At 44.1% G+C, this 576,716-nt stretch overlaps 9 protein-coding genes, 3 long non-coding RNA genes and 3 pseudogenes across 41 annotated transcripts in view; 6 read left to right on the forward strand and 9 right to left on the reverse strand.

The window, feature by feature from the left end:
• The first annotated feature begins 34,162 nt into the window (after positions 1–34,162).
• Positions 34,163–104,193, forward strand: SUSD5 (sushi domain containing 5). Of its 2 annotated transcripts, XR_010114397.1 has the most exons (6): positions 34,163–34,550; positions 39,160–39,337; positions 45,303–45,421; positions 78,039–78,227; positions 100,187–103,892; positions 103,929–104,193. XR_010114397.1 is itself a non-coding variant. In XM_055284681.2 (5 exons), exons 1-5 carry the CDS (start codon positions 34,439–34,441, stop codon positions 101,476–101,478), a joined length of 1,890 nt encoding a protein of 629 aa, XP_055140656.1. In that variant the 5' UTR covers positions 34,163–34,438; the 3' UTR covers positions 101,479–104,193. The 2 variants fall into 2 exon arrangements, 1 of the variants encoding a protein (XP_055140656.1); XM_055284681.2 differs by having other exon boundaries at positions 100,187–104,193.
• A 6,784-nt stretch (positions 104,194–110,977) lies between these two features.
• CRTAP (cartilage associated protein) lies at positions 110,978–146,874 on the reverse strand. Of its 5 annotated transcripts, none has more exons than XM_055284697.2 (7): positions 143,421–146,874; positions 137,471–137,620; positions 129,715–129,886; positions 124,292–124,420; positions 121,689–121,834; positions 120,110–120,193; positions 110,978–111,742 (listed from the first exon to the last, which is right to left on the reverse strand). In XM_055284697.2, the coding sequence occupies exons 1-7, from the start codon at positions 143,889–143,891 to the stop codon at positions 111,689–111,691; spliced, it is 1,206 nt and encodes a 401-aa protein (XP_055140672.1). In that variant the 5' UTR covers positions 143,892–146,874; the 3' UTR covers positions 110,978–111,688. The 5 variants fall into 5 exon arrangements, with proteins under 5 accessions (XP_055140672.1, XP_055140679.1, XP_055140677.1 ...); XM_063612657.1 differs by lacking the exon at positions 110,978–111,742 and adding an exon at positions 118,612–119,689; XM_055284704.2 differs by lacking the exon at positions 137,471–137,620 and having other exon boundaries at positions 143,421–144,064.
• GLB1 (galactosidase beta 1) lies at positions 143,424–270,059 on the forward strand. 3 transcript variants are annotated; one of them, XM_055284677.2, is made up of 18 exons: positions 143,424–143,693; positions 150,093–150,191; positions 161,125–161,541; positions 185,303–185,472; positions 189,038–189,188; positions 189,720–189,780; positions 192,454–192,548; positions 200,330–200,510; positions 205,013–205,071; positions 207,130–207,251; positions 207,336–207,376; positions 213,289–213,401; positions 237,461–237,535; positions 240,140–240,229; positions 243,261–243,374; positions 244,970–245,101; positions 247,830–248,084; positions 264,649–265,262. In XM_055284677.2, the coding sequence occupies exons 3-18, from the start codon at positions 161,467–161,469 to the stop codon at positions 264,946–264,948; spliced, it is 2,034 nt and encodes a 677-aa protein (XP_055140652.2). In that variant the 5' UTR covers positions 143,424–143,693; positions 150,093–150,191; positions 161,125–161,466; the 3' UTR covers positions 264,949–265,262. The 3 variants fall into 3 exon arrangements, with proteins under 3 accessions (XP_055140652.2, XP_063468690.1, XP_055140654.2); XM_063612620.1 differs by lacking the exons at positions 143,424–143,693; positions 150,093–150,191; positions 264,649–265,262 and adding exons at positions 267,519–267,583; positions 269,547–270,059 and having other exon boundaries at positions 161,328–161,541; XM_055284679.2 differs by lacking the exons at positions 143,424–143,693; positions 150,093–150,191; positions 189,038–189,188; positions 189,720–189,780; positions 200,330–200,510 and having other exon boundaries at positions 161,364–161,541.
• Positions 161,557–173,802, forward strand: TMPPE (transmembrane protein with metallophosphoesterase domain). Its single transcript, XM_055284694.2, has 2 exons — positions 161,557–161,833; positions 164,259–173,802. The coding sequence occupies exon 2, from the start codon at positions 164,367–164,369 to the stop codon at positions 165,726–165,728; it is 1,362 nt and encodes a 453-aa protein (XP_055140669.1). The 5' UTR covers positions 161,557–161,833; positions 164,259–164,366; the 3' UTR covers positions 165,729–173,802.
• Positions 180,023–180,567, reverse strand: LOC129485534 (small ubiquitin-related modifier 2-like). The gene is made up of 2 exons (XM_055284721.2): positions 180,387–180,567; positions 180,023–180,314 (listed from the first exon to the last, which is right to left on the reverse strand). Exons 1-2 carry the CDS (start codon positions 180,523–180,525, stop codon positions 180,238–180,240), a joined length of 216 nt encoding a protein of 71 aa, XP_055140696.1. The 5' UTR covers positions 180,526–180,567; the 3' UTR covers positions 180,023–180,237.
• LOC129485469 (protein SEC13 homolog) lies at positions 224,087–225,129 on the reverse strand (annotated as a pseudogene).
• Positions 270,060–287,605: 17,546 nt separating the features above from the next.
• LOC134731821 (uncharacterized) lies at positions 287,606–290,464 on the forward strand. Its single transcript, XR_010114424.1, has 3 exons — positions 287,606–287,722; positions 288,237–288,350; positions 290,363–290,464. It is a non-coding gene; the product is annotated as an uncharacterized lncRNA (long non-coding RNA).
• A 16,598-nt stretch (positions 290,465–307,062) lies between these two features.
• On the reverse strand, positions 307,063–312,612 carry CCR4 (C-C motif chemokine receptor 4). The gene is made up of 2 exons (XM_055284706.2): positions 312,491–312,612; positions 307,063–310,798 (listed from the first exon to the last, which is right to left on the reverse strand). Exon 2 carries the CDS (start codon positions 310,745–310,747, stop codon positions 309,665–309,667), a length of 1,083 nt encoding a protein of 360 aa, XP_055140681.1. The 5' UTR covers positions 310,748–310,798; positions 312,491–312,612; the 3' UTR covers positions 307,063–309,664.
• Positions 312,613–354,745: 42,133 nt separating this feature from the next.
• TRIM71 (tripartite motif containing 71) lies at positions 354,746–438,686 on the reverse strand. The gene is made up of 5 exons (XM_055284637.2): positions 436,530–438,686; positions 379,368–379,535; positions 366,411–366,545; positions 360,501–361,980; positions 354,746–354,763 (listed from the first exon to the last, which is right to left on the reverse strand). The coding sequence occupies exons 1-4, from the start codon at positions 437,379–437,381 to the stop codon at positions 360,529–360,531; spliced, it is 2,607 nt and encodes an 868-aa protein (XP_055140612.1). The 5' UTR covers positions 437,382–438,686; the 3' UTR covers positions 354,746–354,763; positions 360,501–360,528.
• A 2,251-nt stretch (positions 438,687–440,937) lies between these two features.
• On the reverse strand, positions 440,938–473,827 carry LOC134731820 (uncharacterized). The gene is made up of 2 exons (XR_010114423.1): positions 473,611–473,827; positions 440,938–441,290 (listed from the first exon to the last, which is right to left on the reverse strand). It is a non-coding gene; the product is annotated as an uncharacterized lncRNA (long non-coding RNA).
• Positions 440,984–445,881, forward strand: LOC134731822 (uncharacterized). The gene is made up of 4 exons (XR_010114425.1): positions 440,984–441,061; positions 442,373–442,498; positions 442,606–442,794; positions 445,659–445,881. It is a non-coding gene; the product is annotated as an uncharacterized lncRNA (long non-coding RNA).
• On the reverse strand, positions 469,409–469,930 carry LOC129485518 (large ribosomal subunit protein uL23-like). Its single transcript, XM_055284720.2, has one exon. It carries the CDS (start codon positions 469,904–469,906, stop codon positions 469,442–469,444), a length of 465 nt encoding a protein of 154 aa, XP_055140695.2. The 5' UTR covers positions 469,907–469,930; the 3' UTR covers positions 469,409–469,441.
• A 7,789-nt stretch (positions 473,828–481,616) lies between the features above and the next one.
• CNOT10 (CCR4-NOT transcription complex subunit 10) overlaps positions 481,617–576,716 on the reverse strand; it is a 95,395-nt gene continuing 295 nt past the window's right edge. Inside the window, exons 1-20 of one of the 23 annotated variants that reach the window (XM_063612599.1) lie at positions 576,653–576,716; positions 566,060–566,158; positions 555,066–555,160; positions 554,067–554,228; positions 550,226–550,376; positions 545,381–545,520; positions 542,149–542,235; positions 540,899–540,982; positions 537,917–538,034; positions 532,323–532,472; positions 529,763–529,965; positions 524,048–524,169; positions 521,973–522,149; positions 519,454–519,534; positions 497,059–497,172; positions 493,187–493,317; positions 491,563–491,598; positions 491,244–491,371; positions 486,084–486,159; positions 481,617–482,035 (exon numbers count right to left, since the gene is read on the reverse strand). The exon at positions 576,653–576,716 is cut by the window's right edge and continues 238 nt beyond it. In XM_063612599.1, coding sequence (XP_063468669.1) covers positions 481,881–482,035; positions 486,084–486,159; positions 491,244–491,371; positions 491,563–491,598; positions 493,187–493,317; positions 497,059–497,172; positions 519,454–519,534; positions 521,973–522,149; positions 524,048–524,169; positions 529,763–529,965; positions 532,323–532,472; positions 537,917–538,034; positions 540,899–540,982; positions 542,149–542,235; positions 545,381–545,520; positions 550,226–550,376; positions 554,067–554,228; positions 555,066–555,160; positions 566,060–566,158; positions 576,653–576,674 — 2,331 coding nt within the window. In that variant the 5' untranslated portion in view covers positions 576,675–576,716 and the 3' untranslated portion in view covers positions 481,617–481,880. Of the gene's footprint in view, positions 482,036–486,083; positions 486,160–486,232; positions 488,049–491,243; positions 491,372–491,562; positions 491,599–493,186; positions 493,318–497,058; positions 497,173–519,453; positions 519,535–521,972; positions 522,150–524,047; positions 524,170–529,762; positions 529,966–532,322; positions 532,473–537,916; positions 538,035–540,898; positions 540,983–542,148; positions 542,236–545,380; positions 545,524–550,225; positions 550,377–554,066; positions 554,229–555,065; positions 555,161–563,430; positions 563,719–566,059; positions 566,159–575,152; positions 575,172–576,652 lie in introns of those variants that run through there. The other 22 variants (XM_063612600.1, XM_063612598.1, XM_055284645.2 and 19 more) reach the window with 22 other exon arrangements.
• On the reverse strand, positions 501,764–504,585 carry LOC129485458 (protein SGT1 homolog; annotated as a pseudogene).
• Positions 565,322–565,430, forward strand: LOC129461855 (uncharacterized; annotated as a pseudogene).

The raw sequence follows: 576,716 nt of genomic DNA on the forward strand, positions 1-576,716 counted from the left end.
CACGCCATTCTCCTGCCTCAGGCTCTCCAAGTAGCTGGGACTACAGGCGCCCGCCACCACGCCCGGCTAATTTTTTTGTATTTTTAGTAGAGACGGGGTTATCACCGTGGTCTCGATCTCCTGACCTCGTGATCCGCCCGCCTCGGCCTCCCAAAGTGCTGGGATTACAAGCGTGAGCCACCGTGCCCGGCCTGTAAATTACATCTTAATAAAATAGCTTTTTAAAAAAATTATATGTTTTTAGCTCCTACACATTCTTAACAAATATCATCTTGATAATTTGTCATTTTATCAATATGAAATATCCCTCTTGGTCCTGAATTTTTCACCGTGAATCCTATTTACTCTTTATTACTTTACCAGATACCTTGCATTATTATTAATCTAGTGTATCTTTCTCTATTCCTTTGTTATCAATTTTTCTGTGTTTCTTTCACTAGGTGTTTGTTTTAGAGAAGGGAGTCTCACTGTGTTACGTCGGCTGGCCTTGAACTCCTAGGCTCTACCAATACTCCTGCCTCAACCTCCCAAGTAGCTGAGACTACAAGCATGAGCCACCATGGCCAGCTTCTGGGCTGTTTTGCTCTAGCTTGTGTCCTTTGGAAGGTTGATTTTAGATGATAGATAGATAGAAAGACAGACAATTTTTCACATATATGCATGCATAGAGAGATGCCCTTTCTTTAAATAGATGAGTTTATAATTTTTCATATATACACATTTATGTATTATGTACGTGATTTATATAGGAATATGTTGTATCTCCAATATGAGATGCCCTCTCTTTGAATTGATGAGTTTAATCTGTCCACATTTATTATGAATACTGTTGTATTTGAACTTGTTTCTGCAAAGTTATTTTATAGGTTCCAGGTACTATTGTTTGGGTCTTTTTGCGTGTTTCTTCCTTACTGTTTGATTGAACAGTTTTTCATTTTTCCCTCTACTTGTTTGAAAGATATACACATTCTGTTTCTAAACTTTTAGTAATTACTCTTAAAATATCAAAATAAACACACAAACATTTTTCTGTCAAAGTAGTTAATCAGTCGCTCTTTCTACCAAATAAAACAAGAACTCTAGTATGATTTTTCTTCCTTTTATCCTCAACCCTTACTTAACTCATATTATTTTTTAGAATTCTTTCTAAATATTTGAAATGGTTTCAAACCCACAGAAAGTTATGGTAAAAGAAAAGTTGCAAGAACAGTACAAGAACTCCCACATACCCTTAACCTAGATTCCCTAATTGTTAACATTTTATCACATTTGCTTCACTTTTGCTCAGTAGAGAGGTAGATAGATATATAATTATAAAATACTTTACTGGCATGATGCTGCATTATCCCTAAACACTAGTTAGAGCTTCCCCCAAACAAGAACATTCTCCTCTATTACCACGAAGCGGTCCTCCAGCTCAGGAAATCAACATTGATCCAACACTGCCATCCAATCCACAGACCCCATTCGAATTCCACCAACTGTCTCAACTATGTCTTTTTTTTTTTTTTCCCCTATCTGCTCCAGGAATACACTGCATTCCTTTAGCAGACTGTTTCTAAGGTGGCTCTCATGATCCTTGCTTCCTGGTGGTCAGGCCTGTGTATTATACTCTTCCACTGAGTATAGGCTGGACTTACTGTCTTCTAACAAATAGAAAACAGCAGAAGTGATGGGATATCACTTCTGATATTTGGTTACAGAAAGACAGTGACTTTTTCCTTGGGCAATCTCTTTTGCTCTCTTGCTCACTTTCAAGGAAGCAGCTGTCATGATATGAGTTGCCCTATGGAAAGGAATAGATAACCATCAATCCTGTGTGATAAGGAATTGATGTCTCCAGTCCCTAGTCCTGTCCATAGCTACATAAATGAGCTTGGAAGTAAATCCTCCCCTATTTGGGCCTTGGGATGACCATAGCCCTTAGCTAACAACTTGATTGCTGCTTTGTAAGAGACCTTAAGCCAGAAACATCCAGCTAAGCCACATCTGGATTCCTGTCTCACAGAAACTGCGAGATAATAAATGCTTGTTGAAATCAGTATATCAAAGAGATATCTGCATTCCCATGTTTGTTGCAGCTCTGTTCACAATAGCCAAGATTTGGAGGTGACCTAGTGTCCATCAACATGTGAATGGATAAAGAAAATATGGTACTTATACACAATGGAGTACTATTCAGCCACAAAAAAAGAATGAGATTCAGTCATTTGCACCAACATGGATGGAACTGGAGGTCATTATGTTAAGTGAAATAAGCCAGGTACAGAAAGACAAACATTGCATTTTCTTACTTATTTGTGATATCTAAAAAAAGAAAAATTGAACCCATGGAGTTAGAGAGCAGAAGGATAGTTACTAGAGGCAGAAGGATATTGTGGGGTGGGGGGTGAGGAGGGCATGGTTAATGGGTACAAAAAGAATAGTTAGAATGAATGAATAAGACCTAGTATTTGATAACACAACAGGGTGACTAATAGTCAATAATAATTTAATTGTACATTTTAAAATAAAGAATATAATTGGATTGTTTGTAACACAAAAGATAAATGCTTGAGGGGATGTGATATGGTTTGGATAGGTGTCCCTGCCCAAATCTCATGTTGAAATGTAATCCCCAATGTTGGAGGTGGGGCCTGGTGGGAGGTGATTAGATCATGGGAGTGGGTTTCTCATGAATGGCTTAGCACCATTTTCTTGGTACTGTCCTTGAGACAGTGAGTGAATGCTCCTGAGATCTGGTCATTTAAAAGTGTGTGGGGCCGGGTGCGGAGGCTCACGCCTGTAATCCCAGCACTTTGGGAGGCCAAGGTGGGTGGATCATGAGGTCAGGAGATTGAGACCATCCTGGCTAACACGGGGAAACCCCATCTCTATTAAAAATACAAAAAATTAGCCGGGCATGGTGGCGGGCACCTGTAGTCCCAACTACTAGGGAGGCTAAGGAAGGAGAATGGCGTGAACCTGGGAGGTGGAGCTTGTAGTGAGCCAAGACTGCACCACTGCACTCCAGGCTGGGTGACAGAGTGACACTCCATCTCAAAAAAAAAGAAAAAAAAAGTGTGTGGAACCTCCCCACTCTTTCTACCTGCTTCTGCTCTGGCCATGTGAGATACCTTCTCCACTTTGTCTTCTACCATGATTTTAAGTTTCCTATGGTCCCCCCAAAAGCTGAGCAGATGCCAGCATCATGCTTCCTGTACAACCTGCAGCAATGTGAGCCAATTAAACCTCTTTTCTTTATAAATCACCCAGTCTCAGGTATTTCTTTATAATAATGCTAGAACAGACTAATACAGGATGGATACCTCATTTTCTGTGATGTGGTTATTATGCATTGCATGCCTGTATCAAAACATCTCATGCATCCCATAAACATATACACCTACTATGTACTCACAAAAATTTAAAATTTAAATTAGGGCTGGGCACTGCGGCTCACACCTATAATCCCAGCACTTTGGGAGGCCAAGGTGGGAGGATTGCTTGAGCCCAGGAGTTTTGAGACCAGCCTGAGCAACATGATGAAATCCCATCTCCACAAAAAATACAAAAAAATTAGCTAAGCATCGTCATGCATGCCTCTAGTCCCAGCTACCTGGGAGCTTGGGGTGGAAGAATCACCTGAGCCCAGAAGATCGAGGCTGCAGGGAAGCATGTTCACACCACTGCTGTCCAGCCTGGGCAACAGAGTGAGACCTTGCCTAGAAATAAATAAATAAATAAATAAATAAATAAATAAATAAATATTAAAATAAATAAACTATATTTTTAAAAATACAAAATAAATGATAGTTGTTTTCAGCCGTAAATTTTGGAATATGTATGCATCGATACATAACTAATATAGTTGTCATGTCTCTTGAGGCTCCTTCAATGCAGAACAATTCCTCAGTCTTTCCCTGTCCCTTATATCCTTGATGGACTTAAATAGTAGACACTTTTCATTCTGTAGAGTGACCTGTAACTTGGATTCATGTGATGTTTGCTTATGGCCAGATTCAGACATGTACTCTTGGCAGGAACACCATAGTAATGACGCTGTGCTTCTCAGCGTATCACGTTGGGAGGTAATGATATCAATGTGTGCTATCACTTGTGAGGTTAACCTGGACTATTGGTCAAGAACCAGGGCTGCTTTATAAAATGTTCCCACTGTAAAGTCACCATTTTTCCCTTCATAGGGGATTTGAAAAATTGTGGGAATATATTTTGATAATACGTTAATATTAAACCTCCATATACCAACCTTAGCAAACATTGACCACCATTACCCATATCAACTACCACTATGATGTTTGCCTATTGATGGTTATCTATTTCCATTATTCCTTCTACACTTATTCATACATTTTCTTCTGCAAGGAAGAGCTTTCCCTTCTCCACATGCATTTCTGCACTCAGGTATTTATATCAGTATGGACTCAAATTCTTATTTTATTCAATGGATTGTAATTTAATATTGTTATTATTTATTTTGCTGTTAAAATTGTCCTGGATTTGGCCAGTGGGAGCCTCTCCACGGTTTCCTGTGTCCTTTTAATACGTCCCTACCATTCTTTGATCAGCTCTTTATTTTCCAGCACAAAGAAGTATAGTAAACTTATCTGGATATTAAAAGTATTCTAGGGCCAAAATTATTTTCTGTAAGACCAGTGTTCCTCCACCTGGGTGGTATTGCTTCCCTAGAGGATGTTTAGAAACGAGAAGGGGGTGGGTGTGGTGGCTCACAGCTGTAATCCCAGCACTTTGGAAGGCCAGGGCAGGAGGATTCTTTGAGGCCTGGAGTTCGTGACTAGCCTGGGCAACATTGGGAGATCTCATCTCTACAAAATAATTTAAAAATTAGCCAGGCGTGGTGGCATGCACCTGTCAGGGCTACAGTGAACCTTGACTGCACCACTGCACTCCAGCCTGGGAGACAGAGAAGACCCTGTCTGGAAAAAAAAAAAAAAAAAAAAAAAGGCCAGGTGTGGTGGCTCATGCCTGTAAGCCTGGCACTTTGAGAGGCCGAGGTGGGTGGATCACTTGAGGTCAGGAGTTCCAGACCAGCCTGGCCAACATGGTGAAACCCTGTCTCTACCAAAAATACAAAAATTAGCCAGGCATGGTGGTGCACACCTGTAATCCCAGCTACTAGGGAGGCTGAGGCAGGAGAATTGCTTGAACCTAGGAGGCAGAGGTTGCAGTGAGCCAAGGTCGTGCCACTGTACTCCAGCCTGGGTGACAGAGTGAGACTCTGTCTCAAAAAAAAAAAAAAAAGCAAACAAACAAGAAAGAAGAAAAAGAAAGAAAGAAAGAAAGAAAGAAAGAAAGAAAGAAAGAAAGAAAGAAAGGGGAAGGAAGGAAAGAAGGAAGGAAGGAAAAGAAAGAAAAAGAAAGAAGAAAGAAAGAAAGAAAGAAAGAAAGAAAGAAAGAAAGAAAGAAAGAAAGAAAGAAAGAAAGAGAGAGAAAGAAAGAAAGAAAAGAAAAAAGGGAGGTAGGGAGGAAGGAAGGAAAGAAGGAAAGAAAAAAGGAAGGGAGGAAGGAAGGAAAGGAAGGAAGGAAGGGAGGAAGGAATGAAGGAAGGAAGGGGAAGGGGAGAGTTGTCATAAGGACTGGGGCACACTATTAGCCTTTAGTGGGCAGGGTTATGGATGCTAACACATTCTGTGATGCACAGGGAAGTCCTGCGCATGAAGAATTAGTTTAATCCAAATGTCAGTAGTGACCCATTAAGAAATTTTACCTGAGACTGTTACTTTTTTTTTTTTGAGACTGAGTCTCACTCTGTCATCCAGGCTGGAGTGCAGTGGGGGTAATCTCAGCTCACTGCAAGCTCCGCCTCCTGGGTTCTCACTATTCTCCTGCCTCAGCCTCCCGAGTAGCTGGGACTACAGGCGCCCGCCACCATGCCTGGCTAATTTTTTGTATTTTTAGTACAGACGGGGTTTCACCATGTTAGCCAGGATGGTTTCGATCTCCTGATCTCATGATCCACCCACCTCGGCTTCCCAAAGTGCTGGGATTACAGGCGTGAGCCACCATGCATGGCCAACTTTCATGTTTTTATATCGGTATTTTCTGGATGGGAAGTCTGATATCAAACTGATTCTCATTCATTTGTACACATTTGTCTTTCTGGTAGTTATTAGGATTTTTCTCTGTTTCATAGATATCTTAAATGTTACTCTATGTGTCTAGATGTGATCACTATTTTAATTCTTCCTGACATTTGGTAAGATTTCGATCAATTCGAAGACACATGTCTTTCTTCATTTCTGGGAAATTCTCAGCCATTATTTTTCAAGTAGTTTATCTTCATTTCTTTCCCTATTATTTTTTTTCTGGGATTTCTAGTACACATGTAGTGGAACTGCTGGATCTATCCGGCACATTTCTCACCCCAACCCCATATTTTCCATCTTTTTATCTTATTGCTCTATGTCCTGAGAGATATCTGCAGCTTGATGTTTAGTTCTTAATTATTCTTTGTCCATGTTCAATCTTATTCAACTCATCTATTTGGGTTTTTATAATGATGTTTTGCATTTGCAAAATTTTTTATTGTTTCTTCCCTCACAGCTTATGGCTCATATTATATAATGGTTGTACATTTTTATCATTGAAATAATCTTTAAAATTACCAAATACTTGCAAAGATAGGACAGAGTTCCCATTTATCCCCTATTCAGGTCCCCCTAATGAGAACATGTTAACCATGGTACAATTATCAAAACTAATAAATTAACGCTGGTACAATATTACTACCTAAATTGCACTTTATTCAGATTTCACCAGTTTTCCACTAATGTCTTTCCTGTTTCAACATGAAATTTAGGATCTCACATTGTATTTAGGCGTCATGTCTCATTAGTCTCCTCTAAACTGTGACAGTTCCTCAATCTTCTCCAGTCTTTCATGACCTGAATGCCTTTGAGGAGTACTGATCAAGTATTTTGTAGAATGTCTTTCAAGTTGTGTTTGTCTGATACTTTCTCATGATTAGTTTGAGGCTATAGATTTGGAGAAAGAATACCATACAGGCGGTGTGCCCTCTTAGTGCATGATATCAGGGAGTACATTATGCCAGTATCTTACTGGTGATGTTAACTTTGATCATTTGTTTGAGGTAGTGTTGGCCAGATTTCTCCACTGTAATGTTCCATTTTCCTTTTTAATTAATACTTATGGGGAGATACTTTGAGGGTATGTAAATATCCTGTTTTTTCTTAAACATTTGCCCACTAATTAGCACATTCATAGGCAGATCTTTCAGCAGCTAATATTATTGTGGTGTCCTAATTGTGATTTTTTTACTCCCTTAATTCTTTCTAAACTTAATGTGTTATTGAAGTTCTTCTGTAATGAAGAGTTGTTCCTTTTCCCTAATTTATTTGTGTGTTCAGTCACTTATTCATATCAACAAGGGTCTCATGGATATTTATTTTATTCAGTGGGTTATAACCTAAAACTATGGTTTTTATTTTGTTATTCAAATTGTTCCAGCATTGGGAAATGTTGGACGTGCCCTCATCTTTTTTTTTTTTTTCCCAGAACTTCCTTATTCTGGCATCCCAGGGCATTCCAGGCTCATCTATATCTTCCTTGACTCAGCCCCAGGGTCAACTGCTTCTCCAAAGAACCTTGGTTCTTTGTATTGGAGAATGGTACTTAGAAACCAAGATCTGGGCCTTAGGTGTATCCATTGCTGCTAGGATAGCGCTGCTTCTAGGTCCTGTAAGTAAATAGAGCTAGAAAATGTATGATACCTGTATGCTAACCCATGTTTTCTGTGTTACCTCTCTGAACATGTATTAAAATAACCATGAGTTCATATGGATGCTTTGGATTCCAATCTAGCAACCCAGGGTTAATTCTTGCATTCCTCCTTTGTAACTTCTTTCTCTGGCAGTGAGAATTTTTATTATTCTTGTATATCTACAGTATATTTACTTACTTGTTCAACCATAGTATACATGTAATTTCAGAATGCACATCCCTATAAGAAACATGTTTACCAACTAGAGTACATTGGTTATATTGTTATTTTTATCTCTGGCATTACAATGTCTACTCAAAACACTGTTTTCCAAAGTTACTTAGGGCAGTGCCTTTCTTTCTCATCCTCCTCACTGTGGTTATATTATACATAATATATATGTCATATGTAATATAGTTAGATTTATTTGTCATACTCTGAATTCCATCTTGGTGTTTGGTTTTTAAAAGTTTGCATACAGTAAAATATTCTCCTTCTGCTGTACACTCTGTGAGTTTTGGCAAGTGCATAAGGTTGTGTGTCCCCCACAGTACCATATAGAACAGTTTCATCTTTTCCCAGATTCCCTTGCTCTGCCTTTTTGTAGTCAATTTCTTCTTCCACACTCATGCCGTAGCAACCAGTGACCTATTTTTCATCACTATAGTCTTACATTTTTCAGAATGTCATATAAATGGAATCCTACAATATTTAGCCTTTTGGATCTTTCACTTAGCAAAGTGCATTTAGGGTTCATCCATGTTGTTACATGAATCAATAGTTCATTCCTTTTTATCAATAAGTAGTATTCCATTGCATGGACATCACACGGTTTGTGTATTCATTCACCTTTAGGAGAACATCTTGGTTATTTACATTTTTTGGCCATTTTGAATAGAATTGCTATAAACATTCAAACACTGATTTTTGTGTGAACATTAGTTTTCAACTCATTTGGGTAAATAACCAGGAGCAGGATTTCTGGGTCTTAGGGAAAAAGCATTCTGTATCTCACAATTACACATAATGTTAGCTGTAGTTTTTTTGTAGATGCCCTCCATTAAGTTAAGGAACTTCTCTTTTATTTCTAATTTGCTGGGAGGCTTTTTTGTTTGTCTTATTTCACACTGAATACATTTTGAATTTTGTCCAATGCTTTTTACACATCTGTTGAGATTATCATGAGGTTTTTCATCTTTAGTCTGATATTATGGTGAATTACATTGATTTTTCAAATGTTGAAAGTTGAATAAAAGGTTTCAAATGTTGAATCAATTGCTTGGATGAACTCCACTTAGTCATGGTGTATTATCCTTTTTATATATTGCTGGATTCAATTTGCTATGTTATTGAGGATTTCTGCATCTATGTGCATGACTGATACGGACTTGCAATTTTCCTTTTGTGTACTGTTTTTGTCTGGTTTGAATGTTAGGATAAGATTGGTGTCATGAAATTAATTCATTTCAACAGTGAAGACATTTGGCCCAAGAATTTTCTTTGTGGGAAGGTTTTTAATTATAAGTTCAATTTTTAAACTTAGATATAGGGCTATTTAGATTGTTTCTTCTTGAGTGAACTTTGGTAGTTTATGTCTTTCAAGGAATTTGTCCATTTCATATAAGTTCTCAAATTTGCTAGAATTACTTAATAAGTGGTTTATAATGTTCTATTATCCTCCCCACCTTTTTTTTTTTGAGACAAGCTCTCATTTTGTCACCCAGGCTGGAGTGCAGTGGTGTGATCTGAGCTCACTGAAGCCTCAACCTCCTAGTCTCAAGTGATTGTTCCACCTTAGCCTCCCAAGTAGCTGGGATTACAGGCTCAGGCCACCACACCTGACTAATTTTTTTTCCCCACAGAGACAGGGTTTTGTCATGTTGCTTAGTCTGGTCTACAGTCCCGGGCTCAAGCAATCCACTCACCTTGGCATTCCAAAATGTTGGGACCCTAGGTGCAAGCCACCATGCCTGGCCCTGTTATCCTTTTAACATCTGTGGAAATTGTGGTAATATCACCTTTCTTATTCTTGTTATTGGTAATTTGTCTTCCTTCTTTTCTTACTCATCAGTATTGCTAGAGGCTTATCAATTTTATTGATCTCAAATAACCAGCTTTTGTTTTTATTGATTTTTCTCCATTGTTTTTTCATTTTCAGTTTTCAGAGGGAATTGACTTCAATTTTGAAAGAAGTCCTAGTGGATAAAATGCTATCAAACATCCCTGCATGTTACAGAGATATCTTTTGCGAAAGGAAGTCAATCAATGTGGTAAACTTCATTGTTGCCTTATTTTAAGAAATTACCACAGCCACCCTACACTTCAGCAACAACTACCCTAAGTCAGCAGCTATCAACATCAAGGCAAGACCCTCCAACATCAAAATGATTACAACTCACTGAAGGGTCAGAAGGTTGTTAGCATTTTTTAACAATAAATTCTTTTTATTTCATTTCATGGTGATTAGGGAAGGAAATAAATTATTTTTAATAGAAGTCTGTGCATTTTTTAGACAATGCTATTGCACATCTAATAGACTACAGTATAGTGTAAATATAACTTTTAAATGCACTGAGAAATGTAAAACTTTATGTGGCTTGCTTTATTGTGATATATGTTTTATTGCCACGGTGTGGAACTGAACCTGCAATATCTCTGAGGTATGCCTTTACAGCTACTGCAGTGTTTTTGTCCAGTGTTTACATGGTAAGACTTTCTCCCTCCTTTTACTTTTAACCTATCTATGTTTTTATATTTAAACTTAGTTCTCATAGACAACATATAATTGGTTCTTGACTTTTTGTCCATCTGGAAATTTCTGTCCTTTAGCCAATGTGTTTATACTGTTTACCTAACATAATTATTGGTGTGATTGGATTAAAAATCTACCATCATGTTAGCTGTTGGCTATCTGTTCTTTGTTTACTATTTCTTCTTTTCGTGCCTTCTCTTGGTCATGAATTTTTGTCATTTTTGTGATTCCATCTTGATTTATATCTATTTTTAAGTTTTGTTGGTTTCCCTAGGGTCTACAATATACATTTTAAATAATCTAGTCTACCTTTGAATAATATTACACAACATCATATGTGGTGCAAGGAACTTGTAGCTATATATTTCCAATTCATTCCTTCTGTCTTGTGCACTATTATTGTCATATTGCCATATATTTTACTTTTAAATATGCTATAAATAGGTAATACATTCTTACTAATTTTGCTTTACATAGTTACCTTTTAGAGCAATTAAAACTAAGAAAAAGTAAATGTATCTTTATTTATTCCAGTTCCAATGTGCTTCATTTCTTTACACAGATCAAGACTTCTGTCTTATTCTTCTGCCTGAAAGTTACTTTTCTTATAAAGTAGATCTACTGCCAATGAATTTCCCTTGTTTTTGTGTGAGGAAGTATTTATTTCTCCTTTATTTTTGACATAATATTCTTGTTGACTCTAGATTTCTAGGTTGAATTGTTTTCTTTCAGCACTTTAAAGCTGTCACACTATTATCTTTGTGTTTATCTCATTTCTGACAAGAAGTCTGCTCTAATTCTTATCCATCTTTCTTTGTAAGTAATATGTCATTTATCTCTGGCTGACTTCAAGATTTTTCTCTTTGTCTTTGTTTTTCAGCAGTTTAAATGTGATATGATCTGATGAGTATTTTGTTTTATTGGGGTTTTGGGGGGAGTATTAATTCTGTTTGGTATTTTTTGAGTTCATTGCATCTGCTGTTTAGTGTCTCTCATTAATTTTGGAAAATTCTTAGCCATCATTTCCTCAAATATTTCTTTTGCCATGTTCTCTTATTTCCTTCTAGGAGATATTATGGATATATCATGCATAATTATAATAATTATGCATACGTTAGACCATTTATCTAGATTGTTATCATGTTATCTCAGAGTTCTTGGATGCTGTTTTTCCTCATTTTATTTTCCTTTTTGTTTCACTTGGGTAATTTATATTTATTTCAAGTTTATAGATTATTTTCTCTATTATTGTGGTTTCTATTCTTAGAATTTTCATTTGGTTCTTTCTCACAGTTTCCATCTCTCTGCTGAAATTAACCATCTGGTTTTGCATATTGTATTAATTATCTGTTGGGAATAGCAAATTGTCTCCAAAACTGGCTTCAAATAACAAACATTTACCGTTTCTGTAGGTCAGAAATCTGGGCACAACTTAGTTGAGTGTCTCTGGTTTAAGATCTCATGAGGTTGCAATTAGGCTTTTGGCCAGGGTTGCTGTATCATCTGAAAGCTTGCTTGGGGGAAGATCCACTTCTAAATTCTCTGACTTCCTAGTAGGCTTTTGGACTGAGGGCCTAAATTCCTGGCTGGCTATTGGATAGAGGCTTTCCTCAGTTCCTTGCCAGGTTGGCCTCTTCACAGGGTAGCTTATAACATGGCAGATAGTTCATCTCAGAGTGAATGAGAAAGAGAGTGAAATAAGACACTCAAAATAGAAGCCACAGTCATTTTACAATCTGATTTAAGAGAAGACATCGCATCGCTTCTGCCATGTTTTATTAATTAGAAGCAAGTCACTAAATAATACCCACACTTAAAGGGAAGAGATTACACAATGGCATGAATTCCAGAGGCACAAAACATTGTGGGTCACAGTAAAGGCTGTTTACCATAGAAGATTTCTCTCAAGAGTTTTTATTGTCTAAGTCCATTGTGAGGTTCTACAGCTTTACTCATCCTCAGATCAAAGTGGTGAAATGAAGAAAAACAAAACAGGTAATTAAGTTTTGACTTACATTTCCAATTCACCTGCTGTTAATAATGGCCATCTCCATCTACTATTGTCTATGTTTAGGTTTCAGGTGGTTTTTCTATTCCGTCCAAAGTATTTTGTGGTGACATATCATGTAGATAGACTGTAGTGGGCATATTCCATCTTGGTCAACATCAGAGGTCCTCAAAGTCAATCTGATCAATACTTTCCCCCTTTCCCAGATAATACAAACCCTTTGAATATCTTCACTCCATTCCCTGTCTCCTGCTTGTATGCTGTTATCACACATTTTATTGAACATGTAAAACTTCGTAAGATATTATTGTTTTATGTAGTCAATAATTCTCTGTATTTACCTACTTTATTCATTTTCATTTCTTTCTGTATCTCCAGTCTTCCATCTTAGATCATTTTCCTTCTACCAGAAGAATAACTTTGGTATTTCTTTTAATGTGGATATACTGGTGTTAAATTCTGTAGGTTTTTTAATGTCTGAAAACCAAAGGTCCTCGTTTCACCTTCACTCATGAAGGATGTATTCACTAGGCATAGAATTCTAGGTTAGCAGTCATTTTCTGTCTGCAATTTAAATATACCATTCTGTTGTCTTTGGCTTTTCATTGTTTCTAGGGGGAAATTAGCTGTAAGTTTTTTTGTTTCTCCTTTGAAGATAATCTCTCTCTTTTTTCTTTTCTTTTCTTTTTTTTTTTTTTTGAGATGGAGTCTCGTTCCGTCGCCCAGGCTGGAGTGCAGTGGCGCGATCTCGGCACACTACAAGCCCCGCCTCCCGGGTTCACGCCATTCTCCTGCCTCAGCCTCCCGAGTAGCTGGGACTACAGGCGCCCACCACTACGCCCAGCTAATTTTTTGTATTTTTAGTAGAGACGGGGTTTCACCGTGTTAGCCAGGATGGTCTCAATCTCCTGACCTCGTGATCCGCCCGCCTCAGCCTCCCAAAGTGCTGGGATTACAGTCATGAGCCACCACACCCGGCCACCTTCTTCCTTTTATCTTATGCTTCATTCTAGTTATTTTCTTCCAACAGACATTTCAGTTCATTAAATCCCTATTCAGCAATGTTTAATCTATTGTTAAAAATATCCATTGTGTTTGGCCAGGTGTGGTGGTTCACACCTGTGATCCCAGCACTTTGGGAGGCCAAAGCAGGTGGATCACTTGAGCCAGGAGTTCAAGACCAGCCTGGGCAACATGGTGAGACCCTATCTCTACAAAAACATACAAAAAAGAAAATTTGCTGGGTTTGGTGGTGCATGTTTGTAGTCCCAGCTACTTGAAAGGCTGAGGTGGGAGGATTGCTTGAGCCTGGGAGGCAGAGGTTGCAGTGAGCCAAGATCGCACCACGGCACTCCAGCCTGGGTGACAGAGTAAGACATTATCTCAAAAATTTAGAAAGTATATATATATATATATATATATATCCACTGTGTTTTAAATTCAGTTATAATTTTTTTTTTTTTTTTTTTTTTTTTTTTTTTTTTTTTTTGAGACGGAGTCTCGCTCTGTCGCCCAGGCTGGAGTGCAGTGGCGCGATCTCGGCTCACTGCAAGCTTCGCCTCCCGGGTTCACGCCATTCTCCTGCCTCAGCCTCTCCGAGTAGCTGGGACTACAGGCGCCCGCCACCACGCCCGGCTAATTTTTTTGTATTTTAGTAGAGACGGGGTTTCACCGTGGTCTCGATCTCCTGACCTCATGATCCGCCTGCCTCGGCCTCCCAAAGTGCTGGGATTACAAGCGTGAGCCACCGCGCCCGGCCTAAATTCAGTTATAATTTTTAGTTGTAGACTTTCCATTTTGTTCTTTATTTTTTTTCTGAATATGAGGCTGGATAACATTTTGTTCGTCTTTAGTGTTGCTAGTTCTCTGTCATATTTCTCAGTCATTCCTTTTATCTCTCTGAACATAGTGAACAGAATTATTTTAAAATGCTGTCTGATAGCCACGGTATCTGGTTTCTCTGAAGGTCTCCTTTTTTTTTTTTTTTTTTTGAGACGGAGTCTTGCTCTGTCACCCAGGCTGGAGTGCAGTGGCGCAATCTCGGCTCACTGCAAGCTCCACCTCCTGGGTTCACGCCATTCTCCTGCCTCAGCCTCCCGAGTAGCTGGGACTACAGGCACCCGCCACCACGCCCGGCTAATTTTTTTGTATTTTTACTAGAGACAGGGTTTCACCATGGTCTCGATCTCCTGACCTCGTGATCCGCCTGCCTTGGCCTCCCAAAGTGCTGGGATTACAAGCGTGAGCCACCGCGCCCGGCCTTCCTTTTTATCGTTTGTTTTTTCTGCTGGTTTTTATTTTTTTCATTGTATCTCCTATTTGCCCATTGTGCTTTAAATGTAGGCCAGATACGTATATGCAGATTATTTGTAGAATAATTCTTTGCTCAGTATGATGTATTTTTCCTTCAGAGAAGAGTTTCATGTTTTCTCACATCCGTGAGCAAATAATATGAGTTTTCCTTAAGCCAAATTCAAAGCTGAGCTGCAATCGCTGCAAAAACTTGCCTACTCCTGCACGCCCTCATTACTATTGTGGAGTATTGAAACCCCAGCAAAAAGCAAGGGAGCTTTACCAGGGAACCCCCATTCTTGGTTGAACCTTGTCATTTTCCTGGTCTCTTAGCCTAACAAGACTATCAAAAGAAACTTTCAGTTTCTTGTCCTCTCAGCAGTCCCTTGTAAATTGTGAAATAACCCCCAAAGGAAAAAGAGATCCTATACACTGGAATCATCTCTCTGAACCCTTACCCTTCCTTGGATCCTAGCCTAATAGTTATTCATTATGTTAATAGCTCCTTGACACCTTTAAATAGATGCCTTTAAGTGTATGCCTTTCTACCATTACCAGAAGTAGAAATTCCCTGAAACCTTTTCTATTTTCACACATATAGATATAGCTATTCGTAGATAATTATTAGATATATTGGCCAGGTGTGGTGGCTCACGCTTGTAATCCCCGCACTTTGGGAGGCCAAGGCAGGTGGATCACCTGAGGCCAGGAGTTCAAGACCAGCCAGGCCAACCTGGTGAAACCCCATCTCTACTAAAAATACAAAAATTAGCCAAGTATGGTGGCACACGCCTGTAATCCCAGTTACTCAGGAGGCTGAGGCAGGAGAATTGCTTGAACCTGGGAAGTGGAGGTTGCAGTGAGCTGAGATCATGTTACTGCCCTCTAGCCTGGGCAACAGAGTGAGACTCTGTCTCAAAAAAAAAAAAAAAAAAGATGTATATAATATTAGATATCTATATAGCTATATATGTATAAAATGGATAAAAAAGGTTTGGAAAATATCTACTTAAAGGCATCAAGGAGCTATTAACATAGAGAATAGATAGATAGATAGATAGATAGATAGATAGATAGATAGATGATAGTATATAGTATTATCTAGAGTGTATTTTGTTTTTTACATGAATAGTATCAAAATGCATACTCAGTGAACTTCTTTATTTTCTCAACAATATGTGTTGGACTTCTAAATTATAACATACAGATCTATCTCACTCTTTTAAGAACTTTAGATCCGGCATGGTGGCTCATGCTTCTAATTCCAGCACTTTGGGAGGCTGAGGCAGGAGGATGGCTTGAGCCCAGGAGTTTGGGAGCACCCTGAGAAACACAGTGAAACTGTCTCTACAAAGAAAAAAACCCAAAAACAAACAAACAAAAATAACCAACAACAACAAAAAAGCTAAGTGTGGTAGAATACGCCTGTAGTCCCAGCTACTCGGCAGGCTGAGGTGGGAGGATTGCTTGAGCCCAGGAGTTTGAGGCTGCAGCAGTGAGCTATGATTGTGCCAGTGTACTTCAGCCTGGGTGACAGAGTCAGATCTCATAAACAAAACAACAACAACAACAACAACCACCCTGAAAACACAACTTTACCCATCAAACTTATAGTGGTGGATACTTCTGGTCTTTGATAGGGTTGGTGTTTAAAGTTTTTATACAGGTGAAAAGGGCATTTTGGAGTAAGAACAGAACTTTGGGGAAAAGAACATCATTTTGCCAGACAATTTATTTGGCATTTTCGGATTATTTTTTAACGTGCTATGTTTATAGTAGATCTTTCGCCTACAGCATTTCAAAAGATCCTACTGCTGCTCCATTTTTCCCAATAATTTGTCAATATCATTGCCTAATCAATCCATAAAGTTCCCACTGTTCACTGGTAGCAGAATCCTTTCCCTTGAATACTAAGTCATTCTTTCCATCCTTTTCTCCCTTTTGCTTCTGTAAGCACACATTATACATTTTTGTGGAACCTGGAGAAACTGAAGTTAGAGTTTGTTTATTTTTTCATGTGAATGAAGATAAAGTCCCTTAAACACCAAGTCCAAACAGCTACAAAGCAATCTTTTTATTTGCTCATTTACTCTTACACAGACTGTTTGGCAGGGCCCTCTTAAAAGTCACTAGACAGGAAAATATGCTGTCTTAAAATATAATGTAATGAAAAACAGTGGGCTTCTAATTATTCTCCCAAGGCTATTCCTACCCCTTGCAATAAATTAAAGCAAGCTTAGCCACTGTTTCATGGATGGCATAAAAGTAAACAGGGGCTAAGATAGCAGATACCAGACCTAGCAATCCAAGATGCAGCTAATAGAAGTCTCCCCAGAGCAGCAACGCCCTTCTGCAGGGTTTAATTAGGCATTAAAGAGCCCAATTCAATCTCCAGTGGGGTCCTGAGGGCTACATGCCTACAATACCTCCCAGGTGCTCTGGTGGGCTTCTCTGGATTCCAGCCTAGCTTCATCCCTAGGCTATGGCTGCCAACCTCCTCAAACTTGAATGTTCCTTGAGACTACTTCTCAACTTCTTATTTCACCATCACATGTTTATTGCACAAAATGAATGAATGAGAGCTAAGCCATTTGCTCTTTATCATAGTACTACCGAGTGGCAAACCCCATGTGTTTCTCTGTTAAGCATTTTGTTACCCACTACAGGGAACAGAGGAGAAACACAAAATATATTTCTCTCCTTTTCTTTATTACCTATCTGAGACCAAGTCAATTCTAATCAAGTGTCTGGAAAATGGTCATGTGTATAGTTCTACAGATGTGTGTATCTTACATTTTATAGGTGACTTAACCTAATTATTGTTGATTTGTTAACTCAGTAGTGAGTGGTTTTAACCTCTAGTGCATAATATTAAAGAAGGAAAATAGTTTTACACAGTCTGATATATATATATATTCAGACAATAAACTGAGGTTTCAAATGAATATAAAAATGTTTAAGGTATGTAAGTTGGTATGTTGAATAAGAGTGATACATGGATTGTGATCAAGGCAGAAGTTCATTTTTACCTCCCACTGTTTCTTTGAATATTATTATTATTTTATTATTATTTTTTGAGACGGAGTCTCGCTCTTGTCGCCCAGGCTGGAGTGCAGTGCCAAAATTTTGGCTCACTGCAACCTCCACCTTCCAGGTTCAAGCAATTCTCCTGCCTCAGCCTTCTGAGTAGCTGGGATTACAGGTGCCCAGCACTACACCCGTCTAATTTTTGTATTTTTAGTAGAAACGGGGTTTCGCCATGTTGGCCAGGCTGGTCTCGAACTCCTGACCTCAGGTGATCCACCTGCTTTGGCCTCCCAAAGTGCTGAGATTACAGGTGTGAGCCACCATGCCTGGCCTGAATATTATTTAATACAGTAATTGTCCCTGTCCCCCAACCTACGGTGGATCCATGGCTTTTCTCCACTTTATTTATTTTTATTTATTTATTTATTCAGAGGCACAGTCTCGCTCTGTCACCCAGGCTGGAGTGCAGTTGCTCGATCTTGGCTCACTGCAAGCTCCGCCTCCCAGGTTCATGCCATTCTCCTGCCTCAGCCTCCTGAGTAGCTGGGACTACAGGCGCCCACCACCACGCCCAGCTAATTTTTTGTATTTTTAGTAGAGATGGGGTTTCACCATGTTAGCCAGAATGGTCTCGATCTGACCTCGTGATCCACCCACCTCAGCATCCCAAAGTGCTGGGATTACAGGCATGAGCCACTGCGCCTGGCCTTTTTTCCACTTTAATGGGTAATGGGCTCACTGCCACTTTAAGTTACAAACACAGTTTTGTTTCAGAAATTGGCACTAGACACTTAATAATCAAAATATGGGCTAGGCACAGTTGTTCAAGCTTGTAATCCCAGCACTTTGGCAGGCCAAGGCAGGAGGACTGCTTGAGGCCAGGAGTTTGAGACCAGCCTGGACAACATACTGTATCCCGATTTCTAAAAAGAAAAAAAAATTGTTTTAATGAAAAAAAATTGAAACAAAATGTATAACTTTGCTTGGCATGAGTCTTCTCCTCTTCACTGGCTTGATTTCCCATGTCTCTTGTGGACGCATCTTTGTTTGGGAATCCTGTGCAGCTCTTTTCTCAGCTCTTGGCAGCTGATACAAATTTCTGTCCTCTTCCTGCTAAAGTCTCTTTGCTTCTCCAGATGAACTTGTGTGACAGGCCCAAAATAATACTGTGCCACCTCTCTGTCTTGCATGGTCCAGATTTGGTCCCATGCTCTGACCAATTTTGGGAGAGGGAGTGGAAACTTCAGCAGCCAATAGGAGGCATTCTAAACACAGAAAACAGCTATGCATGAGGAAAGTGGCCTTTCCCACACAGAATAATGGAAATCTCCTTAGAAGTCATCTCTCCACTTGCTGGGCTTTACTAAACAATAAATGGAGGGCAAAGGAATGATTAACCCAACAATAAGTTGATGATGGTAGAATTCAGTTTTCTGATGGCCCTAGTGTTGGGCCCACATTTTTTCTCAAAGTAAATTTTATTTTATTTTTTAAACTTTTTTCAGATGGAGTCTCGCTCTGTTGCTTAGGCTGCAGTGCAGTGGCGCCATCTTGTCTCACTGCAACCTCCACCTCCTGGGTTCAAGCAATTCTCCTGCCTCAGCCTCCTGAGTAGCTGGGATTTTAGGCGCCCGCCACCACACCCAGCTAATTTTTGTATTTTTAGAGAGACAGGGTTTCACCATGTTGGCCAAGCTGGTCTTGAACTCCTCCTGACTTCAGGTGATCCACCTGCCTCGACCTCCCAAAGTGCTGGGATTACAGGCTTGAGCCACCGTGCCCAGGCTCAAAGGAAATTTTTAAAAATCTCTGCCTTTGCTAAGCTTCAGTAAAAAGCCAAAATCAGCATATGGGCTCACATGAGTGATTTTAACATGTCACATCATTAGGTTATTCCTGCTGTCTCACCATGTCCCTTGTATATGATAAATATTCTTCTGGAAACAAAGATTTGGTGCATAGCCTGACAAGCACATCTATACCAAAGAGTACAATAAGACTGTCCACAGGTTGTGCATCCCACATCCAAAAATCCAAAATTTGAAATGTTCCAAAATTCACAACTTTTTGAGTGTGGACATGATGCGCAAAGGAAATGCTCATTGGAGCATTTCAGATTTTGGATCTTCAGATTTATGATGCTCAGTTGGTATAATATGAATATTCCCAAATCTGAAAAGATCTGAACTTTAAAACATCTGGGACCGAGCAGTTTGAATAAGGGATACTCAACCTATATTAACCCGTGGACTATCTGGGGAAGATCTGGGATGAAGAGTTCCCAGAATACTCATCGTATTCAATGGCTCAGAGTTCCACAGGGAATTCAGTCAGTTTGCCCTGCTTTCCCAGAGTGAAAAGACATAGTTCAGTGGTTATCTTTAAAGAAGTGAAGATCTTAATGTCAGGCATGATAGAAGGTTAGAGAATACTTAAACTTCCTGCTGCTGTAAACTAGCCCTGCTCAATTCGCCTGTCCTTTATTGGCACCTATTCTTCCCCATGTACTGAGCTAGTTGAGGTGAATACAAAATGAAACACAGTCCTTGCCCTCAAGTGGTTTATAGAGAGATACAATGTTGCAATGTGCTGAGGTACCATGCATGTAGAAATTATTACAGATAATACTTTTATCTAAAAAAGTTTTTTTTTAATTTACAAAGTAATTCCAACTTCAAAAATCCTATATGTCACATGGCATAATCAACTCTATTTAATGGGTAAAGCAACTGAGGCCCGGAGATGTAAATTGTTGTGTTCATATTTCCAAAAGTTAAGTTGCAAAAGCCAGAATTAAACTCAGTTTGTCTGACTCCTTTCTAGGGTTGTCCTTCTCAGTGGCATTTGTATTTCAACAAGAAACAAAGAAAGCAGCAGGATTCGAACTAGGGCCGACAGGAGATATTTGGGAGATTGGAGCACTGGAGACTTCTCGGGGTCCTGGGAATGCCAGCACAGAAGCGGCCTGTGAAAAACACTCACCTGGAAATGAGACTCCTGCCGAGGAGGGATGCCACAGCCCCACTCCTTGCTGCCCTGGATGCCTTCCCGCCAAGTTCAAAGCCTGTCTTCCTTTGGGGCCAGGGCGTCTGAATTGCTTTCTGAGGGCTCATTGCTGTTTTTCAGTAGATTAGGTGCAAACACTCTGAGTAAACAAAAGAAAATTTTCTACTATTGGCAGCCCACTGCTAACTGCTACACCCTGGATATTTTTCTTATAGTTAATTAAAAAAAAAAGATGATGAAGACGGGAAGGGTAAATTGGGGGTTGTGTGGGGGCTTGGCAGGGACTTGGCTCTGGCTGCAAATCAACTTCAGACCCCAGGGGAACTTAAAAGAACTACTAGTGGCCACAATGGCTCTTCAGTGCAGCCTGTGTTTACTCAGGAGCAGCCACCACCTCCACAGCCCTGAAGGCAGCCTGCATGAAAATGCCACATTGTGCAGTGATTTTTCAGTTACTTCAGGGGCTTCAGGCTGGTAGCACATGATTTGTGAGACTGCTACAGATCCATCAGCTTTTGAAATTCTATGCAGACTGGTATATGTTGCTGTTGAGCCTCACTTATTCACCTTTCCATTTGGCAAAGCTTACTCAAATGAACGTTTATTATGTGCTAGGTACTAGAGTAGCCACCAGGGATAGAAAAGCATGAAGGACAGAGTCATTGTCCTAAAAAGAAGATGCTAAGATCCATGCGATCTCTTGGCAAGTTCCTCATTTTAATGACAGCCTTGCCATGATCCTTGCTCTCTCATTGGGGTCCTTTGATGAGTTAACCTGACAGATCAGGCGTATGATTAATTCATCAAACATAGACCGAGGACCTACCGTTAGCCAAGCACTTCTCAAGGCACTAGAGATTCAAAACACAGGAAACATGTGGTCTCTGCCTGCAAGGACATTCAGACTATTGGGAGGGACAGATCTACAGTTCCATTAGAGCCACAGTTACTAAGATAGACAACTGTTGAGGGCAGAGTAGAGGCACAAAGGAGATGGTTATCAGCGGAGTGACTGGGCTTAGTCACAAAAAAAAGACTTCCCAGAGATAATGCTAATACTGAATTAAGAAAGATAAACGTATTTCCAGCTGGGTGCGGTGGCTCATGCCTGTAATCCCAGCATGTTGGGAGGCCGAGGCGGGTGGATCACCTGAGGTCAGGAGTTCGAGACCAGCCTGACCAACATGGTGAAACCTCGTCTCTACTAAAAATACAAAAAATTAGCTGGGCGTGGTGGCTCGCGCCTGTAATCCCAGCTACTGGGGAGGCTGAGTCAGGAAAATCACTTGAACCCAGGAGGTGGAGGTTGCAGTGAGCCGAGATCACACCACTGCACTCCAGCCTGGGCAACAAGAGCAAAACTCCATCTCAAAACAACAACAACAACAACAAAAAAACCAAGATAAACATATTTTAATCTTATATAACAAGATTATATGATCATCCTTGTGATCATCATGTGACAGGAAACCCCTGCTACATGTTTAAAAAAAAAAACTAGTTTAATAATTGTGAGCTAATAGATGTCCTGCTACATGGTTTTATTTAAGAAGTGGACCCTCACCACTGCCATCGGCGTAACTACCCTGACACTTGAAACACACTCAAGTTTTGTTATTTGCATATTGTCAGATAAGGTCTTCCTGTTCTGCAAGATTGAAATATAGTTACCTCAATTATCTATTAAGTTCTGCGAAGAGTCCAACGTCTACCCAAAGGTTTCTGAAAATTTTTGAAACACTTGGGTTATCAGAATCACCTATAGTTTCCAATTCCTTACCCTTCTTTTCTGGTTCTTCAGAAAATGGCTGTTCCTTTGTCTCCAAGATGATGTTCACCTAAATGTAAAATTCATTTTGGAGTACTTTTTATTTCCATTCAAATTGCTTAAGCCAAATTCACTGAAGGGTTTTACCTATGAAACTGCCTTTTATCAAAGCTTTTAGAAAAGTGATGAGTTTTGTCATGTGAATGTAAACAATTATTAAAACTGAGTATGAGGCTTCCCTATTCTTAACAGTTCTTTTTGGCCAGTCTGTCATTCTCCTTGGCCATCTTCTTTTGTTCTTCACTCCTCCCCCAGGTCCCCTCTTGTTTGCTCTCTCCCACCCCCAATTTCTTCCCCCTTTTAAGGTCCCCGCCTCCCTTAGCTTCCCATCATTACTATAAATACACCACTCACAACATCCTTGTGATCATCACGTGACAGCAAGTGTCATGTGATGAAAAAACTGACATCAATTACGCCATTGAAGGTAAAAGATGCACCTTACCTATATATGCACATGCACAGAGAAAAAGGAATCCAGCAGCACTTCCAGTGGAAGGAGGAATCTCTCCTGGATTTCAGGTCCAATGAAAGGGCCCACTGCCAATGAAACAGCCTCATCAGAATCATTTAGGAATGTCCCTTTTGACATTTTTCTGGTTCTTCTGGTTGTAGAGACTCTGGCTGTAAGTCTGCCTTCTTACTGGATACAGGTAACTGGTGACAACCTCAGAGAAATCCTAGATATATTTTGCTGAGAACCCAGGCAAGGTGAAAGTCAATATCCCAGGTGTATCATTCCTCACTAGTCTCAAGCTTCATGTCTGGGTCTTTTCCTGAGTCTACATTTTGGAGATGGTGAAGGGAGCATGACTTTTAGCTGTGGGAAGCAGTGTAATATAATACAAAGCACATGGACTTAGAAGTCAGATTTGCTGATTGTTTGGATTGCCTCACTTCACCCCATCAGTGAGCAAGGGATTCTGCCCTAGGGTTATGAGGATGGCTGAACATTTGACACCTGAGATGAGATTGACAACAGTTTATTGGCACATATGGTCGTAGTCTAGGGCAGGAGGACACCGCATGCCATGCAGGGCTACACGGAGGTTGCATTTGGGAACGAGAACAGAGTGAACAAGAGGGGGCTATGGGCCACAGGCTTTGTAGTAACAAGAGAGTGGGGTAACTCCTGGTTCCTGAGGGAGGGTGTGATTGGCTTGTTTGAACAATTCCTCAGATTGACAGAGAACTGAAGCCTGCTAGTCAGGGTTAGCAGAGATAGGGTTACATAGAAACTGTGCCTGGAACCTATGATAAGAAGGGTTATTTGGGTAGGGGACCTTATCTTCAGGAATACAATGGGGAGGAAAACTTGAGGTTAGGCCATTTGAGATTTTACCGGGTATCATGACTTTGGGGAAACTGTAAGCACTGAGTCTCACATCCTTATTTGTTAAATGGGGATAATAATACAATAATACTACATTCATAGAGTTCTTTTTTTTTTTTTTCTGAGACGGAGTCTTGCTCTGTTGTCCAGGCTGGAGTGCAATGGCATGATCTCCACTCACTGCAACCTCCGCCTCCCAGGTTTGAGCAATTCCCCTACCTCAGCCTCCCGAGTAGCTGGGATTACAGGTGCCTGCCACCACGCCCAGCTATTTTTTTTTTTTAATTTTTTTAGATGGATTTTCACTCTTGTTGCCCAGGCTGGAGTGCAGTGGTGTGATCTTGGCTCACTGCAACCTCCACCTCCCAGGTTCAAGTGATTCTCCTTCTTCAGCCTCCTGAGTAGCCGGATTACAGGTACCTGCCATCACACCCAGCTAATTTTTTGATTTTTAGTAGCGACGGGTTTTCACAATGTTGGCCACGCTGGTCTTGAACTCCTGACCTCAGGTGATCCACCTGCCTCAGCCTCCCAAAGTGCAGGGATTATAGGTGTGAGCCACTGCGCCCAGCCTAATTTTTGTATTTTTAGCAGAGATGGGATTTCACCATGTTGGTCAGGCTGGTTTCAAACTGCTGACCTCAGGTGATCCACCAGCCTCGGCCTCCCAAAGTGCTGGGATTACAGAGGTCCCAGCACATTTTAAACACAGTGCAGTAATTGGTTAATGAACAGTTCTGTAATTCATTTTCTTAATTGCTTGGGAGACACAATCAAAAAAGAAAGAAGGTGATGTAGTCAAATCTCCTTGTAAACATGTTAATGACAGACCTCCTGGTAAGCAAACTAGTGGTATTTGCCAGCAAGAGAGTGTTTATCCCTGGAATGCTTTCAGAAGGATGTACCTGATTGTCTAGGATTGCTTATGGTAAACAAACCCTCAATCTATGGATTTATGTGGCATGGACCCTAGGAAATATCATGTAAATTACATAATCATTTAAGTGTAAAATGGGCATGCATGTCTCATGATTCAGGTGGCTCCCTGTGTGTAAGTATCATTATAGCACACATCCCTTAATGACCTCATATATTGATGGGAAGACAATGCAGGATCACCAGGTATAGAAGGAATAGCTATAATATGATAGATAAAATTCTAACTAAAGAAACAGGAAATAAGAGCAGTCTAGAAGAAATCATGCAGGGGCATAAAAATTTTGAAAGCAATAACCTTACTTTCCTCATGGAGATAAGACACTCTAGTCAAGAATGTAGAACCGGAGGTTGTATCACAAATAGAAAAGTTCAGAGTGTAAAAAAATATTTCTTGGAAACTAAAATATTATTTCATATCAGAAATGAAAAACTCAATAGATGAATTAGAAAATAATGTTGAAAAAAGTCTCCCAGAAAGTATAGCAGAAAGACAGAGATGGAAAATTGGGGAGAAAAAATAAGACAATTAGAGAACTATGTCAGGAGGTTCAACATGTTAAAAGTAGGAAATTTTTTTTAAATACAAGAGATTGTAGGACAGGCACGGTGGCTCACGTCTGTTATCCCAGCACTTTGGGAGGCCAACGCAGGCAGATCGCCTGAGGTCAGGAGTTTGAGACCAGCCTGGCCAACATGGTGAGACCCCGTCTCTACTAAAAATACAAAAATTAGCCGGGTGTGGTGGCGTGCACCTGTAATCCCAGCTACTTGGGAGGCTGAGGCATGAGAATCATTTGAACCCGGGAGGTGGAGGTTGCAGTGAGCCAAGATTGAGCCACTCCACTCTAGCCTGAGTGATGGAGCGAGACTCTGTCTCAATAAATACAATACAATACAATACAACACAACACAACACAATACAATACAATACGATACAATACAAATACAATACAATACAGGGGAGAGGAAACATCATCAAATATGTAATATAATACAATTTTCCAAAACTGGCGAATATCACAACTTGTTTGAAATGATGAATTATGTGTGCATCATAACTTACTCAACAATTCAAGAAATATCCAGAGGGTTCTTAGTGTGAATATTACTTTTACCATCAAAATTTGTATTTGTATAATCACTAGAAAAAAATGAGGTGAATTTCAAATAGTCTTTAAATAATAGCAGTTGTTTCTTCTTTGACAGAATGAGCTTCAAAAAGATTTATCTTAATTTTAGGTATTGGATGAAATAATTGAATCATTATTGAAGTTAATCGATTTCCTGTTTAAAGTGTCAGAAAACACTGTAAAACTGGCATCATTTAACTTTTCATGGAACCAACATATGTGCACAAGAAAGAAAATGAATGAAATTAATTTAGAAGAATAGCCATTTGATCTAATTGAAAAGTCATGTTTCATAGAATGATATGTAAATGGATTTCTGCACTGCACCTATTAAAATATTACCTTCACACAGTGCTCTTAATATAACTGTTGGCCAGGCACAGTGGCTCACGCCCATAATCCCAGCATTTTGGGAGGCTGAGGTGGGAGGATCACTTGAGCCTAGAAGTTCAAGACCAGCCTGGACAAAATAGTAAGAACCTCACTACAAAAAAAAAAACAAACAAACAAACAAAAAAACTACGCTACATGTCTGTAGTTCCAGCTACTTGGGAGGCTGAGGTGGGAGGATCACTTGAGCCCAGGAGTTTGAGGCTGCAGTGAGCCATAATTGTGCCACTGCACCCCAGCCTGGGCAACAGAGTGAGACCCTATCTCTAAAAGAAAAATAGCCAACTTTTGAAATGATTGCTGAAGCTCCTTCAGTAGATTCATGTATTCTGATGTTCATATTGTCCCTCAGTCCCATGATGGATGGTAAATGTTGACAAATATTTTGGGAAATGTATATGTTCATTATTAACTATCTTAAAAATGGAAATAGAATACTTTTACATTTATATGTACTTCCATTCTTAAACTTAGTATCATAAGGACTTACTTCAAAATAAATACATTAGCAAACAATAAAGTAAATAAATAGTTGTAGGTTTACACCATAAGGTAAATGATCATTCTATGTAGCAAGAGCATTCAAACTACACACTAATGGCTCCAGGACAGGATTCATTAGTCTCTATTTTCTGCACATATTTTACAGAAACCTAACCTGGAATGTCTCACATTTCCTACTGGTCTACAGCATTTCCAGAGGCTACTGAAAACTGCCTAATGAACTGAGTGGCTGGCAGAGACTTTGAATATTCTTCCACCATGACCGGAGACCATAAAGAGCGATCTGTCCTTAGATACTTGTGTCTGAGTGCACTTGATTTATGTAGTTAATCATTCTGCATACTGTCCTTGAAAGAGAGAAATTAGATACATTACACCAGGATCAGATCAGGGAAAATGAGATGTGTCCCTGATTACTGTTCATGTTTAATTATGTTTTCAAGGTACAACTGCACATGTATCTCATGCACTACTAGATGAGAACATGCAGAAGCTAGAAGTGCAAAATTGAGGACTACCATTCTGGTTTATGCTAATTCTACTGTTAATATATTTTTAAAACAATGAAAAATCTGGGTCAAATATGAAATTGGATAGAATTCTGGGACAACAGGTGTAAACATGACCTATAAACCAGGATATTTGGCTATTCATTGTTTTCTTTCCGGTTTGCAAAAGCAAAAGCCAGAATAGTTTGGAAAAGGTTCTTTGTTTATCTTCAACTTAATCAATCATTGATTCCAATCGTGACTGTTCTTCCAGATATATTGTCATGACTAGAAAAAACCAACACTGTCTCTGGTACTTGTTATGTAGCTATTGACCCCAAAAATGCTTCATTTTATTTGTTTATTTATTTATTTATATTTGAGACAGAGTTTCACTCTGTCGCCCAGGCTGAAGTGCCATGGAGCGATCTCGGCTCACTGCAACCTCCACTTCCCAGGTTCAAGAGATTCTTCCATCTCAGCCTTCCAAGTAGCTGGGATTACAGGTGCCTGCCACCACACCCAGCTAATTTTTTGTATTTCTAGTAGAAAAGGGGTTTCACCATGTTGGCCAGGCTGGTCTCGAACTCCTGACCTCAAGTGATCTGCCTGTCATGGCCTCCCAAAGTGCTGGGATTACAGGCATGAGCCACCATGCCCGGTCTAAATGCTTTATTTTTAATCAATCAGCAAACGGAAACAGTTGGCTTTCACCTAGGAAGGATAGCAGCCTACTTTTACTATCTTATGTCAGGGTTGTATCTAGAAACAAATTGATACCCAGATACTACTATCACACATAAAAAGATACAATATTTCTGAAGCCATTTACTATGTGGTAACCCATAAGGTTTACAGTTTTTGAAAGCAAGAGGGAGCTCTGCGCTATCTATGTTGCAATACAAGCTGCCTTGCTGCTTTGGCCTTACGTTACAAGAGGTACAACACTTTAAGTGACTGTGGCAGATAAAAATGCCTTATGAAGCACTTGTGCAAACCAAAAAAAATGCAGTGAAGACTCCTGCAGTTTTCATGCACAGTCAATTATTCACCATACAATAAGCACTTCCAACCTTGCTATTGGCCCTGGTAGAGATTGACTGCTTGACCACAAGACACCGCATGAGTGTGACACCTTAGTTGGTCTCATGAATGAGGTATTTTGAATCACAAAGCAGAATTCTACTATTAAATGAAAATGGTACATACAAGAGTAGGCTTGGAATGAACATGTAAATTGCATGGGCGGGAGGCTTAGACCCCTATGGCACTTGCTTCCACTGCTTTACTGCCTTTCCCTCAACCCACACTTACGGCCTCACGGGGAGTTTTACTTAATGGAAAAGAAAAAACTTGAACCTGCTTTATGCTTGGGTGTCTGTGGGGTAGCACTACTTAGCCTCACACTGATATAGCACTAAAAACAACAGTGGCATGAAAAGACAAATATTATGTGATTCCACATATATGAGGTATCTAGAATAGTCAAATTCATAGAGACAGAAAGTAGAACAGTGGTTACTAGCCGCTAGAGGTAGGAGGGAATAGGGAGTTATTGTTTAACGGGTACAGAGTTTGTTTGAGATGATGAAAAACTTTTGGAGGTGGGAGGTGCTGATGGTTGCACAACAATGTAAATGTTCTTAAGGCCACTGATTTGTATACTTAAAATGCTTACAATAATAAATGTTATGTATATTTTATTAGAGTAACATTTTTCTATTGAAAAGTAAAAACTAGCAAAAGAGAATCCTCCCAATGGGTGGAGCTTTGGTTTACATGAAAGGAGAGATGGCCTCATTTATGGATGTTCACTGATTTATGGACAATGCCTAATCATCAGTTAATGACTTGAAAGTTCAGAGCTAGGAGACTGATAGCAAGGATGTCAGTGTGGTTCTCTTGGGATGGGCACAGCCTCTGGGTGTGTGTGTGTGTGTCTGTGTGTGTGCATGTGTGTGTAGAGACAGAGACAGAGACAGAGAGAGGGAGGGAGAGAGAGAGACAGAGAGAGAGAGCGCACCATGAGTCTTCACATGGCATTATTCCCTAGCCAGCCTCTCCTGTTGGCTACATAGAGAAAGGTTATTTAAATTGGATCTCTTTTTTTTTTTCACAGAGACTGCAATTATTTGTCCTTATTGGAATAAATTCTTTTATTTTCTTGCTTTATTTGTTGAAATAAATTCTTATCCTAAATCTGACTTCGCCTTCTTTGTCTGGCTTTCTTCTACTAGCACCACTATATGTAGATGTATATAGAACGTCTTGTCACCTATGGCCATAGCAGCACACATTACATCATCTCTAATCAAGAAACTGATTTTGTAGAAATCGGTGGGGCAATAGACTCATTTCATGATATTTACCCAGAAGCATGTGGCTTGATAGAAAGATAAGTCACAGTTAGGATACTAGCTAAAAGACAGCACCCCGGGAATTTGGGACACTCACTCCGGTTACAATATATGCCTTAAACCAGTAGCCAATATGTGGTGTAATTTCTCTTATAGACATAATAGACTGGTTTAAGGACCAAGGTCAAAGTGGGACCTCTCTATTACATATAGTAACCCATCTATCAAAGTTTTGCATAATATCCCCACATCCTTTAGATTGGTGAGTTGGGATACAACTCTTAGTGGTGGATGAAAAAAGAAAGAAAGAAAAAAAAGATTGGTGAGTTGGGAGGTTTGGGTGCCCATGACAGAAATGCTTCTTGTAAATTGGAAGCTGAGACTGCTCTCTTGTAATTTTATAGTCCTCATGTTGAAGAACCAAGAGGCAGAAAAGAAGGTTAGTTTACTGACTGGGTGATTGATCCTGATTACCTGATCACCAAGGGGAAATCGGATTCCTGCTTCATAATGGGATGACTATGTCTAGACCTCAGAGGACTCCCAGATCCAATAATTATGGTCACTGGCAAACTAATAAAGATAAGTTTTTGGCGAGAATGAAATTTTAGGCCCCTCTCATCAGTTAAAAAAAACAATTCATGCAGGCCAAAATGCTCAGAGAGTAGAGGGGAACATTGGAATGATTGTCAAATAAGGCCTCATGACCAGTTACAGAAGTGGGGACAGTAGAATCTATATTTTGTGACAACTGTTTACTTCTCCCCTTTTCTGTTTATGTGAAACTGTATTTATGTGAACGTAACCACTGACGGTTAATATCACAGTTTAGCTCCAAGTGGAAATTTGATTGAGTTGACATTATTCCCAGGTCATACAGAGAGGACTGACAGGATTTTGTGTTTCTCCTGTTTTATTTCTAGTTATTCTTATTCAAATGAAACAAAAAGGTAGATGAGCTGTGCTGGTTGTTTCCCATTTGCCATTCCAGATCTACTCTTTAACCTTCTTTGTCCAACTCTGCACCCTAACAGGGTGACTTCTAAGGACGACTGCACCTGTGCTTCTTTACCCGTTAGCTTTTAAATGGTTCAGCCAATAGAAGGTATCAAGAGGAATATCAAGGATAGAAGGAGAGAGAAGTCAGGGTCTTTCTTCCTCACTCCCTCCCTACCAGACCAGTGGCAGCATCTTCATTCTTCTACCTATGGGTATCCTTTTTTTCAGGCGGCCTCTTTCATAGCCACAGCTGTTGCTGGTTTGGTAACACCTCAACCTTCCCTCACATCTTCAGGCCTCAGCATGGCTACAGCTTCCAGCTGTTGCTAGATCCAGGAGCTTCACCATCCCTTATTGGTTCTCTCAGTCCTGTCCACATCACTGCATATGGTCCTTTCATCAAACTCTCTTCTATTAAACTTTTTTTTTTTTTTTTAAAGACAGAGTCTAGCTCTGTCGCCCAGGCTGGAGTGCAGTGGCACAATCTTGGCTCACTGCAATGTCCGGCTCCCAAGGTCAAGCAATTCTCCTGCCTCAGCCTCCCAAGTAACTGCGACTACAGGCACGTGCCACCATGCCTGGCTAATTTTTTGTATTTTTAGTAGAGATGGGGTTTCACTGTGTTAGCCAAGATGGTCTCAATCTCCTGACCTCATGATCCACCCACTTCCCAAAGTGCTGGGATTAGAGGCGTGAGCCACCGCACTTGGCCTTCTATTAAACCTTCTTTATTTTTTAGGGCAAGGACTGAAATTCTGATTTTTAAAGTATTTGTTACTGAAGTATAAGTATTCAATTAAATGCAAAGATTTCAAGTGTACAGTTTAGGGATGTTTGACAAACATATACACTCATGTGACCACCATCCCCATCAGGAATAGAACATTTTCATGACTTCAGATGTTCCCTTGTGTTCCCATTCTGTCAAAGGCAACCACTGTGTTGACTGTTTTCACCAAAGATTAGTTTTGTCCTGTCTTGTACTTCATATAAATGGAATTACACAGTATGAAATGTTTTGTGTAAGACTTCTTTCACTCTGTATGCTATCCTTGAGATTCATTCACGTGTTGAGTAGTTCATTCAGTAGTTCATTCCTGTTATTGTCGAATAGTATTCTATTGTGTGAATATGACAGTTTGTTTTTCTATTCATCTGTTGATGATATCTGAATTGCTTCCAGTTTTTGATCATTGCAAATAAAGCTGCTACGAACAGTTGTGCACAAATATTTTTGTGAATATAGGTTCTCATTCTTTTGGATATACTCCTAGGAGAGGAATTTCTGGGTCCTAAGGCAGGTATATGTTTAGATGGAACAGCCAGTCTTCTAAAGCAACCATACCAATTACCCTTACAGCGTGCCATCTCCTCACATCAGGACAGGCCAAGACAATTGTGAATAAACATAATCTTGAAAATGTCAGGAGAATTAAGTAGTAATATTCAGTTGACTGTTTTAAAAATGTTACTAGGCAAAGCTCCTGAGTGAGTGAGTTGGTAGCTCTGGCAGGTACCTTCTGATCCCTCCCCTCCGTTCTCAGCACTAACCAGGCTTTAAAATGACCCCTCCAGTCCAGACATGTGAAGTCTCACTCCTTAGGTTACCAGCTAACTGTTAAAAGCGAAGGAGCTGGCCGGATGTGGTGACTCATGCCTGTAATCCCAGCACTTTGGGAGGCCGAGGCCGGCGGATCACGAGGTCAAGAGATCCAGACCATCTGGCCAACGTGGTGAAACCCCGTCTCTACTAAAAATACAAAAATTAGCTGGGCGTGGTGGCGCATGCCTGTAGTCCCAACTACTCGGGAGGCTAAGGTAGGAGAAATGCTTGAACCCGGGAGGCGGAGGTTACAGTGAGTTGAGATCGCTCCATGGCACTCCAGCCTGGCAACAGAGCGAGACTCTGTCTCAAAAAAAAAAAAAAAAAAAAAGGGGAAGGAGCTAAGTAAATTCATTTATCCTTGTCAGGCCTCACTGCATTTAACACCTCACTGCATTTAACACCTCACTGCATTAACAGCTACCACGCCCGGCTAATTTTTGTATTTTTGTAAAGATGGAAATTTCACCATGTTGGCCAGGCTGGTGTCCAACTCCTGATCTCAGGTGACTGGTCGGCCTCCGCCTCCCAAAGTGCTTGGATTACAGGCGTGGGCCACCGTGTCCGGCCAATATTTGTATTTTGAAAGCAAAGTTTAATTATCCAAAATAATTACTCACTAATAGTAGCCCTTGTAGTTGATGGGAAGTAACAAGGAGAGAAGAAATCTTTTCAGTACATTCCGACAATTAATATAAGCTGAAAAATGGCACCTGTAGTAAATCAGATGTGGATTCAAATCCAAGTTCTTACTGTGAAAAGAAAGTAAATTATTTCAATGTCTGTGTCCTGGTTCATTAAATGAGGATAATCATCTGCCCCTTTAGCACCAATCACTTGTTCAATTGTAAGTATATTTTATTTAAGTGTGAACATTTTTAGGACAGATTGCAGCCACATTCAGGGTCTAGCACAGGGACAGGCATGTGTGGGCACTCAACAGATGTTTGTTGACCCATACATGAATATAAAAGAGATTTGCACATTGTAGAGCACCGCACATGCCTCAGTTATAACAATACTGATCTTTATTACTCTACCTATGAAGAAAGCAAGTTCTTTCACTGAACAGGGCTGGTGGTGGGGAGACAGGCTGGGGGCGAGCAGGAAGAAGGAATCAAGTCAAACAGGGACCCCTGCAGCAGAAGTGTCCATTGGGACACTTACTTAGAGTGTAGATTCCCAGACCAGACCGATAGAGTCCGAATCTCAAACCCTTTCGAGGTCAAAGAGCCCTGATTTGGGAGGTGGGTGATAATGGTGACAATCTCACTAGCCCTCTTATTGCTCCTCGAGAAATACTAGCGTACCAGGAAAAGTGGTGAAGGAAGCGTTCCTGAAGATATCCTTTCCGCAGTGACTCTCAAACTACGCTTTTAGGAAAGAGGAATTTCGCTATTCCATGCGTTTCACACCTTAGAGTGAGGGTGGTAGGTAAGTTAGATTTTCCTCTCTTCATCTAAAAAAAAAAGGGGGGGGGGAGTGGGGAGGGGGAGGAGGCCAGCTGAAAAGTAGAGGCCGAGGACAGAGTTAGACACCCGTTTTCTAACGGTCCTGCCAGAGGGGCTCAGCCTGTCAGACTGCGTCACCTTCTCGCCAAGGGTCCCCCAGACGGGCGGGGGCTCCTTGCGGCCGGCTCGCTACTCTCCCCGCCTCCCTGCGCCCTCGCCGTCCGCCCCGCGCCGTCCGCCCCGCGCCGTCCGCCCCGCTGTGCCCGCGGAGCGCGCGGCCCGGCGCAGCCCCTTTTGGCACCGAGGTTTCCAGGTGCCCAGCGCGAAGGCGGAGCCGGGTTACAGCCGCCTCCTCGGCGCCACAGAGGAGACCCCCGGGAGTTCGGCGGCCCAGGCGCTCCGGCTCCGCGTCCCGAGCCTCCCCCGGCTCTCCGCGCTCCTCCCTCTCGGCGCGCCCGGCGCGAAGCCTGCGATTCGTGAGCCGAGCGCACAGCGCAGAGCCGAGTGGCGCACGCTGGGCAGTGGCCTGGGCAACCCCAAGAGCAGCCAGAGCCCTCACCCGAGCCCGCTGGCCCGCGCACTCCCGGACCATGACTGCCGAGGGACCCAGCCCGCCTGCCCGTTGGCACAGACGCCTTCACGGGCTCTGGGCGGCGGCGCTGCTCCTGCTCGGTCTGCCGCGCCTTTCGGTGCGGGCGGATGGTGAGTGTGCGGGAGGCGGCGGGGTGGGGGGTGGAGCGTGGGGTCCGGGCAGGGAGGGCGTAGCTCGCCGGGGCTGCTGCCTCTGACCGGCCCGGCAAGCGGCAAGCGCAAGCCTGAGAGGAACGAGCGAGCGGCCGTCCTGCGACCCAGCATGCCTCTCCTGGCCCACCAAGTCTCCGCGTGCCCGTGCGCCCAAACGCCCGCCTGGTGCCTGGACCCTCCCTTAGCGCCGAGCGCGCAGGTCCCGCAGTCCCGCCGCTGGCTTTCCTGAGGTCTCCAAGAAAGCTCAAATGAAATCACCTCTAAGGTGCCCTAGAACCTCCTCTGCTAAGGGGTGATTTTCCGCCGTCCCTCAGTTTGTCAACGTCTATTAATGTGCCCCTGAGGACACCGCCGATGGTTAGAAAACTCCCTCGGATATTTTGGCTTGGTCCGGGAAGACGTGAAAGATAAGTGGGCATCAGCGAGGCTAAGAGAGAGAGAATGGCCTGGGGAGAGGGAATAGCACGTGCAAAGGCTGTCTCTGAGTGACAGGAAAAACGGGACAAATGATAAAGCGAAGTACCTGGAGGCGAGGGGACGTCTTGAGACATGAGGTAGAGAAATGGGCAAGGGCCAGATTATGGCAGGTTCTCTGAGAATTGGTCCACTTTTTGTTTGTTTGCTTGGTTTTTGAACCTGAATTTAGCTTGTAATACTTGCCCTAAAATGAGCAGGATTGGAGCTCTGTATCCATTCCGTTTTGAAAAGCTAATTCAGCTGTGTTTTCATATTGGAACAAAATCCCGCTGACTTGGTACAGGAGCATCTGAAGGAAGCAAGCTTAAAGCCAGCAGTTCTCACACCCATGAGGGAGTTCTAGCTTAGGACGAATTAGACTGATAAAAGAGAAAAGCCCCCCGTCAATTTAGGATGCTTTGTATATTTTAAAATGTGATTCTTGTTTAGCCAATGATATTGAGTGAAACTAGAAGACATGGGGAAAAAAAAAAAAAAAGCATGATTGTCAGGGAAAGGGGAAAGCCAAGGAAAAAACCCTCTAGGTCTTAGAGTTTTTAGTGCTCTCTGTTTTAAGTGCAGGCTTGAAAAGCTCTTCGTTCCTAATTAAGGATGAATGTCTTATTTCTCCATATCCTCAGAGAGACTGTTAGAGACAAAACATTTTTAACTTTGAAGGCTGTTAGTAACCACTGCTAATTTTTTAAATTGACATGTATTTCACATAAAATTTGTCATTTTTAAATATACAGTTAAGTGGGTTTTAGTATATTCATTAGGTTGTGAAAACCATGGTTTGCATGCATCAAATTCCAGAACATTTCCATCATCCCTCAAAAGAATTCCATACCTATTAGCAGTTTACTGATAATTCTTCACTGTAGTGTTTTTTGACTGACATTGAGCCATGAAAATTAAGCTGATTTTAAAGAATGCAAGTAGAACAAATTGGAGCTAATATTAACCTTTGAACAAGATATATTTGCCAATTTTAATTCCTTTTAAATAAATATTTTTGCAGTCCATAAGGTTTTAGAGTTTCATCCCATCATAACTGTTTAAGTGGAATGCCATGTGGATAAGGATCAATATTTTGTGCCTGTCTAGCTTGATACGGGTCATAGAAAATTAAAGGCAGAATGTCACTGGTCAAAGAGAAAGTAAGGACAGCACCAGAGCACATGATTCTTTGTTACTGCTTGCCAGAAATGATTCCTTTTCTTCATTCTCCTTCTTTTTCTTCATTCTCCTTCCTTTTCTTTCCCCACTTCCGCAATGGACAATTACAGGTATACTTCTTTATAGTAAACTCAATTTTCTGAGCTCCAACTTTTATACTAGAACCAGGAAGAGTTATAAGCTATATTATCAAAGGATTCTTTTTGGTACTAAATTCTTAGCTGCCACCAGTTCCTACATATAGTTATTTGTGTGCTATGGTGACGGGAGGAAGAAGAAGAAATGCTCAGCTTAAGTATGATGAATTACAGATATTTGAAGAGATAGATTTCTGAAAACATGTCATCTGTATAAGGATGGTCTTTGAAATCATGTGCGTGGGCAGAATCCTAAGGAAAGATTTTACAGCGAGAAGACCCAGAACTGAGTCTGGAGTGAGGGAAGCTGGTTTTGGATTATTGAATCTATGTTCATGAAACATATTAGCCTGTAATTTTCATTTTTTATAATATCTTTGCCAAGTGTTGATATCAAACTTATGATGGTTCCTAAACCAAATTGGAAAGTTGTTCCTTCTTTAACTCTGAAAGGGTTTCTGTGGGTGAGGGCTTTTGTTTGTTTGTTTTGGTGTGAGATCATCTGTGTCTGAAGGTTTTCATGTAGGAAGATTTTAAATAATGAATTTAATTTCTTTGGTAGATAAAGAAGTATTCAGATTTTAAAATTAATTGTGTGTCAATATTGCTAAGTTTTGTTTTTTAAAGTTTTTTCCCCACTTCATTTAGATTATCTAATGTGGCATATACAATGTAATAATCTCTAATTATCATTTCAGGGTCCACGGGATCTGTAGTGATGTTCCCTTTCATTCTTGATATTGGTAATTTGTGTTTTCTCTCTTTTTTTTTTTTTTGTTGTCTTGATCAGTCTTAGTAGGGGTTTATCCATTTTATTATTCTTTTGAAAAAAGCAACTTTTGGCTTTATTTTCTCGATTGTATGTCTGCTTTCCGTTTTATTGATTTCTGCTCTATCTGTATTATTTCCTCCTTCTATGTTAGAAGATTTGATTTTGTGGGACCTTTGTGTTAGTTTTTTGAGCTAGAAACTTAGATCATTGATTCTCAACCATCCTTTTTTGGTATTAATAATATGAGGTCTGAGGCTATAAATTTCTCTTAAACTACTTTAGTTTCTCCGTAAGTTTTTGGCCCTTGAGTTGACGTGTTTTATTTCAGTTGGGATTTCTTCTTTGAACACAGTTTATTTAGAAGTATATTTTGTAATTTCCATGCACAAGGGGATTTTCCTAGTTATTGCTTTGTTATTGAGAGGCAGTATAACCAAGTGATTAAAATCACTAACGGAGCCATACTGCCTGGTTTTGTATCTCTACTGTGTGATCTTGGACAAGCATTAATACTAAACCTTAACTATAAAATGAGGATGATAATACCACCTATATCATAGAGTTGTCATAAGGATTAATTTAATGAGTATTTGTAAAGCAATTTGAACAACATCTAGTCCATAGTAAACACTATGTAAGTGTTTCATATATAAAATAAGTGATTTTAGCTTTGTTGTAGTCTAAAAGGCATGCTTTGTATGATTTTTGTCTTTTGAGGTTTTTTTAGATTTGCTTTATAGCTCAGTATTTGATCAGTTTTACAAATGTTCTGTGTGTGCCTAAAATGAATGTGTATTCTGTAGTTTCGTATGCAGTACTGCACATAGGTTCTTACATCAAGAGTGCTAATTTTGTTTTCTGTTTTAACAATTACCGAGAGGGATAGTAGTTTAAAATTTCCTCAAGGATTGTGGATTTTTTTGTTTTTCCTTGTAGTTTTGTTAATACTACCTTTTTGTAGTTAAGTGTAGGAGTGCCAGTCACCTATGGATGTGTTTATTTAAATTTTTTTTTGTATTTTTATTACAACTTTTGGTTCCAAAGCTAGGGAATTATTATATTTATTATAATTTTGCAAGTAGATGACTTGTGTCTTAGTCTTTTGCAAGCAGATGACTTGTGTCTTAGTTGTGTCTTAGTCTAATCACTGATATATTATGAAAAAGTTGGTGACAGACGGAAGTAAAGTGTCTCATTCTAAGTAGGTGTTTTCTCCCCTGCCTTTACCTTAACTTGATAGGGCCACCCAAGGCATTGCTTCATTCCTCCAGGAGGCTCCTGGGGACCTCAGTGCTCCCTCCAGTACCATGGTTTCCTTACTTAAAATTCTCATTTGCTTTCAGCCTGGGCTTTCACCTCTGCTTGAATTCAGGTTCCCATCCCCCCATTGATCACACATTCTTTGAGGCCTACTACATGTCCATATATTAATGTGCTATAGGAAGCCAAGGTGTACTAGACATCATCTCTGTTTTCTTGTCCAGTAGGACAGAAGTACAGCAGACACAAATGAATTTATTGTGAAAGGGGCCTGGTAATATCCTAAGACAAGGGACAGAGAGAAGGGAAGCAACCTGTCATATAGGGGGTCATCCTAGGGCTGAGGGAGGCAGAAGAAAGCAGAGCTGAGGCCTAAATCAGTGCCTTAGACGTCAAACGACCTAACTCAGGGAAGCCTAGGACACTGAGCCTTGACACATGATATTTGTAAAACACCATTTTAAAAGAAAGATTTGAAGGGCTTTTCCAGATTGACACGCCAGAGCAGATGGTTAATTTTGGCGGGGGGGGGGGGGAAGAAGAAAAAGAAGACAAGAGAGGAAAAAAAAAAGACGAAAATGCTAGTGTAATTATCATCACCTGGTCCCAGGGATGGTGTGCAATGTGGATGTGGTAGTTGCTGCACTTGGACCTTCAGGCAAGGACTACAGTTCTAACTGGCCTCTGCCAGAGGATGAGTTTGCTGAGACTAACTTCCCATGGATCCTGAAATCCACATGTGTTTTTGCTTGTTCCCACACAGGAAAGCTCTTTGTGCTGGAGTCTCAGAATGGCCCTCAGGGCCTACACCTGGAGGCTGCTCGGCTTTCCTGCAAGAACAGGGGCGCTCACCTGGCATCTGCAGACGAGCTGCGGAGAGTGGTACAGGATTGCTCCTTTGCGGTGTGCGCCACTGGCTGGCTAGCAGATGGTACTCTTGGGTAAGTTACGCGAGCACTCCTTTTCCAGCTCACCCCAGTTGCACCGCCAAGGCTTATATAGGGCTCAGTAATTGTTCTGTTGAGGTACCAGTACAGGCAGAGTACAGTGGGCAGTAGCCTCCAGTGTGTTCATGTTTTGTTTTGTTTTGTTTGAGATGGAGTCTAGCTCTGTTGCCCAGGTTGGAGTGCAGTGGCGCAATCTCGGCTCACTGCAACTTCCACCTCCCAGGTTCAAGCAATTCTCCTGCCTCAGCCTCCCGAGTAGCTGGGATTACAGGTGTGTGCCACCATGCCCAGCTAATTTTTGTATTTTTAGTAGAGATGGGGTTTCACCATATCGGCCAGGCTGATCTCGAACTCCTTACCTCAGATCCACCTGCCTCGGCCTCCCAAAGTGTAAGCCACCATGCCTGGTGTGTGTTCATGTTTCGAGTTTACTTACAAAAGCATTTTTCTGGAGTTCTGTCATAGTTCTTTTATCCCCTTACTTTGTTATGTTGAGTTTTCTTTTTTTGTTTTAGACATAGGGTCTCACTCTGTCGACCAGGCTGGAATGCTGTGGTACGATTATAGCTCACTGCAGCCTCAACATCCTGGGCTCTAATGTTTCTCCTGCCTCAGCCTCCTGTCGCTAAGACTACAGGCATGTGCCACAACACCTGGCTAATTTTTTTTTTATAGAGATAAAAAATGCTTGCTATGCTGCCCAGGCTGGTCTCGAACTCTGACCTCAAGCAATCCTCCTGCTTTGGCTTCCCAAAGCGCTGGGATTACAAGCGTGAGCCACCCTGCCTAGCCTTGAATTTTTTTTAAGTAATAAAAATAATACATGCTTATTGTAAAAATTTCAAATAATGCATATATATATATAAAGTGCAAAGTAAGTTTCTCTATTCTTCTCAACCTCAGAGATAATGACTATTAATTGTTTGGTATACATTTTTTATCCCTTTTTTTCTGTGGATACTCATCTGCATATGTATGTATAGGAACGTGGTATGGAGGTTTTAAAATATGGCCACAAATTTTTTCACACCACTGCCATCAACAAGTGTGTTTGTCTCTACTGAGAGAATACAGCAAAAGTGAGATTACATGACTTCTGAAGTTAGGTTGGAAAAATCCATGCCGCATCTGTCTAGATTTCTGGGGACACTCACTTTTGTAGCCTTGAGATGCCATGAGGAGTCTGACTGTGCTGAGATGGGTGTGCTGTGAGGAAGGCCAGACCACATGGAGGTATCTCCTTTAGGGGCTCTTGCCAACAGCCCTAACCAATGTCCTAGCCAGTGGCTAGCATTAACTGCCAAAAATGTGAACGAAGATGCCTCTAGGTGATTTTAGCCCCCAGCCATTGAGTTATTGCCAGCCTATGAGTTTTGCCAGCTCAGCCCCTAGACATTATACGCAAGACAAGCCATTCCTACTGTGGCTATCTGAGTGCCTGACCCGTGGAATCCTTTAGAGAAGTAATTGTTACGGCCAGCTAGGAGAGATGTTTCCAATATTGCTGACACCTGCTTTGTTTTAAATTTTTATTACTTTATTAATTTATTAGTTTTTTTGTAGAAACGAAGTCTTGCCATATTGCTCAGGCTGGTCTCAAACTCCTGGACTCAGGCAATCCTCTGGCTTCCACCTCCCAAAGTGCTGGGTTTACAGATGTGAGCCACCATGCCTGGCTTAATTTTATTTTTTAAATTGACAAATAATAATTGTACATATTCATGGAGTGCGTAGTGATGTTTTGACACACATAATTGAGGGTGATCAAATCAGGGTAATTAGCGTATCTGTCATCTCAAATATTTATCATTTATTTTTTGCTGGGAACATTCAATATCCTCCTTCTAGCCGTTTGAAATGATATGTTATTGTTAACTATGGCCATCCTACAGTGATATAGAACACTAGAACTTAGAACACTCATTGGGGAAAGGACAGTATCTTTAATAAATGGTGCTGGGAAAACTGGATATCTGTATGCAGAAGAATAAAACTAGACCCCCACCTCTCACCTCATATAAAAATCAACTCAAAGTAGATTATAGACCTAAATGTAAGACCCAAAACTATAAAACTACTAGAAGAAAACATAGGAGGAATGCTTCAGGATATTGGTCTAGGAAAATATTTTAATAAGATCTCAGAAACACTGGCGACAAAAGCAGAAATAAACAAACACTTCTTTAGTCATGCTCAGAGAAGGCAGGAGCCATTTCACTTTTTCCTTCATGCCACAGGAAATGTGAAAGCAAACAAGGCACCAAGAACTATGGTAGATGATGATCCTAAGATGTCTGGCTGGCGAGTGGCCATAGAAAACATAGACAGCCATGCTGACTCATGTCTCCAAATGTGCCAAGTATGAAGCAGCAATTGAATAAAGGGACAACTGAGGCTACATCCAAAGCCTTTTGGTGAATCTGGAACTGTGGTCCTCTCTGCCTTACGTTTTATATCCATGCTCTTGAATAGACAAAATATGCCCTGTGCATGCATTTCCATAATGTAGTCAAGCAGGAATATTTTTTCATAATCCTGTTACTATAAAATTTCATCAGATAACCAGAGTATTCACAGATTCTGAAGAGACCATTTGCAACTAGGCTTAGGTCTCTCAGGCATTGTGTGCCAGGCCTGGACGATTAGAAAGGTCCATCTTCTGTGGGTTTACTATAAGGTGTTAAGACATATCAGTGGATCTCTGCAGGCTGAAATGATATTACCTTACAAAGAAAACATACAGCTGGGTGCAATGGCTCATGCCTGTAATCCTAGCGTTTTGGGAGGACACAGCGGGTGGATTAGTTGTGGTCAGGAGTTCAAGACCAGCCTGGCCAATATGGCGAAACCCAGTCCTTACTAAAAAAAATAAAATAAAATAAAAATACAAAACTTAGCTGGGCATGGTGGTGTGTGCCTGTAGTCCCAGCTACTCGGGAGGCTGAGGCAGGAGAATAGCTTGAACCAGGGAGACAGAGGTTGCAGTGAGCCCAGATGGCACCATTGCACTCCAGCCTGAGCAACAGAGCTAGACTCTGTCTCAAAATAAATAATGAAAGAAAGAAAATAAAGAAAATATACTTGTTATATTTACTACACAATGTATTAAAATAGTTTTTCTATCCCTTTTTATTTTTTAAAACATATTATTATCTTTTCACCATTCCTATTCAATGTCCTTTCACTTTATTTTTCTAGAAACAAGCATCTGACCATTAGTATGTACATTTCACTGTGGGCCTTTCCTGCACCGGTCTCCACTCCCTCACCACACACTGAGAAGCAATGATTAAATGTGTGGTGCATCTTGTAATCAATGGCATAGTAGACATCTAGCACATCTACCCTATATCTCTCTGAATGAATCCAGAGAATGATAAAGGCCTAGAGTGATGAATTCAGACTTTTGGGCCACTTGTCTCCTGGAAACTTTTGCAGATTCCATAAAGGGTGGCTAAAAAGCTGAATAGCAGTTTTAATAGCCACATGGGACTAGGAGGATGGAGATTTGAATTCACCTTCTGTGTAGGAGGGGACCTGGTGAGCAGTTTTGCTTTGCGTTGGGACCTTGCAGGGCTATGCCCTAAGGGTAAGCTGGACATAGTACACTGTACAGTGAACTGGATGCAGGCCCTCCTAGGAGAAGCAGCACATCTTCAAATACTCTACAGCCATGAATTTGGATTGAGATGACCCTGAATTTCCAGTGCTCCAGATGTCTAGGAGAATCAAATAAAAATTATCTTTTGAAGAAAATAGTATCCTAGACCTCAATTTATTTCAACAAACAATTTAGCCAATGTAGGATTTGTCACACAATATAAAATAACTAGTTGCATGAGGAGACAAAGCAAGTAGAATAAAATTCAGAAGAAACAATAGGTAATAGAAACTCCAGACATTAGGATTGGTAGATGCAGACTTTAAAATAACTATCCTTGACATGTTCAAAGATATAAAAAGATGAGAAGGAGAATTTTGGCAGAGTGTGGAAACTGTAAAAATAACCAAATGGAAACTTTAGACATGAAAAATTCAGTGACTAAAATTGAGAACTTAATGGATAGACCTAATAGCTGATTAAAAAGAGCCAAAGAAGGCTGGACATGGTGGTGCATGCCTGTAGTTCCAGCTACTTGGGAGGCTGAGGCAGGAGGATCACTTGAGCCAAGGAGTTCAAAGTTTAAATACAGTCTAGACAACATAGTGAGACCTTGTCTCAAAAAGAAAGAAAAGAAAAGAAAGAAAGAAGAGAGAGAAAGAAAAGAAAAGAAGGAAGGAAGGAGAGAGAAAGAGGAAGGAAGGAAGGAAAGAAAAGGAAAGGAAAGGAAAGAAAGGAAAGAAAGACTTTTAAAAAAAGAGCCAAAGAGAGGATTAGTGAACTGGAAAATATTTCAGAGGAAGATATCCAGAATAAATAACAGAGGGAAAAAGGATGAAAAATTATACAACAAAGGGTAAAAGACAAAGAAGATGTAATATAATTTGAATTCTAAAAGAAGAGAAAAATAAAAGAAAATAGAATAAAAGTAATATGAAAATGATCCACAATTGAAGAAAAACATCCAGACACAGATTCAAGAATCCCTGCAAAGCTCAAGTAAGACAAATACAAAGAAATTCACAGCTAGGCACATCATGGTAAGACTGGTAAGAATCATATATGAAGAAAAGAATATTTTTAAAAATTAAAAATGCTGAGATTGTCTTTAAAGGAGCAACAATAAACTGACAATGAAAGCCCAAAGACTTTTGATATTTTGAAGGTACTGAAAGAAAATTACTGCTAACCTAAAATTTTATCCCCAGTGAAAAATATCTCCCAATAATAAAGGTGAAATAAAGACATTTTCAGACAGACAAAAGGTGAGAGAATTCATTACATCCAATCTGCACTTAAACACTAACAAGTGCTCTTCAGACAGGAGGAAAATATTGCATGAAGAAGACTGGAGAGGCAAAAAAGAATAAATGGAAGGAGTAAATATGTGGACCAATTGAAATTATGTAATTGTCTGAAGCAGTAATAGTAACACTGGATACTAAAAAATTATTTATATAAGTGGGAAGTATTTTAAGTGTATTCATATGTAGTGTTTTAAGTATTTCAAGTTGTATTATTAGGGAAGATGATAAAAGTAATATTACATTTCAATAAGTCAAAGAAGTTGTAACTTCTGGGTACCACTGACGAAAATAGAGAAAGGATATTTAACTTCCAAATCAATACAGAGAAAAAAGAGAATACTCTCCCAAAAAAGAAGAAGAAGAATTCAGATAATCCAAAGTGGGAAAAAAGAAGAGGAAAGGAAGAGAGAATGGGCAGAACTAATAAAAAGCAGATTTAAATTAGATTGATGATTAAATTAAGTATAAGTAGACAAGAGGCTACAATTAGAAAACAGAGACTGTGAGATGAACTTTTAAAAATTCAAGCATTTGCTGTTTAGAAAAGATATCCTTAAATAAATTATGGGAAAAAATTATAATGGAAATTATCATATATTTAGAACTAATTAAAAATATACGTATCCAAACTCATGGGGTGCTGCCAAAGCTATACCTAGAAGGAAATCTAAAACATTAAATGTTTGTTAGAAAAGGAAAAATGTTGAAGTTTCATGAACTAAAGAGCTAAAGAAATTTGAAGAACAGCAAAATAAGAGAAAAAGAAAAGAGCAGAATTTTATGAAATAAAAACCAACATAATCTAGAAGAGATCAACAATATATTGCCTTTGAAACTCGAATTGATACCTATAACATCAACTGAAGCATCACCTGTATTTCTGAATTTAGACCTTTTTTTTGCGGAGAATGTGTCCAGATTTATGCTTTCAGACAGAGCTCATGAATCAGAAAAATCTCTGCTGATTCGGAGCTGACAGCAGAAGAGAATTATTCCTTATTATTTTCAACCCAGAGTTTTCCTCATTCAGTGCCTTTTTTGTCTATTTCAGAACAACTGTGTGTAGCAAAGGAAGTGGAGAACAGCAAATCATGAGAGCTGTTGACGTGAGAATTGAGAGCAACCCAGTTCCTGGTGGCACATACAGTGCCCTTTGTATTAAGGATGAAGGTCAGTGCCAGAGTCTTCTTAAAGGTGCTGGAGGGTGTGCTCTTGGGGATTGCTATATTAGATTGGTTTCCCTAGAAGAAAACCTTGAAGTGAGGATTTACTAGACATGGTTTATCAGGAAGTCTTCCAAAGAAAAGCCAATAGTGCGGTGGGGAAGTGGACAAGACAAGGAAGGGAGTCAAGCTTCGGTGCAATATTAAGTGAAATTCACAGTGGTGGTGAGGTGCCGGGTAACTTTGGCTCAATCACTCAGGAAACCCCTGGAGACAGTGTATGTAGGTAACCACAGTTTTTCTGATTGGGGTGAGGGAGCTGGAGTAGTTATACCACACCTGTCAGTCATGGTTGAAGGTTTGCTTCAGGAGATATAAATTCCCGGGTTCTTCTGTTTTTTTGTGTGTGCACAGGCAAAGGGTTCCAGTAGCCTGAGTGCCACCTTCCAACAAAGAGGCAAAGGTGCCTACCAGGAGTCCCTGTGCATGGGAATGGTAAAGGTGTCTAGAGAATGTGGGCAGAGCCCTGGCAGCATCTGATACAGCTGCTGATGTTCAAAGCCTGCCCTCCAGTCTTCATATTGGACAGTACACTAAAAAGAAAATACTATCTTTTTCCCAAAAAGGAAATTTATAAGATTTAGGGAACTGCTCACAGTAAGGAAAATTCAAATTCCTATTGGGAAATCAGCTGAGTGGTGAGAAGAAAATCATAAAGAAGCCTCAAGGGCAGCATTTTGTATGCACCAAATAAGTACACCTCTGTTATCAGAAATACATGCGGTTGAAAAAGGAATATTCATGTGAATGGGGAGGGGGAAGCAAGCTTCTTACTAATCAGTCATAGAAACGAGCACAGGTTCTTGGCTGCACACTGGACTCATTGGGGAGGGGTGGGGGGAGTAATTAAAAAATACTGATGCCTCAGTGCCAGCGCTAAAGATTCTGATTTAAATGTTCTGGGTTTTTTTAAACTCCCCTGTGATTTTAATATACAGCCCAGGTTGAGAACTCTGTCTGTAATGCAGTGTTTCCCAAATTCCCCTGATGATGTGAAATACCAGAAGAACTTGTTGAAAATACAGACCGTTTGGCTGCATCCCAGAGGCACCAAATCCTTATCTCCAGGAAAGGGATCAGAGGAGTTGGTAAAAGTAAGAGTCATGGTGAACCCTAAGGGCCTTCTGCTCTGGGGTCCCTCTCTAGGAAGGGCTCTGCATCTGCTGGTTTCTATGGAAGGGTGTTGGGAGAGTCTCCTGCCATCATTGATCCAGTCAAGCAACTGAGAGATGTGACTTGGTTTTCAAAAAATCCAGGCTAAGCAGTATCTGTGGTTTATTTTTTTTCTTAAAACACATACAGACACACACACACACACACACTAGTAAATTTTTTATTTTTACTTATTTATTTATTTTGAGATGGAGTCTTACTCTTGTCGCCCAGGCTGGAGTGCAGTGGTGTGATCTCGGCTCACTGCAACCTCCACCCTCTGGGTTCATGCAATTCTCCTGCCTCAGCCTCCTGAGTAGCTAGGATTATAGGCGCCTGCCACCATGCCCAGCTAATTTTTGTATTTTTAGTAGAGACGGGGTTTCACCACATTGGCCAGGCTGGTCTTGAACTCCTAACCTCAGGTGATCCGCCTGCCTCAGCTTCCCAATGTGCTGGGATTACTGCGCCTGGCCCATATTAGTAAATTTAAATAATCTTTTAACTTCTAAACATAAACAGAGGGTCATATCCCTGAGGGAGACAGGACAGAGCCAGAAGAAAAACAGGACAACCTTTTTTCTTCAGTAATGTCAAAGAAATAATGTAGGGCTTCTGAGTCTTATTTCTTTCTCCAATAAACAAGATATATCAGTTAGCTTTTGCTAGCTAACATATCACCCCAAAATGTAGTGGCTTAAAACAGCAACTATTTATTTAGCTTACAATTTTGTGAACCACCGATTTGGTCGCTTTTCTGCCAGTCTTGGGACTTATTCATAAGTCTGTGGTCAGCTGCTGTTAGCTAGGTACCCTTGCTTCCGGGAATTGGCTGGCCGTGGCTTGGGTGACAAGGGCAACTAAGCCATGTGTTTCTCCTCACCCAACAGGCCAGCCTGGGCTTTCCACCTCACAGACCATCAAGCAAGTTATGTGTATGCAAGTGTGTGCCCCTTTTGCCCACAACTGTAGTGCATGAAGCCAGAGGTTGAGAACAGCCATTCATGTCCTATAGGACACCAAAGTCAATGTCATGATAGTGACTCCAGATTTGAGTCATGGGCACCTCAATATGTATGATACATTGCACTCAGAGGAACACATTGATTCAGTGATTCATTTTTATGCATATTCCTTCCAAAAATGTGTAACTGAATCTAATCACAAGGAGAAATTAACCAAACTCAAATTGAAGAACATCCTACTCTTTTTTAAAAAATGTCAAGAATAAAAAAGGCTAAGCAACTGTTCTAGATTAAGATAGACCAAAAAGACTTGTCAATGAAATGCAATTCATGATGCTGGATTGTATCCTGAACTAGGAAAAAATAGCTATAATTGATGAAATTTGAATACAGATTATGAATTAAATAATAGTATTGTATCAACGTTTAAATTTTCTGATTTGGATAACTACTGCAGTTATATAAGAGAATATCCTTGTTTTTAGAAATGCACACCAAGGTTTTTAGGGACAAAGGGATATCATATGTACAACTTACTCTCCAATGGTTCAAAAAAGAATTATAGATACACATATATACATATTCATATATATGTATACACACACATATGTGTGTGTGTGTGTGTGGTGTGGAGAGAGGAAGAGAGAGAAGAGAATGATAAAGCAAACAGGGGAAAATGAAAACACATTGGTGAACCTGCATAAAGGGTGGGTTCCTTGCTTTTATAATGTTTATGTAACTTTGAAATTATATAAAATTTTAAAATCTCAAAAAGCTCAGGCTGTGGCCAGATGTAGTGGTACATGCCTGTAATCCCAGCCACTCAGGAGGCTGAGGCATGAGAATCGCTTTAACCTGGGAGGTGGAGGTTGCGGTGAGCCGAGATCACATCACTGCACTCCATCCTGGGCAACAGAGCAAGACTGTCTCAAAAAAAAAAAAAAAAACCAAACAAACAAAAAAACAAAACAGGCCGGGTGCGATGGCTCAAGCCTGTGATCTCAGCACTTTGGGAGGCCGAGGTGGGCGGATCACGAGGTCGGGAGATCATGACCATCCTGGCTAACACGGTGAAACCCCATCTCTACTAAAAATACAAAAAATTAGCCAGTCATGGTGGTGGGCACCTGTAGTCCCAGCTGCTCGGAAGGCTGAGGCAGGAGAATGGTGTGAACCCAGGAGGCAGAGCTTGCAGTGAGCTGAGACTGCGCCACTGCACTCCAGCCTGGGCGACAGAACAAGACTCTGTCTCAAAAAGAAAAACAAAAAAAACAAAACAAAAAGGTCAGGCTGGGCATGGTGGCTTATGCCTGTAGTCCCAACACTTTGGAGGATAACTTGAGCCCAGAAGTTTGAGACCAGCCTGGGCAACATAGCAAGATACGTATATATACATATGTAAATATGTATATATGTGTATCTATAATTCTTTTTTGAACCATTGGAGAGTAAGTTGTAGATATGATGCTGCTTTGTCCCTAAAAACCATCTCTTCAAAAAATAAAAAAAATTAGCCAAGCATGGTGGCGCACCCTGTATTCCCAGCTACTCTGGAGGCTGAGGTGAGAGAATCTCTAGAATTCAGGAGTTTGAGGCTGCGGTGAGCTATGACCGTGCCACTGCACTCCAGCCTGAGCAACAGAGTGGGTCCCTATGTCTCTCTCAAACAACAATAACAACAACAAATGGTTTACATACTTCTCCAAAAACAGCAAAAACAACAACAGCAGCAGGCAGAAATAAACCTAAGAAACAAAATAACACTGAGTCATGGGGGCCCGGTTGGAGGGAGCCAATTGGAATTGGAGGGTGTGGAGACCTGGGCACAACGAGGGCATGCCGCCAGAAAGCTCAGCAGCAAACTGTCCGGATGTATTCCAGAGGCGGAGTATCTATGTCGTCTCAGCTTTTGGGCCCCCTGAGCTCATGCCCAGGCGTGAGCTGAGTAGAACGGCATGCTTTAGATGAGGCACGTGCCGAGGCTCCCGTGACACCTGTTGGCATGTGTGTGAAGACTGGTTGCCATTTGAAAAGAGCGGGCATTATGTGTGGTTCATCACTGTTACAGTGCTCGAGGGCCCTGCGTCCCAGAGCAGCTCCCCTCAGCCTAGCCTGGGCAAGAGCTGCACCGGGCAAGGGCTACAGGGAAGACAGGAGCCTTGGCCCTGCAGGGCCTAATTGGTGAGGAAGCTTCAGGTGAGCCATGAAGAGGACGCAGGAATGCATGCAGAGATGGCATGAGGGCTACAGGACTGTTCTCCTGGGGCTTAACAGAAAAGCAGGATGGATTCCCACAGTTACTCAGAGAGTTCTATCCCCGTCCCTCTGCCTTTTCTCCTTTAGAAAGAGCATGTAAACGGCTCCTGCAAGGCCCTCCGCCCTTCTCAGCAGAGTTGCTGCTTTTCCTCAGTAGAGCCTTTGTTGACAGCACAGTCAACAAGGGAAATCTGTTTGCTTAAGGAAGGTGCAGCGCCTTGGCGGAAGCAGAGGAGAACAGGCTGTGCTGTGAGGTTCCCGCGTGAGTGTAGGTGAGGTCCAGCTCAGCAGATGCCCCTGTGCAGTATTCCTCCAAAGCTTGCCTTTTTCCCAGTGATGCTGCATGGCGCTAAGCTGCTTCTCTTTGGCAAGACTGGAAGAATGAAGAGTACTAATTCCAAAAATGGCAGACATGTGCCTCATAAAGAGCCCAGAAGGAAAACAGAGCCTGTGGAATGTTCAGGCAGCTTCCTCCTGTGTTTCTTTATAAAGTTCATCGTGAATGTAGACTTTTCTCATTTTCCTTTCAGTATTTTTGTTTCACTGACAGTGAATTTCCAGCCCTGTGGTGATCTCACTTAAACTAATAAGTGAAGTTATTTTTAACCAACTGGATTCTGATGAAATAAGCTGCCTCCACTTGGGTCTTCTGGCTTTGCTTCTCTTGGCAGCTTGTCTGTGGGGTCTGCAGCTTGGGGTCTGGAGGCTTTGATTTTCCTCTGACCCTCTGTTGCCCTGAAAGGCTCCACTCAGTGTGTGCTTCTGTTTCTCCCCATCTAAGACAGGTCTTGCTTCCCTCTCCCCAGCCCACTTCACCTTCTTAGTACTGCATTCCTCCTCCCTTGCATACTTTATGATTGCCTCTATTGCCCTTAAAAACAGGAGTGAAATTATTCCCTTCCTTCATGTCATCAAAAAGAGAGCTGGATGCTCCCCTGTCTTGGTGAGTGATCAGGAATTTTTGAGAGTAGCTAATTTCCAGGGCTGCCCGGTGAAGGCCTGGTGTCTCAGGAATAACTTCGGGGAAATTCTCCAGCTGTGATACCAGATTGGAACCAATTAATTGCATTGGTTGGTACAGCTGATAGAGAACACTTAGTTCAGGGTCTCCCAGGGAAGTGTGAAAGCCTCTGAGCTCATTACCATGGACCTGCTGTCGGTCGTTTATGTGTTCATTTATTTGTCCAGGGTCAGGCAAAGTCCAATGCTCAGACTTGGTGGGTGCTTCAGATAGATGATAGACAGACAGACAGACAGACAGATAGATAGATAGATAGATAGATAGATAAACTTCTCCCCTCTCTCAAGGAGTTAACAGTGTATCAGGATAGGTAAGAGATGAATATTTTTCCATGACACAAAGGAGAAAGGTTATTAGAGAGACTTCCTAAGCAGTGGCATTTGAGATGGATAAGTTGAGGGGATAGTAGGTAGGGAAGAGAGGATAGAACATTGCGGAAAGGAAGAACAGGGGTAGCAAGGGCTAGGAATCCAAAGATACCAATGGCTTTGGGAGAATAGCTGTGGTTGCGCCATTGTACTAGAGCTCTGGGAGAGTGGGCTGGGTCAGCACATCCTTGGGGGCTTGAGTAGCTGCTGGGCAGGCCTGAGGTGGCTGCAGAGGGCAACCCAAATAATCCCCATCACAGTAAGCAGTGATGCCCCCTCTCCTGCCACCCACACACCCAGGCCTGGGTGGGCATCAGGTCTTGTTTTCTCAGACCTGAGGTCTTCTGCTCCAAAAATGTGGGCTAGACCAGTCCTGATACACCAGCAGCCAGCTTCCACGAATGCCAAGTGTCTGGGCAGCCAGAGAAATGTTGCCAATGGGTCTTTTGGCTCCAGAGGCAGATATCTCTGGGATGTCTTTGTGGCCTGGGGCCATGGGCACCAACAACCCAGACAGACTTCTCCACTTCTGTGCTACTCAGAAGAGCTGGGGCTGCAGCTCTGGGGCTGGACCTGTCCGTGTGGTCAGGGACTTGTGGTTTGGTTTTCTGGCATGTGGTAAATGTGAGGAGGAGTTCAAAGCTCTCCCTTGCAGACACATACATATGTGCCCAGGGCTGGGTGCACCCAGGGACAACTTTATTCTTAAGCCTCTGCTGATCCAGTGAGGGTCCACATGACCTCTGAGCATGGACTTGGAGATACCTGCCTACATGCTGTTCCACAGCAGCCTCTGGACCTGCAAGAGTCACTTAGTAGCAGTCTGTTATTTGCCTTTTTAGAAAGGGCCTTTATGCTGTTCTTTCCAAAACAGAGTTTCTCATTGTTTTCAGTAATGATAAGCTGAGAATTTTCCAAATTTTTTAGTTCTGGTTCTTTTTTGCTTAACAATTCCATCTTTAAGTCATTTATTTCTTCTCAAATTTTACTGTAAGCAACAATAAAGGAGCCAGGCCAGTCCTTCAAAACTTTGCTTAGAGATTTCCTCAACCAAATATTAAATTTCATGGCTTGCAAGTTCTGCCTTCCATAAGACCCTAGGACACAAACACAATTCAGCCAAGTTCTTTGCCGTTTTATAAAAAGCATTGCTTTTCTGCTGATGTTCACCAACATGTTCCTCATTTCCATCTGAGACCTCATCAAAATGGCCTTTATTGTCCATATTCCTACCAACATTCTGTCCAGAGTTATTTAGGTATTGTATAAGAAGATGAAGACTTTCTCTACAGCTCTCTTTTCCTTCTGGGCCCTCACCAGAATTGCCCTCAGTGGTCCATTCATGGCAATGTAGTCTTTTTCTAGCATGCTTGACATGGCTACCCAGCCTAGTCTCATCTCCTAGACCCAAAACACTAAGGCTGGAGGACTGGAAAATCCACAAGAGATGTGGTGCACTGCAGAGGAAGCACCTAAAACATTCTAGCACCTCAAAACTTTTCTAGCTTCTACCTGTTAATTCCAAAGCTGAATCCACATTTTTAGGTATTTGTTACAGCAAACCCCCCACTTCTTGTTACCAATTTCTGCTTAGGCTGCTGTTTAAAAATGACATAAATGGGGTAGCTACAAATGACAGAAATGTATGTCTCACAGTTCTGGAGGCTGGGAAGTCCAAGATAAAGCACTGGCAGGTTTGGTGTCTGTGATGACCCGCTTCCCAATTCACAGATAACTCTCTTCTTGTGGAGTCTTCACATGGTAGAAGGGGTGAGGCAGTTCTGTGAGGTCTCTTTCATAAGGGCACTAGTCCCATTCGTGAAGTTTCCACCCTCATGCTCTGTCTTGCTCTGTCTTGTACGACTATAACAGAATGCCTGAGACTAGGTGATTTATAATAAACAGAAACTTATTGGCTCAAAGTTCTGGAGGTTGATGAGTCCAATATGAAGGTGCCAGCATCTATCAAGAGCCTTCTTTACATGGCAGAAAGTGAGAGGAACCAAACTCACCCTTTTATAATGGTACCAGTTCCACCTATGAAAGTGGAGCCCTCCTGGCCTAATCACCTATTAAAGGTCCACCTCTTAATACTGTTACAATGGCAATTAAATTTCAACATGAAGTTTGGAGGAGTCAAACATTTGAACCATAGCATGGCCTAATCGCCTCCCAAAAGTCCCACTTCCAAATAGCATCACACTGGGGATTAGGTTTCAACGTATGAATTTTGGGAGGACACAGACGTTCAGTCTATAGCAGAATGACAGCTATGACATGAAAAATCTTCTAAGACATATTATGCAGGTCTCAGAATATGTATAGTATAATCCAATTTATTCTTTAAAAAACTTATTTTTGGCTGGGCGTGGTGGCTAACGCCTGTAATCCCAGCATTTTGGGAGGCCGAGGCAGGCGGATCACGAGGTCAGGAGAGCAAGACCATCCTGGCTAATGTGGTGAAACCCTGTCTCTATTAAAAATACAAAAAATTAGCCGGGTGTGGTGGCGGGCGCCTGTAGTCCCAGCTACTCAGGAGGCTGAGGCAGGAGAATGGCGTGAACTCGGGAGGCGGAGCCTGCAGTGAGCCGAGATTGTGCCACTGCACTCCAGCCTGGGTAACAGAGCGAGACTCCGTCTCAAAAACAAACAAACAAAAAAACTTATTTTTGTGTATATGTGTAAACGTGTGTATGTGTGTGTGTGTGTGTGTGTGTGTGTGAAATTCCCCCCTAGAAAAAAAGACATCTGAAGGAGAAACACCCTAGAAAGGGAGTAGCAGTGAGACCGAAGGGAGATATTTATAGTTCATGCTCTATATTTTGTATATTCTGATTTTTTTAGTAGTGCGCATGCATTATTGCATTTCTTATGTAGCTTTAAAATATCTCCCTTCTATATGTCTATTCTCAGCCTGTCTTTTATCTTTTACATGGGTATTCTTGAGGCCAGGGTCTGTGCTTAGAACTGGGCCTTCTTCAATATTTTGGGTGCACCATGTTCACATTCCTGTAGCCCATGTTTGCTGACTTCAGTGTCCCAGGGGTGGGTGAAATATGGGTGATTCTTCCTAACTCTCTTTCCCCCAAGTAAAATGTTTCCTCTGCAGTGCACCACATCTCTTGTGGCTTTTCCAGTCCTCTGGCCCTGGTGTTATGGGTCTGAGAGATGAGACCAGGCTGCATAGCCATGTCACATTGCGGGCAGGAAAGAGCTTGGTGTGTTTGAGAAAACAGTGAGCCTAGATGGTTTCAGGTGAGAGAGAGTGATCCAAGATAGGGCTGAACAGGTTGGGATAAGAGCCGGATATGCAGGGGTGAGAATATTGGATTGAATTTTACGAGAAACAGGAAACCATTGTAGGGTTCTCAGCTAGGATGCACTTTTTGAACATTTTCTGAAAATTGTTCTGGCTGCTAGTGGTACAATCCAGTAGATGAGGAACTCCCAAACTTGTCCTTTTTGCAAAGTCCACCAAGCCCCATGTTTATGACAAGAAAGTGAATCAGAGCTAAAGCATGGTGTTCTCAAAGGAAACAACACCTGGAACACAATAATAATGCACCATGGTTAGAACCATGGGCTCTGTACCCAGAATCCCTGGGTTTGAATCTTGGTTCTACCACTTACTTGCCTTGGGAATAATATTAGAACCCATGACATAGAGTTGTCAAGAGGACTGAGTAGGATAATACAAGTGAGCCACTTAGCCTAGTGCATAGCACAGAGTAACACCTCAATAAGTATGAGCTATGACTGTGATTAGTATCTAGTGCCACATAACTCTAACAACATAAAGTGATAATAGTATGGTTTCTTCACCTTGATGTTACACTGTTTTCAGTAAATCAACCCATAATTTCTTTCAAAATAATTCTGCAAAGTTTAATACGCACATATATATATATAATGTATACAGCTAATATGCATACAGCCAAGTAATTCCATGCCTGGGTATTGATCCAAGAGAAGTGTATGACCACACAGAAATGGGCACACAAATGTTCATAGCAATTTTATCATAAAAGCCCAAAACTGGAAGCGACACAAATGTTCATCAACTGATGAATGGATCAAAATACGTGGTATATCCATACCATGGATGAGTATTTGGCAATAAAAAGAATGAAATATTAATATATGCAAAAGCATGGATGAATCTCTATAATATTAAGTTAAATGAAAAAAAGTCAAACACAAAATATACATACTGTATTACTCCATTTGAATGAAATTCTAGAAAAGGTAAAACTACCAGTGAGCGAAAGTAGCTTAATAGTTGCTTGGGGTAGTATGGAGTAGGGGAGGGTGTCTGGGGCCAAAGGCAAGTAGAATATGGCTTTTAAGAATCGTTCTATACCTTGATTGTTGTGGTGGTGGTTATAAAATTGGATACATTTAGCAAAATTGACTAAGCTGTACACTTAAAATTGGTGAATTTATTTATATAAATAATACCTTAAAACAGAAAAAAAGAACAAGAAAAAAATTATTGAGCAGCTTTACAGTTATATTCTATAACTCCAAAATTGTGTTTTTCCAGAGTGTTACCACAAACGTTATCTCATTTAATCAGCGAGGCAATACTGTAGGCAGGGTGTTATCATTCCCTCTATTCAGATGAGGAAACTGAAGAACAGAGAGATTTGATGCTTTGTCTCAAGTGACACAGCTCCTGGGAGGTGCACATGAGACCTCTCACCCATGCACCTTCCTATTCCTGTCCCCACCTCTCCCAATTCTGTGCAGCAAGTCCCAAGATCCAGTTAAACCTGATGCAAACATCTCCACCACTTTTTTTGACCCTGAGGCTGCGGCTCTAACTGTGGGCTTTGCTTCAGATTCTCAACCTCAGGGGGAAAATAGTAATAGCTAACACCTGCTGTAGTACCCTGTGTTCACTCATTTAATCCTCACAACAGCACTGCAGGAATTTACTATTATCCAAATTTTACAGATGAGTAACTGAGGCACAACAAAGTTAAGTAATTTGTCCAAAGTGAGTAGGGGAGCAAGGACTCAAACCCAGACTCTACAGGCTTTTTGTTTTCTGAGATGCTCCTTTCTTCTTACTCTTGAATATCTTACCTTCACAGGCACTGCTGTTTGGGTTGGAATGTACGATGCTCATGTTAGGGTGCCCTGCCTTCCAGTTTGCTCAGGATAGTTCTTTCTTGTGCTGGTAATGATTAACCAGGGTCCCACTCATTTTCAAAAGTGTCCTTATATGGATGATAAACTATACGGTCAGCCAACCCTATTGACTTAGAAGAAAACTTTCCCAGGGAGGCCTGCTTACCAAAAGTAGAGAGTGTGAGAATGGTAGTGTAGTTACATGTGGATCTGTGCTTTCCCCTGCTCTCTATAGAAGTTATTTTTTGTTAAAACAAAGATATCCTGACAGATCCAGAGACGCAGCCGTTGTCTGTGTTAGGGCAAGGGGAACCTTTGTGTGTGTCAGGGAAAGGGGAACCTTCCAGCAAATCACCATTGCAAATTAAACTGATTCTTTGCTGCATTCATGGACCATAGCCCAACCCCAAGAATCCATCAGTAATCCTCTGTTTTCCCAACTCTGCTGGCTTCTTCTCACCTTGAACCAAGCCTCCATCACTGACCATTACTGCTATGTCAATAGTAGGCAAATACAGGCTCATATCTGGTTTTATCTTTTTATGAGCATTTTGTTTTTCCCCTTTTCATGGCCCAAGGTGGCATTCAATTCCAATTTAGCCATGGTGTGGTTGGCTTTATTTGGTTTAAGGACAATGGATATTCAATTACCATCATTACTTGAAGATCCATTCAGGGCCATTCAAAAGACCACCAGTCTCCAACTATTTATATGGGAAATGGAGCTTGTTTTTATTCAGGACCTTATCAAGTTCCAGGCATGTGGTAGGCACTGGGAAAGGCATATGTTCATTTAATTCTAGTAACAACCCTATGAGATAAATGTCATTAGCTCCATTTTTATAATTATAATAGATTTTCTATTATAAATATGAATATGTGGTCATTTTAGTGGAAAGTATAAAGAAAATTAAGGTCTCTCATAACCAGTCTTCCCTAATACAAGTATTTTAGCATCAGTCTTTTGCGTTCCCTACATGTTTTATTTAGTTTACTAAATTGGGATTATATGAACAACATATAAGATTGCATTCTGTTTTTTTTATTTATATGGATATAGATCTATATCTCCCCATGACATTGAATATGCTTCAAAGAATGGCTATAATAATCCATTATATGAATGTACTATAAATTAAACATTCCCCTGTTATTAGACGTTTTGGTAATTCCATGGATTTCATTATAATAAATACCATGATTGAACATCTTCATGCATATATCTTTTTACTTATCTTCAATTACTTCAGGCTCTTTTTTTAGTTTCAATTTATCTAGAACTGTGAGCCAGAAATTGCATTAAGACCGTGTCTATTGTGCACTGCCTCAGACCTTGTCAATTACCTGCACAACAGCCATTCCCACCTCCATCCCCCAGCAATTTCTCCCCTCCCCAAGAGAGCTGGTTGTTAATATTTAATATTTATCAGCACATCACTGATTAATTGGGGACTAAGCAAGCAGAGAAGAATTATAGGACAAGCGAAAAGAGTTTGCATTTCAAAAAGGAGGGAATTATTTTAAGGACTCAAAACAAGTAAAACCACTTGCAACTGTTTAGAAAGTGATTATTTATTGTTTTGTTTGTTTGTTTGTTTTGAGACAGAGTCTCACTCTGTCCCCCAAGCTGGAGTGTAGTGGCACAGTCTCGGGTCACTGCAACCTCCGCCTCCTGGGTTCAAGCAATTCTCCTGCCTCAGCCTCCCGAGTAGCTGGGACTACAGGTGTGCACCACCAGGCCCAGCTAATTTTTGTATTTTTAGTAGAGATGGGGTTTTGCCATGTTGGCCAGGCTGGTCTTGAACTCGTGACCTCAGGTGATCCTCCCACCTCGGCCACCCAAAGTGCTGGGATTACAGGTGTGAGCCACCGCGCCCAGCTGAAAGTGATTATTTATTCTTGCCTCTAAGCTAAACAAAGAAAAAAGAAAAAAAGAAAGTGATTATTTACTACTAATTCATATTTTCATCAAGCTGTTACCCCGTATCCCTTTAGCTACCATCCCATCTCTCTCCTCCCTTTCATAGCCCTCAAAATCCTCTGCACTCATGGCCTCCATTATCTTACCTTCCATCATTCATTCTTCCATCCACTGCCTTCTGGTTTCTGCCTTATCACTTAAGTGGAACTACTGTCACCAAGGCTACTGGTAGTTTCTCTGTGGCTAAATATCATGGCCATTTCTCAGCCTGCCCTTTGCTTGTTGTTTCTGAAGCTTTAAGTACTTGACCACGCACTTCCTTGAAACATGTTCTGCCTTGTCTTGCACCAGGTTTTCTTTGTATATGTCTGGCTACAGTGATGTCCTTTGTGAACTCTTCTTTCTCTGCTCACTTCCTCTGGGCTCTGACCTGGGCCCTCATCTCCCCTTGTAACCAGCCAACCAGTGGGTTCCCCTTGCCTGCTGCTCAAATAGAGCCCATTTATTAAGACAGAGGAATTGCATTAGAGAAAGAGTTTAATACCCATAGAGCAAGCTAAATGGGAGACCAGAGTTTTGTTATTACTCAAATCAGCCTCTGAAAATTCAGAGGCTTTAGGGTTTTTAAAAGATAATTTGATGGGTAAGGTGGCAAGAGAATGAGAAGTGCTGGTTAATTTGGTCAGGGATGGAATCATAGGGAGTTGAAGCTGTCCTCTTGCTCTGTCAGTTCCTGGGTTGGTGCCACAAGACCAGATGAGCCAGTTTAGTGGTCTGGATGGCACCAGCTGGTCCATCAGAAGACAGAGTCTGAGAAATATCTCAAACACCAATCTTAGGTTTTACAATACTGATATTATTCATAGGAGCAACTGGGGAGGATAGGAACCTTGAGGCCTCTGGCCGCATGTCTCCTGGGCCATAATTTCTATCTTGTGGCCACTTTGTTAGTTTTGCAAAGGCAGTCGGGTCCCCAGACAAGTGGTGGCAGGGGGGGTTGTTTCAGGGAGGGGCTATTATCGTTTTTGTTTCAATGTTACACTATAAATTCTTCGCAAAGTTAGTTTGGCCTATACCCAGGAATGAACAAGGGCAGTTTGTAGGTTAGAAGCAAGATGGAGTCGGTTAGATCAGATTTCTTTCACTGTCATAATTTTCCTATGGTAGATGTTTCTCATTGTCATAATTTTTGCAAAGGTGGTTTCACCCTCATCTCTCCTCACTCACTCAACACTTCAAAGGCTTCAGTTTTCTTCTAAATGCCCATTAATCTCAAATCATTTCTCAAGCCTAATCTCCTCCCCAGACCCCTAAAGCCCTGAATTCCATATATGCAGCTACCTGTGGGCATTGCTCGTGGCCCATCAAAATCCACAAGTCCCAAACTTATACTCATATCCCTCAGCTTCCTATGCCCTGATCCTCGTCTCACCCCTAACACCTTTTAGTTAAATGTTCTGTAAAAACTTCCCTTCTCAGTATCTCCCAGATCCACCTAGTTCCTGCCCTCTGCACCTCATTTGGCTCCTGTGCTGCTGTCCTGGACAGCTCAAATGACCTCCTCACTGGTCCTCCAGTCTCCAGGCATGTTTCCTCAATGCATCATCTACACTGCAAATAGTGTTGTTTCTATACCGCCAAGGGGATCATGTTATTTTCTGCGTTAAACTCCTTAATGGTTCCTTGTTCTCCTCTGGAGGAATTCCAGACTTTTTACCTGGCTTATGAGGCCCTTCATGAACTCGTACCTGCCTCCCTGCAGCTTCATCGCTTGTGACTCCCCCATTGCTTGCTTCAGTCTTATCAACTTATTGCCATTATTTCAATAATGTAAGAGGCTCAGATAGCAAAAAACGGTTGTTTGGCACTGAGACACAAACAGACATGTACTTCAGTGCAAAAGACTGGAAACACCAAAATAGACCCAACATATATAAGTGTATAGTAAGAATGGTGAAACTTCAAGTTAGTGGGAAAAGGATGGATGGATTATTTGATAGTACTAGGCTAATTGGTTATGAATATGGGAAAATAAGGCAATGAATTATTATATATATATATATATATATATATATATATATATATATATATAGTTTTTTTTTGACAGAGTCTCGCTCTGTCACCCAGGCTGGAGTGCATTGGTGCAATTTTGGCCCACCACAACCTCCACCTTCTGGGTTCAAGCGATTTTTGTGGCTCAGCCTCCCAAGTAGCTGGGACTACAGGCACGTACCACCATATCTGGCTAATTTTTTATATTTTTAGTAGAGATGGGATTTCACCATGTTGGTCAGGCTGGTCTTGAACTCCTGACCTCAGGTGATCCACCTGCCTTGGCCTCCCAAAGTGCTGGGATTACAGGCATAAGCCACTGCACCTAGCCTGGATTGTTATATTGATATATGTAGATATCTTATAGATTGAAAGGAAAAGATAAAGACCACAATAGAGAAGTATTTTGAAGCAATACAATCGGTCAATAAATATTCAACTCTCTTGCCAATTAAAGATATGTGCATTAGTCCAGGCAGGGTGGCTCATGCCTGTAATCCCAGCACTTTGGGAGGCCAAGGCAGATCATTTGAGGTCAGGAGTTCGAAATCAGCCTGACCAACATGGCAAAACCCCCATCTCTAGCTGGGCGTGGTGGCGCATGCCTGTAGTCCCAGGTACTCAGGAGGCTGAGGCAGGAGAATCACTTGAACCCAGCATGTGGAGGTTGCAGTAAACTGAGATCACGCCGCTGCATTCCAGCCCTGGTGACAGAGCAAGGCTCTGTCTCAAAAAAAAAAAAAATACGCACAGTAATATAAGAAACCACTTTGTCAGCCTGTAAAATTGTCAAAGTTTACAAAGAATGATAGCACTCAGTGTTCTGAAGGGAAACGGGCAAATTTATATGCCACTTGTAGGCATATAAATTCTTTTGGTTTTTTAGAGACAGGATCTTGCTGTCACCTAGGCTAGAATACAGTGGTTTGATCATAGCTCACTACATACAGCTCCTGGGCTCAATGCATCCTCCCACCTCAGCTGCCTGAGTAGCTAGGACTACAGGCGCACACCACCATGCCTGGCTATTTTTTATTTTTTAGTTGAGATGGGATCTCGCTATATTGCGCAAGCTGCTCTCAAAACTCCTAGCCTGAAGCAATCCTGCTGCCTCAGCCTCCCAAAGTGCTGGGATTACAGGAGTGAGCCACTGCACCCAGCCAGCCTGAGTGTAAATTCTTAAACACTCATATTCAACTTGGCAGAACCTATCAGAAGCTTAAAAACTACATATTCCGTTTCATCCATCAATTCCACTTTGAGTATTTTATTCTAAGGATATTAGTATTGCCAGTACTGTAGGGGAAGGAAGATTTTCCTATGCTCTGAGGGCTCAGTAACTGAGTCTATGAACATTGACAACAAACAGATCAACAGGAAAAAAAAAGGTATACTAATTTATTATATGCACAGGGCATCACAGGAAAGAAAAGTGAATACCCAAAACCCAGTAAGATTTAGGAGCTTATATACACTCTATGAAGAGGGTCAAGAGGGCACATAATAAGCTCTATGAAGAGGTATATAAGCTCCTAAATCTTATTGGATTTTGGGTATTCACAGCGGAGTTTGATGGGCCAGGCATGGGGGAATGTAGACAATTTGGGGGAGATTAAATGATTCTGGGGAAAGATGAATGAGCCCTCAGAAAAGTAGGTGTAACAAAGTATGTCTAGGTCCTCTGCTGTGATTGGAGTAAATCTTCTCTGGTTAATGAAATTCCCGGGGAGGGATTCATGACAACTGAGTTCCTTTTGGAGGATCTGTCATTAGGCAGACAAAGGAAGCCCAGAGAAGGCCTCTGCCTGCATCTTCTGTCCCCCAAGTGCCCTCAGTTTGAAGTAATCAGCATGACAAACAGAGCTGTATATTTTTGGGTGGCATTTCCTGAACTCCCTCAGTATAAAGGTATGTTACAATGTTCATTATTTAGTAAGGAAGAAATGGAAACAAAGTTAGTGTCCCACCATAGCGGGCCCATTATGGTGAATCCATACAAATGGAATAATATATAGTCGTTTACAATAAATTTTTAAAATACGAATATTTGTTGATAAGGGGAAAATTTCACAATACAGTGTTAAATTAACAAGCTACAAACCAAAATGGTTATATCGTATTATAGCATAGTGCTGTGTGTATGTATTTGTGTGTATGTGTGTAAAACTGAAAGAGTGAAAACCATGTTAGAAGTATATCCCTGGAACAAAAATGATCTTCGCGAACATTAAGAAGAAGTCAGAAAGGGCAGACTTGATAGCTTATCTCAAAAAAGCTACTCAAGAGTACTAATTGGCCATTGCTTTTTTTTTTGAGACGGAGTCTTGCTCTGTCGCCCAGGCTGGAGTGCAGTGGCACGATCTCGGCTCACTGCAAGCTCCACCTCCCGGGTTCACGCCATTCTCCTGCCTCAGCCTCCCGAGTAGCTGGGACTACAGGCGTCCGCCACCACGCCCAGCTAATTTTTTGTATTTTTAGTAGAGGTGGGATTTCACCGTGTTAGCCGGGATGGTCTCGATCTCCTGACCTCGTGATCTACCCACCTTGGCCTCCCAAAATGCTAGGATTACAGGTGTGAGCCACCACGCCCGACCGGCCACTGCTTATTTATTACAAAACAGAAATGTCTTATGACTTTTTTATGTGTACCATAATTTAATAGATCTCATATACCAGAATTTAGATCATGAGTGACTGACATATTTTTGTTGGGCAGTCCTGATTTAACTAAGACTGGCTTGTGGTTAAATGAGTACTTTCGGTTTTTTGAATTTGAATAGTAATTCCAATCCAGTAAATGCGATCACTATTCCCCTTTTAAAGATATGATTGGACTTCACTAGTAATGGTCAGCTTTTCACAAAGATGGTGAATGTCATCTTAAAATCTATTGGAGATGGGTTTTATATATAGATTTATATAATTGGTTATGTGAATATATTTAAATACTGGGGAAATTCCTTCTTTGTCTCAGAATGAAGCAAGACTCGCTTGTGTTTTGTATTCATCTGCATCTTAAAGGCAAAGGCTGAAGATAAGGTAGCAATGTGCACTTTATATTTTTGCTCTTAACTATGCCAATCTAATTAGAATTCCTTGTATCTAAAATGGTTCTTTTTACTTATTGAAAGGCATTTTAGTGTGATTTATGTGTAATATCAAATAAAGAACATTTAACACTTCTCAAAACAAAAACAATGGTTGTCATTGGTGAGGCTAAAGGAAAAATTTGATTTTTTTCCTAAAGCTTTCTTCTCCCATTGACATATTTTAAAGCAAATCCAGGACATTATATCATTTCATTCTAGACTTTTTTTTTTTTTTTTTTTGAGAAGGAGTCTTGCTCTGTCACCCAGGCTGAAGTGCAGTAGCGTGATCTCAGCTCACTGCAACCTCCGCCTCCCGGGTTCAAGCGATTCTCCTGCCTCAGTCCCCGAGTAGCTGGGACTACAGGCATGTGCTGCCACGTCTGGCTAATTTTTGTATTTTTAGTAGAGGGGGTTTCACCATATTGGTCAGGCTGGTCTTGAACTCCTGACCTCATGATCCACCCACCTTGGCCTCCCGAAGTGCTGGGATTACAGGTGTGAGCCACCACGCCCAACTGGCCAGAAGATTTTTAAAATAATCTTTTAGGAGGAGAAACTCAAGGAGTAGTATGTAGATTTCCATGTATTAGTAATTGATTTAGAGTTATTGATTGATTGACACAGGGTTTATTTGCATATGAACTTGCCTACATCTTGCAAATACTATATTGCTTCCCTAGTAGAATCCCTACAAGTTGGAAATCACTATCTTAAGGCATGAAGTATCCCTTCGGAGAGGTTGTGAATAATTTTCAGTCACTTATACCTCATGCTGAATAAATTACAGATTTTTCTAAGGGGAGGTATTTTTGAAATTAACTTAGTTCATTAAGGTATAATTTACATCAGTAAAATGCACAAATCTAAAGTTGACAAGTTTTGACAAATGTATACCTGTGTAATCAATACCCAGTCATGATATATAACATTTCCTTCACCCCAGAAAGTTCCCTGGAGCCCTTTTCCAATAATCTTCTGCCCCTCCCTACTCCAGCAGAGCCAGAGGCCCATCTCTATTCCGATTCTTATCACCATATCTAGGTTTTGCCTGTTTTTGAGGATAGGTTTTTGATCTATAGCAGCAGTTCTCCAAGGGTGGTCCTTGTACCAGCAATCTCAACATTACCTAGGAACTTTCAAGAAATACAAATTTTGGGGCCTCAGCTACAGAGTCAGAAACTCAAAATGAGGGCTAGATGTAGTTTTACAAACCTTCCAGGTGATTCTGATGCATGTTCATCTTTGAGAACCACGGATGTAGAGGAATGTAAGAACTAACTATTCTTGGGGAGGACAATGCTGGTTGTGTGTTGTGGAGTGAGTTGGAGGGAGCTAGCAGGGGGCCCTAAAGACACATAGCTTATGTAACGCCAAAAGGAAGGAGGAAAGATCAAGCATTTGTTTCAGAATTTTTACATTTTTGGCTTGCAAAGTAATAATTGAGTTTTGCAGGCTCTTCTTTAAAATTTCAAAGGTCAAGATGAAAGTCAACAATTTCTCAGAATAAAAGCATCAACTTTCATATGAGTTCTAAACTCTTTGTGGAAACACTGGTTATCAGAAGCCCTGATTGGCAGGCAAATGTGCCCTTTTAAATTGAAAAATGAGTGAAATAAATGTGCTTATGAATAAACATTTGGTTGATAGATAAAATCTTCTTTTCTTGGAAGGAAAAATAATAGATATATCTCTTGAGGTTGAAATAGTTGAAACCCAGGTCCTAAATCTGTGTTCACAAACCACAATTTCTATCTACAGAATAATCGAAAAGCAGTATCAAGGACAAAAAACCAAACACCGCATGTTCTCACTCATAGGTGGGAATTGAACAATGACAACACATGGACACAGGAAGGGGAACATCACACACCGGGGCCTGTTGTGGGGTGGGGGGAGGGGGGAGGGATAGCATTAGGAGATATACCTAATGTTAAATGACGAGTTAATGGGTGCAGCACACCAACATGGCACATGTATACATATGTAACAAACCTGCATGTTGTGCACATGTACCCTAAAACTTAAAGTATAATTAAAAAAAAAAAAAAAAAGACTGTTAGTACACTTACCAAATGTAAGTTTCCCTAGAGAGGAGAACAGGGTCCAGGTATATAGCCAGCTGTTTTCCATAGCTCCCTTGTGAGGTTCAAGATGGGAAGATTAGTGAAAGGAACTAATTCAAGTTGCACCTGGATATGAGTGGTGTTTTTGGCACGCACTTGGTTATGTTAATGCATAGCACTGTTGTACTGGAGCTTCTGAATCACACCATCTCAGAAGTGTGTTTCCTGTCTTGAATGTTTGCGGGAAATCCAGAAACATATGGTATATGTGCCTAGACTCTCAGCAGCATTATTGTGGTTTTCCTGAGCCAGATTCTAGCCCGTATCGTTTTGAAAATTAATTCTGAAGGAGAAGATCTCATGAGTCTGGTGGGATCTGAGTTTAGCCTGACGTTCCTCCTTCTCTACTTCTAAAACAGTTTCCCTGTGTTCCTGAGATAGATTTATGTGAGACTGAAAGTATTAATCGGTCCTTTCATAGTGTCTGCTGAACAGCCTTCCAGTAGATCCTGGTGGAAGAAAACAGTGGGGCATCCAGCATGAGTCATGGGCAGCTGAGGAAGGTGGAAAGTCCAGGCCTTTTGCCTTTGAGATACCAGCTGGAATTTGGTCCAGCCTGACATAACTGAGGTGGATGACTTTGGTTCATTCTTCACCTACATGATTCTCCCCTACTCACCCTGCAGAGGGTGCATCTGAATTTGTGGCAAGGGTTTCAGATAACTGCTTGTCCCAACTTGCCGTATAGGTGAAATAAGCACTTGATCTCCTAGGCTCCTTGACTCAGAGAGTCAAGGTAGTTTTGGTCAAAATGTGTCACTCTGTGCTGTCTTCCTGAAGTACAGCCACACACTTCTTCATTCAAAATCTCTCTCATATGAAAGGATATGCATAGCAATGAGCGTCTTTAAGAAAGTGCTGACCGGGCGCGGTGGCTCAAACCTGTAATCCCAGGACTTTGGGAGGCCGAGGCAGGCGGGTCACGAGGTCAAGAGATTGAGACCATCCTGGCCAACATGGTGAAACCCTGTCTGTACTAAAAATACAAAAATTAGCTGGGCATGGTGGTACACGCCTGTAGTCCCAGCTGCTCAGGAGACTGAGGCAGGAGAATCGCTTGAACCTGGGAGGCGGAGGTTGCAGTGAGCCAAGATGACACCACTGCACTCCATCCAGCCTGGCGACAGAATGAGACTCCGTCTCAAAAAAAAGAAAGAAAGAAAGTGCTACCAAACTACAAGCTGCGAGGCCAGTCAAGGTGGCTTAAAGCACAAGTAGTATTTTTTATTTTCTATTTTCATCATTTCTCAGTCTATCTTCTTTTTTTTTTTTTTTTTTTTTGAGACACAGTCTCGCGCTGTGGCCCAGGCTGGAGTGCAGTGGTGCAATCTTGGCTCACTGCAAGCTCCACCTCCCGGGTTCACACCATTCTCCTGCCTCAGCCTCCCGAGTAGCTGGGACTACAGGCGCCCGCCACCACGCCCAGCTAATTTTTTGTATTTTAGTAGAGACAGGGTTTCACTGTGTTAGCCAGGATGCTCTCAATCTCCTGACCTCGTGATCCACCCGCCTTGGCCTCCCAAAGTCTATCTTCTTTTAAGCAATATGCTTCTTAGGTAACTTGACTGCATAAGGACTAAAGGAAAACAACCTATAAAATTAGAAGAGGAAATTTGAATTTGAATTTTTTTTTAATTTTAACATTACTTTGATGCAGCAGTTCCACTTCTAGAGGTTTATCCTAAAGAAATAAGATAGGTACAAAAATGTGCATTTGAGACTGTTCATTGAAGCATTACTTATAATCATGAAAAATTGGAACCAACATAAATATCTAATGATTAAATAATGTGTGCTACCAAAGATTGAGGTAGATTATAGTATTAATGTGGAAAGAGCTGTAATATTAAAAAAAAAAAAAAAAGACTTCTGGTTTCTGGCCCAGCATGTCAGGAGCTTAGAAGTTACTGCTCCATCATAACAAGTAAAAAGTTGAACAAACTGACACATCCACAGCTCTTCTCAGATCCATCAGCAAAGTGAGGTCACAGGGCAAACTGCTGTCCCTAGAATTGGAGACACAGGTAAAAACAGATAATCACAAGTTACCTAAGCAGAACAATCAGAAGAAACCAGTGCCAGGGTAGAAAAACGTAACTGTAATTGATGAATTGCTGGAAGCTCAGGGTGGACAAGTTTGTGAGTTTAAAAACTCCAGGGGGACCCAGTCATCAAGGGGCCCCCATGCTTTTGGAAATTTTACCTCCAGGAGCTCTATCAGGTCCTTACAGAAAATATCAGAGAAAAATCTTGTGCTTCCAGCAAAGAGAGAGGAAAAAGAACCATTTTGAAATACCCAGAATATTCTGTTGTTCTTAACAAGGCCTGTGGTCAGGAACAAAATATTTTTTCAGAGCCTGACCTACTGGAGGGAGGGAAATTCCCAACTCCAGCTCCCTGTAGCCATCCTCTCTCACCTAGATGGGAGGGGAAAAAATGAGAAGCACTGATGAAGTTCACAGTCCAGGGGCACAGGCTGACAAAAGACCAAGACCTGGTCACAGGACTCTAGAACACTTCCTCTCCCTTCCACACCTTCCCGCCACATTCCCAAAGGCCTGTTGACCACAGTGGCTTTTGCTCAGAACATCATGTCCACTTTTCAACAAAAATTATGAGGCATTCTAAAAGACAAAAGATACAGTTGGAAGAGACTGAAAACAAGCATCAGAACTAGATTCAGATATGGCAGGGATGTTGAATTTATCAGACCAGGAATTTTAAAATGCTATGGTAACTATGCTCAGGGCATTAATGGGAGAATTAGATGACATACAAGAACAGATGCATAATAGAAACAGAGAGGTGGCAGTTCTAAGAAAGAATCAAAAAGAAATGTGAGAGATCAAGAGCGCTGTAACAGAAATAGACTCATCAGTAGACTGGACACAGCTGAGGAGAAAATCTTTGCGGCTGAAGATATGGCAATAGAAACTTCCAAAAACTGAAAAACAAAGAGAAATAAAAGACGAAAAAAGAGAACAGAATATCCAAGAACCATGGGATACTACAAAAATTATAACATACACATAATGGAAGTATCAGAAGGGGAAGGAAAAAAGGAACAGAAGCAATATATGAAACCGTAATGACCAAGAATTTCATCAAATTAATGTCGGACAACCAACCACAGATCTGGGGAGCTCAGAGTACATCAAGTAGGATAAATACCCAAAAAACTACACCCTGGCATATCATTAACAACCTACAAAAAAATTAAAGATAAATTGAAAATCTTGAAAGAATCTAGAGGAAAAATCCCTACCTTATCTATAGAGGAGCAAAAGTAAGAATTACATTCAATTTCTCCTCTGAAACCATGCAAGAAAGAAGATAGTGTAAGGCCGGGTGTGGTGGCTTATGCCTTTAATCCCAGCACTTTGGGAGGCTGAGGTGGGCAGATCACCTGAGGTCAGGAGTTCGAGACCAGCCTGGCCAACATGGTGAAACCCCATCTCTACTAAAAATACAAAAAAATTAGCCGGGTGTGGTGGTGTGTGCCTGTAGTCCCAGCTACTCAGTAGGCTGAGGCAGGAGAATCGCTTAAACCCAGGAGGCGGAGGTTGCAGTGAACTGAGATCACGCCACTGCACTCCAGCCAAGGAGACAGAGCGAGACTCCATCTCAAAAAAAGAAAAGAAAAAAAAAAGGTAGTAAAATGTTAAGAGGAAAAAAAACCCTATTAACCTAAAAGTGTATGCCCTAATAAATTGTCCTTCAAAAGTGAAAGAGAAATAAAGACTTTCTCAGACAAACAAAAAATGAGAGAATTTGTAGCCAATAGACCTGTCTTGCAAGAAATGTTAAAAGAAGTTCTTTAGGGAGCAGGGAAATGATATAGGTCAGAAACTCAGACCTATGTAAATAAAGGAAGAACATCAGAGAATAAATAAGCGAAGGTAAAGTAAAAACTTATTTTTTTGAATTCTTAGTGATCAGAGAGATAATAGCTTGTACAAAATAATAGCAGCAATTCAATAGTGAACTGAATGACACCAATGATACAGGGGATAGGAGGAATTAGACATATTTTGTTATTATAAGGTACTTGCACTACCTGTGAAGTATAGTATAGTGTTATTTGAAAGTGGAATTGGACTTGTAAATGTGTATTGCAACCACCAGGGCAACAACTAAAAAAGATAAAGAATAAAAATAAAAAAACAAGTATAATTGATACACTAAGAAAGGAAAGAAAATGGAATTATATAAAATGCTCAATTAAAACCATAAAAGACTTAAAAAACTTGGAAGACAAAAATAGAAACAGAAAATAGGGTAACAAATAGAAAACAATAACAATTATAGTGGTTATCCAATTATATCACTGATCACTTTAAACATCAATGGTCTAGATACACTAATTAAATGACAAGTATTATCAGAGTGTGTTAAAAAACAAGACCTAACTATATGTTGTCTATAAGAAACCCACTGTAAGTATAAAGACACATATAGATAAAAAGTAAAGGGAGCCGGGTGCGGTGGCTCATGCCTGTAATCCCAGCACTTTGGGAGGCTGAGGCGGGTGGATCATGAGGTTAGGAGATCGAGAGAGACCATCCTGGCTAACATGGTGAAACTCTGTCTCTACTAAAAAAAAAAAAATTATACCAAAAATTAGCCGAGTGTAGTGGCAGGCACCTGTAGTCCCAGCTACTCGGGAGGCCGAGGCAGGAGAATGGCATGAACCCGGGAGGCGGAGCTTGCAGTGAGCCGAGATCACACCACTGCACTCCAGCCTGGGCGACAGAGCGAGACTCTGTCTCAAAAAACAAAAAGGAAAGGGATGGAGAAAGATATACCATGCTAACACTAATCAAAATAAAGTGGGAGTAGCTATACTAGTTTTAGATAGAGCAGACTTCAGATCAAGAAAAGTTATATAAAGAAAAGAATTACATAATGGTAAAGAGGTCAATATTCTAAGAAGACATAACCATCTTTAATGTATATGTGCCTAACAACAGGATGCCAAAATACATGAGGAAAAACTGATAGAACTGCAAGGATAAATAGATGAATCCCCTGTTGTAGTTGGAGATTTAAACACCCCTCTGTCAGAAATGGACAGATCTGGCAGGCAGATCAGCAAGCACATAGTTGAACTTGACAGCCCCTTTAGTTAACTAGATATAATTGACATATTTAGACTACTTTATCCAACAACAGCTGATTACACATTCTTCTCAGACTCACATGGAACATTTGCTAAGATCAACCACATCCTGGGCCCTAAAACACAAATTAACAAATTTTAAAGAATAGGAATATGATGTCTGCTCTCAGACCACAGTGGAATTAAGGTAGAAAACAATAACAGAACGATAGCTGGAAAATCCCAAAGTCCTTGGAGATTAAACAACATACTTTTAAATAATGCGTGGGTCAAAGAAGATATCTCAAGAGAATTTTAAAATATTTTTAACCACATGAGAATGAAAATACTTTTCAAAAGTTGTGAGAAGCAGTGCTTAGAGGCAAACTTATAGCAGTGAATACATATATTAGAAAAAAAGAAAAATCTAAAATCAATAATCTTAGCCTCCACTTTAGACAACTCAAAAAAGAAGAGCAAGTTAAATCTAAATTAAACAGAAGAAAAGAAATACAGTATTCATTGCCTAGCAGCAGGGATACATTTTGAGATATGCATTGTAGATGATTTTGTCATTGTGTGAACATCATAGAGTGTACTTACACAAACCTAGATGGTATAGCCTACTATGCACCTAGGCTAATGGTACAGCCTGTTGTTCCTTGGCTACAAACCTGTACAGCGTGTTACTGTACTGAATACTGTAGGCAATTGTAACACAGTGGTAGGTATTTGTGTATCTAAACATAGAAAAGGTACAGTAAAAATATAGTATTAAAGGTAAAACAAACAAAAAATGGACCAGGCACCGTAACTCATGCCTGTGATCCCAGCACTTTGGGAAGCTGAGAAGGGAGGATCATTTGAGCCCAAGAGTTTGAGACCAGCCTGGGCAACATAAGGAAACCCTGTCTCTCCAAAGGGGGAAAAATATCTAGGCAGGGTGGCATGTGCTCTTAGTCTCAGCTACACAGGAGGATTGCTTGAGAGTCCAAGAGGTCAGTGAGCCACGATCATGTCACTGCATTCCAGCCTGGGCAACAGAGTGAGATTTTATCTCAAATCTCCCCACCCCCAAAACAAAAACCAAACAAACGCAAAAAAAAAAAAAAAAGAAAAGGAAAATGATACGTCTATATAGGGCACTTAGCATGCATGGCGCTTGCAGCACTGGACATTGCCATGGGTGAGTCAGTGAATGAATGGTCAGTGAATGTCAAGGCCTAGGACATTACTATATACTACTGCAGACTTTATAAACACTGTACACTTAGACTACACTAAATTTATGAAAATATTTTTTCATCAGTAATAAATTAGCTTTAGTTTATTGTAACTTACTTTATAAATTTTTAATTTTTTAAAACTTCTTGACTTTTTTGTAATAACAGAGCTTAAAACAAAAACACATTGTACAACTGTACAAACATATTTTCTTTCTTTATATCCTTATTCTATACTTTTTTATTTTTTAAATTTATTATTATTATTATTATTATTATTATTTGCTGGGTGTGCTGGCTCATGCCTGCAACCCCAGCACTTTGGGAGGCCTGAGGCAGGAGGATCTCTTGAAGCCAGGAGTTAAAGAACAACCTGGGCAACATAGTAAGACCCCATGTCTACAAAAAAAAAAATTTTTTTTTTGAGTCAAAGTCTAACTCCATCAGTGAGGCTGGAGAGCAGTGGCACAGCCTCAGCTCATTGCAACCTCTGTCTCCTGGATTCAAGCTATTCTCCTGCCTCAGCCTCCCGAGTAACTGAGATTACAGGCGTGCACCACCACGCCCGGATAATTTTTTTGTATTTTTAGCATAAAAAGTAATTTTAGGGTTTCACCATGTTGGCCAGGCTGGTCTTTGACTCCTGACCTCAAGTGATCCATCTGCTTCGGCCTTCCAAAGTGTTGGGATTACAGGCGTGAGCCACTGCATCTGGGCAAAAAAAAATTTTTTAATTAGCTGGGCGCAGTTGCATATGCCTATAATCCCAGCTATTCAGGAAACTGGGGCAAGAGGATCACTTGAGCCCAGGAGTTCAGGGTTACAGTGAGCCACGATCATGCCACTACACTCCAACCTGAGTGACAGAGCAAGACCATGTCTCAAAAAAAAATTTTTTTTAACTTTTTAAACTTTATTTTTAAAAACTAAGACACAAACATGCATATTAGCCTAGGCTTACACAGGGTTAGGATCACCAATATCACTGTTTGACACCTTCACGTCTTGTTCCAGTAGAAAGTCTTCAGGGGCAGTAACACACATGGAGCTGTGCCTTCTCTGGAATATCTCTTGAAGGACCTGCCTGAGGCTTCTTTAGTTAACTTTTTAAAAATAAATAGTAGTACACTCTAAAATAATGATTAAAGTATAGTATAGTAAATATATAAACCAGTAACACAGTCATTTAGTATCATTATTGAGTATTTTGTACTGTACATAATTGTATGTGCTATACTTTTATACAATTGGCAGTGCAACAGGTTTGTTTACACCAGCATCACCACAAACACATAAATAATACATTGCTCTATGATTTTACAATGGCTACATCACTAGGTGATAAAAATTTTTCAGCTCCATTATAATCTTACGAGACTACCATCATATATTCAGTTCCTCCTTGACCAAAATGTCGTTATGTGGCACATGACTGTGATAAAAATTAGAGTAGAAATCAGTAAAATTACAAACATAAAATCAATAAAATCAATGGAAAAAAATGTTGGTTTTTTGAAAAGAGCAATAAAACGGATAAGCCTCTAGCCAGACTCTGAGAGAAGATGCAAATTACTAATATTGGAAATGAAACCCCAAAGCAAGCTGTAAAACCTAGAAATATTATTCTAACCTTCTCCCACCTTTCTGTGTAGCACCCAGCCTGAAAGAAATAACTTGACCTACCTTGTTTGGTAATAGGTCATAAGACCTATATTCCAGAGAGGTTCTGCCTATATCTAAGAGAAAAGAATGCTACACAGAGAGGCCAACAAGAAGCTCAACAAACAAACCTTGCTGGGTTTCCCCCTTTAGTATATTACCATTAGATCATACCCCTTTTGTCCAGTCACATTTCTACACAGCTGTCCATTCTTCTTTGAATCTAAACATAAAGATCAACAATTTTCCCTGGTTCTTTGGGTATTTATTTCTAAAGGCTCATAGGTCACATAAAACTGATTAAACAATTGGTTATGCTTTTAAAAAAATTAAAGAGGGAACATCACTACAGATCCTATGGACATTAAAAGGATAATAAAGGAATATTATGAACAACTCTATGCCCACAAATTTGATAACCTACATTAAATTGTCCCGTTATAGAGAAGAAATGGACAATCTGAACAGGCCTATAGCTATTAAATAAATAAATAAATTGAATCAATAACTAATTACCTTCCAAAGAAAGCACCAAGCCCAGAGGCTTCACTAGCAGATTCTGCCAAACATTTAAAGCAGAAATTATGCCAATTCTCTACAACCTTCCAAAGAAAGCACCAAGCCCAGAGAGTTCACTAGTGGGTTCTGCCAAACATTTAAGGCAGAAATTATGCCAATTCTCTACAACCTTCCGAAGAAAGCACCAAGCCCAGAGGGTTCACTAGTGGCAGAAATTATTCCAATTTTCTATAATCTTTTCCAGAAGTTAACAGAAGGACTACTTTCTAAGCCATTCTATGAGGCTAGTATTACCCCAACACCAAAACCAAACAAAGACATTACAAAAAAAACTACAGACCGGGCTGGGCACGGTGGCTCACGCCTGTAATCTCCACACTTTGGGAGGCCGAGGCGGGCAGGTCACGAGATTGAGACCATCCTGGCTAACATGGTGAAACCCCTTCTCTCCTAAAAGTACAAAAAATTAGCCGGGCATGGTGGCGGGCACCTGTAGTCCCAGCTACTCCGGAGGCTGAGGCAGGAAAATGGCGTGAACCCCGGAGACGGAGCCTGCAGTGAGCCGAGATCACGCCTCTACACTCCAACCTGGCAACAGCGAGACTCCATCTCAAAAAAAAAAAACAAAAAAAAACCTACAGACCAATGTATCTCATGAACATAGATGCAAATATCTTCAACAAAATATTAGCGAATAAAATTCAACACTGTATACAAAGCTTTGTACACCAAGACCAAGTGGGATTTATCCCAGGTGTGTAAGGCTAGTCTTCAAAATTATTATGGTCCATCACATCAAGAGGCTATGGAAGAAAAATCACATAATCATATTGATAGATGCAGAAAAGGCATTTGGCAAAATCCAACATCCATTCGTGATAAAAACTCCTAACAAACCAGGAATAGAGGGGAACTTCTTCAACTCAATAGAGAACATCTAAAAAAAAAACAAAAAACAAAAAGACCTACAGCTAACATCATGATTAACGGTGAGAGATTTGAGGCTTTCTTGCTAAGATCAGAAACAAGGCAAGATGTCTCTTTTCACCACTGCTTTTCAGCATTGTACTGGAAATCCTAGCTAATACAATAAAATAAGAAAAGAAAATATAGATTGCGAAGGAACAACTGAAACTGTCTTTGTCTGCAGATAACATGATTGTCTATGTACAAAATCTGAAAGAATCAACAACAAAAAAAGCTGTAACTAATAAGCAGTTATAGTAACAAACCTGCACGTTCTGCACATGTATCCCAGAACTTAAAGTTTAATCCTTTTAAAAAAAGCAATTATAGCAGGATTGCAGGATACAAGGTTAATGTACAAAAGTTAATCACTTTCCTGTGGACCAGCAATTAAATAGTGAAATTTTAAATTAGAAACACATTACCAGTTGGGTGCAGTGGCTCATGCCTATAATCCCAAGACTTTGGGAGGCCAAGGTGGGAGGATCACTTAAACCCAAGAGGTCGAGGCTGCAGAGAGCCATGATCCCACCACTGCACTCCAGCCTGGGCGACAGAGTGAGACCCTCTCTCAAAAAAACAAAAAAGCCAAAAAACACCATATTACCATTTATATTAGCACCCCAAGAAAAAATGAAATTCTTAGGTATAAATCTAACAAATTACGTACAAGATCTATAGATCTAGATGAAGAACACTATAAAACTCTGATGAAATATATCAAAGAAGAACTAAATAAATGGAGAAATAGTCTATGTTCATGGATTGTGAAGATGTCAGTTTTTCCCAGCTTGATCTATAGATTGAACACATCCCAATAAAAAATTCAGCAAGTTACTTTTACGGATATTAACCCATTTACGCCTCATGTTCCATTGTTGGAATGCTAAGCTTGTGGGAGTTATTTATATCCTACGGCTCAAGGTCATCGCCAAGGTCTGATTTTTCATACACAAAAATTTGCAACCTCTGGCATAAATGGGTTAACAAACAAAGTCTGTAGCTTATATGGAGAGGTAATAGACCCAGAGTAACCAACTAAATATTGAAGGAGAAAACAAAGTCAAAGGGCTGAACCTGTTGGACTTGAAGACATCTATAAAGCTGCAGCAATCAAGATAGTGTGATATTGGTGAAAGAGCTGACAAGTATCAGTGGATCAGAGTAGACAGCCCAGAAATAGACCCACATAAATATAGTTGATTCATCTTTGACTAAGGAGAAAAGTCAATACAATGAAGCAAAGATAGTCTCTTTTACATAACTGCTGGAACAATTGGACATCCACATGCAAAAACGATTACCTAGACACAGACCTTACACCCTTCACAAAAATTAACTCGAGATGGACCATAGACCTAAATGTAAAACCCAAAACTGTAAGACTGCTAGAAGTTATCATAGAAGAAAACCTAAATGACCTTGGGTACGGCAGTGACTTCTTAGACTAAAGGCATGATGCATGAAAGAAATAATTGATAAGCTGGGATTCATTAAAATTTAAAACTTCTGTTCTGCAAAAGACAATGTCTAGAGAATAAGATGGGTCACAGACTTGGGAAAATATTTGCAATCCAGAACACAAACCAACAAATGCTAGCAAGGATGTGGAGCAACAGGAACACTCACTCATTGCTAGTGGGAATGCAAAATGGTACAGCCATTTTGGAAGACAGTTTGGCAGTTCTTACAAAACTAAACATACTCTTCCCATACAATCCAGCAGTCACGCTCTTTGGTATTTACCCAAATGAACCAGAAACTAATGTTCACACAAAAACCTGTAAATGGATGTGTATAGCAGCTTTATTCGTAGTTGCCAAAACTCGGAAGCAACCAAGATGTACTTCAGTAGGTGAATAGATAAATAAACTGTGATACATCCAGACAATGGAATAGTATTCAGTGCTAAAAAGAAATGAGCTCTCAAGCCATAAGAAGACATGGAGGAGCTTTAATTGCATGTTACTAAGTGAAAGAAGCCAATCTGAAAAGGCTACATACTGTGATTCCAACTATGTAAATTCTGGAAAAGGCAAACTATGGCAGTAAAAGGATCAGCTGTTGCAATCTTTAGGGAGAAGGAAGGTATAAATAAGCAGAGCACAGAGTACTTTGGGGGAGTGAAACTATTCTGTACGATACAATAATGGTGGATATGTGTCATTGTACATTTGTCAAAGCCCATAGAATGTACAACACTAAGAGTAAATTATGGTAACCTTGAGGTAAATTACGGACTTTGGGTGATAATGAGGTATCAGTGGAGTTTCATCAGTTGTCACAAATGGACCACTCTGGTGCAGAATGCTAATAGTGGGAGAAGCTGTGTGCGTGGAAGGGTCAGGGGTATAGGGGAACTCTCTGTACTTTCTGCTCAACTTTGATGTGAACCTAAAAAATAATCAATTTTTTTAAAGCAGGATACTCAATAATACATATGATATAAATCCCATTTATGTGAAAAAAGAAATATGTATTTATATATGTGTGTGTGTATATATGTGTGTGTGCGTGTATATATATATATAGTGTGTGTGTGTGTAACTTTTGTATATACCAAACTGATAACAGTGTTGCTGTTGGTGTTGAGGTTGTGGGCGGGGGAGGGGGGAAAGGTACCCTCTGCTGTACTCTGTAGTCTGTAACATTTAGCCTTTGTCAGAGTTCCTATTCACTTATCAAAATATGGCAAAAAGGAGCTTGCTGCTAGGTAGGTATCTCCAGACCCTCCTTTCGAGGAGACATTAGAAGGTAACATTGTTTGGCAAGTTAAAAATGCAAAGTTGTAGCACTTTATATCGCATTTATTCACGCAACAAGTATTTTTGAGTGCCTCTTCTATTCCAGGCATTCTGCCAGGCATTGGAGTTGCCAGGGTGACCAAGAAACAGCCCCTGTGATCAAAGTTGAGGGTACGGTGGGCGGCAGGGGAGAATTGTGTTTTAAGTCTGTTTTCTCATAGGCTGTAAAAGTTCTGCACAGTTTGGAAAAGCTGACTGTGATTCCTTCTCCTCAGAGAAGCCATGTGGAGACCCGCCTTCGTTCCCACACACCATCCTGCAGGGCCGCACCGGCTTGGAGATGGGGGATGAACTGCTGTACGTGTGCGCCCCAGGCCACGTCGTGGGCCACCGGGAGACCGCCTTCACCTTGCTATGTAACAGCTGTGGGGAGTGGTACGGCCTGGTGCAGGCCTGCGGGAAAGGTAAGCAGCCCAGGGATGGGCCACCTTCGCGTGCCCACGCAGTGCTGGCAGAGGGCTCCGCTGCTGCTGGCTGCACGCGGTGGGCTCTTCTCCACCAAGGTGCCTTTGAAAAGAGGCTTTCAGACCTTTCTCCGGAGCTCTGGACCTAGGAACATCTCCACTTGGGGATTCCTGTAGCATTTCAAATGCGCAACTGAGCTCTTCATCTTCCATGCTGGGAGTAAAGGGTTAACAAGTTAAAATCCCCACTTCTTCTCTAAGTACACAGTTGACCTTGAGTTAACTTTCTAGTTTATTTCCCTGGAAACCTGGTCAAGTCAGAAAATCAGCTGTGGTACAAAGCAGCATTGCTTCTGGTGAAAATGACCCCCAACTGGTAAACTGGGCTGGGAAGACTATAATGAATACATGTTAGGAAGCCCAGCTCTGGGCTGCCCTGAGGGTGGTGATTCTTGTATCTGAGCATGACTTTTGTGGGGACCCTAAGAACTATTCTGTGGGTTGTTGCAACACATTCAGACTCTTGTGGGGCATGGGGCTTCCAAGCACTATTGATCCACACCACACATATGAGTTCTGATCCACCTGAGCAATCTTGGGAGGAAAGCGGGGGTGGTGAGGGGTGGAGCAAGGAGACGAACTCCAGGACAGCTGTATGGAACTGCTGCAAGGGCTATTCCCACGGATGAGACTTGTTTGCTGCTTCCCGGTAGCCTTGCTCTGCTCCCTGGCCTGGAGCCTTCTGAATGCCAGGTGTGACCTGTGGAGCCTGAATAGTTAGTTGAAACTAAAAAGAGTCCTAGTGGACAGAGTTCCCCAAACCTGATCTGATTTCCCCAGATGTCCCCATTCCATCAACATCACATTTCTAGGAGTCCCAGGTTACTGCAGCCTCCTTAACCCCTGCTGCCCAGCCCCTTGGGAATTTTTCCAGCAGCAGAAATCGCTGTGTCCAGCCACAGCCAGGCCTGGCCTCCCCACCCCAAGAGGGACGCAGCAGCCAGCAGGCGATTGGGGCAGCCCCATGGCTGACCTGGCTTGTGACTCCTATACCTCGGACCTCATGCTAGACCCTGAATTGTTCCCTGATCTCACAGTGCTCCTCTCACTCCAAAACTTTTTCAAGAACCCCCTCCCTGACCTCCCATGACATCCGGGTACCAAGCAGAGGCTGGTTCTATAGAGGGAAATAACTCCAACACCATGATGTTACTGAACTTATAGGACAGTTTGTCCCTGGAATGTCCTGCAGATCCCATGAGAGAACTCAGATGAGACCTAGGGCGCTGTCAGTCCCGTGAGATTCATTCACGTTGTTGCCTGAAGCTGTGGTTTCACTGCTACTATAGTCTTCACTGCCATTTACTATCCACAGTGTGAATACACCACTATTTATTTATCCAATCAGCTGTTGGTGGACATTTTGCTTATTTTCATTTTGTGGCTGTCACAAACAATGCTGCTATAATTGTCCTCAGCCTCCTTTGGTTCCCATGTGAACACAGTTGGTTCCTAGCAGTAGAATTGCTGCCCATGGAGTATGTGTGTGTTCAGCTGCAGCTGATGTTGCCAAAGTGTTCTCTAAAGTATTTGCCCAGTCTGCTCTCCCATCAGCTGTGTCTGAGAGTCCTTGTCGTTCAGCACCTCATCAGCTTTAGGACTGCCAGTCTGGTGACGGCTCTGTGGTGACTTGTATTTGTAATGTTCATTTCTCTGATAATAGTGAGGTCAAGCACTTATCACATGTTAATAGGGCATTAGAATTTCTTTGTGTAAAATGTCCAGGTACTTTTCCCATTTTTCTAATTGATTTGAATTTGATCATTTACATATTATAGAATTTTTCCATGAAATATTCCTAATTAATGTGTTGCAAGTATTTTCTCTCATTCTGTGGCTTATCTTTTCACACTCGCAGTGTCTTTTAATGAGTTGGTTTTGTTGTTTTCTGTTTCACTACTTTTCAAATTCTTTGTGGACCCTTACACATTTTTTGTAGTCATTAGCTGATTAATACTTTAGTAAAATGCAATAAAAATGAATTAATATAAAATAAAATAGATTCCAAATATAAGCGCAATTTGTGTTAAATTAAATAGACATAAAATTCCCCTGTCAAATTGTTGCAAAAGTTTCTAAAAACTTTCTGGGTGTTTCTACTTGCCTTGTTGCATACCTAATAACAAGTTACAGACTGGGACAAGTGCTGAAAGCACAATTTGAGCAATCTTCTAGAACTTTCCTCATCTTTCTTCTGTTCCTGTTGCTTTGTGCCAGGCGGGAGCTACTTGCCAATTCTGATCATTCACCTGCCCAAGAAAATCAAGCATAAGCACCAAGCTTCCTGTTGGTCCAACATGTCGCCTTGAAGCAGGCCCATACCCACCCTGAGTTGTTAATGTTCCAATGAGGTGCTGAAGTTGCACCATCTCATGAGCCACACCCACAGCCAAATGGGTTGTTTGCTAGCCCTAGTTGAATGAGCACTAAATGCAGGTTTTGTGGGTCCAAAATGGTCTTTATGTTCCCACTGCAATGCAGTTGTTAAAGCTTTAAGCTGCTAGGCAGGAATTCTGGTTTATATGCTTGGGCTGGATATACAGATTGTCACGGTGTCTGAGGGTTTAACATTTAAGCTATCTGTGTCGTTGTAAGAAGAGTGTGTGTGTGTGTGTGTGTGTGTGTTTTACAAGAGTGTCTTCACCAGATGAATGCTTCAAATTGGAGAAAAGTCAACTTGGGGGAGTGGGTCAAACAAGGATTTTGGAATTGGATCCATCTGGGTTTGGATAATCACTCTTCGTTGTACTGGCTGATTGGACATTGATCCATTCATTCATTCCACATCCCATCATTTGGCAGGATCCTAGGTGCTGTGTATACAAGTTGAGTAAACACTGTCTCAACCCTAAAGGAAACTCTAGTAAACTGGGTTCCTCAAAGACACAGAAAAGCAGTAGATGATGAGATAGAGACTGGAAATTGAGGTGTCACAGGTGACGTTTTACAGGAAGTGTGTTTCCAGATGGAGGAAGTGCTCAGTAAACCCAGAGGCTATAGAAAACAAGTAAATGAAAGCTAACATGTATGCATTGGCTTCACTGTGTGAAGGAGGTTCCGACAGCCTTGTGTTATCAGTGTGTATGTGGAGTGTGGGGGATGTACCATAGCCACACTGCAGTGCATACAGGAATAAGATGCAGGGAGGAAGAAGGCCAAGGACCAACAACTCGGGTTCAAATTTCTGCTGCTGCATGAAGCAGAATAGGGAAGACACAAAGGATAGAGCTAGAAGAAGATCAGAGGTCCAAAGGGGTTGTAGGGGTTTGTTTTGTTTGTTTGCTTGCTGTTACTATTTTTAAGGTGATTTCTTTTAAGATACTTTTTTTTTATTATTATACTTTAAGTTTTAGGGTACAGGTGCACAACGTGCAGGTTTGTTACGTATGTATGCTTTTTTAAAAAATTTCCTACAACAAGAGATTTGAGCTTATTTAAACAATGACAGAAAGGATGAGAAGAAGAGAAAACTGTTTTCTTGACTTTCCTGAGCCTTAATTTGCCCATAATAGCCTTTTTTTTTTTTTTTTTAAGAAGGAGTCTTGCTCTGTTGCCCAGACTGGAGTGCAGTGGCACGATCTCGGCTCACTGCAACCTCTGCCTCCCAGGTTCAAGCAATTCTCCTGCCTCAGCCTCCCGAGTAGCTGGGATTACAGGCATGCACCACCACGCCTGGCTGATTTTGTATTTTTAGTAGAGATGGGGTTTCGCCATGTTGGCCAGGCTGGTCTTGAACTCCTGACCTCAGGCAGTCCACCCACCTCGGCCTCCCAAAGTGCTGGGATTGCAGATGTGAGCCACTGCACCTGGCCCATAGTACCCATATTTTAAAAATAGGTACTAGTTATCACAGAGATACCTTAGAGATGAGGTTTCTGTGAATGTATCATTTAGAATAGGACCTATAATACAGTATGGGGGTCAGTAAATGTTCATTCTCTTTCACCTATGTGCTGATCAATGAGACCATTCAGGCCCTTTCACCTAAGGTATCTAAAGGGATTTGTGCATGACACTGGCTGCTCACTTCCTTATGTGTTATTAACTCTAGCCCCTGTTACCATGAATAACTAACGACAGCCTGTGACTTCAACCGTCTGTTACTTGGGTGAAAAGTTAATCTCTGCCAGCAGGCTTCCCAGTTTCTGGAGACTGGCAGCTGGCCTTTCCAGAAGGGCGTGGCCAGTGTGGCTTTCAGACTTGATAGAGACCCACGCAGCTGGTAGCTTCCTAGTGTGTGGCACGCATACCTGGTGGGTAGCAAAAGGTGAGGGAGTGGATGGTGTAGGAGGGTCCCTCAGCCACACGCTGCCCAGGCATGGAACGTTCACAAGCAACATTCCAGGCTTAAGTGGTGGGGATGCAGTCTCTCACTTAAGCACAGGGACTTTCGTCTTGACCATTCACTGAAATGGGCGAGGACTTATTTAACTGCCATTTTCTCCCCTCTGTGTGTTGGTACTTCTCTAGCTCTGGTCCCTAGAGTTCAGGTCTGGTTCTGGCCATTTAGTCTTCCATACTCCTGTCAGAATCCACACATCTTCTTCTTGGTTTCCATTCCCAGTTTGGCAGCAGGAAATGTCTGTCATGCCCTCTCTATTTTACTCAAAATCTAACTAAAATTGGTTGTTGCCCTAATTACAGAAAAGTACTGATGCGGCTGGGTGCGGTGGTTCATGCCTGTAATCCCAGCACTTTGGGAGGCCGAGGTGGGTGGATCACCTGAGGTTGGTAGTTTGAGACCAGCCTGACCAACATGGAGAAACCCCATCTGTACTAAAAATACAAAATTAGCCGAGCGTGGTGGTGTGTGCTGTAATCCCAGCTACTCGGGAGGCTGAGGCAGGAAAGTCGCTTGAACCTGGGAGGCAGAGGTTGTGGTGAGCCGAGATCGCGTCACTGCACTCCAACCTGGGCAACAAGAGCAAAACTCCATCTCAAAAAGAAAAGAAAAGAAAAGTCCTGATGGTTTGCTCCTTAAGCATGCATGCAGCAGATTGTCATGCTAGGTGTGTTTTCCTCTGGGCCTCTTGTTTCTTATTATGCCAAGCCCCATATCTATCTTCAAGGCCATGCTTTCTCCTTGGACAATTGCATCCTAACAACAGTCTTTGACCTCCCAGCACTCCAGATTACCACCCCTGGCCACATGCTCCCAATGTTGGCCTTCCTAAGAAGCCCTCGTGGTCCCCTGGGCATGCTGATCCCTTTCCCAGCCTGGCCTCACATTGCCTTCAACACCTCTGCTGTCTCCTAACTTCAGGACTCAGTGGTTCCATGGCCTCTGCTCCTGGTTCCAGATGAGGCCATTTATCCTCTTTCTGTGACTGAGGTGGGAGAGAACAGCTGCTGGCAAGAGTAGCCTAACACCGACAACCCAGGAAGTGAGAGTCATAGACTTTCTCTATAATTTGCCCCTTGTTACACCTTGAAAACATGCCACTGGGGCCGGACATGGTGGCTCATGCCTGTAATCCCAGCGTTTTGGGAGGCCAAGGAGGGAGGATTACTTGAGGTCAGGAGTTCAGGACCACCCTGGCCAACATGGGAAAACCCCATCTCTACTAAAAATACAAAAATTAGCTGGGCGTGGTGGCACTGCGCCTGTAGTCCCAGCTACTTGGGAGGCTGAGGCAGGAGAACTGTTTGAACCCGGGAGGCGGAGGTTGCAGTGAGCTGAGACCATGCCACTGCACTCCAGCCTGGGTGATAGAGCGACACTCTGTCTCAAAAAAAAAAAGAAAGAAAGAAAAGAAAAGATGCCACAGGGCTATCTGCCGCCAAGTGTGAAGACAGGCTCAGAAAGGCCCACCCCTACCCCCAGTTCCATTGGTTCTGTTTGTTGCTTTCTGGGCTGCAGTATCAGGAAAGTGCTTGACCCCAAGCTGGACCTCCCTCCACCAGCCTCACCACCTGTGAGTCCAATAGCAAATGTACAGCTTTTCTTTCTCCCTTCCCTGATCTGACACAGCCATGGAAACAAGACACATTCCCCAGTTAGGTATTGAGAACAAAGCTGTTATAAACCAAACACTCACTCCATGCTGTCTCTCTTCTGGGAGTTGTTTTTTGGGCCTGCTTTTTTAACAACTCTATTGGGTTTAATTTGCATACCATAAACTGTACTCATTTAAAGTATAAACTTGGCCAGGCGTGGTGGCTCATGCCTATAATCCCAGCACTTTGGGAGGCCGAGGCAGGTGGATCACCTGAGGTCGGAAGTTCAAGACCAGCCTGGTCAACATGGTGAAACCCTGTCTCTACTAAATATACAAAAATTAGCCGGGCGTGGTGACGGGCGCCTGTAATACCAGCTATTCAGGAGGCTGAGGCAGGAGAATCGCTTGAACCCAGGAGGCAGAGGTTGCAGTGAGCTGAGATTGCGCCATTGTGCTCCAGCCTGGGCAACAAGAGCGAAACTTCATTTCAAAAAAAAAAAAGTATAAATGTATCTGAACTGTCACAGGTGTATACACTCATGAAACCACCATTATAACTAAAATATAGAACACTTCCATCATTCCCAAGTTTCCTTGTGCCCCTTTCTACCCTAGTTTTATACACTTCATCTCATTTAATCTTCACAAGTCTGGAATTCCATAGAAATGGCAAGTACCTATTTATAGATGGGAACACTGAGGTACAGGAAAGTTCAGTGACTTGCCTGTGTTGGACACCAGAAAGAAGCAGAGCCGGGGTTTAAAACCAGGCATGCCTGGCCAGAGCAGTGGCTCATGCCTGTAATCCCAGCACTTTGGGAGGCCAAAGCAAGCCAGTTACTTGAGGCCAGGAATTTGAGACCAGCCTGGCCAACATGGCAAAACCGTGTCTCTCCTAAAAATACGAAAATTAGCCAGGTATGGTGGCACATACCTGTAGTCCCAGCTTCTTGGGAGGCTAAGGCATGAAAATCACTTGAACCCAGGAGGTGGAGGTTACAGTGAGCCAAGATCACCCCACTGCACTCCAGCCTGGGCAACAGAGTGAGATTCTGCCTCAAAAAAATAAAAATAAAAAATAAAACCAGGCATATCCTGTCCTGATATCTGCATCATGCTACGTGCTGCCTCCAGGGGCCCTGAGATGGGGAGGAGAGCGAGGCCTCGGGGTAGCACACCCGCTCACTTGCAAACTAGCTGTCCCCTCAGTAAGTTCCTTTGCTCTTTTCTCATTTCTACAGGTATTATTTTGTTTTCTTAAATTAACTTCTATTTCTGTTTTTCTCCATCTTTTAGACTTAATTTCCTTCATAGAAGAAAGCATGAGACTGAAACTGAATTTAGAATTTCCTTGTCAGGAACAAAAATTGCCATATTTGTTCAGAGGTTTATTGAACCAGTGGTTATTTCTGGCTTGTCTGGTTGTCTTTTTTAAAATTACTATTTTTAAAGGCTGTGTAGCCAAGAACAGAGGGGAAAAAAAAAGAGGGTACATGTGGGGCTTCCAGAAAGGCAGCAAAGTGAAAAAAGATGGAAAGTAGCAGCCCTGGGAGAACCCTGGATACTGGGCTTTGGCCTGTCTCCTGCAGCCCCCAGCCACATCCCACTCTGACAAAATACACAAGCAGTGCACAAGCCAGCCTGCACTTTTCAGTCCTGACGTATGACTTTCTGTGCTCTTCTGTTTTCCAAAAGTAGCAGTTAAATATAAATGCACAGTGAATGACCTGCATTTTGCCGGGAGAAGCCACAAAGCTTACATTTCCTAGACTTGTTTGTCTAAATCAGAAGGCCCCATGTTGTGATAGCACAGGTTTTCACAGAGAGGGTCGGGTGAGGGCAGAGCTAGAAGGATGGCTGAATGATCTGAATCAGAGTGCAGACTCAGGAAAGCAGAGGGGAGGTGAGAGATACAGCACCTCCACAGGCAGAGAGCTGGGCTTCTCCATCTTGTGGGCAGAATGTGCTTGTTGGTTGAAATCTGGTGAATAACAAATGTTACTGTTCCCCATGGGGAGAAAAATAAGCTTTGGATACTTCCTCATAAGTAGGCTAATTGTAAACACTCATTCTTGTCTTCATTTGAGGTTTTGGGGAAACTGTGATATACTGACAACCTGTTTTTAAGTCAGGACCTTGACCTGCGAACCTGGGGAGACAGGAAGAGCTTAGTTCGGGGCCCTGGGCTTCTGCCCAGGGTTGCTGTAGCCTCAGGGAGCTCTGGAGGCAGAACCTTAGACACACATACAGAGACACACACACACATACACACACAACCTCATGCACATCCACGCATACACAGACACACACACACGCATGCATGCGCACAAACACACATAGCTTGGACTGTAAGTGTCCAGGTCAAGGCCACAGCCAGGGTGAGCTGACCTTTCCCAGATCCTCGCTCTAATATTAAACACTAAGCCAGTGTTTCCTGCACAAAAAAAAAGTGAGAGAGGAGAACATATTCATCTTCTGCCTGTGTTCCAGGTGCCTTTTGACTTTATGTTTTATATATATATATATATATTTATTTTAGATGGAGTCTCGCTCTTGTTGCCCAGGCTGGAGTGCAGCGGTGTGATCTCGGCTCACGGCACCCTCTGCCTCCCGGGTTCAAGCTATTCTCCTGCCTCAGCGTCCTGAGTACCTGGGATTACAGGCACACGCCACCACGCCCAGCTAATTTTTGTACTTTCAGTAGAGACAGGGTTTCGCCGTGTTGGCCAGGCTGGTCTCAAACTCCTGACCTCAGGTGATCCACCTGCCTCGGCCTCCCAAAGTGCTGGGATTACAGGCATGAGCCACCAATATTTAAGCTCATGGGATGGGTAACACAGGAGGTGGAAGTTAGCAGACATTGATTATCCCCAATACTGGAACTCAAAAGTCATTTGTCATTCTTTGCCTCTCTCATGAATCAAATGATGCCCTGGCTGATGGACTTCCTGACTGCATCAAGCTTTGTAAAAACTGTAATTCACACCCACTAATTCATCTCTTCACTAATTTATTTATTTATTTATTCAACAAACATTTATGGAGTGCCTACTGTATGCCATACACCATGCTGTGGGCAGGGGGCATACAAAGGCAGGGGGGACATGCCCTTGTTCTCAGGAAGTTGCTGGGCTAGCAGAGAGTTGGGCAGCGGTGACAGCGGTGAACTCTGTTCTGGATGGATGCTGTTCCCAGCCTTCTGGTGAGTAACACATTAGTCCCAAACTGAGACCTTTTAGGGTTCAAGTGTCAAGCACCATCAAGATCTAAATTGGTTTTACCCTATCCTTATAAGAGCATGAAGTGTTTCTAAGGTATCTTTACCCAATCCATATAAAATATACACCTTTCATTTTACCAGTGAAAGCCCATTTCTAATATTTATCATTGGTAGTTAATAGGTCACTAATTTTACCAATAGAAAGCCATTTCAGATATTCAGGGTACTAATTAGCAAAGCAATGTTTTTGGTCAAGATACAAATAAAGAAGTACTTGTATTAGCCACATCTGGAGGATGATTTTTTCTAGTGGGAATGCTAACTGTCCATCCCAGAGTGAATTCTTAATTGGAATACCAGCAGCAGCTGGGTTGCAGCTTAACATAAGTAACACATGGGTAATATTACACAGTGTGTTTTCTTTTTCTTTCTGTTTTTTTTGTTTTTTTTTTTTTGGAGATGGGGGTCTCACTCTGTCACCCAGGCTGCAGTGCAGTGGGTCTTACTATGTTGTCCAGGCTAGTCTTGAACTCCTGGGTTCAAGTGATCCTCCTATCTCGGGCTCCCAAAGTGCCAGGATTGTAGGCATGAGCCACTGCACCTGGCCACACAGTATATTATTCTTGAGATAGCACAGACATCTTAAGATGAATGAATGCCTACTGTTGATAGAAAATTGAATGACATTTTAACAAAGTACAATATTGTTGAATTACATTTTCTTTCCCTCAAAGATTATAGCCATTGTTCTTTTTTCTTCTACCACTGAATATGATGAGATGAAATTTTAGGCAAGCCTGATTTAATTTTGTTCTTGCATGGGATTTGCCTTTTCTTCCTGAATATCAGTTGAATTATTTCTTCATCCTTGGCATTCAGCAGCCAAATACTGTGCCAGTTTTTCCTGGTACATGGTGTCCACTTTTGATAGTCTATTTATGTTTTTACTTAAGAGTAAGATAAATACAGAACATTTCAAAAATCAAAGATTATAGAGTTCAGTGAATTATCATACCATAAACTCACCCGTGTAATCGGCACCCAGGTCAAGAAGTATACCATCACCAGCCATCCAGAAACACTCCTGGTGCTCCCTTTCAGTCCCAGCCTCCCTTAGAGTAACCACTATCCACACTACTTAAACCATAAATTACATTCACCTCCCTCACTTGAATTTTATTTAAGTGGAAGCATACATTATGTACTCTTGTGTATGGCTTCCTTTGCCCAACATTATGTCTGTGAGACACATACATGTTGCCCTGTGAGCTGTTCATTCTTTTTCTTTGCTTTGGAGTATTCCATTCTACTGTTAGGATTATTTTTCATTGTTTCATGTTTGGGGCTATTATAAGGACATTCTTGCACAGGTCTTTTGGTGACCATGTTACATGTATTCCTCTAGAGTTTTGCATTTTCTAGAATTTTGTCTATATAATTTAGAGTTGAATTGCTGGATCATACGGGTGTGTGTGTGTGTGTGTGTGTGTGTGTGTGTGTGTTCGTTCAACTTTAGTAGATAATACCCAACAAGATAATGCCCAAATGGTTGTAACAATTTATGCTCTGAAGAGCAATGTATAAGAGTTCTGGGAGCCTTACCTCCCCACCAGCAATTGGTATTGTCAGTCTTGTAAATTTTTAGCCATATTGATGGGTATGTTGTGATATCACTTAATTTGAGTTTCCCTGATTAATGATGTTAAGCACCTTTTCATATGTTTTCTGGCTATTAGAATACCTCATTTGTGAATTGCCCATTCAATTCTCCAGCCCATTTTTCTACTGGGCTGTCTATTTTATATTTATTTGTAGGAGTCCTTTATATTATTCTGGATACCAGCACTTTCAAGGTTATTTATGTTGCAAATGTCTTCTGTTAGGTAAGTTGCCTTTTCATGTTCTTCATAGTATCCTTCATAAATAGAATTTTAATGTAGTATAACTTATTAATCCTTCCCTTTTTAAAAAAAATTGTGATAAAAACCACATAACATAAAATTTACCATCTTAACCATCTTCAAGTGTGCAGATCAGTAGTGTTAAGCATATTCACATTGTTATGAAACAGATCTCCCTAACTTTTTCATCTTGTAAATCTGAAACTTTATACTCATTAAATAAAAACTCTTATTTTTCTCCTTTCCCTCAGCCCTTGGTAACCACCATTCTACTTTCTGTTTCTATAAATGTGACTACTACCAAAGCCTCATGTAAGTGGAATCACACTGTATTAGGTTTATTTTTGTGACTGGCTTTATATAAAGGAAACTATATATGTATATCTATATATCTTGTTTTTTCTTTGAGACAGAGTCTTGCTCTGTCGCCCAGGCTGGAGTGCTGTGGCAAGATCTTGGCTCACTGCAACCTCCACCTCCCGGGTTCAAGTGATTCTCCTGGCTCAGCCTCCTGAGCAGCTGAGATTACAGGCAAGTGCAACCACACCCGGGTAATTTTTTTTTTTTTTTTTTTTTTTGAGACGGAGTCTCGCTCTGTCACCCAGGCTGGAGTGCAGTGGTGTGATCTCAGCTCACTGCAAGCTCCGCCTCCCAGGTTCATGCCATTCTTCTGCCTCAGCCTCCCGAGCAGCTGGGACTACAGGTGCCCGCCACCATGCCTGGCTAATTTTTTGTATTTGGTTTAGTACAGATGGGGTCTCACCATGTTAGCCAGGATGGTCTTGATCTCCTGACCTCGTGATCCACCCACTTCAGCCTCCCAAAGTGCTGGGATTACAGGTGTGAGCCACCACACCCGGCCATTTTTTGTATTTTTTTAGTAGAGGCACGGTTTCACTATGTTGGCAGGCTGCTCTAGAACTCCTGACCTCAAGTGATCCACTCACCTTGGCCTCCCAAAGTGCTGGGATTATAAGCATGAGCCACCGCGCCTGGCCCAGCCTATATATTTTTAAAAGAAACAAAAAGGTGGCCAGGCGTGGTGGCTCACGCCTGTAATCCCAGCACTTTGGGAGGCCGAGGCGGGCGGATCACGAGGTCAGGAGATCGAGACCATCCTGGCTAACACGGTGAAACCCCGTCTCTACTAAAAATACAAAAAATTAGCCAGACGAGGTGGTGGGCGCCTGTAGTCCCAGCTATGCGGGAGGCTGAGCCAGGAGAATGGCGTGAACCCCAGGGGGCGGAGCCTGCAGTGAGCCGAGATCGTGCCACTGCACTCCAGCCTGGGTGAAAGAGCGAGACTCTTTCTCAAAAAAAAAAAAAAAAAAGAAACAAAAAGGTATATTTTAAAAATCAGGTTAAGGAAGTTTCCTCATATTCCTAATTTCTAAGAGTTTTTATCTTGTCTACTTTGTCAGATGCTTTTCTAAATCTCCTTTTTTTCAAATATTAAACCAATGATGAATTCCTGGGATAAATCTAACTAGGTATAATGTATTATTCTTTTAATATATTAACTTTTAATATATACTTAATATCTTAAAGCTTAACCCAGCTTACCGACGTTAACTTATTGCTGGATTCAGTTTGCCAACATTTTATATGGGACTTTTGCATCTATGTTCAGTGAGATTGGTCTGCAATATTTCCTTTTTATCCTGTCCTTGCCAGGTTTTGGTACCAAGGTTACACTGTATATATAAAATAAATTGGGAAGTATTTCCTCTTTCTGTGTTGTCTGGAAGAGTTTGTATAAGATTGGAATTATCCTCCTAAACATGTGATGGAATTCATTGGTGAAGCCACCTGCGCCTAGAGTTTTGTGTGTGTGGAGAGATTCAGTTTTGTTAATGGTATATAAAAATTTTCCATTTCCTCTTGTGTCACTTTTGGTAAGTTGTATTTCTCTAGAAATTTTCTATTTCATCAGAATTTTTAGTTTCCTGGACATAATTTTTTTTTTTTTTTTTTTTTGAGATGGAGTTTTGCTCTCGTTGCCCAGGCTGGAGTGCAATGGCACCATCTCAGCTCACTGCAGCCTCTGCCTCCCAGGTTCAGATTACAGGCATGTGCCACCACACCCTGCTAATTTTGTATTTTTAGTAGAGATAGGGTTTCACCATGTTGGCCAGCCTGATCTCAAACCCCTGACCTCAGGTGATCCACCTGCCCAGCCTCCCAAAGTTCTGGGATTACAGGCGCAAGCCACCGTGCCCGGCCAGCTTCCTGGATATAAACTTTTATCATGAAGTCCTGCTATTGTCTTTTCTAATACCTGAAACATCTGTGATGATGCCTTTTTTATTCCTAATTTTTTTCATTTGCATCTTCTCTAAATTCTTCTTAATTAGTCTTACTAGGAGTTTATCAACTTTACTAGTCTTTTCAAAGAATTAACTTTTGACTATGTCAATTTTCTCTATTGTGTGTTTGTTTTTTATTTATTTCTGCTCTTTTAAAAATCTCCTTCTATTTCTTTGTGTTTAACTTAATTTTCTTTACCCAGCTTCCAGAAATCAATGTAATTTTTCAGCCTTTCTTCTTTTCTCACATAGATATTTAAAGGTATAACTTCCCCGAGCTCAGCTTTTGCTGTTTCCCACAAGTTTTGATATGTCATATTTCCATTATCATTCAGTTAGAATGTTTTCTGATTTCCACTGTAATTTCTCCCTTGATCCATGAGTTATTTAGACATGTTCTAATTTCTATACATAGGGGAATTTTAAAGTAATTTTTTGTCTAAGTTAATCTCACTGTGACCAGAAAATGTATGTATTATTCAGTCCTTTAAAGTTTGTTGATACTTCTTTTATGGTCAATTTTGTAAAAATTATTCTATGTGCACTTGAAAAGAACATTTATTCTATAGTTGTTGGATGTCATCTACGTATTTCAAAGAAGTCATATTTATTAAATGTGTTGTTCAAATCTATATTCTTACCTTTTTTCTATGTGTTATAATTATTAATGATAGAGATGTTTAAAATATCTCACTATGATCATGGATTTATCAGTGTCTTCTTTTAGTTCATGTCTGTTAGATTCCTGTATTTTGAGGCTATATTATTAAGTACATACAATTTTATAATTTAATATCTTCCAGGTGAATTGAAACATTTATCTTTATGAAAGAGCCTTCTTTATCTCTACTAAATATTTTTTGCCTCAAAGTCTTTTTTGTGGTTAGCCTCTTCATGACTTTTTTTAATTCTTTTACTTTCAACTCATCTGTGTACTTATATTTAAATTGTGTCTCTTATAAATACCAGGTACATGGGTTCTATTTCTTTATACAAGCTGGCAACTTTTGTCTTTTAATAGTAGCATTAATCCATTTTACATTTAACCATCAGTAGATTTGGGGTTAAAATTACTGTCATTTTTGTTTTCACTCTTTCCTATTTGTCCTTTGTTCCTTTTTCTCTGCTTTCCTGCCTTCTTTTGAAGCAATTAAGCATTTTTTACTTATGATGTTTACCCCTTCTATTACCTTCTAATAGGCTTTTACTCTCCTTTTAGTGGTTACTCTAGAAATTATAATAGGCACCCTTGACATGTAGAAGTTTAATATTAATTAATAGTTACACCATTTCCTGGCTAATTTAAAGCCATCAAACACTTTGACTCCATTTACCTCCTCCTAGCTTCTATGCTATTGTCAAATGTTTTGAATGAATATTATGTGTGTGTGTATATGTTGTTGTTTTATGCAGTCAACATTCACTTGGCTCTGCCTCCATGTTTACTATTTCATTGTTCTTTCCTTCCTGCATCTCTGAGCTTCCATCTGTGACATTTTCATAGAGTAAGAAATTCCACATTGGCAGTTCTTTTCTTCTAACATTTTGAATATTTTATCACATTGTCTTCCGGCTTTTATTGTTTCTTTTGAAAAGTCACCCCTCAATCTTATTGTTGCTTTATCAAACATTATATATTTGCTTTCACAGGTTGCTTTTATGTTCTTCTGTCTTTGGTTTTTAGCAGTTCTAATTTGGTATGGCTATAGGCAATTTATGTGAATTTATTCTGCTTGAGGTTTGTAGTGATTCTTGAATATGCGTCTTCTTTTTTTTCTGTTTTATAAAATTCTCAGTCTGCTGTATTCTTTGAAGTTTCTAACTGATTTTTTAGTTCTGTCATGATGCTACATTGGTCCTGAATTTGATGCCTGAAGTTCATAACCACCCTTTTCATAACATTCTGTTATTTTACACATTACCTTTGAGCTTTGTTTTATTGCACTCACTTTCTTATTAAGTTTTGTATTATGAAACAGTCCTTTAATCCAGAAGAGGGAATGGTGGCTGTAAGGGGACAAGTCAGCTGAAGTAGTATGTTGCCCAGGCTGGAGTGCAGTGGCACGTCATGGCCCACTGCAGCCTCAATCTCCTGAGCTCAAGTGATCCTCCTGCCTCAGCCTGCCGAGTAGCTAGGACTACAGGTGTGTGCCACCACACCCAGTCATTTTTTTTTTAAGAGATGGAGTCTCACTTTGTTGCCAAGGCTGGTCTCACTCCTGGCCTCAAATGATCCCCCTGCCTCAGATATTTTACTCGTTTGTTTGTTTGGTTTTAATATATCTGGGCGTGACTGGGCATGGTGACTCATGCATGTAATCTCAGCACTGTGGGAGACTGAGGTGGGAGGATTGCTTGAGACCAGAAGTTCAAGACGAGCCTGGGCAACATAGTGAGACGGTGTCTCTACAAAACATAAAACAATTTTTTTAAATCTGGGTTCTGCTTTTTCCTCAGAAATGTTTTAAATGTTCTATATCAAAGTTTCCTTCCCTTGCACAATGTGAAGTCTTGGCATTTCGGATTCTGTCAGGAAGAAGCAGCCCTCCTGGTTACTGGTCTGGTTCTCTCCATCCACTTTGCTTCTCTCTAGGATTTGCTGACTCCCAGGACCATTTCTGAAGGGTGAGAATGGGGTAGGAGCTAAGCCAGGTCACGCTTGTCCAATCTTCTTTAGAACCCTCTGTTTCTCCTCTTGGTAACTAGTTTATGAAATTTGTTGCAATATATTATTCCCGTTTCGTGAGGTAGCTATTGGTAAAATGTTTTTGCTGATGTTTAGTATAGTTTCATCATTTTTAGAAATTCACATTCAGTAAGCCTAGTTTTATGTTTGTGTTTGTGTGGGTGTGTGTGTGTGTATGTGTGTGTTTGGTGGTGTTTCCCCATTTTGGTAGGTATGGGGGAGGGAAAAATATATGATACACTTTCAACTGGAACACTTAGATATTTTCAAGTGTAGCCTGTAATGCACCCTGCTCATAAGACAATTTTGGCCTGTATCCCCAGTACATATTCAAGTGGTCTGGAACATAAGTGATGAGGTAGAAGAAGGAGGAAGAAGAGCAGAGTGATGGGCAGTCAGAAGCAAGAACAAAAAGGCAGGGAGCACTGGGGCAGATGGAAGTGAAATATGGGGTGTGGGTGGAAGAGACAGGGAAGAAGCCAGAGCAGAGGTTACAGCGAGACTTGTCAGGGCCACAGATACTCTTAGGTGCTGGAAGATTTTGAGTATCCCTACAGTCACACTTCTTTTTAGCTGTTGGTTATTTGGGTAGAATTCTGCCTTCCCATGGACATTATCAGTCTTGGCATCTGCAGAGATGACAAGATGGCGGTCCATGAGGACAGTGAGGAAGCACTTAGACTCACCACCCACCTTGACACCGACGGCCTGCGGGCTTTCCCATCACCTAGGACTGCCTTTGGCAAAGCTCTGTGCAAATGTTGGTCCCTTTCATCATGCTGACTGAGTTCAGCATAAACAGCTTGTTTACTCCCAACAGTCTGTGAGCTATAGTTGATGACCTGAAAGAAAATGAATGCACTGTCCGGATTCGTGCAAGCAAGAACGGGAAATGACAAAAATACCATGGAATAAAATAGAATCTGGGGTTCTTCACGGTTCGATGTCTTGGGGCTGCAATGAGGCAACAAAAAATACTCCCTAATAAAATGACATGTGGAAGGAGGCCTTAAGTTACAGCTGGTGCATGAAGTGATGGCCTATGCTTTCGAGTGGGTGGAAGCTTCTTGAGGAAAAATGATCTTGGAGAGTTACTGCTTCCTACCTTATCCTCTCATGAAAGGGGGCCGGGTTCTGGCTGAGAACAGGGATATTCATCCTCAACAGCAGAACCTCTAGGAGACAACTGGCAAATGTGTATTGTTTCACAAAGATAATTTATTCTGCAGTACCGCAGAATATATTCTTTTCTTTAATTAAAAACAAATTGATCGGGGCAGATTTGGGGCAAAAATGACCGGTCAGACATGTGGAATGCTAAGTTTCTTTGCATTAGGAGCAAACTTTGATGGCGCGGGGTCACCATTCTGCTTGAAATCGACTAGCAGTGGGGAAGGAGTTCTGCTAGGCTACCCTTTGAAATTGATAGGGATGTGGGCACCAAGGAAAGGCTGGGATGAGAAGAGATGCTCTCACCAGCCAGGCTGTGGCAGCGATTTGCTCACCAGTATGTGAGGGTGTGTGTTGTGTGCGCGTATGTGGTGCACACCTGTTTGTGTTTGTATTCAATTGGTCCTTCAACAATGGTGTCTTTTCAGAGGGTCTCTGGGTATTATGAGAGACTATGGGTACAAGTAATTCATTCCGTGTAATTTAGAAGTGGGCCTATAGTCCTCTTGTGTTTTGGGAGACTGTGCTCCTGGAAACTGATCTCAGTGCTGAACAGTTTTAAGGTAGGGATGAAGAGAAGCTTGGGATCTGAGCTGTTGCAGACTTTTCCTCATTTTCCTTCCAGAACCATTTACTCTTTCACTTACTCAAGAATACCTATAAGAATACCTATAGTAGATAAGCACTGTTCTACTTTAGGGACACAATGCCTTGGGCCCTGCCCCCCAAGCAGCTCATTGCTAGTGTGTTAGTTAGCTTTTTCTGCATAATAGACCATCCCCAAAAAGCTTAGTGGCATGAAACAACAATAATTTATTCTGCTCCAGTTCTTCGAGTCAGCAGTTTGGGCTGGGCTCACTCAGGTGAATGTGGTCAGCCACAGCTGGCTAATCTAGGGTGGCCTCAGTTGGGACGTTTACCTCTCCTTCATGGGGTCTTTTATCCTTCAGCATCCAGGTTTGTTCACATGGCAGCTGGCAGGGCTCCAAGGCAGAGAGCAAAGGCATGCAACACTTTCATTGTGTTCAGTAGGTCAAAACAAGGGACAAGGTCAGCCCAGATTCTAGAGATGGAAAAATGGGCCCCATCTTTTCACAGGAAGAGGTGCAAAGTCACACTGCAAAAGGACTTGATGCAGGGAAAAGTGGAGATTTGTGGCCATTATTGCAATCTGTCTTCCACAGCCAGTAAGTACACACATGTGCACAAGGAATCTAACCACCTTATCCTGAGGTCAAAGATACAAGTCGTGACCTTCTTAAATCTCAGTGTGACTTGTCTGTATGTTTTGGGTAGATTGTAGTGAAAAGTTCTGTCATAGTGGCATTCATTTCATTTTGTTGTTTCTTGAAGGAAGGACAGTACTTCAATGCAAAACCTAATGCTCATTCAGAATGTTGGGTGAAAATTTATGCACACAAAATCTTTGAAGTTCAACCCTAAAGGATGCAAGACCATGAGATTCTGTCCCATATGCTCCAAGGGGGGAGGGAGTATTTATCCTGTTCACCAGTGATCCCAAGCTCTAGCACATAGTCAGCACTCAGTGAGGTCTGTTGAATGAAGGAGGGGGTCAGTGCAGGATTTGAAATGAGGATATAACAGGGAATGTGAAGGGCCTGACTGAGCCCTGGGAGCCTGTATTTGAATTCTACAAGGCTCATAAGAGTGGGCCAGCCATCTGATGTGTTTTTTGTGTGAGGTTTTGTGAACAGGACACAACGAGGTGTGATTGGGCTGTCCTTTTCTAAGCATAAAACACACATGCATTTGATATTTATCAGTGATGTTTGCTCTTCATCCACTGTTTCCCTTTTCTGGCTGAGGACACATGTAAAGTAATTGGGCTTACATTTCAGGAGCAGATCAGAAAAGATTGTTAACTTTTATTTATAACTCTGTCAGTCATTAAATAAGCAAGATACAGAGTCTTATTCTCTAACAGCCTTTAGAAATAAGCCAGGTACCCACTAATCTAGTTTCAGAGCCCAGGAATGCACCACATGACACCTCAGCATTCCATCTAGACCTTGGCTCTGGAGCTCTGTGCATTTTGTTCTTCCGAAGTTGAAAGTTAAGTGGGGGAAGCAGTCTGTTTTAATAATTTAAGTGTATCTTCCAGTAGGACTTGGCTTTCAAAGACCATTGAGAGAGGGGAAGCTCAAAGGGCTGCTGCTGTCTTCTGAGGACACCAGCTTCTTGAGCTTTCCTGACCAGTTGATTCCCCGCTCGTGGGGCTGTCCTTACATTCTGATCTCCTAGTTGTGCGGCTCTATTGCTTCTTATTCAGTTGAATTCAGAATACTTTACAGCATCATCTCATGACTTGGAAGTTTTACAAAGAGCAAATCAGTGTTTTAAAAGATGCATTTGGGGGCCGGGTGCGGTGACTCATGCCTGTAATCCCAGCACTTTGGGAGGCCGAGATGGGCAGATCACGAGGTCGGGAATTTGAGACCAGCCTGGCCAACATGATGAAACCCTGTCTCTACTGAAAATACAAAAATCAGCTGGGCGTGGTGGTGTGCACCTGTAATCCCAGCTACTCAGGAGGCCGAGGCAGGAGAATCACTTGAACCCAGGAGGTGGAGGTTGCAGTGAGCCTAGATTGCACCATTGCACTCCAGCCTAGGAGACAGAGCGAGCCTCTGTCTCAAAAAAAAAAAAAAGATGCATTTTTGAACTTAATTATAAAATACATACAAATCATAAGGCTACAAACCAATGAATTATCAAGAATAAACATAGATATTTAGGTGTTGACACAGGTGAAGAAATCGAATATTGCCAGCACCCTAAAAGTCCTGTTTGTACCAGACCCAGTCATCACCCCTTCTCTCCTACCCAAGTGTAACCACCATCCTGAGTTCCGACATCCACAGATTAATTCTGCCTGTTTTTAAACTTTATATAAATAGAATCAACACAGAGTGTGCACTTTTGTGCCTGGCTCAACATTATGGCCATGCAACTCATCTATTTTGTTGTGGGAAGCAGTGATTGGTTCATGTTTATTGATGTACAGATTTGCGTTGTTTGAGTATACCATAACTGATGTACCAGTTAATGGACATTTGAACTGCTTCCAGTTTTTTACTATTATGAACATTCTTAGGCGTGTCTTTTGGTGCCCATTTGCACACATTATTTTTAAGTGTATATTTAGGAGTGGAATTGCTGTGTCATGGAGCATCCATATGTTCAATTTTAGTAGAGATGCCCAGTTTTCCATCGTGGTTGTTCCAGTTCACACTCCCACTAACAGTGCTATATATCCTAGTTAACATTTGATATTGTCGGTCTGTTTAATTTTAGCCATGCTGGTGCTATGCAATGGTATCTCATTATGGCTATAATTAACATTTCTCTCTTACTAGTGAGGTTGAGCATCTTTCCACATGTTTAATGACTAATCTGATATCTTTCTGGTGATGTGCCAAGTCAAGTATCTTGCCAATTTTTCTATGGTTTGTCTATCTACTTAGTATAGATTTGTGGGAGTCCTTTTTAAATTCTGGATACGAGCTGTTTGGAGGTTATATGTGTTGCAGATATCTTCTCTGACTCTGCCTTGCATTTTAACTCTCTTTGTGGTAGCTTTTAATGAACAGAAGATCTTAATTTTAATGTAATCCAGTTATCTGTCCTTGTGCCAATACCACAGCCTTAAAAGGTAATTCAGTTTTGTAGTAAATCTTGAAATGTTTTGCATACGTCTTCCGGCTTTTTCTTTTTCAATATCGCCTTGTCTATTCTTGCATTGCATTTCCATAAACTTCCATCCATTGCATTCCCATAAACTTTAACATTCAGTTAATGTCTGAGATTTTTATTGGAATTGTATTAGATCTGTATAGGTCAATTTGGACAGAATTGCCAACTTAACGATCTTGAGCCTTCTACTACATGATCATGGTCTATTCCCCCATTCATTTAAGTCTTCTTTAATTTTGCTTAGCAATGTCTTATATCAGTCCATGTAGAAGTCTTGAACATCTTTTATTAGATTTATTCCTATGTGTTTGGTTTTTTTAATGTTATTGTAAATTGCATCCTTTTAAATTTTAATTTTCTGTTTATTGACAATATTTACAAATACAATGATGTTTATATTTACTGTAGACCTAGTATCCCTAATAAACTCACATGTTTTTTGTTGTTGTTTTTGAGTTGTTGTTTTTGTTGTTGTTGTTTTTGAGTCTCACTCTGTCACACAGGCTGGAGTGCAGTGATACGATCTTGGCTCACTGCAACCTCCGCCTTCCAGGTTCAAGCAATTCTCATGTCTCATCCTCCTGAGTAGCTAGGATTACAGGCATATGCCACCATGCCTGGCTATTTTTTTGTATTTTATTAGAGATGGGCATTCGCCATGTTGGCCAGGCTGGTCTCGAACTCCTGGCTTCAAGTGATCCACCTGCCTGGGCCTCCCAAAGTGCTGGGATGACAAGTTTGAGCCACCATGCCCGGCCTAAGCTCAGATGTTAATTTTAGTTACGTGTAATATTCATATGTAGATTATTTGGGTTTATCTATGATACACAGTCATATCATCTGTGAATAATAACAGTATTATTTATTCTGTCCCAGCCTTTATGCTTTTAATTTCCTTTTCTTATGTTCTATACTGGCTCTGTGCCTTTGGAGCTAATGAGGTTTTTCCCTCTTGCCTTCCAGATGAGGCTGAGGCACACATTGACTATGAAGATAACTTCCCTGATGACAGATCTGTGTCATTCAGAGAGCTCAAGGAGGATTCCCGGACAGAGGCAGACGAGGACAGGGGTCAGGGAGACTCCTCTGAGGAGGCTCCAAAACAGGACCGTCTGGTTTCCATTTCTGTGGGGAGAGAAGACATAGCACGGGATAAAGCCTTTGTGCCAACCACAGGCTTGCCTGGTGCTGGGAGCAGTGTCCCCGCAGATTCACCAGGATCGCGGCTGCTCCAGAAGCACTTGTTCTGGTTTCCTGCTGAGGCTTTCCACAAGCCTGGGTTGGAAAAGGAGGTGGATGATGACACCAAAAAGCAGTTTTCTGCTGGAGACAACCACAGTGGTGTAAAATTCGTCCCAGGTGAACCTGAAACCAAGGTGACCTACGGCAACACTGATGGTCCCTCAGGGCCATTTGTGGGCAAGAATGACAGCAAGGCAGGAGATCCAGTGGTGAGCAGCAGTGATGAGTCCTGGTTAGATGGCTACCCTGTGACAGATGGGGCTTGGAGGAAGACAGAGGCAGAAGAGGAAGAAGATGGGGACAGAGGGGATGGGTCGGTAGGACTGGATGAAAACGTCCTAGTTACTCCTGATCAGCCCATTCTTGTGGAAGTTAAGAAGCCCAAGAGTAGCACCCTCACACCAAGCGAGGACATGATCCATAGTTCAGTTCTTCCATCTCGAATGCTAGACGTGGAAGCTTTGGCGCTCAGACCCATGAATGCTTCTGAGACTGAGGGCATTGGGGATGGTGACTTGACCAAGTACCAGTCAACTCTACCCTGGAGATTCACCACAGAGGAGTCTCCCCTGGCCACCCTGCCCTATGAGCTCACCAGCTCCACCCTGGAGATATTAACAGCGACCACTATCAAGCAGACACCTAACCACATCCCCTCAACGATCATGATGACCACCCAGGCTCCAGTAGAAACCACTGTTCCTGAAATCCAGGATAGCTTCCCATACCTGCTGTCTGAAGACTTCTTTGGACAGGAAGGCCCCGGGCCTGGTGCAAGTGAGGAGCTTCATCCCACCTTGGAGTCGTGTGTGGGGGACGGATGTCCTGGCCTCAGCAGAGGCCCTGTGATCGCCACCATTGTCACCGTCCTGTGCCTACTGCTGCTCCTGGCAGGTGTGGGGATGGTGTGGGGCTACCGCAAGTGCCAGCACAAGAGCTCCGTGTACAAGCTGAATGTTGGCCAGCGGCAGGCTCGGCACTACCACCAGCAGATCGAGATGGAGAAGGTCTAGGCACCTTTGGAGTGGGTTCTCCCAAAGCCACTTGGGAGGAAAATAACTGTGACACATCACACTGATAATTCACTAGAGCATGATGCAGGTGGACTGGGGCTCGTCATTGTTTCCTCAGCCCTTTGTTTTATAGGCTGAGAAGTGTCTCTGGAGCACCTGGGAGGGCAGGGAGGCTTTGGTGGCATCACCACTCACGTCAATGTCTCCTCCACCATCTGCCCTGGAATTGACTACACTAATCCCAGACCTGTGCTTTGGCCGTGTTTCCAGTGTGAGGTCAAAAATCGCCTCTTCCTTCATCACAGTATTATCTTTTTTTTTTTTTTTTTTTTTTGAGACAGAGCCTCATGCTGTTGCCCAGGCTGGAGTGCAGTGTCGCGATCTGAGCTCACTGCAACCTCTGCCTCCCAAGTTCAAGCAATTCTCCTGCCTCAGCCTCCCAAGTAGGTGGGATTACAGGCATGCACCACCATGCCCAGCTAACTTTTTTGTATTTTTAGTAGAGATGGAGTTTCACCATGTTGGCCAGGCTGGTCAAGAACTCCTGACCTCAAGTGATCTGCCCTCCTTAGCCTCCCAAAGTGCTAGGATTCCAAGTGTGAGCCACATCACAGTGTTACCTTTTTGAAGAAAGAAAATCACCAGCTTCATGCCCTGAAATTTTATGAATAGTCATGATAAACCAAGTGTATGAGAGCAGTATTATTTAGGACATGGATATTGAATTATTGGGAGAGGAATATGGAAGAATAATGGGTTGTTTCCTTTTAATGTTGTGATGTTGCTGAGGGCAGATGAACCAAGAGCCAGGACACAGTCTAGAAGCTTTGAGGTTTCTTTTTTCATTGTTTCTTGAAATTAGAGAGAATTTAAGACTGAAATTTTGTTGGGGGAGGTGAGGAGTGAAGAAACCACATCCCCCTCTGTTCCCTCCATTCTGTGGGACAGCCTGTCATTTATTTTATTTTCAATCTTTCATGGTTAAGGATTTGCCATTATTTTTTAAAAACAAAGTTAGCTTTGTAACAGTAAATACCATTTCCTCTCAGAAGCAGTGGCCTAGTTGTCCTTGACCAGTCTGTGCCTAGGAATGTCTTGGAATTTTTGCCAGGACTAACAAAACTCAGTCCTTGGTTTCCTCTCTCAGGATTAACCATTTCTCTGAACTCCAGTAAGAGAGAATGACAAGGGAGAAAAAAAAAAAAGAAATGTTTTCAGAGGGCCAAACACCAGGATATCAAGTATGGGCACATACTTGATGGAGAAGCAGAAGAATCTGTGAAAGAATATGAAATAATCTGTGCTGATCTGTTCTCTAATGTGGAAACTGGGAGCTCTGTGGAAACAGAATCCATCCTGTCTGTTGGGTAACCCATTTCATAGCATCTAAATTATCTTAGGGTGGCTCAGCGAGGATGGTTTATGGCAGTGGTTCTCAAAGTGTGGTCTTCAGACCAGTAGCATCAGCATCACCTGGGAATTTGTTGGAGATGCAAATTCTCTAGTCCCACCCTGGACTCAGGAAACAGGAACCCTGGGAGTAGGGCCCAGGTCTGTTTTTAACAAGCCTTCCAGGTGATTTTGATGTGCACTCAAGTTTGAGAGCCTGTTGGTTTCTAATAACCTCAAATGTGAACTTCGAGGCCAGCTGAAGCCCTAAAGGCACAGAAGATGAGTATGTGGTGTGTGTTGTGTGGAAGTCAGGCAGGGCTGTGTGCAGCTGAGGTGGCATTTGAAGCTGCCTAAATGCCACCTGCAATAGTCTCCTGTATGTTGGCACAGAAATGAAACATATTATATTTTTCTAATATGAATCACCTTCTTGGAAATAGTTATCAGTGGTAAAAGATGATGAATGCAACACATTTATTTTGAGACACCATAGCAGTCTAAGTGTTTTTGTGTGGTAGAGGGAAATCCTGATCTTTTTTATGATTGAAAAATTGTTGGTGGTGTTTTACCTAAGGAAAAAAAAAATTCGCAACATGTTTTCTACCCTGCCACCTCTTTTCAGCAAGCTTTGGAAAAGTAATAGGCGAAGTAGCTGTAAAGAGAGGCAGCATAATCAAAGATCTTAGTCCCCATAGTTGGGTAAAATAAAGCCTGAAGGTACCAACTAGAATACGTATGCATCAGACGAAGTCAAGAACAATAGGAATAAAATGCTTTCTGCATGTAGCCAAAGCAAAACATAATAAAAGCCAGAGACTGTACATATTCATAAATTAGATCCTAATCTACTGCAAGATAACTTTTCTATTTTTAACTATGTAAAATAACCTCTGTCTCAGCATTGGGACTGTGTTAGTAACTATTATTGTGGAATAACCCAGAACATTGGATTTATACCAACAAATAAATAGGCAATATTAATACAAGTGTATTAATAAATTTATTACAAATTATTAATACAAGTGTATTAATAAATTTATTACAAATTATTAATACAGGTAAATGTTTTATTTGTAGACATGGACTGTGAAATAAACCCAACACATCAGTTTTTAAGTTCTTATTGGTGTGGTATCCTCTAAATTAATGTTATAGAATCTAAAAATGCATGTTGAAAGGGAATGATTAAAACACTGTAAATCTAAATTGTATGTCATGCATGTTTTGAGAATGGTGAATGTTTAATGCTCATGAAAATTGGGGGAGGGGGTTCTATTAACACAAAGCTTCTGAGATATTTAAAATAAATAATTATTGCCCCAACAGTTGCTGAATGTATTTTATTTCTAGGCTACTGCACCATGGTTAAAAAAAAAAAAAATTCTCACTGGGCACAGTGGCTCACACTGGTAATCCCAGCACTCTGGGAGGCTGAGGTAGGCAGATCACTTGAGGTCAGGAGTTCAAGACCAGCCTGGCCAACATGGTGAAACCTTTTCTCTACTAAAAATACAAAAATTAGCCGGGCGTGATAGCACGCTTGTGGTACCAGCTACCCGGGAGGCTCAGACAGGAGAATTGCTTGAACCCGGGAGGCAGAGGTTGCAGTGAGCTGAGATCATGCCACTGCACTCCAGCCTAGGGTACAGAGCAAGGCTCCATCTCAAAAAAAAAAAAAAAAAATCTCTAGTAATCTTGAAAATAATGTCTTAATACTTGCTATATCTAAGATCTAAGACTGCCCTTTCTAAACCTAACTCTCAGCTATGTTACTTCCTACAGCAGGATTTTAGGGAAGTTTGTGGCACTCTTGCCCCTCCTCCCTCCCTACTTCCCTCTTCCTTGCCCCAACCAGAGACCACTCACTTCACTGCAACGAAACACCCAGGACCTCGCTATTCAAAGTGTGGCTCCTGCCCCAGCAGCACAGGCACCGTGAGCTTGTTGGAAGTACAGAAGGATGCTCAGGTGGTGGGCATGAATGGTAAAGCTTGAGAAGCGCTGGCCTAAGAGAGAACTGATTATCCCCTTTCCCCTAACTCACAGGACACTCAAAGGAGTAATTAGAGGGTTAGCTGAAGGGACCGTTCACAAAGGTGTGGGGAGAGTTAGGGGAACCATCAAGGGATGGTGGGGACCTGTTAGGGAACCCAGCAAGAGCTCAGCAATAGAAAAGGCCCTGCAGGACAAGGGCTCTGGCCTCAAAGAGAATGCAGCCAGTGTCCAACTGTGGCCTGGAGGAAGCAAAGATTTTAACGACCCAGACCTTGTCTCACCCTGCCATCTCTTGTTGGCATGTCCCAGTGGCAACTGGAAATCAGAGGGTGAAGAAGCCCAGGCAATGGAACCATAGAGATCAGGCTTCTGGGACACCGGGCATGTTGGAGGGGCATGTTGGAAGAGATACGAAGGGCAACTAGCAAATCCAGCTCAGACACCATCAGCACCAATCCCATCTGCCTTACGTCCATTTTCACATCCATGACCACCACAGGTCCATGCCTCCCAAGCCTTCCAATGTTGTAGACATTGTTGATGCCCCTCCCAGGTCCCCTTTGCTAGGTAGGTGAACCTGTCTTCCAGCTGCCCTGAGTGTTGGCTGTTAAAATGCTCATAAGCACGTAAGTGCACCCTTCCAACACAGAGAATTGCCCTTGGCCTATTGGGAGTTCCCTCACCCAGGAAGTTAGACCACCTTATACTCTGCTAGGGCAGCCTATAACCAATGACCAGCTCTCATGGGAATGCAAAAGCCTGGCCTCCTTTCCTCAAGATGGGACCAACTCCGATATGATTCATGCCCCAGAGCTCCCATGAGATCAAGCTGAAGCCAGTCTCCAACTGAAGACACATCCTTACTAGCTCCTTCCTGCTTCTCTCACACCCCTTAAGAGCACCCCATCACTTCCCTTGCTTCAAAGGATCCTGACCTAAGACATCCATCAACACTCAACTCTCATTCCCTACACCTCCTCTCCTCCTCAGTCCAGATTTTTTCACCATATCCTCTGGAATTCTTGGGCTGACCTGCATGTCCTCCACCTCTTCTTCAGACAGCTGTTTCAACTCTCCATAACGTGGACTTCTTTTTGTGCTGGCTGGTTCCTCACTCTTTCCACCTGCCTCCTTCTACTCTTCTTTCTCCTGCCTGCCCTTTAGTGGCATGCATGGAGCATAGTTGCTGTTGACAGTCACGCCTGAAGATGTTTTGGGTCCCTGTTTGAAACAGATTCCAAATGCTTTTCCTAGTGGGATTCCAGATCTCCTCTGAAAGACAATCTTCCTGGGGAGAGGCATGAGCCTCTACTGCCTGACAGGACCTCAGCCAGCTCTTGGCTCATGGCTAGCAAGGACCACTTCTCCTGCATGAGATCCAGGAGTCCCTGGCCTTGAAGTTTCTACTTTGTTAGATGAATGTCAGAAATTTCACAGGCCTGAGAAAACAGAGCTCATTACAACATAGCTTCTAGAATGTGGTGAAGACATCCCCGTCCAGTGGATAGAATAGAATAATAGAGAATAAGCAAAGTAAAACATTTAATGTGATTTAAAAAAACAAAAAGCTTTTGTTTTCAACTATTTTCTAATTTTCAACAAGAGTGAGCTTGTACATACCACACTAACCCAAAGAGGGGAGGCAGAAAAAGACATCAGCAACGGTCTTTGGAGTTTGGCCTACTGGCTGCCACCCTGAAGTGGGAGATAAAACTCTGGAATCTATCTTGTATCTGTCGGCCAAATTGCTTAAGTCCTTCCTCTTCTCTTCTCGTAAAATGAGGCACTAATATCTTACCTGCCAGCTCCAAGAGGATATAGAGCCAACTCACTCATTCATTCAACAAGCAACGAAAGCCAGCTATTTGTGTGGGGACAGTGTCAAGTGCCAGGATATGTGGCTGCTCACGAGCCGGCCCTAGACGGAAAACACTCTAAGGATAACGATGGCTGCTCTTGATTCTTATTTCTGGGGTAGCAGTGGGTCAGTCAAGGCAAAGCCAGGCTGTCATGGTGTCTTCTCTTTCAGGGAGATGTCATGGGCACAGGCATGGGGATCAGTCTTGCCCCTGGGGGCAGGCACAGGAAGTCCATGCATAAAACCTTTGGCTGAGGCTTACTTAAGGTTCCTTTCCTTTTTTTCTTTCCTCCCTTGTACATAGTTTAAACTCTCCACACTAGGTCATTCAGGCTTGGAGTCACCAGAAAAAAAGAAGTCACTGTTTGGGGGATGGCAGATGATCAAGAGTTCAGACAGCTGCGATGAAGGATTAGTTGTGGGTTTTTCTCAGTGCCTTGCTACAAACTGTGTTGCAGTTCCATGTTCCGACACTATTAAATAATGTTTTCTCTGGCACCAATCCACCTTTTCCCTACAGTTTAAGTATTGATTTTTTTTAACTGAAGTAGCTTCGGTTTACAGCTCACATTTAAAACTTAGAAACGTTATTTCCATAAATGTTGGCAGAAACTGGTCACTGTTTATTCCACCAGCAGTCATAATAAACCCCTTCCCACTGACAATCTAACAAATCATTTTCTGTTTGCCACTAAGGTGGGTTCAATAAAATTTTTGTGCTCTTAAAATTCCCCTAATAAGAACTCCTGAAAGCACACATTTCCTTCCTAAGGCAGCCCTTGTGGTCAGTGCTCGCAGTGGCTCTTTCTGAATTCCAGAGGTGAGCACAACAGGTTAGTTGTAGTAATTAGAAAGTCTCGAAAATCAGGAAGATATTAGTATGTTGCATATGTCGGTATGTGCTCGTTTCAATCAGTCAGTCACTTTTAAATACATGGGTGTACACAAACCTCCCCTCAGCTCTTCGCTTCTCCACAAGTCAAGTGTGAACAGTAGCAGTGGCCACAAGGAGTACCTTTAGACCCTTCCCAGCGGGTGCGTCCTGCTTGGATGCCCTGAGTGGCAACGGGGCTGGACAGATGCCCCACCATGATGGGCGGCCTCCCCACCAGCCTGCAGAACCAAACAGCAACCACTGAGCTCCATGCTAATGGGTCAAAGGACAAGCGAAGCATCTTAGAGCGGGCCTGGAAGCTCCCACAAAGCTTACAAATGTGTTTGTTTTTTTCAAGACGGGCCAGACTGAGGCTGAACCAATGGGGTCTCAATCCAGGAATCTTCTAGGCTCTTCCAAGAAACACACTCAGGGAGGTGTTGGGTTGAGGTCATTGACTCCAGCCTGCACATCAGGGTTTCATGGTAGGTTTGGAAGACCCAGCCCACTTTTTTTTTTTTTTTTTTTAAGGTTTAGTTTCCTTTGAAATAGAAATTTTGGTAACTCAGCTCCACAGCCTTCAATCAAAGCAAAGTACTGACAATATTGACTGTACTATCACCCGGGTCCTCAGGGGACATCACTAGGGTAGGGGTGGAGGTGCTTTTCAATCCCCAGTGAAAGGAGGCCAACTTCAGAGTGAACGAGGACCCCCCCACCATGCCAACTCAACCCATATGTGGAACAACATCATGTACAGAAAGCTCACCCCAGGCTCACAAGACAAGGACCCAACAGTACCTCTGCAGGGCACAGAGGTGGAGTGAGTCACAACACCCAACCCAGCCTGGGTCCCTGTGGACATCGGCTTTCATTTTCTCACACAGCTGGGAAGGACCCTGCAGCCAGGGGCTATAAGGGGAGAATTCACAGCTGCTGGGCACACTATTTACAGACTCAGGAATCCCGGAGCAGGGCGTCCACTTGCTGGGTCCCCCACTACTTTCTAGTCCTGCTTCATCACCCTCTTCCCCACTGAGTTCAAAAGGAAGTTTCTCTGGTGGAGTAAAGGGTGGGGTGAGGAAAGAAAGGAGAACCCGGCATCCCGTGGGTGAAGGCCATCTCCCCCAGCAGGAAGCCACGTAAGATCTGACGCATCGCTGGGATTGGGGGGCTGCTGTGGACACGGTACATCCATCAGTAATAACACTGACTCCTCGGGCCAAACACCCCCGCTGGGAGTACAGACTTTGTGGACATGGGCAACTTCAGCCCAAGACAGAAGTGGTAGGGGACTGTCCTGGGTTGGGTACCCTCAAAGGAGAACCTGATGCAGGGATTCCTGTGCAGCTGAGTGAGGACGTGGTGTCAGAAGGGATGACGGAAGCAGGATAGAGCTGAAGGAGAAACAGAAGGATGTGCCCGAGTTCCCCGAGGTTGGTAGAGTGTTCTGGGGGATAAGGGAAGCCCAGAAAAAGCACAATGTGTGAGTGTTCCACCCCAATTAACCACCATTAGACAAAATCCCAAACACTCTATCCTTTTATTCCTTCCCAGGCTATTGCAGGAAAAGTCTTGTTTCCCAAACGCTGTGCCTTTCTCCTCTTGCCTTCAACCCTGGAAGGGCCCAACTACACAAGTGGCTTATTTGGAGAAGGGAATGACGTTGAATAAAGAAAGCTCAGCTTCCAGAACACCACACTCTCTTGGTTTTCTCTGACTTTAAGGTAACTCCTTCTCAGTCCTTTGGCTGATTTCCCATTTCCCAGGGAGCCCAAGGGCTCCATCCATGGCTCTTTTCTGTTGCTTCTCAGTAATACTCAGAGACAATCTCAGTGGCCCCTCCAGCAGCATGGCTTTAAATGCCACTGACATGCTGATGGTTCAGTAGGGGGCGCTGTGGTGCCCTGCCAGATCCCTTCACACAGCCAGTGCCCAGGACCCCCACCCCCAACACACTACCATGCATGGTAGCTGCCAGATGCCTATACAGCCTCTTTTCCAGAGACTTGCCCTCAACTGAAGCCACTTGCCTTCAAATGTACCCACACTCCCAGAGAACTTCTCACAGCCAATAAATGACTGATAAAGGCTTTTGCAGGTTCCTTCTGAGAGCACCCCCCACAATAAACCCAGTGAATTCAGATCCCTGTCTCGAGCTCTGCTGCAGACCTGACCTGAGAAAACTCTCCACTTTGATTTGCAGCCAGACCCTCCCATTCCAACCACAGACAGCCTGCTTTGCACCAAATTCCTTATTTACCCAGCCCATCCTTCCCTATTTCAGTAACTGGTAACTCCATCTTTCCTGCTATTCAGGCCAAAAACCTTAATGTCATCATCAACTCTTCTTTCTCTTACACTCCATATTCAAACTCTCGGCAAATCCTATTGGCTCTTTTCAAAATAAATCTAGATATTTGACCACTGCTGTTGCTGTGGCCCAGGCCCAGGCCTGGAACCTTGCAGTAGCTTCCTAACAGGTCTTCCCTCTTCCTTCTGCCCTTATCCACTAAAGTTTTTTACAATACGGCAGCTAGAATGACCCTTGCAAAATATAAATCAATCAAGGCACTCCTCTGTTCAAACCCTCCAGTGGTTCCCATCTTACTCAGCAGAAGCCAAGGCCCTCCAGCACCTGTCCTCCCCAGCCGCCTCTCCTTCCATTCTCCCCCTGCCCACGACTCTGCTTGGTCTCCCTGCTCTTTCCTGACCACGTAGAGCAAGTTCTCACTTTGGGGCACTGCACATCCTGTTCCTCTGCCTGGAATGCCTTGTCCAGGATCCACTTCCCTAAGATCTCTGCTCAATGTCACATTCCCAGTGAGGCCCCATTTAAAACTGCAGCTGCTTACTCCCTCCCCTGCTTTATTTTTCTCCACAGCAATTATCACTATATGATACCTTGTATAAATTTGTTCCTATGTATTGGCTATCTCTTTCCCCCTGTAGAATGTAAGCTCCATGAGCACAGGGAACTTTCCCTGTTATTCTGTGAAGTATCTCTAGTTCCCAGGTCAATGCCTAGCACACAGTAGGTACTCAATAAATACTTACTGAAAGAATGAATGAAACTAGGCAGCTCTGGCTTTCTTCCTTTTCCAACTCGGAGACTTATAACTAAGCATTGTCCTCAGATGGGATTGGCCAACCGTTGTAATTTTGGAGATGCAAAGTGGGGCAAAAGCCACATTTCTGTACTCAACACTTTCTACGTTTTTCAGTGGGTGCTGGAATTGGTACAAGTCAGACCAAGTGAAGACCATTGTAAGGCTGGAGAAATTTAGCCTTTGTCTTCCACCATCTTTCCCAGATGGGGAGAAAGGAGACTAAAACCTGGAAAAGCAAACAAGCCAAAGGAGGTTTTCACAATTATCATCTTTTAGGAATGTTTTTCTTATTTAAAAAATAATACTGATTTTCTGGGAAAAACAAAAAAACAAGCCAGAGAAGACTGCCCTTCAAACCAAAATGGTAAGAAAGGCAGGTATGAACATGGGGAAGACAAGTGTGAACATGAGGAAGATAGGGATGAAAGTGTGAAAACAGATGTGAGGATAAGAAGACAGGTGTAAAGGTGAGAGAGGCCGGGCATGGTGGCTCATGCCTGTAATCCCAGCACTGTGGGAGGCCAAGGCAGGTGGATCATCTGAAGTCAAGAGTTCGAGACCAGCCTAGCCAATATGGCAAAACCCCGTCTCTACTAAAAATACAAAATTAGCCGGGCATGGTGGCACATGCCTGTAATCCCAGGTACTCGGGAGGCTGAGGCAGGAGAATCGCTTGAACCCAGGAGGCAGAGGTTGCAGTGAGCCAAGAACGTGCCATTGCACTCCAGCCTGGGTGACAGAGCGAGTCTCCATCTCAAAAAAAAAGGTGAGAAAGATAGGTGTGAACATGAGGTGGCAGGTGTGAAGATGGGAAAGGCAGGCTTACCCCTGGTGACATGTAGTGAGAGAGACGGGGGCTTCCCTTTCACTTTGGAGAGTAAAGAGAAGGCTCTGAGGTATCAACAGCCTGGGCTGTTGGGAAAAGGACAAAGAATCTGTGTTTCCTGAACGTCAAGAGGAAGTCTCTTTGGTTGCTGTGGGCTAACTGGTCTCCTCCAGTTCCAGGAGGTCATCCACGTATTCCACAACTTCTCCCTGTAAGAGACAACAGGACAACTTTATTAAATGGGCTATTGGACTTTTAAAAGTGCTGATGAGCAGAAACAGTATCCTGAGAGGCCATCACCACTGTCTGCTTTGGCTGAAACAGGTTTTGTCTGCTGGTCTGGGGCCCAGAGGACCTGATTTCTCCCTGTGGAGGGGACCTCGGCTTCCACTCCATTTGAACTTGGTATCAAGTGCTCTGTGAGATCCGCCAACATGCTGTGTGAGGCGGACAGCCCAGCCTGTGAACAGCTCTACCAAGTGCCCCTCCTGTGTGCATCTCTGCCTACTCCCCTTCCTCCCCTCTCATGTGTGCAGGTCTCCCACAGGAACATTTTCTATCTGTTCCCTTTCTGCCTTGACCACCAGAACACAAACTTCTCAAGGACCAGGGGCCTGGGTTGATTTTTCTTCCCCAGAGTCCAGCACACAGAAGGCGCTCAATAAATGTGTTGAAGGATGAATGATTTGAGTGCTTGCATACATACTGCTGGTGTGACTGAAGCAATCACTCCTCTTACAGGAGAGACACACAGGGATAGTGGGATCCACTTGTCCAGTGTCAGTACCAGGAGCTCACCTGCTCCCTCCTTCTGCAATCGGCCTTACACTTCAACTTGAAGCAGCCCAGCACCCTTCCCAATTTCTTTCTCCACATTGACTTCTCTTCTATAACCCTCCTGGACCACCAGCTGATGACACCCATTCTCTTTTCTGCAGAGAATGAGTGAATGACCAAGGCTGAGGCCCCTTCCATAAGAGTCAACATAGACTGACCCCACCAACCCTGCTAAAACTCGACCTTCTTCACTGAGCTCACCATCCCAGGCCAAGAGCCTGTTGGCTCTTTTTGATGTTTTAACACAGAGAAATTTATAAAAATCTTGCAGCATTTGGGAATAACTGGAAAACCTATCAAGTACATGAGACAGAAATGGGGGTCTTAGTATTATCATCAAACACTTCTATGTCATGCCTGAGATTAGAAACTCAAACTGTAGACACTACAGCTTGGAAAAATTGTTTTTCAGTTGCTTTCTAGACCCCTAAAGGAAAACATAGCATAGTAGAGGGATTACGTGTATAGCTATGACTTCTGCTTAGGGAGTTACTATATCCTGCTGTGTGTCTGTTGTGACTTGTGGGATGATGGTATTGTTTGCTTTTAGCTCACTAGTAATAAGTGCCTGAGGCAGCACAGACTGCTTGCTAATGGCTAGCAGCTGCCCCTTCTCTGGGCAATTGCCTTTGGCCAAAAAAAAACAAAAAACAAAAAACAAAAACAGCAGTCTTGACAGGGAGGTTACACACCAGCCCTTCCTGGCAACGAAGAACGAATGACAGACTGATACGGGGGACTACAAAAGGCAGGAACAACTCCGTGGTGCAATTCATGCTCCAGAGTCCCCCATGGGAGCAGGCGAAGCTTGACTCCAGCTGAGACCACGTATTTGTTGAGCTCCTTCTTCTGACCCTCATTCCGTTCCTACCTGAGCGCACTTCCTCAGTAAATCCTTCCAACAAATTATATTCTATTTCTTTTGGACTTTCCTGAAGCAAACGACCTTCAGAACTTGAAACCTGAAGCATCTATTTCGGCCTGTTTTAAAAAGTTTCTGAAACTGTAATAAACCTCTGCAAAATTCTGAGCCAGTGTGTAGACTTTCAGGAGTGCTTATACACATTTCAACACCAGAAAGATAATAAGGAAGAATGCCACACTTATCAGCAACTAAAGTGTACTGATGCTTTGTTTCAAAGTAGTATTATGTCCTTTGGAAAATGGAAGGACTAACTAAGAATTTGATGATTTTGGTTATATTTTCACTTCAAAGTACTACTTGCCATAATTTGGTATATAGTAAGAAAATGGTTCATTCTTTAGAGATGGATTAGTTCTTTCACAATTCTAAAGCCTCAATTAATAAGCAAACTACTCCAGAACCTTCAACAAAGTCCTTTTATCTTGAAAGTGCCAAATCCAAGAATCCTAGGAATTTTAAAGCCTGCAATAAGCTCAGCATGTTCATTAGATGATTACTAACCCTCTGTGTGACTATGAGCAAGCCACTCTATCTTTCTGAATTTGTTTCCTTATCTGTGACATAAGAGAGCTTTACTGAATCATGTGAAAAATCTCTTCGTGTTCTAATATCTATGATTTGCTTTCTATATACGTTGTTCTTGTACATCACAAGTCTTGAAAATGTTCACAGCCTTAGACCAGGAATTTCACCACTGGGAATTTTTTCTAAGGAAATGATTAGAGAAGAAGTAAACAATTTAGTCCCTGCTATGCTATTTGTAAAAGCAAAAAGTTGGAAGCAAACTAAATGCCTACAAAAAGGCTATATTTCTAAAAATTATCTATATCATGTAATATTAGTCACAAAAAAGTCATGTTTACAATGAATATTAACAAGGGCAACAAAACTCATGTGACCATCTCAATAGATGCAGAAAAAACATTTGACAAAATTCAACACAAATTCATGATAAAAACATTCAGGCTGGGCACGGTGGCTCACGCCTGTAATCCCAGCACTTTGGGAGGCTGAGGCAAGTGGATCACCTGAGGTCAGGAGTTCGAGACCAGACTGGCCAACATGGTGAAACCCCGTCTCTACTAAATATAGAAAAATTACCCGAGTGTGGTGGCACATGCCTGTAATTCCAGCTACTTGGGAGGGCGAGGCAGGAGAATCACTTGAACCCGGGAGGCGGAGGTTGCAGTGAGCAGAGATCATACCACTGCACTCCAGCCTAGGCAACAAGAGTGAAACTCTGTCTCAAAAAAAAAAAACAACATTCAACGAATTAAAAATAGAACTTCCTCAACCTAATAAAGGGCACCTACAAAAAACCCACAGCTAATAACATATTTTCACATTTAATGCTGAAAGACTGTATGCTTTTTCCTTTTAAGATTGGGAACAAGACAAGGATGTTCACTCTCTCCACTTCTTTTTTTTGTCCAGAGAGACAGGGTCTTGCTCTGTCAGCCAGCCTAGTGTGCAGTGGCATGCTTATGGCTCACTGTACCCTCCCACTCCTGAGCTCCAGCAATCCTCCCACTTTAGCCTCCTGAGTGGCTAGGATTACAGATGTACACCATCATACTTAACTAATTTCTTTTTTTTTAGACAGTGTCTCACTGTGCCACCCAGGCTAGAGTACAGTGGTATGATCTCGGCTCACTGCAACCTCCACCTCCTGGGTACAAGTGATTCTCGTGCCTCAGCCTCCTGAGTAGCTGGGATTACAGGCATGTGCCACCACACCCAGCTAATTTTTTTGTATTTTTAGTAAAGCAAGGTTTCAATCGATTGGCCAGGCTGGTCTTAAACTCCCAACCTCGGGTGATCTGCCCACCTCAGCCCCCTAAAGTGCTGGGATTACAGACATGAGCCACCACACCTGGCCTAATTTTTTTATTTTTTGTAGAGATGGGGTCTTGCTATGTTGCCCAGGCTGGTCTCAAATTCCTGGGTTCAAGTGATCCTCCTGCCTCCACCTCCCAAAGTGCTGGGATTAGAGGAATGAGCCCCTGTGCCAGGTCCACTCTCTCTGCTTCTATTCAACATAGTACTAGAAGTTTTAACTAGAACAATTAGGCAAGAAAAATAATACACATACACATACAAACTAATAAATAAGTTCAGCAAGTTTGCAGAATCAATACACAAAATCTATTGTATTTCTATTCTTTTAGAATATGCCCAAAAATGAAAATAAGAAAACAATTTCATTTATAATAGCATCAAAAAGAATAAAATGCTTGAATACTGGGGGTTGGAAAGAATTTATTTTAATTTTTTAAAAAAGAATAGAATGTTTAGGAATAATAAAATAAGAAAACACTGTGAAATAATTTTTTTAAAAATCCAAATAAGTGGAAAGACTTCTCATGTTCATGGATCAGAAGACAATATTAAGATGCCAATACTACCCAAAGAGATTTATGGGTTCAGTGAAATTCCTATAAAAAAAATCCCAGCTGCCTTTTGCAAAAACTGAAAAGCTAAACCTATAATTCATATGGAAATGTAAAGGACCCAAAATAGCCAAAATCGTCTTGGAAAAGAAGAACAATGTTGGAGGACTCACACTTCAAATTTCAAAATGTAATATAAAGCTACAGTAATCTAATCTCGGTTGAAAGTCCACGTAATTTAAAAAAAAGCTATACTAATGAAGACAGTGTAGTACTAACTTTAAGGATAGAAATCAAGATGAGTGGTATAGACTGAGAGTCTGGAAAATAACTCTCACATTTATGGTCAACTGATTTCTTTCAAAGGGTACCAAGACAATTCAATGGTGAAAAAGTCTTTTCAACAAATAGTGCTGTAACAACTGGCTATTCACATTCAAGAGAATGAAACTAGACCTCTTCCTAATATCATACATAAAATTAACTCAAATGGGTTGTAAATTTAAATGCAGGAGTTAAAACTATAAAAATCATAGGAGTAAAAATCAGGAGTAAATCTTTGTGACCTTGGATTAGGCAACAGTTTCTTGGATATGACACACAATACAAAAGCAACAAAAGGCCGGGCGCGGTGGCTCACGCTTGTAATCCCAGCACTTTGGGAGGCCGAGGCGGGCGGATCACGAGGTCAGGAGATCGAGACCACGGTGAAACCCCGTCTCTACTAAAAATACAAAAAATTAGCCGGGCGTGGTGGCGGGCGCCTGTAGTCCCAGCTACTCGGAGAGGCTGAGGCAGGAGAATGGCGTGAACCCGGGAGGCGGAGCTTGCAGTGAGCCGAGATTGCGCCACTGCACTCCAGCCTGGGTGACAGAGCGAGACTCCGTCTCAAAAAAAAAAAAAAAAAAAAAAAAACAAAAGCAACAAAAGAAAGAACAGATAAATTGAATTTCATCAAATTTGAAAACTTGTGCTTCAAGGCACCATTTAGAAACTGAAAACACAATCCACAAATTGTGAGAAAATATCTACAATTCATATATCTGATAAGGAACTTATAACTAGAATATCTAAAGAACTTCTACAACACAATAATAAAAAGATAAGTAACAATTTTAAAGTGGACAAAAGATTCGAATAGATGTTTCTTCAAAGATATACAAACTGCCAATCATGAAGGGATGCTCAACATAATTAGTCACTAAGAAGGTACAAGTCAAGCTAGGTGCAGTAGTAGCTCACGCCTGTAATCCCAGCATTTTGGGAGGCTGAGGCGGGTGGATCGCCTGAGGTCAGGAGTTCGAGACCAGCCTGGCCAACATAGTGAAACCCCATCTCAACTAACAATACAAAAAATTAGCTGGGTGTGGTGGTGCACGCCTGTAATCCCAGCTACTAGGGTGCCTGAGGCAGCAGAATCGCTTGAACCTGGGAGGCGGAGGTTGCAGTGAGCCGAGATCGCACCATTGCACTCCAGCCTGGGCAACAAGAGCAAAACTCTGTCTCAAAAAAAAAAAAAAAAAAAGAAAAGAAAAGAAAAACAAAAGAAAGTGCAAGTCAGAGCCACAATGAAATACTACTTGCATCCACTAGCATGGCTATTAATAAAAAAGACAATATTAAGTTTTGTTGAAGACATTGCAAAGTTGGAACTCTCATACACTGCTGATGGGAATGTAAATGGTGCAGCCACTTTGAAAAACAGTCTGGCAGTTTCTCAGCAGGTTAAACCATTACCATATGGCCCAGCAATCCATTCCTAGGTATGTACCTGATATGGTTTGGATATTTGTCCCCTCCAAATCTCATGTTGAAATGTAATCTCCAGTGCTGGAAGTGGGGCCTGGTGGAAGGTAGTTGGGTCAGGTGGGCGGATGCCTCGAAAATGTCTTGGTGCTGTCCTCATGATAATAAGTGAGTTCTCACTCTGAGTTCACATGAGATCTAGTTGTTTAAAAGAGTGTGGCATACTCTTGCCACGTGACATACGCCAGCTCCCCCTTTGCCATGACCATAAGCTTCCTAAGACCTCACCAGAAGCCAAGCAGATGCCGTTGCCACACTTCCTGTGCCACCATGCCCAGCTAACTTTTAAATTTTCTGTAGAGACAGAGTCTCTCTATGTTACTCAGGCTAGTCTTAGGCTCAAGCAATCCTCCTGCCTTGGCCTCCCAAAGTGCTAGGATTACAGGCATGAACCACCGCACCCAGCCAAGTATTTCTTTACAGTGATGCAAAAATGGCCTAACACAATACCTATGTATATACTCCTAGGTATAAAAAACTGGAAAGCTTATGTTCAAACAAAAATTTGTACACAAATGGTCATAGCATCATTATTCAAAATAGCCAAAATGTGGAACCAACCCAAACATCCATCAACTGAAGAATGGATAAACAGAATGTGGTATATCCAACAGAAGAATATTACTTGGTAGTACAAAGGAAATTTTACAGGCAACATGTTCAACATGGCTGAACTTTGAAAACATATGCTCAGTGAAAGAAGCCAGTTACAAAAGACCACATACCCTATATTTCCATTTATATGAAATGTCCACAACAGGCAAATCCACAGAAACAGAAAGTATATTAGAGTCTTCCAGGGGCTGGAGGTGGAGGCAGGAGTCAGAACGTTGGCCCAGAGGAGAAATGGGAAGTGACTTAGCTATGGAGTTTCTTTTGGGGGCGATAAAAATGTTCTAAAGTTAAATAACAGTGATAGACGCAAAATCTTGTGGATATAACAAGTACCACTGAATTGTATACTTTAAAAAGGAGAATTTCATTGTATGTGAATAATATCTAAATAAAGCTGTTTTAGAAAAATATAACAAGAGAAACTGCCCATATAATAATATAAAGTGAAAAAGTCATGAGACATAATTATAGCTGAGTTTGTAATAAATATACAGAAAAACATGAATTTAAAACTATAAAAATTTTTCTTTAATAATTAAAAAATGGAAAGATACATACCAAAATATCCATATTAGCTTGCCTCTAGATAACTGGGAACTCAACTCCTCTTACCTTTTCTAAATATATTTTTCTATACTTTCCTTTTTTTTTTTTTGAGGCAGGGTCTTACTCCAATTGCCGAGTCTGGAGTGCAATGGTGCAATATCAGCCTCAACCTCGCCAGACTCCTTCAGCCTCCCAAGTAGCTAGGACTACAGGTGTACTCCACCACACCCAGCTAATTTTTTTGTATTTTTTGTAGAGACGAGGTTTCACCATGTTGCCCAGGCTGGTCTTGAACTCCTGGTCTCAAGCTATCACCTGCTTTGGCCTCCCAAATGCTGGGATCACAGGCGTGAGCCACTACACCCAGCCTCTGCTATACTTTCCAAATCACAGTGGCCAATCTTGTTGGTATCTGGCCAGTGTTCCTTCCTTTAGGGAATGGGGGAATGGCCCCGTGGCATCTTGGGATCCTGTCTCAGGCTCTGCTTCAAGGATACCCAACCCAAGACACAGGCATGTACATCATTTTCCAGTTTAGAAAGCATTTCCACACGCAACACAGTATTTTATTCTCACAACCCTGGGAGGGCAGTATTATTATTCCCATTTCATAGATAAAGAACTGAGACTCAGCTGTTTAATGCCAGTGATTAGTTCATCCCATACATATTTGTAGACAGAAAACAAATTCCATGAAGATGTCTTATTCAGAGGTACTTCACCTAAAACTGGGGTACGGGAAGACCAGACCTGGAGGCTCAGGAAACTTGCTGGCCGCGTTCTCCTCATCTATAAGGCGAAGGATGAGACCAGAGCAAGCTCACAGCTCTCTTCGAGCTCCAGTAGCTGACAAGTCCCCAGCTGTCTCAGTAAGCATTTTCCAGTTTGTTCCAAACAAATACTCTAAATACTACCGCCAATGATGGCTTTTCTGTGACCAGGCTGCCCCACCACAAAATGACCACTCCATAACCAGTTGAGTCGCGGTCAGAAAAGGGGTCAGCTGAGTAAGGTGGAATCAGGAATTTCAAGCAATTCTAGAGAATGACAAAATGCTTACAGTAAAGATGTAATTTAGAAAAAATAATAATAGCAATAGTCTAGTAGAAAAATTGGGGTGGGAATATCTATGTCTCTTCAAGATGCTGAGCAATTAAAAATTCACCATTTTTATATAAAGTGAAAACGATGAAGAATGACCACTGTGAATTCCTGGAGCGTCGCCCCACACCCGTTTCACTATCAGGAAATGTGGCACTCCTGCCTAGGTTTCCTAGAAAGCCGCTCTTTCCCATGCCAGCATTCTGACTGTCATTGAAACACCCACTGGAACTGTCTTTCTGAAGGCCCCCTCTGTTTCTTACTTCAGGGAGGACTCGGCCTTCCAGTGATTTTAGCAAAGATGTGAGTAACATTTTCTCTTAGCCACCAGACATGTGCTAAGCATGAAAACTTACCTCATCATCATCCATTATATTTTCCTTAGCAAAGTCATACAGCTCCTTCTGGAGTGTGGTCACATTAAAGAACTGAACTGCTTCCTGTTCAAACACAAAAGAGAACAGTTTATAGGACCAACCTTTTCATCTTAGAACTGGGAGGAGGGAGGAACAGGATATGGGGTTTTTTCTAAGGTGATGAAAATGTTTAAAATTAGATAGTGGTAATGGCTGTACAACCCTGAATATACTAACAACCACTGAACTGTACACTTTAAAAAGGTGAATTCTATCCTATACAAATTATATCTCAATTTTTAAAAAAGAGTGGCCAGCCCTCAGTGGAAGACAAATTTATGAAAATCAAGATGGCATATAGAAATCCCAATGAAAATACAAGAGCAAAGATCAATTAGAAAAAATCTTTTGAAAGTAATACATAATGAATGGTGTTCACTGACAACACATGCTAAGTGGTGAGTTTGCCTATCAAGGGAATTAAATGATGGTCCATCCACAAAAGAGACTACCAGGGAGCTGTTAAAGGATAATAATTAAGATGATACATGGATGTGACATGGAGAAATATTCACGACAAATTGTTGGAAAGACAAAGAAAGTTGCAAAAAGTTGTAAAACTATGTAAATATGATCTTGTTTTTATTAAAATACACAAATATTTACTATATATATGAGTAAATATATATCTTTAAAGCAGGAGATAAAGAGATGGCACAGGCTGGGCGCAGTGGCTCACGCCTGTAATCCCAGCACTTTGAAAGGCTGAGGTGGGCAGATCACCTGAGGCCAGGAGTTCGAGACTAGCCCAGCGAAACCCCATCTCTACTAAAACTACAAAAATTAGCCTGATGTGTTGGTGCACGCCTGTAATCCCAGCTACTCGGGAGGCTAAGGCAAGAGAATCGCTTGAACCCAGGAGGCAGAGGATGCAGTGGGCCGAGATCACGCCACTACACTCTAGCCTGGGTGACAGAGCAAGACTCTGTCTCAAAAAAAAAAAAAAAAAAGAGAGAGAGAGAGAGAGAAGGTGTAGGATTATGAGAGAATTTTGTTTTCCAAGAGAGAAAGAAGATGTAGGGTTATGAGAGAATTTTGTTTTCAAAGTAAAATATTTCTGTAATGTTTGAAATTTGTAGAGTTTTTACAGATTCAGAAATCAGAATGAAGCAGTAAAATGTTAAAACACACACATGCACAAAATTACAGAAAAAAATGACTTTTCCTTTATTTCCTTTTTTTGGCACAATCTCGGCTCACTGCAACCTCTGCCTCCCAGGTTCAAGCGATTCTTCTGCCTCAGCCTTCCAAGTAGCTGGGACTACAGCCACGTGCCACCACGCCTGGCTAATTTTTATATGTTTAGTAGAGATGGGGTTTCACTGTGTTGGCCAGGCTGGTCTCGAACTCCTGACATCATGATCCACCCGCCTCGGCCTCCCAAAGTGCTGGGATTACAGGCATGAGTCACCGCGCCCAGCCCCTTTATTTCCAAAATAACCCTTTCTCTTAAGGCACGAGGTAGTCTCCGGAAGGCGAGAATGAAGAGAAAAGGAAAGGTGTGGTGCACCAGACTTACAGGTCTGGGCTGGAAGTGCTCATCCGAGAGGCCCCAAGTGTCCCTGTGGTACTGGTAATACACCAGGTTCTGCTGCATGACCTTGTCATTCTGATCAAAGAGCAGGTAGCTGACTGCACAGGGGGCTGCATTCTTCAGGTTGTTCACTGGGGTTGGGAAGAAAAGACAAATGAAGAAATCAGCAAACCACGCCCTATAATTTCTCTGCTTCTCAACAAAAAGGTCATATGAACAAGCCCCTTCTCCACAGTCCTTCTTCAGAGAGCCTGGGGCCGACTGGCAGCCCTGGGTGGGCAGGCCACAGATGGGGTCTCCACAGCAGCCTGGAGGCCAGGCTTGAAACTTAGTTCTAGTTAGGCACATGCCTATGGAGAAATGCCTATGTTCCACCTCCAGCTCTGGTGACCCAAGCTTGTCTCAGGTCCCTGGAAGCAGCTGGAAAAAGCTGGATTGTCCTGGGGCTGAGGGAGATAGGGAGGATGTGCTCAGCAAACAGGTTTCTCATCTGGGGCCCAGAGTGTCTGGATCCCATCTGGATAAGACCACAGTCTCCAGATCTAGGTTAGCTCCCCTACAGCTAAACCAGACATGGAAAACCCAAAGGATGGTGGAGCCTCTAGGTTGGAGGGGATTTGGAAAGTCACCTAGTTTTGCCACCTCCTGAGGATAGAACTCACACCTCCAGCCTCTCTGCTTGGTGTTGCCCACCTGTGACAGTACCTTCAGCATAGGGATTTTGCAGGGCTTGGGATTTGTCTTGGGAGTGCAGGATGAGGAGCAGATGATGAGACACAAGCCCCTGGTATTTATTCTGGCACATTCCACTCTAATTTACACAACAGTACCTTTGCTAAAGCTGTGGTTGGCCAGAGCAGCCAAAGCTTGGGTATGAATAAATTGTGCCACCCAGTGGCTGTTTCCTGTAATGACTACTTTAAAGCCAGCCCTTAGGGGCATTTACTCTTCAAATATAAATACCACCACCTGCCCTCAAGCAATGTCGTATGGTAGGTGGTCTAGAAAAAACTCAAAATGGGGCAGATTTTCAGGAAGCTCATTTCAGGAAGTACACTTCATTCATACTGTTGATCCCCAAAAGCAGATTTCCTGGGAAGCAGCAAGCATAGCTAGAGGCCTCAGTCCACCAGTGTTGATAAGTCTTTGCCAGTTTCTGATATGCAGGGTGATTTTCAGGGCATGTGAGGATTTCAGAGGGCCAGGGAGCTGCCAGAGCCCGGATGCATCCAGAACACTTCTAAATTCCTAGTGTTCTAGCTTTATACATTTAGAACCAAGCCATGCTCAGTGAGCTAGAAGACCTTATGGCTTTTTATATTTACATAATACATTTTCTTTTTCTGACCTTCAGGGTGCAAGGCTTACTGTGTTCTGAAGAGGATGGGAGGTGAGATAAAGAGGGAACCCAACAAAAAACACAATTACCACAGTGGGAAAGGAGGGCTAAAGCCAAGATCACCTCTCTCACTCTTCCCAAGGCACCCTGAGACCAGCCACTCCCAAGTGTGAAGGAGCAACCAGGGGATCTATTCTAGCCAGAAACCTGCCACCGCTAGACCCTGGCATTTCATTAGGGCAGAAGAAGTCCTGCTGCCACTGTCCCTAATAATTCTTCTGTGCTTGGAACTGAACTGCCAAGGGACACACTGCAAACAAGTGGCACTTGGCAAAGTCAGGTACAGGGAGAGGAGGAAAAGCAGAAACACACAGGCTCTGAAGTCTAACCCTGAACTTTCTTCTCTCCCATGTTTGCTTCCCATTGTCCACTAGAACGTTCTGATTGAGAAACTCCCATTTCAGATCAAGGGAGGACCAGCTAGAATGAAACTAACAGGACAGGCGCAGTGGCTCACACCTGTAATCCCAGCACTTTGGGAGGCTGAAGTGGGTGGATCACTTGAGGTCAGGAGTTCAAGACCAGCCTGGCCAACACAGTGAAACCACATCTCTACTAAAAATACAAAAAATTAGCTGGGCGTGGTGGCGCATGCCTGTAATCCCAGCTACTCAGGAGGCTGAGGAAGGGGCATCACTTGAACCTGGGAGGCAGAGGTTGCAGTGAGTCAAGATCACACCACTGCACTCTAGCCTGGGCAACAGAGCAAGACTGTCTCAAAAAAAAAAAAGAAAAGAAAAGAAAGAAAGAAAAAAGAAAAGAAAAGAAATTCTAACAGTCTGAAAAGTAAAGGTAGTGATGAGGAGGAAGGGAAATTATGATAACAAAAACAAACACACAGTTTGTTATGTGCCAGTGTGGGAATACCCCAGACATTTCACATCTATTAACTCATTTACTCCTCAGGACAATCCTATGAGGTTAGTACTACAATCTCTACTCACAATGAGGAAACTAAAGCACAGAGAAGCTAGTAAGTGATAAGGCTGAAATTGAACCCAGACAGTGTGGTGACAGGCTCTGCCCTGAATCACTAAGCCATGCTGCCTTTTTGTGCAAAGCATGGCACCAAGGTTGTCAGTGTGACCTCGATGAACTCTCAGCAACCATAGCTAAGAGTTATTACCTCTCTTTTACAGTCTTAGAAGGACTAAGTGCTTCACCCAAGATGTCACAGAAGATTACTTACACTTATAATAGGCAAACTGCAAGTAATGATACATGGTAGCCACAAATTTCTCAACCGGATAGCCTCCTACAACTGGGGTGAGGTTCTCTTCACACTGTATTTTGCATTCCAGAACTTCTACATAATGATCTGAAACAAAACATACAAATTTTCAGAGCAGGGCATCCATTACTTTCTTAACATGCTACTTCTGCCTCCTGCCCAAATGAAAAAGTTAAAAGAAAAATATTTGCGACACCTACAAGGAGCTGAAAATCTTTAACATACAAAGTTGTTTCAAATCAATATGAAAAAGATGAACATCCACTATATAAATGGCCAAATGATATTAACAGAAATTATTAAAATGTCTAAAAAACATTGTGAGAGATGCTACACCTCTTTTGTAATTAAGAAATACAATTACCCCCAAAATAATTGAAACTACTAAATTGCAAAATTTTTACAAATTCATAACGTAGTATTAAGAAGAGAACAGTGAAACTTATACTCTCATACTCTGTTGATGGAAGCAAAACAGGAACAAACTTTTTGGAGAACAATTTGGCAAAATTTATCAAAGGTTAAAATACACATATTTTCCAACCCAGCTGTCTACTTCCAGGAAATTTTCTTTAGACATAGGCATACATAAACACTGTTTATAACAACAAACAAACAAACTTGTAAGTACCTAAATGCCAATCAATAGGATGAGGATTAATAAATTACGGTATATAAAAATAATAGAATCGGCCGGGCGTGGTGGCTCACGCTTGTAATCCCAGCACTTTGGGAGGCCGAGGCAGGCGGATCACGAGGTCAGGAGATCGAGACCACGGTGAAACCCCGTCTGTACTAAAAATACAAAAAAATTAGCCGGGCGTGGTGGCGGGCGCCTGTAGTCCCACCTACTCGGAGAGGCTGAGGCAGGAGAATGGCGTGAACCCGGGAGGCGGAGCTTGCAGTGAGCCGAGATTGCGCCACTGCACTCCAGCCTGGGCGACAGAGCGAGACTCTGTCTCAAAAAAAATAAAATAAAATAAAATAATAGAATCTACACAGCCTTTGAAAGACAGTAAGGTAAACCTAAATATAGTCAAAGACTACATTTCCCATGCAGCTAGGTTGGGGCCATATGATTAGTCATGGCCAATGACATGTTGAGAGTAACAATTAAGGAATGCTACTTCTAGGCCTAATCCCTAAAACCTCCCACATGATGCTTGGCTCCCTCCCTTTTCTCCCTTTATGCAGCTAGAAGCAAAAGACTCCAGGAGGGTTGCACACATTTTGTAAGTAGGACTGTGGAAGAACAGGCACTTTCAAACATTGCTGGTAGGAAGTACGAAATGATACCTGAAAACACTAAAATTAATTTACAGAAACATTTACTCTTTGAACTATTAATTCCACTTTGGTTGACTTTGAAAGCACGCCTCCATACTTACTACCACCAACAACAAAAAATTAACATCAACAATAAGAGTGCAAACAAACATCCTACATATCTTGACGTGATATCCTGAGGAGGACATTTATATAGCGGTCCAGCCAAAAATACACAACCTGAATGTAACTGTGAAGACACATCATAGAAAGCCAAATGAGGAATGTTTACAAAGTAATTAACCTATATTCTTTAAAAATATCATTGGCATAAAAAGACAAAGAAAGGCCAAAGGATTGTTCCAGATTAAGGAATTCTAAAGGAAGATGACAAATAGGAAGCATGATTCTGAACTGGAACCTGTACCAGGAAAAAAAAAGGTGCTAGAAAGAACATCATTGTGACAACTAACAAAATGAGAATATGAACTACAGATTGAATACAAGCATTGTATCTAGTATATGAAGTTTCCTGAATTTAATTACTATGGATATTTAGATAATATTATTGTTCTTAGGAAATAAACTGAAGTATTATGGGGTAAAGAGTAATAATGCATGTGCAACATACTTCCAAATAGTTCTGAAATAAAAATAATTATACAGAGCCGGGTGCAGTGGCTCAAGCCTATAATCCCAGCACTTTGGGAGGGCAAGGCGGGCGGATCACTTGGGGTCAGGAGTTTGAAACCAGCCTGGCCAACACAGCAAAACCCTGTCTCTACTAAAAATACAAAAAATTAGCCAGGTGTGGTGGCGCCTGCCAGTAGTCCCAGCTACTCAGAAGGCTGAGACAGGAGAATTGCTTCAACCCGGTAGGCAGAGGTTGCAGTGAGCCAAGATCACGCCACTGCACTCCAGCCTGGGCAACAGAGCAAGACTCAGTCTCAAAAATAAAATATAATAGGCCGGGTGTGGTGGCTCACGCCTGTACTCCTAGCACTTTGGGAGGCTGAGGTGGGTGGATCACCTAAGGTCAGGAGTTCAAGACCAGCCTGGCCAACGTGGTGAAACCCTGTCTCTACTAAAAATATAAAAATTCGCCAGACGTGTTGGTGCATGCCTGTAATCCCGGCTACTCGGGAGGCTGAGGCAGGAGAATCACTTGAACCTACGGGGCAGAGGTTGCAGTGAGCTGAGATTGTGCTGTTGCACTCCAGCCTGGGCAACAAGAGGGAAACTCCATGTCAAAAAATAAATAAATAAATAAATAAAATAATAACGATAATAATTATACCCACAGCACATATGGAGAGAGCAATAAAGTAAATGTGGCACAATCAATGTTACAAATTGGTGAATCTAGGTAAGGTGTACATGAGAGTTCTTTGTACGATTCTTCCAACTTCTCTACAAGTTTGAAATTATTTAAAAATAAAAACTAAAGAAACTCTAAATATCTATATATCTATACTGTGAGAGGAAAATAAATCTCAGGACTCCAAAATCACTAAGCCAAAGGGAAAAGTCAAGCTGGGAACCACGTAGGACAAACCTGTTTCCCATCCTATTCCTAAATAAGATAGCTACAAAAATTAAAAAAAAAAAAGCCACAAATCTCTCTTACAATTTGCCCACAAGGAAGTTTTTGTGGACAAAGGATGGGCAGTACTCAAAGTCATCCCTCTGCTCACATGGAACAAATGTATATACGGTTGTTTCCTTTGCTCTGTTGTTTCACTAAGCCAGACTAAAGCATAAGTGACTATTCCTGTAAATTGCGTATTCAGTGAAAGGCTAATCAGAAACTCAAAAGAATGCAACCATTTGTCTGTCACCTACCTATGACCTGGAAACCCCCTCCCACTTCAGGTTGTCCTGCCTTTCTGGACTGAAGCAATGTACGTCTTACATATATTGATTGATGTCTCATGTCTCCCTAAAATGTATAAAACCAAACTGTGCCCTGAGTACCTTGGGCATATGTTGTTAGGACCTCCTGAGGCTGTGTCACAAGTACATCCTTAACTTGGCAAAATAAACTGTCTAAATTGAGACTTGTCTCAGATACGCTTTGATTTACAATACATATATATCTTAGCTATATCAAAGATAGATGGAGAGAGACTGCAGACATTATGTGCCTCCTGATGAAAGAACTCAGCATCAACTATGAAGCAGCTGACTCCTACCAAAATTTAAAACCCCAAAACAAAATCAAACCGAGCGTGTTCAAGCTTCTACATCCAATTATCGATTTACAAGAAATACAGAAGACAGAGGAACATGGGGATACAGTCAGCAAAACCCAGACCGTGGGAATCTCTATGGGACAAAAAACGCAGGTTCTTCAACAGCAAAGGGGAAAAGATATGGCGGAAGAACCTATGGATTAAACGAGCCGTAAAAGATAACCAACTTGCTACAATACGGATGAAACTTCAGGACATTATGCCAAGTGAAATGAGCCAGTCACAAAAAGGCAAATACTGTATGACTCCACTTATGTGATGTATCTAGAGTAGTCGAATTCACAAAGACAGAAAGTAGAAAGGTCACTGCCAGTGGCTGGGGGGAAGGGGATATGGGGAGTTATTGCATACAGAGTTTCAATTCGGGGAAACATAAAAAGTTCCAGAGACGGATGGTGCTGATGGTTGCACAATCATGTGAATGTAGTCAATGCCACTGGAGTGTACATTGAACAATGGCTAAAATAATAAAGTTCATATTACGTATATTTTACCACAATAAAAATTTTCAAGAGATAACCCATTGCAATGGATGGACCTTATTTGGATCCTAATTCAAACAAATGGTAAATTAAAGGCACACACATGTATTTATGACATTTCTGAAATGATTGGGACACTGTTTAGGTATTTAATGATGAGATCAAAAAATGATTGTTAAAATTCTTACAGGGGTAACAGTTTGGTGTTATGTTTAAAAAACAAAGAGTCCTTAAATTCTAAAAGTATATACTGAAAAATTACAAATGAAATAATATGGCATCTGGAATTAGCTTCAAAATAACATGAGAGGAAAAGTAGGTGGGAATTAGATGAAGCTCAAGTGGCCACGAGTTGACAACTGTGAAGTTGGGTCATGGGTACATGGTGGTTTATTTACTCTTCTCTCTGTTTTTTGTATATGTTTGAAATTTTCCATAACAAAAAGTTTTCTTAAGGCAAAAACAAAAAAAACCTACTTTGCAGAAAGAGATTAATGAATAAAAAATGACTGGAAAAAAAAACAAAACCGAAAACTCTGGATTCAATAACTTTAAAAGAGCTTCTCTACTGCAGGATTTCTAAGGGCCTTTAACCATTAAAGTGCACAATGATTCTTCAAGAGGGAGACGCAGTGCTCAGCCCATTCCCAGACTTATTTAACAAGTACATAGACATGATACCTTTATCCAAGGTACAGTCCAGATTTTACTTATCTAGCGCTTTCAGGAAGGCACAGTTCTAGGATCAGTGCTCTCAAACCACTTTGGGAAAGAGCTTCCCTTAGCCATTTCCCAGTTTCTGGAGTGATGCTGCCCAGTAAAGGCACTTGGGAAATGTCTAGGCACTACAGAGAAATCTGGGCTACCTATGTGTAGAGTTTTACGTTTTCTTCCTCTCTTCATTTTTCCTTTCTGTATTTTCCAAACTTCCTGTAATGAGCACACATTGCTTTATAATCAGAAAAGAAAATTTCAGAAAGCTACCTTAGTGATGGCCACTTAAAGGTTCATTCTACCTTTGTATGTGTTGGAAAATTGCCATCATCAAAGTTATCTCAGTAATGTGAGTCAGTGAGGTGCTCCTGGGCCCATTTTTATTTTTCAAAATGACTGTAGGAAATCTGTAAGCAAGTAGAGCAGACACAGAATTCTACCTTGGCAGGCCTGTGCTTGAATCTTCTCTCAGTGATTTCACTAGAAGCCCCTGCCAAGTCAAAGGTTTATCTATGCAGGTGGTGACTACCCTCAGTTACCCATTAATAGGTATGCTCAAAAATTCCTCAGAGGCCACTCCAGGCATCTAGAAGGCATGCAGGCAGAGAGCAGACATCTAAGGAAGATTATTCCATGGGAGTAGCGAGCCTGTTGACCTACCACCAACCTGCTATGGAAAGGTAGAAATCCTTGAAGTCCTTGATCTCCCTGGAACCCTCGCAGGCCGCGAGACACTCGTAAAAGGCTTTGAAGAAGTCAGGAAGGGCCAGCTCCATGTCTGTGATGGATGTTCTCCAGTTCTCACCGTTGTATGCCCGCACTGCTCGGATGAACAGGCTCTGAAAGGCATGGAGAAGCCAGTGAAGCTCACTCTTGGGCGTGAAGGGAGACAGTCATGAAATCTCAAAGGGAACCAAGACCACCACCAAGCTCGCTCTCATTAGCTCTGAAGAAGCCACACTGGCCCTTAAAGAAGTCAATCAGTGAGTTACTTTATATCTAGATTTTTCTTTTTTTTTTTTTTTTTTTTTTTTTTTTTTATCTTTTTTTTTTATTAATTTTTTTTGCATACAAAAACAATAAACATTTTCCAAAAATACATACAAACAAAAAGATGCGTATCAAACATATTAGGAAGGTTGCACATGGGAAGTTGGGGAATAGAAATGGGGGGTGGGAGTTAAAATAAATGAGAGAGGGACTTTATATGGATCAGTGATAATAACTCAATCCTCTATTTGACAAAGAAGAGGGAGAAGGAAGAGGAAGAAAAAGAAAGTGGGATAACGGATCAGAAAGGGAGGAAAATAGAAAAAATTAGAGTATGACTCCAGGGTAGACCTGTTTTGCTGTCATTGAGTTGGTTGGTTGGTCTGTCTGTTGTATTCTTCATGTTTCGCCAAGTTGGCCAGACTGGTCTTGAACTCCTAGCCCGAAGTGATCAACCCGCCTCACCCCCCAGAGTGCCGGGACCACAGGCATGAGCCACCACGTCCAGCCCCCACATTGCTTCTGGCCTCCGTGGCAGACCTCCCAGACGGAGCGGCCAGGCAGAGGAGCTCCTCACTTCTACCCAGACACGGGGCGGCCGGGCAGAGGAGCTCCTCACTTCCCAGACGGGGCGGGAAGGCAGAGACGCTCCTCACTTCTTCCCAGACGATAGGTGGCCGGGCAGAGGCGCTGCTCACTTCCCAGACGATGGGTGGCCGGGCAGAGGCGCTCCTCACTTCTTCCCGGACGGGGCGGCCGGGCAGAGGCACTCCTCACTTCCCAGACGATGGGTGGCCGGGCAGAGGCGCTCCTCACTTCCCAGATGGGGCAGCCGGGCAGAGGCGCTCCTCACTTTCCAGACGATGGGTGGCCGGGCAGAGGCGCTCCTCAGCTCCCAGACGATGGGTGGCCGGGCAGAGGCGCTCCTCACCTCCCAGACGATGGGCGGCCGGGCAGAGGCGCTCCTCACCTCCGAGACGATGGGTAGCCGGGCAGAGGCGCTCCTCACCTCCCAGACGGGGCGGCCGGGCAGAGGCGCTCCTCACTTCTTCCCGGACGGGGCGGCCGGGCATAGGCGCTCCTCACTTCTTCCCGACGGGGCAGCCGGGCAGAGGCGCTCCTCACTTCTTCCCGGACGGGGCGGCCGGGCAGAGGCGCTCCTCACTTCTTCCCGGACGGGGCGGCCGGGCAGAGCCGCTCCTTACTTCCCAGACGGGGCGGCCGGGCAGAGGCGCTCCTCACTTCCCAGACGGTGGGTGGCCGGGCAGAGGCGCTCCTCACTTCCCAGACGATGGGTGGCCGGGCAGAGGCGCTCCTCACTTCTTCCCGGATGGGGCGCCCGGGCAGAGGCGCTCCTCATTTCTTCCCGGACGGGGCGGCCGGGCAGAGGCGCTCCTCATTTCTTCCCAGATGGGGCGGCCGGGCAGAGGCGCTCCTCACTTCTTCCCGGATGGGGCGGCCGGGCAGAGGCGCTCCTCACTTTCTCCCAGACGGGGCGGCCGGGCAGAGGCGCTCCTCACCTCCCGGACGGGGAGGCGGGGCAGAGGCACTCCTCACTTCCCAGAAGATGGGTGGCCGGGCAGAGGTGCTCCTCACTTCCCAGATGGGGCGGCCGGGCAGAGGCGCTCCTCACTTCCCAGACGATGGGTGGCCGGGCAGAGGCGCTCCTCACTTCCCAGACGATGGGTGGCCGGGCAGAGGCGCTCCTCACCTCCCAGACGGTGGGTGGCCGGGCAGAGGCGCTCCTCACCTCCCAGACGATGGGTGGCCGGGCAGAGGCGCTCCTCACCTCCCAGACGATGGGTAGCCGGGCAGAGGCGCTCCTCACCTCCCAGACGGGGCGGCCGGGCAGAGGCGCTCCTCACTTCTTCCCGGACGGGGCGGCCGGGCATAGGCGCTCCTCACTTCTTCCCGGACGGGGCGGCCGGGCAGAGGCGCTCCTCACTTCTTCCCGGGCGGGGCGGCCGGGCAGAGGCGCTCCTCACTTCTTCCCGGACGGGGCGGCCGGGCAGAGGCGCTCCTCACTTCTTCCCGGACGGGGCGGCCGGGCAGAGGCGCTCCTCACTTCTTCCCGGACGGGGCGCCCGGGCAGAGGCACTCCTCACTTCTTCCCGGACGGGGGCAGAGGCGCTGCTCACTTCCCAGACGGGGCGGCCGGGCAGAGGCACTCCTCGCTTCCCGGACGGGGCGGCCGGGCAGAGGCGCTCCTTACTTCCCAGACGGGGCGGCTGGGCAGAGGCGCTCCTCACTTCCCAGACGGTGGGTGGCCGGGCAGAGGCGCTCCTCACTTCCCAGACGATGGGTGGCCGGGCAGAGGCGCTCCTCACTTCTTCCCGGATGGGGCGGCCGGGTAGAGGCGCTCCTCACTTCTTCCCGGATGGGGCGCCCGGGCAGAGGCGCTCCTCATTTCTTCCCGGACGGGGCGGCCGGGCAGAGGCGCTCCTCACTTCCCAGACGGGGCGGCCGGGCAGAGGCGCTACTCACTTCTTCCCGGACGGGGCGGCCGGGCAGAGGCGCTCCTCACTTCTTCCCGGACGAGGCGGCCGGGCAGAGGCGCTCCTCACTTCTTCCCGGACGGGGCGGCCGGGCAGAGGTGCTCCTCACTTTCTCCCGGACGGGGCGGCCGGGCAGAGGCGCTCCTCACCTCCCGGACGGGAAGGCTGGGCAGAGGCGCTCCTCACTTCCCAGACGATGGGTGGCCGGGCAGAGACGCTCCTCACTTCCCAGACGGGGCGGCCGGGCAGAGGCACTCCTCACTTCCCAGACGGTGGGTGGCCGGGCAGAGGCGCTCCTCACTTCCCAGACGGTGGGTGGCCGGGCAGAGGCGCTCCTCACTTCCCAGACGGTGGGTGGCCGGGCAGAGGCGCTCCTCACTTCCCAGACGGGGCGGCCGGGCAGAGGCGCTCCTCACTTCCCAGACGGGGCGGCCGGGCAGAGGCGCTCCCCACCTCCCAGATGGGGCGGCGGCCGGGCAGGGGCTGCAATCCCAGCACCCTGGTAGGCCAAGGCAGGCGGCTGGGGGGCAGAGGCTGCCGCGAGGCCAGACCACGCCACCGCACTCCAGCCCGGGCAACACCGAGCACTGGGTGAGCGAGACTCCGTCTGTAGTCCCAGTACCTCGGGAGGCTGAGGCGGGCAGAGCACTCGGCGTCAGGAGCTGGCGACCAGCGTGGCCAAGATGGCGAACGCGTGCGTGCAGCGAAAGGAGAAAAGGCAGGGAGTGGTCGCGCCCGCCGGCAGTCCCAGGCAGTCCGCGGCGCGGGCGGCAGCAAGCCGAGTAGATTGTAGCCTGGGCCAGAGAGGGAAAGAGAAGAAAGAAAGAAAGGAAGGAAGGAAGGAAGGAAGGAAGGCTATATCTAGATTTTTCTACTTTGCTTATGATGGGTACATTTCTTATTTAGTTCAATTCAAAAAGTAGCAGGCCCTTGATAATAATCTGAATCAAGGAAAATGGGAAAACTACAACAGAGATCAGACCAGCGGCTGCCAGAAGTCAGGGGTTACAGCAAAAACTTGACTACAAAAGGACAAGAGGAAATTGTTCAGGGGTGATGAAAATATTCTATGTTGTGACTATGGTGGCAGTTACAGGACTGGATGTATTTGTCAAAACTTACTGCATTATACACTTAAAATTGATAAATATATTGTATATAAATTGTACCTCAATAAAACTGGTTCTTAAAATGGAACGAAAAGAAAAATATAAGTTTGAGAGCAGGTATATTAGTCTGTTCTCACATTGCTATAAAGAAATACCTCTAACCTGGCCAATATAGGGAAACCCCATCTCTACTAAAAATATAGAAATTACCAGGTATAGTCACACGCCTGTAGTCCCAGCTACTCGGAAGGCTGAGGCACAAGAATCACTTGAACCTAGGAGGCGGAGGTGGCAGTAAGCTGAGATCGTGCCACTGTACTCCAGCCTGGGTGACAGAGCGAGACTCTGTCAAAAAAAAAACAAAAAAAAACGAGACTGGGTAATTTATAAACAAAAGAGGTTTAATTGGTTCATGGTTCTGCAGGCTATACAGGAAGCATAGCAGCTTCTGCTTCTGGGGAGGCCATAGGAAACTTACAATCATGGCAGAAGACAAACAGGGAGCCAGCACTTCACACGGCCAGCGAAGAAGGAAGAAAGAGAGTGGGGAGGTGTTACACACTTTTAAACAACCAGGTCTCATGATAACTCACTATCATGAGAATGGCACAGACAGGATGGTGCTAAACCATTAATAAACGATCCACTCCCATGATCCAATCACCTCCCACCAGGCCCCACCTCCAACCCTGGGGATTACAATTCGACATGAGATTTAGGTGGAGACACAGATCCAAACCATATCAGCAGGTGTCTGTCACCCCACTGCCTCCAACAATGCAGTTAAACAGAAGTGCCACCATGCATCAGCACTGGTTACTAGGAAGGGCAACCACATGCCAGACAGTGGAAACTTCAAGGACTTTCTGCTAATTGTTGATTAGACTCGATTAGAAGAGAAATAATGGGAGGCTGAGGCAGGAGAATCATTTGAACCCAGGAGGTGGAGGTTGCAGTAAGCCGAGATCGTGCCATTGCACTCCAGCCTGGGCAACAGGGGGAGACTTCATCTCAAAAAATAAAAAAGAGAGAGAAATAAACTAGGACCAAGGAATTAGCTTGGTCTCCAAGAAATAAGTAGAGATCCTGGATACATACAAAACCTGGTAACTTGCAGAGGCCAGGACAGGCCCTGAATAAGCATGGGACCCTCCATTTGGAGTTCCTTCTCAGCTGCTCCTGAATGGGGGTATCTGAGGGCACCCCTTAGACCTAGAATTTTCACCAAGTTTAAGGCCTCAGGTAAAGACAGTGGATTTTCTTCTTTTTTTTTTTTTTTTTTTTTTTTTTTTGAGACAGAGTCTTGCTCTGTCGCCCAGGCTGGAATGCAGTGGTGCAATCTCAGCTCACTGCAACCTCCGCCTCCTGGGTTCAGGCAATTCTCTCTGCCTCAGCCTCCTGAGTAGCTAGGATTACAGGTGCCCGCCACCATGCCTGGCTAATTTTTTCATATTTTTAGTAGAGACAGAGTTTCACCATCTTGCCCAAGCTGGTTTTGAACTCCTGACCTCATGATCCACCCACTTCGGCTTCCCAAAGTGCCGGGATTACAGGCATGAGCCACTGCGCCTGGCCGAGGGTGGATTTTCTTAAACCTCCTGGGCAGGCAGCATGACCTGGAAATAAGACAGGCTGAGAACTGAAGGAGGCTTTCCTGAAGAGTGGGTCAATAAGCAGCCAACTCCAGGCAGCTGGTTCTGCAGAAGCAGCAGGGCAGCAGCAGCAGCAAGAAGGACCAAGCAGAAAGAGGAGGCCCCTGATCACACAGGAGGGCAGCACAGCCACCCCAAAAGGGCTCCAGTGAGGGCCAACAGGACTAGCTGAATTCCAGATAAGCCCAGGGCACTGACCACACGCACTCGGCTTCGTTCCCCAAACCCTATGAAAACAACAGTGAAGACTATGAAAGGCATAAATTGCTTTTATGGGAGAATGGGAAGGGAGCAAGCAGCAGATGAGATTTCAACAACTTTTGGAAAGGCAGGAAGTGAAACAGTCACAAAGGAGGGGCCAGAGGGGAAGCAAGCTATACGTCCCATTGGCACGCGCAGGCATGAGGGACCACGGGAGGCTGGGGTAAGGCATGGAGATAGAAGCAGAGCTGCAAGTTTGAACAGGCTGTTGGGGCCCTGGGTCTGCTCCCAGCACCCACCCACCCACCCAAGAGATCACATCTCCCAAAGCCACTCTTCACTACAGACTGGTAGTTTATTTTAGAGACTTCACCCATAAAGGCTGAGGAGTCAGGGACCAGACATAGCAGACGCCAAGTGGAGGCATGAGGCTAAAAGTCAGGAAGCGGGTGAAGTCTTCCTACTCACCCGGGCGACCCCATCCCTCTCCCCACACTGGTTCTCAGACACCAGCAGAGGAGTATGTGCACCCCACCAGCCCTGCAGAAGGCTGGTGAAAGTCTTCCCTGGAAAACTGACAGATACCCCCAAAAAGAGACTTCCACAAATACATTTTCCCTAGCAGTCAAAAAGTGAGCCTGCAGTCTGATCACTCTACAGAAAACCCTGTGGTCAGGCCTTGGGAACTATAGCTCCTAGTGGATATTTTCCACATATCCCCATTTTCTTTTTTTTTTTTTTTTTTGAGATAGAGTCTCACTCTGTTGCCCAGGCTGGAGTGCAGTGGCACGATCTCAGCTCATTGCAACCTCTGTCTCCCGGGATGAAGTGATTCTCCTGCCTCAGCCTCCCGAGTAGCTGGGTTTACAGACATGTGTCACCACGCCCAGCTAATTTTTGTATTTTTAGTAGAGACGGGGTTTCACCATATTGGCCAGGCTGGTCTCAAACTCCTGACCTCAGGTGATACATCCACCTCGGCCTCCCAAAGTGCTGGGATTACAGGCGTGAGCCACCATGCCCAGCCAAATCCCCGTTTTCAACAATGCCCTGCCCTTGCTTGCTACCCAGGCCCCCAGTGCCTGAGTTCCAGAAGACCCTGACAATAGTGAGTGCTCAAAAGGGCGAGATCGTTCTTTCTTATTGTTGTTCTTATGACTAATTCTCATCAAAACTCTTCTTCATAGATGTGCAGATTTAAGTATCCTCTATTCTGTCACATCAGCCTTCCTAACTCGTATTTATTTTCTACCTTAATATATTTAGGGTGTGTTTGTGTGCATGTGTGTATAAAAATATATGCCCTCTCATTTCATCAAAACTGGAGATTTTTGTTTCTATTTCTTGTGTTCCTGGTCATTTTTAGATGATTTCCAGGATATGTCTTTAATCTACCCTCTTAAAACTAAATGATTAAATGACCATGTTTCTAAAATGTAGCATTTAAAGGGAACATGGCTTTTAAAATCATCACGGCATTGGCCGGGCGCGGTGGCTCAAGCCTGTAATCCCAGCACTTTGGGAGGCCGAGGCCGGCGGATCACGAGGTCAGGAGATCGAGACCATCCTGGCTAACACGGTGAAACCCCGTCTCTACTAAAAACACAAAAAATTAGCCGGATGTGTTGGTGGGCGCCTGTAGTCCCAGCTACTTGGGAGGCTGAGGCAGGAGAATGGCGTGAACCCGGGAGGCGGAGCTTGCAGTGAGCCGAGATCGCGCCACTGCACTCACTCCAGCCTGGGGGACAGAGCAAGACTCCGTCTCAAAAAAAAAAAAAAAAATCATCATGGCATACAAAATGTCATTATTAAATGGATCACTTTGTGCTAAAAGTCAATCATTTCTATTGTCATAATATTCAGCAAATGTCACCAAAAATCACTAGAGGTCTTTAGCTATCAGCAGCTGCTTATGGAGAGACATTTCTTTAACAGTCCAGGTTGCCACTAACTGCCACATAAAAATCCAAATATACCTCATATGACTTGGTTTCCAGGTCTTTAATGTAGTCCTCGGCACCAGGCAGGCTCTTATAATACGCCATGTTCCTCTTCATCATTTCGTCATCAGGATGCTTCAGTAGAAAGGTGTGAGCAGCTGCAATGGCTTTGGGGAGATTATTTGCCTGAAAGGACAAAGAACATAAAAGCTACTCCACGGATGCTGAGTGCTAATTTCCCTAAGACAAGAATATCTGCTTAGTCCTTCAGAAACTTTGTGTTGCTAAGACTTTTCCAGCTAAAGTTTCCGTGACTCCGGGGCCCCTCAAGACCAAGTCCAGGCACTGTGAGACAAGTGCTGATTTCTTGAAAGCAACTGTCTGGATGGCCTCGGTCTGCCTTTCCCAATCTACTCTGCACTGGCTACGTGCCCCAGGAGGCTGGCCTGTGTGGACTATAACAACAGACTCCTCGCTCTCTGGCTTCCAAAGAGGTTCACCCATGAGGAGCCCCAGTAGGTGACTGAGGAAGGGAAGAGAGTAAGGTCGTGTTATTTCATTTCCTGGTTCCCTCCCTGCACAGTCATCTTGGGCTGCTATGTCCCTTAATTGAAGGTCACAGCTCTTCTCCAGGTGACCCTCTCCATAGAGTCTCCCTCCTTCCTGGTTTCAGTCATTGCTCTCTCCCCTGCCCCTTTTGGCCTAGGGTTGGTCATATCCCACTGCTATCACTCCTGTGGCAGAACACTATCTCTTGTGGATTCCCCATGCACTGCACACACCTTCTTAAACTTTCCTCCAATTACCCAATATGACTGCACCAAATCTTTTCCACTGGAACCTTGACAAATATATTGTTTTCCCAAATCCCCCACAGACCTTCTGCTAACATTCTCAATGACTCCACCACCTCCTCACTTATTCATTCATTCACGCAGCAAATAAATGTCATATTATAAGAGCACAATTTCTAGGTTGTGGGTCTATAACAATAAGCAAAACGGGGGGAAAAAAAATCCCCACCTGCATGAACCATATATTCTGTTAAGTTCTTCCTGTCTCCTAGTGGCCTCTATTAAGATCTTCTCTGTTGGGTTAGTTCTGGGTTCTGCCTTCCTGCATTTTATGCCACCCTGCAATCTCAGTGGTACGTCTATCTCCCCCATCAGACTATGATCCTCGGGGGATCCAGCTGTGTGTCATTCATTGTCTGGATTCCTGGTGCCTCACAGAGTCCTCAGGACAAGGCAGGACACGATAAGTATCTGTGATTTGAACATAATGACATTATGACCATAAAATATAATAAAATTAATTCACATTTTCCTCTCTTTTCCCCTCTGTCTTCTCTCCATTGAAGGGGCCAATGATTCTGAGTTTCAGTGCCTCAGGGGAGGAAGATGTCTGGTCAGAACCAGCAAATTATTCACTTGAAAAAAACCTGTGCTCACAAAAGAGCCTGACAGGTTTGAGGGCAGAAAGAAATTGGAGAGGAGCTGCAGGAAGAAGCTGACTGGCCTGGAAGAAGAAGGGGGAGAAAGGGAATCTCCCAGGCTAGGAAAAAAGTTTCCCTTGGGATCTGTGGGAGCAGCAGGCCTGTGGGCCCCGGAGCTTCAGGGCTGGCACTTATCAGCAGTGTCCAAGAGGGCAGAAGTCCTCAGGAAGAACAGGTATGTTATGGGGGGGCCGCAGGAGGGCAGGCAAGTAAGGATGCAGAGGCCTCCCTGTGAGGACTCATGACCACCAACCAGAGGGCCCCCCACGCTGATGGACTCTTGGCACAACCTGGTAGGGAGAAGGGCAGGCACCTGTGCGTGTGCACAGAGATTCAGCCAATCCAGAGGGACGCTCCAAGGCAGGATTAGGGAATTCGGTTTAGACAGAGAAAATAAAGGAATATTTGGTATACCCTAGATTTCTAAGAGTCATAGCATGGCATATATCTGTACCGAATTGCCCCAGAATTGGAACCAAGTCATTTTGAGACAATGGCAGCGGCCACATCAGAGAAGTGGTGGGTGATGATGAGGGCAGACTCCCAGATGTCAATGCTGATGTTTTGGGAATGCCAACTAGTGGCTTGTGGCAGGGCTGCCTTTAAAACAGCCCTATAGAAAGCTTCACACTCCTGGCCGGAAAAAGGCTAGTCTTCGGCTAGAAGGAAGGGAGAGGGTATGAATGCTGCCTTTTAAAGCATTTGCCAATGAAATTAGAGTCACTAATTCTCAGAAGAGCACTTAGAAAGAGGGGCACAGAGGCTGGGAGCAGTGGCTCATGCCTGTAATCCTAGCACTTTAGGAGGTCGAGGTGGGTGGCTCACGAGGTCAGGAGTTCAAGATCAGCCTGGCCAAGATGATGAAACCCCGTCTCTACTAAAAAGACAAAAATTAGCTGGGCGCAGTGGCAGGTGCTTGTAATCCCAGCTACTCGGGAGGCTGAGGCAGGAGAATCGCTTGAACCCGGGGGGCGGAGGTTGCAGTGAGCCAGGATCGCACCACTGCACTCCAGCCTGGGTGACACAGCGAGATTCCGTCTCAAAAAAGAAAGAAAGAAAGAAAAGAAAGAGGGGCACAGAGTAGGATTTTTAAGACTTCTAACTTAGGATGTGAGTTTTACAAAACGGAATCTCTTACTGAAGAGAAAAGAGTGATTTTATTTACTTCAACTCAGGCTCTGCAGCTGGAACATGGAGACACATCTTGGCTACTAAATCTCTGACAGACCCCAGGCAGATTTTGGAGAAGGTGGTAGGGATGGAGGGAACCACCTTGCCTTGGGTTCCTGAGACACAGCCACCAGCATGAGCCACCCTAAATCAGCCATGACACAGAGGCAGGCCCTGTGGTTCCGGGGAGATAGAGGCCACAGCCAGGCAAGGCCTGGGGTTAAGAGTGCCTGTGAGTCAGTGTTCTCTGTCCAGGTCAGAGCTCAACAGTCATTAAGGATTTGATGAAGTGCTCCGGCCTACTTTTTGCTTGGCCTATGAGAAAAATGAGTTTTTCATGGAAGATGGTAAGTGTGGAGAGAACCCAAAAGAAAGCTAATGACATGGACCTAGAGTAGGCTGGTGACGAGAAACCTATGATGCACTTGAGGCTGCACACCAGTAGCACAGCCCTTTTCTACAAGAGCACACATCCAAGCCTCCTCGCCTCCCTCTGGCAGTCAGAACCCACCACTGCTATTCCAGTGATCAATCGAGGCATTTCTCCTTAATCACTGAAACAGAGAACTGCAACTCAGAACAGCAGAGTAACATTTACCCATGTCCTGCCACAACGCACTATCTACCTTCATATCGACCTCCAGCCTTCAGGTGCCAGGTAGAATGTATGTGCCTGCCACCCGTCTTTTCCTCTCTATCCATAAACAGAGTTTAAAGACGTAAACATCACTTTTTCTTTTTTTTTTTTGACACAAGAGTCTTGTTCTGTCACCCAGGCTGGAGTGCAGTGGTAAGATCACAGCTCACTGCAGCCTTGACTTCTGGGCTCAAGTGATCCTCCAGCCTCAGCCTCCTGAGTAGCTGAAACTAGAAGGGCACGCCACCACACCTCGCTAATTTTTTAATGTTTTTGTAGAGACGAGATCTCATTATATTGCCCAGGCTGGTCTTAACTCTTGGGCTCAAGAGATCCTCCCACCTTGGCCTCCCAAAGTGCTGGGATTATAGGCATGAGATATCATGCCAGGCCATAAACATCATTGAGAAAAAATAAACCATACAATATCTCCACCAAAAATTACTTTTTCAGTTATATCTTCCATTGAAACAATTAAGTAACATTCACATTTATTAATAAAATTCTTAGCTTTTTCCTGCCCTGTAAGAGATCTCAAAATGTTAAGATGGTGGCCGGGCACGGTGGTTCAAATCCCAGACTGTAATCTCAGCATTTTGGGAGGCCAAGGTAGGTGGATCACTTGAGGTTAGGAGTTCGAGACCAGCCTGGCCAACATGGTGAAACCCTATCTCTATTAAAAATACAAAAATTAGCTGGGTGTGCTGGCACATGCCCGTAATCCCAGCTACTCAGAAAGCTGAGATACAAGAATTGCTTGCACCCCGGAGGCACAGGTTGCAGTGAGCTGAGATCGTGCCACTGCATTCCAGTCTGGGTGACAAAGTGAAACTGTGTCTCAAAAAGATAGATAGATAGATAGATAGATAGATAGATAGATAGATAGATAGAATTTTACTGACTTTCAACTAAGTGATTGTTATAAGACCTGTAAAGAGTTTTGAAGAGCAGCTATGACCATCCTAACCTTTTGGGGCCACAATGATGAAGGAGAAAACCCATGCCTTATGGTCACATTGAGCAAAATGTTCTTCCCCTCTTCCCTGTATCACTTGTTCAAATTCATCTGTATATTAAAGAAATCAGAGCTTCTAGTATTCTCTACGTTTAAAAATAAAATGCTTTCCTCTTGATTATGTGACCTAAATTTGGTTCAGAACATATTTGCCAAAAGCTATACAAAAAAAGAATTAGATAAGTCATTTTTAGCTTAAAAAATGATGCTTCGTATGAACCAGCCCTCATTTTCAACATTCTGGAATTTTATTAATCTCATTCCCTGCTCTTGTTTTAAAACTGTTTTTTTTAATTGCCAGAACAAACATTCGCAAAATTGATACTTTAAATAAAACTGTAACTAAGCATAGAAGTATAGAAGTAACCCAGCTTTTCTCCTATTTGGGGTTTTGTGCTATTTTATTGCTCATAGAAATACAACATACACGTGGCTCTGTCTTGGTGGAAATCTGAAAAACAGATCTTGCAGTCCAGAAACTGAAAACAAAGTTTCAAACAAGAAAAACCTTCTACCTCAAGAGTCTAGGATATGCCATGAATCTATTTTTGTAGTAATTTTTAAAAACACAATATATTCCTTTTAAAATCTTTCTCAGAGAAAGTAGAAACTGGGCTTTGAGAGGGCTCTTTTAGCCAAGCCCTGTGAAGACCCACCAAGCTAGAGCCTCTTTATCTAGTGACAGGGAATTCAACCATTCTTAAAACTTGTGGGTCCTGGGAGTAAGAACCCATAGGATAGAAAACTGCAATTTGTGGCTATTTTTAGCCAGCAATCACAGAGAGAACTTAAGCAGCCATTAAAAGGAGGCAGTGAACTGTGTTAAATTCTAGATGAAAGAGAGAAACAGCGGAGAGGGCCAATCCTGATGACTCACGGTGCACGAGTTCCCCTTTAAGCAGGGATGTGTCCTTGCAAGGAGTCCCTGCCCTTCCCTGGCCTCAATTTCATCCTCTTTAAAAGGAACTAGTCAGCTGGGTGCAATGGCTCACGCCTGTAATCCCAGAACTCTGGGAGGCGAGGTGGGAGGATCACTTGAGTCCGGGAGTTCGAGATCAGCCTGGGCAATGTGGCGAAACTCTGTCTCTACAAAAAATACCAAAAAATTAGCGAGGTGTGGTGGCGCGCGCCTATAATCCCAGCTACTCAGGAGGCTGAGGTGGAGGATCACCTGAGCCTGAGGAGGTCAAGGCTGCAGTGAGCCATGATGGCGCCTCTGCACTCCAGCCTGGGCGACTGTGAGACCCTGTCTCAGCAAAAAATAAAAATAAAAGGTACTAGTCGGCTCCTCAGGTCTTCTGCTTTATTATCGCAAGTCACCGCTCACTTGAGAAAAAAGGCGACTTTAATGGTATATACAGAAAAGAGGCGTCTGCCCTCAAATAACGGAGAACATTTATCAGGCACTTTGTTGGGTGCCTGGCGCTGTACTGCGTTCTGTGTACGTATTCTCTGCCTTAGAGCTACTCTTCAAGAAAGGCATTTTCATCTTTACTTGAGATGAATGAGGCAGGATTTGGAGGAGACCTTTGGCTGGGCTGGGTGGGAGGGAGCCAGGTCTAGAACTGGAGGGCAACGAGGCCCCGGGCGCAGGGGCGGGGCCAGGGCCTGGAGGCTGGCCCGGGGCAGGGGCGGGGCCGGGGCCTGGGACGGGGCGAGGCGGACTTGCCTTGAAGTAGGCGAACTGCAGGAACTTGTAGGGCTCGCGGCGCTGGAAGTCCGCCAGCACCTCGCGGCTGGGCTGGGACTGGCGGAAGGCTGGCAGGCCCTGCTTGCAGCGCTTGAGGCAGTGCGCGCGGCGCAGCAGGCCCCCGAAGAGGTGCAACTCGGGATAACTGGCGAGGCCGGCAGCGGGCTCGGGTTGCGGCGCGGCGCTGCAGTTGCGGTGGCAGAAGGCCTCGCTGTCGCGCAGCAGGCGGTGCAGCCGCAGGCTGATCTCCAGGTAGCCCACGCTCTCGGCCCAGTGCTCGCCGCTGTACTTGTCCAGCGCGTACCGGTAGGCCGACTCGAGCGGCATCAGCTCGTCCCGTGGGAAGCTGCGGAAGCTGTAGCGTTCGTACTGGGCGCGCCCGGCGCGCAGCGCACAGGTCACGCACAGCAGCGCCAGCAGCGTCGCGGCCCCCCGGCGCCCCGGCTCCATCGCGCCCGGCCAAAGGAAGGAAGGAAGGGAAAAGGGGAGGGAGAAGGAAAGGAAAGAGGACGGTGCGACGCGGCGGGCCGAATGCTTTCGGGGCGGGGACGCCAGCCTCCGGCCCGCCCCGTCCGGCCGCCCCTCCTCACCCAGCCCGGGGATCTGGGCGCCAGCTGCCAGCGCCGAGAGGGTGCCCGGGGAAGGCGCGCTGCGCACTGGTTCACGCAGGCTGACGCGCGTGATGGGGTTCTGCCGCTCATTCACTTGGAGACCCGCCTACAAGGCCGACGCGTCCCTAATAGATTATATAGATCGGCCCTACGGTCTGTATAATCTACGATCTTTATATTCGCTTGGAGGTTTGTGAAAACGAAGATTCCTGGGCTGTGACCCCAGAGTTTCTGATTCAGAAAGTCTGGGGTGGAGGTCTGACAATTTGTGTGTTTAACCAGCACCCTGATGAGGCTAATGCTGCAGGCCCAAGGGCTGCACTTTTAGTAGCACTGCCCAACCTTAAATTTTAGTGAGAGAAAAAGACGGTGCAAAAATAAAATTAATAAGGATGTCAGTGGCACTTTGTAAACTGTATAGCTAGTCAGGTTGAAGATGTGCACACCTTATGAATCTGCAACACTATTCGGTGGAATATGCTGGAGAAGCTTGCGCGTGTGCATCAAAAAATATGGATGGAATGTTAGTGGCAGCACTTTAAAAAAATCTTTAAACTTTTAAATCTTGAAATATTTACAAGAAAGTTGCAAAAACAGTGCAAAAAGTTCCTATATACCCTTCATCAAGATTCACAAGTTGCTAACGTTATAGCAGATTTCTATCTTTGCATTTTTTTCTGATTCATTTGAGATAGGTTGCATATATCAGGCCCACTGTCCCTTAGTCTTTTTTCTTTTCTTTCTTTTTTTTTTGAGACAGAGTCTCACCCTGTCACCCAGGCTGGAGTGCAGTGGCGCGATCTCGGCTCACTGCAACCTCCGCCTCCCGGGTTCAAGCAATTCTCCCTGCCTCAGCCTCCCGAGTAGCTGAGATCACAGGCACGTGCCACCACACCTGGCTAATTTTTCTATTTTTTACTAGAGATGAGGTTTTGCCATGTTGGCCAGGCTGTTCTTGAACTCCTGACCTTAGGTGATCTACCCGCCTCGGCCTCTCAAAGTGCTGGGGTTACAGGTGTGAGCCACCGTGCCCAACCCCTTAGTCTTTCAGTATGTATGTCCTAAGAATGAATCTACCAGACAATCAAATTTAGGAAATTTAATACTGATAGAAGACTTTAATCATGTTCCATTTCCAGTTTTGTGAGGTGTTCCAATTATGTCTTTCATGGCACTTTTTTCTCGTAGGATGTAGTCCATCCATGATCACTGTTACATCTAGTCTATTTCATATCCTCTAAATTGGTTCCTCGGCTTTTCTTGTCATGCCATTGTCATTTTTGAAAAATATAGGCCAAAACAGCAATGAGATACCACTACAAAATCCAAAACACTGACAACATCACATGCTGGTGAGGATGTGGAGCAACAGGAACTCTCATTCACTGATAGTGGCAATGCAAAATGGTACATACACTTTAGAAGACAGTTTGGCCATTTCTTACAAAACTAGGCATACTCTACTCATACAAAGCAGAAATTGCACTTCTTGGTATTTACCCAAATGGGTTAAAACTTATGCACACACCTGCAAGTGGATGTTTGTAGCAACTTTATTCACTATTACCATAACTTGGAATCAACCAAGATGCCCTTCAGTGGGTAAGTGGATACATAAACTGTGGTATATACACACAATGGAATTTTATTCCAAGTCAAGAAGAAATGAGCTATCAAGCCATGAAAAGACATGGAGAAGTCTTAAATGCATATTACTAGGTTGAAAGAAGCCAATCTGAAAAGGCTACATACTGTGTGATTCCAGCCAAATGACCTTCTGGAAAAGGCAAAACTATGGAGACAGTAAAAGGATCAGTGCTTGCTGAGAATTATGGAAAGGGAGGAATGAATGGGTGGAGGACAGAGGATTATTGGAGCAGTGAAACTATTCTATATGACAGTATAATGGTGGATATATGCTATACATTTGTTAAAATCCATAATATGTACAACACTAAGAGTGAGCCCTAATGTAAACTGGACTTTGGGTGATAACGATGTGTTGATGTAGGTTCATTGATTGTAACAAATGCACCATTCTAGTGCAAGACATTGACAGTGGGGGAGCTTGTGCATGTTTTAGGGTCATGGAGTATATTTGAACTCTGTAGTTTCCGCTCAGTTTCGCTACGAATCTGAAACCACTCTAAAAAACAAAGTCTTTTTTTTTGTTTTTTGTTTTGTTTTGAGACAGAGTCTCGCTCTGCTGCAGAGGCTGGAGTGCAATGGCATGATCTCAGCTCACTGCAATCGCCACCTCCAGGGTTCAAGCGATTCTCCTGCCTCAGCCTCCTGAGTAGCTGAGATTACAGGCCCGTGCCACCATGCCAGGCTAATTTTTGTATTTTTAGTAGAGACGGGTTTCACTGTATTGGTCAGTCTGGTCTCAAACTCCTGACCCCATGATCCGCCTGCCTCAGCCTCCTAAAGTGCTGGGATTACAGGCATGAGCCACCGCGCCTGGCCTTTTTTTTTTTTTTTTAAAGAACACAGGCCAGTTAACTTTATAAAAGGTTCCTCATTTGAGGTTTTCCTGATGTTTCCTCATGACTAAATTCAGATTAAGCTCATAACTAAATTCAGGTTAAGCTCTTTGGCTAGAATGCCATAGAAGCAATGTGCCATCCGTCTCAGGTGTAAAATCTAAATAACACAATGCCCACCCCTTGTCTGTGTTAATTTTTGATCACTTTATTAAGGTGATGTCTGTTTTCCCTACTTCATTTGTTTTCTTTTGTAATTAACAAGTGTCTACAGTAAGGTAATGCAACACTGTTCTTAATGGGAGAAAGCAGGAATAACGTGTCCATAAACAGAAGAGTAGATTTAAAAAAAAAAAATGAGAGTAAATGCATATAGAAGAATATATTACAGCAGGGAAAATGAAAGAATTAGAGCTACAAATAACAGCTCAATCTGGGGGCGGGGGGGGAACCATAGAGAATGATTCCATTTGCCTAAAGTTTTTTTTTTTTGTTTTTTTTTTTTTTTTGAGACAGAGTCTCGCTCTGTTGCCCAGGCTGGAGTGCAGTGGCGCCATCTTGGCTCACTGCAACCTCTACCACCCAGGTTCAAGTGATTCTCCTGCCTCAGCCTCCCAAGTAGCTGGGATTACAGGCACCTGCCACCACACCCGGCTAATTTTTTTTTTTTTCACACTGAGTCTCACTCTGTCGCCCAGGCTGGAGTACAGTGGCGCAATCTCGGCTCACTGCAACCTCTGCCTCCGAGGTTCAAGCAATTCTCCTGCCTCAGCCTCCTGAGTAGCTGGGATTACAGGCGCCCGCCACCACGCCTGGCTAATATTTTGTATTTTTAGTAGAGACGGGCTTTCAGCATGTTGGTCAGGCTAGTCTCAAACTCCTGACCTCAAGTGATCCACCCATCTTGGCCTCCCAAAGTGCTGGGATTACATGCGTGAGCCACTGCGCCCGGCCTGCACCCAGCTAATTTTTGTAGTTTTTAGTAGAGACAGGGTTTCACCATCTTGGCTAGGCTGGTCTTGAACTCCTGACCTTGTGATCCATCCACCTCAGCCTCCCAAAGTGCTGGGATTACAGGTGTGAGCCACCACGCCCGGCCCTAAAGTTTTAAAATATGGAAAAGCATACAATGCATTATTTAGGAGTACAAATAATATAGTCCTACCTTATACAGGGTAAAACTATATTGAAAAGAGAATGATAGGCTGGGCATGGTGGCTCACACCTGTAATCCCAGCACTTTGGGAGTCCAAGGTGGGTGGATCACTTGAGGTCAGGAGTTTGAGACCAGCCTAGCCAACATGGTGCAACCCTGTCTCTACTAACAATACAAAAAATTAGCTGGATGTGGTGGCACATGCCTGTAATCCCAGCTACTGGGAAGGCTGAGGTAGGAGAACAGCTTGAACCCAGGAGACAGAGGTTGCAGTGAGCCGAGATTGCACCACTGCACTCCAGCCTGGGCGACACAGCAAGACTCTCTCAAAAGAAAAAAGAAAAAGAAAAGAAAGAAGGAAGGAAAGAAAGAGAGAGAGAAAGAAGGAGGGGAAGGGAGGGGAGGGGAGGGCAGGGGAGGGAAATGATAAACAGAAACTTAGGATAGTGGTTTCCAGTGAGGTAGGAGGAAGAACATGGAATGACAGAGGGTCAGACACAGGGGAGGGGTTGGGGAGTAAATGTGAGAATGTTTATTGCATCGTTACTTTTTATGCCATACATATATTTTGTAAATATTATTTTATATATTTATATTTCGTGGTTTTGTTTTTTTAAAAACAATTTTTGGAAAAAGAAAAGATTGCAGTAGTGATATGAAGAAAATTAAAAAGCTGAATGAGATGGGGTGGGGGAAGATTGGTTAAGGAGGTGGCATTTGGACAGAGACCTGAAAGAGGAGGGCGCCTGTGGAGAGAGCTGTGCTGGGAGGCGGTGCCCAATGTGTACCCGATCCTAGAACATCTTACCCTGGAAATCGCCAGTGACTATCATTCCCAATAGCAAAGAGATGCAATTTGGAATCATCTCACACAATCACTCAATTGTACAAGATACTAAGCTCTGGCCACAGCTTCTTCCTCTGTCTTGCCCTTGCCTTATCAACTCCTGCCAAAGGGCCTTTGCCCAGGGCTGTTATTTCAGATTTGGGAGGTCTAGGTGGGTGGATCACCTGAGGTCAGGAGTTTGAGATCAGCCTGGCCAACATTGTGAAACCCCATCTCTACAAAAAATACAAAAAATTAGCAGGGCAGGCACCTGTAATCCCAGCTACTTAGGAGGCTAAGGCAGGAGAATTGCTTGAACCCAGGAGGCAGAGGTTGCAGCGAACCGAGATTGTGCCACTGCACTCCAGCCTGGGCGACAGAGTGAGACTGTCTCAAAAAAAAAAAAAGAGAGGCCGGGCGAGGTGGCTCACACCTGTAATCCCATCACTTTGGGAGGCCGAGGCAGGCAGATCACAAGGTCAGGAGATCGAGACCATCCTGGCTAACAGTGAAACCCCATCTCTATTAACAATACAAAAAATTAGCCGGGCATGGTGCCGTGTGCCTGTAGTCCCAGCTACTTGGGAGGCTGAGGCAAGAGAATCGCTCGAACCCGGGAGGTAGAGGTTGCAGTGAGTCAAGTCCACGACACTGCACTCCAGCCTAGGTGACAGAGTAAGATGCCAACTCAAAAAAAAAAAAAAAAAAGTTTTAAATTCTTGCCTTCTCCACATTCATGCCCCTTGGCAATCTCCACCAAGAGGAGCTTCTCCACCAGGAAGCAGAGTCAGTTTCTCCACCCTTTGGATGGGGTTTGGATGTGTGATTTACTTTTGTCAATGAGACAGCAGAAAAGGTCCCAAATGTGCACTGGGACTCGCCTCTTTCATGGTACTTGGAGCCCTTCCTTCATGTGCTTATACCTAGGCTAGCCTGCTGAAGGATGAGAGACATGTGACCCAGTTGTCTTTCCATTGTTTCTGCCACTTCTCAGTTGTATGCGTGAGGCCATCCTGGATCATTCCACACCAGGAGATTCACCAGCTGTCTGCAGAGGCATGGGAAGTCCAGTAGAGCCAAAACCAGAAGAATCACTCAGCTGACCTACAGAATCATGAACTAAATAAATGATTGCTGGCTGGGCGCAGTGTCTCCCGCCTGTAATCCCAGCACTTTGGGAGGCCGAGGTGGGCAGATCACCTGAGGTTGGGAGTTCGAGACCAGCCTGACCAACATGGAGAAACCCTGTATCTATTAAAAATACAAAATTAGCTGGGCATGGTGGCACATGCCTGTAATCCCAGCTACTCCGGAGGCTGAGGCAGGAGAATTGCTTGAACCCAGGAGGCGGAGGTTGTGGTGAGCCGAGATCACGCCATTGCACTCCAGCCTGGGCAACAAGAGTAAAACTCATGTCTCAAAAAAAAAAAAAAAAAAAAAAAAAAAGATTGCTATTGGCCTCTAAGTTTTGGGGGTAGTTTGTTACATAGCACTAGCTAATAGATGCATTGACGAAAAGTTCAAGAAGGATAACTGTTCTTTCTTCTTATATTGCTCCTTCTCTTGTCCTTGAAGTCAGTTTGAGTCAACCTGGTGAGATTGATGGGGAGACACTGTTGTATGTGCACTCTGGCCTCTGCTGAAACATCGTCGGGTCCTGGTTGGTCACCATTGGTAAGTCATTCCCCATCCCCTTTAGCCAAGGCCCCTCAGGTCCATCAGCTCTGTGCTACATCCAGACCACTCAACTTTGACAATGGAGTTTGGAGAATCTCAGGGAGCTGGTTGGATCCCAGGCTACCTCCAAATATCACAAGCCAATGCATTGCTCCCAGAGAAGATGGGTGGAAGGAGACATAAAGATTACAAGAGACTGAGAGAGGGCCACTGTGGAGAGAGCATAAAGCATAAAGAAAGGGAGTGTGGGCCGGCAGAAGTCAGGTGGAATTGCCTTTGAGGAGCAAGGCTGTCTGTGTACAGGTGGAGGTGGAGGGAACAGTTGCTTTCCATTATAATTCAATAGAATTTTTTTTAATGGAGTCTCAGTCTGTTGCCCAGGCTGGGGTGCAGTGGTGTGATCTCAGCTCACTGCACCCTCCACCTCCCAGGTTCAAGCAATTCCCGTGCCTCAGCCTCCTGCGTAGCTGGGATTACAGGTGCACACCACCACGCCTGGCTAATTTTTGTATTTTTAGTAAAGGCGGGGTTTCACCATATTGGCCAGGCTGGTCTCGAACTCCTGACTTCAGGTGATCCACCCACCTCAGCCTCCCAAAGTGTTGGGATTACAGGTGTGAGCCACCATGCCTAGCCAATTCAACAGAATTTGTAAAAGGAAATGAAACCAGATGTCTAGTGTGGCTGCCTTCTGCTTGAGTGGCTGGTCAGCCTCATTAGAGCTTTGTCTAAGGGTGTCTCCTCACCAAAGAAGGCAGTGTTCCCCCAGGTGACTTGGTGACTTAAGTGACAAATTCTCTTTTATATCGTGAATTTATTCATTCTTTCTTTTTTTTTTTTTTTTTTTTTTTTTGAGACGGAGTCTCGCTCTGTCACCCAGGCTGGAGTGCAGTGGCGCAATCTCGGCTCACTGCAAGCTCCGCCTCCCGGGTTCACGCCATTCTCCTGCCTCAGCCTCTCCGAGTAGCTGGGACTACAGGTGCCCACCACCACGCCCGGCTAATTTTTTGTATTTTTGGTAGAGACGGGGTTTCACCGTGGTCTCGATCTCCTGACCTCGTGATCCGCCCGCCTCGGCCTCCCAAAGTGCTGGGATTACAAGCATGAGCCACCGCGCCCGGCCTATTCATTCTTTCAATACACTGTTCAGCATCTACCTTTTACCAGGTCCTGCACTTGGTGCTGAAATGCAAAGATGAAACAGACATACTTCCTTGACTGTGTAGTAGAGGAGATGCAATATTTATTTATTGTTTCATTTGTTACATAAACCTATAACGAATTATATTCCAGATGCTATATTAAAGAAATGATATCAACTTTTGCCTCAGAGAACTCAAAATTAGGAAATGACAGATAAGTAAACCTTTAATCACCCTACTGATGGAGTTGGAATACAGATGTGGACAGAGTACTTGTGGGGGCCCCAAAGAGGGCTGGGTAACCTAGTCTGAAGGGGAGTCTGGAATGGCTTCTCCAAGAGGCCATGCTTGAATTCCTTTAAAGGATACGAAAAGATAGAATAGAAGTTGACTGGAGACAAAAATGGAAAAGGAAGAAGATTGTTGGCAGAGGGCACAACATATGCAAAGGCTTATGGGGAAGACAGTGTTGGGCCCGGGAGCCATAAGGCAGTATGGGAGACCCCTGAAGTGATTCCCACAAGAAATGTGAGGGCCCGAATTGAAGCACAGAATATAAAGACCCATAACACAGAGAAAAAAAAAATGTCAAAAGTTAGGCCAAGCACAGTGGCTCACGCCTGTAATCCCGGCACTTTGGGAGGCCAAGGCAGGTGGATCACCTGAGGTCAGGCGTTCGAGACCAGCCTGGCCAACATGGTGAAACCCTGTCTCTACTAAAAATACAAAAATTAGCCGGGTGTGGTGGTGGGCGACTGTAATCCCAGCTATATGGAAGGCTGAGGCAGGAGAATTGCTTGAACCCAGGAGGCCGAGGTTGCAGTGAGCTGAGATCGCTCCATTGCACTCCAGCCAGGGTGACAGAGTAAGACGCTATCTCAAAAAAAATTAAATAAATAAATAAATAAATAGCCAAAAGTTAGATGTATGTAGAATGCTACGAGAATTTCTGGAAGGAAAGAACTCCTTTAGCCAGTGCAATCAGTGATTACTTCATTTTAAAAAAGGCATTAGGTCTGGGATTTGAATTGGGGATGAGCTGTAAACCCATAATCCTAAAAACAAAATCTAACAGAATTCCCCAAAACCCTAGGTTGGAGAAAGCTCAGGAAGTGCATAGGTTGGAGAAAGCTCAAATAGTTCATCATGTTGAGCAAATGATTATCTCATCTTGAACTCTCTAGAAAACAGAGCCTGTGGCAAGCACTAAATGCTAATCCTGTATTTGGGAGGTACAGTGCACAACAGTGACAATGAGAAGAAAGGAAAATGAGGCAGGAAAGGAGGAGAAGTAGTGCCAGGTAGTGAGTTACTGTGCAGGCTAGTGCTTCATGCCAGCCTTAAAGACATGGAGACAGTTTGTTGGCAGGTGCACCCACTATACCATGTGGAATGTTTCTGGTCAGAGAAACCACACCTTGAAATAGTTCAGCAGAGGAAGGAAGGGAGAGGAAATTTATTTATTGGCTCATCTCTGGTCTTCCATTGCTCTGGGCTTCTCCATGTGGGAGTTAACTTACCTGCCTTGTGCTTACCACCACCTAGCTAGCCTCTTTGGCAGCCACTTGGGAAGCGTGGTGCCTCATTCCAGTGAGTCCAGAAGTGTCTGGAGGAGCCAGAGACTCCACGTGGTTGGCTTTGGGTGGCAGATGTGCTGCAGCAGTAGCTATGGTAGAGAGGCAGCTGAGAGTTCAGGAGAAAGGTGACTAGAGAATCTAGGCATCATAGAGTATGTCGTATACAGTAATCATGGAGGTTCGACCAAATTACCACTGAGACTCTGACCCAGAAGTTGCAAATGTCAATTTATTCTACCTTGGGGCCCACTGCAGTTCATGTCAAAACAAAAGTCAAACCAAAGCTAGGTGTGATGGCTCACACCTGTAATCTCAGTGTTTTGGGAGGCTAAGGTGAGAGGATTGCTTGAGGCCGGGAGCTCAAGACCAGCCTGGGCAACATAGCAAGACCCTATCTCTAAAAATAAAACAAAAATAAAAAAAAATTTTTAAAGTGCATATCTGTAGTCCTAGCTACTCAGGAGTATCTCTTGTGCCCAGGAGTTCAAGGCTGCAGTGAGCTATGATTGCACTTTAGCCTGGGCAACAGAGTGAGACCCTGTCCCCACCCAAAAAAAAAAAGTGAATCAGATGGAGAGGGCTGCCAACTGGAGAGACATATTCTGCCTAAGGAATGTCCCAGCTCGTATCTCTGGAGTACTGTTACCTCATGGGATCTTGGGCCTGGTGTGGCCGGACCTTCTGATCTTTGAAGAGAAACTGGAAATCCAGATTACATAAATTCCCCCAATTAAATGTTGGCAACTACTGTAATTAAATAAAATCAAACACACTGGTGGGTCAACATGGACAGTGTCAAATCAAATAGCTTTTCTGGCCACATCTAGTTTTAACCTTCAATCTAGCTAGAAAACTACTATGATCATTCACAGAAGGAGGGAGCCACAATTGCAGGCGTGGCTACAAAAACAAAGAGGGTGGGCTAGCTCCAGGGGTCCAGGTGAAGAAATGACAGGCTTTGGTGGTAGATTAGGCATGAGAGGGAAGAAAGAAACAGAATAAAGAAATAGGCTGGGTACGGTGGCTCATGCCTGTAATCCCAACACTTTGGGAGGCTGAGGTGGGTGGATCACCTGAGGTCAGGAGTTCGAGACCAGCCTGGTCAACATGGTAAAACCCTGTCTCTACTAAAAATACAAAAATTAGCCAGGTGTGGTGGTGTGCACCTGTAATCCCAGCTACTCAGGAGGCTGAGGCACAGGAATCGCTTGAACCTGGGAGGTAGAGGTTGCAGTGAGCTGAGATCGCACCACTGTACCCCAGGCTGGGCAACAGAGTGAGACTCCATTTCGAAAAAGAAAAAGAAAAAAAAAAAAACAACCCTGCAAATATGCATCTGAGAGACCCTGGGGAGCAGATGCCCATGACAGATAGGAAGGTGACAGAAAGAAGACAGGAGAGAAGAATGTTTGAAGCAACATCTTTTTTTTTCTTAAGGCAGGCCTCACTTGAGGCATTTTATGTTTTCAGATATCTCAGACTCCTAGAGGGTAAGCATGGGGACAAAGCCATCCCAAAACCTGTGACTACCATAAGGCATAGTCCTGTACCTCATAACAGCTATCAACTTTTATTGGGAACTGTGGGGAAACTGTTGGCTGATGATTTCACAATTTTATTTTTTTATTGTTTCATAACCATATCCGTCAAATTGGTTGCACGACTTAACCCCAGGACAAGTTAGGTTTCAGGACTTTTTGCATCAGAAAGCTCAAAGACATGTGAGGAGGCTAAGGAATTGCTGCACAGCAGAATTGCCCACATTTGTAGGCCAGAGACCTTGTTATTTTCGGTTTTTTAAATAACTTCTAATTTTGATTTAAGAATTATTGTATGCCATTTACCTACTTCATCAATTGTTAACATTTTGCTTTATTTGCTCTATCACTTGGTCTCCCACCATTTTCATGTAATGTACATGTGTATTATGTGTAGTATATAATTATATGTATGGAAGTATAAACATATTATAGTTATCGTATGAGAATAAGATGTAGACATTATGCTCCTTTTTATTGAGATGGGGTCTTGCTATGTTGCCCAGGCTAAAGTGCAGCAGCTATTCACAGGCTCAGTCCCACTACTGATCAGCACGGGAGTTTTGACCTTCTCGGTTTCCAACCTTGGCCAATTCACCCCTCCTTAGGCAACCTGGTGGTCCCCTGTTCCCAGGAGGTCACCATATTTATGCCAAACTTAGTGTGGACACCCAATCGGCATAGCGCACTACAGCCCAGAACTCCTGGACTCAAGCAATCCTCCTGCCTCAGCCTCCCGAGCAGCTGGGAGTACAGGCGTGCAACACCACACCTGGCAACATAATGCTTCTTTACTCCTACATAATTCTGGGTGTATTTCCAAAGAATATGGCCACAATATCACTTATCGAAAATAGAAAATTTAATATTGAAACAATATTATTTTCTCATCCATAGTCTATATTCAACTTTTGTTAATTTTCCCAATAATGCTCTTACCGATTTTTTTTTCCCCTGGTGTAAGATCCAATCTAGGACAATGTATCACATTTATTTGCCGTGTCTTTCTAATGGAGAACATGTTTATTTTTCTTGCCTTTAATGTGTGTAATTTAATACTCTTTTAAAACCTATTCCAAATTATAATCACTTTAATGGCATTTAAAAAATATTAGAAATATAAAATCAGGCCAGGTGCCGTGGCTCTCGCCTGTAATCTCAATACTTTGAGAGGCTGAAGTGGGCGGATTGCTTAAGCCCAGGAGTTCAAGACCAGCCTGGATGATACAGGGCAACCCCATCTCTACAAAAAAAAAAAAAAAAAATAGAAAAATTTGCCAGACATGGTGGCCTGTGCCTGTAGTCTCAACTACTCAGGAGGCTGAGGTGGGAGGATCACCTGAGCCCAGGAGTTCAAGGCTGCAGTGAGCCATGATCATGCCACTGCACTCCAGCCTGGGCAACAGAGTGAGACAAGAAAGAAGAGAGAGAGAGAGAAAAGAGAAAGAAAGAGAGAGAAAGAAAGAAGAAAGAAAAGGAGAGAGAAGAGAGAGAGAAAGAAAAAGAAAGAAAGAAAAGAGAAATAAAAAAAGAAAGAAAGAAAAGAGAAAAGAAAGGAAAGAAAGAAAAAGAGAGAAAGAAAGAGACGAAGGAAAGAAGGAGGGAAGGAGGGAAGGAAGGAAGGTAGGTAGGTTACATAAAATTTTTTATTGAAATGCAGGTCAGAATTGACACTGGGAATGAAAATTTGCTGAGTAGGAAAACTCCATCAGGGAAAATAGATCACGGAAATTGAGTTTGATTATTAACTTGTGTGTAGCCCTGTTAGAACAGAAAAACAAAGCTTTCCTATGTTTTGGGGCCACACGTTTTTCTCCCTCTCATTGTTCTTATGCTACTGATGAGGCCTCTGTGCTTCTCAAACTATTTTTGGTAAAGGATGAGTTCTGTTTTTTTGTTTGTTTGTTTTCTCTTGTTTTTTGTGGTTTTTTTTTGAGACGGAGTCTCGCTCTGTCGCCCAGGCTGGAGTGCAGTGGCGCAATCTCGGCTCACTGCAATCTCCACCTCCCAGGTTCCACACCATTCTCCTGCCTCAGCCTCCCGAGTAGCTGGGACTACAGGCGCCCACCACCATGCCCGGCTAATTTTTTGTATTTTTAGTAGAGACGGGGTTTCACCGTGTTAGCCAGGATGGTCTCCATCTCCTGACCTCACGATCCCCCCGCCTCAGTCTCCCAAAGTGCTGGGATTACAGGCGTGAGCTACCGCGCCCGGCCTTTTTTTTTTTTTTTTTTTTTTTTTAATTATTAGTGCTCTTGGCCGGGCGCGGTGGCTCACACTTGTAATCCCAGCACTTCGGGAGGCTGAGGCGGGCGGATCACGAGGTCAGGAGATCGAGACCACGGTGAAACCCCGTCTCTACTAAAAATACAAAAAAGTAGCCGGGCGTGGTGGCGGGCGCCTGTAGTCCCAGCTACTCGGAAAGGCTGAGGCAGGAGAATGGCGTGAACCCGGGAGGCGGAGCTTGCAGTGAGCCGAGATTGCGCCACTGCACTCCAGCCTGGGCGACAGAGCAAGACTCCGTCTCAAAAAAAAAAAAAAAAAAAAAAAAAATTATTAGTGCTCTTTCCTGTCTATCAAGTATTGATACTTTAATAAAAATTCAATAAAAATAAATTATTAGAAAAATAGGCCAGGTGCAGTGGCTCACGCCTGTTATCCTAGCACTTTGGGAGGCTGAGGGGGGTGGACTGTCTGAGCTCAGGAGCTCAAGACCAGCCTGGGCAACATGGTGAAACCCTATTTCTACTAAAATACGAAAAACTCAGCCTGGCATGGTGGTGTGCGCCTGTAGTCCCAGCTACTCAGGAGGCTGAGGTTTAATTGCGAGAACCCAGGAGGTGGAGGTTGCAGTGAGCCAAGATCATGCCACTGTGCTCCAGTCTGGGTGACAAAATGAAACTCTGTCTCAAAAACAAACAAACAAAAACTACTAGAGGCCAGGCATGGTGGCTCACGCCTGTAATCCCAGCACTTTGGGAGGCCAAGGCAGGCAGATCACCTGAGGTCGGGAGTTTGAGACCAGCCTGACCAACATGGAGAAACCCCATCTCTACTAAAAATATAAAAGTAGCAGGGCGTGGTGGCACATGCCTGTAATCCCAGCTACTCGGGAGGCTGAGGCAGGAGAATTGCTTGAATCCAGGAGGCAGAGGTTGTGGTGAGCCAAGATCGCGCCATTGCACACCAGCCTGGGCAATAAAAGCGAAACTCTGTCTAAAAAAAATAAAAATAAAAAATTACTACAACAATGAAATAAAAAGATGCATAATAATTTTGTTCATTATTAGATTCAACAGATAGACTTACTTTCTCAAATTGCTGCAAGTTTCTAAGTGCCTAGGCTGAATTTCTGTACTTATTGCACAGCACTGGTCTGAAGATCAGACTTTGAGAAGTACTAGTCTATATTAGAGCATGTACCATGTTTAGAGATGAGTGCCTGCAGGGTGACAGCCTTCTCATAGTCCCTTCATATTCTCCAGTATGCAGGGGGCTTTGCATCCAACACACTCTGCATTTAAACGGGAACTAAACAGTACACTATGAGCAGAAGCATAGCCTTGTGAAAATAACTCAGGCCCTAATGTCAGGCAATGTAACTTTAGAGACTCTACTGCTTCCCAGCTCTGTGGCTACTGGCAAGTCATTTAACTTCTCTGGGTCTCAGCTTTCTCATCTGTGAAATGTGGATAATAGCATGCAGCTCGGATTGGGAGGAATAGTGACACATACTGGTAAAGCATTCAGCACAACAATGGCTATTACTACTATTGCTATTTCAACTACGAACATAGTCAAGTACAAAAAATCTCAGAAACAAACTACAATCTATATTCCTTTGGCAAGCTTATACTGTAAAGGGCTAGAACATAAATATATTCAGTTTTGTGGATCCTAAGATCTGTGTTGCAACTACTGCATTCTACCATTGTAGCGTGAAAGCAGCCATATGCAATATGCAGAGGATTGTAGGTGGCTGTGTTCTAAGAAAATTATTTGTGTGTAATCTTGGCACTTTGGGAGCCAAAGTGGGCAGATTACTTGAGGCCAGGAGTTCAAGACCAACCCTGGCAACAAGGCAAGATCTTGTCTTTAGAAAAAAAAAATTATTCAGGCATGGTAGCACTCGCCTGTAGTCCCAGCTACTCAGCTACTCAGGAGGCCGACATGGGAGGACTGCAGCCCAGGAGTTCAAGGCTGCTGTGAGCTATGATGGCACCACTGCACTCCAGCCTGGGTGACAGAGCAAGACTGTGTCTAAAAAAACAAAACAAAACAAAACAAGCAAAAACTAACCCCACAAAACTTTATTTATGGACACTGACTGACACAGGAAACTTACAACATTTTCAAATGTCATAAAATATTATTATTTTGATTTTTTTCATTCATTTAAAAATGTAAAAACCATTTTTAGGTGGCAGCAAATTGTGCTGATTCTTAGTAAAAAGAATTTTAAAAAAGAAAAAGAAAAACAGGCAGTAGGCCAGATTTGATCCTCTGCCCTTAGTTTGCCAACTCTTGCTCTAAACCCTTTCTACCTTAATTCAGTTAAAAATACCTATTGCATATGATAACCTTGAGTGTACAGAGTAGGAAAAAAGGTAAAAGAAGTTGAATCTGCCATGTGTTAAGGATTTTTGTTTTGTTTTGTTTTTAAACTTCATTCTGCAATAATTTCAGGCTTAGAAACAAAAAGTTGAAAAAAAGAGTAAAAAGAATTCCTTCATTGATTTTCCAAATGTTAACATTTTACCACATTTGCTTTTCTTTCTCACGTTCTTTTCATGCCTGGAATACCATTTCTCTCTCTCTCTCTCTCTCTCCATTTTTTTTGTGAACTGTTTGAGAATCAGTTGCAAAGATGATGCCCTTTTGTTTCCTAAAAAACAAGGATGTTCTTTTATATAACCATTACCAAAATTACCATTACCGTTACCCAAATCAATACACTAATACAAAACTATTATTTAATATTTAGACCGTGTACCATTAACAAAATCAGAAAGTTAACATTGATGCGGCCGGGCACAGTGGCTCATGCCTGTAATCCCAGAACTTTGGGAGGCCGAGGTGGGCAAATCACTTGAGGTCAAGAGCTCCAGACCAGCCTGGCTAACATGGTGAAACCCCATCTCTACTAAAAATACAAAAATCAGCCAGGCCTAGTGGTGGGTGCCTATAATCCCAGCTACTTGGGAGGCTGAGGTGGGAGAATCACTTGAACCTGGGAGGCGGAGGTTGCAGTGAGCCGAGATTGTGCCACTGCACTCCAGCCTGGGTGACGGAGTGAGACTCTGCCCCCCCCGCAAAAAGGAAATTAACATTGATGCATGGTACTAATCTAACCTACAAGTCTAATTCTGATTTCATCAACTGTCCCACTAACATCCTGTATATGCCAAGCTTCTTATCGTCATCATCTCTGGTAATTTCCCCAATTATCCGGTGAATTTGATATTATTATCCCTGTTTTACCAACAAAGAAACTAAGCTCAGAGAGGTTAAGTAATTTGCCCACAGTCACACAGTAAGTGGCAGTGCTGGAATTCCAACTCAAGTGTACTTCCTCCAGAGCCCTTGTTCTTTAATACTGAACTAGAATTGCAGAGCTTGGAAAGGACTTCACAGTGCAAGGACACGGAATTGGTACTCCAGGCATGAAAAGAAGCCAGGCATGGTGGCTCATGTCTGTAATTCCAGCATTTTGGGAGGTCCAGGCAGGCAGATTGCTTGATCCCAGAACTTCAAGACCTGCCTGGGAAACGTGGTGAGACCCTGTCTCTACAAAAAATACGAAAATTAGCCGGGTGTGGTGGCACACGCCTATAGTCCCAGCCACTTGGTAGGCTGAGACGGGAGAATTGCTTGAGCCCGGGAGGCCAAAGCTGCAGTAAGCCATGATCGTGCCACTGCACTCCAGCCTGGGTGACAGTGAGACCCCGTCTCAAAAAACAAAAACAAAACAAAAAAAAAACCCCAAACCAAAAAACAAAAACCGAAGAAAGAAAAGCCAGTGACTGATACTTTCTCCATCTCTCAATGAAATGTCCTTTCTGATACTTTCTCAGTCTCTCAAGGAAATGTCCAGTAGGAAAGGAGAAAGGAGTGAACAAATAGAATTTTTGCTACTTTGTTTATACAATGTAAAAAGGCTTTTTGGAACACCAAGGCACAAACTAAGGTTATTAAAAAAAAAAAAACAAAAAAAAAACACTTTTTTTTTTTGAGACGGAATTTCGCTCTTGTTGACCAGGCTGGAGCGCGATGGCTCGATCTCGGCTTACTGCCACCTCCACCTCCCGGGTTCAAGCGATTCTCCTGTCTCAGCCTCCTCAGAGGCTGGGATTACAGGAGACTGCCACCACGCCTGGCTAATTTTTGTATTTTTAGTAGAGACGGGGTTTCCTCATACTGGTCAGGCTGGTCTTGAACTCCTGACCTCAGGCGATCCGCCCGCCTCGGCCTCCCAAAGTGCTGGGATTACAGGCGTGAGCAGAATTTTCATTCTAACAAGTTCCAGGTGAGTTGATACAGTGGATCCAGGGACCGACCACATTTTGGTAACCCCTGCCTTAGAGTTATTCAAAGAGCCCGTATATGAGATGCGGATGCCATCTAGGGCGTTTAGGTTTAGTGATTAACAATTTCCCTCTTCTGCTCTCTCAAGGCAGCCAGGGAACAGGGAGACCATGATTCATGTCCAATCCTCGAGGCGTGTTATCAAGCTGCTGAAAGCAGGCCCTCCGGATTGCAGTTCCAAAGGGTCCCTTCCCAGGGAAGACGCCTGCAAAACCCAGATAGTACTACGCTGGAGTCACGCGGCCGCGCGCAGCCTCCTAGCCGCCCCCACCCGCCCGGCTCCGCCACCGCGGGGCGGAGCGCGGGGCTGAGCAGGCGCGAGGGCTGGCTGCTGGGCTGACGAGGGGCGGTGCCAGGCCGCGGGTCCTTAGTCAAGTGACGCGAAGCGGCCGGCCTGGGCGCCGACTGCAGAGCCTGGAGGCTGGTGGTCATGCAGGGGTTCCTGGTTCACATCCTCCCTCTGCTGCTGGCTCTGCTGCTTCTGGGCCCTACGCGCGGCTTTCGCGTAAGTCTGCGGGACCCGGGTACGGGGAGGCATTGCTAGGGGACAGGCTGGCGGGGAACCGGGCTGGGGTCGCAGCCACCCGCGGTCCCGCAGGGCGGGGAGCCTGAGCCCCGAAGTGCCCCCCAGCAGGCTTGCGGCCGGCGGAACGCAGGCAGTGGACCGGCCTTCCCGTCGGGGGCGGGCCGGGCGGGGCGCGCGTCCTTCCAGGCCGCTCGGTCGCTTGTGCGTTCCGCTCCGGCCGCCCTTTGCGCTTGGATCCACTTCCCCATCTGTAACGAGGTGGTGAGACGAGGTGCGTGTAAACATTTCCTAAGTTGGCTTTCCGGGAGGGGATTCCAAGTTGCGCGGGTTAGAGGGTGCCTCCGGCTCTGGTTTGGGGCGCCCTCACTTTCCCAGTTCGTGCTCTGCGGAGCGCTCCGGAAGGAGAAAAATGGGGTCAGGAGAGGCCCCTGCAGTGGGAACATTGGGTTATTTCCCCTCTGGGTGCTCTCCCTCTTCGTACATCTTGTTCCTTTCTCACCACTGCGCGTCGCCTGCCCTTTGGCTTGGGTTTTTCTTCGTATTTGTGGGACCCTTTTCCTTCGGCGTTTGGGGGTCCAGGTTGAGGGGGGGAATAGGCAGGCTGCCGGGGGATGCCATCATTGATGGGGGGAGGGCTGGCGAGGCGAATAGGTGAGGTGCGGGGCGTGCACGGTTGGTGGAATTGGACAGCTTCACTCGCTGCGTCCGAGCTGAGGCGACTGGCTGAGGGGCTCCGAAGCGCTGCCTGAGGAGGTTTGCATCACACCTGCGGAAAGGAGGGTGGGTAGTTGCAAGCTGCTCCTCTGCACGTTCCGCGGACCAACTTTGGTTCCTCCAGGGTGTAGGTGGGCTGAGCCTGCAGTATGCTTTAAGTAAGAGCTGGTAGCATTTGACACCGTTGACTTGTAAGTTACACCCTTTAATAAAGCTTTCAATAACGTGCCTAGGGCAGAGAAAAGTGGTACATTTATCTACAACCAAGATTGAACATCTTAAGTATTTGGAAAACAGCTGCTGAAAATGTTTCAATTTTGGGAAAAAGTCAGCACAGATTATTTGCTGCTCTTTCTTCACCCCGTCTGTGATTCCCCTACCCCAGTATGTAGACAAGAGTTTTCTTGTCCAGAAGGCCCGTAGGATCTTAGGAGTCAGAGCTAGCCAGCTGTGAGAACCACTGGGGAAGGTGGAACTGGGGCACAGTTCAGGAGAACAGTGGCAGGGTAAGGGGCTGGGGGAAAGGCAGATCTTAACCAGTATCTGGGAGTGGGGGTAGGGAGAGAGAGAAGGATTTATGAACCAAGAACAGGTGGACAGGGTCAATCTGTCTGATATGAGCTCATCAGTCTCGTGCAGCGTCATTGGGTCAGGGTGGATGCCCTGTAGCTGCCATACCTGAGGCCCACACAGGGAGGCTGGCATCACTGCAGGAATTCTCATGTCAGGTGCCTAGGTGTCCCTCTTGGGCTTCTGTGCCCACAGCTGAAGAAAGATACCAGCAGTCTAGCTTTAGCTTTCCATTATCTCCTTGTTTACATTTCTTTAGGGTTCACGCCATTCTCCTGCCTCAGCCTCCAGAGTAGCTGGGACTACAGGCGCCCACCACCACGCCCGACTAATTTTTTTTTTTTTTGTATTTTTAGTAGAGACGGGGTTTCACCGTGTTAGCCAGGATGGTCTCGATCTCCTGACCTCATGATCCAGCGGTTCTCAAATTCTAACTAAATTTTAGCTGTCCTAGAAATTAAGAGAATATTTTATTCCTTTTTTTTTTTTTTTTTTTTTTTTTGAGACAGAGTCTCTCTCTTTCGCCCAGGCTGGAGTGCAGTGGCATGATCTTGGCTCACTACAACTTCCACCTCCCAGGTTCAAGTGATTCTCCTGCCTCAGCCTCCCGAGTAGCTGGGATTACATGCGTCCGCCACCACGCCTGGCTAATTTTTGAATTTTTAGTAGAGACAGGGTTTTACCATGTTGGCCAGGCTGGTCTTGAACTCCTGACCTCAGGTAATCTGCCTTCCTCGGCCTCCCAAAGTGCTGGGATTATAGGCGTCAGCCACCATGCCCAGCCCTAGAGAATATTTTAAACTATTTGTTAAGAAATACTACATCATTACACATTAATAAACAGTATATATATTTGAAAAACAATAGTATTTCTCCCCAAATTTTAGGGTGAAGTTTTACATTGCACTGTTTTACATTTCTGCAAATCTCTTTCAATGTCTCTTAATAGAAGACAGTCAAATTTTCATATTTATTTCTGCATTAAATCTGTTGCCATATCACATGTCACATAGCCTCTGGAAAACTCCACCCTCAGGACAGAGTGAGAATGGAAAAGGCAGTAGTGGCTTGGAATTATAATAAAAATAGTTTTGACTAATTGGACCCCTGAAGGGCTCTCTCCAGACCACACTTTGAATACCGCTGATTTGGAATGTTTTTATAAAACAAGTACATGCTCACTGTAGAGAAACTTTAAACGTATAGAACATGTGGTAAGAAAATGAAAACTGCCCATCATGTCACAATGCTGTGAGTTTCTTTTTGAATAATAAAGTATAGCTAGCAACTGACTGGTATTTGAGTGGCTTGGATTCAAGGTGGGTTGGGCAGATGTAAGTGGCCTTTGAGTTTTGAATGGGTACAAGGACGCTCTAATATCCCACAAAGCTGATGCTGGTTCCTGGTTGCAGGCGGAGTTGACCTGGAAACCTCTCCTTGGCTACTGTCCTTTCTAAGGAACTCATTTCCAGAGTCCACCAGCACAGAACTGGTGGGGGAGCCTACTAGGAACAGAGAAAATGGCCATCTTCAGGCAGCTGTCCCTAGGCACGAAGGCCACCCTGGCAGCTGTCACTGTCTTCATGTCCATGATCGCCTCCCGCTCGTATCTGGCAGAGAGCCTTGAGCTCAGGGCCTGGCGTTGGCTGCTTCGCTTGCAGCTTGCCCTGTTTGTCAACTCGCTCTTGCTCATTGGCTCCCTCTACATTTGGCGCAGCACAGTGAGCAACCTCTGCCACTCCCCAGCTGCAGAGTCAACCTGTTTTCAGCTTTGGAAGGTGGTGGTTCTGGCATTTCTGGCCCTGGCCCATTCCAGTTTCTTTACCATGTTCTTTTTAGTGGCCGAAGAGCCCTATCTCTTTTCCTTGGCGGCCTACTCCTGCCTGGGTGCTTACATCATCATGCTCTTCTTCCTCTGCATCCTCAGCGGCATGGAGCAGGCCTACCAGTTCTTGGCCTGGCGCAGTGGTAGGGTCGTGGGCAGCCTTGACAAGACAAGGAAGCTGGTGCTTAGGCCTGCCCTGGCAGTGGGAGTGACTGCTGTGCTCAGCGTGGCCGGGATTCTGAATGCCGCGCAGCCCCCGGCTGTGAAAACTGTGGAGGTGCCCATCCATCAGCTGCCTGCCTCAATGAACAACCTCAAGATCGTGCTCCTCTCAGACATTCACTTGGGCCCCACAGTGGGCAGGACCAAGATGGAAATGTTTGTGAGGATGGTGAATGTGCTGGAACCAGACGTCACAGTGATTGTGGGTGACCTCTCCGACTCAGAAGCCTCGGTCCTGCGGACAGCTGTCGCTCCTCTGGGCCAGCTTCATTCACGTCTCGGTGCCTACTTCGTCACAGGCAATCATGAGTACTACACGTCAGATGTCAGCAACTGGTTTGCACTTCTGGAATCCCTGCATGTCCAGCCTCTTCATAATGAGAACGTGAAGATTTCCGCCACACGGGCCCAACGTGGTGGTGGTGGCAGTGGCAGTGGGAGTGAGGATGAGGACTGGATCTGCTTGGCTGGGGTGGACGATATTGAAGCAGACATCCTGCACTACTCTGGCCATGGCATGGATCTTGACAAGGCCCTGGAGGGCTGCAGCCCAGACCACACAATCATCTTGCTAGCTCACCAGCCCCTGGCTGCCAAGAGAGCTCTCCAGGCTCGGCCAGATATTAACCTGATCCTTTCTGGGCACACACATGCTGGGCAGATCTTCCCCTTGAATGTAGCAGCCTATCTCCTGAATCCCTTCTTTGCTGGTCTCTACCAAGTGGCCCAGGCTACATTCGTATATGTCAGCCCAGGCACAGCCTACTACGGGATACCCATGAGGTTGGGTAGCAGGGCCGAGATCACAGAGCTCATCCTGCAGCGGTCTCCCTGAACTGGCCCTGCCCTGTGCGCCTCTGCCCTGCCCTTGCCCTCAACCCTCCGTCCTGCTTCAGAGTGGTTTGCCTGCTTTTTCCCTCCAGCCTTGCCCACTCAGCCTTGCCTACACACCCTTGGTCACAAGCCTGACTCAAACAGTGACTTATGGTGGGGCTGCCTGGCATGTTCAGGCTGGTTTAACTGTTTCCTTGGCCAGTTGCTTTTTTTGATGCACTTGTGAGATCACTAAGATCACATATATGAACACTCCCCTCTATTTTCCAGATGGTGTGGAATGGGGACCTTCTCCTGCAGAACTCCCAGGGATGAACCTCCCCTCGGGGTTGCTAGAAAGGAATACCTCTAGAAGGTGGGGCCGGGGAGGAGCAGGAGCATTTTTCTCCTGGTGTTTTAAAATTGTCTTTGGGACTTAAGTGGTTTCCAGAATCATTGATCCAAAGCCTTTCTGGGGAAGGGATAGTGTTGCCAGGTAATTTGGGAGAACAGGCAAGATGGAAGGGTCCTCTGGCTGCTAGAGAAGAATATTTTCTTTTCCTCTGCTTCTATCAGGATCACCTCTATTGAGGGCATCAGCAAAATCTACTAGAATGCCAAGCTCCTCCTGTTCCAGGCCTTGAGGGATGCTATTTAACTGTCTGTGCTCCTGGGCCTTTGAGGGCAAGGTCAGGGGAGAAGAACGATGGGCTCCATTGTCGGTGATGGTGAGAACATGGCTGCTTAGGAATTCAGAAGGCTTTGCCTCCCTTGTCTCATTTTATACAACCCTTTGGGGAGCTCACTGGGGACAGGCTGCTTTTCCCTATTTGGAGATGAGGAAACCAAGGCAAAGAGAGATAGGGCACAGGCAGTATGACAAGATGTGTAGGAGATTTGGGGCTAGAAACCAGGTCTTGTACCTCCCAGTAAAAGCGGTGCTTTTCCACCGTGTGGTCATTAAGTAGCTGCATCTGTTGCAGGTGAGTGCAGGATTCAAATGCAGTTCACCAATTCACAGTGCAAAGAGAACGAACAAGGGCCTAGGACCCCATGCTCTTTCAAAGTGGTTTGCTTGAGGCTGATTTCAACTTACCCATAGCTACATGGACCGGAGCCTGGAAGGGAGTCAGCTAGTTTCAGTGTAGGATGTCTTACATTTGAAGAAGAGTCAGGAAACTGGAACCCTCTACCTCCGACCCCAGGTTTGGATTTGATTTTTCTGTGAGCAGCTGGGTTCACTCTGTCAGTGGGGGAGATGAGGCCTGCATGGGAGTGGCAGTGCTGTGTGCCTCTGGCAGGGCCTGCAGACTCCTCTCCCTGGGCCTGGCTGTGGAATGCAGAGACTCTTCTTCCTGCTAGGTGGCTTCCAACCTACTTGCCTGACCCTGTAAGAGCTGCCCTTGGGCTCTGGCCACGAAATGATAGGGCCATCCCTGCTGGCTTCTAGACCCATAGAAAAACCAGGCAGGGATTATGACGTCCCAGTGACCCTGTTGGCCTGGCCCTTTTGCCAGAAGCAACAGATCCTTTGATCCTGAGATGGAAGATAAGCACCCGTGTTAGAAAAGGCCTCACTGAGAAGACAGGGCTGGGCCGGTTTCCTGCTGGGTGATTTAGGCTTGTGATGGAAAGTCTTCCTCCAATGGGGAGTGAAGACACTCGCTCTGACCGGAGAGGCTAACCCTGCTGCTCACTCGTTGGGCAGTGTTGGGTGGGTGACTTTCCCTCACTCAGCCTTGGTTTCCATCAACCCTAAAATGGGGATAATTATCATATCTACCTCAAGATTGTTTTTTTTTTTTTTTTTTTTTTTTTTTTTTTTTTTTTTGAGACGGAGTCTTGCTCTGTCGCCCAGGCTGGAGTGCAGTGGCGCAATCTCGGCTCACTGCAAGCTCCGCCTCCCGGGTTCACGCCATTCTCCTGCCTCAGCCTCTCCGAGTAGCTGGGACTACAGGCGCCCGCCACCACGCCCGGCTAATTTTTTGTATTTTTTTAGTGGAGACGGGGTTTCACTGTGGTCTCGATCTCCTGACCTCGTGATCCGCCCGCCTCGGCCTCCCAAAGTGCTGGGATTACAAGCGTGAGCCACCGCGCCCGGCCCTCAAGATTGTTTTGTCAGGAGGGATCCATCAAGCCTTGTGCATGAGTTCCACATGGCACAGTGTGCACAGTAAACACTCAATGTTAATTTTTCAACGTTCCAGTGGAGCTTGCTAAGGAACTATGTTGGGCCCAGGTGCCCAGAGGATTCATGGCGCAGGCCAGTCCTGGGGAATGTGAGTGGGTAGCGAGCCGCCTGCTGCTGGGGCTGGTGATGTGTCAAAGCAGCAACGGCTGGGGGTTTGCCTTCCTCCCCTCGTGCGCATTCTGGCAGGCAAAGGGGGTTTCTTCCTTTCCTCCTTGTCCTCCTGGTGTATAGTGGGGTTCTGGGGGATCTGGAGACCACCCTTTTTGTTTCCAGGCAGCCACGGTATTGACAGTGGGCCATCCCATGCAGTTTAAAATGTATCTTTGAGTTGAAATTTTGGTGGTTTCCTTATTCTTTTTTCTCTCTTCACTGTCCTTCCAAACTCACTTTTCTTGTGTCCCGACCGCATTTTGTGAATCATCCTTACTCCCTTTCAGTTCTCGCTTTGGATTTCACCAGGTGGGCTAGATGGTACCATTTCACTTCCACTGTTTGATGCGGCTGGTAATGTTTGACTCACCTGTTACGTGTTATTTCACTGGTTTCTTGATTTTACATCTTTCTCATCAGTGACCTGGGCTTGATGAAATTAGCTTTCATGAAGTCCTCTTTTTTTTTTTAATTTTGCATCCTTACCTCTTTTCTTTCTCTTGAATGCCATCATTGTGTGGTCTTATGTACCCTTCATCCACTCTGAAGTCCTTGCTTGACTGATTGCTTTCTATTAGCAGGAAGAAAACAGATCCATCCTATTTATCTGAGAAACATCATCAACACCCTCTCATATCTGGTTTGTATTCCCTGACTCGGCGGACATTTTTCCAGCAGAAATTTCTCCATCACTGTCCAGATTCTGGCCCTGGTGGGCAGGTCTCCATGACACCTTTAGTCCCTCTGTTCAACATTCTTAAACCATTGACCTTCTTTTTGTTTGTTTGTGGCTGGGGGAGGTGGTGAGAAACATTACTTGAAGCTTGATCATTCTTTCAATTTCATTTGTTTCTTTATTTTTAATCTGTTAGATGCAAATTGAAATGCAATGCTTTTTGAAAATTAGCAATAGCATCTGTAGTATATGATGCTGTTACAAAATCTCAGTAAACTGATCCTGCTGCTGTTCCTTCCAAATACCCATCCATGCTTTTTTTCCCCTCGTATTTTGTTTGGTTTATTTTAAACTTTTCATACATACACCTCTCTCCCAGCTTTAACAAGCATGACGAGACCATTCTGCCATCCTTTCTCAGCTACCCCTGCCCCACCAGTACTCTTTATTTTTTGGCTGGAGTATATTAAGGTAAATCATAGAAAACATAATGTTACCCCAAAATTACTTCGTATGAATCCTTTTTCAAAAAGCATAGCTATAGTGTCATTATCATATCCAATGAAATTAACAGTGATTCTTGAATATCATCTAATAGCTAGTTAGGAGATTTGGGGCTAGTAGCCAGATTTTTGACCTCTTCATAAAGAAGTGTTCTTTCCACTATCTGAGTATTAAGTAGCTGTATCTGTCACAAACGAGTACAGAATTCAAATGCAATTAACTGTGTGAAGAGTTAGTGTTTAGTTTTTCCTGATTATCTCAATTATATTTTTTATTGTGGCAAAAAAATTACTATCTTAACCATTTTTTTTGTTCTTTTTGTTGTTGTTGATCTTAACCATTTTTAAGTGAATAGTTCAACAGTGTTAGGTATATTCACATTGTTGTGAAATTGATCTAATTGATCTGTAGAACTTTTTCATCTTGCAAATCTATACCCATTGAGCAACAAGGCTCCATTTCCCCCTTCCTCCAGCCCCTGGTGACCACAATTCTACTTTCTGTTTCTATGAATTTGACTGCTTTAGATACCTCGTATAAGTGAAATCATGCAGTTTTTGTCTTTTTGTGGCAGGCTTATTTCAGTTAGTATAATGACCTTAAGGTTGTGTCACGTGACTGGATTTCTATCCTTTTTAAGGCTGGACTACAGTAATATTCTGTTGTATTTTCATGCCACATTTTGTTTATCCATGTTGAGCATGTTTTCATGGGCTTGTTGGCCACTTGTATACCTTCTTTGGAGAAATGTCTGTTCAAGTCCTTTGCCTATCTTTAAATCAGGTTATTTAATTTATTGTTGTGGAGATGTAGGAGTTCTTTATATATTCTGGACATTAACCCCTTATCAGATATGTAATTTGCAGATATTTTCTTCAGTTCTGTACATTGCCTTTTCACTCATTGTGACCTTTGATGCACAGAGTTTTAAAGTTTAATTTAGGCCCATTTCTCTAGTTTTGCTTTTATTTTGGCATCATATCCAAGAAATCATTGCCAAGTTCAATATCATGTAGCTTTTTTCCCCATGTTTTCTTCTAGGAGTGTTATAGTTTCGGGTCTTATGTTTAGGTCTTTAACCCATATTGAATTAATTTTTGTGTATGGTATAAGATAAGGATCCAACTTCATTCTCTTGCCTGTGAATATCCAGTTTTCCCAGCACCGTTTTCTGAAGAAATTGTCCTTTTCTAACATCGAGAGATCTTGGCATCTTTGTTGAAAATCATTTGACTATATACACAAGGGTTTGTTTCTTGGTGGTCTGTTCTCTTTCATTGCTCTATTTGTCTGTCTTTATGCCATTACCATGCTATTTTGATTACTATAGCTTTGCAATATGTTTTGAAATCAGGAGGTATGAGTCTTTCAACTTTGCTCTTCTTTTTCAAGACTTTTGTCTATTTGGTGTCTGTTGAGATTCCATATGAATTTTGGGATAAATTTTTCTATTTCTGCAAGAAATGCTATTGGGATTTTTATAGGGATTGTGTTGAATCTGTAAATCACTTTGGGTAGTATGAACATCTTAACAATATGAACCTTCCACTCCACGAACATAGGATTTTTTTCTATTTGTTTGTGTCTTCTTTAATTTCTTTTTAACAGTGTTTTGTAGTTTTCAGTGTAGTCTTTCACCTTAGGCCTATTTCTAAGTATTTTATTCTTTTTGATGCTTTTATATATGGAATTTTTTAAAATTCCATTTAGGATTGTTCATTTTTAGTGTATAGAGATGCAACTGATTTTGGTATGTTGCTTTTGTATCCTGCAACTTTGCTGAATTCATTTATTAGTTCTAACTGTGTGTGTGTGTGTGTGTGTGTGTGTGTGTGTGTGTGTGTGTGTGTGTGTAGTCTTTAGGGTTTCCTACATCTAAGATTATATCATCTGCAAATAGATTATTTTACTTCTCCTTTCTGGTTTGAATGCCTTTTATTTCTTTCTTGACCAGTTGCTCTGACTAGGACTTCCAGAACTATGTTGAGTAGAAGTGGCGAAAACAGACATCTTGCCTTGTTCCTGATCTTAGAGGAAAAGCTTGCAGTCTTTCACTGTTGAATATGATGTTAGCTATGGGCTTTTCACATGTGGGCTCTATGATGTGGAGGTAGTTTTCTTCTATTTTGCATTTGTTGAGTTGTTGGTTTTTTTTTTTAATCATGAAAGGGTGTTGAATCTTGTCATGCTTTCTCTGCCTCAATTTAGATTATCATGTGGTTTTTGCCCTTCATTCTGTTAATTTGGTGTATTATATTGATTGATTTTTATATGTTAAACCATTCTTGCATTTTAGGAATAAAATCCCACTTGATCATAGTATATAATCCTTTTAATGTACTGTTGAATTCAGTTCGCTAGTATTTTGTTGAGGATTTTTACATCAATATTCACCAGGAATATTATTGTTCTATAGTTTTCTTATAGCGTATTTGTCTGGCTTTGGTATTAGGATAATATTGGTCTCATAGAATAAATTTAGAAATGTTCCTCCTCTTCAACTTTCGTAAGAGTTTCAGGAAGATTGGTATTAATTCTTCTTTAAATGTTTGGTAGAATTCTCCAGTGAAGCCATCTGGTTCTAGGTTTTTCTTAGAGTTTTGTTTGTGTGTGTGTGTGTGTGCGTGTGTGTGTGTGTGTGTGTGCGTGCACGCACGCATGCCGAGACATAGTCTCGCTCTGTAGCCGGGGCTGGAGTGCAGAGGCATGATCTTGGGTCACTGCAACCTCCACCTCCCAGGTTCAAGCGATTCTCTTTCCTCAGCCTCCCAAGTAGCTAGGACCACAGGCATGCACCACCACACCCGGCTAATTTTTGTATTTTTAGTAGAGACGGGGTTTCACCATGTTGGCCAGGCTGGTCTCAAACTCCTGACCTCAAGTGATCTGGTCGCCTCCCCCTCCCAAAGTGCTGGGATTACAGGCGGGAGCCACCATACCTGGCCTCTTTGAGGTTTTTGATGACTGATTCAATCCTTTTAATAGCTATTGGTCTGTACAGATTTTCTGTTTCTTCATGATTCAGTCTTGGTGGGCTGGGTGTGTCTAGAAATTTATCCATATCTTCTAGGTTATCCAATTTGTTGGCATACAGTTGTTCATGCTATTCTCTTACAATCCTGTGTTTCTGTGGCATCAGTTATAATGTCCCCTCTCCATTTCTGATTTATTTATATCTTCTTTTTTTTAAAATCTAGTGAAGTTTCTCAATTTTGTTGATTTTTTTTTTTTCAAAAACCAACTCTTTTTTTTCCTACTATCTTTCTATTCTGTTTTGTTTATTTCTGCTCTAATATTTTATTTCCTTTTTCTAGCTTTGGGTTTTTTTTTTCTTCTTATGGAATTGTCTTTTTATAGTTATTTTGTTTGAAACAGGATCTAAAAATAGGTCTATATTTTCCCGTGGTGTATTTCTTCAGTCTTCTTAAGTCTATAACATCCCCTTTTCCTTATTTTATGTCATTTATTTGTTCAAGTTATCTGGGTCATACGTCTTAAAATTTTATACATTTTGTATTTTGGTGTCAATTAACATGTTCATATTTTCTGTGAGCTCGTAGAGCTAAAGCTCTCTAAAGGTTAGAGCTAGAGGCTGGATAGATTCAGGTTCAACTTTTTCGCTTTTTGGGTAGGAAGACCTCATTGTTTCAGTGATGCTAAGATTGACCTGTCTATCCAGATGTTGTCATCTTGATCCCTCCACTAGAAAATTCCGCATTATCTTTCCATTTAATGTTTCAGCCGTCATTGGTGATTGTTGCCTAATGTCATTATTTCACTAAAGATTGCAAAATGGTGATTTGTAAAATTCTACCCTTTTTTTCTGCATTTACTGGCTATGGATCCTTTACAAAGAACTCTGCTCATCAATTGTGTGGTTACTCTGAAAAAGCCTATAACAAAGGCAAGACAGATACCAGATTCTTTCACTTGATTCCTTAGTTTATAGCATAATGAGCTGATACCACAGCAACCTCATGAACAGCTCGTGTCAGGAATTCCCCAGGCCCTTGAGTCTCTGGGGTGAGTTGTAGGGGTGTGTAGGGTGCTGGGGTTTAAGATCTGCTGAGTAGGTGCTTATCAGAGTTATACTGAGGGACCTGAAGACAGATCATCTTCACGTAATCAGCATGACCCATAATCTGTGATGTCACTGAGCTTCTTTTATTTCTGTAGTCAAGGAATGTGCACAAGTAATGCAAATATAATTACTTTTAGTCCTGAGGATTAGAGAACTTGGGGGATGTTCACATTACCTGATGATGTCAATATTGTGTTATGTTTATTTTTTTTTTAAAAAAGAGATGCTTATTTATTACTGAAATAATCTAAACTGAATAAATAACTTTTTAAAAAATTACATTGGTCCGTATTAGGTTCCTGATACATATTTGGTGTTTTGTTTGTACTGCTGGGTTTTTCTCCCTCCAGTATTGGATGCGTTAACGGGGAGCCTTGAGAAGTTATGAATTTTGGTTTGTTCAGAATTGCTTTTTATAAGTTTCTGTGACCTCATGCACTAAATACTGATGCTTCCACACTCCTGCAAGTATGAAATAAAAGTATGTTTCTTCAGTATTGCATTCCTGCGCCAATTCATTTAGAAGGGTAGAATTTGCACACAGGTCAAATCTTGCATTATTTGCATTTGGGGAGAATACACTCTGAAGGCAGTTTTCTCTCTCTCTGTCTCCTTTTTCCTCCTCCTTTCTTCCTCCTATTCCCACTTTTTTTTTTTTTTTTTTTTTTTTTTTTTTTTTTTTTTTTTTTTTGAGGTGGAGTTTCGCTCTTGTTGCCCAGGCTGGAGTGCAGTGGCGCGATCTTGGCTCACTGCAACCTCCACCTCCCAGGTTCAAGGGATTCTTTTGCCTCAGCCTCCAAGTAGCTGGGATTACAGGCATGTGCCACCACACCCAGCTAATTTTTGTATTTTTAGTATAAATGAGGTTTTGCCATGTTGGTCAGGATGGTCTCGAACTCCTGACCTCAGGTGATTCACCTGCCTCAGCCTCCCAAAATGCTTGGATTACAGGTGTGAGCCACCGCACCTGGCCTATTCCCACTTTTTTTGATCGCCTTCTGTCAGTGGTGCCACAGGTCAGAGGAAGCTCAAAGAAAGCTGGGTCTTTTTTTTAGATCTGTAACTTTTGAGAGGGATCATCTTGGGTCCATGAAGTGGACTGTCCCTGTTTACTCTGGCTGTGACAGTCAACAATGATCAGCTGTCTTTTAAGTGATACTGCTTCTGCAGCTGTCCATCTTGATCCCCTCTCTGTGGCTTTTCTAGGTTTTTGTTTCAGAGACATGTCCCCTGCTCTCCTGGTTCAAATAACATGGTGGTGTTCATCTCTCAGACCATGACAGTCCATGAATGCACAGACAGTCCAAGTCTCATGTGATATAGCAGGGCAGTGGACACAGCCCCGGGCAAGAGGGAGAATATACTGCTGTCCTGCTCACTCACGAACTATTTTCAATCCTTTTTATCAGTAGGATTTGAAAAGATTAGAACATTAATCGCAAACCAAATATCAGAGGCTGTGTTCTGTCCCAGTGGTAATCCCACACCCACATGGTAGCTGCTGTTGGAGCTACTACTCGGTTAATTAAGTGGCCACCATCATGTACCGTGATCTGTTTTTTCTGGCAGAGGCTCACGGGCGATTTGAATGAACATGATGGAAATGATCTTTAAGTCTTTGTGGAGGGGGCACTAATAGCTACAATTCCCAGAGGATTGTGGTCTTGCTTCAGATTTATCTTGAGTGGGAGTGGGGAGTGGGCAGTTCCAGAGCTTCCACTTGATCCATGATGGCTCCTACTCATGATGAGGGTTCTGCAGGCCATTATGTAAAACCATCCCACTTTGAACTCAGAGCCAGGGAAATAACCATGTGACGGGTCCTCTGATTTGTTGGACTCTCTGTGAAAAGGACTGGGGCCAAGGCTCCCTTTATCCCTGGCCTCCCTAAGAGTGATAAGGGAGAGTGATGGCATTTCAGGTTCCCTGGTGCTACCATGCCAGTTCAGACTGTATCCAATAGTCCTCAGAAGGTGGTGGCCTTGGGGTGCCCCTTTTCTTAGGACACAGTTACCTTGAGTCTTGTTGGGAAGGATTGGAGGAATATTTACTGTGTGGACTTGGGGTGGTATTGCAGGGTCCTTCCTCAAGGGGATCCATCCAACCTTTCCTTCAGTCAAATTTTGTTGACTGTATGTTGGAGAACTGGCTCAAAGCTGGGAATTGGATGAAGGAATCTCACTTTTCCATGCAGTTGTTGACATCAGCCTTTTGCTCACAAGTTTTTAAACATGTCAAGCAGTACTCTTGCTGATTGCCTGGCCACCTCGCCCCACAGCAATGTGTGGCTTATGAGCCACTGTGTAAGGTCACTCCTGGTCCACAGGTCAGCACACCCTGGTTGCCACTGTGACCTGACAAGTTGCCACTTGCTGGTTGTTGTGGTAATTGTGCCTTCCTGCTTCTGATGGTTAAGCGGTCCCATGTTGGTTATGCCAGAACCTCATCATCCCCAGCTACACTAGGGCGCCCCTTGCCATGGCAGCTCCTCTGTCATTCTTGCCTGCAGAGGATGGCCCCACTTGGGGGGGCTTCCCAAGTATGCCAGGGCCCTCCTCACCAGTGCCTTCCTGAAGGGAGAGTTCTCTGGGCTCTCCTGGGGAGTAGAGCCAGGTAGTGGGGTCTCTGGTCACCCTTTTTACATTCCCACCTCTTGAGCCATTCTATACCTTTCTCAGGATGCCAAGGCAGTTCTGGCATCCTCACCTCATTTCCTGTAGACCAGTGTCATGTCTAGGTTCCAAGGATCCTCCCAACAGCATAGGGACTGGGCTTTTACCAATAGAGTATAGGTCATGGGAGAATACACCCTACCAGTAACTTCCCCATATCCGGCCTGGGATTTTCCCCCTCAAGATCCATTCCCAGTGACCCCCATGGTTAGGTCTTACTTTTCTGGCCTGAGATGTCAGTCTCTTTAAACATTGCCACAGAAGCCTCTGACATTCATAGGATGCCCTGAGTGGATGGCTCACCTGAGCCCATCAAACAGTCACTGTCTTCAAAGCTTCCAAATCACTTAATAAAAGCCAGCTAACCTCACACTCCTTTCAATGACCAGTAACCCCCACCTCTGCCCCACTCCAGGGGTGGAGCCAGTGCAGATACCGACTGCTCCCTTTTTCTCCATGCCTCCTCCTGGTCCCGCATAGTTGAGGGCCTTGGTATTTGTCTTTGAGGCGTTACCACCCCACTTAGCACCAGCTATAAGGTTCTTGCTATTTGACATTCATGAGATAACAAGGTGCAGACTCACATCCTGATGATCTGCTGTTGAGGCCACTCCTGGTACCAATTGTCGTACTTGGGGTCCCTCTAGAAGCAGAACATTGGGTGCAAGTGGTTTGAGAAGTGATCCAAGAGCATAGGAGCAAGGCACAGGTAGAAAGAAGGGACAGCCTGGGTCAGAATGCATATCGTGGTTATCACTCTGGGAACCAGAACATGATTCTTCTGAGACCTCCTGAAAAGTGCACAAAGTGTCTCCAGAATTATCTGCCTAAAAGACAAGAGAATGAAGTTCTTCACTCTCTTTGTCCCTCATTGGCTGAAGGTTGCCCTCAGAGGCATGGACTACCCGTGCTCCTGGACTTCTGGGCTGAGCTCATTCCCCCAGTGTTGGGGCAGGAAGGCAAAAAGACATAAGATCTGAGTGTAAGTTGAGACAGTCAGCACAAAGCATACTGAGCTTGCGCAAGACCATTCACAGAGCTACAGCTGATATAGGCATGTTTTTAAAAACTTTTAAAGGCCAGGCGTGGTGGCTCACATCTGTAATCCCAGCACTTTGGGAGGCCGAGGCAGTGGGTCACCTGAGGTCAGGAGCTTGAGACCAGCCTGGCCAACGTGGTGAAACCCTGTCTCTACTAAAAATACAAAAATTAGCCAGGTGTGGGGGCGGGAGGCTGAGGCAGGAGAATTGCTTGAACTGGGGAGGCGGAGGTTGCAGTGAGCCGAGACTGTGCCATTGCACTCCAGCCTGGATCACAAGAGTGAAACTCCGTCTCAAAAAACAAACAAACAAAAAAACAACCAAAAAAAACACTTTTCGGGCTGGGCACGGTGGCTCACGCCAGTAATCCCAGAACTTTGGGATCGTGAGGTGGGAGGATTGCTTGAGGCCAGCAGTTGGAGACCAGCCTGGGCAACATAGTGAGATCCTATCTCTACAGAAAATTTGAAAATTATTAGCTGAGCATGGTGGCGCACCCCTGTGGTCCCATCTACTTGGGAACTGAGGTGGGAGGATCACTTGAGCCCAGGAGGTCAAGCCATGATCATGCTGCTGCACTCCAGCCAGAGCAACTGAGCAAGACCCTGACTCAAAAACAAAAAACTCTCCTCCTCTGCCTTCTGTTTTCACCCTATATCGCTCCCAAAGTGCTGGGATATCCATCGGAGATTATTTCACAATGGCAAGGGCTGCATACTCTCCAGAGCTGCATAACGTTTGATCATGTATGTATATTTGTATATATACAAACATGCATGTACAATACACATACAATATAAACCATAATTCATTTTATCACTCTGCATTTGTGTCAACATTTTGCTAGGAAAAATTTTCAGAGAGAGTTGAAAGATTATACTGTTAACATATTACTATCAGTCCATCCCTCCATCTGTCTATCAATTCATCTTATTTTTTGGATGCATTTCAAAATAATTTGCAGATACCAATGCCCTCCTCTCGCTAAAATAAATACTTCAGTAGGCATATCATTAACTAGCAGTCAGTGTTTGTTAGTAGCCCCTTTTTCCCCCAAGGTAAAATTTACATACAATGAAATGCACGTATCTTAAACGTACCATTTGATGAGGTTTAACAAATGTCTACACCTGCATAATCCAAAACCCTTATCTGGCTATGAAATATTACCATTACCCCAGAAAGTTCCCTTACGTCCCTTCCCAGGCAATACCTACCTCCACTCTCCCAGAGTTAACTATTCTGATTTTTTCTCCCACCATAGGTTAGATTTGCCTTTCCCAGGACTTCATATAAATAGGTTGATGCAGTGTGAACCCAACTGTGTAAGGCTTCTTTCTCTCAACATTTTTGAGATTTATCTACATTATTACAAATACCAGTAGTTTGTTCTTTTTTATTGCTGAGTAGTAGTCCATCATATACATATGCCATAGTTTGCTGAGGCAGGAGAATCGCTTGAACGCAGGAGTTCAAGAGTGCCAGGAGATATGATTGAGCCATTGCACTCCAGCCTGGGTGATGGAGCAAGACCCTGTATCCAAAAAATCTTAAAAAATTATAATAATAAATAAAAAGTAATAAAAATAAAAGAATTAGGATCCAAACCAGGTTCACACTGACCTAATGAATATCGTATCATTTCATATTATGAATATCGTACCATACCTTATTACACATATCATATCACATATAATGATCTAATGCAATCATTAGGCCATTATTCCTCTGAAGTTCTTTCATTTCCAAATAATACTCTTTTTCTTTTAATACCATTGATTTGTTGGAACAACTGAATCATTGGACTTTTAAAATGTCCCACATTTTGGATTTGGCTTATTGCTTCCTTATGGTATTATTAGATTCGTGTTCAATTGTGATTTTGATTAAATAATGAGGACTACTTTCTTTTTTTTTCTTTTTTTTTTGAGACGGAGTCTCGCTCTGTCGCCCAGGCTGGAGTGCAGTGGCGCAATCTCGGCTCACTGCAAGCTCTGCCTCCCAGGTTCACGCCATTCTCCTGCCTCAGCCTCTCTGAGTAGCTGGGACTACAGGCGCCCGCCACCACGCCCGGCTAATTTTTTGTATTTTTAGTAGAGACGAAGTTTCACCGTGGTCTCGATCTCCTGACCTCATGATCCGCCCGCCTCGGCCTCCCAAAGTGCTGGGATTACAAGCGTGAGCCACCGCGCCCGGCCATGAGGACTACTTTCTAGATGAGACTGTACTTTGTGTTAAATCATAACATGAGAGACATAATGTCTGGCTATTCCACTTTTATTTAGGCTGAAATTGAACAGATGGAGCACAAAAAATATGCCCAGTCCTTCACACAATTTCCATCAGTGTTTCTAATGGTTTTAGCATCTATTGATGATTATAGCTTAAATCCATTTCACTAAGTGTGGGGGAAAAGGTGTTTTTCAGATGCTTTTATTCCTTCTGCATTTATTATTATTTTGAGACAGGGTCCCTCTCTGTCACCCAGGCTGGACTGCAGTGGCACTATCACATCTCACCATTGCCTTGACCTCCTGGGCTCGAACAGTCTTCCCACCTCAGCCTCCTGAGTAGCTAAGACCACTGGTGCCTGCCACCACACCTGGCTAATTTTGTTTGTTTGTTTATTTATTTATTTTAAACAAGAAGTGTAAACAACAAGCTTCTTGAAGGAAAAACTTATCTAGGATTCCTTTCTTTTTAGACTACCCTACTTAAAGACAAATTGCCCTACAGTTAACAGCTATGTACAACAAAGTTATAAAATTGTCCTTGGTTTTACGGTGATAAATGAAAAACATTAACATTCTACAATTGAATAAAGTATGCAAGGATTTTTATGTTGTTGTTTTTTTGTTAAAACAGCAAAATAACTTACTGAAATATAAAGATAAGAGCTGAATGAGCATGCCACTAATGAAGAAAAGGGGGTATTTTTACAGAATCGGTGTTTTTCCCCATCTCATCTCCACTTGATATCAATCAAAACATACCACTGGCTGTTTAGTTAAAAAAAAAAAAAAAAGCAATATACTTGTGCACATTTACCAGTTACTTTGTGTACAATAAAGGAATGGGGAAGGGGGAAATGAAAGAATAGAGAAAACTATACTGTAGTAGTCAGGATGTGGTGGAACAAAATTGCAGTTTTCTAATTGAGAATGTAATCTTGGTCTGTAAAGAACAGAGTTCTGGAGTGAAGTGGGAGGTCCCCTTTTTAGTAGACACCCCCTGTCTGCTGTTGGAACACATCGGTTGTATCTTCATCCTCCATTTCCAACTGAGCAGGTGTGTCTCTTTCATTGATTGGTTGCCTGTCAAATTGGAATCTGATCTATCTCATTGACCATCCCTATCGTTCACAACAGGCTTTCATTAGTTTACTAAGTGGTGTATGCCTCTTAATCCTAAACTGCACCACAGAACCCTCCTGCCCTGCCACCTTCAAATTAATATGATCATTGTTCTCAGTCTTGATTCCTTCCTTGGGCTTTTCGTCTGCCATGGCAAGCACTTGAGTCTCAGCTGCCGCTTCACAAAAGAGGCACCAAGACTGCACCGAATGAGCATGCAAGCAGCACCAGGAGTGGGAGAAGAAGGAGGCGGCAGCAGTGGATGAGGGAGACACTAATTTTAATTTTTTTTTATAGATACAGGGTCTCGCCATGTTCCCCAGACTGGTCTTGAACTCCTGGGCTCTAGCAATTCTCCTGCCTCGGCCTCCCAAATTGCTAGGGTTACGGGCATGAGCCATTGTGTCTGGGCCCTTCTGTATTTAATTAACTGGGATTCAGTGGAGAATTTTCCATTGTCAATGTTTTGGTAACCCTGAAATACAGTTTTTATGTGAAGGGGAAGTAGACTGCTTGACTCTTTCTCTCTATTTATCACTTTTCAGAGTAATGAGTTGGTACTCTAGCAGTCTCCAAAGGTGATCAATGAATTTTTTCTCCCTGTATATTACGATGAACTGATAGGTGTTAATATACACGTAGTCATATTTTTTTAATTGATATCTCTCTTAAGTCTCTCACACGCTCGCTCTCTCTGTCTCTCATTCTGACGCTCAGATTTCTCCCCAAGAACAGTGGGAGCTTCTTCAGGTTTGCGCCTGTGCCTGACGTCTAACTGGCCACCATCCTGGAATGTCCTCCTTCTGCCTCCTGCCCACCTCATTGTCACCACCGTGGGCCACAGCCACATCTCTTCTGCCTTTTTTGCCCGTTCAGGAAAAAGCCAAACATTTGAAAACACATATCTGGTCCTATCATTCTTTCATTTCAGTTTTTCTCCATGGCTCTCAGCACAAAGTCCCGGCCCTTGAATCTGGACTTCAGGGCTCATTCGATCTGGCCCTGGCCTCCTCCTCTGCCTCAGCAGCTGCCATGTTTCAACTGTATTGAGGCTCTGTGGCTCCTAGCCTGGAGTCCTGCCCTCCCTCCCCAAGGCCTCACACGCAGTTTTCTCCATCTGTGTCACCTTCCCCCATGGCTAACTTTGCTTCATCCTAGGCTTTGGCTCAGGCCAGTGGTTCTCAACCTTGGCTGAACATTATATCATGTAGGCAGCTTTAAGAAATTCCAATGTCTGGGTTCCTCCCAAGACCGATTAAAACATGAATGTCTGGGGGTGAGGTCAACTTTGCTTTTTTTTTTTTTTTTTTTGAGACAGAGTCTGGCTCTGTCGCCCAGGCTGGAGTGCAGTGGCACGATCTCGGCTCACTGCAAGCTCCGCCTCCCAGGTTCACGCCATTCTCCTGCCTCAGCCTCCTGTGTAGCTGGGACTACAGGTGCCTGCCACCAAGCCCAGCTAATTTTTTGTATTTTTAGTAGAGACGGGATTTCACCGTGTTAGCCAGGATGCCTCGGCCTCCCAAAGAACTTTGCTATTTTTAAAAGCTTGCATAGATGATTTTGCTGTGCAGCCAAGATTGAGAAACACAGTTTGGGGTGTTTCTTCCTTTGAGAAACTTGCCCTTGCCCCTCCCCTCAACCCCGCCACGCCTGGGTTCCCTGCCATTTATTTCTGCTGCAGCATTCTGCTCTAACCCTTACTTTACCACGTTGACCTCACTGTGTTAACCCTTGGGTTTCTTCCAGGCTAGATGGAAGCTCCATATGGGTTGTGGCCACATCTGTGTGGTTCTTGTCTGTGATTACTCAGCACATAAGAGGTGCTTGGTAATATGATATTTGTAAATGGATGGTGGGGAGATATTTAGACTGGACTTCGAGGTCATTGGAGGGTAGAGACAGTGTCCCACCATGTATGGGACAAAGGCCAGATTCCATTGTCTCCCCCCATCATTTTTTCCCAGCCTTATCTCCTGCTCCTCTGAACTGTTTCACTTAGACAGGTGGATTTCAAACAGCTCTACCCTTTTCCGAATTCCGCCAGAAGTTGCTTGGCCTCCTTTCTACCTGTCTAATGAATGTTCCCACCTCATGGGCCACCTTTGAACTTAGGAAACTTGTGAGGAACACTTATTTGACACTTAGCCATGTATATACTATGAGAATGTTTTCAAGAGCATCCATTGAGACACCTGGTGTAAAATAATTTTTCTGTTTTTGTGAGTTTAGGAGACTTCCTTTGAACAGAAATTAAAGCCTTATTTACTAGAAGAATAAAGTGATGTTAAATTGACACTTGCCCTTTTAAAAATGATTCTTAGTTTTTTGTGTTTATTTAGCTTTACTGAGATGTAATTCACATACAGTAAAGCTCTCCATTTGCCCCTATGAATTCTTCTCCGAGTTGTTTAACTTCCGCTCCCCAGTTGGATTTCAGGCATGTGTGATCTAGGACTCATGCTGCCACAGTTGCTTCCAAATACAGCTTCAAGGGCAATCCCCAAAGCCACCATGGACTATGATGCTACTGTGACTAAAGCTAGTATTGTGACCTTTGAAAGCCTAAAGATGCACGAGGAATCTGACCCATAATGGAGAGCACTAGTTAGATGGCTTCTTAAAACCCTGGTTCTATTGGCACCTGTGGCCTGTTGCTGCCTTATCCACCAGAGGGCAGTGTTCCACTTGGCTTAACAGTCGAACACACACCCCCACCACCCGTTGAGGTCTTGCCTTTCAAAATGCTAACATTTTAGCTTCTGAAGAGACCCCAAAACAGTGTTTCTTAAAATCGGGCTTAATAGAAATAAATCTTACATTGCAACCAAATATACATGCATACATATACAACTCCACGTATGTATATATAACAAAAGTTTTATAAAGTAATACTTTACTATGTGTAATATACTCTTCTTTCTTTCTTTTTTTTTTTTTTTTTTTTTTTTTTTTGAGACGGAGTCTCGCTCTCTCACCCAGGCTGGAGTGCAGTGGCGCGATCTCGGCTCACTGCAAGCTCCGCCTCCCGGGTTCACGCCATTCTCCTGCCTCAGCCTCTCCGAGTAGCTGGGACTACAGGCGCCCGCCACCACGCCCGGCTAATTTTTTGTATTTTTAGTAGAGACGGGGTTTCACCGTGGTCTCGATCTCCTGACCTCGTGATCCGCCCGCCTCGGCCTCCCAAAGTGCTGGGATTACAAGCGTGAGCCACCGTGCCCGGCCTTCTTTCTTTCTTTCTTTCTTTCTTTTCTTTCTTTCTTCCTTCCTTCCTTCCTTCCTTCCTTCCTTCCTTCCTTCCTTCCTTCCTCTTTCTTTCTTTCCTTCTGCCTGCCTGCCTGCCTGCCTGCCTTCCTTCTCGTTCTTTCTTTTGACGGAGTCTCGTTCTGTCACCGGGCTAGAGTACAGTGGCATGATCTCGGCTCACTGCAACCTCTGCCTCTCCAGTTCCAGCGATTCTCCTGACCCAACCTCCCGAGTAGCTATTTTTTTTTTTATTTTTGGTAGAGACGGGGTTTCACCACGTTGGCCAGGATGGTCTCGATATCCTGAGCTCGTGATCCACCCACCTCAGCCTCCCAAAGTGCAGGGATTATAGGCGTGAGCCACCGCACCCAGCCTCTATTTTCTTTCTTCTTTTTTTTTTTTTTTTTTTGAGACAGTGCCTTGCTCTGTCACCCAGGCTGCAGTGCAGTGGCATGAACACGGTTCACTGCACTCTCAACCTTCTGGGCTCAAGCAATCCTCCCACCTCAGCTTCCCAAGTAGCTGGGACCATAGGCGTGTACCACCATGCCTGCTTAATTTTTTTTTTGTTTGTTTGTTTGTAGAGACGAGGCCTCGCTGAATTGCCTAGGCTGGTCTCGAACTCCTTAGCTCAAGCGATCCTCCAGCCTTGACCTCACAAAGTGCCAGGATTACAGGCATAAGCAACGGTGCCTGCTATTCTTTGATTTTTATTTTTATTGATTTTATTATTTTTTTGAGACAGAGTCTTGCTCTGTCGCCCAGGCTGGAGTGCAGTGGTGTGATCTCAGCTTACTGCAACCTCCGCTTCCCGGGTTCAAGCGATTCTCGTGTCTCAGCCTCCCAAGTAGCTGGGATTACAGACATGCACCACCATGCCCGGCTAATTTTTGTATTTTTGGTAGAGATGGGGTTTCACCATGTTGGCCAGGCTGGTCTTGAACTCCTGACCTCAGGTGATCCACCTGCCTCGGCCTCCCAAAGTTCTGGGATTACAGGCGTGAGCCATCGTGCCTAGACAATTCTTTCATTTTTAAAAGATGCTTATTGCCACCAAAAATGAGTTTATTATTCACAAATTAGGTCACAGCCCACAATTTTAAAAATATTGCCTTAAAGTTCTTTTAGTCCAATACCCTGGATAGTTATGGATGAAGAGAGGTAGGGTTAGAGACGGGACTTATCCAGGTCACTCTGGGATTCAGAGCAATATCTAGGATGGGGCATCGGGGCTCTGGAGTTTTAATCAACTGCTTTTTGCCCTGTATTTTACACTTAGAATTTTCTTAATGAGTCTTGGTTATCCCAGTGACATTATTGTTGAGGTGCATCCAGTGCTTAGGCAGGTCACAGCAACAACGGCGTGTGTGCATGTGTGTGTGTGATGTTCCCCAGCCCCATGATCAGCACAGTGGAATATCATCTCAGCCACTGATTGTCAGCTCAGTGCTGGCCTCTAGAAGCTAAATCCTGCATGTGGATCCTCCTCGATGATTTCTCTTACCTGAGTACCCCTGGTGGGCCTGGCTTAGCAATGGTTTGTGTGATAGCTCAGAAAACAAGCATTAAGTCCATCAGCACATTATACAAATTAAATAGGCAGAGAGTCACTTGCCACTGTCAAAGGATCGGCTTCTGAAATGCAGAAGGTGGAAGTTCTCACGTGACCCCATCCTTGCCCTGTAGAATGCCACCCAGAGGATGTTTGAAATTGACTATAGCCGGGACTGCTTCCTCAAGGATGGTCAGCCATTTCGCTACATCTCAGGAAGCATTCACTACTCCCGTGTGCCCCGCTTCTACTGGAAGGACCGGCTGCTGAAGATGAAGATGGCTGGGCTGAACGCCATCCAGACGTAAGTAGAAGGGCATGTGGCTCTCACCTAGGCCTGAACACCCACTCTGGAGAGAGGATACAACTGTATTTCTCAGGGTGGCTATTTTATTGCTCAGAAATGGGAAGTGGTCCAGTGTGATGTTCTCGGAGGGGCTTGTCATGAGCTGGACTGGCCCTTTTTCAAATAATTAACTACTTCTTCCAATCTTCAATTTTAATCATCAGAAATCATTAAATAAATAGCTTAAAAAGGCAAAGGATGGGGGAAGCAAACAGAATAACAATGATTGAGCACTTACCAGATACAGGGCACTTTATACTAATGATTCCATTTCCTCGAGATAGGTATTATCGTTCCTGTTTATAGCTGATGAAACTGAAATTTGCCCAAGGCCATATCTTTGGTCAGAAGTTCAGCAAGTATTTGAACGGAAGGGAAGGCATGCAGGCAGCTGTAGCACAGGTATGGCTGTAGTCATACAAAAAGCTAGGTTAACAGGAGAAAAGCACAACAGATACGTTTTATCTGACATGAGAGTCTTCAGAAAAGAAGACCCAAGGAAAACTTTTTACACTTAGATTCCATGAAAGGTTCTGACCTAATGGTAGTAGACTGAAGTGGGAAACCCACAAGGCCTGCCTCAACAGATTCTTCTTGGCCTTTCTGGGTGGCATTCCTTCCTTCTGGGTATGGAGCAGGACCCCTCTGCAATGAGGGTCTAGAAGGGAGAAGGGAGAGGTGACCTTTCTAGGTTTTCTGGCTTGCTTTGGGAGAGAGGGGTTCTAATTTCTATGACCCACACTGGGGAAGATGAATTCTGGTTTGACTTGCTTCAGAGGAGAAGGAGGGTTGGGAGACAGAAGAGCCGGAGAAGGTCAGAGAAAGAAGATTTGCTCCTAAGGCCTTCTAATCTCCTTTAGTTCAAAGTACTCAGCATGCCCAGGTGCCATGCTTTGGGGTATTGTTTTCTGAGCCCCAATACCAGAATAAGCCTTGTGCTTAGGTAGATTTCTGAAACCCAGTTTGGCTTTGTGGTTCTGCTGGGGTAATTGTATAACTTCAGGGTATAGAATTATCCCAATAGCTATCTCTCTGCATCTCTTCTGCTATTGCAAAGTAACTAACAGGGAAGAAAGTTGGTGTGGCTGGCTGCTCTGGCTTTTGCAGTGCCGATGTGGATTGCTGATAACTTTTCAAAGATAAAGAGTGAGAAAACCCAGAGGCAGATTCCGAAGATAGATAGTGAGGGAGAACTCACTCATTATTCTGGTTCTAAGGCCACTGGCAGAGTGAACCCAAGTTCACCTGTTTATAATTCCAACACTGAGTTCTGGAAGACCAAGACTGTTCCAGGGAACCCTGAAATCATGGGATCACACACATGCAAAATGACACAACCCAGGGTCTTCAAAGAGAGCTTTGTGATGGTAATGGATGGCTCCATATTTAACTTTGTATCCCATGCTGTCTGTAGGTACACAGAGGAGCTGGTAGAAGGTTTTGTCATTTTACCTCCTGCCACATGATTCCTGACAAAATCTTTTATCAGAGGATATAGGGGTTGGAGTTTTTCCTACATGTACTAAAAATTATTTCTTCAAAAAATAAATGTCTCTTACTACTTTTCAGCAAAATATTCTTATTTTTCCTAAGCCTTACATGGGCATATACAATTTTTATTTTTATTTATTAAAACAATTTTTTAGAGCTGGGGTCTTGCTCTGTCACCTGGCTGGAATGTAGTGGCTCGATCATAGTACACTGAAACCTTAAAGTGGGCTCAGGTGATCCTCCCACCTCAGCCTCCTGAGTAGTTGGGATTACAGGCACTGCTACCATACCAGCTAATTTTTTTGTTTTGCTTTGTTTTTAGAGATGAGGTCTCACTATGTTTCCCATGGTGGTCTTCAACTCCTGGCCTCAAGCGATCCTACTGCTTTGGCCTCCGAGAGTGCAGGGATTACAGAAGAGAGCTACTGTGCCCAGCTATAATTTTTATGTAATAGGAATTAGTGCTGATATAATTCTGGAGTTTTCTTTGTTGTTGTTGTTGTTGTTGATTTTAAGAAGTGTCCCCACCAAGTTTGACTAGCTTGGGGAGCTGCTGTAAAAATTCATAACAAGGCCCTTCCCAAGAGGCTGCCAAACGGGAAGGTCTATGTGTCCTGTGGTTTATGGTTCTACACCCTATCTTTCTCTACAGACAGTTTAGAAATTTATATAAGATATCTGGATTTTTGAGCTCTTTCCCCTTCCACAGAGCACCTCAATTCAATTGTTTATGCAAAGTATAATTATAAAAAGCTAAAAACATGACTTACAAACAAATATATGATGGACATATGTCAGAAATTTATTTGACTGGATAAAGAAAATGTGGTACATATACACCATGGAATACTACAAAATCACAAAAAAGAATGAGATCATGTCCTTTACAGCAACTTGGATGCAGCTGGAGGCTATTATCCTGAGAAAACACAGGGACGGAAAACCAAATACCACATGTTCTCACTTATAAGTGGTAGCTAAACATCGAGTACGTATGGACACAAAGAAGGGAACAACAGACAATGGGGCCTACTTGAGGGTGGAGGGTGGGAGGAGGGTGAATACCCCTATCGTGTACTAGGCAGATTATCTGGGTGACTAAATAATCTGTACACCAAACCCCCATGACATGCGATTTACCTGTATAACAAACCTGTACATGTACCCCGAACCTAAAATGAAAATCTTAAAAAATTCATTTAACTTATTACCAAGGAAACTAGCTAGATGGTAAGGCTAATTCAAAGGAGAATTTGAGGAAGGGAGGTTTATAGTCAGTCAAGAAAGGCATGTTCAAATAAAGTTATCTTTAGAGATAAAACTGGTTAATATCATAAAGGGCAATGAATGAAAGAGTAACCTTTGGAGTTGTCTTCTCTGTATGACAATCATTTGTTTCTCTCCCAGGCAATAATCTACAAATTAATCTGTAACTTCAAAGTTCTTCCCTTAATCAATAGTAAATAGTAAGTCAAACAAAATATTTCCCCTAAAGAATGAAAGAACCCTCAGTGGGCCCATTGGACAGTCCTCCATTATAACATGGAAAGGAAATGCAGTCACCCTTTTGCCTTATATCCAAATTCTGGATAATTTTTCTTTTCTTTATTTATTTTGACACAGGGTCTCACTTTGTCATCCAGTCTGGAGTGCAGTGGCACAATCACAGCTCACTGCAGCTTCAACCTCCCGAGCTTAAGCAAACCTCCACCTCAAGCCTCCAGGGTAACTGGGACCACAGGCATGCACCCTGGCTAATTTTTTTGTGTTTTTTTTGTAGAGACAGGGTTTCACCATGTTGCCCAGGCTGGTGTCAAACTCCTGGGCTCAAGCCATCTGCCCACCGTGGCTTCCCAGAGTGCTGGGATTAGAGGCCTGAGCCACTGTGCCCAGCCTTGGATAATTTTTCTTCCAAAGCGCCTTCTCCCTCTTATCCATGTGTTAGCAATAGTCCTAATGAGGCCCTTTCCCCACCCTTCCTTCTTCTTGACTCTGCCAAATATCCAGGAAGGGGCTGTGTGTGTCTTGGCAGGTATGTGCCCTGGAACTTTCATGAGCCCTGGCCAGGACAGTACCAGTTTTCTGAGGACCATGATGTGGAATATTTTCTTCGGCTGGCTCATGAGCTGGGACTGCTGGTTATCCTGAGGCCCGGGCCCTACATCTGTGCAGAGTGGGAAATGGTGAGTGTGGCTAGACTGGGCTCTACCTGGTGTGTGTGAGCTGGCAGGCAGCAGCTCTGGGGCAAAGGGAATTAAAGCAGACCTGCATTTCAGAGAGCATAGGGCCTGGGACTGTACCCAGCACAGGTGTCTTTTACCTTGGCAGGGTGCCCAGGCAGAGAGAAACAGGCCGGGGTCAGGGTATGGGCTCTCCTCTTGGTAGTCACTCACATAACTCAGCTTGCTCATCTGTAAGAAGCAGTTAATGGAATCTTCTCTATCTACCTCACAGGGTATTTGTGAAATTAAATTGGAAAATCTTTATGAAAAGGGCTTTGGTCCTTAAAACATGGCATTCATGCAGAGTGATCTTAATTGTCCTACATTCCAATTTCTAACTTCTCTGCAAGTTATAAACCAAAAAGCCCAGCTCAAATACCCCTTGTCCCTTGAAGCTTTTATTCTTTTCCATAACTACTAATAGTAATTTCTATCTCCTCTGAGCACCCTTCATGGAACGGACATTATAATGGCTTGTTTTCCCTGAACTAGGGAGGATTACCTGCTTGGCTGCTAGAGAAAGAGTCTATTCTTCTCCGCTCTTCTGACCCAGGTAGGTTGTTATAGATGTCTTGAGAAGATTTATAAAAGCTTCAGGCTAGGTGCGGTGGCTCACGCCTGTAATCCTAGCACTTTGGGAGGCTGAGGCGGGTGGATTACCTGAGGTTGGGAGTTCGAGACCAGGCTGGCCAGCATGGCAAAACCTCGCCTCTACTAAAAATACAAAAAATCAGCTGGGCGTGGTGGTGGGCACCTGTAATCCCAGCTACTCAGGAGGCTGAGGCAGGAGGATTGCTTGAACCCCGGAGGTGGAGGTTGCAGTGAACCGAGATTGTGTCAATGCAGTATAGCCTGGGCGACAGAGCGTGACTCTGTCTCAAAACAAACAAACAAAAAAGCTTCAACAATTTATATCAAAAGGGGGAGGTATTTTGAAGGCTAGGGTACCTCTGCACAAATACTTTTGAAAGTTTAGTGAAAGTCTGAGTGTTTATCACTGACCGGTGCATAGCAACAAACTAAACCTCTAGGAAATTAGGCTTTGAACTACTTAACCAGATCTTACTGATAAACTGGTAATTCTTTGAATTGGCATTGAGCCCTGTTTGCGGTTGACCAACTGACTTCAATGCTTTCTCTTCCTATTTACTTAGCATATTCCACAGCCAGTGATAGCATCCAGCTAATCAAAATGACAAGCCAGGCATGGTGACTCACACCTGTAATCTCAGCACTTTGGGATGCCAAGGTGGAGGGATTGCTTGAGCCCGGGAGTTTGATACCAACCTAGGTAACATAGCGAGACCCTATCTCTATAAAAAATTTAAAAATTAGCCAGGTGTGCTGGCACGTGCCTGTAGTCTGGGAGGCTGAGGTGGGAGGATTGCTTGAGACTGGGAGGTTGAGGCTGCAGTGAGCCATGAATGGACCACTGCACTCCAGCCTGGGCAACAGAGAGGGACTTTGTCTCAAAAAAAGAAATAAGGCTGGGCATAGTGGCTCATGCCTGTAATCCCAGCACTTTGAGAGGCTGAGGCAGGTGGATCACCTGAGGTCAGGAGTTTGAGACCAGCCTGACCAACATAAAGAAACTCTGTCTCTACTAAAAATACAAAATTAGCCGGGTGTGGTGGTGCATGCCTGTAATCCCAGCTACTTGGGAGGCTGAGGCAGGAGAATTGCTTGAAGCTGGGAGGCAGAGGTTGCAGTGAGCCCAGATTGCGCCATTGCACTCCTGCCTGGGCAGCAAGAGTGAAACTCTGTGTCAAAAAAAAGAAAAAAAGAAAAGAAAAACAAAAAGGCAGTTTCTGGGATGGTGTCATTGGATTGCTTGGTAGCTGCAATGCTTTCTATTTTTTGGCCACTTTTATAGAGCAATGTGTAAATGATAGTTTTTTTCTTTGTCTTACTCCAGTACCTTCATGTTTTGCGTGCTTAGCATATCATTGGTGTTTTCACATGTAGTAACTCATTTAATCTTTATGCCAACTTTATGTGGCATGCACTTTTATTATTCCTATTTGACAATATAAATATATAATTTATTAGAACTTCATTTTATACAGGAAAAAAGCCTTCCTGTGACTGAGAAGAGGATACACTGTTCAGTCACTCTTTTCTTCATTCAGCAAACGTTGCTTGGATATGTTCTATGCTCCAGGCTTTGTGTCCTATGGCAAGGATGGTGTCTTATTCCGTTTTCTGTTGCTTGTAACAGAATACCTGAAACTGAGTAATTTATAAAGAAAAGCATTTATTTCCTACAGTTATGGAGGCCGAGAAGTTCAAGGTGGAGGGGCTGTATCTGGTGAGGGCCTTCTTGCTGGTGGGGACTCTGCAGAGTCCTGAGGGGGCACAGGGCGTCACATGGTGAGGGGGCTGAGTATCCTAGCTCAGATCTCTCTCCCTCTTCTTATAAAGCCACCAGTCCCATTCCCATGATGACCCATGAATCCATTAACCTATTAATCTATTAATCCATGAGTGGATTGATCTACTTATGAGGGCTGAGCCCTCATGACCCAACACCTCTTAAAGGCCCCACCTCTCAATACTACCACATTGGGGATTTGATTTCAACATGAGTTTCAGAGGGACAAACATTCCAACCATAGCAGATGGATACAGGCGCACTAGTCCTCGTCCCCTGAGGAGCTCAGCTGAGGAGACAACTACATGCAGGACAACTTTTATGAGACTTTTACTTCAGAAGGTACTTGTCGAGTCCTGTATATCCTGATCTCTGCTGCCAGCCCTGGTGTAATAAGGCTGCACTGGTGTCTCTTTGTACTAAATCATAATTTTTTTTTTTTTTTGAGACAGAGTTTCACTCTTGTTGCCCAGGCTGGAGTGCAATGGTGCGATCTTGGCTCACCGCAACCTCCACCTCCCAGGTTCAAGCAATTCTCCTGCCTCAGCCTCCCAAGTAGCTGGGATTACAGGCATGCACCACCACGCCTGGCTAATTTTGCATTTTTAGTAGAGACAGAGTTTCTCCATGTTGGTCAGGCTGGTCTCGAACTCCCGACATCAGGTGATCTGCCTGCCTCAGCCTCCCAAAGTGCTAGGATTACAGGCGTGAGCCACTGCACCCAGCCAGAAAACTCAGAATGTTTTTAAAAAGTTTACGAATTTGTGTTGGGCCACATTCAAAGCCATCCTGGGCTGCATGTGGCTTGCAGGCTGGGGTTGGACAAGCTTGTGTTAAACTTTTCTTGTTTTCCAGATTACCTGGCAGCTGTGGACAAGTGGTTGGGAGTCCTTCTGCCCAAGATGAAGCCTCTCCTCTATCAGAATGGAGGGCCAGTTATAACAGTGCAGGTAACCCTGGAGTTGAGCATGGATGGATTGGGGGAGGGGTTCTCATCCATCTACATTATATAAATGATAGAAGTGATGCAGACATGAGACTCATAGATCTGTTTCTTTAAGAGGTAACGCCACAGATAGTGCTTTTAGTTCAATTGCATTTGGGAAGGCATTGCCATTTTTGAATGCCTGCTATGTGGCAGGCTTTGTGCTGGGTGCCTTGTAAATGCTATTCAGTTCTTCCAACCACCGTCTCTTTTCAGTGAGGGAGTTTGAAAAGGTTAAGTGACTTGGCCAAGATCACCCAGCCAGCAGGTGGCAGGATTAGGATAGCGCCCTAATTCTGTGGATCCCAGAGTTTGTCTCTGTTTCTCCTGCAATATTGTTTTCTGGCAGCAGGCATGCAGTGTGGACTGAAACACTTTGGTATCGGCACTGCCTTGGCAGTCAGATAACCCTGGAATGGAAAAGGATGTGGTCAATTGGGGCTGTTATGTTTCCTCTCTTGCTTCCTGCCCCATTCTCCTTCTTCCATGTGTTCTTGGCTCTGCAAGGACTAATATACTGTGGTGTACATTGAACTTCAACAGTTTTTGGTGTTGGTAAAATACTTAGGTGAAACATAAAACCATATTCATTGGACACATTGACCAAGGATGCCACGGATGCTCTTTTTTTTTTTTTTTTTTTTTTTTTTTGAGAGTCTCATTCCGTTGCCCAGGCTGGAGTGCAGTGGGGCAATCTCGGCTTACTGCACCCTCCGCCTCCTGAGTTCAGGCAATTCTTCCACCTCAGCCTCCCATGTAGCTGGGATTACAGGCGCATGCCACCATGCCTGGCTAATTTTTGTATTTTTAGTAGAGACGGGGTTTCGCCATATTGGCCAGGCTGGTCTCAAACTCCTGACCTCAGGTGATCTGCCCGCCTTGGCCTCCCAAAGTGCTGGGATTACAGGCGTGAGCCACCGTGCCCGGCTATGACCAAGGATGCTCTTATGGAAAAGAGTAAAGGTTTTTTTTTTTGAGACAGAGTCTCTGTCGCCCAGGCTGGAATGCAGTGGCACGATCTCGGCTCACTGCAACCTCTGCCTCCCAGGTTCAGGTGACCCTCCTATGTCAGCCTCCCAAGTAGCTGGCATTACAGGTGTGCACCACGATGCCTGGCTATGTTTTTGTATTTTTAGTAGAGACAAGGTTTCACCATGTTGACCAGGCTGGTCTCAAACTCCTGACCTCAGGTGATCCACCCACCTCAGCCTCCCAAATTGCTGGGATTACAGGCGTGAGCCACCATGCCCGGCCATGACCAAGGATGCTTTTATGGAAAAAGAGTAAAGTTATGTAAAAGTGGCTGCATCCTGGACATCCCAGGGATGCAAAGTGGCACTCCCTAGGGGAGTGTGGGCCAGGCTTCCTTCTTATGAACAGTACTATAGGCAGCTTGTGGGGATGCATCATGGTAGAGTGGGAGCGTGGGCACTGCCTTGCCTTTCAGGTGTAGGTGGACAGAGGTGCTGAGAGGGCTGCACTGGCCAGGATGTCCGTTCTGAGGCTTTGTGGTGGGAGGAGATGTCTTCTTGAGAGAGGCCAGGTTGCTGCTCACAGAGGGATGTGTGAGTCGCCCCACATGCCCCTATCTTTTACCGCCTTGAGTCTGTACTGGTTAAGCTAATAGGAACCACATTTTCCTACATGAAGATATCAAGTCTGAAACTTGAGTGCGTCTTTGCTCTGCATGGCTGTGTCATCTTCCTTTCTTCTGGTCTCAGGTGCAAGCCCTCTTTTGATGCCCTCTTTTTTTCAGTCTCTGCTTCTCCTTGAATCACTTTTAATTTCTGCTCACAACTTTTCTGCCCCTTTTGGTTTTGGAAATGCCACAAAAAGTATAATCAAGTATTAATTCTGCAGAGGAGAATGAAGTTGACTGTTGTGGAGATATTTCTTCTTGTGTCCATCCCTAGCAACCTCAGATGACTTTAACTTGACCCTGGGTCCTGCCAGGTGACTCTGTCCTCCTCCTCCTCCTCTCCCCTTCCCATCTCCACATGCTTGAATCCCACCTAATCATTTTTGCCCCTTGTTTACAAAATAAACAAGTATAGAGAGACATAAAAAAGCAGAAAAAACATAATTGTTACTCAAACCTCAGGAGCCATAGGCAAAGCTCTTCACATTTTGGGAGTTTCCTTGAATATTTTTTATGCCGTTTTTTTCTTCTTTCTTACAGAGTAAGTTCATTCCATGTGACCTATTTTCTGTGTGGCTTTTTTTGCTTCATTCTTTGTCATGAGCATTTTTTCATATCGTTCAAAATTCTTTCATCATCTTTCATGGTTGTCCTACTTACCTTCTGACGCACAGTTCCTATACATGTTCCCTCTGTCTGGAAGCCGTCCCAGTTGACATATTGGCTTCCGTAGGACTTTCAGAACCATCACTGGCGCCTCCTTTTGTGAAGCACATGTGGGAGCAGTTTCATCCCTGACACTGTGTCTCTAGATTGCTGGCCCTCCACGCCTCTGCCTGGTAGCCATGAGGGCACATCATGCGTTTGTGAACATCACATACCCACCGAATGGCTCTGGAATGGAATAGAAGCTGATTGCTTTGATAAGAAGGAACCGGGGGATTTGTAGACAGTAATTCTTTTTGTTGTTGTTATTGTTTTTGTTTTTTGAGACAGAGTCTCACTCTGTTACCAGGCTGAGTGCAGTGACGAGATCTCGGCTCACTGCAACCTCCACCTCCCGGGTTCAAGCGATCCTCCTGCCTCAGCCTCCTGAGTAGCTGGGACTACAGGTGCGGGCAACCACGCCAGCTAATTCTGTGTGTTTTTAGTAGAGATGAGGTTTCTTTCACCGCGTTGCTCAGGATGGTCTGAATCTCTTGACCTCGTGATGCGCCAGCCTCAGCCTCCCAAAGTGCTGGGATTAAAGCCGTGAGCCACTGTGCCAGGCCTGTAGACAGTATTTCTATGTGTAAAGATTTCTGTAAAAGGGCCAAGGCTGATGGCTCAATGCCCGTAATCCCAGCACTTTGGGAGGCCGAGGCAGGAGGATCTCTTGAGCCCAGGAGTTCAAGACCAGCCTAGGCAACATAGTGAAACTCCATCTCTACAAAAAATTTAAAAATTAGCTGGGTATGCTGCCATGCACCTGTGTTCCCAGCCATTCAGAGGGCAGAGACAGGAGAATCACTTGAGCCTGGGAGGTTGGGGCTGCGGTGAGCCGTGATCACACCACTCACTGCACTCCAACCTGGGCAAAAAAGTGAGACTCTGTCTCAAAAAAATAAAGATTTCTGTAAAAGCTGATTTCTGTCTCTGTCTTTTTTTTTTTTTTTTTTTTTGAGACGGAGTCTCGCTCTGTCGCCCAGGCTGGAGTGCAGTGGCGCAATCTCGGCTCACTGCAAGCTCCCCCTCCCGGGTTCACGCCATTCTCCTGCCTCAGCCTCTCCGAGTAGCTGGGACTACAGGCGCCCGCCACCACGCCCGGCTAATTTTTTTTTCTATTTTTTAGTAGAGACGGGGTTTCACCATGGTCTCGATCTCCTGACCTCATGATCCGCCCGCCTCGGCCTCCCAAAGTGCTGGGATTACAAGCGCGAGCCACCGCGCCCGGCCTGTCTCTGTCTTAATTCATGTTGAAGGGTAGAAAATGGTGGCTTTCGTCAATTCTTGATGCTGGTTTTCTCTCTCGGTGCTCAGAGTTTGAGATGGCCAGGGAGGAGCTACATGTTTGCAGCCAGGGTAAAAATGAGTCAGACCAGAAGGCTCAAATCCCTGTCTGAGAACATTTAGGGCCCTCAACACTGTTGTATTACAGATACAGGAAGCCAGATCTGTGCCTTTATTCATCGTCATGAGTCAGTCAGATATTCAGATGTTTCTCTTTTGGGGGGATTAGCTGAGCCAGTGCCACCTATGATGGTTTGCATATGTGGATGTTTATCTCAGTTTCTACCTGAAAAAACTAAAGCCATTGATAATATCCAAGGTGAAAATAATTAGGAGTGGACGACCTTCCACCCACAACTTAACTTCATCCAATTAACAGGGCATTCATCATGAGGTAATAAGCCTATTTATGACTGTTTGGAAGATCAACATCTTTAAAAGTCTCTGGTGCTTAAGGAGCTTACAGAATGGAGACAGTTACTCCGAAACAAAGACCTGCAAATTATGGCTGCCACCTACATTTTTTTGTAAGTAAAAGTATATTGGAATCGCCACACTGTTTATATATTGTCTGTGGCCACTTTTGTACTGTAGTGGCAGAGTTGAGTAGTTGAGATGGAGACCTCTGTGGCTGCAACACCTAAAATATTTACTCTCTGGTGGTTTTTTGTTTGTTTTCTCTGTCACCCAGGCTGGAGTCCAGTGGTGCAATCTCTGCTCATGGCAACCTCTGCCTCCTGGGTTCAAGCAATTCTTGCGTCTCAGCCTCTCAGATAGCTGGGATTACAGGCACCTGCCACCATGCCTGGCTAATTTTTTTTGTATTTTTAGTAGAGATGGGGTTTCACCATGTTGGCCAGGATGGTTTCAAACTCCTGACCTCAGATGATCCACCCGCCTCAGCCTCCCAAAGTACTAGGATTACAGGCGTGAGCCACCACGCCCAGCCTGGTGTTTTATTTAAAAAGTGTGTTGACTCCTGCTCTAGAAACATCAGTGTTCCTCTGAACCTAGCCATGACTTTTTCTATGGGTTTTTCAAGCCTTTTCATTTGTGTGTTTCCCCCACCCCCAGCCTTCACACACCTTTTTTTTTTCCTAATTGGTAGTAACATAGAACTTGAGTAGAGTCTTAGCTGCTAGCATTTTGAGCACTTACTAGATGCCAGATCTGTGCAAAGTTCTAGTCATTTATTGACTCAGTTAATCCTCATGATAACCCAACGAGTTAGGTACACTTTACAGGTGGAGTCCCATGGGTAGGAAGTGGCAGAGCTCAGATTTGCATGTAGACAGTTGGGCCTTTGCCAGCTGTGCCCGTGACTAGAAATCTAAGCTGCCTCGCAATTGTGCTTTTCTCGCTCTCTCAAAACCTAACCAAATTATGTGTACGCATTTTTAACAAGCCTGTTTATTTTAGGGTATATGATACAATGATGATAATGGATAAATAAGACCTGGAAAAGCAAGATGATAAGAAAACCGAGGTTGGGTTGGGGCATGGGGGTGGGAGAAAGAGAACACGAGGTGCAGAGGCTGTGAGACCATTTAGTTGCTGGAGCTCACTTTTAAGATCTTCAGCTCTGAATTTCTTGACAGCCAGATGATAAAAAGGAGACACAGTCATGTAAGTAGCACTTATAAAGGAGGAGAAAAGAACCTTGCCAGTATTTACAAAGCTCTTCTTAGCATTTATCTAAATTATTGCAAAAGGAACTTTCATGGAACTCATCAGTGGGAGTTTTCCACTCTTGTAAGCAGCAAATATTTCCTCTTCCAGGATGATTTCATGACCAGTGAAGTCTCTGTCCTGGGCATGCGTCCTACAGTCTGTTTTACTTCTTGAACCCCAAATCTGAAAGTATTTCCAGAGGGATTCTCTCTGAGAGAAGGATCATTCATGAAACCATGTGGGAGGCAGGACTGTGCAGATAATGACAGCAGCATTTAATTCATTTTCATCACTCACCATTCTTCTCCCCCTCTCCAACTCTGCACGTGGACGAAGTCGAGCTGTTGGTGATGTCAAATATATAGGAATACCCTCTACCCATTCCCTTCCCAAGTTCAGAGCCTTTTCTTCTAGAACTACCTCGGGCTGTCCCTCCAAGGAACCTTCCCTAACAATCTCTCCCAGGCACTCAGGCTAAGCACCTCTTTTCTGGGACTCACAGTTTCTTGTGCTTATGTTTAAAGATCACGTATTTCCAGGATCACAAATATTTTTGTATTATGTGCATGTTAAAATTTTATGGTTGGGTATTTTTAAATTTTTTATAAATGAAATATAGCATACATATGTAAATATGCTGTATAATGAATCACTATGGTGTGAACACCCACATAAACACCAACCAAGGTCAGGAAACAGCACGTGGCCAGTGTCCTAGAAGCTTCCCAGGTGTCCTTGTTGATCATACACCATTTCATCGCACTGTCCTGACTCTTATGACCATTGGTTTTCTGCTTTTCTTTATACTTTTACCACCTATGTGTGTACTCAGACTTTATAGTTTGGTTTTGATTGTTTTGAATTTTCTCTAAAGGGGATTGTACTGTATGTATTTTTCAGTGTCATGCTTCTTTCACTTCACATTATATTCCTAAGGTTCTTTGGTGTATTGGGTAGAGCTGAAGTTCATTTGTTTTATTGCTTGAGAGCAATGTTTCTTAACCTGTTTTTTTCATCATTGCGCCCAAGGATCCCTTCTAAACTTTTTTTCTAATTGCCTTCTCGTCTCCACCATGAAATTTTAATACCTGAGATATTGTATATTGGTTTATTTGCTCTGTGTGTGTGTGTGTATATATACATATGTTTTATATAAATAAGGAATATATTTTTTTTATCCCCAAAGCATCAATTTTTACCCCCTTGGGGATGCTACCCACCTCATTGGGAATGCATGCTTCAGAGCAGGGACCCCACCCTCAGCACTATTGCTATGTTGCACCTGATAATTCTTCACTGTGGGGCTTCCATGTGCACTGTGGGATGTCTAGCAGCATCCCTGGGCCTCTACCCACTGGATGCCATGAGCATGTCTGCCGAGGTATGACAACCACAAACATTTCCAGACATAGCCACATGTCCCCTGTGGGGCTAAAGAGCTTCTGGTTGAGAACCACTGATGTTATTTTTTTTTTTTTTTTTTCTTTTTTTTTTTTTCTTTTTTCGAGACGGAGTCTCGCTCTGTCGCCCAGGCTGGAGTGCAGTGGCGCAATCTCGGCTCACTGCAAGCTCCGCCTCCCGGGTTCACGCCATTCTCCTGCCTCAGCCTCCCGAGTAGCTGGGACTACAGGCGCCCGCCACCACGCCCGGCTAATTTTTTTGTATTTTTAGTAGAGACGGGGTTTCACTGTGGTCTCGATCTCCTGACCTCGTGATCCACCCGCCTCGGCCTCCCAAAGTGCTGGGATTACAAGCGTGAGCCACCGCGCCCGGCCCGAGAACCACTGATGTTATTGAGCACAAACTGAACACTGGTGTGTGTGTGACAGCAGTTCAAATAAACATGCTGTGTCTGCCCCTGGCATTCACACTTCTTATTGCCATGGAGGTTTTGCATAGTATATTAAGGGAAAACACAATTACAACTGGTGCATATAATATGATGCCAGTTTTGAAGAAAGAAAACACTGCTGTATATTATTTGTGTATATTTGGGAAGTGTGTGGGTCTGTGGAAATCTAGACGGCTGTATACTAAAATGCTTGCAGTGATTATCTCCGGGCAATGGAATTAATGGATACTTTTCCTGTTTTCTTTTCATTTTTCTAACATTTCTACCATGAGAAGGTATTATTTATGTGATGTTTAAAGTATCTACTTTCTATTCTAGGGAAGAATACCACTACAATCTGAACACCAGTTTGGTGTTTTTTTGTTTTTCTTATTTCTCAGTGGTGGGAGAGGGTTAATAGGAGGTAAACTTTTATGGTGAATTGTTGGTGTTTTTTTTTTAGTCAGTTTTGAGGTCTGGGTGAAGGAAAGTTTCCTGGCAATCATTAAGCCTTGTCATCTTAGCAGATGCTCAGATATTTTCCCACACAAAAGCTTGCATTAGGGTGGCCACATTGGGATCTCCTCATTTTTCCCTGCTCTTTTTTCACTCACAGGTTGAAAATGAATATGGCAGCTACTTTGCCTGTGATTTTGACTACCTGCGCTTCCTGCAGAAGCGCTTTCGCCACCATCTGGGGGATGATGTGGTTCTGTTCACCACTGATGGAGCACATAAAACATTCCTGGAATGTGGGGCCCTGCAGGGCCTCTACACCACGGTGGACTTTGGAACAGGTTGGTGTTTGTAGTAACAGAAATTGCAGCTTAAAATCAGCTTTTTACTCAGTCAGTTGCTCTGGGCAGCTGTTGTTTTAAGTGTCATGGGCAGATTGAGATTTTTCACGTTTTCATTTTTCAAGAAACAGATAGAATAGAATACTTGCACCCCTCAGTAACAGAGGGTTATCTGTAGACCAAGAGCTTCCAGGGTAGCTGCATCTTCAGCACTGGTGGAGCTAGCCTGGAACATGGAGTACTGCTGTCTCAGGGGCTGGGCTGGCCCACCCAAGATGAAGAAGCAGGTGGGCGGCTCCAGCTGTGAGAAGCTCTACCTTGAGGCAGTTACCTTTTAGGCTGTGTCTGGGGTGCGCTTTTCTGCTCTTTCTGCCCTCCCTGTCCTCCCGCCTTGGCAGGACACTTGGGGTTATGCCTTGGCCGTAGCCAACCTTGAGGTTGGCCACTGGCTGGGAACTTACCTTACACTTTGTTATCTTTCTGCATAACTTAGAACACTGAACTGTCAGGGCTGGAGATGGTTTGGCAGATGCTACAAAGGCTGTGCCAGATTCCTTACACAGTGCTGTGCAAACTGTGGAGATGCTGCAAGTGAAAGTTACAGATGGGTGGGCAATGTGGTTAGGATGCTTCTGGCCATAAGTAAGATTAAGAGAGACTTATTTAGGGGAGCGGTTTTCGTAAAGGATATGACAGCTGTATTCGTCCATGCTTGCACTGCTCTAAATAAATACCAGAGACTGGGTAATTTACAAAGAAAAGAGGTTTAATTGACTCACAGGCTGTATAGGAAGCCTGGTGGCACCAGCTTCTGGGGAGGCCTTAGGAAACTTCAAATCATGGCAGAAGGCAAAGGAAAAGCAGGCACGTCTTCCATGGCCAGAGCAGGAGGAAGAGATAGGAGGGGAAGTGCTACACACTTTTAAACAACCAGATCGCATAACTCATTCACTCACTATCAGGAGAATAGCACTGAGGGGATGGTGCTAACCCATTCACAAGAACTCTGCTCCCATGATCCAGTCGCCTGCCACCAGGCCCTACCTCCAACACTGGGGATTACAGTTTGACATGAGATTTGGTGGGGACACAGGTCTAACACAGATCCAAACCATATCAACAGCTAAATGTCTAACTAGACTTTTTTTGTGTGTGTGGCTATGAAAGACATTATTGAGAAACTGCAATCTTTGAATAAAGACTATAGATTATTGTATCAGTGTAATTTCCTGATTTTTATAAGTATATCGTGTTTATTTAAAGAATGCGTTTGTTCTGAGAGAATGAACACTGAAGTATTTAGGGATAAAGGGCCATCACATCTGCAATTTATTCTTAGATGGCTCAGAAAAATGTACATTTTTATAGAGAAACTGATAGTGTATTTCTAGTAAAATGCTAACAATTGGGAAATCTAGGTGAAGGGAATACAAAAGTTTTTTTGTACTGTTCTTACAACATTCTGTAAGTTTGAAATTACTGCAGAATAAAAAGTTACAGGCTAGACATGGTGTCAAGTGCCTGTAGTCCTAGCTACTAGGGAGGATGAGGTGGGAAGATCACTTGAGCCCATGAGTTCAAGGCTGCGGTGAGCTGTGATTGTGCCACTGCACCCCAACCTGGGCAACAGAGCAAGACCCCATCTCAAAAAAAAAAAGATACACACACGAAAAAAAGACCAGTTCCTTGAGTAGCATAAAGACCCTGATGTTCTCCACTCTGAGGTATAAGGCACTTCATGTGCATTGCACATCCAATGCTTGCCTCTCTTGAGAGGGATGTACAGAAGACTGAAATGAGGAAATTAGCCTGGTGTTGCTTTTTTTCTTTTTTTGAGATGGAGTTTCACTCTTGTTGCCCAAGCTGGAGTACAATGACATGATCCTGGCTCACTGCAACCTCTGCCTCCCGGGTTCAAGCATTCTCCTACCTCAGCCTCCCAAGTAGCTGGGATTACAGGCACCTGCCACCATGCCTGGCTAATTTTTGTATTTTTAGTAGAGACAGGGTTTCACCACGTCGGCCAGGCTGGTTTCAAACTCCTGACCTCACGTGATCTGCCTGCCTTGGCCTCCCAAAGTGTTGGGATTACAGGCATGAGCCACCATGCCCAGTCTGTAATCACATTTTTAAAGAGGTTCTTCTACCTTATCGAAAAAGAGAAGAACAGAAAAGAACTGACCTTAAGTGAATGGAGTGTTTCAAGAGCATTTGGTGATAAAAGGACTCATCTGTTAGGTTGGTGCAAAAGTGATTGTGGTTTTTGCCTTTTTAAAAAAAAAAAAAAAACGGGCCCAGTGCAGTGCCTCCCACCTATAATCCCAGCAGTTTGGGAGGCCAAGGCAGGCGGATCACAAGGTCAGGAGTTTGAGACCAGCCTGGCCAACATGGTGAAACCCCATCTCTACTAAAGATACAAAATTTAGCTGGTACAAAAATCGTGGTGGCGCACTTCTGTAATCCCAGCTACTCAGGAGGTTGAGGCAGGAGAATTGCTTGAACCCGGGAGGTGGAGGTTGCAGTGAGCTGAGATCGCACCACTGCACTCCAGCCTGGGCAACAGAGCGAAACTCTATCTCAAAAAAAAAAAAAAAAGAAAAAAAACCATGACAAAAATCACAATTACTTTTGCACCAACCTAACACAAAGCGCTGCAGAGGAAGTGACGTACCGGTTTCCTCCTGCTTTGGCCAGGCTTCTCATCACAGCGATGAAAAAGCACAGCATTTTTCTGTTGGGAGGAACAAATTGAAGGTGATTATGATTGTGTTTTAAGCATGATTTGTATGTGAGGTAACAGTGTGACTGTCACTGCTAGGGTTTGGAGAATAGACAACCACAAGGCCAGGGTGCCTGGGGCAGACGGGCCCTCCAGTCTGAGGCTTTTGCCAGCTTCATTGCTTTATGTGGGAGAGGGGCATTGCCCGGTGGGTCTCATGAGAACAGTGATTAAAGATCTGAATGCCACCTAATGCTTAATAGTGAGAAAGACAGCCAGTGAGATTCTTCTCTTTCTCGATCATCATATTCTGTCCTGAAAGCTGGCCTTATAGAGAAGCCAAAGGCCCATCTCAGAGCAAGTGGTTATCAGAGGGTCTTGGCTGGGGCCATGTCCACCCTGGGATACCTGCTGTGGGAACTGGGTTGTGAAGTGTGGGGCCAGGGCATCCTCTGCTCGGGTTGGTGTGGACATTGCTCATGCTTCCTCTTTCCCCAATGTTTGGCAGCCCATTCCTTCTCTGTGGAGAAATTCTTTTTTGTTTTAGAGAGGAAGGGAAAATAGAAGACACGAGAGGCAAGACAAGACACCCCTAATGGGATATTTCATGAGGAAAACTTGAGAGCAAGTGGTTTGGAATGGCTGATGTACAAATTAGAATGCAGAGTATACTCCATTATTCAGGGGTAAACACAATTAGAGCCCCCACATCCCTTTGATTTGTTAATTAACTGGCAAATATTTGTGGCGGTATCATGTATGGTGTTATTGAGGGTGTAAGTATCTTCAAACTAGGCTCATCCTGTGGGGTGCATCCAGGTCAACCAGATGTTCTTGTGAAGAGATAAGCCCACAAGATATGTGTCCAGGCCCTGGGGAAACACAGATAAAGAAGACAGGCCTGTGAAGGGAACTCTTGTGCAGAGCGGAAAGGCCACAGGGACCTCCTCAGAGAGGAAGCAATGTTCTCTGGTCCACACACATCCTCAAATGGGTCCAATCTGAAGCTAGCTTGGAAGTATTCCAGGCCCACGGGGTGTGGGAAGGGAAAGGGGCCTGTCTTAGTCAGTGTGGGCTGCTATAACAAAATACCTTAGACTGGGTAATTTATAAACAAAAGAAATTTATTGCTCACAGTTCTAGAGGTGGTGAAGTCCAAAATGAAGATGCCAGCAGATTCAGTGTCTGGCAAGGGCTTGCTCTCTGCTTCAAAAATGGTGCCATGCCTTCTTGCTGTGCCCTCACATGGTCAGGAAGCTCCACTGAGCCTCTTTTTATTTATTTATTTAATTATTTTTTTCTAATTAAAAAAATATTTTTGAGATGGAGTCTCACTCTGTTGCTCAGGCTGGAGTGCAGTGGCATGATCTTGGCTCACTGCAACCTCCACCTCCCGGGTTCAAGCAATTCTCCTGCCTCAGCCTCCTGAGTAGCTGGGATTACAAGTGTGTGCCACCACGCCTGGCTAATTTTTGTATTTTTAGTAGAGATGGGGTTTCACCAGGTTGGCCAGGTGGTCTCCACTGTGCCAGGCTGGAGTCTCTTTTTATAGGGGCACTAATCCCATTCATGAAGGTGGAGCCCTTATGACTTAATCACTTCCAGTGGCCTCACCTGTTAATACTATCATCTTGGGTGTTAAGTTCCAACATGAGAATTTTGGGGGGATACCAACATTCTGACCGTAGCAGGGCTTCAGGCCCGAGTCCCATGAAGGGCTCTTGTTATTTAATTTCGTGTCATTTCCATGACTGACCTACCTTCTCCCTCTTACAATTTTCAGGCAGCAACATCACAGATGCTTTCCTAAGCCAGAGGAAGTGTGAGCCCAAAGGACCCTTGGTAAGAATTGAGAGTGAGGTGTGGAGAGGCTGTTTGCAGCTAAGAGAGAAAGGTTACATGCTGCTGAAACTGGGCAGTAGGCCCTTGATGTTTTTGGCTCTGGGGTCAGCAGCTAATGGGATTGTGGAGTCATAGCCATTCTGGACATGTGAATGACAGCAGAAACAATGTTTCTATTTGAAATTGAGCTCCTGCACTGGGGTGGAACAGACTGGGAACCAACATGAATGGCCTGTTACATATCAGGTTCTGTGCTCCTGCATCCTGGTCTCATCTGGTCCTCAGGGCAACTCTCATAAGTGGTCTTATTGTCTCCATTTTTATTGAGGCTCAGGGAACCTATGTCACTTGCCAGGGTCATATAGCCAGTGTGTGGCTAGGCCAGGATCTGAGTTCAAGTCTGTGTTAATTGACTCTTTGTGAGCTTCTCCACCTTTAAAGTATTTACAAATCACTTGGGGATCTTGTTAATCCTCAAGTGATTCATAAACACAGCAAATTTTGTTCTCCTGGGTCTGGTCTGGGGCCTGAGATTCTCATTTCTTTGTTTTTTTTTTTTTTTTTTTTTGAGACAGAGTCTTGCTCTGTTGCCCAGGCTGGAGCGCAGTGGTGCCATCTGGGCTCTCTGCAACCTCTACCTCCCGGTTCAGTGATTCTTGTGCCTCAGCCCCCTCAAGTAGCCGTGATTACAGGTGTGCACCACCACGCCCAGCTAATTTTTTTGTATTTTTAGTAGAGATGAGGTTTTACCATGTTGGCCAGGCTTGTCTCAAACTCCTGACCTCAAGTGATCCCACTTTGGCTTCCCAAAGGGCTGGGATTACAGGTGTGAGTCACTGTGCCTGGCTCTGAGATTCTTATTTTTAATAAACAGCCAGATGGCCTTGAGGATGTAGGTTTGCTGACCACACCGAATTGCAGGGCTTCATGGCACACAGTGTAGCTGCTAGAAGGAGGAGATGGTGGCAAGGTGCAGGTGGGTGTCAACAATCTATCAGTCCATTTCTCTCCATTCTTCCCGTCTTTGGCTGAAGTTGCTATTCTTGTTGTCACTCAGCCCAGTTTAAGGGGTTAATATCCTGTGCCTTCTCTGCACTAGGTCAGACTGCCCCACCTGTGTACAAGCCTGATTTATAAAACAGCCTTTTCTGAGTCTAGTCTCTGCTTAGTGAGCAGTGCAGACCCTGCATTCATAGACTTTGGGTGGAGCTGTTTCCTGGAACCTAAAACAAGAAGTCCCCAAAGAAGGTCCAGACTTCTTTTTTGTTCTCTAGACCAAGGCTTGGCAGGACAATGCCCAAGAAAAACATGAAGTGTTTGAGGCCTGCTTTGCAGAATACTGGGACAAGTCTTCCTTGTTATAAATCAACCTGAGATCTGAAAATCTGGATTCCTACAAAGGTTGAATTTGGAGCTGTTATTCTTTTTTTTATTTTTTATTTTAAATGGAGTTTCGCTATGTTGCCAGGCTGTAGTACAGTAGCGCGATCTCAGCTCACTGCATTCTCCACCTCCCGGGTTCAAGCAATTCTCCTGCCTCAGCCTCCCGATAGCTGGGACTACAGGGGCGCACCACGACACCCAGCTAATGTTTGTATTTTTAGTTGAGACGGGGTTTCACCATGTTGGCCAGGAGGGTCTCAATCTCTAGACCTTGTGATCCGCCCACCTCGGCCTCCCAAAGTACTGAGATCACAGGCATGAGCCACCGCACCCGGCCTGGAGCTGTTATTCTATAAAAATATTTTGCTACCCAGTTTCTTTGCCCAATGAGACTTTCCTACTGTGTTTAAACAGGGGATCAGCTATCTAAATTTTAATGTAGCCACCACTTTTCAGGAATACTTGCATTGTATAAGATGAGATCTACTTTAGGTTAGAACCTGAGGACCGAACATAGGCATTGCTGGTATTGGAAGTGCTCACTGGGGGGTGGCTCTGGGTTAAGCAGTGCATGTCAACCCCCTTCACACCTGTCATAGATGGGGCATTGCAGGGAAGCCCTGGCATTGGAAGGTCATAAGTCTATCCTAAGAGCTACGTTCTTTTTTGTTTTAGATCAATTCTGAATTCTATACTGGCTGGCTAGACCACTGGGGCCAACCTCACTCCACAATCAAGACCGAAGCAGTGGCTTCCTCCCTCTATGATATACTTGCCCGTGGGGCGAGTGTGAACTTGTGAGTGTTCATTGCCTGAGGGGAGGGTGCCCTCAGTAGCTGTGGGCTCACAGTGAAGTACCATGTTCTTTTGTTTCCTTGTAGGTACATGTTTATAGGTGGGACCAATTTTGCCTATTGGAATGGTAAGAGCACTTTAACATCTGTAGAAACTTATGCTAGAATGTTTCTGTTGATTAATTTGGGGAGGGGTGTGCCCACAGACAATTTTATTTTCTTTTTTTGTTTATCCTCTCTGAAATTTTCTTTTTTTTCCTTTTTCTTTTTTCTTTTTTTGGAGACAGTCTCGCTCTGTCACCCAGGCTGGAGTGCAGTGGCACAATCTCAACTCACTGCAGCCTCCACCTCCCAGGTTCAAGGGATCCTCCTGCCTCAGCCTCCTGCCTCAGCTGGGATTATGGGATTACAGGCGTGCACCACCACGCCTGGCTAAGTTTTTGCATTTTTAGTAGAGACGGGGTTTTACCATGTTGTCCAGGCTGGTCTTGAACTCCTGACCTCAAGTGATCCACCCACTTTGGCCTCCCAAAATGCTAGGATTACAGGCGTGAGCCACCATGCCTGGCCCTAAATTTTTTAACATATAGGGATTACCGATGTAATTTTAAAAAATAATATTTCTTACTTTTTTTTTTTTTTTTTTGAGACGGAGTCTCCCTCTGTCACCCAGGCTGGAGTGCAGTGGTGCAAATCTTGGCTCACTGCAAGCTCTGCCTCCCGGGTTCACATCATTCTCCTGCCCCAGCCTCCAGTGTAGCTGGGACTACAGGCACCCGCCACCACACCCAGCTAATTTTTGTTTTTGTATTTTTAGTAGAGACGGGGTTTCACCATGTTAGCCAGGGTGGTCTCGATCTCCTGACTTCGTGTTCCACCCGCTTCGGCCTCCCAAAGTTCTGGGATTACAGGCATGAGCCACTGCACCTGGACAAAATAATTTTTATGGGAAATAAATGTGAGCATTTAGAAGCCTTACTGTTTTATTTATTTATTTATTTATTTATTTTTATTTATTTATTTTTTTGAGATGGAGTCTCGCTCTGTCACCCAGGCTGGAGTGCAGTGGCACAATCTCAGCTCACTGCAAGCTCCGCCTCCCTGGTTCACGCCATTCTCCTGCCTCAGCCTCTCCGAGTAGCTGGGACTACAGGCGCCCGCCACCACACCCAGCTAATTTTTTGTATTTTTTTTTAGTAGAAACGGGGTTTCACCGTGGTCTCGATCTCCTGACCTCGTGATCCGCCCGCCTCGGCCTCCCAAAGTGCTGGGATTACAAGTGTGAGCCACCGCGCCCGGCGTAGAAGCCTTACTGTTTTAAACCAGGCTAGTTGGGCAGGCTTCAGTCACAGTCTATAACTGTAGCTTATTTTTTCAAATATTCTACTGTGGTGTCTTTCTTTTAACATTTGTTTTGTTGAGGTATAATTCACAAACCATAAAATTTACAATTTTTAAGTATATGATGCAGTGGTATTTACTGTATTCACAAAGTTTTGTAACCATTACCATTATCTAATTCAGAAACATTTTGTCACCCCAAAAAGAAACTCCATACCCATTAGCATTCATTCCACACTCTCCCTCCTCCCAGCCCCTGGAAATAATATACTTTCTGTCCCTGTGGGTTTGCTGATTCTGAACATTTCGTATAAATGAACCACATATATACACCTGTATGACTTCTTTCATTTAGCCCAATGTGTTCAACGCTCGTCCACGTTGTTGCACGTACCAGTGCTTCATTCCTTTTTATTGCTGAATGGTATTCCCTTGTGTGGATGTACAGTATTTTATTTATCCATTCATTGGTTGATGGACATTTGGGTTATTTCCACATTTTGGTTATAGTGTTGCTTTGAACATTGATGTACAAGGATTTGTTTGAATTCCTGTTTCAGTTCCTTTGAGTGTATACCAAGAAGTGGAACAGCCACGTCATATGGTAACTGTATGTTTAGAGTTTCAGGAACTGCCATAGTGTTTCCCAAAAAGGCCACACCACTTTACATTTCTATATTTTTTTGTGTAGGAAAAATTATGACAAACTTTTTCTGTAATGTCTTTGATTTTTGTTGTTTTTTTGCAAAGACAAATGATGCTGTACTGGCTTTTTGCTAAGCTTCATTCCCTACCTGTCTCTTTATTTGCATTTTTCTCTCTGAATCATGGAGGATGCCCAGCTGCTGAGTTTTGAAGGCCTAGTTTGGGCCTAAATCTCTCAGGATCTGAAATTGGATACTGTCAGCTCTTAATGAAGTTTCTCCTTTGAACTGCTATCTTTTTTGCCGCCTGAGATGGGCTAGGAGAAGACATTGCTTACAAGCATTATCAATTTTAATGCTATTAGTAGAGCCAAGAAGTGAAGATATTACAAAACTCAAATCTCACTGCGTATAAGATAATAGTGTGCCCGGGGCCTGTCTGGGGTGGGTGAGGGGAGGGAGAGCATCAGGATGAATATAGCTTATGCATGTGGGGCTTAATACCTAGGTGACCGGGGTGAGTGAGGGGAGGGAGAGCATCAGGATGAATATAGCTTATGCATGTGGGGCTTAATACCTAGGTGACCAGGCTGTGCGCGGTGGCTCACGCCTGTAATCCCAGCACTTTGGGAGGCTGAGGTGCGTGGATCACGAGGTCAGGAGTTTGAGACCAGCCTGGCCAACATGGCGAAACCTTGTCTCTACTAAAGATACAAAAAATTAGCCGGTTATGGTGGTGCTCACCTGTAATCCCAGCTACTCTGGAGGCTGAGGCAGAAGAATCACTTGAACCCGGGTGGCGGAGGTTGCAGTGAGCTGAGATCGCACCATTGCACTCCAGCCTGGGTGACAGGGCGAGACTTTGTCTCAAAAATAAAATAAATACCTAAATGACCAGTTGACAGGTGTGGCAGACCACCATGGCACACGTTTACCTATGTAACAAACCTACATGTCCTGCACATATATCCCGGAACTTAAATTAAATTTTAAAAAAAGAAAAGATAATAGTGTGCCAAGGTTGGTCATTGATATTTTAGATCATCCCTGTGTGTTCGTCTTATGAGAAACAGTCAAGACCCGGTGGGTGCCTTTTTTACTGAGTAGATGGGGATTCCCCCTAGCTGCCGTTGATGGGATCGAGACCAGTCATCCAATGCATCGTTTTTGGAACTTTATGGTTCATGACACAATTTTTTAAAAATCTTACTGTTATACTTAAAATAACACATTCATCTTAGAAAAAAATTGGACATTATAGAAACTGTCAGAACATAAACATTGTCCTTAATCCTCTCTCCTGCCCCTCCCTCTGCCATAATCCATAGAATTCCCCTTTCTTCCTCTGTTGCCTTATTTAGCCTGCATATTAGCCTCGTCTTAATTAGAGATTGTCAACACCACTTTACAGATAAGAATAGCTGAATACAAAAAAAGTCCACACGTTTTCTGTTCAGCTGGCAAAGGGTGGAGCTTGGACTGGAATTCAGGTGGTGGTGAGCCAGAGTCACCGCCCTTTGGATCACCCTTTGCACCCTGGAGCCCCTGAGCCAGCCCCCACACCCACCCCACTGTGTTCTGCCAAGCCTCCCTGAAGCTGCCTTTTTGCACTGTCTCTTTGAGGAAGTGAGAGAAGGCCAGTCTGTACTTAGCAGCTGTTCTTCAGGCCAGCTTCCTAGAGGAGAGCAGGGAGAGAAAAGCATCCGGAGTGGGGAGTTCACTGCTCATCCCACCCACAGGAACATGCACCTGCCTGTGCAGGTGTGTGTCTCCTTCCTCCACACCTGTGTGTGTCCACAGCTGTGTGATGGCTGCCTACAGGGTCGAGGCACTCCTGTGCTTCTCATACAATGTGGAATGTTGATGAATGCAAAGTCTCACCATTTCTTTCGCCTTCCCATCTCACACCCTCTTACGTGGCCAGAGGAGGCTTGAATCTGCACCATTTCTCTGCGATGCTGCCCTATGGTGGTCTAAAAACACCCAAAGTAAGATTCTGCCAGTAGAACTAGAACAAAGAATTAGTCTTCCAGTCCATCCTTAAACCCACTGGACAACTTCCCAGCCTGGGCTCCCTCAGCCTGTAAAGTGTGCTTCTAGAGGTCACACTTTCCCAACTCAACCTGGCAACCCCCTCCATGCTGGGCTCCAGCTAAGGACTCAAGGGCAAGTGAGGCACAGTCTCTGCCCCTGAGGTGCGTGCAGTGTAGTGTGGAGAGAGACATAACAAATAAGAAACACAGCACAGCATGGGTGACTACCACATTAGAAGCAGAGGAGGGCCACAAAGAAGGTGAGTTCCTTGCAGCAACGGATGTGGGTTTTTTTTTTTTCTTTGTGTCTCACAGGAAGGGATGTGTTTTAACCTATGAATCCCTTAAGGCAGGCAGACCTGTTGGCTGTGAGTTGTCTCTGATTAATAAGAAATGGGGGAAATGGTATGACTAGATCAATTTAGTTGGTTGAGTGGTCCAGATCTTTCAAAGTTTAGATTCTGTGCAGAGAACTAATGAAAAAGTCTTTGGAGCTGACCTGCTTGATCTGATCCTCAGCCTTGCTCATCTGTCACCTCCACCACCAGTAGGTCACCCAAGGTGGCTCCATCATTGGTGAGCTGCGTCCAAGGAATTTATTACTAATCCTAGGTAAACTATCATGTTTTGTGCCTCATTGATATACAAATGAGGTTGGACAAAAGACTATTCCTAAAATAACTTCATTCTCACACACTTGCATTGCAATATGCTCTCTGAAGTAGAGGAGGAAGGCACAAAGCCTTGCTGGTCTATGGATGGCAGCATCAGCGTCACCTGGACGCCTGTTAGAAATGCAGTTTCAGGCCCCACTCCAGACCTGCTGAATTAGAATCTCTGGGATAGGGCTTAGGAATCTGTTTTAACAAGCTCTCCATGTGACACTTAAGCATGGGTAAGTTTTTGAAGTACCACCTAATGTTGCAGACAACCTCATACCTGTGAGCATCATCCCTGACAATGTCAGGATCCTCTGGTCTAGACCCCACCCCTTGCACAGTAACTGCAGGGGCATTTGTTTTTCTAGTCCTTTTGTATACTCAGTATTGGCACTATCCATTGGTCTTTGTTGTAGGTCAAATTCCCAGGGAAACAGACTCTGAGATTACCTGGCAGAAAGCTTATTGGTTGTGCTCTCTGGAGCAATGCCTGTAAGAGAGAGAGGGAGAAGTGGGGCTATGATGCAGCTTCAGAAGTGGCCTCAACCAATCTTAGAGGGAGCTCTGCAGCTGGGTTGGCTGTTCGAGGCACATTGGTCAGTTGTTGGATGTGGGCTATCCCTGAGGGTTGTAACCTTGGGTGAGGCAGCTCAGCACAGGCCAGCACCCAGAGATAGACACATCTGAGAAATGTCTGCAGACAACAGCCCTAGCCGCTGGGAGAATGAGTGAGTGCCCTGGTTCTAAAGGGGGATCCAAGAGGTGCACCACAGCCCCATCGACAGTCTTTGTAGATGCAACAAAGGCCCTCGGATTACGTTTGAACCTCTGTGGCTGATGTGGGTCTGCCGTCGTCTCCCGCTGTGTTTGGTTTAATAAGCCCCGGGTTTTCTGCTGATCCATGGCCTAGTCATCTGTGTCTTCACCACTGAGCTTTTCTCAGCCACAGCTTGAGGACATGAAAAAGTTCAGAGTTGACAGGAATAACGGTCAGAGATGGGGGTCATATCATAAGCCCTGACATTACTGCTTGTGAGGTGTTAGCAGATTTTTGTGGGGAGCTTCAGATTCCCTGCTTGTCCAGTGGGGGTGATACCTGTTAGAATCACAGCTCTGAGCTTCTGTAGAGAGTGGATGGAAAGAGTGCTTGGTAAACTCTAAGGTGCCTGGTAAGTGCTACCTGTAGAAAGAAATTCCTTCCTCTAAACCTTGCATCCTGAGGGTCACATCTGTGTCTCCCAACAACTGGTTTTAATGAGTCTTCTAGTTTTCTCTCTCTACAGTGCTGAGCTCATGGATCCCAAAGAACTTGTCCCAGAGCTGGGCCATCAGTAATAACTAGTGGCACATTTTTGTCTTCTAGGGGCCAACTCACCCTATGCAGCACAGCCCACCAGCTACGACTATGATGCCCCACTGAGTGAGGCTGGGGACCTCACTGAGAAGTATTTTGCTCTGCGAAACATTATCCAGAAGGTGGGTGCTTTGTATGAGCTGTGGTGGGCTGATCTTGGACAGAGCCTCTTTTGAACTCACTGTGGCTCTGTGGACAACTTCCTGCCTGGAGCCCTCCTGTTTAAAAGGATGGATGAAGGGAGGCATCAGCTAGACTTGGGTTTGCATCTTGTACCCACATGGTTAAGAGTGAGTCTACGAGCAAATCAGTCTACTGATTGTTAATTTGTAAAACTGGGATTACAGCATCTGGTTGTGTTGTAAAGATTGAAAAGAACGTATGTAAGCCATCCTGGACGTTTCCTGACACATATATGTCTAATAAATGGTAGCCGTTAACTATTATTTATCTTAAATGTAAGAAAATGTGTGTCTACTTAAATAGCTGATGTACATAGGAAAAAAAAATCTTCAGATACTGTGAAGAATGGTGCAGATGTCAGCTGTCAGTGAAGCTTCATTTTTCTATTTGGAGCAAGTGATTGCTGTTTCTGGACTGCACCTGAACTGCTTAGTCCTGCTAGCGTTGTAACCTTTTGAGGCACCTAATGCACCTAGGTGGGGTTTCCTGTCTCTGCTGTGGGTTAAAAGAAAAAACCCACAGTTTTTATGCTCAGTCACCTGAGTTTTGAAGTTAAAAAAACAAAGATTTTCTGCCTATAAATGGTATGGTTTTTTTTTTGTTTTAAGTATGATATCGTCTTAATTTTAAGCGTGTGTTAAAATGAATATTACAAATTTTTTTAAATATAAAAAATACAATCTAGACTTACCACACTTATAATTTGTCCATTTCATCTAAATTTTCAAATGTATTATTAAAATGTTGCTTATGTTATTCCTTTATTATGGGTTTAATCTCCACAGAATTTATAGTAATGTCTCCCAAGCTGTCCCTTGTATGTTTGTTCTGTTTTGAAGCTTTCTGTTCCTATCTTTATTATTTCCTTCCTTTATTTGAAGCTTAGCTTTTTAATGCAACCTTTCTTCTTTTCTAATATAAATATTTAAGGTTATAAATTTCCTTCAAGTACTGCTGTGGCTTTATCTCGTAAGTTTTGGTGTGCAATCTATTTCTTACTGTTTGCTTCTAAACATGTCTATTTTGATTTCTCTTCACCATTGATATGTGTTTTTTAAATTACTGGAAATAAGTACTTTGCTGTTTTTTTTATTTCTAGCCTTTTTGCGTTCTGGTTAGAGAATATAATCTGTGTGATACCAATCCCTTGAAAGCTGCTGAGCCTAGTCTTAGAGCCTGACATACACCAATATTAATGGTCAATGTGTGCATAAAAAGAAAGTATATTTTACAGTTGTTGACTATATTCTACATACATGTTCATCAGATTAAGTTTATTAATGGTGCCATTGATATCTTTGATTGGCTTCCTAATTTTTTGTCAGTTCAGTCTACTATTTAGTGAGAGTTGTCCTCATGTATTTCCCCTTGTAGCTCTGCCAATTCTGAGGTTATGTTATTAGGTGGGCAAATTGAGAATTAAATCCTTCAGTACTTAATAGTAAAGGGATTATATAACCCTCTATTTCTAATAAGGCTTTTTGCCTAGAAGCCTTTTTTTTTTTTTTTTTTTTTGGTCTGTTATTCATTAACACCATTTACCTGCATACTTTTGCTTGGTATTTTTCTGAGGTATCTTTCCCAATGCTTTAATTTCATCCTTTTTATATCCTTTGTTCTCTTTACATGTGTCCCTTATAAATAGGATATAATTGAATTTTTAAAATATCTAGTTTGAAATTTCTTGTCTTTTAACTGATATATTTATACATTCTCATTCATTGTACTTCTTGATATACATAGATTAATTTCAGTTATCTTATTTTATAATTTCTATTCGTTTACCTTTTTGGCTTTTTCTTTCCCTTTATTGCTTTCTTTTAGATTGAGGTTTTTTGTTTTGTTTTGCTTTTTCCTCTTATTTCTTTCCCCCCTCTTCTACTTTGGAAGTTATTCACTGCATTCTAATTTTTTTAGTGGTTACCATTTAAGTGTGACATATATACCCCCAGAAAAGAACAACTCGTAGTACACAGCTCATTGAATTTAGACAACGGGAGCGCAGCCCTGTGACCAACACACAGCTCCCCGGAAGCCCCTCTAATGTCCCTCTCTAGTCATTGACACAGATACCCATTCCTGAGCTCACGGCTGTCTGAGCTCATCTCTGTCACCAGAGATTCGTTTTGCTTGTTTTTAGGCAGCAAGTTCCTACAATATACACTCCTGTGTCTGGCTGTCTTGTAATAGTTTAAAATTAATGAATATATTTACTTTCTCCATATTGCATCCCTCTTTAACTTACTGTAACTCCAAGTACAGACCTCTTGATTTGTATGTTATTATTGTCATGTATTTTAATTCTCTGGGTTTAGTTTTCATGTATTTTAGTTCTCTCCTTAAAAAATAAAACCCATGGGGCATTACTATAATGGCTTCAGATAGTATTTCACTTGACCCACATTTATTTGTTCATTTATTTGCAAATGATTTAACAAATATTCATCAAGTACTCTGCATGCGCCAGGTGCAGTTTTAGCTGCTTGGTGTATGTAGGCTTTCCTGAAAAGGTGGAGCTCAAACAAAAATTTTAAGGTGGTGAGAGAGCCATGTGGGATATCTCCGTCTGGACAAGAGCATTCCAGGCAGAATGCAGCCAGTGAGAACTTGGGAAGGTATATGGCATTTTTAAAGACTAGCAAGGAGGCCAGTGTGGCTGGAGCCCAGTAAATGAAGTGGTAAGAAGTAGGAGAGGCTGTGCATGGTGGCTCACGCCTGTAATCCAAGCACTCTGGGAGGCCGAGGTGGGCGGATCACGAGGTCAGGAGATCGAGACCATCCTGGCTAACATGGTGAAACCCTGTCTCTACTAAAAATACAAAAAATTAGCCGGGAATGGTGGCGGGCGTCTGTAGTCCCAGCTACTCCGGAGGCTGAAGCAGAAGAATGGTGTGAACCCGGGAGGTGGAGCTTGCAGTGAGCCGAGATTGAGCCACTGCACTCCAGCCTGGGCGACAAAGCGAGACTCGGTCTTAAAAAAAAAAAAAAAAAAAAAAGAAGTAGGAGATGAGGTCAAGGAGATAGATGGGGAACTGATCACATGGAGCACTACAGGCCATCGTAAGACTTTGGCTTTTACTCTGAATGTAATGGGAATCCATTGAGGAGTTGAGTAGAGCCATTGTTAAAGCATTCTGTTAAAGCAGATTCCAGCTGCTGTGTTGAGATTAGACCCTGGGAGGTGCGGCAAGGGTAGAGTAGGAAGACCAGTTAGAAGGTTTTTGCAGCCATCTCAGTGAGAGGTGATTGTGGTTTATGAAGGTAGTAGGAACTAGGCAGTTTCAGAATATATTATGAAACTAGTGCTAATATAATTTTCAGATGGGGAGTACGAAAGAAAGGAGAGTCGGATGACTCTAAAGTGTTTTAAATGCAACTTGAAGGATGGAGTTACCATTTATGTTGGGGGAAGATCAGGAGTTCAGTTTTGACTGTGCAAAGTTAGACTTGTCTAGTATATGTCCTAGTGGAGATGTAAAGTAGGCAGTGGATATATGAATGCACAGTTTGAGACAAAGGTCTGGTACCTTTGTCCCAGGACCACACTTTTCTTTATCTTTTATTGCTTCTTCTGCCTGAAGTATATTCTTTAGAATTTCATTTAGTGAGCAAGTTACGTTAATTCTTCTTTGTCTGAAAATTTTTTTCACCCTCATTTTCAAAATGCAGTTTTTCTTTTCTTCTTCTTCTTTTTTTTTTTTTTTTTTTTAAGACAGGGTCTCACTCTGTTGCCCAGAATGAATGCAGTGGTGAGATCTTGGCTCACTGCAGCCTCTGCCTCCCAGCTTCAAGCGATTCTCTTGCCTCAGCCTCCCAAGCAGCTGGGATTACAGGCATGCATCACCACACCTGGCTAATTTTTGTATTTTTAGTAGAGATGGGGTTTCACCATATTGACCAGGCTGGTCTTGAACTTCTGACCTCAGATGATCCACCTGCCTCAGCCTCCCGAAGTGCTGGGATTACAGGTGTGAGCCACCATGCCCGGCCTCAAATTGTAGTTTTTCTAGACTGATAAGTTTTCTCTCAGCATACTGACTTCGGGCTTCTATTGTTGCTGCTGAGAAGTCAGTTTACTGTACTCTGTCACTCTCTTGAAGATAATCTATCTTTCCTCTCGGACAGCTTCTGAGATTTTCTCTTTATATTTGATGCCGTATAGTTTCTCTGTGATGAATCTAAGTGTGACTTTCTTTTCGTTTATCCCACTTGGTAGTTTTGGAACTTGTGGCTTGGTATCTTTTTTCACTAGTCCTAAAAAGTTTATGCCATTATGTCTTCAAATATTTGCTTCTATTAGATAATTTGTTAGACCTTCTGATTCTAGCCTCCATGGCTCGTAATCTCTTTTTCTCTGTGCAGCATTCTGATTGTCTTCAAATATGTTCTTCAACTGTTGTTTTCTCTTTTGCAGCTATAAATTCTAAGATTAAAACCTTTCCATTGAATTATTAAATTATATTTTTCATTCTATAAGTTCACATTGGCAGTTCGAATTTTACTCAGCCATTTTTAAATTCTCTTGCTTTTTCCTTATGTATACATGTTCTTCTTTTATTTCTTTAAACATACTAGAGATACTTCTGTTATATATCTCTTTTTGATCATTTCAGTATGCAGAGTCTTTCCGTGTCTCATTCTGCTTTTTGTTGTTTCTGTGACCTCTTGTTTATGATGCCTTGTTTCTGTGTGTGTGTTGTGATTTTGACTGAGCTTAATTTCTTGGAACTTTTTGTTGTTGTTGTTGTTGTTGTCGTTGTTCTTAGAGATAGGGTTTCACTCTGTCGCCCAGGCTGGAGTGCAGTGGTGCAATCATGGCTCACTGCAACCTCAACCTCCCGGGCTCAAGTGATTCTCCTGCCACAGCCTCCTGAGGAGCTGGGACTACAGGCATGTGCCACCATGCCTAGCTAGTTTATTTTTTATTTTTTTTGTAGAGCCAGTGTCTCACTATGTTGCCTAGGCTGGTATTCAACTCCTGGGCTCACTCATGGAACTTTTATCTTTAGGAATTATTTGAGATTTGGGGTGAACGTGGGTTCTTCCAGAGAGAATTCGCATTTGCTTCTGGCAGGTACCAGGGAACATTACACCTTAAATTAAAATCTTTAATTGAGGGATTTTTTTGTACTACAGAAGCAGTGTGAATTTTAGCTACAAATATATCAGAGGGCTGATTGTGAATATGAATTTTCAAAGGAGATTTGTTTTCTCCCTACCTATTGACATGTAACAAAGTACCCCTAAACCTAGTAGCTCAACATAACAAATATTTATTATATCACAGTTTCCGAGGGTAAAGGATCTAGGAACGGCTTAGAGAGATGTTATGTCTAAGCTACTCCTAGGGCTATTTTTTATTTCTATCAGTTTTTGCAATTTTAAGAATCAGCATTTTCAAAATACCATTCCTTATTTGTATGTATGACCTCCATCATTTCTTTTGAAAAATCGCCTGTCACTGGTTTTCCTTTGATGGTATAGGTCTCTTTTTCTCTAGTGCTTTTAAGATTTCCTTTTCATCTTTGATTTTTAGGAATTCTCCTATGGTATGCCTATGCATAGTTTTCTTTATCTACATCTTGTTTGAGGGTGTTTGAACTTCCTAAATCTATGGCATTATTTCTTTTATGGATTTTAGAACATTCTTGGCTATTATCTCATCCAGTGTTATGTTTACTTCATTCTCCTACCTTGCCTTTCAGAACACCAGTGATATGTGTGTTAGACGTTTTTTTCCTGTGTTCTGTGTATCTCCTAAGCGCTTCCATTGTTTCTATCCTTCCCCCCAACATATTTTAGTTTAGATTTTATTCTGACCTATCTTCTAGTTTATTAATCCTCTTTTCAACTGTCTGGGTGAAACCCATATTATAGACTCAATTTCAATGATTGCATTTTTCAGTTCTAGAGCTTCCATTAGATTTTAAAAATTGTTTCCAGTTCTCTGCTGAAATTCCTCATCTTGTTTTGTTGTATGTTTATCAGCATTATTTTAAGCTTTTTTCAGATTATTCTAATACCGTGAAGTCTTGTGGGTCTGTTTCAATGGCTTTTTTTTTGCTTTTTTTTTTTTTTTTTTTGAGACAGAGTCTCACTCTTTTGCCCAGGCTGGAATGCAGTGGCGCGATCTCAGCTCACTGCAAACTCCGCCTCCCGGGTTTAAGTGATTCTCCTGCCTCACCTTCCTGAGTAGCTGGGATTACAGGTGTGCACCACCACGCCTGGCTAATTTTTGTATTTTTAGTAGAGATGGGGTTTCACCATGTTGGTCAGGCTGGTCTCAGACTCCTGACATCATGATCTGCCCACTTCGGCCTCCCAAAGTGCTGGGCTTAGAGGTGTGAGCCACTACGCCCGGCCCTGGCTTTTTTTTCTATTTGTTTTTGATCAGACAGTGTTGTCTCCTATCTGTTGGGTTTTTTCTCATCCAGAGGTCAATAAAACAAAAAAGAAAGAGATAATTTGGGTTATATATGTTTTTTCCTCCAAAAGAGATTTACTTTTACTTCTACCAGGCAGTTAGAGTAGAGAGAGATCATCTTCATGCAATCAGGGATTAAGCTAATTTGAAAGTGGGCTTCTGTCTTCTTGAGGGTTGGTCCACTTCTGGTTCACTTTCTTAGGGGTCTCAACTGAGAGCTTGAAGTGTTTACCAGGGTTCTTTCTCCATTATGATCTCTGAAGTCCAATTTTTATCTTCTCAGCCCTAGAAGACTCCCAGAAGTTGTGTTCGGCTTCTAGCCTCTCGGTTGGCCTTTGTGAATTGACAAATACCTTGATGGGAAAACTAGTGACAAATATCAGACTGGCATCATGGCGTTTTCCATTTTTTTGGAATTATAATCACTTAATTCCTTTCTGCTTTGGTAGCTTTCTGATGCCTTCAAACAGATATTTTAAAACATCTTGTACAATCGTTCTAGATGTTTTCTACAGGAAGATTTGTCAACAAAGACCTAGTTTCAGAGATTTACTCACTCCCTAAGAGATTCTCCAGAATTTGCTATCCACAAAGGTGTTAACCTTCAGAGCACAGGGAAAACCTTTCACAAATTATTTTTCTGAGATCTGTCGATCATCCACTTAATCATTATACAAACATTCAACACCAGTCTTGCAGTTTCTGTGTTAAATGCTAGAGGTGAGTGATAAGTCTACCATGGTCCTGTGTTGGAGGGGCTCACAGAAGAGATAAATTTGAATTTTCTCTTTAAGCATCCCTCTTACTCCAGAGTTTCTCCAAATACAATGAAATCACCTTTAAGCAAGTTTTAAAGATATGGCAGATATGCAATTTGTTACCTCTCTCACCAATCTGAGCCATTTTTTTTTTTTTTTGAGGAGTTGCCCAGTATTGTGTTAGAGGTAGAGTCACAGGTTGGAGAAGCTTTGGAGAGAGACAGAACAAAACTTGAGTGTTGACTCCAGTACTCAGTGGGCAAGGCACCCTCTTTCCACATCTGTGCAATACGGTTAGCATGTCTTCTCAGAGAATAATCCATAGCAGTTATTTTTATTACTGTTTTTCTTCACTTATGTCATTGTAAAATTTCAAACTAGAGTTAAATATTCCTCTGGAAACTTGTGCCCACTTATGCTCAAAGCCTCTGTTGACAGTTCCCTTTAGTAGCTGCAGTAATCACCATTGCTCAGTTGCTCCCAAGAAAATCAAGAAGGAAGTATTACTCTGCCATTCTATTAGTTTTTATGTGGTGTCCAGACCCAAAGGGTATCCTGTTACAGAGAGTGTGACATGAGCACTGTAGTTTTTTCTAGATAAGAGTTACTGTTCCATGTTTAGTTTGGGTGTCTTCTATCAGCCAGGACTACTGATTTACTTGATTTGATTATAATGCCTGTGGACTTGTTTCTTTTATAGACTATTGCTTCATTTCACAATCCACTTCAGGTTTATTTATTTTCTAAACAGACTTGTTGAGGTATAATTCACGTACATTTCTCCCATTCAAAGTACACCGTTCAGTGTTTTTTGGTATATTATTAATTTTTTAGGCCAGGCATGGTGGCTCATGCCTGTAATCCCAGCACTTTGGGAGGCCGAGGCAGGCAGATCACCTAAGGTCAGGAGTTCAAGACCAGCCTGGTCAACATGGTGAAATCCCATCTCCACTAAAAATACAAAAATTAGCCTGGCATGGTGGCGCACACCTGTAATTCCAGCTACTTGGAAGACTGGGGCAGGAGAATCACTTGAATATGGGAGTCAGAGGTTGCAGTGATCCGAGATCACACCACTGCACTCCAGCCTGGGCGACAGAGTGAGACTCTGTCTCAAAAAAAAAATTAAATTGTGGTAAAATGTATATAAAACAAAATTTGCCATTTTAACCATATTTAAATGTAAATTCAGTGCCATTAGTTATATTCACAATGTTATACAGCCATCACCATTATCTATTTTCAAAACTTTTTCTTCCTTCCAGACAGAAACTCTGTAACCATGAAGCAATAGCTCCCCAGTCATCCTCTCCTCAGCTTCTGGTAGCTCCTAGTCTACTTTCTGTCTCTGTGAATTTGCCTATTCTAGATATTTCATTTAAGTGGCATCATAAAATATTGGTCCTTTTGTATCTGGCTTATTTCACTTAGCACAATGTTTTCAAGGTTCATGTTGTAACGTGTCAGAATTTCATTCCTTTTTATGGCTTAATATTCCACTGTATGCATATATGATATTTTAATTATCGATTCATTTTGTTCATCTGGTGATGACCATTTCAGTTGTTTCCATCTTTTGGCTATTTGAATAATGCTGCACTGAACATCAGAGTACAAGTGTCAATATGGATAAGTCTCTGCTTGTCATTCCTCTAGGGACATACCTAGAAGTGGAGTTGCTGGTAGGCTTATTTTTAGAATTATTTTCTTTCTGAAATAGTGAACTTTCTTAATGTGGAAAAAATCAAATCAAGTTTTAAAACACATATTTACATACGCTTTATTGCATAAAATATCACTTTACATTTGGCCTCATCATAACAGCACATTTTTATTCTCTCATACTTCTAGCTACTTCTTCCTGCCATCCCCTATCCCTGAAACTCCACATACTTTTCTTGACCTTCCCTTGCTCTTCTGATTGATGGCTGGGATAATCTTACACCATCACCCTCAATCCCTCTGTATGTGGCTGTTTAAGAGGCCCTGCTCTATGAACCACTGCCGGGACCATTCTGACTGTCACACTCTGGAACCAGAACCAGGCAGAAGAATTTTAAACTTCAGTATTGACTGGCCGGGAAGGGATCTTACTTCCAATCTGATTTGGATCTTTCATGATCTGTAGTTCTCTTTTTGCCCTTTGTCATTTCTCACTGTCTAGTATAAACCATCACCCTTACACTTTATCCTAATGTACAGGTGACACTGTCTTCTACTTCACCAAGAAAATAAATGCTATTGAATACACCAAGTTAAGGTGTATTCACCAATTATAGGTAATGGTGCCTTTGAAGTAGTTTAAAGAAGAAAATGATATAATCGGCTACGCATTTCAAAATGACTATTGGATGAGGCAACAAAAAGGAATGTGTAGTTAGAATGAATCAAGAAATCATTACAAATTCCAAGTGTCTTAGTCAGTTTGAGCTGCAATAACAAAGTACCATAGACTGGGTGGTACCGATGGTTCTGAGGGTGAAAATGCCAGCATGGTTAGGTTCTGGTGAGGGCCCTCTTCCACACTGCAGAGCACTGACTTCTAATTGTATCCTGAATTACAAAAAGGTGGCTAAAGAGCTCTCTGGGATCTCATTTAAGGCACTAACCCCATCTCAAAGTCCTTACCACATAATACCATCACCTTAAGAGTTAGAATTTCAACATATGAGTTTTGGGAGGACACAAATGTTCAGTCTATAACAAAAAGATTAAATAATTAAAATAATCACAAATATCACCTTTTTTTTTGAGACAGTGTCTTGTTCTGTTGCCCAGGGTGGAGTGCAGTGGTGCAATCATAGCTCACTGCAGCTTCAAACCCCTGGACTCAAGCGGTCCTTCTGCCTCAGCCTCCTGAGCAGTTAGGACTACAGGTGTGCACCACCACACCTGGCTAATTTTTAATTTTTTTGTAGTGATGGAGTCTCCCTATGTTGCCCAGGCTGCTCTCAAACTCCTGACCTCAAGCAATCCTCCCACCTTGGCCTCCCAGAGTGCTGGCATTACAGGCATGGGCAACTGCGCCCAGCCTACAACATTTTTTTAAAAACATCATTTGGTTTTATTAACTGCTTGAAACCTCTACCATTCTTGATTCCTTACCTTTTTAATAAGCAATATGACTTTATTTAGTGACTTTGGAGACAAAACCTCCCAAATAATGCCTGAACCCAAAGTTACATAAAAATGGCTAAAAATATTTTAAAATAATAGATTTGAACATCATTTGTAGTTTCTGCCTCATAAAATGAATGTTTTCAGCTGGACAGTAGATTACAAACCATCTCTGATCATGTTAAGGCATATTAGATGATCAATCTGTGGTTGCATTTGTAACTACCCCTAGGAAAAGAATCTTCTTGGAGTTGGGAGCTCTTCACATTTGCTTGGTCAGTTGGCCCTGGAAGGGGCAGTCCTGGAGCTGGCAAGTGGGAGGCTCTGCCTGTCTTGTCACTGCTCGTTATGCTGGCCCTCTATGACTGAAGCTGACACAGAGCCCTGGCCCTTGTTGACATCACTGATACACACCCACTGCCCATTAACCGACTGCTTCCTCAGGGTCACCTTATTGTCTCCACCAGAAATGGCTGATATGTTGGCTGTGATGGACCTGCCCACATGCTACATGATATCATTGAACTTGTGCAGCAATTTGGGAGACCATGTATTTCCCAAGGCATCATCACAGGTCCAAATGAACACACGACCATCCCAGGAGCAGCTGGCGATGGTGCTGGTGGGCAGGCTGATGGAGGGGGCCCAGGCCACATCTCAAACCCAGTCACTGTGTGCTTCCAGCTTCTGCTCCTCCTTCCACTGGCCATCCTTGAAGAGGTTGTCACAGCCGCCTGATGCAAACTTCTTGACGTAATTGGGTTTCTGCCTGAACAGCTGGTCTATGAGGCTTCTAGGTACAACAGCAGGGGCCCAGCTGACAGCATTGCAGCCAATAGTGTGACCGTTGTTGATCTTCTTCACTTCCCATTGGCCTTCCCCTGTATAAGTCAACAGGAAGATGGCCCCATCTGAGCTCCCACAGGCCAGGATCAGGCCGTAGTCATGGGGGGCCTAGCACACAGAGTTCACCGAGGAGTCATATCCTGAGGAGTGGTGGGTCTTCTCCCAGGTGCCGTTTTCCTCTTTCCAGATAATGACTTTCTAATCATAGGAGCACAATGCCAGGATATTGCCATATGTGGGGTGAGCCCAGGCCACTTGCCACATAGGACTATCATGACTTCTGAGGTTGGCAATGAGGATCTGCCCTCTGTTGTGCACTTTGAAGATTTTGACAGATTTTTCTGATGAGCAGGTTGCCAGGCGGGTGCCATAGTAGTCCATCTGGGCATCATGAATCATATCCTTATGGGAGGTATCCACAATGTTAATTACTGACACCATGATTGCAGCGTGACTCCCCTAGGGACGTGGCAGCTCCTGGTGGTGCCTCCCCATTCCTTACCAGCTTTTTTTTTTGGGGGGTGGGGGACAGTCTCGCTCTGTCACCCAGGCTGGAGTGCAGTGGCACGATCTTGGCTCACTGCAACCTCTGCCTCCCAGGTTCAAGCAGATTCTCCTGCCTCAGCCTCCTGAGTGACTGGGATTACAGGTGCGTGCCACCACACCTAGCTAATTTTGTATTTTTGGTAGAGACGGGGTTTCACCATGTTGACCAGGCTGGTCTCGAACTCTTGACCTCAAGTGATCCACCTGCCTGGGCCTCCCAAAGTGTTGGGATTACAGGCATGAGCCACCCCGCCTAGCCTATTACCATCTTTTTTAGCAACAATGTTTGCCTCTTCAGATGGCCACAATGTTTGTAATCTTTTCCTCTAGAGAGAATAGAAATCTTTCTTTTTAGCCTGGCTGATTGAAATTTGTTTAGTATTGATAGTTTAGAAAAACAGAAAAGCTTCACATTTTGTTACTGATAATATTATATAAATGTTTAAGATTGTAATCAAAATTGGGGAATTATCTCTCCAGTTCGTTCACATATGAGCTGTAATTTTTGGAAGAAATTTTCACAGACAGGTTCTGGCCCCATACATTTCAAACCTTGCTTCTCCACAACCCATGTACTTCCGGGGCTGGGTGCCTTCAGGCATGATTGTATTGCACTATGATGCTAAGTGAGTCAGCACATTGGGTGGAGGGATGATTCATTAATCATAACTTACCTACCCATGGTAGTAACCAGGAATCATATCAATATATCCTGCTGTACCCATGTAAAGTAAATCCCTACTTTAACTGATTTTTAGTTGGGTCCCCAAAATGCCTATAGCAACCTGTAAAACCTCCCAAAGGAAGAGGACATTTGACACATTGAAGCTGGAACAGAAAGAGACAAGGATCTTAGCTTGTTATGGTCAAATTATATTACTTTTGCAAGTTTTACAAAAACATATGACACTGAACATGCTGGTGGGATTCTTCTGTTGGGGCACTTCTGGATGCAGCTGCCACGGTAGCCTAGGAATGAGATGACGGCAGGGGCATCAGGGAGTGGAGAGGAAGCAATCAATTTGAAAAACATTTAGGGCTGGGCACAGTAGCTCTTGCCTGTAATCCCAGCACTTTGGGAGGCCAAGGTGGGAGGTTCGCTTGAGGCCAGGAAATCAAGGCCAGCTTGGGCAACATAGTGAGACTCCGTCTCTACAAGAAAATTTAAAAATTTAAATTAGGAAAGAAAAGTGTTCAGGAGGTAAAATTGATAGGATTTGGTGATTGACTGAACACAGGTGTGAGAAAGAATGAGGAGTTGTTGATTTGTCCAGGTTAAAACCTTAGTTAGATAACTAGGTGGGTACTGGGATCGGCATCTGAGATAGAGGATTGCAGAGGAGGCCCTGGCAGGGACAGGGGAAGCAAGTTCAATTCTGGGCTTGTTCAGCTCAGTATTTCCGGGAACATCCAGGTAGAGATATTTCTCCATAAGCACCAACACTTAATAGTAAGACACTCCAGGGAGAAGTCTGAAAGGCTGGCGCAGATTCTGGGGCCATCAGTGCAAATGGAACCCGAAGTCCAGGGATAGGCTGAGACTGCACATGGGGAGCTGTCTGAGGAGAGCGATGGGCCAAGCAAAAGACAAACCCAGGGGATCCTAAGCTTTAACGACTGGGCAGAGTAAGAGAACCCACAAAGGAGACAGAGTCTTTAGAAACTGCCAGGCTCAGTGGCTCATGCGGGTAATCCCAGCACTTTGGGATGCCGAGGTGGGTGGATCACCTGAGGTCAGGAGTTCGAGACCAGCCTGGCCAACATGGTGAAACTCTGTCTCTACTAAAAATAAAAAAATTAGGCGGGCATGGTGGCGCATGCCTGTAGTCCCAGCTACTCTGGCGGCTGAGGCAGGAGAATCGCTTGAACCTAGGAGGTGGAGGTTGCAGTGAGCCGAGATCACGCAGTTGCACTCCAGCCTGGGTGACAAGAGCAAAACTGTGTCTCAAAAACAAAACAAAAAAAGAAATGAATGTAATTCAATCGCTTATGATAGATTGCAGCTTAGCATGTCATATTTTCCCTCTTTTTTTGATATTTCTGGTTTGAAAGAGAAATTACAAGATTTAGTGGAGATATATATATATAATTTTTTTTTTTTTTTTTTGAGACAGAGCCTTGCTCTGTCACCCAGGCAACTTCCACCTCCCTGGTCCAAGTGATTCTCTTGCCTCAGCCTCCCGAGTAGCTGGGATTACAAGCGCACACCAATGCACATGGCTAATTTTTGTGTTTTTAGTAGAGATGGAGTTTCACCATGTTGGCCAGGCTGGTCTCAAACTCCTGACCTCAAGTGATCCACCTGCCTCGGCCTCCCAAAGTGCTGGGATTACAGGTGTGAGCCGCCACACCCAGCCAGTGGGCTCTTTCTTATGAGACTTTGTAGGCATTCCATTAGCTGATTTGTTAAATGATCTTCAAAATATTTGCTTGCATCAAGTAAAGGAAATTGGATGGTAAATATCCCCTATATATAGCTCTACCTGCCTCCTTCCTTCATCAAAGACTCAAAAAGTGGAATATGTCTCCACTTTAAGCCATTTCAAGAGCACATTAGGTGGTGATGGGCAATATATTTCACTGACATGGACTCCTGGGGATAATCTCCCAGCAGGCTGCATAAGCCTGTGCTCAGTGGTGAAGGCCCCCAGGCGGCTGTCTTCATATGAATCTTCAAGGCATGGCAAAGCTCATGACATTTGCATTTTAAAAGGTATTTGCTTTGGTGTGGGTAAAACTCAACCAAACATGGTTAACACTTTGACCTCGAGGATGAACCATAAAAATATAGGGCAGCGACCTCCTCTTCCCTACTGATTCCTGAGAGGGGCAGTGGTGAGTTTATTTTTGTATGCTGTCAAATCAACTTAAGACCCATTTTAAGAGTTTTATTTCTCTTCTTTATAGGGATTCCATCAATTTAAGAGTTCTGCTGATTTTTTTGGAAATGGGTCACTGTAGAAATTAATCAAGTGATAGTGAGGACCTTGATAATTGGAGTGGATTCTGGGATTCCCAAAGGTAGTAACTGGGCTGAGTGGTGAAGAGGGGATGGGAGAACAGCCACAGTGATTTTTCTGTACTTCAAAAGCTTAATGAAGTTTGAAATTTGATCCAGGATTTGTCTACACTGGCTGATTGATCATCCTGCTCTGTTTATGACTGGAATGACATTGGCTTGATACACAGACACAGCTGTCTCTTGCTGATGTATAGTGCTGGTGAAAACCAGTGTTTTATGTCTGATGGTTACAGATGAAAAAGGGAATATTACTTAGCAACTGTTAAATAGTCTTTTAAAGTGTCACCTGCTGTCTTGTAGTACTGGTCTCTTCGTTTCCTGTAGAGTTGGCTTTTCTAGTCCCTCTTCCAGAGTGATTTCTCTAAAACACTGATGTGATCGCTTCTCAGTCTTTTGGCTAAGATCAAGTGTAGTATCTAAAACACTGATGTGGTCAGGATACCTTCCATGACTTGGCCCCTATATTTTTCCAGCCTCATGTTTCAATCCTCCCTTCTTAGATGTGACTCCCTGGCCTTAAGTTAGCGCTATATACAATTCCATGAATGAAACAGCACTGTTTATACCTCCTGGTCTCTGCACCCTCTGCCTTTATTCACCTGGAAATGAAGACACACCTCAGTTACCTTATCTGCAGAGTCTTCTTTGACCCACTTGTCAGCTAAGTTAGTCACATTTTGTTTTCTATCACTTATGTTGTAGAAATCTTTTAAACATTACTTTTTTTTTTTCTTAACTTTTAGGTTCATGGGTACATGTGAAAGATTGTTGTGTAGGTAAACTGTGTGTCACAGGGGTTTGGTATACAGATTATTTTGTCACCCAGGTAATAAGCATAGTTCCTGATAGGTCATTCTTTGATCCTCTGCCTCCTCCTACCTACCACCCTCAAGTAGGCCCTGATGTCTGTTCCCTCTTTGTGTCCATGTGTTCTCATCATTTAGCTCCCACTTATAAGTGAGAATGTGCAGTATTTGGTTTTCTGTTCCTGCATTAGTTTGCTTAGGATAATGGCCTCCAGCTCCAACCATGTTGCTGCAAAGGACATGATCTTGTTTCTTTTTTATGGCTGCATAGTATTCCATGGTGTATACATGCCACATTTTCTTTATCCAGTCTACCATTGATTGTCATTTAGGTTGATTCCATGTCTTTACTATTGAAAATACTACTTTTTGTGGTGTGTTAATATAACTGATTTATACACATTTCTCACTCTCTGGAATAGGAGCTGTTTATAAGTCCAGTACCAAGCACAGGACCTGACACAAAGTACTTTCTTGAAAAGAGTTTGTTGGATGAATGTATGAAAACGTTAGAGGTCTTGGTGAAGGAAAAGCTGGTCACCATTGAATCTAGTGGATTCCTCAGGGAAAAGAGCAGCTTCCTGTGTTGAATTTGTCCAGTTAAGTATAAGAAGCAACGTTTCTGATTGCTCTGAAAAGTATGATTAAAGCATAAATTATTATGGAAAAATAATGGTTTAGAAGTATAGCATTTTGGTATATTTGTTCATTTCTTTTCTGAAACATTAATTAGCTAAGGTAAAGATAAGGATTTTGCTATATGATAATCAAACTAGTATCAATGAAAATCATCAATATTAAAATGAAAAGTTAGAAAATTATAGTAAATGGGATAGACAGATGAAAGCTTAATATCTATATTATAATGAGCTAATATCACTGATCAGAATATCAAGATCTACATAGAAAATTGGGTAAATGACGACCAGGCGCAGTGGCTCATGCCTGTAATCCCAGCAATTAGGCCGAGGCGGGTGGATCACCTGAGGTCGGGAGATTGAGAGTAGCCTGACCAACATGGAGAAAACCCGTTTCTACTAAAATTACAAAAAATTAGCCAGGCGTGGTGGCTCATGCCTGTAATCCCAGCTACTCGGGAGGCTGAGGCAGGAGGATCGCTGGAACCTGGGAGGTGGAGGTTGCAGTGTATGGATACTTGGTGAAAATGTGGGTATACGCTATTTTAAGTCTTATAAAATACTCATATCCTTTGACCTAGTCACCCCACACTCAGAGCGTTACTTTTAAAAAATAAAAATTTAAAAGAAGGATAATGCTATAGACATGAAGTTGTTTGTTGCAACTTAATATATTTTGATATTTATGATATCAAAATTGGAAATAATTCAACCCCTAATGTAGGAAGGAGGATTATGTAAATTCTGTCATATCCACACAAAACGCTATAATATGCAATAAGTAGAATTGTTTTCAATATATAACCACGTCAAAAGTACTTTTAGTAAGTGGCAGTAGCAAATTACAAAATTATCTCTTAAGTTTATGTTATATGTATGCATAAGGGGAGGATCTAGGAGGGAAACTGGAAGAGAAAAGGTTTTGTGCTGGCTTCAGGGGTTGTTTTGTTTTGTTTTGGGAATTGTGGTCCAAAAAAAGTGTAACTCTGTTCCACATTCACTAGGGACTTTTTTTTTCTTTTTTTGAGACGAAGTCTTGCTCTGTCACCCAGACTGGAGTGCAGTAGCACAATCTCAGCTCACTGCAAACTTTTTTTTTCTTTTTTTGAGATGAAGTCTTGCTCTGTCACCCAGGCTGGAGTGCAGTAGCACAATCTCAGCTCACTGCAACCTCCACCTCCTGGGTTCAAGCGATTCTCCTGCCTCAGCCTCCTGAGTAGCTGGAACTACAGGAGCACACCACCATGCTTGGCTAATTTGTTTGTATTTTCAGTAGAGACAGGGTTCTGCCATGTTGGCCAGGCTCGTCTTGCACTCCTGACCTCAGTTGATCCACCCACCTCAGCCTCCCAAAGTGCTGGGATTACAGGCGTGAGCCACCACGCTGGGCCTAATACTTTCTATTCTATTGTTACAACAATAAGGAGGCAGGGCAGAGCAGTACTTGGAGCCACAGTACCAGCTCCCTCCCTTGTTCCCTTTATAATCTTGAGCCAGTTTCTCAGTCTTATCTCTAAAGAGGAAATATAATAACTAGGTATGAAAGCCTTTGGAAGTAGTACATGAGATAACAGTACAGGCACCTAAGCACTGCTCAAAGTATAGGTTGAGCAAGTATGTCCATACAATGACTTTTTCTTCCAGTGTGGTAGAAAACATTGCAGTCCTAGTTAACTTAGAATCTGCCTTGAACTTTAAGAGATAATATGACATGGTCACTAATATGTGCAGGTAAGTAGGGAACCTCAGGAAACAAATCATACTGCTCTCAGGTCCCTCTTTGTGAATTTGTGTTTTCTGCTTTTATTGGCCAGAATGGGGAGTGAAAGAGGAAGGGATGGGTAAATGGCTAGTGGAGGAGTGTGGTCTGGACTTCAGGGAAAGTGGGGAAAGAGATCTTACAACATTTTTCACTTTCCAAGATAAATAGTAACTCTTTGATCTCATGTTTATTTCTTTTAATATTATGTTTTAAAACTTTCACAGAGATATAGATTCATATTGTGGGTACAAAGCACTTTCCAGAGCAAGATGGCCGACTGACCACCTTCTTATCTCTTCTCCCTTCCAAAATGTTACTTCTTTCAGAAAATGGGAATCTTTTTAAAACAGGAGACAGTAAAAGGCGAGTTGTTCGTGCATGACAGATTTTGAAAGATCTGTGGTGGCTGAGGATGTAGGATAAGGAAATCTCAGTCCCTAGTGAATGTGGAACAGAGTTACAGGAACAGAGAGCAGGTAGTAGACTAGTCTCAAAGAACCATGGAGACCCAGGTCCTGGAAATACAGAAGTGGCAAAGGATAGGAATGAAATGGAGCTGACAGTGAGAAGGGTAATTAAACCTTATATATTTTCTGTTAGGTCCTCTGCTTCTTCACCTCAGTCTCAAACACACACTGTCCATCAGGGAGGCATCCTTCTACCAGTCAGAAAATCAGAGAGGGTTTTCCTTAAAACATTAAAAAAAGTAAACAGATTAAAGATCCTCCACATTACATCTGATTCTGTCAAAGCACCCTAAAACAAAACCCCCAGAGCTGGGTGCAGTGGCTCGCGCCTGTAATCCCAGCACTTTGGGAGGCTGAGGCAGGCGGATCACCTGAGGTCAGGAGTTCAAGACCAGCCTGGCCAATATGGTGAAGCCCCGTCTCTACTAAAAATACAAAAAAATTAGCTGGGTGTGGTGGTGGGCACCTGTATTCCCAACTACTCAGGAAGCTGAGGCAGGAGAATCACTTGAACCTGGGAGACGGAGGTTGCAGTGAGCTGAGATCGTTCCACTCTACTCCAGCCTGGGCGATGAGAGCAAAACTCCGTCTCAAAAAACAAAAACAAAAACCCAGAAGACAAGCCCTGCTCCTGTACACAGAGCAGTACTGTTAGAGAGAGGACGATTATGCAGATGCTGGGGCATTCATTTGCATTACCATTAAATAGGAATGAACAACCAAGCATGGCCAGACACTGAGGGCAACCATAAAACCTGCAACAGGAAAGAGAAAGACCAAGATGAAATAAACAGAAAAGTGACTGTAGAGGCAACAAAGAATTCAGGGGACAGGAGAGATCTTAAGTAAAAAAAACAAAATCCATCAAGTTTATCTTTCAGAGGTATATTACATCCATAAGGTAAGAATGGGATACTTTGAAAAAGAAGCTACTAGAGAACAGGAGTTCTTGGATATTAAGAAGAATCTCCTAGAAACTAGAACCAGAATACAGAGATGGAAATCAGAAAAGATAAGAGATAATGAGGAACAATCTAGGATGTCCAACTTGTTACTGTTAAGAAGGAAAAAATTGGAGAAAAAATGTCAAAGAAGTAATACAGAATCTTTTCAAAATCGAAAGGGATCTCTGAGTTGTCGAACATAATGAATGCAAAGAAGATACCTAATCAGATGTATCACTGGGAAATTTTGGGACATTGAGAACAAAGAGGTGACAGATGACCAGGCATTGTGGCTCATGCCTATAATCCCAGCACTTTGGGAGGCCGAGGTGGGCAGATCAGTTGAAGCCAGGAGTTCGAGACCAGCCTGGCCAACATGGCAAAACCCTGTCTCTACTAAAAATACAAAAATTAGCCGGGCATGGTGGCATGCACCTGTAATCCCAGCTATTCAAGAGGCTGAGGCATGAGAATCACTTGAACCTGGGAGGTGGAGGTTGTAGGGAGTGAAGATCACGCCACTGCACTCCAGCCTGGGTGACAGAGCGAGACTCCATCTCAAAAAAACAAAACAAAAAAAGAAGAGGCGACATAGGGTAATATGCTAATTGATGGAACTAAGAAAGATATAAGGATATTTTAAAGGTACAAAGATAACTAGGAGAGAAGCTGAAAATGGTGATATAACCATAATAGCAAGAAAGGAAGATAAACTTTCTTTATCTTCTGGGCTGTACTCTCATGTGTTAAAGAAATCAATGATAAGAAAAAGCAGTACACATATATTACTTAGAGACCAGAAGAAGCAAAAACAGGAACAATTAAATAATCTTAAAATGTGCTGGGCATGGTAGCTCACACCTGTAATTCCAGCACTTTGGTAGGCCAAGGTGGGAGGATCGCTTGAGTTCAGGAGTTCGAGACCAGGCTAGGCAACATAGTGAGACCCCATTTCTACAAAAATAAAAATAAAAATTAGCAGGTCATGGTGGTACATGCCTATAGTCCCAGCTACTCAGGAGGCTGAGACAGGGGGATCGCTGGAACTCAGGAGGCTGATGCTGCAGTGAGCCGTGATTGTGCCACTGTACTCCAGCCTGGGCAACAGCCTATCTCAAAATAAAATAATAAAAAATGATAATTTTTAAATGGCTTCCTCTGAAAGACAGAACAAAGAGAAAAGTGAGGCAGGGGACAGTTGCTTTTCACTATAACAGTCTTTTTGTCCTCCTCTTTTTATTTATTTTATTTTATTTTATTTTATTTTATATTTTATTTTTTGAGATAGAGTCTCACTCTGTCACCCAGGCTGGAGTGCAGTGGTGCAATCTCAGCTCACTGCAACCTCCACCTCCCAGGTTCAAGCGATTCTCATGTCTCAGCCTCCCAAGTAGCTGAGACTATAGGCATGTGCCACCATGCCTGGCTAATTTTGTATTTTTAGTAGAGATGGGGTTTCACCATGTTGGCCAGGCTAGTCTCGAACTCCTGACCTCAAGTGATCTGCCTGCCTCGGCCTCCCAAAGTGCTGGGAATACAGGCGTGAGCCACCTCCTCCTTTCAAAAATTATTAGTTTTTGTTATTGTTACAGGATCTTTGGGGTGTCACTTTTCTGGCTGGAAACCTCTGTGGCCTGTGGCGCCTTTGCCCGAGTTTTGCTCGGGCCCACTGGGCTCGTTCTGCCCACTTGGCCTGGCAGGCTGCGCTCGGTACATGCTTCCTGCCTGGATCCCACACCTACCAAGGGCAAGTCAGGCATAGAGCGGCAAGGGGTGTGTGAGCAAGCGTGGGGTTGAGCCACTGTGCATGGTCAGACACGCTGGCTGCTGCTGCAGGGTGAGCAGCTCCAGGTGCCCGCACAGGCACCAGCTCTCTGCAAGGCTGCAGCTGGACCAGGCGCTCTGCAGACAGCTTCTCTGGCTGGCATCAGGGTATGCATTAGTGCCCGGAAGCTTGGAGATGCCAGGAACCACAGGCCCCAAAGAGGGAGTCACAGCCCCAGCTCGGGTAGCTCCCAGGTCTGGGCTCCCCAAAGGACCATAGCTCTTCTCTCCTTCTTTTCCCCCACAACGTGGTGAGCAAGGGGCATGTTTCAGCCTTTTTGTGTTACAGCTCTTTTATCCTCACCATTCAGCAGATCTTGAGTTCTTGTCCTACATTCAGGAAGAATGAGTTACACAGACAAGTGGAGGGTGAGCAAGATGAAGAGTAGCTTTATTGAGTGATAGAACAGCTCAGAGGAGACCCACAGTGGGTAGCTCCTCTCCATAGCCAGGGTGTCCCAACGAGTGTTCAGCTCTCAGCAGAGAGGGTAGTGCCTCTTTGTGGGTAGATTGTCTCATCCTCTCTCCATCCTCTCAGCGGAGAGGATAGCTTCTCTCTGCAGCTGATTGTCTCCCCTTGTCTCTCCATCTTCTAGTCTTGCTGAGCCCGCAGTTGTTATGGGCTTCAGTGAGGAGGAAGTGCTGCTTGGACCATGGCGGCCATTGGCAGGCCCAGGGAAAAGCACCACAAGTTACCCCTCTGGTCCACGAGACTAGTGGCCCGAACCCCAGGCTTCGGGCCCTCCCTAGCTTGAAGGTGGGGCTTCACCAGGGACTCGCCCCTTCCACCCAGGAGCCTGTCTACCTCCTGCCACCATTCATGGCGCCCAGGCTGTTTGTGCCAAGCAACGCCTACAGGCCAGTGCTGAGCTGCCCTCAGCGACTCCCCGGCCTCCCTCCTGTGCTCATCGGTGCCCAAAGTCCAGAGGGAGCTGAGGTGGCAGGGGGCTGGCATGTCAGTGCTACCCTGAACGTTTGCACACCCAGCCAGCATGCGCCAGCACGTGGGCTCAGCCCCATCCTTGCTCCGAGATCGGAGTGGCGCTGGGAGAAGAGAGAGGCTAGGCAGCGGGAGCAGACAGCTCTTAGCCGTTTGGGGGATGGAGGCCTTCCCGGGTCCCCAAGAGTGCAGAGATGTTTCCGTCTGCAGCTGCAGCTTCGTAGCTGCAGCCACGCCCAGCTCCTGCTTGGCTCCATGGATCGTGGCACTGCCCCGGGCACAGCTCTACCTCAGGGCCCTTCCCTGTCCACCCCTCCGTGCCCAAGCACACTACTCCCCCACCAGCGGGTGACTCGGCCCAGTCCCATCGTGGCGGGCTTCAGGGACTGTCCACCTCCTTCCTGCTGCACTCTTTCCACAGCAGCAGCGGGCAAGAGCAGCGACGCGGGGCCAGGGTCAGCAGCGTCAGAGGCTCCGGGCCTGGGAGTGGGTCCTGCCTGGCCCCGTGAGGCTGGGGACAGCACAGTCAGCTGCCTCGGGGACATGGGGCACAGGGGTCCTCTCCACCGCCACTACTGGCCCTGCAGCTGCTCCCACTGCCACTACCCACGACCTCCTTCCGCCACAGCCAGCGTGATGGCAGCAGCTGCTCCCGGCCACAAAGAGGCGATGCTGCCAGCATTGTGACTTTTAGAAAGGGAAACCAAAAAAAAGGAAGGAAAGAAAGAAATAGAAGGATCTTGAGAGTTCACAGTACACTCTATTTGAAAAGCCAGATGGCTACAGACATTTCTAAGACGTGGGACTTTCTCCTAGACCTTCTTACTCCATAATTGTATACATACATGCACATATATGTGTGTGCATGTGTATATGTCCAGATATAATATTTAACATTTAATAAGCATTTATTTTTAAAAATAGTTTCAGACTTTCAGAAAAGTTACGAGAATAAAAGTTTAAAAAAAGAGCATTTGTGGCCAGGAGCACTGGCTCATGCCTGTAATCCCAGCACTTTGGGAGGCTGAGGAGGGCAGATCACCTGAGATCAGGAGTTTGAGACCAGCCTGACCAACATGGAGAAACCCCATCTCTACTAAAAATACAAAATTAGCCAGGTGTGGTGGTGCATGCTTGTAGTCCCAGCTACTCGGGAGGCTGAAGCAGGAGAATCGCTTGAACCCGGGAGGCAGAAGTTGCGGTGAGCCGAGATCGCGCCATTGCACTCCAGCCTGGGCAACAAGAGCAAGACTTCGTCTCAAAAAAAAAAAAAAGAGCATTTGTGTATTCATCTGTGTCAACATTTTACTCTACTTGCTTCATCACTTATGCATAGGCTTGTTTCTTCTCTCTCTCTCTCTCTGTCTGTGTGTATGTGTGTGTGTGTGTGTTTTCTAAATCATTGGAGGACTGCATACATCATGGCCTTTACCTTTAAATACTTCGTTGTATGTTTCATAACAATATGGAGAAGTATTCTCTCTCGTAACCACAGTAAATTTAACATTGATTCAGAACTTTAGCAATAGGATTAATATTTTTCCTATGATAGGCTATCTCCCTTCAGAGTCTGTCATGTACCTGTTTCCTTTTTTCCTCCCACTCCCTAGCCTTCTGCTGTTTACCCTCATTCTCTCTACTTGTTTTTGCTCTTTTGTTTTGAGGTCTTTTGGTTTATAATTATAATTATTTGGATATTCCTGAAGCTTAAAACACATACACTTAGAGGTAAAGAATTTACCAGATCCTGCTTTGGAAGAAGTCTCTAGTTCCTTAGATTTTCCAAAAAAGCACTGGCACTGTTGAGTCTTTGACCTTCCTCTCGAATAATAAATTTTATGAATATGTTTCTGAAGGTTTACCAACTTTTTTTCTTTTCTCTCTTTTTCTACTCTGGTTTATAGTTTGAAAAAGTACCAGAAGGTCCTATCCCTCCATCTACACCAAAGTTTGCATATGGAAAGGTCACTCTGGAAAAGGTAAGAAAAAAAATAACAGAAACTTTGAAAGTGAGAGATGGGAGTGAGAAAGTGGAATTTAGTAGCAGTGAGTGAAAGTGCTGTGCTGGAGGAATTGGTTCGTTATTTTTCTGCGAATTTATTTTCTGCGAGCCTAATGGGGTAAACGATGTTTCTGGGAAAATGGGGAGAGAGAGGTGAGAAGATACTCATGCTTGTTGACAGGATGAGCAGATGGGACATGGGTGGGAGTAGTAGGCATTCTTCGATCATTTGGGTCATCTTGGTTCCTTTATCAGTGGTTTAAACAGTGTCAAGTGCCTTTGTGGAAATAACATGCCACCTCATTGTTATGGCTGTCAAGGCTCTTTGTCGTAATTTACCTTTTTTTAGGAGTTCCCCAAAATCACAGGCATTTTGATAGATCTCTGCCCTAAATTATATACTTCCCTCCATCTCAAAGTCATGTCCTAATTTTTAATGGTCTGTGGTTTATATGTTAAATGGGGACACTGGGGGAAAAGCTCGAAATCAATCATAAATAGGAGTTAAGGGCAATGTATTCTAGGAAAAGCGAAAAAGAAGAGAGGTTTTATTTAATAGTCAGAGGAGTGACATAGCCAAAGTCAATTTGTTTTGACCATCTGTGTCTTCAGGTTTTCCCCTTTTATAATCCCTAACCCCTACATGTATTAACTCAAAAGAAAAAAAAAAAAAAGGACCGTTACCTATTTCTTAAGAATCTCGATATCCTAAAATAGTATCATAAGTTTTTATCTTCAAGCAAAATGCCAAACATGATTATGTAATTTTTCCATCCAAGAAGCCCTTTGACATGGTTGGTTGGTTGAGTTCTTATAACATTTTCCACCTAGTGTCAAATACATGCACTACATTCTACAAAGAATGTGGTCTTTCTGTCTGATAGGGATCTTTCTTTAGATTAATCAGACTTCAGTCACTCTCATAAAGGGAGCACCTTCTGCTTGTTCATTGCCACAGCTACTTAAGGAAAACCTTGGTTTGTTTGTTTCAGAGCTGTGACAAATCTATTTTTATGCAACAGAAAATAGCTCCAAATGTTCAAAACAACAACATTGCTAAAACAAAGCTAGCTTAGTACCAAAAGCACATTCTGTTTACCCTGAAGGAAAATTGTGTGAGCAGAAATGACTTTTTTATTTTTAAATAAATACATACAATTGAAGATAGCAAATTAGCATATAACTGAATTAAGTTTATGTAGAACACAGTTATATAGAAAATAAGTTTTTACCGTGAGTTGAATTTCTTAGTGTTCAGGCGGGAAAACACCCATATGAGTAGCTGGCTTGATGAAATTGTAAATCAGATTTTTTTCCTTGATGCTGCACATCAGCAAGGTAACCATGGGAAGTGTTTATGAAACTCCTAACTGGGCTGGGCATGGTGGCTCACACCTGTAATCCCAGCACTTTGGGAGGCCAAGGCGGGAGGATCACCTGAGGTCAGGAGTTCAAGACCAGCCTGGCCAACATGGTGAAACGCTGTCTCTACTAAAAATACAAAAATTAGCCAGGCATGGTGACACATGCCTGCTCAGGAGGCTGAGGCAGGAGAATCACTTGAACCTGGGAGGAGGAGGTTGCAGTGAGCGAAGATTACGCCACTGCACTCCAGCCTACCAGCCTGTGTGACAGAGTGAGACTCTTTCAAAAAAAAAAAAAAAAAATCCTAACCAGTATTATAGTCATGGAAAATCCTGGGGTTTGGAGCCAAATCTAACTACAAATCCTGGCTCTGTCATTACTCAAGTGGATTTCTGTGAGTCTCCACAACACAGGGACAGTAGTGCCTGCCTCACAGGGTAGCTGTGAGTATTCAGTGAGCTAGTGCATGTAAAACGCTATATCTCATCTGGAGCGTGTAGACAGGCAATGACTGGTAGCTGTTATTATCATTGTTGTTATTGCATCAGAATAAGTATCCTGGGTTGCAAGAATACACAATCCTTTGCATTGAATATAATAAATACTTATCAGGCGTCTACTATGTTCCGGGCATTGGGGCTGAGTATGGAACATATCTTATCCTTAAGGAGCTGACAGTCTGGTGAGGAAGACAAAGATGAGCAACTGAAAAGTGATACAGGCATGGAAGATCTGCCACACACAAGTTCAGAGGAGGGTGAAGTAACTAGGAAGTATTAAATATTAAGGTGATATAATAATAGTGTGTCTAATCTTAGTTGAATGTAATTGGCCTCTGGTTACTACTTTTACTTCTTAGTTGTTTCACTCAGGGGTGTTCAGAGAGGGTTTATAAGGAGGCAGCATCTGAGCCTTGGTTTTCATTCATTTTAAGAGCCTTTTATAGGTCTCTGCGCAGGTTTAGCTTCTGAATAGGTATGTTTGAAACCTTTTTAAGACTACTGTCATTCATAGTTTTCATCAGGAGTTAGGGAGTAGATGGAGAGGACTGAAGGAGACTGGGAAGCAATACTGAGTGGAATTTGAATGATTTAGGTTTATTTAGGGGTTTGGTCAAACCCACTGATGTCTTTGATAATCAGGAAATGATACTACTCTCTAACCTGATGACCAGTGAGGGGTGCAGTGTGTGAATGCTGCTTTTGTTTCTTTTCAGTTAAAGACAGTGGGAGCAGCTCTGGACATTCTGTGTCCCTCTGGGCCCATCAAAAGCCTTTATCCCTTGACATTTATCCAGGTGAAACAGGTAGGCCTTCAAAGGTAATGCCTCGCCTTTTTTCTACTTGCAAAAGTGTGCTTTCTGCACTGCCTTGCGGTGCCCATTCTGAATTCAGGGGCCAAAATGTTAAGCAAATGCATCAGATCCCAGGTAAATGAACCATGAATTTCCAGGCCCTGTTTAGCCTGAAGTGCTGCACAGTGGGCTGATCATGCCTATATTTTTTGCCCCACTTCTTCTCACTCATACAGGAGGTAGCCCAACCTGCTTCAACATAATTCTGTACAAGTTATAAATTGAGTTCACTGACCAATCTAATTAATCTTTATTACTAGGCATCAGTGGAAGATCACTGCTTTAATACTCAAAACAGACAGTTTAATTATTTGTCTGTTCTTAGCTCCATGGCATAAGGACTGTGTTTTTTGGTAGACTAGGTTCTTTGAGATTCTTTTTCCTGCTTTTGAAGAGAACAGAGCACATCTTTTTTTTTTTTTTCAGTGTTTGTATATGTGTGTGTTTGATCTCCAGACACTGCCTCATCTTTATTTTTTTAAAGTTTTTCCCAGCATTTTGTTTTGAAAAATTTTAAATCCAAAAAAAGTTGCAAGAATAGTACAATAAACACCCATATGCTTTTTACCTAGATTCACCAATTGTTAACAGTGCTTTAATTGCCTTTTTCTGTCTGTGTGTATGTAGTCAAGTGCTTTTCTTTTTCTAACCATTTGAGTTGTCAGCACCATGTCACTCCACATTTAAATACTACAGCATACATCTTTTAAGAAAAAGAACATTATCCTGCAGGACCACAATACAATGATCACACGTAAGAAATTTAATATTGATGCAATCCTATTATCTAATATAAATTCTATAGTCAAGTGTCCCTGGTCATTGCAATAACATCCTTTACAGCTTAATCTTTTCTCAATCCAGTTTCCAATCCATAATCACACATTGCCTTTGATTATATTCTCCTTAGTCTTCTTCTGTCTGAAACTGTTCCTAAGTCTGTCCCTCATGACATGGACATTTTTGAAAAGGTCGGGGTGTTTGTAGACTTTGCCTCACTAATTAGATTCAGTAAAACATTTTGGACATGAACACAACAAAGGTGATATGTCCTTCTCAGGGAATGATAGCAGGATGCCCATGAGACCAGCTTGTCCCTTCACTGCAATGTTAAGCTTCATCACTTAGGATCTCAGCCCCATGTTTTGAAATGGAAGGTTATCCACATCCTCCTGTCTGATTTTCTGTGGCGACCACCTTCTGGAAGGAGTCTGAACAGTAAGGCAAAATAATAAGAGCATATCTAATCTTAGTTTAGTGAAGTTTGCTGTCAGTTGCTATTTTTACACCTGTGATTTTATTCCAACAATTCTATTTTGCAGTAAACTGAATAATTAAGTCCCCCCACCACACACACATTCACTGTTTCATGAACGTTGTATAGGGTACTCTGCAGTCCTAGCACCCACAGCTATAAATGGAACTTACCTGCACTTAGCAGGGCTGTTGAGCACTTTAGACAATGATCCCAGAGCACGTGTAGCCTGGGGAGGGAGTTCCAGGTTACTATATGAACACGTGCAGCCATTGTTCTTTCTCAGACCCCTTCTGCTTTCTGATCTTTGGCCAAGGTAGTGCTCTCCGATTGGGTGGGGCTTACTGGGTCCTCGATATTTCAGATCTGGGGCAAGTCCACAGAATATCTATTTACAGCAAAAAACCCCAAAGGGCACAGACTTCAGGGAGTGGGGCTCAGCCTACTGTCTCTGCAGGGATCCCCCTGAGCCTCAGCCACACCTGCCTGGGGAGCATCACAGCTTCTACCCCTCCTTCTGGAAGCCCTTGACAAAGCTTTCCTCAGCCCTTGAGGAAACTTACCACTTTAGCTAGTTTTCAAAATAAGTAAATAAATGAACCAGAAGGAGATGGAGATGTGGAGTCTGGGCGGGAGGTGTTCTTGCGCTAGAAGGTTTGTGTGGTCTTAATAGCATTTCTTGTGCTCAGCTCATTCCTGCAACGCAGGAAGGTGGATTAGTGCTCTCCTCAGCTCCTCCCAGTCACCTTTCCACTTGCCTAAGGTTTACTTTCTTTCTTTCTGGGCCCTAGAAGTAGGGAACCTTTTCTCTGTTCCATGCTGGATCTCTATTTGCATTCTGTTCCATAACTGAGGATTTTGTCCCAGCTCAGCCCTGCTAATAATGTCCACAGCAGGAAGTAAATAAGCAAAGTCAATAACTATAATTCTGTGGATTATTATGTCAATAACTATAATCCATGAATAATTCCGTTACTGCTGAGGCTGATTGTTTGAGACTTTCCTTTTGGACCAGGGATGTCAGCATCTAAAAATATTTTCTGACTTAGTGGTCAGTTACAATCTAGTCTCTTAACTATTTCTTTCCCCCATTCCTCCATTTAAAACAGTTCTGATGGACTTTGTTGTTAGTATTATTATTATTAGAGATGGGGTCTTGCTATGTTGCCCAGACTAGCCTCAAACTCCTGGGCTCAAGAGATCCTCCCAGTTCAGCCTCCCAAGTAGCTGAAACTACAAGTGCATGCCACTGCACCCAGCTCATTGCCTTTTGTTTTGTATGTTAAAGCAGATTTAGCCCAAGAACCTGGAGACAGTTTTGATGAGCAGAACTTCATCTCTTGGCTTTGCTGTTTACCTTGTTTTTTTGTTGGTTTTACTTAGTTTTGTATTTGGAGCTAACATCCATAACTTTTGCTATGTATGATATAATCCCCTGTATGACCCTGGGCAAGTGACTTAACCCATTCAGGGTCCAGGTTCCTCTTATGGGAAAGGGATGCTTGATAAGACACTGTTCGTGGTTCCTTGCAGTTTACTATTATGATAGATATTTGATGACCTAAAACTTTAAGCCAGTTTCCTTTTTCAAATTTAATTTTTTCTGGAGGTGGAGGAAGATTTTCATTCCTTATGGTTTGCAAAACATCGCTTTCATACATGTCTAGGGTAACAAAGTTCTCTGAATGGCAATAGTGATGTATTTTTCTTAAATCCTTTTCTAACCAGCATTATGGGTTTGTGCTGTACCGGACAACACTTCCTCAAGATTGCAGCAACCCAGCACCTCTCTCCTCACCACTCAATGGAGTCCACGATCGAGCATATGTTGCTGTAGATGGGGTAAGAATCGTCTCTGAACTGTGCGTTTTGTCCCAGTGAGGGTGGGGATGAGCAGCCTGCACTTGTTAACACAGCATTTGGGGTCTTTGCTCACCTCTTCGACCTCAGGCTCTACCCATCATCTTTTTTTTTTTTTTTTTTTGAGACAGGGTTTTGCTCTGTTGCCCAGCCTGGAGTGCAGTGGTGCGATCACAGCTCACTGCAGCCCCAACCTCCCAGGCTCAAGTGATCCTCCTACCTCAGCCTCCCAAGTAGCTGAGACTACAGGAGTGCACCACCATGCCTGGCTAATGTTTTGATTTTTTTGTAGAGACAGGGTCCCACTATGTTGCCCAGGCTGGTCTTGAACTCCTGAGCTCAAGTGATCCTCCTGCCTCAGGCTACCAAATTGCTGGGATTACAGGCATAAGCCACCACGCTGGGCTCCACCCCTCTTCTTGGTGACCCTTAGCTGTGCCTCTTGCTTGCTGTGAGGCCTCATGCATGTGCCATTTGCTGAAATCCACCCTACCCACCGTCTTAACCCAGAGGGCTGTGCTTGATGCCCCACCCTCTCAGAAGCCTTCTGGGTCTCCCCAACCAAAGCCGCCCTTCTCTGACTGATGTTGCCTGTGCCTTCTTTGCTCCTTAAGGGTGGGGTCTATTTCCAATTCAATTTTGTACCTGCCACTGTACAAAGTTTGTTGAACTTCGTGCCTTTATCCTACATGAGAAATTATATTCTGAAGGACTGCTCGTGACAACTATTACTGAAATGCACAAAGAACCGTGTTTCATAACAAAAGCAGATGCATTTCAGGACTTCCAGTCCTCTCACCAAAATGGTCACAGGAAGGAACACAGGAAAAGATTTTCCTCACCAAAAAAATTTGTTCAGAAGATTTTAAAATATTTCCCATTCTCTTGTAATCAACAGCTTTCATTTCAGTGGGAGCAGATTACTAAGACATTCTGCTCTATTGATGGTGACTGTTTCTTCTAACTTGGGTCTTGTCTTAGTGAATTATGATCATTGTAAGGTCAATTTTTAAAGTCTAACCTTTTAAAAAGTTAGGAATATGTTGCTGATAAAATACCTGTTGTTTTTCCTCATTCTGTTATATCATCTTCGTGGTTAATGCATCATGTCAAGTATTTTGAGGTGAGAATACTCCACCTAACTCTCAGATTTTATCTCGTTTATCTGATTTTGTCTTATCTCTCCATGTTGTTCAGAAGCAATTTTTTGTGAGTGACTTTTGTGCTGTGAGAACACAAAGCAGCTCCTCTAGTAAGAATCCTCCCCTGGAATTTTGCCTCCCTCCTCTTTCCACTAAAAGTAGATGGCAGTAAAACATTCCAGGGCAAAGGAAACCAGCTTAGACCATTCCGTGCTCTGAGCTGTGTCTGGCAGTTTTCCTGTTTAGGAAGCAGTGATTGGGGGAGCTTTTTGACCTGGCCAGTAACTTGGGCTAAGATGCTATCAAAGCATTTCTTTCCAAGTCTGGAGACACTTCAAGGCAAGAAAATGAGTGCTAAATTAACTGAGCATGCTGCCTCTCCTTGCTGACCTTCTTACCCTCAATTCAACTGTCATTTGGTCTTGAACCCCACAGATCCCCCAGGGAGTCCTTGAGCGAAACAATGTGATCACTCTGAACATAACAGGGAAAGCTGGAGCCACTCTGGACCTTCTGGTAGAGAACATGGGACGTGTGAACTATGGCGCATATATCAACGATTTTAAGGTAGGACAAACCACACTGTCAAGACTAAGGTTCAAGGGGTGACAACTTAGAAGTTGAAGCCAAGTACAGTGGCTCACACCTGTAGTCTCAGCACTTTGGGAAGCCAAGGCAGGAGGATCACTTAAGGCCAGGAGTTCAAGACCAGCCTGGGTAAAATAGTGAGACCTCTACAAAAAATTAAAAACTTAGCCAGGTGTGGTGACATGCACCTGTGGTCTCAGCTACTCAGGAGGCTGAGGCAGGAGGATTGCTTGAGCCGAGAAGTTGGAGATTAAAATTACCTGTGATCATGCCACTGCACTCTAGTCTGGGTGACAAAGTGAGACTTTGTCTCAAAAAAAAAGAAGTAGTTGAGCTATTTTGAAGAGCTGTTTTCCTCTGTAGGTGATGAGAAAGTTGAGCTTTGCAAACAGAACCTTTCCCCTGTGTTTGAGTTTGGTCATCCTATAGAAAGAAACAGAAAGAGGAAGCCCCTCCACCATGCTCTTCCTCTGCTTTAAAAGACCACCAAGCTCACTGAAGGCACTCCTTTGCCAGTAAAGCCAGCTGAGCCTCTGTTCTGCCCTGTTTTATGGGTTTGGATGGTTAGTCCGTGGCAAACTCTTCACTTGTAGGAAGCCTCTTCCCTTGAGGCACTGGCTCTCACCTCTGTTGATTACTCCTGTGTCCAGATGTGTAGCCCATAAGTTTTTCTAACACATATCTTTAGAGCATTAATCAGCAAGCATTTGTTAAGCTCCCACTCTGCGAGATGCCCCACTAGGTGCTTTGGGGAATGCACAGGTGTCAAGAGACAGGCTTCTCTCAGGGAGCTCAACCTCCGTGAGAGGAGAGAATGCCTCATCAAGGGAACGATGGCATCACCCAGGCTAGGACAGGACAGGTGTCTGGGGCTGTTTCCTGACCCTCTTGAGATCAGGCAATTACATCTTAGGGAACTTAGGGAATAGCTGTGTGCAGGCCACCTTTGCCTCCAGAATATATGTCTCTCTCATAGTTCTTGTGCTCAGGGTGGACTTCGTGGCCTCCTGCCGGGCTCTCACAGGCCACACTGACCCATGGGAGTGACTCGACTCTGTTGTGTAGTCTCTGGGTCCCCAGTACCTGTCAAAGAGCCTGACGTACAGCCACCTGGTTAATATTTATCAAATTATTATTATTATTATTTTTTTTTTTTTTTTTTGAGACAGAGTCTCACTCTGTCGCCCAGGCTGGAGTGCAGTGGCGCAATCTCGGCTCACTGCAAGCTCCGCCTCCCAGGTTCACGCCATTCTCCTGCCTCAGCCTCTCCAAGTAGCTGGGACTACAGGCGCCCGCCACCATGCCCGGCTAATTTTTTTTTTTTTTTTTTTTTTTGTATTTTTAGTAGAGACAGGGTTTCACCATGGTCTCGATCTCCTGACCTCGTGATCCGCCCGCCTCGGCCTCCCAAAGTGCTGGGATTACAAGCGTGAGCCACCGCGCCCAACCTATTTATCAAATTATTAAATGGGCAATCGAGACTAGGTATCTGGGATTCCACTGGGAATGGGGAGGTTCCCCACATACAAGCCAGGGAAGGGGAAGTTAGCTGAGCCTTGACAGCCCAGCCCTGGCCTGTGTGGAACAAATAGAGCAGCTTCTGAGTTCAGGTCTGAGGTTTGCCATTGTCATCATTACCTTCCTATCCTCTTAAGGTATCACAGTATTCTCATGTATGTTATCTCACTTGGCCCTCATAACAGGTGAGTGACTCGGGTGTGGTCCTCCCTGTGACAACGGCTGAGGTGCTCAAGGCCAGTATTTGCTCCTGGCTGCATCCATCGTGCCTGCTCCATCCGCAGTGGGATGACTATTCCTTTGTATCCCCCACTCAGTCATTCCTTCTGTCCCCAGATTCCATCTTGAGACAGGATCTCGCTGTCACCCAGCCTGGAGTGCAGTGGCACAATCTCGGCTTACTGCAACCTCTGTCTCCTGGGCTCAAGCAATCCTCCCTTCTCAGCCTCCCAAGTAGTTGGGACTATAGGTGCACGCCACCACGCTAGGCCAATTTCTTTATGTTTTGTAGAGACTGGATCCCTTTTTGTTTTGAGACGGAGTGTCGCTCTGACACCCAGGCTGGAGTGCAGTGGCGCGATCTCAGCTCACTGCAACCTCCACCTCCCAGGTTCAAGGGATTCTCATGCTTCAGCCTCCTGAGTATCTGGGATTACAGACACCTGCCACCACACCCAGCTAATTTTTGTATTCTTAGCAAAGGTGGAGTTTCACCATGTTGGCCAGGTTGGTCTTGAACTCCTAACCTCAAGTGATCTGCCTGCCTTGGCCTCTCAAAGTGCTGGGATTACAGGCATGAGCCACCGCGCCTGGCCCATCTTTCTTGGTGCCCATCTTTCTCTATTCTAGCAGTGGCTCTCAGCCAAACTCTGAAAATTTGGGAATTTGGGATCAATCGCTCTAGCAGCTCAATGCCCTTTCTGTAGAAGCAGAAACTCTGGACCTTTTATAGAGACATCATGACCTGCAAAGGAGAAAGCTATAGTTTGGGGAATATATCTCTTCCCAAGGATTTGTAATTCAACCTCCAGTTAGATCTGTGTTACTTCGATGTACACATATTTTGAGATTCATTTCCTGTTGGTGTTTTGTATCCCAGTTTGCTTTTCCCGTTTCCCTGGAATGCAGAGACATGTGAAGCCTTTTTCCTTCCCTCCCCAGCTCACTGTGCTCTGTTTCTGCTTTGCAGGGTTTGGTTTCTAACCTGACCCTCAGTTCCAATATCCTCACGGACTGGAAGATCTTTCCACTGGACACTGAGGATGCAGTGCGCAGCCACCTGGGGGGCTGGGGACACCGTGACAGTGGCCACCATGATGAAGCCTGGGCCCACAGCTCATCCAACTACACGCTCCCGTCCTTTTATGTGGGGAACTTCTCCATTCCCAGTGGGATCCCAGACTTGCCCCAGGACACCTTTATCCAGTTTCCTGGATGGACCAAGGTACGTGTCTTCATGGGAAGGGTTTGAATTCCGGCCTAAACTTTTGGTTGTTAGTGTCTGAGAAAGAATCACAAAGAGCCGTTAGTGAGATATCGTGTGATGGCTTTGAGTGTGGCGTTTCGGACATTCTTCAGGAGGCGGATTGTGGCAGATCTTCAGGGATTCAGTGGCCAGCTCGGAGGTGCTGCCATCTGCCCCCTTGTCATTGGCTTCCTGTAGTGAATGACTCCATCCTGCCTCCTCCAAGAAGAATCATGACCCCTTTTGATACTGATTATAGGGGTGCTTTCTCTTTATCTTGAGGACAGTCCAGTCTGGACAAAGGGGTGGATCCCTCTGGGAGAGTCTGTCTGGTTTTCATTTATGCCAAGCCCAGTGCTCCCAGAATATCCCCACCTGCATCCAGCCCCACACCCCTGGGGCTCCTGCCATGATCTGTCTGCTCCTCCACTCTTCCTCATCCATTTCACTTCCCAGTCACTCTCCCTTGTTGTTTGAAGACATTGGCATATCTTCCTTCACCACCTTCTCCTCTCCCTCATGTCCTGTTTTCATCCTAGATCACCTTACCATCACTCATTCAACACACTTCTCATTCTGTGGCCACTATGTGCCCAAGGTGTGTGCCAGGCACTAAGGATACACTCATAAATAAAATCATGGTCCTTTCCCTCATGGAACTTTCAGTCTAGTGGGGGAGGCAGACTCATATTAAAAAGTAAAACCATAGCTGTGATGGATGCTAAGAAGGGCTATGGGGTTGATAATAATTGGGGTATTTGGCCTTGTCAGGGAGGTCAGGGAAGCCTTCCCTAAGACAGTGATGCTTGTCAGAGATATGAAGGATGAGTAAGAATTAGCATGGCAAGAAGGGAAGAAAGCATGTTTCTGGGAGAGGGAACAGCATGTGCAAAGGCCATGGGGTTGGAGGGGAAAATGTCAAGTGTGGAAAGTAGATAGAGACTAGATTGGGACAGGCCTTACAGGCCACGTTAAAGTTTTGTCTTTGTGTTGAGAGCCATTGAAGCAGGAGAGTGACATGATAAGACTGTGATCTGACAAGCTCCTCTGACCCCATTGTGCAGAATGGTTTGGGTAAGGACACCTGTGGATTCGAGGAAACCATCTAGGAGGCTGGACCATAGTCTCATTGAGAAACTGGGATGGTGGTATCTAAGATGGAGATGACATCAACTATTTGAGAGATGTTTGAAGTTGGATCAATAAATTGTGACAATGGCTTGGACAGGAGGGTTTGGGGAGAGGGATATGTCTCGGATGACTCAGGTCTCAAGCTTGCAGCTGGGCAGAATGGTACCATTTGCTTCAGAAGGGGACTTGGGCTTAGAGAGGGGGGTCATGAGTCTGAATTTAGACCAATTGTGTTTGAAAAGCTGCCTTAGTCTATTTCGGCTGCTATAAAAAATACCATAAGCTGGGTGGCTTATAAACAATAGGCATTTATTTCTCACAGTTCTGGAGGCTAGGAAGTCTTCAAGATCAGGGCACCACTAGATTTGCTCTCTGGTAAGAGTCTACTTCATCATAGACAGCACCCTCTATGTCCTTACATGGCTGAAGGGGCAAAGGAGCTCTCTTGGGTCTCTTTTATAAGGACACTAATTTCATTCATGAGGGCTCCACCTTCATGACCTAATCACCTCCCAGAGTGGGCCCCGCCTCCTAACCCATCACCATGGGGGCTAGAATTTTAACAGATGAGTTTTGGATGGACACAAACATTCAGACCATAACAGAGGCCTTGGAGAATGGCTGGGAAAGACAGTATTGGAGGAGGGTTGTTGGATCTATAGGCTGGGAATTCAGGGCAGGGATCTGGGCCAGGAATGTATGTAGAAGATCATTGTTGTATAGATGATTGTTGAAAACATGGGCTGGATGAGGTCCCTCAAGGAGAGAGGATGCAGAGGGAAGAAAAGAGGACCTAAAGCTGATCTTTGAGGGACAAAAACATGATGAAGAGTGAAGAGGAGAGACCAAACAAGTAGGAAGAAAACCAGCATTTATGCTGCTAAGAGGACAAATAAGATAAAGACAGAAGCACTTCGGTGGTTTTAGAAGCAGGGAGGCCCTTGGGAATCAATAAGCCTTGTTCCAGTGGAGTGAAGCATCTCCCAGCCAGATTGCATTCTATAGAGAAGAGCAGGGTGAGGAATATCAACAGGAATACTTGAATATAAACATTCTTTTTGAGAAATTTAACTCTGAAGAAGAGGAGAAAATTATGTTAATAGCTGGAGGAGGAGAAGGCAAAAGATGTACATGGTGTGTGTTTAATAAAATGCCCTTTTATTTATTTATGTATTGCTTGTTTAAAATTTATTGAAACGTATTTTCATTATTCTGTTTGAAATATTTTCTTTTTTTTTTTTGAGATGGACTCTGTCACTCAGGCTGGAGTGCAGTGGTGTGATCTCTGCTCACTGCAACCTCCGCCTCCCAGGCTCAAGCGATTCTCCTGCCTCAGCCTCCAGAGTAGCGGGGACTACAGGCACACACACCACCACTCCTGGCTAATTTTTTTTTTAATTTTTATTGGAGACAGGGTTTCATCATGTTGGCCAGGCTGATCTCGGACTCCTGACCTCAAATGATTCACCCACCTTGGCCTCGAAAAGTGCTAGGATTACAAGCGTGAGCCACCGCAGCCAGCCTATTAGAAATGTTTTCTACTTTCCCATATGATTTCTTCTTTGAACCATAGATTATTAAAAAGTATGTTTTACTGGGCGTGGTGGCTCATGCCTGTAAATCCCAGCACTTTGGGAGGCCACGGTGGGTGGATCACCTGAGGCCAGGAGTTCAAGACCAGCCTGGCCAACATGGCAGAACCCCATCTCTACTAAAAATACAAAAATTATCCAGGCGTGGTGGTGGGTAACTGTAATCTCAGCTACTTGGGAGACTGAGGTGGGAGAATCTCTCGAACCTGGAATGCAGAGGCTGCAGTGAGCCAAGAGTGTGCCACTGCACTCCAGCCTGGGTGACAAATCGAGACTCTGTCTCCAAAACAAAACAAAAACAAACAAACAAAGTATGCTGTGTAATTGCCACATATTTTGGGTTTGTAAAAGTATCTTGTAATTATTAATTTGTAACTTAATTCCCCTATAAAACTTCTAAAATTTCTTTCTAAGGAGAGAAATCTCCATGATCTTGGGTTAGGCAAAGACTTCTTGGATTTGACACCTAAGGCATTATCCTTAAAGAACAAAAATTGATAAATTGGACTTTATCAGAATTAAAAATATTTGTTCTTCAAAAAGCATGATTAGGAAAATGAGAATCCAAGCCACAAACTGGGAGAAAAATAATTTTCAAATCATATATCTAACAAAGGACTTATATCTAGAATATGTAAAGAATTCTTATAATTCAATAATAGACAAACAGCCCAGTCACAAAATGAGCAAAGAACTTGAATAGACATTTTACCAAAGAAAGTATAAGATGGCTAAGTACATTTGCATTTGTATACCTTCTTTGGTAAAATGTCTATTATAAACTAAAATTAGTGGCTGATTAATGCTCAACGTTATTAATCATTTGGGAAATGCAAGTCAAAACCAAAATGAAATACTACTTCACGCTCACCAGGATGGCTAAATAGTAAGAAGGACAATAAGCAATGTTGGAAAGGACATGGGGGAAAGGGAATCTTCCCACATTGCTGGTAGAAAGATAAGAAGGTACATTTGGGAGCATAGTTTGGCAATTTCTTCAAGGGCTAAACATAGACTACCATAGAACCCAGCAATTCCGCTCCTAGGTATATACACAAGAGAAAGGAAAACATGTTCACGTAAAAACTTACATGCAAGTGTTTATAGCAGTATTATAATAACTATAAGTTGGAATTAATTCAGATGTCTATCACCTGACAAGTGGAGAAAGCATGTATATCCATACGATTCCTCAGTAAAAACGAATGGAGTACTGATAACATGCCACAACCCAGATGAATCGGAAAAATATTATGCTAAGTAAAAGAAGCCAAAACTAAAAGGCTATGTATTGTATGACTCCATTTATATGACATGTTCAGAAAAGGCAAATCCATAGAGACAGTAGGTTACTGGTTGCGTAGGGCTGAGGGTGGGAATGGAGAGTGACGTTAAGTGGGCATGGGGTTTCTTTTGGAGCTGATGGACATGCTCTGAAACTAACTTGAATAATGGCTGCACAGTCTTCTTAAATGTGTTTAGACTTGTTTTATGGCCCAGCACAGGCATATATCTTGGTGAACATACCTTTGGAATTTTAGGCTTTAATATCCTCTGGCTGCGTGTTTCTATGCACCAAACTCTCATGCCTACTAACCTCACTCTTAAATCTTTTTTTTTTTTATTTTTGAGACAGAGTCTTGCTCTTGTCACGCAGGCTGGAGTGCAATGGCACGATCTCGACTCACTGCAACCTCCGCCTCCTGGGTTCAAGTGATCCTCCTGCCTCGGCCTCTCAAGTAGCTGGGATTACAGCACCTACCACCACACTTGGCTGATTTTTGTGTTGTTAGTAGAGACAGGGTTTCACCGTGTTGGCCAGGCTGGTCTTGAACTCCTGACCTCGTGGTCTGCCCGCCTCAGCCTCCCAAAGTGCTGGGATTACAGGCGTGAACCACTGCACCCGGCCTTAAATCTTATTAATGACCTGAAACATTCCACCATTAAGGCCACAGTTCTTCCTCTACCAAGCCTAGGCCTTACCACAATCTTTTTTATTTATTTATTTATTTTTTAAGACGGAGTTTCGTTCTTGTTGCCCAGGCTGGAGTACAGTGGCACAATCTCGGCTCACTGCAACCTCCGCCTCCCAGGTTCAAGCGATTCTCCTGCCTCAGCCTCCCGAGTAGCTGAGATTACAGGCATGCACCACCACGCCTGGCTAATTTTGTATTTTTAGTAGAGACGGGGTTTCTCCATGTTGGTCAGGCCAGTCTCAAACTCCCAACGTCAGGTGATCTGCCCGCCTCAGCCTCCCAAAGTGCTGGGATTACAGGCGTGAGCCACTGCGCCTGGCCACCACGATCTTTTTTTAAAAGCCATCAGTCCACCTGCCCCCTTGCCCCTTTGCCCTTCTACTCTGCCTCCTTCATTCCTCCTCCATGTAGAATGGATCCACTACTGGTGTCTCTGCTGGTTCACCAGTCACTGAGCACAGCTGAGGGGCTTCTCAGTGCATTCATCGTGGCTACCATCCCCTCATTGTTGCCAGCCTCCAGAAGCCCTCAGATTTGCCCAGCAGTCCTTGGTCTCTCTCTGCTCCTTTCCCCCACTGGCCTTTTCAACCTTCACCACCCTCCTTAAGCCACCTGACTCTCCACCCTCTCCGCTGAAGACCTCATCCTCCTTGACTGCTATCAGGTGTAACTCCTTTGTTCCCTCAGCTTCCTGTCAGACTTATCTCTCTGCCTCCACCCTCATTTCCTGCCCAGTGGTATCTAGGAGGAAGTCTGAATTCTGAATCCCCTCCCCACCTTCTTCCTTCAGGCCAAGACCCTGTTCTCATATTTCCTCTACCTGCATTTTGCCAGCCTTTCCATCTCTCTGCTGAGTTCCATTTTTCAGCCAAAAAGTGGTAACTAGGAGCTCTAGGACCTAAACACAAAGAAAGCCCTCCTGGATCTTCCCCCTTGAGCTAGCAAGCATGTTCTTGTTCCCTCGATCCCTCTTTTTCTCTCCTCCTAATGCAGTAGAGACCAGTGGAAAAGTGTGGGACGTGTTGGAGGTCAGAGGGAGGTTCATCTTGGCCAAGTCATAAAGGTCACATGCAAGAGTTACTGACCCAGGCGTTCTGCTCAACACTTTATAGACTCTATCTCTGTAGCCATCAAAAGAGGCACCTGTGGTAGATGGATCATTATCTCCAGTTTGCAGATGAGTAGCTGGAGGCTTAGAGAGCTAAGTAACTTGTACAAGGTACAGAAGTGCTCAGTGGAACACGTACCTGAGCCCCAGGCGTGTCTTGAAGGCGCATGTGAAAACAGGCGGCATTGAGAACCAGTGAGGAACTCATTATCTAGGCTGGGGCTCTTTACTTATTTGGTCAGTCTGATGAATGCTCTGCATCCCCTGGCTTGAAAGTACATCTCCACACAGTATTTGTGAATGTGTCAAAGGGTTCAGACCCCCAAAAGCCCATCTAATCCATATGTCCACTCAAAAACTTGTACACGAGTGTTCATTGCACCATTATCCATAATTGCCAAAAGGTGGAAACAGCCCAAATGTCCATCAGCTGAGGAATCAATAAACAAAATGTAGTACATCCATACAATGGAATATGATTCAGCAATAAAAAGAAATGAAGTATTGATACATGTTACAACATGGAAGAATTTTGAAAACATTAGGCTAATGAAAGACGCCAGTCACAAAGGACTGTATGTTGCATGATTCCATTTACATGAAATGTCCAGAACAGGCAAATTCATATAGACAGGAAGATCTGTGATTGCCTAGAGCAGGGAAAAGAGAGTGTTGGTTGGATGGAAAGAGAATGTTAAAGGGTACAGGGCTTCGTAATGGAGTGATGAAATGTTCTATAATTGACTTTGGTAATGGTTGTACAGCTCTGTAGTATACTAAAGACTGCCGAATTGTATGGTATATGAATTCTGTGTCAATAAAGTGCCACACACACACAAGGCCCATCCAAGAAGTTTGTGGACTTTGGAGTGAATGATTGTGAAGGTCCAAGGGTACACACATTTCCTACCTAACGCAGAACGAATGTGGTTTCTGTTTTCTGGTGCACAGTGGTCCCTGCTGCTGAGGACAGTCCCAGGCCAGCTCTGGGGCTTCTAAATGATCAACCATCTCAGAACAGGCAGATCCTACTCCCACACTGAATGCTAAGCTCTGACATTTGAAAGAATGAGCACGTTAGCACATGGTTTGAATGCAGGGAGCTGGCAGTTGCGGTGTGGGGATGGACAAAATGATCCCTGAAGCCCCAGCTGTTTCTAAGGCTGTGCACTAACCCCCACATCCTTCATCAGGAGAGGCCCTTGTCAAAGGCCCTGGCACAGGACTCTATGCTCTTCCTATTCATTTTACTGTAAAGAAACTACCTTGATTTAGAGAGCAAAGTCACTGATAAGGGCGATTCATAAGATTAAAAAATCACTTTTGTTTACACTGGCTTTACTTGAGTCGGATGTGGCTTTCTGGTTAATGCCAGATGTGAATGAATATCAACTGGGACTTCAGTAGAAAGGGGTCAGGCATGTTTTACTCTGTCCAGCAGACACAGGGCAACGCTTTGACCTCACTGAGTTCTTATCTGACTAGAAAGTCCATTAGATAGGAAGCGTTCTCCTCCAGTGCTTTCCACGATGTGTCCTGTATGCCAGTGGTCCCCAGCCTTGTTGGTATCAGGGACTAGTTTCGCGGAAGACACTTTTTCCATGGACTGTGTGGCAGGGGGTGGGGGAGTGGGAACGGTTTTGGATGAAACTGTTCCACCTCAGATCATCAGGCATTAGTTAGATTCTCATAAGGAGTGCACAGCCTACATCCCTCGCTGCGCAGTTCACAATAGGGTTCTGCTCCTATGAGAATCTAATGCTGCTGCCGATCTGACAGGAGGTGGCACTCAGGCAGTAATGCTCGCTCACCTCTCACTGTGCGGCCCAGTTCCTAACAGGCCGTGGACCAGTCTGTGGCCTGGGGTTTGGGGACCCTTGCTATATGCCAAACCTGAAATGTCATGTTCTGCCAGTGCAGCAGTGCTTGTGCTATTTATCTCTCTTTCAGCTGGGTGTGGATAAGTCTCCTGTCAATATCCTATGCAGCCTTCCAGCCTTTAACATTTTGTGGTAGGTTTAGGTGCATGACAGAGCATGGTAGTGAGTGTGATGGTGTCCATTTTTCCTTAACCAAAATTATGCTTTGAAGAGTCAAGAATCAAAATAGAATACTGATCAAAAGTAATTCTGTATTTTAAAGATAAATTATCCCACCTTCAAGATGTAAAATAATCATGAAATGAAACAATGTATAATAAACGGTTGAAAGAAATTCCTTCTTTCAACTGTCTGTTGCATCTTGCTTTTGAAATTTCCTGGCTGACACGATGGCTCACACCTGCAATCCTAGCCCTTTGGGAGACCGAGGTGGTAGGATCACTTGAGCTCAGGGGTTTGAGACCAGCCTAGGCAACTTAATAAGACCTCATCTCTACAAAAAAAATTTTTTTAATTAGCTGGGCCTGGTGACATGCACCTGTAGTCCCAGCTGCTTGGTGGGAGATGGGAGGGTTGCTTGAGCCCAGCAAATCAAGGCTGCACTGAGACATGATTATGTCAGAAAAGAGTATGTAAAACTTTTAAAACCTTATCAATATTAGTCACTTAGTCTCAATCCATTTGGAGAGATAGAGGAATAGACCAGAGCCCAAGAGGATTATAAGAGTCTTTAAGAGATATGTAAACCATGCAGCTGGGCCTTGGAGAGGAGGAAATTGTAAGTGCTTAAGATTGCTGGGAAAGGTCTGGTCTTCCTAGTGGGAAGGACATTTTGTGCAGAGGGATTGATATTTTTCAAGAGAATAGTATAGTAATAAGTATATTTGGTCTTTGTCCCTGGTTCCAGGGCCCTAAAACCCTTGGAATTTTCTGAGTGGGAGGAGTGTCTTTTGTTATTTGTAACTAGCCTCTTTCAGTCCCACCTGGGTTTATGCTAATGAGGCGACTTAGGATGGAGCCCCTAGATAACTATAGGATAGTTATAGGGGCATGATGGCACCTGCAGTCCCAGCTACCCGGTGAGAGATGGGAGGATTGCTTCTTCTGACTTGCGTGCCCAAACTTCTCCTGGTTTTCCTCCCTCTCTTTGTTCTTTCTCAGGCTTCTCTCTCAGCTTCTATGTTGCAGTCCTCAGGACTTGGTCCTGGGCTCTCTTCCTACACTTTTGGGGGATGTCCTCACAGATGTACCGGACATGCTTACATTTCCTTTTCCAGCTCAGCTCTTACAAGACCACCTTTGGGGGTCTCATAGGCACCTCCAGCCTGATAGGTATAAAACAGAACTCTCTCCCTGTTACCCCTGAAAGCTACTCTTCTGCTGGAGAAGTGGTCCAGAGAGAAGGAACAGAGCTGGACTTGAGTGTGGCAGTAAGGAGGGAGGGCGGTCCAGCTTCAGGAAATAATAATAGTACCAGCCACATCTGAGAGCTTACCATGTGCTGGCCACTGTACTGAGTGCTCACAGGTGTCTTCTCACCCAGCTCTTCTCAGCAATCCTGAGAAAGGCACAGACATGGCTGAGGAAGCCCCAGTGGGATTTGGTGATTGATCGGTGAAAGCGGAACTAACTAAGTAGTAGATGGCTCTACTATTTTTAAATTGAGTTTTTAAATGTCACTCACTTTCCTGAAAAGTAGCATGCTTAGGCACCTTCTGACCATGGAGATGTGTATCAGTTAGCTTCTGCTGCATAACAAGCCACCCAAAACTTAGTGGATTAAAACGGCAACAGTTTATTTAGTTCACAATTTTTCAGTATTGGCAGACCAAGTGATGGTTTTGCTGGTCTCAGCTGGGCATGACCACCTGGGTGTTAGCCATCTCTCGCTGAGGCAACAGAGAAGATGAGTCCATGTCTCTTGATCATCCAGCAAGCTAGCCTAGGCTTGTTCACATGGCGACTGAGCAGGGTTCAAAGAAAGAATGCAAATGCGCAAGGCTCCTTAAGGCCAAAGTCAGGATTCACATGTCGCTTCTTCCACGTTGTTTGGCCAAAATATGTCACTAGACCGGCCAGATCCAAGGAATGGAGAAACATATTCTCCCCCCCCCTTTTTTTTTTTTTTGTTGAAATGGAGTCTCACTCTGTCACCCAAGCTGGAGTGCAGTGACACGATCTCACCTCACTGCAACCTCCGCCTCCCAGGTTCAAGCGATTCTTCTGCCTCAGCCTCCTGAGTAGCTGGGATTACAGGCGCCCGCCACCACGCCCAGCTAATTTTTGTATTTTTAGTAGAGATGGGGTTTCACCATGTAGGCCAGGCTGGTCTGGAACCCCTGACCTCAGGTGATCCACCCACCTTGGCCTCCCAAAGTGCTGGGATTACAGGAGTGAGCTACCATGCCCAGACAGATTCTACTTCTTGATAGAGGGAACCACTAAGAATTGGGGTCATCTTTTCAGTATCCCACAGGTCTTAACAGTTTTGGACCCTACTTTCATCCTAAATTTGGTATGCTTGTTAAACGTCTTTTTTTGTCTAATTTGCAGTTATGCATACCTCCTATAAGACCTACTATTTCCATCTAATTCACTGTTTCCAGTTGCACAAGTCCCGTGAACTTTGAAACTAGACCATCAGACTTCTCTCAACAAAACCTGTTAGAACTTTTGTGAATGGGTAAATAGGCTAGAAGTGAAAGAAGGTCTTCTTCAGTTTTTAGGTTGTGAACTTTATAACAAATATGACATGAGGCAGTAGTTTTTGCTTATCAGTTCCTAGCTTGGTTCCCGATGTGTGAGGTGGTTTGATGACTGTTGTTAGGTAAGCTATTATATTAAAAAGGTCTAGCAATGGTGGAACTGTTGGAAGTTGAGAAGGCAAAAGAATTTTTATTTGGGATTTGATGAGAAGTGATTTATCTTTTATGCTATTATTTTATGCATTTGATGGCTTCAGTTCTATTTGGACCTGTCCCAAAATATAGAGAAACCATAAAGTTATTTAACTTCATTACTTTAAGAATGAGGAGGAAGCAAAAAAGTATGATTTGCGTCAGCTGCAGAGCCCTTTGGGGTTCTGAAGGAAGGGGAGAATTAATCTCCTGTGTATTTCAGTGATATCTATTTAACCTCTTATTTCTAAGCAAGGCTTGTAAGAGGCGTTTACCTTTTTTTCTTTTCAATTCTTCTCTTTTTCTTCCCTTTCGCCCGGGTGAGCATCATAGTGATTCATGAGTTCGGTGTGTGAGAGCCTTTAACCTTGGGAACTGGACCTTTGTCTTTTCCATTTTAAGTCCTGCAAGTGTCTAAATGTTTTCTTTCAGAGTGTGACAAAGGCAGCATTCACCCTGAGCTTATTGTTGCTTTTAAAGGAGCTCCCAAAAAATTTTGGAAAATTTTAAACTACAACTTAAAACAGTAGTGAGACCAGGCATAGAGGCTCACACCTGTAATCCCAACATTTTGGGAGGTAAAAGCAGGAGGATCACTTGAGGCCAGGAGTTTGAGACAAGCCTAGGCAACATAGTAAGATTCTATGTCTATTTTAAAAAATGGTTTTTAAGTTAGCTGGCCATGATGGCTAACAACAACACGTGCATACCTCCCCCTGATAGTTTCACACCTATAGTCCCAGCTACTCGGGAGGCTGACACAGGAGGATCGCTTAAGCCCAAGAATTCGAGGCTGCAATGAACTATGATAGTGTAGCTGCAGTCTAGTCTGAATGACAGAGTGAGACCCTGTCTCCAAATGGAAGGAAGGGAGGGAGGAAGGGAGGGAGACTTTTGTTTTAAATTCCATTTATCCAGATAGTTTAAAACAGACAGACAAGCACATGAAACTGTCTGATCAACAAAAAAGTAGGTCAGGCATTTCCAGGAACGTCACATTTATGAAACTATTATTATTGTGCCTTGGTGATTACAGCAAAGGGTGGAGAGTCTGCCAGGGTCAAGCCGTGGTCAGAGAAAGTCGCTTTGTCATGGAACTGTTTTAACTGAGACCTGCCTTAGGAAGCCCCAGAAACCACTGCTTGGTCCCCATGGGGCTAACTTCATTAAGAGTATATCTACTTTTAGATCGTATTCAGCAACACGGGCATACCTCCCCACCAGAAATAATTGCAAAAGCATAACTTTTTAAGAGAAATAAAAATCAATGTATATATTTTTTAAATAGAATTTTTGAAGTTAAATTATATTAAAGTGTTTTTTCATTGGTTCTAATCAAGGAGGGAAGGCAAATGTTTTTCTTTTAGTGAACAATATTCTTTAAAACTCTTAAACTGGGAGCAGAGGAATGTGAAGAATTCTTTCAGAAGGGCTTCATGTCACCTCTTCAGGGAATCTTTTCTTGGCAGAATTATCAACAAGTATCAGCAGCCATGAGTGCTACTAAGTGTGTATTGAATATCACTCTCCTGCGTGCAGAGAATCTCGCCTCAAATAAAACGGACAAAGCCTTTCACTTCCTAGAGCCTGTGTTATAGCTGGAAATAGCTCATAAACTAGTCATCAAATAAAAGATATGAATTTCAAATCATGATAATAACTGGAAGAAAAAGAAAAAATTAAAGGATAGTGAGTGACTTGGAATGGAAAGCCCAGCATTAAGGAGGAGGATCGTGGCCCTGCCTGAGTGATGAGAAGGCTTCAGCTTGAGGTGAGTGGTGTTAGCACATGGGGACTAGCTGATGCCCAAGCAAAACTAACTGAAAGTAATTGGGGAGCTGTGCGTGGTGTGCACATCCGAAGATCCAGCTTCTCAGGAAGCTGAGGTAGGAGGATCGCTTGAGGGCAGGAGTTTGAGGCTGTATTGTGCCTGTGAATAGTGACTGGAGTCCAACATGGGCAACGTAGCAAGATGTGAGAGAGAGAGAGAGAGAAGAGAGAAGAGAGGAAGGAGGAGAAGGAGGAGGAGGAGACGGAGAAGAAGAGAGGAGAAGAGAGAGAGAGAAGAGAGAAGAGAGGAAGGAGGAGAAGGAGGAGGAGGAGACGGAGAAGAAGAGAGGAGAAGAGAGAGAGGAAGAAGGAGAGGAGATGATAAGAGAGGAAGAAGCAGAAGAAGGAGAAGAGAAGAGAAGGAAAGAACGAAAAGTATAGTGGAGAGTGGAGTGAGCAAGGGGGAGTGCCACAGACACAAGGAGGAAAGGAGGAAGGTATGGGCTGTGGACCACAGGAAGGAGGTTCGAAACAGGAATGTGTAAAAAGAATCCGATTTTCACTTTGGCAGCTGTGCAGAACCTAGATTCCAGAGTTAATAAAGTCAAGAGACTGTGAGGACGCTGCAGCAGTCTAAGACAAAATTGATTTATGACTTGCTCTGGAAGTCAGGCTGTGAGGCTAGAGAGAAATGGAAGGATGATGGTCTGATAATGAAGTCACTAGAATCTCACTATACCTTAGCTCTGTAGTCCAGTGCAGTAGCTTCTTGTATAATATTGTTGGGGGTTTTTTGTTTGTTTTGTTGTTGTTGTTGTTGTTGTTGTTTTACTGAGTCTTGCTCTATCACCCAGGCTGGAGTGCAGTGGCTCAATCTCAGCTCACTGCAACCTCCACCTTCCAGGTTCAAGCGATTCCCCTGCCTCAGCCTCCTGAGTAGCTGGAATTACAGGCACCCACCACCATGCCTGGCTAATTTTTGTATTTTTAGTAGAGACAGGGTTTCACCATATTGGCAAGGCTGGTCTCAAACTCCTGACCCCGAGTGATTTGCTCGCCTTGGCTTCCCAAAGTACTGGGATTACAGGCATGAGCCACCACACCTGGCCTTGTATAATATTCTTTACAAGAATGTTCATTTTTAACCACATATGGTTAAGTTTAAATTAAATGTGAAAATTCAATTCCTCCTTCACACTTTTTTTAAAAATAGCTACTCTTTATAGTATCACTAAAGTTGGACACATGCATATCCCATGACCCAGCAATTCCATTCCTAGCATTCCCCTCCTGTAAGAAACATGTGCATGGCCAGGCGAGGTGGCTCACGCCTGTAATCCCAGCACTTTGGGAGGCTGATGTGAGAGGATCACTTGAGACCAGGAGTTTGAGACCAGCCTGGGCAACATGGCGAAACCTCATCTCTAAAAAAATACAAAAATTAGCCAGGCATGGTGGGGCATGCCCGTAGCCCCAGCTATGTGAGAGGCTAAGGTGGGAGGTTGACGCTACAGTGAGTCGTGATGGTGCCACTGCATTCTAGCCTAGGTGTCTGGAGTGAGATCTTGCCTCAAAAAGGAAAAAAAGAAAAAGGTCAGGCATGGTGGCTCACGCCTGTAATCCCAACACTTTGGGAGGCCGAGGTGGGCGGATCTCTTGAGGCCAGGAGTTGGAGACCAGCCTGGCCAACATGGCAAAACCCCATCTCTACCAAAATTACAAAAATTAGCTGGGCATGGTGGTGCACGCCTGTAGTCCCAGCTACTCAGGAGGCGGAGGAACAAGAAGCTCTTGAACTTGGGAGGTGGAGGCTGCAGCAAGCCAGGATTGCACCACTGCACGAAAACCTCCCCCGAGCAATGGCTGCTGCTTCTCTCCACCCTCCCAATCTCAAGCAAAAGCCTCTTCTGACCAACGCTAACCCAGAACCATCCAGGGAAGGGGATCCAGGGAAAACAATTCCCAGCTTACCTACCAGGTGCACAGTCCACCCGGCATGTGAGGGCCCGTCTCTTGGATGCTCATGAAATGGAACTTGAGGTTTGAGAAAGGACAAAACCTCCACTTTGTTCACCTGCTATTTGGTCAGGAGTTGCCTTGGCCTGTGTCCTGAGCATAGCATGAAGCCTGTGTGGTGCGTGCCATTCCTCGGGTGCTGCTCATAAAGCCCTCCCACTTTTCTGTCTTCCCCCTTGACCGCAAAAGTAAAGTGCTACTGTTCTCTAATACTGCAAAAACAAGGCACCAGCAGATTTTAAGCTGATAAAAACCTGGTAAAGCTGTCATTGTATATACCTTTTAGGATGGAATGAGATAACATATCCCAGGGGTAAAAACAAGAGTGAAATAGTTCTGAGAACTGTGAAACTGTCATCCTCTTTCTAAATGACTTAATCCAACAGACAGGTGGTTTTTAATCACAGACCCCCTTCTTTTGTAGGCATGTGAACACCAACATCTTTTCACTTTAATCATGTAAGGAGTGCTACCACTTACAGGCCACACACTGTTCCTTCATCATCATTGTCCCCAGTGACTGGTATGAAAAAATTGAGCTGAGACCTGCCCAAGGTCAGACAGCTAGTAAGTGGCAGGACACAGATATGAACCCAGGTAGGAAATTCAGAAGGATCTAAAGTAAAGGGGACACTTGGAGGCTGAAAAATAGCCCAAACATAAGAAGACTGAGGAGCCCTGGGGTGAGCAGCAGAGTTGTGTTGCAGAACGTGGAGAGGATTAGGGCTCAGCAGGTGTCAGCCATGGCTGGGCCTCCTCCAGGCTGTCTCCTGGGATATCTGGGCCATTGTAGGTCGCAGTTTCTTTCCTGCCTCCCTCCTTTCTTCCATTCCTCTTTCCTCTTCCTTCTCGCTTTATGTTTTCCTTTCTTCTCCCAGATTTTCTCTTTCTTTTGCGTGTATGTGATCTCCCCTTCTTCACTTTCTTTCTTCATAATAGAATGTTCCATCTATTCAGCCAGCTGTTGATCCTAGCCTTTGAGCTTTGAGCAAATCTTTTTTTTTTTTTTTTTTTTTTTTTTTTTTTTGAGACAGAGTCTTGCTCTGTCACTGCCCAGGCTAGAGTGCAGTGGCACAATCTCAGCTCACTGCAACCTCTACCTCCCCGGGTTCAAGTGATTCTCTTGCCTCAGCCTCCTGAGTAACTGAGATTACAGGCATGTGCCACCACACCTGGCTAATTTTTATATTTTTAGTAGAGACGGGGTTTGACCATGTTGGCCAGGCTGGTCTCGAACTCCTGACCTCAGGTGATCTGCCTGCCTTGGCCTCCCAAAGTGCTGGGATTACAGGCGTGAACCACTGCACTCAGCCCCTTTGAGCAAATTTTACCACATACAGAGAGGCTGTGTAGACAGACCTAAACATGGTCCCTGTTTTTTAGGAGTTTATCCTCCACTTTCAGTTTTGTTATGGGAAGCAGCTTCCCCTACTCACAGAAATTGTTTATGCAGCCTATAGCATCACCTCTGCTCCTGAACCAAACACGGAGTCCACACCCTAACTCTGAGGGTGCCTGTAAGAGTCCTTAAAGCATAGCAGTAATATAGACACCCAACTGGATGAGCCTCTTCCTCTCCCTCACCCAAACCCCCTATCCCTCTTGAGGGGTTGTTTTGGGGACCACTCCTGGTACCTGTCTGACCTCAGGATGCAGGCCCTGGAGTCCTCTGTTCCCTGTGTTCACCAGGTGTACAGCAGATAGTGAGGTCAAGACCTGCCTCTGGGAAAGGAGAACAAAGAAGGAAAAGATCTACTTAAGGAAGCAGTTCAGCAGTTGTCTTCTGTGTACAGAAGTCAGGCAGAGGCTGGTCTGTGGGTACAGGCAGCACCTGGGAACCAGGATGAAATTCAGAAACTTCCACACTGTTCTCTGGTACCAACATCGGTGGCCGCTGAAGCCCGTCAGAGGGACCAAACCTGTATTTTCCTGAAGCAGGAGTGGGTCTTTGGGGCAAGTTTTTGTTATCCCCCAGCCACCTTCTTCCCACCTTGGCCAGTTATCCTAGCAAGAAGCTAAAACCGAGGCTGGCATGGGCCTGGCTGTCAGCCTCGCCTTTCTGGGGGCATTTCTTTCCTCCATTGCTGCTGGCCTGCCCTACATCAGGGCCCCCACCTTCCTCAGGGCTTTCAGTGCATCTGGGGTTGATGGTTTTCTGTCTCTCTCTCTCCAGGGCCAGGTCTGGATTAATGGCTTTAACCTTGGCCGCTATTGGCCAGCCCGGGGCCCTCAGTTGACCTTGTTTGTGCCCCAGCACATCCTGATGACCTCGGCCCCAAACACCATCACCGTGCTGGAACTGGAGCGGGCACCCTGCAGCAGTGATGATCCAGAACTGTGTGCTGTGAAGTTCGTGGACAGGCCAGTTATTGGCTCATCTGTGACCTATGATCATCCCTCCAAACCTGTTGTAAAAAGACTCATGCCCCCACCCTTCCAAAAAAACAAAGACTCATGGCTGGACCATGTATGATGATGAAAGCCTGTGTCTTTGAGGGATTCTACCCTGAACATACCTCACAGATCCTCCCTGTCATGCCACATTTCACTGATCGGAATGTGGAACTGGAAAAGGAATTTAGGATGTGCATTTTCACCCGAGGTTTCCCTGCATCCCTGCAGTGCCAAAGCCCCACCTTCAGGGACCACCTGGAATGTGTGAGGGGCTGACAGCACAGTAACATGCGTACATATCTGCAGGGCTGGAATGGAAGCTTTAAAGGTGGTAGTGATTTTTATTTTGGAAGAATCATGTTGCCTTTTTGTTAAATAAAATTTGTACTCCAATGATGATGTCACTGTTTTTAATGTGCAGGTATTAAATTATATGGTCTGACTTAAATCATAACTAGACTTGAGTGGGCTGAATAAACCACTTCACTAACTCGAAGTTCAAAAGGATGGAAAATAGTCTTGGTTTGATCTGTGGACTGCTGCTTTTCTGATCGTTATTTGACTTGCTTTTGGACTAGATGACCTATAAATACAGCTGAAAACAATTATGCAAACAATCTAAATGATTAACAGTTGCACAGTGTACATAGTATGGTGTATCTATATAGAAGCATAGTATTTTAGCCACTAAAATGGTGAGAGATCTATACTTATATGCAAATTTTTTGATACATGAAAAAACAGATTACCTTAAATTGGATCCCATTTTGTGTGTTTCAACGTAAGAACTTCACATATTCACACAGTACAGGCCTATGCATGCACATGTCAGTAGTCAGGCATGCACGTGTGTGTGTGCTGTGTATGTGCACAGATAGGAAAGGACGTGGTGTTTCTGGTATTCCTGTCCTGACATGGAACAGTAGCTCTTATTTGTTGAAGACTTGTTCTACACGCACAGTTCTGAGTTTATGTTTAACTTACTTGCCCCTCACAAGAACACTGAGGAATATACTGTCATCCTGCCGGTCTACCAGATATCACAGATGTACGTGGCAAGACACGGTTTGAGCCCAGGTAGTCTGACTCTAGTGTCTGGGTACACATTGCATACATAGAATATTAATATATGCTTGTGTTGCACAAGAAAGGTTAGGAATAAGCTAAAAATGTTCATATAATTATATCTGGATGGTAAGTATTTGAGAGATTGCTTGCTTTTTCTTATCTGTATTTTTAATTATATACCGAGAATATGTAATTTTTTTTTTTTTTTGAGGCTGGGTCTTGCTCTGTTGCCCAGGCTGAAGTGCAATGGCATGATCATAGCTCATTGCAGCCTTGAATTCCTGGCTTCAAGTGATCCTCCTGCCTTGACCTCCCAAAGTTCTGGGATTACAGTTATGAACCACTACACGCAGCCCTGTAGTTTTGTTTTTTTTTTTTTTAAGGAGGGAGAAAGGAAAGTTTTTTTTATGTCAATCCGTAATGTTTTCTTGGTGGTATATTTTTCCCTCTGTCATAGGCACAAATAATAAATATCTGAGATTGAACAGTGAGTCTTTAAACACTGGTTGAGCCAGCTGCAGGTGGCATAGATGAGCTGAAACAAACACTGGAACTTAGTTAAGGACGTTTTTCCATAGTAGCTTTTTCTAGATGTTCTGCACTATTTGATGTTCGGGCAGATCACAGGGCAAAGGAGGTGCTACGTGGACCCATACCCTCATTTCATTACTCCTCCACTGCACAGTTACCAAAAACAAAATGATACTCAAGAACCATGGCCAAACTGTGATAAGCTTTGGAAAGAAATGTGAAATGACTCCTTTTAAAGCATATGTACATTGGCGAATTGCAGTTCCCCAGCCCTAGAGACAAGCAGAGAATCTCCAGAAAGCACGAGCAGTGGAGTGTGGTCGCCTCATCAGCGTGTACGCTTGCCTTATATTTCACTCATTCAGTCTTCAGAACTACACTGTAAGGTCAAATAGCAATAAGTCCATTTTACAATTGAAAATATTTAAAACTTTGGCAAGAGGCAGAGTTGATTTCAAACCTGGCCTACCTCCCTCCAAAGCCAGAGTGTTTTGTCTTATCAATGTGAGGGAATTTGGATGGGTTTTCCCACCTACAGCACTCCTCTGCCACCCCTTACCCAGGAAGTTTTTGGAAAACAATCTTTTTTTTTATTTTGAAACAGAGTCTCGCTCTGTCGCCCAGGCTGGAGTGCAGTGGCGTAATATTGGCTCACTGCAACCTTTGCCTCCCGGGTTCAAGTGATTCTCCTGCCTCAGCCTCCAGAGTAGCTGGGATTACAGGCGTGCATCACCATGCCCAGCTAATTTTTGTATTTTTAGCAGAGACGGGGTTTTGCTGTGTTGGCCAGGCTGGTCTCAAACTCCTGACCTCAGGTTATCCGCCCACCTGGGCCTTCCAAATTGCTGGGATTACAGGCGTGAGCCATTGCACCCAGCTGGAAAACAGAATCTTAATACATAGATAGTGCCACCTGGGCTCTGGACTCCCCTCAACCCACCCAACTCTATGCTACCTCTCATGGGCACACATTTTGCCTGCTATAATGTTCTTCCTAAAATAAGATGTGCCTTCAGTCATTCCTGATTTCTGTCAATAACCTTATTTCAGATCTGTCCACGAATTGATTGAAAATGTAACTCTCTCTATGGATGCTACCTTTGGAAAATAATAAGGTGAGTACTTTTATTACCTACTATGTAAACCTTTTGTATTAAATTTATCTTTCAGCCACCGTGCCCGGCCTCACAATATACAGTCATTTGTGTCTGATCTCTCTCAGCATACCGTGAGGTTTGTTCCATGTTGTAGCGTGTTCAGGAATGTGTTCCTGTGTGTTGCTGAGTCACGTTCCATTGTATGGATGTACCACATTTTGCTTATCCGTTTGTCAGCTGATGGGCATTTGAATGGTTTCCAGTTTTGACTATTATGAAGAATGCTGATATGAACATCCATATACGGTTATTTGTGTAGTCATCTGTTTTCATTTCCCTTGGATAGATACCCATGAGTGGGATTGTTTAGTCATATAGTAATTTATATTGAACTGTTTAAGGAACTGTTAAACAATTTCAGAATATCTTTTTTGAAGAAAGTGAATAATGAAGAAGAGGCAGAATTACCCTTAGACCTGTAATCCCGGCACTTTGGGAGGCCGAGGTGGGTGGATTGCTTGAGCCCAGGAATTCGAGACTAGGCTGGGCAATATGGCAAGACCTCATCTCTACTAAAAATACGAAAATTAGGCCAGACGCGGTGACTCACACCTGCAATCCAAGCACTTTGGACCAAGGCAGGTGGATCACCTGAGGTCAGGAGTTCGAGACCAGCCTGGCCAACATGGTGAAACCCCATCTCTACTCAAAAATACAAAAATTAGCCGGGCATGGTGGCAGTCACCTGTAATCCCAGCTACTCAGGAGGCTGAGGCAGGGGAATCGCCTGAAAGCGGGAGGTGAAGGTTGCAGTGAGCCGAGATTGCGCCACTGTACTCCAGCCCGGGCAACAAGAGTGAGATTCTGTCTCAAAAAAGAAAAAAAAAAAATTAGCTGGATGTGGTGGTGCATGCCCATAGTCCTATCCACTCAAGAGGCTGAGGTAGGAGGATCACTTGAGCCCGGGAGGCAGAGGTTGCGGTGAGCTGAGATCACACCACTGCACTCCAGCCTGGGTGGCAGGGCCAGACCCTATCTCAAAAAAAAATAGAATTGCACTTAGAATTTGCAGATTTATCATCCCTCCTGTCCTCTCTCTCTTCCCGTCTCCACCTTACGCTACCTACTTTCTTTATCTGTCATTGTCAGTCTGTTTATCTTTGTTTCTCAGTAAATCCAGTTTATTCAGAATGAAATTGTTTAGCGCTAATCCGAGGTGGGGTTTTTTTTCACTGTTTCCCCAACAAGAAATGTCTTCTGTCAAATGACACAAATAGGAAATGATCTCATGTGGTCTTTATTTCTCTCCTTTTTGAAAAAGAAGTCATTTTCTGAAATCACCTTTTTAGTCAGTCTGAGGGATCCTGACTGGTCTGTGGTAGCACACACAGCCAGTGGGGACCATCAGCACATGGGCTGCAAGGAAAATTGCCCCGATGTCCAGACGGTGGGGCCAGGTGGTTTCTGGGTTTTGGCCTAGCCCCTGCTCTTGGTCTGACTGAGCAATACTTCCCCAGGTGTCCCTTGCCCTTCAGCCCACTGGCCCTGACCTTTGTTAGAAGTGGATGCCCAGCAGCTTTCTGGTTGTCTGTGAATGCCCGGTAAAGATTCTGAACTGATGCCTCACCAGGCAGTTGCTCTGTTTGCACCACAAGGGGCTTTCCCACATGTGAGCAGGCCTCCCACCAGCTTCATTCCTCCAGACTCCCAAACCAGCAGCACTGTCTCCTAAGATAGAACAGGATGGGCTTTGAGGACAGAAACCCAGGGTCACGTTCCTGCTCCATCACTTTCCATCAGCATGGTCTCGGGCAAGGGAATCGTGTAAGTCTAAATTTCTTACTCTCCTAAATGTGGTGCCCACCTTGTGGGGTTTTAAAATTAAATGAGGTCATCATAAAAGTACCTTGTATAGCACTTGCCATGTAGTAGCTGCTTACTAAATGCTAGTTTGAGTCTTTCTTATCATATTCCACCACAGAAGCAGGTAACTGATCATCTGGAAACCTGGGGGATAAGAGGAAAAAAATGACACGTGGGATGCTCCATCCTTTCCCTGCATCCCTTTGTGTTCGGTTCGACAACTTGGTTCTCCTCCTGACCAGCCACTGTGCTTGGCTGAGGACCCAAAGGTGAAGGAGACAGTCTAGTATAAAACATGACACAGACCAGACCCGAAGGGGAGGAAGAGGTCCTGTAGAAAAGGTGAAGGGGCATCATTCACCAAGCTTCTCCAGCATTAACCAGAGACTGCTGGAGGGCAGCGTGAGCCTACGGAAAAGAATCAACATCCAGGGTTTGGACTTAAAGGCCCTGGTGTGGACTTCTTCAGTGCTCCGATTCCTTAAAGATTCTGTTGGCTTGTTCTCAAAACGTAAGCAACTTTCCAGTGCCAACATATTGAATTCCTTGCCCACAGGGCATTTCTCATCATCATGTGTTGCAATGTGTGCTGTTGTCTGTTGCTGCATAATAAACCAGTAAGTCTGCTCAAGTGGCATGAAGCAACTATTTTGTTACGCACATGATTCTATGGATCAGGAATTTGGACAGCCCAGCAAGGATGGCTTGTCTTTGTTCTGTGACGTTGGGGCTTCTGCTGGGTACCAGAACCATCTGGCAATTCCTTCACTCACTTTCCTGGTATTTGGGCTGGGATGACTTGAAGTTTAAGGTCACTTAGGACAGTCAACAGAGCATCTACAAGTGGTCTTTCCATGTGACTTGGGCTTATAACACAGTAGCTGGGTTCTGATGGCATGTTCCAGAAGGGAGCTTCCAGAGAGTGAACGTTGCAACGGAAGCAGGTGGAAGCTGCATGGCCGTTTAAAGCCTAGGCGCAGAAGTCACATAGCATCAGTCCACTGTTCTCTACTGGTCAAAGCAGTCATAACCCAGATTCAAGGGGAGGAAACACAGATCCCCATCCTTGGATGGGAGAAATGACAAAGAATTTGTGGCCATTTTTAAGAAATCATCACATGTGCACCCAGTGCTATGTTGTAGCACACTCCAATTTGTGTATTTCTGTCCATTCCACTAAAGGTCTGAAAGCCCAGCAAGCATGAAATGAGGTCCAAGGCCCCACTGGTAAGGAGCAGGAGGCCATTGGCCAAGTGGTTCATTTAGCCTGTGTTTAGTGAATTGGATCCCTTTGTCTCTTTTGCAAATTGCCAGGCCCCTGGTGGTCTCACCAGATATTAACTGAGGGGAATTAACTGGACACAGTCAGGAAATCCACTGTGTGAACCCCCCACCAGTCAGAGTTTATGGAGGTATGAGATGATGGGCACTGCACACAAAGCTCAGTGTGGTTTCTTTGTTTCTTATCTTTGGGTGAAATCTTTTGATTTGATTTCTGATCAAGAGGTGTAGTCTGCCCAATTTACTTCAACTTTCTTTAATTTTTACTAAGCAATACGATTATTATTATTATTATTATTATTATTTTTAGACAGAGTCTCACTCTGTTGCCCAGGCTGGAGTGCAGTGGCGCGATCTCAGCTCACTGCAAGCTCCACCTCCCGGGTTCATGCCATTCTCCTGCCTCAGCCTCCAGCGTAGCTGGGACTACAGGCGCCTGCCACCACGCCCGGCTAATTTTTTGTATTTTTTAGTAGAGAGGGGGTTTCACCATGTTAGCCAGGATGGTCTCGATCTCTTGACCTCGTAAGCCGCCCTCCTTGGCCTCCCAAAGTGCTGGGATTACAGGCTTGAGCCACCGCGCCCAACTGCAACAGGATCTTTTTACCAGAGTGCTTTGGCTGTCATGGACCACTTGACCTCTTTTCTGGGGCCTTTGAAATCAGGAAGTGTCCCAAGAAGTGCCCAGTGACGAGTCCCCAGGGTTTCAGGGTGTATCCCTTCTAGTGTGATGGATAAGCCCCTCAGCATTTAACTATTTTAGTAGGTGGGTTTTGTTTTGTTTTGTTTTTTCATTTACCCAATAGACATTCATTCAATACTTACTCTAAACCCCATGCCACTGTGTAGGACACATTTCTTGCCCCTCAGGGAGCACACAGATCTATTAATGAACAATGTAGAATTGTGAGGGGTAGACAATGACAGGGATGAGATCAGAGTGCTGTGAGCATGCTGAATCCAGTCTTAAACTTGATGTGGAGCAGAGACTGGTCAGGGCAGGCTTCCTGGAGTTGAGCCAGGTGAAGAGTAAGAGAAGAAGGGGAAAAGATAGGCATGAGTAGAGCAGAAAGTGCTCTTCAGAGGGAAGCAGCATCTGGAGAGATCCAGGGTCTGGAGAGACAATGGAGAATTCCAGAAATTGGTGACATGTACCTCAATCTGGCTGGGGTTGGAATGAACAGAGATGAGGCAGGAGAGATGCAGGGATCAGAGCTATCTCCAACCAGATTGTAGTATCCTGAAAAATTGGTTATTTTCACACATCTTTTGTCCTCTGAAGTTTCTAGGTTCATGTCTTCAACTTTGATGGTGCTTAATAAGAATAATAACATTCATAAAGTGGCTTTAGTGTGTTATTTTGCATACAGTATCTCATTCAGTCTTTATAAGAACCTTTAGAAGAAACAGGGTGGGTGGCATGCAGCTCAGTTTACAGTTTAGGAAAATCAAGAGGTAGGAAGAATTGTGATTTACACAAAATCAGGGGCCTGAAACTCAGACCCAAGTCTCTTGCCTCCAAATCCCACACTCTTCTCACTATGCCTTGATTGAGCTGCAAGGACAAAGTTTTATATTCGAGAAAACTCACAGCACAGAATAACAATATTTCATCCTTGCCTGACATGACAGATCAGATCTGAGCTGTGGCCCCACGTTTTGGTGATTGACCCATGAGTCTTGTGTGTGTCTCTGGTGAGCAGAATGCCTGGTATATGTGGGTCCCCAGTGGACACACGTCAGGGAGCAAGCAATCCTCCACACTGGAAGATGGCTTGTTCACAAGGCTGGGCATCCCTCTCAGACAAAACCCACCATCATATCTCTTCTGGTTTAATTCATGTTTTGACACTCAGCAAATTCCCCCAGGAACTTAGCTGAAGAGTTTCGTGAGCCAGAAGTGCCTCGGAAAGAAGTCAGCAGAGAGAAGGTACATGGAACTCTATTCATAATTGAGCAGGCAAATGATGACTCTTGGTTTTTCTCTGGAGGGGAGCTCTTCCTTGAGGTGAAACAGGGGCTGAGGAGACATGAGAGAGGGCAGAGAAGCACCACAGACTGACATCAGCCTGAGGCCTTCTGATGCTAAGAACATCACAACTTCCCTGATGGGCAACTGGGTTCATCTGTCCACTGTCTGCCATGATTGGCAGATATCAACAAGCCATTTGCAAAGTCCAAAGAACAAGTATGGTAAAATACTCAAGAAACTCTCTGAAGAGTTTATTTGTAGTGGACCAGAGGTCACTGTGCTGCTGCCAGCACCCCACCCCCACCCCAGTGATCTTGATAAGTCTTTCATGGTTTTGTACTCCAAAATTGTGATTACCTGGAACCAAACCTTCCCATGCCAAAGGCTTCCACTAGATGGGATTTTTGCAGTACTAAATATCTACAAGAAAAAAAGAGCTTGTAGAAAAAACAGTTGTTAGGTGGAGGACTAGTTTTATCTAGCTTTCTATTAAAAGCTTCTGTGATTGCCTGATAGGCTGATAACAGGAAGATATTATTGAAATACATATTCCAGATCCTGTCCTGAAGTCACTGCAGATTCATCTCAGTTCATTGCAAACTCTACAGAAGCCAACCTGGTAAAGATGGAATTCTGATTGTTCAGGAGACAGTAGTGGAGGATAGAGAGAAGAGACTGAGATTAACTGTCTGGTTTTCTTTCCACTCTGGGCACCAGAATTTTGCCTCTTAATAGCTAGGAAGAGCTGCCCATCTCAAGAATTCAGATAGAGCAATGCTTTTGAAAGCAGCCAACTCTTCACTCTGATATAAAACCTCAGTGCCCATGTTATCTGAATAGTAACATATGTAGAATGTGAATACCATACAGCAGGTGTGAACTGAACTTTCAGTCCCTCCTCACTGAGCAGGACATTTCAACAACACGTTGGTCCCAACTCTTCTCCTTTCTCTTAGTGACCAATTTTGCCATTTTCTGCTCCCATGTTTTTTATACACTGAAATTTCCCCTTCTTCATTTCAGTGAGCCTATCACTTAAGTCCTTGGTCTTTGCACCTTAAAAGTCTCTAAGATCCTTTTTTTTTTTTTTTTTTTTTTTGAGATGGAGTCTTGCTCTGTCACCCAGGCTGTAGTGCAATGACGTAATCTTGGCTCACTGCAACCTCCGCCTCCTGGGTTCAAGCAATTCTCCTGCCTCAGCCTCTCAAGTAGCTGGGACTCAGGCATGCACCACCACACCCAGCTAATTGTGTTGTATTTTTTAGTACAGATGGGGTTTCACCATGTTAGTCAGGTGGTCTCGAACTCCTGACCTCAAATGATTCAGCTGCCTCAGCCTCCCAAAATCCTGGGATTACAGGCGTGAGCCACCGTAGCCAGCCTCTAAGATCCATTCTTTATGGAAATGTTATTAAGCTCCAATATTCTCTACAAAAATGCTTGTAGCCCGCATCTCTTTGTTAAATCCAGGACAACTTTCATTCATTCATTCATTCATTCAACTATTAGGGTGTACCTAATACATGCTAGGCATTGAGAATAAAATGATAACCACTTTATCACCCCATCTCTCAGTCTCTTTTTAAAAGAGTATTGAGATACTATCAATAGCAATAATAATAAAAACATGACCCATGCCTTCAAAAGGTTTAGTTAGTAGGAGAGATAAGTAAATAGACAGTGCAATGCAGTCTCATGGGCACCATAGTGAGAGACAGTACAGAGTGGTAGAGCAGCACAAGAGGGGTTCACAATCCAGGCCTGGGCAGCCAGGCATTCTGTCTTACTGCAGAGCCAAAGACAGAGCTTTATGTGCACGTGCTTTACGGAGGGGATGCTCTAAGAAGAAAGGGAGTGAAGGAAGGGTGCAGGGCAAGAGAGTAAAAGTAAGCAAGGAGACTATTTTCAGCTTAAACCAACTGTTTGGTTCATGATTCGGCTGTGTGGTTCTTCTGGTCTGGAACAGGCTCCACTGATGTTGGCTTGCCTCCCTCGTGTATCTAGCCTAGGTCAGATCAGGCTGCTAGTTCCAGAGAAACTCACACACACTAATTTCACCACAAAGTTGGATGCACCTTGAGTCAAGAGGGCCAGTCTTTTAACCTTCCATCCATGTCAGCCGGCCATTGGCTGCAGGCTGCCACTGGTGGGAGTGGAGGACTACTTGTACTGTGGGGAGGTAATAGGGAGTTGGCCATAAAAAAAGAGAAGAGGGCATCTGTGTGCTGTTAGCAGCCAATGCTCACGGTAGCTGGGGACTGGGTACACCAGTCTATAAAGGAAAGTTGGGTGGGCATCATCAGCATCTGCTATTGCTCTCTAAACTGAGACTTGAGTGATGAGCAATAGTTGGTCAGGTGAACAGTAGGGGAAGAGTATTCCAGGTTAAAGAAACAGTCTATTACAGCGGTGGCTCACGGCTGTAATCCCAGCAGTTTGGGAGGCTAAGGCGAGCAGATTATCTGAAGTCAGGAGTTCGTGGCCAGCCTGACCAACATGGTGAAACCCGGTCTCTACTAAAAATACAAAAATTAGCTGGGTGTGGTGGTGCACACCTGTAATCCCAGCTATTTGGGAGGCTGAGGCAGGAGTGTCACTTGAATCCGGGAGGCAGAGGTTGCAGTGAGCCGAGATCATGCCACTGTACTCCAGCCTGGGAGACAGAGTGAGACTCCATCTCAAAAAAAAAAGAGAAACGGTCTATGCAGATGGCCAGAACTAACAGAGAGCAAGACCATTCACAGCAACATAGGTGACGGGGATGGGCAGTGTTGAGAACACATGGGGCTGCAATAATATCAGGGAGCTCGATGTGAAGGGTCTTGTATGATTGTGTAAGAAGGAAAATATTTTTGAAGTATTTGCCCAATATTTCTGTATTAGTCAATATAAGCTAAGTTATGTTACATAACAAGCAACACCCAAACCTTAGTAGCTTAAAACAAAAAGATTTATTTCTTATCCTTACTACATGTCCTTTGCCGATCAGTTGGGGTCTCTATTGCCCAGTGTTTTCATTCTGGGACCCAGTCCATAAAGGAAATTTGGATGGGCATCAGCAGCATCTGCTACAGGTCTCCAAACTGAGACCTGAACGATGAGCAGGAGCAGCCGACAGAGCAGCTACCGCCTGAGGCACTGCTTCCATAACTGCCAAAGCAGGCAAAAGGGAACATGGAAAATCACACACTAATGTAAACCTCCACTTGCAAGTGATAACAGAAAAACAAACACATTTTAATTTTTAAAGCATCATTAAAAATAGAGAGTTGTCCAGGCACAGTGGCTCACACCTGTAATCCCAGCACTTTGGGAGGAAAAGGCAGCTGGATCACCTGAGGTCAGGAGTTCAAGATCAGCCTGGCCAACATGGGGAAACCCTGTCTCTAATAAAAAATATAAAAATTAGCCAGACATGGTGGTGCACGCCTGTAGTCCCAGACCAGCTACTTGGGAGGCTGAGGTATGATAATCGCTTGAAGCCCGGAGGTGGAGGTTGCAGTGAGCTGAGATCATGCCACTGCACTGAAATCTGGGTAACAGAGTGAGACTCCATCTCAGAAAATATATATAGAGAAAGTTATCACAAAAGTGATAGAATTCCAATTTATCAAGAAGACACATCAATACTAAACACACGTATGCATAAAAGAAAATATATGTAAAGGTACACCATAAAATTAAAAAATAGGCTGGGCATAGTGCCTCACACCTGTAATCCTAGCCCTTTGGGAAGCCAAAGCAGGCAGATCACTTGAGGTCAGGAGTTCGAGACCAGCCTGACCCACATGGTGACACCCTGTCTCTACTAAAAATCCAAGAAATTAGCTGGGAGTGGTGACAGGCACCTGTAATCCCAGCTACTTAGGAGGCTGAGGCAGGAGAATCGCTTGAACCTGGGAGGCAGAGGTTGCAATGAGTTGAGATTGCACCACTACACTCCAGCCTGGGCGACAGAGCGAGACTCCATCTCAAAAAAATAAAAATAAAAATATAAAGATAGATCAATTCTAAACATGCAGATGCATAAAATAAAATGTATGAAGAAAATTTATACAACCACAAAAAAACTGACAAATCCTCCATCGTACAGCATTAAAAAGCTGATGGAATAGTAAGAAAGAGATAAATAAATCATTCAGAGACACTTCTGCTTTTTTTTTTTTTTTTTGAGACAGAGTTTCACTCTGTCACCCAGGCTGGAGTGCAGTGGCATGAACACAGCTCACTGCAGCCTCAACCTCCTGGGCTCAAGCAGTTCTCCTGCCTCAGCCTCCCAAATAGCTGGGACCACAGATGCAGGCCACTACACCAGGCTAATTTTTTTTTTTTTTTTTTTTTTTTTGAGACAGAGTCTCGCTCTGTCACCTAAGCTGGAGTGCAGTGGCGTGGTCTTGGCTCACCACAACCTCCACCCCCTAGGTTAAAGTGATTCTCCTGCCTCAGCCTCCTGAGTAGCTGGGACTACAGGCACGTGCCACCACACCTAGCTAATTTTTGTATTTTTAGTAGAGACGGGGTTTCGTTATGTTAGCCAGGATGATCTCGAACTCCTGACCTCATGATCCACCTGCCTCGGCCTCCCAAAGTGCTGGGATTACAGGCATGAGCCACCGCTCCCAGCAACACCAGGCTAATTTTAAATTTTTTAATAGAAACTTGGTCTCACTATGTTGCCCAGGCTGGTCTCAAATTTCTGGGCTCAGGTGATCCTCCTGCCTCAGCCCCACAAAGTGCTGGTATTATAGGCATGACCCACCACACCCAGCCACTTTTGCATTTTATTATCCAAAGTAAAATAAGTATGAAACTAAAAACTCTGGAAGGGTTTACCAAAGTTGAGAAGTCTAATAGGAAACTGACCCACATTAAGCTGAGTGGCTCTAGCTGGGGGATGCACTTGTCAGGGTAGGAGTATAACAGATGGAAAGCAAACCCCTTGAATTCCCCCCTGAGCAATGCCCTTGAATTCCCCTCAGAGGAACCCCTCTGAATCTCAGGGGGGTGTAGGGACAAGTACCTTGATGCTGAGCAAGGCAGGAATAACTAACAACTCATCCCTGATAGGTTGCAAGCACAGGCTAGCCCTAGTGTGGATTTATGTTCTAAATTTGTGTCACAGGATTAGTCCAATAAACTTAAGGTGATTAATTAGAGCATTATACGGAACTAATATTGCTGCTACATATCTGACAGAAGCAAACTCAAAATCATCTTGGAATAAGGGTATATTTATCCTAAACTTGGGAAATCCTCACAAATAATATTCAACATCAGGCTAGGAGTGGCAGCTCAGGCCTGTAATCCCAGCACTTTGGGAGGCTGAGGTGGGAGGATTACTTCAGCCGTGGAGTTCAAGACCAGCCTGGGCAACATAGGGAGACCCTGTCTCTACAAAAAAAAAATTTAAAAATTACCTGGGCTTGGTGGTGGTGCATCTGTAGTCCCAGCTACTCAGGGGGCTGAGGTGGGAGGATTACTTGAACTCAGGGGGTCAAGGCTGTAGTGAGCCATGATTGCACCACTGCATTCCAGCCTGGGCAACAGAGTGAGACCCTATCTCAAAAATAATAAGAATTATTATTATTATTATTATTATTATTATTATTTTCAAGGTCAAAGGGTAGCCCCAGCCAAATGTAATCAAAGGCACAATGGAACAAAGCAACATAAGACCATAGAAACAAATCCACATAGGCCTCAGATATTGAAATTATGAGATATATTTTAAAATAAACATTCCTACAATACTTAAATAAAACAACCTTGAAAATATCTACAGGAAGAGAAAACTACAAGGAAGCATCATAGATTTGCAAAAGAACAAAATAACACTTTTGGAACTGCAAAATAAAATAACCAAATTTTAAAACACAACATATGGGTTTGGGAATTGGTTAGATACAGTAGAAGAGAGAATCAGAAAGTGGAATGTAGATCAGAAGAAATGATGTAGAATGTAGCATAGAAAACAAACAAAAAGGAAAACATGAGAGAAAGGTTTAGAGACCCAGAGGATAAAGTGAAATGATTAAACATGTGCTTAATCTGAATTCCAGAAGGAGAAGATAAGATGAAGTAAAGGTAGTATTTGAAGAAATAATGGATGAGGATTTTCTAGAATCAGTGTTTAAGACACCAGTCCATAGATTCAAGAAGCCCAACAGATACCAAACATTTAAACTGAAGTTCACACCTAGACATGTCAAAGTAAAATTGAAGAACACCAGCAACAAATAGAAGCATCTTAAAAGCAGCCAGAGGATAGTCTACTGCCACTTCAAGGGAGTGGCAGTAGACTCAAAGAGGATTTCTCAAGAGTAAAAGCAGAAGACCAAAGATAATACAATGATATATTCAATATACTGAAAGGAAACAAATGCTCACCTAGAATTCTATATCAAATGAAATTCTCCGTCAAGAATGTTGGCAAAATAAAGACATTTTATGATAAACATCAACAGAAACTCTCACTGAAGGGTACACTAAAGTATGTACCTCAGTCAGAAAGAAGATGATTCTAGAAAGTTCTGGGATGTAAAAAAGATTGAAAAGCAAATAGAGTGGTAAGCCTGTGTATAAATGTAAACAAATATTAAATTCATGACATGCAGTAAAAATGGTTAGTGGACCTCATAAGATTGAATTACAATATAACATTGTAATTGTGTAAATTACAACTTGTAAAAACAAGAATTATAAGACAGGAACAATAGAAATACAGTTAAAATTTCTACTTTTGTTGTCTGTCTTTGGGGTTTTTTGTTGTTGTTGTTTGTTTTTGTTTTTTTTTTTTTTTTTTTTTTTTTTTTTTTTTTTTTTTGAGACGGAGTCTCGCTCTATCACCCAGGCTGGAGTGCAGTGGCGCGATCTCGGCTCACTGCAAGCTCCCCGCCTCCCGGGTTCACGCCATTCTCCTGCCTCAGCCTCTCCGAGTAGCTGGGACTACAGGCGCCCGCCACCACGCCCGGCTAATTTTTTGTATTTTTAGTAGAGACGGGGTTTCACCGTGGTCTCGATCTCCTGACCTCGTGATCCGCCCGCCTCGGCCTCCCAAAGTGCTGGGATTACAAGCGTGAGCCACCGCGCCCGGCCTGTTTGTTTTTGTTTTGGTAATGTCTGTAATAAGGGCAAAGGTAATTGGTTGATTTTAAACTTTGAAAATTAAATATACTCCCCCAAAAAGGCAAGGAATGAGAGAAAAAGAAACCTGTAACAGGTAGTACAAATATAATCTATGAAATAAGATTTTTTTTTTTTTTTTGAGGCTGAGTTTCACTCTTGTTGCCCAGGCTGGAGTGCAATGGTCCCATCTCGGCTCACCACAATCTCCACCTCCCGGGTTCAAGCCATTCTCCTGCCTCAGCCTCCCAAGGAGCTGTGATTACAGCCATGCGCTGCCATGCCTGGCTAATTTTGTATTTTTAGTAGAGATGGGGTTTCTCCATGTTGGTCAGGCTGGTCTCGAACTCCCAACCTCAGTTGATTCACTCGCCTCAGCCTCCCAAAGTGCTGGGATTACAGGCGTGAGCCACTGCACCTGGCTGAAATAAGATGTATACAGGACTATCAGAAGCCACATTAATATAAAATAGGGTATATGTAACAGTTAAAAGACCAAGATTGTCAGACTATGTCCTTAATAAACTATGCGTTGTCTATTAGAAATCAAGTTGAAAACATATGAATACCAAGAGGTTGAAAGTAAAAAGATGGAAACAAGTATACCATGCAAGTACAAACCAAAAAACAAACTGATGTAACTTTGTTAGTATCAGGCAAAATATCTTTTCTTTTTCTTTCTTTTTTTTTTTTTTTTGAGATGGAGTCTCGCTCTGCCTCCCAGGCTGGAGTGCAGTGGCGCAATCTCAGCTCACTGCAGCCTCCGCCTCCCAGGTTCAAGCGATTCTCTGCCTCAGCTTCCCGAGTAGCTGGGATTACAGGCATGTGCCATGATGCCTGGCTAATTTTTGTATTTTTAGTTGAAACGGGGTTTCCTCATGTTGGCCAGGCTGGTCTTGAACTCCTGGTCTCAAGTGATCCACCCACATCAGCCTCCCAAAGCGCTGGGGTTACAGATGTGAGCCACCATGCCCGGTCAGTATCAGGCAAAATATCTAACGTAAAAAGAGATACAGAAGATCTTTTCTTTTTTTTCTTTTTCTTTTTTTTTTTTTTTTGAGACGTAGTCTCACTCTGTTACCCAGGCTGGAGTGCAATGGTGCGATCTTGGCTCACTGCAGCCTCCACCTCCCAGGTTCAAGTGATTCTGCCTCAGCCTCCCGAGTAGCTGGGACTACAGGCGTATGCCACCACACTCAGCTAATTTTTGTATTTTTAGTAGAGATGGGATTTCACTGTGTTGGCTAGGCTGGTGTCAAACTCCTGACCTTGTGATCCGCCCACCTCCACCTCCCAAAGTGTTGGATTACAGTCGTGAGCCACCATGCCCGGCCCAGAAGATTTTTTTTTTTTTTTTTTTTTTTGAGACGTAGTCTCACTTTGTCACCCAGGCTGGAGTGCAGTGGCGTGATCTCGGCTCACTGCAACCTCTGCCTCTTGGGTTCATGTAATTCTCCTTCCTCAGCCTCCCAGGTAGCTAGGATTACAGGTGTGCACCAGCATGCCCAGATAATTTTTGTATTTTTAGTAGAGATGGGATTTCACCATGTTGCCCACAGTGGTCTCGAACTTCTGACCTCAAGTAATCCACTTGCCTCAGCCTCCCAAAGTGCTGGGATTAGGGGCATGAGCCACTGCACTTGGCCCTGATGGTTTTTTTGTTTGTTTGTTTGTTTGGTTTTTTTTTTTTTTTGAGAGAGAGTCTCACTCTGTCGCCCAGTCTGGAGTGCAGTGGCATGATCTTGGCTCACTGCAACCTCCGCCTCCCGGGTTCAAGCAATTCTCCTACCTCAGCCTCCCAAGTAGCTGGGATTACAGGCACACGCCACCATGCCTGGCTAATTTTTGTATTTTTAGTAGAGACAGGGTTTCACCATGCTGGCCAGGCTGGTCTTCAACTCCTGACCTTGTGATCCACCCACCTTGGCCTCCCAAAGCTGATGGTTTTAAATTAAGGATTTTAGGATATAGTTTGAGCTGAGGAATATAGAAAGCATTGCATATCAAAACTTGTGAGATACAGCTAACGCTATATTTAGAGGGAAAGTTATAGCCTTAAATGTGTTTATTGGAGAAGAAAGTCTGAAATTTAATGAGCAAAATATCTTCAAGAAGTAAGGAGGGCCCAGTGTGGTGGCTCATGCCTGTAATTCCAGCTACTCAGGAGGCCAAGATGCAAGGATTACTTGAGGCCAGGAATTCCAGGCCAGCCTGAACAACGTAGCAAGATCTTATATTTTAAAAAAATTTAAGTAAGGAGGGAATGGAAAGAGCTGATTAACGGTGCAAAGGTAAAATTAGGAAGAATAAGTGCTAATGTCCTTATTGCACAGTAGGGTGACTATAGTTAACAATAATGTATTGAACATTTCAAAATAACTAGAAGAAAGGATTTTGAGTGTTTTCACTAAAAAAAGATAAATGTTGAGGTGATGGATATGCTAATTATACTGATTTGATCATTACACAAAGTATGCATATATTGAAACATCACATTGTACCCATAAATATGTACAATTATTATGTGTCAATTAAAATTTTTAATTAATTTTTTTCAGAGAAAAAATTTAATCTCTTAAAAGCTTCCTTTTCTTTTCTATTTTTTTTTTTTTTTTGAGACAGGGTCTCACTATGTTACCCAGGCTGGAGTGCAGTGGCACCATCACAACTCACTGCAGCCTTGACCCCCTGGGCTCCAGCCATCCTCCCACTTCAGCTTCCTAAGTAGCTGGGACAACAGGCACATGCCACCATGCCCAGCTAATTTTTTATTTTTTGTAGAGACAGGGTCTCACTATGTTGCCCAGGCTGGTCTCAAAGTCCTATTCTCAAGTAATCCTCCCATCTTGGCCTCCCAAAGCGCTGGGATTACAGGTGTAAGCCACCACTCCCAGCCAAGTGTGCCTTTTTGACAATAAAATTCTACCCTTTCTTATGAAAAAAAAAAAGAAAAAACACCAAAAGAATTTTTTTAATGTGGAAGAAAGAAATACATGTAATACATGTAAAAGCAGAAATTAATGAAATAGAAAAATATGTATTCAATAGAGAACATCAACAAAGTCAACAGTTCTTTATTTTCAAAGACTAATAAGTTGATAAACTCAGGGATGAAAAGTGTTTCCTCACCTCTGTAAGTGTTTTCGCCTAAGAGCTAAAGAAATCTTTCTTTATTAGGAAAGTCTGGACCCACCCTCTGAAACAATGAATGTGACTGTAATCCCAGCACTTTGGGAGGCCAAGGCAGGTGGATCACCTGAGGTTGGGAGTTCGAGACTAGGCTGACCAACATGGAGAAACCTCATCTCTACTAAAAATACAAAATTAGCCGGGCATGGTGGCACATGCCTGTAATCCCAGCTACTCGGGAGGCTGAGGCAGGAGAATCACCTGAACTGAGGCATGGGGGCTGCAGTGAGCCAAGATCATGCCAGTGCACTCCAGCCTGGGCGACAGAGAGACTGTGTCCCAAAAAAAAAAAAGAAAGAAAGAAAGAAAAAAAGAAAACCAGGGTTCAAGGCTAGCCTTTTCTCTTTTACTTCTTTCTTTCCCCTTCTCCTTTCCCTTCCCTCTCAACACCATCTCAGATCTATCACATGTAATGTTACTTCCGTTGGCCAAGCAAGGCCTCCGTCAGGCATAGCTACCTCTCTCTGCCGAGTTGTTGCAAAGATTATTCTGCCTTGGGTTTGTTCATCCATTGAAGGAAAGGGAAGAAAGCAGGCTTGGACTTTTTGCCGTCTGTTACAAAACTCCTATTGTATCAGAGTCCCATGAATCCCTCTGCTGCAGGAGTCCACGATGTAAGAGCTTCTCTCCCTCTTCAACAATTGAAACAGGAAATTTGATTTTTTGTTTTTTAATTTTGATGCTGTTTCTGTGGGAAAGGGTGAGGATGGATTGTTCTTTGCAACTCTCACTTAAAGAAAATGTCTCCTAATTCTCCTTTATCTTCATGCCAAAAGTGTTGTGTCACATCCCAGGGTTGTGTCTGCATGTGGACCAAGGCAGCCTGCAAGAGTTCCCATGAACCAGCCACTGAGGGGAAAGGGTAGGATGGTTTCCCACACCAGCTTGAGCAGCAGGAAGCAGAAAAGGCCCTCGATAGCTCCAGTAAGTCTTCTGAGGCCACGGAGAAGAACAAGAGAAAATCGAGTATTTCCCATGTCCCAAAAGGAGTGCTAAGAATCTCACAGTCAGTTTGTTTATGGCAAATGTCCCCCTCCAAAAGGAGCCTGCTGTTTTTCACCCCAACTGTGGACATTAAGACAGTTCTGTCACCCAAACGTTTTCGAGATAATGGGCATTTTCCTGTTTTGGTGACACCTTTTCTTCGTACTGTACCTCTACTCTCCCATCAGCTTAACCACAGTATCATAACGTGGCCATCACGTACCTTCTGCGGTATATAGTCCCGTGATCACTCAACAATGGTTAGCGATAATAACAATAACCAAAAGAGAAGAGAAATGCCCCTGCTTTAATGAGGCAAAGGGCGTGTAAATATCCATGGCACTGTGTCTGAAATTCAGACATAAGGATTAGGACCATGTTGGCAAAAAATTCTGTGGGCTTTGGGGGCAGAAGAGGACATGAATAGGACAGATAGTAAACTCTCCCATGCCTCCCAAGAGCTAGTTTCCCCTGAACGGTGTCAGTGCAGAGGCTGTCAGTCTTCTCGGATGACATCCCTCTCTATGGCACTTAGCTTACAATATTGTAGTTCTTTGTTTACCACTGATTGAGGGAGACTTCATGACAAGTGGCATAGGATTTTAATTCTCATATTCATGGTACCAAGGACAGCACATCTAGCCCATAGTAGGTCCTCAGTCAAGGCTTCCATGACTCCATTCACAGACTGAGAGGGAGTCTACATGTTTCCTTTCAGCAGGTCTAACACAGATGTCAGCTGAGGTGACCCTTTGCTTTAAAAATCTAGATAAGATTTGGCCAGGCACAGTGGCTCACGCTTGTAATCCCAGCACTTTGGGAGGCCGAGGCAGGTGGATCACTTGAGGTCAGGGGTTTGAGACCAGCCTGGCCGACATGGTGAGAAACCTCGTCTCTACTAAAAATACAAAAATTAGCCAGGTGTGGTGGTGGGCGCCTGTAATCCCAGCTACTCGGGAGGCTGAGGTAGGAGAATCGCTTGAACCTGGAAGTGGAGAGTGCAGTGAGCCGAGATTGCGCCACTGCACTCCAGCCTGGGCCACAGAGCAAGACTCTATCTCGAAAAAAAAGAAAAAATCTAGATAAGGTTTGTCTTTAAAACCTTCCCACAATTTCTGTGAACCCCTGGAAGGCTCACTTTCTCATGGTTTCCTCGGTCTAGACATTCTGCCGCTGCCTCCACTGAATCCATTCAGTTCATGAACGATCTCACCATCCTACACATTCTTTTGCAGTATCTTGACTCAAATGTGAAACAGAGTCCCTTGAATTTCACAAAAAGCTTATCCACATCAGGCCTCTTTAATGTGTAGAAACTTTACAGAAGCTTTAAAGAGATGGAGGAGGAGGTGCGGTCTACAGTGTCACAGCACAAGCTCAATAGTATTGACTATCAAATATCCCAGTTTCTAAAAGATATTCTACCACCATCCATTTTCTTGATCATCCTTTTGCCTTCACTCTTCTCTTCTTTGTCCACCCCCACCTCTGAATTTCTAATAATTTTAAAATTAAACCTGTCCCATCTATATTCCTGAAATGACACATCCTTGCCTTTCTTCTCCACGTCCAGCTTCTGAGAAGGGGCCCTAAGAAGCATGAGGCTTCCACAGGCTAAGGGGGAGGGAAAGAGGAGTCAGAAAGGAAGCAGAAGAGTTGGGAGCTTCCCGGAGAAGAGTCCGGGCACTGCTGCCTCCCATGGCCAAGCCCTTGGGATAAGGAAGCACAATAAAATCCCCAGTCAGGTTTTGGGATGTGAGAAAATAGGGCTTTGGGGCCACGTTTCCAATGTCAAGCTTGGGGAGGAAGCAATATCCCTGAGTTCTCCATCACAGTGCAAGGGCAGATGCAACACAGTGTGGGTTGTGTCTGCATGTGGACCAAGGCAGCCTGCAAGAGTTCCCATGAACCAGCCACGGAGGGGAAAGAGTAGGATGGTTTCCCACACCAGCTTGAGCAGCAGGAAGCAGATAGGGCCCTCGATAGCTCCAGTAAGTCTTCTGAGGCCACAGAGAAGAGCAAGAGAAAATGGAGTATTTCCCATGTCCCAAAAGGAGTGCCAAGGGATCTGAGTGAGACATGGCCCGGTATGTGGGAATGGATCAACTTAGCAGGTGACTTCACAGATGGATGGTTGAGGCCCAGACAGGATGCAGTTACAGGGAGGAGCTGACATCAGTAAATCATAAAGAACAGAGTCACACCGGCAAAACTGCAACACCAGATATTACTGAGGAAAGGGGGGATGGGTGAAACGCTGAATTAACTGAGATTAAGCCTCTGCCTTCTAGGGGAAATGAGGTCTGAAAACAAAAATGAAGTTCGGTTCTAGAAGGAAGTTTACCGTTGACACCCATGTTTCTCTCTCCTAACACCATTGGGCAGGAGCCACCTCCCTGGTGTCAGCAAATGTTTTACAATCTGTTGTTCTTTCTTAGTGGGTGTTACTTTATTCTCCTCCAGATAGATCATCATGTTTATTTAAAAGTATTTTCCACACTATCCTATTACGGTGATTTCATCTCAAGTGAGCTGCTGTTTGGATTGTTGATCTCGTTCATTGTTTTAGAATTATATTTCTTCCTTGGGCTATGGAACTGTGGCATGCAACTCATTTTAAATGGGAGATTTTCTATTTGTTTGTAAATATTTGTTGCTCTTTCTCTCGCAGTCTCTCTCTCTTTCCCTCTTTCTCTCCTTTTCTACTAATCCATTTTTGTATAGGAATTTTGAAGTTGCCCCTGTACTGGGTATTGCTGATGTCCTACCAAAAATCCTATATCTGCTTGTGCACAGCTCCCCTACCTGCTGTGAGGGTTGGTTGCTCCCTTCCCCCAGAGAACTATTTGTTTAATGGGAAAATGCCTCACTGACATACGGATAAAAAAGGCCAGACCCAGCCAGGGGCAGTACCTCATGCCCCTGTAACCCCAGCACTTTGGGAGGTCAAGGTGGGAGGATCATTTGAGCCCAGGAGTTTGAAACCAGCCCAGGCAACATAGTGAGACCCCATCTCTGCAAATTAAAATTTAAAAATTATTTGGGCATGGTGGTGTATGCCTGTAGTCTCAGCTACTCAGGAGGCTGAGGTGGGAGGAGCACTTGAGCTTGGGAGGTTGAGGCTGCAGTGAGCCATGATCATGCCACTGCACTCCAGCTTGAGTGACAGAGTGAGACCCTGTCTCAAAAATAAAAATAAAGAGGTGACACTCTTTGCCTCAAAGTGGGATTCATTCTGTCATGTAATTCATGCTCCAAAACCTCCATGAGATCAAGCTGGGGCTAGACTCCAGGAGGGAACTTGTGATGGTTAATTTTATGTGCCAACTTGACTAGGTTACAGGGTGCCCAGACATTTGGTCAAACAGCATTCTGGGTGTGTCTGCGTGGGTGTATCTGGATGGCACTAACATTTGAATTGGTAAATTGAGTGAAGCAGATCACCCACCCTAATGTGGGTGGGTCTCATCCAATTAATTGAGGGTCTGAATAGACCCTTTCATGAGTAAGAGGGGACTCCTCCTGCCTGACTGACTTGAGCTGGGACATCAGTCTTTTCCTGCCTTCAGACTTTTAACGGAAACATCAACTCTTCTAGAGTCTCAAGATGGCCAGCTTTTGGACTTACACCATAGGCTGTCCTGGTCCTTAGGTCTTTGGACTGAGGCTGGAACCACATCCTCAGCTCTCCTGGATCTCCAGCTTGGCAACTGCAGGCCTTGGGACATTTCAGATTCCATAATCAAGTAAGCAAATTTTTTATGATATTTATAAATTTATGGATATAGATAGACAATATAGACACAGCTATAGATATGGATATAGATACAGATATATTGATGATATAGATATAGATATAGATATATATCCTATTAGTTATGATTCTCTGGGGAACCCTAATACAGAACACGTTCTTACTTAGCTTCTTCCCCTTCCTGGTCCTATTTCTTTCCCTCCCTCCCCCTCTCCAGGAAGCACCTCAAATAAATCACTGGCACTAGAATCCCTGCCTCAGATTCTGCTTCTCAGGAACCCAGTCTAAGACTCCTTCCAGTTAGCAGCCTAGAGTTGCAATCCAAAATCAGGTCTTCTGTTAGTGGTTTGAATCTCATATCCTGTAATGGTTTGGGCATACCACAGTTCTAGCTGTTGAGCAGTGAGCTTAGGGGTTGCTTCAAATCTTAGTCATGAGTTTGTGTTTATCCTCCAACCTAACAAGGCCTACAGCTGCCAACCAGCAGTTTCTTTGTCTCTTTGCAGATGAGGAGCAGCTCTGCCTTGCTCTAGCCTCTGACTGCGGCCCCCCTCCCCATATTAGATGGAGCAGAGTTACCCTACAAGATCTAAGCTCCTGGAAGCTGCTGCCTGCTTCAGGTGCCAAAACCCAGAGGACTTACAATCTCAGCTTTGCTCAACACTTTGCTTCTATTCCCTAATTCTTGTCCTCAGAGATGCTTAATCCTATTTGTTTGTTTTTTTTAAATAGTATTTATTTTTCATCGATGTACAATTTACATGCCATAAAACATGTAGACTTTTAAGTGTATAGTACAATTAGTTTTGATAAATTTATATTAGGTTGGTGCAAACATAATTGTGGTTTTGGCCATTGAAAGTAATGGCCAAAACCACAAACCACAATTAGGCCAGGTGTGGTGGCTCATGCCTGTAATCCCAGCACTTTGGGAGGCCCAGGCAGGTGGATCACTTGAGGTCAGGAGTTCGAGACCAGCCTGGTTTTGAATGTGGCAAAACCCCATCTCTACTAAAAAATACAAAAATTAGCTGGATGTGGTAGCATGCATCTGTAATCCTAGCCGCTGGGGAGGCTGAGGCATGAGAATCGCTTGAACCCAGGAGGTGGAGGTTGCAGTGAGCCAAGATTGCACCACTGCACACCAGCCTGGGCAACAAAGTGAGACTCCTTCTCAAAAAAAAAGCAATTATGTTTGCACTAACCAAATATATATATATGCACACACACACAGGTCACCCACATCCAATAAGATAGAGAATTTCCGTCATCCAGAGTGTTCCCTTGCACTCTATTTTAGTGGGATTTTAAGGAATCAGAGAGACCGATGGGGTTCAAGAGGATATTTATTAATCATTTATGTGCACCAGCCCTGTCGGATTAACATCCAAAGGACTGAGCCCCGAACAAAGAGTTAAGTTATCTTTTAAGCATTTCGTGGGTGAGGGGAGATCTGTGCAGGGGGAAGCCTACTACAGAAGTGAGAAAGACAGTTATTCAATTGAGACATGCATTACATCATTTCTTACTTTTCAAGGAAAAACATGTTTTGCGACTTAAGTTTATCTGTCTAGTGACCTTGCAGCTACACAGCTAGGGAAACAGGGTCTTCACAATGCCTGTGAAGGGAGGAGAGATAAGGCTCACTAGCCACAGAAAAACAGGCAGTTTGTAAAGGACTCCAGCTCTTTCTCTTTCTTAGGGGAAATTGGGTTTTCTTACATACAACTGAGTTTCTGGTACACACTCTTTAATTTCTCTTAATTCCTGTTCCGTTCCCCGCTTTGGTGCTTTTTATAACAGAGATGTTAATAGAAAGCACCACTATTTGCCACCTCCTCATGGAGCTGAGCTTCTTCTAAACAGCAGCAGCTGGTATCTGGTTAATGTCATCAACTGCGCGGTAGTGTGTCGGGCTACTATTGCCTCCATAGTTGACTGAATACTACTAATAAACAGGGATAAAAGGCAAGGGAGGATGAAGGAGATGCCAAGAATAAGCAAGAACCCACTAATGAGGGTTCTGAATCCTCGAAAGGCTGAGAACCATCCTTCAAACAAGGAATCTGGGGACCACCTGGACCAAGTCTGAACTGGAACATGGGCTAACTTGCATATTCTAGCTGTGATTTCCATGACAACTCAGCCATTATCATCGATTTCTAGGCAACAGTTGGTTAAATTAAATTTTCCACATACTCCTCCTTCCAAGGCTAAGAGGTAATCTAAAGCCAGCCTATTTTGATATATAGCATTCCTCATTTGTGTTGCTTGGATTGCCAATAAATCTAGTGCCTTTGATGTTTCATTGGTTATGATTTCAAGGACTGCCTGCAACCTTATGATGTGGTTGAGCATATACATGGGGGTACGGTACCCCCATGACCTGTGTTGCACCCAGGTAGCTGGTCCATAGTATTTAATGATTCTTTCAGGAGGCCATTCATTATTTTTCCAGTCTCCTATGTCCACATCTTTTTGATATTTGTGTCTATTTTTGTGATTATGCTTCTTCTAGTTTCTCTTTTATTTTTATCATAAACTGGATATCTTAAGAGTTCCCCTTGCTTTGGAGGAATTAGAAAGAAGGATGGCTTGATTGTTTTTAACACACATGTTCCTGTCCATTTAGCCAGCAGTTGCCGACATGCCCATGTTCCACAGAGCCAGTATAGGCCAGAGGGTGCCTTCCAGGCAGTTGGAGCCTCTAGCTGATGCCAAGAGTGGCTTAGAGTAGAGAATCAAGAGAAAGAGTTTGGATCTGGTAAGTAGGAGTTGTTCTGGGTGTTTCTCCATGGAGTTTTGTTTTTAGTCTCATCATAATACTGTTGCCCTAGGCAGGTTGTTTCTCCTACTGCCTCTGTGAAAGCCTTTCCCCATCAGGCGATACAGTACTTTCCAATTATGGAGGCTTTTAACAACCAAATACTGGCTGAGGCTGTTGGTTTACTGGCAGGGTTAGGCGAAGTGAAGTTATCTTGTGGCATTAATTCCTTTGCCTCCCATGGCCACTGGTTCTTCATATTAGTTCCTCCACATACATAGCATGAGGAAATTCCTAAGCTGCCAGCTATGTTTTCAGCTAGCTGAGCAAATAAGTTTTTGGTTGATGGAGGAAGCTCGGGCACTGGCTGATTAAATGCTTATAGAATGACTTATGGACCTGGAATTGCGGGGTTGGATGCTTTTGAGTCCTTCTAGTCTTTTTGACAATTAGTAGTGAAAGTCCAAGGCCTGCTCCTTGCCTATCAACTTGTAATAGTACTGTCTGTCCTATAGACCAAAAAGGTAGCTCTGGCTTTAAGATAGTAAAATTTAAAGGATTGCATGTCCTTGTCTTACAATCTGGTTTGGTTGACATACTACTTAGTAGAGCAGTCCTTCCTGAATATAAATGTTGGAGATGTGTTAGTGTAGAACACTGAATGTTACAGTCTGGGCATCCGATTTGTGGTTTTCCGTACAGATATTTAGGACTGTTGCTGCTAAGCCTCTCTTGTGTCAAACCATTGCAGATTGCTTCTGGTTTTTTATGATTATGAACATACGTGGCATGGCAGGCATCAAAGTACAAGGAAATAGGCCCTTTATAGGAGGGAGGGGATTATTTGGTTTGAGCTATAAGCTCTCTTTCTTTTTCTCCCTCTGATTTAATGTATACCTCAAACCAGAATTCATAGGGTAAGAGCTTAGGGTCATAACATACATATAGCTGATTATTTCTTGGGTCACAGACTGAATAGGCGGTCTGGTTGTATGTGCAGGTTCTTAACTTGGTTCCTGTACATTCATAGTAGGTATGGTACAGTAGAGTTTTAACTATGGTATTTCTTACCCAGGTAGTGTGTACACAGTGTGGGCATCCTTCTAGAGATTTCTCCCCTTTTAGTATAGGCAGAAATGGTAACAACATTAGTGTATGTAATAGAAACATGCTTACACTACACATGGGCACGGCAAACTTTCCTCTGGGCATAGACATTGCAGCATTTGCAGTAATAACATGACAACAGAACAATCAGTATTGACAGAATTATAACTAGGCTTATAAATTGTATCCACATTTACTTATCTGGAAAGGGTTCTCTTTTTTTTTTTGAGACGGAGTCTTGCTCTGTTGCCCAGGCTGGAGTGCAGTGGCTCCATCTCGGCTCACTGCAAGCTCCGCCCCCTGGGTTCAAGCCATTCTCCTGCCTCAGCCTCCCGAATAGCTGGGACTACAGGCGCCTGCCACTATGCCCGGCTAATTTTTTCTTTTTGTATATTTAGTAGAGATGGGGTTTCACTGTGTTAGTCAGGATGGTCTCGATCTCCTGACCTCATGATCCACCCGCCTCGGCCTCCCAAAGTGCTGGGATTACAGGCGTGAGCCACCACTCCCAGCCCGAGAGGGTTCTCTTAGCTTCGGCTGTGCGTAGACTAGTCAGCTTCCTGGATGTGACTACAACAGAGCTTGCAGGATCCTCCAGCTTCAGCCGTGCATAGACTGACCAGCCTCCAGTGTGGTCAGAGCAGGGCAGTTGTCCTTCTTACCGGTGGTTAGGTTTCGCTGTAGGACGGGTAGGTCAATTTGGATCTTGTTGGTTAATCCACTGGTTGTCGTCGGGAGTCACTGCTGCCACTGGTTTCAGCCAGCTATGGTGAATCCAAGGTGTGACACCTGCAATTTTAACAGCAGTGGGAGTAGACATGATCACAATATGGGGCCTATCCTATATGGGTCCTAGAGTGGTTGGATTCCATTTTTCAACCTAAACAAAGTCCTTAGGTTTGAAAGGGTGTACGGGTCTATTAGACTTATAGGCATTCTTTTCCATATCTAGCCACGCATCTTTTGCGTGGCCATACTTAAAGCCTGCATTTGCCTTTTTAAAGTTAGTTTTTCTAGTTTACAGAGATTACCTTTAATCTGACTTATAATGGGGGGTGGCCAGCCGAACAAAATCTCACAGGGCGAATACCCAGTTTGTTAGGTGGGGGTGCACCTGACTCGGAGGAGGACCATGGGCAAGACCTTGATTCCACCGTGAGTTTCTTGACAAAATTTCTTCAGCAGCTGTTTGAGTGTTCGGTTCATGCACTCCACTTTACCTGAGCTCTGATGTAATTTCCACTTTATTTTAACAGTCGAGTTAAGTCCTGAACTATTTCAGCCACAAATGTTGGTTCGTTGTCTGATCTTAGAGTTAGAGGCAGTCCAAATCTGGAAATAATGTCTCTTAACACCTTGGTCACCTCTAGTGCCTTCTCTGTCCAGGTGAAGAAGGCCTCGACCTATCCTGAAAAGGTGCAAATGAACACCAACATGCACTGATAGCCTCCTTCTCAGGGCAATTCGGTGAAGTCCATAAGCAGTTTTCCACAGGGCATGGCTCCTATTTCCTGAACTCCCGGGGGCCAAGTAGGCCTTTGTCATGGATTGTTCTGAGTGCAAGTTAAACACTGTCTGTTTACAAATGGCTCGAGTAATAGCAGTGAGCCATGGCACACAGAAAAATGATGCCTGAATAATGTCTTTAGTGCTGTTTTTTCCATGTGAGTTCCTTGGTGGAACTCTTTTACAAATCTGGGGGCCACCATTTCAGGTATGGCTAGCCTCCCATTGGAGAATTTTTACCATCCTCCTTCAGTGTAGTTCTTATTTTCCTGGGCAAACCAAGCCTTTTCATCTGGAGTGTAGCTTGGGATCTCCGGGAGGGGAATCTCCAGGAGGACAGGCACAGCTAAGGCTTCTCTTTAGAAGGCGGAGCTGTCATTGCAGCCTGCTTTGCCTCTTTGTCTGCCTTGCTATTTTCTTTAGCCTTTAGTGTTCTTGCTTTTTGGTGCCCCTTGCGGTGCATCACTGCCACCTCTTTTGGGGCCCATACAGCATTTAAGAGCTGTAGAATTTCTTCCTTGTCACTTTGTTTCTTTACTTCCAGCAGTTAAAAATCTTTTTTTCTTTAAAAATAGCCTCATGAACATGCAAAGTGGCAGAAGCATATTTGGAATCTGTGTAAATATTTGTCTTTTGGCCTTTTGCTAGCCAGAGAGCTCTTGTCAGAGCTATTAGCTCTGCTTTCTAAGCAGAAGTTTCTGTTGGCAAAGACTGCACCTCTACTACTGAGTCCAAAGTCACCACGGCATACCCAGCACGACGGACTCCCTTTAGTATGAAACTGCTTCCAACAGTAAAATATTCAATGTCCGGGTCTCCAAGGGGCCGATGTGTCAAATCTCTCCGGCTTGAGAATACTTTATCTACCACATCCACACAGCAATGAAGGAGGCCTCCTGGGACTGACTTGATGAGCAGCTAAGGTTTAGGGTATTCACAGTTTTTAAAGTCAGTGTATTAGCTGCCCGTGCCAGTAGGGCAGTGGCAGCTAGTGCTTTAAAACCAGGAGGCCATCCAAGTGCCATAGAATCTAATTGCCTAGATAAGTATGTCACTGGGCGATGCCATGACTTTATGGCTTGAGTTAGAACCTCTATGCCCTCGCTTTCATTTGTGGACATACAAGAAGAAAAGCTTAGTTAGATCTGGCAGTCCTAAAGCTGGGGCCTAAGTCAAGGCTTCTTTGATTTCTTTAAAAGCCTTCTCCTGGTTGGCCTCCTAGAGAACGGGCTCCTTCTTTCCTCTTCTTTGTGGCTTCGTGTAATGGCTTAGCCATGAGCAAGAAATTTGGGATCTAAATGCAGCAGAACCTTGCTGCCCTTAGGAACTCTCTTATTTGACGCCAGGTGGTTGGAGTAGGAAGTGCACAAACAGCCTGCTTTTGTTCACTACTAAGCCATCTTTTCTCTTGGCTTATATAAAAGCTTAAATGCTGGACACTTTTAGAGCAGATTTGAGCTTTTTTTCTTGGCACTTTATACCTTGCCTTCCACAGCAGGTGCAGGGGGTCTTGGGTTTCTCCCGGGTGCAGTAAACCTTGGCCAATGTTTTTTTTCACACCATGGCCTTCACCATTCTCCTTATTCTTTTGACATTTATCCTTCCAATGTCCTTTCCTTTTGCACCATGCACATTAATCTCTCTTTGGCCTTGGCTGGCTTTTAAATTCCTGTCCAGACCAGGCTTTTCCACAACTGCATTCATGCCCATGTCCATGCCTCATTGCAAAGCCAGCTTCTCTTCCCATAAGGGCTGCTGCTAGTAAATTAGCCTTTCTTAAGCTTCCAATCAGCCTCCTTCTTTGCCTCCTGATCTCGGTTAATGTACACCTTGGCAGCCACTTTCACTTTATTAGTGGAGACACAAGGTTCATCCAAATTGGAAAGCCACTCCTGCCGCCCCCAGCCGCTCTGAGTTGGATTAGTGGTCATTCCCTGGGAAGTGATCAAGCTCCCCTTTGTCCTTATGGGACGGGCTTCCCTGCCTTGGGCCCTTGCTCCTTACTGCGGTTCCTGAAGTGCTGGTATTGTCCTGCAGCCCCATCCCCAGTTCTGTTGCGCGACCAGGCAGGGTGCTGGGATGCAGGCAGAGCTGGTTTCTGTCCAGGTGAAGCTCCCCCGTGGTGCACCTTGGATGCCAGGTCTCCCCCGGCCCTGAGGCTCTAGTCCCGCAGACAAAGGAGACAGTAAATCTGTTGTCTCCATTCGTGGGCAAGCTCCCAGAAATGTAGCAGGATTTTAAGGAATCAAAGAGACCAATGGGGTTCAGGAGGATACTTATTAATTATTTAGGTGCACCAGCCCAGTCGGATTAACATCCAAAGGACTGAGCCCCAAACAAAGAGTTAAGTTACCTTTTAAGCATTTTGTAGATAGAGGGAGATATATAATTCACATACCATCTTGAACCTCCACCTCCCAGATTCAAGAAATTCTCCTGCCTCAGCCTCCCTAGTAGCTGGGATTATAGGCACACACCACCAGGCCTGGCTAATTTTTGTATTTTTAGTAGAGATGAGGTTTCACCATGTTGGCCAGGCTGGTCTTTAACTCCTGACCTCAGGTGATCTTCCTGTCTCGGCCTCCCAAAGTAGATGCAATTGTTTTTTGTATGTTGATCTTGTATCCTGCAACCTGCTGAACTTATTTATTAGCTCTAATAGTTTTATAGTGGATTTCTTAGAATTTTCTGCATATAAGATCACATCATCTACAAAAAGATAATTTTGCTTCTTCCTTTTCAATCTAGATCCCTTTTATTTCTTTTTCTTGCTGATTTTTTCCTGATGAGAATTTCCAATACAATATGAATAGAAATGGAAGAGCAGACATCCTCGTCTTGTTCCTGATCCTGGGGAGAAAGCAGTCCATCTTGCACGATTAAGTATTGTATTAGTTCATTCTCATGCTGCTAATAAGGACATACCAGAGACTGGGTAACTTATAAAGGAAAGAAGTCTGATGGACTCACAGTTCCACATGGCTGGGGAGGCCTCAAAATCACGGCAGAAGGCAAGGAGGAGCAAAGGCACGTCTTACATGGCAGCAGGCAAGACAGCATATGCAGAGGAACTGTCCTTTATAAAACCATCAGATCTTATGAGACTTATTCACTGTCATGAGAACAGCATGGGAAAACCCACCACCGTGATTCAATTACCTCCCACCATGTCCCTCCCAAGACACATGGGGATTATGGGAGCTATAATTCAAGATAAGATTTGGGTGGGGACACAGCCAAACCATGTAATTCTGCCCCAGCCCCTCCTAAATCTCATGTCCTTCCATTTCAAAGCCAATAATGCCTTTTCAACAGTCCCCTAAAGTCTTAACTCATTCCATCATTAATGCAAAAGTCCAAGTCCAAAGTCTCATCTGAAACAAGGCAACTCCCTTCTTACCTATGAGCCTGTAAAATCAGAAGCAAGTTAGTTACTTCCTAGATACAATGGGGGTACAGGCATTGGGTAAATACAGCTGTTCCAAATGGGAGAAATTGGCCAAAACAAAGGGGCTACAGGCTCCATGCAAGTCCAAAACCCAATAGGGCAGTCATTAAACCTTAAAGTTCCAAAATGATCTTTAACTCCATGTCTCACATCCAGGTCATGGTGATGCAAGAGGTGGGCTCCTACAGCCTTGGGAAGCTCCACTCCTGTGGCTTTGCAGGGTATAGCCCCCTCCCAGCTGGTTTAACGGGCTGGCACTGAGTGTCTGCAGTTTTTTCAGGTACACAGTACAAGCTGTTGGTGGATCTACCATTCTAGGGTCTGGAGGACAGTGGCCTTCTTCTCACAGCTCCACTAGGCAATACACCAGTGGGGACTTTGTGTGGGGGCTCCAACCCCACCTTCCCTTCTGCACTGCAGAGATTCTCCATGAGGGCCTCACCACTGCAGCAGACTTCTGCCTGGACATCCCAGCATTTCCATACATCCTCTGAAATCTAGGCAGAGGTTCCCAAACCTCAATTCTTGACTTCTGTGCACCTGCAGTCTCAACACAACATGGAACCTGCCATGGATTGGGGCGTGCACTCTCTGAAGCCACAGCCCAAGCTATACCTTGGCCCCTTTTAGCCATGGCTGGAGTGGCTGGGACACAGGGCACCAAGTCCCTAAGCTGTACACTGCAGGGGGGGCCCTGGACCTGGCCCAGGAAACCATTTTTCCCTCCTAGGCCTCCAGGCCTGTAATGGCAGGGGCTGACACAAAGGTCTCTGATATCCCCTGAAGACATTTTCCACATTATCTTAGTGAAGAATATTCAGCTTCTTGTTACTTAGCAAATTTCTGCAGCAGGCTTGGAGTTCTTCCCAGAAAATGTTTTTTTTTTTTTTTTTCTATTACATCATCAGTCTGCAAATTTTCCAAATTTTTATTCTCTGGTTCCTCTTGAACACTTTGCCGCTTGGAAATTTCTTCCACCAGATACCCTAAATCATCTCTCTCAAGTTCAATGTTCCATAGATCTCTAGGCCAGGAGCAAAATGCCACTAGTCTCTTTGCTAAAGTATAACAAGAGTCATCTTTGCTCCAGTCCCCAAGAACTTCCTCATTTCCATCTGAGACCACCTCAATCTGGGCTTTATTGTCCATATCACTATCAGCATTTTGGTCTAAGCCATTCAACAAGTCTCCAGGAAGTTCCAAACTTTCCCACATCTTCCTGTCTTCTTCTGAGCCCTCCAAACTGTTCCAACCTCTGCCTGTTACCCAGTTCCAAAGTTGCTTCCACATTTTCAGATATCTTTACAGCAGTGCTCCACTACCCGGTAGCAATTTACTGTATTAGTCTGTTCTCATGCTGCTAATAAGGATATACCTGAGACTGGGTAATTTATAAAGGAAAGAGGTTTCACAGACTCAGAGTTCCACATGGCTAGGGAGGCCCCATAATCATAGTGGAAGGTGAAAAAGGAGCAAAGGCACATCTTACATGACAGCAGGCAAGAGAGCATGTGCGGGGACCTGCCCTTTATAAAACCATCAGATCTCATGGGACTTATTCACTATCACAAGAACAGCATGGGAAAAACCTAACCTCATGATTCAAATTACCTCCCACTGGGTCCCTCCCATGGCACATGGGGATTGTGGGAGCTACAATTCAAGATGAGATTTGGGTGGAGACACAGCCAAATCATATCAAGTGTGATGTTACCAACATTCTTGAACAAGTCGTTTTATGGACCAAAGTTTTCATTTCTCTTGGATCAATACCTAGGTGTAGAATTATTGGATCATAAAATAGGTATATGTTCAACTTTACACAGAGTTGTCTAACAGTTTTTCAGAGTCGCATTTGTACCCAGACATCAATCAGACTTCTGTTGTTATATATTGTCTATCACATTTCAATTAGTTTTGGATAACAGGAAGATCCCCAAACTGTGAACTTTTTACTGCATCTTAATTGGAAGTCTTTCTAGTAATAGAATGAACAGATCTGTAACCCTCAAGAAGTTCTTAAGGACTCAGAAATAACTCTTGTATTTACAACTCAAATCCATTCCCTCATATATTTACCCTTTGTCCACTGCACAAACTCCCTCAAATTCTTCCCTGGTCATTAAATGAAGAGGAGCCCAACTAGACCACACAATGCTCCATGTGAACCATCATTCACTTTATTTGTGTGACATTTTTCTTGTGACTTCAAAACAATTAGGAGGAATCTCCCTAACCAAGGTAACCATGGAGAGGTGGTTGTACAGTCTAGTCTCAACGCAGATCTTTTTCCTGCCTGCTGGCCTCCAATGATAGTCTGTTTATATCAAGTATGATCAAAAGAATTCAAACATTCTGCAGGCTCCAGCATGCTATCTTGTACCTATCTCATACCGTAAACTCAGCTATCCATCCTCAGGACTGACACCAGCATCTTCTTCAAAGCACTGCACATCTCTGTGGGCAGGTGTTACATCAGGGTGACATCTGCATGCTCAAGTCACCTGGGAGCCCTATATTCTAGAATATCTCTGTGTGGTTTATTTTAGTCAGTTCTCCATCATCATAAAGTTCTCCTTTTTTTCCTAAAATGGAAATATTGCTATTGCTTTGGCAGAGTATGAAAGTAATGCATGTTTGCTTAAAGAAATAAAGAAGCCTAGAACATACAAAGCATAATTTTTTCCTCTACAAAATGGCTAACAGTTTGGGATTTATACTTCCAGGTTTTCAAAATGCACTTAAGATATTATGGACATTTGTGAATGGCATAGGTATATAGCTGAAAGTTATTCTTTTCAATGGCACTATATTTCATAGTATGAGTATATGTTAATTTACTTATTATTAAGCATTTCAACCATATAGAAAAGTACCAAGAATAATGTAACAAACATCCATGTGCCACTTGGTAATTTGAAAAAAGTTCAGTTGCATTTAACTCCAATCAGATGACCCTGTTTGTCATTTCTCTTTTGACTTTTTCTTTGGGGATGTTTTTGTCATGCATATTTTTAATTCACATAGTTGAATTTATTAATCTTTTCCTTTATGGCTTCTGAATTTTGACTTATTTTTAGAAACACTGTGCTTGCTGCACAAATTGTAAAGAAATTGCCCATGTTGTCTTTTAGAACTTTTATTTTTCCAATTTTTACATTTAAATATTTTTTTCTGTTTGGAATTTAACCATGTCTAGTGTGACATATGAATCAAGCTTAATTTTTCTTCTAGATGCCAATACATTTGGCCCAGTTTTGAATAAATAGTTTATTGTATTCCTTCGATTTAAGTTGCCATCTTTAATATGCACTAAATTCTTACGTGTATTTTGATCTCATACTAAACTACATTTCCCATTCTGTTTCACTTGACTGTCTGCTACATTGCTGTATATTTTAATTAGCTAATTAATTTAACATACATATTAATTTATAATATGCATATCCTCCTTGCTCTTCTTTTTCAGAGTGGTCCTGGCTATTTTTTGTTGTTGTTCATTCTTACGTAAGCTTTTAAATCGGTGTATGTAATTTATAAAAGGCTATTAATATGTCTTGAAGAATAACATTGTATTTAATAATTTAACTGAAAAGAATCGAGTTTTTTATACCGTTGAGCTTGCTTGTATAAGGCCTTTTCTGGCCTAGTGCTGTAATAGTGTTTTAGACTAAGTTGTTCCCATATATTTTCTATTTCATACTAGGTATAGATAATATATGTTTTAATTATTATTTATTTCTATTCTCTTTCATAATGTGGGTCTGTTATCCCACATATTCTGATTGTTATTTGTAAATATAGGCCGGGCGCGGTGGCTCACGCTTGTAATCCCAGCACTTTGGGAGGCCGAGGCGGGAGGATCACGAGGTCAAGAGATCGAGACCACGGTGAAACCCCGTCTCTACTAAAAATACAAAAAATTAGCCGGGCGCGGTGGCGGGCGTCTGTAGTCCCAGCTACTCGGAGAGGCTGAGGCAGGAGAATGGCGTGAACCCGGGAGGCGGAGCTTGCAGTGAGCCGAGATTGCGCCACTGCACTCCAGCCTGGGCGACAGAGCGAGACTCCGTCTCAGAAAAAAAAAAATAAATAAATAAATAAATAAATAAATAAATGTAATTGAGTTTGATGTATTAACATCTTCCCTTATTAACTTGCATAATTATCTTATTGTTAATAATAGTTTTTCAGGTAATTCTCTTGGGTGTTCCAATTATTCAATAGTATTACTGGAACTAGAGATATTTTCCCTTCCCCTTTCCAATTTTTTAAATAAACTTTGTATTTTAGAACAGTTTTAGATTTCCAAAAAACTGGTGAAGATGGCACAGAAAGTTCCCATTTACCGCACATCACATTTCCCCTATTATTAACACCATACATTAGAAAGCTACATTTGTTATACTTACTGAACCAGTATTGATACATTATTATTAACTAATGTCCATTCTTTATTCATGTTTCCTTAATGTTTAGCTAATGTCCTTTTTCTGATCCAGAGCTAATGACATGTAGTTGTCTCCTTTAGGCTCCTCTTGGCTGTGACAGCTTCTCAGACTCTCTCTTTTTTTTTAAGATGTAGTCTCACTCTGTCGCCCAGGCTGAAGTGCAATGGCGCGACCTCAGCTCATTGCAACCTCCGCCTCCCAGGTTTAAGCGATTCTCCTACCTTGGCCTCCTAAGTAGCTGGGACTACCCACATGCACCACCACGCCCAGCTAATTTTTGTATTTTTAGTAGACGGGGTTTCACCATGTTGGCCAGGCTGGTCTCAAACCCCTGACCTCCAGTGATCCGCCTGCCTTGGCATCCCAAAGTACTGGGATTACAGGCATGAGCCACTGCCAATTTCTATACCTCTACCTTATTCCCCTTATCTTGTGGAGCTGGTACCTCCAGGGCAATGTTATATAGAAGTGGTGATCACAGGCATTCTTTCCTATTTTTAGCTAGCTGGAATGCCTCTGGAGTGGCCCATGATGCCTTTTCAGCTGACATAGGCATATTTTATCATGATAATGAAATCTTTTCTATATTTTCCTATATTTCTCTAGTATTCCTCTCCAGATTACAGTCAATGGTGTCATTTTTCTTAGTATTTGTCTTTGCATTGTTTAATGTGCTTATTTCTGCCTAGGAGGAATGCGATGGCAGCAGTTTTCCAGGCTAGTTGGCTTCACAACCCGATGGCTCTCTTCTTTTCTGCTGCCACAGAGACAGACTGTCTGCCTCCTGCAAATTTGAAATTTGGCAAACCTGCCCCCTCTGCTTCTCTGAACCAAACTGGGGCCAGGAGAACTTCTGACCCAAGTGTTGATCACCTCTCTTCCTGCACCGCACTGTGCACCCTCTGCTCAGGAAATGCCTTTGGCGTGTTGCTGACGTCTGTCCCTGCTGCATCTCTCACCATCCTGCACTTCACCCTTTCACACACAGGTTTTGCCTGATCTCAGCTGCTTTGGGCAGACCATCCAGGTATTTTGGAGTCTGAAAAGGATCTCCGTCTCCAAGTCTGGTGCAAATAGAGTTTGGGGGTTTTAAAACTGATTCTTCTTGCTGCTGTTTCACAGTTTCTCAGAAGAGGTGAAAATGCAGACTTTGGCAGTTATGTTCAATATGAAAAGTCTTAATAAAGTAATTTTTGACCTAAAGCCCACCAGTGTTTCTGGAACAATTCAGTCACTCTTTGAACTTGGTCACATAAAATCTTATTAGAAACACAATGGGGATTTTGGAGATAGGACTAGTGAACTTTGTGTAGTTAAATAGAAACTTGAATTGCCAGTGTAGAGTACTTGATTAAGAGATAAGGAAATCCACTCATTCAGTAAAAAATAATTGAGCTTTGTACTAGCCATTTTACTAGGCAGTTAGGTGGTGGGTATTTTTGGTGGAGTGAGTCTAATTCACGATTAAAATATTGTTTCTCCTGAACCTCAATTTCTTGGAGTAATAAAATCAACCTTATCTACTTTAAGAAGAGGGTAAAATGAGTGTCAATGTATAAAAGCACTTGGATTTCTGATTTTCTGAAAGGGGAATTTGGAGCTATTGTAAGGGGTAAAGTATTATGACCACAAAAAGTGGGTGGAGTTTACGTCTGGTTCATTTGAGTCAAGAAAGGCTGGAGATGGAGTGGACAATCTCTGACTGGATGTAGGGTACAGGATATAGAATGACAGGTGGTTGTGGCATGACCAAAGGTAGAGATGGGCTGTAACGATAACAGGAATAAGGTGTGTAGGAAAAGATGCCTCAGGGCTTGAGACAGGCAAATTATGGGGCCAAAGTGACACTGACTAAAGGAAAATAGAGGAGCCAACTCTTAAGTGAGGTTGATGGTTGGAAGGCAATGAATGAAGCACATCCCTGATGCAAAGATTATGTCTCCTCATTTTCCCGCTCCTAGATCAGTTTCCATTTACGTTAGGTGCTCACTTGTCCCCAGTGTGATCAGAAAGTCCTTGTTTTAGATTGGGATTCTGGAAGCTTGCTCTGAGGCTCTGAGATTAGCATGCAGGAGATTTGGTAGGGAGTCCTCTTGGAAACCACACCTGTAAGGGCATAAACAAAGAGACCGGGGCCGGGTGTGGTGGCTCACGCCTGTAATCCCAGCACTTTGGGAGGCCAAGGCGGGCAGACCACCTGAGGTCAGAAGTTTGAGACCAGCCTGACCAACATGGTGAAACCCCATCTCTACTAAAAAATACCAAAAAATTAGGCCGAGCGCAGTGGCTCACGCCTGTAATCCCAGCACTTTGGGAGGCCGAGGCGGGCAGATCACGAGGTCAGGAGATTGAGACCATCCTGGCTAACACGGTGAAACCCTGCCTCTACTAAAAATACAAAACATTAGCCGGGAGAGGCCAGGCGCGGTGGCTCACGCTTGTAATCCCAGCACTTTGGGAGGCCGAGGTGGGTGGATCACGAGGTCAGGAGATCGAGACCACGGTGAAACCCTGTCTCTACTAAAAATACAAAAAATTAGCCGGGCGTGGTGGCGGGCGCCTGTAGTCCCAGCTACTCGGAGAGGCTAAGGCAGGAGAATGGCGTGAACCCGGGAGGCGGAGCTTGCAGTGAGCCAAGATTGAGCCACTGCACTCCAGCCTGGGTGAAAAAGCGAGACTCCGTCTCAAAAAAAAAAAATTAGCCAGGCGAGGTGGCGGGCGCCTGTAGTCCCAGCTACGCGGGAGGCTGAGGCAGGAGAATGGCGTGAACCCCGGGGGTGCAGAGCCTGCAGTGAGCGGAGATCGCGCCACTGCACTCCAGCCTGGGTGAAAGAGCGAGACTCCGTCTCAAAAAATAATAATAATAATAATAATAATAATACCAAAAAATTAGCCAGGCTTAGTGGCGGGCACCTGTAATCCCAGCTACTCAGGAGGCTGATACAGGAGAATCGCTTGAACCCAGTAGGCAGAGGTTGCAGTGAGCCAAGATCACACCACTGCACTCCAGCCTGGGCAACAAGAGCAAAACTCTATCTAAAAAAAAGAAAGAAAGAGAAAGAGAGAAGGAAGAAAGAGAAAGAGAAAGAAAGAAGAAAGAAAGAAAGAAAGAAAGAAAGAAAGAAAGAAAGAAAGAAAGAAAGAAAGAAAAAGAAAGAAAGAAGAAAGAAAGAAAGAGAAAGAAAGAGAGAAAAGAAAGAAAAAAGAAAGAAAGAAGAAAGAAAGAAAGAAAGAAAGGAAAGAAAGAAAGAAGAAAGAAAGAAAGAAAGAAAGAAAGAAAGAAAGAAAGAAAAAAGAAGAAAGAAAGAAAGAAAAAGAAAGAAAGAAAAAGAAAGAAAGAAAGAAGAAAGAAAGAAAGAAAAAGAAAGCAAGCAGATTGGACAGTGAGAAAAGTTGAACTGCAACACAGTTGCAACAGAGGTCTCAGCTAATCTTATGTGAGCTCTGGAGTAGCAATGGCCCTTCAGAGTTATCCCAAATCTAGGCAAGGGGCAAGTGCTTGTATCTCCTCATTATCCAGACACTGAATATGAGCTGCCCCCAGGGAGGACGATTCCTGAAGGGAGACCAGCTGAGAGCTATCAGGGCCAACATTCCTGATGACTAGTAGAGTGAGTGCTTCAGTCCTGAACTGGTAGATGTGTGGACAGCATCCCTTAACCCCCTGACAGTCTCAAGCCCAGAGCAGGATGGCAGCTGATTCAGTCCATAACTCAAGGCTGCTGCCTCTTAAGTCTGTACTTTTCTTTGGTCTCACCTTTCCCTACTTTGCTCCACTGCCCCACTCCCATGAACTTTAACTACAAGAAAACCCTACTACTACCCCCCGACCAAACAGTGCTCTCTTAACACCACTGTGCCTTTTCAGATGCTATTTCATCAGCCCAAGGAGTCCTTTCTCCCTTCCCTTAATCAAAATCATGCCTCTCCTACAAGGTCTGCTTCAAAAGCTAATCATATTATGATAATTTGAAATTTAATCAACCTCTCCTTCCTCTGGAGTCCCAAAGAATCTTTCTTGTGACTCTATTATCATACTTGTCTTGCTTGCAGTATAGTTAATCCTGCGTTTGTGTTTCCTTTATCAGATTGTGAATTCCATGAGTGGCAGAACTTACTTCTTTATCCCTTTATTATTTCCATAAACTAGCATTCTGCTTGGCACAAAATAGGCAACTATTTCAACAGAAATCATTCCAAATTGTTATGAGAGTTTCTTGCAAATAATCTCCCTGAAGGTCTAAAGACCCTTTGGCTTCACCCTGTATTATTCCTTTGATGAGAAGCAGATGAAATTAATTTACTTATTCAATAGAATTTCAGAGCCTACTATGGGACAGATATTGGCTGGACTAGTTCCTATCACTCTTGTCGGTATTGTTGTTGAGGTAAAATTCACATAATATAAAAGAACCATTTTTAAATGTACAATTCAGTAGCATTTAGTATATTCACAATATTGTGCAACCCACCCTTTTATCTAATTCCAAAACATTTACATCACCCCAAAAGCAAACCCACTTCTATTGTTCCTAAGCAAATTACACCTAGGCTAGGTATGTTGCAACAAGAAAGACATGAGTCTAATGTCTGAAAATTTACAGTTAAACCTATCTTTGTTTAGAAATCATGCTGCAGGTCGGGTGCAGTGGCTCACACCTATAATCCCAGTACTTTGGGAGGCCGAGGCAGGCAGATCACCTGAAGTCAGGAGTTCGAGACCAGCCTGGCCAACATGGTGAAAGCCTGTCTCTACTAAAAATACAAAAATTAACCAGGCGTGGTGGCGCATGCCAGTAATCCCAGCTACTCGGGAGGCTGAGGCAGGAAAATCGCTTAAACCTTAAAGGCGGAGGTTGCAGTGAGTCAAGATCACACCATGGCACTCCAGCCTGGGCGACAGAGCAAGACTCCATCTCAAAAAAAAAAAAAAAAAAATAGAAATCATGCTGGCTTTCTTTCTGTGGTTCTTTTGCTTAATGGGAAGAAACTTTCTTTTGTGTATTCTAAGAGGGTTTTGTTTGGATGTCACCAGAGGTTCTACATTCCTGTCCTGAGGGAATATTCTCTCCAACTTTGGAATAAGGGAAGCTCTGACTGACTTTGAGGAAATGAAAGACCCATCCTGAGGCAGAGATATGGAAGTCACTTGGATTGCACCTCACCATTGCTTGGTACAGCCTGTGATGGAAATGAAGGGGCAGTAAAGCCCCTTTGACCAGCCTTTGTCTTTTGGTGCCCTAAAGTTTCTATCTCACTATGATTAAATGAATAAAATAAACAGCTCTACCAGGAAAAGAGAGGCAGCCTCTGATTGGGCATATCCAAAACTTTCCTTTATCTATGACCTAGGAACATAGGTGCTTTGCATTCATCATCTTTTTTTTTTTCAATCCCTCTGAAGTATGTTTTACAGAAGAGAAAACTGAGGCTAAGGGAGAAAAGTAGCATGCTCAAACTAACAAAGGAATGCAGAGCTAGGATTTGGCAGATCATAGCCCACCTCACAGAGGTTGTCTAAGGAAAGACTGCCTAGGAATTGGCCCATCCCTAACTTCCTTTTTTTCTTTTTATTTTTTTGAGACAGAGTCTCACTCACTCTGCACCCAGGCTGAAGTGCAGTGGCATGATCTCAGCTCACTGCAACCTCCGCCTCACAGGTTCAAGCGATCGTCATGCCTTGGCCTCCAAAATATCTGGGATTGCAGGCACACTGGCTAATTTTTGTACTTTTAGTACAGATGGGGTTTCACTATGTTGGCCAGGCAGGTCTCAAACTCCTGACCTCAAGTGACCGGCCCACCTTGGCCTCCCAAAGTGCTGGGATTGCAGGCATGAGCCACTACGCCCACCCCCTAACTTATTGGCTCTCGTCTCCAAGTCCCCTCCGGCAAGACAGCAACACACAACCCGAAGTGGAGACGGCAACAGTGAACGCTTTGATTCCTCCCCTTGGGCAAGTTCACGTCTACAGCATGTGGTGAAGCAATGGCACATCAGCAGCTGTGATTCTCATCCGTGTCAGGAGATCTAACACAAACACAATCAGGAAAAGATGCTCCCTGGGGCTATATACAAGTTTATTTTATTTTATTTTACTTTATTTTCTATAAAGACAGCATCAACTTTCCCTCTTTAAAGTCACTTTACTGAAAATGAATTTTCTGGAAATGCATTCTTTATAAATGTAGAGAGTGCAAGAATGTATAAACATAACAGAAGCATTTGTAACTGGTTAATTCAGTTAATAACTTGCAAGATAAGTTTTTGTTTTGGGAGGAATTGGAGGTCTCCCAGATTTTGTTGGAGTCTTTGCTTAATTAAGGCTGTAAGGACAGAGATAGCAATTTATCTTAATAGTATGAAAGGATTAATTAAATGATTTAAATGACTCGTAAGAAATGACTGACCAAACTTTTCAGTCACCCAAAAGTTAAAAACTAGGGCCAGTGGCTGGGCCCAGTGGCTCACGCCTGTAATCCCAGCATTTTGGGAGGCCGAGGTGGATGGATCACCTGAGGTCAGGAGTTCAAGATCAGCCTAGCCAACATGGTGAACCTCTGTCTCTACTAAAAATACAAAAAATTAGCCGGGCGTGGTGGCAGGCGCCTGTAATCCCAGCTACTTGGGAGTCTGAAGCAGAAGAATCGCTTGAACCCAGGAGGCGGAGTTGCGGTGAGCTGAGATCGTGCCATTGCACTCCAGCCTGGGCAACAAGAGCAAAACTCTGTCTCAAAAACAAAAACAAAAACAAAAACAAAAAACTAGGGCCAATATTTTAAGAGAGGATGACACTTTTCACAATTTCATAATTTTTTAACAACCATATTTATACAATGTCAACAATAACTTTTAGTTGATTATTTTTATTTCAATTCATAGCAGGCACTTCAAAATGATTAAGGAGATATTGTCATACTTTATTAATCCTTAATTTTAATTATGAAGGGATTGTTTATAAACAAGTAAAAGACCTCGGCTGGGCGAGATGGCTCACGCCTGTAATCCCAGCACTTTGGGAGGCTGAGGCAGGCAGATCACTTGGGGTCAACTAGCCTGGCCAATATGGTGAAACCCCATATCTACTAAAAATACAAAAATTAGCCTGGCGTAGTGGCGCGCATCTGTAATCCCAGCTGCTTGAGAAGCCGAGGCAGAAGAATCGCTTGAACCCGGGAGGCGGAGGTTGCAGTGAACCGAGTACCACTGCACTCCAGTTTGGGTGACAGAGTGAGACTCCATCTCAAAAATAAAATAAAATAAAAAATAAACAAATGGCTGGGCGCGATGGCTCACGCCTGTAATCCCAGCACTTTGGGAGGCCGAGGCGGGTGGATCACGAGGTCAGGAGATTGAGACCATCCTTGCTAACATGGTGAAACCCCATCTCTACTGAAAATACAAAAAATTAGCTAGGCATGGTGGCGGGCACCTGTGGTCCGCGCTACTCAGGAGGCTGAGGCAGGAGAATGGCGCGAACCCGGGAGGCAGAGCTTGCAGTGGCCGAGATGGTGCCACTGCACTCTAGCCTGGGCGACAAAGCGAGACTCCATGTCAAAAAAAAAAAAACAAGTAAATGACCTCAAGTAAATGTATTCTTGGCCTGTGTATTATTTAATTTTTTTTTTTTGAGACGGACTTTCGCTCTTTTTGCCCAAGCTAGAGTACAACGGCATGATCTCAGCTCACCGCAACCTCCACCTCCGGGGTTCAAGTGATTCTCCTGCCTCAGCCTCCCAAGTAGTGGGGATTACAGGCATGCTCCACCACGCCTGGCTAATTTTGTATTTTTTGGTAGAGACAGTGTTTCTCCATGTTGGCCAGGCTGGTCTCGAACTCCTGACCTCAGGTGATCCACCCACCTCGGCCTCCCAAAGTGCTGGGATTGCAGGCCACTGTGCCCAGCCTATCTAAAATTTTTTAATATTCCTCTGTTATAATTAGAACAAAACATGTCCACAAACAAGTGAGAAACTGTGTTTGAATTTTCACAAATATGTTTGGATTTTGAACGCCTTGTAGTTCATGTTTGGAAATCAGACCATGCTAATGTCTTGATATCCTTACCCCTATATCAGTATAAAAAGTTTGGTTTCAATTAACAGATAATCCTTTACAATAAATAATTGAGATCTGGTTTCATCACTTTGCTAATTGTTTCTTTATACATCTGGCTCAATGGAATATACTATGCCTGAGATATAGTATTAGAAAAACAGTTTTCTATATTGTTCCACAAAAGCAAGAAATTAATTAGAGGGCCCATTTGCCACAGCAAAAGGTAGCAATTTACTCCATCAGCCAGTGCTCTGCAATTCCCTCTGGAGAAACCCATCAGTTCAGGTTAGAAGGGAATAGTCTTTGCCTTGCAATATTACCTACAACTTCATTCAAACACTGCTCGGAGTTCTCATCAGACTGACTCATGCCTGCAGGCAAGCCTGGTGTGAGGAAGGATGCCTCAGCCCAGGTGAACCCTTGCCAGGCTGGACTTGTCTGGTGGGAGAGAAAAAGCTGCCTGCAGGATGAGAAGCTGTCTTTCCACTATGGGTGTAAGCCTTCCTCCTGACACTGGCTCAGGAATCTCTTACTAAAATACAATTTTAAGTAAGCTCTGAATGTGGAAACTTCATTGACTCTGCATTTCACCTTTTCATTTTTCTACAGAGCATCATGGAGATCATGATCCATGGTGGACTGCGTGTAAGATGAGCTGGGGGTGTCAGCAGAGTAAATTTGGAGGAGCCCACAGTATTGGCAGAGCACAAAAAGGCCCCTGCAGGTTTTGAAGAGCTGTAGGATGTACTTGCGAAATTTCTCCCCCAGAAAAAAGTAGATGATGGGATTAAGGCAGCAGTGAACAAACGCCAGAGTTTCTGTGGCCTGGATGGCATAGTCCAAGTATCTTTCAAAGGCGCAGTCCTGAAGGACTTCTAGCTCCACCAGGGTCTCTAGGAAGAGCACTATGTTGTAAGGTGTCCAGAACCCAAGGAAGAGGACCACCACGGCAAAGATCATCTTCACCGCCTTGTTCTTCTTCTCGTTTTTACAATGCTGCAAGGTCCTGATGATCATGGAGTAGCAAAACAGCATGATCCCTAAAGGGATCACCAATCCGAGAATGTTGATTTCCAGGGAGCTGAGAACCTTCCACGTCGTGGAGTTGAGAGAGTACTTGGTTTTGCAGTAGGTATGGTTGCGCTCAGTATAACAAGTGCTGAACAGAAAGCCAGGAAGGGAGGCGAACACAGCCACTGACCATGTAGCCAAACTGGTGATGACCCCATAAGTCAAGGTCCTTGCCCTCAAGGAAAACACCGCGTGCACAATTGCCAGGTATCTATCAATGCTCATAAGCATGACAAAGAATATGCCGCTGTAAAAGCCCACCAAGTACATCCAGGAAATCATCTTGCACAGACCTAGCCCAAAAACCCACTGGTCTGCTGCATAGTAGCCCCAAAAAGGGAGGGAAAACACGAAGAGCAGATCCGAGATGGCAAGGTTGAGCAGGTACACATCAGTCATGGACCTGAGCCGCTTGTATTTGAACAGGACCAGAACCACCACAGAATTTCCAAGCAGACCAAATACAAAAACCAAGGAATACAGTGGGGGCAGGAAGAGCTCCCCAAATGCCTTGATGCCTTCTTTGGTGCAAGGCCTGGGGATACTTTCATACAGATAGTAATTGCTGTATATGCTTTCATCGAGGGTGGTGTCTGCTATATCCGTGGGGTTCATGTTTTAACTCTACAGGCTCCTCAAGGCAGGTCTGGGCCCAACCAGAAGAAGCTAATGAGGGGAAGAGCAAAGGAGATTTCTGTGAGAACAAAAATAAACCAAAGTATTGCTAAATGCAGAGCATGGCTGCGTACTGTTTTGCTCCAGGTCTGTATATGCCTTTCCCAAGATGAAGGGCTCAATTACTCACGGGGAGCTGCAGCCAGATGAAATAATTTTGGGCTTTGGAGGCAGAAAGATTTGTTTCAGATTCCAGCTTGGGCACTCACTAATTTTCTTACCTCTCTGCTAGGAGCTTCAGTTCTCTCATTTGTAAGTGAGGATCGTAAAACCTCCTTTCAAGCAGGTGTTCTTCGAGGATGTGTTTCAAAAAGATATTTCATAGTCTGGGGTTACTGAAATCACTTTCAGGGATGACAAAATCAGTTGAACAATTCTCAATTGGGTGTATTTTTTATGCAGTTTGATGATGATCATGATCATCAAATTGATCATGTAAAAATCAATTCTATGCACAGAATCCTATTAGAGTGGGAATTCGCCTGATGGATCTAGAAAACACACATCGCAGCCAGAAGTAAAACTTCTACCACCCCAACCACCTTCACTTCCTATCTAAATTGGCAGATAAAGAGGTTAAAATCTTCTTAAAATTAATCACATGCTGACATGTGTGTCAGTGCAATTCAGGGCCGAAGGGCTTTCCAACTCAAGGCCACTCCCTTGCTTCCTTCTTGAGGCTTTTGTGGGACCCTCACATTCCTTGTTAAAATCCTTTTCACATTCATCAGTAAATTCACATTCGATCTCTCCCCGCACCCTCACCACCACACACCCAATGCCCAAACTGTGTTTCTCAAGAAAGAGCTTTTGAAGCCAGGTGTGCAGTGGCCCACGCTTATAATCCCAGCATGTTAGGAGGCCGAGGAGGGAGGATCAGTTGAGCCAAGGAGCTCCATGCCAGCGTGAGCAACATAAAGAGACCCTGTTTCTACAAAAAAATTGTTTTAAAAGTTAGCTGGGTGTGGTGGTACGTGCTGATAGTACCAGCTTCTCAGGAGGCTGAGGCAGGAGGATCCGTTAAGCCCAGGAGTTCAAGGCTGCAGTGAGCTATGATGGCACCACTGCACTTCAACCTGGGCAGCAGAGTGAAACCCTGTCTCAAAAAAAAAAAAAAAAAAGGAAAGAAAAGAAAAAGAAAAAAAGAAAGAAAAAAGATTTTGGTTTACTCATGCAAATAGATACTGAACACCTGTTACATCGCAGAGTCTCCAAAAAAGTTTGTTGAATGACTAACAATTCTAGTCTTTCTCCACCATTTTACCAGTGAAAATGAAAGGCATAAACAAGGCTGAGGAGTTAGGAAATTATCAAGAGAACAAAAAACCAGGAGACACAGCTGGTAAGTGTCTGGAATTATTCTTTAGGCCTTGTGTGTGTGGTATTTCTTGCCTGGGAGTCTTGCTAGAAGCAAGAAGCAGACAAGTGTATATTTTTTATCAAAATGTTCGATTTATTTTGGGCACGAGGACTCAGGCCAGATGTGTGCAGGAAGAGAGTCCTGCATAAATTAATGCCCATCAGATGAGGGCTCAGAGGGTGTGGGGACAGGTAGAAGGTGTGTGGGCTGCAAGGTAGGTGCCAAGTGTAAGCCCTAGACACGTGAGGGGCCTGAGCATCTGAGCCGGGTCCAGAAAGCAGTGTGCGACCCAAGACTCTGGGAATGTCCCCGTCCCTGCTTACCTGCTTTTCTGAAAGCGGCTCTGAGGAAGGTCTGTGAGGCAATGCCAGGCTTGCTCAGGAAGCGCAATGCTAAGGACTGGTGCCTTTCAAGGGTGCGTGGCTTCCTGTGAGCACGAGTTATCTCCCTCAGCCAACTGTACTAAGTTCAAGCGGGGTTTTTTGATAGAAGTAGGAAGCAGAAAATGATTCTTAGTCATTTCCCAAGACTGAAAACCAAGAAGATGTGCTAAGAAAAGATTAAGAAAAAAAATGAAGTCAGTTTCTTTTTAAAAAAGATTTTTAGTTTTTAAAAATGTATTTGTTGGCTTTTAAAAAAGACATTTTTTTAAAGAAACAGGGTCTCACTCTGTCACCCGGACTGGTGTTCAGTGGTGCAATCATAGCTCACTGTAACCTTGAAGTCCTGGGCTCAAGTGATCCTCCTGCCTCAGTCTCCCAAGTAGCTGAGACTAGAGGTACAAGCCACCATGACTGACTCATTTTATTTTTTGTGGAGATAGGGGTCTTGCTATATTGCCCAGGCTGATCTTGAACTCCTGGCCTCAAGCAATCCTCCCACCTCAGCTTCCTAAGCACTGGGATTACAGGCGTCAACCACTGCTTTTTGGCTTTTTCGTTTAAAAAAAAATTCCATTTAACTGGCCATATGCGGTAGCAATGATCTCTACATTTTGGATCAGCAAGCTGTTTGTTAGTTTCTCATCATGGATATGCAGGGGCCAGCAATCAAGATGTGCAATATTCTCCTGACAACTGGGATCTGAGAGGCCAGAGTGAGAAGGAAGGCCAGAGACAGTCAAGAAAAAGGATATTCAAGAAGAGAGAAGAGAAAAATTTGTCCAAATATATGTGTCTGTGAGTGACTTGGAAGGCATTAGCCAAACACATTCTTTGATTCAATAGTTGACATGGCCTCAAACCGATGTGAAGTGGCCTGGCAACATAGCTTCAAGTCCTTTTGCAACAGGAAGAGCCCTCACCCAAGCGCCTTCTGCTTGGAGATTGCGGAGATTCATTGGCAGTGGTGTTGGCTGAGGTCTTGATCTTCACTTCGGATGTGGATAGCAGTCATAGGCAAGGGGCTGACATGAGCTCCAAGTCTCTCATAGCCTCAGCTTTTTGGCAACTTCCAGATGCTTTCCCTGTGTTTCAACAGTTGCTTAGCTCTTTGTTTCAGCTTAAAAGAGCCATAAAGATCATTCTTTCTGAGGAATTGGCATAAATAGGAATTAAAACACTGAGCTAGAATGGTGTTAGGGAACCTCTTTTTTTTTTTCATTATCACTTTCCCCAAGGAGTCTTTTGAGGCTTTTTTTCCTAACACTCCCTCGTAAAATTTTAATGCTACAGACATACTGTATATCTATCTATACAACGTATGTATATCTGTGCTTTATACATAAAATGAGTAAGAAATTTTTCTCCTTCCAAGTGCTTTTACCTTGGGGGCAATATCGCCTCTACTGAGAATGCACGAGATACAGTAGGGAATAGAGACACGCAACTCAGGCTCCTTGCCCCCGTGAGGCACACAGCAATGTCTGGAGACATTGTAGCTTGGGGTGGGAGGGAGTTACTACTGGCTTTTTTTTTTTTTTTTTGACACAGAGTCTTGCTCTGTCACCAGGCTGGAGTGCAGTGGCATGATCTCAGCTCACTGCAACCTCCGCCTCCTGGGTTCAAGCAACTCCCCTGCCTCAGCCTCCCGAGTAGTTGGGACTACAGGCATGCACCACCACATCTGGCTAATTTTTTGTATTTTAGTAGAGACAAGGTTTCACCATGTTGGCCAGGATGGTCTTGAACTCCTGACCTCAGGTGATCTGCCTGCGTCAGCCTCCCAAAGTGCTGGGATTACCGGCACGAGCCACCGCGCCCAGCCTGCTACTGGTTTTTAATGGGTGGAGTCCAGGAATGCTGCTAAAGTCCTACAATGCACAGGACAGCCCTCCGCAGCAAAGAGTTATCCGACCAAGAAGATCAATAGTGCTGAGGTTGAGAAATCCTGAGCTAAAGCAATGTTCCCCAGAGTATGAACTGTGGAACCAGATTCATAGATAGCCTGCAAAAGAGAAATGGGGATGAGTGGTCAGGTAGGTCTAGGGAACGCTGGGCTTGGGTTCCGGTTAAACACAGTTCCATCTTGCAGTGCTTCCTGGGGGTCTTCCAATGCTGATATCATCTTGAGCCTCTGGAAGGAGGATTGGCAATGAAAATGTCCCACGTGTATTTGACCAGCTAATCTATGCGCATTATACAGAATAATTTATAAAATGAACATATTTCCAGAAACGTGGGGCCTGAAGAAGATTCTGCCATTAAATTATAGACTTTGAGGTACAAATTAGAGAGCTGGCCGGGGGCGAAGTGTGAAGGGCAGGAAAGCACGTGCCTCGGCAGGGGCCTGGGCAAGTTCATCTGAGCACACCGCCTACATCTCCATGGGCTCTGCCCTGGGTAGGGGCAGTGTTAAGGTTCTAGAAAATACGCTATCTAGAGGTCCAAATCGTCATAAATGAGCATTGATCCATGTGGGTCTATAGATGATCCCTGGAGAGCCAGTTAGTCCTCCCTCGAACCTGGCCATGAGACACACATCCTGGTCCCATGAGTGAGGCAGAGTGTGAGCTCTAGTGGCCCCATTGGTTGAGAGGACTTGCTTTGAGTCTGAGTTTGGATCTCAGTACCACCACTTACTAGCTGTGTAAACCTAAATTTTCTTATCTGTAAAAAGGGATGATAATACTTGAGGATTGTGAAGGAATTAAATGAGCTCATTTTTGTAAAGCACTTAGCATAGTGGCTGGCATATACAGGTGGTCAACAACGCACCAGCAGTGATTAGAAATTAGTAGGATAAATACTACACACAGGGATAGCTTCCTCTCTTGAAATAGCCGAGCCCAGAGCGTGCCCTTGGCCATTGCTGGGATCCCAGGAAATATTTGGATTTAGACTTTTTGGGCCACATTCAATTTCCAAGTCAGGGTTCAGGTAAAAAAACAGGTTTCAGGTTTCCAAGTTGCAGAGATTACTGCCCTGGACACAGTCAGTCTTCAGGTTGGCAAAGTAACAACATTACTGTCCTGGAGAAACACTAAGTAGGTGTCCCTTCAGTAAGGGTTTCAAAATTAAACATCCAAAAAAAAAGGACCTCAGCCCCCAAAAAAGAATCTTTTCTTTTCACTTTTGTTGCCCAGGCTGGAGTGCAGTGGCACAACCTTGCCTCACTGCAACATCCACCTCCCCAGCTCAAGGGATTCTCCTGCCTCAGCCTGCCAAGTAGCTGGATTACAGGCGCCCGCCACCACACCTGGCTAATTTTTTTGTATTTTTAGTAGAGGCGGGGTTTCACCATTTTGTTCAGGCTGGTCTCGAACTCCTGACCTCAGATGTCCACCCGCCTCGGCCTCCCAAAGTGCTGAGGTTACAGGCGTGAGTCGCCACGCCCAGCCAGAATCATTTTTTTATTAATGCCCATTTCATAGATGGAGAAGTAGGAACCCCGAGAGAGGAGGTGGTATGCCCAAGGCAACCCAGCCAGTGAGCGACACTGTCAGGGCTACACTCACACTCCTGACATTTTCATGGACACATGTTCCATTAGGCTTCGTTTCTGAAACCTAAGCAGAGAGGAGCAGGCCAACAAAAAAGACTCTGCAAAGCCTACCCCAAACCATGTTGGTGCACAGTACAGCGCATGCTTCCAACACGAAGGAAAGCTGGAACATGAGACTACAGCGCCCCCTGGTGCATCAAGCCTTATTTCAAGGTCAAAGACATCAAGGTACATTGCCCAGGCTCTGGCACCATACCAACCCACAGGGACCAGCATATGTGAAATTGTGCCTTCAAGAGGAGGGCCACAGGACTCAGCTGCAGAGCTATGGTGATTAGGCCTTCAAACCTGTTATTTACAGCTCAAAATGAGAGAAGCCAGGTAGGTCCACATCAGGAGTAACACAGACAAGGTAACAATGAGCCAGAGCTGTAGGGGCAGTTTATGTGTGGCAAGCATGTGAGGTTACTTAAGGTTTCAAGGGCTTTCTTTCCATTGGCTATTTTGAATAATTTTGTGTGTTCAGAGCAAAGGGGCTGTCCCTAGTGCCTGGTACCTGGCCTCAGGGCAATTACGGCTAATGCATAGTGGCCCCTGAGTATGAGGGTCTGATAAGAGAGGTGATTGGGGTGTGAACTTAGCTGTTCAAAAAGGGGAACTGACTGGCCTTTAGCCAGCACCTTAAAACTGGTTCAAGACAGCATTTAAAAACCAACAGCAACTATATTACAGAGGAGGTCCAAATAAACAGACAAAACTTTGGTAAGGAAACAGAAGACTGCAAACAACTAAATTACTAGTTGATTTTTTTAAAGATAACTAAAAATTCCTACACATTTGGAAATTAGACAACACATTTTCATGTGACCTGAATGTCAAAGAAGATATAATAATGGAAAACGGAAAACACTTATAAGTGAATAAAAATAAAATATCACTCCTCAATGTTGTGGTGGGTAGCTAAATTGGGCCATAGAAAATTTAGACTTTAAATGGTTTTTTGGTTTGTTTGTTTGTTTGCTTGCTTTGAGACGGAGTCTTGCTCTGTCACCCAGGCTGGAGTGCAGTAGCACCATCTCGGCTCACTGCAACCTCCACCTCCTGGGTTCAAGTGATTCTCCTGACTCAGCCTCCAGAGTAGCTGGGATTACAGGCCAGCAACACCACACCCGGCTAATTTTTGTATTTTTAGTAGAGACAGGGTTTCAACATGTTGGTCAGGCTGGTCTCAAACTCCTGACCTCAAGCGATCCACTCCCCTCGGCCTCCCAAAATGCTGGGATTACAGGCGTGAGCCACCATGCCTGGCCTTAAATGTTTATATTTAAGAGAACGTTTAAATGTTTATGTTTAAGAGAAGAAAGGCTAAAAATTAATGAGTTGTTTAACTAGAAAAAGAATCAGTAATTGTCTAGAAAATTTCCAAAGAAAAAAATAATAAATAAGTTTAAAAAAAAAAGAAAGAAAAGGAAGCAGTAGGAAAAAGAAGAGCAGAATAAATTCAAAGGAGGTATAAGGAAGAAAACAATAAATGTAAGAGCAGCTGGGCATGGTGGCTCATACTGCAATTCCAGCTACTCAGGAGACTGAGGCATGGGAGGATCACTTGAGGCCAAGAGTTCCAGGGCAACATAGCGAGATTCCATCCATTTAAAAAAAAAAAAAAAGAGGCTGGGAGCAGTGGCTCATGCCTGTAATCCTAGCACTTTGGGAGTCTGAGGCAGGTAGATCACCTGAGGTTGGGAGTTTGAGACCAGCCTGACCAACATGGAGAAACCCCGTCTCTACTAAAAATACAAAATTGGCCTGGCATGGTGGCACATGCCTGTAATCTCAGCTACTCAGGAGGCTGAGGCAGGAGGATCACTTTAAGCCAGGAGGCGGAGGTTGCGGTGAGCCAAGATCATGCCATTGCACTCCAGCCTGGGCAACAAGAGCGAAACTCCATCTCAAAAAAAAAGAAAAGAAAAGAAAAGAAAATGAAAAAAAAATAAATAAATGACAAATATGAGAACAGAAATCAAAAGTAAAACAAGCCCATTAAAGTATTTGAAAACACTAATGTAATTGGCACACCTCTAGGAAGATAGGCAAAGAAGCAAAAGAGAAAAAAAGAAACTTGGAACTGCAAATACAGACTAGCGATTAAAAACAAAAACTAGGCCGGGTGCGGTGGCTCACGCCTGTAATCTCACCACTTTGGGAAGCTGAGGCGGTTAGATCACCTGAGGTCAGGAGTTCGAGACCAGCCTGACCCACATGGCGAAACCCCGTCTCTACTAAAAATAGAAAAATTAGCTGGGCATGGTCGCAGGCACCTGTAATCCCAGCTACTCAAGAGGCTGAGGCAAGAGAATCGCTTGAACCTGGGAGGCGGAAGTTGCAGTGAGCGGAGATCTTGCCACTGCACTCCAACCTTGGTGGTAAGAGCAAACTCTGTCTCAAAACAAAAAACAAAAACTAGAGAGTAGAGGAATGTCATGTACAACTTTATTGCAATGTATTTTAAAACAAACAAAATGGATACATTCCTAGAAAAATATATCCTAGCAAAATTTGCTCAAATATATATATATAAAAATATAAAACCTGACTTTAACCTTTTTTTTTTTTTTTTTTTTTTTTGAGATGGAGTTTCACTCTTGTTGCCAAGGCTGGAGTGCAATGGCGCGATCTTGGCTCACTGCAACCTCTGCTCCCCGAGTTCAAGTGATTCTCCTGCCTCAGCCTCCCGAGTAACTGGGATTACAGGCATGTACCACCATGCCTGGCTAATTTTGTATTTTTAGCAGAGACGGGGTTTCTCCATGTTGGTCAGGCTGGTCTCGAACTCCCGACTTCAGGTGATTTGCCCGCCTCCGCCTCCCAAAGTGCTGAGATTACAGGTGTGAGCCACTGCGCCTGGCTGACCATTTAAAAAATTTAATCAGCTGAGCACGGTGGCTCACACCTGTAATCCCAGCACTTTGGGAGGCCAAGTCAGGCCGAGGAGGGCGGATAACTTGAGCTCAGGAGTTTGAGACCACTATCGGCAACATGGCCAAACCCCGTTTCTACAAAAAATACAAAAAAATTAGCCAGAAGTGGTATTGTTCACCTGCAGTCCCAGCTAGTTGGGGGGCTGAGATGGGAGGTTTGCTTGAGCCCAGGAGGTTGAGACTGCAGTGAGCCATGATCATGCCACTGCACTCCAGCCTGGGTGACAAAGTGAGACCCTGTATCAAAAAAAAAAAAGAAAAGAAACCACTAATCAGTAGTTTCAATGCATTGCACAAAATCAAACTAACAAAAGATGATTTTACAGGCAAATTCTATCAAACATTCAAGGTACATATAGTAATCCTCCCTTATCCTTGGGAGATATGTTCCAAGACCCCTAGTGGGCGCCTGAAACCACAGATAGTGCTAAACCCTATGTATAGTACTATATTTTTTCATCAGGTAACCCAGATGGCTACTCCGTGATTAATGGGCAGGTAACATATACAGTATGGATATGCTGGACAAAGGGATGATTCACATCCCCTGTGGGATGACTAAGATTTCAACATGCTACTCAGAATGGCATGCTACTTAAAACTTAAGAATTGTTTATTTCTGGAATTTTATTTTCTTTTTCTTTTGAGACAGAGTCTTGCTCTGTTACCCGGGCTGGAGTGCAATGGCATGATCTCGGCTCAGTGAAACCTCTGCCTCCCAGGTTCAAGGGATTCTCCTGCCTCAGCCTCCTTAGTAGCTGGGATTACAGGCGCCCGCCACCATGCCCAGTTAATTTTTGTATTTTTTAATAGAGACGGGGTTTCACCATGTTGCTCAGGCTGGTCTTGAACTCCCGACCTCAGGTGATCCGCCCGCCTCGGCCTCCCAAACTGCTGAGATTACAGGTGTGAGCCATGCACCCAGCCTGGAATTTTCAATTTAATATTTTTGGACCATAGTTGACCTCACCTAACTGAAACTGAGGAAAACAATAAGGGGGAATTTCTGTAAAATTCTAATCTCACGCATATTTTTTCCCCCAGAAATACAAAAAATAACACTCTAAACTCTGAAGGCCGGGTGCAGTGGCTTGAGCCTGTAATCCCAGCACTTTGGGAGGCTGAGGCGGGCAGATCACTTTAGGTCAGGAGTTTGAGACCAGCCTGGCCAACATGGCAAAACCCCATCTCTACTAAAAATACAAAAATTACCTGGATGTGGTGGCACGCACCTGTAATTCCAGCTAATTGAGAGGCTGAGGCACAAGAATTGCTTGAACCCAAGAGGCGGAGGTTGCAGTGAGCCAAGATCACGCTAATGCACTCCAGTCTGGGTGACAGAGTGAGACTCTGCGACTCTACCTCCAAATAAATAAATAAAAATAAACTCATTTGATAGAGTTAATATAACGTTGATAACAAAACCAGACAGAAAGTAAGAAAAAAATTACTGAATTTCACTTGAATATATTAATGCAAATTTCCTACACAAAATATTAACACACCAAATACACTATAGTTGAAAAAATACATAATGATAAACTTCATTTCAGAAACGCAAAGTTGAGTTATTATTAGAGAATCTATTAATGCAAATCACCATATTAACAGAATAAGAGAGAAAAGCCCTATGTCTCAGAAAAAGCATTGAGTAAGAAAAACAAAACAACCTGTCATTTGTGACAACCTAGATGAACCTGGAGGACATATTATGTTAAGTGAAATAAGCCAGGCACAGAAATCCCACATGATCTTATTTATATGTGAAATCTGAAAAAGAAGAACTTACAGAAGCAGAGAGTAGAATGATAGCAGGGGTTGGGGGTGCTGGGTTAGGAAGATGTGGGTCAAAAGATGCAAAATTTCAGTTAGAGCAGCAGGCAGAAATTCAAGAGATCTATTGTACAACATGGTGACTATAGTTAATAACCATATATTATATACTGGAAAATTGTTGAGAGTATATTAAAGTGTCCTCACCAAAGAATATATTATATATATATATATATATGAGGTAATGTATATGTTAATTAGCTTGCTTTAGCCATTCCACAACGTACATATATTTCAAAGCATCGTATTGTACACCATATATATAATTTTTGTCAATTAAAAAAAAAAAACCGGCCAGGCACAGTGGCTCACACCTGTAATCTCAGCACTTGTGGCAGGCAGATCACTTGAGCCCAAGAGTTCAAGACCAGCCTGGGCAACATAGTGAAACCCCATCTCTCAAAAAAAAAAATTCAAAAATTAGCCAGGAGTAGTGGTGTGCACCTGTAGTCCCAGCTAGTTGGTAGGCTGAGGCAGGAGGGTCACTTGAGTCTGGGAAGTCAAGGCTGCAGTGAGCCATGATTGTGCCACTGCACTCCAGCGTGGGTGACAGAGCAAGACGCTGTCTTAAAAATATGAATAGATAAAAATACTCATGATTTTGAGGGGGAAAAAGAAGCAAATCCTTAGCTCATTAAAAGAAGGGAACTTTTTTTTTTTAATAGAATTTTGCTCTTGTCGGAGATGGAGTGCAATCGCATGCTCTCGGCTCACCGCAACCTCCGCCTCCTGAGTTCAAGTGATTCTCCTGCCTCAGCCTCCCGAGTAGCTGAGTTTACAGGTACGAGCAATTCCACCCAGCCCAGTTGCATTTTATACACTAATAATGAACAATCTGAAAAGGGAATTTTTAAAATTCCATTTACAATGGCATCAAAAGAATAAAATACTTAGAAATAAATTTAACCAAGGAGGTAAAAGACATATACACTGAAAACTACAAAACTTTGTTGAAAGAAATTAAAGACCAGATAAATAAATGGAAAGACATCCTGTGTTCCCGTATTAGAAGACTTAATATTGTTAAGAAGTCAATACTACCCAAGCAATCTCAGATTAAATGCCATATCTATGAAAATCTCAATGGCTTTTTTTTTTTTTTTTTGCAGAAATAGAAAAATCCATCCTAAAATTCCATATGAAATCTCAAAGGACCCTGTATAGCCAAAACAATTTTGGAAAAGAACAAAGTTAAAAGGGCTTACACTTCCCTGTTTCAAAACTCATTACAGCCGGGCATGGTGACTCACGCCTGTAATCCCAGCACTTTGGGAAGCCAAGGTGGGTGGATCACCTGAGAAGTTAGGAGTTTGAGACCAGCCTGGCCAACACGGTGAAACCCTGTCTCTACTAAAAAATACAAAAATTATCTGGGCGCGGTGGCAGGTACCTGTAATCTCAGCTATTCAGGAGGCTGAGGCAGGAGAATCGCTTGAACCCGGGAGGCAGAGGTTGCAGTGAGCCGAGATTGTGCCATTGCACTCTCAGCCTGGGAGACAGAGCAACACTCTGTCTCAAAAAAAAAAAAAATACTTATTACAAAGCCACAGTAAGCAAAACAATGTGGTGCTGGCACAAAGACAGACACATAGACCAATGGAATAGAATAGAGAGCCCAGAAATAAACCTCCATATGTATGGTTAAATTAATTTTTTTTCTGCATTGCCTTTACTGTGTCCCATACCCATTGCATAATAATGGTGTCCCTTAGCACATTCTCTGGGAGACATGGTCAAATTATTTTTAAGAAAGTTGCCAGACCATTCAATAGAGAAAGCATATCTTTTCAATAAATGATGCTAGGAAAACTGTACATTCACATGCAGAAGAATAAAATTAGACCTTAATCTTACATCATATATAAAAATTAACTCAAAATGGGTCAAAGGCCTAAATGTAATAGCTAAAACTGTAAAATTCTTAGAGGGAAATATAGAGGAAAAACTTCATGACAATGGATTTGGCAGTGATTTCTTGTACCAAAAGTACAGGTAATAAAAGTAAAAATAGGTTAATTGGACTACATCAAAATTTAAAACTTCTGTGCATCAAAGGGCACCATCAAAAGAGTGAAGGCGGGGAACAATGGCTCACACCTGTAATCCCAGCACTTTGGGAGGCTGAGGCAGGCAGATCATTTGAGGTCAGGAGTTCAAGACCAGCATGGCCAACATGGTAAAACGCTGTCTCTATTAAAAATAAAAAAAATTAAGCCGGCACGGTCGTGCACACCTGTAATCCTAGCTACTTGGGAGGCTGAGGTGGGAGGATCACTTGAACCCAAGAAGTGGAGGTTGCAGTGAGCTGAGACTGTGCCACCACACTCCAGTCTAGGTGACAGAGACTCCCTGTCTTTAAAAAAAAAAAAAAAAAAAAAAGGCCGGGCATGGTGGCTCATGCCTGTAATCCCAGCACTTTGGGAGGCCAAGGCAGGCGGATCACGAGGTCAAGAGATCGAGACCATCTTGGCTAACACAGTGAAACCCCATCTCTATCAAAAATACAAAAAATTAGCCGGGCGTGGTGGCGGGCACCTGTAGTCCCAGCTACTCGGGAGGCTGAGGCCGGAGAATGGTGTGAATCCGGGAGGCGGAGCTTGCAGTGAGCCGAGATCGTGCCACTGCACTGCAGCCTGGGCGACAGAGCGAGACTCCGTCTCAAAAAAAAAAAAAAAAAGAAAAAAAAAAGAGTGAAAAGACAACACAACCCACAGAATGGGAGAAAATATTTGCAAATTATGTATCCAACAAGGGGTTAATAGTCAAAATAGATAAAGAACTTCAACTCAAAAACAATAACAAAAACAAACAACCTGATTGGTATTGGTGGTTGTTGGCGCAGGGAATATATGCTAAAGAATTGCATCCTTGGGTGATGAGACATTTTGGTATTAGTGACTATGGAAGAGGCAGCTCTCTTCTGGGCTTTAACATACTCGTTTGTGTGTGTGTGTGTGTGTGCGTGTGCGTGTGTGTGTGTTTGTTTTGTTTTTTTGAGACAGAGTTTCAAGGGGTTGGATGCTGTGGGAGAAAATATTTGCAAATCATATATCCAACAAGGGGTTAATATTCAAAATAGATAAAGAACTTCTACAACTCAAAAACAATAACAAAAACTAACAACCTGATTGGTATTGGTGGTATTGGCGCAGGGATAAAACCGTGGATACAGAATAAAGTATCCAGAAATGAACTTCAATATTCCAGAGATAGATTGACCATCTTTTTTTCTTTTTTTAAGCCCCAAATAATGTCCTACTCCCCAGACTGAAGCCTCATTGTGTAAAATTAGCCCTTTGGGAAACTAACATAAATATATAACTAAATTATGTCTGATTATTATTATGATTATTAATTTGTTTATATTAATAAATAAGTACGGGCCAGGCATGGTGGCTCATGCCTGTAATCCCAGCACTTTGGGAGACTGGGGCGGGTGGATCACCTGAGATCAGGAGTTTGAGACTAGCCCTGCCAACATGGTGAATCCCTGTCTTTACTAAAAATACAAAAATTAGCTGGGAGTGGTGGCGGGCGCCTGTAATTTTAGCTACTTTCCCGAGGCTGAGGTAGGAGAATTGCTTGAACTTAGGAGGCGGAGGTTGCAGTGAGCTGAGATCTCACCGTTGCACTCCAGCCTGGGCAACAAGAGTGAAACTCTGTCTCAAAAAAAAAAAAAAAAAACGAAAAACGAATATGTTAAAGCCCAGAAGAGAGCTGCCTCTTCCATAGTCACTAATACCAAAATGTCTCATCACCCAAGGATGCAATTCTTTAGGATATATTCTCTGCACCAACAACCACCTACCCACCTACCTGTATACAAACCATCAAATCCTGTCTCTGGAATAACCAGTTTCCTCCTACTTTTCAGTCAGCCCTGGATGAGATTCTTTCTCCCTCCTGACCTAAGAATTCATCCCTTCTCTGTTAAACACAATTGGAAACACAACATATATAAACGCAGGTGCGTATATTTAAAGAATATAAATAATTTTAATACTGCCATGTTGTATACGAAGGGATAATAGGGAAAAGAAAATATCACAGGGAATTTTACTGTAGAGAAATAGCTCCCACAGCCTGGTGGTAACTATTTCTATGTGACATGAGGGGCCACCACCAGGAAGGGAGCTGGAAAGAAATCTTATTCCTGCACCTCTGAGAATCCTTGGGTGGGACCTGTGGAGGCAGGAGGTGGCTGTGGCAGCTGGCAGAGACTGCGGAGGCGCACCATGATCTGTTGCTGCCATCTTTTTTTGGTCTAGGGTAAAAAGAGAAGGAAAAAAACCTGTCAGAAAATAATAGCACTGGCTCGGTGTGGTGGCTTATGCCTGTAATCTCAGCAATTTGGGAGGCCGAGGCGGCCAGATTATTTGAGGTCAGGAGTACGAGACCAGCCTGGCCAACATGGTGAAACCCCATCTCTACTAAAAGTACAAAAAATTAGCCGGGCATGGTGGCATGCCTGTAGTCCCAGCTACGGGGGAGGCTGAGGTGTAAGAATCGCTTGGACTCGGGAGGTGGAGGTTGCAGTGAGCTGAGATCGTGCCACTGCACTCTAGCCTGTGTGACAGAGTGAGACCCTGTCTCAAAAAAGAAAAAAAAAAGAAAGAGAAAATAATAGCACCATGTTGAGCCAAATAGTGGGGCCATAAACTGCAAAACCCAGGCTTTCAACAAAGAAAAGTGAGCCTGTTTAGAAACAGTAGAAGAAACCCAGGGCCAGCCCCTTAGGGTTACTCCTTCCTCAGAGTCTTCGGGTATCTAATACGGTCTCTCTCATCCCTTGGGAGTGGAAATCCTTTTCCTCCCCTCGTCCCTCTCCCCCAGTCTCCTTTAGCCCCTGTCATTTCCTGGACACTCCCACATCAACACTCAGCCACTAACCCTGCTTAAATATTAGCACCACAGGGTTAAGGGCTGGGAGGTACTAAGCCTTCCTAAGTGCCAGATGTCAGTGTGGAGAGGGAAATGAAATATGAATGGCTGAACATTGTCACTGTGGTTCTCTCACTGCGTTTGGACATTTGGACATTCCAAAGAACATTCCAAGATAAGTGATACCTAATGTGAAATTAAGTTTTTAAAAAGCTTTTTTAGAGAGACAGTATCTCTGTCACCCAGGCTGGAGTACAGTGGTACAATCACAGCTCACTGCAAACTTAAACTTCCTGGGCTCAAGTAATCCTCCTGCCTTGGCCTCCCAAAGTTCTGGAATTACAGTAATGAGCCATGTGCCTTGCTGAAACTTAATTTATGTTTATTCAAAATATTTTCAAAGGCCAGGCACAGTGGCTCATGCCTGTAATTCCAGCACTTTGGGAGGCCAAGGTGGGTGGATCACCTGAGGTCAGGAGTTGGAGACCAGCCTGGCCAACGTGGTAAAACCTCATCTCTACTAAAAATAAAAAAATTAGCCGGGCATAGTGGCACATGACTGTAATTCCAGCTACTTGGGAGGCTAAAGCAGGAGAATCACTTGAACCCAGGAGGCAGAGGTTGCAGTGAGCCGAGGTCATGCCATTGCACTCCAGCCTGGGCAACAGAGCAAGACTTCGTCTCAGAAAATATGTATTTTTTTCATGTAATATTAATGATACTTAAACAAAATAACTTTTTCTTTCTCTGAAAATATTTATAACTTTATATAACAAAATATCACAAAAATGATAACAGGAACATCTTATCAAACTACAGTGTGTTTCTATGTGTGTGCCTAAGTATACACACCTTTGAGAACCAAAATCACTTATGTGAACAATATTTACAACACACAACAGGCAGAAGCAATCAGTTCATGTAATAAAATATATCCATGGCACAACAGTGTGTCTCAATTATAAAACCCATCATCTACCATCGTTTAAGGATCCAGGCTCATTTCCTGTGTGAGACATGAACACATTGTTAAAAATTCCAAGATTTATTTCTTTGGTTCTCCTGGTTTACTAAAAAAGGAAAAGAGATATGTCACTAATTACGGAGTGCTGGTAAATGATCCTCCTTGCATATAATTGAGAAGTAGGATCAATTTGGTTAAGGTTCAGTCAAGTTGAATAGTGAATTTTAAGAAAAATGTGAAATTGTTCACATTTCATTATACAATATCAAAACCTCACTGTAAGAGTTTTTTGTTACTGTTGTAACAAAATACCACTAAGAAATTCAGTGGCTTAAAAAAGGTTAATTTACCATCTTACAGTCTGGCAGACAGAAATCAGAAATCAGTTTCTCTGGGTGTTAGTAGGGCTGGTTCCTTCTAGAGGTTCTAGGGAAGAATCTGTTTCCTTGTCTTTTCCAGCTTCCAGTGGCCACCTACATTCCTTGGTTCCTGGCCTCTTCCTGTCTTTAAAGCCAGCAATGTAGCATCTTCTCTCCTCTCTTAACTCATGCCTTCTTTTTACAAGGACCCTTGTTATTACACCTAGCCCAGGTTCCTTTGGAATGTAGAGAAACACATTCACTGGTTCTGGGGATTAGAACATGGACATCTTTGGGGGCCATTATTCTGCCTACCATATGGGATTCAGTAATGTCACACTGATCTCATCAGAAAATTCTTCCTGGCAAGTTGTCATATTCGTGATAACAAATACAAATTTTCTTAAATTATAATTTTTGCTTGAAAGCTCAAATTTTACCATTGGTGGCAAACATTATCAGTTGTTTCACTTGGAATGACAAGCTTATTTATTTTCAGTAAAATATCTACCAAATACCTTGTTTAAAGAATTATAAAGGGGCCCGGTGCAGTGGCTCATGCCTGTAAGCCCAACACTTTGAGAGGCCAAGGCAGGGGGATTGCTTGAGCCCAGGAGTTCAAGGCCAGCCTGGGCAACATGGGGAAACTCCATCTCTACAAAAAATACAAAAATTAGCCAGGCGTCTTGGTGCATGCCTATAGTCCCAGCTACTCAGGAGGCTGAAGAAGGAGGATCACTTGAGCCCTGGAGGCAGAGGTTGCAGTAAGCCAAGATCTCACCGCTGTACTCCAGCCTGGGTGACACAGCCAGACCCTATATAAAAAAAAAAAAAAAAAAAAAATATGGGTTGTCATTCTTTCAAGCAAAATGGAGTTCCATGTGAATTCAAGGTAGAGATAACAAAATAACTTTTTCCTACTTTATCAAAGAGGTTATTATTATTATCATTATTATTATTTCTTTCTTTCTTTTTTTTTTTTTTGAGATGGAGTCTCGCTCTGTCCCCCAGGCTGGAGTGCAGTGGTGTGATCTCGGCTCACTGCAAGCTCCGACTCTTGGGCTCACGCCATTCTCCTGCCTCAGCCTCCCGTGTAGCTGGGACTACAGGCGCCCGCCACTACGCCCGGTTAATTTTTTCTGTTTTTAGTAGAGACAGGGTTTCACCGTGTTGGCCAGGTTGGTCTCGATCTCCTGACCTCGTGATCCGCCCTCCTCGGCCTCCCAAAGTGCTGGGATTACAGGCGTGAGCCACAGCACCTGGCCTTATTAGTATTATTTCTTTTTTTGAGACGGAGTCTTGCTCTGTCACTGGAGTGCAGGCGTGAGACACCACGCCCGGCCTATTATCATTATTGTTACAGACAAAGTCTTGCTCTGTCACCCAGGCTGAAGTGCAGCGGCACAATCATAGCTCACTGTAACCTTGAACTCCTGGGCTCAAACGATCCTCCTGCCTCAACCTCCCAAATAGCTAAGGACTACAGGTGCGTGCCACCATACCCAGCTAATTTTTTAAATTTATTTTTTATAGAGATGGGGTCTTGCTAGGTTGACCAGGCTGGTCTTGAACGCCTGGTCTCAAGTGATCCTCCCGCCTCGGCCTCCCGAAGTGCTGGTATTATCAACCAGCTGGTATGAGCCTGGCCCTGCAAGGACATTATTAAGTGAAACTGGTTCTGGGAGTGCACAGCAGTGAAGAAAGTACATTTTTCAGTTCAGTTTGGTGGTTGTGCCTTGATTTGTCCAAAGATCCCCAGTGGTTTTGCCCACCATCAGAGCAAATATCAACAGAGTGAAAAAGATAAAGTTATAGTATTATTAGAAATACAGTTTTGAGCCGGGCGCGGTGGCTCAAGCCTGTAATCCCAGCACTTTGGGAGGCCAAGGTGGGCGGATCACGAGGTCAGGAGATCGAGACCATCCTGGCTAACACAGTGAAACCTCGTCTCTACTAAAAATACAAAAAATTAGCCGGGCGTGTTGGCGGGTGCCTGTAGTCCCAGCTACTTGGGAGGCTGAGGCAGGAGAATGGCGTGAACCCGGGAGGCGGAGCTTGCAGTGAGCCGAGATCGCGCCACTGCACTCCAGCCTAGGGAACAGAGAAAGACTCCGTCTCATAAAAAAAAAAAAAAAAGAAATACAGTTTTGATATCATGGATACTCAGGAAGGGATCTCAGGGACCTCTTTCCCCCCATTCCCCCCAAGACCCACAGACCACACTTTGAAAATTGCTGTTTTAGGGAAATGAAACCTGCCAGCAGATGGCAGCAGGTACAACAGCATTTTCCAATTTATATTGACCACTATTTAGAAAATTGATTTCATGATAAATTTACAATTTTGCCTTTAAAACTCACAGACAACATTTCATTTCAGAAAATATTTTTAACTGTATAAAATAATTCCACAAAATAAATGCTACTTCAGCTCACAACTTAAATTATCCATGTCGCCCAGGCTGGAATGCAGTGGTGCAATCTCTGCTCACTGCAACCAACCTCCACCTCCCAGGTTCAAGCGATTCTCCTGCCCCAGCCTCCCAAGTAGCTGGGATTACAGGCACCTGCCACAATGTGCAGCTAATTTTTGTATTTTTAGCAGAGACAGGGTTTCACTATGTTGGTCAGGCTGGTCTCGAAGTCTTGACCTCGTGATCCGCCTGCCTCGGCCTCCCAAAGTGCTGGGATTACAGGCATGAGCCACCGCACCTAGCCTATCCAAGAACTTTTTCTTTCTCCCTTTCTCCCTTCCTTCCTTCCTTTCTTTTCTTTTCTTTCTTTCTTTTTTTTTTTTCTCAGAGTCTTGCTCTGTCACCCAGGCTGGAGTGCAGTGGTGCTTTCTTTCATGGCTTATTGCAGCTTTGACCTCCCAGGCTCAAGCAATTCTCCCACCTTTGACTCCCAAGTAGCTGGGACTACAGGCACGTGCCACCATGCACAGCTAATTTATTTTATTTTTGGTAGAGATAGGATCTCACTAAGTTGCCCAGGCTGGTCTTAAACTCCTGGCCTCAAGCAATCCTCCCACTTTGTCCTCTCAAAGTGGTGAGATTACAGGTGTGAGTCACTGCACCAGGCCCCAATAACTTTTTCTTGAGACAACCATCATATTTCAGTACAGTCACGACATCACAGCTGCAGGTTCTGCATCCTCAAATTCAACCAAGAAAGAATGGAAAATATCTGAGAAACAAAATTAAAAATTAAAAATAAGCTAGGTGCAGTGGCTCACACCTGTAATCCCAACACTTTGGGAGGCCGAAATATGAGGATTGCTTTGGGAGGCTAAGGTGGGAGGATTGCTTGATGATGATAGGACTGTATACCTCGAAAACCCTAAAGACTTATGCAAAAGTCTCCTAGATCTAATATATTCAATAAAGTCTCAGTTTACAAAATCAATGTACACAAATCAGTAGCACTGCTGTATGCCAACGATGGCCAAACTGAGAATCAAATCAAGAATTCAATCCCTTTTATAACAACTGAAAAAAAAAAAAAAAATAGGCCGGGCACGGTGGCTCACGCTTGTAATCCCAGCACTTTGGGAGGCCGAGGCGGGCGGATCACGAGGTCAGGAGATCGAGACCACGGTGAAACCCCGTCTATAGTAAAAATACAAAAAATTAGCTGGGCGTGGTGGCGGGCACCTGTAGTCCCAGCTACTCGGAGAGGCTGAGGCAGGAGAGTGGTGTGAACCCGGGAAGCGGAGCTTGCAGTGAGCCGAGATTACACCACTGCACTCCAGCCTGGGCGACAGAGCCAGACTCCGTCTCAAAAAAATACCCTAGGAGTGTACTTAACCAAGGGAGGTGAAAGATCTCTACAAGGGAAACTACAAAATATACTGAAAGAAATCATAGATGACACACACAAAAAATGGAAACATATGCCATGCTCATGGATGGAAAGGTAATATTGTGAAAATGACCATACTACCCAAACCAAACTACAGATTTTATGCTATTCCTAACAAAATACCATCATCATTTCTCACAGAACTAGAAAAACAATCCTAAAGTTCGCATGACACCAAAGAAGAGCCTGCATAGGCAAAACAATCCTAAGCAAAAAGAGCAAATGTGGAGGCATCACATTACTGGACTTGAAATTATACTACAAGCCTATAGTTACCAAAACAGCATGGGACTAGTATAAAAATAGGCACTTAGACCAATGGAACAGAATAGAGAACCCAGAAATAAAACCAAATACTTACAGCCACTGATCTTCAACAAACCATACAAAAACATAAATTGGAGAAAGGATACCCTATTCAATAAATGGTGCTGGAAGGCCAGGTATGGTGGCTTATGCTTGTAACCCCAGCACTTTGATTACAGGCCGAGGTGGGCAGATCCCAAGGTCAGGACTTTGACACCAGCCTAGCCAACATGGTGAAACCCCGTCTCTACTAAAAATACAAAACTTAGCCAGGTATGGTGGTGGGCACCTGTAATCCCAGCTACCTTGGAGGCTGAGGCAGGAGAATTGCTTGAACCTGGGAGGCAGAGGTTGCAGTGAATCGAGATCGTGCCACTGCACTCTAGCCTGGGTGACAGAGCAAGACTCCATCTCGAAAATAAATAAATAAATAAATAAATAAATAAATTATGGTGCTGGGAAAACTGACAAGCCACATATAAAAGAGTGAAACTGGAGGCCAGGCACGGTGGCTCACACCTGTAATCCTAGCATTTTGGGAGGCCGAGGTGGGTGGATCATGAGGTCAGGAGTTCAAGACCAGCCTGGCCAAGATGGTGAAACCCCATCTCTACTAAAAAAATACAGAAAATTAGCCGGGCACAGTGGCAGGTGCTTGTAATCTCAGCTACTTGGGAGGCTGAGGCAGGACAATTGCTTGAACTTGGAGGGTGGAGGTTGCAGTGAGCTGAGATCATGCCACTGCACTCCAGCCTGGGCAAGAGAGTGAGACTCTGTCTCAAAAAAAAAAAAAAGAGTGAAACTGGATCTCCATCTCTCGCCCTATACAAAAATCAACTCAAGATGTATAAAGACTTAAATCTAAGACCTGAAACCATAAAAATTCTGGAATATAACATTGGAAAACTTTTCTGGACATTGGCCTAGGCAAAGAATTCATGACTAACACCCCAAAAGCAAATGCAACAAAACCAAAAATAAAAAAATGGGACCTATATTAATCTGTTTTCACATTGCTGATACAGACATACCTAAGATAGGGCAATTTACAAAAGAAAGAGGTTTAATTGGACTTACAGTTCCACATGGCTGGGGAAGCCTAACAATCATGGTGGAAGGCAAGGAGGAGCAAGTCACGTCTTACATGAATGACAGCAGGCAAAGACAGAGAGCTTGTGCAGGGGAACTCCTCTTTTTAAAACCATCAGATCTTGTGACACTTATTCACTATCATGAGAACAGCACAGGAAAGACTTGCCACCATGATTCAATTATCTCCCACAGGAATTCAAGATGAGATTTGGGTGGGGACACAGCCAAACCATATCATCCTGCCCCTGGCCCCTCCCAAATCTCATGTCCTCACATTTCAAAACCAATCATGCCTCCCCAATAGTCCCCCAAGTCTTAACTCATTTCAGTATTAACTCAAAAATTCACAGTCCAAAGTCTCATCTGAGACAAGGCAAGTCCCTTCCACCTATGAGCTTGTAAAATCAAAAGCAGGTTAGTTACTTCCTAGATACAGTCAAGGTACAGGCATTGGGTAAATACAGCCATTCCAAATGGGAGAAGTTGGGCAAAACAAAGGGACTACGGGTCCCATGCAAGTCCAAAATCCAGTGGGGCAGTCAAATCTTTTTTTTTTTTTCTTTTACAAACCCTTGTGTCGAGGGCTGACTTTCAATAGATCGCAGCGAGGGAGCTGCTCTGCTACGTACGAAACCCCGACCCAGAAGCAGGTCGTCTACAAATGGTTTAGCGCCAGGTTCCCCACGAATGTGCGTTGCGTGATGGGTGAGGGGGTGGCTGCCTTTCCGGCTGCACCCCGTTTCCCAGGATGAAGGGCACTCCACACCAGACCCCAGTCCCCAGTCAAATCTTTTTTTTTTTTTTTTTTTTTTTTTTTGAGACGGAGTCTTGCTCTTTTGCCCAGGCTGGAGTGCAGTGGCGCAATCTCGGCTCACTGCAAGCTCCGCGTCCCGGGTTCACGCCATTCTCCTGCCTCAGCCTCTCCGAGTAGCTGGGACTACAGGCGCCCGCCACCACGCCCGGCTAATTTTTTGTATTTTTTAGTAGAGACGGGGTTTCACCGTGGTCTCGATCTCCTGACCTTGTGATCCGCCCGCCTCGGCCTCCCAAAGTGCTGGGATTACAAGCGTGAGCCACCGTGCCCGGCCCCCAGTCAAATCTTAAATCTCCAAAATGATTTCCCTTTTCACCATGTCTCACATCCAGGTCACGGTGATGCAAGATGTGGGTTCCCATGGTCTTCGGCAGCTCTGCCCCTGTGATGCTGCGGGGTACAGACTGTCTCCCAGCTGCCTTCCTGGGCTGGCATTGAGTGTCTGTGGCTTTTCCAGGCGCATGGTGCAAGCTGTCAGTGGATCTACCATTCTGGGGTCTGGAGGACCCTGGAGACTAGTGGCCCTCTTCTCACAGCTCCACTAGGTGGTACCCCAGTAGGGATTCTGTGTGGGGGCTCTGACCCCACATTTCCCTTCCGCACTGCCCTAGCAGAGGTTCTCCATGAGAGGCCCACCCCTGCAGCAAACTTCTGCCTGGACATACAGGGATTTCCATACATTTTCTGAAATCTAGGCAGAGGTTCCCAAACCCCAATTCTTGACTTCTGTGTACTCAACACCACATGGAGGTTGCCAAGGGTGGGGCTTATACCCTCTAAAGCCATGGCCTGAGATCTACATTGGCCCCTTTCAGCCACAGCTGGAATGGCTGGGATACAGGGCACCAAGTCCCTAGGCTGCACACAGCACAGGGACTTTAGGCCCAGCCCACAAAACCATCTTTTCCTCCTAGGCCTCTGGGCCTCTGATGGGAGGGACTGCCATGAAGACTTCTGACATGCCCTGGAGACATTTTCCCCATTGTCTTGGGGATTAACATTTGGTTCCTTGTTACTTATGCAAATTTCTGCAGCCTTGAGTCTCTTTACAGTATATGGGATTTTCTTTTCTATCGGATTGTCAGACTGCAAATTTTCTGAACTTTTATGCTCTGTTTCCCTTATAAAACTGAATGCCTTTAACAGCACCCAAGTCACCTCTTGTATGCCTTGCTGCTTAGAAATTTCTTCTGCCAGATACCCTCAATCATCTCTCTCAAGTTCAAAGTTCCACAAATCTCTAGGGCAGAGGCAAAATACTGCCAGTCTCTTTGCTAAAACATAAAAAGAGTCACCTTTGCTCCAGTTCCCAAAATTTCTTCATCTCCATCTGAGACCACCTTAGTCTGGATTTCATTGTCCATATAATTATCAGCATTTTGGTCAAAGTCATTCAACAAGTCTCTAGGGAGTTACAAACATTCCCACATTTTCCTCTCTTCTGAGTCCTCCAAACTGTTCCAATCTCTGCCTGTTACCCAGTTCCAAAGTCATTTCCATATTTTTGGGTATCTGCTCAGCAACACCCCACTCTACTGGTACCAATTTACTGTATTAGTCTATTATCAGGCTGCTGATAAAGACATACCTGAGACAGGGCAATTTACAAAAGAAAGAGGTGGCTGGACACAGTGGCTCACGTCTGTGATCCCAGGACTTTGGGAGGCTGAGGTGGGTGGATCATGAGGTCAGGAGATTGAGACCATCCTGGCTAACATGGTGTAACCCTGTCTCTACTAAAAATAAAAATTAAAAAAAAAAAAATTAGTCAGTCATGCTGGCGGGTGCCTGTAGTCTCCTCCTGAGGCAGGAGAATGGCATGAACCCAGGAGGCGGAGCTTGCAGTGAGCCTAGACAGCGTCACTGCACTCCAGCCTGGGCGACAAAGTGAGACTCTGTCTCAAAAAAAAAAACAGAGCTTTAATTGGACTTATAGTTCCACATGGGTGGGGAAGCCTCACAATCATGACAGAAGGCAAGGAGGAGCAAGTCATGTCTTACATGGATGGTAGCAAGGATAAGAGAGAGATCAGATCTCTGTGCGGTGGCTCACACCTGTAATCCCAGCACTTTGGGAGGCGGAGGCGAATGGCCTCCCAAAGGTCAAGAGATCGAGACCATACTGGCCAACATGGTGAAACCCCATCTCTACTAAAAATACAAAAATTAGCTGGTGGAGGTGGTGTGTGCCTGAAATCCCAGCTACTCTGGAGGCTGAGGCAGGAGACTCGCTTGAAACCAGGAGGCAGATGTTTCAGTGAGCCGAGATCGTGCCACTGTACTCCAGCCTGGCAACAGAGTGAGACTCCGTCTAAAAAAAAAAAACCATCAGATCTCATGAGACTTATTCACTATCCTGAGAACAGCATGGGAAAGACTTGTCCCCGTGATTCAATTATCTCCCACTGGGTCCCTTCCACAACATGTGGGAATTCAAGATGAGATTTGGGTGGGAACATAGCCAAACCATATCAGGGCCTAATTAAACTAAAGAGCTTCTACACAACAAAAGAAATAATTAGCAAAGTAAACATGGAGGTGGTGAAGAGGAAACACATTTACACTGCTAGTAAGAATGTAAATTAATACAACCTCAAAGGAAAACAGTATGGAGATTCCTTTAAAAAACTAAAAGCAGGGGCCAGGCATGGTGGCTCACGCTTGAAATCCCAGCACTTTGGGAGGCTGAGGCGGGAGGATCAATAGGTCAGAAGATTGAGACCACGGTGAAACCCTGTCTCTACTAAAAAAAAAAAAAAATACAAAAAATTAGCCGGGCGTGGTGGCGGGCACCTATAGTCCCAGCTACTCGGAGAGGCTGAGGCAGGAGAATGGCGTGAACCCAGGAGGCAGAACTTGCAGTGAGCTGAGATTGCGCCACTGCACTCCAGCCTGGGCGATAGAGCGAGACTCTGTCTCAAAAAAAAATAAAAATAAAAATAAAATAAAAAACTAAAAGCAGGATCTACTATTTGATCCAGCAATTCCACTACTGGGGATCTACCCAAAGGAAAAAAAGTCATTCTATGAAAAAGACACATGCACACACACATTTATAGCAGCACAATTTGGAAATGCAAAGATAACCAACCTAAGTGCCCATTGACTAAAGGGTGGATAAAGAAAATGTGGTTATGTATACACCATGGAATACTACTCAGCCACAAAAAGGAATAAAATAATGTCTTTTGAGTCAACTTGGATGGAGCTGGAGGCCATTATTCTAAGTGAAGCAACTCAAGAATGAAAAACCAAATACCGTATGTTCTGACTTATAAGTAAGAGCTGGGCTCTGCGAACACAAAGAGATAGAGTGATATATGGCCGGGTGCGGTGGCTCACGCCTGTAATCCCAGCACTTTGGGAGGCCAAGGTGGGCAGATCACCTGAGGTTGGGAGTTCAAGACCAGCCTGACCAACATGGAGAAACCCTGTCTAAACTAAAAATACAAAATTAGCCGGGCATGGTGGCACATGCCTGTAATCCCAACTACTCGGGAGGCTGAGGCAGGAGAATTGCTTGAACCCGGGAGGTGGAGGTTGCAGTGAGCCAAGACTGCATCATTCAATTCCAGCCTGGGCAATAAGAGCAAAACTCCGTCTCAATAAATAAATAAATACATACATACATACATACATACATAAAATTTAAAAGTAAATAAATAAAAGCATAATTCATTAAATTCGTATTGCTTACTAAATTACAAATATCTTACATAGATTCGTTCATTTATTCTTCAAATATGTATCGAGCGTTTATTCCTTTTTTTTTTTTTTTTTTTTGAGACGGAGTCTCGCTCTGTCACCCAAGCTGGAGTGCAGTGGCGCAATCTCGGCTCACTGCAAGCTCCGCCTCCCGGGTTCACGCCATTCTCCTGCCTCAGCCTCCTGAGTAGCTGGGACTACAGGCGCCCGCCACCACGCCCGGCTAATTTTTTGTATTTTCAGTAGAGATGGGGTTTCACCGTGGTCTCGATCTCCTGACCTCGTGATCCGCCCGCCTCGGCCTCCCAAAGTGCTGGGATTACAAGCGTGAGCCACCGCGCCCGGCCTCGAGCGTTTATTCCATACTGGACACTGACTGTTTTAGGCAATGTGAATACAGCAGTGAATGAGCTCAATGAGGAAGAAGTAAAAACCGATAAGCCAGGCGAGGTGGCTCACGCCTGTAACCCCAGGTTACAGGGAGGCTGAGGTGTGTGGATCACTTGAGGTCAGGAGTTCAAGACCAGCCTGGCCAATATGGTGAAACCCTGTCTCTACTAAAAATACAAAATTAGCCAGGCGTGGCAGCAAGTGTCTGTAATCCCAGCTACTCGGGAGGCTGAGGCAGGAAAATCGCTTGAACCCGGGAGGCGGAGGTTGCAGTGAGCAGAGATTGTACCACTGCACTCCAGCCTGGGCAGAGTGAGACTCTGTCTCAAAAAATAAATAAATAAATAAAAAATAAATCAATAAACAAGATAATTCAAGCTAGTGATAACTGCTAATAAAAATGAGAAAGAGGCCGGGCACAGTGGCTCACGCCTGTTATCCCAGCACTTTGGGAGGCCAAGGTGGGCGAATCACCTGAGGTCGGGAGTTCGAGACCAGCCTGACCAAAATGGAGAAACCCTGTCTCGACTAAAAATACAAAATTAGCTGGGCATGGTGGCACGTACCTGTAATCCCAGCTACTTGGGAGGCTGAGGCAGGAGAATTGCTTGAACTGGAGAGGTGGAGGCTGCGGTGAGCTGAGATCCTGCCATTGCACTCCAGCCTAGGCAACAGAGTGAAACTCTGTCTCAAAAAAAGAGAAAGAAAAAGAAATGTTCTCTGGGCAAGGTGGCTCATGCCTGTAATCCCAGCACTATGGGAGGCCGAGGCAGGCAGATCATGAGGTCAGAAGTTCGAGACCAGCCTGGCCAATATGGTGAAACTCCGTTTATACTAAAAATACAAAAACTAGTCGGGCGTGGTGGCACATGCCTGTAGTTCTAGCTACTTGGGAGGCTGGAGCAGAAGAATTGCTTGAACCCAGGATGCAAAGGTTGCAGTGAGCTGAGATCGCGCCACTGCACTCCAGCCTGGGTGATAGCGCAAGATTCTGTCTCAAAAAAAAAAAAAAAGAAATGTTCATTAAGTATTTGAATATGTATTTGAATATCGAATGAACTAATGAATAAGTAAAGGAGCATTGCCAAAGCCTCTAGTCTGAGAGTGAAACAGTGGAGGAAGCCCTCCCTGGAAGGAATGAGGAGGTGGCAAAGGGAAGCCAGTGGCGGGAAGAGAGGAGATAGGTTCAGTTTGACAGCATGTTGAATTTGGTAGTGGCAGAGGTTTCCTGGAGAACTGACAAATATAAAAATGACCTTTTAGGTGCAAACACACACGCCTGTCTGGCACAATCAAGAATAAAAATACTTAAAGCAGAAAAGAACCCAGATGAGTAAGGAGTGGCTGTTCAAATACCAAGGGTGGTTAATTGGCCTGTTTCTCAACTGGGCAAATTGCCCCACTCACAAAAGGCACACACCGGGCTATTGCTCTGTCTCCAGCACGCGCTCTCATTCCTCAGAAGTGGACTTCTGCCTGTGTCTTGGCCTTGCTTTTGGAACAATGTCCTGGAGGGAGATGTTTTCAGTAGACATGTTGTGTGGAAGGTGTAGCAATAAAGGGCGGTGCTGGAATCACGACAGAGCTTGTTTCTCAGAGAATCTGCCAGAATTGGATGGGAACCTCGACATGCTGGCACCTGCCCAGCCCTTCTTTGCATGAGGGATGTGGAACAGTGTATTCTGGGTGGGTCCCTCGCCCCTTCTCTTCTCATTCCCATCACAAACCTTAAAGTTGTGGGCACATTCCTAAACCGAGTTGCCAAACCTCAAAAGGAGATTGCTGAGTCCAGATTAGAGGCCGTGTTTCAGTCTCCACCACACCCTACGCCATTCTCACTAAGCACTCATCCCAGTGCCAGCCCCACACAGATAACCAGTGCCTCATCTGGCAAAAGGTGGTCCATGCTGCTGTTAAAATCTCCCTGTACAATAGGGTCTCCCTCTGGCTAGGACATAGTGTAAAAAGTTGGCCGGGCGCGGTGGCTCACGCCTGTAATCCCAGCACTTTGGGAGGCCGAGGCTGGCGGATCACGAGGTCAGGAGATCGAGACCATCCTGGCTAACACGGTGAAACCCCGCCTCTACTAAAAAATACAAAAAAATTAGCCGGGCGAGGTGGCAGGCGCCTGTAGTCCCAGCTACGCGGGAGGCTGAGGCAGGAGAATGGCGTGAACCCTGGGGAACGGAGCCTGCAGTGAGCCGAGATCGCGCCACTGCACTCCAGCCTGGGTGAAAGAGCGAGACTCCTTCTCAAAAAAAAAAAAAAGTTAAAATTTTCAGATTAGTGCCAGTTAATTCAGTCCAGAGAAAATACTGTCTAGCCTTTTTTTTTTTTTTTTTTTTTTTTTGAGATGGAGTCTCACTCTGTCACCCAGGCTGGAGTCCAGTGGCGCCATCTAGGCTCACTGCAACCTCTGCCTCCTAGGTTCAAGCGATTCTCCTGCCTCAGCCTCCTGAGTAGCTGGGATTATAGGCGCGCGCCACCACGCCTAGCTAATTTTTGTATTTTTAGTAGAGATGGCATTTCGCCATATTGGCCAGGCTCGTCTTGAACTCCTGACCTCAAGCAATCCACCTGCCTCAGCCTCCCAAAGTGCTGGGATTACAGGCATGAGCCACCGTGCCTGGCCTGTCTTTAGCGTTTTGTAGCAAGAATAGCACTTACTACCAGAAACAGAACTGGATCTTGTATATGAAAGCCATTTCTTTTTCTTTTTCTTTTTTTCTTTTTTTGAGATGGAGTTTTGCTCTTGTTGCCCAGGCTGGAGTGCAGTGGTGTGACCTCGGCTCACTGCAACCTCTGCTTCCCGGGTTCAAGCAATTCTGCCTTAGCCTCCTGAGTAGCTGGGATTACAGGCATTCACCACCACGCCTGGCTAATTTTGTATTTTTAGTAGAGACGAGGTTTCTCCATGTTGGTCAGGCTGGTCTCAAACTCCTGACCTCAGGTGATCCACCCGCCTCGGCCTCCCAAAGTGCTAGGATTACAGGCATGAGCCACTGTGCCTGGCTTCATGTTTTTTAATTTAAAAATTGTTTTGGCCAGGCACGGTGGCTCATGCCTATAATCCCAGCACTTTGGGAGGCTGAGAGGTCAGGAGTTTGAGACCAGCCTGGCCAATATGGTGAAACCCGTCTCTACTAAAAGTACAAAAAGTAGATGGGCCTGTAGTCCCAGCTACTCGGGCAGCTGACACAGGAGAATTGCTTGAACCCGGGAGGCGGAGGTTGCAGTGAGCCAAGATTGTGCCACTGCACTCCAGACTGGGCAACACAGCAAGACTCCATCTCAAAAAAAATTGTTTTTAAATTTTTTATAAGCGGGGTCTCACTCTGTCACCCAGCTGGAGTACAGTAGCACTATCACAGCCCACTGTATCCTTGACTTCCTGGCACAGGCAATCTTCCCATCTCAGCCCCCTGAGTAGCTATAACTAGAGGCTTGTTCCACCACACCCAGCTAATTTTTTCATTTTTTTGAAGAGATGGGGTCTTGCTGTTACCCATGCTGGTCTCAAAATCCTGGCCTCAAGTGATGCTCCCACCTCAGCCTCCCAAAGTGCTGAGATTATATGCATGCGCCACCACACCTTGCCTGAAACCCATTTTAAAACATACTGAGAGGCTGGGTGCGGTGGCTCACGCTTGTAATCCCAGCACTTTGGGAGGCCGAGGCGGGCGGATCACGAGGTCAGGAGATCAAGACCACGGTGAAACCCCGTTTCTACTAAAAATACAAAAAATTAGCCGGGCGTGGTGGCGGGCGCCTTTAGTCCCAGCTACTTGGAGAGGGTGAGGCAGGAGAATGGCGTGAACCCGGGAGGCGGAGCTTGCAGTGAGCCGAGATTGAGCCACTGCACTCCAGCCTGGGTGAAAAAGCGAGACTCCGTCTCAAAAAAAAAAAAAAAAACAAAACAACATATTGAGAATGCTTGACCATAAAAGTTGTCAAGATTAGCCTCCATCACTAAAATAAAAGTTGACATCTTTTGAGAAAAACACTAGGAAATTACTCCACCCAAGAAAACAAAGTTGTTTTTAAGCCACCTGTTTTAGCAGGCCCCAAGGGGTTGGTTCAGCAGAAAATACATTCACGTCACAAAACTCAACAGGCAAAAGCATGTGACTACCCAGCCAAACCATGTGTCTGTATGACTTTTGACTAAAAAGGTCATATTCACATTTGTCAATATTGCAGAAAGTATCAGGTTCCAAACCCAGCCCCAAACTCCACTCCATATGTCTTCTTCCTCCCTACAAAAGAGTTCCTTTCCCAACCTCCTCACTTCTTCCAGGACAGCCTTCATTCTGTCACTAGGCTAAGTATAGAGAATCAAGAATAAATATAAGCCATAACCCTGCTTTCAAAAAACAAAACTGCTGGACATAGTGGCTTGTGCCTGTGATTTCAGCACTTTGGGAGGCTGAGGCAGGAGGATTACTTGAGGCCAGAGTTCAAGACCAGCCGGGGCAACATAGCAAGACCCTGTATCTAGAAAAACTTTAAAAAGAGTGCTCACCTTGGCAGCACATATACAAAAATTAAAAAAAGAAATTATTCAGGCATAATGGCACATGCCTGTAGTCCCAGCTACTTGGGAGGCTGAGGTGGGAGGATTGCTTGGGCTCAGGAGCTCAAGGCTGCAGTGAGCCATGATTGTGCCACTGTACTCCAGCCTGGGCAACCAAGTGAGACCCTGTGTCAAAAAAAAAAAAAAAAAAAAGAAAAGAAAAAGGGCTGAGTGTGGTGGGTCACACTTGTAATCTCAGCACTTTGGGAGGCTGAGGTAGGAAAATTGCTTGAGGCCAAGAGTTTGAGACCAGCCTGGGCAATATAGCAAGACCCTGTCTCATCCTTTTTTAAGGTATAAAAACGTTAACAAAAGAAAAAAAACACAGTCTTGTTGAGAGAAAAAAGAAAGATCAGCACTGGAAATGGTAAGTTAACTGAGAAGACAGTAATTTGTTTTAAATTGTCAGAAAGAGACTTAGCAAAATGGACTCTAGTGAACTTTTTTCCCCATCTTCCATTACTGGAAAATCTAATGATCAGAATGTCCTAGATAATGCCCAAACTAAATTACCACTCTTCATAAATATGAAGATTTAGAAGGAATGAGCCAACACACCACAAATCGTTTTGCAAGTAGGAACATGGCCCCGGCTTGTGTATGAAACTGCTAGAGGTCAGCCACAAGTTCAGTCTCCAAATGGACCATCTGGCTTTGCTTATGTCTATGAATGTAGTTTACCTACCACACCACCTAATATTCACCCTTCACCCTGAATGCAAGAAATGTTTGTTGTTGAGAGGGCACTATGAAATCATATCAAATGATGAGAAAATTAAGCCCATAGATTTATAAATGTAAAAGGACAATAGCATCAAAGGCAGAACTACTGAGGAGACTCCTCAGTGAGAGTGGTCCAGAAAAGAGCTCTGGGAAACAATAAATACCTCAATGAGCAGACAAAAATAAGCTTCAAGAAATAAATTTTATTAAACACTTTTTTTTTTTTTTTAAGATGGAGTTTCGCTCTTGTTGCCCAGGCTTGAGTGCAATGGGGTGATCTTGGTTCACTGCAACCTCCACCTCCCAGGTTCAAGCTTCAGCCTCCCAAGTGGCTGGGATTACAGGCATGCGCCACCACGCCCAGCCATATTAGCCACAGTCAATAGCCTACGCTCCTGGAACGGAGGGCAGGTGCTTGGTGCATGCAGAGTTCATGCTACCTGCACTGGATGTCCAGGGGCTCATGTGGATCTCTCTCTGTTTCTTTATCATGAACTTTAAAGTTTTTTCTCTCCTTTTTTTCCCCCAGTGGAACAACTGACAATCTTCTTAGAACAACTAAAAAAGCTGGAAAAAATACTGAAAACATCCCACTGAAGGCCTCAGCGAGTTAACTAACTACCGAAGAATTATTAGAACTTAGAAAAAATAGGAATCCAGAAGTTTAACTCAGCTCTTTGGGAGCTTTGTCAATTATTCAAGAGGTAGCCAACAGGCTTTTGGCACTTTTGACTACCTGTAGGGCTAAATGGACAAAAGTCAGAGTCCGGGGCCTCTAGAGGAAGGTATGCCCGGTAAACACCCTTAACTTTGAGTTTGCACTCTGAAGAGCTGCCCTGTAGCATTAAAGTAGACCAGGCCTCATGGATCTGAAGCCAGCTCCAAATCATCTCAAGCCCCAAAAACTGGTGATCCCCACTGTTAGTGCCCAAGGAGTCTGGTGAGACTTTCTGACTCTCTAGCTTAGTCTAGAGAAAGAGGACACTATTCTGTGACTCAAACTGAAAGGTTTTGAAATACAGTATCTAACACAATCAAAGTGACCAAGCACACAAAGAAATAGGGCCAGCGCAGTGGCTCACACCTGTAATCCCAGTGCTTTGGGAGGCCGAGGCGGGTGGATTACTTGAGGTCAGGAGTTCAAGACTAGCCTGGCCAACATGGAGAAACCTGGTCTCTACTAAAAATACAAAAATTAACCGGGCATGGTGGTGCACGCCTGTAGTCCCAGCTACTTGGGAGGCTGAGGCACAAGAATGGCTTGAACCAAGGAGGCAGAGGTTGCAGTGAGCCAAGATTGCGCCTCTGCACTCCAGCCTGGGTGACAGAGTGAAACTGGGTCTCAAAAAAAAAAAAAAAAAAAAAAAAAAAAAAAGTGACCATGCACACAAAGAAATAGGACAAGAAAGAGAACACCTCAGCATCAACAACAATAACAATAACTTATCGGGCTGGGCACGATGGCTCAGGCCTGTAATCTCAGCACTTTGGGAGGCTGAGGCGGGCAGATCATGAGGTCAGAAGTTCGAGACCAGCCTGGCCAACATGGTGAAACCCCGTCTCTACTAAAAATACAAAAATTAGCCGGTCGTGGTGGCACGTGCCTGTAGTCCCAGCTACTCTGGAGGCTGAGGCAGAAGAATCGCTTGAAACCGGGAGGCAGACGTGCAGTGAGCCAAGATTGCACCAGCTTTGGTGACAGAGCAAGACTCCGTCTAAAAAACAAACAAACAAACAAAAATTATCAAACACTTTTACATAACTACACCTAATACATTTAAAGAGATCAGAGACACAATTTAGAATTTCAGAGAACTTGAACCTGTAAGAGGATATAACAGATCAAACTTCCTTTTTTATTTATTTTTAATTATTTTCTTTGCAACAAAAGCCACATTCAGTAGACTAAACTTTCAATAACTGAAAAATATAAAAATCAAAATTAAAAACTGAATGGATGGGTTTAACAGCAGATTAGACACAAATGAAGAGAGATTTTTGTGAACTGGAACATAGGTTTAAAAAATCCAAGAATTGGCTGGGCGTGGTGGCTCACGCCTGTAATCCCAGAACTTTGGGAGACCGAGGCGGGCATATCACAAGGTCAGGAGATTGAGACCATCCTGGCTAACATGGTGAAACCCCGTCTCTACTAAAAAATACAAAAAATTAGCCGGGCGTGGTGGCGGGCGCCTGTAGTCCCATCTACTCTGGAGGCTGAGGCAGGAGAATGGCATGAACCCGAGAGGCGGAGCTTGCAGTGAGCCGAGATGGTGCCACTGCACTCCAGCCTGGTCGACAGAGCGAGACTCCGCCTCAAAAAAAAAAAAAAAAAAAAAAAAAAAAAGAATAATTACCTGGGCGTGGTGGCACAAGCCTGTAGTTCCAGCTACTTGGGAGGCTGAAAGGTGGGAGGTTCACTTGAGCCTGGGAGGTTGAGCAATATTGTGACCCTGCACTCCAGCCTGGGCAATAGAGTGAGATCTTGTCTCAAAGAAAAAAAAAAATCCAAGAATGAAGCTCAGAAAAATAAAAACCGTGGAAAATTCAAAAGTACATTTTGGGCTGGGCATGGTAGCTCATGCCTGTAATTCCAGCACTTTGAGAGTCTGAGGTGGGAGGAATCCCTTGAGCCCAGGAGTTCAACACCAGCCTGGACAATATGGCAAGACCGCATCTCTACCAACAAATTTAAAAATTAGTAGGGCATGGTGGCAGGCGCATATAATCCCAGCTATTCTGGGAAGGCTGAGGCAGGAGTATTGCTTGAGCTCAGAAGGTTGAGGCTGCGGTGAGCTATGATCACGCCACTGCATTCCAGGCTGGATGATGGAGCAAGACTGACTCAAAAAAGTAAATTTTGGAAAAGATGGAAAATTCAGCGAGACAAAAATGATTTATGAGAAAGTCCAGTATATATTTTATAGAAGTCCCAAAAAAAGAAGTGAAAATAGAAGGCCGGGTGCAGTGGCTCACATCTGTAATCCCAGCACTTTGGAAGGCCGAGGTGGGCAGATCACCTGAGGTTAGGAGTTCAAGACCAGCCTGGCCAACATAGTGAAACCCTGTCTCTACTAAAAATACAAAAATTAGCCGGGTGTGGTGGTGGGCACCTGTAATCCCAGCTACCCGGGAGGCTGAGGCAGGAGAATCCTTTGAACCTGGGAGTTGGAAGTTGCAGTGAGCTGAGATCTGGCGACTGCACTCCAGCCTGGGCAACAGAGTGAGACTCCATCTCAAAAAACAAAAAGAAAATAAGGTAGAAGAAACATTTGAAAAGAAACTGACCAAAACTTTCCAAAACTGATGAAATATGTCAAGCCAAATTAAACAATACTAAGAATCCAAAGCAGGATAAATAAAAAGAAATCAACAAGTAAGCCCATCTGAAAACCAAAGATCATAAGGCTGGGCACGGTGGCTCATGCCTGTAATCCCAGCACTTTGGGAGGCTGAGGCCAGAGGATCACCTGAGTTCAGGAGTTCGAGACCAGCCTGGCCAGCTGGCCAACATGGTGAAACCCCATCTCTACTAAAAATACAAAAAAATTAGCAGAGTGTGGTGGCAGATGCCTGTAATCCCAGCTACTTAGGAGGCTGAGGCAGGAGAATTGCTTGAATCTGGGAGGTGGAGGTTGCAGTGAGCTGAGATCATGCCACTGCACTCGAGCCTGAGCAACAAGAGTGAAACTCTGTCTCCAAAACAAAAACAAAAAACAAAAACAAAGATCATAAAAGGGACAGAGCCTAAACAGAGACAAAAAGACAAATTATGCTCAAAGGGGCCACACTGAAGTTGACAAGGGACTTCTCAACAGAAACAACAGAAGCCTGAAGAAAATCTGTTTTCAAAACGCTGAAAGTGCCGGGCGCAGTGGCTCACGCTTGTAATCCCAGCACTTTGGGAGGCCGAGGCGGGCGGATCACGAGGTCAGGAGATGGAGACCATGGTGAAACCCCGTATCTACTAAAAATACAAAAAACGGAGAGGCTGAGGCAGGAGAATGGCGTGAACCCGGGAGGCGGAGCTTGCAGTGAGCTGAGATTGCGCCACTGCACTCCAGCCTGGGCGACAGAGCGAGACTCCGTCTCAAAAAAAAAAAAACAACAAAACACTGAAAGATTGTGGCGATGGTTGCACAACATTGCAAATCTGCTTAATGTCACTAAATTGTCCATGTTAAAATGCTTAAAATGGTAAGTTTATTTTATATCTATATTATATATATTATATTATATATATTATATACATATTATATTATATATATAATATATTAATATATATTATATTTATATGTTATATATAATATATAATATACATATTATATTTTATATCTATAATATATATTATAGATATTATACACATATTATACTATATATATTATATATACACAATTTTTTTTTTGAGATGGAGTCTCGCTTTTGTTGCCCAGGCTGGAGTGCAATGGCACCAACTCGGCTCACCACAACCTCCACCTCCCAGGTTCAGGCGATTCTCCTGCCGCAGCCTCATGAGTAGCTGGGATTACAGGCCTGCACCACCATGCCCTGCTAATGTAGTTTTAGTAGAGATGGGGTTTCTCCATACTGGTTAGGCTGGTCTCCAACTCCTGACCTCAGGTGATCCGCCTGCCTCAGCTCCCCAAAAGTGCTGGGATTACAGGCGTGAGCCACCACACCCGGCCTATTATGTATATTTTACCACAATAAAATTTTTTTTTTTTTTGAGATGGAGTCTCACTCTGTTGCACAGGCTGGAGTACAGTGGTGCGATCTCAGCTCACTACAACCTCTGCCTCCCTGGTTCAAGCGATTCTCCTGTCTCAGCTTCCTGAGTAGCTGGGATCACAGGAGCACACCACTACACCCAGCTGAGTTTTGTATTTTTAGTAGAGACAGGGTTTCGCCATGTTGGCCAGGCTGGTCTCAAACTCCTGACCTCAGGTGATCCACCCACCTTGGCCTCCTAAAGTGTTGGGATTACAGGCGTGAGCCACCAAGCCCGACCGAAAATTTAATTTTAAAAATGGCTGAAAGAAAATAAATTTCAACCTAGAATTATATGTCCAGGTAAAATGTCTACGAGATTAAAGGTGAAATACAGGCATTTTCAGACATGGAAAAATGAGAGAATTCATCATCAATGGAGCCTTGCTAAAGAAAATAACAAAGAGCAGAAAGAAATGATCCCAAAAGGCAGCTCAAAGTTGCAGGAAGGCATGAAGAAAAAAGAATGGGGTAAATATGTGGGTTGATCTAAATGGATATTGACTGTATAAAACAATTGTAATGTTATGTGCATTCTAAAAACATAGAGAATATTAAAATACACTCAACAAAGATATGTAAGTCAAAGAAGTCTGATTAATGGTGTTAGTGTTCTAAGGAACTGGCACTGATGAGAAGGGTATATAAGTACCAGTTAAGGCCAGGCATGGTGGCTCACATCTGTAATCCCAGCACTTTGGGAGGCTGAGGCAGGGGGATCACCTGAGGTCAGTTTGAGACCAGCCTGGTCAACATGGTGAAACCCTGTCTCTACTAAAAAAAAGAAATTAGAAAAATTAGCCAGGCATGGTGGTGGGTGCTTGTAATCCCAGCCACTCGGGAGGCTGAGGCAGGAGAATGGCTTCAACCCGGGAGGCAGAGGTTGCAGTGAGCCAAGATCACACTACTACACTCCAGCCTGGGAAACAAGAGTGAAACTCTGTCTCAAAAAAACAAAACAAAACAAAACAAAAAAACCCATAAAAAATTTTTTTGAAAGTACTAGTTAGCATTACATTTTCTTTTTAAAAAAAGGTTTATTAGGCCGGGCTGGTGGCTCACGCCTGTAATCCCAGCACTTTGGGAGGCCGAGGCAGTGGATCACGAGTTCAGGAGTTTGAGACTAGCCTGGCCAACGTCGTGAAATCCCGTCTCTACTAAATATACAAAAATTAGCTGGGCATGGTGGTGGGCACCTTTAATCCCAGTTACTTGGGAGGCTGAGGCAGGAGAATCACTTGAACCTAGGAGGCGGAGGTTGCAGTGAGCAGAGATCACGTCACTGCACTCCAGCCTGAGCAACAGAGCAAGACTCTGTCTCAAGAAAAAAAAAAAGGTTTATTTTAAAATAATTTAAAAATTATAGAAGAGTTGCAGAAATAGTATAATTTCAATACCCCACTTATCCAGATTTACCAGTTTTTATCATTTTGCCATATTTGCTTTATCACTGTCTTCTTTTCTCTCTCCTTCCTTCTCTCTTCCTGTATATTCTATATATACTCTTTTTTCTGAATCATTTGAGAGTAGGATGCATTCATCATGCTCTTTTAAATCCTCATAAAAAGATATTATCTTACATAACCATTAAATACATCAAATTTAGGAAATTTAATATTGACACAACACAAATCTAATCTACCGATTATTTTCCACCCTTTGTAAATTGTTATTTTTCTTTTTTTTTTCCTTTTTTTTTTGAGACAGTCTCGCTCTGTCACCCAGGCTGGATGGAGTGCAGTGGCGCGATCTCGGCTCACTACAAGCTCCGCCTCCCAGGTTCATGCCATTCTCCTGCCTCAGCATCCCAAGTAGCTGGGACTACAGGCGCTTGCCACACCCAGCTAATTTTTTGTATTTTTAGTAGAGACGGGGTTTCACCGTGTTAATCAGGATGGTCTCAATCTCCTGACCTCGTGATCCGCCCGCCTCGGCCTCCCAAAGTGCTGGGATTACAGGCATGAGCCACCGCGCTCGGCTGTAAATTGTTCTTATATAGCAAGATCATGTACAGTATTGCACTAGTTGCCATGTCCCTTTAGTCCTTTTTTTTTTTCTCTCTTTGGTCTTTTTAAATCTGGAACACTTTCTTTGTCTTATTGACAATGACAGTTGAACAATAAAGACCAATTATTTTATAAAAATGATAACATTTTGACAGGTTAAGCATGTATTACAATCTCATGGGAAATGACCATGAAACTAATGAGACATTCGTTTCTGTCTCCTTTAGGAAGCCAAGTTGGCTTTTCTGCCCTGATGGTGCTTGTTGTGTTGGTTATGTGATTGTGTTTTTGTCAAAATTCACAGAACCGTGTTCTAAAATGTGTGAAATTTATTGTATGTAAAGTATACCTAGACCAAAAAAATGCTAGTCTCTAAAAGTTGAATTCTGTCTGAATATTCCACCAAATTAGATGCTTCCAGTGTTTTATTTTAGTGCTCATCAATTAAATTTTAAAAACTTGGATTGTTGCTTGGGAGACATGAAACTTTTTTTTTTTTTTGAGACGTTGTCTCACTCTGTTGCCTAGGCTGGAGTACAGTGGCATGATCTCAGCTCACTGCAACCTTTGCCTCCTGAGTTCAAGGAATTCTCCTGCCTCAGCCTCCTAAGTAGCTGGGATTATAGGCATGTGCCAGCCACCACGCCTAGGTAATTTTTTTGTATTTTTAATAGAGACAGGGTTTCACTATGTTGGCCAAGCTGGTCTTGAACTCCTGACCTCAGGTGATCCACCCACCTGGGTCTCCCAAAGTGCTGGGATTACAGGTGTAAGCCACCACACCCGGCCAGATTCCCGGCCTGAAACGCATTTTTTAAGTCTATTGCTATATACTTAGGGACAAAGATGGTTGTTAAAGGTAGAGAAAACAAAACATTCAACATGTCTTGAGGAAAAGGAAGTGTTGGTGGGGGTGAGGTGGGGGCAGTTGCTTGTCTGTCCTGGAAAGGCAATTTCTTACCGCTTCATACCCATTTTATACCCATTCCATTCTTTCTAGAAACACAGATTTCTGTCCTCATTGTTTTCATATTTGTCTCCTATTGTCATGTTTTATGAGCAAGTCATAAAGGGAGGAAGAGGGAAAACAAAGTTCTGAGGCTTTCTTAATCTACTTGCTCAACCTCCATTTTTAGTAACCATGAAGAAATTGGTTAGGCTCACTTTTACAGCTTCCTCTTCTAGCAAGAAGTCCCACCACATGCCATGCACCTAGCCACTTAATGCTCGCCGAACAAGTCAAATCCATAGCAAATATGTAGTCTTTTTTTTTTTTTTTTTTTTTTTGAGACGGAATCTCGCTCTGTTCCCCAGGCTGGAGTGCAGTGGCGCCATCTCGGCTCACTGCAAGTTCCGCCTCCCGGGTTCACGCCATTCTCCTGCCTCAGCCTCCCGAGTAGCTGGGACTACAGGCGCCCGCCAACACGCCCGGCTATTTTTTTGTATTTTTAGTAGAGACGGGGTTTCACCGTGTTAGCCAGGATGGTCTCGATCTCCTGACCTCGTGATCCGCCCGCCTTGGCCTCCCAAAGTGCTGGGATTACAGGCTTGAGCCACCGCGCCCGGCCATATTGTAGTCTTGTTTTGTACTTTTTTTCACGTTATGTAAAAGGTATACTGTAAAATCATACTAGAACTTCACTCAATGATTTTTAGATGTAGCGTCCGCATTCACTTTAACTTGCACTGAATAAATATATCAAATGTACTCTTCTATCTCCCCACTGACAAGATACTTGGCATTACCTACTCCAGACAACCAGGCAGCGACTGTTTTAAGTCTTCTGATGCTGTTGTTTGTGCTAGAATTTCTCCACAGCATATTTTGGAGGTGAAATTACTGGATCCGTGTGTATGTGTCCATCTTCAGCTTTACTAGGTATTGACAAATTCCCCTGCAAACAGGTTGTATTCCTTTTCACTCCCACCAGCTGTGTAGGACAGTTCCCATTTCCCACCAACAGTTGCTATAATTAGACTTTCGTATGTCTATCCAAAGGATGAGTACAACATTGTATCTTATTGTTGCTTTGGTTTGTATTTCCCGGAGTTCTAGGGCAGTTGAGCTCAGTAAATAACTTAACCCCATCCTTTGCCTCGTTGTTTTTAACTGGGATATGTTTTCCTTATTGCAGTTCTTTAAATATTCTGGATGGCAATCCTTTATTAGTTATACCTTTATATTCTCCCATTCTGAGGCTTACGCTTTCGCTTCTTTAATATTGTTCACTGTTTTTCAAGTTTCAATTTTTGTAATTTAAAAATTGGTATATAGTAGTTGGACATATTTTGGGGGTCCATATGAGTTTTGAAACTTGTGTAACGTGTGATTATCCAATCAGGGTACTTGGGATATCCATCGCCTCAAACATTTATCTTTTCTTCGTGCTAGGAACAATACAAATCTCTATTTTGAAATTTACAATAAATTATTGAGTTTCCCTACTGTACTTCATTGAACTGATTTTTAAAACATAAAAAACACACAACCAGTGTATACATTTTTATCACATGTGCATTCCTGGTTGCCTGGCATGCTGCTCATGTGTCAGTCTCTCCCAGATCCAGGCTGATGACACTTTCTGCCATCAGGAATACTAGGGTACTGCCTGTGGTCATGGGAGGTAAAGAGAGATCTAATGGTTCACTTAGATGCAATGAAATACAGCCATCCCTTGGCACCACGGGAGGTTGCTTTCAGGACCGCCCACAGCTACCAATAGAGCGCATGTTCCATTCGGCCTCTCCGTGGAACCCACACATACTCCATACAGCCACTCTGTGGAACACATGTATTCCATATGGTCTGTGGAACCCGTGGATACAAATTCAGCCCTCCACATATAGGTCAGTTTCACATCCCACAAATGTTTTCTGTCCCTGTTTGTTTGCAGATGCGGAACCCGTATTTTTCAAGGTCAACTGCACTGCTGCTCACACTAGTTGTATGGAGGTCAGAAAAGAAAATCAAACCTCTTTACTCAACAGAAATTTTTTTGTTTTGTTTGTTTTTCCCAGAGACAGAGTTTTGCTCTGTTGCCCAGGTTGAGGTGCAGTGGCGTGATCTCAGCTCACTGCAACCTCTGCCTCCGGGTTGAAGCAATTCTCCTGCCTCAGCCTCCCAAGTTGCTGGGCTTACAGGTGCCCACCACCACGCCTGGCTCATTTTTGTATTTTTAGTAGAGACGGGGTTTCACCATGTTGGCCAGGCTAGTCTTGAACTTCTGACCTCGTGATCTGCCCACCTTGGCCTCCCAAAGTGCTGGGGTTACAGGAGTGAGCCACCACACCTGGCCGAATGGAAGTTTTTAATGCGGTCAGATATAAATTTGTTGCTGTGCCTTCTCATAATCTATATACCATAAAATGCACTTTACATTTAATAAGTTCAGTGATCTCCAGTATTTTCACCAGTTGTGAAACGACCACCACTATCCAATTCCAGAGCACTTTCATCATCCATGGCTGCTATGGAGTTTCACAAAGAAAACTGCCAATTCCTCTCAACCTCCAAGGCCCTGGCAACCACAAATCTATTTGTACCTATTTGCCTATTCTGGACATTTCATGTATGTGCAGTTATGTGCCTGACTTCTTTCACTTAACACTTCAAGGTTCACCCATGTCATAACATGCATTAGTACCTCATTCCTTTCTATGGCTCTTTATCCAGTTTTCAGTTGAGGGAAATTTGGGTTGCTTGCATTTTGGGCTATTATGAATCATGTTGCTAGGAACATTCATGTACTAGTTTTTGTGTTGACATATCACCAATCCTCTTGGATATGTGCTTAAGATTGACATTGCTGGGTTCTATGTCTAACACTATAATGAACTGTCAAGATGTGTTAAACAAGTGTCCGTACTGTTTCACAATCCCACCAGCCATATATGAGGGTTCCAATTACTCCACATCCTTGCCAATATTCACTACTGTATTGGCTGTTAACCTTTAAGAAAAGCAGCCTAATGGCCTGCTACAAAGAGGTATAGGCATTCTAAGCCCTTTCAAGGGTCATTTCACCCTGTCAAAGAGGCTGTGAAAATCAGGGAGACTGAAGATCAGGTGGTCTTTGTATGCTTCCCTTCCCTGCACTTCCTTCAGAAATGGGTCCTGCCTCCTTGTATTAGCCTCTCTTAGGCATTTTTTTTTTTTACAGATTAAAGATTCCTTCCCTTACCTAAAAGAAAAAGTGCATCTACCCAACTTTTACATTCAACAAAAAAGTCTTCCCTTGTGTCCAGCTATGGGTAAAAGGGAAAGTGAGAGGACTTTTCCAAAAAAGATGGAAGATGGGAAGAGGGAAGAATGGACACAAGAATTCAGAGTCCATTTACACTTCAGGGTCTTTTTGAAACTGCTACTCAGATCTGTTAATTTTGAAGCTGAAGGTATCAACACCAACATGGGAAGGAGTGAAGGAAAGAGCAGAGGTTCCCAAGTCAGGTACTGAGGCTCTGCACTTTAAGAGGGTGTTTCCTGTACTGTAGTGAAGACCCAACACCATTAGAACCTGTGTAAACATCTCACAGCAGGAAAGGGACACAGGACAGGAAAAAACATCAGGAAAAGTAGAACCTAGGGTGCTGGTTTCTCTAGTTTGTCAGATACTGCATTAAAAAGTCAAGCCTGAGGCTGTGTGACTCGAAAGAAAATAGGTGAGCAAAGTTGGGAAAATGAAGTCCAGTGAAAAATGAGATCCCCAAATAAGTTCTGAACCCATTAAGCTCATGGTAATAGTCTTTATCCACCTAGCATCTACGGTATCCCCCCACTGAAGGAGAAGCCAGTTGGATGAGTTGCTCACATCTCCTGGGGCCACAGTTTAGACGCCAAATGGTCCCCAGGTACCCCTAACTCAGACAGAGGTGACAAGGCCAAGACCTTCCAGAGAAAGGGGGACAGGGCGGTGGGAGCTGGGAAATCACATACTTGCCTCTAGAGGGACATCTGCTACTCAGCTCCTTGGGAGAAGATACATACAGGGCTTCCAGGTCTGAAATTTCATCCAGAACTTTTAGGCTCTTTAATATTTCTTCTATTTAAAAATGCTCCCATCACCTTTTTTTTTGAAGGCACCGCATGGGCCCAATCTGGCCCACCAGTCACAGTGCAGCTCCTGGACTGTCTACCTCAGGGACTCCCATTCCATCCAGTACAGTGCACACACCCTTATTTACTATGGATTAAAGGATCACACAGGGACACTGTAGCCATGGAAAAACCCTCGTTTATTTGATTAAACAAAAATAAAATAAGCTGCATAGGAACAATTTTAAAGTCCAAAGAGACACCAACTTTGTTTTAAGGCTGTAGTAGCTGATACAGCATCTCCTTGCTACCTCCTCCAGCCTTCTCTGTGGACCACAGTGATACATTCAGAAGCCTGTTAGCTAACACAGGAATTTTTGAACACTTTTCCATTGGTTCTTCACCTGCTCATTGCCTGTCATGCCTGCGGCCTGCAATAGTAACATTTAAGATTTAAAATGTGAAAGCCAAGAGGAGGGGGGAAAAAAAAACCCAAAACCAACCAACCAAAAACTCACTTTTGCCTAACGGTTTGGGGGGAAATCTTCATTTCCCCACCCATCTACTGAATTGATGGGATTCACATTACCACGGCAATGCCCATTTAAAAGTGGCAAATGGCAGTCAGCACCCCACCCCGGACTGGCTTGCAGTGTGGTTTTCTGCGGCCAGGGGAGTTACTACGGTAGTGCATATTCCTTATATCATGTCTGCCTTGGACAAATACAAATTAAGAGGTTTAACTTAGTCATTCTAACATAAGGCAACTTGCCCACATTAATTCCCCCAATTCTGTTTATTAAAAAAAAAAAAAAGACAAAAAGACTCAACCAAGTCACATGTTCTACAGTTAAAAATTAAAGCATTCTGCTGACCCGGCATGAGAGCTAATGGACAGTATTAAGCAAGATTCAGTTTAACAACCCTCCCACCCACCCAAGTGTAACTAACATGCTAGTTAAAAAACAACACCCCTTACCCACCCACCCTTACCTGCATCAATTTTAGGAGAAAAGGCAAAAAAAGAAAGGAATCTTACCACCCTAAAAGCAAGAAAACCCCAGAAATGTGAAAAATCTTCCTCTGAAGAAAGACAACTACACAGACTGCTAGAAACACAAAGAACTTACAGAGTTACAGAGCTGGTTATTTAAAGAAAGTAAACACTTTGCTACACACATCAACATTCAGTCAGTGTGCTCTGAGATAGAATCTTAAGAAAAATACTACCTGAGCTTGTAAGTTAATACAATCATTAAAAGGAGGTCTAAGACCATGTGGATACACAAAACTTTTAGAACCATTATTGGTTAAATGATGATGGAAAATATCCCACCAGGCTGGCTTGTTAACCCGTAAGATCAGTTTTAAAAATAGACATCACTGAGGTATTTTTTCACCATGACATTTATAAGCCCCTCATGATAATGACAGTGGTCTTAGGACCCTCCTCTCTTCCAAACAACCAAAAATTAGGGCAGAAGAGAGGTGGGAGGGTCAATACAGTATATCCTGGTAATGTGCTTCTCAACTTTATCAAGTATTTAATAAACAAGGAAAAAAAAAAACCCGTCAACATGTTACCTTTGGTAGAAAAAAATCAAAACACAAAAGAGCAATACACACTTCAACAGTCACTGCTCAGTCAAAACAGTGATTGTTGCAACATCATGGTGATGAACGTCCTGCTGGGTCCAGAGAGCTACAAATACAATCATGAAGTCAAGAGGATTCTCATTCCCTTCAAATATTTGATGTTTCCAAGAACTAGACCTTTAGAATTGCTCCTAAAGGGTATTATTTGCAGACATTCGAAATACAGATAAAATATTTTTCTCTTGAAGAGAAAGAGACCTAAAGGTCTTTATTTGTAGTTAAGTCCTCCAATAGGTCAGATTAACCAGTAGTTTCATAATACTGAACAACAGTAATGGCATGCATAATTCTTTTTGAGGGGGAAAAGCCAGATTGCTAAGAACTACTTGGATTTATGACTACATTTGCCTGACATTTCTCTTTCGAGGTAAGTAAAACATTTCTCCTGGGAGAAATCAGTTGTAGATTTATGGTAACATTTCTTTTAGAGGTAGCTTCCCACTCCCACCCACTCCCCACTGGATTAATACTATTCTTTTTGAGACCTGTCAGATGCTAACATGAGGTAGATGACTTGCCACAAGTGAGGTAGAAACTCAACAAAAGCAGTCAGTGTGGTCTGGAATGCTGCGTCCTGTGCCCTTGGCCCTACAGAAAGCCAGAGAAAGCCGCAGAGCTCTGGAGGCCCTGGCCCTGTGATACCATCACCTGCAAGTACAAGAGTGTGACTTTTATACAGCCCCAGACTGTTGGAAACTCATTCAGAGTGATGTTTTGAATATACCTTAAATATACCCTAAATACTTTTTGGCACCATTGGATTAAAAAAAATAAAATCAGAAAAACAAGCCTAAAACTTTGGCATATCTTTCACCACCTACCAGAACAGAGCAATCTTAGAATCTTCCAATGAGGAAGGTAACACATATATAAACAGTATTTTGCTGCTTCAAGCCTAAAAGACTTTCCTCCTCAAATAATTAAGCTTTGGCTTAACTAGAATAAATCAGACTGAGCCGATCTCAAGCTATTCTCTTGCAACTCCATCACAAAGTGCCTCAGTTCTGGCAACATTTTTGGCCCAACACGTAATTTGGATTCGGTTTATGGTACCCTTTGTTATATGTTTCCCCAAATAAGTTAGACTTAAAAGGGCACTGAGGAGTTAGTGCACTTGGGGTACAGCCCAGGTCACTGTGCTCTAGTCAACTTGAGTGCCACTTACAGCCACAACAGGGCACACGTTCTGAGACAGCATTATATCTTGGGACCAAAAATAACACTTTTGAAATGTTAAGTCAGTGTCAAGCAAAAGTAGTTTTTACCTATGGGTTAGATTTCCTTTAAACATCTCAATACCCAAACCCAATGGGCATCTCCACACATAAACTGAGCTGACATCATACCCCACCCAACCCTTGCCACCTGACCAGATCAGACCTCCATGGGGACTACTAATTGTCATACTTACTCCCCAGAAACCTTTTTATTCTCCTACCTCATAATACCCAGGACCTTATTTTTTCCATCAGGATGAAGACTCCCTTCTTTGACCCAACTCCTGGCTACCTGGCATTACCCAGGCAGGAGATTATGCATTTAAACACAGGTACTTTTCACAGTTTCACATTACGGACTGCCAAATGTTGGCTTTTATCATCTTTCTTTGATTTGGAACATTTCACATCATACAATAAACACTCTCCAAAGTGCTTCGCACCAATCCCTATGGGTCAGGAGTCAACCATGGGCAGCCAAAAACGGCCAATGTTTTAAAAACAAAAGCTTTCCAAATGTGACCATGTTTCTCAAATACCAGTCATGCACCATTTGGGGTACAGAAAGGTAAGGAGATATACCACCACCGAGGACAAAGAGGTAGTATCTCTGACCTACACACGTATTTCAGGGGATAGTTCTAGTTGCTCTAAGCCTGCAAATTTATAAGTCTGTAAATTAAGACCTGATAATTTCAGCTATGGAGCGAAAATCTTGGCTTTTCAATCACATCCATAGTAAAATGTCAAATAAGGAGCTCTAGTTACTGTTATGCACCAAGAACATTTCTCATTCAGGTCGCAAAATTCTCCTACATCTGGGGAAATTAGAAAGAAAAGAGCAGAATGAAAATGACTATGAAAAGATTTTAATCAAGATCCATCTCCTCAATAAAATTTTTTTCAAGCATTTAAAACCAGTTGTCTTTGGTGTTTAAAGGGTGGCTTGTTGGGCAGCTGGGGAAAGGGAAGGAAGATCAGCACCAAGTTACTCCAAAATAGAAAACAGTAAAAATGTTTACTTATATTAACTCTTTACCAAAGAACTTACAGCTTAATGGCCAAAAGGCAACTGAATAGGCATTGGGGAAGGATTCACTATTAAATTCTACAGTAAAAGGAGGTTCTAACAAACAAGATTTCCTAACACCTTCCCACCCTGTAACAGCAGCTGGGAGCCAGCAGCAGTTTGAAGCTACTTTCCAACTTTTGAATCTTTTATTGCATGCAGTTCTCCTCTGTCAGATGATTTTTTTTTTCCTTCCCATTTTGGTCACTCAGAAACCCTAGAATTAAAGCAACGGGATGAGACAGCGTAGCATGTAGTAGTAGTAAATTAAACGTCCAAAAGAGGTGTATGGAAAAAGCAACTTGATTGACTTGTCACACTGTCCCCATCATCTCCTTTTCTATTGGGATAACAGAAACAAATTGCTCCATTTGTTAATCTGTTCTGCTCATTTAAAACTATACCCATTTTGCAATAGAAATTTCTCTTAAATAGAGGAACAGAAGTTGATCCATAAGTCTTTAAACAAGAGGTCTCCCTTGTAAGTCACTGACGTTTGTTTGAGAGTCCCTCTTTTCCCTGAGGAGGGCTCCTCCAGAATTTGGTTCTTATTTCAGTATTTGGGGCAATGCAGGAACCCACTGGGTTCTGACAAGCAGGGTATCAGCTACATCTGCTTTGCACTTGACAGACAGACAATGCCCAGAAGCACAAGTTTTGTACCCAAGTCCAGCTTACAACCAACCAATCCTGTAAAGTGACACAGATTCTACCCCACAGTTCTGCAGTGGGAGCCTTAAATTTTCATTCTTTGGTACCGAGTTACAGGTTTAAGAAAAGACATTACATCCTACATTTCAGATTGGGACAATTTGGTTTCTAGATCCTTTATATTCAAAGGCCTTGGGGGAAGGGGGGGCGGGGGGATTCACGTTAACCATGAGGTCCTAAAGCATGGCCTGGGTGCAAACAATCCTATAAAAAGTGACCCAAGCAGAGGGAGTGGGACTGGGCTGTTGGTATTAATTTGACTTTCAAACCTTCTATTTCCCTGAACTTTCAAAGCAGGAAAAAAATTGTGCTTGTAAAATAAAAGTTCTTTCCTTTGCCTACTCTTCTTAGGAAAAGAAACCCCTGGCACTACAGAACAACATGCACTCTCGGGTCAGGACGGACCCTGCCCTTTCTGTGGAGTTCCTATAGTTTGGGGGTGCCTTGTTCTTTAATGTGCTCCCTGACTCCCTCAGCACACGCATGTCCACCCACATTCATGTCCACGTCAGCCCATGCCTGAAAACCCTCTCTCTGAGAATGAGGTTAATTTCCTTTTTCCTTCCATTTAACCCTTTATAACCTAACAGCAAAATAAGAAAGCTTAACTTTTGAGAATACGTTTAATCAAAAATCCTGAGCTACCATCTATATACTTTTTTAAGAAACCAAAGTGTGAAAAGGAGAGGTTCTTTGGGAGGCAGTGTGTCATTTTCAGCTTTACTACTTGGGTGCAAGATGGCTTTGAAACAAACACGCACACACCCTCCCTTAAAAGAAACAAAGATTATATACCCTAAAATATGAAGGGTCTGCTTTTCTTGGCTAGCAAGCCACAGCCACAATGTCTAAGATCAAGAAAAGATGCAGAAGAGGATGTTAAACACACTGAGGTATAAACAGAGAACAGAGGAAATTTCTCTGTTGCAGCATTTAAAAAAAGAGAAGATTTTCCAAAAAGATCAAAACAACACAACATAATCTAAACCCCATATAAACACAGTATTCTCAAGAACACAGATACTCTATAATTATGCATTTCAAATCCTATTTTTCCATGTTTTATAGTTTTTTTTTTTACTTAGTAGTTTTTCTTGTGTTTCCTTGGCTCAATCTACAGAATACACCCCACCATACACATCCAGTGCCCTCCCAGCCATACAGATGCCAGGCTTGTGCATATCATGCCCCACGCAGGGGAAGAGGGAAATGCAAACTCCACTGAGGAGGGGAAGAGGGCCTGCTGCAGAAGGAAATGTAAAGATTTATGAGGTAGATAGAAATTATCACTTCACAGGCTCAATCCCTGCAGAAAAGATAAGTACATTCATCTGTAAAAAAATAAAGATGAGGTAGGACTTAAGTAATGTTGTACTTTTCTTGTTCTCTTTTAAAAAAAAAAAAGAAAAAAGAAATTTCCCTGAGACTGTTTCTTCTTTGAAATTCAGAAAGTGAGAGAGAGAGAGAGAGAAGAGAGAGAGAGAGAGAGAGAGAGAGAGAGACACGCACACACACCCCAAACACAGAAACCTAGGAAATGCAATTAGAAGACGAGGATTCGATTGTTGCCGAAGTCCACCACAACGATCATTCCGTCGGGGGTGATGGCGATGCCGGAAGGGCGGTCCATCTGCCCAAAGCCGCTGCCTTGAGCACCAAACTTGCACAGGAAGCTGCCGTTGGATTCAAACATCTGTACCCGATGGTTCCTGGAATCCGCCACAATGATGCGCCCTTCCTGGTCCACAGCTACGCCTTGTGGGCGCAGGAACTGCCCATTGCCCGTGCCCTCCGAGCCCAGAAAGCGTGCCGACTGGCAGTCGGGGTGAATAACCAGGAGCCGGTGGTTGTTGAAGTCAGTGACCACCAAGTGGCCCTCATGGTTGAAGGCCACACCCCGTGGGGAGTCAAAGTGCTTCCAGAGAGCCCCCTCGAAGCCATACTTATTTAGGAAGACACCATCAGGCCCAAACAGCTGGATCCGGTGGTTCCTCGTGTCCGAGACCAGGATCTTGCCCTCAGAATTCACCGCCACATCCCAAGGGTAGTTGAATTGCCCATTCTTGGTTCCTTTCTCACCAAACTTGAGGAGGAACTGGCCCTCGAAGGTGAAGATCTGGATGCGATGATTGTCCTTGTCAGCCACCACGATCCTGCGTGAGGCGTCACAGGCCACGCCGGCTGGTCGGTCGAACTGCCCAGGCCGGGAGCCCAGGGTGCCGAATTTGTGGTGGAAGGCGCCGCAGGGCTTGAACACCTGGATGCGGTTGTTGCTGCGGTCGGCGACGATGATGTAGCCCTCCTTGTCTACACTCACACCCCAAGGGCGGCAGAGCTTGCCATCGCTGTCACCCTCACTGCCGAAGCTCAGGCCTGGGAGCCCAATGCCCACGTAGCTGCGGCCTGACTTGACCACCACCTTGAAAGGGCTATTCTCAATGTGCTGGTTGCACAGTGTCACAGATACCAGGTGCTCACCCTCCAGCTGGGGCCGGTAACTCACCACATATGTCCCATTCTGCTGATCATTCACCTCTGCACCAAACAGGTTGCCATCAGGGCCCAGGACCACAGCTGACATCAGGTCACCTCCTGAGAGGCGGGGCTCACCGTCGTGGTCATAACCAATGACTGTGAAGGAGGCCACCTTACCCTGGAGGGCGCGCTTGAGGCCATCGCCTGTGGCCTTGGTGAGTGGTGCAAAGGCCCCGCTGCTAACGAAACCAAAAGACTTGATGGCAAGGTACAGTGCCTGATCGGGGGGTGTGAACATGACTCGGTCATCTTCCTGGGGCTGCAGGAGGCTCCGCACGGTCTTCAGCTCCTGCACCTGGGCCAGCATCCGGTCTCGGGCCAGTAGGATGTCTAGCGCTCTACCCTCCTCCAGGACCTGCTGCACGGCACTGATGGTGCTCTCAAGCTTGTTGAGGTTTTGCCGCAGCTTCTCCACCTGCAGGTACAGAGACTTGGCTTTCACCTGGCGGATCTTTTCTACCTGGAGGGAAAAGCAAGAGTGGAGAAAGACACAGAGGCTTAGAGCCAAGCACAGAAAATACCACCTAAGCCACAACTAATCACAAGGAAGCATCAGACAAACAGATATTGGGGGATGGTCTACAAAAGACGTCTGGCTTTCTTCAAAAGCAGCAAAATCAAAATGGACCAAAAAACCTGAAGAACTGTTCTGGGTTACAGAGGATAGTTACTAGAAACAGGACAACTATATGTAATTAGTGACTCTGGACTGGGGGGAGTGGCTAGCTATGAAGAGCACTGTTGGGACAATTGTTGAACCTTGATTATGGACTGAGGAGTAGATGCTAGTACCGTATCAAAATCAAATTTCCTGATTTCTATAATTGTAATGTGATTGGGGTAAAGGCGTTGTGTTTCCAATATGCCAACTCACCCTCAGATCACAAACATATATACACATATATACATACACACACACACACACACACACACACACACACACGCACGCCTCATGCCTGTAATCCCAGCACTTTGGGAGGACGAAGCAGGCAGATCACCTGAGGTCAGGAGTTCGGGACCAGCCTGGCCAACATGGCAAAACCCTGTCTCTACTAAAAATAACAAAAATTAGCCAAGTGTGGTGACAGGTGCCTGCAATCCCAGCTACTTGGGAGGCTGATGTGGGAAGAATCGCTTGAACCCAGGAGGCGGAGGTTGCAGTGAGTAGAGATCACGCCATTTGCACTCCAACCTAGGCAACAGGGCGAGACTCCGTCTCAAAAAATAATAATAATAATAGTATTTGGGACAAAACGTACATAATCAGTAAATCTGGAGAAGGAATATATGGAGTTACTATTATTACTGCAACTTTTCTGTAAGCTATAAATTAAAAAAAAAATAAAAGTTAAAAACAGCCATCTAGAGCTGGGCACAGTGGTGTGCACCTGTAGTCCCAGCTACTGGGGAAGCTGACGTGGAAGAATCACTTGAGCCTAGGAGGCTGAGTCTGTAGTGTGCCATGACTGTACTTGTGAATAACCACTGCACTCCAGCCTGGGCGATACAGCAAGATCCCACCTTAAAAAAAATAGCAAGATCCCACCACCAAAACCAAAAACAGCCATTTGACAAAGGAGTTTACTGAGCACCTACACTTTGCAGGCATTGGAGGTACTACAGTAACCCACAGAAAATATAAAATATGGTCCTTGCTCACACAGAGTTGTAGTTTAGAAAAGCAGTATTCAAAAGCAAACGAAAAAATAAGGATCATGTCAGATAGTGACAGGTGTTAAAAAGTAGAAAAAGGATGTGAAAGACAGTGTCTAGGGGCCCTGATACAGACAAAGAGTGCTGAGGGACAGTGCCTTTCACAAGTTCAGACCTAAAGGTTGAGACTAGGCAAAGGGCCAAAGGGAGAGCTATCTCAGCAAAGGAAACACCCAGCACAAAGGTCCTGCTGTGGGCACAGGCTCAGCATTTCACAACCACAGCTTTCAGTAGGGGAGTGACATGACAGATTCATATTCTTAAAGAATTAGTTTGGGGCCGGGCACGGTGGCTCATGCTTGTAATCCCAGCACTTTGGGAGGCCAAGGTGGGTGGACCACCTGAGGTCAGGAGTTCAAAGCCAGCTTGGCCAACATAGTGAGACCCTGTCTGTACTAAAAATACAAAACTAGCCAGGTGTGGTGGCAGGCACCTGTAATCCCAGCTACTTGGGAGGCTGAGGCAGGAGAATCACTTGAACCCAGGAGACGGAGGTTGCAGTGAGCCGAGATCGTGCCACTGCACTCCAGCCTGGGCAACAAGAGCGAAACTTCATCTCAAAACAACAACAACAACAACAACAACGACAACAACAAACTGCAAAAGGATTAGTTTGGGAAATGTGTATTAAAGGGGAACAAATGAGGGAACAGAGACCACCACCATAGGGCACCAATTTTTTTTTTTTTTTTTTTTTGTAGAGATGGAGTATTAATGTTGCCAGGGGTGGCCTCAAAATCCTGGGCTCAAGCAATCTTCCCACCTCAGCCTCCAAAGTGGGAGAATACACCCCACCACACACATCCAGTGCCCTCCCAGCCATACAGATGCCAGGCTTGTGCATATCATGCCCCACGCAGGGGAAGAGGGAAATGCAAACTCCACTGAGGAGGGGAAGAGGAGTCCACAGTGACTCCACTGAGTCACTGTGCTTGGCCAGTTTCTCTTTACTTCTGTATTTTAAGAATGGTTTTAAAAACCCAACTGGGAACCTGAAAAGCCCTGTACCCCAAATTTTAAGATAGCACGCTTTTGGCAATAATTTGTCTATATTATTTCCAAAAGAGCCCTTTAAATCTAAAATGCTATAATATATATGGACGTGGATTCTAACCTGCCAAAATAATTCCTGCTTGGGGTTCTCAAACCATGCTATTTAGAAATATGGAATTTTGTTTTACCAATGAAACAACAGTTTCTCTATTCTTTAAAAGTTCTCTAATTCTCAGCAATTTCCCCCTGTGAAGGGAATGAACTTATCCAAATAGTTTTCACAGAGGACCATGACTTGAGTTGTTCTACAGATCTGAAAGCCATAGAAGTCTATTTCAGAATAAGCGTCCACTGTTGAAAGAGCTGGATTTCAACCTGACTTCCCCTTTAGGGTGGGAGGAGTGATTACATGATTTTGACTCATTCCTGCTTTTTCATCTGTTCAGTGAACCAGGATACATGTGTATGGAGAGGCCCACATGAGGACAGATTAAAGAATATTTGCCCATTGGGCCAAACCTCCACCTTTGGTTCTTACCCATGAACTATATATGCAGCTAACCCCATGAGGTAGCCAAGTCCACTGGAAATACATAAGGCCCAAGAATGAAGAGAGGCATCTGGATATTTACAACAGGGTTGTCTTAATCCTTGCACTTATATATCCTAAAGTAACCAGAGATGCAGGAAAACAAAACTTGTAACAAAGAGATGCCCAGACAGAGACAGGCAAAGTAAGAGGGATTTGCTGGGAAGGAACAGAAAAAAAAAAAAAAAAAAAAAAAAAAAAGGTCAGTAATTAGTCAAAGAGAGAGGGACCCCCACAGGATTTGGAGCAAGGTTCTATAGCAGAAGTGTCCAAAATAAGGAAGCTTATTTTGGAATACTCTGAGGATGAATTTTTGGGCAAGCAGAAACTGCTTACTACAATGAAGAAGGGATTGACTCTTCTCTGAAACAGGCTTCTCCCAAGAGTAAAAACTTGCTATTTCTTCTGAAACAGAACTGCCTTTAGAGAGGACAGTGGGACAGCCTCACAAGAGGGAGGGTAACTAAGGTGAAAGAGGCAGAAACCCCCACACACAAAGGCCTTTTTCATCAGGAAATCCAGAAGAGCGAGTTTGTGGCAGAGTTCACTACAAAGCTCTCAGGTTGCAAGAAGTAGGCCCCTCAGTTATAATTAACATCCGTGGGTGGCATAACACTGGCAGACCCATGGGGACATCTGAGTGTCTGAAAACGATATCATGCCCAGAAAGGTACTCAAAAAATATGCTGAATTAAAAATCTTGGACTAACACCTCCAAAGTCTCTTCTTGTCAGGAAGCAATTGAGCCATATTCCTTAAGAGGTCAGAAGAGGCAGAAAGCATCCAGTTGTGAAGTTAACTAAATGGAAAATGCAATGCAAAATTCAGGGACGCCTTGCAGAACACTGTAGGGCACAGTAGTTAGCAAGGTCACTTGCAGAAACTGAGGTGCCATCCCCGCCATCATCATATTGTTTGGAGATGGAAACAGGCACGCTCCACAAGGATACCATTATAAATCAGCTCTAGTCTTCTTCGTGTGTTCAGAGAATGTAATTAAAGAACTGGCATGGCCCTTTCATAGACCTAACTCTCCTCCTTTCTGAGTGGCAACATAAAATCAGAAAAGGAACAGTTGGAATGCTGGCTTGGGTGGGGCAAGTAGTCTTTCCAGCTGATTTTTATCTAAGCAGCACACTAGTGTGCTCGGCACTCTTTCCTGCTCCAACAGGAAGAAAGGACACACACTCACTGCCCTCCGAAGAGGAAAACTGGTTTTCCACAAGAGGTCAGGAAGTGCAACCAGCCAGGTCACCAAAAATAGGGATGTTTCCTACCAGCCTGCCTTTCTTAACAACAGTTTCAACTATGCTCCCTTCTTTAGCCTCCTTTTGAGTGAATGCAGTATAAAACTGGAGACCGCTTCCAGTCTTAGTTACCCATATACTTCTGAAAAGGCTTCTTGTTTTACCGCAGACAGCATCCACAATGTTCCAGGGACCCCCTGCATCTTTCTGCCGACAGGCTTTCTGGAAAATTATCAAGTGTTTTAAACTTAGAGCTTGGCTCCTGGATCTGTAAAGAGTCCTGTAGAGTGCTGCTGAGGTTCATGGAAGCCGAGTGGGCACAGCCTGGGTGGGGGAGCTCTCCATTACCTTCCACAGCAGCTCACACTCGCGTTCCTCCAGGGCCTTCTTATGTCTCGCAGTCACGGCTTTGACCTCCGACTGCACAACCTTCGCCTTCATCTCCACCTGTTCCGCCACCGTCTGGGCCTGCTCGATGCTCAGCTGGAAAACCAAAAAGAAACAACTTCAAGGCATTAGAAGGACTGTCATTCCTTATACACAAAACATTTGAATCTGCTCTGTCAGACTTGAAAAGCTGACACCCTGGGTTCCCAGACCACTTGATTCACTCCCTTGGAAGGAAAACAGGCACTTAGGGAGAGACTGGCATCTGTCTGACATGTAACTAAAGGAGTTGCTGGCAAGAGCTGGATTTCTTTGCATGAGAAATAGCACCTACACAGTGAATGTCAGAACTATTAAGAGATACTGTGACACAGCGAAACCAGTGTAGCTGGGTGACAGCTGAAAACTGGGAATGAGGATCAGATGTAAAATGTACAACTCCAGCCACACAAGCGGCTTCCCCAGACTTCCTGGCCTCACTCTCTGCCTGGGTGAAACCCCGCAGGCCAGGAACATCCCTCACGTGAGGGTGTGCGACAGGGTAGTGGCTAATCCATCCTGCTTTTGTCAAGGCACTGGCAACACAGCTCATCCCAGCCAGAATGAACACCAAGTGCACACTGGGAATATCCCCCGATGTACCTAATAAGCTGTGCCCCGTGGTCAGAAACCATCTACACGTCACCACACACACCACCCTGTACCAGCCGTAGTAAATCAGCCAGTTTAATCAGATGTATTATTGTTCATAAAAAATTAATCCAGACAGAAGGCATGGTGTTTTCATTAATATTACATGGTGTGTCTTGAAAAGCCACAAGGATTTCTTTGAGATACCGAGGTATTAAATCAGGGATTCCAAAGTGAATGCTCTTGGTACAACAGGTTTCGGGGTAGGTGATGCAATCAGGAGGGTATCAGGGAAGCCCAAATTGGAGCCTGGTATGGGCTTAGGAATCAGAGTGACCAATCATCCAGTTTGCTCTGGACTGAGGGGTTTCTGGGATGTGGGACTTTCAATGCTAAAACTGGGACAGTCCTGGGCAAACCAGGCCAGTCATCCCTGGAGTCAGGTAACCCAGGTTCCAATCCTGGGTTAGTTTAGGGCCTCCTACTAGTTTTAAGGCCTTGGACAAGCTCCTGGTCCTCTCCAAGCTTGGTAAAGTGTAGGTGTAAGGGCAATGCAGGGCAATGCATGGGTAGAGCTAAGCTCAGCACCTGGCACAGAGTAAAACACTGTTATTAATAGTTCTCAGCTGATAAAACACCTGGGACAAAAGTTCAGCCATTGTGTCTCGTCAGGCCACTTAGCTCCTATCATAAAATTTACCATTAGTCACACTTAGTATAATCACCACCACTATCTAGCTTCAGAACTTTTCATCACCCAAAAAGCAAAGGCCATAACCATTAAGGAGTCATTTCCACTTCCCTCCTTCTCCCCCATGGCAATCACTAACCTACCGTGTCTCTACAGATCTGTCTGTCCTGGGCATTTCTTTTTCTTTCCTTTTTTTTTTTTTTTTTTTTAATAGAGATAGGGCAATCTTGCCATGTTGCCTAGGCTGGTCTCAAACTCCTGGGCTCAAGTGATCTTCCCACCTAGGCCTCCCAAAGTGCTGGCATTACAGGCATGAGCCACTGCGCCTGGCCTCTTCTGGGTATTTCATATAGATGGCATCATCATACAATACACGATCTACCTTATTTTTATGAATATTCTTCCTGCCCAATAGTTTGACTTGCTCTGGATGAGAGTTGACACATTCATGGCATGCAAGACACGCTCAAAGGTGCAGCCCCCAAAACACCCACGGTGGCTGGGCACAGAGGCTAACACCTGTAATCTCAGCAGTTTGGGAGGCCGAGGCAGGCGAATCACTTGAGCTCAGGAGTTTAAGACCAGCCTGGCCAACATGGTGAAACCTGGTCTCTATTTAAACAAAACAAAACAAAAAAGCACACCACCCATGACTCCAGTGGTTAGCTACCACACTGCATTCTCTGTCTAAGAGGGTCCTGTGTGACCTAAGGATCCACTGAGCTGATTCACAGGGGAACTGGGTAGATCCAGAGGTCTCACAGGATACCCACAGCCTGGAATGCTTCACCCTAAATTTCCAAACCCAGTTCTGATGCCACTTCCCTTCTGAAGCTGGAAGGGAGCAGCACATTTCTATAATGTTTCTGCTCCACCTTTACAATCCTGTCTCAAGTGCCATTACATATCAAAGTAGGAGCTAAGTACCAAGCCCATGATACTTAAAGGCACCTGGGATTTAGCAGAACAATTAGCAGAACAATCTATAAATTTTATATTTGCACATCTCTAGCCATAACCATGTTTACCAAAGCACTAGGTAGCTGTGTTGGCTTAAATATTGTCCCTCCAAACATAGGGCTCAACTAAATGTGGGCCAGGATGTGACCTTGTGTGGAAATAGGGTCTTTGTAGACATAATCAGCTAAAATGAGGTTATAGTAGATTAAGTTGAATCTTAAATCCCAAAACTAATGTCCACAGAGGGTCATGTGCAGACACAGATACAGAGAACAAAGCCACATGAAGACCAAAGCAGAAATGGAAACTGATGCAGGTACAAGACAAGGATGCTGGCAACTGCCAAAAGCCAGGATGAGGAAAGCAATGAGTCTTCCTGAGGGCCTTCAGAGGGAGCATGGTCCTGACACCTTGATCTTGGACTTCTGGCCTGCTGTTTTAAGTAATCCAGTTTATGGTAAATTGTTACAACTAATACAGAAGCCAATAAAGTGAAGCAGACAGATATTACATCCACATTACCTAAAAGTTAAAAAACCAGAATGGCCAAGCAAATGAGCATGCATATAAGCAGGTATCATAATAGCATCGATACATCTTTAGTATCTCACGCTGTCAGGATTCATCCAGGGAAAAAGAGAGAAAGCGAGAGAGAGCAAGAGAGCTCCCTAGACATTTAAGCAGAATTTAGCACAGGGAAATGGTTAAACAGGCATGGGAGAACTGCTGGGGCAAAGAGCACACTGAGGTGACAGTACCTGCAGAAGCAGCTTCTTCTGCTTTGCTTGAGAGAACAAAGGAAAGAAAGCTGTGGTTACGAGAACCCAGAATAAGGTAGCAAGGTTACGTCCAGCTAATTCTGGGAGTGTCAAGATCTGAAATTTAAACCAACTTCTGCTGTCAGGGTGAAAAAGAACTGCTATTAAGAATTGGAGGGCCGGGTGGGGTGGCTCACACCTGTAATCCCAGCACTTTGGGAGGCCGAGGCGGGTGGATCACGAGGTCAGGAGATCGAGACCATCCTGCCTAACACGGTGAAACCCCGTCTCTACTAAAAATACAAAAAATTAGCCGGGTGAGGTGGCGGGCGCCTGCAGCCCCAGCTACGCGGGAGGCTGAGGCAGGAGAATGGCGTGAACCCCAGGGGGCGGAGCCTGCAGTGAGCCAAGATCACGCCACTGCACTCCAGCCTGGGCGACAGCGAGACTCCGTCTCAAAAAAAAAAAAAGAATTGGGGCCGGGTACGGTGGCTCACACCTGTAATCCCAGCACTTTGGGAGGCAGAGGCAGGAGGATAGCTTAAGCCCAGGAGTTTGAGATCAGCCTGGCCAAGAGCGAGACCCCGTCTCTACAAAAAAATAAATTAGCCAGGCGTGGTGGCGCTTGTCTACAGTCCCATCTACTTGGGAGGCTGAGCTGGAAGGATTGCTTGAGTCCTGGGAGATCGAAGCTGCCGCAAGCTGTGACTGCACCATCGCACCCCAGCTTGGATGACAGAGCAAGACTCTGTCTCAAAACAAATATATGATAATAATATAATTAATATGAATTGGAAGAAAAGGGAAGAAGTCCTTTTCCCATACATGTAGTTTGAAGAGTCACAGCCCCAGTATCACATGGCAAGAGTGTGATAGGGTTACAGCCCAAAGAGTAGAACTTAGTAACTGGCACCCTCTATATTTTTAGATGTGTTGGTTATTAATTAGCACAACTGGTGTCCAAGCTAATATTTCACCAAGGCAACCAAACCTATGTCTGTAACATTTCTTAATCATTCCTCAATAGAAAGCAGAGGTGGCAAACTGCTTTCTATTAATATTAATGTCATACTACTTGCCAAACTTATTTTTTTACATCTAACTTCTATCATGTTAGGGAAAAAAAAAAAAAAAAAAAGACCCAGCCTGGGTAACAAGAGCAACTCTGTCTCAAAAACTAAAAAAAAAAAAAAAAAACAAAAAAAAAAACACCACTCCCTTTCCATAGGAATGGGTATACTACCCTACTCACCTCTTCCCCTAGTCTCCTAGCCAGGCTTACCACTTATCCCTCATGTTTGGAACTCGCATTTTATGATAAAAACTGTTTCTTCCATTTTTCAAACAGGTTCAGGGGATTCAAAGCTTCTGTTCCAATTTTAATAATCAGCAAGCATGTAAAGATATTCCTTGGGCTGAGAGTCACAAAAGCCCTACCCAATGCATAGTGGAAAAATAGGTCTTTCCCTTCCAAATTACGCACTACCTAGCCAAGCACCGCATTCTAAGATGTGCAGACCGGGACTTACTGAACTAGTTCCCAACCTCTAACAGCAGGGCATTTGAAGGACATATAAGGCAGATGGGTTGGGGGAAATGACAAGGTAGAAAGGCTGGGTAAACTTCCAAAACAGATATATACATTTCACAGTAAGAAAAGAGAAATCACCCAACAAGCATGGTGCTTGAGAGAAAATTTAACCATCTTTGGGATGTTAACAGATCTAATTAAACATTTAAAAGTTGAGGGTCTCCATTTGGACTGGCAAATCAGTGCACTTTCCAGCTGACTACTGAGTGGCAGTCAGTCAGCATGGAGGAGACTCAGGCCAAATCTGGCTTTCAAGGGAAAGAATATAGATATCGATCACAGATGCCAACTGTGGAGAACAGTGGTATTTAAAGAGCCTAACGGTCAGAAGGTAAGAGAATGCAAACATCACTCATACGCTTGTAGGCGACCATACTGGGTATGTGGAGCTACTGTGGTCCACTCTAAAATGTAATTTTTGGCCAGGCGCAGTGGCTCATGCCTGGAATCCCAACACTTTTGGGAGGCTGAGGCGGGCAGACTGCCTGAGGTCAGGAGTCGAGACTAGCCTGGCCAACATGGTGAAACCCTGTCTCTACTAAAGATACCAAAATTAGCCAGGTGTGGTGACGGGTACCTGTAATCCCAACTACTCAGGAGGCTGAGGCAGGAGAATCGCTTGAACCCGGGAGGCAGAGGTTGCAGTGAGCCAAAATCGTGGCACTGAACTCTAGCCTGGGCAACAGAGTGAGACTCCACCTCAAAAAAAAAAAAAAAAAAAAAAAAAATCTATCTATCTATCTATCTATACACACACACACACACACACACGCATATAAATATATATATACATATATAAAATTTTCATCACCTCTTTCTCTGAATCTATAATTCACCTTTTTTTTTTTTTTTTTTTTTTTGAGACGGAGTCTCGCTCTGTCACCCAGGCTGGAGTGCAGTGGCTTGACCTCGGCTCACTGCAAGCTCCGCCTCCCGGGTTCACGCCATTCTCCTGCCTCAGCCTCCCAAGTAGCTGGGACTACAGGTGCCTGCCACCACAGCCAGCTAATTTTTTGTATTTTTAGTAGAGACGGGGTTTCACTGTGTTAGCCAGGATGGTCTCAATCTCCTGACCTTGTGATCCGCCCGCCTTGGCCTCCCAAAGTGTTGGGATTACAGGCGTGAGCCACCGCGCCCAGCTCTGAATCTATAATTCATCTTAAATTGTCCGTGGGTTTCTTCCTTTGTTAGTTGTATATAAAATAAATGTACACCTTACAATTAATGGCATCTTAAATGTGATGAAATATAGTAATTAAAGAATCAAAACTTTCTTATGTAGAAACTATTCCTGATCCTATTTATCACTATCCCCAGCAAATTAAGTTTACCTTGTGGAATCCTCTAATAACATACATGACCAAAATGTCATATATTCAAGAAAAGCAGCAAAGTGAAAGTAACAGTTTGTTCAAAAAAGCAATAAAAATGAGTGGTTGCCCCCTAAATGCCCTACAGCAGTGATAAGGTGCTACATCTTCCATACTGTCCTTGTTATGGCCAACTCTAGACACTCACCAGGGTAGATTCTCTTTACAGGACAATCCAGAATTAACTCAAGCATTTATATCTGGAGCTCCTTCCAGAACCAAGACTCTCAGGACAAATTGTGAGTCTCTTAAAGTCATAAGTTAGGAACTCTGATTCATAGTCAACTTAACATCTGACATCTGCAATTTAATACCAGATAAAAGACCAGATATTCAATGGGGAAATATACTTTCAGTATATATATCCTCCCCATCTGGAAATGATTTATTAGATGGTTACAACAATCACACAAACTGATCTTAAAAATAAATGGATGAGGCTGGGTGCAGTGGCTCAAGCCTGTAATCCCAGCACTTTGGGAGGTGGACGCGGATAGATCACCTGACGCCACGAGTTTGAGAAGACCAGCCTGGGCAACATGGTGAAACCCCATCTCTACTAAAAACACAAAAATTAGCCAGGCATGGTGGTACACGCCAGTAATCCCAGCTCCTCACTTGAACCCGGGAGGCAGAGGTTGCAGTAAGCCAAGATCTGTCACTGCGTTCCAGCCTGGGCAACACAGCAAGACTGTCTCAAAAATAAAAATAATAAAAAATATAATCACAAACTATAGCCATACCTCATTTTATTGCACTTCATAGATAAAAAAGAAAATAAAAGAAAAACCCACATTTTCTTTTTTGAGACAGAGTCTTGCTCTGTCGCCCAGGCTGGAGTGCAATGGTGCAATCTTGGCTCACTGCAACCTCAACCTCCAGGCCTCAAGCAATCCTCCCAAGTAGCTGGGACTACAGACACACAACACGAGGCCTGGCTAACCTTCTTCATTTTTTGTAGAGACAAGATCTCACTATGTTGCTCAGGCTGGTCTAGAATTCCTGAGCTCAAGTGATCCTCCTGCCTCAGCCTCCCAAAGTGCTGATGTTACAGTTTTGAGCTACAGTATCCAGCCAGTTTTTTTTTTTTTTTTTTTTTTTTTTTTTTTTTTTTTTTTTTTTTTTTTAAAGAAATTGAAGATTTGTGGCAACACTGCATCAACCAAATCTACCGGTATCATTTTTCCAAAAACCCGTACTGTCTCTGTGTCACACTTTGATAATTTTTGCAGTATTTCTAACTTTTCATTATTATTTTATCTGGTGTGCTGATCTGTGACAAGTGATCTCTGGTGTTAATCAGGCCACTTAGTAACCCTACAATGGCCTCTAAGTGTTCAAGTGAAAGAAAAGGTCCCACAAATCTAAAATGATTAAGCTTACTAAAGAAAGCAAGTAGAAAGCTACAGACAGGCTGAAAGCTAGGCCTCTTACACCAAACAGTCAAAGCTATGATTGCAAAATAAAGTTCTTGAAAGAAATTAGAAGTTCACTCCAGTGAACACTCAAACAGTAATGAGGCAAAACAGACTTATTGCTGATATGAAGAAGTTTAATGATCTGGAGAAAAGATCAAACCAGCCATAACATCTCCTTAAGCCAAAGTCTAATCCTGCCTGAGCAGGGACCTAACTCTTCAATGCTATGAAGGGTGAGAGATGAGGAAGCTGCAGAAGTTTGAAGCTAACAGAGGCCAAGTGATATGGTTTAAAAAAACGAGTTATCTCCAAAACATATATGTGTAAGGTGACACAGCAAGTGCTGATATAGAAGCTGCAGTAAGTTACCCAGAATAACAAGCTAAGGTAATTGATGAAGACAGCTAAACAACAGACTTTCAAGACACCCTTTTATTGGAAGGAGACAGTCTGATATTGGAAAGACATAGTCTTATATTGGAAGAAGATGCCATCTAGGACTTTCATAGCTACAGAAGTCAATGCCTGGCTTCAAAGCTTCAACGGACGGGCTGACTCTCTTGGTAGGGACTAATGTAGCTGGTGACTAAGTTGACGCCAGTCATTGTCCATCCTGACAATCCTAGGCCCCTTAAGCATTATGCTAAATCTACCATGCCTGTGTTCTACAAATGGAAAAACAAAGCCTGGATGACAGCATGTCTGTTTGTAGCATGGTTTGTGGAATTTTCTAAATTTTATTTATTTATTTATTTATTTATTTATTTATTTATTTATTGAGACAGGGTTTCGCTCTTGTTGCCCAGGCTAGAGTGCAATGGCGCAATCTCGGCTCACTGCAGCCTCCACCTCCTGGGTTCCAGCAATTCTCCTGCTTCAGCCTCCCAAGTAGCTGGGACTACAGGCATGTGCCACCATGCCCAGCTAATTTTTTGTATTTAGTAGAGAAGGGGTTTTTCTATGTTAGTCAGGCTGGTCTCGAACTCCTCATCCCAGGTGATCCACCTGCCTCGGGCTCCCAAAGTGCTGGGATTACAGGCTTGAGCCACCATGCAGGGCCGGTTTACAGAATACTTTAAACCCACTGTTGAGACCTACCGCTCAGAAAAAAAGATTCCTTTCAAAATATCACCGCTGATTGAGAATGCGCCTGGTCACCCAGAAGACTCTGCTAGAGATGCACAAGGACATGAAAGTTGTTTTCATGTCTGGTAACACAACATCCATTCTACAGCCCATGAATCAAGAAGTAGTTTCAATTTTCAAGTCTTATTATTTAACAAATAAACTTCATAAGGCTATAGCTACTACAGATAGTGATTCCTCTGATGGATCTGGACAAACTCATTTGTAATCCTTCTGCAAAAAATTTACCATTCCAGGTGCCATTAAGAACATATACTAAAACTGGAGATACTATAAAAGAGCATTCGTGATTCACAGGTAGAGGTCTAAATATCAACATTAATAGGATGTTTGAAGCTGATCCCAACCCTAATGGGTGAACTCAAGGTCATCGATTAGGGTTGAGATCAACTTCTTGTAGCAGAAATAAGTAGTGGAGGAAGTCACTGCAGATGTGGTGAAAATACAAAGAGAACTAGAATTAGAAGTGGAGCCTGAAGATGTGACTGAATTGTTGCCATCTCATGAGAAAATTTGAAGGGATGAAGACTTGTGTCACATTTTAAGAAATTGTCAGGCTGGGCAAGGTAGCTGATGCCTTTAATCTCAGCGCCTTGGGAGGCCAAGGTGAAAGATTGCTTGAAGCCAGGAGTTTGAGATCAGCCTAGACAACAAAGCGAGCCCCATCTCTACAAAAAATACAAAAATTAGCTGGGCATGGTGGAGCATACCTGTAGTCCTAGCTACATGAGAGGCCAAAGAAAAGGGATCGATTGCCTCAAAGCCCAGGAGTTTGAGGCTGCAGCGAGCTATGATGGCACCACTGCACTCTGAGTGAGAGAGATTCTGTCTCTTAAAAAAAAATAATGGCCGGGCACGGTGGCTCACGCCTGATATCCCAACAATTTGAAAAGCCGAGGAAGGTGGATCATCTGAGGTGAGGAGTTCAAGACTAGCTTGACAAACATGGTGAAACCCCGTCTCTACTAAAAAGACAAAAATTAGTCGGGAGTGGTGGTATGCGCCTGTAACCTCAGCTACTCGGGAGGCTGAGGCAGGGGAATCACTTGAAACTGGGAGGCAGAGGCTGCAGTGAGCTGAGATCGCGCCATTGCACTCCAGCCTGGGTGATAGAGCAAGGATGGATGCTAAACACACACAAGTTATGGTTAAACAAAAACTTTCTAGGAAATCACTATCTATGTAGTGTACCTGACTGTGGCCTTATAGATTAACAGACCTAAAATGCCTCTACCCAAAATGCCCCATGATCTAGTATTCAGATTAATGTTGGGCACACACTTTCAACTAACATTTGAATCATACCTCTAGGATTTATGCCTAGGTTCTCACCACTTACACAGCTGACTATATTTATTTCCCCACGATCTTTTCTCCCCACAGAATTTCCATTTCTCTGAGATTTCACCATGTTAACCACTCATGATTTGTTGGGTGCTCTCCTTGATAAGCCTCGGGCAAATTGTTACAACTCATTTTTCTCCCCCATAGTGGCTTTTCCCACTAAGCACAGAGAGCACCAGCATTCGTCTCAATAATGCTCCAACTGTTTTCAATCTCTTAAGAGAGTAAGAGGTTAATAAAATCATATCATAATCTAGGAGTTCAGACCTAGACACCAGTGGCTCTTTTTGTTTTTCTGTTTGTTTGAGATGGAGTCTCATTCGGTCGCCAGGCTGGAGTGCAGTAGCATGATCTCGGCTCACTGCAACCTCTGCCTCCTGCGTTCAAGCAATTCTCCTCCCTCAGCCTCCTGAGTAGCTGGCATTACAGGTGCCTGCCACCAGGCCTGGCTAATTTTTATATTTTTAGTAGAGACGGGGTTTCACCACGTTGGCCAGGCTGGTCTCGAACTCCTGACCTCAGGTGATCCACCCGCCTCGGCCTCCCAAAGTGCTGGGATTACGGGTTTGAGCCACCGTGCCCGGCTGACACCAGTGGTTAAGTTCCTCAGGCGATGCCACAGTGAAGGCTGGGCACCAGTGTCCAGGAGAAGCCAGCAGGGTAAGGCATTTATTTGTCAAGGTCCCAACTGTCGTGGCATAAAATGAAAGACACAAACCACTTCATCTGCAGGGACAGATGCACTGATACACAACAGAAAGATGCACAGGTGAAGACATTGACAAAGGAGAAGAGCAACACAGAGACACTCAAGGCATTTTAAAGACAACGAGCAATACTGGCATAACAATGACAGGATTAGTCATTCCAGAAAAGTCTCTCAAACTTCCAATTTTATGATCTGAACATCACAAAATCTGACTCATCAGAAAAGATTGTTTCAGTATCATGCATAGGAATGTGACAGCAGCTGAGAAACTTATTAAATCAAATCCTCCCTCTTCTGTAAGACACATGATCTCAATTCTTTAGCATTTTCAAAACTGATTTTTTTTTGAAACAGAGTCTTAACTGTTGCCCAGGCTGGAGTGCACTGGCATAATCTTGGCTCACTGCAACCTCCACCTTTGGGGCTCAAGTGACCCTTCCACCTTAGCCCCACAAGTAGCTGGGATTACAGGTGAGTGTCACACCACACCCGGCTAATTTTGGTACTTTTTGTAGGGTTTCCTCATGTTGCCCAGGCTGGTCTCAAACTCTTGAGAGCTCAAGTGATCCACCACCTCGGCCTCCCAAAGTGCTAGGATTACAGGCGTGAGCCACTAACCTGGCCAGAATCTTACTTTTAAAACAATTCACTTATATAAATATTCTAGAATGGTTCCTATGTGATTTCTCCTAGAGAGTGAACAACTTTTCTTGACTTTCAAAGTATCCTGTAACACAGGGAAAACGTCACAATTTTCTGATTTCCTAAAACCTTGTCACCTGGATCAGACAAGGTTTAATAGAAATTCAGGCACACTATCACCTAACTATGTAAGAGAACCCTGCCAATTATCAAAGTTACACATGCCCCTCCCTAGCGTTGACAGGAATTCAACAGAAACAACAGTTTCAATTACAGGGGATTTACCATCCAGGAAAGGACTGAAGACACTGAACCTCAGATAACATTCTCCTGCTCAATAATTTCTCACATATAAATAAGTAAATCTGTATCACAAAGGTCTCTGTCTAAAAAGCATTAGGCCGGGCATGGTGGCTCACGCCTGTAATCCCAGCATTTTGGGAGGCCGAGGCAGGTGGATCACCTGAGGTCAGGAGTTCGAGACCAACCTGGCCAGCATGGTGAAACCCTGTCTCTTTTACTAAAAATAGAAAAATTAGCCGGGAATGGCAGCGGGCGCCTGTAATCCCAGCTACTTGGGAGGCTGAGGCAGCAGAATCACTTGAACCTGAGAGGTGGAGGTTGCACTGAGCTGATATCCCGCCACTACACTCCAGCCTGCGTGACAGAGTGAGACTCTTGTCTCAAAAACAAAAATAAATAAAAGGCATTGGCTGGGCTCAGTAGCTCCCAGTACTTTGGGAAGCTGAGGCAGGTGGATCACCTGCGCTCAGGAGTTCAAGACCAGCCTGGCCAACGTGGTGAAACCCAATCTCTACTAAAAATATAAAAATTAGCCAGGTGCACCAGGTGCGGTGGCTCACACCTATAATCCCAGCACTTTGGGAGGCCAAGGCAGGCAGATCATGAGGTCAGGAGATCGAGACCACCCTGGCTAACATGGTGAAACCCAGTCTCTACTAAAAATACAAAAAATTAGCTGGGCGTGGTGGCGGGCGCCTGTAGTCCCAGCTACTCGGGAGGCTGAGGCAGGAGAATGGCGTGAACCCAGGAGGTGGAGCTTCCAATGAGCTGAGATCGTGCCACTGTACTCCAGCCTGGGCAACAGAGTGAGACTCCGTCTCAAAAAAAAAAAAAAAAAAAAAAATTAGCCAGGTGCAGTGGTGCACGGCTGTAATCCCAGCTACTCGAGAGGCTGAGGCAGGAGAATCACTTGAATCCGGGAGGTGGAGGTTGTGGTTAGCCGAGATCACACAACTGCACTACAGCCTGGGTGACAGGGCAAGACTCCATCTCAAAAAATATTTAATAATAATAATAAGCAGCATTAAGCACCCAGCCTTTCTGCGGTCCTGGTTGGAAAGTGCCAATGTCCACTTTGATTTCGGGAGGCGGCTGGATGGGACACGTGCAGGTGGTATGCTGGGGCCCAGGCTAGGTGCTTAGAAATCTGACCAGTAACTTTGGCCACATCCCTGACATCTTCACGAGACTGCCAGAACCCCTAAAGGGACTGCTGCTGCAGGGATGTCACCTGAGTTCATGTGGGTCACTATTCCACCCCCCACACTTGAATCTGCCCAACTGTCTGTCCATGCCACCCAACAGAAAGGGGGGCTCGATTCATGTGGGAACTGCAGAAGGGCAGGGAAGGCTCACCTGGATTGCCTGTCGTCCCTGCTGGGCATCTGCCAGCAGCTGGATGGTGAGTGCCCGCGAGTCCTGCAGCGCCTCCTGGAGGTAGATGAAGCTGTGGCCCCCGTGCCGGCCCATTGTGCACTCACGACAGATGGGTACAGAGCAAGTGTCACAGTACAGGTGCAGCACCTGGGGACAAGAGAGGGTACAGGCGTCAATGGAGATGCAGGATGGGAGGAAGAGGGAAGATGGCAACTGGAGGGCCCTGGATCCCACAACCGAACCACCAGCTTCCCAATGAGCAAGCACACCCCAAAGGGAGAGGCAGCAGTGGAGTAACTGCAAACATAACTAAAAATATCTGCTTCCTTTTTTCTCCCACTCTCTCTGCCCCAAATCAGGGGGGAATGGAGGAGGGAACACAACTGAATGCCACATCCCACTCTAGTCTCATTTAGAACTGTAACAGAGACACTTCAAAGGCAGAAACCAAACAAAACAAACCTCCTGGCACGAGAGTTTGCCGTCAATCTTGGCTTCACTATCCAGAAAAGTTGTTAAGACTGTGTTGCCTAGTCTGATATTGGTGGCCTGGATATAAGAATATACCAGAAAAGTTTCCTTTGCTGCTCTAGCCTGGATGTGTGGAGCAAGGTTAAGAGCCAGTAACAACCATCCTCACACCACAGCTTGCAGTGCAAAGTGGCAAAGCATGGTTCTCCCAGGCACTCAAGCAAGCTACAGGCTTAAGTTTCTGGAACGAAGGCAAAAAGCTAGTGGTAAGGTCAGCCAGCTCCTTGCCTTTCTTCTTCATACCAAGTTATTCCAAGGAGTTGAACCTGGGAGGCAGCCAGTGCTGACAGAACTGCTTTATGTGATGTTCTACACTGCCCTGGGGCCCAGCACTCTGGGAGGGAGGGAGAGAGAGAAGGGTTGGCACAACCTTTACCTGCTAATAAACAAGGAGCTCTCAAGAGAGAAAACTCCTTGGCACAGAAACTGGGCCAGTCTCATTACTGTATCTCTCCACAGAGCAGGGCACTTAGCGCCACTCTGTAAATGTTTGCTGGATTGCTTTCAAAAGCAGAGCTTAAATTTGCCTCTGGTACACCTGGGCATGAGGGGAAGCCAGCTAACATGCAACAGGCAGGGTAGCAGTATACAAGGGGAATTCTTCCACAAATACACCACCACACTTCATCTCCAGGTGAGGACAGGAGTTGGAGAGTGCTCAAGGCCACAGTGTTAGCAAAGACACAGCAGGGAAGCCAGCATGAGCCTTCTGCAGAGCTGGTTCCAACACAGGTATGACACCAGCTCTCTCATCATCAGTACAAAGCACCTTGCTAGGTACGGTGGAGATCCAGGACGCGAGATTCCAGGCGATTCTGCGCAGACTGAATAGAAGCTCATTCTGGCAAGAAACAGGGCAGAGTGTTGTGGGAGACAGAGATGGGGAGAAGGCTTGGAAGTGGCCCAGAAGGTTTTCTTAGGCGGAGAGCTCCAAACAGAGAGGGCTGGGGGCAAACAGAGGGAGACTGCTGCTTCTTTCCTTCTCCAAGATCTTTATTTTATTAACAACCAAAATCTCCACATAAAGTGTGTCCACTAGAAAAATGCTCCCCCTAAATGGTTCAGTCAAGCGCACAGAAGTTGACTCCACTCAGGGCCAACTGAGTTAATAGGGAAGTGTGTAATCTAGCATGGGTTAAACTGGTTCTCTAGAAATTTTACGATTCAGAAACAGGAAAAAGGAAAGATTTAGGATATTGTGTTTTTACTTTTGTGAAGTAACAGTTCTGCTATAACCAGCAGGTTTTATGGATCCTACTTTATTTGTTTGTTTTTGAGACAGAGTAGGTTTTATGGATCCTACTTTATTTGTTTGTTTTTGAGACAGAGTCTTGCTCTTGTCGCCCAGGCTGGAGTGCAGTGGCGACGCGATCTCGGCTCACTGCAAACTCCGCCTCCCGAGTTCACGCCATTCTCCTGCCTTAGCCTCCATGGGAGTAGCTGGGACTACAGGTGCCCGCCACCACGCCTAGCTAATTTTTTTATATTTTTAGTAGAGATGGGGTTTCACCCTGATAGCCAGGATGGTCTCGGATCTCCTGACCTCGTGATCCGCCCACCTTGGCCTCCCAAAGTGCTGGGATTACAAGCATGAGCCAACGCACCTGGCCCGGATCCTACTTTACACAAGGGAAATGTGGTAAAGTTTGTAACTTTCCTACCAATTTTGATCACTGCAGTGCTTTGCCAGCAATGATGGCAGACTGAAACCAGGTAGCAGCAACTTGCCTCCTTTAAGTCAGTTGCTTTTTAAGATGATCTATCCTTCAGAGATTATCTAATCCTGATAATCTTTTAAATCTAAAATTCTCAGGTATAAATACTAACCAAAAGATGCTGAGCTGGATGAATTCAGGAAAAATTCCTGGCCGATCCCTTTTTACAACGTGGTGCTAAAGCAATTCTACCAGTTTGAACTACATTCCTTTCCTTTGCTCTCTCCATTTGTCATGGGAATGAAGGGATCACTCCTATGCTGATGTGAAGTGTGAAAAACCTTCCATCAGAAAGTTTCTTTTACATGTGAATAAAACATGCCACTAAACCTTCGGGTGGCCTCCCTGCTTCTAACAGCTAAGCAACCTTGAGAACGCATCCGCTCTTTCCCTCTTCTCAAGACAGCTGTGTGGACTGAATAGCACTCTCCTGCTTCCTTCGGACTAAGGGGCTCTTGCAAATTGTTAACTACCTAGATTGCTCTCATCTCCATGGCTAGTGAGTAGAAAAGAACCTCAGGCTGTAAACTTGAGCCTGGCACTACCTGGCTATGGAACCATCTTGTCCAATCACCTCTCTTGACCTGTCTGGGATTCAGTCTCATCTGTGAAACAAAAGGGGCCTGACTGGGTACCTCCGGGAGACCCCTTCCACCCCAGAAAGCCTATCTATAGAGACTTGACAACAGAAACTAAAGAGCTTCAAAATTAAGTTCTAGTAGCTGGACGTGGCAGCTCATGCCTGTAGTCCAAGCTCCTCAAGAAGCTGAGGCTAGAGGAGCACTTGGGCCCAAACTACAAAAAAAAAAAAAAAAAAAAAAAAAAAAAAATTGCTGGGCATGGTGGCTCATGCTTGTAACTCAGGAGCCTGAGGTGGGAGGATCCCTTGAGCCCAAGAAGTCGAGGCTGCAGTGAGCCATGACCATGGCACTGAATTTAGCCTAGGCAACACAGGCTGAGTGCAAAACAAACAACAACAACGAAACAAGTAGTAAGTTCTGGGCTGAGCCAGGGTGCCCACGCCAGACTCCAACTGTGTAACTATAAAGAATTAAGGGGATTTTTCTTAGGTTTAGATCAACCTTAAAATACAGAACCTGGATGATGCTGGACATTTGCAATCCCCCCATGAATGGTAGGTTTTAAAAGATTCTGCAGATGCAGTGGCCAGAAAAAAATCCTGGTCAGAACAGGTAGTGGCCGGTGATGGCAGCAAAAGGCAGGGTGCCCTGAACCAACACCAGAGCCCTCCCGTGACCAGCCTTGAGAGCCCAGATATACAACTCAAAGGGGTCTCTGAATGCAATCCCTGTTTGGTATCATTTTACACAGGATCCATGCAGTTCTAAGTACCCAGAACACACTGTGGTTTCAGAAGAGCCAGTGCTTTTACAGCTCCAGGCTGCCTGCAACAGAGATGGGGGCAGGGAGCACCCAAATAGTTGATAATAAAAAGCTACCAGTGAGTAAAAGAATAGCCTCAATGTGCTCGTTATTAGTAAACAATGAATTTTTAAAAGAATGCATTGTCCAAAAACTATAAAATGAAATCCACTTTTATAAACCTTCCAGCTAAAAGTTGGAGCAAAACTTTAAGATTTCATGGTTCATTTAGAAGCTCCAAGTCTCATCTAACCACAATTTGAAATTGAAAAATCACAATTTTAGAGCTGTTAAAACAATCGATAGGTAAGGATGTGCATGGATGTAATTCTCTCTGAAACAGGTGTAGAATTATTTTTAAGGGAATAAACTGGAGCTGTGTGGAGGGTCCTATAGCCAGAAATGTGGGAGTAGCCATTAACAGTGGCTCCCGGGAAAGGGGGGAAGGGACTGGGAAGAACAGGTCGTCTAGCAGCAGGAATTCCAGGGCCTGTTTGGGGCTTCCCGGGCAGATGCACAGACACGCCCCCTCGGGCCTGGCGACAATCCGGCTGCCCCAGCTAAATGGAGGAGGCTTGACCTCTGACCCTGCAAGTGACCACCCTCTTCCCTGCCCCCAGCTAACAGAACGTCCCACCCATTGCCTTCCTCTCCCAAAATTTCTAAAATACCAGGCAGAGACAAAGACCTAGGAATGTGAGCCCAGCAGGAAAGGAACGGGCGGCGGACTGGGCTGGGGGGGGGGGGATGGGGGAGGGAGGTTACAGGAAAAATAAATAAAAATACAAAGTAGGCACTTTTGTACCTTAGCCAGTGTTTAAATAAAATGCTTTGTTAATGAACATGTGTGTGCGCACGTGTGCACATGCAAATGCACATACACCCAGGCTTCTGGAATCTAGATTTTACACTATCTGTGGCCCAACAAGGAACACACACACCAAGGGACTTCTGTTGGAGCCCTGCACATCTGAAGAATGAGTTTCAGGTTTAAAACACAACTACCCCTATCAGTGAAGAATGTACGCTGAAAGGATAGAGGAAGGCCCAGATCGCCATTTAAGTTCATCGAAATATCTCAACTAAAATATATAAACTGCTGTAAACTTTTTAAAGATTAAGTTTGATATCCCTTAAAATGACTGAGGACATTTACTTGGGCTCCCACAAACCAAGGTTGAACCGTGACACCTGGCTAGATCTCCACCCACCCAAGAGGGTTTCTGAGTTTCTCATTACAGAAGTAAAGTGGAGGCAACAACCGGTTCCAGAAGCAAATGAGGCCCAGATGAAGCCTTACCTGTGTGTGCTACTCTGCAGGTTCCCATGTGGGACAACACAGGATTCGTTTTAAAAATGGTAAGCCAAGTTCAAGGGGGTAAAGTCTAGCCATGAAACAAGTCTATTAAGTAATATTAAAACAAAGCTTTACTTGACTGAGATAGACTGAGTGCTTGTGCTCAAACCTGCAGCCCAAACCCTCAGCAGAAGCCTCTCCTGTAGCTCTGGCCACGTGCTGCCCCCACAACTATGGCCTGGATAAATAGAAGAAAGGATAGAGACCCAGTTCAGGCACAGTCCTCACCAGTTCAAGACAACAGAGCCCCGCTGCAGACAAACTATCCTTTCTTTGGTGGGAGTATGGGGAGGGAGTATTTCCAAAAACATTTTTTATTTGGCTAGGTAACAAGTATTTGTTCAAATGAAGCAAGTAATACAAGCAAATAGTTTTTTTTTAAATATCCCTAATGTCTCACTCAATTGTCTCCACTTTAACCATGAAAAAAAAAAGCTTTATTCTAGGCATAACTTAATTCTTTAAGACAAAACGAAGTTTCTCTTAACTATATTAACTTGGAGAATGTTCTGGGTCACTCCATGCAGAGATGCCTAGCCTTCCGAATGGCTGCATGGTATGTTGCTATATGAATGTACCACAACTTAATGAGTATATGCTAATAAAATTGTAAAACTGTTTCCTGATTTTTGAAAAATCACAAGCAATGCCACAGTTAACATCCTTGTTCTTTACCGAAGCCCTAGTTCTCAATTTGGTAATATATTCAGTTGTTACATCACTTGACATAATGGTTATTGGGGGAAATCTACTTGCAAGCTTGGAAAGTAAGAATTCCCGAATTCTTTTCAGTCAGGTCGACCTTCACCCATGTGAAGGGCAAAGTACCAGTTTCTGTTCTCAACACAACCAAAAACAAAAGGCCAGCAGGGGATGCCAGGAGAGGCCGTCAGTATGGACACAGTTCACAGTTGGGACTGGAGTTAAGATCTACTTCTGCTTGGGCAGAAGGCTTTGATGGGTGCCAACATTGAAAAGGGGCCTGGAAAGAGGAGCAGTCCAAGGAAAGAAAAAGTCTTGTTGTGTTGCGTTTTGGCAGTCTCAGTGTGTCTGTTAAATAGACTAAGCGGGGCTGCTTCATGGTATCTCTAGAAATTGAAGGAATCTCAGGCAATAAAAAGAGGCGTGTTAGGAATTAAAACACACACACACACACACACACCCCGAGGCCCACAATCCCCTTCCTGCAACTCCAACATCCAAAACTATGCTCTGGAAAACAAGTTTTTCCATATACTATTTGGCAGCAAAACTGATGTACAACAAGGTACCATAGTTATTACAGTTATTTTTGACAATCAGTACATTTTTATGTATTCTCACCACAAAAAAATAAGTATGTGAGGCAATGCATGTTAATTAGCTCAATATACACACTCTACAATGTATACGGACTTCAAAACATGTGGCACACAATAAATATGTAAGATTTTGACTGGAGATGCTGGTTTAGGTCTGTAATATCAGCACTTTGGGAGGCCAAGACAAAAGATCACTTGAGCACAGGAGATGAAGGCTATAGTGAGCCATGATCACATGGCTGCACTCCAACCTAGGCCGCAGAGCCCGAGACCCTGTCTCAAAAATATGTATGTATATATATACGCACACACACACACACAAATTTTTGTCAATAAAATAATTTGAAAAACTGGAACTGGTGTGAAAATGATCAATCATTTTTACCTATGTCATTTAGTAAATATTTATGTATTTCACTGCAAAAATAATATTACTTTGCAGTCCTATTATATGTATTATGTAAAGGCAAAGTATTAAATGTACACATGTAATATTGTCTGGCTGAACAAGATTCATTCCCAGGCTAAATAAGCAATATAACACGTGAAGATCTAAAAAAAGGAGGGGGGGGTGGGGAGATGGTAGGGAAAGTGGGAGTGTCCAAGAACAACCTAAAGTGGGGTCAGAAGCATCTACTCATCTCAAATTTAAATCTTTGGGCTCCATGGACAAGGCAATTTGAAAGGAAAACTTGAAATCAGAGAGGGATGCCGTTATCTCTGCATCTGAACTCATCGCAACTGCTGGTGCCCAGGGAGAGGTGTAGTTTGACAATCATAAAATGTCATCTGTTAGCACTTGTTCACTTAAAGATTTTATGTGACTCCAAAAACCACACCATGCTCCCTTCCTAATTTTCTTTAAAAATTCTTCACTACCACTGACTGCTGCTCCCCCAAAAGTTGCCATTACTCCTCCCCAACAGCAGCCAACCAACCACACCTAGCAAGCCCCTGCTCCCCCAATGCCCCATTCTACAAGGCTTCCAAAAAGCTGCGTAGGTTCCTTCTATCACCTGCTCCCCTGCTTGTGGGACCAGGCCCCACAATCACACAGGCCCTTGGTGAAGTGGTCCAGCTTCACAAGTCCCTGAATTATTTTCCATCAACACGGCTCTGTCCAAAGTCTCAGAGCCTCAACATACTCCAGCAGCATACCACCATGTCTAGGTGTTTCTCCTGAACCCACAGCTCTTACTAATAACATACACAAAACACAAAGCACTGACCAGGCATGGTGGCTCACGCCTGTAATCCCAGAACTTTGGGAGGCCGAAGAGGGTGGATCACTTGTTGACTAGCCTGGCCAACAAGGTGAAACCCTGCCTCTACTAAAAATACAAAAATTAGTGTGGTGGCAGGCGCCTGTAATCCTAGCTACTCGGGAGGCTGAGGCGGAATAGATTGAACCCAGGAGGCACAGGTTGCAGTGAGGAGAGATCATGCCACTGCACTCCAGCCCAGGAGACAGAGCAAGACTCCATCTCAAAAGAGAACAAACAAACAAACAAAAAGGCCTGGTGCGGTGGTTCACGCCTGTAATCCTAGTACGGGCGCATGCCTGTAATCCATCTCAAAAAAAAAAAAAAAAAAAAAAAAATTCCTGGAAGCATCATGTTTTAAAAGTAAGTCCTGCTGTACATGGTGGCTCACTCCTGTAATCCCAGCACTTTGGGAGGCTGAGGCAGGCAGATTACTGGAGGTCAGGAGTTTGAGACCAGCCTGGCCAACATGGCAAAACCCATCTCCTCTAAATATACAAAAATTAGCCAGGCGTGGTGACAGGCATCAGTAATCTCAACTACTCAGGAGGCTGAGGCAGGAGAATCGCTTGAGCCCAGGAGGCAGAGGTTGCAGTGAGCCAAAATCTCCAATGCCTCCAGCCTGGGTGATAGAACAAGTCAGACTCTGTCTTTAAAAAAAAAAATAAATAAATAAATAAAATAAAGCAAATTAAAAGGTCCAGATAATGAAAGTGACTAAATTCTGTTTACAGAGTTGAATGCTGGAATTTGGCTGAGCTTACTTGCTGACTTGATAAAAAGAGAAACAGCCTCATTTTTGGCTCACAGGAACTATCAGAACTATTAAAAGTGTGAAAATGAGTTCATCCTGGAAGAAAATCATTTTCCCCCAGCAATGACTCTCTTAAGGAAGATGAAAACCCAGATAAGAACAATGCCCTGGGCAGCACAGCAAATGCCTTCAACCAGTTTTGGCAGAGTCAGACAAAGTAGTTTCATGAATATGTCTCTTGCTGCCGCCTAACCCCGAGCGCACAGCCATCAGTGTGGCCTGAGAAAGGGTGGTATAACTCGTGTATGTAGTTTTCTGTGATTCTGACCCTCCGCAGGCTGCAGCAGTGGGTTTTTTGTTTTTTTTTTTTTTTGCTTGTTTTTTGTTTTTTTGAGACGGAATCTTGCTCTGTCCCCTACGCTGGACTGCAGTGGTGTGATCTCCAGCTAACAGCAACCTCCAACTCCTGAGTTCAAGCGATTCTCCTGCCGCAGCCTCCTGAGTAGCTGGGACTACAGGTGCGTGCCACCACATCCAGCTAACTTTTTGTATTTTTAGTAGAGACGGGGTTTCATCGTGTTAGCCAGGATGGTCTCAATCTCCTGACCTCATGATCCGACTGCCTCAGCCTCCCAAAGTGCTGGGATTACAGGCATGAGCCACCGTACCCGGCCCTGCTACAGTGAGTTTTACAGGGCAGGAGCAATCCTCCAGGTGAACCATAAGGGGCAGAGGTCGAGGTAAAAGGAGACGAGGGGATTCTGGCAGGGAAAATGACAGGCACCCCCCATGTTGAGCTAAAATTAGCACTTCTCCAAGCCTTTGTGAAGACACACATACACACTCACAAAAACAAACAAACAAACAAAAAAAACTTTTTTTTTTTTTTTTTTTTTGAGACGGAGTCTCGCTGTCACCCAGGCTGGAGTGCAGTGGTGCGATCTCAGCTCACTGCAAGCTCCGCCTCCCGGGTTCATGCTATTCTCCTGCCTCAGCCTCTCGGAGTAGCTGGGGCTATTTTTTAAAAGTATAATCATGATGTTGCAAAATACCAACTCTGTGGGACAACACACATGCCAAGTGGGGGAAGAGGGATGCGTACTGGGGAATGTAGCTATGCCTGCCATTTCCTTTACCCAGACTATCCACCCTACACCGGACCTGAGCCTGAGCCCTGAGGGCAGACGGCAGACACTCGTGCTCTGTCCCTGGGGGCACTGGGGTGTCAGGACCCTGTTGACATCCTGCATCCTGCCTTTCAAAGCAGGGGATCTCGAATAAACAACACAGTCCTCCACACTCTGCCTCTGGCGAACCCAGCGGGCACCAGCTCCCTAGGCCCTTTGGACTTACTTGACTCCCAGATCAGAATCTGCTTTTTGGGCTGGCACCTTGTTATCTTCACCCACCCCACACAGCTTGAGGCAAACTCATGGCCCACCGGCCCACCACCTTCAGTCTCTCATAGATTTCCTGAAGGCTCTGCAATAAAAGGGCATCTTCCTGAGAGTGCCACACCTGTGCTTGGGGTGTCCTCTAACAGATCCAAGTTACACTACACAATACTCAGTGACAGCTTAGAAAATGCCAGAGTTGTGTTTTGGATTACTGCCTCCTAAACATAGTTCTGAATAAATAAACATGTTTACTTAAATAAAACTTGATAGCTACTCAGAAGGCTGAGGTGGGAGGATGGCTTGAGCCCAAGGAGTTCAAAGTTACATCAAAGTTACGGCAGGTTATGATCATTCCACTGCACTCCAGCTTGGGCAACAGAAACCCTGCCTCAATCAATCGGTCTTGGATGTTTAAAAGTAAAAACAAAACTTCCACATCAATGTATGTTGTATACACAACATACGTGGTACATACACACAATAAGATGTTTGTCAGTAACTACACAGAAGAAGTTCAGGCGTGGTGGCTCATGCCTGTAATCCCAGCACTTTGAGAGGCCGAGGCAGGTGGATCATTTTTAGTCAGGAGTTTGAGACCAGCCTGGCCAACATAGTGAAACCCCATCTCTACTAAAAATACAAGTTAGCCAGGCCTGGTGGTGGGCACCTGTGGTTCCAGCTACTCAGGAAGCTGAGGTAGGAGAATTGCTTGAACCCGGGAGGCAGAGGCTGCAGTGGGCCAAGATCTCACCACTGCACTCCAACCTGGGTGACAGAGGGAGACTCCGTCTCAAAAAAACAAAAACTAAACAAATAAATAAATAAACAAACCTACATACAAGAAGCTTAAAGACACTAAGACTGGTGAAAAAGTCAAAATCAAGAGAATATATGGCACAACTCCATTTATTAATATATGAAGATAAAACTCAACGTGGAAGAAAACAACAGTAGTTGCAGGTGAGAACAAGGGTGAACTAGAGGGATCCCAAGGGAATCCTTCTGGAATGAGGGAAAATCTGTATCTTGATGAGAGGATTGATTACACAGGTATATATAAATCATCAAAAATCAAAATGTACACTTAGCCCGGCCAACAAAGAAAGACCCTGTCTCTACAAAAAAATTAAAAATTAGCCAAGCATGGTGGGGCATGCCTATCTATAGTCACAGCTGAGGCAGAAGGATGGCTTGATGAGCCCAAGAGTTCGAGGCTGCTGTGAGCCATGTATGCACCACTGCACTCAGCCTGTCAGCCTGGCTCAAGCCAGACACAGCAAGACCGGCTCAAAAAAAAAAAAAAAGGTTCAATTACACTCCTCCTTCCCAAAAGTGAGGGGAGAATCCTTCCACTGACAACCTAAGTGTTGAGGGGGTGATGCTTGGAGCCTGGCCACAGCGCAGTACTCTTCATAGCTAAGGACCTAATAAAATACTCATGGAGCCCATAAATGAGTTAACTCCAATGGCCCCACATAATTTACTTCTAATAGGTTGCTACCATTCTTTCCACAACGTTCCCATTAGGTATTATTTTTCCTCTGCCCTCTACTATAAATATTATCTTAAGTTCTATCTCGCAAGAGGCAACCTCCCTGGAGGTTTTGAAAAAATTAGAACCTTGAGTCCCGATTTACAGCACCACAGGCGGCCAGCGGTCATACAAAGCCATATGAAATCATTAGTGTCCCAGCTGCCGCCCCGGCATGCATCTGACCTCTGATGTATTAATGAGTGGCCCATGCAGCTTCCAGCAGCAAATAAAAGAGATTTGTTCCAACACTGAGATCACTGCCCATGTAAATTATATATTTTTAAACTGGACACGAAAAGACAGATTTGGATGTAGACACACAAGTTTTCCGGCTGCCTCCAAGGTTGCAAAAGCAAGGCACGGTTTTAATCTGTTGTGCTATGGACAAGAGTCAGTGGTACTTTGGGGCTGACATTTAAAAAACAGTCAGACTCTGTAGGTGGCCATGTAACTCAGTCCTCGCCTCTTAAACAGCGGGCAACAGTGTACACCTGAAACCTGTTCAGTTCCTAAAGAAGCCAAGTAGGTTTCAATCGCCCATGTGGCTGAAATGGTGTAGAAAGGCAAATTTTTTTAAAGCAAGGGAAAGCACTCATCACCTGGGTAAAACTGTCCTGAGAAGAGAAGCAGAAATACAGACTCAGATGAGAATACACTAGTAATAAAAACTGTTAGTAAATATTACTAGTCACGTTTTCTACCTTTAACACAACCAAACATTTCCCTCCTCTCTGCAAGTTCCATCATCTTGTGTCCTTGTCCCCTGCATTATTTAGTTGCCTTCTGTCTTGATCAGGGTTAGTGAATCAAGGTTACACTGTCCTATTGGTTGATAAGGCTTAGAGCCGGTTAGCTTTCTAAGCAATGCCTCCCACCCGCCACCCCCCTCCAAAAAAAATCAAGCAGTTAAGATATTACTATAGAAATTTTGTTTTAATGCAGAGTTGTTCACAGGCAGTAATTATTTTAAATTGGGAAGTGACCAATCCTGGGAAGCAGTGGATAGCACGTATGTGGCCTCTGTGAATTCTCTGAATGCCAAGAAGTACCCGTGCTGCACTGGGATTGCCGAGGCTCAGGTGGGGTGTGGGGGTGTGGAGGAGTGGGTGCTGGGGTGTGTCTGTGAATTACGGAGATTTGTCTCCAAGTCCCAAGTCTGGGCTCTTCTATGGCATTCCCCAAAACTGCACCTGTCAAGGAGAGTATTAAAGAAAGAAGCCAGACACACTCTCCCAGTACCTCATCTTCCCCCCGACATTCCAGCAATTACCAGAGCCTTTCTTGACATCTTTCTCTGTAAGTAAAAGGCAAAATGAGCGAGAGCAGAGCAAACATCTTCAGTGCAAAAGCAGGGGAAAGGGGGACGCTTAGTCTTGTAAAGAAAATGATTTTTATTTTTTTGTAGAGACAGGAACTCATGTTGTTGCCCAGGCTGGTCTTGAACTCCGCAGCATTCCTCCCACCTTGGCCTGCCAAAGTGTTTGGATTACAGGCGTGAGCCACCGCACCTGGCCAACAATTTATTTATTTATTGGCTGGGCACGGTGGCTCATGCCTGTCATCCCAGCACTTTGGGAGGCCAAGGTGGGTGGATCACGTGAGGCCAGGTGTTCGAGACCAGCCTGGCCAACGTGGTGAAGCATACCTGTAATCCCAGCTACTCAGGAGGCTGAGGCAGGAGAATTGCTTGAACCTGGAGGCGGAGGTTGCAGTGAGCTGAAATCGTGCCACTGCACTCTAGCCTGGGCAACAGAGTGAGACTCCATCTCAAAAAAAAAAAGATTATTTATTTTATTTTATTTTATTTTATTTTATTTTATTTAGACAGTCTTGCTCTGGCTGGAGTGCAATGACACGATCTCAACTCACTGCAACCTCTGCCTCCCAGGTTCAAGCGATTCTCCCGCCTTAGCCTCCAGAGAAGCTGGGACTACAGGCACGTGCCACAACAACTGGCTAATTTTTGAATTTTTAGTAGAGATGGGGTTTCAGCATGTTGGCCAGGCTGGTCTCAAAATCTTGCGCTCAAGCGATCCGCCTGCCTCGGCCTCCCAAAGTGCTGGCATTACAGGCATGAGCCACCGGGCCCAGCCCCACGATTTATTTTTAAAAACTCTTTTCAAGTTAGTGTTTGTAGCCTTTACTCCAAAAGCAGGAAACCTACCCTGCAGACACCTCTACAAATGTCAAAGGGGCAACAGGCCAGCCACACAGAGCCCAGGCCAGGCCAGGCAGCCTGCTTTAGGAGCTTCTGAGATGGAAGCTACCTGTCTGTGCCCCACACAGGGGAGTAACCTGAGGAAGGTGGGCCCCACGGCTGTGATCTAGGCAGTTACTGGGCAGGTTAAGAGTCCTCCCACCTCCCCAAGAGAAACTCCAAACTGTAGAGAGCAATGGTGATCTTCTCTTACCAACCATCAATAATCTAGAGGGTCCTGGGTAGAGCAATGAGGAGACTAGGGCAACTGAAATGAGGCATAAAAGGCAAAATACCTCAAATTTAAAGGCCTAGGCCTTGTTTTTTTTTGGAGACGGAGTCTCGCTCTGTCGCCCAGGCTGGAGTGCAGTGGCGCAATCTCAGCTCACTGCAAGCTCCGCCTCCCGGGTTCACGCCATTCTCCTGCCTTAGCCTCTCCGAGTAGCTGGGACTACAGGCGCCCGCCACTACGCCTGGCTAATTTTTTTGTATTTTTAGTAGAGACGGGGTTTCACCGTGGTCTCGATCTCCTGACCTCGTGATCCGCCCGACTCCGCCTCCCAAAGTGCTAGGATTACAAGCGTGAGCAACCACGCCCGGCCTTAAAGGCCTTTTTAAAGAAAAGTGTGAGGGGTCCGATGCGGTGGCTCGCGCCTGTAATCCCAGCACTTTGGGAGTCTGAGGCAGGTGGATCATCTGCGGTCAGGAGTTCGAGACCAGCCTGGCCACAAAGAACCCTGTATCTACTAAAAATACAAAATATAGCTGGGCGTGGTGGCAGGCACCTGTAATCCCAACTACTTGGGAGGCTGAGGCAGGTGAATCGCTTGAACCCGGGAAGTGGAGGGTGCAGTGAGCCGAGATCATACCATTGCACTCCAGCCTGGTTGACAAGAGTGAAACTCCATCAGAGAGGGGAGGTGAGGGGAGGGGAGGGGAGGGGAGGAGAGAGAAGGGGAGAGAAGAGAACAGGAGAGGAGAGAACAGGAGAGGAGAGGGGAGGGAGAAAGAGAAAGAAAGAAAGAGAAAGAGCGAGAAAGAGAAAGAGGAAGAGGAAGAGGAAGAAGAAGAGGAAGAGGAAGAGAAAGCACAGCAAAGGGTGGGCCAAAGGGCCCAGGCAAACCAGAAGAAACTGGCCCAACAGGGAACAGAACTGGGTGGCAGGAAAGCTGGATTCCTTAGGTGGTGTGACCTGAGGAAGAAGGGCCCAGCCCGTGCAGGAATCACATGGGGATAAACCCACCCACTGCAAAAAGATCAATTCAGCTGCCAAACCAGCAACCATGTTACTGGGCTTCACTAAGGACAGAAATAAAGTCCCAGTCCCTTGGCTTCCCCCCAACCCTCTTCCCACCAGTGTGCACACTCCACTCCAAAGAAGCAGTCATTACAGCAGGATGTAAGCAAAGACCAAGTGAAATGACCCCTGGAAAGCCAGGGAACCCAGGCACCCAGGCCAGCAGCATTCCAGGCAGGGAAATGTCAACTAAATGGTAATAAGACACAATCAGAAAAAAGACCAACATTTGGGGACACTGTATGCAAAACCACTAGAATCAAACCCGTCTTCAGAACCCCAAAGTTGGCCAGGCACAGTGGCTCATGCCTGTAATCTCAACACTTTGGCAGGCCAAGGCAGGCAGATCACCTAAGGTCAGGAGTTCAAGACCAGCCCGGCCGCCCCATCTGGGAAGTGAGAAGCGCCTCTGCCCGGCCGCCCTGTCTGGGAAGAAGTGAGGAGCGCCTCTGCCCGGCCGCCCCGTCTGGGAGGTCTACCACAGAGGCCAGAAGCAATGTGGGGGCTGGACGTGGTGGCTCACGCCTGTAGTCCCAGTACTCTGGGAGGCCGAGGCGGGTTGATCACTTGAGGCTGGGAGTTCGAGACCAGCCTGGCCAACATGGTGAAACATGTGAAAAATACAACAGACAAACCAACCAACCAACCCAGCAACAACAAAACAGGTCTACCCTGGAGTCATACTCTAATTTTTTCTATTTTCCTCCCTTTCTGATCCTTTATCCCACTTTCTTTTTCTTCCTCTTCCTTCTCCTTCTTCATGGTCAAATAGAGGATTGAGTTATTATCATTGATCCATACAAAGTCCCTCTCTCATTTATTTTCTTTAATTCCCACCCCCCATTTCTATTCCCCGTCTTCCCATGCGCAACCTTCCTAATATGTTTGATATGCATCTTTTTGTTTGTATGTATTTTTAGAAAATGTTTATTGTTTTGTGTGCCAAAAAAAAAATTAAAAAAAAAAAAAAAAAAAAAAAAGACCAGCCTGGCCAATGGTGAAACCCCATCTCTACTAAAAAAACACAATTAGCCAAGCATGTTGATGTGTGCCTGTAATCCCAGCTTCTTGGGAGGCTGAGGCAGGAGAATCGTTTGAACCCAGGAGACAAAAGGTTGCAGTGAGCCGACATCATGCCACTGCACTCCACCCAGCCAACAGGGCGAGACACTGTCTCCAGAAGAAAAAAGAAAACCCTAAAATCGCGGTACCACTCATCATGTTTTTCCTCTTTTAGCAAATGATGGTAATGAAAAATAATTTCAAGTCTCAGGTGTGAATGTTAATCAAAAATCCTACCTCATTCCAACAAATGAAGCTTGTTGGATGCTCAAGCATGCTGTTCAACAGAACTTGTGAAACAGGAAACAGGCACCCACTGCCCAGACTCAGCAGGTCAAGAAGCCAGGAGAACCCCCACACTTCTGCCCTATAAAAGTGGTGAGGGGCAGAGCCTGACCATGCACCCCATCAGATACAGAAGGGTAAACTTCACAAAGATGAGAGAAGCCAGACCTGCTATGGTGGGAAAAAGAAAATTCACAAGCTCTTAGCTGGTGAAACAATCAGGTGGTTTCAGTTACATAATCGAAGTTTTCAGGAAACTTTCTAAGCCCTCAAATTAGTCTTTACTTGGGTCCTGAAATTCCTGTCTTGCTCCATCTGGCCCTCAAAAAGTCACCCTTACTTTGTCTATCACTTAGAGTCAGGAAAAGGTGATACACACGGCACAAGAAATCTAAATATTTGGCTCTGTCCTTCCCCCAAATTGTTCTGATACCCTGTGTGGCTTTCCTTAGTCTTTCCACAATACTCATCCCATTGCATCTAAAACTCTTCCCCAAGAAGAGGTGGCCAGGGAGGCTCAGGCTGTTCAGCTGGGCCTCCTGGCTCTCCCAGAACTTCCTCCTGCGCCTCCAACTCCATCTGTTTTAGAGACAGCTCTTAAAGTTGGTCTGTACTCAGACTCAGAGACTATGAAGCCACAGTATCCTGGCCTCATAGGCAAGTGTGCTGTGTTCACTGCTAATTTTTAAACTATTTACATCGGATTTAAGACTGTGCTAAAAGCCTTGAAAGAAAAAACAACTTGAGAAGCTTCTATTCCCAGAGGTGTTTGATGGTCAGTCTGGGCAGGTTTGCTCACGATGTCTAGGCTTAACTGTTAACAGCACCCGCTTTCACTCTCACACATGGCCTGATTTGGAAAATATACCCCTGCTATAGAGGATCAGTAAGACAAATGAGGAATTAACCAAAATACAGTTGACCCTTGAACAACACCGGTTTGAAACAGAAGGGTCCACTTATACATGAATGTTCTTCTACCTCTGCCACCCCCCTAAGACGGCAAGACTAAACCTTCCTCTCTCTCTTCCTCCTCAGCCTACTCAAAAGAAGACAAGGAAGATGAAGACCTTTATAATGATCTACTTCCACTTAAATAGTAAACACATTTTCTTCTTCTTTTCGTGTTCCCCCCAACCCCGAGACTGAGTCTCACTCTGTCACCCAGGCTGGAGTGCAGTGGCGCGATCTCGGCTTGCTGCAGCCTCCGCCTCCTGGGTTCAAGCGATTCTCATGCCTCAGCCTCCAGAGTAGCTGAGATCACAGACACCCACTACCACGCCCGGCTAATTTTTGTGTTTTTAGTACAGACACAGTTTCGCCATGTTGGCCAGGCTGGTCTTGAACTCCTGACCTCAAGTGATCCGCCTGCTTTGGCCTCCCGAAGTGCTGGGATTACAGGCATGAGCCACTGCACCTGGCCATTATTATTTTCTTAGTAACATTTTTTTCTAGCTTACTTTATTGAAGAATATAGCAGCACATAATACATGTAACATACAAATAATACATAATACATGTGTTAATTGACTTTATATTATCTGTAAGAATTCTAATCAACAGCATACTATATAGTTTTTGGGGAGTCTACACACAAATTTGACTGTACAGGGGGTCAGCGCCCCTAACCGCCCACATTGTTCAAGGGTGAATTGCACATGAGGCCAGTTAGAAAAAAATTGCTAAAAATGGCTAGAAATTTTGCACAAAATGACTCCAACAAGAACTTCAGCCACTGCATAGGAGACAATGCAGTAGCATGCCCTTGAGCTAAGCAGGTAAATCAGAAACAGCTTCTCAGGGAGAATGGGACAGACCTAGGAGGACTGAGGTGGAAGATTTACAAATCTGCCAGTTAAAAGGAACAGCTTGAGAAAAGAAGCACGCTATTCCTGGCCAAAGTGCAGAGGAAAAATTCGAAGTAAAACAGAGGGAATAGGGGACCCAAGGAAAGCTCCTGAAGAGAAGTGTGTACATGGCAACTGGGTGACCTTGAGGGGCCACAGGTTAGCGATTGTTCCAGCCACGTGGAAGGAGGCCAGGACACAACCTTGGGCCAACTTGTGTTGTGGAGTCAGAAAACCTGGGTTCAAATGTTGAGTGGTCCTTCTCCAGCAATTTTGGATAAGCTGGCTCACTGAGCTGTTTTCACCCATAAATGGGGATACTACATTTCCTCTCGGGGTGGTGGTGGAGAATTCATCCTAAGAGAGAGTACATGAAACCCAAAAATGTCCATGGCAGTTCCAACAGAAAGAAAAGGCGCGGTTGCCGGGCGCGGTGGCTCACAAGGTCAGGAGATCGAGACCACGGTGAAACCCTGTCTCTGCTAAAAATACAAAAAAATTAGCCGGGCGTAGTGGCGGGCGCCTGTAGTCCCAGCTACTCGGAGAGGCTGAGGCAGGAGAATGGCGTGAACCCGGCAGGCGGAGCTTGCAGTGAGCCGAGATTGCGCCACTGCACTCCAGCCTGGGCGACAGAGCGAGACTCCCTCTCAAAAAAAAAAAAAAGGCGCGGTCATGAGCCCGTAAGGGTTCCAGCCTGGTAAGTGGCAAGGCAAGTTAAATCACAGTGTTTGCAAGGCAGGACTGACAATGAGCCAAGAAGGCACTCCTGCCCCGGGTTCTCCAAGTTACTTTGTTTGCTCATTGAAAAGAACGTTGAGAGATTTCATAAATAAGATTGGGAGACAGCATGCTGAATGATGACCTCTGACCCTACATGTCCCAAATTCCTCTGCAGGAGGCCAGTGACTCCACTCTTATTCATGTCCAGTCAAAACAGCCTTTCACCCCTTTCACCTTCCACCAACAGAGGTCCTATTTTTAACATCCAGTACATTTCCTTATTGCCTCATGCTTGGCACTATGATGTCCTTGCCCTCAAAGTGCTATCAGTCTAATAGAAGGGACAACTGAATAAGGCCAGCTGAGATGTAATTTCAGAGAACTTCCTGGAGGAGGAGAAGTCAAGTCTTAAAGTGCAAGTAGGGATGGGGGGACAGGGGGCGGGGGCGGTGAGGGGGAGTGGTGAAAATTCCAGGAAAAGAAAACTATTAGAGGGCTGGATGCAGTGGCTCATGCCTGTAATCCCAGCAATTTGGGAGGCCGAGGTGGGCAGATCACAAGGTCAGGAGATAGAGACCATCCTGGCTAACAAAGTGAAACCCTGTCTCTACTAAAAATACAAAAAAATTAGCCGGGCGTGTTGGAGGGCACCTGTAGTCCCAGCTACTCGGGAGGCTGAGGCAGGAGAATGGTGTGAACCCAGGAGGCGGAGCTTGCACTGAGCCGAGACTGCGCCACTGCACTCCAGCCTGGGCGACTCCGTCTCAAACAAACCAACCAACAAACAAACAAACAAAAAGCAAATAATAATAATAATAATAATAAAACTATTAGAGAAAACTAGGTACCTTCTAGCTCTGCCTGCCTAAGTCAGCACCAACAATGAACTCCAATGCAGGCTCTGCTCAGATGGTGCCTGTGGGAGAGGCCAGCTACCCATCTTGGGGCATCTCTCCTGTATGCTGTCCCTCTGAACTGTGGGTTGTTTTATAAACAATACAGACGCAGCTCATTAGCCCTGTGTATCACACAGGGCATCCCTTCCCTCACCACTTAAACCACATGTCAGCTTTACTGGGGTCTGAGATCCTTCCTCCTCTCTCTCAGCCAGGGTTTCCCTCCTGCTGTGCTCCCTAAAACCACCATCCCTGAAGACGAACCTTCATTCTGGGACATGTCCCTCTGGGGAACACTGCTTCTCCCAGATACTTTCCAGAAAACCAACAGGCCGAGGATCTGAGTCTCCCTCCTGCCCTAGTGTGTTTCCCATGTAGCAGCGAAAGAGGAGGGCCACAGACAGGTCAGAGACATATCATGCCACACCCCTCTTTAAAACCCTCCGGAGGCTCCCCCACTTCACTCCTGGGGGTCACTGTGCCCACAGCGTTTGGCCGGGCCATCCTAGACTCCCTGCTATTCCCTCTGCCTGAAAGCCATGACCTCCCCCACCCCACAGTGGCCCCATACCTACCTCCCTAGACCCTTTCCCCACTACTAAACACAACACTGGTACCCCTCACTTCCACCCCCTTATCCGATTTAATTTTCCTCATAGCCCTTTTCAATCCCTGAAAGTGTGTATCTAGTCACTTGTACACCACCTGCTCATTTGAATTTAAGTACAGTAGTTCCCTCTTATCCTTGGGGGATACGTCCAAGACCCCCAGTGGATGCCTGAAAGCACGGATAGTACCAAACCCTATATGTACTATGTTTTTCACTATACGTATATACTTACGATAAAATGTAATTTATAAATTAGGCACAGTAAGAAGAGTAACAACAACCAATATTAAAATAGAACAATTATAACAATATATTGTGTAACAATATGCTGTGTTATATGAATGTGGTATCTCTCTCTCTCAAAATACTGTGTGCTGCACTCACCTATTTTCCAACTGTGGCTGACTGTGGGTAAGGGAGATCACTGTACAACGAAGGCTGGAACTGACTTTTCCGTCTTGTTCACTGCTTCATTCCAAGCATCACATGGATGCTCAATGCACATTTGAACAACAGAAGGAAGAAAATAACAGCTTATGCAATAGCTCTATTTAAGTGGGTGGTTAGCACTGTATCCCACCAGCATCAAACTGTGGCCAGAAAATGATCATCAAAACACCATTCTCATCTATTAAAGAACATAAAACAGCTTTGTGAGGAGTTGGAGCTGAGGGCTAGAAAGATTTAGCCAGATGATGCCTTGTTTCCTCCTTCAGTAAGGCCCAGGGAATGAAGACGATACTCAAACTAAGGTTCCTTCCCAGCTCTGCACACAGCTAATTCCATCAAAATCTCATTCATGGATTCCATTCCAGAGCCTTGGTCAGATGGGTAGCCACAGAGAGCCAGAGGAAAACTCCGGTTTCCATGAGCTGGTCACAACCTCTCAGAGCCTGAACAGCCTAAGCAATGTCCAGAAGCATCTTTCCATGTATATGTCCATGAATGAGGTGCCTCTCCAGAAATAACTATCTTTGAGAATGTGCTAGAGAACAAAACTATTAAAATGGGAATGTAGGCCAGGCACGCAGTGGCTTACGTGTGTAATCCCAGCACTTCGGGAAGCCGAGATGAGCAGATCACTTGAGTCAAGGAGTTCGAGACCACCCTGGCCAATATAGTGAGATCTCTGAGTCTCTACAAAAAAATTTAAAAAATTAGCCAGGCATGCCTGTCATTCCAGATACTTGGGAGGCTCAGGCATGAGAATTACTTGAACCCAGGAGGCAGAGGTTGCTGTGAGCCAAGACTGCCCAAAGGGGCCAACATTAAGACTTTTCTTTCCCTTTTTTTTTTTTTTTGAGACGGAGTCTCGCTGTCACCCAAGCTGGAGTGCAATGGCGTGGTCTCAGCTCACTGCAACCTCCGCCTCTTGAGTTCAAACGATTCTCCTGCCTCAGCCTCCTGAGTAGCTGGGTCTACAGGCACATGCCATGCCCGGCTAATTTTTGTATTTTTAGTCGAGATGGGGTTTCACTCTGTTGGTCAGACTGGTCTTAAACTCCTGACCTCAAGTGATCCGCCTGCCTTGGCCTCCCAAAGTGCTGGGATCACAGGCGTGAGCCACTGCACCAGGCCTCCCACAAACTTGACAAAACCAAACTCCAGACAAACTCACCACTGGCTATCTCAGCACAAACTTCTAACTTCCATTTCTCCTCAGGAAAAAGGGTGTGTCCCTTCTCTAGTAAAATCACTTACAAGCTACAAGACAATCTTTAGATGTTCATCCAGGCAGGAATGAAGCACTTCCTTAAAAATAGGTGATTTATAACACCACATGAGACTGGAAGCAAACTAAATGTCCATTAATAGAGTACTAGTTAATAATGGTTAAATAAATTGATTCCAGGGCAACCATTAAAAAAGAATGAGATATTCTGGCGGGGCGTGGTGGCTCACGCCTGTAATCCCAGCACTTTGGGAGGCTCAGGCGGGCAGATCACGATGTCAGGAGATAGAGACCATCCTGGCCAACACGGTGAAACCCTGTCTCAACTACAAATACAAACAAATTAGCTGGGGGTGGTGGCATGCACCTGTAATCCCAGCTACTTGGGAGGCTGAGGCAGGAGAATCGCTTGAACCCAGGAGGCACAGGTTGCAGTGAGCTGATATCGTGCCATTGCAGTACAGCCTGGGTGACAGAGTGAGACTCTGTCTCAAAAAAAAGAGAGAGAGAGAGAGAGAGAGAGAGAGAAATAATCTCCAAGATACATTATTATGGAAAAAATACAGAACAGAGTAATGTATACATGTTACTATTTGTGAAAAAAAAAAAAAAAATGGGTACAAGTATTCCTTGGTAACCAACTCTATAGTGAGGGGGTCCCTGTAATGTGTTTGTATGTCATAGAACAAAATTTCATACTTTTTATTCACACCAAACTGGGGTGTGTTTGTGTAGCTACTTAGAATTTAATTGCAAATACCTTTTGCTATTCTCTTCATGTTCCTAAAATATTTTCCAAGACAAAGCTACATGTTTCATTATTGCTTATACTAAATAAATACCAGATAAAGGTTTTTTTTTTTAAAAAAAAAGATAGTAAACAAATATAAACCTTCCTCTACCCAGTTAGAGTTCTGTAATCCTCAGGCAGAGGCAATTCTACCTGTGTGCCATCAACCACTGCTAAATTCAACTGCTTTCTTTTTTTCATTACTTCCAAACTCAAGAACGTTCAATGGCTCCCTATCCCCTACAGGTCAAGAATAAATGTCTGCTGAGTTTAACAAGCCTGACTTTAATAGCACTTCCCATAGCTCCCTAAAATGAGCCTAGCACAAGAAGACCTCTCTGGCAAAATGCTCGTCTTGCTTTGGGTCCGTTTCTAAGTTCTCACATCTGAGAGCCCCACTCTCCTATCACTGCATTTGTCTGAACCACTGTTTTGCTTCCCAATACTTCAAATTTCTACACAACACCCTCAGGCATAATCCCAGTAGTGGACATATGGAGAAGCTGGAGAAACCTATTTATCTGCCTCCGCCTCCCGACCCCCACCCTCCCTCTGGTCAGAGGAAAGGAACACAGCCCTCAATGTCCTTCTCCAGGATGTGCCTCCGGCGCTCCAGTTTAGGCCGTGACACTGTCCCTGTCCCCAATTTCATTCATGGCCCCACAATCCAAAAGGCTACCCCCCAGGGAATCTGTGACCAGTTTGGTCCAAGGCCGAGGACTGACTATACAACAGCCTGGTCCAAGCTGGCAGCAGGTCCAATACAGAGCCTTTGTTCCCACAGGACCCCTCAGGCACGCTAGAGGGTTTCGGGTACTTCTCTCTCCTGAATAGTTGTTCCCAAGTGGGAAGTGAACAGAAAATTCCTTTCCTGCCTACCCCGCAAAAGAAAGCTGTTGCTATGCCTAAGTGATAACATCAGCTTTCCTTTCTCTCTTTTGCAATTTTGATATTCTTCAGACCTGTTTTGCCACCCTGAAATTTAAGTTTGAAATAATTAAGTTTCCCAAGATTAATGTCACACAGAGTAGAACTGCCCCAACACTTTCAAAGTTGCCAGTTCAGGCAGGGCGTGGTGGCTCAAACCTGTAAACCCAGCACTTTGGGAGGCCAAGGCAGGCAGACCACCTGAGATTAGGAGTTAGAGACTAGCCTGGCCAACATGGTGAAGCCCCATCTCTACTAAAAATACAACAATTAGCCAGGCGTAGTGGTGGGCACCTGTAATCCCAGCTACTCGGGAGGCTGAGGCAGGAGAATCGCTTGAACCTGGGAGGCGAAGGTAGCAGTGAGCTGAGATGGCACCACTGTATTTCCAGCCTGGGCGACAGAGCAAGACTGTCTCAAAAAAAAAAAAAAAAAAAAAAAAAAAAAAAAAAACCAAAGTTTCCAGTTTGCCAGTTCACTTTCATTAATCAAAGGTGAGGAGGACAATGCTAAGTCTTCAAAGAACTTAGCTGTGTGGATTCAGTTAAGGAGAGAAATATACCAATCAATGAATTCTGCACATCCTCCTTATTGGCTTGGCCATTTGGTCATTGTATTCCACTATATTACCAACTGTATTCAGTTCTTTTACTAATTGTAGCCTGAAATTCAAATTTCACCATCTACTTAAGAAATTTTCTAAAAAGTGTGAGGAGGAAATTGAGATGTAAGGCTTATCAAAAAGAACAAACTTTTCTCCACGGCCCAAGAAACACAAGGCTTTAAAACGTGTAAGCTGAACCAGTAACGTTTCCACAGTCACAGTGAGAAAGTGGAGCTTTCTAAAAAGCTTGACAGAATCATAAGAAAACAAAACAGGAAAGTGGAGAGGCTTGTTTTGAAAAATAATAATTTGTTTTTCATTTTGTGTATTTTGATAGAGAACACCTTTTCTATTTAAACCCCTCCCCAACCTGCACCTCAGGAAGTCTAATTAGAATGAGGTGGGTGGTGGGGGTGGAGAATGACTTGAGATTTCGGGATCTGATCAATGCAACATGTTAGGGGCAGAGCACAAGGTCAAAAGGAAATGATTAATCCCACAAGAGAAACAGGCGGATGGGGCAGGGAATGGTCCCCCTACAAAACCCTCACTAACAAGCCGGTCAAGATATCCTGCTTAGCAGCGTTCTCTCCATCCTGCACTCAGTATTTCAGCTTAGAATTCAAAGAACGTTCATTTACACAGGCTAGTCTTCCTTAAAGGTTATTTTTATTTGCTGATTATGTTCCAGTGGTTGCAAAAGAAGGTCCAGAATTAAGCAGGAGAGAGAATGACTCTAGTCATCAGGATGACTAAAACATTCTATGACAATCTGACAATTTCCATTCCTGGCGGGAGCCATGCCGATCATTAATGGAGGATGGAGTATTTTGGGCCTATTTAAAAGCAGTTACCAGTCAAGACATACAATATCCCTTTGAAATACTATGACATCAACACTCTGAAAGTACATAAATAGGTCAAACACAAGAGGAGGGGGAAGGGAAATGCCTTTTGCGAAAATCCTTTGGGAAACAATTTCCTCTTAGCTTTTCACCCTCCCTAATGCTTGCTTTTAGAGAATTGCACCAAAAAAAAATCTGTATTCCCAATTAGCGATGCAAACTTCACCTGCTAACCACCACATCCTCCTATAGAAAACCCTAGATTTGCCACAAGATTAGTATTTTAAACTCAGATGCCTCAACACCTTTCTGTCCCATTACCTGCCTCCTTACCTGCACGGAAAGGAGGGAGACTGTAAGGTTTCACCACAACGAACCTCCATGCCACAGGGCCTAAATTCTGAAACCATCCAGATGCGTGGGGTTTTGTTTCATTTTTGGCAATACATAATTAACAGATTACTATCTTGCTTTGAAAGACACTGAAGACATACCCCAAGAACGCTTTGAGCCACACAAGCTTAGGAGCTAGATGGGAGCTACCTTCAATTTGTGCACACAACTTGTGACAATCTCAGGGCCTGGCAACCCCTCAATTAGTGTGCAAAATTTTGAGTGTGCGGTTCTTTCTGGAGAGAAAGTACACAGGTCAGATTCTTAAAAGGGTTCTTGACAAAAAAGTTAAGAATCCATAGCCAATGCACCCAACTCTTACCCCACCAGACAAAAAAAGTGAAAAGGGAAAGAGGCCTGTTTACCTGGTAAAACAGCCACAGCTTAATTAAGAAATAAGGATTAGAACTCCAGGCCCTAGGCCAGGCTCACGCCTGTAATCCCAGCACTTTGGGAGGCTGAGACGGGTGGATCACTTGAGGCCAGGAGTTCGAGACTAGCCTGGCCAACATGGCAAAACCCCATCTGTACTAAAAATACAAAAATTAGCTGGACGTGGCGGCGCACACCTGTAATCCCAGCTACTGGGGAAGCTAAGGCAGGAGAATTGCTTGAAGCCGGGAGGCAGAGGTTGCAGTGAGCTCAGATCGCACCATTACATTCCAGCCTGGGTAACAGAGCAAGGCTCTGTCTCAAAAGAAATAAAAAAAACACAAAAAACTCCAGACCCTATGCAGAATCCTTCCTCTAACCACACTGTTTAAAAATTAGTCCTGGGGGAAACTGCAGTGCCAGGGTTTCTGATCTAAGGCAGGTAAATGAACTCGCTCTGCCTTCACCATGAAACGATCTTTAACTACCAAGAAGTAGTAGTTCCATAAGACTGGGTTCCTTCTGACCTTATCCATCCAAACTGAGGGGCTTATTTTCCAACATAACAGCTTTTTAAATTCAGTTGCAGTTATCATGCCCTTAAGTCCCCTGTCCACTTAGTACCCCCAGCTTAAGGCTCCCCTGACTGCCCAGGGCCAGGATCCCATGTTTTCCCATTTCCTAAAATAAGAGTGTTTGAAAAAATTTAAATATCTTAATCTCTCTCCAACCCTAGACCCCCAGAGCTTCAGGGAACTCACTGAATAGGGGTGAGGGATTGGGGTTTAGGGGCTTAGGGATGTGTCTCTGGCAGGGCTCTGGAATCCACAAGTTTCCACTGCTTCATGACACTACCACATGAAAGCTCAGCTTTCTGGTTTTCCTGTGACCACAAGTCTCAGCTAACCAAGGTGATTCCCGCCATCCCCAGACTCCACTGGGTCCACGGCCTGGCCACTGCCCCAGGTTTCATTCAGCTGGCCAAGGCTGGTGTTTTAAGGGGCAAAAATGAAGAGGCATCAGGCATTTTAAAACTGCCTGGCACAAGGGAAAAATAACCTCAGGACCCTAATCATAGACAAAACTAGGTGTATAAAAGAAAACAGTATTAAGAAATATGAGATAAAGAGATAGCAAAGAATTAGCAAAGACAATCCCCTTATTTCTTCAGCGGGAACCTTCCACGACAGCTTCATGCCCTGATGACTCAGGCCCCCACCCCTCCAGGGAAGAGGGGTGGTTATCAGGGAAAGAAGTGACAAGACCAGCTGACTTCTGCAGACAAGATAAGAGTTTATGGGCCAGACCTTGCAAAACTCCCTTGGCAGGATTCCTCTGACCTGTAGAACTAAGAGGACAGAAAGAAATGCACACTACCCTGGGGTGCACAACTGTCAAAACTCACCATATATTCAGATCTGTGCATTTCATCATGCGCACAGTATACCATAAGTATCTACCTATCATCTCTATTTAACAAATTAAAAATCTAAGGCAAAGAGATTAACTCACACGAGGTCCCACAGTATTAAGTGGCTCTTTGCCATGCTTGTATAAAGTACAGTCGTCTCTCGTTATCCGTGGAAAGACTGGGTGTCCAGGACCCCCTTGGATACCAAAATCCAAGGATGCTCAAGTTCCTTATATAAAGGATGTAGTATTTGCAGACAACCTATGAACATCCTCCCATATACTTTAAATCATTTCTAGATTGGTTATGAATACCTAGTACAATGTAAATATTATGTCAAATAATACTGCATTTGAAATTTTTATTGCCTTATTTCTAATATTTTCGATCCACAGTTGGTTGAGCCCATAAATATACAAAACATTACACTCCCAAAACAAAACAAAAACAACAGAGCCCCATATTGAGAGCCAGCTACGCCAAGACTCAGAGGCAAATGTGGGAGGAGGCCAACTCCAGGCGAATCTCTGGTTGTCAGCACATTCATTTGTCACATATGGAAGGGGCTGCATTTAACTGAGCACAAAGCTGAGCTCAAAACAGATAGTCCATGTGTACTTGCCAAATGTAAGGATACAGTAAGTCAGGCACTGGCCTGGATGCTTCCCTGTATCAACTCATTTAAAATGCACAACCTTAAAGTTAGTACAGCCATTATGGAGCCAAGGGCACGGAGGTTCCTCAAAAAGTTAAAAACAGCACTACCCTGGCCGGGTGCGGTGGCTCACACCTGTAATCCCAGCACTTTGGGAGGCCAAGTTAGGTGGATTACGACGTCAGGAGTTCCAGACCAGCCTGGCCAATATGGTGAAACCCTGTCTCTACTAAAAATACAAAAATTAGACCAGACGCGGTGGCTCATGTCTGTAATCCCACCACTTTGGGAGGCCAAGGCAGGCGGATCACCTGAAGTCGGGAGTTTGAGACCAGCCTGACCAATGTGGAGAAACCTCTCTCTACTAAAAATACAAAATTAGGAGGACATGGTGGCACATGCCTGTAATCCCAGCTACTCGGGAGGTGGAGGCAGAGGTTGCGGTGAGCTAAGATTGCACCATTGCACTCCAGCCTGGGCAACAAGAGCGAAACTCAGTCTCAAAAAAAAAAAAAAAAAAAAGAGAAAAAAAATTAGCCGGGCCTGGCAGCGAGAGCCTGTAGTCCCAGCTGCTCCAGAGCATAAGGCAGGCGGATCGCCTGAACCTGGGAGGCGGAGGTTGCAGAGATCGTGCCACTGCACTCCAGCCTGGGTGACAGAAACTCAAAACAAAACAAAACAAACAAACAAACAAAAAAAACAGAACTACCACATGATCCAGCAATCCCACTTCTGGGTATATACCCCAAATAACTGAAATCAGTATGTCAAAGAGCTATCTGTCCTCTCATATTCACTGCAGCATTGTTCACAAGACAGCAAAATGTGCCACAGATGCATGGGTGAATACTATTCAGCCTTTAAAAGGAAGGAAATCCTGTCATTTGCAACAACTGGGATGAAACTGGAGGTTATTATGCTAAGTGAAACAAGCCAGGCACAGAAAGATAGACACCACATGATGTCACTTATATATAGAATCTAAAAAAGCTGATCTCGTAGAAGTAGAGAGAAGAGAACTAGAGTAGAAGTAGAGAGTAGAATATCAGAACCTGGGGTTGGAGGTGGGGGGGCGGTGGGGTGGAGACGGGTGGGTGTAGGGGAGGGGCAAAGGGAGATGTCGGTTAAAAGTTTCAGTTAGACAGGAAGACTTACGTTTTCAAGAGCTAATGCACGGCATGGTGACCACAGTTGTTAATGATGTATTGAGAACAGATTTTAAATATTTTAAATATTATCATTACAAAAAACATTACCTTAATATAATCATTCCACAATGTATGTATATACCAAACATCACACTGTACCCCCTAAACATATACAGTTATTACGCCAATTTAAAAATAAGAAGTGGTGGCCAGGCACAGTGGCTCACGCCTGTAATCCCAGCACTTTGGGACGCTGAGGCAGGTGGATCATGAGGTCAGGAGATCGAGACCATCCTGGCTAACATGGTGAAACCCCGTCTCTACTAAAAATAGAAAAAATTAGCCGGGCATGGTGGCGGGCGCCTGTAGTCCCAGCTACTCGGGAGGCTGAGGCAGGAGAATCCCGTGAACCCGAGAGGCAGAGCTTGCAGCGAGCCAAGATCGCGCCACCGCTCCTCCAGCCTGGGCGACAGAGGGAGACTCCGTCTCAAAAATAAATAAATAAATAAATAATAATAAAAAAAAGTGGCTTACCAAGTTAGTTTCCCATCCAAAAACATAATAAATAAATGCACAAGCTAGTGAGCCATAGTCTCCAACTCCGTTTTTTAAAAAATGATGCAAACTGCCGGGAGGATTACCTAAGGTCAGGAGATCGAGACCAGCCTGGCCAACATGGCGAAACCCTGTCTCTACTGAAAATACAAAAATTAGCCGGGCTTGGTGGCAGGTGCCTATAATCCCAGCTACTTGGGAGGCTGAGACAGGAGAATCGCTTGAACCCGGGAGGTGGAGGTTGCAGTGAGCTGAGATCACTCCACTGCACTCCAGCCTGGGTGACAGAGAGACTCTTTCAAAAAAAAAAAAAAAAGGATCCAAACTGAAACTTGGCCCAGGTCGCACGGCAATTTGACCCAGTAACCTCATGAAAGATCCTAAGGCCCTTTGTTCTCTCACAGGGCATATTGTCATTAACAATACATACAACTGGCTTACGATATCATATGATCTCATTTACATAGTGACCACTGAGTTAAAGAAAGGGTTTGTACCTGTGAATAACCCCCAAACTCAAGACTCCCTGCAAACCCGCTAGAGGGAAGGAGGGCTGCCAAGCCAGGTGGCAGCAAGACTGTCCATGGTGCGGTTGCAGGAGCTGCTCAGCCAGATGAGGGACAGTGGGGACTCCTGAATATACTAAACACCTGCATTCTCTTTCATCCTTTTTGCCCTGGATTCTGGGGATTCCTACATCTTTGCAAGCTTTCTGTGGGTCTGAGACACATGTCTCCCACATTTTCACCCAATTAACCCTGGGAGTGAAATGGAAGCCCTGGCATGGTCTGGGAGACACAGCCACAAACATTTCAGCTCTGTCTGAAAATTACTGTACTCCCCTCCGCGGCACAGCACCAGCTGTTTTTATACAGTCCAGACAGGTACCTGGAAAGCCTCCAGGTGGCTCCCGTTCAGCTCCATTTAGAGAGAGAACAGAGATGCCAACTAGAGGTGAAACCAGAAGAGAAGAGCTGGCAAGGCCCTCAGATGCACAGCCTCACCTAGTTCTAGCTGCCCTTGTTTGTGTTGAAGGCAGAGTCCCACATGAAACAACTTGGGGGAGTTTCGCTCAAATTCAGCCCAAAAACTCAGTCTTCATTACCTTAATTTGAATTTCCGTTCCAATGTCATTAAAATTGGGGAACTTTGAAAGTACAGAATGGCTTCTTAGAAATATAATGTCTCCACTGGCTATCTTTTCAAGGTAGCTCAGAGGAGGGCGATGGCTAAAGGTTGATTCAATATTCTAGGAATTGTTATGGCTTGAAGTTGGTTAACCAACTTCATCAGCCAAGTTAAAGCTTCATTATTATCAAGGGCTGCTTAAACCCACCAGGGCATCTGATAATAATACAGGTCTACCAATTTACAACTCAAGAGTTATCATTTAAAATTAAATAGAAAAGTTATGATTGGCCAGGCTCGGTGGGTCACTGGTGAGACGCTCTCTACAAAATTTTTTAAAGTTAGCTAGGCATGGTGGAGAGTGCCTGTACTCCTAGCTACGCCAGAGGCTGAGCCAGAAGGATTGCTTGGGCCCAGGAGGCCGAGGCTCCGGTGAGCTGTGATCACGCCACTGCCCTCTAGCCTGAGTGACAGGCCGAGACCCAGTCTCAGGGAAAGGGAATAAAAGTAAAGTTATGACTGACAATTGGGTAAAATGCCAATTCACAAAACAAAACAGTGTGCTGGGAACTCTGTTGTGACTTGAAATCCCCTCTTCCTTCTAGGGCAACATTTAAATCTGTTTCTCAAAGGGGCCACCAGCATTAGAATCCCCAGAGGTACTTATTAAAGATGCAAACGTGAGCCCCACCCCAGTTTTAGAGAATCAGAATCTCCATGGGGTAGGGAGCCCCAAGGCTAACCAACTCCCAGGTCATTGTTAACCAGGGAAGGGCTGATTTACACAACCACACAAAATAACCACGACGACGCGAGAAAGCATGGGTAAGCACATAGTGGGCAGTCACTACAAATAATTTCCCGTAAAATACTTCGGCTCTCATAGTTTTTAGGACACTTATTTTCTCTATAGTTCACATTAAGACATCTTGAGACTCTAACCAGAAAAAAGTGCATTATCTGGAGTTATTTGCATAACATTAAATCCAGCAGGATTTATGGTGCTCCTCCACAAAGGCAGGGTGGGCGGGCAGGGCCCAGATTAACCCTTGCCCACACCCTGGTTGCTTTCTGGGCCAGCTCTGCACCTTCCCAGAAAGCAGCACGACAGGAAAGGAGCTCAGGGAGGTTCCCTCAGCTAATGGCCCTTGGGCGAAGACTCCTCCAGAATGTTACTTGTCCTTGGCTGGGCTGGAACAGAAAACCCAGCGGGTAACGGGATAAGCGCGCAGGCGGGCATTAAGCCTGCTTCCCGGGGAAGATTAAACACAGTTAATTAAAACCCTGCAGAATGGGAGGCATGGGGATTAGTTGGCAGGGAAAGGGAGGGGGACCTGCTAGCAGGAGAGGTGATGCCTGCCCAGATTTCCTTCCCAGAGCTCTTTTGCCACTAATAAAGATTAAATGTGCTAAGCACAACTGGGCCATCCACTCCGTTTTCACAGATCCCAGTATCCCTTACTTGAAGGCCCCTGGGTAAGCCTGTCCCAAGAGCTGGGCAAACCAAGAAATAAGGTTACTGGAGAGTTACTGCTATGCCTTAAAACTCTGGTGGATGAAAAAAGGGATCCTGGTGAGTTGGGGGGAGTGTCCTGAGGTGCAAATTCAGATCAACCCTCAATTACAATTACCTTCACATTTCTCCCACCCCCTGCTACTATGCAGGCCAGATCTTGGGGGGTGAAAGTAGCAGGAAGCAGAGGGCTCCCTTGGAGGGCGAGGCCCTGCCCCTCTTGTATTTCTCAACAAAGGCATGACTTGACCAATTCAGTCAAACCTAGTCCCAGCACCCTGGAAGCCCTTGCCCGATCACAATGTTCCAGGCCTATACCCAGCTGGAGGGGCTGTGGCCAACACCCCGATAATCCTATAAATAGTCCCACCCCGCCCTCCAATTACAGAAGACCAAGGGAATCACCATCAAAAAGTATTTATTAAGCACCTAACGGCCTAGAGTCCAAAGACTCATAGGGGCTTGGCCCTGCCCTGAGAGAGGGTCATTTATGACCATTAAGGCCAGCGTAAGGCAGGCTCCCAGAGGCCCATAAAACTCCCAGGGAAGGAAGTGGGGATTAACCACTTCCTCTCACCTCTCAAGAAGGGGTTTCAAGATGTACCAAATTGCAGAATAGAGGGTTCCTGGGTGGGGGCGGGGAGATGGGGATCACAAGAGCCTACACCTGGCTAAGGCCTGTATAAGGGGACATGAATAACCCTGGGGTTTCTCAAATCACTTTGATTTTTACAGAGGAGAGCTTTGTAGTCCTCAATGCCCCGGCTTCTCTGTGAGGCACATGCTAGCAAGTCTCTGCACCCGCCCCTTGGCACGGGTCTGGACTCTATCCAGGAAAGGACAGAGCATACATGGGGATTATGTGCGTATTTGACAAGTGCCATGCTGGTACAATAGCTTAATTCTTTTACCTAACTCAGCAGTCTGATTTGTTGGATCAAAACCTGTCTATCCTGGAAATTTACAACCACATCATCTTTCACTCAATTTTTACTGAAATTTATTTCAGGAACTCTCACCCAAATCTAAGAAAAGCAGCTTACAAAGAAGACAAACACAAGCAAGCTTGAGTCAAGAAAGGAGAGCAGCATGCGGATGCGACTTCCTGGATTGAGACCATGGTTTGGCTCTGAGCTTCCTGGCAGTCAAAGCAAAATGGCCAACAATAAATAATTATGCCATTATCAAACTATCAGTTTTCAAAATGGACAACGTTTCCCCAGCAGTAAATCTAGACAGTGATGGAACCTGCAAATTCCCCTCCTGAGCATATGAGGACCAGCATTGAGAGCTTCCTTTCTCCCCTCCCTTCGCTGTCTGCTGAGCTGTGGGGAAATCCCTGCTGAAATTGCAGGGGCAATCTTTATTGTGCTAGAGCAAAGCAGGTAGAGAAGGTGCTCAGAAGTGAGTGGAGTTGTTCCTACGTGTATGGTGTGAGTTCAAGAACTGCACCCTGGCTGGGCACCGTGGCACACGCACTTTGGGAGGCCGAGGAACACTTGAGTATAGAAGTTTCAGACTAGCCTGGGCAACATGGCAAGACTCCTGTCTCTACAGTAATTTTTAAAATAAAAGTAAATAATAAATTAAAAAGGAAGCTTCCTGGTAAGTCCTGGGAGTCCAAGTTAGGTGAAGTCCCACAAACCTCTTGAAAAAGGAAATAAACTTCAGAACGCGCTTCATCAGTAGAGAAGCCACGTTAAGCCAAAGAATGGGTACGGCACTAAACTTATTAACCAATCCCCCGCCTCTGGGGCTTTTTCTTTTGGGGGGTGGGGGTTGGGGGTGGGCCTCACTCGTTGCCCAGGCTGGAGTGCAGTGAAGTAAGTACGGTGGCGTAATCTTGGTTCACTGCACGCACCACCACGCCCAGCTAACTTTTGTATTTTTTTTTGGTAGAGACAGAGTTTTGCCATGTTACCCAGGCTGGTCTCCTGAGCTCAAGTGATCCACCCACCTTGGCCTCCCAAAGTGCTGGGATTAGAGGTGTGAGCCACCTCACTAGGTAAAGATACCTATTATTATTTACCCAGTTCCTCCTAATGGTAACATCTCCCAAAACAATAGTATAATAGCACACTCAGGGTACTATTGGTACAATCAGGGCACACATTTCCCCTGTGCCTGGCTCCTTGGGTTTTTTTTTTTTTTTTTTTTGAGACGGAGTTTCGCTCTGTCGCCCAGGCTGGAGTGCAGTGGCACAATCTCAGCTCACTGCAAGCTCCGCCTCCCGGGTTTACGCCATTCTCCTGCCTCAGCCTCCCGAGTAGCTGGGACTACAGGCGCCCGCCACCATGCCTGGCTAATTTTTTGTTTTTTAGTATAGACGGGGTTTCACCGTGTTAGCCAGGATGGTCTCGATCTCCTGACCTCGTGATCCACCTGCCTCGGCCTCCCAAAGTGCTGGGATTACAGGTGTGAGCCACCGTGCCCGGCCAGGCTTTTTTAAATGAGGAAGGGATAGAATCTTTAGTTTGTGGATAAGATAAAAGCTGGCTCACTTAGACCACCCCAGGGGTGACTGAGAAGGGAGGCCACCACTCAGGGCCAGAAGCATGCCCCCTTGCACCCCCAGCTGAGCCCTGAAAGCTCCCCAGCAGCAGAGATGCAAGGCTTCACCAATGTTAGCCACTTGGGCCAAGGTGATCAGCATTCCAGGAGGCAGCCATTCCTGCTGAACAAAGAGCCCAGGGAGGAATTCCTCCTGCCCCAAGCATGTGGGTTGGGGGTGGTATCCAAACAAAACTGGACAGAAGAAAGCAGCCCCAGCAAGGGGCCCTAAGGAAGCCTACCCCCACTGCATGCCCTGTCGGAGGAATGGAGAAAACTCAAGGGAAAGGCTCCAGCACAGATTACAATTGGACCTTATAAACACAGAAGGCAATTTGGGGGCTTTGTCTCAAAACATAATGGAGTAAAGTTCAGGAGAGAGCAATCCCTATAGGAAACAGGCCAAAACCTCTGAATTTAATCATTAACTTTATCTCGAGGGTCTTTGTATTCATGCTATGTACTGGCTTTTACTGTAACCAGTGCAAACATTTTACTGTCCTTCAAAGCACAGAATGCGGGTTTGTTGGCCTATTTAAAAGAATGCCTGCATCAACATGAGATGATTCTAGGGAGATTCCAATCAGAGATCCCCAGCAAAAAGGACCTTTGGAAGGGAAGGGGGGTGGGGAACAGGAATTGGTGAATGCAAACTTTTCTCCCTCCCTGTGCTGGTGCACCCTTCCACTGACAATACAGTGGGTACATCTTCAGATGAACACGAGATGAACAACTACCGTTTTGGAGGAGGCTTGCGGAGGCCTTGGGAAAGACATTTTGAGGCAGACTTACAAAACAGCAAGGTTCTCTCTTGCTTTGAAGGGCAGAGGTGGCAAGTTTTTAAACTGGAGCCAGTTTGAATTAACTCTGTAAACACTGGTTGAACATTTGCTTTGTAGATACAGTTCTAACCGCCAGTAGAGTCCTCAGCAAAGTGCTTCCCAGTTTTTCAAACAGCCAGCTCCTCAAAAGCACACAGGTCTTTCTTCTGGGACCACTGCAAGTGGCTCTTCTACCCTCTTCCCCCGGGCAGCACCCCCACCTTCAATGCCCTTACCCCATTCCAGCCCAGCAACCTCTGACTTGCCAGCAGATCCACGCATGACGGAAGAATCAGACATGAGAAACCAATTCCGAACGCTGCTAGTGCCAAGTGATAAGGGACCCCATCCCCATACCCCCCAAAAAAGCTCAATAATCAATTCGACTTTCTACAGTGAAGCCTCAACAATTATGCACACAGGAAACAGCCTAAAGCCTACTGTAAGTTCTGGGGCTTGGGAGGTCAGATGTCCCTCCTTGGTAAGATCACGTCTTCCGGGCACGGTGGCTCGCGCTGTAATCCCAGCACTTTGGGAGGCCAAGGTGGGTGGATCACAAGGTCAGGAGTTCGAGACCACCCTGACCAACATGGTGAAACCCTGTCTCTACTAAAAATACAAAAATTAGCCAGGCGTGGTGGCACGCAACTGTAATCCCAGCTACTCAAGAGCCTGAGGCAAGAGAATCACTTGAACCCGGGAGGCAGAGGTTGCAGCGAGCCGAGATGGTGCCACTGCACTCCAGCCTTGGTGACCAAATGAGACTCTTGTCTCAAAAAAAGCTCATGTCACTTTCACACAGGACCTTATCATCCATGAAAGACGGTTTTGAATGGCATGTATAATAGCTGCTCCATGACAAGAAACACCCTCCACTCACACCCCTGAAGTGAAATGTCCTTCTAAGTTTAGATTTCTGATTCAGGAGGCTCAAGGCTGGGCATGGCGGCTCAGTAATCCCAGAGGCCACGGTAGACAGATCACCTAAGGTCAGGAGTTCGAGACCAGCCTAGACAACATGCTGAAACCCCGACTCTATTAAAAATACAAAAATTAGCCAAGCGTGGTGCCACGCGCCTGTCATCTCAGCTACTCAGGAGGCTGAGGCAGGAGAATCACTTGAACCCGGGAGGCGGATGTTGCCGTGAGCTGAGATCGCGACACTGCATTCCAAGTTGGGTGACAGAGCGAGACCTCATCTCAAAAAAAAAAAAAAAAAAAAAAAAAAAGAAGCTCAAAACCCACATTCTTCCTAAGAGGAAGAGTCTTCAGGAATGGAAACCACCAATCTGTCACATCCAATTCACCAGCAGGCCTGAAAAGCTATGAACTTTCTCATAAGTGTTCACTAGCCTCTACAAGCAACCTTCCTCCAAGGACCAAAGAGCTTTAGCTCCCCTATATCAACTGCCTCTGGGAGAATACATAGAAAATGGCATTCTGCGTTAGGACTTCACTTCTCCACTGCATGCCCCTTAAGTGCCTGATTAAAAAAAAAAAAAAAAAAAAAAAAAAAAAGGCCAGGCACGGTGGCTCACGCCTGTAATCTCTGCACTTTGGGAGGCAGAGGTGGGCGGATCACTTGAGGTCAGGAGTTCGAGACCAGCCTGACCAACATGGAGAAACCCCATCTCTACTAAAAAATATAAGATTAGCTGGGCATGGTGGCACATGCCTCTAATCTCAGCTACTAGGGAGGCTGAGGCAGGAGAATCACTTGAACCTGGGAGGAGGAAGGTTGCGGTGAACCGGACATCACACCACTGCACTCCAGCCTGGGCAACGACAGTGAAACTCCGTCTCAAAAATAATAATAATAATAATAATAACAATAATAATAAGCATATAGTACTTAATCCAAAATAATTCAGTACTTCTACACGTGTACATCATTATCCACGGTACCGCAAATCCCCGGTAATTCTACTTCCCTTTATAGTGATGTAAGGGTCTCCAGAAGGCAAGCCCTGTTTATTGCTTTGTGTCCTCAAAACACCAGGAGAGAGAGCCAGGCACATGGCAGATGCTCAGTGAAAAGTGTGTTGATTGAGCAAAATTCACATCCACATTTTCCGAGCAATCCTTAAGGAATTTGCCTCCCAGCAGGCATCCGCTCAGAGGAAAACAATGTGCCCTGGCCATTTGCATTGTGGCCCTGAAACAGCAAATGTCTTAAACACAGAAGAGATAGAATCTGGGCCTTCTCAGAAGCTAAATGCCATAGAGGTAAAGACTTCAGGAGGTTGTTTTTTGTTTTGTTTTGTTTTTTTGAGATGGAGTCTCGCTCTGTCACCCAGGCTGGAGTGCAGTGGTACAATGTCGGCTCACTGAAGCCTCCGCCTCCCGGGTTCAACCCTCGGAGTAGCTGGGACTACAGGTGCATGCCACCATGTCCGGCTAATTTTTTGTATTTTTAGTAGGGAGCAGGTTTCACCAAGTTAGCCAGGATGGTCTTGATCTCCTGACCTCGTGATTCGTCCACCTTGGCCTCCCAAAGTGCTGGGATTACAGGCGTGAGCCACCATGCCCGGCGATGTTAGTAAGTTTTACAACTATCCTCAGATCAGTAGTAAGCCAGGACATCAGACGTTGCAACTTTCCATCATTAGAGATTTGACCATATCCACAGCCCCAATACTATACTTCTCATAAATCCTTTTGAGACCCATGACCAGAAAAGCAGGCCAAATTCTCCACAGATTTGTACTAACAGGCAACGCAGTAAAGGAACTTTCTGGGCTGGTGGAAATGTCCTATCTTGATTGTGGTGGTGGTGACACAGACATATTACAGACAGTACAAAATGCAATATATATTTCAAAACACCTTTATATCAATGTTTACATGACTAAATTACAGACAGTCATAAAGATGGCGTTGCATACACTTAGGAAATAAGAACAATTATATTATCCACACTGTTAACAATGATTACTCTTGGGAAGTGAAACTGGCAAGTTGTTGTTTTTTTCTTAATCTACTTCAAGTTTGCCTGTGTTCTATAGTGACTACTGATTTCTTTTGCAACTTAAAAATCCAATGAAGATAAAAATTGGGGGGAAAAGGCACCTATAAGATAGCAATTCTGTACAAAAAGAGCCCAGTCCAGGAATAGGTACATGCTGAAGGAATGGGTGGTTTGTAACAAGACCTAGACCAATAGAAGCATCATCACTCGTCTGCTGTGAATAACAACTGAACGTCTGCAGAGATTATTTCCTTAATAGCTACCAGTATAATAGCTACCAGTATATGGCCACGAAGCATGAACACTCAACTGATTGCAAGCCAGCTGGCATTCACAAGTTAAGGGCCTTCATATACCTGCTTTTCACCCACAGCCAACAGCTATTTTCAGAATGGCTTCCCTGAAAGCTAAGGTACAAAGAAAAAAAGAACAAGAAACCATTCACTAACAGACAGGACATTAGGCTCATTATTTGTTCTAAATAAAATTAGATCCACCTCATATGATATACCAAGACTATCTTCTAAGGTGGGACCTAAAGACACAAAATGTAGAGAAAGTAAACATTTATCACACTAAAATTTAAAATGTATACCAAGTTAAACTAAATGGAGGCAAACTATGGCCTCAGAGAAATCCTTTGTAACACACAACTAGTGATCAGTATTTATCCAAAATGCCTACAAATTGAATTTTTTTAACCCAAGAAATCAGCCCAGGAACAGGAGCAGGGAATTCAGGAGGAAAACTCAAATGGCCAATAAACATACGAAAAGCTCACGCACACCTCATAGCAATTGCACAAATGAAGAGTAAAACAACAGGACGAGCCATTTTTTTTCATTAGATTGATGGCAATAAAGGAGGGGTGGGGAGGGAGGAAATGCGGCTGGTGGGAGGCAAGCTCTCAGGAGCAAAGTGCTGGGATCTATTAACATCTCAAACGTGCCTCTCCAGGGTTCTAGAGATCTCCTTGCTGGGGGAGCTGTCGGGGGAGGGGAGGATCTCCCTTCTGTAAGAGAGGGTTACAGGGACACAAGGATGTGCATTGCTGGCAACAGCCAAATAAAAGAGGCAATCAGAAGCAGAAAAAGGTAAAATAAATTTCACACCATAAAGGCCAAGTTTAGAGCAAGTAATGATCAGCAAGTCAGTACAGGGTAGCACCTACACGTTTTTTAAGACGAACCTCTATATGCTTGTGTATGTAAACGGATGCTTGTGTATGTAAACGGTTGCTTGAAAGGAGCCCCACGAACCTGGAACACTCCAACTTTGGAAAGAAGTGAAACGGGTACATTTTAAAAATAAAATTTACAGATAATCCAAACAAAATAGGTTTATATATTACTTATAATTAAATCAGGATTAGAGTTAACTAAAGTAACTTCCTAGGATAAAAGATATCCCCAAGAAAAATCTGAGTTTTCTATTCATCCAGCAATTACGAGCTGACCAAGGATGGTGAAGGAAAGAGAAATGAAAAACATCAAATATTATACTCACAGGCATAGACATACTCAGAAAAATTACAACCTAAAATGACAAGTGTTGTGAATTCTAAACAAAACGTCATTTTCCCAAAACACTTAAACGTTGTTACTTTTAAACACACATTTAAAACAAAATTGTAACCCCTTCCCTCCCTTTTTCACTCCTATCAAGTGTTAACATACTTTTGATTAAGCATTCATTGATCTGGGTTCCTCTTTTCTGTTCAGTGAGCCAACCTGTCTGCTTTTACCATTTAGAGGGAGAGAGGACCCTCACAGTGATAACATTTACAAATAGGTGTAAAGTCAAGGAATTAAAATGAGAATGTATCTTAACCTGCTGAAGCTACAGAACTGTTATACCTTGGACATTCTGCCCCCACTCCCATCATGTTACACATGCAAAAACTGTGATTTGTCCAGATGTCCTTAACATGCCAATAACAGGAACCTAGCAGAGCCTGAAACTCAACCTCTTCTCTCAAACAAGAGCTTAACATCACCTCCTTCTCATCTTCATAATTTCATCTTGCACATGGCTTTTAAATTTTATTCCATTTGATGCTTTACATACCTTTTTTGATGGGGTGTCAGACAATTGGTTTTACATCTCAACAAGCAAACAAAAAAATCTGGAAAAATTAAGTTCTATGGGGCTAGGACAAAAACGAACTGATAGCTTATTCTGCCAGTTTAGGCAGAATGTCATTAAATTCAGACAAATTCTGAGCTCAGATTCTGTAGTAGACCCTAGACAAAATGAATGCTGAAAATGCCAAATGTGAACGCCATCCCTTTTTTTTTCAGATGGAGTCTCGCTCTGTCACCAGGCTGGAGTGCAGTGGTGCATCTCGGCTCACTGCAACCTCCGCCTCCCAGGTTCAGGCGATTCTCCTGCCTCGGTATCGGGGTAGCTGGGACTACAGGCACCCACCACCGCGCCTAGCTAATTTTTGTATTTTTAGTAGAGACGGGGTTTCACCATGTTGGCCAGGATGGTCTCGATCTCTTGACCTTGTGACCCACCCGCCTCGGCCTCCCAAAGTGCTGGGATTACAGGTGTGAGCCACCGCACCCGGCCTCCCACCATCCTTCCTTTTATGAGAAAAGGAAATGTTCATTTTCCAACTTTAAAACTGGCTATACTAGAAGTAAAACTCCCCTGATCTAGGAAGCCCTGGTATATTTAATGCCTTTCATTGTATGCCTGTGTATGTTAACATTTGTGTATGTAATGTAATTAACACAAAATCTACTTAAATAAACCAACAATAAAGCTGCAGATGAAGACAGGTAACAACTTTAGCTGTAGGATCTCAATCAAGGGAAGTCTGGATTTATTGCACAACAGGCTTAACATGAAATTTGTAGCTGTTGTGTCAAGTCCCAAACATCATCTAGACTTAATCACTATCTCCTGCTATGAGAGGATTTGCTATCCTTTCTTAAAATGGTTTCCATTTATCACCGTAACAAACACAATCACTCGGTTTCACCTACCAAAACTTCAGTTTGAAAGTGGAGACACTTAAACCTTACTTCATCCATACACATGGAGGTAACTCTGAGCCCCAAAACTCCAAACATTTGGGTCAGTCCACAGCTGAACAGAGCTGTGGTTTTCCTTTGTATTTGCAGCACCTATGTGGTTTTAAAAATCAAATTAAATTGGAAAAACGAATTTTCCTCTTGGAATATTCCTCTAAATCCGTGAAGGCTCTTTTCAAGCTAACAAAAGAAACAAAGGAAGTAAAAACCTGTTGTTTTGGGAAAATGAAGAATTAAAAAACAAAAACCCATTTTTTTTTCCAACGATCAAGGATGGGGGTGGGGCATAGCAGGTGCTCCCATTAGCCCCCACGCAGCACTCTCCGCATATGAATTCCTTCACTTTAAACTTCTACATAAATGTCTTCACTTCTGCCTGCAATACAGTGATTCACTTATGCCTTCACAAAATGCCCTGCAACGGGGCATATTGCAGAAAATATTTCATTTGACTCTCAAACAAAAAAGTCAGGTCATTCTTCCCACTGCACTTTAGCCTGAGCCAAAAAAAAGCGTGCTCAGTACTCCTGCAGCCTGGACTCAACCTCCCCCTCTCACTCTTAAGATTATAACCATCACACACTGAATGTCTTACTTCACACCGGGGAGATAGCCGGGGGTTCCAAACCAGCCATCCACAGATGCTCCCTCTGTGCAACAGCAGCAGCCTCCACTCGTCAGAAGCAGATTAAGGACACAGCAAAGGCAGGGATCTTATTATCCCAATGTGAAGTCTACAAGGGCAGAGATGTGGGACTATTTTGTTCTCTGCTGTTTCCCCAGGGCTTACTTTATCAAATCAGTTTTCATAGAAATTCCAGTCAGTTTTCATAGAAATTACGATATTCTGCACTCCTATTTCATCTTTACTTGAGCTGAGTTAATTACAATCAACAGGTTTGGGAACAAAAACAGCCGCCTCTTTTTTTTTTTTTTTAAAGACAGAGTTTCATTCTTGTCACCGAGGCTGGAGTGCAATGGTGCAGTGGTGCGATCTCAGCTTGCTGCAACCTCCACCTCCCGGGTTCAAGCGATTCTCCTGCCTCAGCCTCCCGAGTAGCTGGGATGACAGGTGCTTAACACTAAGACTGGCTAGTTTTTGTATTTTTAGTAGAGACGAGGTTTCACCATGTGTTGGCCAGGCTGGTCTCAAACTTCTGACCTCAGGTGATCCACCTGCCTCGGCCTCCAAAGTGCTGGGATTAAGGCGTGAGCCACCGCGCCCAGCCCAGTCAATAATTCTTTATATTATCTACTAATTAATGTGGCTCTGGCCCCTGATACGCCAATTATTTCTTCAATGTATCAATCGTCCACCCCCTAGGAAGGGAGGAAGAGGAGGAGACCCTTGTATCTTCCTTACGGATGTTGAAAGTAGAAAAAATTAAGTAAAAGGTCTAATTTTAAAATCTTTATTATAGTATTTTTCATTGAGACGGAGTCTCACTTTGCAACCCAGGCTGGAATGCAGTGGTATGATCTCAGCTCACTGCAACCTCTACCTCCCAGGCTCAAGCAATCCTTCTACCTCTTGAGTAACTGGGAACATATATGTGTGCCACCACATCTGGCTATTCCCCAAGATTACTGTTCATTCAGCCTCAAACTCATCTCCCCGTCTGAACTTATTTGGATTCCATTAACTTTAGCAGACAGGATCTCACTCTGCTGCCCAGGCTGAAGTGCAATGGCATGATCATAGGTCACTGCAGCCTTGATCTCCTGGGCTCAAGTGATCCTCCCACCTCAAGCCCTCTCCACTCCTCCAGTAGCTGGGACTACAGGGGCACAATTACTGTGCTCGGCTAATTTGTAGAGACAGTGTCTTGCTTTGCTGCCCAAGCTGGTCTCGAAATTCCCAGTTTCAAGCCATCCTCCTGTCTCGGCTTCCCAAAGTGCTGGGATTACAAGCATGAGCCACTGTGCACGGCCAACTTTAGTGTTTAAATTTCATCTAGTAATTTAAATAAGACCACATATAAAGTGGCCATATAGGGAAGTAGAGAATCCCCCCTACCACAATTCACCTCTTCCTTTTCAGTTTTATATTCCCAAACAGTCAAACCACAAGACTAAAGCAAGGAACAGGATGTAGACTGCTCTTATACATCTTTAGCAAAGACCACAATTCACACTGAGCAGAAGTAGGCATTCAAATATTTTGATGGCAAATTTTAACACATCAGGTTCTGTCAGCAATGAGGAACTGCCCAAGTTATTTCATGGCATCAAATACTGCTTGGCCATCAACCAAAAAATATCTTTTAAGGAGGATAACGGCTGGGTGCAATGGCTCATGCCTGTAATCCCAAAAACTTCGGGAGGCCGAGGAGGGCAGATCACTTGAGGTCAGGTGTTCAATACCAGCCTGGCCAACATGGTAAAACCCCATCTCTACTAAAAATACAAAAATTAGCCAGGCATGGTGGCACGCGCCTGTAGTCCCAGCCACTTCAGAGGCTGAGACAAGAGAACCACTTGAACCCGGGAGTCGGAGGTTGCAGAGAGCCGAGATCGCACCATTCTATTCCTGCCTGGGCATCCCAGCAAGACTCTGTCTCAAAAAAAAAAAAAAAAAAAAAAAAAGGGAAGATAAGCAACATTATTTAATTTCATGAAAAGAAACTTTAGCTGTTTGGCTGCAACTTGCAGGAAAAGTTGAAGCCAAATTTTTTCATGATATTTACAGTTATGGGCACATATATTACAATATAAATTTTTCTAGCTCTTTCAAAGCACCTTCATGTGAAAGAGCTCCCCATAAATAGGTCTGGAAGATGTAGCCACCCCTATCACTCCCATCTTAAAGGTCAGAAATCATGTCAGTTAAGTGACTTGTCCAAGGTCACACAGGGCAACACTAGGACTTAAATCCAGTTGTTACTCTGTAGCTCATGGTCTTACCTATACCAAGAAGCTGAGGGCATTTTTCAAGCCACTCTTCCCCTTTCATCTCCAAAATCCCCCACGGTTCCCCACCTCCATTTATATAACGTGGGGAAAAGTCCATCAAAACTCAACATTTGCAGGCAGGCGCAGTGGCTCACGCCTGTAATCCCAACACTTTGGGAGGCCGAGGTAGGCGGATTACCTTAGACCAGCCTGGCCAACATGGTGAAACCCAGTCTCTGCTAAAAAATATCAAAATTAGCCAGGCATGGTGGCGGGCGCCTCTAATCCCAGCTACTGGGGAGGCTGAGGCACGAGAATCGCTTGAACTCAGGACGTGGAGGTTGCAGTGAGCCTAGATTGCGCCACTGCACTCCAGTTCCGGCAAAAAAACAAACAAACATCCAAACAAACAAACAAAACCCTCAACATTTGGGGCAGGGGGAGGCATTCTATGGCTTGAAAACTAAGAAGTGTCCTTTGTTTCTGCAAAGGAATGAAGGCAGAGTTTGGGCATCTTCTGAGGGTCAAGCCCAACTTGCATAGCTCATTGGAAGTTGACAATCAGGCAAAAGCTGGAATTGGTCCTTAAATCTACTGATATCGACAGAGGCCAGACTTAGTGTAAAAATCCCCAATCCATTAATGCCAAATTGCTCTGAGGTGTTGGGGCCACGGTGAGAGGGCATGGGGACAGCAGCAGGAGGTGCGCTCCATTCCCGGCAATCTGGAATAGAATATGCCCAGAGGATGCACCTCACCCTGATACTATGAGATGGAGTTATCATTTCAAGAGATTAACAAAACTCAAAGCTTTCTCCCTTGCTAAATTATCATTCTGGTAATACTTACTATTAAATTAATTTTGGGATGACAGGCAGCTTTTTGCAAGATGGTCATGCTCAGTTTTTGGCTAAGAGACCAGAGCCCATTTATGCTTTTTAATGTTCTCCTTAATGACTTAGAAAAGGTCAAAGCAGGAAGATAAAATACAAAAAACAAAAAAACAAAAACATTTAGAGGCTGGACATGGTGGTCACACCTGTAATCCCAGCATTTTGGGAGGCCAAGGCAGGCAGATCACCTGAGGTAAGGAGTTCAAGACCAGCCTGGCTAACATGGCGAAACCCCATCTCTACTAAAAATACAAAATTACCCAGGCATGGTGGCATGTACCTATCGTCCCATATACCCGGGAGGCTGAGGCAGGAGAATGCTGGAACCCAGGAGGCAGAGGTTGCAGTGAGCCAAGATAATACCAACTGTACACTCCAGCCTGGGCGACAGAACAAGACTCCATCTCAAAAAAAAAAAAATTCAGGCAGTAAATTTAGTATTAAGAAGATTTTTAAGGGTTAATCTCAAAAAGCTACACTTGTCAATAACACATGTTATTGTCACATAAATAGCAATGTGGAAAGAGTGCTAGACTAGGAGTCAGGACAGTTTCTCATGAAGTCATTTCATACCCCAGGCCTCAGCATTCCCATTTGTAATGGAGAAGCTTCTTCTATGAAGACTTAAGGCCTTTCTTGTGATTCGATTCCTCTTCAGATGCCTCCTCCAATGCGCGCGCGCACACACACACACACACACACACACACACACACAATACCATGACATTAATGCTTACTAAATATTCTAGTTGCTGAGATTAGACTGTTCCATTGAGCAAGTTGATCTGCTTCCTTGATATGCCAGTTCCCCTTCCTCTCCGCAGCCCCCACACAATATCTTGGCTTTAAAGATAGATTAGTGGTGTCGGCAGGGTGTTGGCTGAAGCCTGTAATCCCAGCACTTTGGGTGGCAGGCAGATCACCTGAGGTCAGGAGTTCGAGACCAGCCTGACAAACACAGAGAAACCCCGTCCCTACTAAAAATACAAAATTAGTCGGGCGTGGTGGCTCATGCCTGTAATCCCAACTACTCGGGAGGCTGAGGCAGGAGAATCGCTTGAACCTGGGAGGTGGAGGTTGCACTGAACCGAGATTGCGCCATTCCACTCCAGCCTGGGCAACAAGAGTGAAACTCCATCTCAAAAAAAAAAAAAAAAAAAAAAAAAGGGCCGGGCGCGGTGGCTCACACTTGTAATCCCAGCACTTTGGGAGGCCGAGGCAGGCGGATCACGAGGTCAACAGATCGAGACCACGGTGAAACCCCGTCTCTACTAAAAATACAAAAAAAATTGGCCGGGCGTGGTGGCGGGCGCCTGTAGTCCCAGCTACTCGGAGAGGCTGAGGCAGGAGAATGGCGTGAACCCGAGAGGCGGAGCTTGCAGTGAGCCGAGATCGCGCCACTGCACTCCAGCCTGGGAGACAGAGCGAGACTCCGTCTCAAAAAAAAAAAAAGAAAGATAATTAGCCAGGCATGGTGGTGCATGCCTGTAGTCCCAGCTACTTGGGAGGTTGAGGCAGAAGAATCGCTTGAACCTGGGAAGCAGAGGTTGCAGTGAGCCGAGATCACATCACTGCACTCCAGCCTGGGCGACAGAGCGAGAGCCCGTGTCAAAAAAAAAAAATTAGTGTTTTCTAGTGGGGGACAGTGGCTCATGCCTGTAACCCCAGTACTCTAGGAGACTGACATAGGAGGATTGCTATCACTAGAGGCCAGGAGTTCAAGACCAGCCTGGGCAACAAAGTGAGAACCCTGTCTCTACAAAAAAATTATAAGAAAAATTAGTGGTTTTCAAACATCTCATATAAAATGTAAACTGGGGCCAGATGAGGTGGCTCACGCCTGTAACCCCAGCACTTTGGGAGGACAGGCAGGAGGGTGGCTTGAGCCCAAGAGTTGGAGACCAGCCTGGGCAACATGGTGCAACCCAGTCTCTACAAAAAGAATTTTTTTCAATTAACCGGGTATCGTGGCATGCACCTTCTCGGGAGGCAGAGGTGATCACTTGAGCCAAGAAGGTTGAGACAGCAGTAAGCTGTGATTGCACCACTGCACTCTAGCCTGAGTGACAGAGCAAGACTCCATCTCAAAAAAAAAAAAAAAAGTTTACAATTGCCTTCAATTGTAGGGCACTGTGCTATGAGACTTTATATTTCAGCTCTACTCCTTACAACACTGCAAAGAGTTACCCTCATTTTACAGATGCAAAAACTGAGGCAAAGCAGAATCTAACCTAGAATCAGAGTGCTCAAGCAAAGCCAAATAATTGAACAGACACTTGATTAAGAAAGACTGCCTGTCAGGAGTCTTACTTTTTTCCAACTATTACCTAAACTTTCTACTCTCCTGCTCAATGCTTATCTACATTTCTGGAAGCATTTTCAGTACAAATCTATTGATAATCCTAAGTAATAGAAAAATCTCCCTTTGACACTGATCTCAGAGGACACAGACCAAAATGTGGAGATATATGATCTAAACTCCTGACTTCCTTTAAGTGTCCAATACATGGTAATAATGGCTGCTGATGCCACTCATTCACAATCCTCATTTCCAAAACACCAGTGCTTAAGTAGCCATCCAATCTATATTTAGCAGCAAAACTTAAGTGCAGATTTTTTATACAACAGCATTTTAATAATTATCCCAATTAGTCCCAAAAGAATATGAAACGGCTTCCCCAAATCCACTGGCATTTCAAGAAGAACATTTTAACTGCAAAAGGTTAAGACGAGAAGAAAATGGCTGGCCAAACTTTCCAGAAGTAACAGCTACAGGATGCAGCAGCCAACAGATGTTTACAAAGGCTCTCATTCTCAGGGGTGCCTGACCTGACTGACCACTCAGGCTCCAAAGTCCATTCACGGGCCCCTGGAATTCACAGGGTGTCAGAGCCAGGAGGGCATGTCCTCAGTCTACACAACTGATCTGCACCCACTTTATTCTTTTTCATGCCCACTGCTCTGCTTTAAAACCTATTAATGTTGACAAAATGTGCTATTCTGCAGAAGCTCATATAGATAAATGATCGCAATCAAGAATTATCCCCCCTTGCAAGGCGCAGTAGCTCATGCCTGTAATCCCAGCACTTTGGGAGGCTGAGGCGGCGGATCACCTGAGGTCAGGGGTTCGAGACCAGCCTGGCCAATATGGCAAAACCCCATCTCTACTAAAAATATAAAATTAGCCAGGCATGGTGGTGCATGCCTGTGATCCCAGCTACTCGTGAGACAAGGCAGGAGAATCGCTTGAACCCAGGAGGCAGAAGGTGCAATGAGCCGAGATCACACCATTACACTCCAGCCTGGGCAACAGAGTGAGACTCCACCAAAAAAGAAAAAAAAAAAAAGAATTATCCTCCTACCCTTCATGACAAAGGAACTCATTCCCAATAATCACAACCTCAGTATGCTAACATAATTACTGAACATAATATTTTTATTGCTAAAGACTACTACTTCTATATGGAAAATTGTTTTTGAGTGAAATACAACTGGCTGCTAATTTTTTGTTGCAACTGATAATTTATAGCTTCACTAAAAACAAACTCCCAGCCCGGGCGCAGTGGCTCACGCCTGTAATGCCAGCACTTTGGGAGGCCGCGGTGGGCGGATCACGAGGTCAGGAGATCGAGACCATCCTGGCTAACATGGTGAAACCCTGTCTCTACTAAAAATACAAAAAAATTGCCCGGCACGGTGGCTCACGCCTGTAATCCCAGCACTTTGGGAGGCCAAGGCAGGTGGATCATGAGGTCAGGAGATTGAGACCATCCTAGCTAACACGGTGAAACCCCGTCTCTACTAAAAATACAAAAACAATTAGCCGGGCCTGGCGGCGGGCCCCTGTAGTCCCAGCTACTCAGAAGGCTGAGGCAGGAGAATGGCGTGAACCCAGGAGGCAGAGCTTGCAGTGAGCTGAGATCGCTCCACTGCACTCCAGCCTGGGGGACAGAGCAAGACTCCGCCTCAAAAAAACAAAAAACAAAAAAAACCAAACAAACAAAAAAAATTCACCTGGCCCGGTGTGGTGGCTCATACCTGTAATCCCAGCACTATGGGAGGCCAAGGTGGGTGGATCACTTGAGGTCAGGAGTTTCAGACCAGCCTGACCAACATGGTGCCACTACACTCCAGCCTGGGTGACAGAACAAGACTTCCTCTAAAAAAAAAAAAAAAAAAAAAAAAAGAACTCACCTGATGGGAATTAAAGTTCCGGTTAGGAACTATCTAGGATTAGTAGAAAATCTACAGTAAGTATGACAAAAAAAACTATTAGCCTAAGTCTAATATGAGTATCTCTAAAACTCAAGTTTGGATGGGAGTTTGTTTTTGAGACATAGTCTTGTTCTATCGCCCAGACTGGAGTGCAATGGCACGATCCTGGCTCACTGCAACCTCCGCCTCCCACGCTCAAGTGATTCTCCTGCCTCAGCCCCAGTAGCTGGGATTTGTCTGGCTAATTTTTGTATTTTTAGTAGAGATGGGGTTTCACCATGTTGGTAGGCTGGTCTCAAACTCTGGGCCTTATGTGATCTGCCCATGTCAGCCTCCCAAAGTGCTGTGATTACAGGCGTGAGCTACCGCACCCTGCCTGGATGGTAGTAGTTGAGTGGGATCTTCCCCCATTTCATTTCATTCTACCTTCAAAACCAGTTGTAAGCAAACTGCATTTATCTACAGCATGAGGAAGGCAAGAGATGGCATGGAGAGGCAAAGATTTATTTTGGAATATCATTTAAGTCAAATAGTTTCAAATGTAAAGGGACACCACTAGGCCCTCTACTCCTCCCACTTTTTAGGTTGACAAGTCAGAGTCTTGTCAATCAAAACAGTCAATCTGGTTTCAGTCAACTCAGTTTGTGAGTATAGACAAAACCTCAAAAGGAGGGGAATAATTTAGTATTGAACAAGCAGGAGGTCACATCAGCTTTAGAGGAAAGATGGATCAAGCTTACTCTTGCAAGCCACAATGCTTGAAAGGTCAAGAAGAAAAGCGGCAACAGAGTAGGCTTCAATGGGTGGCATCTTGCTCCCTTAAGGCAACTGTAATTCTTTATCATTATCTTTCTCTTGCTCTCTTCCAAAATGTCAGAGATAGCAAAAACAGCCTTAGTGAGCCAGGCCTTTAACCTTTATTAGTTTTATGGGTGGGAGTGGGAGAAGGGGGGAAGCAGTATTTTGAAACTGCCTTGCATAGTACAGAATTCATCTCACCCTTTTGCCTGTGTCAAAAATGACACTGAAATGGTCCTTTATTTGCTAAGAATGAATACAGACAAAAGAAACCTGGCCGTGTGCAGAGAACTGGATGGAGAACGGGCAAACCATGTGACTTTTAGCACCAGAAATAACTCAGAGGGGGTTACATTTTAGAGCTACAGAATTATTTAATGAAAATTTCTCTTGAACCAGAAAAATTTATAAACACGTTTTACCCTGGCAAACCACTTCAAAAAAAAGCATTTTAGCCATTTTACTTCATTGACAGCTTCCACAAGAGCTAACTCCCTTACTATATATGCATGATTATTAGTTCCTTTTTTCAGTGAAAAGACATAAAGCCCAATTATGCTCATAATTTTACATGTGAGGAGAAAGTTGCATCCATATTAAGCAGTACTTGAGGAAACTAGACATTTTAGCCTCCTGAGATCCTTCTAGAAAAGGACTACCTAAGGGCCAGGCACGGTGGCTCACACCTGAATCCCAGCACTTTGTGATGTCGAGGCAGGCAGATCACCTTGAGGTCAGGAGCTCAAGACCAGCCTGGCCAACATGGTGAAACACCGTCTCCACTTTTTAAAAATACAAAAATTAGCCGGGCATGGTGGCACATGCCTGTAGTCCCAGCCACTTGGGAGGCTGAGGCAGAAGAATTGCTTTAACCAGGGAGGCGGAGGTTGCAGTGAGCCGAGATCGCACCACTGAACTCCAGCTTGGGTGACACAGCGAGACACAGATTCGTCTCAAGAAAAAAAGAAAAGAAAAGGACTAACTAGCCCAGCGAGGTAGCTCATGCCTGAAATCCCAGCATTTTGGGAGGCCTAGGTAGGCAGGTCGCTGGAGCTTGCGAGTTCGAGACCAGCCTGGGCAACATGGCGAAACGCCGTCTCCACAAAAATTAGCCAGGTGTGATGGCTAGAGCCTGTAGTCCCAGCTACTTGAGAGACACAGGCAGGAGGATCTCCTAAGCCTGAGAGGTCAAAGGCTTTAAGGAGCTGTACAACTGCACTCCAGGCTGGGAAGAAAGGGACTAGGGCCAGGCGCGGTGGCTCTTGCCTGTAGTCAATCCTAGCCCTTTGGGAGGCCGAGGTGGGTGGATCACCTAAGGTCAGGAATTACAGACCAACCTGGCCAATGTGGTGAAACCCTGTCTCCACTAAAAAAAAAAAAAAAAAATCAGCCAGGCAAGGTGACGAGCGCCTGTAATCCCCGTTACTTGGGAGGCTGAGGCAGAAGAATCACTTGAACCCGGGAGGTGGAGGTTGTAGTGAGCCAAGATCGCACCACCGCACTACAGCCTGGGCAACAAGAGTGAAACTCCATCTCAGAAAAAAAGAAAAGGACTACATAAAAGTATTAAGTAAGTAGCTATAATACAATGGGAGGGAGAACTAGATGGGTAATGGCAATTTTTACCCAATCTTCAAACACCTTTTTTTTTTTCTTTTTTTGAGACGAGTCTCACTCTGTTGCCCAGGCTGAATGGAGTGCAGCGGCATGATCTTGGCTCACTGCCAGCCTCCGCCTCCCCAGTTCAAGCAATGCTCCTGCCTCAGCCTCCCAGGTAGCTGGGACTACAGGCACGCGTCACCATGCCTGGCTGATTTTTTTTTTTATTTTTAGTAGAGACAGGGTTTCACCATGTTGGCCAGGATGGTCTCGATCTCTTGACCTCGTGATCTGCCCGCCTCGGCCTTCCAAAGTGCTGGGATTACAGGCGTGAGCCACCGCGCCCGACCCTCTTCAAACACGTTTAGGAAGATTTCCCTGTATCTTTTTAGACAGTCTCGCTCCCGTCACCCAGGCTGGAGTGCAATGGCACCATCTCGGCTCGCTGCAACCGATCTCGGCTCACTGCAACCTCTGCCTCCTGGGTTTCCCCATTTCAGGTACAACTATTTCACTTTGAAAACAATGTCAATGATAAAGAATAAATACTATTGTCAAATGAAGAACTGGAAGTCTAGAAAAAGTACAGTTTTTTCCCCAAATATCTTGTCTTCCAAAATGTATATTCCTAGAATTGGAAATAAAAATCTTGTACCAAATCTATGCAATCCCCAAACCACTAAAACCACTATAGTTTATCTTTGTAAAGGAAGGAAACTGAACAAATAATCACAAAAGGTTTCCCAGACAGTGCTGATACCACAACAGCCTCCATATTACTAGCATAGTTTATGACAGGTTATGCCTTCAAGGCAACCTCATCAGCACAGGCTTGCCAAACTAGCCGTGGCCCACTTCCTGAGAGTCCATGTTGAAAAATCCATTCCTACTCACTTTAGTGGAAATAGCTTAGGCCCAAAAAGGCTAAGCAATTAACATATCAATAATGAACATTTCCCTCCTATATATTTTTATCAAGCATTTTCTGAATTCAATAGGCTTCCAAATGTCTACCTGCTGAACTGGATTCAAAGCAACAACCTCTGTAATTATTTTCAAGGCACGTTAAGTTTGGTTTTCCAGCCAGTAGGTGAGATGTCTGCACTCAGAGGACATACTCACCCAGTATTGTAGAGCAGGTTGAAGGCACGTAACAGAAATACTAAAATACCCATTTCTGTTCACTTTCTCTCCTTGTCCTTACTTTAAAAAAATTAAAAAAAAAAAAGCTGTTGAAATTAATATGAATCAATCGGATTCCAGTTAAAATCCCAATTTCTGGTAGAAATTCTCAAAGTTTGTCATGAATTTCACCAACTTAGTTACATCTGATTGCCTCTAAAGACGAAAAAGATAGGAAAGTGGTTCTTTAGCTGTATCTACATTTCACACCTTTAAAAAGAGAATTACTTCGACATGCAGTGTAAGTGGGAAATTTGTATTATGCTTTTAAAAATATTTTGCTATAGATTTTATAATTTACGCAAGAACATTAATATAATTTAAAAATAAACATGCATACACTGAGTATATGCAGACCTGAAAAAACTTAGACTTTGGGAACAGAGAATAATAAACACTGGTGCTGAATACAGGTACAGTCCCATTTACAATATGACTTACAATATACAAAACAGAAATTCACACAACAACCGATTATTTTAGGCAGCAAACCTTGTTCCAAGTGTCTGAAGCCACTTTAAGTTCCCTGCCAGGAGACAGTCCCAGGAGTGCTCAATGTTCAGGGTCAAATCGGGTTGGAATTCTAGAACTTTTCTCTTCAGGAGGCATTTTAAAGCCCAACACAGGGACTGCATGGATTCTACCAACACCTGCACCCCTTTTTCCAACCAGACTCCAGAAAACGCCACCCCCAGACCTGCCTAACTGGGAACAGTATTGCCATCCTCGGGTGGGGCGGGCTACAATGTTTTCCAGGTGGCAACAATGTCACCCCCACTGCCCCTCACCGCTAGTGACAGAGGCTTTCCCGGGTTCAAACCCTGCTCAACTTCCCGCCATTCACAGAATCCTGACGCCCAGCTTAGGCACACAACACACCCAGGATTTCTGCTCCCAGTATCGCCTCCAAGGCTGCAAAGGGCTCACATTCTATGTGCCAAAAACAAAACAACACTAAAAGGGCCACTTGTGAGCAGCTGGAGCAGCGCTCACAACTCCCTAGTTGTGACACTCTTCCCCGAAAACTCAAGCGAAGACCCTTCTCCATGACCAGAGCGGCCGTGAACACCCCAGGAGGTGCCTGCGGGGAGAAGGGCGGCCGCCGGCCAGGCCACGTCCCCAGAGCCGAGGCAGGCTCCGGGCTGGCCGGGCGGCGGCGCAGGCCCGCGGCGACTCTGCCTGCGCCCGCCTCTCCCGGGACCCGCGGCACGCAGCGGGCCCGCGTCCAGCTGTTCAGGGGACGGCGACCTCGGATTCCCTGCCCGGATGCTGGCTGGGCCACGGAGCCTACAGGCCTTTCGGACTCTGTAGGCACAGAACTAGTGAAAAGCCCCAACTATGTTGTTGAAATAAGCCAAATAAAAGAGTAGCAGCAAGCAAGTCTCAATATTTCGTTGGAAAACCCAAAGATTTCCAGGTTATCATCACTACGGCTTAAAGCCAATTGCTCAGACAAGACACCTCACTTGCCAATCCTAAGAAGGCATTTCCAAGGGGATGCTTAAGGAAGAAAGTCCCCCTGGGCGAGAGACCCTGCAAGCTGGGGTAGGGTGTTGGGCCTCCTTCCCAAGGTCAGGTGGCCTTAGTCACTATAAGGAAAAGGTGCTGCTCTGAATTATTTAACGGAGCCTGTTGACAAGGGAAGCAACTCAGTTAAGGAGCTCATCTTAAAAATTGAGGTAGACGGTATACACATTAAAATATGTGGATTTAGGCAGTGTATCAGAGTCTAGATATGGGTCAGTCTATCATCCTCCAAATGTCCTAAAGCTCCTTCCCCGCCAGAGAGGGATGACTTTTTAAAGGAACAATATTCTCAAACTGTTAACGTGATCACTTCCTTCAAAGAAAAGGAATTATTTAACCTGTGGGCGGAACCGTTTATGAACCTCACTACCTGTTAGTGCCGTCTCTCCTAACACTTTAGTCTTCTACTCAGAACACTGGTTTGTCACCTTTAATCTCAAATTTCTAGCGTTCTAAATCCAGGAATGAATAAAAGGGCCAAACAACTAATTTCCAAAACGTTTTTAATGAAAAGTTAAAGAGAGCAAGTAGAATCTTGCCCAAAACTGAGCAAATTTTATGTTAAGGATTATTAGTTACTTCAACCTGACATTGCACATGCTAAAAAGTGAATTTGAAGAGCTTCCGAGTACCTCCCAGGGTGAGTGGAGAGCTTCACTTCTCAATTCACACTCCCCAATGCGGTTTGAAGGGTTTTCTAATTTTAAAAGTGAGTAAATCTTTTACAAGTCTGCCAACACTGAGCATCTACTGTTTCAGCCCAAATAAAATATAGGTGTATCTTTAACTGGAAATATAAACTGACATTTAAACTAAAAACACCTCTCAGGAGCGGAAACTCGTGGATTCAACCCCATTTCTGCTCGCCCTGCATTTGATCCAAATCTGCAAGTGAATTGGCTCAATTTTTCTGTTCTTGGGATTTGGATCGGTATTTACCTCAATCACTCATTTTTCTAAAAGTGATGAAAGCACGTGAACCCATAGTATATTAAAACTAGGAATCCATTCAAAGTTTAAAAACGGAAAAAAAAGATAACTGCCCCCTACCTTCTTACCTAGAAGAAACCTTTTAAAAGGAGATGCCTACAACAAGTAGATTAGAATTAACTTTTTTCCAACAGGAGAAGCCAGCTAAAGGCCATCAGGCAATAGCTCTGCCCTCCTCCCCAAATAACAGGTTAGGAGTGGAAAAGGCAGCGCCGCTGGGCTCACCTTTGCGGTGCTCGGTACCCACTCTCCAGCTTACACAGGCCATGACCCCCACTATAGCTTTTAAAGCCTCTGCAGTCTCCAGCTTACGCTCTAAGTGAAGACTTTCACCCACACCCTCTCACTGGTCTACAGGTAGATCGCCTAAGTTACCGACCCCCTCGGCAAGAGCCCGCTTCTCAAGACTTTTGGCCTGCCTTTATTGGGTTCGAGGGAGAAGACGACACTCGCATAATACCAAAGTGGAAAGGAGAAAGGGGTCACACTGTGTGAAAAATAAGCAAAAGTTTACTCGACAGCCCAAAGGGCGAAATCGAGCCCGAGGGTTGCGATGTAGCCCTAAGAGCCTTTGCACTCCGGCGTTCCAGCAGCGTACGGCTGCCTTGGTCTTTTCCAAGGAAGTCGAGCCCCTGGTTGAGCGGGGTGGATACCTCCTAACCAGGGAAACCGGTTCCTGTAGGGCTGGAAGTCGGGGCAGGCGGGCGCGGCCCAAGAGACTCAGGCGGGTGAAGGTAACGTCGTCCCCTTATTCCGCTTCTGTCTCGGGGTGCAGCCGTGGGCCCACGAACGGCGATTTCACGCTAGGAGAACTCAGGGGCCAGAACACGCATTTTAAACAATATAGGAAGCAGCCGCGGAAAGAGAAGGGCTTAAGACTGGGGGCCCTTGGCCCTCAAAGATCCACAGACGCTCCCACTTAACAAACATAAGGAGGCAAGGACTGCCATGCTGTCCCAACAACAAAAAAAAGTCTTCCCCTCACAAGTGCGCACGTGGAAACCAAGTCTACGGAGGCACACAAACTCCACGCACTCACCCACACAACCATCTCTTCCGGGCTCACTCTATTTTAAAGACAATCTATGAGTTTTCCAAACAAAAATCTGAAAATAAAGGAGCGCCTTCTCAGCACGTTGAGAGGCCTCTGGTGTGCCCACAAGAGCAGGCCACGTCTACACAAACACGCACACCTATCTCTTCCCAACTCATGCCTAACTGAAGACGATTGCCGCGTTTTGCCACACAGAAATTAAAATCGGGAAAGGGAGGACCCAACGCTATGGGATTTTTCGGGGCCCCTCGCGACACGTACACAGAATCCACTTCCACATACTTCCCAGGTCATGATCTGCTTTGGTAGCAAGGACTGCCACGTAGCCAAAGGAAATACAAAGCAAATTCGGAGACGACCTCCTCCCCTTGCTGTGGGACCGGCCGGGAGACCCTGTCGGATAACACGCAGTTATCCGATGGACACAAACACACGCCCCCACGCACTCACCTCGTCGTCGTGGTGCTGGCAGAAGCCGAGGCGCTCGGGAAACACTGAGAGGATGGAGAAGGGCGGGCCGGGAAAGGGCGGCCCGAGCCCGAGCTGCTGCGCCGCTGCTGCGGCACCGGGACCCGGCGGGCCGCGCTCGATGTAGTGGTCCTTGGTGAGGCGCACGCGCTGGTGCGCTCGGACGCAGTTGTCGCACAGGTGCTCCTGGCAGTCGAGGCAGCGCGAAGAAGCTGCGTTGCCTTCATCGCACGAGCTGCAGCCGTGAGGCCGGCGGAGCAACAGCGCCGACGTGGAAGCGGCCGGGCCGCCGGGTGCCGAGCGGGAAGGCGCGGGCGGCTGCGGCGCCTGCGGGAGTGGCGGCGCGGAGGCAGACGCGCGCGGGTGCGCGTGGTGAGCGTGGTGCCGGTGGTTGCTGTGGCCGCCCGCTCCCGCCGGAGCGCCGGCGCGCCCGTTCTTGGGCGGCGGCTCGTCGGCAGTGGCCACCACCGCGTCAAGCAGGTTGCTAAGCAAGAAAGCGGACGAAGGCAGCGCGTCCATGCCCGCCGCCTCGGCTAGCACTACTTTCTGGTCGCACACGGGGCAGCGTAGCTTGAGCGGCTCTCCCGGCGCGCCGCCGCCCGCCGCCGGCAACCGGTGCGCCTCGAGGCAGGGGCGGCAGAACGCGTGCAGGCAGGGCAGGACGTGTAGGCGGCGCGCCGCCGCCCCAGGGCCCCCGCCGCCGCCCCCCGACGACGTGGACGTCTGCGAGGACGACGACGACGCGGACGAGTTGGAGGAGAGCGGCGCCGGCGAGCCGCACATCTCCTTGCACAGCAAGCAGATCTGGAAATCGGTCTCGGGGAACGAAGCCATTTGCAACCCAGCCCGGAGGAGGGAGGAGACCAGAGAGGAAGAGGAGGAGGAGGAGGAGAAAGCGGACGAGGTGGGTGGGGGAGTCACCGACTCACTCAGAAAAATGCATCGATTAGGCCTGCAATCCGGGAGCCGGCACCAGAGCAGCGCTGCCCGCTTGGCCTCGCCTCGTCCGGCCCGAGCGCTGCCACCCCCGACACTGCAGGCATTAAATGCTACTATCCACCGGCGACACAGATTCCTCCGGATAACTTGGGGGCCGCGTGCCTTCCGAAGAGGGAACGCCGGAACAAGCCCCGACAGGCGAGGGGCGAGAGGGGGCAGGGAGGTCGGAAGACTCCCTGGAGCAGCTGGGGCTTCGCTTCGCGATAGCCGAAAGTAGTTCCCAAAAGGAGAGTTCGCTGTGCAGTCCCAGTCCTGGCGAGAGCAGAATTTGGTTCCACGAGTATTTGGTGCGTTGCTTTTCTTTAAACGGATTTAGTCTGTTCTTGGGAGGGGAAGGCGCCCCAAACTAGTAAAGGCGGGAGCGGCGCGTCGCCAAGCCGGTGTCTCCCCGCGCGACGTCGGCCGCCCCGCCGCATGACGCGGCGGCCAGGGGCTCCTGGGTGGCCCGGCGTGCTGCGCTTGGGGCTTGCGCACGGCCAGGCACGGCCTCCCCTGCAGGGCGGTGGGCCCCGCAGCAGCTGCAGCTCGTGGTGGCCCAGCCGCGGCCGCACGCGTGCAGTACGCACGCGCGTCCCACGCGCCTCGAGTCTCCCGCGCGCCTGCCCAGCCGGGCCGCGGCTGCCCGCGCTTAACACGCACGCGCGCCCCACGCGGCCCGGAGCCCTCGTGCCCCCGCCTCGCCTGGCCTGGGCGCCTCCCGCACGCTCCTTCCCCTTCGGCTTAGCGCGCGGGGCCGCAGGTCCCCGCGGGCCGCCCTGAATTATTCATCAGCAGGGAGATATTAGATGTACCCGCTCCGCGCGGGCCGTCGTGCAATGCTATCCGAGCTCCGCGCGCGCCCTGCGCCCCTCCTCCTCCTCACGTCCGTCCTCTCTGAAACCTTGGCAGAGAAGGGGGATCACATTTCCTTTGTCATCGGGCCATTTCGCCCTCGCCTTGGTCCCCCCTCCGATCCTGAGCCTCGGGGATGGAGGCTCCTCTCGGGCGCGCTGGATGAATCAGTGGAACCGGCAACAGCCCCGCGCGGCGAGCTCGGGAGCCGCGTGGCCAACGCCGCCGGCTCGCGCCCGCGTCATCTTTCTGAAACGAGTCGCCGATCCGGACGCGGGTGGCCTCGGCCGCGTTGCGCCTACCGAGCTTTGCTCCCGCCGTGCCCCGGCCTCCTGGGGCTTTGCACAACTCCCCCAATTCGGGTTGCGTGCGTGCGCGCGCGCGCGCCCCCTCTTTCTCTGCTTTGCCGCCTCTGCCTCCTCCTCCTCCTCCTCCTCTTCTCTTCAGTACGCCGGTTATTGGGACTGATCGGAATTCGGAATCCTTTTAATCTCCAAAGGAGCAAACTCACTTCCGCCCGAGTGCTGGGAGGGGGCTGGGGGAGGGGAGGCAGGGGAGGGGGCTCCAGGCAAACAGGAAACATTAGCCCTCTCAGCACGGCCCGCTTTTGTGTGCTCCCTCCCTCCTCCCTCCAACCTCCTCCCTTCTCCCGGCCGCTGGGGAGATGAACGCCCCCGGGCTTCAGTGTGACGACCTTTGAAACCTTCTGAGCGAGGAGCAGAGAACGACTCTTCCGTTTATTTAAAAAAAAAAAAAAGAAAAGATTTCATTCTGAATCCCTGGCTCAACCGAGACATATCCACTGCCGGGAGATCTCGGTTTTTACCCACCTTTTCTTTTTTTCTTTTTACGTTTTTTAAAGAACTCTGCATATCTGATAACCAAAACATCACACGGTTGTGTGCAGTTGGATGCATGGAATTAAGCGAGTATGAATTCGGATCGGCAGAGGGGCCAGAGTTCCCTTTTGAGTTTTAATGGGGCTGGGGGGAAGCAGGGGGCAGCTGTTCTGGGGAGGCGACCTGGTGATGGCCCCGCAGCCATCTGGGTGGTGCCCGAGGCCGCCTGAGCGGTTCTGGGAGAGGAACTTGCATGGCCCTGGAGAGAGACTCACTTGGAAGGGCAAGGAGGGCCACTTACCAGGATTTAGGTAGTATCTGGCCTGGAGGCCAACGGGGTAAAAATTGTCCCCTTCTTAACACTATCTCGCTGTTAGTGATATCCTATTTAACCTGGTACAGGCAACAACCTGATGACTCAAAAACATCGTGTTGGGAGAAAGAAGCCAAACACAAAAGAGTTCATACTGTGCGATTCCATTTCCAGGAAATTCTACAACAGACAGAACTAAGCTATAGGGAGAGGAAAAGTAACCTTGGGGATGAGGAGGTATTGACTGGGAAAGGGCATGAAGGAACCTTCTGAGGTGGTGAAATAAAAATAGATTGCCGTGTATGTACATTTGTCAAAATTTATAAATGCCATTAAGATCTGTGCACGATTTCACTGTTTAAATTATACTTCGATAAGCAATTTAAAAAAACACCTCAGTGTCCAACCTGCATAACTATGCCTGGATCATAAAGAGGGAGAAATTTAAAAATACACTACATGGACCTCCCCAGCTCCTCTGGTTTTGCTCATCGGAATCCATGGAAAGAGCCCTTAAATCAACCCAGCTGGACACATGTGCTGATGGCCCTAGGAAGCTGCAGAAGTACCTCTCCAAAAGGATGAAGCCATCTCGGGGGCCAGGGTGCTGTCCTGAGATGGGAGCATTTCCCAGGCTGAGGAAGAGCCTGGCAGCCCCACCAGGAATGCCTAAGCCCTCAGCTGCCCCCAGAGCTCCCTCCTCAGCACCTGGAGCATAACGAAGATCAGTGAACATTTTCCGAAATGTGTGAGCAGTGAAAAATTATTGATCAAATAAGACCAAAACAGAGCCCCTCCTTTGCCAAACGAAGAAGCAAACTTTGTATAATTTAAAAATTAAAGAGGAAGCTTCTCATGCCACCATCTCTTGCCTAAACGATGTATTTCTTCCATAATTTGAGACCTGTGTAGAAACATGAAATGCTCATATGCGTCAATGCACTCCTATAATTTTTTACCATAATTTTCTACCATACTGGCCTTGCCATAGAGATGTTTCATGTATTAGGCCGGGCGCGGTGGCTCACGCTTGTAATCCCAGCACTTTGGGAGGCCGAGGTGGGCGGATCACGAGGTCAGGAGATCGAGACCACGGTGAAACCCCGTCTCTACTAAAAAAATACAAAAAATTAGCCGGGCGTGGTGGCGGGCGCCTGTAGTCCCAGCTACTCGGAGAGGCTGAGGCAGGAGAATGGCGTGAACTCGGGAGGCGGAGCTTGCAGTGAGCCGAGAGCGCGCCACTGCACTCCAGCCTGGGCGACAGAGCCAGACTCCGTCTCAAAAAAAAAAAAAAAAAAAACAAAAACAAAAACAAGAGGAAAACAGATGGGGGAAGAGAATTGCCAGAAGGAAGATGGCCCCAGAGGGTCAGAAGAGGGATGGCCCAGACCTGCTGTCTCCCTCTTAGTTTGGCCCCACCCACCACCAAAAAAAGAAAGAAAGAAGAAGAAAAGAAAGACGACAAGGAAAAAAATCTCAATCGTCCTCCTGGTCCTGAGACTCAACATGTATTTTGAAAACGAGTAGCAGAGGTGGTACGTCAGCTGAGCCATCACGGAGGAGCAGGAAGGCTGTAACTCCAGAAAGAGGAATCAAACTTGACAGCGGTTTGTGGGTTTGTTTCCTGGGGACCATTGCTCAGAGAAAAAAAAAAGGAAGAAAAGAGAGAGAGAGAAGTGGGGGTGAGGTTTGATTTCTGATCGTGAAGTAGCTTTCCTTCTTTCTTTTCTTGAATTGACAGCACATTGCCAGGAAGCAGGCCTGTAGTGTAAATTGTTAAATTAGCACATTCCTAATTTTGGTTAAGACAATTTTTTAGCACCGGTAGGAAAGAGGGAAATCTTCAAATCAACCAATTTAACCCCACTTGTATAAGAAATACAGCTTATAGCTATAATGATTTTTTTAATATGGCATAGTGACAGTTAGTATTTGAATCTAATAAGGCTTTATACAGCTTATCCATGAGGAGCCAAAACTACACATCTAGATGAGGAGCCAAAGACACAGTCCACTGCTATAAACTACATTGTATTAAATTTTTCATTGCCATCCTAGCTAATAAACACCCTTTGTTAGCAAAGGAGGAGGACGCAGGCTTCCAGTTTTTCCTCCAGTCATTTACATTTGAAAGGGAGTCTATATGCCTTCAAGAATCCTGAAAATAAATCATCTTGTATTTTAATAATTAACTAAAAAGAAACTAAAAGTACAAAAAACTAGCCGCGTGTGGTGGCAGGCGCCTGTAATCCCAGCTGTTCGGGAGGCTGAGGCAGGAGAATTGCTTGAACCTGGGACCCAGAGGTTGCAGTGAGCTGAGATCCTGCCACTGCACCCCAGCCTGGGTGACAGAGCAAGACTCCGCCTCGTAAAAAAAACAAACAAACAAAAAAACTAGCCCTAAAATTATATAAGCAATAAATTTTCATTCTTTCTTGAATTCGTCTGTAGCCCTGTTTTGTATTCAAAGGTAACACTAGCTTCTGCCACTCTCTCAGACCTTGGGCTGGGGGTTAGGCCACATTTCCATCTGAGCGACTTTGTATCTGCTTTCTTCATCTGATCCTTTAATTAAATATTCGATGCACCCGCTTGTTTTGATGTCAAAATTGCACCTTTCACCATCATCCTCAGGGTGCATTCAGATAATTTTTAAGTCCATAAATCACCAGAGTATTTTTTTAAACATTAAAGAAACATTACATCATAATTACTATTTTGAACGATGGCAGGGGGTGAGGGGATGGGGTGGGGGGAACCAGCCTAACCTACTGAATCATTGCCTGCATCCTGCCAGTTAGGGGGGGATGGAGTTCTGACTCTGGCTTTGGAATCATTAACAGAGTGTGTCAGCTGCTTTCAACAACCCTGAGTCCAGAACAGCAACATGTCAGATGATATCATGGAAGTTCTAGTCACCTAGAACTTTATAAATTAGAATAGAGAAACTTGAATTGCACATATAAAAGGTAAAAGTAAATATCTAGCTTTGGTGGTTAACGACAGAACTCAGCTAAACTAACACTTCAGCTCCACTACTCTTTTTTTCTTTTTTTTCCTTTTTTCTTTTTTTTAGAGACAAAGTCTTACTATGTTGCCCAGACTGGTCTCAAACTCCTGGCCTCAAGCAATCCTGCTGCCTCAGCCACCCAAAGTGCTGGGACTACAGACTTGAGAGCTCCACCACGCTTAACTGGAGCTTTGGACAAGTTGCTTAACCCTTCGGTGCCTCAAATTTTTAATCCATATAATGGGAATGATACAGGTACGTATCAGGGTTAAATGAGTTACTAAATGTACAATGCTTAGTATAGTACCAAGCTATAAATGTTCACTGTTTGTTTTGTTTGTTTTGTTTTTGTTTTTATTTTTGTTTTTTTGAGATGGAGTCTCGCCCAGTTGCCCAGGCTGGAGTGCAGTGGCATGATTTTTGCTCATTGCAACCTCTGCCTCCCAGGTTCAAGCAATTCTCCTGCCTTAGCCTCTCAAGTAGCTAGGACTACAGGAGCGTGCCACCATGCCTGGCTAATTTTTTTGTATTTTTAATAGAGATGGGGTTTCACCATGCTGACCAGGCTGGTCTCGAACTCCTGAGACCTCGTGATCCACCTGCCTTGGCCTCTCAAAGTGTTGGGACTACAGGCGTGAGCCATGGTGCCGGGCCCCATGTTCACTGTTTTTTGTTTTTTGTTTTTTTTTGAGACGGAGTCTTGTTCTGTCACCCAGGCTGGAGTGCAGTGGCGCGATGTAGGCTCACTGCAAGCTCCACCTCCCGGGTTCAAGCCATTCTCCTGACTCAGCCTCCCGAGTAGCTGGGACTACAGGCGCCTGCCACCATGCCTGGCTAATTTTTTTTGCATTTTTTAGTAGAGACGGGGTTTCACCATCTTAGCCAGGATGGTCTCAATCTTCTGACCTTGTGATCCGCCCGCCTCGGCCTCCCAAAGTGCTGGGATTACAGGCATGAGCCACCGCGCCTGGCCGTTCACTGTGTTTTTTTTTTTTTTTTTTTTTTTTTTTTGAGACGGAGTCTTTCTGTGTCCCCCAGGCTGGAGTGCAGTGGCGCGATCTTGGCTCACCACAACCTCCACCTCCTGGGTTCACGCCATTCTCCTGCCTCAGCCTCCCGAGTAGCTGGGACCATAGGCGCCCGCCAACACGCCCGGCTAATTTTTTGTATTTTTTAGTAGAGACGGGGTTTCACTGTGTTAGCCAGGATGGTCTCGATCTCCTGACCTTGTGATCCACCCGCCTCGGCCTCCCAAAGTGCTGGGATTACAGGCTTGAGCCACCGCGCCCGGCCCGTTCACTGTTTTTTAATCATTGGTAGTCACTGGGTGCAGTGGCTCACGCCTATAATCCCAGCTCTTACGGAGGCAGAGGTGGGAGCATAGCTTGAGCCCAGGAGTTTGAGACCTGCCTGGGCAATATAGCGAGACCTCGTTCTCCACAAACAGGCGGCGAAAAAAAGACAAAAAAAAAAGTGTAATAATTGGTATTCAGCAGAGTGGTTTGCAAACTGCCTCCCGACCCTTAAGTTTGTCATTGTCTAATCACTACCCTCCCCTGGACCTCAGCATCTCACACAACAAACCACATCCTCCTTCCCCTCCATAATAGAAAGTTGTAGTCTTGCCTCTTGTCATTCCCAGCTGAAGACCCCGAAGTGGCTGCCTGCTGCCAACCATTTTAAAGCTAAACTGTCATTCTGGATTTTTGAAAATGAAATTTGTGTCTTTCATAATAAGAGTTAAAAGCAATGAAAGTTGTTTTTAAAATATAGGCTGGGCATGGTGGCTTATGCCTGTGATTCCAGCACTTTGAGAGGCCAAGGAGGGCAGATTGCTTGGGCCCAGGAGTTTGAGACCAGCCTGGGCAACATGGCGAAAACTCATCTCTACAAAAAATACAAAAAATTATCCAGGGCTGGGCGTGGTACCTCACCGAGGCAGGCAGATCACCTGAGGTCAGGAGTTTGAGACCAGCTTGGCCAACATTGTGAAACCCTGTCTCTACTAAAAATATAAAAATTAGCTAGGTGTGGTGGCACACGCCTGTAATCCCAGATACTTGGGAGGCTGAGGTAGGAGAATCGCTTGAACCCGGGAGGTTGAGGTTGCAGTGAGCTGAGATCGTTCCACTGCACCCCAGCCTGAATTACAGGGCGAGACCTTGTCTCAAATAAATAAATAAATAAAGCAGAAAAATCAAAAGATATATAAATCCATACATGCTGTTAAGACTGACCAGCTGCTTACTCCAAATGCTGCCTGATTTTGTAGCTGAAAATTTTTACGCCATTTATTCATCCTTGTTTGGCTTAATCCTGTCCTTCACTCATTCCTTGAATTCACCTGCTGTAGAATTCAAGGACTCCCTCTTACCTAGAAAAGTTAACTGCTTAACCTGACAGCCGAAGACCTCTCTACTCTCTCATAACTCCCTGTCCAGTATTACTTCCTTTTTTGTGTTATTTAATTTAATTTTATTATATTATATTTTATTTTATTTTAGACAGAGTCTTGCTCTGTCACCAGGCTGGAGTACAGTGGCACGACCTCGGCTTGCTATAACCTCCACCTCCCAGGTTCATGTGATTCTCCTGCCTCAACCTCCCGAGTAGCTGAGATTACAGGCATGCACCACCATACCAGCTAACTTTTGTATTTTTAGTAGAGACGAGGTTTCACCATGTTGGCCAGGCAGGTCTCGAACTCCTGACCTCAGGTGTCTCAACCACCTCGGCCTCCCAAAGTGCTGGGATTACAGGCATGAGCCACCATGCCTGACCCAGTATTATTTCCATCACTTTTCCACACAAGGCCCACCAACAACCATCATATACCCAGACTCAACTGCCTAGGACCCATTATGGCTCCCTTTTTTACTTTGCATTACTATTATTATTATTATTATTAGAGACAGGGTCTCACTGTGTTGTCCAGGCTGGAGTGCACTGGTGCCATCATAGCTCCCAGTATAGCTTCTGCCTGGCAGTTCCAACTCAGCCTTTTCCCTCCTCCCAGAACATGACTACTTCGATTAATAAAGCATGGCAGAAGTAATGCTATGCCAGGTCCAGGCCTAACCTTTAAGAGAATTGGCAGCTTCCACCTTGGTCTCTCATAGCCTGAGCCACGATGTAAGAAGTCTGACCTTCCTTCCAGAGAGACCACATGAAGAGGCTCAAAATCTCCATGAAGGACAGGGACCCACTGGAGCCCAGCCTCCCAGCTATCCCTGCCAAGGTGGTAGGTGTAAGAGTGAAGCCATCTTGAAACCTCCATCCTTGAACATCCCACCCAGCCGAGCCTGTCTGAATTCCTGATGCACAAAATTGTGAAATCTAATGGTATGACTGTTGCTTTAAGCCACTATATTTTGTGGTCATTTGTTGCAGCATAGCAATAAATAATTGGGACATCCATTACTCCCAGCTCTTCTTTTTTTTTTATTTTTTTTTTTTTTTCTTCTTTTTTTTTTTTTTTTTTTTTAGACGGAGTCTTGCTGTGTCGCCCAGGCTGGAGTGCAATGGTGCAGTCTAGGTTTACTGCAACCTCCGCCTTTCAGGTTCAAGTGATTCTCCTGCCTCAGCCTCCTGAGTAGCTGGGATTACAGGCACACACCACCACACCCAGCTAATTTTTGTTTTTTTTTGTAGACAAGGGGTTTCACCACGTTGGCCAGGCTGGTCTCAAACCTCTGACCGCCTGATCCACCCTCCTCAGCCTCCCAAAGTGCTGAGATTACAGGCTTGAGTGACTGCGTCCAGCCACTCCCAGCTCTTTTTTAAAACAGCTTCATTGGCCAGGCATAGTAGCTCACACCTGTAATCCCAGCACTTTGGGAGGCCAAAGAAGGAGGATTGCATGTGCCCAGGAGTTTGACACCAGCCTGAGCAACACGGCAAGACCCTCATCTCTACAGAAAGTTTAAATTAAAGAAAAAAAAAATTTTTTTTTTTTTTGAGACAGAATCTCGCTCTGTCGCCTAGGCTGGAGTGCAGTGGCACGATCTTGGCTCACTGCAAGCTCCATCTCCCGGGTTCACACCATTCTCCTGCCTCAGCCTCCCGAGTAGCTGGGACTACGGGCGCCTGCCACCATGCCCGGCTAATTTTTTGTATTTTCAGTAGAGACGGGGTTTCACTGTGTTAGCCAGGCTTGTCTCGAACTCCTGACCGCAGGTGATCCACCCGCCTCAGCCTTCCGAAGTGCTGGGATTACAGGTGTGAGCCACTGCACCCGGCCAGAAAAAAATTTTAAGGCCACGCACAGTGGCTCACGCCAGTAATCCCAGCATTTTGGGAGGCTGAGGCAGGTGGATCATGAGGTCAGGAGATTGAGACCATCCTGGCCAACATGGTCTCTACTAAAAATATAAAAATTAGCCGATTGTGGTGGTGTGCACCTGCAGTCCTAGCTACTCAGGAGGCTGAGACAGGAGAATCGCTTGAACCCGGGAGGTGGAGGCTGCAGTGAGCCGAGATAGTGCCACTGCACTCCAACCTGGGCAACGGAGTGAGACTCTGTCTCAAAAAAAAATTGAGGGGAGATTTTTTTTTTCTTTTTTCTTTTTTTAGAGACTGAGTCTCGCTCTATTTCCCAGGCTGGTGCCATCTTGGCTCGCTGCAGCCTCCACCTCCTGGGCTCAAGCGATTCTTCTGCCTCAGCCTCCTGAGTAGCTGGGATTGCAGTTGCTTGCCACCATGCCCGGCTAATTTTTTTGTATTTTTAGTAGTGACAGGGTTTTACCACGTTGGCCAGGCTGGTTTCGAACTCCTGACCTCAGGTGATCCACCCGCCTTGGCCTCTCAAAGTGCTGGGATTACAGGCGTGAGACACCACGCCTGACGTTTTTTTCTTTTTTTGAGACAGAGTCTTGCTCCGTCATCTGGGCTGGAGTGCAGTGACGTGATCTCAGCTCACTGCAACTTCTGCCTCCTGGACTTAAGAGATTTTCATGCCTCAGCCTCCCAAGTAGCTGGGATTATAGGCATGCACCACCACGCCCGAGTAATTTTTGTATTTTTAATAGAGATGGATTTTGCCATGTTGGCCACGCTGGTCTTGAACTCCTGGCCTGATTCATCCACCTTGGCCTCCCAAAGTGCTGGGATACAGGCATGAGCCACTGCACCTGACTATTTTTAAATTAAAAGTGTTTTCAAGGGTTACTGAGGTGTAATTGATAAATAAAGTGTATATGAGTGCACAATGTCTTACACCTGTAATCTCAGCACTTTGGGAGGCCAAGGCAGGAGGATCTCTTGAGGCCAGGAGTTTGAGACCAGCCTGGGCAACATGGCACTACTCTGTCCCTACAAAAAAACAAAAATATTAGGTGTGGTGGCACATGTCAATAGTATATTACTAGCTACTCAGGTGGCTGAGGCGGGAGGTCCACTTGAGCCTGGGAGGTCAAGGCTGCAGTGAGCTGTGATTGTGCCACTGCACTCCAGCCTGGGCAACAGAGCAAGACAGTGTCTCAAAGAAAAAACAAAAACAAGCCAGGCACAGTGGCTCATGGCTGTAATGCCAGGCCTAGGCAGATCACCTGAGGTCAGGAGTTCAAGACCATCCTGGCCAACATGGTGAAACCCTGTCTCTACTAAAAATACAAAAATTAGCCAGGCCTGGTGGTGCATGCCTATAGTCCCAGTTACTCTGGGGGCTAAGGCAGGATAATTGCTTGAACCTGGGAGGCAGAGGTTGCAGTGAGCCAAGATAGCACCACTGTACTCCAGCATGGGCAATAAAAGCGAGACTCCATCTCAAAAAAAAAGTCATATTGTGAATAATACAGACAATTTTTTTCTTCTTCTTAGAGATAGGGTCTCCCAGGGTGGGCATGTTGGTGGCTTGTGTCTGTAATCCCTGCACTTTAGGAGGCTGAGACGGGCAGATCACCTGAGGTCGGGAGTTCACGACCAGCCTGGCCAACGTGGCAAAACCCCATCTTTACTAAAAATACAAAAATTAGCCGAGTGTGGTGGCACACACCTGTGGTCCCAGCTACTTGGGAGGCTGAGACCCGAGAATGGCATGAACCCGTGCCACTACACTCCAGCCTGGGCGACAGAGCAAGAATCCGTCTCAAAAAAAAAAAAAAAAAAAATTAGCTGAGCATGGTGGCATGCACCTGTAGTCCCAGCTACTTTGGAGGCTGGGGCAGGAGGATTGGTGGAGCCTGGGAGGTTGAGGCTGCAGTGAGCAGGGTTTGCACCACTGCATTTCAATCTGTGTGACAAGGTGAGACCCTGTCTCAAAAAAAGAAAAAAAAAGATAATCACCACATCAAGCCAATGAACATATTAATCACTTCACATAGTTAACTTTTTGCTTTTTGTGTGTGTGAGAACATTTAAGATTTACTCTCAGGGTCAGGCGCGGTGGCTCACGCCTGTAATCCCAGCACTTTGGGAGGCTGAGGCGGGTGGATCACGAGGTCAGGAGAGTGAGACCATTCTGGCTAACACGGTGAAACCCCATCTCTACTAAAAATAGAAAAAATTAGCCGGGCATGGTGGCAGGCGCCTGTAGTCGCAGCTACTCAGGAGGCTGAGGCAGGAGAATGGTGTGAACCCGGGAGGCGGAGCTTGCAGTGAGCCGAGATGGCGCCACAGCTCTCCAGCCTGGGCGACAGAGTGAGACTCCGTCTCAAAAAAAAAAAAAAAAAAGATTTACTCTCGGCCAGGCGCAGTGGCTCATGCCTGTAATCCCAACAGTTTCTGAGGCCAAGGTTGGCAGATCATGAGGTCAAGAGATTGAGACCATCCTGGCCAACGTGGTGAAACCCCGTCTCTACTAAAAATACAAAAAATTAGCTGGGCGTGGTGGCGCATGCCTGTAGTCCCAGCTACTGAGGAAGCTGAGGCAGAAGAATCGCTTGAACCACGGGAGGTGGAGGTTGCAGTGAGCCGAGATTGCGCCACTACACTCCAGCCTGGCTACAGACTGAGACTCAGTCCACCCCCCACCCCCCCAAAAAAAACTAGCAAATTTCAACTATACAATACAGTATTATTAACTATAATTGCCGTATGTTAGATCTCCAGAACTTACTCATCCTGCATGACTTAAACAGCTCTATAATAATAACTGACCGGTATCTCCCCATTTCCTCCACCCAACAGTCCCGAGCTGCTATCATTCTACACTCTGCTTCTGTGAGTTCAGCTTTTTAAGATTCCACATATAAGTGATATCTTTATCATGCAATATTTGTCTTTTTATTTTCACTTAGCATAATGGCTTATTTCACTTATTATGGCTTACTGCACTTAGCATAATGTCCTCCAACTTCAGCCATGTTGTTCCAAATGACCACATTTACTTCCTTTTTGAGGCTCCATGGTATTCCATTCTCTGGATATACCACATTTTTAAAATTCATTTATCCTTCCACAAACACTTAGGTTGATTTCATATCTTGGCTATTGTGAATAATGCTGCAATGAACATGGAAGTGCAGATACCGCTTCAACATACTGATTTCATTTTCTATGGATATGTACCCAGAAGTGGGATTACTGGATCATATGGTAGTTCTTTTGTTTTTTTGAGACGGGTCTCACTCTGTCACCCAGGCTGGTGTGGTGGCTGAAACATAGCTCACTGCATGCAGCCTTGAACTCCCAGGCTCAAGCAATCCTTCTACTTCAGCCTCCCGAGGAGCTAGGAGTACAGGTGCGGCCACCAGGCCCTGCTAATTTTTTATTTTTTGTAGAGATAGGGTCTCACTATGATTCCCAGGCTGGTCTCAAACTCCTGGACTCAAGCAATCCTTCTGCCTTGGCCTCCCAAAATGCTGGGATTACAGCTATGAGCCACCATGCCCAGCTTGTGGTTCTGTTTTTAATTTTTCAAGGAACCACCATAACTGTTTTCCATAACAGCTCTACCAACTCATACTCCCTCCAACAGTGTACAAGGGTTTCCATTTCTCCACATGTTGTTATCTTTTGTCTTTTTGATCATAGCCATTTTAACAAGTGTGAGTGATATCTTGCTCTGCTTTTGATTTGCATTTCCCTGATGAGTGGTGATGTATTTTTCTTTTTTTTTTAAGATGGAGTCTCGCTCTCTCGCCAGGCTGGACTGCAGTGGCATAGTCTCGGCTAACTGCAAACTCCGCCTCTCAGGTTCAAGCAATTCTTCTGCTTCAGCCTCCCGAGTAGCTGGGACTACAGGCATGTGCCACCACGCCCAGCTAATTTTTGTATTTTTAGTAGAGACGGGGTTTCACCATGTTGGCCAGGATGGTCTCGATCTCTTGACTTCATGATCCGCCTGCCTTGGCCTCCCAAAGTGCTGGGACTACAGGCGTGAGCCACCGTGCCCGGCCAATGCTGAATATTTTTTCATACACCTATTGGCCATTTATATATCTTCTTTTGAGGTATATCTATTTGGGTCCTTTGCCCGTTAAATTTTTTATTTTTATTTTTTTAGAGATGAGGTCTCCCTATGTTGCCTGGGCCGGCCTCAAACTCCTGGGCTCAAGCAATCCTCTCACTTCAGCTTCCTAAGTAGGAGGACTACAGGTAGACACCACTGCACCTGGCTCTTTGCTTTTTTTTTGTTTTTTTTTTTTTCTTTTTTTGAGATGGAGTTTCGCTCTTGTTGCCCAGGCTACAGTGCAATGGTGCCATCTCGGCTCACTGCAACTTCCACCTCCTGGGTTCAAACGATTCTCCTGCCTCAGCCTCCCGAGTACTCGGGATTACAGGCATGTGCCACCACGTCCAGCTAATTTTGTATGTTTAGTAGAAACAGGGTTTCACTATGTTGGTCAGACTGGTCTCAAACTCCTGACCTCAGGTGATCCACCCACCTCGGCCTCCGAAAATGCTGAGATTACAGGCATGAGCCACCGTGCCTGGCCTCTTTGCTCATTTTTTGGTTGGGTTATTTGTTTTCTTGCGGTTGAACTACTTGAATTCCTTATATATCTTAGATATTAACTCTTATCAGATGTGTGGTTTGCAAATATTTTCTCCCGTACTGTAAGTTCTCTTCAACTCTGTTGTTGGTTTCCTTTGCTGTGCAGAAGCTTTTTAGTTTAATGCAATCCCATTTGTCTATTTTTGCTTTTGTTGCCTGTGGTTTTGGGGTTATACCCAAAAAAATCATTGTCCAGACCAATGTGAATAAGCTTTTTCCCTGTTTCTTCTTAGTAGTTTTGCAGTTTTTGGTTTTATATTTTAAGTCTTTAATCCACTTTTAGTTGATTTTTGTGTGTGCTGTAAAGGTCCAATCTCATTCTTCTGCCTGTAAACATTCACTTTTCCCAACACAATTTATTGAAGAGACTGTCCTTTTCCCATTGTGTGATCTTGGCACCTTTGTTGCAGATTAATTGAGCATAAATACATGGATCTATATCTGGGCTTTATATTGTGTTCCATTGATCTATATATCTGTTGTATGCCAATATCATGCTGTTTTAATTACTATAGTTTTGCAGTATATTTTGAAATCAGGTAGTGTGATGCTTCCAGGTTTGTTCTTGTTGCTCAAGATTGTGGCCGGGAGCAGTGGTTCACACCTGTAATCCCAGGTTTGGGAGGCTGAGGCAGGCAGATCACTTGAGGTCAGGAGTTTGAGAACAGCCTGGCCAACATGGTGAAACCCTATCTCTACTAAAAACACAAAAATTAGCTGGGCATGGTGGTGCCCATCTGTAATCCCAGCTACTTGGGAGGCTGAGACAGGGGAATCACTTGAATGCAGGAGGCAGAGGTTGCAGTGAGCCAAAATTGCACCACTGCACTCCAGCCTGGGCAACAGAGCAAGACTTCATCTCAAAAATGAAAAAGAAAAAAAAGAGATGAAAATGGAACCTAGTGCTCTGGGTGATTATGAAAATTAAATGAGACAGTGCTTTTAAAACAAAGCCAGAGGCATCATACTACCCTGCTTCAAACAGTACTACAAGGCTACAGTAACCAAAACAGTGTTGTACTGGTACAAAAACAGACACGTAGACCATTGGAACAGAATAGAAAACCTAGAAATAAAGCTGCACATCTACAACTATCTGATCTTCGACAAAGCTGATAATAACAAGCAATAGGAAAGGACTCCCCATTCAATAAATAGTGCTGTGATAACTGGTTAGCCATATGCATAAGAGTGAAAATGGATCCCTTCCTTCTCAACTCAAGATGGATTAAAGACTTAAATGTAAGACCGAAAACTATAAACACCCTAGAAGAAAACCTAGGAAATACCATTCTGGACACAGGCCTTGGCAAAGATTTCATGCCAAAGACTCCAAAAGCAATTGCAACAAAAACAAAAGTTGACAAGTGGGACCTAATTAGACCAAAGAGCTTCTGCACACAGAACAAACTATCACACAGTAAGCAGGTAATCTACAGAATGGAAGAAAATATTTGCAAACTATGCATCTGACAAAGATCTAATATCCAGAACCTATAAGGAACCTAAACAAATCAACAAGCAAAACACAAACAACCCCATTAAAAAATTAACAAAGGACATGAGCAGATGCTTCTCAAAAGAAGACATATATATGGGAAACAAGCTTTAAAAAATGTTCAACGTCACTAATCATTAGAGAAATGCAAATCAAAGGCACAGCGTCATACCATCTTACATCGATCAAAATGGCTACTATTAAAAAGTAAAAAAATAGGGCCAGGTGCGGTGGCTCACGCCTGTAATCCCAGCACTTTGAGAGGCCGAGGTGGACGGATCATGAGGTCAGGAAATCGAGACCATCCTGGCTAACACGGTGAAACCCCGTCTCTACTAAAAATACAAAAAATTAGCCAGACGTGGTGGTGGGTGCCCAGCTACTCAGAAGGCTGAGCAGGAGAATGCCATGAACCCGGAAGCAGAGCTTGCAGTGAGCTGAGATCACGCCACTGCACTCCAGCCTGGGCGACAGAGGGAGACTCCGTCTCAAAAATAAATAAACGAATAAATAAATAAATAGATAAAATACATAAATAAATAAATAGATAAAATAACAGATGTTAGGTTGTAATGGTGGCTTATGCCTGTAGTCCCAGTACTTTGCGGGGCCGAGGAGGGCAGATCACTTGAGCCCAGGAGTTTGAGACTAACATGGGCAACATGGCAAAACCCCCTCTCTACAAAAACTACAAAAATCGCTGGGCATAGTGGCTCATGCCTGTAATCCCACCACTTTAGGAGGCCAAGACGGGGGGGATCACTTGAGGCCAGGAGTTCAAGGCCAGCCTGGGAAACATGGTGAAACTCCATCTCTACAAAAAAAAAAAAAAAAAAATTAGTTGGGCGTGGTGGCCCACACGTATAGTCTCAGCTATTAGGGAGCTGAGGTGAGAGGATCACTTGAGCCCGAGAAGTTGAGGCTACAGTGAGACTTGGTCATGCCACAGCACTTCAGCCTGGGCAACAGAGCAAGACTCTGTCTGAAAAACAAAAAACAAAAAAACTGGCTGGGCGTGGTGGCTCACGCCTGTAATCCCAACACTTTGGGAGGCCAAGGTGGGCGGATCACTTTAGGTCAGGAGTTTAAGACCACCCTGGCCAACATGGTGAAACCCCATCTCTACTAAAAATACAAAAATTAGCTGGGTGTGGTGGTGCATGCCTGTGATCCCAGCTACTCGGGAGGCTGAGGCAGGAGACTCGCTTGAACCCGGGAGGCAGAGGTTGTAGTGAGCCAAGATCGCGCCATTGCACTCCAGCCTAGGGGACAAGAGCGAGACTTCATCTCAAAAAAACAAAACAAAATAAAACAAAACTGACTCAAAGTCCACTGCTTTTCCAGAATGCTGGGTCAGAAGTTGTTTTTCCTCTTTGCCACCTCCCACCTTTGCTGCACTTAAGCTAGTCCTCTCTTCTGAAATTAGCTCTTTCGGTAGACGGTTGTAATCGTGGCCCCCGATTTGTTCACGCCTCCCCGTATGCTTGCCTTTTTTTTTTTTTTTTTTTGAGACGGAGTCTCGCTCTGTCACCCAGGCTAGAGTGCAGTGGTGCAATCTCGGCTCACTGCAAGCTCTGCCTCCCGGGTTCACGCCATTCTCCTGCCTCAGCCTCTCCGAGTAGCTGGGACTACAGGCGCCCGCCACCACGCCCGGCTAATTTTTTGTATTTTTAGTAGAGACGGGGTTTCACTGTGGTCTCGATCTCCTGACCTCGTGATCCGCCCGCCTCGGCCTCCCAAAGTGCTGGGATTACAAGCGTGAGCCACGGCGCCCGGCCTATGCTTGCCTTTTGACTGTGCCCTCTCACCATGACTCTGGGAAGGGCCACATGACGTGCTTTGGCCAATGGAACAACAGCAAACATGACACAAGCAGAAGAGAATGTGGAGCTTGCCTTCTTGCTGCTATTCAACCTATGTGATCACCTGGGCTACTTTGCTGGAGGATGAAAGACATGTGGCTCAGTTACCTCCATCTCCCCACAGACAGCTGGCCAACTAACAACTATGTGAGTGAGACCCTGCAGGAACAGCCATCCACCAGCCTGCTTGCCAACTGCCCAGAGAAGTTATTTGCCCGAGGTTACACAATGAGGAAATGAGGCAGTAAGTGAATTCATTCAATGAGTATTTATTGAGCACCTACCATATACCAGGCTTTGGGAAAGCAGAAGTGAACAAAACAGTCCCTGCCTTGAAGTTGGAGCAGACAATGCACATGTAAACGCACATGTAAACATGTAAGTGGAGCAGATTAGCCTTTTGTGATCAATGCTGTAAAGCAAAGCACAGCAAAGCCATGCTGGGTGTGGGGACAGAGTGATAGAGTTGAATGTGCTATTTTTGGATGGAGAGGTCAAGGAAGGCCTGTCTGAAGAGATGGCATCTGAGTAGAGACCAGAATGAGGTGAAAGATATCTATGTAGATACCTAGGGGAGAAGAGTAACAGAAAGAGGGGACCACAAATTAAAACACCCTGAGGTGTAAATATGATAGATTCCTTTGAGAAACAGCAATGTTGCCAGTGAAAGAATGGAATGAACAGGGGGGTAAACTGGCAGGAAGTAAGGTCAGATATAAAGTCAGGAGTTTGATTATATAGGGCCTTATAAGTCCAAGTTAGAACTTTGGATTTTCTTCTGGGTGGTAAGAAGCCAATAGAAGATTAAGATCAAGGCAGTCTATGATATCATTTAAGTGTTTTTGTTTGTTGTGGGTTTTTTCTTTTTTTGAGATGGAGTCTTGCTCTTGTCGCCCAGGCTGGAGTGCAATGGCATGATCTTGGCTCACTGCAACCTCCGCCTCTTGAGTTCAAGCGATTCTCTTGCCTCAGCCTCCCGAGTAGCTGGGATTACAGGTGCCCGCCACCACGTCTGGCTAATTTTTGTATTTTTTGTAGAGACAGGGTTTCACCATGTTGGCCGGTTTGGTCTCAAACTCCTGACCTCAGGTGATCTGCCTGCCTCGGCCTCCCAAAGTGCTGGGATTACAGGCATGAGCCACCACACCTGGCCTGTTTGTGGGTTTTTATTTTTGTTTTTTTGAGACAGGGTCTCACTTTGTCCTCCAGGCTGGAGTGCAGTGGCACAGTTCACTGCAGCCTCCACCTCCCAGGTACAAGCAATCCTCCTGCTTCAGCCCCACCAAGTAGCTGAGACTACAGGTATGAGTCACCATGCCCAGCTAATTTTTGTATTTTTAGTAGAGACAGGGTTTCATCATGTTGCCCAGGCTGGTCTTGAACTCCTGATCTCAAGTGATCCATCTGCCTCGGTTTCCCAAAGTGGTAGGATTACAGGCATGAGCTACCATGCCCGGCCATGATTTATGTTTTATAAGGATCACTCTGGCTACTGTGTAGAGAATAGATGGTGAGGGTGCCTAGGAGGGATGGATCGGAATCACTGAGGCAGATGGATGGTAATTACAGCTTGGACCAGGGTGTTAGCAGTAGAGGTTGTGAGGGGTGCTCAAATTCAAGATAATGTATTTTGTGGACTCTAAGACTCCACTAATTTTAAGATACACTGTGGCAGTTCTAAAACATAGCCCCAAATTCTTTGACACTCTTTTTATGGAGAGGTCAGGGGTCTGTGTGCCTTCCCCTAAAATTTGAGTGGGCTTATGACTGCTTCAAGCAGCAGAGTACAGTGGAAGTGATGCGATGTGACTTCGGAGGCAAACTTTCATCTTGCTCACTGGGCGCTATGATCTGAATGTTGTGTGTCTCCACAAAATTCATATGTTGAAATCCTAACCCCCAAGGTGATGGTATTAGGAGGTAGGAGGTGGGGCCTTTGGGAGGTGATGGGGTCATCAGAATGGAGCCCTCATGATGAATTAGTGCCTTTATAAGAGACCCCAGGGAGATCCCTCACCCCTTCTACCCTGTGAGGTTACAATGAAAACATACCTTCTTTTTTTTTTTTTTTTTTTTTTTGAGTTGGAGTCTCACTCTGTTGCCCAGGCTGGAGTGCAATGGCGCAATCTTGGCTCACTGCAACCTCTGCCTCCCAGGTTCAAGCGATTCTCCTGCCTCAGCCTCCTGAGTAGCTGGGATTACAGGCGCGTGCCACCACACCCAGCTAATTTTTGGATTTTTTAATAGAGATGGGGTTTTACCATGTTGGTCAGGCTGGTCTCAAACTGCTGACCTCGTGATCCACCCACCTCAGCCTCCCAAAGTGCTGGGATTATAGGCGTGAGCCCCCACGCCCAGCGAGAAGATGGCTTCTATGAAGAAACAGGCCCTTACCAGAAACCAAATCTACTGGTACCTTACCTTCAATTTCCTAGCCTTCAGAAAGGTAAACTGTTGTTTACAGGCTACCTAGTCTATGGTATTTTATTATAGCAGTCCAATCAGAATAAGAAGCTGGGACACTGGCCCTCAGAACCACGAGCTGCCATAATAGAGAGGCCATGTGGAGAGTCCACATGGAGAAGTTCCGAGAATATATAACAATAGATGATAGATAGATAGATAGCCAGCCAGCCAGTGAGCCCCCAGCTATTCATGTCATCCCAACCAAGGAGCCAGACATGTGAGTGATTCCTCTCCAGATGACTCTAGCCTCCAGCCCTTACAGTCATCCCAGCTATCAGCTAAGACTCCAGGCATTGTGAAGCTGAGACAAATATTTCTTGCTGTGCCTTCTCTCAATTCCAGACCCACAAAACCTGTGAGCAAGGTAAAATGGTGGTTGTTTTATGCAGCTCAGTTCTCAAGTGGTTTGTTAAGCAGCAATAAATAATTGAAGCATATACCATTATTACCACCACATGAGGAAAAACTCTACTAGTTTAATGCTCTGAAAACTTCATCCCAACTTCAGAAATGTCAAGTGAAAAATGTGCCTCTTCACTGGGTGCGGTGGCTCAGGCCTGTAATCCCAGCACTTTGAGAGGCCGAGGCGGGCAGATCACGAGGTCAGGAGATCGAGACCATCCTGGCTAACAAGGTGAAACCCCGTCTCTACTAAAAATACAAAAAATTAGCCGGGCATGGTGGTGGGTGCCTGTAGTCCTGGCTACTTGGGAGGCTGAGGCAGGAGAATAGCATGAACCCGGGAGGCGGAGCTTGCAGTGAGCTGAGATCGCGCCACTGCACTCCAGCCTGGGTGACAGAGTGAGACTCCGTCTCAAAAAAAAAAAAGAAAAAGAAAAATGTGCCTTTTCAAACTAATGAAATACACAATGTTTTTAAAGTAGAGCCTTTGGGCCGGGCGCGGTGGCTCACGCTTGTAATCCCAGCACTTTGGGAGGCTGAGGCGGGCGGATCACGAGGTCAGAAGATCGAGACCACGGTGAAACCCCGTCTCTACTAAAAATACAAAAAAATTAGCCGGGCGTGGTGGCGGGCGCCTGTAGTCCCAGCTACTTGGAGAGGCTGAGGCAGGAGAATGGCGTGAACCCGGGAGGCGGAGTTTGCAGTGAGCCGAGATTGCGCCACTGCACTCTAGCCTGGGTGACAGAGCAAGACTCCGTCTCAAAAAATAAAAAAATAAAAAAATAAAGTAGAGCCTTTGTGGGGCGCTGTGGCTCATGCCTATAATCCCAGCACTTTGGGAGGCCGAGGCGGGTGGATCATGAGGTCAGGAGATCGAGACCATCCTGGCCAACATGGTGAAACCTTGTCTCTACTAAAAATACAAAAATTGGCTGGGCGCCGTGGCTTACGCCTGTAATCCCAGCACTTTGGGAGGCCCGAGGTGGGCAGATCAGGAAGGCTGAGTAGCTTGAACCTGGGAGGCGGAGGTTGTAGTGAGTCAAGATCGCGCCACTGCACTCCAGCCTGGGCAACAAGAGCAAAACTCAGTCTCAAAAAAATAAAAAAATAAAAAATAACAATACAAAAATTAGCTGGGCATGGTGGTGCATCCCTGTAATTTCAGCTACTGGGGAGGCTGAGGCAAGAGAATTGCTTGTGTCAGACCTCTGAGCCCAAGCCTGCATGTATTTGTCCAGATGACCTGAAACAAGTGAAGAATCACAAAAGAAGTGAAAATGGCTGGTTCTTGCCTTAACTGATGACATTCTACCATTGTGATTTGTTCCTGCCCCACCTTAACTGAGCGATTAACCTTGTGAAATTCCTTCTCCTGGCTCAGAACCTCCCCCACTGAGCACCTTGTGACCCCTGCCCCTGCCCCTAAGAGAAAAACCCCCTTTGACTGTAATTTTCCACTACCCACCTAAATCCTATAAAATGGCCCCACCCTTATCTTCCTTCCTGAGTCTTTCAGGACTCAGCTCACCTGCACCCAGGTGAAATAAGCAGCCTTGTTGCTCACACAAAACCTGTTTGGTGGTCTCTTCACACGGACGCGCGTGACATTTGGTGCCGAAGACCCGGGACAGGAGGACTCCTTCGGAGACCAGTCCCCTGTCCTCACCCTCACTCCATGAGATCTACCTACAACCTCGGGTCCTCAGACCAACCAGCCCAAGGAACATCTCACCAATTTCAAATCGGGTAAGCGGTCTTTTCACTCTCTTCTCCAGCCTGTCTTGCTACCCTTCAGTCTCCCTGTCCTTCCAATTCCAGTTCTTTTTCCTCTCTAGTAGAGACAACGGAAACACATTTTATCCGTGGACCCAAAACTCCGGCGCTGGTCACGGACTCGGGAAGACAGTCTTCCCTTGGTGTTTAATCACTGCAGGGACCCCTGCCTGATTATTCACCCACACTGTATTGGTGTCTGATCACTGCGGGGACACCTGCCTTGGTCATTCACCCACATTCTCTCGGTGGCAAGTTAATTGTGGGGATGCCTGCGTTGGCTGCTCACCCGCATTGCCGCCCAGGGCTGCTCACTAACCCCCCTTCTCCGTGTCTCTACCCTCTCTTTTCTCTGGACTTGCCTCCTTCACTATGGGCAACCTTCCACCCTCCATTCCTCCTTCTTCTCCCTTAGCCTGTGTTCTCAAAAACTTAAAACCTCTTCAACTCTCGCCTGACCTAAAACCTAAGTGTCTTATTTTCTTCTACAACACTGTTTGGCCCCAATACAAACTCGATAATGGTTCTAAATAGCCAGAAAATGGCACTTTTGATTTCTCCATTTTACAAGCCACTGCACTCCAGCCTGGCAACAGAGCGAGGTGCCATCTCAAAACAACAACAACAAAAAACAAAGGCCAAAAAAACAAAATAAAGTAGAGCCCCTAGGATTTGTTGATGGGTTGGATGAAAGACAGAAGTCAAAAGGTGAGAGTGGGGTTGACTCCAGAGTTTTTACCTGAGCACCTGGATGTATGATGGTACCATTTCCTGAGCCGAAGAACACTGGGGGATTGAATGGGTCAGTGCTGATACATGGACAGAAAAGACTGCCCAATTTATGTGTGGGACTGAAAACAGCTCCCATATGGACTGCTTCTGGGTCTGGGTGCCCTCAGGTCCATTCCCAGCCCTTCCCCTGCTCTGTCCTAGATCACAGCGAGGCTGATCCTCAGTTATATTCCCTCAGTTCCTATGTCAGTTGGCTTTGGCTGGGTTTAGCCAATAGGAGGATGGCAGTTGACGAGAGGATGAGAGGGAAAAGCCAGGGTATTCTCTCCTCCCTCTGCCTTGGGTAGAAACTCCCGTCTTCAGTAGTGGCTGCATCTCTTACATGGCTCCAGTTCCAGGCCTGTTGTGGCTTCAGCTTCCAGCAGGTGACCTCGACCCCTGGGTTCAGGTAACATCACTTCCTCCCTTGACCCTCCAGCCTAGGAGTGGCAGCGGCTTCCTGCTCTAGCTGACCTCTTAATTCCCTCACCTGTCCAACAAAATCTCCCCACTAAATTTCTCTGTTATAAATATGTAAAGTCATTTCTGTTTTCCTGGGTTGACCCTGACCATGGGACTATAGGCTGAGGCCTCATGTGAAAGCCTGCAGGCTCAGGTGAGAAGCAAACACCTTGCACAACCCCACCTTGTGCAGACTCCCAGGCTCCAGAGTGTTTACCGTCCCCTTAGCCTTGGGATTTGCTCATTCCTGACCTGTGTGCTCATTCCCTCTGTTTGTCTATAATACGTGGTTTTCACGAATCCTTTGCAGTCTCCTTCTTCAAATCCTAGCTCAGAAACTCTAGCCTCCTCTAAGCCTTTCAGCCATGACTCACCTGTCCAGCCTCCTGCCTGATGCTTTTCAGCACCCACTTTGCTTAATGTGCCCTTGTTGCTTGGCTGTTGCATACTGTCTCCTATCTCTGTGCTTTGCAGACCGTCTCCTCTACCAAGGCTCACAACTCCCTTCTCTGACTCCTACTCAGCCTTCAAAACCTACTTTCAGTGTCACATCTTCAGAGAAGTAAGTTGTTTCTGGCAGGTTCCCTCCCCAGACTGAGATGCACACTCCCACATTCATGCTACCATCACAATTCTTATGGACACTGCAATAATTTTGTGTGTGTTGGTCTCTTGCAGAAAACTGCCAGCTCCTTGGAGGCAGCAGCTAAGTCACAAACACTGGCCTGGGCACCAGAGGTCTTTAGTAACTCTTTGTTGAATGATGGCTCCTGGATACATGGATGACCACAGGTTTTCAATTAATGCAAGTGCCTTAGGTCTTCCTAGTTTGGTTACAAACCTCTTTGGGGTGATTCTTAATTCTTGTGTAGCCTATTAGCACCTGTCTTGATATATTATGGGGCAAGAGGAAATCAAAAAATGTCACAGATTGTTTCTTTCCTTATCTACCTCCTTTTTGTTTCTTTTTTTTTTTTTTGAGACGGAGGCTGGAGTGCAGTGGCGCAATCTCGGCTCACTGCAAGCTCCACCTCCCGGGTTCACGCCATTCTCCTGCCTCAGCCTCTCCGAGTAGCTGGGACTACAGGCGCCCGCCACCACGCCCAGCTAATTTTTTTTTTTTTTGTATTTTTAGTAGAGACGGGGTTTCACCGTGGTCTCGATCTCCTGACCTCGTGATCCACCCGCCTCGGCCTCCCAAAGTGCTGGGATTACAAGCGTGAGCCACCGCGCCCGGCCCTCCTTTTTGTTTCTCTTTTTTTTTCTTTTAAGGTTCCTTTTCATTTATTTATTTGTTTATTATTTATTTATTCATTTTTTTTTTTGAGATGGAATCTCACTCTGTCACCCAGGCTGGAGTGCAGTGGCGTGATCTCAGCTCACTGCAACCTCCGCCTCCCTGGTTCAAGAGATTCTTCTGCCTCAGCCTCCTGAGTAGCTGGGACTACAGGTGCCCGCCACAACGCCCAGCTAATTTTATATATATATATATTTTTTTTTTTGAGACAGAGTCTTGCTGTGTCACCCAGGCTGGAGTGCAGTGGCGCGATCTCGGCTCACTGCAAGCTCCGCCTCCCGGGTTCAGGCCATTCTCCTGCCTCAGCCTCCCGAGGAGCTGGGACTACAGGCGCCCGCCAACACGCCCGGCTAATTTTTTGTATTTTTAGTAGAGACAGGGTTTCACCATGTTAGCCAGGATGGTCTCGATCTCCTGACCTCGTGATCCGCCCGCCTCGGCCTCCCAAAGTGCTGGGATTACAGGCTTGAGCCACCGCGCCCGGCCAATTTTATATATTTTTATTAGAGACGGGGTTTCACTGTGTTAGCCAGGATGGTCTTGATCTCCTGACCTTGTGATTCACCCACCTCGCCCTCTCAATGTGCTGGGATTACAGGCAGCGAGCCACGGTGCCCAGCCTGTTTATTTATTTAATAGAGATGAGGTCTCACTATATTGACCAGGCTGGTCTTGAACTCCTGGCCTCAAATGATCCTCCCGCCTCAGCCTCCGGAAGTGCTAGGATTACAGGCATGAGCCACCATGCCTGGCTTTTTTTTAAAGCTTTTATCTCTTCTTAAATTTATTTAGTTTTACTTATTTTTATATTAGCTTACCTTGTATTTTGAAATAATTTCAAATGTAGAGAAAAATTGTAATAGTACAAAGAACTCCAATATAACCTTAACCTAGAGTCCCCAAATATAAACACTTTGCCCAATTTGCATTATCACTTCTTCTCTCCCATATATTTACATATATATTACTATATATATTATATACATGTATTACATGTACACGGTATGTATTTGTTGGGATATGTACATATGTGCGTATTATAAGTGTAGTATATATAGCTATACACACGTATACTATTTTTCTTGAACCATCTGGGAGTAAAGTTGTGGATATGATGCCCTTCTATTTCTCGAACTCATGACCTCACGTGATCCGCCCACCTCAGCCTCCCAAAGCACTGGGATTACAGGAGTGAACCAGCGCTCCCAGTGATGCCCCTCTATGTCTAATCACTTCCTTGTGCATTTCCTAAGACCATGGTCATTATCTTACACAACAAAAGTACAGTTCTCAAAGTCAGGAAATTAAATGTTGATATAGTACCATTATCTAATCCATAGACTGGATTCATGTTTCACCAGTTGTCCCAAATCTGTCCTTTCTGGGCAAATTTGTTTCTCCTTTCCCAGGATCCAATCCATGATCACATGTTACATTCAGTTGTCAAGTCTCCTCAGTTTCCTTTTTTTTTTGTTTTTTGTTTTGAGACGGAGTTTCGCTCTGTCACACAGGCTGGAGTGCAGTGGTGCAATCTTGGCTCACTGCAACCTCTGCCTCCCAGGTTCAAGCAGTTCTTGGCCTCAGCCTCCTGAGTAGCTAGGATTACAGGCGCTGGCCACCATGCCCGGCTAATTTTTTTGTATTTTTAGTAGAGATGGGCTTTCACCATGTTGGCTAGGCTGGTCTTGAACTCCTGACCTCATGATTCACTTGCCTCCGCCTCCCAAAGTGCTGGGATTACAGGCGTGAGCCACTGTGCCCAGCCCAGTTTCCTTTCATCTGTGGCAGTTCTCTGGACTTCCTTTGTCTTTAAGGACCTTGGCTTTTTTTTTTTTAGATATGGTCTTGCTCTGTCACCCAGGCTGGAGTGCAATGGCACGATCTGGGCTCACTGCAACCTCCACCTCCTGGGTTCTAAGTGATTCTCTTGCCTCAGCCTCCTGAGTAGCTGGGATTACAGGCGTGTGCCATCACGCCCAGCTAATTTTTGTATTTTTAGTAGAGATGGGGGGGTTGCCATGTTGGCCAGGCTGGTTTCGAACTTCTGACCTCAGAAGATCAACCTGCCTCGGCCTCCCAAAGTGCTGGGATTACAGGCGTGAGCCACCGCACCCTGCCATAAAGTGTTTAAGCGCCTGGGCAGGACCCTGATATTTTTGAAGCATCTAGGCCAGTTTTATTTCTTCCCAAGTCTAAAAATGCCCCCCTAAGATTTTACCTCTCACCACGTTTTTACAAACTCTCTTCTCCTCCAGACTTAGGGGAGGGACTCTTTGCAGGGCCTTGTAAAACCTTAAATAAACTACATGAACAAATTCCACTTTGACCACTATCTTGTTAAAATTCCTTGAAAAAATTAACTCATTGGGCCCAAAGTACCTTAACAAAAGCCAGGCTGTACTTCTCCTAGTATTCAGTCTTCCTCAAAGGATTTTATGTGCTGTTTAATGATTTTTCACAAATAGTTTTTCTTGCCCTTAAAGTTGGATTAATTGAATTTTAATTCAGTAGGATCACTCTCTAAAGAAAGAAACACTGACCATGCAGGTCGAGTTAGGGCCACTAGACCTCATTAAGACCTTTTTCAAGCAGAAGGGATTCTGAGGGGTGAAAAATGCAGCTGTACGGCACCCTAAACTCACCTCTATTTTAGATCAAAAATTTAAAAGCCCCTCTTCCTTCCCAGCAAAGGAAAACCTAGTTGGCCTCAGAAAGGAAATCTACCACTTTGGCTTTGTCTGGCTTGAGCTCCTCACTCTCTCCAGTTTGATTCTTGTGCCTTTGACTCAGTGGGCCTAAGAACACTTGGCTGTGCCCCAAGTCCCCCGTTAGCTCCATTTTCTTCCATTTGTTCCTGACCCTTTCAGAACTTCACTCCCACTTAAAACACAGAAAAAACTCAGCTAGTTTTCATGAACGGCCAAACCTGGTTAAAATTTCCAAAAGAAAAAAAGAAAAGAAAAAAAAAATCTAGGCCTAATCTCTTAAATTTTGGCCTCAGTTTCACCATGTTTATCTGTTTCTGTTGAATCCTTTTTTTTTCCAAAGGGAGTTTTGCTCTTGTTGCCCAGGCTGGAGTGCAATGGCGCAATCTCGGCTCACTGCAACCTCTGCCTCCCAGTTTCAAGCGATTCTCCTGCCTCAGTCTCCTAAGTAGCTGGGATTACAGGATGCGTCACCACACCCGGCTAATTTTGTATTTTTATTTTTAGCAGAGACGGGGCTTCTCCATGTTGGTCAGGCTGGTCTTGAACTCTCGACCTCAGGTGATCCGCCCGCCTTGGCTTCCCAAAGTGCTTTTTGTTTTTTTGAGATGGAGTTTCACTTTTGTCGCCCAGGCTGGAGTGCAATGGCAGGATGTCAGCTCACTGCAACCTCTGCCTCCTGGGTTCAAGTTATTCTCTTGCCTCAGCCTCTCAAGTAGCTGGGATTACAGTTGCCCAGCTAATTTTTGTATTTTTAGTAGAGATGGGGTTTCTCCATGTTGGCCAGGCTGGTCTCAAACTTCTGACCTCAAGTGATCCACCTGCCTCGGCCTCCCAAAGTGCTGGGATTACAGGCGTGAGCCACCTCGTCCAGCCTTGAATCCTTTTGTTCTATGAATTTTACTGCAGGAATCAGTGAAGGAGGGACCACAGCTTGTCATCTCCTCCAAGAATCCTGTTCTCTATTTTAATGATTAGTCTAGCCTGGATTGTAGTAAAAAATGATAGATGATAGACAGACAGATAGACAGATAAAGCCCATACTCAGAGTTCTACAGAGCATCAGACTCTAAGTTGAAGGGACAATTGTCATAGCAATACTGGGCTCCACAACAGCTGCCCCAATTTTGGGGCCTGTGAGGGGCTTACAGCCCAAATGAGGGGCTGCATGTGACTTCAGGTTTTTGATCACAAAATCCTGTGATTTTCAAAGTTTTTCACACTGTTCTTTTTTTTTTTTGAGACAGAGTCTTGCTCTGTCACCAGGCTGGAGTGCAGTGGTGCGATCTCGGCTCACTGCAACCTCCGCCTCCTGAGTTCAAGCAATTTTCCTGCCTCAGCTTCCAGAATAGCTGGGACTACAGGCGCCTGCCTTCACACCCAGCTAATTTTTGTATTTTTAGTAGAGATGGGGTTTCACCATGTTGGCCAGAATGGTCTCAATCTCTTTTTTCTTGAGACGGAGTCTTGCTCTGTCACGCAGGCTGGAGTGCAGTGGCGTGATCTTGGCTCACTGCAAGCTCTACCTCCTGGGTTCACGCCATTCTTCTGCCTCAGCCTCCCGAGTGGCTGGGACTACAGGCGCCCACCACCACGCCCGGCTAATTTTTTATATTTTTAGTAGAGACGGGGTTTCACCGTGTTAGCCAGGATGGTATCGATCTCCTGACCTTGTGATTCGCCCACCTCGGCCTCCCAAAGTAGTGGGATTACAGGCGTGAGCCACCGCACCCGGCGGGTCTCAATGTCTTGATCTTTTTTGTTTGTTTTTGTTTTTTGTTTTTGAGACGGAGTTTTACTCTTGTTGCCCAGGCTGGAGTGCAGTGGCACAATCTCGGATCACCGCAACCTCTGCCTCCTGGGTTCAAGTGATTCTCCTGCCTCAGCCTTCCGAGTAGCTGGGATTACAGGCATGCGCCACCATGCCCAGCTAATTTTGTATTTTTAGTAGAGATGGGGTTTCTCCATGTTGGTCAGGCTGGTTTGGAACTCCTGACCTCAGGTGATCCACCCACCTCGGCCTCCCAAAGTGCTGGGATTACAGATGTGAGCCACTGTGCCTGGCCGAAGACTTCTTTGTTTACAACCTTTCCTATCTATGCTCCTTTCCTGCCCTGACATTAAACCCTATCTGAGATAGAGGACCTTAAAAATCTGCCCCCACCAGATGATGATGGATTAATCCCCACCTCAGGACTGCTGTCCACCCTGCATTTCACCAGATGTGAGTCAAGCAAGAGCAGCCACACTAACCACTTCTCAACACTGTGCTGCATCTCCTCATCCTAACAGGGCTCCTCTAACCAGTGTTTTGGCCATTGCCTGCATCTGCAGCCATCTCCCAAATCTCCCAGATTCCTCTCTTTCTGGTGTTCAGTGCTAATGAAAGCCACAATAATTAAATGGAAATCGGAGTTTCTCAACCTAGAAAACACGCCATTTTTACAAAGGGAAATTTGGATGTCGTTGTGCTTTCCTTATTGGATTGTTTTGGAAGCAGTGTGGGGATAGGAGTGCTAGGAGCTAAATAGACAGAAAAGCAAGAGCAAACTTTTTTTTTTTTGAGACGGAGTCTCGCTCTGTCGCCCAGGCTGCAGTGCAGTGGCACAATCTCAGCTCACTGCAAGCTCTGCCTCCCGGGTTCACGCCATTCTGCCTCAGCCTCCCAAGTAGCTGGGACTACAGGCGCCCACCGCCACGCCTGGCAAGAGTTTGCAAGAGCAAACTTTTAAAGAAACCAGCTGGGCACAGTGGCTCACACCTGTAATCCCAGCACTTTGGGAGGCCAAGGTGGGTGGATCACTTGAGTCCAGGAGTTTGAGACCAGCCTGGCCAACATGGTGAAACCTCGTCTCTACTTAGAATACAAAAATTAGTTGGGTGAGCGGCTGGGCGTGGTGGCTCATGCCTGTAATTCCAGCACTTTGGGAGGCTGAGGCGGGTGGATCACGAGGTCAGGAGATCAAGACCATCCTGGCTAATGTGGTGAAACCTCGTCTCTACTAAAAATACACACACACACACACAAAAACTAGTTGGGCGTGGTGATGCACGCCTGTAATCCCAGCTACTCTGGAGGCTGAGGCAGGAGAATCGCTTGAACCCAGGATGCGGAGGTTGCAGTGAGCCGAGATCGTGCCACTGCCCTCCAGCCTGGGCGACAGAGTGAGACCCTGTCTCAAAAAAAAAAAAAAAAAAAAAAAGAAAATAGACAAACCAGTCCTCCTGGCCCTCTCTCCTGACTAAGTGAGGACACAGGGAGAAGGCAGCATCTATCAGCCAGGAAGAGAGCCCCATTAGAACCTGACCATGCCGGCACCTTGATCTTGACTTGTGGCCTTCAGAACTAGCGAAGATATACAACAGCAAGTCATCAGGAAGGCATTCCAATTGGTATCTAAGAGAAATGAAAATGTTTGTAATTTCCTAGAAGGGAGATTTTGATATTAGTCTTTTTTTGCGGAGTCTTGCTCTCGCCCAGGCTGGAGTGCAGTGGCGCGATACTGGCTCACCGCAAGCTCCGCCTCCTGGGTTCACGCCTTTCTCTTTTTTTTTTTTTTTTTTTTTTTTTTGAGCCAGAGTCTCGCTGTGTCGCCCAGGCTGGAGTGCAGTGGCCCGATCTTGGCTCACTGCAGGCTCCGCCCCTCGGGGTTCACGCCATTCTCCTGCCTCAGCCTCCCGAGTAGCTGGGACTACAGGCGCCTGCCACCTTGCCCGGCTAATTTTTTGTATTTTTAGTAGAGACGGGGTTTCACTGTGTTAGCCAGGATGGTCTCGATCTCCTGACCTCGTGATCCGCCCGCCTCGGCCTCCCAAAGTGCTGGGATTACAGGCGTGAGCCACCGCGCCCGGCCTCACGCCTTTCTCTTGCCTCAGCCTCCCCAGTAGCTGGGACTACACGTGCCCGCTACCACGCGTGGCTAATTTTTTGTGTTTTTAGTAGAGACGGGGTTTCGCTGTGTTAGCCAGGATGGTCTCAATCTCCTGACCTCGTGATCCACCCGCCTCGGCCTCCCAAAGTGCTGGGATTACAGGCGTGAGCCACCGGGCCCGGACTTTTTTTTTTTTTTTTTTGAGATGGAGTCTCGCTGTGTCGCCCAGGCTGGAGTGCAGTGGAGCAATCTCGGCTCACTGCAAGCTCCGCCTCCCGGGTTCACGCCATTCTCCCGCCTCAGCCTCTCCGAGTAGCTGGGACTACAGGCGCCCGCCACCACGCCCGGCTAATTTTTTTGTATTTTTAATAGAGACGGGGTTTCACCGTGGTCTCGATCTCCTGACCTCGTGATCCGCCCGCCTCGGCCTCCCAAAGTGCTGGGATTACAAGCGTGAGCCACCGCGCCCGGCCCCTTTTTTTTTTTTCTCTTTATTTTTTTATGGTGAAAAGATATATATGGGCCGGGCGCGGTGGCTCACGCTTGTAATCCCAGCACTTTGGGAGGCCGAGGCGGGCGGATCACGAGGTCAGGAGATCGAGACCACGGTGAAACCCCATCTCTACTAAAAATACAAAAAATTAGCCGGGCGCGGTGGCTGGCGCCTGTAGTCCCAGCTACTCGGAGAGGCTGAGGCGGGAGAATGGCGTGAACCCGGGAGGCGGAGGTTGCAGTGAGCCGAGATTGCGCCACTGCACTCCAGCCTGGGCGACAGAGCGAGACTCCGTCTCAAAAAAAAAAAAAAGAAAAGAAAAGATATATATGTATATATATTTAGAATTAGGCAGCTGGACTCAGTTTAGATGATCCCAATTTTGTTGGCAACATCCAAAGCATCGTAATCAGGAGCCAGTCGAACATAGGCCTTCTCTCCGTCAGGCCGAATCAGGGTGTTGACCTTGGCCACATCAATGTCATAGAGCGTCTTCACAGCCTGTTTAATCTGGTGCTTGTTGGCTTTAACATCCATAATGAACACAAGTGTGTTGTTGTCTTCTATCTTCTTGGCAGACTCAGTGGTCAGCGGAAACTTGATGATAGCATAGTGGTCAAGCTTGTTTCTCCTGGGAGCGCTCTTCTGAGGATATTTGGGCTGTCTCCAGAGTCGCAGTGTCTTGGGCCGCCGGAGGGTGGGTGACGTGCGGATCTTCTTTTTTTTGTGGCTGTGGACACCTTTCAACACTGCCTTCTTGGTCTTTAAAGCCTTCGCTTTGGCTTCGGCTTTAGGAGGGGCAGGAGCTTCCTTCTTCGCTTTCGGCGCCATCTTGTGAAAAGGCTTTTTTTTTCTTAAGACAGGGTCTCGCTCTCTCCCCCAGGCTGGAGTACAGTAGCATCATCTCGATTCACTGAAACTTCTGCCTCCTGGGTTCAAGTGATCCTCCCACTTCAGTCTCCTTAGTAGCTGGGAGTACAGGCGAGCGCCACCATGCCTGGCTAATTTTATTTTATTTTTATATTTTTGGTAGAGAGAGTTTCACCATGTTTCCCAGGCTGGACTTGAACTCTTGAGCTCAAGTGATCTGCCCATCTCAGCCTCCCAAAATGCTGAGATTACAGGCGTAAGCCATTATGCCTGGCCTCAATTTTTTTTTTTTTTTTTTTTGCGAGGGAGTCTCGCTGTGTGTCACCCAGCCTGGAGTGCAGTTGTGCGATCTGGGCTCACTGCAACCTCTGCTGCCCGGGTTATAGCGATTCTCCTGCCTCAGCCTCCCAAGTAGCTGTGATTATAGGAGCTGGCCACCTCACCCGGCTTTCTGTATTTTTTTTTTTTTTTTTTTGAGACAGCGTTTCGCTCTGTCACCCAGGCTGGAGTGCAGTGGCGCGGCTTTTTGTATTTTTAGTAGAGACAGGGTTTCACTCTGTTGGCTGGGCTGGTCTCCAACTCCTGACCTCAGGTGATCCACCTGCCTCAGCCTCCCAAAGTGTTTGCTTACGCCTGCAATCCCAGGACTTTGGGAGGCTGAGGCAGGCTGATCGCCTCAGGTCGGGAGTTCAAGACCAGCCTGGCCAGCACGGTAAAATCCCGTTTGTACTAAAAATACAAAAATTAGCTGCATATTGTGGCAGGTGCCTGTAATCCTAGCTACTTGGGAAGCTGAGGCAGGGCGCCTGTAATCCCAGCTACTCAGGAAGCTGAGGCAGGAGAATCGCTTGAACCTGGGAGGTGGAGGTTGCAGTGAGCCGAGATTGTGCCACTGCACTCGAGCCTGGGCAACAGAACCAGACTCCATCTCAAAAAAAAAAAAAAAAAGTTCAGCAGGGGCCGGGGGCAGTGGCTTGCACCTGTAATCCCAGCACTTTGGAAGGCCGAGGCAGGTGGATCATCTGAGGTCAGGGGTTCAAGATCAGCCTGGCTAAGATGGAGAAACCCCGTCTCTACTAAAACTACAAAATTAGACAGGCATGATGTCACATGCCTGTAATCCCAGACACTTGGGAGGCTGAGGCAGGAGAATCGCTTGAACCTGGGAGGCAGAGGTTGCAGTGAGCCGAGATCGTGCCATTGCACTCCAGCCTGGGCAACGAAAGCGAGACTCCGTCTCAAAAAAAAAAAAAAAAAAGTTCAGTAGGCCGGGGGTGGTGGCTAATGCCTGTTATCCCAGCACTTTGGGAGGCTGAGGCCTTTGGGAGGCCAAGGCGGGTGGATCACCTGAGGTTAGGAGTTCGAGACCAGGCTGGCCAACATGGTGAAACCCGGTCTCTACTAAAAATACAAAAATTAAGGCCGGGCATGGTGGCTCATGCCTGTCATCCCAGCACTTTGGGAGACCGAGGCGGGCGAATTGCCTGAGCTCAGGAGTTCGAGACCAGCCTGAGCAACATGGTGAAACCCAGTCTCTACTAAAATACAAAAAATTAGCTGGGCATGGCAGTCCCAGCTAGTCGGGAGGCTGAGGCAGGAGAATTGCTTGAGCCTGGGAGGTGGAGGTTGCAGTGAGCTGAGATCGCGCCACTGTACTTCCAGCCTGGGCGACAGAGCGAGACTCCGTCTCTAAAAAAATATAAATAAACAAATAAAAATTAGGCCAGGCGCGGTGGCTCACGCCTGTAATCCCAGCACTTTGGGAGGCTGAGGCAGGCGGATCACCTGAGGTCAGGAGTTCAAGACCACCCTGGTCAACATGGTGAAACCTCATCTCTACCAAAAATAGAAAAATTAGCCAGGTGTGGTGGTGCGCACCTGTAATCCCAGCTACTCGGGAGACTGAGGCAGGAGAATCGTTTGAACCCCGGAGGTGGAGGTTGCAGTGAGCCGAGATTGTGCCATTGCACTCCAGCTTGGGCAACAAAAGTAAAACTGCATCTCAAAAAAAAAAAAAAAAATTAGCCGGCCGTGGTGGCACGTGCCTGTAGTCCTAGCTACTCAAGAGGCTGAGGCAGGAGAATCGCTTGAAGTCAGGAGGCGGAGGTTGCAGAGAGTTGAGATCGCACCAATGCACTCCAGCATGGGTGACAGAAGGAGACCCGTCTCCAAAAAAAAAAAAAAAAAAAAAATTCAGTAAAAAAAGAAAAGAAATACATACAGGTTTGTGTGTGTGTGTGTTTCTGTGTGTGTGTGAGAGAGAGAGAGAGAGGAAGCATGCTAAAGTAAATGCTGGCAAAGAATCAATTGGTGGATCTAGGACATAAAGAGTTTCATTAAGTGACTTTTCCATCCTTTTTTTTGAGACAGATTCTTGCTCAGTCACCCAGGCTGGAGTGCAAATGTGTGATCTCGGCTAACTGCAACCTTTGCCTCTGGGGTTCAAGCAATTCTCCTGTCTCAGACTCCTGAGCGGCTGGGATTACAGGCACCCACCATCATGCCCAGCTAATTTTTGTATTTTTGTAGAGATGAGGTTTCGCCATGTTGGCCAGGCTGGTCTTGAACTCCTGACCTCAGGTGATTCGCCAACCTTGGCCTCCCAGTGTTGGGATTACAGGCGTGAGCCACCGGGCCCAGCCATCCATCTTTTCTACATACTTAATATTTTTCAAAATTAAAGATTGGGGGAAAATAAGGTGAATATTCAGAAATGCAATTCATTACGCTTTCTAGAGAACTGATAGCAAATAAATAGGGAATCATCTTCCCCTATCCTCAAAATAATACATAACGCACATCATACTGTACATGGTATGGGGGGCAGATGTCACAACCTTGAAGGCCCTCCCATGGAAACCACAGAACCATCAGGGCCCAGGCCTGAAAACTTCCTGGTCTAACTCAAATTGTAGACAGCTCGCTCCAACACAAGAGACTCTCCACAGTGTGACGGAACTCTTCCTTCCTTGTATTGATCTGGAACACGGCCCCTATTATCCAGGCACGTGAAGCAGCTTCCTATCCCTTTGTATCTGCCCACCTGAAATGACACCTCCTCCATGGAGCCTGGTTTGAATTATTGGGTCTTTGTTGTTTGTCAGTTTGGCTTGGGGCTCTTGAGCCTAGGACTATGTGGTCATCTCTTTTCTGCCCTGTACACTGGGCAAGGTATCTTGCCTACAGCAGGCACCTGAAAGAGGTTTAAAAAATATGATTCAGGCCAGCAGGGCGCAGTGGTTTAGGCCTGTAATCCCAGCACTTTGGGAAGCCGAGGAGGGCGGGTCACCAGGAGAATCGCTTGAACCCGGGAGGCAGAGGTTGCTGTGAGCCGAGATCGAGCCACTACACTCCAGCCTGGGCGACAAAGCGAGACTCTGTCTCAAAAAACAACAACAACGAAAAATAAGACAAAAAAGGTATCCGCCCTTTCCCTTCACCCACAAAGTAGTGAAACAAATACTGAGACAGAATAAAATTAATTAAATAATGGGGAAAACAGAATTAATGAAGTAAAACCATAAACCAAATAAAACATTGAAGTGAAATAAGTGAAATAAAATAAAATGAAATAAATAAAAATAAAGTAAAAGAAAGAAAATAAGTCACATGCAACGGAATTAATGACGCAAGCTCCACGGTGCCAGAAGGAGACGTGCGGGTACCTGCCGGCCGGGCTTCGGCGTTTCCGCCGCGCTCTGGGCCCCGGATGTGGGCCACAGCTGAGGCTCAGCTGGAGGGCGGGTGGGGCTCCTTGCTGAAGTGCCCCTGGGCTTGACAGCGTCCCCCGCCCTTCTGGGGCCTGCTGCGCCGACCGTGCCGCCGGTAGGTGGCGCTCTGGGTCCCGAGCCTCGCGCTGCGCCCGCGATTAAGTCCGCCCGGCGCCGCGCGCCGGCCGCTCGGTCAGTCCGCGCATTTGCGCTCCGGGCGCCTGTGCTCAGAGAAGGACCCCGGTGGCCCCTCAACTCTGGGGTGTGTCTTCTTCCGTAAAACGTGCATGAAATATACCTTTACCCCTTCGGCCCCGCCACCTGCGGTCGCTTGGATGCAACTGAAGACGAACCACGTAATGGGTAGTTTGGAGTCCCTAGTGTCACGCCAAATACAGCGTGTTCGTCACAGGACATAAATGTGACGCTGGAGCGGGGCATGGCTCAGCCAACGCCGTGCCCTTCCTCGCTGGAACAGAGGTTGTTACAGATACAACTGTGTGTGTCAGTGTCCCAAGTATGGAGTAAAAAATGTTCACCTGCCCGGGGCCCCAGGGGAAAGGCTATCCATTCAGAAAGTAGCTATTTGTGGCTTTAACCGGGATGAAATAAATGACGGCAGAGGACGTTTGCAGGCGGCCCCAGCCCGAGGACAGAAGTCCCCGGCCAGCCGTGCTGGGGTGGGGGAGGGCCGCGGGTGGGGACGGGGATCTGGGGCCGCTCACATGCAAATGCAGGCGGGACAATCCGGCCGGGCGCCTCTGCGCCTCCGGGAGGCCGAGGCAGGAACAAAGCATTAGCATTTTCTACATGTGAAAGGCCTGCATTCCTGGGCGGGGAGGCCCCCGGGGCGCCGCCCCCCTCTTCCCATTCACACTCGGGACCACACAGAGCGCCTCTCGCGCCAAAAGCTCCGAGGTTCGTTTCAGCTTTTCTTTTCATCCGAGCGATGCATACGAAATGTAGATATTTCCCTAAACGCCGGCTTTGACATTTAATGCGATCCTAAGTAGTCTGAAATGTGGACGGGATTAGGAGGAGGCTGGGGGCCCACAGGGACACTTGGCCAAATCCCCCTAAATCCTCCAGGACAATTGTTTGTCACCACACGGATTCCTATTGCCCCAAATGAGGGGGCTAATGAACTTCGCTGCCTCCTCCCGTCGCAGCCCCACTCCCACCCTGGAGCCTGCATTTCTGCCCAGTCCTTCCCAGGAAGAAAGGGAAGATGAATTTTTAAATTGCAAGTTTTCTGCATGGGTTTGGTTACTTTAGGCCGGGCCAAGTTGACTTGGAGGATTGACTTTGACCAGTAACTAACCCACCCGTCCCGGGCTACTATTTAACTCTCACTCCATAAAGGTGCAGAGGTCAAGGATGCTGAGGCCCTGTGAACCTTGGGCTTATGTTAATAGGCCTTCACCACCTTGAAAGAAGTAGGCCCTGGGTGTCGTTGCCAGGCCTAGAAAGGACATGTCACCAAAAATTCTGTTTAGCAGACTTTATTGTTCACCTAGAATAATCCACACGCTGTATAATGCACAGCCTGTCTTCAAAGGTACTTACAATCCAGCAGGGGAAAGAAAATAGTCAACAAAGAACACGTCATGAAAGACATGCGCTTGCAGATTTGCCTAGTTACTATGGGGCTCAAACAAAAAAACTTCTGGGACCAGAGCATGCCCTCAGTAAGCATGTGTGAAATGAAGAGTGGGGGCATAAGAGGAAATCCCTTGGGGGAGGTTAGGGCTATGGAGAGGCAGTTTGGGATGCCCAGGATGTTGACATGTTAAAACTGGAAGGGAGAAAATTCTAGGCAGCAGAAGAGACTGAAGCAAAGCTCTGAGGGTAGGAAATGGTGACTCCTTTTAGGGGATGGCAGAGAATCCAGTGGTGGAACAAATGGGGCATAAGGGAGGGATTAATAGTAGCTAAACTGAGTGTTGTGGCTCATGCCTGTAATTCCAGCACTTTGGGAGGTGGATCATTTGAGGCCACGAGTTTGAGACCAGCCTGGGCAACATAGTGAGATGTTGTCTCTGCTTAAAAAAAAAAAAAAGGCTACGTAAGAAGGGCAGAAAGAGACCTCAGGTATCCCTGAAGCAACCCCTAGGCAGGAGCCAGAGCTGTGCTACAGGAAGTTACAGGCTGTAGTGAGGAAGAAAGGGTGGGAGAAGGAATCTGAGGCAAGGAGACCTGGTACCTCTTGTCATCACAAGATGAGGTCCTGGGCAAGGCAGGAAAGAATAGGATGAGAACACAGGATGCCACTAGGTGTTGAGCAAATCAAAAGTGAAGGAGGACTGGGTGCAGTAGCTTGCACTTGTAGTCCCAGCTACTAGGGAAACTGAGGTGGGAAGATCATTTGAACCCAGGAGTTTGAGGCCAGCCTGGACAACACAGTGAGACTCCGTCTCAGAAAAAAAGTGAAGGAGGTGGTCATTTATCTCAAGGAGTCCCCCTCCATTCCCCACTGTCCAGCCTCAGTGCTACTGTTATATAATGTCAGTGGTTCAGGAAAGTCTTTGCTTTGATATCACTTTTACATGATACAGTCAAAATTATGGTGTTCCCTTTCAAACATTTGGGAGTTCAAGGCACATTCAGCAATGGTACAATGGCCGCACCCTTAAACATCATTCTAATCCTATGAATTAGTATCCCCATTTTACAGATGAAGAAACTCAGGCACAAAGAAGCAAAGCAACTTGTTTCATATCAAAATTATTCCAGAGAGAGAACCAAGATTTGAAGCCAGTCTGGCTAGAGGGTCCATGATGTCATCAGTCACTTTTCTCCAGGTGGCTTCCAAGAACAGGAAGGAATGAGAGAGACTCAGAGGTAGCATTGAGATGAAGGAAGTACAGAGGGAGACTGGGCTGAGTAGGCCCTTTCAGTAACAAGAGGGATAAGTGAACTCACCTGTATTAAGTGTCCACCAGGTACAATTTGCATTCATCATCTCATTTTAATCCTCACACTAGGCCCTGGAGAAAAGCATTTTACAAACTGGTCAAAAAACCTCAAGAGAGATGAAGTCATTTGCTCAAAGTCACTTAGATTAAGGGCAGAGCTGTCAGAAAACTAGTCAGAAAGGGACTATGAGAGGTGGCATTCTGATATGAAAGAGGAGGCGGAGGGTGCATAGTATCCATATGCAAGCAGATGGCAGTGCATTGGGTAAGGCCATGCAAGGTTGCCGGCCTATGTTCCAGTCAAGGGCATGGCTTTAACAGAGCTCTGCAGGAGGCCAAATTATGGGTTAAGGGCCAGAAGGCACAAGGGAAGACTACTCCAGCTGTTCTGAGGGTTCATGCCATGTGGTTTGGGAGACACTTGCAACAACATCCTCCTGGGTCCATGAAGAAATTCATGAGGTTGATTTTGTCCCATATTGTAGATGATGCAGCTGAATGGGTGGTAGAGCTTGAATAGACCTAATGGCTCTCAGAATTCAAAACCCCAGCAAAGGCCAGGCATGGTGGCTCATGCCTGTAATCCCAGCACTTTGCGGGGCTGAAGCAGGTGGATCGCTTGAGCTCAGGAGTTTGAGATGAGCCTGGGCAACATAGCAAAAACCCGCTTCTACAAAAAATACAAAACTGGGCATGGTGGCTCTTGCCTATAGTCCCAGCTACTCGGGAGGCTGAGGTGGGAGGATCACTTGAGCCCAGGAGGTCCAGGCTGCACTGAGCCTTGATAGAGCCACTGCAACATTTGCCTGGGCAACAAAGTAAGACCATACAACAACAACAACAACAACAACAAAACCCCAAAACCTAAAACCGCAAACCCCAGCAAATAAGTTGCCATATTTTGAGACTAATGCCTGTGGTTCTCATACCTGTTAAATTCCAGAAAACCATATACCATAGAAGAAACTGTATGTACCAGGGAAGATACAAAGGGGGAAGAAACTGGGAACAACCAGGAAAAACTTTAGTAAGTGACATTTAAAGCCTTTTTTTTTTTTTTTTGGAGAGAGTCTTGCCCTGTCACCCAGGCTGGAGTATAGTGGCACGATCCTGGCTAACTGGAACCTCCACCTACCAGGTTCAAGTGATTCTCCTGCCTCAGCCTCCCGAGTAGCTGGGATAACAGGCACCCGCCACCACGCCCAGTTAATTTTTATATTTTAGTAGAGACGGGGATTTCGCCATATTAGCTAGGCTGGTCTCAAACTCCTGACCTCAAATGATCCACCCGCCTTGGCCTCCCAGAGTGCTGGGATCACAGGCGTAAACCACCAAACCTGGCCAAAAGCCTTTTTGTATAGATAGGGTTGTTACTGGAAAGGGGTCCCGATCTAGACTCCAAGAGAATTCAGAAAGACTTCAGCGTAAGTCTGTAAAGTGAAAGCAAGTTTATTAAGAAAGTAAAGGAATAAAGAATGGCTACTACACCGGCAGAGCAGCCCTGAGGGCTGCTGGTTGCCCATTTTTATGGTTATTTCTTGATGATGTGCTAAACAATGGGTGGATTATTCATGCTTCCCCTTTTTATACCATATAGAGTAACTTCCCAATGTTGCCATGGCATTTGTAAACTGTCACAGCGCTTGTGGGAGTGTAGCAGTGAGGACCTCACTCTCATTGCCATCTTGGTTTTGGTGGGTCTTAGCTGGCTTCTTTACTGCAAACTGTTTTATCAGCAAGGTCTTTATGACCTGTATCTTGTGCTGCCCTCCTATCTCATCCTATGACTTAGAATGCCTTAAGCCTTAACCACCTGGGAATGCAGCCCAGTAGCTTTCAGCCTTATTTTACCCAGCTCCCATTTAAGATGGAGTTGCTCTGGTTCAAACCCCTCTGACAGAGTTACCTCAGTTAGCAGAGGTGGCTTTAACAAATTGGGGCAGGAAAAATAGGTGGGAAGAAGCCTTCCTGGCTATGGGAAGCAGTATGAGTCCAGACACAGAGGTGAAGAACTTATATTTAATTTGCTGGGCTCTGCTGACAGTAGGCAGTGGAAAGAAAAGCTGAGCTGCTGGAACATTAATCTGAAAACACTGAATTGGCCTCCCTTAGGATGTGCAGGGCTATGCCAGCAACTGCAGCAGACATGGTTATGACATCTTTGCCAGGCTTCCCTGCAGCTTAGGATGGCTCCATGATATGATGTGACAAAAGAGATGTTAAGCTCAAGGCTGCTGGGGGTTTCTAAGAAAGTTTTGTTCCAGATAGTCTCCCATCAAGATTAGCTAGTTTTTGCCCTATTTTTCTTGCCTTCATTGTTGACATGATACTGGAATATCTTTTGACTATGGAAACAAATGCCCAAATGCTGAGGACAGCGGCATGGAAAAACAGAGCTGAGTCCTGGATGGCGTCACGGGACACTAGAACCCAGGCCAGCAGCTGCCTTCGTATCCCCTTCTCAAGTGAGAGAAAAATAATCTTTGTTTAAATCACAGACCTATTTTTTGCTACTTGCAGCCAAATATAGTCTTATTTAACATAGGACCTGCCCTACCCTTACTAGGTATTGCCTGCTTTCCCATAAACAAACCAACATGCAGAGAAAGTTCTAATTTCTTGATTTCTCTAAAGATGTGTTTTTTTTGAAGTACAATTATAGGGCTTTTCCCCTTCAAACTACCATGACTGTGAGTTCCTGGCAATTTATGAAGTCTGTGGACTTACTCTCCAGAAAATTCCCAGGCTAAGCAATTCTGCTCATTTGAGTGGGTCTCACAGTACTGTTGTCGGTCTGGAGTACGGGAAAGCAGAGACGGCAGACTTAAACCAACAGCAGTGCAGATTATGGGTCCTATGGTCCTACTTAGAAGGGGCTTCAAGAGGTCCAAGGAAGCTAGGCTATCTCGCTTTCTATGTCCACCTGTAAAGATCTACTCTGTGTACAAAACAACTACAATGTGGCACTCGATCAATGGAGCCTCTACATCCATCCATCCATGTTTAAAAAGAGGAGCATATTCTCCCCTTTGAGTCTGTTGGCAGGCAATGCCTATCTCAGTCACAAATACTCAGTTCTAGTATATATCATTACCTGAGTTCCGTTTCCTGTCAGCAACAGAATAATTCAGATGGGCTGGGCTCAGTGGCTCACACCTGTAATCCCAGCATGTTGGGAGGCTGAGGTGGGCAGATCACCTGAGGTCGGGAGTTCGAGACCAGCCTGACCAACATGGAGAAACCCCCATCTCTACCAAAAATACAAAATTAGCCAGGCATGGTGGCGCATGCCTGTAATCCCAGCTACACCAGAGGCGAGGCAGGAGAATCACTTGAATCTGGGAGGCGGAGGTTGCAGTGAGCCGAGATCGCGCCATTGCACTCCAGCCTGGGCAACAAGAGCAAAACTCCGTCTCAAAACAAAACAAAACAAAAAAAAACGGCCAGGTGCAGTGGCTCACGCCTGTAATCCTAGTAGCAGGGAGTGAGGATTGGGAGATTGGGAGGCTGAGGTGGGCGGATCACAAGGTCAGGAGTTCCAGACCAGCCTGACCAACATGGTGAAACCCCATCTCCACTAAAAATACAACAATTAGCCAGGCGTGGTGGCGGGCACCTGGAATCCCAGCTACTCAGGAGGCTGAGGCAGGAGAATCACTTGAACCTGGGAGGCAGAGGTTGCAGTGAGCCAAGACTGTGCCACTGCACTCCAGCCTGGGAGACAGAGCAAGACTCCGTCTCAAACGAAAAAAAAAAAAAAGAATAATTCAGATAAAGTTTCAGATAAATCAGTGCTTATCCACACACTTGTCTCTCTAGTTCTGAAACTGAGGTAACATGTAGATTCAGCTAATGTGTCTCCAAACTAGGGAAGTGAAGCATTGTGACATTAAGGGATATTCCTAAATGGCAAGCTTAGATGAATCTACCAAACACCATCTTAACTAGGGGGACACCCAATTTAGTAGAGCAAATCTACATTGTCTTTTGTTTGTTTGAGACAGGGTCTCACTCTGTCACTCAGGCTGGAGTGCAGTGGTGCCATCATAGCTCACTGCAGCCTTGAATTCCTAGGCTCAAACAATCCTCCCACCTCAGCCTCCAGAATAGCTAGGACTACTGGCATGGGCCACCATGTCCAGCTTTTAAAAACGTTTTAGAGACAGAGTCTTGCTATGTTGCCCGGGCTAGTCTTGAACTCCTCAAGCGATCCTCCTGCCTTGGTCTCCCAAAATATTGGGATTACAGATGTGAGCCACTGCACCCACTTGTATTTTTTCCCCCTACTCAATGTTAGTGTATATCCATCCTATTGGCAAATTTTGTCAATGTCAATCCCACAACACATAACTGTCTCTTGGGAAGAAGCTATTAAATTCTTGTTTGCATTTGCAAAAGGGTTAGTAATGAACCTTGAACTGCCTGCTAACAGACTCCAGAACCTAGGAGAGTGAACAAGGCCAGTGGTCAGTACACTGAACTCTGTTGTATTTGCACTTTTTAAGCAAATGATTCCTAACAGATCAGTTGTGTCTTTTTTTTTTTGAGACAGTCTTGTTCTGTCGCCCAGGCTGGGGTGCAATGGTACAATCTCGGCTCACCGCAACCTCGACCTCCCAGGTTCAAGCGATTCTCCTGCCTCAGCCTCCTGAGTAGCTGGGACTACAGGTGTGTGCCACCATGCCTGGCTAATTTTTGTATTTTTGGTAGAGACGGGGTTTCACCATGTTGGCCAGGCTGGTCTCAAACTCCTGACCTCAAGTGATCTGCCCACCTCAGCCTCCCAAAGTGCTGGGATTATAGGGATGAGCCACTGTGACTGGCCCAGTTGTATCTTCTTAACCTAATTTGTTAATACATTTTCTGGTCTTTTCAGTCATAACTAGACATAAAACACAACAACTCTCTTTCCCTCCCTTTCACCTTCAGGTCGGCTTCTGAATTGGCTATTTATCAACTGCTGATGTTCTTTGTCAATTTTTAAACGTTAACACAAAACCTCAGATGCTAAAATAATCTAATAGTCAATAAAAGACTGTGTAAGACTTCTGATAAGATTATGTTTTAATTGCCTATGGCATATATTACATAATGGCTCAAAATTAATAGTCTGGTTGAAATTAAGAAAAACAGCTGATGATGACTTAGTAAATCCTTAATTTTAAGTAAGCTTTTGGCCAAAAGTCAGGGGTAGAATCGTCTCAAAATTAACAGCCTTCACCATCTTTTATTCATTCTGCTGTGATACAACTAAAATGGCCAGTAAATACTCCCCTGGGTCTCAGGTAACAGTTTTCCAAAGGTGAAGTATCACTTTCTCTGCACAGTGGTGAAAGCCGGCATTTGGATGGGCTGGATCGGGTGGACAGGCTGAAACACCGGCTTCTTTCTCACTTCAGAGTGTGTTTTCACTGCAGGGAGCAGCTGATTCCTTTTGATGATCTGTAAGGCCAGCTGAGTATTACCTATAAAAATACTTCCCGTTAAAAAACAAAGCACAGAACAATACTACCACACACAAAGCAAGACATGAAAATCCTGCTAAGGAGGTAAAAGATGATCTAGAAGAGCTGTCATCTGCAGCCTTGGCTGTACACTGGAATCCCATAAAGCCTCCATCTTATCCCCAGAAATTCTGATTTAAGTGATGTAGGGCATGGCCCGGGCAATGGAATTTTTAAAAGCTTCCCAGTGATTCTAAGGTACAGCCCAGGTAGAGAACTTGTTATAGGTGGGTTGTATAAAAGAAACGATCATCTGGGAGGGTTGGTTCACGCCTGTAACCCTAGCACTTTGGGAGGCTGAGGTGGGCAAATCGCCTGAGCTCAGGAGTTCGAGACCAGCTTGGGTAACATGGTGAAACCCCGTCTCTACAAAAAAATACAAAAATTAGCTGGGCGTGGTGGTGCATGCCTGTAGTCCCAGCTACCTGGGGGGTTGAGGCAGGAGGGCTGCTTGAACCTGGGAGGTCAAGGCCAAGATCACGCCACTACATTCTAGCCTGGGTGACAAAGTGAGACCCTGTCTCAAACAAAAAACAATGAAACAATCTAGGGCAATGCACTAACCCTAATCACATCTTTAAGGAGGCTAAGGCCCGCTGGGTGCCAGGCACTTAAGACCCCTTCTTCAGCTATTAAAAAAGGGGGAGCCTTGTAAGAGTTCCCAAGGTAAACAAGGAGTTATGCCTTAGAACATTGGGTTTTTTTTGAGACAGAGTCTTGTTCTGTGGCCCAGGCTAGAGTGCAGTGGGGTGATTACGGCTCACTGCAACCTCCATCTCCCAGATTCAAGCAATTCTCCTGCCTCAGCCTCCAGAGTAGCTGGGATTACAGGCATGAGCTACTGTGCCCAGCCTTTTTTTTATTTTTTATTTTTTAAAAAAGAGACAGGGTCTCACTATGTTGCCCAGGTTGGAGTGCAGTGACTGTTCACAGGAGCAATACTGCACACTATAGCCTTGAACTCTTGGCCTTAAGCAATCCTCCCGCCTCAGCCTCCAGAGTAGCTAGGACTACATGCCTGGCTGTGACTTCATTTATGTCCCCCCCCTTTTTTTTTTTTTTTTGAGACAGAGTCTCACTCTATCGCCCAGGCTGGAGTGCAGTGGCGCAATCTTGGCTCACTGCAAGCTCCGCCTCCCGGGTTCACGCCATTCTCCTGCCTCAGCCTCTCCGAGTAGCTGGGACTACAGGCGCCCGCCACCACGCCCGGCTAATTTTTTGTATTTTTAGTAGAGACGGGGTTTCACCGTGGTCTCGATCTCCTGACCACGTGATCTGCCCGCCTCGGCCTCCCAAAGTGCTGGGATTACAAGCGTGGGCCACCACGCCCGGCCTATGTCCCTTTTTTTTTGAGACGGAGTCTTGCTCTGTCGTTCAGACTGGAGTGCAGTGGCGCGACCTCGGCTCAGTGCAACCTCCGCCGCCCGGATTCAAGCAATTCTCCTGCCTCAGCCTCCTGAGTAGCTGGAACTATAACTGCATGCCAACACGCCCAGCTAATTTTGTGTATTTTTAGTAGAGATGGGGTTTCACCATGTTAGCCAGGATGGTCTCCATCTCCTGACCTCGTGATCCGCCCGCCTTGGCCTCCCAAAGTGTTGGGATTACATGCATGAGCCACCGCATGCGGCCTATTTCTGTCCCTTCTAATCTCTCTCATTTATGTCTCTTTTCTACTTCATGCTATCTCATATTTAGAGGCAATAGCCTTTCTTCTAGTGAGATACATCTTGGAGATTGTATATGCCCTAAAGGCATGACCTACATTTATGTTTGAATAAATAATTCTCAGCAAGAACTGGCTTACTGTAAAACTTGTTAATATCTGTGTTCAAAATACTACGGTGTACAACTCAAAGCAACTGCATTCTAACTCATGTTCTCAGTCATTTAGCTGCCTAGGAGAAAGGTTAATTAATAGTGATTAATTATAATTAAGTGTCTGAAGTTATGATTCTGTATTTTCTCAGATAAAAGGAGATAAGCTTAACTTGTAAGGAGTATTTGTAGGATATCAAAAACTCCCTAACTATATCTATCTATTTATCTATATATCTAGATAGATATAGATATTTATTATTATTATTATTTGAGACAGGGTTTCACTCTGTCACCCAGATTGGAGTGCAGTGGCGTGTCTCGGCTCACTGCAACCTCCCACCTCCCAGGCTCAAGCGATTCTCCTACTTCAGCCTCCTAAGTACCTGGGATTACAGGCGTGCGCCACCACACCTGGCTAATTTTTGTATTTTCGGTAGAGATGGGGTTTCACCATGTTGGTTAGGCCGGTTTTGAACTCCTACCTCAAATGATCCACCTGTGTCGGCCTCTCAAAGTGCTGGGATTATAGGCGTGAGCCACTGCGGCCTATTATTATTTTTTTAGACAAGGTCTCATTCTGGCATGATCTCAGCTCACTGCAGCCTCAACCTCCAGGGCTCAAGTGATCCTCCAATCTCAGCCTTCCAAGTAGCTGGAACTACAGGCGCACACCACCACACCCAGCTAATTTTTGTATTTTTTGTAGAGATGGGGTTTTTCCATGTTGCCCAGGCTGGTCTTGAACTCCTGAACTCTGGTGATTAGCCCACCTCAGCCTCCCAAAGTGCTGGGATTATAGGCATGCACCACTGTGCCCAGCTCCTAACTATATATATATATATATTTTTTTGAGACTGAATCTTGCTCTGTCGCCCAGGCTGGAGTGCAGTGGCACAATCTCGGCTCACTGCAAGCTCCGCCTCCCAGGTTCACGCCATTCTCCTGCCTCAGCCTCCCAAGTAGCTGGGACTACAGGTGCCTGCCACCACGCCCAGCTAATTTTTTGTATTTTTAGTAGAGACAGGGTTCCACCGTGGTCTCGATCTTCTGACCTCGTGATCCACCCGCCTCGGCCTCCCAAAGTGCTGGGATTACGGGCATGAGCCACCGCGCCCGGCCCTAACTATATTTTTATGTAGAAGAATTTGATGGTTTGTCCGCTCTGGCTCATGCCTATAATCCCAGCACTTTGAGAGGCTGAGGCAGGCAGATCACCTGAGGTCAGGAGTTCACGACCAGCTTGGCCAACATCGTGAACCCGGTCTCTACTAAAAATACAAAAATTAACCAGGCATGTTGGCAGGCGCTTGTAATCCCAGCTACTTGAGAGGCTGAGACAGGAGAATTTCTTGAACCTTGAACCCGGGAGGCGGAGGCTGCAGTGAGCTGAGATAGTGCCACTGCACTCCAGACTGGGTGACAGAGCGAGACTCCATCTCAAAAAAGAAAAAAAAAAAAGAATTTGATGGGTCACCTATCTTCAAGGAAGGCAAATTTCTGACTCTGAAGAGAAAAAACAGACATTAAAAATCTCAGCCTTGCTGGGCGCAGTGGCTCACGCCTGTAATCCCAGCACTTTGGGAGGCCAAGGCGGGCGGCTGATGAGGTCAGGAGATCGAGACCATCCTGGCCAACATGGTGAAACCCTGTCTGTATTAAAAATACACAAAATTAGCTGGGCGTGGTGGTGGGCGCCTGTAGTCCCAGCTACTCGGGAGGCTGAGGCAGGAGAATGGCGTGAACCCGGGAGGCGGAACATGCAGTGAGCTGAGATCGCGCCACAGCACTCCAGCCTGGGCTAGAGAGCAAGACACCTGTCTCAAAAAAAAAAAATCTCAGCCTTGGCTGAGCATAGTGGCTTATGCTTGTCATCCCAGCTACTAGAGAGGGTAAGATGGGAGGATTGCTTGAGCCCATGAGTTCGAGAGCAGCCTGGGCAACAAAGCGAGACCACATCTCTACAAAAAATTTAAAAAATTAGTTGGGCTCATTGGCGTGCACCTGTAGTCCCAGCTACCTGGGAGGCTGAGGTGGGAAGGCTGCTTGAGCCCAGGAGTTTGGAGGCTGCAGTGAGCTCCGATGGTACCACTGCACTCCAGCCTGGGCAACACAGTGAGACCCTGTCTCCCAACCAAAAAATCTCAGGCTCTTTCAAGGGATAAAGTCCTAAACAGAGAGAATTACTCACCATTCTGCAGTTCAAGGTAGACTGCCAGCAAGATGGCCTCAGGGGGCACCTCTTTAGGATGGATCATTGAAGCCGCCTTTGCTCAAAACAGAAAGATGCCCGTGAAAAAACAACAGCTTAAGATACACACTTCAAGTACATCTGCCAACCAATAAGGTAACAAACTTATTCAAGCTCATTCCCAAGTGACTTCCTAGGGACTACCTGTTGTTTAGCTGTGATGAGCCTCAGCTCCTTTTGCCTTAAAACCTACCAATTAAGCTAGACATGTAATACTCTGGGTTTTGAGATGGGTGACTGGACACCCTGATACTATAGTCAACCATCCAATTCTGCTGGTGGCTTTCACAACAGACACATACAGTTGCAATTACATCAAAATCTGCATGTCCATTTGTTTTCCTAAGTAACACTTCAGTATTGTAAACTGTAAGTTATCAATGTCAGGAATAATAATTCAAACTTAAATAGTAATACAGAAAAAACGTACCACGTAGCATGTTTGATGTCTCCATTCTTAAGGACTGAAACACAGTTCAATTTAGTCCAATAAAATAATTTACTAGTTTAGGCAACATGCTGCCCTTAGATCTGAGTAAGAGCCATAGCATCGGCCAGCAGTTTCTCTCAATCCAGTCCTGAAGAAAGAAGCCTGGACTGCTCTGGACAAAAGTGCTGAAATTACAGGTTTATTTCCTCAGTCTGGGCCTCTTTGGGCTACAGCCAAAATATTCCTCACCTTATTATCAACTTGTATTTCCCCATCTAGTTTTAGTTGCTCACTGCTTCCAGACAGCTCTGCCCCTTCTCTTAATCTAATCAGATAATGGACTTCTACAAATACTTATTGAACAGAGGTGGGTATAGAGATAAGACAGGGACTTCCCCTGATAATAAACAAGCATGCAAATAACTAACAATAATCCAAACAAAGTTACGTAAATGCCAGGGAGAAAGGCAGTGAATGTGCTGTGAATATGGAGAGAAAGAAAGAAGTTTCTTTCAAACAGAGCTTTGGGGTAAGGGAGGCCTGCTTTAATCCTTGCAGGGTAGATATCTCACAGGTAGAAAATGGGGAAAAATGGTACTGAAGGTAGCAGCTTGAACATGGGAGATGTTGGGGAGGACCAGAAATGTGTACTAAGTTGGTTTTTGGCAGCATTAGGAGAAATCTCAGACTAGCGGGGCATGTTGCCCGGAGCATGTGCTTCTAAGAAGTTCCTCATGAATGAGGTGGGGAGGCTTTTATTCCTCTCGCCACAACACTGAGGTATAACAATTCTTTTCAGAAAATGAGATTTTATACATCTAAACCTAGCTTTCTAGGCAAGCTGTATAGGCAAGATCGTCTTTATACCATTTTGTGGGTTTTTTTTTTTTTTTTTTTGAGACGGAGTTTTGCTCTTGTTGCCGAGGCTGGAGTGCAATTGAGCGATCTAGGCTCACTGCAACCTCTGCCTCCTGGGTTCAAGCGATTCTCCTGCCTCAGCCTCTCAAGTAGCTGGGATTACAGGCTCCTGCCACCACGCCCGGCTAATTTCTTGTATTTTTAGTATAGACGGGGTTTCATCATGTTGTCCAGGCTAGTCTTGAACTCCTCACCTCAGATGATCCACCCGCCTTGGCCTCCCAAAGTGCTGGGATTACAGACGTGAGCCACTGTGCCCGGCCCATTTTGTGGATAGTAAAATCTCTATTTTCCATCCAAGTGGCTAGTAACACATTTTATTTACTGTTTTTTGCAATGACCACAGTCTGAAGCTTTTTTTAAAATATAAGAATTCAAGGCAACATCTTTATGATACTTAATGGCATTTTGCTTACTGGCTGTTCAGAATGGTTAGTGGTGGGCAGGCAACCTTGGAAACATCTACTCCGAGCCCTTTCCAACTCTTCACATCACTGTTCTTCCCTCCCAGGCAGGGTGGGCCTCCCAATTAACAAAGGTCCAGCCATTGGATTAACCTAAAAACCAAGGGACCAAAACAAAACCCCCTTCAGACCCCGAACCAGGCCTGACCCCATCTGTCTCTCCCAGCGTGGCAGCAGCCATGGCCACCTGCTGTATGAGAACCTGAGCTGGACTGTACACACTGTAAATTTAGATCAAAAGCTCTGTTTGCTGCAGTGACTGGAGTTTGGGGGCACTTTGAGAGGGGATGCTTAACACCCTAGCCTTGCTACTGAGAAGTGTGAAACATTTTAACTCTTACTGGTTTAACTCATACACTCAATGCCTAGATAATATCAAACATGTTACCCTGGACAGCCTTTCACTTAACTTTTCTGATTTGGGATAGAAATGCTGACCAGATGCCACTAAGTTGACTAAATAGAATTTGTAGTTATTTTCCACATGGTAAAGCATCATCACTTCTAGGCACAACAAGGCTACTTACATAAGCAGGAACCTATGTGAAAGCCCTATAGGCTTTTTTTTTTTTTGAGACAGAGTTTTGCTCTTGTTGCCCAGGCTGGAGTGCAATGGCGCAATCTCGGCTCACCGCAACCTCCACCTCCTGGGTTCAAGCAATTCTCCTGCCTCAGCCTCCCGAGTAGCTGGGGTTACAGGCATGTGCCACCATGCCCAGCTAATTTTTGCATTTTTAGTAGAGACAGGATTTCTCCATGTTGGTAAGGCTGGTCTCGAACTCCTGACCTCAGGTGATCCACCTGCCTCGGCCTCCCAAAGTGTTGGGATTACAGGCGTGAGCCACTGCGCCCGGCTGAAAGCCACCCTATCTCCTGAGAAGAGGTTTAATATCAACTTTAGTTGCTGTGGCAAGCATGTGGGAATGTGGGCCTTCTCATCTGCTGCTAGAGAATATACCATTTGTTACAAACTTTCTATATCAGAAGTCTTAAAATCCTGCATATCCTATGACCATGCAATTCCCTTTTTAGGAAGGTGTCTCCTAACTGCAAAGGTCTACAAACAAGGGCAAGATTGTAGCATGTCTGCTTATGTGCAGTCTTATTCCCATGGCTTAGCTCGGAAGTAAGTGCTCAACAGATATTTGCTGGATGAATGTCCTTTTGAGGAATTATTTCTAATTTTGTGAGATTCCTCTGGGGCTGCCAATGGTGGTACCCAGTCCCCTACTACAGGTATGGCTCAATGCCCATGATTGGTCCAGGGATTGGCAGGTGACCTATTAAAGAGATCCAATCAAAATCTTCCTTGAAGCTTCATGATGCACCATTTCAGTGGTAGAATTCAGAGGTTTATTTTAGTTATATATTGCCAGTAGCTTTCTTTAGTGTGTATGGAGTTTCTCTAATATTGGCTTTCTGAAAGGTGGATTTATAATTCACTTTTTTTTTTTTGAGACAGAGTCTCATTCTGTTGCTCGGGCTGGAGTGCAGTGGCGCGATCTTGGCTCACTGCAAGCTCCGCCTCCCAGGTTCATGCCATTCTCCTGCCTCAGCCTCCCAAGTAGCTGGGACTACAGGCACATGCCACCACGCCTGGCTAATTTTTTTGTATTTTTAGTAGAGACGGGGTTTCACTGTGTTAGCCAGGATGGTCTTGATCTTCTGACCTCATGATCTGCCCGCCTCAGCCTCCCAAAGTGCTGGGATTACAGGCATGAGCCACCGTGCCCGGCCTATAATTCACTTTTTGAAAAAAGATTTACACAATTCAAAATTTAAAAGCAGCTGGGCACAGTGGCTCATGCCTCTAATCCCAGCACTTTGGGAGGCCAAGGCAGGTGGATCACCTGAGGTCAGGAGTTCGAGACCAGCCTCAACATGGAGAAACCCCGTCTCTACTAAAAATACAAAATTAGCCGGATGTGGTGGTACATACATGCCTGTAATCCCAGCTACTCGGGAGGCTGAGGCAGGAGAATTGCTTGAACCCGGGAGGCAGAGGTTGCAGTGAGCCGAAATCACGCCATTGCACTCCAGCCTGGGCAACAAGAGCGAAACTCCGTCTCAAAAAAAAAAAGAAAGAAAAAATTAAAAGCATAAGAGTATACAGTGAAAAGTCTCCCATTCTACTGCTCCAGCCATGTAGTATTCATCCTGCCACCCCAACAACTAATGTTCGCAGTTTCTTGGTGTGTCCTTTCAGAGATCTTTTATGCATGTATACACGGTTATACAGAAACTGTTTCACACCTTGCTATTTTCATTTAGTATGTCTTAGACCTCTTTCCATTTTAGTACCTAGAATTTATAGCTGCATTGTCTTCAACTGTACAGATGCACTATTATTTATATAAGTGATCTTTTAGACAGTTTTCCATCTTTTGGAATTTTAATAATTAAAACTGTCAAGTTACTTCTTCGTATTTTTTTTTTTTTTTTTTGGGACAGGGTCTCACTCCAGTTGCCCAGGCTGGAGTGCAGTGGCACGATCTTGGCTGACTACAGCCTCGACCTCCCAGGCTCAGGTAATCCTCCTACCTCTGTCTCCTAAGTATCTGGGACTACAGGAATGCACCACCATGCCTGGCTAATTTTTGCTATTTTTAGTAGAGATAGGGTCTCATTATGTTGCCCAGGCTGGTCTCAAACTCCTCAACTCAAGTGATCTGCCTGTCTCAGCCTCCCAGAGTGTGGGATACAGATGTGAGCCACTGTGCCCGGCCCCAAGTTGCCTTTTATTTTGCTGATTTGAAATTTAAACATTCTTTTTTTTTTTTTGAGACGGAGTCTCGCTCTGTTGCCCAGGCTGGAGTACAGTGTCATGATCTTGGCTCACTGCAACCTCCGCCTCCCGGATTCAAGTGATTCTTCTGCTTCAGCTTCACGAGTAGCTGGGACTACAGGCGCGTGCCACCAACCTGGCTAATTTTTGTATGTTTAGTAGAGATGGGGTTTCACCGTATGGCCAGGCTGGTCTCCAACTCCTGACCTCATGATCCGCCTGCCTCAGCCTCCCAAAGTGCTGGGAGGCATGAGCCACTGTACCCGGCAAAAAAAAAATTTTTTTTTAATAAAATCATCAAGAAAAACTCTCCATTAAGTGTCTAGGTTCATTTACAATGCTGATCAGTTGTTTACCTTGCAAGAATATTTTTAAATCTGGGAAAGTGATATTCCAATATTTAACAAACTGACCAGATGCCTCAAACAAAGTAACAAAAAATATAAACCTCAAACTTGTGTTGGCTGCTTTACAAGGTTCAGTTCCTCCCATTCTGGACTCACCTGGTGGAGACACTTTCGGGCTTTGTCATATTCGCTCCTCAGGCAGTAAGCGCTGCCAAGGTTGAACAGCATCACAGTCCTGGCAGAGCTGACGGAACTGGGGTAGCACTGAGGGGCCCGCTTCCCAGCTGGGGAAAAAGAGTGTAGACACCGGTGAAGAAGCCGTGCCAACAGCAAGGGAGCAACCCAATCTATCGCCTTGAGGAGCCACTCGGCACAGCAGTATTCCTCAGGCAGAAAAACGAACACAGAAGATTTAGAATCTAAATTTTTGGGATGCAGGCCAGGCTACTTAAGTATCACAAAACTTCTTACTTACAGGATTCCATTGCTTCATTTTCACCTTTGTCTGATCCTACAAAAACATGAAAATAAATCTGAGGGGCAGAACAACAGAGCATATTTTCTTTTTTTTCTCCTCAGGCTCAGAAGGTAGAGGGAATATTTTCTTTTTTTTTTTTTTTGAGATGGAGCCTCGCTCTGTTGCCCAGGCTGGAGTGCAGTGGCGTGATCTCGGCTCACTGCAACCTCCGCCTCCTGGGTTTAAGCGATTCTCCTGCTTCAGCCTCCTGAGTAGCTGGGATTACAGGCATGCACCACCATCCCTGGCTAATTTTTGTATTTTTTAGTAGAGACGGGGTTTCACAATGTTGGTCAGGCTGGTTTTTTTTTTTTTTTGGAGATGGAGTTTTGCTCTTGTTGCCGCCCAGGCCGGAGTGCAATGGCACGACTCACTGCAACCTCTGCCTCTTGAGTTCAAGTGATTCTCTGGCCTCAGCCTCCTGAGTAGCTGGGATTACAGGGGCATACCACCATGCCTGGCTAATTTTGTATTTTTACTAGAGACAGGGTTTCACCATGTTGGTCAGGCTGGTCTTGAACTCCTGACCTCAGGTGATCCACCCACCACGGCCTCCCAAAGTGCTGGGATTACAGGCGTGAGCCACTGTGCCCAGCTGAGAGCATATTTTCTAAAAACCTAACTTTCTTTATGAAATGGAAATTTAATAAAAAGCAATTTATTTACTTTTCATGTAGTAGAGATTCCATTAAAAATTGTCAGAATGCTACCACCCACCACCATCTCAAACCTGAGCACTAATCTTGAGTAAAATGAATGTCACACAGCTTTAATTATTAATTGTTTTTTTTTCTTCAGACAGTCTTGCTCTGTCACCCAGGCTGGAGTGCAGTGGCGTGATCTTGGCTCACTGCAACCTCCACCTCCTGGGTGCAAGCGATTCTCCTGTCTCAGCCTCCTGAGTAGGTGAGATTACAGGCTTGCGCCACCATGCCCTACTAATTTTGTATTTTTGGTAGAGATGGGGTTTCACTATGTTGGCCAGGCTGGTCTTGAACTCCTGACCTCAGGTGATCCACCCGCCTCGGCCTCCCAAAGTGTTGGGATTACAGGTGTGAGCCACCACACCCAGCAATTATTTAAAAATTTAGCAATGATTTAAAACAAACTTTTCTTTCTTTCCTTATTTTTAAAATAGAGACGGGGGTCTCACCAGGTTGCCCAGGCTGGTCTCGAACTCTTGGGCTCAAGTGATCCTCCTGCTACAGCCTCCCAAAGTGCTGGGATTACAGGCGTGAGCCACCACTCCCGGACTAAAACTGACTCTTGAATGCAATATTTTTACTCCCCTATGGATTTTAAAATCACTCCAAAGGAAAACAAATAAATAGTATCAGAACCAAAATTAACCTTTCTAACAGTACCAGCCTTTCAAAGGTGAGAATTTAGATGATGTGATCATTAACTCTCAGGTCTACTTAGCAAACAACTGCTACAAAGTAAGTACAGACAAAAATGTGGAAAGCCAACCTAAAACTTTCTTCTCATTATCACCATGCCCTTAAATTTCCACACATCCTGAATTATGACAGGAGGGAAATGGAAACAGTGATCAGTTCTGATCAAAGGTGTCCTCATTAACCTTGGTCCTGCTCATTTGAAGAGATCCCTAAGGAGACATCAGTGACATTCTCCGGGTTCAAGTGAGTAATGGCATCAGATATTCTGTCGAGAGAGATGAGGGCTTCTGCAGCATATAAATGTCCCAGAAACCTAAAATGAAAAAACAGATTCCAAGCTGAAAAGTACAACATCACAAAAATACCCAATGTAAAATAATGCTGGGTATATTATGTTATTATACATTGGATATATGTCTCATATTTCATGTCCTTAAATTGAAATCTAAATTTATTTAGGTAAAACGAATCAACTGGCTGGGTGTAGTGGCTCATGCCTTTAATCTCAACACTTCAAGAGGCCTAGGTGGGTGGACTGCTGAGTACAGGAGTTTGAGAACAGCATGGGCAACATGGCAAAACCCTGTCTCTACAAAAATTAGCTGGGCGTGGTGGCATATACCTGTAGTCTCAGCTACTCAGGAGGCTGAGGCTGCAGTGAGCAGTGATCATGCCACTGCACCTCAGACTGAATGACAGAGTGAGACGCCATCTCAAAAAAAATAAAAATAAAAATTAAGATTGATCTCCTGATCGCGTGATCTGCCCGTCTCGGCCTCCCAAAGTGTTGGGATTACAGGCGTGAGCCACCATGCCCAGCTTTTTTTTTTTTTAACTGGGGACCTTTTGATCTGCTCAAAATCTTAATGACTTTTTTTTTTTTTTTTTGAGATGGAGTCTCGCTCTGTCGCCCAGGCTGGAGTGCAGTGGCGCAATCTTGGCTCACTGCAAGCTCTGCCTCCCAGGTTCATGCCATTCTCCTGCCTCAGCCTCTCCAGAGTAGCTGGGACTACAGGCGCCCGCCACCACGCCCGGCTAATTTTTTGTATTTTTAGTAGAGATGGGGTTTCACTGTGTTAGCCAGGATGGTCTCTATCTCCTGACCTCGTGATCCACCCGCCTCTGCCTCCCAAAGTGCTGGGATTATAGGCGTGAGCCACCGCGCCCGGCCATCTTAATGACTTTCTACACAAGAACAACAACAACACAAACTAAACTTTAATAGTTTTAAAACTCTCCAGGTCGAGCATGGTGGCTCATGCCTGTAATCCCAGCACTTTGGGAGGCCAAGACGGCAGATCACCTGAGGTCGGGAGTTCGAGACCAGCCTGACCAACATGGAGAAACGCCATCTCTACTAAAAATACAAAATTAGCTGGGCGTGGTGGTGCATGCCTGTAATCCCAGCTACTCGGGAGCCTGAGGCAGGAGAATCGCTTGAACCCGGGAGGTGGAAGTTGTGATGAGCCAAGATGACACCACTGCACTCCAGCCTGGGCAATAAGAGCAAATACAAAAATTAGCCAGGTGCGGTGGCTCATGCCTGTGAAACTCCGTCTCAAAATAAGAAAAAAAAAAAAAAAAAAGAAATTAGCAGGGCATAGTGGTGTGCGCCTGTAATCCCAGCTATGCAGGAAGCTGAGGCAGGAGAATCCCTTGAACTGGGGAGGAAGAGGTTGCAGTGAGCTGAGATCATGCTGCTGCACTCCAGCCTGGGCAAGAGTGAAACTGTCTCAAAAAAAGAAAAAAAATTAGCCGGGTGTGGTGGTGGGCTCCTGTAATCCCAGCTACTTGGGAGGCTGAGGCAGGAGAATCGCCTGAACCCAGATAGTGGAGATTGCAGTGAGCTGAGATTGCGCTACTGCACTCTAGCGTGGGTGACAGAGAGAGACTCAGTCACACACACACACACACAAGTCCAGTTCTCTCATAATGGCCGTATACACCACAATCTGAACACCAGCAGCAGCTGCAATTCCCAACACTGGCATTTTGAGTTGGGCAATGGTAAGGATGGAAGGTACTTTAGAGGCAACCCAAATGCCTTGAACTGAAAATTAGGATCTTCCCCATCTCTAGGCCTGAATATTGGACAAGATTTTCTTGCAGAAGAGCAGGAGCTCCCTTATATTTGAACTGTGACAAAGTCTCTTATATAGTTGAATGATTTCTTATTACTTTTTTTTTGAGATGGAGTCTCACTCTGTCACCCGGTTTGGAGTGCAGTGGTACAACCTTGGCTCACTGCAGCTTCTGCCTCCCAGGCTCAAGCAATTCTCGTGCCTCAGCCTCCCTAGTATCTGGGATTACAGGAGTGCGCCCCCATGCCCGGCTAATTTTCATATTTTCAGTAGAGATGGGGTTTCACCATATTGGCAGGGCTGGTCTCCAACTCCTGACCTCAAATGATTTGCCCACGTAGGCCTCCCAAAGTGCTGGGATTACAGGTGTGAGCCACCGCGCCTGGCCTTAATTACTTTAAAAAAAAAAAAAAAAAAACACTAGGTATGTTTGGGGATCACTAAAAAGCAAAAGAGTAAGTAGTTAGATTTTGGCATTTATAAGTATATACCTATACGATGAATGAAAGAACTGTTCTAATGTTGTGCAGAATACTCGTGGCTTTTGATAAAATTTCCAGGATCAGCATCATACAAAAATTCAAGCTGTATTTTATTTTTATTTATTTATTTATTTATTTTTTTAAATTTTTTTTTTGAGACGGAGTCTCGCTCTGTCCCCAGGCTGGAGTGCAGTGGCGCAATCTCGGCTCACTGCAAGCTCCGCCTCCCGGGTTCACGCCATTCTCCTGCCTCAGCCTCCCCGAGTAGCTGGGACTACAGACGCCCGCCACCACACCCGGCTAATTTTTTGTATTTTTAGTAGAGACGGGGTTTCACCGTGGTCTCGATCTCCTGACCTCGTGATCCGCCCGCCTCGGCCTCCCAAAGTGCTGGGATTACAAGCGTGAGCCACCGCACCCGGCCTTATTTTTATTTTTTGAGAGGGAGTCTTGCTGTGTCACTCCGCCTGGAATGCAATGGTGCAACCTTGGCTCACCGAACGTCCGCCCCCCAGGCTCAAGTAATTCTCCTGTTTCAACTTCCCGAGTAGCTGGAATTATGGATGCCAACCACCATGCCTGGCTAATGTTTGTATTTTTAGTAGAGATGGGGTTTTACCATGTTGGCTGGGCTGGTCTCGGACTCCTGACCTCAAATGATCTGCCTACCTCGGCCTCCCAAAGTGCTGGGATTACAGGCATGAGCCACCACACCCGGCCTGTATTTTACTCAGTTTTGGTAAAAGAAAAGATAATGTGCTTTGGAAAATTTCAGAATGACCATGATATTAATGAAGAAGTATTTGGAATCTGACTAAAACTAGCTGATTTTGGAATGACACAGTAGCTTGGAAAGATATTTTAAAATTCTTGTCTTTTTTTTTGAAACAGTCTTGCTCTGTAGCCTAGGCTGGAGTGCAGTGGTGCGACCTTGGCTCACTGCAACCTCTGCCTCCTGGGTTCAAGCGATTCTTCTGTCTCAGCCTCCTGAGTAGCTGGGATTACAGGTGCCCGCCATTACGCCCAACTAACTTTTTGTATTTTTAGTAGAGGCGGGGTTTCGCCATGTTGGCCAGGCTGGTCTTGAACTCCTGACCTCGTGATTTGCCTGCCTCGGCCTCCCAAAGTGCTGGGATTACAGGCATGAGCCACCGCGCCTGGTCCCTCAAAGTAGATTTATCACATTGACCAAACTCCTTTTTCTGTAGGTCTTCTCTCTGAGGACTTGACTTATTTGGGGAATTAAAGTGCTGCAGTGAAGCCTAGAAGTGGACACTAGAGTCTGAAGTTTTTGTCTCCTAACACTCAGTACAGCACAAGTGAAAATGTTTTCACTGCAGAGGCATGGGTTAAAAAAAGTTCTTTTAAACTGTTGCTTTCCTTACAAATATATATTCCACTGGAGGAGTCAAAAGAAGCAACATAAACCACAAACCAAGGAGAAACCTCAAAACAAAAGAAACCGGGACAAACAGGGCAAGCCACACTTACTTAAGAGATCCTGACAGCTTGGGCTGCTGAAGAAGTTTATCTGCATGATTCAAAGCCATAAGGTTATCACCCAAAGCCAGAGCCACGTAGGCACTGCAAGCAAGTATGGAGCACCTATAACACAAAAGGGAAGGGGCCGAAAATCTCATTTTAAAAATTGATAATGGTTATATTTGCTAAATAGGAAGAAATGCACTTTAGCTGTCACAATCTGGACACCAAGAAAGAGGAGAGGAAGCCACGGTACTAACGGTAAGAATTAGATTGATGTGTAAAACAATTCTGAAGCATAGTTTGGCTATTTACATAAGTCATCTTTAGCTTTCATCCAATTGACCCACATCTTCAACAAAATAACGAAATGGATTACAATACATAACCTGTATGTATGTATGTATGTATAAATACACATACACACACACACACTATATATACATAGCCTAATGAGAACTAAATTCCATAGAAGTTTGCTTTTAATAACCTACGAATAAAGCTATAGAATCAGATCTTATTCTTTCTACATATATTTGTGATATGCTAAGAAATAATTAACTTACTAAAGCATTCATTTACTTCGAATGTTCTTTTCTCAACCAATTAAGTCTACAGTTCTTGCTAAACAACAGTATCAAGAGTAACTAAAAGGTTTTATTCACACAGTTACTATTCTTCTAAAGGAATACTGAAGGAAAAAAACAGGTTAAACAAACATATGTGAAGACAACATTTAAGTTACACTGATTTTGCTAAGTTGGATTGGAAATCTAAGTTTCTATAATATTTGGTTTTCTACTTCACAGACAGCTCATTTAAAACAAATCTGGTTAAAGACTTAACACTAATAGATCACTTGAATGTTAAACAACTGCTCCACAAAGCAATCTTAAAATAAACCCTTGTCAAATAGAAATGAAGTCTGAATGGCTAACCACAAATGACCTGACTCAGATACAGGGTTTTGAGTTATGTTTACAAATTACAATACACATATGTATCATTAAGTGTATTCAGGTTGTAATTTTAGTCTAAGGAAGAATGTAACCAGTATATCACCACAGAGTTTTGAAATGTTCTGAAATCCTCTGACTAGAAATGGCTCTTCCTATAAAAAGCACAGCTGGGCAAATTCAAAAGTATCCTGTTTCCTCTTCACTTGCTAACTTTTGGTTCCTAGAATCTTAGAAAACTGCCCTAGAATTTGGTTCCTAGAATCTTAGAAAGGCAGCCCCTCAACTCTTAACACAGAAAAGTAGATTGGTCCTGGAGAAGCATAAGGAAATTGAGGTTTATGCCTTATACTACCATAGGAGGGCTGAAAGACTGTCTAGTGTGGTTCCTTGTTTAACTGATGTGGAAACTGAGACTCACAGTGAGTAAACACAGTCTTTAGCTTAGTATGTGATTAGTTGGGACTAACATTTGACATTGTAGACTCCCAATCCGCTGTTCTTCCCATCCAATCACATTGCTTCTTTATTAACTCACAAGCCCACTTACAAAAAACACAACAGAAAAGATTCTTGTACATTATAATTTTTCTAAGTTCTAGGCATACACAACATAGGTATTCTAACTTGTCTTTTTAAACAGGCAGAAAAAGTTTAATCCAAACACAAGTTTATATTTTTGTCCCTGAGTATATAATTTTAAATCTGACCCTTGTTACAGAAGATAGTAATTTGAGAGCAAGCAAGTAGTGCCACTTTCAAAGCAATTTTCCTGGCAAGCCTGCTATCAATATTTCTGGCTCTTCAACAGCTGGCTTTACCAGCAAGGTTGTCCCATGGCCACAGTCCCTACAATGAACCCTCCCCATGAAGGAAGACTAAGGGACCAGAGGGTCTCTATTTTTAGTAGAGACGGGGTTTCATCGTGTTAACCAGGATGGTCTCGATCTCCTGACCTCATGATCCGCCCGCCTCGGCCTCCCAAAGTGCTGGGATTACAGGCGTGAGCCACCGCGCCCGGCTCACATGTACTACTTACGAACAAAAAAAGACTATTAAAGGTCCAGTCTCCAGAGGCTCAAGAAGACCATTAGTGGCTGGGTGTGGTGGCTCATGCCTGTAATCCCAGCACTTTGGGAGGCTGAGGCAGGCGGATCACCTGAGGTCGGGAGTTCGAGACCAGCCTGACCAACATGGAGAAACCCCATCTCTACTAAAAATACGAAATTGGCTGGGCGTGGTGGCACATGCCTGTAATCCCAGCTACTTGGGAGGCTGAGGCAGGAGAATCGCTTGAACCCGGGAGGTGGAGGTTGCGGCGAGCTGAGATCGCGCCATTGCGCTTCAGCCTGGGCAACAAGAGCGAAACTCCGTCACAAAAAAAAAAAAAAAAAAAAATTAGTTCAGGGCCTATGTGAATGACAGTTACAAAATTTAGTACCCTTTTTTTTTTTCCTTTTGAAACGGAGTCTTGCTCTGTTGCCTGGGCTGGAGTGCAGTGGCGCAATCTCGGCTCACTGCAACCTCTGCCTGCTTGGTTCAAGCTATTCTCCTGCCTCAGCCTCCCAAGTAGCTGGGATTACAGGCGCCTGCCACCACGCCCAGCTAATTTTTTGTATTTTTTTAGTAGAGATGGGGTTTCACTATGTTGGCCAGGCTGGTCTCAAACTCCTGACCTTGCGATCTGCCTGCCTTGGCCTCCCAAAGTGCTGGGATTATAGGTGTGAGCCACTGCACCCGGCCCGATATCCATTTTCATATGTGACTCTGCCAAAGGTCAGTGTAAAACATAAGCTCCTTAAAAGCAGAAGCACACATCTGTGGTTTCCTACACAGACAAGAGCAGTATCTCACATAGGCAGTAGGTGCTTAATACGTATTTGTTAAAGAAACACAGCTTTTAACATTTTAAATCTGCTTCTCCAGACCCCCACCTTTCCTGTTGGTAGGTCACTTTGCTAATGAAGCTAACTCTTTTCCAGCTCCCACAAACGGGACTTTTCCTGCATGATCTAGGTCCTAGAGTCTAGGACAAGACCCACTTCAGGCAGGCTTGCTGGGAAATGCCTGCCCTGGCCTCTCCCGACAGTAGGTGGGCTATTACTGCTCCAGCCCACTGTCAAACCCACTTTGGGTCCAGAAATCAGTCATGTAAGATTTGCAGCAGGATTCTGTTTCCCAGGAAGCCCAAACTATAATTACGTACAATATAAAAATCTGCTTTCTTCAAATTCTAAATCAAAACAGGGCAAAAGACTCTATAAAAAATAATCATTCAATTAAAAGTTCTCAACTGTGAATATGAAACTTTAGGGCTGACATTCTGATTAAGAGCCATCAGGATTAAGCAAGTTTCATTGCGCGAAACTCAAACCAACATTTATGCTCCCTTCTCTTGGTGCGTTACAATCCATCCCAACTCACCTCTCATCACTCTCACACTCATCCTCCTTTTCCTCTTAGAAAACACCGCACTCTGCACAATTCCTGCAGACTGCTAACGCTAGAAGCACACATGGCTCTACTGAGTCCCCAGAGAATCACTTTACTTTTGATAGTTACTACTTAAAATATTGTCCCCACCCCCACTTCCTCGAGTCACTGTCCAATCTGCTTTACCAATGACTCAGTGGATCTGACAGTTCATCAGACTGGAAGAACTATACCTCAAGGGAAGAGACACTAGCTTTTCCCCCCTGTGGAGGATCTGACAAAACCCCACTCTCCCCTTCACATGCTGAAGGAACTAGCTCTAGGTCCCCAGAATGCCAACCCTTGGAAAAGGAGATAAAAAAAGAAGAAAAAAAAAAAAGGAAAGGAAAAGAAAGGAGTAAACATTTTCTTCAAGCACCAAGTTACAACAAGCTATGCAAGACTAGGCATTAAAATTTGTCAAGCCATAGATCCTGTGAGTTAAAGAAATCTAAACCAAATATCTGAAATAGTTTAACCCTTATTTAAAATGGCTAAAATGAGGGTAAATCCAGTCAGTCACCATTTGTCAAAGGAAAATAAATTTACAAAGCAGCCTCACAGCAAACATTTGAAAAATTTCCTTAAAAAATCCAATAATGATACAAAAAGTTACCCAGGCGTGGTGGCACATGCCTGTGATCCCAGCTACTTGGGAGGCTGAGGCAGAATTGCTTGAAACTGGGAGGCAGAGGTTAAAGTGAGCTGAGATCATGCCATTGCACTCCAGCCTGGGCAACAAGAGTGAAACTCCGTCTCAAAAAAAAAAAAAAAAGGAAAAAGAAAAAGAAAAAGAAAAAAGAAAATAAAAATAAAAAATCTAATAATGTAATTTCTTTTCGTTTTTTTTTTTTGAGACAGAGTCTCGCTCTGTCACCCAGGCTGGAGTGCAGTGGCACGATCTTGGCTCACTGCATGCTCCGCCTCCCAGGTTCATGCCATTCTCCTGCCTCAGCCTCCTGAGTAGCTGGGACTACCGGTGCCCGCCACCACGCCCAGCTAATTTTTTGTATTTTTAGTAGAGACGGGGTTTCACCGTGTTAGCCAGGATGGTCTCGATCTCCTGACCTCATGATCCTCCCGTCTCGGCCTCCCAAAGTGCTGAGATTACAGGCGTGAGCCACCGCACCTGGCCAATAAATAAAATTTCTAAAGAAAAAAATATTAATGCCAATTTGTCTACAATAATTCAAAAAATGTTAAACTTGTCAACCTTCAACTTTTTTTTTTTTTTGAGACAGAGTTTTTTGCTCTTGTTGCCCAGGCTGGAGTACAATGGCATAATCTTGGCTCACTGCAACCTCTGCCTCCTGGGTTCAAGCAATTCTCCTGCCTTGGCCTCCCCAGTAGCTGGGATTACAGGCATGCACCTCCATGCCCAGCTAATTTTTGTATTTTTGTGTGTGTGTGTGAGAGCAAATTAATTTATTTAGTATTTTTTCCATTCCATATCATCAGGATTGATTTCAACTTTCCTTTTACCTACATCAGACCAGCTGGTACTCAAAACTGTACCACCAGACTCCACAAAGGATTGGTTCATGGCACATTTCACTTCATCAGAACCATCTGAAGAGATCTGCTGAAATAATCTGTTTAAAGCTGCATCTCCCTCCAACTTTTCATTATTTTCTTCTTCTTTGATTTTACCCACTAATTTATCCCAATTTCTTGTATAAGGAGATGATGATGGATGTAGGTTCTTTACACCTGCTATGAATTGTTTTGGTGTAGGCACATCTCCTTGCCCCTCTAGCTTTTCCCATCTCACAGCCTCTGGCTTTTTCAGTTTGATTTCAATCTTTGTTGAAACTACTTTAAATATGCTCTGTTCTGGTATTATAGGATGAAGTTCCAGTTTAAAATTGTAATCCTCTCCAGAAGGAAGTTTAACCAAAGCAGACAATTCTTTTTCTGAAAATTCCACACTTACATCATTCTTTGAACATTCTTGATCATAACTGTAATGACTACTTGAGATTCTGTTTGATACCAGTCACACTTGATTTTTTTTTTTTTTTTTTGAGACGGAGTCTCGCTCTGTCACCCAGGCTGGAGTGCAGTGGCACAATCTCGGCTCACTGCAAGCTCCGCCTCCCGGGTTCACGCCATTCTCCTGCCTCAGCCTCTCCGAGTAGCTGGGACTACAGGCGCCCGCCACCACGCCCGGCTAATTTTTTTTTTTTGTATTTTTAGTAGAGACGGGGTTTCACCGTGGTCTCGATCTCCTGACCTCATGATCTGCCCGCCTCGGCCTCCCAAACATACTTGATTTTTGACTGATGAGTCCACACCTCAGATTCTGGGCCATTCTGAGCTTCTTGACACCTTTTAATCCAGACACTGAAATTAGCATCTGCACTATCTAATTTTTGTCCGGTAAAAATTTCTAGGGCAGCAGCATAGTTTTTTTCATAGCATTCACATATTCCTTTTCTCAACATAGCAGTGGAATTATCTGGATTGAGTTCGAGGGACTTCTTTGCATCAGCAACAGCAACACAGTAATTCCCAAGAAGAATGTGACAATAAGCTCTTTGACACGAATATTATGCATCATCTGGTTTCTGTTCCAAAGCCTTAGTCAGCTCCTCTAATGCCGCCTGGGGGTCCTCATCAATTAAAGCATCCAAGAAGCTCTGGAAAAACCTCTGGGATGTTGCAGGTCCTACTGCAGCTGCCACCATCCTCATAGTCACTGTTACTGCCGCCGGAGCTGCTACTATCGCGGTTACCACCTCCGCCACTGCCCAAGGGAGAAACTTCTCAATTTTTCTATTTTTAGTAGAGAAGGGGTTTCTCCATGTTGGTCAGGCTGGTCTCCAACTCCCGACCTCAGGTGATCTGCCCACCTCGGCCTCCCAAAGTGCTGGGATTACAGGAATAAGCCACCACACCCAACCAACTTTCAACTCTTAACAGAAGTTTAGATGTTCAATTAGTTTTTAATTTTGTCTTCTGTAAACATTTTGCTAATAACAGTTCTGTGCAAAAAGAATCTTACTGACAAACATAGTCTAAATCCAACACAAATAGAAGTCCAACACAAAAAAGCTAAAAAAGTTTTATCTTTATCAAATCTAGCATCCTAAATAACCACAGTCTTATCCTGGGCAGCAAATAAAATATAAAGTCACAGAGACTTAGCATTTTACACATGGACAGGACCTTAAGATCACCTAATCCAATTGCTTTATTTGACAGAAAAGGAAAAGGCGGCCCACAGGGGTTAAATGATTTATCCACATTAGTGGCCCTGTGGGGTTTCCACAGAGTGGCAGACCACTGAAGAATTTTTTTTTTTTTTTGAGACGGAGTTTCGCTCTTGTTGCCCAGGCTGGAGTACAATGGCGTGATCTCGGCTCACCACAATCTCTGCCTCCTGGGTTCAAGCGATTCTCCTGCCTCAGCCGTCTCGACTAGCTGGGATTACAGGCATGCACCACCACTCCCGGCTAATTTTGTATTTTTAGTAGAGATGGGGTTTCTCTATATTGGTCAGGCTGGTCCCGAACTCCCAACCTCAGGTGATCCACCTGCCTTGGCCTTCCAAAGTGCTGGAATTACAGTGAGCCATCCCACCTGGCCTGAAGAATTATTTTAACCCTGGTTTGTGATCAATCTGAACACCAGTTCATCTAAATGAGATCCTTGGAGGCAGATGTGAATCATGCCAACGTGAACACAAATTGCTGATAGTGTGAAGGAAATGTCACACAGGTAGGCTCCTTCTATGGTAGAATTCATTAGATGAACAAGTTTCAGGAGGACCACACTCAGTCGTGAGACTGAAATGGGGCTGGATCTCTAGCAAAAGCAATATAAGATTCAAAAGATTATTAGCCATAATCCTCTTTTAGTTATGTCTTATGGGCTACAATATCACCACTGGGCTAACAACAGAAGAAATATGGTTTCTTAAGCACACTAAAACTGTCTATAATATTTATGTTATCAACCATTTGTTTGATTCATCTTCTTTTATAAACACTGGACCACAGGAGGTCCCTTTTAACTGAATGGAAAATAATTCACTGACTGTCACATTAGAATCTGAAAGAACTAATTAAGCTTTATAATTTACACTTGTGGAATAACTTAACTGGGCTTAATTAAATTTGCTCCAGGCCGGGCGCGGTGGCTCACGCTTGTAATCCCAGCACTTCGGGAGGCCGAGGCGGGTGGATCACGAGGTCAGGAGATCGAGACCACGGTGAAACCCCGTCTCTACTAAAAATACAAAAAATTAGCCAGGCGTGGTGGCGGGCGCCTGTAGTCCCAGCTACTCGGAGAGGCTGAGGCAGGAGAATGGCCTGAACCCGGGAAGCGGAGCTTGCAGTGAGCCAAGATTGCGCCACTGCACTCCAGCCTGGGCGACAGAGCAAGACTCCGTCTCAAAAAAAAAAAAAAAAAAAAAATTAAATTTGCTCCAAACATTTCCTTTTATCCCTTTTGTGGCCTCCCATTTTAGAAATGACCAATTAAATTAAAATTTCATTTTCAGGCCAGGTGCTGTAGCTCATGCTTATAATCTCAGCACATCGGGAGGCTGATGTGGGTAAGAGTCAGTTCATACCCATGACAGTTATTAAACCACTATGCAACAATGAAATATTGTTATATAGCCAGGCCCGGTGGCTCACGCCTGTAATCCCAGCACTCTGGGAGGCTGAGATGGGCGGATCACGAGGTCAGGAAGTTCGAGACCAGCCTGACCAACATGGTGAAACCCAGTCTCCACTAAAAATACAAAAATTAGCCGGGCCTGGTGGCGTGAGCCTGTAATCCCAGCTACTCGGGAGGCTGAGACAGGAGAATTGCTTGAACCCAGGAGGCAGAGGTTGCAGGAGCCAAGATCGCGCCATTGCACTCCAGCCTGGGCAACAGAGTAAGACTCTGCCTCAAAAAAAAAAAAGAAATATTGTTATATGACTAAATCTATGAAATTACTTCTTTACTCTTTTTAGTTTTTGAGATGGAGTCTTGCTCTGTTGCTCAGGATGGAGCGCAGTGGTGCAATCTTGGCTCACTGCAACTTCAGCCTCCAGGGCTCAAGCAATTCTCCTGTCTTAGCCTCCCGAGTAGCTGAGACTATAGGCACACACCACCACACCCAGCTAATTTTTATATTTTTAGTAGAGATGGGGTTTCACTGTATTGGTCAGATTGGTCTCGAACTCCTGACCTCAGGTGATCCACCCACCTTGGCCTCCCACAGTGCTGGGATTACAGGCGTGAGTCACTGTGCCCAGCCCTTACTTTTTTGACACAGTGTCTAGCTCTTGTCGTCCAGGCTGGTGTGATCTCGGCTCACTGCAGCCTCTACCTTCTGGGCCCAAGCGATCCTCCCACCTCAGTCTCCCAAGTAGCTAGGACTACAGGCGTGCGCCATCATGCCCAGACTAAATTTTTTGTAGAGACAAGGTCTCACTATGTAGGCCAGGCTGATCTTGAACTCCTGGACTCAAGGGATCCTCCCACTTTAGCATCTCAAAGTGCTGGGATCACAAGCGTGAGCCACCACACCCAGCTATTTCCTTTCTTCCTCCCTCCCTCCCTTCCTTCCTACCTTCGTTTTATTTCCATAGGTATTTGAGGGAACAGGTATTTGGTTACACAAGTTCTTTAGTGGTGATGTGTGAAATTTTGGTGCACCCATCACCCGATATTTCTCTACTATTAACAAGATCGTAGTATGCAAAAAAAAAATGAAGTTGAGCCTTATCTCTCCTCATCTATAAAAATCAACTAAAAATAAGGCAGGCCGCAGTGGCTCATGCCTGTAATCCCAGCACTTTGGGAGGCCGAGGCAGGCAGATCACCGAAAGTCGGGTGTTCGAGACTAGCGTGACCAACATGGGGAAATCCTGTCTCTACTAAAAATACAAAATTAGCCAGGTGTGGTGGCACATTCCTGTAATCCTAGCTACTCGGGAGGCTTGGGGCAGGAGAATCACTTGAACCCGAGAGGTGGAGGTTGAGGTGAGCCGAGATCATGCCACTGCACTCTGGCCTGGGCAACAAGAGCAAAACTCAGTCTCAAAAAAAAAAAAAAAATTTAACTCAACATGGATAAAAGACCTAAATTTAAGTGCTAAAACTTAAAATTCTTAGAGGAAGACATGGTAAATCCTTATGATCTTGGATTTAGTGAACAAGTCTTAGATATGGCATGAAAAGCACAAGCAACAACAAAAATAAGAATTAAATTTCATCAAAATGAAAAACGTTTATGCTTCAAAGGACACCTTCAAAAAAGTGAAGAGACAACCCTCAGAATGTGAGAAAATAACTACAAGTCATATATCTGATAGTTGTATCTAGGACATATAAAGAACTCTTGGCCGGATGCGTTGGCTCATGCCTGTAATCCCAGCACTTTGGGAGTCTGAGGCAGGTGGATCACCTGAGGTTGGAAGTTCGATACCAGCCTGGCCAAAATGGTGAAACCCCATCTCTACTAAAAATACAAAAATTAGTTGGGTGTGGTTATGCACGTCTGTAATCCCAGCTACTCGGGAGGCTGAGACAGGAGAACTGCTTGAACCCAGAGGTGGGTGAGCAAAGATTGTGCCACTGCACTCCAGCCTGGGCAACAGAGTGAGACTCCCTCTCAACAACAACAACAACAAAAAAAAACCCACAAAAAAACAAAAAACAAAAACAGGCCGAGCACGGTGGCTAACACCTGTAATCCCAGCACTTCGGAAGGCAGAGGTAGGCAGGTCACTTGAGGTCAGGTGTTTTTGAGATCAGCCTGGCCAAAATGGTGAAACCCTGTCTCTACAAAAAATACAAAAATTAGCCGGGTGTGATGGGCAGCTGTAATCCCAGCTACTCGGGAGGCTGAGGCAGGAGAATAATTTGAACCCGGAAGACAGGGGTTGCAGTGAGCCAAGACTGCGCTACTGCACTCCAGCCTGGGCCACGGAGCGAGACTCCATCTCTAAATAAATAAAATACCAAAAAACACATCAGAAGAAAAATACATTATTCTATTATGATCAATCACTGTTATTTCAAAAACCTATCATCTCCCAAATGTATGCCGCAAACATTCACATCTAAATCAACGAATATAGCCAAAATATCAATCCTGCCCAAGAAACTGTGTTCTAAGATTCCTTTGGGTATTAAGACTTTTAACAAAAGAAATTTTCTAAAGAGATAAATAATTCAGTTAAAATTTGTAGTACAAAAAACTGTGGAATAGTAACAACATTCACACATGTAAAAATCATGTTATAACATACAAACATTCGAACACACTTGTCTTAAAACCTTAGAGCAGCTCTGTTCAAGAGAAATATAATTAGAGCCATAGCCAACTGCAGTGGCTCACACCTGTAATTTCAATGCTTTGGGGGCCAAGGTGGGAAGACTGCTTCAGCCTAGGAGTTTCACTTCAGCCCAGGAGTGTTAGGACTACAGTGGGCAACACAGTGAGACCCCGGCTCTACAAAAAAAAATAAAAAAGTAGCTGGGCATGGCGGTACATGCCTGCGGTCTTTTTATTTTTGGAGAGGGGGAGAGTTGGGACGGAGTCTTGCTCTGTCGCCGGGCTGGAGTGCAGTGGCACAATCTCGGTTCACTGCAACCCCTGCCTCCTGCATTCAAGCAATTCTCCTGCCTCAGCCTCCCGAGGAGCTGGGACTACATGGGTGCGCCACTACGCCCAGCTAATTTTTGTATTTTTAGTAGAGACGGGGTTTCACCATGTTGGCCAGGATGGTCTCCATCTCTTGACCAAGTGATCTGCCCGCCTCGGCCTCCCAAAGTGCTGGGATTACAGGCGTGAGCCACCAAGCCCAGCCCATGCCTGTAGTCTTAGTTATCCGGGAGGCTGATGTGGGAGAATTGCTTGAGGCCAGAAGTTTGTGTGTGGTGTAGTGAAAGTTTATGGTACAGATTTTTTTGTAAAAGACAAAAAAAAAGGAAGAAATATAATTGAAGCCATAAATGTAATTTAAATTTTTCTAACAGACACGTTTAAAAAATAACATTAAAAGAAACACGTAAAATTATTTTTATTTTATTTTATTTATTTATTGAGACGGACTTTCACTCTTGTTGCCCAGGCTGGAGTGCAAAGGCGCCATTTGGGTTCACCGCAACCTCCACCTCCACCTTCTGGGTTCAAGCGATTCTCCTGCTTCAGCCTCCTAATAGCTGGGATTACAGGCATGCGCCACTACACCCACTTAATTTTTTTGTATTTTTAGTAGAGACAGAGTTTCACCATGGTGGCCAGGCTGATCTCAAACTCTTGACCTCAGGTGATCCACCTGCCTTGGCCTCCCAAAGTGCTGGGATTACAGGTGTGAGCCACCTCGCCTGGCCTATTATATTTATTTTTTTTGAGACAGAGTCTCGCTCTGTCACCCAGGCTAGAGTGCAGTGGCACAATCTTGGCTCACCACAACCTCCGCCTCCCGGGTTCAAGTGATTCTCCTGCCTCAGCCCCCCGTGTAGCTGGGACTACAGGTGCCCGCCACCACACCTATATTTACAGCTATATTCATCTATATTTACAGCTGCTCCCATGACTTGCATTACTGCCTGAGCTCCGCCTCCTGTCAGATCAGCAGCAGCATTAGATTCTCATAGGAGTGCAAATCTTATCGTGAACTGCGCCTGCAAAGAATTTAGGTTGTGTGCTCCATATGAGAATCTAATGCCTGATGATCTGTCACTGTTCCCATAACCACCACATGTGACCATCTAGTTGTAGAAAAACAAGCTCAGGGCTCCCACTGATTCTACATTATGGTGAGTTGTATAATTATTTCATCATATATTACAATGTAATAATAATAGAAATACAGTGCACAATAAATGTAATGTTTTTGAATCATCATGAAACCACCTCCCCTGCAACCCTGTCCACAGAAAAATAGTCTACCATGATCCTGGTCCCTGGTGCCAAAAAGGTTGGGGTCTGCTGCTTAAATTGATGAGTTTATATTTCTTTCCAGCCAATTCCCGCAACCACTGTTCTGATTTCTAGCAACATAAATTAGTTTTGTCTATTCATAAAGTTTTGTTTGTCATATAAATGGTATAAACGGAATCACACAGTAGATACCTTATGCGAAGGAAAAGAAGAAACAGAAAAATGTTTTGAGATTCATCCATGTTAACTTGTGCATTAGTAATTGGTTTTGGTTTGAGACAGGGTCTCACTTTGTCACCCAGGTTGGAGTGCATTGATGCAACCTCAGCTCACTGCAGCCTCAAACCTACAGGGCTCAGGTGATCCTCCCACCTCAGCCTCCTGAGCAGCTGGAACTACAAGCGTGCAGCACCATGCCTGGCCAATTTTTTGTACAGACGGGGTTTCACCATGTTGCCCACACTTGTCTCAAACTCCTGGACTCAAGCAATTTGCCTGCCTGGACCTCCCAAAGCGTCGGGATTACAGGCATGAGCCACTGTGACCGACCTCACTGGTTCTTCCTTATAGCTGACTAGTATTGCAAAATACGAGTGTAATACAACTTAGTTATCCATTCTTCTACTGATGAATACCTGGGCTATGTCTAGGTTTTGTCTACCAAGAGTAAAGCTGCTATAAAATTCTTTTGTGGACAAGTTTCTGTTTCTCTTTGGTAAACATCTAGGAACAGAACCACCTTAAAATTTCAAAGTCATAGCATTTATTTAATTCCAGGGCCCAGAATGTTTGTGTGAGTATGTTATCTCCTTAATTGAATAAAACTTACGGCTTCATACAGCATTGAGTGGTTCAGAAACTGAAGCAAATTTCTAAAAGTGTCATTATGTGTATAGCTGGTGCTTGGAATCCACAGGTTCCAAATCTGTAGATTCAACCAACTATAAATAGAAAATATTCTAAAATAGCTGGGGGCGAGGGCTCACGCTTGTAATCCCAGCACTTTGGGAGGCCGAGGCGGGCGGATCACGAGGTCACGAGATCGAGACCACGGTGAAACCTCATCTCTACTAAAAATACAAAAAATTAGCCAGGCGTGGTGGCGGGTGCCTGTAGTCCCAGCTACTCGGAGAGGCTGAGGCAGGAGAATGGCGTGAACCCGGGAGGCGGAGCTTGCAGCGAGCCAAGATCGCGCCACTGCACTCCAGCCTGGGCGACAGAGCGGGACTCTGTCTCAAAAAAATAATAATAATAAAATAAAATAAAAAAGAAAAAAAAGAAAATATTCTAAAACATAATAATAAAAAAACTACAATAATTTTTTTAAATTAAAAACCAATACAGTATGACAACTGTTTATATAGCATATATAGTGCACTAGGTATTATAAGTACTCTAAAGATGACTTAAAGTATATGAGAGAAGGCTGGGTGCAGTGGCTCATGCCTGTAATCCCAGCACTTTGGGAGGCCAAGATGGGTGGATCACTTGAGGCCAGGAGTTCAATACCAGCCTGGCCAACATGGTGAAACCCCATCTCTACTAATAATACAAAAATTAGCCAGGCGTTGTGGCACACACCTGCAATCCCAGCTACTTGGAAGGCAGAAGCAGGAGAATCGTTTGAACCCAGGAGGAGGAGGTTGCAGTGAGCCAAGATTGAGCCATTGCACTCCAGCCTGGGTGACAAGAGCAAAACTACGTCTCAAAAAAATAAATAAATAAAATAAAAATAAGTAAAGTATATGAGAGGATGTGCACAGGTTATCTGCAATTACTACACCATTTTATATAAGGAATTTTATATCTGAGGATTGTGGTATCTGTTGGGGGCCCTGGAACCAATCCCTCAAGGATACCAAAGGATGACTGTATAACTTTCTTGATCCATTATATTAGTATCTCTAAGTTCATCCAAACCTTACAGTTAAACTAGTTAGTTGATTTCTGAGACATTTTCCTAATTTGGGGCCACATTTTATTTTATTTTATTTTTAATTTTTATTTATTTATTTTATTTTATTTTTGAGATGGAGTCTCGCTCTGTCGCCTAGGCTGGAGTGCAGTGGCGCGATCTTGGCTCACTGCAAGCTCTGCCTCCCGGGTTCACGCCATTCTCCTGCCTCAGCCTCCCGAGTAGCTGGGACTCCAGGCGCCCGCCAACACGCCTGGCTAATTTTTTGTATTTTTAGTAGAGACGGGAGTTCACGGTGTTAGCCAGGATGGTCTCAATCTCCTGACCTCCTGATCTGCCCGCCCCGGCCTCCCAAAGTGCTAGGATTACAGGCTTGAGCCACCGCGCCCGGCCTGGGGCCACATTTTAATTTCAATTGTGAGAATATTTTTCTGAAAACTACCTTGATTTAATATAGAATCTCGCAACTTAATTATTATCTGCCTTCTAAAAACATACTTGGTAAATTGGTTAGAATGAAATTTTTTGGACTTACCTTAATTTATGTACAAATGAAAAACAACAAAAATACTCAAGGGGCTACAAACCTATACCATAAAAAGTGGCCATTGGAAAAGTCATGATCATTTACTGCATATTAGTTATGCTGGAAACAGAAAATGGGGATTTGCATTGGTGTCTTGGGTATTATTGAGCACAAGGGGTGAAATATAATAGTCCATAAAAGCTAAACTATATACTAGTCACATTTTCAATAACCTTAAAGAGTTCAGGTCAGAAATAGATGAAATCTCAAAGAATTGCCGGGCGCGGTGGCTCAAGCCTGTAATCCCAGCACTTTGGGAGGCCGAGGCGGGCGGATCACGAGGTCAGGAGATCGAGACCATCCTGGCTAACACGGTGAAACCCCGTCTCTACTAAAAATACAAAAAATTAGCCGGGCGTGTTGGCGGGCGCCTGTAGTCCCAGCTACTCGGGAGGCTGAGGCAGGAGAATGGCGTGAACCCGGGAGCCGGAGCTTGCAGTGAGCCGAGATCGCGCCACTGCACTCCAGCCTGGGCAACAGAGCGAGACTCCGTCTCAAAAAAAAAAAAAAAAAAAAAAGAAATCTCAAAGAATTTCACAATCTTAAAACACAGTGCTCAGGCTCCTTACATAGAAGACAGCTGGCTCCTGCCACAGAACTGCCCTTTAACACACCCAACTGCATTGTGAGCTTTACGGCTTTGAAAATTACGACACAATTCTTTTACGACTACTCCCCTTCACCATTGGTGTCCACGTTACCATTGCTACTGTCTGGCATAGCAGTCCTTTTTATAAATCTACCCTAAAGCTCCTTCCATCTTGTACTGTTTCCTTTCTCCCTCCCATCTGCTCCATAAGAAAAAAATATATATATACTACAGAATCCACTCTCACCTCACTTTATGATGACGGCATTCCCTATGGAAGCCCTATGCTCCTTTTCACACACACAAAAAATGGAAGTAATATTATTTTCTCTGAAAATCATCAATCCTCCTACTATGAAATATGGAAAGCAAACAGCTGGACCCATGAAAGGTACAAAACTCTTTGAGAGGAATCCCATCCTGTATGCACACTTCTCTTTAATGACATTCTCAGATGGTAAAGTTAAATTACACAACTCTGCAGATGTTTAACTACTGTAAGACAATATACTACTTTTTGTGTGTGTGTATGTGAGACAGAGTCTCAGTCTGTCACCCAGGCTGGAGTATAGTGGCACAATCTCGGCTCACTGCAACCTCTGCACTCTGGGTTCAAGCAATTCTCCTGCCTCAGCCTCTCGAGTAGCTGGGACTGCAGGTGTGTGCCACCATGCCCAGCTAATTTTTTTGTATTTTTAGTAGAAACAGGGTTTTGCCATGTTGGCCAGGCTGGTCTCGAACTCCTGACCTCAGGCGATTTGCCTGCCTTGGCTTCCCAAAGTGATGGGATTATAGGCGTGAGCCACTGCACCTGGCAGAAACAATATACTTCTTAAATTGCACACATAAATAAAGCAATCCTAAGATTAGTACTCATTAAGCCAGGTGGGTGGCTCATGCCTGTAATACCGGCACTTTGGGAAGCTAAGGCGGATGGATCACCTGAGGTCAGGAGTTTGAGACTAGCCTGACCAACATGGTGAAACCCCATCTCTACTAAAAATATAAAAAATTAGCCGGGCGTGGTGGCGTATGTCTGTAATTCCAGCTACTTGGGAGGCTGAGGCAGGAGAACTGCTTGAACTCAGGAGGCGGAGGTTGCAGTGAGCCAAGACACGCCATTGCACTCCAGCCTGGGAGACAAGGGCAAAAATCCATCTCAAAAAAAAAAAAAAAAAAAGATTAGTATTCATTCAAGTAAACTTGTAAAAATTAAATCAAGTTTGAAAAACTGTTTCAAATGTCTTCTTCATTAAGGATTCCCTTTAAATGGGTATAACCATATTCACTGCAGCATTATTTGTACCAGCAAAAGCTGAAAACATTATAAACAGCTCAATAAAAAGTAATGTTAGATAAATGAGATCATATCCACAAAATGCAACTCTAGGCACCCATGAGAAAGAGTGAAACAAAGGTTTGTGCTGATACAGGAACAAAGTAAGGTACAGAGCAGTTTACAGACTACAAAATTACTGGTAAAGGCCAGATGTGGTGGCTCACGCCTATAATCCCAGCACTGTGGGAGGCTGAGGCGGGCAGATCACTTGAGCTCAGGAGTTTGAGACTGGCTTGACCAACATGGTGACACCCCATCTCTACCAAAAATACAAAAATTAGCAGGGTGTGGTGGCACACGCCTGTAATCTCAGCTACTCAGGAGGCTGAGGCATGAGAGTCGCTTGCACCTGGGAGGCGGAGGTTGCAGTGAGCTGAGTTCCTTCTACTGCACTCCAGCCTGGGCAACACAGCGAGACTGTCTCAGAACAACAGCAACAACGACAGCACACCAAAACAAAACAATAAAGCTATACCACATGAAAAGAAGTTCATTAGAGAAATGCAAATAAAAATCACAATGAGATAGCACTACACATCTTACTTCCCTATTAGAATGAGTAAAGTAAAAAGTGCCTACAACAAGCCAGGTGCGGTGGCTCATGCCTGTAATCCCAGCACTTTGGGAGGCCAGGGCGGGTGGATCACGAGGTCAAGAGACCATCCTGGCTAACATGGTGAAACCCATCTCTACTAAAAATACAAAAATTAGCTGGGCATGGTGGTACACATCTGTAGTCCTAGCTACTCAGGAGGCTGAGGCAGGAGAATTGCTTGAACCCAGGAGGTGGAGGTTGCAGTGAGCCGAGATCATGCCATTGCACTCCAGCCTGGCAGAAAAAAAAAAAAAAATACCTACAACACACACAAATATCAAAACCAGTATGTGATGAAAAAATAAATTTTTTTTTAAAAAGAAAATATGAAATATTGTGGTAAAGAAACTGGATCACTCATACACCACTGGTGGGAATGTAAAATGGTATGGTCACTCTGTTAAAAGAGTTTGGCAGTTTCTTTTCTTTTCTGTTTTTGTTTTTTTGTTTTTTTCTGAGACAGAGTCTCACTCTTGCTCAGGCTGCAGTGCAGTGGCACGATTTCGGCTCACCACAACCTCTGCCTCCTGGGTTCAAACGATTCTCCTGCCTCAGCCTCCAGAGTAGCTGGGACTACAGGTGCGCGCCACCATGCCCGGCTAATTTTTTGTATTTTTAGTAAAGACGGGGTTTCACTATGTTGGCCAGGCTGGTCTCGAACTCCTGACCTCGTGATCTGCTCGCCTCGGCCGCCCAAAGTGCTGGGATTACGGACGTGAGTCACCACGCCCAGCCTTGGCAGTTTCTTAAAATATTAGACATGTAACTCCCCTACTATGCAGCACTGTTGGACATTCATCCCTGAGAGACAAAGATTTATGTGCACATAAATACCTGTGAATATTTCTAGCAGCTTTATTTGTAACAGCCCCGAACTGGAATAAAGCTAGATGTCCTACAAAAGGTGAATGATTAAATTGAGGTACAATCATTCCATGGAATAATATTCACCAATAAAAAGGAACAACAATTGATTTACTCAGCAAACTTACAAGAATTTTCCAAGAATTATACTGAATGAAAAAAATCAATCCCAAAAGGTTACATACTGTATGATTCCATTTATATAACATTTTTGAAAGACAAAATTATAGAAATTAAAAACAGATTAGTCGTAACCAAGGGTTAAATAAGGGGCAGGAGCAGGAGTGGAAGTGGGTATGGCTATAAGAGGGCAACATGAGGGATCTTTCGTAGTAATAAAAATGTTCTGGGTTAGGCACGGTGGCCCACAACTATAATCCCAGTGCTTTGGGAGGCCAAGGTGAGAGGATTGCTTGAGGCCAGAAGTTTGAGATCAGCTTGGACAGGAAAGCAAGACCTCACACCTATACAAAAATTTTTTTTTTTTTTTTTTTTTTAAGATGGAGTCTCGCTCTGTCGTCCAGGCTGGAGTGCAGTGGCGCGATCTCGGCTCATTGCGCTCTGCCTCCCAGGTTCATGCCATTCTCCTGGCTCAGCCTCCCAAGTAGCTGGGACTACGGGCGCCCGCCACCATGCCCGGCTAATTTTTTGTATTTTTAATAGAGACAGGGTTTCACCATGTTAGCCAGGATGGTCTCGATCTCCTGACCTTGTGATCCACCTGCCTCGGCCTCCCAAAGTGCTGGGATTACAGGCATGAGCCACTGCACCCGGCCACAAAATTTTAAAAAAATTTTAAGAAACTGAATGTAATGAGAATATTGTAAAACAACAAAAAAAGTTCTGTATCTTGACTGTATCAGTGTCAATATTCTGACTGTGACATTGTACTGAAGTTCTTTTTTTGTTTTGAGACAGTGTCTGTTGCTCAGGCAATAGCATGATCTTGGCTCACTGCAACCTCCCTCCGCCTCCCCGGTTGAAGCAATTCCCCTGCTTCAGCCTCCCGAGTAGCTGGGACTACAGGCACATGCCACACCATACCCAGCTAATTTTCGTATTTTTAGTAGAGATGGGGTTTCACCATATTGGTCAGGCTGGTCTTGAACTCCTGACTTTGTGATCCACCCACCTCGGCCTCCCAAAGCGCTGGGATTACAGGCATGAGCCACCGCGCCCAGCATGTACAAAAGTTCTGTAAGAAGTTATCTTTGAGAAAACTGGGTAAAGGGTAGATTAGGTCTCTATATTGTTTTTTATTTTTAGAGACAGAGCCTCGATCTGTCATCCATGCTGGAGTTTGGTGGTAGAATCACGGCTTACTGCAGCCATGACCTCCAGGGCTTAAAGTGATCCTCCCACCTCAGCCTGTCAGCTACCTGGAACCACAGGCATGCAACATCATGCCCAGATAATTTTTTTTCTTTTTTTCTTTCTTTCTTTTTTTCTTTTGAGATGGAGTTTCACTCTTGTTGCCCAGGCTGGAGTGCAATGGCGCAGTCTTGGCTCACTGCAACTTCTGCCTCCTGGGCTCAAGTGATTCTCCAGCCTCAGCCTCCCAAGTAGCTGGAATTACAGGCACCCGCCACCACACCTCGCCAACTTTTGTATTTTTAGTAGAGATGGGGTTTCACCATGTTGGCCAGGCTCATCTCGAACTCCTGACCTCAGCTGATCTGCCCCCCTCTGCATCCCACCAATGTGCTGGGATCACAGGCATGAGCCACTGCACCTGGCCTAATTTTTTGATTTTTTTAGAGACAGGGTCTCACTATGTTGCCCAGGCATCTGTATTACTTTTTAGACTATTATGTGAATCTACAATCGTCTCTAAATGAAGTTTAATTTTTAAAAAAAGACACCATGGAGTGAAATAAACAAATAAAACATAACTATTTGTGGAATGAAGTCACAGCAGGCTTAAAGGGAACTGTGTAGAAAAGGACCATCTAAAAATCAGTGACCAGGATAAGAAGTTAAAAAAAGAGCAAAATAAACTCAGAGTTAGTAAAAGAATAAAATAAAGAGCAGAAATGAAATAGAAAACAGAAAATGAGCCGGGCGCGGTGGCTCACGCTTGTAATCCCAGCACTTTGGGAGGCCGAGGCGGGCGGATCACGAGGGCAGGAGATCGAGACCAAGGTGAAACCCCGTCTCTACTAAAAATACAAAAAAATTAGCTGGGCGTGGTGGCGGGCGCCTGTAGTCCCAGCTACTCGGAGAGGCTGAGGCAGGAGAATGGCGTGAACCCGGGAGGCGGAGCTTGCAGTGAGCCGAGATTGCGCCACTGCACTCCAGCCTGGGCGACAGAGCAAGACTCCGTCTCAAAAAAAAAAAAAAAAAAAAGAAAACAGAAAATGAAGTATAAGTCTATTCTCTGAAAACATCAATCCAATATGTAAATTGCTAGCAGGACTGCTTAGGAAAGAAAAGACAGAAAGCGAGAGATCCCACAAATATCACAAATGAAAATTGGCCGGGCACAGTGGCTCATGCCTGTAATCTCAGAACTTTGGGAGGCCGAGGCGGGTGGATCACCTGAAGTCAGGAGTTCGAGACCAGCCTGGCCAACATGGTAAAACCCTGTCTCTACTAAAAACACAAAAATTTAGCCAGGCGTGCTTGCAGGCATCTGTAATCCCAGCTTCTTGGGAAGCTGAGGCAGGAGAATCGCCTGAAACTGGTAGGCAGAGGTTGCAGTGAGCCGAGATCACACCACTGCACTCCAGCATGGGACAGAGAGTAAAACTCCGTCTCAAAAAAAAAAAGAAAGAAAACAGAGGTATAACTGCAGATTCTACAGACATTAAAAAGGTAAAAAAATATTATGAACAATGTTAGGCCAATAAATTTGACAACTTAGAAAATTCCTTGAAAAATAATACTTAACCAAACTGAGATAAGATGAAATACAGGCCGGATGCTGTGGCTCACGCCTGTAAACCCAGCACTTTGGGAGGCCGAGGTGGGCGGATCACGAGGTCAGGAGATCGAGACCATCCTGGCTAACACGGTGAAACCCTGTCTCTACTAAAAATACAAAACACTAGCCCTGTGTGGTGGCAGGCGCCTGTAGTCCCAGCTACTCGGGAGGCTGAGGCAGGAGAACGGTGGGAACCCAGGAGGCGGAGCTTGCAGTGAGCCAAGATCACGCCACTGCACTCCAGCCTGGGCGACAGAGCGAGAATCCATCCCCAAAAAAAAAAAAAAAGAAATACAAAATCTGAAAAAAGTGTTCTGTTGAACAAGTTGAATTCATTATCAAAAATTTTCCTGCAAAGAAAATCCTAGGCTAGATGGTTTCACTGGTGAATTCTATCAAATACTTCAGGAAGAAGTAATACTTGTCCTTTTTATTAGTTCAGGGGTACATGTTCAGGTTTTTTATATGGTAAACTTGTGTCATGGGGGTTTGTTGTACAGATTATTTTGTCACCCAGGTACTAAGCCTAGTACTCAACAGTTATTTTTTCTGATCCTCTCCCACCCTCCACCCGCCAGGAGGCCCCAGCGCCCGTTGTTCCCCTCTTTGTATCCATGAGTAACACCTATCTTACACAGACTCTTGCAGAAAACAGAGGAAGATGAAGCACTTCGCAACTCATTTATATGGTCAGCATAATCCTGAAACCAAATCTGACAAAATAATTTCAAGGAAAGAAAAGTATGGACCAATCTTCCCCATGGATATAGAAGCACTTATTCCCAACGAAGTATTAACAAATCAAATCTAAAAATTTATATAAAAGAAAATACATTCTGACCAAGTAGGGTTTATCACAAGATTGAAAGATTGGTTTAACATTTGATCAGTGTAATTCATCATATTAACAGTATAAACAAGATAAAAAAGAATGTGTTCCTTTTTTTTTTTTTCTTTGAGATGGAGTTGCTCAGGCTAGAGTGCGGTGGCACACTCATTGCAACCTCTGCCTCCCAGGATCAAGCAATTCTCCTGCCTCAGCTTCCCAAATAACTGGGATTACAGGCACCTGCCATCGCGCCCAGCTAATTTTTGTACTTTTAGTACAGACAGGGTTTCACTATCTTGGCCAGGCTGGTCTCGAACTCCTGACCTAGTGATCCACCAGCTTCGGCCTCCCAAAGTGCTGGGATTACAGGTATGAGCCACTGTGCCCAGCCATAAATGTGTTCATTTCAATAGATGCAATGCTAATTTTGTTTAGATACTCACTTTAAGTTTTCTAATTCCTGTTTTCTCAATGGAGAAGAAGGTGGAGCTGGAATGAATTTATCTCCATCATGGCTTTTACTGCTAAAATAGAGGTAAGAGTCTTAATTATGAAGAGCAACAAATAAATAATTAAACGTAAAATTTTGTTTCCCTGTCCTTACTCCCAACTTTTTTTTTGAGACAGAGTTTTGCTCTTGTCGCTCAGGATGGAGTGCAATTGCACGATGTCGGCTCACTGCAACCTCCGCCTCCCGGGTTTGAGTAATTCTCCTGCCTCGGCCTCCCGAGTAGCTGGGATTACAGGCACACACCACCACGCCCAGCTAATTTTTTGTATTTTTAGTAGAAACGGGGTTTCACCATGTTAGCCAGGCTGGTCTCGAACTCCTGACCTCAGGTGATCCGCCTGCCTTGGCCTCCCAAAGTGCTGGGATTTACAGAGGTGACCCACCTCGCCCCGGCCTCCCGTGTAACTTTTTACAACACAAGTGTAAAAGAGTTAAACAATGGAAATGCTTAGTAATTTGGTAACACTAACATCTTAAAGCTATATTGTATATTAGTTTCTTACCCCACTGCTCCCGCCCCTCCAATACTGCTTTAAAAAATCTCTAACTGAAAACAGTATCTTTACTACAGAAATGAAGTAACTGAAAATTTTCACGCATTTCTCATTATTCTAATTACCCTAACCCCCCAACCCCTGCCTTTTCTTGAGACTGGGTTTTTGAGACTCTGTTGCCCAGGCTGGAGTGCAGTGTGGCATGATCATAGCTCACTGCAGCTTCAAATTCCTGGGCTCAGGCAGTCCTCCTACATCAGCCTCCCAAGTAGCTGGGACTAATGGTGCCTGGCACCACATTCAACTAATTTTTTTGTTTCTTGTAGAGATGGGGTCTCATTATGTTGGACAGGCTGGCTTCGAACTCCTAGCCTCAAGCAATCCTTCAGCCTTGGTCTCCCTTAGCACTGGGATTACAGGTATGAGCCACCATGCCTGGCCCACATTTTCTATAATAAACATGTATTGATTGCTATTATAATCAAGAAAAAATGCTGGGATGGGAGATGTAAGTTTAACGATACCGTGTATAAAAAGCAGAATTTCCAGCTGGGTGTAGTGCCTCATGCCTGCAATCTCAGCACTTTGGGAGGCCGAGGAGAACAGATCACTTGAGGTAAGGAGTTCAAGACCATCCTGGACAACATTGCAAAACCCTATCTCTACTAAAAATACAAAAATTAGCCGGGCATAGTGGCGATGGGCCTATAATCCCAGCTACTTAGGGGGTTGAGGCAGGAGAATCACTTGAGCCTGTGAGGTGGAGGTTGCAATGAGGTTGAGATCATGCCACTGCTTTCCAGCCTGGGTGACAGAGGGAGACTCTGTCTCAAAAACAAACAAACAACAACAAAAAAAAAAAAAAAAGAAAAGAAAGAAAGAAAGAAGCTGAATTTCCTATATATAATGGTACGTGTTTTGTCCGTACTAGATAAAGTTCTCCCAATTTCTATAGAGTCACATAATTTTTATTTATTTATTTATTTTTAATTTTTTTGAAGAGATGGGGTCTTGCTATGCTGCCCAGGCTAGACTTGAACTCTTGGCCTCCTCCAGCACCCCAAAATTGCATAATTTTGAATTTATACTAGAAAACCAGAAATATATAAAAATATTCTGGAGGTTAGTGATTATAGTATATTAAGAGGATAGACAGAGGATAATAAGAAATGAGCAGCTTTAGGAGTTAAGTGTTTATTTTAATAAATTTTTTGTTTTTTTCAGATGGAGTCTCATTCTGTCACCAGGCTGGATGGAGTGCAGTGGCATGATCTTGGCTCACTGCAACCTCTGCCTCCCGGGTTCAAGTGATTCTCTTGCCTCAGCTTTCCTAGTAGCGGGTATTATAGGTGCCCACCACCACGCCCAGTTAATTTTTATATTTTTAGTAGAGATGGGGTTTCACCACGTTGGCCAGGCTGGTCTTGAACTCCTAACCTCAAGTGATCTACCCACCTTGGCCTCCCAAAGTGCTGGGATTACAGGCTTGAGCCCCCACACCTGGCCAAATTTTTTTAAAGCTGTCTGACAACAGGACTTCTTACAAAATCCCTCTTGTCAATGAAAAGCTGCTACTTTTTTTTTTTTGAGATGAAGTCTCACTCTGTCGCCAAAGCTGGAGTGCAGTGGCACAATCTCGGCTTGCTGCAACGTCTGCCTCCTGGGTTCAAGTGATTCTCTTGCCTCAGCCTTTTACAGGCAGGCATGAGCCACTGAGTCTGGCCGAAGCTGCTACCTTCTACTTTTCTTTTTCAAGGATCTCTCCTAACTTAGCCTTCACCTTATTTCTCTCTTCCAGAAAGACTTAGAAACATAAATACTTTCCTTTCTTGTTATGCAAAACAGAGAATTTCAGAAATTCAGGTTAGAGATTTTAGGAATTTACTTAAAGAACAAAGGGTTTACTAAAGAAGTCCTGAAAGGATTTTGCCAAGGGAGGTCACAAGGATTAGAATACCTGCAAGTTTCACTGCTTTCGCTGCTCTCTGTGTTCCCACCTAATTGATTACTATTTTTAGCCCCATTTTCCTGCTTTGGATCTTGCTGTTCTTCAGGTAGCAGCAACAAGGCATTTCTGAGACATATGGCTGCAAACTCCATACTGGCTACAGGAATGGCCGAAGACTGCCCATCACTTAAAAGAACAAAACCAAATTAGCTAAGTGGATAAAATATTTTAAAATAAGGCTTTTTTATTATGAGGAATAAAACCAATCGATTATAAATGAAAGCTATGCCTTTTGATAGGTAGAAATTTTAATATAAGCAGTTATAAAAGCATGCTAAAGAACCCAAATCCTAAGTATAGGTTGTAAATAGTATAAATAATGGATTGCAAGTATATAAATTACATACACTGTGTCTCCAGGAATGAGACCAAGGGGGAGAGACAATTCGATGTATATCACAATGTTAATGTTAACATATTACAGAAACTGCAGGCAAGGGCAACTGTAATGAGGGCAAGGAGAGGTATATTAAGAATGGGATGAAAGGGAAGAAAACAGATTTTCTTTTTTTTTTTTTTTTTTTTTTTTTGAGACGGAGTCTTGCTCTTTCACCCAGGCTGGAGTGCAGTGGCGCGATCTCGGCTCACTGCAGGCTCCGCCCCCCGGGGTTCACGCCATTCTCCTGCCTCAGCCTCCCTTGTAGCTGGGACTACAGGCGCCTGCCACCTCGCCCGGCCAATTTTTTGTATTTTTGGTAGAGACGGGGTTTCACCGTGTTAGCCAGGATGGTCTCGATCTCCTGACCTCGTGATCCGCCCGCCTCGGCCTCCCAAAGTGCTGGGATTACAGGCGTGAGCCACCGCGCCCGGCCCAGAAAACAGATTTTCACGTCTAAGCCTTACTTTGGTTGATCCTTGCTTTCAAAAATGCCTCTATACACTTTGAAACAGCAACATTACTTTTTGTCTTATAATTTCATTGACATTTTATACAACTTTCTGTTGGTTTGATATACCCAAACAGAATTTTTACTAGGGAAAAATAAAATTTTGAAAAGTAGTAACAACTTTGAAATTGCTTTAAAACTTTGAAATGCTTTATTGTAATAGTTTTAAAAAATATTCCTGGCCGGGCGCGGTGGCTCACGCTTGTAATCCCAGCACTTTGGGAGGCCGAGGCGGGCGGATCACGAGGTCAGGAGATCGAGACCACGGTGAAACCCCGTCTCTACTAAAAATACAAAAAAATTAGCCGGGCGTGGTGGCGGGCGCCTGTAGTCCCAGCTACTCGGAGAGGCTGAGGCAGGAGAATGGCGTGAACCCAGGAGGCAGAGCTTGCAGTGAGCCGAGATAGCGCCACTGCACTCCAGCCTGGGCGACAGAGCGAGACTCTGTCTCAAAAAAAAATAAATAAATAAATAAATAAAAATAAAATAAAATAAAATAAAAAATATTCCTGCATTATAGTTTAACTAAATTATTGTGTATCTGATATTTTTTAAACTTTGGAAAAACTTTTAAATGGTACAGAACAATTTTCTTCTTTGACAGAAACAAATTAAGGCAGCTAATTATTTGCAAAGTTTGCCACTTTACAAATAATGGCAATTCCAAATTGTCAAATGAAGATTATACATGTGACAGCTTCTATACTGCTTTGGTTGCTTTATGTTTTAATACACCTTTTTTCTCTGAATAGCAAGAATTCACTTTCATGTATTTTCAGTCCTAGGGACTATAAGAAAATACCTAAATGAAAAGTATCAATGATAACCAAAACTACATAAAAAGGAGATACCAAGATGCCCTCTTCTGGACATTCTTAATAATGGCACTGAACAGACTAGGGTTTCCTAGGCCATCAGTAATTACAGCACCCATGGATGTAATAAACCAAAATCACGTTAGATAACATTCACTATGGACCTGTACATGAGGGTCTGTTTGTTGAAACAGCAATAAAATCTAGTTACAAAGTGGTTCCTCCTATGCAATGATAAATCCTAATCATACTTTTATATATAAGTAACATTATGTAAACTAGTATTAAATATATATACACTTTTTCTTTGCAAAATACTTACTTATAAACAGTATTCTGTATAGACTGTGATGCCAAAACTATTTTACGATGATAGCCTTGACCAACAATAGACTGTACAATTCCTTTTTTGCTGGGAAGGCCTTTAGTTTCTTGTTCAGAAGTCTACAAAATACAAATAATTTCCAATAAATTTAAGGGAATTGTAAAATGTGGTATAAAAAATGAGGGAATACCTCTCACAATTACTCTAAATTTAAGAAAGTTCTTAAAATCAATGAGGACTTTTTTTGGTGATAATGGAAACATGTTTGGTATTAGTGGAAAAAGTATATAAGGCTGAAAATCTGGGATATGTGCTACATTTTGTTTACATGAGATTGGAGAAAATTCTAAGAACAAAATCCAATTCAATTATGTCCCAATAATTTATTTAGAATCATTTACTTAGAATATTCCAGACCTCCAGTACCATGCTACATATTACAGGTACTTTGACATCAGAGTAAGGAAAATAGGAGACCCCAAAATAGTGTAAAAGAAAAAAGAAGCAGCTCCACTTCCTAAAACACAGATCATTTCCTTCTTAATTCAAAGTATTAATTACATTGTCAACAATATATAAACTTTAATAAGCTGTACATGGTAAAAATTTACATGGACACAATACTTGCCTTCTAGGAAATTAAAATCCCCACACCAAATGCATAAACATTAAACTGAAAATAACAAAAGCTACTAACACATACATAGTACTTTAGGATATTTGATTAAGATGTATTATCTCACTACAGAGCTCACAGTGATAATTTCATTTGTGATCCCCCTTCATTCTAAGTCTCTAATTTGGTTGGGTGCAGTGGTTCATGCCCATAATCCCAGCCCTTTGGGAAGCTAAGGCAGGAGGATCATTTGAAACCAGGAGTTCGAGACCAGCCTGTGCAACACAGTGAGACCCCCTTGTATCTACCTTTTTTTTTTCTTTCTTTCTTCTTTCTTCTTCTTTTTTTTTTTTTTTTGGACAAGGTCTGGCTCTGTTGCCCAGGATGGAGTACAGTGGCACGATCTCGGCTCACTGCAACTTCAGCCTCCTGGGCTCAAGTGATCCTCCTGCTTCAGCCTCCCAAGTAGCTGGGACTACAGGTACAGGTGTGTGCCACCATGACTGGCTAATTTTTCTATTTATTATTTTTTTTTTAGAGACAGGGTTTTGCCAAGTTGCTGAGGCTGGAAAATTTTTTTTTAGGCTTGGGTGCAGTGGTGTAGTCTCGGCTCACTGCAACCTTCACCTCTTGAGTTCAAGTGATTCTCTTGCCTCAGCCTCCCGAGTAGCTAGGATTACAGGCGCCTGTCACCACACCTGGCTAATTTTTGTATTTTAGTAGAGATGGGGTTTCACCACATTGGCCAGGCTAGTCTCAAACTCCTGACCTCAAGTGATCCGCGCGCCTTGGCCTCCCAAAGTACTGAGATTACAGGTGTGAGCTACCACGCCCAGCCAGGAAAAATCTTTTATTTATTTATTTTTTTGAGATGGAGTATCACTCTGTCGCCCAGGCAGGAGTGCAGTGGCGCGATCTCGGCTCACTGCAACCTCCGCCTCCCAGGTTCAAGCAATTCTCCTGCCTCAGCCTCCTGAGTAGCTGGGACTACAGGTGGGTGCCACCACAACCTGGCTAATTTGTTGTATTTTTAGTAGAGATGGAGTTTCACCGTGTTAGCCAGGATGGTCTTGATCTCCTGACCTCCTGATCCACCCACCTCAGCCTCCCAAAGTGCTAGGAATACAGGCACGAACCACTGCTCTAGGCCAAATCTTTTTTAATTTAAAAAATAAAACTAAGCTGGGCAAGGTGGCTCACACCTGTAATCCTAGCACTTTGGGAGGCTGAGGCGGGTGGATCGCTAGAGCCCAGGAACCCGAGACCAGTGTGGGCAATGTGGTGAAACTCCATATCTACAAAGAAATACAAAAATTAGCCAAGCACGGTCATGCATGCCTATAGTCCCAGCTACTAGGGAAGCTGAGGAGGGAAGATCGCTTGACACCAGGGAGTTCGAGACTGCAGTGAGCCATGATCACGCCACTGCACTCAAGCCTGAATGACAGAGTGAGACCCTGTCTCAAAAATAAAATAAAATAAAACAAGTCTCTAATTTATCTGCAGGTGGAATCTCAAGTAGTTATCTTATAATGACATCCAAATTCTCACATACCAGAACAAACTGGAGTCAATCAATATGAATTTGTAAAACTAATCTCTGCCCTGCAAAAAGTCTTTTCTCTAAACACAAATGTTTCTGTACTGTTACTTATTGCTCCTGAATGTAACTTATTATAGTTGTACTTCCATATACGACTTTTAATAAAGAACATACTACACAGTGCTAAAAAAATACAATAAAACTGCTCTGGTCAAAACTAATTGTGTATAGAGAGGCCATGCAATATTAATGAAAAAGTGGATATTTTATTTTATTTTATTTTTTTTTTTTGAGACGGAGTCTCGCTCTGTCACCCAGGCTGGAGTGCAGTGGCGTGATCTCGGCTCACCGCAAGCTCCGCCTCCCAGGTTCACGCCATTCTCCTGCCTCAGCCTCTCCGAGTAGCTGGGACTACAGGCGCCCGCCACCACGCCCGGCTAATTTTTTGTATTTTTAGTAGAGACGGGGTTTCACCGTGGTCTCGATCTCCTGACCTCGTGATCTGCCCGCCTCGGCCTCCCAAAGTGCTGGGATTACAAGCGTGAGCCACCGCGCCCGGCCAAAAGTGGATATTTTAAACCATTATTGTGAGGACTTCCATTCTGACTTCTTTTCCTAGTTGTGGTGATAAATTTACATGGATTCATCCATATTCTCTTCTCTTTTCTTATTGCTAAGGCCATGAAAACTGATCCAAATGGCTAGATACGAAGATGCAACAGATGAAAACAAACTGGCCCGTGATGGACTGGAACTAAAAAATGTAGAATAATAATCCATACCTTCAATCACTGATAGCCAGAAAGTGTTCCAGAAAAGTTTTAAGGTAAAAGGATCATACATAATTAAAATATTGGGACTATTTTTGTTTAGCAGATCTTTTCCCATATTTATACACTGTCCAGGTAAATATAAGCCTTGCCTCTGCCAAGTCTGAAATAATATGTACCAGATATTCAGGACAAAATGTCCTCCTTAGCATAAACAAGTTAATTTTTTTTTAATCCAAAATGAATTTATTTCTCAAGGTACAGAATACTTTGTTCAGCATACCTCCTGTCCTGACTAAATAAAACAAATTTTATGAAATTTTATTTGGAGTTTACAATTACTCATATTGGGATTTGTCCTCTGATTTTATTAGTGTTTTGGGCTTGTTTTTACTGTTTTTTAGGTTACTCTAAAGTTTTTTTTAGGAGGAGGAAAAGCACAGACAAAGATATTACTGGTGGCAAGTTTTCTATTAGCAGCACAAATTGTGTGTGTTCATGAGGTTATGGCAACCAAAAGTCATCTTTACCATTTTTTAAAAATTACAAATTTACAACTTTTCTAGGAAAAAAAAAAAAACAGGACTGGCAGCATATTAATATGGAAAATACTTATCCTCCCCTCCCGCTCCTTCTCCTCTAGGGGGAGGGGAGGAGACCTTGTAAGCTCAAAGGCTTTTGTAGAACAAACACAATCCTAAAAGTACTATTTCTAAAACCAGTTAATTTAAAAAGAAAATATTAAACTTTACAATCTTTCCCTAGTCCCAGAAAAAAAGTAACTCCCTGGTTTCCAGTAAATACCAAAGAAAGGCCCCCAACACTTAAATTTATAAACAGATTAAAGAGAATAAGCAATTTCTATTTGCTTCTTTTACTTTTAAGAAGTATACATTCTGCCTAGAACTGTTTATCAGTTAAGAATTAACCAATAAGAAAGTTGTCTTTTAAAAAGCAAAGTATAATTAAATCATTAAAGTCTTTCAAAGACAAATCACTCATCTCTTCCTCTGTTGGTATACTCAAATCATAAACTACCTAAGTACCAAGTATGAAAACTAGCAAACACACTTCTTTAATCCCCTTAGTTCTTGTACTTCTCAGAAACTGCTGTTCAGCAGGAGGAGAGCCTCAACATCTTATATCACCTATGGTAGGCACACAAGGTAAAACCTCCAGGTACCATACCTTCCCAATGTTTACACACACCCAAAAAGCACAGCAAGAGCAGGGCATGGGGTAGCAAATGGAAGACACACGTATCTGGTAATTTTGATACAACCCATCTTTCCCCTATCTCCTACTGATCCTTCCCAAATTGAAATTCAAAAGGCTTCCACCAATTGCCATTTAGAGATAATCTAAGCATGGAAAGCAATGTAAACTGGCCTATTCTCATAGCTACCATGGGCAATCACGTGTCAGAGAGGAACAGCCTGGTAATCCATAAACTCTGTATCATTTACTGAAACCAAAGTAAAACCCTCAGGCAATGAAGGAAATCCAGCTTAATGCAGCTCTTTCCACATTATGTTATCAGAACTTTTTGTTTTGAGACAGAGTCTCTCTGTTGCCCAGGCTGGAGTGCAGTGGCGGGATCTTGGCTCACTGCAAGCTCCGCCTCCCGGGTTCACGCCATTCTCCTCCCTCAGCCTCCCGAGTAGCTGGGACTATAGGCGCCCGCCACCACACCTGGCTCATTTTTTGCATTTTTAGTAGAGACGGGGGTTTCACTGTGTTAGCCAGGATGGTCTCGATCTCCTGACCTTGTGATCCACCCGCCTCGGCCTCCCAAAGTGCTAGGATTACAGGCGTGACCACCGCGCCCAGCTGTGATCAGACCTTTTCTAATCACCAGGCTACACACTATTCTTATGCCAGCAGATGCATGTATCCTGACCCCTGGAGCAGCTAGCAGACCACTGTTCCAACGTACATGACTTTCTCACTGGCTTCAACTCTTTAATGTTGCCATACTTACTTACCAAGAATGAGAATGTTAACAAATGACTTTCTAAATTTTTATTTTTATTTTTTTGAGACAGGGTCTCGCTCTGTTGCCTAAGGTGGAGTGCAGTGGCTCTATCTGGTCTCACTCCAACCTCCACCTCCCACGCCCAAACGATCTTCCCGCTTCAGCCTCTTGAATAGCTGGGACTACAGGCGCTCACTGCCACACCCAATAATTTTTTGTAGAGATGGGGGTCTCACTATGTTGTCTAGACTGGTCTTGAACTCCTGAGCTCAAGTGATCCACCGGCCTCAGCCTCCTAAAGTGCTTGGATTACAGGCGTGAGCCATTGCGCACAGCCAACAAATGACTTTTTGAAATTAATTTTTTTTTTTCCCAGTGATTAAGAAGAGAAGACTATCTATACATTTCAAGCCTGTAATCCCAGCACTTTGGGAGGCCGAGGTGAATAGATCACGTAAGGTCGGGAGTTCAAGACCAGCCTGGGCAACATGGTGAAACCCCATCTCTACTAAAAATACAAAATTAGCTGGGCGTGGTGGCATGTGCATGTAGTCCCAGCTATTTGGGAGTCTGAGGCAGAAGAATTGCTTGAAGCCGGGAGGTGGAGGTTGCAGTGAGCCGAGATCATGCCATTGCACTCCAACCTGGGCAACAAGAGAGAAACTCCGTCTCAAAAAAAAAAAAAAAAAAAAAAGAGAAATGTCTTATGTATGTTTCCAAGGTTTTTTTCTTTTTTTTTTTTTTTAACCATTCCATGTAGTAAGTGGGGAGAAGACAGGGTTCAAAAAGATACCCAAGTAGCACTCACCCCCTTATTGGCAGCAATGCAGCATTCAGCCAGCCGTAGCCAGAGGCGAGGATTTGCATGATAAACCTGAACAGCTTCAATCAGACATTCGAAGGCAGCAAGAGGCCTTCCAATGTGAAGAAGCTGAATTCCACAGTTATACAGCAATTCATATCTCTTATTGGTTAGTAACGTACACATGGGTCTTCCTGAAAATTTTTTACCTAGTGATAAAAATTAGATAAGAATACATCATTAGATTTACAGTAATGGTAACCTTGAAAACATTGACTCCATTAAGTACTTAGACACTACCATGTTTAACACCAATAATCCTGATCTGAGTTTTAATAGTTCTCACCAATGGTGGTCTCCATCCTCAACCCCACAAATATTCTCCAGCGTCATCTCAGTTGTCTATGCTGGCAGAGCCAGAGATGTCTCTTCTCATTTGCCAGCTCCTCAGGCCACAATGTTCCAGGAAGGCAAAGATAAGAGATGGGACCCGCTCTCACTCCTTTGAACCTTATACTACTTTTCTACATTTTTACTTTATTCTCTTTTATTTTTTATTTTTATTTTTGTAGAGATGGGGGGGTCTCACTATGTTGCCCAGGCTGGTCTTGAACTCCTGGACTCAAGTGATCCACCTTGGCCTCCCCTAAATGTTGGGATTACAGGCATAAGCCATATTGCCTAGCCAACATTTTTAGAGTCTGTATAAAGTTTCCACTTTTTAAAATTTTCAGCTGGGCACAGTGGCTCACGCCTGTAATCTCAGCACTTTGGGAGGCCAAGGCGGGCAGATCACGAGGTCAGGAGTTCAAAACTAGCCTGGCCAAAATAGTGAAACCCCGTCTCTACTAAAAATACAAAAATTGCCGGGCATGGTGGCGTGTGCCTGTAGTCCCAGCTACTCGGGAGGCTGAGGCAGGAAAATTGCTGGAACCTGGGACGTGGAGGATGCAGTGAGCCAAGATCATGCCACTGCACTCCAGCTTGGGCAACATAGTGAGACTTCATCTCAGAAAAAAAAATAAAATTCATCTTGGTTAACCATTTTATTGTCATGTGTTATCACCTATTCAATGTTTCGGTCTACCTTGATTTATAATACATTTGTCATCAATTAAATAGGTTATTATTATTATTATTATTATTATTATTATTTTTGACAGAGTCTTGCTCTGTCGCCCAGAGTGGAGTGCAGTGGCGCGATATCGGCTCACTGCAAGCTCTGCCTCCCGGGTACACGCCATTATCCTGCCTCAGTCTCCTGAGTAGCTGGGGCTACAGGTGCCTGCCACCATGCCTGGCTAAGTTTTTTTGTATTTTTAGTAGAGAGAGGGTTTCACCGTGTTAGCCAGGATGGTCTCGATCTCCTGACCTCATGATCTGCCCACCTCGGCCTCCCTAAGTGCTGGGATTACAGGTGTGAGCCACCACACCTGGCCTAAATAGGTTATTACTATTATTGTTATTATTATTATTATTTTTTGAGATGGAGTCTTGCTGTCGCCCAGGCTGGAGTGTAGTGGCGCGATCTCAGCTCACTGCAGGCCCCGCCCCCCCAGGGTTCACGCCATTCTCCTGCCTCAGCCTCCCACATAGCTGGGACTACAGGCACCCACCACCTCGCCCGGCTAATTTTTTGTATTTTTAGTAGAGACAGGATTTCACCGTGTTCGCCAGGATGGTCTCGATCTCCTGACCTCGTGATCCGCCCGCCTCGGCCTCCCAAAGTGCTGGGATTACAGGGTGAGCCACTGCGCCCGGCCTGGTTATTATTTTTAAAAGCTAAATAATTGTTTGATTTTAGGCATTGCAGATCAAGGATCCATATGATAACGAATATTAAAGGATAAATGTCAGGAATTTGCTTAAAGACTGTCAGATGCTGCCAGTAGTATCACATGTAAAACTCTGCAAAGAATCTATAATAAGCCGGGCACAGTGGCTGACGCTTGTAATTCCAGCACTCTGGGAGACTGAGGTGGGAGGATCACTTAAGCCCAGGAGTTCCAGACCAGCCTGGGCAACATGGTGAAACCCTATCTTTACAAAAAACACAAAAATTAGCCAGGTACAGTGGCATGTGTCTGTAGTCCCAGCTACTCAGGAGGCTGAAGTGGGAAGGTCACTTGAGCCCAGGAGGCAGAAGTTGAAATGAGCTGAAATCACACCATTGCACTCCAGCCTGGATGACAGAGCTAGACTCTGTCTCCAAAAAAAAAAAAAAAAAAAAAAAAAAAATCTGTAATAAACCTAGTTTGGCAGCCATGTTGTGACTAATCAAACATTCTGGTATATAACATTACCACAGAGAATTACTCATTTTCAAATCAATGAAAAATGGAATGCAACTTAAATTTCTGGATAATTCAAAATTACTCTTAACACCTTGTTATTGCTATTCAAAGTAGCAATATTTACTAAAAATCCCCAGGGCCAAACTTGTTGGGTAAGATCAGAGTTAACTATATGTAAGTCTACATGGTGGGTATTTTAACCACATTCATGCTTTTTAAATCATGCTTTTCTGAAGTAGTAAATACAAACTGTCCCCCAGTACTAGGCTTACCTGGATCAGTACTACCTGCACTGAGCTGTGCACAGACATTGTCATTCTCCTGCAGAGCCTTTTTAAAGTAGAATATTCCCAAATTGTGCTTGCTCATGGCAAAATGGATGCAACCAAGGTTATTCCAGAACATGCATCTCAAGCATTCACCTGAAAAAAATGCAAATAAATTTGTCCACAGAAAAATTTTAATGTTGATGTCCCTCAGACAAGAATTGGGCTCATCTTGCATGAGTTAACACTGTTACCATTCCACTTACTCCCTAAAGAACAGTTCACAAGGCATTTGAAATTTAGGAAATATCTGAAAAATGTTAAAACTCCTTTTAAAATCTCTTTTATTAAAGGTGATACAAATTATTTTTTAAAAACCAGTCCTATTTTGTTAGTCTAATTTTGTTCTGATTGTTTTTTTCCTTCTTTAAAACAATTTTTAAAATACGGTCTCACTATATTGCCTACCCTGGTTTCGAACTCCTGGGCTCAAGCAACCCTTTCACCTTGGCTTCCCAAGGTTCTGGGATTACAGGCATGAGCCACCACGCCCAGCTAATTTTTGGTAACTGTAGACAAATGACACAAAAATGCAAAAGACAAAAAGTGTTTATCAGTAATATAATGTATATGCATTGCATCCATTAATGAAATATTATGTAGAAATTAGAAACAAGGAAGCAAGTATGCATGGAAACAACCAAAGTATATTAAGTGAATAGGAAGAATATATAGAAAAGAACAGAGTGAGGCCAGGTGCGATGGCTCGCGCCTGTAATCCCAGCACTTTGGGAGGCTGAGGCAGGTGGATCACTTGAGGTCAGGAGTTCGAGACCAGCCTGGCCAACATGGTGAAACCCCACCTCCAATAAAAACACAAAAATTAGCCAGGCATTGGGCCGGGTGAGGTGGCTCACGCCTGTAATCCCAGCACTTTGGGAGGCTGAGGTGGGTGGATCACAAGGTCAGGAGATCAAGACCATCCTGGCTAACATGGTGAAACCCTGTCTCTACTAAAAATACAAAAAATTAGCCGGGCGTGGTGGCGGGTGCCTGTAGTCCCAGCTACTCGGGAGGCTGAGGCAGGAGAATGGCGTGAACCCGGGAGGTGGAGCTTGCAGTGAGCCGAGATCATGCCACTGCACTCCAGCCTGGGTGACAGAGCGAGACTCCGTCTCAAAAAAAAAAAAAAAGGAAAATTATCTGGGCATGGTGGTGGGTGCCTTGTAATCTCAGCTACTCAGGAGGCTGATGCAGGAAAATCTCTTGACCCCAGGAGGCAGAGGTTGCAGTGAGCCAAGATGGCGCCACTGCACTCCAGCCTGGGTGACAGAGACTGTCTCAAAGAAAAAAAAAAAAAAAAAAAAAAAAAAAGGAACAGAACAGAGTATGTCTGTTAAACTGTAAGTCTCCACTGATTTTAATTCACACTTCTTTAAATACCACTGCAGCTAAGCATCTTCTCATGTTTGGGAATTTGTATTCTTCAGCCTGTGTTGCCTTTTCTTGTCTTTCATCGGTATTATTTTTTTTTCTTTCTCTGAGACAGGGTCTCATTCTGTCGCCCAGCCTACAGTGCAGTGGCATAATTAGGGCTCACTGCAGCATCGACCTCCTGGGCTCAAGCAATCCTCATGCCTCGGCCTCCTGAGTAGCTGGGACTACAAGCATGGGCCACCATGCCCAGTTAATTTTTTAATTTTTTTGCAGAGACAGGGTCCCTATGTTGCTCAGGCTGGTTGCAAACTCCCGGAATCAAGTGATCCTCCTGCCTCGACCTCCCAAAGTGCTGAGATTACAAGCGTGAGCACCATTCCTGGCCGATCTATTTCTTTATTTGGTTACAGATGTTTTTTCTGTTGGTTACTAGTTGTTTTATATATTATAGAAACCTTCTGTCACATCTGTTTCAAATATTCCTGCCCACCTCTGTTTGTCATTTGTTTCGTGACTTGGTTCAGTATGTGTATGTGTGTTTACATTTTCAATCATAAAATGTTTAACATTTTAATGTGATCAAATTTAGCCATGTTTTCTAAATTCTATGGTACTTAGATTTTGGAAAATGTTTATTCAACCCTTCCCCATCACAAAATTAAAATATTCATCCAAGTTTTATCTTACTGCTTTTATTTATTTTTAAATGTTAATCCTTCATCTCTCTGAATTTTATTTTGGCGTAATGAAAGTAATCTAAGCTTTAATATTCTTTCTCTTTTCTTTTTTTTTTTTTTGAGACAGTGTCTCGCTCTGTCACCCAGGCTGGAGTGCAGTGGTGCAATTTCAGCTCACTGCAACCTCTGCCTCCCGGGTCCATGCCATTCTCCTGCCTCAGCCTCCCCAGTAGCTGGGACTACAGGCGCCCACCACCACGCCTGGCTAATTTTTTGTATTTTTAGTAGAGACGGGGTTTCGCCGTGTTAGTCAGGATGGTCTTGATCTCCTGGCCTTGTGATCCGCCCGCCTCAGCCTCCCAAAGTGCTGAGATTACAGGCGTGATCCACCGTGCCTGGCCTTTAATATTCTTTTTCTAAATAGCTACCCAAATATTCCAAAACGATGGCCCTTAGTGGTATAAAATGCCTGACTAGAAAGACAAAATTAATAATCAGGATATTTATTGTTTAGCACTTAAAATCTAAAGGTAATCTTCTGACATATTTTTAAATTAAGCAATGACAATATTTAAAAGAGAAAAACTAGGCTGAGCTTGGTGGCTCACGCCTACAATTCCAGCACTTTGGGATCCTAAGTAGCTGGGATTACAGGTGCATGCCATCATGCCTGGCTAATTTTTGTATTTTGTGTAGAGACGGGGTTTCTCCATGTTGGTCAGCCTGGTCTTGAACTCCTGACCTCAAGTGATCCGTCGGCCTCAGTCTCCCTATGTGCTGGGATTGATTATAGGTGTGAGCCACCACGCCTGGCCATCTTTATTTATTAATTTTTTTTTAGAGACAAGGCCTTGTTCTGTTGCCCAGGCTGGAGTGCAGTGGCATGATCATGATTCACTGGAGCCTCGAACTCCTGGTCCTCCTGCCTTGGCCTCCCAAAGCATTAGGATTACAGGCATGAGCCACCGCTTCCAGCTCCTGCCTCCATTTTAAAGATTGACAATGGGCCGGGCGCGGTGGCTCACGCCTGTAATCCCAGCACTTTGGGAGGCAGAGGCGGGCGGATCACGAGGTCAGGAGATCGAGACCATCCTGGCTAACACGGTGAAACTCCGTCTCTACTAAAAATACAAAAAATTAGCCGAGCGAGGTGGCGGGCGCCTGCAGTCCCAGCTACTCGGGAGGCTGAGGCAGGAGAATGGCGTGAACCCCGGGGGACGGAGCCTGCAGTGAGCCGAGATCGTGCCACTGCACTCCAGCCTGGGCGACAGCGAGACTCTGTCTCAAAAAAAAAAAAAAAAAAAAAAAAAAAAAATAAATAAATAAATAAATAAAGATTGACAATGTCAATATTGACATATACATCAAGAAAATCCTAAGCAAAATTTTCTCAAAGTATATTATCTTTTTAGTTTGAGGGATCATTGCATGTTGTGTGTTAGTGGACCTCTGAGGAGAAACTATGACAATGAAAACAAAACACTAAAATTGAGCAGAATTAGAAATGGGTATTCAGAACAGAAATAATACCCACAAGAAAATTATAAGGAACAAAGTGCCTTTCTCCATCCTCCATCACTCCTGTGAACTGAAAGGCTAAATAGGGGAAGGTGTCAGTACGTTTGCATGTGTATTCTGTGTGTGTATCTGAATAGAATCCAAAAAAAACAAGACAAAACATACCAAAAGCCATATTGTTTGCATTTTAAACTTGAGGCAAAACATACATTTTCAATAGTTTATCCTCATTTCTCGAATAAGTGATTTTCCTTTTCCTGCCCCATCAAATACTGATGATATAAACCTAAATGACAGTCACAATTTTTACTTTCATATTATCATTAGTATCAAAGGATTTGTAACACTTTTTAGTCTAAATAGAGGCAAGAATATGTAATAATACTTATCTTCCTAGCATTATAGATTTTTGATACAGGTAATGATCTAAAGAAGTCATATTAATTGGGCAAGTTACTGAAAAAAATTATATTATTAACTGCCTTTATGGCAGAAAAAAGTAAAAACATTATATTATTTACTTAAAAGGTCTAATTTTTCTGGTATAGATGGTAATTCACTAAAAAAAAAAAAAAAAAAAAAAAAAAAAAGATGGAAGAAAAAAAGTCTCACTTCACAAAGCAAATGTCCAAGGATCTTATCAAAACAAATGAAAGGGCCAGGTGCGGTGGCTCACACTTGTAATCCCAGCACTTTGAGATGCTGAGGCAGGCGGGTCGCTTGAGGTCAGGAGTTCGATACAGCCTAGGCAACATGGAAACCCTGTCTCTACCAAAAAAATACAAAAATTAGCTGAGCATGGTGGTGCATGCCTGTAGTCCCAGCTACTTGGGAGGGTGAGGTGGGAGAATCGCTTGAACCTGGGAGGGAGGTGGAGGTTGTAGTGAGCCAAGATGGTGCCACTGCACTCCAGCTTGGGCAACAGAGCAAGACTCTGCCAAAAAAAAAAAAGAAAGGAAAGAAAGGAAGGGAAGGAAGGAAGAGGGGGAAGAGAGGGAGGGAAGGGAAGGAAGGGAGGGAAGGGAAGGAAGAGAGGGAAGGGAAGGGAAGGGAAGGGAAGGGAAGGGAAGGGAAGGGAGGAAGGAAGGAAGGAAGGAAGGAAGGAAGGAAGGAAGGAAGGAAGGAAGAGAAGGAAGGAAGGAAGGAGGGAAGGAAGGAAGGGAGGGAAGGAGGGAGGGAGGGAGGGCAAGTCAGGTTAAAGAAAAAAGACAAGCTATCTGGGCCAGGCACAGTGGTGCATGCCTGTAATCCCAGCACTTTGGGAGACTGAGGTCAGTGGATCACTTGAGCCCAGGAGTTTGAGACCAGCTTGGTCAACATAATGAGACCTTGTTTCTACAATAAATAAGCCAGGCATGGTGGTGCATGCCTATAGTCCCAGCTTCCTGGGAGGGTGAGGTGGGAGGATCGCTGGAGCCTAGGAGGTTGAGGCTGTAGTGAGCTGTGATTGTAGCACTGCACTCAGCCTGGGCGACAAAGCAAGACCCTATTTCAAAAAAAAAAAGAAAGAAAAAAAGAAGGTGGGGGAGGGGAGGGGAGGGGAGGAAAGCAATCCAACCTGGAAAAGTAAAAAAAAGCAAGCAAGCAAAGTGAAAGCAAGAAGAAATGAGGTTTTTCTTTTTTTTTTTTTTTTTTTTTTTTTGAGATGGAGTCTTGCTCTGTAGCCCAGGCTGGAGTACAGTGGCGCAATCTCGGCTCACTGCAAGCTCTGCCTCCCGGGTTCAGGCCATTCTCCTGCCTCAGCCTCCCGAGTAGCTGGGACTACAGGCGCCCGCCACCACGCCCAGCTCATGAGGTTTCTTCTAAAGTAGAAAAAAGAATTCCTGGAAATTTTTGCACCAGAAATATTAAAACATTTTCATTAAAAAATTAGCATAAATCACTCAAAAGACTGGGTGTTGGGAGGTGGACAAGAAGGGGTAGAAAAGCCAGGCAAAAAAAAGTTAAAATTTCACAATTTTCTTTTACCTGTTTTCATGAATCCTGGATGCTCAGCAATGTTTGAACTATTTAATAGCTTCACGGCTTTTCGATAATTACCTCTTAAGTACTCAAAATTGCTTTTAAGAAAGAGAGAGGGTGCAGACTGTAGAGAAAATATAAAAGTTACTTATCATTTGTTTTCAGATGCCTAATGTAAGATCTTAATTATACTGTTGTACTGACGTGTTCAAAACCATAAATGAATCAATTAAGTCACAGTCACAAAAAACTATATAGTCTCTAAATTTTTCATTGCTCTCACAACCAAAAAAATTGAAACTTGTCAGAAAGCACTTTGTCAAAAGACTTACTAAGGGTCCACCTGAAAAAATAAATATAGGTATATGTATAAGAATACAGTCTATAGATTATCAACTGATTGTGTTCATCTACTACACTACTAACTGAAAACCAATTTGACGACACAATCTATGTCCTTCATTTTAATAGTTATTAGAGAGACTAGTGATCTTTCTTAATTTTGAAGATACAAATGCACCTTTCATTAGAACCTACAGAGATATAAATAGGAAAAAAAAAAGTGCCATTCTACAAATGGAAGAATTTTCAACAGAATGCCTTATTTGCAAGCACTAATCTTGCTGTTCCAAAGATCACGTTTTGAATGGTAGATCACCTTTCACTTCTCCTAAGAATCCTCATGGTGGAGGACCCTAGATAGTACTACCTGTTTGGAGTACGAAAGCATGCAGAGAGCTCTGGAGACTAAACATCCATCCAGGAGGACATCTGAAATCCTGATTGATTGATTGACTGATTGAGATGGAATCTTGCTCTGTCGCCCAGGCTGGAGTACAGTGGCATGATCTCGGATCACTGCAACCTCCGCCTCCTGGGTTCAAACAATTCTCCTGCCTCAGCCTCCTGAGTAGCTGGGATTACAGGCATGCGCCACCACACCAGGCAAATTTTTGTTTTTGTTTTTGTTTTAGATGGAGTCTCGCTCCATCGCCCAGGCTAGAGTGCAGTGGCGTGATCTCGGCTCGCTGCAACTTCCGCCTCCCGGGTTCAAGCAATTCTCCTGCCTCAGCCTCCTGAGTAGCTGAGATTACAGGCTAATGCCACCACACCTGGCTAATTTTTGTATTTTTAGTAGAGATGGGGTTTCACCATGTTGGTCAGGCTGGTCTTGAACTCCTGACTTTGGGATCCGCCTGCCTCAGCCTCCCAAAGTGTGGGGATTACAGGCATGAGCCACCATGCCCGATCTAATTTTTTTTATTTTTAGTAGAGACGGGGCTTCCCCATGTCGGCAAGGTTGGTCTCGAACTCCTGACCTCAGGTGATCTGCCTGCCTCAGCCTTCCGAAGTGCTGGGATTACAGGCATGAGCCGTCACGCCTGGCCTATTTATTCACTTAATTTAGCAACAGGCTTTCCTTATAAATCCTAGTTTATCCTTTGCTCTGCCTCCTGCCCATCCCAAAGTTCTGGTCACTAAAGAAACAAGGGCTTTCAGTGCTTATTCTTAGTGGTAGCTATTCCTCCTGAAGTTTTCGCTGATTTAGGATGACTATTACACCGAATTATAATAATTTTCAATTGTCTTTCCTCTATGACTGTGGTCTCCTTTAAGGCAGGAATTATGTCTTTTTTTTTTTTTTTTTTTTTGAGACGGAGTCTTGTTCTGTTGCCCAGGCTGGAGTGCAGTGGCGCAGTCTCAGCTCACAGCAAGATCTGCCTCCTGGGTTCACGCCATTCTCCTGCCTCAGCCTCCCGAGTAGCTGGGACTACAGGCGCCCGCCAACACGCCCGGCTAATTTTTTGTATTTTTAGTAGAGACGGGGTTTCACCGTGTTAACCAGGATGGTCTCGATCTCCTGACCTTGTGATCTGCCCACCTCAGCCTCCCAAAGTGCTGGGATTACAGGCGTGAGCCACCGCGCCCGGCTAGGAATTATGTCTTTTATCATTAAAAAAAAAAAGGTTTGATAACGGCTGGCTGGCTAACTGGGCCTTTCCCTCTTAGGCTCAGGTCTAGGACATGATTGTTCTCAAAAATCACTAGCATATTAACTAACTCAGTGACTAATCTGGATCCTGCCTGAGATTTTTAACCATATTTTCTCATGACTTTATACTTCTAAATTTATAGTTTTTCTAGAAGCATCAAGATTGTTCACAATTCTGTTTCTTTCCTACACCACCTTAAAAATTATCAATGAAAGATTAGGGTGGAGGGAGTGGAAGGAAGAAGTAATTCTATCTCAGTTAAATCGAAGGTACTGCCAAGCCAAAAGTCATTTGGAAGGGGCAGGTTTTGGCTACAATTTGACTGTTAGATTTTTAATAATTTTTTTTTATTTTTTAAATTTTTTTGACAGGGTTTCACCCTGTTGCCCAGGCTAGCGTGCAATGGCGCAATCTCAGCTCACTGCAACTTCTGCTTTCCCGGTTCATATGATCCTCCCACTTCAGCCTCCCCAGTGGCTGGGCCTACAGGCACACACTACCACACCTGGCTTATTTTTGTATTTTTAGTAGAGACAGGGTCTTATCATGTTGGCCAGGTTGGTCTTGAACTCCTGACCTCAGGTGATCCCCCCACCTTGGTCTCCTAAAGTGCTGAGATTACACATGAGTCACCATGCCTGGCCATAAATGTTTTGAGTATAATACTAAAGAATTCTAAAATAACCTAAATGTCTAATATTAGCAAAATGTTTAAGTGAGTTGTGATAAACCAGTAACAGAAAAATAGGCAGTTATTTAAAATGGTGGTTTTGAAGGTTACATAAAATAGAAAAGCGCTTGTTGTAATTTTAAGTTAAAAAAAAAAAATCAAACTATAGACACAGTATTATTACTACTTCCCAACTTTAAAATAGCAAGGTCCATATCTGGCAGTATATGTGAAAGACTAAGATAAATTATTTAAAACTGACAATACCCATAGTCTAAATAAGAAAGACACAAATTGAAAAACAAAAGTCCAGAAGAAACTTACATTTCCAGCTGTATTCATGACTGACTTGATTTCCCTTTTACATGCTTTCAGAGACTTCATTTGGATATAAGCTCGTACTTTGTACTGTCAAAGGGAAAATGTTAGTATGTTAAAACTATGGTGGATTTACATAAAGTTTTACTTTCTAGTTAAAAAAACCCAATCTATTTACAACATAGTTACACTAATTACTTGCTAAATCAAGTTTACAATTTTAAAAAATATGCTATTTTCACTGTACTCTTCGAATATACTTCAAAATACTAAAATCATGGTAGAATAAAAACTTAGCTACACGCCTGTAGTCCCAGTACTTTGGAGGCCGAGGGAGGTGGATCACCCAAGCTCAGGCGTTTGAGACCAGCCTGGCCAACATGGTGAAATCCTGTCACTACTAAAAATACAAAAAATTATCCGGGTGTGGTGACGCGCGCCAGTAATCCCAGCTACTTAGGAAGGCTGAGGCAGGAGAATCTCCTAAACCTGGGAGGTGGAGGTTGCAGTGAGCCGAGATTGCACCATTGCACTGCAGCTTGGGTGACAGAGTGAGACTCCATCTCAAAAAACAAACAAAAAACTTAAATACTCAAGTTCCAGGCAAAAATCCTATCAATCCTCGCCGGGCGCGGTGGCTCACGCCTGTAATCCCAGCACTTTGGGAGGCCGAGGTGGGTGGATCACGAGGTCAGGAGATCGAGACCATCCTGGCTAACACGGTGAAACCCTGTCTCTACTAAATATACAAAAAAATTAGCCGGGCGTAGTGGCGGGCGCCTGTATTCCCAGCTACTCGGGAGGCTGAGGCAGGAGAATGGCGTGAACCCAGCGGGCGGAGCTTGCAGTGAGCCGAGATCGCGCCACTGCACTCCAGCCTGGGCAACAGGGCAAGACTCCGTCTCAAAAAAAAAAAAAAAAAAAAAAAAAAAAAAAAAAAAAAAAAATCCTATCAATCCTCTTCTGCACATGGCTAACAATGACTTTTTAAAATTCCAGTTGATTTTATCATGCAGTACATTCCCATGCCATTTCTCTCAAACTTTATTTATAGAGCAATTTAAGTAAATTATATTATCCTCTTAAGCAAAATGTATTTAGGATAAATGTGCTTCTAAACTTCAATACTTCAAAAGACAAACAAATACATGCATCTTGAATTATTGACTGCTTCCAATGATCTATCTCATTGCTTCATTTGTCATAACTACAATTAAATATGTCATGTGTTGCCCCCCCTTTAAAATTTATACTACCTGATGTATCTTTGATTTTGCAGCTTCTATTAGAGCTCCACTTTCAGCTTTATGATTAGATCCATCTTTGTTGTTGTTATTACCAGTCTGTAGGGTGATGAAACAAAGTTTATCAAAATTAAATATTTTTGACCATAATTTAAATCAGTGATTTCCAAGTGAGCTAATCTAAATTACCTAGAGAGCATTTTCAAAATGTAGAATTTGTAGGGCATGGTGGTTCATGCCTGTAATCCCAGCACTTTGGAAGGCTGAGGCGGGCGGATTGCTTGAGCCCAGGAGTTCGAGACCAGCTTGAGTAACATGGCAAAATCCCATCTCTACAAAAAATACAAAAATTAGCTGGGCATGGTAGCATGTACCTGTAGTCCCAGCTACTCAGGAGGCTGAGGTGGGAAGACTGCCTGAACCCAGGAGATCAAGACTGCAGTGAGCCGTAATTGTGCTACTATACTCCAGCCTGACATGGCAGAGCAAGACCCTGTCTTTAAAAAATGCAGAATCCCAGGTCCCACTCCTAGAGACTGAGGTTCAGTAGTCTAGAGTGGGTGACAGGAAGCTCTACTCATGAGAAGCTCACAGTTGAATGTAATGATGAGCTGGTTTTATTTATTTACAATTTTAATTTTTCACAGACATGGGGGTCTCCACTGTGGCCAGCCTGGGCTTATTTTAAAAAGCATGAATATTACTTTAAGCAAAACTCAGAATATCTTTCTAAAACCCCGAACAGATCCACCCACTTCTTAAAACTTTCTCTGTTACGAACACTGCCAATCACATCAAATTTGAACTTTCTAATTCAAAGTTCTTCAAGCTATCACTCACACTCATATTGCCAACATCATCTCCCACTGCTCTCCTCTGCATTTCTCTGGTACTGCTCATTTCATTACCAGAAAGGTCTCCAGCACACCATAAGCTCATACCTTTTCGATATTCTCTGCCAGGCTAGTTATCTTGCTCTACTCCTCCTTTTCTGACTTGTCAAACTATTAACCATCTTCCGAGGCCCAAAACAAACATTCAAATTCCTTTGAAATATTCCCTAACCTCTTTCACCTCTTTCTTCCCTGTCCATGACCAGTTGCCCAATTTATCTCTTCCTAGACCTGAGAGCCTTGAAAGCAGGGACTGCAATGTTTTTGTTTGTTTTTGTCACCTTAGTACCTAGCAGAGTACCTTAGAACCTGGCAGAGCACATAAGCATCTGCTAAACTAAATTATATTTAATCAAATATTACAAGTACTGAATATAAATATTTTACTACACAATGTTTCGGTATAATGCTAAGGTTATTCAACTGAAATCCCTTATGAATACACACTAAAATTGAAAAAAGTAATGCCAGATGTTTATTTTCTTTTTAAACCTCAAGAATGTACACAGGCAAAAAGGTACTGGCAATGTTTCCTGCAAACACTCCTTTTAAAACAAAGGGGCAGAAAACGGAAGAAAGAAGGGTCATCCCTTGATAACCAGAAGCACAAGTAAAAGAAAAACATGAGACCCAGGATATATTCATACTGGGCACCAAGTCTCTCACCAGAACATGGTGAAGCTTAAACATCATAAATGTATGCTTTTTTATTTTTGAGTTTGAGTCTTGCTCTGTCTCCCAGGCTGGAGTGCAGTGGCATAATCTTGGCTCACTGCAATCTCTGCCTCCCAGTTTCAAGTGATTCTTGTGCCTCAGCCTCCAGAGTAGTTAGAATTACAGTTGTGTGCCACCATGCCCAGCTATTTTTTGTATTTTTAGTAAAGATAGGGTTTCACCATGTTGGCCAGGCCGGTCTCAAACTCCTGACTTCAGGTGATCCACCCGCCTTGGATTCTCAAAGTGCTGGGATTACAGGTGTGAGCTACCACGCCCAGCCATGTATTTTTTTTTTTTTTTGAAGAACTTTAATGATGAAATATTCCCTAATGAAAGCAATAGTGTTTATCCAGGTTATGGATTCTATTGTCTTAATTTCAATCTTTCAATTCTATAAAAATAATAGCTCATATATGAAAAGACACTCAGTGTACATCCTTAGTCATTATGAAAATATAAATCAAAACTGTAACAAGATACCACTTCACACCCCTAAGATAGCTAATTTTCTTTTAAAGATAGACAATAACAAGTGTTGGTAACAATGTGGAGAAATTACAACCTCACAAGTGGCCGGTGGGAATTTAAAATAGTGCAGCCACTTTGTAAAACAGTCTTGTATAGGGTTAAACATAGAGTTAAGATACCATATAATCCAGTGATTCTACTCCTAAATATTATATCCAAGATAACTGAAAACATATATCCACACAAAAATTTGTACATGAATGTTCATAGAAGCACTATATATAATAACCAAAAGGTAGAAAAGAACCCAAATGTCCACCAACTGATAAAGAAATTTTTAAAATGTGGCATATTCAGGCCGGGCGCGGTGGCTCACGCTTGTAATCCCAGCACTTTGGGAGGCCGAGGCGGGCGGATCACGAGGTCAGGAGACTGAGACCACAGTGAAACCCCGTCTCTACTAAAAATACAAAAAATTAGCCGGGCGTGGTGGCAGGCGCCTGTAGTCCCAGCTACTCGGAGAGGCTGAGGCAGGAGAATGGCGTGAACCCGGGAGGCAGAGGTTGCAGTGAGCCGAGATCATGCCACTGCACTCCAGCCTAGGGGACAGAGGGAGACTCCGTCTCAAAAAAAAAAAAAATAAGATAAAATGTGGCATATTCATATAGTGAATGGAATATTATTCAGCCACAAAAGGCATGAAGTACATGGAAAAAAAAAATAAGTATATGCTACAATATGGATGAAGCTTGAAAGCATTACACTAAGTAAAAAAAGCCAGTGACAAATGGCCACATATTATGATTCCATTCATATGTAATGTCCAGACAGTAAATTCAGAGACAGTAAGAAGATTAACGGCTGCTTGGGACTGAGGAAAGGGGGAAATGGGGAGTGACTGCAAATGGTACTTTTTGGGGTGACAAAAATATTTTGAAATTAGATAGTAGTAATGGTTGTACAAATGTGAGTACACTCAAAACCACTAAACTCTATACTTTAAAATGATAAAGCTTATAATATGAAAATTGTATCTTAAAGCTGTTAAGTTCATAACCACAAATATTAATCATATTTTAATTGTTTTCTTTTTAATCCAGTAAACCAACAAGTAGAGAGAATTAATCATATTTTAGATTTTATTCTGATCACCTTTAAAGACTCACCTCATTCTTTCCATTTTTGTTATTGTTACCCTGTGAAATCATTTTTTCTAGGACAGCAAGAAGATGCAAAGCTTTCTCAGCTTGGTAGGTTAATATATACAGGTCTACAAGCAAAAAACACACTGCTTGGGCAAATTTTTCTTCTGGGAGAAAAAAACACAGAAAAGAATAGTCACAACCTAAAGTAATGCACACATCTCAGACCACCCTCCAAAAAAGGATACAAAGCTTTAAATAGCAAAGCATAAGTCTTTACTCAAATGAATGCATATCACCTAGAGCCATGAATGAAAGCAACTTGCAATGCCAACAATGTCATTTTACTAGGCACTGCAAGGCCTCTCATTTCATAAATTCCAGTGATTAAATCTTCCTTGAGAAAACATCTACTAAACACTAGCACACGTAATGAGGAATATTACTTTAGGCGGAAAGAAACCTGAATTCCAATAGAGGTTGTGCATTCCTAACCTGAAATGTTGAAATCTGAAATTTGTAATCCTCCAAAATCCAAAACTTTTTTTGTTTTTGAGATGGTATCTCACTGTGTTACCCAGGCTGGAGTGCAGTGTTGCAATCTTGGCTTACTGCAACCTCTGCCTACTAGGCTCAAGAGATCCTTTCACCTTAGCCTCCTGAGTAGCTGGGACCACAAACATGTGTCACCATGCCTGGCTAATTTTTTTATAGAGACAGGGTTTCACTATGTTGCCCAGGCTGGTCTCAAGCTCCTGAGCTCAAGTGATCCACCCACCTTGGCCTCACAAAGGCTGGGATTACAGGTGTGAGCCACTGTGTCCAGCCTCAAAATCCAAAACTTTTTGAGTGCCAACGATGCTCAAATAAAATGCTCATGGTAGCATTCTGGACCTCAGGTTAGGAATACTGAACCAGTAAGTATAATGCAAATATTCCAAAGTTAAAAAAAATCCCAAATCTGAAACACTTCTTGTCCCAAGCATTTTGGATAAGGGATACTCAACCTGCCCCTATTCAGCCACTAACTAGGTATATGTGGTCTCTGTACATCGTTTAACTTTTCAGACTTCAGCTGGCTGACCTGTAAAATGAGGAGAATATTTTACCTGCCTGAAGGCAGAGGGGTGGACCAGGGGATCTTGTGAGGTTCCTTCTAACTAAAAAAGTCTATGACTCCATGAAGTACATTTCTTTTCTAGGTCACAGAGATGGAAAAAAAAAAAAAATCTGATTACAGAAGCAAAAGAAGCAAGGTATGGGCTGGAGTATATCACAAAATTGAGACTGCCAAGAGACAAGACCTTCAAAAGAAAAAGAACCCAATGAAGAGAGGAAAGTTAACCTGGTGTGACATAAAACTATCTTTCCTTTCAAAAAAGAATATAAAAGGAAAAATAAGGTCTAGAAGAGAAAATTTCAAAAGGCTTTAAAGAGTGGAATTCATTTAAAAACTGAAATTAACACAGCTGGTGTGCAAAGGTCATATATCTCCAAGGGCTTCTCACTGCACCTAAGACAGTAAGCCCTGCCCTAGGCTTTACCTGTTCTGCCCGTGGCTAATTCTGACTTTATTTCCTATTATCCTCCTTACCTAGCTCCAGTCACAATGATCTTGCTGCTATTGCTCTCACCAAACACAGCCTCTCACCTCAAGTCTTCTCCATATCCCATTATCTCCAGTGGGAATGCTTTCCCTCTAAACAGTAGCAAGGATAACGTCTTTTCTTTATTCAGGTCTCGTTCCAAATACCATCTCGTCCCAGGCCTTGCTTGATTACCTTACTTAAAACATCCCCAGTCAATCTCTACATTCTCACTCAATTTTAGCTTTACTTCATAGCATTCAGTATACAGCCAGCCCCCTGTATCTGACCTGCACCCATAGATTCAACCAACCTCAGATTGAAAATGTTAAAAGAAAAAAAAAAGAGTTGTTGCATCTGCACTGAGTATGTACAGACATTTTCCCCATCACTGTTCCCTAAACAATACGGTATAAAAACATTTTCATAGCATTTACAGTGTATTAGGTATTATAAGTAATTTAGAGATTACTTAAAATGTGCAGGAGGACATATACAAAGACTGTATGTAAATACTACACCATTTTATATAAGGGATTTAAGTATCAGCAGATTTTGGTATCTGAAGAGGGGTGTCCTAGAACCAATCTCCCTTGAATACCAACGGATGGCTGTTTTATTATTGCTTTCTCTCCCATTAGAATAGAAGCTTAACGGGGGTAAAGAGTTTCTGTATTTCATTCACTGCATTATCTCCAGACCCAGAACAGTGTCTGGCCCACAGTATTGGCCCATGTGCTCAATTAGCATATGTTGTATGAACAATCTGAGTACTGGCCAGGCACGGTGGTTCACACCTGTAATCCCAGCACATTGGGAGGCCAAGGTGGGTGGATTGCTTGAGCCCAGGAGTTTAAGACCAGCCTAGGCAACATGGCGAAATCCAGTCTTTCCAAAACAATACAAAAATTAGCTGGGTGTGGTGGCGCGTGACTGTAATCCCAGCTACTGAAGAGGCTGGGGTGGGAGGATCGCTTGGGCCTGGCAGGTGGAGGTTGCAATGAGTGGAGATCACGACACTGCACTCCAGCCTGGGCAACAGAAAGAGACCCCATCTCAAAAAAAAAAAAAAAAAAAAAAGAAGCTGAGTAGTTATGATTCCAAGTTTGACACTGTAGAAAAGGCAAAATAATAGAGACAGTAAAAAGATCAGTGGTTATAGGTAGAAAGGGAATGAACAGGCACAACACAGAACTCTTAGGGCTGTGAAAAATACTCTGTATGATACTATAATGAATATATTTGTCCAAACACATAGAACATACAACACCAAGAGTGAACCCTAACATAAACTATGAACTTTGGATGATTATGATGTATCAATGTAGGTTTACCAATTATAACAAATGCACCACACTGTTGGGGGATAATGGTAATGAGGCAGGCTATGGATGTGTTGGGGCAGAGGACACATGGGAAATCTCTGTACAAGAGGAAACTTGGTTTTGCTGTAAATCTAAACCTTCTCTAAAAAAACAGTCTTTAAAAAAAATCCAAGCAGTAAAAGTTTTTTTTTTTTTTTTTTTTTTTTTTTGAGACGGAGTCTCGCTCTGTCGCCCAGGCTGGAGTGCAGTGGCGCAGTCTCGGCTCACTGCAAGCTCCGCCTCCCAGGTTCACGCCATTCTCCTGCCTCAGCCTCTCTGAGTAGCTGGGACTACAGGCGCCCCCCACCACGCCCGGCTAATTTTTTGTATTTTTAGTAGAGACGGGGTTTCACCGTGGTCTCGATCTCCTGACCTCGTGATCCGCCCGCCTCGGCCTCCCAAAGTGCTGGGATTACAAGCGTGAGCCACCGCGCCCGGCAAAGCAGTAAAAGTTTAAAAAAAAAAAGCCATAATATTTTAAAAGAAAAATGGATGTGAATACTGACTAGTTGATTACTGTTAATATATTCTGTTCAGCCACAGTGCAGATTAATAGGATTTCATGAATTCCGGAAATTCCTTTTTTTTTTTTTTTTTTTTTGAGAACAAGTTTTGCTTTTGTTGCCCAGGCTGGAATGCCGTGGTGCGATCTTGGCTCACTGCAACCTCTGCCTCTTGGGTTCAAGTGATCCTCCTGCCTCAGCCTTCCTGAGTAGCTAGGATTACAGGCATGTGCCACTACACCCGGCTAATTTTGTATTTTTAGTAGAGACGGGGTTTCCCCATGTTGGACAGGCTGGTCTCGAACTCCTGACCTCAGATGATCTGCCCGCCTCGGCCTCCCAAAGTGCTGGGATTACAGGCATGAGCCACCACACTGGGCATATTTATATTTTAATAGCTGCCTTTAAAGGCAGTTTCTCCATATTGAAATTCTAAGAAGCATCAATAACAGTAACTTTATAGAAAAATGTGTACAGTCCTAAAAGTGTAACTCTGATTTCCAGCTATACAGGACATGGTCACTAATTACATAATCCCTTACGTCTCTCCTGCCCAGTCTGTCCAGCTACCAAGCTCTCAGGATTGAGGGAAAGAAGAGAAGCACCTCAGAATGGCTCTCTGGAGCCATAGTAATCAGCTGTTCAACCAGCTGTCAGCAAAAGGGGACTCTCTACCTCTTCCCAAAGCACCACAGAGCGCTATCACACCCCACCACTTGTCCTGTGGTAACCACATCAGCAATCAGGCATTCCTGATAAATCAGGAATTCTCATTTGTGTTTTGAATGTAAAAGAAAGCAATCATGGAAAAAAAAGACAAAAATGTAACTCACAAATGGAATTTGACTGCTTGTGGGCTAGAAACCAACAGCCTTCTCTAACAACCATTTCCTGGGTCCAGCTTTCTCCTTTGCTCTTCTTTTTTCCTTTGCCCTTACTTTTCTTGCTACTCCTACTTCAGGTTAGTAAGCTAATTAAGATAGCAAAAAAACTAACTCTGTTCTATACTTCCTACTCCATAATTACCACCAAAAATTTCAGTAAGGCAATAGGCAAAAATGAAATACCTCACTGTCCCCTAACATTCCAAAATGCTACTTCCTTAATGTACTAAAGTAAGAAAGGATCAGGTACACTAAAATAGTGTTGAAACAGCAAAAACCCCACAAATATCACTAAGTGTTTTCAACACTTTCCAACAGCACTTTTAACAGTTATCTTCAAAATTTGGGAAGGGACACTCAAAGAAAACCTGAATTACATTTTTATCTTTTCTAACCATTAAGCAAAGCTGATATGGCTTTTCTTTGAATACTGACATGGACTTCTCAGATTTAGGTTATCTAGGTAAAAGTACCAGAGAACTTTGCAAGTATAGGGAAGATAGGGAAATTTCTGACTTGACAGATAACATACCAAAAGGCTCTATGAACTGATAAAGTTTTTCACCAACTGATATGGCTTCTGTATACTGCCGCAGATGATAAAGAATGACTGCTTGATTATAGTACAACATGCTGTTTTCAACATCATCTAATCCATCCATTTCTTCAACAGCTGAGTGGACCTATAAAGCAATCAACAGAGATTATACTTTAACAACATTAAAGAAATAAAAAGCAAAAGCGAAAGAATTCATATGAACAAAAAGGAACATAGGCCAACATTCTTATTCTGAATTTTTCCATACTTTCAACAGTATCTTTAGATTTTAATTACCCTCACATACTAAAAATTATTTTCATTCTTCTGTGCCACACATAATAAAATTTCAGATAAAATGTTTTGATGAGACTTTATTAAGTACCCAGCACACGGCTAGACAATTATCTTCCTTGTCACTGTGAAGCTATCTTCCCTGTTTCAATTGGTAACACGGCTTCTGAGTAGGATTCCCATCTCCTAGTCTCACAACCTACAAGAGGCTACACCAGGCGTGCAACAAACTCAAAATGACCTTTCCCATAAAAATGTCACGTAGTATTCATAGTTTGATTTCATTTTGTAAAAACTAAGGTAAAATTTAAACATTAATAATAGCTGGCTGGGCGTGGCAGCTCATGCCTGTAATCCCAGCACTTTGGGAGGCCGAGGCAGGCAGACCACTTGAGGTCAGGAGTTCGAGACTAGCTTAGCCAACATGGTGAACCCCGTCTCTACTAAAAATACAAAATACAAAAAAAAATTTAGCTGGGTGTGGTGGCACGTGCCTGTAGTCCCAGCTACTCGGGAGGCTGAGGGAGGAGACTTGCTTAAATCCAAAAGGCAGAGGCTGCAGTGAGCCAAGATCACATCACTGCACTCCAGCCTGAACAACACAGCGAGACTCTGTATCAAACAAAACAAAACAAAAACAGTTAACTATTTAACATGTGCCAGACTTGCTATGTTAAAACTTTTTTACAGGTTAATCCTCACCAGACCTCAAGGTCATAGATAATTTTTTTTTTTGAGATGGAGTCACCCAGGCTGGAGTGCAGTGGCACGAACTCAGCTCAGCGTAACCTCCACCTCCAGGGTTCAAGTGATTCTCCTGCCTTAGCCTCCTGAGTAGCTCGGACTACAGGCATGCACCACAACACCTGGCTAATTTTGTATTTTTAGTAGAGATGGGGTTTCACCATGTTGGCCAGGCTGGTCTTGAACTCCTGAGCTCAGGCGATCTGCCCACCTCAGCCTCCCAAAGTGCTTGGATTACAGGCACGAGCCACCGCACCCGGCCGAGGACATAGATAATTTCATTTCCACTTTATACATAAGGAAACCGGCACAGAAAACTTAATTATCTTGCCCAAGGCCATAGGGCTAGAAAGTATATTTTCAGGTTTTGTTCCCGTAAAAAAGAATATTTTTAAAGTACTCAATAACAAAAATATATTATTGCACATATGATGGTTAGAAAAGGCTTTTATGGGCTTCACTAAAGGCTAACATCTGTAACTGACACCAAAAGAAAAAAAAAAGCATGACACTTTGCATTATCAAACTGTATACCCCCTTCTGTAACCTGTAGCAACGGGCTTTTAAATTTTAATCAAGATTTACAACCATTGCACAATTCCATATAACACATGAAATTGGAAGTCTACCTGTATCAAAACTAACCTTTGCCATTATGAAGAGTGCAATAAATTATTGTTCAATATTAAGTAATTAACTCTAAGACCAACACTTCCTTAGAACTCTGATACATAGTACATGGATTTAACAGCCTTGTTTTAACTAATGGCAAGGAACCTGAAGGTTCACAACACACAGTCATTTGTAAATTTTGTAACTGGACTTCAACAGACATCAACCACCCACGTGGTTAAGCCTGACATGGTTCAAATGTTAGCAAGTGGTCCCAGCTGACCAACATGTGCATTTCAATGAGTTTGGGAACTTTTTATAATCTTCACTTATCAAGTCACTATCTTAAAGAGATTAAAAACAGTATCTTCAAACAGTGAAAACTCAATTTCCAAAGGCAACTCTTTCTGTAGTTACGTAATGGAGAGAGACTGAATTAAGAGTTTAGCCAGAAAAGCTTTTAGATAAAACTATGGCGTTTTGGATTCAGCAATGGTTGAATAATTATCACACGAATAACTTTGCCACATGTTCTATGACTCACCAAAATAATCTAGTAATTGCTCCAGCCAAAAGAAAAACTACTCATTAAGTGAAATTAGACGTTTGTTAATTAAAATGGAATAGGTTGAAAAGGTGTGTCACTGTGCCCAATGTGACTGAGAACAGAAGTATGATTTAAAGAAGCCAGTAATCACAAATACAAACACTTCTAGGAAACTCAAGAGTTGGAAGGCCCTAACAAACCTTATAAACAATAAAAGCTAGTGAAAGAACTTCACAAAGTTTTTTTGGCCTAACTGGAAGTTTGCAGGAATTGCTTATTCAAAAAAAGTTTAAAGGCTGAACTTATTCTCAAAAACCAAACAAATTTGTCCTGGAAGAAACTGTCTATGGGGTCATAGGGTGCATGTACTAGATTATCAGTAAGCATCATCTTTCTTTTGATTCTGGAACACTAGATAAAGTCATCAGTAATAATACTGGAGTAATGAGGAAACGTGAGGACATATAAATTTATGAAGACTGAGACAGGTAGAAGAACAGGCTCAAGAGTCAGAAGGCCTGGTTTAAATCTGTTCTTCCTTCCTAGTTGTGTAAATTTAAATTAGACTTCCTAAACCCTGGTTTTAAAACTGAGATAATAAGCACCTACTGCCTCAAGAGTTGAATGTGAGGATTATATGAGATAAGGCATAAAAAGCACTTAATACAGAATTTGGCACCAAGTATGCATTCAATAAATGGTAGCTATTATTCTCATTTTTGAATTTTAATGGGGTTTTAAAATTACTTTATGCCTATAAAGGATTATAGAGAGCCTGAAGGGACAACTTGCTTCTATCTGTGTCACACTTTAGGGTGATACTATACAGTATCATGGTACTCATGATTACAGGAAAGATCTCATGACTCCCTAACAGCATGAAGCAGTAACTAAAATTACAGACTCTAGAGTTAAATACAACTGAGTTCATGCAGCTCTTACTACTCAAAAACTTTGTGTCTTTGGACAATTTACACAGCTATCGGTGCCCTGGCTTTCCCACTTTTAAAATAAGAAAAATTATATAGCTATTTCATAGGGCTACTGAGAAGAACAAATGAGAAGTTGCACACAAGCTCTTGGCAGAGCCCTGTCACACAGTGAACACTTAACATATGCTAGCTGATCCTATCAGCACCATCACTGTTATCAGCCCTCTTGAACACCAAAAGTCTAGCCCCAGGATTCAAGAAACATTGCCGTTATCACCAGACCAATCCCCAATTCAAGCCTCAAGTCAGATACAAAGCAGAATATCTTCTATTTAATTAATCATCTCCTGATCCAAATGCTAAAAAAACTTGACATTAGGATTAATCATATTTTTGTAATTATAAACAAGATATATCTCCACAGCTAAGCTTCTTCATATAGTTCTTTCTCAAAACTCCAAAGCTCATTCAAATTTGGTATATTAGTCTATTCTGTTCAAGTTAATTAAAACCCCAATTAAAAAAAAATCCCACAACATACCTTTTATCTCCTGGAATAATAATTTTATGGAAATAAAATTAATGCTAACAAATGTTTCAGACAAGAAATACCAGGCAAATCACATTTATTTTCCTTAACTATTTGTATTTCATAAATTGAAGAACAGAACAATATTTTTTATAGTTAAATTCATTTGTATATCACCTGATTCTTCAGTTGGTTAAGTGTTTGTCTCAAATTATCTGTTGTTGTTTGGTTACTTCTAAAAAACTCAGCTACTGCTGTATTCAAAATTATTTTATAATCATCTTTGTTTATATCTTGTAGAGAGGCAAGGTGTTGTAGACAGGCATCATAATTTCCAGACTAAAAAAAAAAAACCACATACACACACAAAATTACACACCAGCTTTAAGAACAGTGTATCATTCCAAATATATTTCATTCATCTTTATCTTAAAAGTTCTTAAAAAGAAAGATGTAGTTTCCCTACATATACTAATCAGTCACTAAAGCAGTATTATGTCAGTTAAGAAACTGTGGATATTTACTTCCTAAGACTCAAAACCCTGACATTGACACATATATTGATATGATAAATACACTGGTATATACATATAGTGCTAGCAGGGTATTAATGGCTGAGACTAGTCAAGAAAGCTAATATAATCACTCCAAATTTTATTTTCTAGTAAATATATTTTGAATACCCAAGCATCAAGTTCTTCTGCTTACATGCACATAACCTGATAACCAAATAAGGTTTTCTTTCATATTGTTTAATGTCAGAAAAGTTAAAATTCTGCCAATAAAGTTTTGGGGTTCCATTTTAAAGTACCTTCAAGAAAATAATTTTTGAATCTGATATTTTCAGAAATAAATAAATAAATAAATAACTGAACAGCATAGTGAAATGAAAAGACTGACCCACATACTTACAAATCTAAATTTAAAAGACTTAAAAACAACAGTATATGAGTTAAAACATGTTTACAAAAACTTGGGAATGGCTCCAATTACTCCCATTCCTTTCACCATATTTAAACTCTAAAACATTTATTTTTAAAATTAAACCTACTTATCTCTAAATTAACTTTTGAATTATTACAGAGTAAAAATTGTAAATTTAAAAATTCACTATGAAAAGATTCATACTTGACAGAACCCTACAACTTGAGCAGATTAAGAGAAGCCATTTCTTACTGTGAAAGCTTGGAAAGCATTGGTGGAGAACTCCTTCTCTTGATCAGTGATCCCAGAGGACTGACCTGTGCCTTCATGTTTCTCTACTCCCTGATCTGCAAACACACAAATGTTTACAGTTCTTTAGAAATAAAAGTTGTACAGTGGTCTCTCCTTATCCAGTTTCACTTTCTGCAGTTTCAGTTACCCAAGGTCAAGTATGGTATGTAAATATCAAATGGAAAATTCCAGAAATAAGCAGTTCTTAAGTTTTAAACAGCAATGTTCTGAGTAACATGATGAAATCTCTTGCCATCCTGCAGTGTCCCGCTCTGTCCCATCCAGGAAGTCAATCATTCCTTTGTCCAGCATTCCATGTTGTATAAGATACCTCCCCCTTGGACACATAGTAGCCATCTTGGTTATCAGATCAATAGGTCATAGGAAGAAAGGTGAGTAGGGTACAGTAAGATATTTTGAGAAAGAGAAACCACATTCAGATAACTGTTATTTTATTACTGTTGTTGTTAATATCTTACTGTGCCTCATTTATAAACTTTATCATAGTTATGTATGTATAAAAAAAAGCAGTACATAGGTTCAGTACTATCTGTGGTTTCAAGTATCCACTGGAGGACCCTGAATGTATCTCTTGAGGAAAAGGTGGGAGACTACTGTATAGTGAATTTGTCCCTAGTTTTCATCTTGTGTTCTTCCTAATAAAGTGGCCAGAGTTAGGGCTCTCTCAACAATGACTGATTAATGTTGCCAGGCGTGGTGGCTCACGCCTGCAATCTCAGCACTTTGGGAGGCCAAAGCGGGCAGATCACGAGGTCAGGAGATCAAGATCATCCTGGCTAACACAGTGAAACCCCGTCACTACTAAAAATACAAAAAAAAAAAAAAATTAGCTGGGCATGGTGGTGGGCGCCTGCAGTCCCAGCTACTTGGGAGGCTGAGGCGGGAGAATGGCATGAACCCGGGAGGTGGAGCTTGCAGTGAGCCAAGATAATGCCACAGCACTCCAGCCGGGGCAACAGAGTGGGACTCCGTCTCAAAAAAAAAAACAAACAAACAAACAAACAAAAAAAAACAAAAACGTTGTGGGGTGGGGGGAAGGGGGAGGGACAGCATTAGGAGATACACCTAATGCTAAATGACGAATTAATGGGTGCAGGAAATCAACATGGCACATGGATACATATGTAACAAACCTGCACATTGTGCACATGTACCCTAAAACCCTAAAGTATAATAAAAAAAACAAACAAAAAAAAAAAAACAAAAAAAAAAACAAACAAAAAAAAAAAAAAAAAACAAAAACAAAAAACTAATAACTGATTAATGTTATAAGCTAATAAGAAGCTACTCCTCTGAAAACTTGAAAAGGTTCCTTTGGCCAAGTTGAAACACAATGAAAACCTGCCCACTTAAATAAAGACCACAAGCTCTGTTGATGAGGACATTCAAGCTGAGAATATTGTGCTCTTTAAAAAATATTAGATCTGCCACCCAGCAATATACAGTCCCACATATTCAAGCAACTATGCCAGGTGCTGGAGATATAAACACACCTACGACGCCTTTAAGAGATTTATAATTTGGTTGGAAAGTAGTAACACTTAATCAGAAAACTACATCGATAAAGAGCTTACAGCTAATTTCCAGGCAAGGAATATTTTCATAGGCTCAGAAATCCAAAATATTAACACATTTAAAAAGTTTAATATGTTAAGTGTCCATATAAATTCACAGTAAAGGTTAATAATCTGTTTAGCTGGGAAAACTACCTCCTACCTCTATAATTTACTATTTTAAATATTAGATGTTTTGCTTTTTGTTTTAATTTGAAAATAAATTCCAAAATAAAGGTAAAAATCTCAGCTGAACCAAACCTAAAACTACTCAGAACAAAAGTGTGTTAAGTACTCTAACAAATGCTTCAATACTTTTTATAGTTCTCTCAAGAGTCATTGTTGGCTGGGCGTGACGGCTCATGCCTACAATCCCAGCTACTTGGGAGGCTGAGGCACGAGAATTGCTTGAACCAGGGAGGCAGAGGTTGCAGTGAGCTGAGATCACACCACTTCACTCCAGCATGGGCGACAGAGTGAGACTCTGTTTTGAGGGAAAAAAAAAAAAAAAAGGCCAGGTGTGGTGGCTCATGCCTGTAATCCCAGCATCTTGGGAGGCCAAGGCGGGTGGATCACAAGGTCAGGAGATCGAGACCATCCTAGCTGACACAGAGAAACCCCATCTCTACTAAAAATACAAAAATTAGCTGGGCGTGGTGGCGGGCGCCTGTAGTCCCAGCTACTCAGGAGGCTGAGGCAGGAGAATGGCGTGAACCTGGGAGGCAGAACTTGCAGTGAGCCGAGATTGTGCCACTGCACTCTAGCCTGAGCAACAGAGTGAGACTCTGTCAAAAAACAAACAAACAAAAAAAACTATCAGAGACTGGACAATTTATAAAGAAAAGAGGTTTAATTGGCTTATGGTTCCACAGGCTGTACAGAAAGCACATATAGGGAGTTCTCAGGAAACTTACAATCATGGCAGAAGGCAAAGAGGAGGCAAGCACATCTTCACATGGTCAGCAGAAGACAGAGCAAAGGGGGAGGTGCTACACACTTTTAAATAATGACATCTAGTGAGAACTCACTCACTATCACCAGTACAGCAAGGGGGAAATCCACCCCCATGATCCAGTCACCTCCCACCAGGTCCCTCCCCTAACATTGGGGATTTACAATTCAACATGAGATTTGGGTGGGGACACAGAGCTACACAATATCATTAGGTCATTGTTTTTTGGTTTTTTATTTATTTCAAAAGAGTCTAAGCCAATTAGAATTAATTAAATAGAATTAGAATGTCCTACATTCTGAATTTTTCTATTTCCTCAATATTACATGCAGTTTAACATTTCTGGCAAGAATACTATATAGGTAATGTAAATATTAGTCATTTTTATTTATTTTTTATTTTTATTTTATTTATTTATTTAGATGGAGTCTTGCTCTGTCACCCAGGTTGGACTGCGGTGGCACAATCTTGGCTCAGCCTCCCGAGTAGCTGGGACTACAGGAACCTGCTACCACACCTGGCTAATTTTTTTATTTTTAGTAGAGACAGGGTTTTGCCATGTTGGCCAGGCTGGTCTCAAACTTCTGACCTCCCAGGTGACTGCTGGCCTCAGCTTCCCAAAGTGCTAGGATTACAGGTGTGAGCCACTGCGCTTGGCCTAGTCATTTTTAATGTTAAGTTTTCTTTTCTGCAAAAATTTGCCATTTGTTTTTAAAAGGTGCCTTTTATATTTTACTATCTCCCAAAGAATATCCTGTTTCTTGGTTCTACTCACCAGCAAAAGCTCCACGCACCACTAATAGAAACATCATTAAAAGGAAATGTGACCACTGCATAAATGTGATGTCATGGGCCGCAAACATAGGTAGGTGATGGCAATGCCACTGTGTATGACTTTAAAGAATTTCAAAGTCTCACAATATTTGAATTTCTAATATTTATACAGGAATTTTTTTCATACAGAATTGTTGCTTCAGACTGAAACTCAAAGACCTCCAAAGCTTGAACCTATCTGCAACATGGGGATAAGAAAACCCTTTTCTAAGTTATTGTAAGGCTTTAGTAAGAATATATGTGAAGTAACTGGCATGTACCTGGCAGAGTAAACCCCTGATATGTAGCACAATAGTGCAGATTCTATCATTTTCAACATACAGACGGGAGGCAGGTTGCACAGTGACGTACAATTTTTAGAATTGAAATAAGACTAAAACTTTAATGTCATTTCTGAAATTAAACAGATGCTACAAAGTGGAACTGGGGCAAGTTTCAGCTTCCCTATTTACTAAAATAAGAGTCTGTATTAAATAGCTTTTAGCATCTCTTCCAACTCAGATTCAGTAACTCCAAACATGCTTCTATAAAGAAACTGAGGCCGGGCGCAGTGGCTCACACCTGTAATCCCAGCACTTTGGGAGGCCGAGGCGGGCAGATCACCTGAGGTCAGGAGTTCAAGACCAGCCTGGACAACATGGTGAAACCCTATCTTTACTAAAAACACAAAAATTAGCCGGGCGTGGTGGTGCAAGCCTGTAGTCTCAGCTACTTGGGAGGCTGGAGCAGAAGAATCACTTGAACCTGGGAGGCAGAGGTTGCAGTGAGCCGAGATCATGCCACTGCACTCTAGCCTGGGTGACAGAGCAAGACTTCATCTCAAAAAAAAAAAAAAAAAGAAACTGATATGTTTGTTCCTAAAGCAGCATTCATATCCAATTAAGGTTTCTATGGAAGACAAATCCCCACATGATAAATAGTAGACCACCTTGTCCCCAAGTTTACCCCTCAAGAGTGCCTACAACCAACTTTCCAGAAAGTTGTCAAGAATCACACTGGTCATGGGGTTTTTTGCTTACTGTCTCCTTTCCATTCTTCCCTCTCCTTCTATAGATCTGCCAACATGGACTCAAGTTGGGGCTAGAGCTAGTAGAATGCTCCCCCAGTATGGTGCCCCAGAGTTATATCTTTCACAGTAGCCTCCACTTTCGCACTTCTCCATCACAAGCCCCCTTCCAGGATACTGGGAAGTGTGACTCCCTCTATAATGGCTTCAAGGAGTTGCCTAGATAAACAAACTCCCTTATCCTCAAGAACCCTGCCACAGTCCTTCATAGTGTTCCTCAAACACCAGAAACTTGCTGAAAGAAGAGTAAATATGAATGGCTTAATAACATGAAATGAAATTCATCCTCATTATTTATTAAATAATTGTAAATTAAAACAATAATACTAAATGTCTAGAAATAAATATTCTTCAAGAGATTTGATAACTAAATCATAGTATAGGAATACAATGGCACATTAACAGTTATTAAGTCTATATAACGTGATGTGGAAAAATATTTACAACATGTTGTTAAATGAAACAGATTGAGAACTGCTTTGTACAACTGAATCCCGTGTTTTATAAAAATATATACACAAATATGTACCTCTGAATAAGTATAAAGTCTACAAGGACACACAGCAAACTATTCATCAAACTGTATGTGCACTTATGATCTGGGCACTTTTTGATAACTGCCTAGACACCAGGAACATCTCAAAGAACCAGTTGTTGGCCAGGTGTGGTGGCTCACACCTGTAGTTCCAGCATTTGGGGAGGTCAAGGCGGGTGGATCACTTGAGCCCAGGAGTTCAAGAACAGTCTGGGCAGCATGGTGAAACCCTGTCTCTACAAAAAATACAAAAATTAGCTGGGCATGGTGGCATGCATCTGTAGTCCCAGCTACTAGGGAGGCGAAGGTGGGAGGATTGCTTGAACACAAGAGGTGGAGGGTGCAGTGAGCTGAGATTGTGCTACAGCACTCCGGCCTGGGCAGCAGAGTAAGACCTCATCTTAATAAACTAAAAATAAAAGAACCAGTTGTCAACAGAACTAACTTTGGGAAGTCCTAGCCTGGCACATGTCAGCAGTCAGTGAAGATTCCCAACTTCCCTTTTCCAAGAAGGCAATATGACATAATTAAAAGAGCACAAGTCTTAGAATCAGTCACATCTTCAGTCCAGTCTTCCTTTGGCCTGTCTTTAATTGGAGATGCTAAATAAATATAGCTCCCTTCCCTGCTTTCCTTTTACCAGAACTAAAAATTCTTGTAGTTATATTTTTAAAAATATATTTATGTCTGTAATTTAAACATAAAAATTAACAGTAAAATTCAATTTCATGTGACTTGACTATGAAATAGCTCTTTAGATCACTATGAAACCCCCAGAAGACTGCACACCTTTTTGAGAGTCACCACTTATAACAACGTAATACTGTATAACTTGTATTTAAAAAAACTCATCTAAGAACCTGTCTGCCATATAAAAAAGGCATTCCAGTATTTGGGCTTATTAAAAAGTGTTACTTCTGATAATTAAAGTTAGCAGGTCAATTAGTATTTTATTTCCACTTTAGTATACGACAGGGAGGAGGAAAAGCTAAGAGTTAAGTGAATGAAGTTTGCCAGTTTCAAAGGACAATGTTAAAGTTTTTTCTTTGGAAAGCCAATAACAATGAGTTTCACTGCAAGAACATACTGTTTACCCAATACATGTGTTTTGCAGAACTGTCAGGTGCACAAAAAAGGTAAGGACTAATTATTTTAAAACGTGTAAAAATGTGACACAGGACTTTAGGACCTCAGAAAGCAAGTTATAAGTTTAGATTGAAACAGAATACTCAATCCACATATTGTCACCATAAAATTTTAACAAAGAATATAAATACCTTTCATGTTTCTTTTATTATTAAAGATTTTAGGAAACATAACATTTTAAAAAATGTGTCTTCTCTCATAAAGAAACATAATTTAAACCAAATGCCAAAAATTCTTAGTTTGCCATCAAGCTTTCTTTAACGCTTCTTCTAAAATATGTCCCTTGGCTGGGCACAGTGGTTCACACCCGTAATCCCAGCACTTTGGCAGGCCAAGGCAGGAGGACCGCTTGAGCCTAGGAGTTCCAGATCAGCCTGGGAAACAAAACAAGACCCTGTCTCTATTTTTAAAAATTGTTTTAATTAGCCAGGCATAGTGGCATGTGCCTGTAGTCCCAGCTACTTGGGGGGCTGAGGTGGGATAATCGCTGAAGCCTGGGAGGTTGAGGCTGCAGTGAGCTGTGACCAGCTGGGTGACAGAGTGAAACCTTGTCTCAAAAATAATAATAATAATAAATATGAATAAAATAAATAAGTAAAATATGCCCTAGATTAGATGACATTCTTTAATGGGACTTTTGGGCCCAACTGTAAGAGCATCTTAGAAATACAGGGCAAAGGGGAAAAAAACCCAACAACTCACCCAGGTGTTGAAAATTTTGAGCTTCTATTCTCCCCTAAAAGTAGAGTAGTTCATGTGGCCACTGCTGTCAGCAACCCAGAAAATGGAAGTCTCAGGCTGGACATGATGGCTCATGCCTATAATCTCAGCACTTTGGGAGGCTAAGATGGGCGGATCACCTGAGGTCAGGAGTTCCAGACCAGCCTGGCCAACATGGTGAAACCCGTTTCTACTAAAAATACAAAAATTAGCTGGGCTTGGTGGCATATGCCTATAATCTCAGCTACTTGGGAGGCTGTGGCAGGAGAATTGCTGGAACCCGGGAGGCAGAGGCTGCAGTGAGCCAAGATCACGCCATTGCACTCCAGTCTGGGTGACGGAGCGAGACTCTATCTCAAAAAAAAAAAAAAAAAAAAAAAAAAAGAAAGAAAAGAAAAGGAAAGAAAAAGAAAATGTAAGTCTCCTAAAATTCTCCAGAAAAGGAGAGAAGCCAATTTAAGATAAATATATAAACTGGGCTGGACACATTGGCTCACGCCTGTAATCCCAGCACTTCGGGAGGCTGAGGAGGGTGGATCTTGAGCTCAGGGTAACATGGCGAAACCCCATCTCTACCAAAAACACAAAACTTAGCCAGGTGTGGTGGCACATGCCTGTAGCCCAGCTACTTGGGAGGCTGAGGACGGAGGATCACTTGAGCCCAGGAGGTGGAGGTTGCAGTGAGCTGAGATTGTGCCACTGCACTCCAGCTTGGGTGACAGTGAGACCCCATCTCAAAATAAACAAATAAATAGATAAGCTGGACTCTAAGGCTGACAACAGCCTCTGAAATTCCCATTGCTACACGTTTCACAGAACTGAGTTCAATAAATAACCTTTTACATGTTAACAAACCATTATTTTACCTACATTCTTTAACTTCAGGATAAAAATTTTCTGTTTTTAAAAAAACACACTTCACTAGTCAGGAGGCTTAGGAGGGAAGATCGCTTGAGCCCAGTATTTGACTACCAGCCTGAGCAATCAGTGAGACCCCATTTCTTCTTCCTCTTTTTTTTTCTTTGAGATGGAGTCTTGCTCTGTTGCCCAGGCTGGATGGAGTGCACAGGCACAATCCCAGCTCACCGCAACCTCTGCTTCCCAGGTTCAAGTGATTTTCCTGCCTCAGCCTCCTGAGTAGCTGGGATTATAGGTGCCCGCCACAATGATCAGCTAATTTTTGTATTTTTAGTAGAGGCGGGGTTTCACCATGTCAGCCAGGTTGGTCTTGAACTCCTGATCTTAAGTGATCCGCCTGCCTCGGCCTCCTAAAGTGCTGGGATTACCAGCGTGAGCCACCACACCTGGCCAAGACCCCATTTCAAATACACACACACACACACACACACACACACATACTTCGACAGGATTATTTTTATTTTCCCTGTTAAATATTTGTACATTTCTCAAGTTTTCTGCCAGAAATGGGTATTCATTTTTGTAATCAGTTTTTTTAATGTTTTAAAAACATTTATTATTTATAACTACTGACTTCTTACCAGACAGACTCTGCACATAATCCCATAGCATTTCTTTACTTGTCCAAAAGTAGTCTCCATTGCCAACTGAAAGAGTATACGACCGTTCACCCATAAGCTTGACTTTCCTTCTACTCTGGCCTAATGAACATGGCTGACTTTCTATGCGTACAGAGCTCTTTGACCCAGAAACCTTGACAGTCTTTACACCAATAGACTTCATTTCTAACCAAACAATTGCCTTTAGGTTTGAACTATGCAGAGAAGAAATGCACCACGTTTTCAAAACTGAAAATCATCAGTTAACTGAAAGCACAGACACATTCCAATACAGAACGTTAATCATTCAAATCTGATTGGAGGAGACTACAAGCTACACTCATCAAAATACAGCTCCACTGATATATCAAGAAAAGAAAACTTTTCCAAAGAAAAAAGGGATGTTAAAAGACCTAAGGAAATCAATGATCACAGTCACAAAACACCAATGATGCCATTGTGAAGGAAAGTTTTAAATCTTAAGAAGGATGCCACTTCGAAGAAAAACAATTCACTATACAGCTAGGTTAACATACCTCACATATGATTTCTATCATCTGAACAAGTATACTTGACTTACAAAACCTCAAATTGTTTATTCACTAAACCATATTCCCTCCATTTTAAGCTGGACAAGAGGAGCTGGAGAAATGGGAAAGCACACACTTCGCAGCCCAAAGAATAAGCCATTTGTAACAAGCAATGCTACAGAATTGAGCATCCTGCCCAGTAGTGCAGAAATAAAGGAACAGAAATTCAAATCAACAATATCAGCATGGCCGGCACAGTGGCTCAGGCCTGTAATCCCAGCACTTTGGGAGGCCAGGGCAGGAGGATCACCTGGGGTCAGGAGTTTGAGACCAGCCTGGCCAACATGGTGAAATCCCATCTCTACTAAAAATACAAAAATTAGGCTGGGCGCGGTGACTCACACCTGTAATCTCAGCAATTTGGGAGGCCAAGGCAGGCAAATCACCAGGTCAGGAGTTTGAGAGCATTCTGACCAACATGGTGAAACCCCCATCTCTACTAAAAACACAAAAATTAGCCGGGCGTGGTGGTGCGCACCTATAATCCCAGCTACTCAGGAGGCTGAGGCGGGAGAATCACTTGAACCCAGGAGGCGGAGATTGCAGTGACCCGAGATCATGCCACTGCACTCCAGCCTAGGCAACAGAGCAAGACTGTCTTAAAAAAAAAAAAAAAAAAAAAAAAAAAAAAAAAAAAAGGGCCGGGCGCAGGGGCTCACGCTTGTAATCCCAGCACTTTGGGAGGCCAAGGCGGGCGGATCACGAGGTCAGGAGATCGAGACCACGGTGAAACCCCGTCTCTACTAAAAATACAAAAAAAAAAATTAGCTGGGCGTGGTGGCGGACGCCTGTAGTCCCAGCTACTCGGAGAGGCTGAGGCAGGAGAATGGCGTGAACCCGGGAGGCGGAGCTTGCGGTGAGCCGAGATTGCGCCACTGCACTCCAGCCTGGGCGACAGAGCGAGACTCAGTCTCAAAAAAAAAAAAAAAAAAAAAAAAAAAGAAAAAAGAAAAAACAATATCAGCATGCTTTAAGGAAGCTAGGCAAAGCAGAATATTGCCACTGCTGATGAGTATTTTGTTTTCACATGTAAGAGGAGTTGTTTTTATGCATAGAAAAGACTGAGATTTACTCTAGTTTTAAAATATTAATACTTAATTTATTAAAGTAACAAATTCAAAAAGCGTGGATTTTACTCAAATTTTTACACTGAACTTAGACAACTTATTCTACTTGGAGGTCTAATTTTAAAGGCCTGTGATGAATGTCTAAACTCATTTCAAAGTTCACCTTCAACATAACATCTTCAAACATAAAATGTTAACTACTTAAAAAATTTTATCAAGACTACACTTTCAGGGATCATTTCTACAGTTGGTTACTAGAGAAGTTTCTCCAAAAGTGTAGAGTACCAAACACTTTTTTTTTAATTAAAAAAAAAATTTATCAAGTCAGAACTATTGCAACTCCCCCTCCACCAAACCCCAACAATATATCCAATTTTAAGTATAATTGTTAGACTTAAAAAGACAAAATTTTTGTATTTTAACATGTGTCAAGAAAAAAAAATTTCCTGAGAATAACTTACAAACCTAAAAAATTAAACTTACAGTGACTCTTAGGTACTCTCTAGTGTCCACAAAATAAAATAACTACAATAAGGTTTCAATTTAAATTCACAAGTATAAATCAATATTCAGTCAATTATACATTTTAAATTGAAATCATAAGATTAATATAAGTGCCAGGCATAGTGGCTCATACCTGTAATCCCAGCACTTTGGGAGGTCAAGGTGGGAGGATGGTTTGAGCTCAAGAGTTCAAGACTAGCCTGGGCAACATAATGAAACCTCATCTCTACAAAAAATACAAAAATTAGCCAGGCCTGGTGGCGCATGCCTATAGTCCCAGCTACTTGGGAGGTTGAGGTGGGAGGATTGCTTGAGCCTGGGAGGTCAAGGCTGCAGTGAGCAGTGCTCATGCCACTGTACTCCAGCCTGGGTGACAGAGTGAGACTCTGTCTGGAAAAAAAAAAAAAAGACCAATATATTACTCTAAATTCGAATATTAAAAACACTTACTCACGCCCGTAATCCCAGCAATTTGGGCAGTCGAGGCAGGAGGCTTGCTTGAGTCTAGGAGTTTGAGACCAGCCCAGGATACATGGCAAAACCCTGTCTCTACAAAAAAATAGAAAAACTGGCCAGGTTTGGTGGCATGCACTTGTAGTCCCAGCTACTTGGGAGGTTGGGGTGGGAGGATCACTTGAGCCCAGGAGGTTGAGGCTGCGGTGAGCCAAGATCATGCCCCTGTACTCCAGCCTGGGCAAGAGTGAGACCCTGCCTCAAAAAAATTAATTAAATTTAAAAAAGAAAAAAAAGCACTTTAAATATCAAACATAGGTCACTACCACATCAACTCCTTGTTCTAAAAACTGGTAATTGAAAATAATGAATTAAGCTTTTAGCATTTAACATGTCTTTCTGGGAAGACTAACTGTCAATATGGGAAAGCTATTCTTTTTTGTTGTTGTTTTTGAGACAGGGTCTCACTTTGTAGCCCAGGCTAGAGTGTGGTGGTGTGATCACGGCTCACTGCAGCCTCGACTTCCTGGGCTCCAGTGACCTCCTACCTCAGCCTCCCGAGTAGCTGGGACTACAGGCACGCAGCAGCACACCAACTAAGTTTTTTCAATCTTTTTGTAAAGACGGGCTCTCCTTATGTTGCCCAGGCTGCTCTTGAACTCCTGGGCTCAAGTGATCTGCCCACCTTGGCCTCCCAAAGTGCTGAGATTACAGGCATGAGTCACTGTACCCAGCCCAGGAGAGCTACTCTTTAAAGAAGAACATTCACTAACAAAGGTAGAAATTACAAAAGAACTAGGTAAAAATCATTTTATAACCCTCAATAATACAACTGATTGAGGAAAGAATCAACAACAGTGGATATTTACGAAATGCCGATTACTCCATAAATTACCTCTAATTGAAAATGGAAAAAGATGTTCCTGTCAGCACCTCAAATTGATCAAATTTAGCATCACTAAGACCGGATAACTTGACATTATGTACTTTATACAGAAAATAAAGTATATACCATCACCTACAAAGTTTCTCAAAAATATGTTGAACCTATATCTAATCAAGCCTGTAGAAATAAATTAAGAGTTTAAGAAAATACAGGAGATAAAGCTGGGTGCAGTGGCTCACACCTGTAATCCCAGCACTTTGGGAGACCAAGCTGGGAGGATTCCTTCAGCCCAACAGTTTGAGACCAGCCTGGGCAATATATTGGGACCCTGTGCCTACAAATAAATTTTAAAAATATAGCCATAGCTGGGACTACAGGCACATGTCACCACACCCCGCTAACTTTCTGTATTTTTTGTAGAGACAGGGTTTTACTATGGTGCCTAGGCTGTCTTGAACTCCTAGGTTCAAGCAATCCACCCACCTCGGCCTCCCAAAGTGCTAGGATTTATAGGTATGAACCACCATGCCTGGCGGGAAATTGGCTTTTTTTTTTTTGGTGACAAGGTCTCACTCAGTCACCCAGGCTGGAGTGCAGTGGTGTTATCTTGGCTCACTGCAACCTCTGCCTCCCAGGCTCAAGTGATCCTCCCACCTCACCCTCCCTTGTAGGTGGGACTACAGGCGTGTACCACCACTAATATTTTACATTTTTGGTAGAGACGGGGTTTCACCATGTTACCTACGCTGGTCTCTAACTCCTGAACTCAACTGATCCTCCCACCTCAGACTCCCAAAGTGCTGGGATTACAGGTGTGAGGTGCCATGCCTGGCTGGCAGGAAATTTTTAATATATTAAAACATGAATTGTCTAAAGTATGACAATGGTATTGTGGTTACATAGGTGAATGTCCCTATTTTTAAGAAATGCATGTTGAAATATTTAGAGATGAAGTGTTATGATGTTTATAACATATTTTGAAATGATTCAACATTAAAAGTCATAGCTAGAGCTGGGCGTGTTGGCTCACATCAGCACTTTGGGAGGCCGAGGAGGGCAGACCACTTAAGCTCAGGAGTTCAAGACCAGCCTGGCCAACATGGTCAAACCACGTCTCTACTAAAAATACAAAAATTAGCTGGGCGTGGCCAGGCCATGGCTCACGCCTGTAATCCCAGCACTTTGGGAGGTCGAGGTAGGTGGATCATGAGGTCAGGAGATGGAGACCATCCTGGCTAACACAGTGAAACCCCGTCTCTACTAAAAATACAAAAAATTAGCCAGGCGTAGTGGCACACGCCTGTAGTCCCAGCTACACAGGAGGCTGAGGCAGGAGAATCACTTGAATCCAGGAGGCAGAGGTTGCAGTGAGCCAAGATCGCACCACTGCACTCCAGCCTGGGCAACAGAGTGAGACTCCATCTCAAAAAAAAAAATAGCTGGCTGTGGTAGCATGTGCCTGTAATGCCAGCTACTTGGGAGGCTGAAGCAGGAGAATCACTTGAACTCAGGAGGTGGAGGTTGCAGTGAGCCAAGATCATACCACTGCACTCCAGCCTGGGCAACAGAGTGAGATTCCACCTCAAAAAAAAAAAAAAAAAAAAAAAGTCATAGTTAGTGATAGAGGAAGCAAATACGGTAAAATATAACAATTGCTGAACTAGGGGGTAGATATATAGATATTCATTTTATTTTTTAAATTTTTTATGTGTTTGAAATCATTCAAAATAAAAAGTTGAAAAAACACCAAATAAGGCCAGGCGCGGTGGCTCATGCCTGTAATCCCAGCGCTTTGGGAGGCTGAGGTGGGCGAATCACGAGGTCAGGAGTTCGAGACCAGCCTGGCCAACATGGTGAAACCCCTTCTCTACTAAAAATACAAAAAAACTAGCCGGGCATGGTGGCATGCACCTGTAGTCCCAGCAACTTGGGAGGCTGGGGCAGGAGAATCACTTGAAACCAAAAAGTGGAGGTTGCAGTGAGCTGATTATCCCGCCACTGGGCAACAGAGGGAGACTCCATCTTAAAAAAAAACCAAAAAACAAATAATGCACAGATTCCTCACTGGACCTTGAAGAAAGCAAATGGCGGGACAGTGTTGCTGTAGTATACTTATCTCTGTTTATCATATATAAATGACTTAAAATATGTATTTTAAGCGTATGAACTTGTGTAGGAATAGAAAAAGTGTGGAAGAATGGCAAACTTGGTACTAGTTAGCTGGAAAGTAAGACTAGGTAGGTAGGTATGGAAAACTTACACATTTGGGTTTTTTTTTTTTTTTTGAGATGGAGTCTTGCTCTGTCCCCCAGGCTGGAGTGCAGTGGCGCAATCTCGGCTCACTGCAACCTCCACCTCCAGGGTTCACACCATTCTCCTGCCTCAGCCTCCTGAGTAGCTGGGACTACAGGTGCCCGCCACCACACCCGACTAATTTTTTTTTTTGTATTTTTAGTAGAGACGGGGTTTCACCATGTTAGCCAGGATGGTCTCGATCTCCTGATCTTGTGATCCATCCGCCTCGGCCTCCCAAAGTGCTGGGATTACATTTGGTTTTATAGAGTTTTTTTGAGATGGAGTCTTGCTCTGTCGTCCAGGCTAGAGTGCAGTGGCACCATCTCAGCTCACTGCAACCTCCGCCTTCCGGGTTAAAGTGATTCTCCTGCCTCAGCTTCCAGAGTAGCTGGGACTACAGGCGCACCACCACGCCCAGGTAATTTTCGTATTTTTAGTAGAGGCGGGGTTTCACCATGTTGGCCAGGCTGGTCTTGAACTCCTGACCTCAGGTGATCCACCCACCTCAGCCTCCCAAAGTGTTGGGATTACAGGCATGAGCCACAGTGCCCGGCCTAAATAAAAATAGTCTTGACTTAAAATAGTCTCACTTGTTCATTCTTCCTACAGTTTTTCTGGTCGTCCTGGCTTAAAATTTCTCTCTTTTTTTTTTTTTTGAGAGAGAGTCTCACTCTACTGCCCAGGCTGGAGTACAGTGGCGCGATCTTGGCTTACTGAAAATTCCACCTCCCGGGTTCATGCGGTTCTCCTGCCTCAGCCTTCTGAGTAGCTGGGACGACTGGTGCATGCCACCACACCTGGCTAATTTTTTATATTTTTGGTAGAGACAGGGTTTTGCCATGTTCGCCAGGCTGGTCTCGAACTCCTGACCTCAGGTGATCTGCCCACTTCAGCCTCCCAAAATGCTGGGATTACAGGCATGAACCACCATGCCCGACCAACATCATAAAGTACTCTTGTCTTGATTTCTTGTTACTCATCCGGTTCTGTTTTTCCCTTCTTCATAATGTTATCAATCTTTTCTTATTGAGACTACCACCACCATCTTCCTAGTGCAAATTCTCAGATAACTTCAAATCTGGGATTTTGTGTCCTAACTCCAGCTACTTTCTCCTTTCAAATAACCCTAAAGAGTACCCCCCCCCCAAAAAAAAATCCTAAAACACTGTTGGTATTTATTTCCTTAGTCAAGAATGACACTGGTTTCGTATTACTTTTCCATGCTATATAGAGACACAAACCTTGTGAACCTTCCACTACCCCTGTTTTTGGTTGGTGCACCTACCTACACCCTAAGACACTCCTCCCTGCAGGATTTGGTTGAAATACAATTCAGGGTGTGGGATCAGCCGGGTGATACATCACTGGGAAAGCATGCAACACAGAAGCACAGGTAAATTAGTTCCCCATGGGGTGAGTCCTAACCAACTGGCAACCGAAAATGGGAGGAACCTAGACAGATAAATCATCCCTCCTTTCTCGCTGAAGTTTCTCCTGAAAATCCCTCCAGAAGACTCTCACACACAAGTGACCTATGTCTCTTCACAGCTCAAAGTGAAGCAGTAGCCAGGGATGTAACCTACTGTGTCTTCCTTTGCCTTACTTTCTTCTCTCCCTCACTTTCACTACCCCGGGTTTGTATCTTTCAAATAAAAAGGTAGCACCTTAATTGAGTTCAGCGTCCCAGAGGATGTGGGCTAAAACATGCAACTTACCTCAGGTGAACCTTACAAGCTAAAAACCCTGTGAAGCAAATACAACAGAAAGCTATTAGGATCCCCATTTTATGAATGTGGAAACTGAGGCTCAACTAATACCCTTTTCCAAGTGCACGACTTTCTAATCAGTCATCAAGATCTGCCAATTTTAATCTTTAAACATTTTTCCCATTTGCCTCTCCTCTCCATCCTACCACTACCCTAAAGTAATATTAGTCAGCATTTAGAAAACACCAAGAACTGACAGGAAGATCGCTTGAGGCTAGGAGTTCAAGACCAGCCTAGGCAAAATAGCAACACCCCATGTCTACAAAACATTTAAAAATTATCTGGGTACGGGCCGGGCATGGTGGCTCACGCCTATAATCCCAGCACTTTGGGAGGCCTAGGTGGGCGGACCACAAGGTCAGGAGATCGAGACCATCCTGGCTAACAAGGTGAAACCCCGTCTCTATTAAAAATACAAAAAAATTAGCCAGGCATGGTGGTGGGCGCCTGTAGTCCCAGCTACTCGGGAGGCTGAGGCAGGAGAATGGTGTGAACCCGGGAGGCGGAGCTTGCAGTTAGCCGAGATCGCGCCACTGCACTCCAGCCTGGGCAACACAGCGAGACTCTGTCTCAAAAAAAAAAAAAAAATTATCTGGGTACAGTAGTACACACCTGTAGTCCTAACTACTCAAGAGGCTAAGGCAAGAGGATTGCTTAAGCCCAGGAGTTCATGGCTGCAGTGAGCTATGATGGTGCCATTGCACACCAACATGGGTGACAGAGTGAGACTCTGTCTCAAAACAAAACAAAAAAACCAAAAAACTCAGAGCCTGAGATTATATCATTTAACCTGTTACCATACCTGTGAGGTAGATACTTTCATCGTTCTCATTCTACACGCAGGAAAGGTGAAGCTTAAAAAAAAGGCTTCTTGAAATTTGCCCAATGTCACACAAATACCAAGTAGTACAGATAGGATGAAACTAAACTATATGATTTCAAACCCCCTACTCTTAACTCTTATCATTCCTTACCTGGATCAGTTAAATATAAATCAGATCACACCATCATGCCCTTATTGAAAACTTCCACTCGCTTCCCATTAGTTAAAATGAATTCAAACTCCCTCCATGGCCTACAACGCCCAACATACACCAACTCCTGATACAACTGTGACTTTATCTCTTGCCATGCTGCCTTTGCTCACTATGCTATAAATTATGTGTATTGGCTTTTTTGTTTTGTTTTCTGTTTGAGATAGGGTCTCACTGTCACCAGGCTAGAGTACAGTGGCACAATTATAGCTCACTGCAACCTTGAACTCCTGGGCTCAAGCCATCCTCTCATCTCAGACTCTGGAGTAGCTAGGACTTCAGGGTCACGCCATCATGCCTAGCTAATTTTTTTTTATTTTTTATGGAGACAAGTCTGGCTATGTTGCCTAGGCTGGTCTTGAACTCCTGGCCTCAAGCGATTCTCCCACCTCAGCCTCCCACAGGTGTGAGTATCTATGCCCAGCCTTAAATTATGTGTTGAGTGTCTTTTATTTGTCAGATATTGTTCTAGGGACTAGAGCTAGACCACAACTAACACAGACAAAAGTCTCTATCTTCAGGGAGCTTGTATTCAAGGGGTCTGCTTGATGTTCTTTAAACATTTTCCAAGCAAGGGTTCTGTACATTTGTACATTCGTTGCTCCTCTTACCTGGATCATTCTTCCCAACACAGCTGGCTCTTTATCCTTAGGGTTTCTGTTTAAATGTCAACTCTAAGAAAGCCTTCCTCTAATCTATCTGAAAAACAAGGCTTTCAGTCATCCTCTATTCTCTTTTATTTTTTTGAGACGGTGTTTCGCTCTTGTTGCCCAGGCTGGAGTGCAATGGCACGATCTTGGCTCGCTGCAACCTCTGCCACCTGGGTTCAAGTGATTCTCTTGCCTCAGCCTCCCGAGTAGCTGGGAATACAGGCGTCTGCCACCACGACCAGCTAATTTTTGTATTTTTAGTCAAGACAGGGTTTCACCATGTTGGCCAGCCTGGTCTCAAACTCCTGACCTCAGGTGATCCACTCACCTCGGCCTCCCAAAGTCCTGAGATTACAGGCGGGAGCCACAGGCGCCCGCCAGCAGGCCCGGCTAATTTTTTTGTATTTTTAGTAGAGACGGGGTTTCACTGTGTTAGCCAGGATGGTCTCGATCTCCTGACCTCGTGATCTGCCCACCCTGGCCTCCCAAAGCGCTGGGATTACAGGCGTGAGCCACCACGTCCGGCCTTTTATTTTATTTTTTTGAGAGAGGGTCTTTCTGTTGCCCAGACAGTGGCGTGATCAAAGCTCACTGCAGCCTTGAACTCCTAGGTACAAGCAATCCTCCCACCTCAGCCTCCCTAGGAGCTGAGACTATAGGCACACACCACAATGTCTGGCTTTTTATTTTTTAGAGTCAGGGTTTCACTTATGCTGCCCAGGCTGGTCTCAAACTCCTGGCCTCAGGCAATCCTCCCACTTTAGCCTCCCAAAGTGCTAGGATTACAGGTGTGAGCAACTGCAGACAGCCTCTCTTACTCATTTTTTCTTCTGAGTATTATTTATTTTTTTTGAGATGGAGTCTCGCTGTGTCACCCAGCCTGGAGTGCAGTGGTGCGATCTTGGGTCACCGCAACCTCTGCCTCCCGGGTTCAAGCAATTCTCCTGCCTCAGCCTCCCGACTAGCTGGGATTACAGGTATGCGCCAGCATGCCCAGCTAATTTTTGTATTTTTAGTAGAGATGGGGGTTTCATCATATTGGTCAGGCTGGTTTTGAACTCCTGACCTCAGGTGATCCGCCCCACCTCAGCCTCCCAAAATGCTGGGATTACAGGTGTGAGCCACCGCACTTGGCTTTCTTCAGAGTATCTATCAGAACTTGAAATCATCTTATTTTTCATTTTGTTTACATGCTTATCTGTCCTTCATAGTACATAAGCTCCAGAACAGAGACTTTGTTTTGTTCCTGCCCAGTTCCTAAAGTAGTACCTGGCAAAACAGGCCACTGGTGAATGTTTACTGAATAAATTAATATCACAACATTAACTCATCTCAGGTGGTCTCTAGGCTTCCTGTCTTACTTCATTTAAATCCACCACCTAAAACAGTCAGTGTGATCAGATCACTCACCTTAAGTCCTTTCATGACCCTTTTTTCTTACCTGATAAAGAACACACACACAAGACCCTCTGTGACAAATATCCGGACCTCATGAGCTCAGAGAGGAAGCAGCATGTAAGATAGACTTTGAATGAATAGTGTTCACCAGATGGAGAAGAGAAAGGACATTACAGCTCAGAAGCTCAAAAAACACAATGCTTTGCAACAGTAATTTATGATGTGAAGAGCTGGGTGGGTTGATACAGAAAAACCAGCTGGAAATAGATTGTGAAGATGCTCACAAACCACATTAGAGTGAGGACGGCAGGGTGCGGTAACTCACGCCTGTAATCCCAGCACTTTGGGAGGGCGAGGCAGGCGGATCACAAGGTCAGGAAACCGAGACCATCCTGGCTAACACGGTGAAACCCTGTCTACTAAAAAATACAAAAAAAATTAGCCGGGCGTGGTGGCGGGCACCTGTAGTCCCAGCTACTCGGGAGGCTGAGGCAGGAGAATGGCGTGAACCCGGGAGGCGGAGCTTGCAGTGAGCCGATATCGCACCACTGCACTCCAGCCTGGGCGACAGAGCGAGACTCCGTCTCAAAAAAAAAAAACAAAAAAAACAGTGAGGACTTAAAAGGAGAAAGAAAATATAATAAAAATTAACTAAAAAGAATGATGACTTGATGCCCAAAGCATGTACAGTCTTAAAAACTTTATAGGAAGGGGAATGACAGGATTCAATGAATGTCTTAGGACATAAAAAAAGGCGGGGGCGACAGTGAGGAAAATGGATGGGATAGGAAGAGACAAGGGACAAACACCAGTGAGAAGACTACTCAATGCGACACAGATCATATTAAAAGATAAAGGCCAGAAACACAGCAGTTGAGATGGAGATGAGCAGAGATTCAAAGGAGCTACACTAAACACTCTTCTATTTTATACAAATTTAACCTTATATCAAAGCAGGAAGTTTCCTTCAGTATGGCCTATAAACTTAAACCAATGAAAAAAACAGTCCCCTAATCACTGTGGACCTTACTCTTCAACTACACACATTACACAGCTCTTACCAGACAGAAGTGCAACTAGGATATGTCTGTCTCCTCCAACAGACTGAACAGCAGGCCTTCAAAGGCAGGGAGTGTGTCATATCCATTATTCAACACTCAATCTTTGCGAATGAATAAATGAACAAGTAGAAGGCTTTATGACTGAGGATTTGAAAACTGGATGGGCTTTAGGTCTAAAAGGGTGATTTCGGGCAAGCGCAATGGTATGAGCAAGTAGGAATGGTAAATGTGCGGAACACAGACACTATTTTAAAATAAGGAGGAAGATGTTGGTCCCCTGGTCCAGCCTTGGACAGGTCATGCCTTTTTCCTAACAGTCTCTCCCTCATCCACCTTTCCTCATTCCATACGGCTCATTCCCTCACTTCTTTCATATCTCTGCTCAAATATCATCTCACCAGAGGCCTTCCCTGACCAACCTATCCAAAACTTCACAGCACATTCCTTATACCCTCTCTAGGCCTTTGTTCTGTTGTTTTTCTTCTTAGCTTATTGAAGAGATCCTCTGATGACTTTTATTCCTCTGTACCTAAAATAGAATTGGCTTACTTTAATTTCCAAGTGAAGTTCATTTGTCAGTTATTGTGATCAGAACCTACTAAAATCCACAGCACACTGAGTTTTTCTTTAATTTTAAATTAAATTCACTTTAAAAATTTTAAGTTCCATCACTTTTAAATCCTGTCAACTAAGTTATTTCCAATAAAACCTGGATGCCACAAAGAATATTAATTCCTTGCGGGAAACATTCTGGACATGGTCAGGAAATAATTTTATATTCCTTAATGTGGAAGATTCTAGGAATGGGAGCAATAATCCATAAAGAAAACCATCGAGATTAAGTAATTTCGAGGAACTAGAGCAATTAGTTACCAAACGCAAGATTTTAGGAGCATAGACTGTAGAGAGACAATGGGATTTTATGCCTATTTAAATAAGTGGTTTACTTTGGGAGGCCAAGGCGGAAGGATCGCTTGGGCCCAGAAGTTCGAGATCAGCCTGGGCAACACAGCGAGACCCCCGCCCGTCTCTATCAAGAAAAAAAAGTGTTTTTTCCAAGGTAATTTCACAGGAGTCAATGACCAGAGGAAGCCACATGTGGTCAAAACAGCCCAGGTGAATCCCAGCCTCAGCCACGCGATATTACAGGCAGATGTGTACTCCAGGGTGACTTTCTCTTGTCTGCTTTTCCCACGAAGAAGCGGAAAATTCTGCGAAGCGGCAAAATACATTTAGGCTTTTTGGGCCGGAGTTATTCTGAAGAGCAGGGCAAAGGCGGCCAGTGGCGACTTCATACTGCACTTGAGTAAAACAACTATTGGACCCGGGGCCCGAACACTCATGTTAGCGACAGCCGAGACAGAGGATGAGGTAAAGAAATGCACGCCCAAATTCAAGTCGCCCTGGAGTTCCCACCCCAGGCCCCGCCGCCTCGGAGTTCAGGGTCCGCCCGGCCCCGCACGTCCCGCCGTCTCGTCGCTCGGGACATTGGCGCCCTACCTGCAGGCTTGTCTGCAGCCATCTTCCCGCTTCGGCTCGGGTTCTTCCCTGCAGGTGGCGTGGC

The sequence above is a fragment of the Symphalangus syndactylus genome, chromosome 1, assembly GCF_028878055.3.
Source record: "Symphalangus syndactylus isolate Jambi chromosome 1, NHGRI_mSymSyn1-v2.1_pri, whole genome shotgun sequence".
NCBI classification, from domain to species: Eukaryota; Metazoa; Chordata; class Mammalia; order Primates; family Hylobatidae; genus Symphalangus; species Symphalangus syndactylus.

Excerpts from the sequence above, each read along its gene's own strand:
- LOC129485518 (XM_055284720.2), bottom strand. The coding sequence starts at position 469,906 with ATGGCGCCGAAAGCGAAGAAGGAAGCTCCTGCCCCTCCTAAAGCCGAA.
- LOC129485534 (XM_055284721.2), bottom strand. The coding sequence starts at position 180,525 with ATGGCAGACGAAAAGCCCAAGGAAGGAATCAAGACTGAGAACAATGAT. Across the intron at positions 180,315-180,386 it reads TAGTAAACTAATGAAAGCCT|ACACACCTGCTCAGTTGGAA; the intron begins GTTGTGAACGAT and ends TCAATGAAAGAG.
- GLB1 (XM_055284677.2), top strand. The coding sequence starts at position 161,467 with ATGCAGGGGTTCCTGGTTCACATCCTCCCTCTGCTGCTGGCTCTGCTG. Across the intron at positions 200,511-205,012 it reads CACGGTGGACTTTGGAACAG|GCAGCAACATCACAGATGCT; the intron begins GTTGGTGTTTGT and ends TACAATTTTCAG. Across the intron at positions 207,377-213,288 it reads CAATTTTGCCTATTGGAATG|GGGCCAACTCACCCTATGCA; the intron begins GTAAGAGCACTT and ends TTTGTCTTCTAG.
- CRTAP (XM_063612657.1), bottom strand. The coding sequence starts at position 143,891 with ATGGAGCCGGGGCGCCGGGGGGCCGCGACGCTGCTGGCGCTGCTGTGC. Across the intron at positions 124,421-129,714 it reads TTTCTACCTTTCCATAGCAG|ATCATTATGTAGAAGTTCTG; the intron begins GTTGGTGGTAGG and ends GTTTTGTTTCAG. Across the intron at positions 120,194-121,688 it reads AGCACTTCCAGCCCAGACCT|GAAGCAGTTCAGTTCTTTAA; the intron begins GTAAGTCTGGTG and ends GTGTTTGAACAG.
- CCR4 (XM_055284706.2), bottom strand. The coding sequence starts at position 310,747 with ATGAACCCCACGGATATAGCAGACACCACCCTCGATGAAAGCATATAC.
- TRIM71 (XM_055284637.2), bottom strand. The coding sequence starts at position 437,381 with ATGGCTTCGTTCCCCGAGACCGATTTCCAGATCTGCTTGCTGTGCAAG. Across the intron at positions 379,536-436,529 it reads GCCAGCACCACGACGACGAG|GTGCTGCACCTGTACTGTGA; the intron begins GTGAGTGCGTGG and ends TCTTGTCCCCAG. Across the intron at positions 366,546-379,367 it reads AGGGACGACAGGCAATCCAG|CTGAGCATCGAGCAGGCCCA; the intron begins GTGAGCCTTCCC and ends TTGGTTTTCCAG.
- SUSD5 (XM_055284681.2), top strand. The coding sequence starts at position 34,439 with ATGACTGCCGAGGGACCCAGCCCGCCTGCCCGTTGGCACAGACGCCTT. Across the intron at positions 39,338-45,302 it reads CTAGCAGATGGTACTCTTGG|AACAACTGTGTGTAGCAAAG; the intron begins GTAAGTTACGCG and ends TGTCTATTTCAG. Across the intron at positions 45,422-78,038 it reads CCTTTGTATTAAGGATGAAG|AGAAGCCATGTGGAGACCCG; the intron begins GTCAGTGCCAGA and ends CCTTCTCCTCAG.
- TMPPE (XM_055284694.2), top strand. The coding sequence starts at position 164,367 with ATGGCCATCTTCAGGCAGCTGTCCCTAGGCACGAAGGCCACCCTGGCA.